This window comes from Leuciscus leuciscus (genome assembly GCF_965113295.1).
Source record: "Leuciscus leuciscus genome assembly, chromosome: 4".
Taxonomy (NCBI): Eukaryota; Metazoa; Chordata; class Actinopteri; order Cypriniformes; family Leuciscidae; genus Leuciscus; species Leuciscus leuciscus.
In genome coordinates, this window is record NC_138728.1 from 27,453,656 (window position 1) to 28,030,371 (window position 576,716).

Below are 576,716 nucleotides of genomic sequence, written 5' to 3' on the forward strand. Positions count from 1 at the left end.
AAGCAAATTGGCCTGCGAGTGGAGAGACTCCTCAGTCATGCTTGTGCACTACATAGATGCATTCTCGACATTTGTCATTAGAATAACGCCTAGGAAACTGCCTAAAGAAGGGAAGAAAGTCGTGTCTGAACGCTGTGTGCACCATGCCCAGGCAGTGCCCCATGCCGCCCTAGACGTCTGCCTATATTGCTTATGCCGGGATCCGCCACTGGTTGTCATTACTGTTGTTATGATGTTTTATCACCAGGAGATATTTCTTTACAGCTTATTGTGTATTAAAAGTATTTCAATGGTTTGGTAAATAATAAAACAGCAGTAGGATTCATTTTCCAGTACACAAATTTGAGAAAATGTAACCATCAAATACAGTTCTGCCTTACAGATCAACATGTTACAATTAAAATGTGCGCTTCTACCACACACGCAGGACATCAGTTCTGACCGTATCTCTTTCCAAATCGATTCTCCCTAACATTTTCGTCTAGTTTTTTATTTGTTGACGAAAATGTCAATAGATTTTCGTCATAGTTTTTGTCATGTGATAAAATGTAGACGATAATAATGACGAAAATTATTCGTCAACAAAATGAACACAGTCTCCAACCTCTCCTGCAGGAAGGAAAGCACAGAGCTGATCGGGCATTTACAGGGGTCTTCCTTAGGGGAAGAAAACCAATCCACGAACAGACTGGCCCTGACATTAACAGATCCATGACATTTCCCAGCCTGAATTAACTGAAATCAACTGAGAGCTTTATGGACTTAAAGTCATGAAGTGTCATGTATTCCCTCTTTTATTATTTCCTGTCTTGTGCCATGTTTTGTAGTTCTTTGTAGTTTTTCATGTTGATTAGTTTTACTAGGTGTTTCCCATTTACCATGACCCCTTGTTATCTTGTTAAGTTAGTCTTCCCTGTGTAAATATAGTGCTTGTTTTACACTTGTTTTGTTAGTCATTGTAGGTGTTATGTGTGGTGTTTCGTCACGTGTACTTGTTCCTAGTGTTTCCCTATGTGTTTTATCAAAGTATTCCTGCGTTTAGATCCACTTCCTTGTCTACTCATTTAAACATTTGTGACAGAAAGACTAACCAAATAATGAATCTAGCAGAAAGTAACCAGGACCCTGTGAGAGTGCTTTGCACTATTTTTAAAGGCGGCCGATCCATCGAAAATTACGTGGAGGAGTTCTTGGCTTTGTAAAAATAGAGAAATGCAACCAGTCTGCTTGAGGAACGACCACTCCAGAGAAGACAAATGACCTTCCTGGAAATTAACATTTGACTCTCTCTTGAGAAACTAGCATCCCCGAGTCAATCACCTCCCCATGTTGTCTCTCTCTCATGCTGAGATCACCAGATATTCACCCAAAAATCTATATGGTTTAGTGTGAATAATTATCATACAGTATCATACACGTTTGGTATCATTTGAAATGTCTCAGTGCGACTGGTACAAATGTGTCATTCCCAAAGAAGTCAACCAAAAGTTAATAAAGTTCTTAAGAGTTTAGAGATAACTTGCTCATAGAGAAGGGGTGGGTCCTCCAGGCAAATGGCATTCTGCTCCCAAAAAGATGTAAACTCTGAATGCAAATTCCTATTGTTAGCAAATGTGTCCATGTGAAAGTTTCTGTCTATATAAAGAAATACAACAAAAAGCTCAGGGCGATTTGTAACTCAAATTAACCCGTTATGCGGATTGTATGCAGGCACTCCTCATGTATTTTAGAATGTCAGGTTCGCATCTTCTCTCTTTATTCCAGAGCATTTGAAGTTTTGTATTTGTTATCTTTGAACTGATTATGAAATTGGCATGATCCATTTACCTGACATAATAAATTGTTACATTTGATTTTATTCCGACTGACTCTGAAATTGTTTTCCCAAGTATATTAAACGGATTCGTAAGTTACTGCAAGTTTTGCATCAGATTAGTGACTACTAATATTTGGCACTAATTCAAGTGTACTTGGTTTTACAAAGACAAGAAGTGCATTTTCGTTTAGGGCAGCAAAAGTACTGCTTGACCAATCTAAATCTGGGTATGTCTTACCTGTTTTAATTTAATGTTACTTTAAATAAGTGTCCAATCCAAAGCTATTGTAAAGTTGGTTGAAATATCTGTAGTAGTGGCCGTACCTCTACTGAAGTAAACGTTACGTTAAATTCAAGTGTATGCAATTCCATGGTGGCTATATCACAGTATGTTTGATTGTGTAAGCATGAATGTAACCGATCTCAGGTATATAGCAATTACCTCTGTTTGGTGACCGAAGCTGGCGAGCTTGTGATCGTGAGACCCACGTTAAACAAGGCATAAGGACCTCTGAGCAACAAAGCTTCCTATTATGAATGGGTAAAATATAAGTAAAGAGTTAAATCGAACAATCAAATGTATTGCTAAACTATTATATAATTGACCAATAACCAATTGGCAATCTAACTTAAATTCGAGGTCATGATAAAATGGAGTCAGATATAAAATGGAGTCAGATAAAAGCTTAAATAGAATTAAATTACTTTGCCATGCGGAAAAACTGTAACACACAGAGACCTTCACCCGTTCTATTGGATGCCGCCTTTGGACTGATCTAGACGGGCTTTCAGCTTGCTGCCATCTAGCGCCATTTGATGACACCCGGCTTCTGGACTATTTTTGGAGCGGGCTGGATGACAGCATCGCCCAACTGATGCCGGAGGATTATACCGGCTGGACCCTGGCTCAGTATGTTGGTCCAGTATACACTATACGGTCCAAGCTCAGACGGCTGCGGAGCTTGGCTCGCTGTTCCAAGTGTACTTGTTCCAAGTGTTTCCCTATGTGTTTTATTAAAGTATTCCTGCGTTTAGATCCACTTCCTTGTCTACTCATTTACACATTTGTGACATGAAGCTTTATTTCCTAGCATTGTTGCTCTGAGCAAGATGATTAATTGTAAACCTTTTTAATAATAATATTGTGTAATTTAGTAATAGGGGATTGTATGTATTGTAATATTTAATCTCTATTCGAATACATTTCTGCTAATAATCCCAGAAATATGTTCATGCTTAATATTTCCTGCATAATTACATAGATTTCTTAATTTTTAGTGAGTTGTTACCTGTGCCGCCAGTATGCAGAAGACACGCCGATTTCTATATTACAGGGCCTTTTCCTGCCCAAAAAGATCATTGCAGATAATGTTCGAAGTATCAATTAATGTACATACATACAGTATATCCTAAAAACTACTCATGTGCGACTGATATGCTGCAGGTCAATTTTTTGGCTGTAAGTCAATGATGCCCTCTGTCGGTAGGGAATAGTAAGAAGGCCGCTCGAACACTTCCGGTGGCTTCACCGCCTGATGGGAGTTTAGAATGCAAATGAGCAATCAAGTCATTTATATAGATATGTGGTCACATCACGAGTTTGATTCAGCAAACTCTTTCCCTGCAGTTTATGGAAACGGCTTTCTGTGTTTTTGATGTTATACAGCAGGGGGTGCCATTATGCGTCTTATGAAAGGGTACTAAATTTCCTGATCAGTGTTGCCAGATGGTTAGGTTCCTGCCCAATTGGGCAGCTTTGAATTTAATTGTGTGGGTAAAAATGGGTTTGGGCAGGTGGACAACTTGGGCTGGTTTGGGGTCAGTTCGGCGGTTTTCAAACATCTAAATGTTATATAGTCTAATTGGTTAATAAACAAAATGCAAGTGTACATGTACTCCATAAAATCAGCCATCATGACGTTACTAAACACACAGGCCCACTAGAGTTGCTGATCAGCAGGCAGACGTGATCATTCATGACTGATGGTTTTTTAGCGTGATAACTTGTAGCTGTATATTCAAATGTTCGCTATGCCAAAGTGGCATAAATATACAGTAAGTTGTATCTACAGTAAAGAGTGGGAGACATGTATTACACCTGTGGTGGGAGATGACTCAAAGCAAATATAACCAGCTCTAAGAGCAAAAATAATATGACATCAAATATGGGACAAAAAGGTTAGCGCATTCTTGTTTTTTGATCGTACAGTATGCATCAACGAATGCCACATTTTGGCTGTGGTGTGTGTGAAATGTTTGCTAATAGGGGTTATGCGGAACATACTTCCGGGTTCTACAAAACGGGTATAACTACTTCCGGTCGTCAGCTACTGAGGTAAACACAGCGTAGGAATGGCGACCTTTTATAGCCGGTGTTTACAGGAGCTATCCATTCTATCCATTTCAGATGTACATCGTATTGCCAAACGGACGTCCAGAGCCCCGAGTACTCCGTTAGATAAAGGATTTACGTTTTTACGCCTCCTCATTTATTCATGATTATGAAGGTATGTAAGTTAGAATATGTAGCTTTTGCTAATGGCACCCGATGTAGAGTTGGCTAACTATCAGTAAGTTAGTTTAGACTTAGTATGCTATCAGTAGTTTAACCTTTTATATTTGCTTGCAGACGATTAAAACAATCAAATGAAGACTGCATTTTATTTTTTTATAAAACATTTTTTTTCTGAAACTTAAGCATTCGTGACATTTGAATTAAAACAGAAATAAGAATTGTATTACAAAAAAGCGAAAAATAAGTTACCTCAGAGATCACCTACCGCTGCAGATGCGTACTGAAGTGCAAACCGGAAATGCTTATACCTGTTTTTACGGTTCGAACGTTGGGCGTTCCGCATAACCCCTATTACGTTGCTTATTCCGATCACTTATATTGGGCAATTTTTGCACTTAAATTGGCTTATTCTTACTGTTGACAGAAAATTATGCATGTGTTTTACGAGGGTCAAAGTCATTGGTTAATTTCTTGATTGCCGTTTTGACGTAGTTTCCTGGACATTTTCGTCATTCTCTTTAATGTATTTTCCCTGTTTTGATCTGTTTTCCTGGGAAATGTATATATTTTCATTTTATTTTGTCATTTTTGTTTTGTTTTAAGGAGATACAAATTGTGCTTATCAACATTGATTGACATGGCAATAAAATGATATCACATTAGTTTGGCAGTTAAAGTTTTGGGTGGGTTTTTCTTGGACTGGGTGGGAGTTGGGAGTTGGCTGGAAATCATTGACTCAATCGGGCAACACTGCTCCTGATCAAAACACAGGCAAAGAAGAAGCAGAAACAAGTGATAGAATATGTAAGAAGATGCATAAATAAAATATTGTGATCATCAATAAATCCAAACTGCCTAATTTTACTGAATGTAATGTCGACACAGGACGAGGTATAGGACTGTCCAAGCTTTGGAGGTGTTGATGGACTCGATCTACTCCTGTTTTGTTCATCCCTTTGAATCCGACCTGGATGTAGTCTTTGATGATTACATGATTTTCTCAGCTTTTTACTCAAAATGTTGCATTTTTATATAAAACGTACCCACATTCAAGCGTTATTGAAAAAATAATGGATTAAGCTAGAATAAAATGGGATTTTTGTTTAAAAGCAGATGGTCTGTTCTTTCTTTTGATATATTGCATTTTCACTTTATGAGGACAAAAACCAGCGTTTATACTCCTCTGGAGGTGCAGAACTTTATTCAGGCTTCCAGAAAGGCACTAAAATCAAAATGAAGGAGGCTAGATGAGACTCATGAGGAAATACACACGGTGGTCTGAGAGGATACAAACAGAACATTCCAGATACACAAACACAACAGCACACAGCAAGCTATAGCACTGAACACTTCAATCTAAGAGAGGTTGAGACACGTTTATTTGAATGTGTTTCATCCTTCATTGTAAAGATTCTTCAGAGAGAACACAACCTCCAGCTACAGTTCATGCTTTAGTGTCTTCTCGTCCTTCTGCTTCAATAAATATGATGAGGTGCGGTGGTCCCTGTGAAGCCACTCTGACAGGACAGGTAAACTCCATCATGTCAAGGAGTGGGCCAGGTTAAGACAATGACGTTCCCAAGACTGTTATGGCTCTGTTCACAGTTCGTCTTTGTAATAGCCCAACTTGGCGTTGGACATCTCCTTCCGTAGCAGCAAGACCTCCCAGAACATCTGCTCTGCTTGGAAAAACACAGCATTATGTCAATTTTAGAGGGGAAACCTTCATAAGAACAAACATCTGCTTATGCATGTTTATTTTTACCACTCGCTGTGTTTACATAGACCCTAATAATCTGATTATAATTGGACAAGCAGCACAGTCGGAATAAAAAAAGTCACATGTAACCATGTCAACCGGAATGAATTGGCCAAATCCGATTTAAATTTCATTTCGATTATGGTGGTTTAAACCTTTTCTAATCCGTTTAATCAGGATTTGATCCGTTTGGACATTAGGGTGTTCACACTTGTAGTTCGGTTCTCCTCGTTCTTTTGGTCCAGACCAAAAAAGAAAATAATACATTTAATGCTGTTTCGCTTTACGTTCACTGTCATTTTAACACAGATCCTAAAAAAACGGCTTTTATGACATATATTTTGCACTCGCTGTATGTGTGCGTACATATGATGGTACAGTTGGTAGTCAACCAGAATGCCATTACCGCCGCAGCAAAGTCACGCGGCAAAAATAAACCAGTCGCATTTCAAAGTCGTTCGCGAAATGACCACCAGGTGCAAAACAGGAGCAATTGCCTACAACAAACATGAAAAATTTAAAAAGAGCTATTGACATTTGCTGTACAATAATGAAACAACCTAAGATTTGGTGGAGTTGAAACTGCATGTTTTTACTTACTGCAATAATAATTGTATTATTAAATAAAGAGTGTACAATTACTGTTTTAATTGTACACAAGAAAGCTGCAATTTCTTAGTCAATACAAATTTAAAATGTTGCAAGAATAAGATTCTCTATTTCTAATTTTGCATAGCAAAGTGAAACGCTAAACTCGACTTGTTTTAAATAAACTGTACCGACTCTTTATTTAAAGCTTGAAATGTGAGATGGGGATTTAAACTGAATTAATTTGAGTGTTCTTTTACATTTTCATTGTTTTTTATATTGAAAGCAATACTATTTAGTTAGTCTGTTATTTTTGGTAGCCAAGTCAACAAAATCAGTCTTTTTTCTTATTTGTTCAAAGTATGGATCTGTTTTGAAAATTTTCTTTCGTTGCTATGGCCGGGTATCACTGTCAGTCATCTCAATTTCGTGAATGATTCACAAAACAATAATTTAGCAGATTAAAGACAATCTTCATCATCTTCAGGCCATTGTGATTTTCTGGTGCGATTGGCTGATAATCTCCTTCGAGAGCACCTTCGGGTCGTCTGTGCAGCGCAACAGAGGCTCTACTGGAATGTAGCAAATTGATGTAATGTGCAATTATTAATTAAACAAAATTCTTGACCTAAATAATCTGTTACCAATTTAACCATCAAGAACGGTAAAACATAAACGCTGTCGACCAACATCGGTTAACAGCATGTAGGGTACAATGTTATCGTCTAAACGCCTATTAATAAAAATTACAGACAATGAATAACAAAGCTCCGAAACGTGTTTCGAATCAATAAATGAACATTTCAGAAGTTTTTATTTTTGACAAACAGCCTATTAAACTACAAACAAAATTATGAAGATGGTAGAGCTGAGATTCGAACTCAGAACGCTTGAAGCACCGCGAGGCACGTTGAAGCGTTGACCACACAGCTATCGCCTGAACGTCTAATGGGCATCAGCTTAATGTCTTATGCTTACACAAAGCCTCATTGATGTAACATTTTTCTATTGCAATGTTTATGTTGAAATGTTCTCATTATTTATTAAAGAAAATGATGCTAATCATAACAACCTACAGTAAGCCTATTTAATTCTTAATTAATCCTAAAACACAAATGCTGCCGACTAACATCGGTTAGCAAGTCCTGACAATGTTTTAATTTTACGATCATTTAGTTTAATTTATTTCACTGTTATGTTTCAGTTCATAAATCTAGGCCTACTAACAAATTAAAATAACACAAAGTATAAGACACATAACCTTTACATGCATTGCCTTTCTAGCTATAGAAAAACTGGGCACACAATGTTAACGTTTAGCCTACTTTGCTTAAATATGATGCAATAATAGAAGTCTACATTTGTTTCAGTTCTAAATTTGTACTGTAATTTCAGTATTGGGATTATGAATCCGTTTAACTACAGTACTTCGCTTGAATTTATCTGCTACCAGTTCTCAAAGAGCCGCAGCAGATTACGCAATAGAGAGAATAAACTGACACTTTTCAAAGTCGGTGATTGTAGCACCTCTTAGCTGTAAAAGGCAGCAAATACACACCCCACAATCCCGCAGGAACGGCGGCGGTAAAAGTATTATTCTGGTTGAGTACCAACTGTATACAGTGGGGAGAACAAGTATTTGATACACTGCCGATTTTGCAGGTTTTCCCACTTACAAAGCATGTAGAAGTTTTTATCATAGGTACTCTTCAACTGTGAGTGACGGAATCTTAAACAAAAATCCAGAAAATCACATTGTATGATTTTAAAGTAATTAATTTGCATTTTATTGCATGACATAAGTATTTAATACATCAGAAAAGCAGAACTTAATTTTTGGTACAGAAACCTTTGTTTGCAATTACAGAGATCATACGTTTCCTGTAGTTCTTGACCAGGTTTGCACACACTGCAGCAGGGATTTTGGCCCACTCCTCCATACAGACCTTCTTCAGATCCTTCAGGTTTCGGGGCTGTCGCTGGGCAATACGGACTTTCAGCTCCCTCCAAAGATTTTCTATAGGGTTCAGGTCTGGAGACTGGCTAGGCCACTCCAGGACCTTGAGATGCTTCTTACGGAGCCACTCCTTAGTTGCCCTAGCTGTGTGTTTCGGGTCGTTGTCATGCTGGAAGACCCAGCCATGACCCATCTTCAATGCTCTTACTGAGGGAAGGAGATTGTTGGCCAAGATCTCGCGATACATGGCCCCATCCATCCTCCCCTCAATATGGTGCAGTCGTCCTGTCCCCTTTGCAGAAAAGCATCCCCAAAGAATGATGTTTCCACCTCCATGCTTCACGGTTGGTATGGTGTTCTTGTGGTTGTACTGTACGGGCCTGGACATGAGCTGGCTTGAGCAGGGGGACCTTGCGTGCGCTGCAGGATTTTAATCCATGACGGCGTAGTGTGTTACTAATGGTTTTCTTTGAGACTGTGGTCCCAGCTCTCTTCAGGTCATTGACCAGGTCCTGCCGTGTAGTTCTGAGCTGATCCCTCACCTTCCTCATGATAATTGATGCCCCACGAGGTGAGATCTTGCATGACGCCCCAGACCGAGGGAGATTGACCGTCATCTTGAACTTCTTCCATTTTCTAATAATTGCGCCAACAGTTGTTGCCTTCTCACCAAGCTGCTTGCCTATTGTCCTGTAGCCCATCCCAGCCTTGTGCAGGTCTACAATTGTATCCCTGATGTCCTTACACAGCTCTCTGGTCTTGGCCATTGTGGAGAGGTTGGAGTCTGTTTGATTGAGTGTGTGGACAGGTGTCTTTTATACTGGTAACGAGTTCAAACAGGTGCAGTTAATACAGGTAATGAGTGGAGAACAGGAGGGCTTCTTAAAGAAAAACTAACAGGTCTGTGAGAGCCGGAATTCTTACTGGTTGGTAGGTGATCAAATACTTATGTCATGCAATAAAATGCAAATTAATTATTTAAAAATCATACAATGGGATTTTCTGGATTTTTGTTTTAGATTCCGTCTCTCACAGTTGAAGTGTACCTATGATAAAAAAGTACAGACCTCTACATGCTTTGTAAGTAGGAAAACCTGCAAAATCGGCAGTGTATCAAATACTTGTTCTCCCCACTGTATGATTTTGATCATAATTATGTTTTGGTAATAAAATGTAAATTTAAAAAAAGCTATACAAATAAATAAATAAAGTACTTTTGTAATTTCACTCAAGTAAAATGGAAAATAAGTACTTTTTACTGGAGTAATATTTTGTTATGGTCTCTGTACTTGATTTGAGTAATTCATCCCTTATCAGTGAATTTATGTAAAACTTAGAGTTGATCCATGTCAATAGGTGGCAGTGCAGTCTCTATCACCATTGTGGTAGCTGTAAGAATACAGAGTACAGCAATGCTAACACTAGCTAAAGACCTAAGCTGTGTCCGAAATTGAATACTTCGCTACTATATAGTATGTGAAAAACAGTACGCCAACATAGTAGTATGTGCGAATACATAGTATTCAAAAAACAGTAGGCGGAAAGTCCCCGGATGACCTACTACTACCGGCGAGATTCTGAAGTGTGCACACTTTACTATCCCATGAGCCCACGGGAGAGGATTTATGAATGGAGGTGAAGTGACACAAATGACACTGGTAGGTCACATGATAATGACAACATGGCAACACATTCATACTATATAGAACATACTTACACAGTTGACCCTGATCCGTGCCTCAATTCCGCAATATTACAAATTTGTCAAATAAAAAATTGTAATCTTTTAATATACTTGAATTTTGAATAAAGCTTTTATCAAAATATATTTTGGTAAAGAACTTGCACATATTCATGTTCAGATGAATATATGATAATTTCATACTGTAAAACCATAAATCATTTTATAATTAAAACTAAAACGGATACTTACAGTATATGACTATATTAAATCCATGCAGAAAACAGCATCAAGCTTGGATGCTGATTTGTAGCTTTGAACGATCTAAGTCTATAAGATCAAATATTATATATTAAATATTACTATAAGTTATTAGCTTACCATCTTGTTGTTTGACTAGTCCTTGGAGGATGTAACGGATGTAGGTGAAGAAGTTGCAGACGGACGTAATCTGAGGTAGGTAGAGAAGAAAAGTGTGTCAGATGTATGGAATTCAGTTTATGCTTTTATTATGGTATAACAGGCTTAATTTTCTTCACATATATCTATTATTTTTCAGATTTATGAAATAAATACTTATATATTTATTAAATTTTTTTGATATAAGTTTGAAATATCTTTACTATAGCTATTTTTCCATCCACCTATTTTTATTCGCATTTTGGGATATTGCATAAAAAAACGCTGGATGGAGATGCGCATAAATTCTAAAAATGCACGTAAAAAATACGTATGCGCTCAACTGAGTCAGATACATTCTTTATCTGATAAGAAAACATGCACATAAACTACGATGGAAACACATTAACAGAATAAATTCCTTGATGCGCATAAAAAAAGACGTGACTTTGCGATGGAATGGGATGACTTGACTAACCAGTGGACCGAACACGTTGCAGAGCATCTGAAATGCTCTTTTAGTCGTTCTGAAATGCAAAGTCTGTCGTCAAAGTGGTTCTGTTTAATTCCCTCCAAGAACTCTCTTACACAACTGTGTTACCAAACAGCAGGCATCCGCCTCCGAAAGCAAGTTAACATGACCGTGTTAATAGAGTTTGGTCTGCGCGCTGAGAGGAGTAGGTACGAAAAACTTCAATTTTTCTTAGTGATATTTACGCCAGTTTACCAGGAAGTGACAATTTTGTTCTCTTCGACTCACTGGATGGAAACAGTGCTTTATTCACAACTGCTTTATGCAATATTCCAATTTCACGCATAAGTTAAATTCTCAACTTTGGATGGAAACAGCTTATGACAGTACCAACACAATCAACACTAGAAGGATTTGACTAATAATGTTTATGGTAATTGACCCTAATCATTCACTCCTGACAATCACAAGCATATAGCAAGCCAAATTAATTTACAATATTTATCAAGACTGGATGGGGAGGTGAACTTGTAAAACATAAACATTACATAAACATTTTCCAAACAAGGATGAAATATGCAAATTATCCCCGGCCTCGCACCAACTCAGAGATCCACTCGGTCGGGTCAACTTTACTGTAGTAAACAATGGTATCGCTCTTTACAACGTCGGACACATAACGGTAATTAATACGATTAGCCTTTGCTTGACTACGTTATCAATCAGCTAATAATGTGTTACTAATGTTACACAGACCATGTTCCCGTTCGCCATCTCAGAGTCAGTCGGCTGCCTTCTAAAAATCAGCATCCTTAGAAATGCTTTAAACACCTTTGAATGTCAGTGGCAAAAGAAATATAATTCATCATAACATAGTAATATACATCATATACATAATTCACCTACTATATTGCTAAATATACCCGATTTTTCTCATCAACAGAAAAATATCCCGGTATAACCTGGCTTCTCTTAGACTCCCCTGCTTCAGAGAATATTTAATGATATGCTAAAGCCCGCCCCTACGTTGACGTGATTGGTTACAAGGTAGTTTGTGATGTCAGAAACACCGGCGATTTCAAACCACGTTTTTGAGACTGTCTTTGGTTCACTGCAGTTTTAAAGAGAAAATACTCAGCACTGGAGTTGACTTATGATTTTGCACATGGTTTGTCTTATAGCATATTAAAAACACCACATAGACGTATAAACAACATAAAAAACTTGATTTTCACCACAGGGGGACTTTAACGGTAGTCTCTATTTTATCTCTGAGGTTTTGTCTTTGGTCTGCCTCAGTCTCCAGGTGAGACTTCCTCAGTAGAGTCTTTAATCTAGTCATCTTCTCAAGAGGCCGAATCTGCTGAAGCGAATGTAGGTTTCACGGTCAATTCTTTGCATTTGCTCTTTTTATCCACTTGCTCAATTTGGTAGGATGGTCTTAAGTCAAATACATTTGATTTTGATATTCAAACCATTAATTCTATACACATAATTATGCTGCTCTCATTTGAATCTGCAACACAAACAAAAATAAATAAAATATTTTCTGAAGATCTATCAACCCAAAGCATCCATATTTCACTAAACGAAGATGTTGTGAAGCCTATCTACATTTGTAAGACTGTGCGCGGCCGTTTGTAAATAGAATGTTTATCGAATAATAAGTAAAAAATGTGACACTCACCCGATAGCGGCAGAACGGAGACACGTAATAATAGCTGCTGGAATCACCAAACTTGATTCTGTGCTTGCAGGTTTTGGTTTGACCACACAGGGCACATTTCCTACACAGCGGGAAAGAGATTGAAAGCAATTAGAAATATATTATACCACAAACTTGATGGACATCTGAGGAGGGATTTACGACTATAACACCTGGGTGAATAACTAAATGAAGCACAACTCCCTGAAACACAGACACAGGGCGGCACGGGCCAGATCGGGGGACCGAGGGTCTCATCACGATTCACTTACACAAGAGTCTGTGCCATCCTGCCACAGGAAGAGCCCATCAGAATAAGAACAAAACCAACAAAAGAACAGAAAAAAAGAATGACGAATGAAAGTCATGCAGACAGACTCTGAAATAAAAATAACAAATTGGATCTGACAAACTTCAGATACATATCTAATAATAACGGTTTGATTAAATGTAAATTAATGTAGTAGGGAAAGTGTATATTTTACATTAGTCTTTTTTTACATTTTAATAATAATTAACTAAATGTACACACATGATACTGTTTGTTCTAGAAGCCATTTTTCTCGAATATACATCACAACAGGGAAGAAAACAATATCGCAACTTCCATTTCATGCCGACATTAAGGTGACGTTGTTGAAGTGTAATTACACAAGTATGTATGGAGTAATATTTACTAACTACATGTACTTACTATAGAATTACGTTTAGAGTTTAGTTTATGCAAATTTGGTTACACTTTATTTTAAGGTGTCATTGTTATAGTGAGTAATATTTATTGATATGTGATATGTTTATGTTACATAGAGTAATATTAAGCAACTACATGCACTTACTATAGAGTTAGGTAGGATTAGGATTTGGTTGAGGGTTAGTTGCATGTAATTATGCATAATTTACTGTTGTTACTATAGTAAGTACATGTAACATATGTAACAAGGACACTGTAAAATAAAGTGTTACCAACATTTACTGCAATAGTACTGTTACAGTAAGTACATGTAATGTGTAACTACGTCACCTTAAAACAAAGTGTTACACAATAAATTAGTTTACAAATAAAGGCAACCATTAATCTACTTCTTAAATGCATTTGATGCCATTGTCACATTCATTGTTTATTTGCAGGATACATGGCTCATATTAGGAGTGATCTGGATTTCTAAAACGACTTCCTCCACAGAGTAATGTAGCGCCGGGCCTCGTGTCAGTGAAGTGGGTGACACTCACTTGGGTCCTCCACACTCGACGGCAGACGCTTTGACCACCGGCAGCGGCTGGAATCCCACCGGCTCCACACTCAGTGTGTTCTGCTCCACCGCCTCCAGGATCGCCGATCCAAGCTGTGGATCACACAAACTACACATCAGCCACGCACAGATCTATTCACATTAACATTTCTAACATTTCAAAATGCATTTGGAAGAGTCTGATTCAGTTTACTGAGGCTTTGTTTGTTTGCATGCGCCGTTTTAATAAACTGGTTTATAAATGATTCACTGATTAGTTTGAATCTTTAACCATAAGATAATCCCTTACGCCACTAAAGGCTTTTTATCAAAGAGTCCAAAAAACATGTAAAAAAAGCAATTTGAGCGTTTTACTGAACACAAGAACAACTTACAAAATAAACCAGAAAACCCAAAAAGACCTAAGTGTGTATTGTTTACATGTGTACATTTGTTTATAACTGAAATAAATTGTTATATTTTACTGTTCTATTCAGCAATATATGACACAAGATTATCTGCTATGTATGATGTTTTTAATGTTGAATATCAAATAAACAGGGTATCTATTTGTTTTTCGAAAACAAATGTAAGACTTTAAAGACCCCCTGTGGTGAAAATCAAGTTTTTAATGTTGTTTATATGGCTATGTGGTGTTTTTAATATGTTTTAAATAGAGGTGGGCATAGATTAATTTTTTTAATCTAGATTAATCTAGATTAATTTTGAAATTAATCTAGATTAAAATGGCTCATTTGAATTCTGCCGAAGGCATTCATAATATGTGTGCTACCCAAATAATGACTATAAAAGTAAGTCTTTGAGAACGGGTTTCTCAAGCCAGGTGGCGCATTAGACCAGGGGCTCATCTCCTGTTTCCAAAATGCATCACAAACTGCTTGAGAAAGCTGTTCTACTCATAGACTGTAAAAGGTTACTACTGTACTGTTACCGTCCGTAGGCAACATTAGGTAGGCCTATGTTATTATCAACTACTATAGGCTATCAATTAGGGATGGGCGATATGGCCTAAAATCTATATTGTGATATACATTGCAGCCTCTTGTGATAACGATATACAGTATATTATAATAAAACCATTTCAGAACAGATTACACAGACCCATGCTAAACAACTGCTGAATGTATTTTTTTTTAAGGGTGTATGTAGTTTTGAGAACATATATTGTGCAAAACTGTAAGTATACAACATAATTTTGCAGATAAATAAAATTTAAGTACACTAGCTGCAGAGACTTAAGTAGGTCTAATGTTTATTATGGCTTGGAGCTTATGAAACCCCAAATTTAAAATTAGAATATTGTCTAACTGATGTCTTTTCAGTTAAAAAGAAACACAACAAAGATTCTTAAAATCGAGATTATGTGCTACACCACTAAGATATATTGGAATGGGAATAATACGCGCGCGCTGGTATTCAGTGATATCATGTTTCGTTTTGAATTTGAGGTGGTAGAACGGATTAGTCGTGTGTTAACTTACTGAACTGTTACCCCACACACTCTGTATATGGTTTGCTGCTGCTCGTCTGACGGCTTAAACCCGAACCAAGTCCAAAGATCGGATGTTGCACCGATCTTTTTCACCAGCTTTCACTTTCAGCCGTGTTTACTTAAGATGACGACGAATATGCGTTGCAGCCGGGTTTACCTCGCGGCCGCGGGTAGATTGCGTCATCATAGCTTGTGTAGTATAGAGCCATCTCCCAACCCAACTTGGAGAATAGATTAACGGCGATATTTTTTTTATCGCGCGATAAGAGACTCACGTTAACGCCGATAACGGCCCACCACTAGTTTTAAAGCAAACCATGTACAAATTCAAATGACAACACCATTGTTGAATATTTTCTCCTTAAAACTGCAGTGTCAAAAACGCGGTTTGAAATTGCTGGTGTTTCTGACGTCACAAACTACCTTGTAACCAATCAGGTCAACGTGCCGGCGGGCTTTAGCAAATCATTATAGCATACGAGCTAGGGGTGCAACGGATCAAAAAACTCACGGTTCGGATCGTTTCTCGGATCAGAGTCACGGATCGGATCATTTTTCGGATCAAAAAAAAAAAAAAGACAAGACAAATAAACACAAGTTTTGTCTTTTTGTTTATTAACATTTTTAAAATATTAAATTAAAATATATAAAATCAACAGTGGGTGTGCGACGGGTTCATTCCATGAAGCGTGACTATAAACACACTGATAGCGTTTGTGATGGCTTTAGCCCGGTCTGATTGTGCAACGTTGAGCTCCTGTCAGTGAAACACTGAGGTGATGTCGCTTCAAATGCGTGGCCATGCTTGATGTGTTTCCACGGATGTCCCGATACTACTTTTTCACTTCCGATACGATACCGATGCCGCAGCATATCGGCTATTTGCCGATACCGATATCAATCCGATATTTTTATTTTATTCTTGAACTAATACTACTAATAATAAAATATATGGAAGCACTTTGCTCAATTAGCCACATAAAAACATCTCACTCAAATGGAGAACAAATACTTCTCCAGTATATAGTCCACAACAACAGTTGATAATGAAAGACTGTCACCCTTTATTCAAATGACCTTGAGATATGTGACCCTGGACCACAAAATCAGTCTTATGTGTTTTTTTTTTTAAATTGAGATTTATACATCATCTGAAAGCTGAATACATAATCTTTCCATTGATATTAGGTTTGTTAGGATATGACAATATTTGGCCAAGATACAACTATTTGAAAATCTGGAAACTGAGGGTGCAGAAAAATCGAAATATTGAGAAAATTGCCTTTAAAGTTGTCCATTTCTATAGGCGATTGTGCTGCATCCACTCACAAAAATATATTTTTTATATATTTAAGGTGGGAAATTTACTAAATATCTTCATGGATCATGATCTTTACTTAATATCCTGATGATTTTTGGCATAAAAGAAAAATCGATAATTTTTACCCATACAATGTTTTGTTGGCTATTGCCACAAATATACCCGTGCTACTTAAGACTGGTTTTGTGATCCAGGGTCACATATGTTTGGTAATTGTAGGCTACCTGAATGAATTTAAAATTAATTTGCTATATTTCAGATCAATATATTTGTTTCCTTAAAATTTTAATTAACTTTAACGTTATTCTCATCTGAATTATAAATCATTTATTTCTGTATAAAATGATACTACCATTAAAAACACATTTGATTTTCTTTTTTAATCAATGTAGAATGTGTAACTTCAAAATAAACAGATTACTCTGTTTGAGGACAAGAAATGAAAACCAATGCAATATAATGTCCAAAAGATGAGATAATTTTTGCTTTTAAACAGCGTGTGTTTGTGTGTGTGTGTGTGTGTGTGTGTGTGTGTGTGTGTGTGTGTGTGTGTGTGTGTGATTGTTCGATCGCGCCCGTGCCTCTCTCTCTTTCTCTCTCTCTCTCTCTCTCTCTTTCTCTCTCTCTCTCTCTCTCTCTTTTTCTCTCTCTCTCTCTCTCTCTGTCTGACACACACACACACACACATTCCAGCATACATCGCAGCCTGTTCATTTTGCCGCGTTCATATTTTTTACAGTCTATGGTTCACACCATACGCGAATAGAGAGTCAAATTCGCGTCTAGTTCGATGCTTGAACAGCTTGAATCCTTTCGCGCGTCCAAAGCGAATAGGACGCGCCGCGCGCGTATAATGATAAAGCGAGCGTTTGAAGCGAAATAGACGCGTGTTCCAGGGAAGCCAAAATGCTCCCATACAGGGGATTTATATGACGCGGGGCGTTCAAGCTCCTCCGTTCGTCCGCTCGCCATGACCACGCTGTGTGTGGACTGAACATGCGCACAACTTTTTTTTTTTTTCATAAATTTACATTTACATTTACATTTATTCATTTAGCTGACGCTTTTATCCGAAGCGACTTACAATTGCTATATATGTCAGAGGTCGCACGCCTCTGGAGCAACTAGGGGTTAAGTGTCTTGCTCAGGGACACATTGGTGTCTCACAGTGGATTCGAACCCGGGTCTCTCACACCAAAGGCATGTGTCTTATCCATTGCGCCACCACCACCAAATTAATCCGCGGATCACGTGTGTGCCGAACCGAAGATATTGATCCGAACGGATCACGGATCAATGATGATCCGTTGCACCACTAATACGAGCAATGGAGTCTCGAGAAATGCCAGGTTACCCGGTATATTTTTCTGTTGAAATGAAAAATCGGGTAGATTTAGCGACATAGCGTGTGTATGATGTATATTATGATGTTATGATGAACTATATGCCTTTCTCCACTGAAGTTCTGAGTTGTTCAAAGCGTTTCTGATGATTGTTAGAAGGCTGCCAGCCTGATGCACCGAAATGGCGAATGGGAACATGGTTTGTGTAACATTAGCAGCACATTATCAGCTGTTTGATAACATTGTCAAGCAAAAGGCTAATCATATGAATTGCCATTATGTGTCCGACATTGTAAAGAGTGATACCATTGCTTACTGCAGTAAAGGCGGATGTCTTGACATCATCGCTTACAAAAGAAGTCCCAATTCATCGGCTAGGCGCCAACCAATAAAATGACTCCTTTGCGCCCTCCCCCTGCCCCGCCTTTCTCTCTCGCCACCACTGAGTTTGCAAGTGCACAAGCTAGTTTTGCATCTTATATATTGCGAAATGAGTTGCAAAAGTCAAGGTGCGAAGATTTGAAATTGCAGTGACAGATTTGAGAAGTTGTACTGCAAATGTGAACATGCAATATTAATATTATTCTTCGAGGCACCAGTGCCAATGCTCTCAAATGTAAGTCTGGAGCCCTGTGTGTGTGTGTGTGTGTATCCCAACATCATATATGGCCCCTTTAAAAAAAGTTTGGACAACCCTGGCTTAAGTGCAGTTATTTACTTTACATTAGGTATATAGCACTACTTTTTTAATTAGGTAGCTTGTCTATAGTGAATTACTTCACAATACATGTGCATGTCTCTTTGCAAACTACATTTTCATATAGCTGACATCCATGTTTTCAGCAATTCATGAGTAGGTTCAACCACCAGAGAGCAGCTGAAGATCTCAGTTGTTAGTCCAGATTCTCAACCATTAGCTGAGCAGCCACGTTTGTTTAGTTCATTACAGCTAATCATTTACAGAATCTAATGTTCATAAAATATTAACAGTAGAAGGAGGAGCTCATAAGTCTTACAGAAGGATGACAGCAGAAGCATACCTCGCTTTTAGAAAACGTCAAACATGGGTAGATGTCTTCTCTGTAAATGCGCTCGAGGAAGGAGCAGCTTCTTTCCAGGTTCGGCTCCTCTTTCCATGCTTTGAATTCTGTGAAGAGCAGTGAATCCACCTAACAAATGACAAAAACACACATATACTATTTAATATCCACCATTATAACAACTTTTATAGTCCATTTCAGAACACTGGTTGAGGGGAAGATGATCAGCGAACTTTGAAGTAAGTTTCAGACTGTACCTTACACAACTATAGTATATTGTGTAGCTTCAATGTACTATAGTATGTACTGTGCTTGATCTTTCCACAACATTTAACACTACAGAGCATGGAATTAGAGCATCCAATTTAGTAGAATTTTTTTCTGTAGAAATGGGAAATGACTCTTCTTCTGCTGCTCTCAATGTTTGTGGAGTTCCTCAAGGCTCCATTCTAAGTCCCATCTTGTTTTCCCTATATGTGTTAGTTTCTAACAAATAGTTTCTATTTGTCAAAAAACATTATTGATTATCATTGTAATGTTGACGACACACAGCTATATCCTCCTTTGAAGGTTGAAAAAAATATTTTTCTTCAAATTATAACTGAATTATACAGAAAACAAGTGAAGAGTTCTCCTTTTATAATCATTGAAGCTGTCGGTCAGTTCAATATGATACTATAAAAGAACAATGGTACATTTAATAAGAGTAGAATATTTAAATGTTCCCTATAAAAAAAATAGGTTTATTAATGCTAATATTATTAATAAAAGTTAATTTTATCTGCATCTCAATTCAAGCTCAGTGCTTTACTGTCAAATTTCCAATTAACCAACGTTATATTATTAGTAACTGCACTAACTGCATAACAATAGTTTTGATTAAATGGACTATTATGATTACTTTATGAAATCCCCCCCAGCAATACCAAATCAGGAGCTGGCACCACCATCTGTAGAAATTAGTGGCATCGGTGCTACTGCACTCAAATGTTAGTCTGGAGCCCTGCATATGAAAAATGTTTTTTTGAAATTTGATAAAGAAATTAATGTGAATGACTCAATGTAATTAAGCGATTAATTCATAAATTGGACAGTATGTTTGGTTTAGTGTGCAGTCAGAAAGGACATTGGAAATATTCTCATGAGATTCATCTACAGTACATATCAACTAGAAAGATAAAAATACATGTTGATGGTTGTGATTAATAAGACATCGTAGTTGACACGGAACAAACCCCAGGGGTATATGGGAAATGTCTCTGGATACTCACACAAACGTACACAAGCAGATACAAACCTCTTTACACTCACGTACAATGGGCTGCGTTACCGCAACCTCCTGCTGGCTGCCCATCATGGCGCTGCTCGTGCTCTTGTTGCGACCGTGGCCTTTCTTAAAGGGGGCTTTGGGTCCGGGGGGCATTTCCCTACAGGGGGATGTGGGAGAGGTTGACAGGACCAGAGTCTTCAGAGCAGCCACCTCAGCCTGCAGAACGTCGATCTGAACCCAGGAGAAAGAGAAGGTCTTCTCAGATTACAAACTTAAGAGGGGTTTAAGTTCAGGTATTTACAAAATATCACATCTCACAAAAACATGTTTTGCATTTAAAAATGTGATATGCAAGGTAGTGGAATGAAAAAAACATTTTCTTTTAACTCAAGCGCTGTGTTTTTAGAACAGGGTCATGTGCAAGATGCTGAACAAAATGCAAAAAAGAGTGAACTTACAATGTTTTTTTGTGTTGTAGTTCCTCATATTTATCTTTTTTAATTTTTCCATTATTTAACCATTAATAAAATAAAATAGTGTCCTTCCTACCTAGTTTTTCAAAGTGGATTGTTTCCATCTTATTTGATTCACTCATGTCATTTTTGTCATATAAAAAAAAAGTACCTCAGCTTCATTTACCCACCAAAGCATCCTTTCACTCTCATTTGGTACATGACAAACATTCATTTTTAACCCTGCTCAGAGCGTCACACTGAGCAGATCTAGTCATATTTATAACGTTTATAACGTCTATTTCAAACTCAAGTGTTTCCAAATGTGAAGCTGATTTTGCACTTAATCATTGGATATGAGTCATGTTAAATTCACTGTGATAGATTTTTTTAAGTATGCACGTCACCAGATTATGGAAAAATAGACATTACTATAGACCAATGTAATATACAAGATTCTGGGGTTAAATTTACAGCAACAATAACTTTTAAAATATACTGTTACTGTTAAAATTATAACTTTTAAAATCAGAGTGATATTAGGTTTTGGTCATAAGGCCCACCTTTAATGCTAGAGAACATTAGAGATCAATAACTGCAGTTTATGGGGCTATTTACCCGACACCGTTTTCAACTAAAAACATAAAAGTTTTTAGTTGAAACTAAAACTAAAACTAAAAACAAAAGTTTTTCATTTGTTTACACGAAAACGCCGTTTTGGGTGCCTGAAAATGCAAACTTTTGAAAAGGAGTTTCAAAGTGCAAGTTTTTGAAAACAGTCTCCATGTAAACAACAAAACGTCATGCACATGCTAACATATTATAATGTTCAGTCTATAGTGTTTCATCGCCATCTAATGGCCTGGCAGCAGAATACAGCGTTTTTAGTTGTTTTCTCGGATCCGTGTCAATTGGGATCGTTTTGACAATTGTGTTGTCTGTACATGGAAAACTCAAAGGAAACACTTCTCCGTTTTAAGCATATCATTGTCGTGTAAATGTACCCTAAGTTCAGTCATACTGTGAGACATTTCTTGTGACCAATTTGACCGGTTTAGTGAGATGTTGATTAGCTTCGTTTCTTCTCTGAGCTCACTGTATTCTCTCCTTTAGCTCACTGATTTGTAGTCATGTAGAAAGTGCTGTTTTGACATTTAGCCATAACAAAAAACACATGTCAGCATAACTCACCTTTCCCAGCGCCTCCTTCAGCTGTTTCTCCGCAGTGGCCTGCTTCAGGTTTGCCTCGTGCACCATCTTATGAGCCTCCTGTTGAGAATGTCACACATCAGATCGAACTCAAACTCGTCTGTAAAAAACCTCTAACACAACAGACCAGATCAGAGGCACCTCGCAGAGCAGCGCTAGAGGACGAGGACACTCAAGGACTTTGACTAGCAAAAACAAACAAAGGAAAACAGAAAGACATGAAAAAGGAAAAGTATGAGGAAAGTATGAAAAGCAAAACAGAGGAGAGGAAGTGAGACTTCAGAGCGGGTTACCTAATCACTCAGCACATCTGTATTTATATGGTATAAAGACCTACATAATGTAGGCATGTCATATGTTTGACCCTGTCCACTCCACATAATAAGATGAACTTCAGTTAAAGTGTTCGGAGTTGGACACTTGTTCAAATCAGGAAGATTCTCAAATAACTTTAGAAATAAGGCTGGGTATCACAATATACAATGTGTTTTATTCCGATTCACAAGTTTTCAATTCAATGTGATCTCGATTCGATACAAATTAATTTGGAAATATGAAACAAATTCATTTGGAAATATATAGTAGTGTAACGGTACACAGATGTCACGGTTCGGTACGTATCTCGGTTTTGGGGTCATGGTTCAATACGAGTTTGGTAGAATAGGAAAAATGATCACACTTTAGTTTAGGGGTCAAATTCTTACTATTACTACCTTATAACTATGACTTTTGCTTCAATAAACCCCTAATTACTGCTTATTAGTTAGTAAGGTTGTTAAGTTTAGGTATTGGGTAGGATTAAGGGATGTAGGCCTAGAATATGGTCATGCAGGATAAGGCATTAATATGTACTATTAAAAAAATACTAATAAACAGCCTATATCCTAGTAATATGCATGCTAATAAGCAAATAGTTAATAGTGAGAATTAGAACCTAAACTAAAGAGTTACTGGAAAAAGCAACAAATCCACAATGCTAGGTTTAGAAGAGTAGTGCAAATGACAGTTTGTCAAAGTATACTCCTTTGAGTGTAATATCTAGAGGACTTGTTTTCAAGCGCACATGCGCTATTCTTCTTCTGCTTTTTCCTGTTGTGGTGGTTAGCAAATAGCGTTGCATTACCACACGCGCCCCCTTCTGGATTGGAGTGTGGCTCCCCTGTGACTGACTATATTCCCCGAACCGTTACGTCCGTACCGTGACCGTTCGGGACGAATACATGTACCGTTACAACCCTAATTATATATGGGAAATCAATATTTTCAACCCAATCCTATTTAGAAAAATCAATTTTACTCAAAATTATTCCTCGTACATTTATGATAAAAAAAAACATGTTTATACTTGAGTTTGTTTATTCAGCTAAAGCAATGTGAAGTAGTCGTCTAACATCTGCAGTAACATCTCCAGTTTTAATGGCACCCTAAAAGCAAATGATGCAATAAAACATGTTGCAATAGTTTCAGCCAGATAACAGTCTTAATGTCAATTTCTGGGTTTGCTACAAAAGCTTGTCAAGAGCTGAATACTGATAAAAGATTTGATGTGAACTTCTTTACAACCCTGATAGCACACACACGTCACAGAGGTGTATTCAATGGGTGTGTTTTTATGGATGATGTAATTTCCCTGTCAGATGTCACAACTGTCTGGAGATGATGTTTATGACTTATTTTAAGATGTTTATCAGTACACAAATATGGCACCTTTGGCTTCCTTAGTTGGTGACACTTAATATTCAGCAATATTATTGAATTGACTGAGCTGAAACTATAGGATGAGAACTAAACTGAGCTGAACAATGACATCACTGTTTTCTCCAGAGCTGCTTTATAGCTGAATCTAACTCATTTCATATCTTCATGTGACAATCATGTGACTTTTAATAAATATACATTACGAGTAAAAAATGTGGGTATATGGTTTGTGAATCCTGTTCTTTTCAGAGTTTAAAACTCTGATCATGTTCACGAAAGTCTTCATGTGACAATCATGTGACTTTTAATAAATATACATTACCAGTCAAAAATTTGGGGTCAGTAAGATCAATTTGAAAGAAATTAATATGTTTAGTCAGCAAAGATGCATTAAATCGATCAAAAGTGACAGTAAAGATTATTATTTCTAAAAGATTTCTATTTCGAATAAATGCTGTTTTTAACAACTGTTTTAAACATTGATAATGATAAAGGTTTTTTGAGCAGCAAATCAGCATTTTAGAATGATTTCTGAAGGATCATCTATTAACAGAAACTTTTGAACGGTAGTGTATATTTCAGGACATACAGTATAACTGATTATAACTATGAATTGTTAAATAGGTGTCTATTATACCTATTATAGGTGTTTATTTATCATTTTAAAAAAAGACAGTGTGGAAAACATTATTTTATTCTTACTGTTTAACGTCATACATTAAATATGCAATATATCTAGTATATATAGTGTGGACAGAGTCTGATACACAGATGTGCAGTCAATAAGTGTTTAAGGTCTGTCTTGAATCATTTGAGTTGACCCATCATAGTGCTGAATGTTCAGAGTAACTCCAGACGATCAAGTGCTCACAGACACACACAGATCTGCTCCGTCATTTGGCAAACAAACCTCAAAAAGGCTAGCAGTGAGTTCCTCCAGCTCCTGCCCCAGCTGGTCTCTCACTTTAGAAAGCCTCTCACACTCCTCGTCTTTTAACTTAAGATCCTTCAGACACATGCAATGACATGAACAGAACACAACACACAAATGATAAACAGAACAAAAAAACAGGGAATGTATGGCTCAGTCTCTCATCAATGTAAAAGGGTGGATGATTCAGCATACACACGCTACAGTATTCTTAAAAAAAAATTGTATAATTTTTTTTATCTTTGAACAAATATTTTACTGACAGTAGCATATGTAACTGAAATTATTAAAAAACTTTTTTGTTAATTGAAATAAAGCTGAATATATATATTTATTTGAAACTTGATCCTTGGAAACTATCTGAAATAAATTACAAGTTGAAGCACTACAATAAACTAAAACTGAAATAAAACTAAAAATAAATTGAAGTGATATAGAAATATATATAAAAAAAGACAAAAGCACTTAAAAATATAAACAAAATTAAAACTAAAATAACAGAAAATATAAAAATAACAGCTAATTCAAAATACTCTGTACTGACTTCAGAAAGATCCCAGCGTCGGAAACAAGTGAATGGTTTATTTTAATGGCGTACTGGATTGCATCGGCGGATTACATTTTTGTTCTGAGTATTTCATTTTGTAAACGAGGCACAGCAATCTGACAGCAGCTGCATCACAAACAGAAAGGAAATACTTCATAATGCTTTTTTTGTAAATTACAGTTTTATATGTATAATGTTTTCTAAACACTCTCGAGCAATAGAGGTACACAAAGCTGCACTCTTGCAAAAAAAATCCCACTATAATCAATGAAGCTGTCTACACTTTGCAATGAATCTCTTATTGACATTGTTTTTAAACAATAATGAAAGGATTCGTGAACATGCAGAACTCACGCTGAACTCAGCACTTGATACACAGTGATAAGAACAGTAACGATGCCATTGGTCCTCATGTTTTGGAAGTGCATGCAGAGTAGATATGCTTTTCGCTGCACAGGAGACAGCATCTTCTCGACATGTTGACAATAGGGGTGTGCGATACTGACAAAAAATGATATTTCGATATTTTCTGGGATTTTCTCGATAACGATTATTAGACGATATTTTGCTGAGTGTGTTTATTGTGTTGGTACTTTGGCTGGTTTAGGACTGTCGTGGACAGCGGACTCCTAAAGTTTTTGATATTCTTCATACTCTGTGTGGTGATCAGTTCACAGCATATGTTTCAATTGATTTTTACCTAGTATGGGCATGTTTACCTTTATAAAGCCATTTTTAAACCTAATTATATGCATGCATCATCGTTAGTGTCAATTTCATACATTTAATCAAATTCAATTATAAAAATAAGACACAATAGGGCTGTTACCAATCAAATGAAATTAGTATCAACAAAATTCATCTTTGCAATATTGAATACTGATATTTAAAATTATTTAAAACAAGAAAAGATACTTTAATGTGAAATTGAAACCGGCAGTAGGTGGCAGCAAGTCACTGTTAATGAGCGAATCATTGAGATTGAACAGATTCATTCAAACGGCTGATTCATTCAAGGAAAGAAACATTTGACAATTTTAATGTATCCTAGTCATCTGATTCATTCAAAAAGCTGATTCACTCAGTAAGGAAAGACCGCCGTGTGTGGCTTTGTTTTGAACTATTTTCGTTGGCGAAATAGAGCAAAAACAGGCGATATGGTGTCTAAAATGTAAGTCACTTAATATTAACTTCTTGTTTATTAAACTTGTATAAATGTATCATGCTGATATTTGGAGAAAAACTGCACTCTTGTGATATTTATTACTAAATGATATAAATAAAGACTAAATTACACAGTGAAAGCGTGCACTCTAAATGCGCACCCGCACTAGTCTAATCTACAAGACTGCATCACGTAGAGTATGCATGCACTCTCTGGGTGTGTGTGAGGGATAGGCTACACTCAATAATGTCAAATCGCACATCGTTAAAACAACAATTACGATGTTATTGCAGACGATAAATATTGCACACCCCTAATTGACAACATGAACCAAACTCTTCCAGGCCTCAGCTACAGCTACAGTGTTTGAGGGCAGGTCAAACATGCCCACATATAGGTAACTATATTTGGGCATTGTGCAAATTTCGTTACAGGCCTATGAGGAATCCAGCAGGAACAAAGACTGGAATTACTAGCAGCTCAATTTATTGTGCACTTTAATCTGTGAAACTTTGCAGACCTTTTACATTCACGAACAGCTATATTACACGATACTTGAAAGGTAATATTCGTTACTGTTACTGTTAATACTGTTAGTCAATCAGACTCCAGGTTTGAGAGGAAGTAGATTTTTAAAGACTGTGTGAATTACATTGCGTCTTAACCAGACACAACACGTGACACAAGGTACACTATATTGCCAAAAGTTTTGGGGCGCCTGCCTTTACATGCACATGAACTTTAATGGCATCCCATTTTTAATCCGTAGGGTTTAATATGGAGTTGGCCTACCCTTTGCAGCTCTAACAGCTTCAACTCTTCTGGGAACGCTTTACACAAGGTTTAGGAGTGTTTTTATGGGAATTTTTGACCATTCTTCTAGAAGCGCATTTGTGAGGTCAGGCACTGATGTTGGAGGAGAAGGCCTAGCTCACAGTCTCCGCTCTAATTCATTCCAAAGGTGTTCTATCGGGTTGAGTTCAGGACTCTGTGCAGGCCAGTAAAGTTCTTCCACATCAAACTCACTCATCCATGTCTTTAGAGACCTTGCTTTGTGCACTGGTGTGCAGTCATGTTGGAACAGGAAGGGGCCATCGTCAAAATATTCCCTAATCCCTGAGCTAATCTGAAGGCCACACGAAGTTTGGAGGTCTGTAGCTATTGACTCTGCAGAAAGTTGGCGACTTCTGCACACTCTGCACCTCAGCATGCGATGACCCCGCTCTGTGATTTTTTGTGGCCTACCACTTCGTGGCTGAGTTGCTGTTGTTCCCAATTGCTTCCACTTTGTTATAATAACACAAACAGTTCACCGTGGAATATTTAGTAGTGAGGTAATCTCACGAATGGACTTATTGCACAGGTGGCAACCTATCACAGTGCCAGGCTTGAATTCACTGAGCTCCTGAGAGCGACCCATTCTTTGTAGAATCAGTCTGCATGCCTATGTGCTTGATTTTATACAACTGTGGCCATGGAAGTGATTGGAACACCTGAATTCTAAGATTTGGAGGGGTGTCCCAATACTTTTGGCAATATAGTTGATCTCTTCAGAGTATGAATAATTGCTTATGATGTTGGTCATTTGTAGGTAATTTTGCATAATGCATCTGCTAAATTAATAAATTTAAGTGTAGATCAGTGAGTGTGAATGACGTTTGTTAAGTGTCTCACCCGTTGTGCTTTGGTGAGCTCCTCCTTTAGCTTCTCGTAGCCTTTCTCTCTGACCTCCATAACTGACGGACTTCTGAGACGGGACAGACTGTCTGTGCTCAGGCCCAGAACCTCCTCTCCATCAGCCAACAGGACGTTGCCATCCACCACATCCACAGTGGCTGAAGGATCATTTCCACTGTGGAGACAAACATCAATTTGGTTTCAAAACTTTGCATTCGGAAAATAGCGGAATACACAGAGTGAGTTGCTGCGGGAAAGGTACATGATCCAATCTGACCGAAACATGAGCATGCTTTATATTTATAAGCGCTTCAAACAAAAGCATAAGTGTTTAATGCTTCTTGCCCTGTCGTGCTTTGACAGATGTGTGTGCCGTTTAATGCCGTTGGCACGTTTTCCTCAACGCATAACATTTACAGTAAGATTTATGACTGCAAGTCATTATCTTCAAATGCTATTGAAGTTAGAAACGTGTATACCAATGTCGTATGTAACTTTAGAGACGGTCCCTAAATTTGCAAATATCAAGCCAACTTTATGCTAGTATATCACTGTGAAACCCTTAGCGTGAAACTTTGCACGTTATGTTCATATTCTGAGTCCATCTGCTTGCCTGTAGCCTATATAGTATAGCCTACATCCCCAATAAGGTGTGAGTTTGGTTTTTTATATCACTGTATTTAGTCCATTAAGCTACGTTAAGCGTTTTCGGCAGGGGAATCCTGGAGTATGACATATTGAAGGAACCCCCAGTACTGCAGCGCAGCGCTAAGATATAAAGTTTAGGAAACTGAACAATCGAGAGAAATATACAGTATGTGTACTTCAGATTTAACGTTTGATCTGTACAGCAGCATCGGGGAATAACATTATAATCTCGTTCACGGTAGAGAACGCTGCTCACATGTAGGCTACACAGGGAAAGTAACCGTAAAGACATTGAATTAAACATTAACACAGCTTTTGTGTCTTTATCATCTTTCCGCATATATACTGGCCCTGATAGTCATCACACATACACTTACCACTTGCTGCAATTTCCATTTCCGCAAATCCGTTTTAATGAATGAGTGACTATCTACCCATTGCTCTGGTCTTTGTCAACACGCGCTTGTGGTGTGCAAACTAACAGCAGATTGAGATCATGGATACTCTACTGCTATTACTGCAGTTCCCAGATGTGCAAAGTTAAATTTTCTGTCAAATTTTAACTACTGAATTTGTGGAAGCAAATTTGTTAAGCGAAAAAAAAATCGACCGAAAATTGCCTGTCGAATTTAATTGTCGGAATTTGAAAGGTGAATATTGATTATTGAATTTTTAATAATGAAAATGAGTGTGAAATGTTTTGAATTCAGCCCATAAAAATGAAAGCCCTAAAGATAAAATGCATTAAAATGCAAGCACTTTTAATGCAATGCATATTTTTTCAAGTAGTGCAATTCAACAAGCTTTTGTTTTTCATAAAAAAATGTCATACATTTTCTTCCATACACTGGACAAGATGTGAAATAATAGGGCTGGGAGAAATAAATCGATTCACCTAGCTATCACAATTATAATTTTTTTGATTCTAAATCGATTTTTTGATTCCAGAACTGATATTACTTCAAATTCAATTGCTTTATTTTTGTCCTTGCTTGTAGATGAGGTTGACAGAAGTTAGACACTTTCGTTCCAACAGATGATGAAATGTGTCGTTATCTATGAGTGTTGAGTGACGTCATATCCCAGGTGGACGCGTGGAAGAGACGTGAGACTGAAAGCACTGAAAAACCCTTGCACTACTCATACAGTGCCCTCCACAATTATTGAACCCCCTGGTAAATATGATCAAAATTGGCTGTAAAAAATAAATCTGCATCGATTATCCTTGTGATTTTTCATTCAAAAAATGTGCAAAATTCTAACCTTTCATTGAAGTAAAAGAATTGAAAGTGGGGGGAAATCACATTATGAAATAAATGTTTTTCTCCAAAACATGTTGGCCACAATTATTGAAACCCCTAGAATTTTTTACGAGTAAAATATCTCTGAAGTATATTCCCATTAATATTTACCTTTTTTAGTACACCAGGGTGACTAGGAACATGAAACTGTCCAGCTATGACTTCGTGTTTCACAGAAGTTTAAATATGAGGAAACACAAAGGCCAAATCCCCTTAATCATCCATCACAATGAGTAAAACCACAGAATATAGTTCTGATGCGTAGCAAAAGATTGTTGAGCATCACAAACTAGAAAGTGGCTGTAAGACAATAGCTAAAGAATTGAAAATCCCCATTTTGACCATCAGGGCAATAATTAAGAAGTTATAACCAACTAAAGTTGTTGGACTAAAGTCCAACAGGACAAGCGGGCAGCATACTAGAGGCACGCAGCTCGCAAGTGGTTTTCTCTAGAATACACTGTTCTCCCGTTATTGCAGCATTGTATTTTAGTCCAGGTAAGGCCATCTTCGATTCTCTTTTTATTTTTCTCATTTTAACTTAACATAATTCTGTATTTCAGTTAGACGCATTGGCACTTTAGAGAAATAGCCGCGAGTGAAACAAATTTAAATTTTTATAGCAATCGAATTTGCACGTAACTTAAGCCCTTGCTCCTAAGCACTTTCGATTTGACACATTCACGCGTTATTGACTTAATTGGCAGAACGAAACAGCATCTGTAAGAATTGTAAGAATTGATAGATATAAATAGAAGAGCTTCAGATCACTTCATTAGGACAAGCGGGCAGCATACTAGAGGCACGCAGCTCGCAAGTGGTTTTCTCTAGAATACACTGTTCTCCCGTTATTGCAGCATTGTATTTTAGTCCAGGTAAGGCCATCTTCGATTCTCTTTTTATTTTTCTCATTTTAACTTAACATAATTCTGTATTTCAGTTAGACGCATTGGCACTTTAGAGAAATAGCCGCGAGTGAAACAAATTTAAATTTTTATAGCAATCGAATTTGCACGTAACTTAAGCCCTTGCTCCTAAGCACTTTCGATTTGACACATTCACGCGTTATTGACTTAATTGGCAGAACGAAACAGCATCTGTAAGAATTGTAAGAATTGATAGATATAAATAGAAGAGCTTCAGATCACTTCATTAGGACAAGCGGGCAGCATACTAGAGGCACGCAGCTCGCAAGTGGTTTTCTCTAGAATACACTGTTCTCCCGTTATTGCAGCATTGTATTTTAGTCCAGGTAAGGCCATCTTCGATTCTCTTTTTATTTTTCTCATTTTAACTTAACATAATTCTGTATTTCAGTTAGACGCATTGGCACTTTAGAGAAATAGCCGCGAGTGAAACAAATTTAAATTTTTATAGCAATCGAATTTGCACGTAACTTAAGCCCTTGCTCCTAAGCACTTTCGATTTGACACATTCACGCGTTATTGACTTAATTGGCAGAACGAAACAGCTGTACTCACTCAAGCGGTGAGAGCATTATCTGTATATCTGTGTAATTTGCGCGCTGTCGCGGAAGCGCCAGCGGAAGCGTTCAGCCTCCTCGTGTGAAGACCGACTCGGGTAAAGACCAGCGACTCTACCTGCGCGACTCCACCGAGCAAGGACACCAGAAAGGCACTTGCGTATCTCCTCTTCCCCTTTTTTCTTCCCTCTACTTATCTTATTGTTCACCTTCATCAACATGTGCTTTCAATACATTCCTGTTATCTCTCGGCACCGTCCTTTCACCACGCGCAATAGGCAGCGCAATACTGCCAATCTGCGTCCCATCCTCACATCCTCACATACTCCTCTCTCTCTTTCCGTGGGTCTATGGAATTGTCAGTCAGCAGTCAATAAAGCTGACTTCATTCCAGCCTTTGCATCTCATTCTACTCTTAGTATCTTGGGGCTGACTGAGACCTGGATTCGTCCAGAAGACTCAGCAACCCCTGCTGCTCTCTCTAGCAATTTCTCCTTCTCCCACTCCCCTCGCCAGTCTGGGAGAGGTGGGGGTACAGGGCTTCTCGTTTCTAACAATTGCAAATACTCCACGCTCTCTTCTCTATGCAACAACAACTCATTTGAATATCATGCTATTACACTTACAACCCCCATTAAAATCCATATTGTAGTCATTTATCGCCCCCCAGGTCAGCTGGGTAACTTTGTAGATGAGCTGGATGTGCTGCTGTCCACTTTCCCTGAGGACGGCACCCCACTTCTAGTCTTCGGTGACTTCAACATTCATCTCGAAAAGCCACATGCAACAGACTTCACCTCTCTCCTAGCCTCTTTCGATCTCAAACGACTCATCACCACAGCTACTCACAAATCAGGCAACCAACTGGACCTGGTTTACACACGCAACTGCACCACAGAAAACATCCTGGTGACACCTCTCCACGTTTCAGATCATTTCCTCATTACTTTCAGTCTACAACTCTCTACCCCTGCACCCCCACCCCCACCACCAGTCACTTTCAGACGAAACCTGCGCTCACTTTCCCCCTCCCATCTCTCCTCTGCCGTGTCATCCTCTCTTCCCCCACCCTCACAATTCTCATCTCTGGATGTGAATACCGCAACGGACACCTTATGCTCCACTCTAATCTCTTCTCTAGACATTATCTGCCCTCTCTCCTCCAGGCCAGCACGCACTACTCCCTCTAACCCCTGGTTATCTGAGGTTCTTCGGGAACACCGGACCAAACTCAGGGCAGCGGAGAGGAAATGGCACAAATCAAAAGACGCATCTGACCTGAGTATGTATCAATCCCTCCTCTCCTCCTTTTCTGTTGATGTTCATGCTGCAAAATCTTCATACTTCCACAACAAGATCAACAGCTCCTCCAACACACGATTACTCTTCAAGACATTCAACTCTCTCCTCTGTCCACCTCCACCACCTCCCGCCTCCTCCTTAACTGCTGACGATTTTGCGACCTTCTTCACCAACAAAACAACAGCTATCAGCAGTCAGTTCTCAGCTCCACACACACAGGAACCCAGACCGACCCCTTCCACAGCCAATACCCCTCTGTCCTCCTTTTCTTCGCTAACCGAGGAAGAAGTATCTACACTTCTCCTCTCCAGTCACCCTACCACCTGCACGCTTGACCCCATCCCCTCACACCTTCTACAAGCCATCTCTCCCACACTTCTACCATCACTCACACACATCATCAACTCATCCCTCCACACTGGCACCTTCCCTACAGCATTCAAGCAGGCTCGGGTTACTCCACTGCTCAAAAAACCAACGCTAAACACATCATTGGTAGAGAATTACAGACCTATCTCTCTCCTACCATTCATTGCGAAGACACTTGAAAGAGCTGTCTTCAACCAACTAACATCCTTCTTGTCTCTAAACAACCAGCTGGATGTCAACCAATCTGGCTTCAAGAAAGGACATTCAACTGAGACTGCATTACTGTCAGTCACAGAAGCCCTACGGATCGCAAAAGCTGCTTCCAAATCTTCAGTCCTCATTCTCCTGGATCTGTCTGCTGCCTTCGACACGGTGAATCATCAGATCCTTCTGTCCACCCTCTCATCGCTGGGCATCACAGGAACTTCACTCCACTGGTTTGAGTCCTATCTCACAGGTAGGTCCTTCAAGGTCGCATGGAGAGGCGAGGTATCCAGAGCACATTAGCTGACCACAGGGGTTCCCCAGGGTTCAGTTCTTGGTCCCCTCCTCTTCTCCATCTACACCACATCACTGGGACACATCATACAGGCACACGGTTTTTCCTACCACTGCTATGCTGATGACACACAGCTCTTCCTCTCCTTTCAACCAGATGATCCCACAGTAGCTGCACGGGTCTCAAGCTGTCTGGCGGACATCTCCACATGGATGAAGGAACACCACCTGCAGCTCAACCTGGCAAAGACTGAGCTTCTCGTCCTCCCTGCCAATCCGTCTCTACAGCACGACTTCACCATCCAGCTAGAGTCATCATTAATCACCCCATCAAGATCGGTCAGAAATCTTGGAGTAACGTTTGATGACCAGCTGACCTTCACAGATCACATTTCAAAGACAGCTCGATCATGCAGGTTTGCACTGCACAACATCAGGAAGATCAGGCCTTTCCTAACTGAGCATGCAACACAACTTATCGTCCAGGCCCTGGTCATCTCTAGGCTTGACTACTGCAATGCCCTTCTGGCTGGACTCCCAGCATGTGCGACCAAACCCCTACAGATGATCCAGAATGCTGCAGCTCGTCTTGTCTTCAACGAGCCCAAGAGGGCCCACGTCACTCCTCTGTTCATCTCTCTGCACTGGCTACCTCTAGCTGCTCGCATCAAGTTCAAGGCACTGACGCTTGCTTACAGAACTATCACAGGCTCAGCTCCCTCCTACTTTCACTCACTCCTACGAGTCTACATCCCTACCAGACACCTACGATCGGTCAACGAGCGACGTCTCGTGGTTCCATCACAGAAAGCCACAAAATCACTTTCCAGAACATTCTCATTTACAGTTCCATGCTGGTGGAACGCTCTCCCCACCCTCATCCGGAATGCAGAATCCCTGACAACATTCAAAAAACAGCTGAAAACCAATCTCTTCCGTGAGCACTTAACCTTATAGAAAAAAAAAATAAAAAAAAAATAATAATCCTTTCCCTTTGAAACATCACTTATCAGGCTTAGGCTACTCTGAATAATACCTGAACTTCGTATTTTGAGCACTTCCTGCGTTGTTGTTGCTTTTGCCTCTTTATGATGACTCGCTGAACTTAGTCCTAATTTGTAAGTCGCTTTGGATAAGGGCGTCTGCTAAATGACTAAATGTAAAATGTAAATGTAAAGATGTTATGAATCTGACAGGAAAAGGACGTGTGTCTATACTGTCTTAATGCACGGCGAGTATGAAAGTTTGACTGGCCAAAGACTCTCCAAGGATCACAGATGGAGAATTGCAGAGATTAGTTGAGTCTTAGGGTCAGAAAGCCTAAAAAAAAAAATTATCAAACAACCCCTACATCCCCACATGTTGTTTGGGAGGGTTTAAAAAAAAACCTCCTCGCTCATCCAAAAACAAATTCCAGCAAATTTAATTGTCAGACACGACTGGATCTTCAAACAACACAGGGTTCTGTGGTCAGATGAGACTAAAACAGAGCTTTTTGGCAGCAAACACACTAGATGGGTTTGGTGAACACAAGGATAAAAAGTACCCCATGTGTACAATTTAATATACCATTGGATCTTTAATGTTGTGGGCATATTTTTCTGCTGGAGGTCCTGGACTTCTTGTTCAGATACATGGCATCGTGGATTCTATCAAATATCAACAGATAAAAAATCTAAACCTGACGCCTTCTGCTAGAAATCTTATAATATGCCGTGGTTGGATCTTCCATCAGGACAACGATCCAAAACAAACATCAAAATCAAAACAAAAATTTGTTGTGGAGCACAAAATGAAGCTTCTGCCATGACCGTCTCAGTCCCCTGACCTGATGAGTGGGCTGAACTGAAGAGGAGAAGCACCAACATGGATCTGGGAATCTGAAGGATCTGGAGAGATTCTGTATGGAGGAATGGTCTCTGATCTCTTGTCAGTTATTCTCCAAACTCATCAGGCATTATAGAAGAAGACTCAGAGCTGTTATCTTGGCAAAAGGAGATTGCAAAAAGTATTTAATAAAAGGGTTTCAATAATTGTGGCCAACGTGTTTTGGAGAAAAACATTTATTTCATAATGTGATTTCCCCCCACTTTCAATTCTTTTACTTCAATGAAAGGTTAGAATTTTTCACATTTTTTGAATGAAAGATCACAAGGATAATCGTTGCAGATTTATTTTTTACAGCCAATTTTGATCATATTTACCAGGGGGTTCAATAATTGTGGAGGGCACTGTATGCTGAGAGACCGATAAGACAATAGAGACAACACGATTCATCTTTAAAAGACTGTGATCTCTTTCAATTCGTCTGTCTATTAAACTTTGACAAAATCATATCGCAACATTCAAAGCTGTGTTGGCGCTGCCGCTGACCCGGAGAGAGTTGTCATGAAACAGTCTTTTCAACCTCATAGTAGGGCTGGGCGATAAAACGATAACGATAATTACCGCGATATAATTTTTCTCTATAAAACGATATCAAGAGGTCGAAAAATGTTCGATAATGTTTATGCGCCAAAAGCGGAACGAAACTCATTTGAACCGCGCGCCACACGGACCCTTTATCCGCTCGGCTCAAAGTCCAAACGGCAGCGCAGCGCGAGCTCACTAGAGCCGATGCGTTTACTCTGATCGGTCTCGTCACAAGATCCAGTGAGAAGCGCTTGAATTCAGTGAAGAACACAAATGTCTCAGTGATTTAAACCAGTTTAAAGGCAGATGAAACAGCCCTGACAAACAGGAGAAACACGGAGCGCAACGATACAGTCAGAAGGCTTTTCCGTCTACAAATTCCCATCATTTACCATGGATTTGCTGTAACGTTAGCCTAGTAATATTAACTGGACCATGAAATGTGGGATATAAATATTGAATTGTATTATATTATTAATGTAGACAATGTATTAAAGGACTAATGGAATATAATTACAGTATTTAATAATTTATTTAGGATACTGTTTATCATACAAATACCATAGAAACCATAAAGTTACATTTTCCATGATAGTGAGGTGCTGTAGGCTTTTCCTGGTTTTATCTGTGGTTATCATGATCTAAATGCATGATACTAGATGACCAATGGTTAAGTTTAATAAAACTCAAACAGTCAGAATATTACATTTTACCAAAAAATAAATAAAAATAAATGAGCACATGCAGAAACTAAGAAATTGTCCAATAAATATATTTGTTTTGTTAAGGAAAAATGACAAATGTTTGAATGTTCTACCTCAGATTTGTGAAATGTTCTCCTGTTTGGCAAGTGTTTGTCATGATATGTTCTGATAATAAAGAGTAGTTTAAAACCACAGTTAACACTCTGGTTTCTACAACTTTCACTTAGGAGCAAAAATCTGCCTTTAAACTTGAAAGAAATAAAGATTTGACTTTTATCGTGATAATTATCGATATCGACTGATATAAAAAAATTATCGTGATTTTTTTTTTGGCCATATCACCCAGCCCTACCTCATTGTATCATTATTTCTGTGATGCAATAGTTAAAATTATCATAGACGTACTCTGATAACAGTCACTACTACGATAGCGATCAAACAGCTTTTGATAGAAACTGGGTGCTTAAAATAACGCATTTATCGATTACACTGTTTCACCACTAAGTGGCGACAAGTGACTGTTAAAAAATGTATTTGTTATTGAATCGTTTATTCAAGAGAATGTAGTATTGTATGATAATTCTGAAGTAAAAGTCAGAAAGATGTGATGATTTGTTTTTGTAAATATGACTCATCCTATACATTATGTACAGTCTGTATAAGTGTATTCTGATGGTCTAGGGTTAAAAAAAAATGCAATATCGAAACGCAATACTTGTAGAATCGCAATTCTTAAAAAAAAATCGCAATACATATAGTATCTGCACTAGGGCTGGCCGTTATATAGAATATTTCAAATTCAAGCATACTTATCCAAAGAACGTGCCGAACTTCCAATATTACGTCCCCTTTTCGTCTTCTCACGTATTACCGCGCAAGAGACGTGAAGTGGGAGAGGGTCTGCAAGAACATAACAGCTACAAAGGGTGGTAGCACCACCAATCTCTTTCATCACCTCAACCCTGTGCAGTACAAGCAAAGCATGAAACTCCGTGAGGCATCATCACTAGCCTCGGCCTCTTCATTAGTGTTGCTTTCGTCAACGGAAATTATGACTAAATATCGTCAACGAACCTTTATCACGTGACGAAAACGAGACGAGACGCAACATAAATGCTGGTCATGTGACGATAACTATAATCAAATGTATAATACAATATTGTTGACGAATAAAAACGAGACTAAATGTGGTTTACAAAATAAAAAATATGCTAAAATGTCTTCATTTTCGATGACCAAAACGAGACGAGACGACGCTATTATGACGTTATTTCGTCTCGTTTAGTCGCGTTATTATTATATTGCAGTATTTCTGGTTCCCGTGTCTCACTTCAGGGGCTGCATCAGGTCGCACTGCGCAGACGCAGGCGATGTCACTTCCTCAAGCCCCACTCGCGGCATTATTTAGAAGATGCAGCTGCGGTGATTTAGCGTAAACGACAACAAACAAAGTTAAGTCTGACGCCCGTTTCATACATACACCATGTGCATTGCGTATGCGGTGCAGGAGCAGCACGCGCTATAGTGCTTTCACATATGCTGTGTTTGCAGTGCGTAACTGATCCACGGCTGTACCACAAACACATACTCACTATTTTTATTTCAAATCCAGAAGTTATCAGCTACTTTTATTTAAAAAAAAAGTTTTGTCAGCATTGCGATTCTCTTTGTACACATATACATTCTTTAATAGACGTAATTCACGTTTAAACACAATTTAAACAACGTATTATTCAATGCATTACTTTTATATAGATTTATATATTAAGTTGCTCAAGCAAGTGGTAAAATATTTAACCATGTACTTATATTAAAATCACAAACATTTTAAATTAAAACTTAAAATTGAATTTTTTTTGATTTAATACAATAAATCTTGCATGTCACAAAGAACTTGTTTTTCAACCTCCACGAATGAGACGAGTGTAACTTTTCTGTTCGCTATTTTTGCTATTTTTCCATAGTGGTACACTATATTGACTGGGTTAAATAGAATTGCATTACTAAAAAGAGAATAAAATACAATTTTCATTGACTAAAACTAGACTAAATGTCATCAGTTTTTGTCGACTAAAACTAGACGAAAATAGTCATGGATAATTCTGACTAAAATAAGACTAAAATGCTCAGACTTTTAGTCAACTGAAACTTGACTAGACTAAAAAGAGTATGAACGTGACTAAAACTAATAAAACTTAATTCTCTTGCGGTGTGCCATATGTGGGAAATAGTAAAAAGTGGGAAGATATTACATCGCCGGTCACGTTTCACATAGCCAAAGATATGATACTGTCAGTACCATGGAAAAACCTGGCTTCAAACGGCTGCTAAAGGCAATTGACCCCAGATACAATTTGTCTTGCCGTAAATATGCGCTCCCAAAATTGTATTTTAAAGTTGTCGAACATCTGTCGCAGCAGCTTTCTTAGATAACGTACTTCGCGACCACTTCCGATCTATTGACGAGCCGAACCTGCGAACCCTACATCAGTCTTACCATTCATTTTATTGATGGCTGGGAGCTGAAATCGGCTTGTCTGCAAGCCAGTTACTTTACAAATGAACACACCGGGGAGATCACCGCAGATTGCACTTTCTGTACTTGTTTTGCTCTACTTCAGTTACATTTACATGTGTTCATTTAATCAAAAGCGGGAAGTGATCACAGATTTTTCTTTTTAACTGCTCAAATTTGCACTAAACATTTTGTATTTACTTTGTAACAATAACTGTTCTATCTAAATTGTTTTTGTTGTTTTTTAATACTGGCAAAAGAAAATCATGTTTTTTTATTATTTAAAAGAAAATGCAAACATATCAAGATATATAAAGAATATCGTAAACATTTTGACAATATCGAGATAAAAAATTTTTTTAACTTTTTTTTTTTAATTACTCACCCGATTCATCAAAAGAAATTATCAACAGATTAATCGATTATCAAAATAATCGTTAGTTGCAGCCTTAAAATATATTACTTTTTTTTTTTTTAAATAATGTTGTACACTAAGTCATTCGTAATTAACACTACAACTTTTCATTAAAAAGTATGAATTATCAATTTTGATTTCATGTTGACTTTAAAGTCGGCATGAATTGGAAGTTGTGATATTGTTTTCTTCCCTATTGTGATGTATAGTGAAACAGCTTCTCAAACAAGAAAAAATGTTGGCCAGGACTTGATTTTGTCCATGGGGGATTCATTGGATGGTTTGTGGTAAACACATCATCAGTGATGTCACTGCAAGAGGGAGGTTATTTTAAAGGGATACTCCACCGAAAAATGAAAATTCTGTCATCATATACTCACCTTCATGTTGTTTCAAACCTGTATGAATTTCTTTCTTCTGCTGAACAGAAAGGAAGATATCTAGAAGAATGTCAGTAACCAGACAGTTTTAGATACCATTGACTTCCATGGTAGGAAAACAATATACTATGGAAGTCAATGGTATCTAAAACTGTCTGGTTACTGACATTCTTCTAGATATCTTCCTTTCTGTTCAGCAGAAGAAAGAAATTCATACAGGTTTGAAACAACATGAAGGTGAGTATATGATGACAGAATTTTCATTTTTCGGTGGAGTATCCCTTTAATTAAAAATTACAAGGGCACATGAATAAAAAAAATAACAGATGTGCACGGATAAATCATTTATAATAAATATTGCAATATTCCATTTACAAAAAAGAATTCTCAATTTTGGTTGTGCATGCATGCGTAAAACATTCAGGTACATACAACATATTCGCATACTTCAGCTTGTGATTATACGCTTTTGATGGCATCTCCTCAAAGTAATACACAATACTTATTTTTTTGTTCTATTTTGGGCTTTTGATAAATATAGAGGAACAGGAAACAGAACTGGGACACAGTGGTGGCAGGATTCAAATCTGCATTACTATATTTCAAAATGACGATAACTTGGTCTGCGGATACAAGCACCAATATCAAGGGTTTTTATCATTTGTCATTTTTAATTTAGTTATTATTGCCATTTTAAAGTTATAGCTTTTTATTCTTTTTTTGTTCTGTAGTTTCCATGTGATTTCAGTTTATCTGTATATGTAGTATTTAAGTATTTTATATAAGTTAAAGAGTTAAATTAAGGACAGTTCTCCCCAAAATAAAATTACGGTCATCATTTACTCCCCCTCATGCCGTTACAAACCTGTATGACGTTCTTTCTTTTGTGAAACATAAAAGAAGATATTTTAAAGAATGTTGGTAACCAAACCATTTTGGTGACCACTGACTTCCATTATATGAAAAAAGACATTTCTCAAAATATCTTCTTTTATGTTCCACAGAAGAAAGGAATTCATACAGGTTTGGAAAGACAAAATGATGACAGATTTGTCATTTTTGGGTGTGAACTGTCTCATTAACTGAGATTATTTAAATGCGTTTAATGCTCTTAAATTTAACAGCATAGCCAAAATGTTTGTACAAATAAATGCAAGGCTAGGCAAACATACTGTATATAAAAAAACGTATATACAAATTAATTTGCAGAGGAAATAAACTGACTGGAGCTTTTGCTGTAGACTCTGTGTTCGGTTCTGCACCTGCTGTCCCATGTTCAAGTCTTACCTGCCATTGAGGGCGTCCTCTGTGCCCAGGTGTCGCGGGGCCGAATACACGGGCTGGGTGGGCAGCTGGTCGGCTCGGAGAGCGTTGGGTGCGTTCTGACCGGAGGACAGCGAGTGTGTTCGGTACAGTGTGCTAGGAGGAGCGTTGTGCTTTGGTGGACTCGGGGCGATAACGCCATGAAGATCTGGGGTGGTGGGTGACGCCAGGTTCACCTCATGGAAACCTTCGAGCGGTTCACTGGCCATAGCCACAAATATCTTCATACAATACTCTGTCAAAACATTAGAAGAGGACAGGTAGTTCAATTCCTAGACCACATAATCCAAAGCAAAATCCAATGTCTATAACCAAAACCATCTCATTAGGATTCGCAAAATTGCATATTTTTTAAAACTGGCTAGTCTGTGCTAGTACCCAACTAGCCCTGAAAACATTTGTAAGGGCCAAAAGATGCATCTGCATCTGTGAACTAATATGAATGTAAACAAAGGTTAATGAATGCTGTAAAAATATACTTCTCATTGTTAGTTAATGCATTAACTAATGTTAACAAAATACCTTATCGTACAGTGTTACCAATAAAATGGTGTTCAATATACGCTGGCCAAAGCATTACAGTATAACATGAGCATTAGCATAATTTACATAAGCAATATCATACGAGTAGCGTGCTGATATACAGCCATATCGCACGGCTACTCGGGTGATATTGCGTTTATACAACAGTTTGACAGCACAAGAGTGTAAATAAATAAGAAACAACAAAGGAGTGTCTTTAAAAACCCTCTTTTGTGCAGAACTACTTCCTTCCGCCACGGATTCAAATCTCAAGTTGACAGTTTAACAGTTGGGCCCAAGCCTTTGATTAGAACTAGCAACGAATGAATGTTGAGTCACTTCATTTAAGCTTATATGACAGTTAGTTCCAGTCCTTGATTCTGATTGGTCAATAGCTGTGTTTATCTTTGACCGCTTCACCCAACGGTTCTAGGTATCACTGCGCAACACCCTTAGCAACCACCCATAGCAACATAAACATATGCTTTTTTTCTTATTTGAGGAAAAACCTAAGAATTAAAAGGCTAAAATGTTTAAAGTAAATTTTGATTTACTAGGTGGCATGACAGTAGATGAGTGGCATGAGGACCAATTTAGAGAGACTTCTAAAAATATGAACCATCATGCTCCAGTGACTTCTCCGGAACCGTCAGAAGCTCCAAAGGTGAAAAATATGGCATCAGCAGTTATGTAGCGTTATGGGCCTTTCACACAGGACGCGGTATGTGCGGCGCTGCGCTATAAAACCCATTCATCTCAATGGCTTGCGCCGCGCAAGGACGTTTTGTTTCTGCGTCGACCAAAGCGCAAGCGCAGCGGTGCGCAACATTGGCGAGCTCGCGCGCACGCCGCGGTCAAAGTTCAAAATAGTTCAACTTTTGCAGCTGCGCTCTGTGACGATTACCAGCGCGGCCAATAGAATCGGGGGATCCAAACAAGCACGGAAATCAAAATGGATGAAAGTCTAGTCTTGTGTGTGTCGGAATTTCCTGAGCTGTACGATACAAGTTTGAGGTCGTATAGGGACATCGTCAGGAAAGCTGTATTCACAAATCAGTATTTTATGAGGATTTGATGCTCAAGAAACATTTATGATTATTATCACTGTTGAAAACCGTTATTTACATTTTTATTTCAGGATTCTTTTATGAATGGAAAGTTCAAAAGAACAGCATTTATCTGAAATAGAATATTTTGTAACATTATAAATGTAGAACGGGACAGATACATTGTTTGCTGCTGACCGAAAGGAGGAACAACAGACGTAATAGCTCCCGCTAAAAGTATTTAAAACTCCGCCTACGTCATAGCGCAGCGCAAATCGCGTTGTATCTGAAGGGCAAGCGCCGCGCATACCGCGTCCTGTGTGAAAGGCCCATTACGTGCGGGTCTAAACAGATTTCTGAATGATCCACCTTTGTCCTGGTGTCTAATGAGAGACAGCGAATTCACCTCATCCAATAATGTTTTCGCTAGAGTCGTAAAGACAATGAGAAGAGAGGGTCGTGATAAAACGGAGCATCATACACCGATTTCTGCTAAAGATTACAGCACCATTAAACTGTCTGATGCGCTTAATCCAAACACACCTGAAGGACTCGTAAACAAAGTCTGGTTTGACGTGCAGTTACACTGAAAAGAGGGGAACCGAGAACACATTCCAGACTCATTCCGCATTTTAACTGGGGGTGCACGATATATCGACTCGATATCGTTATCGCGATATCACGCTGCCCGATATTATATCGAAAGTCTCACGATAATTATGCAATATTTTGTTTATGATGCGTCCCGTCCGACATGTACCTCTCGAAAAATACACGTTGCTTGGAGAGGGATAACTTTTCATGCTACAGATTTCCCACAGTGGTCAGAAAGAACAGCAGAGACGCTTTGTTTCTCTCAATATGACTCTAGAGTCGCTACTCACTCCAAAGCTAATCGCCGTCACTCTCTCACTTCTCCCTCGCTCTACCACACAGTCCCCCCACGCACACACACACTTGCCGGCTCGACGCACACACCAGCGCACAAGTATAAGCATCAGGCCACCTGGCCACTTCATGTGTTTTCTCAGATCGGATAGCTATCTGATTTATCAAAACGATTCCATTTACACCTGGTCACATAAATGTGTTTTTGCAAAACGGTTCCTAGTCTGTTTTTATTCAAGCTCCATGAGATGACGCCTAGGAACGTTTATTATTACACCTAGGAACGTTGTTGCTGTTCACGGTCAGGGACTATTTTTTTCCAGCGGAAGGAAGGCATTTAGTGATTTTACTTCAAGAAAGTTGCATTGAAACCTATTTTCTGGCTTTAATATTTGTACTGTGTGGTAACAGTTTTATAAAAGCAATAAGGTACTCGAGACTAGTGCTGTATCGTGAGTAAGTTACCGCTGAAGGGTTTGCAACGTAACAACTTATTCACGGTACAGCACAGCCTTGAGTACCTTATTGCTTACTTATTGTATTATGTTGAGAAGAGTATTATGAGAGAGAGATCATTTAAGCGAGTGCATTACCTGCATCTAGCTGATATTATGATATTTATACAAAATCATTTTGCTTATACCATGGTCTGGGTGAATACTTGATTCTGATTGGCAGCAGGGTGTCCATTAAAAAGTGATAGAGGACACCTAGTAAAGGAGTTCTGGTGAAACTGACTGTTTACCATTCGAAATGAATGAATAAATGCGCTGGCTACATCAGCTGTGAGTAACCATAGCAACAGGCAATAAACTGAAGGATTATACGAGCTGAGCGGACTATAAATATCTCCGGTTGCTAAATAAACCGTCAGGCGTAACCAGGTAAACCAAGTTATTGTTTGTAAAAACGTTAGATTTCGATTGTAAAACTAATTAAAATATAAACTAATGTTTTAAAAATGTGTTATTTGGCAAGTGACCATGGTATAAGCGGGTTAATGCCCTTCGAGGTGTCCATTGTCAGGTATTAATGGACTTCGGCGGAGGCCGCTGCGCGTCGGACGGTTCACGCCTCGCCGTCGTCCATTAATACCTGACAATGGACACCTCGTTGGGCATTAACCCTTACTTGTCCGCCATGACACTCTTTGTGAAAGAAATGCTGGAAGCGGAGTGATACAAACAGTGAAACGGTTCCCGTGGTGATGCATGTAGAATATCACATGGCTGGAAAAGGCTCTCAGCCAATCAGAATCGAGAACCAGAACAAACTGTTGTATAAATTAAGAGATAATAAACTGTAAGGACACAATATTTTGATAGTAGGGAAATGTGAACGTACCATTGTGATGAAATGATGTTTAAAGCTTTAGAGTATAAGTCAGCAGGAAGAGCAGAACAAAGTTTTCTCCTCATAAACCACGGCTGATTCCTGATTTAATTTCACCTACAGACACACAAAACAAGAACACAAGCTACAGATGAATGAACGGTCAGTCAATCCCTGAAATAAAAGAAGAATTGTGAGCATTATTTATAAATAATTTATTTATAATTTCACAATTAAAGGGTCAGTTCACCCAAAAAAAAAAATTTACTCGCCCTCACATCGATCCAAACCCATAAGACTTTCGAACATATTTCAAAACTCAAACGACGATATTGTTAATGAAACTCAAGTTCTGTCCCTTCATTGAAAGTCCATTCCACCAAAAAGTTCATAAAGACGTTGCTATCGTAATCCATATGAATTAAGCACTTTAATCGAAGTCTTCTGAAGAGACACGATCGCTTTATATGAATTTAATTTAGGATTTTATTCATTTATATATACACTGATCAACACATACACAAAGCACATCACATCACATATAGTAAATGGAAGTAAACATGCTTGAATAAAACAAACACGTTTGAAATTCCATTTCTCATATTTGATGTGCTCTGTGTATGTGTGTCGTCAATATTTGTTTATATAAAATAATTAAAGCCTAAATTAAATCAATTCTCATAAAGCGTCTCTTTAGAAGACTAGGATTAAACCGCTCAATATAGATTACTTTTACGATGTCTTTATGAACTTTCTGAAGCATCAAAGTTTTGGTGCATTCAACTTTCAATGGAGGGATAGAAATCTCTCATATTTCATTAAAATATCATCATGTGTGTTTCGAAGTTGAGCGAAAGTCTTACTGGTTTGGAATGACATGAGGTTGAGTAAATGATCTACTAAATGACCTATCCTTTTCATAACATAATACAACTATAAGCAGAAAGGACTCCAGACTGAACACAGAGGTGTGTTTCTAGTTTAATGTTTGATCGTGTCAGAGAATATGATGATGTGGTTGGTTCTTTATAAATTAATTTAAAAAAAGTTTATTTATAAAGTCAAAGTCACATTATAAGCTACACAACCATGACACACATTGAAGAATGCTACTGATGTAGTAAAGAAAACACTCTTATATCTGAGCTTCTTTTAGATTCTGGACTTTCATCAGCCAACTTCACGAGGTTCATCCTGGGACGATTTTAAACCGTACTTAATGATGAACACTTCATGATGAAAAGATCAGTAAAGCTGGGACGTTGTGTAAGATCATGAGAAACATCAATTCAGCCCAGTGTGTCAAAAAGTCTGTTGCTAAATATACAACATGAATGAATAAACATTCTGTGGAGAAGGCATACATCTAGGCATTAGTGTGTGTGTGTGTGTGTGTGTGTGTGTGTGTGTGTGTGTGTGTGTGTGTGTGTGTGTGTGTGTGTGTGTGTGTGTGTGTGTGTGTGTGTGTGTGTGTGTGTGTGTGTGTGTTGCTCGTGAACGCTGTAATAAACCGAACAGATATCTGATAGGCTAGAGTTGCTCATCATTAAATATTGAGTCCTGCTGCTGCTGGAAGCGCTCCAGCTTATCTACACTAGCTCTTACTTTCACCAGTGGAAAAAAATTAAAATAATTCACTAGCTATCTGGAGCACGAGTGTTTATAACCTTTACGAGGGGATCATTTTTCGCAGCATGTACAAGTATGGCCATGAGTACCTAGACGTGACAGCAGCAACCGATCATACAAACACAAACATTATGTGACTTTTTACCATTTCAAAATGCGTCACAACAATCAACTGTGCCAATGTACCGCAAATGTGCCAAACGAGGGATTCATTTTTAATATTGTGATTGGTTACAGTGGCCTTTTTGTATGGAACATTGGGCCCTGATTGGTTAGAATGGGATGATAAAAGTTCTTGAAACTAAAACAGCCTCACATGCTCTGCACAAACACAAGAAGCTGCGCTCTATGGTAATACACCGATTAGTCCAATAAGGATTTAGTAATGGGACTTTTTTCTGATTTTGCTGATTTGCTGTGGCTTTTCTCAAAAATTGCTCATATTGGAACTTTTCTTTCCCTTTTAAAACACTTGTATGTAAACCTGGCAGGCGTCGAAGTCCTGGTGCTCCAAACGGTCAGTCCAATACAGCAGAAGTACAGTTAAACACAAGCTACTGCAAACAATGAGGGCAGTGCACTGCTTACATTTGCATTCATACCATCATACCTGCATGGACTGGCTAATAATCAGACAGTGATCGCTTCTGGGAATGAGGATGCAATGCAAATACTAAATTAATTTGCAGTAGGGTGGTGCAATTATAACGTCAGAACCCGGAAGATTCGAGTTCCTTCCAGATTTTCCTATGCAGTTTTATAATGGTGGTTTTCGATTTATGAGTAAAATAAAGCCTGTGGTAAACATAACTTGATTATACTTTCTACAACGTAAATAACACACTTATAGCGAAAATGCGAATTTTCAAAAGGTTATGTTAATTTTTTACAATACGTAAAAATACGTTTTTAATAAGTAACTAGATAAGACAGCTTGGGGTGTGAGTACGTGCAAAACATCAAAGTATCATCAAGTTATGTTTACCACAGGCTTTATTTTACTCATAAATTACTCATTATAAAACCCCATAGGAAAATCTGGAAGGAACGAGCGGTGAATTAGACTTCTGGGTTCTGACATCATACCTGTACCACTCTATTGCATTCAAACTTTGACCGAAACATGTTTCCTGGTATGGTGCCCTTAAAACATCCAGGAAACACCCTGGACAACATCAGCACACATTATCATTCTGGGATGACTTTAGATTGATAGGAGCAAAACAAACTATGACCACTTATTTTATTAAAGAGAAAACAAATCGATTCAGAAAATAAAAACCGTGTTCTGATTGGTCTGTTGTGTATTAATCTGAATGTCAATCAATCAGGGAAGCTATAAAGGTGAGTAACCTGGGCTCGTTTGATCCAGTTCAGGCATCATGTCTAACTGCCACATTTATAATAATAATGACATTATTATGTCATGAAAAAGAAAACATTATTGCTGCTCTTCAATAAAAACAGAATTTCTTTATTTCATTTATGCCAAGAAAAGATCAAAATGAATGAGCTCGTTGTTTAGATTTCTAAGCGAGTGCTTCAGTCCACAGAGGAATTACGCTCGTCACATCTATTGTAAATGTGACCTCTTTTCCGTCCACATGAAATTCATCATTCTGTCAGTTCTACACAACTATGTGTGCTTTTGACCCAAAACATTACTCAACAACAGTAAACAAAATTGTCAGATCTGTGGTGCGTTTTGACAGTGACTAGTTTAGGGTACGTTTACACGACAACGATATGATTAAAACGGAGAAGTTTTTCCTTTGAGTTTTCCGCGTGCAGACGACACCGACAACTGTCAAAAGATCCCCATTCACACAGATCCGCGAAAACGACTAAAAACGCTGTATTCTGCTGTCAGGCCATTAGATGGCGATGAAACACTACAGACTGAACATGTAATACCCATGTGCATGACGTCATCGTCTTCAGAGATTTACGTTTTTATTGTTTACACGGAGACCGTTTTCAAAACTTTGCGTTTTCAGGCACGCATAAAAAAGTTTTACGTTTTTAACTGAAAACGTTGTCGTGGAAACAGCCCCTCAGTTAGGCTACGTTTACACGGAAACGATCTGAAGAGAAAACGCAAAAGTGATCACTTTTTATTCTGCGTTTAGACAAGCGTTATGGGGGGGAAATCTGCGTGCATACGGTGACGGAAAAGTGTGTGAAATTTGATGTAGTATGCACTCCAGGCGGCTAGGTGGCAATGTGAAGCACTGATCGGTGCCTTCACTGTCTAGCAGACTTTTGCGTTTTTACCGTTTAGACAGAAACGCGACGGTGGAGCGTTTTTAAGATTTCCACTCTGGAGGGTGGTTTCACTTTTTTGCGTTTTTAAGCCCCAAAAACGTCGTCGCCGTCTAAACGAAAGGCACATCTGATAAAATATTTTTACGTTTTCACCCGCGAGCGTTCTCGTGTAAACAGGGCCTTAGTCTTCAGTCTTTCTCCAGGTTTAGTAAGTCTTTCTCCAACCTTTTATGTAACGGACCAAAAAATGTCAGGTAAAGTCATGAAGAAAAAATTTAGATCGTTCTTTTAAGACTAGTCTAAGCAGTTTATACAACGAGCCACAGGTTATAAATGCAACCAAACCATTGTGTTACCCACATTGCGTCGGCATTGGTCGGCTCTCGTTTTTGCCAACTGAATATGTTAATTGGGTCTTGGAATGTTTGAGAAATGACATACTATAATCTGGTCACTGTCAGCATTGGTCGTGTCTGTCGGAGTAGTGTGAAATGGCCTTAAGAAATTCTTGAAATTAAAATGTTGTAATTTTGTAAGATTTCCATGAATCCAGCCACTGGAAAGCAAAGTATGGTCAAAGTCATTAGACCATACTTTGGTCTAATGACTTGGTCTAGTCACATTTATTAGTACTAACTAACTAATAAATGTTAGTTAGTAGCATCCCTCCTTTGATTTCCCTCAATCCTTCTGGTGCCGTCACAGCAAACATGAAACATGCACAAATCATGCAAACAGTGTCTGTTTCACATCCATCTTTCATGATTTGATTTTCATTCTAATCTGTAATGTTAACATTGACAACTGAGGGCCCTATTTTAACAATCTAAGCACATGGTCTAAAGCGCACAGGGCAAGTGCGAATCCACTTTTGCTAAATGGTCAGCGCATGGTCTAAAAGGGTTTTCCCTATTCTCTTATTGAGTAATGGTGTGTTTTGGGCGTAAATTGCAAAATACCAATCAGAGTCTCGTCTCCCATTCCCTTTATAAGCCAGTTGCGCTCGCGCCACGGCGGATTCGCTATTTACATGCCGGAATTTGCAAGCGGAAAAACTGAACGTTTCTCCAGAGAGGAAACAGATCAGCTCGTGCGTGAGGTTAGGCGCAAGCAGACTATCTACAGGACAAGCCGGATTCCACCATATCTTGTACACAATATTAATCTTTTACATTGTAATCTTTTTATTTTTAATATCTGGCATGTTTGTGTGCTGTTATGCATTCCTGTGTGTGTGTAATAAGCAGAGTGTACGCGCAGTGTGGACCGGCCTATAGGCGCATATTACTAACGCGCTCTTTAAATAACAAAAAATAAATACTGCGCCATTGACTTTAGACCAGGTTTCAGTTGGTCAACTGTCTATTTCAGTTGCCTCAAAATAGTAACGCGCCAACAATGAGCCTGAACTAGTGTTGCACGGTGTACCGATACTTCAAAAGTATCGCGATACTCGGAAATTAAAAACGTCACGATACCTAAATTTTTCAGTATCGATACTTTATAAAAAAATAAAAATAAAAAAAACGCCTCCCTATGGACGTCTGTGTTTTTTTCCTGACGCACGCAGCAAAGAACCTGCCGCTGTCAGTGTCATGTGACAAAACACTACAGCGAGATGGCTGCATGTGCGAGCACAAGTGGTCCACGACTCGTAGAAAAAGATGACGCGAGGAGTGACATATGGAAGTACGTTGCCTACCTTGCTCTGTTGCACGGTGCACCGATACTTCAAAAGTAAATCGGAAATTAAAAACGTCACGATTCCTTAATTTATTAGTATCGATACTTCTAAGAATGACTGCGTTCCAGATTTGTAAGGCCGGCGAGTCGACACACTGGCTGCGTGTCGTGTCCGTTTTTATTTCGGCTCCCATGTTAACTGCCTGCGTGACACACGAGTCTGGGCGCAGCTCGAGACGCGCGGAAAATGCGTGCATGCTACAAATAGAACCGACGCCTATTTTTCACGCGACACGCAAGCGTGTTGGAAGCGTTTCCAGGCAAAATAGAATAGGAAAAGATGTTTCTATGTCATTTTGACACGAATACATATTAATAAATGACATTTTGATGTTTGAACGTTTTGACATAAATACAATAAATGTCATTTAAAAAAAATATTATCGATTTTCAAATATTGCACCTCTCAAATACAGAACGAATTATTCTGTAGCCTATTTTGCCGTCAACACTGCCGACGTTGTCTTTGCTGCTATATATTTATGTTTAACATGAAGTATAGGCCTTCCACACATCTCTCTCTCCACACGTCAAATATATCACCAATGAGGCTTATCATATGTTACCAATATTAAACATTGTTTAATATAATCACTGTTCATATTTTTATTCAAAGTTCAGAATCAAGATAAAGCTCTTATGTTTCTTATGATAAATGAGATAATGCTGCTAAATTTATATATTTTTTTACCTTGAATGTCATTGCTCTAATTTATTTTTTATATTTCATATTTTGTTCAAATGTTTAATATATCTGCTGTTCATATGTTAATTTATTAGTGTGTTATATGATTAGAATGTTGTCCCGGTTTTAAAATAAAGCACAGCAATGATATTTGAGAGTGTTTCTCCCTTTTCAGGAAAAGTATCGAAAAAGTATCGAAATCGCAATACTTGACTTGGTATCGGTATCGAAACAATAATTTTGGTATCGTGACAACACTAGCCTGAACACACCTCGTTTTCAGACCAGCAGCCCAACGTGGCGCAGGACGTGAAAATGATAACTGCGTCGTGCTGAAACTAGCAAAAAACACTTGCGTTGTGCCTGGCGCCGGGTGTATGATAGGGCCCTGTGTGTGTGAAACATACTCAGCTGTTTTGGTGTAAGATGGCAACATATGATGCAGAGTACAGACTGTATGTATTGTCACGGGGCGGCATTAGTTCATCTTCTTGAGTAACCAGAGTCATATGAACACAATCACCAACATCCAACTGCACAATAGAGTAGAGTATCCCTCCCGGAGACAGACACACAGACAGAGACTAAACTACTGTTGACTGTGTGTCTGACAGTGTGTAGCTCAATACTGTTTATGTAGCTCAATGTTGGTCATTGTGGTTCTTCTAGAGGAGATCCTTCACTAAGAGGTCAGATGGACAATTGTTTCCTTCTGGACAATAAAATGTGGGAAAAAAAATCCCACAGAGTTAAGGAGGGACCGGCACAAGAACTGTAATTTCACGTAGGGCTGCATGATATATGGTTTTAGCATCGATATCGCGATGATAAAACTACTGTTAGACCTACCTGAAAAACCTTATAAGCACTGATTATTTCATTTGTATCTTTGTTCTGTTGTATTTATTTCTTTGTGCTATTGATTGTAGTTTAATTATTTGTTCTTTTTCATTAATAACAATTCACTTGTATTTAAATGCAGGGTAGGTGATTTTTTCCCAGATTTTTTTGGTTTTTTTTGTTATGCTGGTTGAAAGTCTCTTCACATCCTGATAGCAATCACTAAGTTAAGTGGTCTAAATGTATATAAATATCAGGTCCGAATGCTCCGATACGATGTCCTACCTGCCTGTCAACGTATGCATTTTGCATCACACGTCATCAGCTCATTTCATGGCACTAAAGTCTGATGTCATCAATTTGTGATTGGTTGGTGAGATCAATTTGCATTGATTTACTATTTTAGTGACTCAAACTCACTAGTCATAGAATGTGATCATCGGCCAAAGAGGCACATCCTCACATTTATATAAAAACAAGAATCAACAGAACGGAATGGACACATTAATAAAAGCTGGACTTCTTTTAAAAACAGCATGACACAATGACCTAATACCATCTAAATGTGTGACTGTAGCAGCAGTGCTTTAAATGTTAATAAGTTAATAATGATAACAAGACTGTGTTTATCATGGTGATTTGTACAGAGGCTCGGGATTTGCACTTAACAAGCCTAAACAGACAGTGGCCGAGAGAGACATCGACTTGGCGTGTGCGATTTCCTGGTCTGTCCTTCAGGTCAAGCCATATATTCATAAAAAAAATATATATTTTACATCAGCGCTGGTCAATTTGATCTCTATGAAGTGAAGCATCAGTTTCAGCGTTGCCCATACGGCGCATTGCTGCTCCGAAAGATTTCTAATACTTTGGAAAGAAAACTAGTGAGAGAGGTTTCTAAAGACCCGAGAACAACTGCCAAGACTCTAGTGAATGATTTAGCCAAGTCTGGGATTGATGTCTCAACGAAGACCGTCACTAGAGCCCTGCACAGGAATGGACAGGGTTGCTGACCAAGAAACACTTCTGAGGAAGAGACACCTCCAAGCTAGACTGAAGTTTGCCAAGGACAATCGGGAGAAAAATTATGCATAATGGAAACATGTCATTTGGTCAGATGAGACAAAATTAGAGCTCTGTGGCCACATATATGTTGCCTAATGCCTATGCTTGGAGAAAGAAGGACACCCAAAGAACACCATTCCCACAGTAAAACATGGCGGTGGGAGAATAATGCTGTGGGGATTTCAATGCGTTTGGAACTGGGAATATCGTCAGGGTCGAAGGAATCATGGAAAAGGAAGACTAAGAGAAGATTTTGAAAGACAACCTCAGGCAATCTGCAACAAAACTTGGTTTGGGTTGACGTTTTGTCTTCCAGCATGATAACGACCCTAGCATTTTGACTGTTGAACGGATTCTTAAACACCTCTGATTGGCCATTGCGTTCACGCACTCAACATATCTGTGATTGGCTACAATGATCAAAGCTTCAAAAACATGTCTTCACCGAGGCGCTTACACAGATACACACGGAATGTTTGAAAGCAGGCGTCTATCAGTGGATCCCTAATATATCCACTAATAGACGGATTCGCTGATAGACGCCTGCTTTCAAACGCTCACGTGTGTATCTGTGCAAGTGCCCAATTTGTTTTGAATTTCAGTATTGACTTGGTACCGAAGTCAGTACTTTTGACAACACTACCCAAAGCATACCTCACTTCTGGTGAAGAACTACCTCCAAAGGAGCAAAGTGAACGTCCTTGACTGGCCTGCACAAAGCCCAGACTTGAATCCAGTAGAAAATCTGTGGGACACACTTAAGACCAGAGCCTATGCCAGGAGACCAATAAATCTGGAGGAGCTTGAGAGATTTGCCAAGGAGGAATGGGCTGCCAGTCCTCAGGACTGACACAAAAGACTAAAGGCAGTTATCAAGCAAAAGGGATACACTACTGACTATTACCCAGACAGCAACATAGTTTCGGCCCAGATCCAACCCACATCTGGGCCGTATGGAATCCACGTGTACCGGATCTGGGCCAACTCTATGGTGCTTTCAGGGTCACATAAGAGGCTAATAATTTTGACTTGTAGACTTTTTTATTCTTGGTTATAATTTTGTTTCTATTTGTATTATAAACACTCCAAGTTTCCTAAAAGAACTATGTTTAGAAATGCTGTGTTAAAAAAAATACTTTGCTCCGTTAATCAGCATTTGGGAATCATTTTAATAAAAATATAATATTTCATAGGGGGCTAATAATTTTGTCTTCAACTGTACATTAGTTTAGTCTTCTATGCGAGATAGAGTAGATGACACTAATAACACTGGTTATAGTAGGTGCACAATGACCCCACTGTCACCAGCAGCACATGGATCAGGTAACGTTATCCGCCTGACCTGAAGCCATTCAACCCCCACATACTGTTTACTACATAGGGCTTATTGTTTTAAGACAGGACGAGGTGAGGGGCTGAACTAATTCCCTCAGGAGCTCCTCAGCAGACACTGCTAATACACTACAGTATAGAAGCAAGTATGCTGCATACACACTGTCATTAGGGTTATATTAAGCTTTTAGAGTGAGATGGACCAGCAGTGCAGGATGCAGAAACAACTCAATATTATTACGTTACACACACCTGCTATCTTCATGTGCGCGTGCATGGAGAGGTCAAGTTATTATATTTATGCTTTCAACAAACCCTGAGGAGGAAGACATTGTAATTCAAGCACTGCAAGTGTGATCCTCAACACCATGTCATAGATATAAACTCCTTATGAATAATGCATCAAAGCCTCATTAACACATTGACATAATACTTTGGATTTGGCGTTGATGCAATAAATAAAAGCAAGAATGGATGTTAAAAGCGCAAGATGGCTGTCTAATGTAAGTACACTCACATGTCCTGAAGAAATTGTGTGTCTGTCATGTATCCCGCTCCTCCTTCAAGAAAATACACGAATATAATTAATATTAATACATGAACGCTTGCACGATCACACAATTCGCGCTTTTCCTCTCATAACGCATGTCTTTCTCGTGATAAACTAGTCCTCGGTTAAAGACAGTGACCAGGGCCAGACAAAGACACAACAGAGCCACCGGCTGCCACCATCCCGCTTCATGATTGTGCTGCTGTTCTTCGGTGTGGAATATACGATTCCTACTATTGCGACGGTCTCTTCATGAATGTTAATTAGGTCGCGCTGACGTTTCTCAAATACGTTCATTTGAGCTTCAGGCACGTTATCTAATTAATATTCATAAGGTAGTATTAAGCTTCGTTTATTCGTCAGCTGTCCAGCGCCCGCCTACCAACGCCTACCTTTCAGCCAATCAAAAAGGCCTATTGATCGAGGATGAAGTTACCTAATTAATATTTCACCAGCCAAGCGGTTGCCATAGTACGACTGTTCATCCAACGCAACTATCCTGTCAGATGAGGCGGAGGCTCTGACCGGCTCGCAGAAGCGCTGTTAAATCGCTTCTATTATAAAACATGTAACGTTAGCCTTTAAGGGTTTAATACACATAAAACAATAAAATAAAAAAAAGTCACGTATTAATCTCAAGTAATAATAATAAATTCCACTCATCTGTTTGTTAGGGGTTATAATTTGGACCGCAGCGCCGCGCATCGGACAGTTTGAGTAATAATTTAAAATATAACGGACAACGTCAATGATGATTAATATAGTTGAATACTGGATTGGATGGCAAGCCGTTTTAACTTTTATTAATTTCCAGGATATGAATCCTTGATATCAACAATTCAGTTTTCACAAGTTAAAATGATAGTTATTTATATCAGGAATTAGATTTCTACTACAATGATAATTCTTGATATCAACAATTGAATTTCAACTAGAAAAAATATATATAAGTCTTGATATCTAATTGTATTTTCACTAGTGAAATGTCACTATAGGCTGCCATTCAAAATCAATTGTTGATATCAAGAATTTATTTCTTACTAGCTGGAATTCCAATTTCACGTATCATAAATACAATTCTTACTAGTAAAAACCTTTATTCTTGATATCAACAATTGAATTGCTACTAGTAACAATGTAAATTTTTTATATCATTAATTCTATTTTCACTAGTAACAATGTTAATTTCTGATATCATGAATGTGATGTTACTAGTAAGAAAGCCATTTTCAGATATCAAAAATTTACATTTTTACTATGTAATTCTTGATATCAGGAATTTGCTTTTTTACTAGTAACAATGTAATTATTGATATTAAAACTACTAAGAAATACAAAGCTGATATGTGTATTCAGAATTTTAACTAGTAACAAATCAATTTTTGATATCTAATAGTTTTGTCGCCCTTTTAACATTTAAACATGTAGGATATGAATTGTTTTATATCAACAATTACATTTTTGATATCAGAAATTCTGATTGTTGTTATCAAAAATGACGTCATCACTCGCAGAAATACATTTATGATATTACAAATGAAATTACAACTTGTAAGAAACATACTTCTTGATGTCTGTAATTTAATTATTGATTCTGTAATTTAATTCTTACATGTTAAAATTTAATTTTCACTAGTAAAATTAGTTATTGCAGACATCAAGAATCAGTTTTTGGATATGTGCATAGTAATGACGACTGCTTATAAATATTCAAATAAGAGCGTGATGTTTTTGTGATGTTTTACGTACTCAAGAACTGCGATGAACTGTGAACAAACTGGCAATGGCAGAGGAGGTTTTGAGGCAAATTGGAAGGCAATGTTATGCCATTGAAAGGACGTACCACTATGGCTTTTGTGGTCAACGACATCTACGTGCCATAGAGGCATGTCTCAGAAATTTATCAAGAATTGCCAGTCTGTTAAAGGGATGGTTCGGAGTTAAATCAACCTAGGGTCCTTTGCACCATGACCTCGAGCCAAACACCCCCCCCCCCCCCAGAAGCCTTTTTTCCCTTGGTTGAATATTATTAAAGTTAGAGCTTATTTAGAGAAATCAGCCGGATGGCTTAGTGCAGGCGCTAATGGATCCAAGGATGTATCTCGTAAATTACCCCACTAATAATGCCCAGAATGGTACCAAACTTATACAGTAGTACATTGCATGAGCTTATTTCATCCATTAGACTGAAAGATCTGAAAAAGCCCATACATTTATCCGCCCAAAGACTCTCCTCTCAAAGAAATCAGGACAGAAGTGGTCGAAAGTGGTCGAATTTAAGCTCCAGGTGTAAACGGGAATTTGTCTCCCTCGTCTAATTGTGATCCGATCGACCAAAACGCATCTTAATAACAGGTGGAAACAGGGCCCTAGTAGTGCTGTGGTTGCACTTAAGTTAGTGCACTTCCAGTGCTGGGTTACATCAGGAAGGGCTTCCGGCATAAATCCGAAAAATGTCGAAAAAGCCTTATTCAGACTGTCAGGCCAAACCCAATTTTTTTGCATATCTAATTGGAATCTGATCATATTTAGCAAGTATGAACAGCAAAAAAAAAAAAAAAAAAATCACATGAAATTCTTTTTTTTTTACAAATCTGTTTCAAGAAGAAAAAAAACTTGCATCACAATATTGTGGTTGTCAAAACAATTGGTAACTAAACAGAACTTCATTAAGTTTAGTGACAACATGTTTACATGACGGGTAGACTACTGTTATTTTAAGTGCTTGACACAAATGTCATGATTTTCATGATAAGCTTGCGATTTGATTCTGATCTTAATTCAATATCGATTCATTTAGATAAATACCAGGTACAGTAGCTATATGTTGATTTTTCTCAAGGAAAAATAAATCTCTTAACTAACGCTGTAAACATACAGGAAAACGTGTCAGCTGGTATCATTACTAAAGGTTAAAATTAACAACCCAAATTTATATAATGCGGTTTTTATAATAATGTTATTTTTCATGATGAGTACAAATATACTACAAATATTGTGTTATTATCGTTATTGACAAAGTCCACAAAAATATCAAGATTTTTTTTGTCAATATCGCACTCCGCTAATCTATAACACAAGCACTTAATCATTATCTATCGCTACGATCCAGGATCGGATCTGCCCCATCTTAATTTATGGTTAGGAGCTACTAGTGCTTTTTTACAAGGTGGGGTTTTGTTGTACATGGAGCCATCGATGGGAAATCTCGCCTTATAACCTACCAGAGCTGCAACACAAATACCCGTGTCTCAACTGTGCTGACCCAGTTTGTGAAGGCCACATGTCTTTATGGCCTTCCTTCGTCAGTGCGATCTGACCATGAAGGGTAAAATTCACAAATCGTCCTCTTCATGAATCTTGTTCAAGGGGTGGAACGGAGGAGTCACATAACAGGAGAATCTGTTCACAATCAGCGCATAGAGCGGCTTTGGAGAGATGCTTTCCTGCATGTGCTCCAGTACTTCTACAACTTGTTCTACACTCCTGAGGATTCTGAGGTCCTTGATCCAGATGATGATGTCCACAAGATGTCCCTGCAAATTGTCTTCCTGCCAGAGATACTAAAGAGACTGGGTCTATTTAGGAATGGATGGAATCACCACAAAATCAGAACGGAGAACAATAAAACACCAGTCCAAATATGGACTGCAGGAATGCTTGCCAACATGGAGACAAACCGCAGAGCCATCAGCAATGTTTTTGGTGAAGATCCTTACAGCACACAAACTCTACAAGATCATTTGGCACAACATGGCATAGACAACTTCCCTGTGACTGATGATGGCGAAGATCATTTTCCAGCTGTAGTTGTGGAGCAACCCAGAATCAATCTGAGCCATCAGCAGGAAAACATTATGCAGGCAATTGAGACCATCTCAGATATTACTGCTAAGTATCAGACGTGCTGCAGAGAAATTGCAAACACATTACAAGATGGCTGAGATACAATTTATGATACAGCATTTTTTTCTTGAAACGCGCCATCAGAATGATAGTAAATGTTGATGTATTCTGGATGCTTGACTATCTCAAAGGGACCCCCCCCCCCCCCCCCCTCCACCTCCCCCTCCCCCCAATCTAAATCTAAATCAAACATTAAAGGTAAGAACAGTACAACAATAACAGTTAACGCAGTAACAGTAAAATGTGTGTTTGAGATGGCATAAGGGTGGATAAGTGTTCAGAGAATTATTTAAAGTATTTCTTTTATCACCTTTACATGAACAAGGTACTACATGGTGCCAAAAGTTGCCGTTCTAAACGATTCGTAGGTAGGCCTACTGTGAATTGGAAGTCTGAGAACAATAAGGCATGTGTTGGCCTCTGGAAATATTCTGGTGTCTTGACCAAATGTAAGTAAAAAAGTAGATTTTTGCCGGATGGGGGAATCTAGAGGAGGCACAGATGAGGCTCCAGAAGCAAACTGCAGCACCATTTCCAGTGTCAACGGATTGCAGTCACCTTCTGTAGCCACACAGATTCAGACAGACACACAAAGAAGCAGAATAAGGTTTAAATTGAATATCAGATTCAGTATGTTGGCTTTTTCTAGCCAACATTTTTTTTTTTTGTGGAAAGAAATTTAACTTAAAGGAGTCATGACCTGTAATTTTCACTTTTCCACGAGAAAAAAATTTATGTTATGATTGCCTAACGATTATACACTGGCCGGGAAGCCGATATTTAAAAGTGAAGCGTTTGTTTACCCCAGGTTTCGTAAACCAGCCCACGTGCACGCGCACTCAAATACGTGATGTTAATTTCTGCCCCGACTTGACGTCAAGTCGGCGCAGGATATACCATATATGGACACCGCAGACCTATGCGGCAGGAAGCCCGCCCCTGCCCCTCTCCCCCTCACATTCACCGTGAAAGATGCAGAAACGTGCTGCACACGTGAGTTGCTCTGTTGTTGACTGCCAGAATCAACATGGAAATGTTTTTTCTCTCCCAAGAACGGACCAAGCTGTCAGGGACCAGTGGATTAAATTCATTTTTAATGACGCGGTTCCTACAACCCTTCCCACTGGCTTAGGTGTCTGTGGTAAACATTTTACGCCGGAATCCTTCACAAATTTGGGGCAATATCAGGCGAAGTTGGCATCGAAGCTCCGTTTGGAAAAAGGGGCCATTCCAACAATCAGAAACTTGCCTGCAATTGAAACGGTAAGGCTGTGTTTTTATTGCTCTACTGTGTGTAACAAACAGCAGCTAACTGCTAATGCGGCTATTGTATGCTAGCGGGAGTATTAGCTTCGAGGTAAACAAGGGGAATGGCTGCTACTTTGCAAACAACAAATGACTGAGATTGTAGTTGCATTTAAAGTTGCGCTAGGTCTGGTTCATTCACAACTTGCGCCATGATGTCATTTTGGAATGATATGCTGAAGCGTTACTGCGGTGTCACCCCCCTCCTTCCTGCCACCAATCAACGCGCCCCTCATTTGCATTATTACAATGACCGTCCACGACAGTCAAAATATCGCATCAGATCTCGCGAGACAATAATGCCTTCATAAATAAGGGTCAGAGGAGCTCTGTGTTTATTTTATTTTTTTCCACTTTTCTTTTTTAGAAGGGCCTGAAAGACTATAATAGAGCGTGGGTATCCAATGTAGTACTAGGTTATGCCTCCTTTAAAAGCAAAAAAGACTTACGAAGCGTTTCATCACTTTATCTTGTGGGCTCTGGCACTTTATCTCTTTTTAACTCTGGCATATATTGTTTTCCATTTATACACTCATCAGATGTATATTTGTTTCCATATTTGTTGTGAGTTGTATATGTTGGTACAAATTTTGTATATTTTTTTTGTATAACACCACAAAAAACACCACAAGCAGAAAAAGACAGGACTTTTATTTTGGTCTGGTGATGTGACGTCACAAGGCTGCGCCACGGTCCTGTGTCTGTAAACTGACTAAAGAAAGGTTTGTGCGTTTAAAGTTTTTCAGTAAAACAATTTAATCGTTTTTATAAGAACTGTTAAATAACGCAAATATTATTGAAAGTAAAACTGTAATGTTTTATCTAACATTAATATAAGTTATTTTTGAGAGTAAAGCGCTTCAGCAGTACAGAAAAAGTGCGTCTCATTTCGCTCCTTGTATTATGAATCAGATTGTACATCCTAAACACGAATTGAGGCATTTGAAAGTTCCAATCGGAAGTGAGCATCCCTATGCTTTTTTTGTTTTGTTTGTTTTTTGTAATTCTTTATTTAGTAACAAAGCACAACAATTAAATACAACATAGCAATAGTTAAAAAAAAAAAGAAAAACAGTAAGAATATTATAAAATACAGATAGTAATAATACAAATAAATAACACAAAGAAGAACAACTATATACTCAGGGGTATTTAAATCAAATCCATATCATTACAAAATAAAAAAAACAGGTCCTTAATAAGGAGAACATTTCATGTCTTTACCACAATCTATATATATATATATTTTTTTTGCCTTGGTGTTCCTTATACCCTCCAATGATTTAAGATACTGTCAAAGCTCAAACTTAAATTGTATAAAACTAGGTGTATTTATTGACCATCAACACACATTAATGTGATATTTCCCTAAAATAATAAACAAAAAAAAACAAAAAAATATATATATATATTTTATTTTTGTTAGTTGTTATGATTATTAGTTATGCAAGTGTTGTCTCTTCATGTTAAAAAGAAAAGTCTAGAATATATATATATATATATTCTAGACTTTTCTTTTTAACATGAAGAGACAACACTTGCATAACTAATAATCATAACAACTAACAAAAATAAAAAAAGGAGCTGCTGGGTCTCCTTGTTTTACACATCTAGAAATATTAAATCAGGGAGTTGTTCCAGAAGGTAATTTAATTACAATCGTTATACACTGTATGAACCAGTCAGATAAAATTATTACCAAAGCCCCCCCCCCCCCCCCCCAAAAAAACAAGAATATCCATCATGAATGCATGGTCAAAGGCTTTATAATAATCAATGAATAATATATAACTTTCATCCTAAATTAAGAAATGATAATCAATTAGATCCAAAACTAGACGAATATTATTTCCAATATATCTGCCACACATAAAACCAGACGGGCAGTCATCAATAATTTTATCCAGACAAAGTTTCAATCTCTCTGCAAATATTGTCGATAACAATTAAGTGGATCTTTACCTGACTTTGGAATAAGGGTTATTAAACTCTGATTCATTGTATGCAGCATTTTCTCAGCTTCCAATATTTCCTAAAAAACAAGTAAAAGGAAAACAGAGATATCTTCCAGAAAGGTTTTTATTAAATTAAGTGGTTAAACTGATATTACACGGTGATTTATTATTCTTCAATTTGGCAATATTTTTATCAATTTCATCCAATATTATAATTCCTATCACAATTTTTTTTTTGAGTCTTCATTTAATACTGTAGACGTTTTTTTTAATACTATCCCAAAAAAAAGTCCCTGCGTCTCCAATACCTTCATCCTATGTGTATCATTTTTTATAAAAGCTTGTTACAAACTGAGAGACCTTTGAAACTTTAGCATCAATCCTAAGTATTTTTAAGGAGGACAATTCAGTATTTCTCTTTTCGAGATTAAAGGCCACCTATTATGCAAAATTCACTTTTACATGGTGTTTGAACACTCAGGGCCCTATCTTGCACCCAGCGCAATTGACTTTGTACACCGACGTATAAAAACTATGTATCATTCCTATTTTGCACCTGACGCACAGCGGACTTTTCCCTCCACAGACGCACGTCGGTAAATTAGGGAATGAACTTGTGCTCCGGGGGGCAGTTCAGCGAAAAGAGGAGGCGTGTTCCGGCGCAAACGTTCCCTGGTGCTATTTTGCAGTTCCAGAAAACAATTCCACCACAGACCAGGAAAAACCTAGTCTAAAGTCAGTGGCGCGTTCAGATGCTATTTTAAGGGCGCATGCTTGGCCATAATGTAGCGTGTGCACAACGCGCATACACTTTGCTTCTCTCATCTACACACAGACGCAGCAGTTCCAATTTTGCAAAGCATGCATAATTACAAGGAAAAATATTCCACACGAGGGAAATCATTGTGGTATCCATGAAGATGTGAAAAAATAGGCATAAATCTAGCTTACACATTTACCCAAATTATTATACGCCTGTTTAACCGAGGCTAATTTGGATGGGTTTCTCCCATCCCCATACAATGTCACTTCTCTGTGTTTTACGGCCCTGACGAGAACGTCGGTCTCCTCGGCTGTGAACCGCTCCTGGCGTGCGCCTGGCAAATCCGCCATGGAACAAACGCGCCTGCTCTTAAAGGGAATGTGAGATGATGTTCTGATTGGTTTATTTCACGTTATGCCCAACCCACACCTATGAGTAATGTAGCTACTTCAGACCAACCCATTTTAGATTTGCGTCGGGCGAGATCCGCCCACAAAGTTACTTGCGTTTCGCGTTTGATACTTGCGTTTCAGATTGTTAAAATAGGGCCCAATGTGTGTTGGCAGTGTGTGTACACAACCAACCTTTAATGATAAAAATCCACACTGTGTGTTTATTTTTTAATCCCCATAAATCCTAAGCAGTGTCTCAGAACAAGCCGTTTTCTGATTCTGGGCGATGTGACGTCCTTTTGCTCAGGCCCCTCCCATGACTGTTGACGGACACTGCTGTATTAGCATAAACCCACCCTGAGTGAACTGATACACAGTCTGCCATTGTTTCGACGTGGGAGCAGCTGTACCGGACAAGAATGTCTTCTAAGCGATCAAGGTGTTTTGTTGTTGGATGTAAGAATGAACACGGCAGTCGTCATATACTCCCGACATCTGAGCCGCTGAAGACGCGGTGGAATACTTTTATTTTTGAAGGGAATGCGCCCCCTAATCTACCTAAATTTGTTTATGTTTGCGCAAATCATTTCATGCCAGACTGCTTTGTGAACGAGGGTCAGTACAAAGCAGGTTTTGCTAAAAAATTGATCCTGAAGGATGGATCGGTACCAACTCTTCGTGATCCAGCTTCACCTGCAGAAGTAGTAAGTGTCACACTGTTTATTTTTTATGAATTTTGAGCAAATTGCCATTTCAGTCAATGTGCCTGTTAGCTATTTCCACAACAAATGGGGCTAAAGCTATTGTTGTCTTAGAGACTAGGGTCCCTATCAGACACCCGGTGCAATGCTAGTTTCAGCCTGACGCAGTTCATTTTCACGTCCTGCACCACGTTGTTTAAATGGCAAATGCATTTGTGCCCATTTGTGTGCCCATTTGTGTGCCCATGGGCGTGATGGTCTGAAAACGAGTGTTCAGGCGCATTGATGGCGCGTTGCTATTTTGAGGCAACTGAAATGACTGTGCCATTGACCAACTGAAACCTGGTCTAAAGTCAATTGCGAAATATTTCTTTTTTGTTAAAGAGTGCGTTAGTAATGTGCGCCTATAGGCAGGTCCACAACTTTTTTGTTTCAGGTACACTTTGCTTATTACACACACAGGGAAGCAGCACACAAACATGCCACATATTAAAAATAAAAAGATTACAATGTAAAAGAATAATATTGTGTACATTAAAGATATGGTGGAATCCGGCTTGTCCCGTAGATGATCTGCTTGTGCGCTTTAGATCTGTTTCCTCGCAAGAGAAGCGTTCAGTCTTTCCGCTTGCAAATTCCGGCATGTATATAGTGAATCCACCATGGCGCGAGCGCAACTAGCTTTTAAAGGGAATGGGAGACGAGACTCTGATTGGTTTTTTGCACGTTACGCCGACCATTTTTCCCATTGTTAAACTAGCAAAAGTGGATTCGGGCACACCCTAAGTGCACTTGCGCCCTTCACTTTAGACCAGGGATTCCCAAAGTGTGGTACGCGCACCCCCAGGGGTACGCGAGCTACCACCAGGGGGTGCGCGAGAGGAAAAATGTAATGGCGGTCTGTTTTTTTTAAGTGGGATTTTTCCACACAATAAAAAAAACATGAACAGTAAACATTTCCTTTGTAAATTCCTTTTCCTTTTATTTTAAATAAAAAAACTATAATTTATTAGTTTTTGATAAAACAAATACACATGAAATGCACAACGACACACCTAAAGTCGCTCACGCACTCATATGAGAAGCGCGGGCGCACACAAACTCTCCACGCACATGAAACGCGAGCACACACACACAAACTCGAGTCGCGCACATACACATACTCAATGTGACCCAAGCACATACACAAACTCTCCGCGCACATACTCATATGAGACGCGAGCACACACACGCAATACCCTAAAGATGTGGAAAAGTCGATCAAAAGTGTGGCTACATTTCTCCAGGCTCGATGCCAAAAGCGCGCGATGCAGTATTTGCGGTAAAATAATTGCGGTAAAATAATTGCTGCAAAGACCGGTACCATGACAAATATGATGAAGACATATATGATGTAAACATAATAGCAGCAAGATGCTCCGTCTTCGACTGGTAAATGAAGAGATACCTTGTTGATCAGTCTGATAGTGTTTATATTGCAATAATGACCAACTGAATGTACACTGCCGTTCAAAAATGTGTTGGTTAGTCCGAATTTTTTTCAGTAAGGATGCATTAAAGTGATCAAAAGTGACCTTAAAACATGTCACATGTGTAATGTTACAAGATATTTCGTTTTTAAATAAAACTAAATTACGCGGCTGAAAATAACCGTGCTTTCTGTTACTGAGCCTGTGTCTGTCACTCGTCCTCTTAAAAGTGGAAGCTTGTGCGTAGCTTTGTTGCATTATATTGAAACTTTGTTGATGTTGTTATTGTCATGCGTGTTCTGGTTATTTGCGCATGATTAAACATGAGTCTTTATATGGCGATAAAAAATTTTTTTGAAGTGGGGATTGAGGGTGCGCCAACCCGGTTGGGACATAGAAGGGGGTGCGCAGGAAAAAAAGTTTGGGAACCGCTGCTTTAGACCATGCGCTTAGATCAATAAAATAGGGCCCTAGATGTCCGTCGTCTATTTTAAACCTTGTTTATATACTGTATAACCACACTTTTATAAAGAACAGTATAAAAGGTTATTGTCTTGGAAAAACTGTGTACGTTAAAAATGTTTGTTTATTTGCAAAGGCCAGCACATCTACTCAAAGCCGTAGCTCGAGGGATGTTGGCGTCCAGACAGAACCATCACAGCTACACAGTTTTGTCACACAACCACCGACATTTCAAGCACACCACAGGAGTATCGGTATGTTGATGGTTTTAATTATATTTGTTTTGCACAGCAGCCGCAATAGAGAATGTGAATCTACTTTGTTGTGCATTGCATAATAGGTATTGAGCGTCATGTTTGTGGGAGCCGCTCAGGAGTGTACAATGACAACAAATACAAATCTCCAGTGGAAAAACAAGTGCCTGCACTCAGTTAGAATAAAATTCTTAATATTGGAATGTCTTGCATTCATACGAGCGCTTAGTCATCAGTCTATCATACACTCATAGAAATCCTACGTAGCTTTCAATAAATAAAACGTGACCATGATGTTTCTGCTATATTAAATAATAACTACTATATAGCTTGATATTTGCCAGTGGATCATTTATTCAATCATCATATCACCCTAATTTCTTAACGTTAAACGATATGGCATAACACTAAAACGTTGCTGTATTATACATTCCAGGTGTCCAGACAACGGTGTCAAGTTTTGACCTTAGTATGGCATCAGTTTCTCAAACAGCAGTTAAGTCTTCCACACCACTCAAGACTCCACCAAAGAGACCTCATCTGGACCTTGAGGAAGAGGGAGATGAAGAAGATACTCTTAAGGAATGCTCTTCTATACTAACCGCTCAAAAGACTGATGTCACATTCAATCACACATCAATAACAGAGCCAAAAGGCTTGTTGTAAGTTTCTATTATGTGCAGATGGTTTTGAATTATGTTTGTTTTAATCATTTCAACCCTCACGTTGTGCTTATATGCATGCCTATTTTTTCAGAGCTCAAGCATCCAGTCCTGTTCAAAATATTAGTAAATATATTGTCTATGAGACCTGCATCATGGAACTGTTCGAGTTGTGCCCGGTATGTCAGCGAAGCTGTCATGTACGATCGCAAAGGCTTGGGACATTTTTACGTGTTGAACAACTCTGCCACCACTGTCAGTTCTCACGGAAATGGAACAGTCAGCCAATTATGGGCTGTACTCCAGCGGGCAACCTTCACCTTTCTGCTGCCGTGTATCTCTGTGGTGCTTCATTCTTCACACTTGAAAAAGTAATTGAATATCAAATAATTATTCGCAATGCAGTTACAGAGACTAAACATTTATTATGTCAAAGATGATTACATTTAGTAATTTATTACTTTACTGTATAGCAACGTCACTGTTCTCTATGTTGTCAGATATTTGCAGCAATGAAGCTACAACTTTTCAGGTACGACACCTTTCGTCGCCACGCGCGAATGTGGATTGAGCCTGCTGTTCTTCACAAATGGAGAAACTGGCAGGATGAGATGCTACAGCAGTTAACTCAAAGGGAAAAAGTCATTGTTGGAGGAGACATGAGGGCTGACTCACCAGGTACATTGTGGGGAAAATTAAACCTGTTATTGAAAATCCCCCAAAAAAGAACGTTTTAAGAATGATAGACTTTTCGCACATCTACCAGACAAGGCACAGTATGTAATAAGGAATTATATAACATGGTTTTTGAAGGGCACTCTGCCAAGTATGGCAGTTACACAATGATGGACCTGGAGACGAACACCATTGTAGACGTACAACTCGTCCAGGTAAGTGAGCAGAAACCTTTGTAGCAACATGCTGGAAGATTTGCGTTTTTAATTAAAAGACTCATTATACTATGTTTCTTTGACAGAGTAATGAAGTGGGAGGAAGTTACCACATGGAGAAGGAAGGTTTGAAGAGAAGTCTCGACTTTTTGGACGCTCGTGGTGTGACCCTGGACTGCATTGTGACTGACCGGCACCCGCAAATTAAAAAATTCCTCAGGGAGCGCAATGTTAACCAGTTCTATGATGTCTGGCACATAGAGAAAGGTATATAACCTTACTACCATTCTTATAATTTGCAAGAGTTTTACAGACTAATAAATGTAATAATACTGTAATAGCGAATGTTTCTGGATCACCAATAACAATACAATCGTCTTTTTTTTTTTTTTTTTTTTTATATCCACCACCTATTACACATTAGTCCACTTATTGTAAGTGTTGTCATACTTGTATTTAATTGTAATCTCCAGGAATTTCAAAACAGTTGGAGAAAATTTGCAAGTTGAAGGGATGTGAGAAACTACATAACTGGTTGCGTAGTATTAAAAATCACATCTATTGGACTGCTAAATCATCAAGCAATGGGCCTGAAAGAGTGGCTAAATGGACATCTATGCTGAACCATGTCCAAGATAAGCACACACATGAAGACACCAATTTTCCTGCATGTCTACATCCACCAAGGAAAAGTCTAAACAAAAACAAGTGGCTGGCAGCTGGTATGTAGTCTAAAGAAGCAATGAAGTTAGTTCTAAACAAACTGTATGCAAAACATAAAGCTCGTCTTTTTTTGTCAAAATTAAATGCTTATTCAGTTCTTATTTCTGATTAGTATAATTAAATAATATTTCCAATTCTTTAGGAACTCTGGCATATTACAAGTTGGAGAAAGTTCTCTCCAACAAGAGAATTTTGAAGGATGTGGCCAAGCTATGTCCTCACTACCAGACTTCTTCCATTGAGGTTTTCCACAGTGTCATACTACGGTTTGCACCCAAAAATGTGGTCTTTCCGTTTCTTGGAATGTTGTGCAGGTAACGCAATTATTGTAAAATTAATTTCACATTTGCATACACCGTTGAATGAATGGTGACACCAACACCAGTGAATGATTGGGTGAATGTGAGGCAATATGTAAAGCGCTTTGGTGGCCATGGGTCTGTTGAAAGCGCTATATAAATGCAGTCCATTTACTGTTGTCATGTTATGTTGATGATGTATTTCTTGCTTTCAGACTGTACCTGGCTGCACTACACTACAACGAGAACGCCGGGCGTCCTCAAGCCACAACAGCAGCAGGTCAACCCCTGCTCAAAGTGACCTTTCCGAAGGCCAAGGAGGGAGAACATAGTGTCAGAGAAGGGAAGAGACAAGCAACTTTCAGTATGTATAACCTGAGTTTACTTAAAAAATGTGATAGAATTGTACATTACCTTTATTGCACTTTTCCTTACAAGCTATGTGAAAAAACAATGTAACTATCTACAAATAAAAAATGTCATATTGCACAGGATATGTGGATGACCTGCTGGACCTCATATTTGATCAAGTCTTTGTGGATCCTGCACCGTATGCGGATGAGGTCTTGAGGATCCCCATACCACCGCCACTGTGTCCAGAGTACGACCGGCTTGCTTAGGATGAAGCCATCTCCAGCAGGGTGTCTCGTTTTAAGATATAGGCGGTCGAAAACCTACATAGCTGCCCTGGGCATCAGGAAACTCTCTTCGAATACTCAGGACCACACAGGCTGAATCACAACTCGTAATCTTCGTCCCAGGAAAACCCAGCACCAGCTAACAAAGCTCTGATAAGCTAAAAATCTGTAACGACTGACACACAGGGACATCATCATAACAGGGTTCAAGGATTTTTTCGGTGTTTCTGTTTTATGTGTCTATCTACGCTGTCTGGAGTTTTAGTTTTTGATATTCAATACATTTTGGCACAATTTTTTTGTTGATGAACGTCATTTTTAAAAGTTAATTTATTTGTAAAGGTCATTGTCTTTGTAAATTATGTAAATAAATACATTTATGTTATGCAAGTTTTCATATGAATTTACTTAAGGATATAACAACAGTAAGGTATAGAGTTTGTGTTCACTCTTTATGTATGCTTTGGTTTGAATATAACCTTGGGAAATATAATGCTAAATGTTTTGTAAGATCACATGAAATAGACATTTGCAGTTATATTCGCTAATCATTTACACACTCACCGTTGTACTCCACGAAAGTCGCAGGGGACCATAGTCAACTCTATAAATGTTAAAGGGTCATGAAACCACAAAACACATTTTTTGAGATGTGAACAGAAATGTACAGGTTGCACATCGCTGAAAACACTAAAAGCACAGGGAAAATTTTCCCTAGCAATTTCGTTCTTCCGGGCTGAAAACCAAAGTTGAGGCAACGTCTGGGAATGAGTGGTAGAAGCGTGCGTAGTGTGTGACTGGCTGTGGGCACGATTCTACATCAGCTGGCCCTCAAGCTAACTCTGCATTTATTCATGAGAAAGAGCTAATTTTAATCCAATCACATTACAGCGGAGGATTCAAAAAACATGCGGCACGCGCATGACAGTGGTTTATGCGTTGAACATGTTCCACTCTCGTAACGCGGATATTATGGTTCATACTGACCGGAGCAAGCGCGTTTCAAGGTTCATGACACTTTACATGCGTTTTGTAATGAAAACACATTTTAAAGGTGCCTTGTGTAATGTCCGCCAAAAAATCAATTCATACTCCACATTCCATACCAGATGGGGGCAGTATACCTCCAGAAACCGAGAAACGGCATAGTCTCTATGCTCCGCCCCTACCTTCACAACGACCCTAGAGCCATAGCTGAAGCCGAGCCAACTCCTAATAGAGGACGTTTTGACTCCAGAGGAACGTTGGTTGATGTCAAGTGATTTTGAAATATGACATCTTCAAGTTACTCCCCTTCACCTTTACCAGTGAATATGTTCATATTCGTTTTGTTCGTATTACATTTTTATTGTTAGTTTGAATTACATTAATTTGATAGACAGCATTCGCTGATGCTGACCAAGCTAGCGCCAACATAACCAGAGCTGCCAACTCTCACGCATTCACCGTGAGACACACGCAATACGCTGATTTCACGCAGCCGTTATTCTGAAATCGAAAGCGAGGCTCCGGTGGGAAGAAAACCGGAAGTGTCGCCTTTAATCACAGGAGAGTCGTGAATGCGATGGCGTATTGTTGTGTTTAATGATGTTGTGTCAATTCTAAAAATGTACATATATTTCTTTCATACTTTAGACTATATACAGTGAAATTCATTTATAAATAAAATATTTTTTTTAATATATAATTCAGAATGTAAAAAAAGAAGCAGGAATGAACTATATACATATCCTATATTGAATAGTAACATCCAATAGTGTAAATCGCGGCAGCAGCTTCAGGTTGGTAATCCAAGGCATTGTTGTTTATCTTTACTTCCGGGGTTCTTCCCACCGGAGCCTCACTTTCGATTTCAAAATGGCGGCTGCGTGAAATCAGCGTATTGACACTTTTCACACGCTCTCACGCCACTCATCAATTTGACACATTGCAGTCTCTGAAACAGAGTGACCTCAAATAAATGCATCAGTCTTAAATTTACAGCTGGTATGGATGTAATGCAAGTTTGATTTTCATTAGCAATACCTCTTCTAGCTAAGTTATCATTAGTCACCAAAAAACATTCGGTCTCATTACACCTTGCAATGTTTTCCGTTATGTTTCGTGCGTCCATTTGGGGTTCATCGAAGACATTTCAAGCTTCTTAGCTTGTGGTTTTATTTATTTTAAAGCTTAAGCTTGAGTAAGCAAACTGTACTTTTGATGTAATTTATGTAATAAATAGAACCTTATTGTAAAGTGTTACTGATTAGTTATTTACCTCCTGAGTTCACTGTTGGAAAAATAAGTTGTTTTAACCATTCATTAAAATTAATCGGTTCAAAGGAGTCATTAGTTTGCGAATTGGACGTGTCATGCGTGTTGTGTGATTGATTATCCCAGCAGTTAGGACATGGACATCCAAGATTTGTGTCAACACAGAAAACATTTCATCACTGGATAGTTTTTTTCGTTTAATTAAAGTGTTGTTTTATGTCAGCTGAATGTGCGGAACGTTTAGCACAATTCACACCCAGCGGCAATTCAGAATTTCTTTTTAAAAATCTCCGAATGCTCCACATGAAACTTTGGTCTTCCGACCTTTTAGCACTGTGTCGATTTATTTTGATTAATATGTGCGAGGGAGAGAGAGCAAGACAGCGCTTAGTTTGGAGACTGTGAAGTCTTGTTTACACTTTCGCCTGGCTCCGAAGAGAGAGAGTGCGCGCGCGCGACCGGGTCTCTCTCTCTCTCTGCTCGTTCTTTCATTTAAACAAGCGCAGCAGTTCATCTACATTACTCACCGATCAAAAATTCACTTTGGCGGGCGCTAAAACAAGTTCAATGCAGGTAGTAGCCTACATGACCATGCACTTGCACAAATGCGACCATTTTGGTCGCAGTCTGGAACCCTGTTGTGGTGGTGGTAGGGGTCTCTTGCCAAGGGCTTCAGCCATTCTTCCGCTCTCTTCCCTGAACTGAAATGTAGTAGTGACATCAGGTTCAAGTACGCCCACAAGCCGTGCGAGTTATTCGTGTATTGCAGTTTGGCTAGTGGTTATGTTGCCCGCATACCGCCTCCCATGGCCGAAACTGGTATTATGACACCTGTCGGGCTGTGGCTAGTAATTTAGCATGCTAATTCAGGTTGATATCTCTGCAGCACTATAACTTGTCATTTTTTTAATGACATCATCACCCTTATTTCTTCTCATTCTTTTGATGCATTTTTTGGATATTTTTACCTCAATTCTTACACATGGCACCTTTAACAAACTGGATCCATTCCGGGATGGTACACCATACATGATGGAGTCACTTGCAGTTGTTGTATCCGTCTTCTAACCTTCATTACAGTAAACAACGTAAGGCATTTTTATGTCATGCGTTCTGTTTACAGCAATTATAACTGTAATTAAATTAATACCCGCTCTATCTTCCTGCCGCATATGTTTTCTGGTTCTGTAGGCATCCTCTCATATTTGCCACATGAGCACCTGTTCAGCAAGTAATATTTTTCACATGATGCAGCAACAGTACTCCTCACATAAAAGTCATGTTGTTATACTGCTTTGCTAACATTTTATCCATATTCGTGTCGTTTCGTAAAGGTGCATAGCGAACGCTATCACAGTATCTGTGTGTGTTGCTAATCCATCGTTGCAAATGGACTGCGAAAACTCGACAAGTACATAAATGCATCAAATAACCATTCCGAGACGTCCTGGTACATTCTCGTAGGTGTACAGTCTCTCCTTCATCTGGGTCAGATTCTGGTTTATACATGTAGGGCTGAATACCGAGTCTCTCGCTCTCAGTCATGGTCATGTTGCTTTCTACCGACTATATAGGTTTGCAAAGCAGAGATGTATACACTACGCCAGGGGTCGGCAAGTAAGTTTGGCTTTGGGCCAAAAAAATATTTCACCACTAGATAGCGGGCCAGAACAGCAATTAGAATTGCCTGTGACAGACTGTTACAGTGTCTTTTGTAACTGGTAGTGAGCTGTTACTCTGTGTTAAATCCTGTAGTAGGACAGTCATTAACAAAAAGACACATTTGTGTAGCAGTGTCCGGGTTTTACACTAGATAAATTAATAAAGCAGTAGTGACACATAGCCTGGCAAGTATCTTCATTCACCAACTTGCAACACAGACCGCCTTGCTAAAACACACATATATGGGAGATACGGAACTCAAAAAATAAAAGAGGACTTGAATTCGCCCATTAATGGCATGTTTGAGTCATGCTCTTAACAAACTGTTTTATTTCCTCTTTCCATATTGTGAATAATAAATGTGTATCCTTTTAATTTGCTTGTTACACAATGGAGCCTGACTTATTGTAATAATTATTTGGCGTAGTCTACTTTAACACTCAGAATTATTCCTTGGTATCCTCACATACTAAACTGCATTTATCTATTACGTTGTGTGCAGAGTGATTTTAACGTTTTAGCTAGCTGGTGAGAGAAAATGGCACTATCAAAGAGTCTAAAGAGGAAAGTTGACAGCGAAAATAAGGCATACAAAGAAGAATGGAAACAACTATGCGTTCATCCTACCTAGTTTTGTGAATGCAAAGCCGGTGTGTCTTATCTGCAACAAAGCGATCCACAGACTCTTTTGAATGTCTTTCAGAATCTTTCAAATTAAAAGCTCTCAATTCATCTCAAAATAAAACATTGCTGCAAAATCGTTCTCGTACTTTTATTTTGAAGGCAAAATGTGAGTATGACGGCATAATGTTTTGGAGACGAAGTGATTGCGGTAACTGTTGCTGTCATGACAGATCTATTTCGTACGGAGCCCCCCTAGTCCCACTTTGTAAAAAAAAATAATTATAACTATCTTGTGGCCTCAAGATAGTATCTCGTGGCCTCAAGATAGTAACTCGTGGCCTCAAGATAGTAACTCGTGGCCTCAAGATAGTATCTCGTGGCCTCAAGATAGTAACTCGTGGCCTCAAGATAGTATCTCGTGGCCTCAAGATAGTATCTCGTGGCCTCAAGATAGTAACTCATGGCCTCAAGATAGTATCTCGTGGCCTCAAGATAGTAACTCGTGGCCTCAAGATAGTAACTCGTGGCCTCAAGATAGTATCTCGTGGCCTCAAGATACTATCTCGTGGCCTCAAGATAGTATCTCGTGGCCTCAAGATACTATCTCGTGGCCTCAAGATAGTAACTCGTGGCCTCAAGATAGTAACTCGTGGCCTCAAGATAGTATCTCGTGGCCTCAAGATAGTATCTCGTGGCCTCAAGATAGTAACTCGTGGCCTCAAGATAGTATCTCGTGGCCTCAAGATAGTATCTCGTGGCCTCAAGATAGTAACTCGTGGCCTCAAGATAGTATCTCGTGGCCTCAAGATAGTAACTCGTGGCCTCAAGATTGTATCTCGTGGCCTCAAGATACTATCTCGTGGCCTCAAGATAGTAACTCGTGGCCTCAAGATAGTAACTCGTGGCCTCAAGATAGTAACTCGTGGCCTCAAGATAGTAAAGTGTCTGACACATGGACCCTTTGTTATTAAACTGGACCCTGTAGTTCAATACTTCACATTCTGTGCAATATTCTCTGTTTTACTATTCATTGTGCAATATAGTTTGCTGCACTTCTGCTTCTATTTATTTACTAGTACTGTTCATCACATTTCTGTTAATACAGTAATGTAAATCTTGTAGGCTGCATATCCATAGTCCTTTATAATTCTTCTTCATATTTTATAGCCTATATTTATACTTTTTACATGTATATACTTGTTTATTTACCAACTTCTATTATTATTTATATTCCTTTAAATGTCTTGATGTGCACATCAACTGTGACACAAGAATTGTCCCCTGGGTTATCAATAGGATCAATAAAGATCAATAAAGTATTTCTGATTCTGATTTTAAGTTAGCCTATAGTGGAGTGTGCAGACTGGTTCATTAATTATTGAAGTGTTTCACATTTTGGTAGTTTTGAATGTAAGAAAAGCATGTGTCCGTGTAGCCTACGAAAAAACGTCAGCAGAGGGCGTTCTAGGCTTAGGTCACGGTACCTCCGTCTGGCTGTATTTCCATATGTGTATTTCCCGGTATTTCCCAGTTGACGGCAAGGAGCTGTAGAAGAACAGCAGATGATCATATGAATCATTGTGACGGCTTTACAGAGGTAAGAGTGTTTTAATTAGCACGGTGAACATTTAGTTAGATGGCAAATTACTGAGTTAAGATAACTGCAAGACTAGCTAGGTGTTCGAGCTGGAAGCATTAGCGATTAGCATATAAGTTAAGAAGGCTAATTCAACGTTAACGGCTATCATTAGGCTAACGGTTCTTTAGCCTCGGTAAAGTCCGGTAAAAAGTTGTAACATTAGTAACAGGGACAAAGCCCGGCAGTTCGTGTGGGGTTGTTCTATTTAGTTAATGTTAACTGATGGTGTCAACACTAGTTTTTGGCCATTGACTATTAGTGGATGCAGTGAAATATCAGAATGTCTGTGTATCAAGTAATCATATAATAATAATAATAATATTACATTTAATTTATATAGCGCTTTATTATTATTATTATTATTATATGATTACTTGATACACCCTGTTACTAATGTTACAAATTTTACCGGACTTTACCGAGGCTAAAGAACCGTTAGAATAATGATAGCCGTTAACGTTGAATTAGCCTGCCTAACTTATATGCTAATCGCTAATGCTTCCTGCTTGAACACCTAGCTAGTCTTGCAGTTATCTTAACTCAGTAATTTGCCATCTAACTAAATGTTCACCGTGCTAATTAAAACACTCTTACCTCTGTAAAGCCGTCACAATGATTAATATGATCATCTGCTGTTTTTCTACAGCTCCTTGCCGTCAACTGGGAAATACCGGGAAATACACATATGGAAATACAGCCAGACAGAGGTACCGTGACCTAAGCCTAGAACAGGGCGTTGACGTTTTTCGTAGGCTACACGCACACATGCTTTTCTTACATTCAAAACTACCAAAATGTGAAACACTTCAATAATTAATGAACCAGTCTGCACACTCCACTATAGGCTAACTTAAAATCAGAATCAGAAATACTTTATTGATCTTTATTGATGCTATTGATAACCCGGGGGACAATTATTGTGTCACAGTTGATGTGCACATCAAGACATTTAAAGGAATATAAATAATAATAGAAGTTGGTAAATAAACAAGTATATACATGTAAAAAGTATAAATATAGGCTATAAAATATGAAGAAGAATTATAAAGGACTATGGATATGCAGCCTACAAGATTTACATTACTGTATTAACAGAATTGTGATGAACAGTACTAGTAAATAAATAGAAGCAGAACTGCAGCAAACTATATTGCACACATATTAAAACAGAGAATATCGCACAGAATGTGAAGTATTGCACTACAGGGTCCAGTTTAATAACAAAGGGTCCATGTGTCAGACACTTTACTATCTTGAGGCCACGAGTTACTATCTTGAGGCCACGAGATACTATCTTTAGGTCACGAGTTACTATCTTGAGGCCACGAGTTACTATCTTGAGGCCACGAGTTACTATCTTGAGGCCACGAGTTACTATCTTGAGGCCACGAGATAGTATCTTGAGGCCACGAGATACTATCTTGAGGCCACGAGTTACTATCTTGAGGCCACGAGTTACTATCTTGAGGCCACGAGTTACTATCTTGAGGCCACGAGATACTATCTTGAGGCCACGAGATACTATCTTGAGGCCACGAGATACTATCTTGAGGCCACGAGTTACTATCTTGAGGCCACGAGTTACTATCTTGAGGCCACGAGTTACTATCTTGAGGCCACGAGATAGTATCTTGAGGCCACGAGATACTATCTTGAGGCCACGAGTTACTATCTTGAGGCCACGAGTTACTATCTTGAGGCCACGAGTTACTATCTTGAGGCCACGAGATACTATCTTGAGGCCACGAGATACTATCTTGAGGCCACGAGATACTATCTTGAGGCCACGAGATACTATCTTGAGGCCACGAGATACTATCTTGAGGCCACGAGATACTATCTTGAGGCCACGAGTTACTATCTTGAGGCCACGAGTTACTATCTTGAGGCCACGAGTTACTATCTTGAGGCCACGAGATACTATCTTGAGGCCACGAGATAGTTATAATTATTTTTTTTTTGACAAAGTGGGACTAGGGGGGCTCCGTAATTTCGTAACCAACCGCTATCAAAATAATCTGGCTGCAGCTGCGGGCCAGATATTATTGCTGGCGGGCCAGTTTTGGCCCACGGGCCGCCTATTGCCAACCCCTGCGCTACGCCCTCATCTGAAGACTGGGCGGGGATATGCAGCTCATTTACATTTAGTGATACACATCAAAATGCTCCTTTAGCTTTATTCTCAAATATTTGATCCAATTCTAATGCAATTTAACTAACATTTCTTTATCTATCTGAGACAAGTTATGTTTTTCATATATAAGAGTAATATGTTTAATGATGGAATCCTCCTTAACCCTTCTGGCTTTGACCATTTCTTTTCCAAATCTGATAGCAACATTTTTTATTGAATATTTCATAAATTCCCAATGTTTCATTTGAGAAGCATTTGCCCTACTAAAAGAATCCTTTATAATATATTTAATAACTATTGTAAATCGTTCATTTCAGCCAAACTATCAAAACCAAACATAACATGGATTATTTTATGGTCAGTATGAATGGAAGGTATTATATCAATTTCCTTAACTTTTTGTGCCAGTTCTTTAGACAGTGGCCAAAAAAAATTCTGGATTGTCTGGAACCATCCTTATTACCCATGTAAACTCAACTTTACCAGGATTCCAATTGATCTATTCATCAAGGCAATTAAGATGCAAACATAAATCACTAATATAAGAATAAAAAAAATATGTTTTGGCTTAATAGTGGTTCTTTAATAAAGTTATTTTCCAGCTAAAGTTAGTTTTGATTGATTCGCTTCCGTCGCAACGATCATTTGTTATTAAATTAGGGGCCGCTAACATGACACCATTCTCTCTACACAGACTTTGAACGTGAACCTGTGATAAACGCTGATGGCGTTCACATGCGCATTAAGAATTGGTTCTATAGCTATGTGCGTTTGAATATATGTGCGAAGTTTTTTAATTCCCTACAAACCAAGCCTAAACAAAGTACTGGTCTTATCTTATACATTTTTATACAGAATTTTATTTTATTTTGTCACTTCGGGGTAGGTGCGCGAAACGAGTTTTCCCGACAACGCTTTATCTGTAGAGGGGTAAAGGGATCCTCCATAGGGAGAGACTAGCTGGCACTTCAGCACTGCGTTGTCATCGGGTCCACGCGAAGGTCCTTCGTCAGATCTGGATACGGCCTGGATCCGGCAGGCTGCGGAAAAAACCTCGGGATAAACAAAGACACTAAAATTAGCGTAGATGCCATTCTTCTTACGATGTAACGAGTACATTAGGATTTATGGGAAGTCTTCCCGGTTCCGGCTGACCTAATCTATGCAGCCTAACATTGAATTATAGAAGTCTATAATGCAGTGGTCACCAACCTTTTCAAGCCGAAGATCCCTGACCTCGGCCTTAATGAAAGGCAAGATCTACCTATCGAAGAATAGATAGAAAAAGACAGCCCAGATTGTACTTCCAACTTGAGGCCTTTTATTTAGTATTTGAATTGTATTTGAATTTAACATACATTAAATGTTCTTTTCTTTTTCTTTTTTTACTTAACCCGGAAGCAACCATCATATAATCAGATCATATGAAGTGGCACTGAACTCAAGAAAAATGCCATTGTCAGCAGTGCTTATTCACTGAAGTTTCTGACGGTACTACCTACCCTTAACATTTTATAAATGAACTGTGCAAACAAAATTATCAACAATCTCAATTAAGCTAAGTGCAGTTATGTCCCATATGCAACATCACTTTTCTCAATGCCACCAGAAGGCAAAACTGCTGCAGTAATGTTACTCACTCAAGTCAGTGTGATGGCTGTGACTGAATACTCTCTGTGAGTCCTCTGAAGTCTGGCTCATAGCTAGAGACAGCCAGTTTGAGGCAGTCTGTGAGGTGTCTGTCAGTAAGGCGGCTCCTGTATTTTGATTTGATTATTTTCATCTGTGAAAATGCCATTTCACAGAGGTAAGTTGATCCAAAATAGGCACTCACTTTTAGTGCACATGCAGTGAGGAGCGGAAACTTTTCTCTGTTGACAAGTCCCCAAAAGTCACTGTCCCTTGATCTGGCTTTCAGCTCAATGTCATTTTGCAAATCAACCATCTCCATGTCAACTCCACTTGACAAAGAAAATACTTGCTGGAATTTGGCTGCAACCTGTTCTATATCAATGATCATGAATGGGTTTGAGATAAATGCAGCAATGCATTCCATTTCGTTTAACTCACCAAAACGCATATTGAACTCTGTTGCAACTTTGTCCAGGTGAGCACAGTATTTCTCAGGGTGAAAAACGTCCTTGTCTTTAATGCTCTGTGACATTTTTTCCAGGTTGGGAAAGTGTGTTAGCCTCCCGTTTTTAAGATGTGTGATCCAAACACCGAGCTTAGACTTAAAAGCATTCACTGCGCTGATCATGTGTGGCAGGTGTCGGTCTTTTCCCTGGAGCTCGTTATTGAGTGTATTCAGCTTTGCGGTCAAGTCTGTCAGAAACCCCAGGTCACACAGCCACACATCATCTGACAGTTCCTTGTGCTCCTCGTTTCTTGCAGATAGAAATGTCTTTATCTCAGGCAGTAAGTCAACAAACCGCTGGAGCACTTTTCCGCGGCTCAACCACCGCACATCAGCATGAAGTAGTAGATCTCCGTACGCGGCATCGAGCTCATCCAGTAACGCCTTGAATAAGCGACGCTGAAGTGCTTTTGCTCGTATCGAGTTTATCAGTTTGACCACCAATGACATTACGTGTGAAAAATCTACGACTTTCCCTGCTAAGGCCTGCTGATGAATGACACAATGATAATTCTTGAACTCGGGAAAATCAGGGTCATTACGGCACAGTGCTATAAAACCAAGGCGCACGCCACGCATCGCCGGTGCTCCGTCGGTGGTAATTGCTACCAGTTTATGAATGGGGATATCATTTTCGCTTACATATTTTTTAAACTCAGTGTAAATATCCTCACCTCGCATTCTCTCCTTTAAGTGCAAAAGAGTGAGGAAGTCCTCTTTTGTTGTAGAATCCTGGAAAGCCATTCTGACAAAAACAACAAGCTGAGCTGTGTCCACTGCATCCAGAGATTCGTCGAACTGCAGTGAAAAATATTCACAGAGTGACAAGTCCTTTAACACCTGTCGATCCACGTCCTCTGACAGTGACTCGACCCTCCTTGCCACTGATGCAGGGCCGAGAGGTACAGCACGGAGTGAGGCTTTTATGTCGTCTTTGTTTTTGAAATCCTTGAAAATAGTCTCTGCAGTAATGGCCATGGCTTCCTTGAATACTTCGCCATCCGTAAAAGGCTTTTTGTTTTTAGCCAGAAAGTGACTTACACGAAACGATGCTTCAGTAGCAGCCTTATTTTGATCAGCAGATTTTGTAAAAAGTGATTGCTGGGCCTTCAACTCAGATCTCAGCTCGTCAACTTTCCGTGCACGAATCGCGCTCTTTTGCGGGTAGCGGTCTTTAAATTTCGGATGGTTGGTATTGTGATGCCGCTCCAGATTCCCTCTTTTACATAATGCTTGTTTTTGGTGGCACAACATACATACACACTTATCTTTTACCAAGGTAAACAGAAATTCCTGTTCCCATTCTGGATGAAAATTGTATGTTTTTGCCTTCTTTCGTGGAGCCTCCGCCATTCTAGTTTGTAGTAGGCTATGTTACCTCGCGCGGGCTATCACCATGGAGATCCATATTGACGTTTGCGACAGTTAATTTACGGGTGCTTTTCTTTTATCTGATTGGTCACTTCATTGAAAATAAAGCAGTTGGATTAAGAAATACAGATGCTTGCAAAACTGAAAACGTTTTTATTTTCGGGAGCTACCAGGACAGTGATAAAGATCTACCAGTCGATCGCGATCGACGGGTTGGCGACCACTGCTATAATGTATTATGTGAATGCTAGGTCAAAGAGATGTGTCTTTAATCTAGCTTTGAACTGACAGAGTGTGTCTGCTTCCCGGACAATGTTAGGAAGACTGTTCCAAAGTTTTGGTAACAAGTTTTGGTAGAAATTACAATATTATCATCTATTTCAACTACCAAAATTATCCATCTTCCAGATGAGTGTATATTACTTTTCAGTATTTTACCCTTGAACATTCCTTTTAAAATCGCAACACCGGCAGAGTTACTGCTTCCATAGGATAGCCAAAGATCATCTCCCCATTGATTTCTCCAAAACGTGTAGTCAGATCCTAAAGCATGGGTCTCTTGCTAAAATTAAAAGTTGGCCTTAATTGAATGTCTTAAAATGTAAAAAAAAAAGCTTTTCTTTTTTTAACGTTACGAATACCCCTCACACTAAATGAATATAAACAAAATGACATTGCACAGAAAGGTCTTCTCCGCCACTTCCTAGATTTCAAATATTCTGATCCTCTAGGGTTCTTCCGAATGAGATCTCTAGTTGACTTGGCTACGAACCTGATGATAACTGGTTGAATCTTCTCCGCGCTCTTTCTGCCAACCCTGTGGCTCACATCACTGGGTCTCATTCACCAACCGTTCTTACGAAGAAATGTGTTCTTAAACCCCACTTATGCACTTTTTATGAAGATTCTGACATTCACTAATGTTTTCTTATCTTAGCTAAGAACAAAATCTACGCACATTCAAGAGCACTCTTACGCACATTTGAGTGATGACAGTTTGCTCCAAATAATTGGTTACTGCATTTTATTTTATTCTACAGTCGTTTACAATGCTAGTATTTTACTGTAATGTACTTCTGATCATTTGTTGAAAAAAAAAATCATAGTATGCAAAGCAAAACACTAACACTGCAATTTACATCAGCAATTAAGCTGATTAAATCAAATATTATGCCTCATTTTGCATTTACCTATTGCAGTAGGATTTCTATTTCAGAATTACTGAAGGTCTTTTTTCGTTTGGTGATCGGTGGACCACCATCGTCTGTGCGTCTTTTGGACATTCTCCAACTTTTCTTGCACACAGCCCTGAAATGTCATGTCCTTATATGGGAATTTGCGGGGTGTTTTCTTATGCTAATTAGGAACAACTGGCACGTGCTTTCAATTACGAAGACGTGAGATTCATCAATCCTAATAACACAGGTGCAAACAATTCTGTTGTTTAAGAACATGTCATGAATCCGACATAGAATTTTCTTAGGAAGTTTATTAAGTACAAAGTTAAGAACATTTTTATGAAGATATTGATGAATGAGGCCTGATGTGCTGTTGACACGTCTCCTCATTTTCTGTATGACAGAGCAACGGATGTCAACCACCCGGGCTTTAACATCCTCGCCTTCTTGTTCAGCCAGACCATACAGCCTCAAATCGTTGAGCACGTCCTCCAGTTCCGTTTTCTGTTTCTGATGGTCTCCCATCATTTTCATATTGGAGATATCTTGCCTTTACATCCTTCAATTCTTAAAAGATCAATTCTGTAGCCTCCTTCAAAGAATTAACACACTCTCGGTTTTGTTTTATTTCTTGTTTGAAAACAGCTGTATTCTGACTCACCTTCTCAACAAATATCCTGACGATATTATATTCTACTTCTCCGAGTGTGAGTTCAACTTCCCCAAGTGCCCTTCAAGGGTGCAAAAACGCTGTTTGGAATTCGCTGTTAGAAACGCTGATTCATTTGAACCAATTGCTTTGCAAAATGGTTAAATGATTCGCTTCGCTTTGGCCGATGCTTTTCGAAACATCGCTGGTCATACTGGTCAAAGTGATGTAAATGCAGCTAGAACAACATAAGCATGATGGCAACTGAAAAAATTAACATTTAAGATGCTTTCATGAAAGTGGAATCTACTAAGTGCGAATTATAAAAAAAAAACAAAAAAACATTGGCTAATGAGGCCAGTTAAAGGCCATTAACTATCAGATATTCTGACTGACTCTCTTGCCAGTGCTCTGACTACTGACCTAGGGAGCTGATTGAGACGCACCCAGAGATTTAATTTTGATTCATTTTTCTTTCTGTTAATTTTTCTCATCCTGGTGAAGCAGCTGAGATCCATGTGACACTATTATAAAGATGACGTCTATTAAAGAGGAGAGTGAAGACATGAGGATTGAAGAAGTATTCAGCATGAAACAATAAGATGCTGAGGAACAACAGGTTGGTTTCATTCTCAGAGCTTCTCTCAGTCATTAGATTTTTATTAAAATATCCACCTCTACAGAAATGAATGATATTCATTTATTCATTTTTATTTATAAAACACTTTATAACTGCCCATGCAGACCAAAGTGCTGTACAATCAACATACAAATACATAAAATACTGTAGCATTTTGAGAGGTAGGGTATCACCAAAAGTGTGGGTTGGCAGATTTCAGTCCAGGCAGAAAGCAACTGGTTTCTTTTAATCATCAAATCAAAACTTAAACTTTCAACAGAAAACACACATCAGTTTCTCTATAGTAATTCTAAAGGGCTGTTTACACGACACTGTTTCAACTCAAAACATACAACTTTTTATGCGTTTTGAAAATGGTCTCCGTATAAACAAAAACGCAAATCTCTGAAGACGATGACATCATGGACATGCTTATTATGTGTTCATTATGTGTTCAGTTATAGTGTTTCATTGCCATCTAATGGCCTGGCAGCAGAATATAGGGTTTTCTTAAGCGTATCGTTGTTGTGTAAACGTACCCTAACAAAACAGACACTTTCTCATCAACATCTCTTAATTCGCAACAGCTGTGATCCTCCTTTTGAGGAACCTGGGAACTTCAGTTCGGACAGCCATCTTGGTTTGTAGTCTCCATTGCTGCAGCCTCTGAGGCTGCGTTCCACTCTGCTTTTAGACACGCACTAACAAACTTAACTAAGCAATTCCCCTCGGGGGAATCCCTGCCGCCATTTTGAAGTGCGTTCCACTTTGAAGTGGACAAGTGAAGTTTATATGGACAGACCCTCACCCCCTCAAACTTGGAGTCATATGCACACTTCAGGCAGATCCATATACCACAATGCAACGCAATTGTGTCATCACTACATGTTTTGTTTAATTTACCACCACCACCACAAACAACTTTATGATTTAATAATTATAATTTTTTACATTTAAAACAACCTAAACACACTTATATACATATAGAATGCTGTATATCAACTCCCTGATTTCCCTAAGCACTCCTCCTTAGGGAAATCCCCACCGCCATTTTGAAGTGCATCGTGACCTTTCAGGTCGCAGATTTGGGATGTTGGGTGCCAGCATGTCCAGAACAACAACAACTTAGTCAATCTCCAATAATGCCAGTGGTTCCTTAACCTGTAACCAAAAAGACTAACACACACACCGACACAAACTTTTCCAAGGTTGGATTTGGCCAGGCTCTAACTATAAACAGGAGAGTCGTCTCAAAACATCAAGATAATGCGTTCTTTCTCTCAAGGAGAGCTACACTTTAGTCTAACTGGAAAGTAAGGCTTTAACTGAGAAAGGTTCCCTTAAACTACAGTATAGACTTCAATGACCCCTGTGGTCATCAGGGTACCCTAGAAAAACACATGTATGTATTGACACATGTTGCAGACCTTTCTTAACAAAACAAAACATCTTTCCATATTTCATTTCTGGAAGCCGGGCTAAATGAGCAAGCACTGTTACTGCATTCAGATATCAAATACAGACATTAGAAAATACATGAAAAGAACATTTCAGTAATCACACTGGTAACTTCTATAACAAAGAAAAATTTCACAAGCCTAGAGAAGTCATTCAACTCATGTGACATTTAGAGGAAAAATATTGATGAATACCTTGATTATAATCACTTATAATATATACATTGAAGCAGCAGTTTATTCCAAACGCCGAACAGCCCAAGCATGCATACAGGCCTATAAAAGGGTGTGTAAAAAAAACTATAAGGAAAAAAACTATAAATAATAAATCAGCTCCATAGCGGATTCCAAGTGATCAAGGGCTTAGGGTGTTAAAGGCCTTCTGAAGCAAAGCGATGAGTTTGTGAAACTTTATAAAGTAAAATAACTAGCTTCCGGCCAAACGAGCATAGGGATTCGACTTAAGTGTAAAGCGCAACTTATGCGAGTAATGTGACGTACTGCTGATATTTACGCTACGCCATGACACACTACGCTACTTAAGGATTAAGGATTTTTATTGTCATTTGAAATTAGGTACTGAGGTCCGGTTAAAGCCACTCACAAATAAACAACTAAACTACTCATCATGAATAAATACAATAAATACAAATAACAAATCATACACACCCATATATACACACTAAAAAAAAATTAAAGAAAAATTAGCAGCATAGTAATAATGCTAACTTCCGACATCATAAGTTGCGCTTTAGACGCAAGTAGACTGCGTATGGCCATTTGGCCGAAAGCTAGAATTTTACTTTGTAACGTGTTAAATATGAATATTTTTCTTACACAAACTCTGCTTCAGTGGAAATTATGTCAATGCATCATACAAAGCTGCACCTTCCAAGGCACTTCAGTGGGCCTTTAAATGCAGCCCCAGTCCTGCAGTCTGTACTAATAAGTTGAACCAGGTGTGTTAGATGAGGGAGACATACAAAATGTGCACTGGTGGGGGGTCCACAGGACAGGTTTGGGAAGTACTGGTCTAATAATCAACCAGATCTCCTGAGTCGAGCTGTGTTTGATAAAAGGGTTTGATAACTGCCAGCTTTAAAGTTTTTTTTTTTTTTTTGGATGTGTGCTAAAGAAAGTGAAGAGTTAACAATACTGACATTAGTTCTGAGATTACAGGAAACACATTTTTTCAGTATCTCAGTGCATTCATAGGATTCTAGCATACATGTTGTTGGTTTTGATGTCTGTTGCTTTTTGTCCCACTAAACTGGAGTTAACTTGTATTTGTCTTTTTTCACTTTAGTCCTGATGACTTTTACAGAGGAGAGTCAAGAACTGAATAAAATAGAAGAGAAATTTCATTATGAGAAACATGACTTCTTGACTGGAGAAAAATCCACACAGTCAAAAAAAGCCTAGCCTTACACATGCCCTCAGTGTGGAAAGAGTTTCACGTATAAAGAATCGCTTGATATCCACATGAGAAATCACACTGGAGAGAAGCCGTTCACATGTGATCGGTGTGGAAAGAGTTTCAGACGTAAGGAAACCCTCAAAAACCACTCAAGGATTCACTCAACAGAGAACTGTTTTAAATGTCAGCAGTGTGGAAAGAGTTTTGCAGACATGAAACGCCTCAAAAATCATGTAATAATTCACACTGGAGAGAAGCCTTATACATGCTCTCAAGTGCAAAACAAGTTTCACATATAAACCATCGCTTGATTTCTACATGAGAAGTCACACTGGAGAGAGCCTTACACCTGCGAACTGTGAGCTTCTCACAAAAAAAGAAGTCTTAAGACTCACATGAGAGAAGCCTTTCACATGCCCTAAGGTTTCACTCATCATAGAAACTTGAAACGTAATTTGCAAACTCATTCTGGAAATAAAATGCAGTGTTCTGAGTGTGGCAAGAGGTTTACAACAATTTCAATAATCACCTGCTCATTCACTCTGGAGGAAGGTTATTTAAAGGAACACTCCACCATTTTTTGAAATAGGGCTTATTCACCTTCTTTCCTACATTTAGATAGGTGGGCAAATGCATTTTTGTCTCAGTGCATGCATTGTTTTAGTTTGACAGGGTTGGCGCTAGCTTAGCTTAGCATAATGAATGGAATCCTTTGTTGCCAGCTAGCATGTCCTGAGTAAAAGTGATATAAAAAAATAAAAAAACACCTAATTACTTCTTGTGGCCTGCGTATTCACAACGAGTACAAATAGCGATGCAGATTAACACTAGGCGATTTCCTATGCATATTTTGACTTGGGACTATATTAGGGGGAAGCACAGGCGAAGCACTGCTACTTGGGCGCAGAGATATCACGCCCAAGTAGCAGTGCTTCGCCTGTGCTTCCCCCTAATATAGTCCTTAATATATAAGTCAATATCTGCCTAGGAAATCGCCTAGTGTTAATCTGCATCGCTATTTGTACTTGTTGTGAATACGCAGGCCACAAGAAGTAATTAGGTAGGGTTTTTTAAATTTTTTATATCACTTTTATTCAGGACATGCTAGCTGGCAACAAAGGATTCCATTCATTATGCTAAGCTAAGCTAGCGCCGACCCTGTCAAACTAAAACAATGCATGCACTGAGACAAAAATGCATTTGCCCACCTATCTAAATGTGGGAAAGAAGGTGAATAAGCCCTGTTTCAAAAAACGGTGGAGTGTTCCTTTAATTTTGAACAGTGTAATAAAAGGTTTATTTTGCCATCACACTTACAGTACTGTGAAAAGTACTGGTACTTTGTTAAAATGCTGTAAAGTGAGAATGCTTTCAAAAATAAAATCACAAATTGAATTTATTTATGATTTAACTTCTATTAACTAATTCAAATCAATATATGGTGTAACGACCCTTTGCGTTTAAAACGGCTTTTGTCCAGGTACACTTGCGCATAGTTTTTCAGGTAGCTTTGCAGGAAGGTTTCTTCAAGCATCTTGGAGACGTTCCCGCAGTTCTTCTGGATTTAGTCTTTCTCAGTTTTTTCTGTTTCTTCATGTAATCACAGACGGACTCAATGATGGTGAGATCAGATCATACCGGCTGTTGTCAGACTCCTTGTGCATATACAAATCTCACTGGATTATTACAATTAATTGCAAAAAGAATGTTTGGAAATGTAAACTGATATATATATATATATATTTTTTAGAAGTCATAGCTAGACAATTTCATGTTCCTAGTCATCTGGTGTGCTAAAAACAACAACAACAACAAAAAAAAAAACGTAAATATTAATGGGAATATACTTCAGAGATATTTTACTCATAAACAAATTCTAGGGGTACCAATAATTGTGGCCAACGTGTTTTGGAGAATCATTTTTTTTTTTTTTCATAATGTGATTGAACGTTCAAGAAAAAGAGAGAACCAAAGTAAAGTTTACAGACACAATGTTATGGCGCCAGAATAACAGGACAGGGGATGAAGAGAGAATAAACACTAGAATAAAATACATTACCAGAAAAAAAACAAAAACAAAAAAACAGCTTAGTAATATGATAAAGCTGCAAAATAGATCAAAACCACATCAACAGAAAAAATAACCACAAAGAATAACAACAATTAAATAACAACAAAATAAACCCACTGTTAGCAAAAGAAACCAAAATCACACAACAAAAAAAGACATTGAAAACAACCCAGCGCAAACAAAAAGAAACAAACTGAACTATACTTATAAACAAAGCAAAATAAAACTGGTAGGCAGCCTGGCGGACGCAATGTTTGTAAGCTAGCAGTCCAAGCGATCCGCAAAAGTAACCAAGCTCTAAAACAGCAGCACAAATGCACGTGTGCAAAACAAAGAAAATTTTGCCTGGAGTCAAAACAGCAGCGGCGTCACATGTAGCGTCTACAGCTAGGGCTTAGTGATAGTGATGTTCCATTCCCCATTTACGATTTAGGTAGAACAACCACCAAACGCAAAGCTGTATGGTTACTCACAACAGGTGCTGCGGCTCTGTCTACCGGGCAGCATTCACACACCTGCTAACGTGTTGTTACTGCTGAAAGCGAACTCCGCCACAAACTTGCCACAGTGCCAGCACCACCAGACCCGCTCTAACTAAACTTAGAAGAAACAAGAATGGAAACGAAAATGCCAGGAAAGGAAGAACCCAGATTAACAAGGACCCATACACCCGTCAAAATAAGGGTCCTTAAATATTGTGGCCGCTTCCACCTCATTGGTCTGCCAAAGCCACACTTATGCCGCGTTCCAGGCAACCTGTAACCCGTGTTTTTCCAACTCGTAACTGGGAGTACATCGATCTAGTACGGGTTTGACTGCCGTTCCAGTGCACTTTCATGGGTATAAGGTTGGAAAAACACGGGTTACAGGTTGCCTGGAACGCGGCATTAATCAGGGCCAATAGGAGGGCAAAATCACTTATCCTGCCACATAATGTTCAGTCCCTCAAAGTTGGACGTTCTAATTGAAAGAGACACTGACACTGGTTTTTCCTATTTAATACTGTAAAGCTGTGTGCTTTTAAACAATCTATTGTATAAAGTGATATATAAATAAACATAATGTGACCAGAGAGAACAGAATTGCAGAACTTTAAGTATCCTCCATTTGATAGCACATGTGAACACAGGTGGTCGACACATGCACACTAGAAAGTTTCATCTTTGTCCAATGTCTGCGCTGTTTCCCTCTAGAAGTTGTGCACACATAGTCCTACATGCTAAATAAATAAATAAATAAACAAATAAATCATGATTGCTTAATAGGCTGTGCACCATTAGGCTGACTATATGAGTCCATACTGAATTTCGAGTTGGTGTGTTGAGAAAGAAAATTTCTGTGTATTCAGTGCATGTATCCTGCTCATCATGTCTACTGATCGGGAGGATTCCAGAATTATTATTATTATTTTACAAAAATTTGTTACAATAATATTTTTTCCCTTTAATGTGTATTTTAAGAGCATCTCTAAATTACAGTATGCACCATTTATCACCTGCAATGCCATCGTGTAACCACTAGATAGCTGTAAAAACATATAAAGATGCTGTGTATAGACGAATCCGGCGAAACTACCGGAAGTAAGCGGGCGCCATTACTGAGCTGTTGCTGGGTAGCGTTGCGCCATTGCCTCCTATTGGTTTGGTTGCGTCCACTGGAATAAACAGCCCGCGATTTACGACTGTCACTAACGTTACATCTACAACTTTCCTATTCTTCCTCTGCCGAGTTATTTGTACAGTATGAGTGTTGTTAATGGTCTGTGAAAATCGGACAGGTCCTTTTAGAACTATGTGTTTATCATCTGGTAGTGTGTGCATTATTTAGCTAACCAAACCATCCGGAGCTCAGATCATTTTGACCCTCTATCAGTGACCTGTAGTTGGCATTTTGTTGATCATCGGATGCCAGGCGAAGGAGAAAATACTCTTGAATACCTTTAAAACAACCGAAGGGGCGCGATGGGGAAGTAGTAACATTACTTATGTCTGTTGTTAATGTTTGGTTTGCTCGACTGTGACTCTCACTCTGAGAACCAACAACGCTAGCAGTTAGCTGTACCACCCTTTCCTTTTGAAATGTGAAAATGAGATCAATAATGGTCACAAATGAAAAACATGAATTCGTTTATTTGATATTCATTTATTTATTGTTGTCAAATGGACAGATCTTTTTATAGTTTCCTCGTTAGCTAGCCTAGCTAGCATAGTTATTGCCAAGCTATTTTCATAAATAATCTGTAAGATCGTTTGTACCTTCATCTGTGACTGGAGCCCACTGTCTAACATCATCAACCCAACAAGTCATTCTGCCTGGCTGTAGCTGTCATCGACTGTGCGTTATCACGGAGGTTTGTTTATACTAGTAACAGCTCAGTAATGGCGTCGCCACAAGATGGCAGCCTACACAGAACGCTCGTCGGATTCGTCTATTCCCTGGTTGCTGGGTTTTTACTCAGACATAATTAGCTACTTTTTGTCAAAGTTGAGTTTATGTTGATTTAGTATCAGTTTTTCATTACAGTCGAATCTGGACACAGAGAAAGCATTTTGTTATTCATACTAGCTACATATAATAGTTTGATCAGTGACACGAAAGTAATCACTAATCAGAATCAATATTGACAGTGCGACCAAAACAATATTTCAAAATATATAGTTGAGTGTTAAATACCATGAACAGAGACATGATGTGAAAAACACTGCATCAGAATGGTATTATTACATAAAGAATGGGTATTAAATGTTTTGATTGTAAAGTTTAACATCTGCTCAGTGGTGTAACAGATTATATAATATATAAAATTTCAATCCAATAACGTTAACACCAGCTTGAAATTTTGTATGAATGTCAGTCAGCCTTAATCGGCCTAATGGTGCTGTAATAAACAGCTTATTAAGCAATCATGATTTATTTATTTATTTATTTATTTAACATGTATGTGTGCATTAAAAGTACAATTTCGGCAACGAGAACGTTTCTGAGCCAAATGAAGAATAAGATGTGTTCTGGTGACTGGCATGTTTATTGAACCAATCAGATAATAATAATAATAATAATAATAATACATTTTATTTAAAAGCGCCTTATCAGGACACCCAAGGACACTGTACAAAGCAGATAAAAACATTAAAACAACAAAATTGGCAATACAACATTGAGATGATATGGGTCAGGTGGAATATGATTGTCTGAACAGAAAAGTTTTGAGTTTGGATTTAAAGAGATGAAATGAGTCCATGGTACGAAGGTCTGGAGGGAGTGAATTCCAGAGATGGGGAGCAGAGCGACTAAACGCCCTGCTCCCCATTGTGACAAGACGGGCAGGGGGGACAGAAAGCTGGCAGGTATGGGAGGATCGAAGTGAACGGGTCGGGATGTTTAAATGAAGGAGATCAGAGATGTATGGAGGAGCCATATTGTGAACTGCTTTGAAAGTAATGAGAAGTATTTTAAAGATGATCCTCTGTTTGATGGGAAGCCAGTGAAGTTGTTGCAGGATGGGAGTGATATGATGAGAGATGGGGGTCCGAGTAATCAGGCGTGCAGCAGAGTTCTGTAGGAGCTGCAGCTTCTGGAGTGACTTATTAGGGAGGCCAAACAGGAGTGAATTGCAGTAATCTATCCGAGATGTGACAAGGCTGTGAACCAGGATGGCGGTGGTTTGGGGAGTGAGAGAGGGACGGAGACGGGAGATGTTACGCAGGTGAAAATAGGCGGACCGTGTGATGCTGTTTATGTGAGAGTGGAAAGATAATGTGCTGTCGAGGACGACACCCAGACTCTTAACCTGTGGGGAGGAAAGGACAATTGAGTTATCAATGGCAATGGAAACTTTATTGCCTTTGGAGAGAGTATGAGGTGTGCCCACCAAGAGAACTTCAGTTTTTGAACTGTTCAGTTTGAGAAAATTGGATGAGAACCAAGAGTGGATTTCTTGGAGACAGAGGGTGAGAGAGGTTGGTGGGAGTAAAGAGGATGGTTTAGTAGAGAGGTAGAGCTGGGTGTCGTCCGCGTAGCAATGAAATTTAATGTTATGTTTACAGAGGATGTGACCAAGAGGGAGAATGTAGATGATAAAAAGGAGAGGCCCCAATACAGAGCCTTGGGGCACTCCAGCGGAGACGGGGAAGGTAACGGATTTCTGGGATTTGAATTGTATGAACTGTGTGCGATCAGAAATGTAAGAAGTAAACCAGGCTATGGGAGTATGGGTGATACCAATGGATGATAGTCGACTAAGGAGGGTAGGATGGGAAATGGTATCAAAAGCTGCTGTGAGGTCCAAAAGAATAAGAATTGAAAGTAACCCAGAATCAGAAGCCATGAGAAGATCATCTGAAATTTTGAGGAGTGCGGTTTCAGTGCTATGGAGGGGACGGAAGCCAGATTGAAACTGCTCGTAGATTCTGTTGGACATGAGGTGATTATGAAGTTGAGAAGCGACTGTTTTTTCCAGAATTTTGGATATGAAGGGTAAGTTAGATATAGGACGAAGATTGCTGAAATTGGTGGGGTCCAGGCCAGGTTTTTTCAGAATGGGTGTGACCGAGGCAGTTTTAAGTGAAGGGGGGACTAAACCAGAGCTTAGGGAGGAGTGGATAATCTCAGTGATGAGAGGGGCAAGTGAAGAGCAACAGGATTTAACCAGAGTGGAGGGAAGTGGATCGAGCTGGCATGTGTAAGGTTTAGATTTATGAATAATATCCGAAATGGCTTGAACGGAAGGAAGGTCAAAACTGGAAAAAGTATTAGTTAGTGATGGATAAGGGGTGTTGAAGTTGCCTCCAGAAGCTGCAGCTCCAGATGAAATCAGATAGTTATGGATATCAGTGGTTTTGGAAACAAAGAAAGACATAAGTTTATTACAGAAATCCTGGAATTGCATATGGTAGGGAAGAGAGTCAGGAGGTTTTGTAATGGAGGTGAGAAGGGAAAACAGGGTTTTAGAATTGTGATGATTAGAGTGAATTAAATGAGAGTAGTAGGCAGATTTAACTGAGGAGAGGGAGTCCTTATACAGATTGACATGGTCCTTGTACATATTGTTGTGAATGGTGAGTCCAGTTCTATTGGCAAGGCGTTCCAGCTGACGGCCCTGAGATTTCATAAGGCGTAGGGCGGGAGTGAACCAGGGTGCTGAGCGGGTGAAGGAAACTGATCTGGATCTCATAGGAGCATGGGTGTCCAGGAGAGTGTGAAGATTTTTATTGTAGTAAGAAACTAATTCATCGGGTGAAAAGCCGGCAGATACACTTGGAAAATTATTGATATCAGATGCAAAGGTGACAGTGTTAATGTCCTTGATATTCCGGAAGGAGATGGTGCGAGGGAGAGTCATTTTAGATAGCGGGAGGGTGATGTTAAAAGTAATGAGCATATGGTCCGAAAAGGCAACAGAGTGAGTTTTACAGGCAGGGGGGATGACACCAGAACAACAGACTAAATCCAGTATGTGCCCCCTACAATGAGTTGGAGAGTCAATATATAGATGCAGACCGAAGCTTTCCAGGCAAGATAAAAAGTCTCTTGAGAGCGGAGAACTGATATTATCCATATGAATATTAAAGTCACCCAGGATGATTAAATTATGGGATAGGGTTGAAAGATGAGTGAGAAGCTGAGAAAAGTCATTCAGAAAATCTTTGTTATATTTTGGGGGACGGTAAACAGTGACCACAACTGTGGGAGAGGGTCCGGGCAACAATGATGCAGAATACTCAAAGGATGAAAATAGAGAAAAAACAGGAATCGGCGCAACTTTCCAGGTCTCGCGATGAAACAGTGCGAGACCTCCGCCACGTCCAGAAGCACTGGGCTGGCAATTGTAAACAAACCCCGGCGGGGCAGACTCATTAAGAGGAATAAAATCGTTAGTCAGCTGCCAGGTCTCAGTCAAACATAAAAAATCAAGATTATAATCCATAATGACATCTCTGATTAATGGACCCTTGTTATTGAGAGAACGAATGTTCAAGAGACCGAAGTTAACGGTGGCAAAGCTACTTTTACAGGCAGAGTTAGTCACTTTGGGCAGGCTAGCCAGACTACTATGATTGGCTCCCCGGCTAGCGTTACGAGAGCGGCGGCGTGTGGTAAACCAAGTTGGTATGGAAGAATAAAGGTTCTTGTAAAAGCGCTTACCGCGCGATCCACGGTGGATGTATCTCCGGTTTGGCTGGAAGAAGATGTCCGAAGGAATGGAGCAACCAGATGGAGGCTGGAGGACATCGACATGGCGTCGGAGCTTCAGAAGCTCAGCAACAGAGTACTGAAACAGAGCGTCGGCATGCAGATGGGCAAGGGAGACCAGAAGCCAGCCAAGCACAAACCAGAGAATTGACCGGAGAATCCACGTCATCCTGCACAGGAGAGAGAGAAAGGCTGGGGGGCCAGAGATCCTCAGGTAAGCTCAGCGGTGAAGATGTTAGGACGCAGTCGGGATCACAGAAGAGCGATACTTCAACAGTTACTGGTCATAAGCAGCAACCAATGTTGTACAGGCGATGTAATGATTCAATTTGATCAGATTGAAACACTGTCTGTCTGAAAATTCGCTGGTATTGTCATAATTTATGCCAAAGTTATACCGGTGAGTAGCGGCGACAGTCACGCCAGCGTTCACTCTCCGTTCCTCATATTTCCTAAGAGACTAAGAGTAAATTGAGAGTCAGCGAAGGTGGACCTGCCCTCCTCTTCGCGCTTACAAAACTCAATGAGTGAGAGAATCGTGCCAAAACTGGAAGTGCAGTTTTCCCCCATGCACACAACAAGCCATTTAGACATTTGCAACAGTTAATTTTTTTTACACAAAGTTAGATTTTACGCAATTAATTTGTTTTGCAGTTCCTGACTCTGTTGCTTTCGGTTGCAAATTGCTGTTCACAGGCCTCATATTACCTTCCTCAATGGGAAATCTTCCAGATGGTGGCACACAGGGTGGACATTTCATCATGCTTGTAGAGTTGTGGAACTATCACTTAAATATCAGTGTTGATGTTAACGTCACTGTGGCGACCCCGGTTGGATGAAGCGGGAAACGTGAATAAAACCAGTTTAGTGTCTACACTCACACGAGCTGCATGTGTATTACTCGACACTCTACATGGTGTCAGAAGTGTCTGATAATGGCTCAAGGACTCCGTCGTATCGATCCACTAGTTTTTGACGACAACATTGCCGACAACTGGCGGAAATTTGAGAAAGAATGGATAATCTACTGCAACGCAAGACTGTCAGATAAATCTAAGAAAGTTCAAGCCTACACGCTACTGAATCTAGCTGGCCCGGAGGCTGTTGAAAAGTCAGAATCCTTTGTTTATGGAGAGGGGGAAAGTCACGAAGAACCAGAGACTCTACTGGTAAAGTTTGCTGAATTATGTTTGCCAGCGAAAAACGTCATTATGGACAGGCATGTTTTTAACACCGCTAGTCAGGGAACCGGTGAGTCTATTCAGGCGTATGTCTCCACTTTGAAAATACTGGCGAAGAAATGCGATTTTGGCGCGCTCCGTGATGAATTGATCAGGGATCGTATCGTCTGTGGGATACAAAGCGACACCCTCCGCAAACAACTATTACGTGAAAAGAATCTCACCCTTGAACTGGCAGTTAGCATTAGCATACTCCATGAACAGTCGGAGAAAAGCTCTAAGGAACTTCATAAGGAAGCTGAAGTGTGCTCAATTCAGAAGGCTCGCTGTGGCAATTGTAATGGCAAACACTCACCTGACCGCAGCAAATGCTTTGCTTTCAATAAGATATGCAATAATTGTGGAAAACGTAATCACTTTGCTAGGTGTTGTTGCTCTGCACCAGCGCAGGCCACAGTTCGCCCCAAAGCCCCCACTCCATACAGAAGAAGAGAAATGGGTAGAGTAAATGAATTGACCACTGAACCAGACAATCAAGTGGTTGATACTTTCTACTGTGACACAATACTCACACCCGCACAGAAGGGGGAAATTTTCGCCACGCTCGCAATGAAGAACGGAAATGGACAACTGAAGGTAAAAGTGGACACTGGTGTCAAATATAATGTGCTGCCCAGAAAACTGCTGCATGCAGTTGACCACACAGTGCATGTGGATCCAAATGAAAAGGTCAATCTAGTGGCTTATGGAGGTGAGTCGATCAAATCTGATGGCACTGTAACACTGCATTGAACACAGGGACAGTTCAAGTTTCATGTGGTCAATAGGGATGTAAAACCCATACTGGGACTACAAGACAGTATTGCTATTGGTCTCATACATCTCGGACCTGACGTCCACATGCTGCAACAAGAAGCTCCAGAAATACTGGAGTACAAAGACCTTTTTAACACTAATGTCATAGGTAAATTGCCTGTGATATATCATATGAGACTAGATGACACTGTTGCCCCCACAATATGTGCTCCCCGCAGAATCCCCATTGCCATGAAAGATAAGGTCAAGGCGGAGCTGGACCGAATGACTGCCCTTGGTGTAATTACACCAGAAAACAACGCAACAGAATGGGTGTCTGCCATGGTTGCAGCGGAAAAAAAAGATGGAACAGTGCGACTTTGCATCGACCCAGTGCATCTAAGCCGGGCCCTCCTCAGACCCCGTCATCCGCTCAAATCAATTGATCAAATCATTGCGGACATGCCCGGTGCAAAAATATTTAGCATCTAAGATGCCAAGTGTGGGTTTTGGCAAATACCCCTTGACCGCGCATCCTCCAAGCTCACAACATTCATGTCACCTCATGGCCGATATAGGTTCCTGAGAATGCCATACGGCATATGCACAGGCAGCGAGGTCTTCCAAAACGTGATGGAATAGCTATTTGCTGGACAACCTTGCGAGATCGTGGTCGATGACATCCTTATCTGGGGACGTACATTACTAGAACATGATGAACGCCTAACACAGGTTTTGAACAGGATCCATGCCATCAACCTAAAGCTCAAATCCTGACAAGTGCAAATTCAGAGTCAACTGTGTACACTATGTAGGACACCTGTTAACCGCTGATGGTGTTAAGCCAGATCCGGAAAAGATCAAAGCCGTCTGCGAGATGGAGAAGCCACAGGACAAACAGGCCCTACAGCAGTTTCTGGGCATGACAAACTATCTATCCAAATTCATTTCCCAGTACAGTGACATGACTGGCCCTCTGAGACAGCTGATACACCACGACGTGGAGTGGCACTGGCATGACGCCCATGATGCGGCTTTCAGCAAACTGAAGCAGGCACTGATGAATCCCCCTGTGCTGCAATTTTTTTGACACATCAAAGCCAGTGGTTATATCAGCAGACGCCTCCCAACACGGTCTTTGGGCGGTGTGCCTCCAAGACGGAAGGCCGGTGGCATTCGCATCACAAGCCCTCACACCAACTGAGTCCAGGTATGCTCAGATTGAAAAAGAAATGTTAGCACTGGTGTTTGCAGCAACAAAAATTCATGATTTCATCTATGGCCGCCCCGTCACTGCTGAAACGGATCATCAGCCCCTTATAACTATCCTGAGGAAACCACTGCACACCGCCTCACCATGCCTGCAGGGTATGATGCTAAAATTGCAATGTTACAACTTGGATGTGATGTATAAGCATGGCAAGGAACTGTTTGTTGCAGACGCGTTGTCGCGTGCACACTTACCTGAGTCTGAGCCCCCACTTACTGATGACTTACTAGAAGTGATGACTGTCCAGGTGCTCTCCTCACGTCGTACAGATGAATTACGAAATGTGAAGGCGGCAATTTATGGCAATGAGATGATGAATGGCACCCTGGTATTCAGGGCTCTGACAGCTTGAGGGAAAAAACTATTACAGAATCTTGCAGTGCGAGTCCTGATGCTGCATAACCTGCTACCAGATGGTAAGGTCCTGTCTGCCTCGCTGTCTGCTGTGAGTTTGTCTGCTTCGGTGCTGTAAGCTCCGTATTAGCCTCGTATAGCCTCGTATTTCCTTGTTTTGAACCATCATTTACTACAATTTCTAGTTGTTTATACTACTACTAAATACAGCTTACCCAACATCGCTGGCTTCCGTTACTACTAACACAACACGCTGGTAATTCGCTAGCCTGTTAGCGCCACCCGTGCGCTCAGCTATTTTTATTTATTTATTTTCTCTCGCGCCTTTAAGTTCATAAAAGCTCAGGTGAGTAAGAATCACTCAACAAACACGGTGAGTAATGTCTTGTCCTGTTATTATCATGCGTCGCGTCTGAATGCGTGGTTGTTTTTGGAGCTCTATCGATTTGATTTATAATTCTTGATTTTTCTCTTTAAACTCGCTTACAACGAAGATTTTCTACTTTTCCTCACTGAGAAGCACTACTGCTCAAACCTCATTGTTACAACGCGGACTGTTGAGCAGACGCGTCTCAAGCCTATTAGTGATCCAACGCTGCATACTCTTAAAGGTTACGTCCGTGGATCACGGCTGAACGCGTCTTCTCCACACTCACTTATAAACAAACTTTTTTTTTTTTTTTTTTTTTGCCTATCGTGCGTCTACTCTACACCCCTACCACTAAAAAAAAAAAACTAAAAAACCTCATAGTTACAATGCGGACTGTTGAGCAGACGCGTCTCAAGCCTATTAGTGATCCAACGCTGCATACTCTTAAAGGTTACGTCCGTGGATCACGGCTGAACGCGTCTTCTCCACACTCACTTACAAACAAACAAACTTATAATATAAATTAGTATTAATATTGATAGCATCACTGGTAGCTTCGTTGCTAACTCACTGTCCATCTGTTAAAATGGCGAATATATCAGATGTAAGTAGTCTACCGTTTGGTGCAGGTGAGGACACATTTGAGCTGCACGCACTGCAGTCTGAGCTGGAAGCTGTTGAGAAACAGATCCACAACCTTTTATTGAGACAGGCCGAGCTGAGAGACCGGTGTTTGGCTCTTGAAACATCACGTGCCGATGCACACAAATCAGTGACTCCGACCGCGTCTACTCCGTGCGTTCCTCAGCATCGGTCGCAATCAGCCATGGTCTCGTTCACTCCGGCTCCAACACGCCACCACGAAGCCTGGGTGGTTCCGCAGCGGAAGACGCGAGTCAGGTTTAGACCAAGACTTTCTCCGACCCTCCCGGTTTTCGAGTTATCCACACAAAACCGCTTCTCCCCTCTTCGCGAAACAGAACACGATGCTGTGATCATCGGCGATTCCATCGTTCGGCACGTACACGCTACGTTAGGTAAAAGTAAGGTGCAAAGTCACTGCTTTCCTGGTGCTCGTGTTTCTGAAATCGCTGCTCGCGTTCCCAAGATCCTGAACGGTGACGAGCGCGTCGGAACTGTGGTCCTGCACGCGGGAGTGAACGACATCAGGCTGCGCCAGACGGAGATTCTGAAGAAAGACTTCAGGAATCTATTCGATACGGTACGCAGCACATCGCCTGAAACAACGATCATTGTGTCAGGACCGCTTCCCACGTACCGACTAGGGCATGAAAAGTTCAGCAGATTATTTGCGCTAAATGAATGGTTAATGTCATGGTGCAATGAGCAGAAACTGCTCTTTGTAAATAATTGGAATCTGTTTTGGGAGCGTCCTAGGCTTTTCCGTGCTGATGGCTTACACCCAAGCAGATTCGGAGCGGCTCTTCTGTCAGATAACATCTCTAAAAAGTTAAATACCCTTTGACTAGTAACCAAAAGTCCAAATCATAGTCTCTGCTGCTCCAATTCAACTGATATAAATACTAGTGTAGAACATTGCATAGAAACCGTGTCTATTCCTCGTTTAGTGAGATCAAATAATAAATCTAATGCAGGATCTAGGAAAAATCTAATTGTTATTAAAACAGAAAATGTTGCTATTAGTAAACAAAAACTATTTCTAAAGCTAGGTCTTCTAAACATTAGATCACTCACACCTAAGGCAGTTATTGTAAATGAAATAGTCACAGATAATAGCATCGATGTACTTTGCCTTACTGAAACCTGGCTTAAACCAAATGATTATTTCGGTATTAATGAGTCTACTCCTCCTGGATACTGTTATAAGCATGAGCCCCGTCTGATTGGTCGTGGCGGAGGTGTTGCAACCATTTATAGAGATATTCTAAATGTTACTCAGAAAACGGGTTATAAGTTTATTTCATTTGAAGTACTTGTACTAAATGTTACGCTCTTAGATGTTAGAAAAACATCACTATTATCTCTAGCCTTGGCTACCGTATATAGACCGCCAGGGCCTTACGCTGATTTCCTAAAAGAGTTTGCAGATTTTCTCTCAGACCTATTAGTCAATGTCGATAAAGCATTAATTGTTGGAGATTTTAACATACACGTAGATAATCCAAATGATGCGTTAGGAGCTGCGTTTACAGATTTATTAAATTCATTTGGGGTCAAGCAAAACGTCACCGGACCAACACATCGTCTTAATCATACACTCGATTTAATTATATCACATGGAACCGATCCAACCGATATAGATATCATTCCACAAAGTGATGAAGTCACTGATCACTACATGGTAACTTGCATATTACGTACTGCTGTAATATGTCATGCAGCGCCGCGTTATCGACCAGGCAGAACAATCCTTCCATCCACCATAGATAATTTCTCAAATTGCTTATCTAATTTGTCTCAGCAGCTGCCTGAACCCAAACAAACAGATGAACTAGAAGAACTAACTAGCACTATGAGCACCATTCTCTCTAGAACATTGGATGTGGTTGCACCTATTAAATTAAAAAAGGTCAGAGAGAAAAATAAAGCACCATGGTATAACAATACTACGCATGTTTTAAAGAGAGAAACCCGTATTTTAGAGCGTAAATGGAAACAAACTAATTTAGAGGTCTTTAGAATCACGTGGAAAGACAGTATGTCACGTTATAAAAAGGCCCTAAAAGCGGCCAGGGCTGAGAACCTCCGCAAACTAATAGAAAACAACCAAAATAATCCAAGGTTTTTATTTAACACCGTGGCTAAACTAACAAATAAACAGACGTCACCCGAACAAAATATCCCGTTACAGTTCAGTAGTAATGATTTCATGAACTTCTTCACTGAGAAAATAGAAAGCATCAGAACCACAATTGTAAACGTTCAATCTTCAATCGCGCCTTATAATTCAGCTTCAATTATCACCCCGCAAGAACAATTACAGTGCTTTACAACTATAGAACAAAAAGAGTTAAATAAACTTATCACTTCATCTAAAACAACAACATGTTTATTAGATCCTATACCAACTAAACTACTGAAAGAAGTGTTACCTGTAGTGGAAGAGCCTCTCCTCAATATTATTAACTCGTCTTTATCTCTAGGTCATGTTCCAAGAACATTTAAACTGGCAGTTATAAAACCTCTCATTAAGAAACCACAATTAGATCATAATAATCTAGCAAATTATAGACCCATTTCAAATCTTCCATTTATGTCTAAAATATTAGAAAAAGTGGTGTCCGCTCAACTGGGCTCTTTCTTGCAACAAAATGATATCTATGAAAAGTTTCAGTCTGGATTCAGACCGCATCATAGCACTGAAACTGTGCTCGTTAAAATCACAAATGATTTACTTTTAGCTTCTGACCAAGGCTGTATCTCAATACTAGTTTTACTTGATCTTAGTGCTGCGTTCGATACTATAGATCACACAATACTCTTAGATCGACTACAAAATTATACTGGTGTTCAAGGACAAGCACTAAGCTGGTTCAAATCATACCTATCTGACCGCTACCATTTTGTCTATTTAAATGGAGAAAAATCGATCATAACTCCAGTTAACTATGGAGTGCCGCAGGGATCTGTGTTAGGCCCTCTGTTATTTTCAATATATATGATGCCACTTGGAAATATTATAAGGAAACATGGAATTAGTTTCCATTGTTATGCTGATGACACTCAAATATATATTTCATCAAGGCCGGATGAAAACGCTAAATTTTCCAAATTGACAGAGTGTGTTAAAGATATAAAAGATTGGATGACGCGTAATTTTCTTTGATTAAATCCAGACAAGACAGAGGTAATACTTATCGGTTCAAAAAACCGCCCACAAAACCTCGCACAATACAACTTTAACATCATAGGATGTCCTGTTACTTTATCCTCTACAGTAAAAGACCTGGGTGTTATACTCGATTGCAACCTGTCTTTTGAAAATCATATTTCATATGTTACAAAAACAGCCTTTTTCCACCTTAGAAACATTGCTAAGCTACGTAATATGCTATCAGTTTCTGATGCAGAAAAGTTAGTTCATGCATTCATGACCTCGAGACTGGATTACTGCAATGCCTTATTAGCTGGTTGTCCTGCATCCTCAATAAACAAGCTACAGTTAGTCCAAAATGCCGCCGCTAGAGTTCTTACGAGATCAAGAAAATATGATCATATAACACCGATTTTATCATCACTGCATTGGTTACCTATAAAGTTCCGTATTAATTACAAGGTATTGCTACTGACTTATAAAGCCCTAAACGGCTTAGCTCCAGTCTATTTAACGGATCTTCTATCGCCCTATAATCCATCGCGCTCTTTAAGATCACTAAATTCAAGGCTTTTGGTCATACCTAGGATATTCAGAACCACCAAAGGAGGGAGAGCATTTTCACATTTGGCTCCAAAACTCTGGAATAGTCTTCCTGATACTGTTCGTTGCTCAGACTCGCTCTCCCAGTTTAAAACTAGATTAAAGTCGCATCTCTTCAGCCAGGCATTCATATAATCCCACAGTTCAAACTACAATCCGGCCTCTAGCTCATAAATGCCAGAGGAGAACTGGCCCCCGACTGAGCCTGGGTTCTCCCAAGGTTTTTTTTCTCCATTAGGTCACCTGATGGAGTTTTAGGACACCATTAGGTCACTTGATGGAGTTTTTCGGTTCCTTGCCACTGTTGCCTTTGGCTTGCTCAGTTGGGGATATTTTGGGGATATTTAATTTAATTTGATCAATCAATAAATTCCTCTTGAAACAAACTTTGTTGTATTATTTAAATTGAATACTGTGAAGCTGCTTTGATACAATCTGTATTGTGAAAAGCGCTATACAAATAAACTTGACTTGACTTGACTTAAGGGGACAAACACACTGTGTGAAGGATGGGAGGGGTCCTTTATAATGGCAGAAGCTCTGCACACACAGCGTGACTGAAAGATGTCTTGGATGGGTGGTAGGGAGACCCCTATGATCTTTTCAGCTGTCCTCACTATGTGCTGCAGTGACTTTCGTTCGTGTGCTTTACAGTTTCCAAACCACACAGTGATACAGTAGGTCAGGATGTTCTCCACAGTTCCTCTGTAAAAGATGGTGAGGATGGATGGTGGGAGCCTGGCTCTCTTCAGTCTCCGCAGAAAGTGCAGGCGTTGTTGTGCCTTCTTCATTACAGTGCTGGTGTTGATAGACCAGGTGAGGTCGTCAGAAATATGCAGACCAAGAAATTTGGTGCTTCTGACTCTCTCCACCTCTGAGCCACTAATGACCAGGGGAAGATGGTCAGCTTGCATTCTGCGGAAGTCAACAACCATCTCCTGTGTTTTATCCACATTAAGAGATAAGTTGTTGTTGTGGCACCAACCTAACAGTAATTCCACCTCCTCTCTGTATCGTGCTTCATTGTCGCCGCTGATGAGGCCAACTACCGTTGTGTCATCGGCGAACTTAATAATAAGGTTGGATTCAAACTTGGTGGTGCAGTCATGGGTGAGTAGCGTGAACAGCAGTGGGCTGAGTACGCAACCTTGAGGGGCACCTGTGCTCAGCGTGATGGGACCTGATGTGCTGCTGCCGATGCGCATGGACTGTGCTCTCTCTGTCAGAAAGTCCAGAATCCAGTTGCAGGTGGGGGTGCTGAGGCCCAGTAGTGAGAGTTTCCTTACTAGCTGCTGGGGGATGATGGTATTAAATGCGGAACTGAAATCGATGAACAGCATTCTGATATATGCGTCCTTAGTGTCCAGATGTGATAAAGCAGAGTGCAGTGTGTAGGAGATGGCATCGTCAGTAGTGCGGTTGGGACGGTGTGCGAACTGCAGGGGGTCCAGTGAGGTGGGGAGTAAAGATTGAATATGTCTCTTGACCAGACGCTCGAAGCACTTCATCGTGATGGGAGTCAGTGCTACAGGGCGGTAGTCATTGAGACATGTCACTGCTGACTTCTTCGGCACCGGAATGATGATGGTCTTTTTGAAGCTCGCAGGGACCACAGCCTGGCTCAGGGAGATGTTATAGATGTCTGTAAGAACACCTGTTAGCTGGTCAGCACAGTCCCTGAGCACTCTCCCTGGTATGTTATCCGGACCTGCGGCTTTGCGTGGGTCGACTCTGGATAGTGTCCTCCTCACGTCAGCTGGGTCCAGATGCAGCGCCTGCTCTTCAGGGGTGGGTATGGACTTGTATGCCTGCATGCTGTTCATGGCTTCAAACCGTGCATAGAAGTTGTTTAACTTATCTGGAAGGTGGGCGTCGTTGTTATTGACCTGTGTTATGACTTTGTAGTCTGTTAGGGCCTGGATACCCTGCCACATACGTCTGGAGTCCTTAGCGTCACAGAAGTGGTTGTGTATCTTCTGCGCATGCGTTTCGCTTTCCTGATGGCCTTGGAGAGCTGAGCCCTTGCTGATCGGAGGAGCCTACCATCTCCTGACCTGAAGGCAGCATCTCTTGCCCTAAGTAGGGCACGGGTCTCTGCTGTCAGCCACGGCTTCTGATTGGCGCGTGTAGTTACAGTCTTTTCAACAGTGACATCCTCAATACACTTCTCAATGTACCCAGTCACAGAGTCTGTGTATTCGTCCAAGCATGTTTGCTGATCGTAGGTGGCTGCTTCCTTAAACACGTCCCAATCTGTGCACTCGAAGCAGTCCTGCAGGGCTGCAACGGCTCCTTCCGGCCAGACTCTGATGGTCTTTTGTTCTGGCCTGGAGCGTTTCAGCACTGGCCTGTATGCTGGAACGAGCAGTACACAGAGATGATCTGAGTATCCTAGATGGGGGCGAGGGCTGGCTTTGTATGAGTCTCAGATGTTGGTGTAACATAAGTCCAGCATGTTTTTACCTCTCGTGGCAAAGTTCACATGTTGATAAAACTTTGGGGCTACAGTTTTCAGGTTGGCATGATTGAAATCCCCAGCAACAATAAAGAAATCGTCGGGGTGGGGTGTTTGTTGCCCACTGATGGTGTCATATAGCTCACGCAGCGCCTCGTTAACATTCGCACTGGGAGGGATATACACCGCCACTACCATAATAGCAGTGAATTCCCTGGGTAAATAAAACGGCCGGCATTTCACCACTAAAAACTCTAGCTGTGGTGAGCAATGGGTAGCGACTACAGAGGCATTTACACACCAGTCGTTATTAATATAAACACAGAGCCCGCCACCGCGGGTCTTACCGGAGGTCCCAGTGTTCCTGTCTGCACGGAACGATGTTCGCCCTTGTAGCTGGATAGCTGTGTCGGAAACGTTGTTATGCAGCCACGTTTCTGTGAAGATAAACACACTGCAGTTCCTTGTTTCAGACTGAGTAATCAGTCGAAGTCTGAGGTAATCCAGTTTATTGTCCAGAGAGCGCACATTAGCCAGTAGCACTGACGGGAGGGCTGGCCGGCTAGGGTTAGCTTTTAGCCTCCAGCGAACACCCGACCGCTTGCCTCGCTTCCGGGTCCTCTCGCACCGCTTCCGGTGCCTCACCTCCCGGACAGCTGAATCAGGCAACGCCGTGGTGGGCCTTTGACTGCGTAGTAGTCCTAGCTCCTGTAGCTTCACTGTTAACAGTTTCGAAATTGGTGTTCTGTAGTTGCTATTTGAGTTGCTATTTGAGCTCAAGATCATAAGGGCTTTACGGCTATACTTAAAACTGGCTTAAAAATTGTGCTGCATGCAACGCTTTGACAGCACACCACACAAAGGAACCAATGCAACTCCATGACATCCCTGAACTACCATGGATTTACTGCAGCTGATATATTTGAGTGGCGTGCCAAAATGCATCTAGTCCTAGTGGACTCCTACTCAGGGTGGTTCGAGCTGGATTACCTCCCCAACATGACCAGCAACACGGTCATTGCGAAGCTGAAGCGACACTTTGCAACACATGGTGTGCCCCACACCCTCATGACTGATAATGGGACCCAGTTCACTGGAAGGGACTTTGCAGACTTTTCACAAGCATGGGACTTTAAACACATCCGCAGCAGTCCTTATTACCCACAATCTAACGGTCTTGCTGAGCGTGCAGTGAGATCCGCTAAGCACCTGCTGGAGAAGTGCCACCGTGATGGCACAGACATCCAAGCAGCCATTCTCCACACTCGCAACATTCCCCGTGATGGGCTCCCTTCCTCTGCTCAGCGCCTCATGTCCAGGCAAACCAGGACCTTCCTGCCAGCAACCACAGACATGCTCAGGCCTGCTATCCAAGTCAGTGTGGCTGCTGCCATCTCCAAACACAGAATGAGGGGGGAAGTGTATCATGACCGCAGTGCTCACCGCCTCTCTGCACTAAGACCAGGTCAAACAGTCAGAGTGCACACTGAACGTGGTTTTGATCAAGTGGCAAGAGTGGAAGGCCCAGCTCAGCAGCCTAATAGCTACGTAATAGCATCACAAGGAAATAAATATATCAGGAACAGGCGACATCTCCTCCGGGTTGATGAAAACCCAACGGCAAGCTCTGAGGAGGATGTGCCACTGAGGTCCACCTCACCAGTACCTGATAGAGAGACTTCCCAAAATGCCAACCCACCACCTACACCTCCTAGTATCACACCAGTGGTCAATACTGCTGACTCATCTGAGAGACAGCTGGTGGTGACTCAAGCAGGCAGAGTTAGCCAACCCAATCAGCGTTATCAGGACTATGTCAGTACTTGGCTAAAAAACTAAACTAAAATCAAGATATGGAAATGATAACTAGGTGTCCCTTTGTTAACTGAACTAACTTTGTTTGCTCATACTTCACCATACTTTTAATGTTTTGTGTCACCTTTTGTTCTGTGGTAGGTGGCCTGATAATAAGATAATTTCAGTACGTGTTTTGTTCCAGTATTGTTGTGTGGGCTGTGTTAAGTTTATTTACATCCCATCTGGAAGAAAGGGGATGTAGAGTTGTGGCACTATCACTTTAAATATCAGTGTTGATGTTAACGTCACTGTGGCGACCCCGGTTGGATGAAGCGGGTAACGTGAATAAAACCAGTTTAGTGTCTACACTCACATGAGCTGCATGTGTATTACTCGACACTCTACAATGCTTATGGGAGAAAATGGAAAATTTCCACCTACATCTTGGCAGTCAAAACGAATCAGGAGAGTTGTATGGAGTACCTTAGCAGGAGATACTTTGGCACTTGCAGATGGAGTTGACAAGTGCAGTTTTCCTCGTTACGTCAAAGTGCGTATCCTTGTTAAAGGGATGGTTCGGAGTAAAATCAACCTAGGGTCCTTTGCACCATGACCTCGAAGCCTTTTTTCCCTTGGTTGAAAATGATTAAAGGAACACTCCACCGTTTTTTGAAATAGGGCTTATTCACTTTCTTTCCTACATTTAGATAGGTGGGCAAATGCATTTTTGTCTCAGTGCATGCATTGTTTTAGTTTGACAGGGTCGGCGCTAGCTTAGCTTAGCACAATGAATGGAATCCTTTGTTGCCAGCTAGCATGTCCTGAGTAAAAGTGATATAAAAAATTAAAAAAACAAACCTAATTACTTCTTGTGGCCTGCGTATTCACAACAAGTACAAATAGTGATGCAGATTAACACTAGGCGATTTCCTAGGCAGATATTGACTTATATATTAAGGACTATATTAGGGGGAAGCACAGGCGAAGCACTGCTACTTGGGCGTGATATCTCTGCGCCCAAGTAGCAGTGCTTCACCTGTGCTTCCCCCTAATATAGTCCCAAGTCAATATCTGCATAGGAAATCGTCTAGTGTTAATCTGCATCGCTATTTGTACTTGTTGTGAATACGCAGGCCACAAGAAGTAATTAGGTGGGTTTTTAAAAAAATGTAAATCACTTTTACTCAGGACATGCTAGCTGGCAACAAAGGATTCCATTCATTATGCTAAGCTAAGCTAGCGCCGACCCTGTCAAACTAAAACAATGCATGCACTGAGACAAAAATGCATTTGCCCACCTATCTAAATGTAGGAAAGAAGGTGAATAAGCCCTATTTCAAAAAACGGTGGAGTGTTCCTTTAAAGTTAGAGCTTATTTAGAGATATCAGCCGAATGGCTTAGTGCAGGCGCTAATGGAACCAAGGTTGTATCTCGTAAATTACCCCACTAATAATGCCCAGAATGGTACCAAACTTATACAGTGGTACAAATAAGTTCTGTACTCATAAAACGAGGCATTGGAAAGTTTGTAAGTACATCAGGAGTTTATTTAAATAACACTTGACTGATGGCTCATGCTACCGCTAACCTGGACGTCGAGGTCACTTCAGTGATTAGGGAAAAGCACGTAAAAGTAAGTAAGTAAGTACAATTTATTTATATAGCACTTTTCACAGATAAAAATCACAAAGTGCTTCACAATAAAATATAATACAGTAACAATTTCAAAATACAAGAATAAATAGAAAATAGAAAACATAACAAACAACCATAAAAAAAAACCTTGACTAACTAAAAGCCTGCTTGAAGAGCAGAGTCTTCAGTTGCTTTTTGAAAGAATCAACAGAGTTCGCACAACGCAGAAAGAGAGGCAAAACATTCCACAGCCTAGGAGCCACGGCCTGGAATGATTGGTCCACTCTAGTTTTAAAATGAGTGCGGGGAACCACTAATAGCCTCTGATCTAATGACCTGAGACTCCGGGTGGGAGTGTGAAACTGTATCAAGTCAGTGATGTATGCAGGGTTCATACACATTTTAACCAATACTTTTCCATGACTTTTCGGCACATTTCCATGACTATGTATTCCTGAAAATGTCAGTCGACATTATAAGAATAAAAATATGTGTTAAAGTTTACCCTCAGAGGTTTAACAATAAAATGGATGACAATTTATGTGGTTCAATACAAAATAAACATTTATTTAAACACACACAAAGTGCAAGATCTTTGAAGGACAGGATAAAATACATAACAGTGTCCTGAAAAAACACAGCAACTGCAAATTAACAACTAATTGGGCAATAGTGGAAATTGAACAGTGAATGCACAACTAAGAGTTTAATCTTTTTTTAACCCCACTTAAGTTTACAACGCATATGGAGGACATAACCTTCCCTTTTTAAACACACACACTTCACTTTTTCATATCTGCAAGCTTTTCATCAATTTGCTTGTCAATGTTGAACAGAGCAGCTCTTTTTTCCTTTGCTGTCCGACGGAAACTGTTTGATTTGGAAATGAACGTTAGACAACTTGTTTTTTCTGCTTTCTCTGACAATTCATCAGCAGATTTTTCGAGGGCAAACACATCTGTCTCAATGGTGGCCCTCTTCTTTTTCAGACCTTGGAGTTCGTCACTAAGCTCCTTCCGCTTTAAGTCTACAGCATCCTGTTTTGACACTCTTTTTTGTTCATCAAGGTAGCCATGATATCTTTGCCTGGCTCCTCCTGCTGACAGAAGCAGCTCTTTTGTGATGGCTACATTTGATACACCTCCAACAGACCTGACATTGTCAACAATGAGCCTTTGAGCTACCAAAGACAATTCCTTCTGATTCTCCACAATTAGCTTTTTATTTATTGAGAATCCTCGCTCTACACTTGCCTGTCCATGAGACAGGACAAGTACAACCTTCACTACATCCCACAGTCTGGAAAAAGAGGGGTTGGTCCCCATTGTCTCATACAGCAGTGTGTCCACACGCTCTGCTTTGGGGTCAAAATCCCTGAATTTAGTCTGCAAGTTAGCCAAATCGCAAAACTCCCGGAACTCTCTCATCACATCATCACATACAGTGTTGTTTAAATGTTTAGCCTCCACAATAATGCGTAGTACTATCATCATTTGCCTAACACACTGTTCCTTAGATTTGGCCATGTGTCTCAGGTCAAAGCATTGTAGGCATCTTACTAAGGTGTGTTTCACAGGAGCCTTTGCCAGCAGCTTGTCAAGAAGAGTCATCAGAAGTGTCTTACTGTTCAATCTTATCTCTAGGGACTGCTTATCTGAAACCTTTTTAGTGGACCTAAGTTGCTTTAGTGTAGAGTCTGCAGCGAACCCAAGGTCAATTTGAGAAGCATCTTTGTGCAAGTTACGGTCCTGGTAAGGCACATTCAGGAGCTTGAGTGTGGATGATTCCTTCAGGTGCGTGTCCACCACAAATCGGCCCATGAGTCCTGCAAACAATAAAAATAAGGGGTATGTAAGGTTCAGAGTCATTACTCAACAATTAACAAAGACCATAAAACAACCACATGCACATTTCAACCATGCCTACATATATATTTCAATTGAATCACGTGTTGATTCTATTGTGTGTATTTACAATCTACTTTTTTTATATATTTAAAAAGACATGGATAATGTTCTGTATAAGGTACATGCTGTATCAAACAATATAATGTGCATCATTATTTAGACAAAGGTGGATTTGACTGCAATGCTGAGATAACAACAAAGACATTTAAAATGTGTTGCCTGTTTCTAAGTCATATTTAATACGATTCATTGTATTTATCACCAACAACAGTCGTGCATGAATAGCTGCAGCAGTGTTTAACTCTTACAGTGCCCTCCACAATTATTGAACCCCCTGGTAAATATGATCAAAATTGGCTGTAAAAAATAAATCTGCATCGATTATCCTTGTGATCTTTCATTCAAAAAATGTGCAAAATTCTAACCTTTCATTGAAGTAAAAGAATTGAAAGTGGGGGAAATCACATTATGAAATAAATGTTTTTCTCCAAAACATGTTGGCCACAATTATTGAAACCCCTAAAATTTTTTACGAGTAAAATATCTCTGAAGTATATTCCCATTAATATTTACCTTTTTTAGTACACCAGGGTGACTAGGAACATGAAACTGTCCAGCTATGACTTCGTGTTTCACAGGAGTTTAAATATGAGGAAACACAAAGGCCAAATCCCCTTAATCATCCATCACAATGAGTAAAACCACAGAATACAGTTCTGATGCGTAGCAAAAGATTGTTGAGCATCACAAACTAGAAAGTGGCTGTAAGACAATAGCTAAAGAATTGAAAATCCCCATTTTGACCATCAGGGCAATAATTAAGAAGTTATAACCAACTAAAGATGTTATGAATCTGCCAGGAAAAGGACGTGTGTCTATACTGTCTTAATGCACGGCGAGTATGAAAGTTTGAGTGGCCAAAGACTCTCCAAGGATCACAGATGGAGAATTGCAGAGATTAGTTGAGTCTTAGGGTCAGAAAGCCTAAAAAAAAAATTATCAAACAACCCCTACATCCCCACATGTTGTTTGGGAGGGTTTAAAAAAAAAACCTCCTCGCTCATCCAAAAACAAATTCCAGCAAATTTAATTGTCAGACACGACTGGATCTTCAAACAACACAGGGTTCTGTGGTCAGATGAGACTAAAACAGAGCTTTTTGGCAGCAAACACACTAGATGGGTTTGGTGAACACAAGGATAAAAAGTACCCCATGTGTACAATTTAATATACCATTGGATCTTTAATGTTGTGGGCATATTTTTCTGCTGGAGGTCCTGGACTTCTTGTTCAGATACATGGCATTGTGGATTCTATCAAATATCAACAGATAAAAAATCAAAACCTGACGCCTTCTGCTAGAAATCTTATAATGGGCCGTGGTTGGATCTTCCATCAGGACAACGATCCAAAACAAACATCAAAATCAAAACAAAAATTTGTTGTGGAGCACAAAATGAAGCTTCTGCCATGACCGTCTCAGTCCCCTGACCTGATGAGTGGAGTGAACTGAAGAGAAGAAGCACCAACATGGATCTGGGAATCTGAAGGATCTGGAGAGATTCTGTGTGGAGGAATGGTCTCTGATCTCTGGTCAGGTGTTCTCCAAACTCATCAGGCATTATAGGAGAAGACTCAGAGCTGTTATCTTGGCAAAAGGAGATTGCAAAAAGTATTTAATAAAAGGGTTTCAATAATTGTGGCCAACGTGTTTTGGAGAAAAACATTTATTTCATAATGTGATTTTCCCCCCACTTTCAATTCTTTTACTTCAATGAAAGGTTAGAATTTTGCACATTTTTTGAATGAAAGATCACAAGGATAATCGATGCAGATTTATTTTTTACAGCCCATTTTGATCATATTTACCAGGGGGTTCAATAATTGTGGAGGGCACTGTAAAACACACAGCTCAGTTCAGCGTTTACTTGCAGCTCTGCTACAGTAGCAGATAACTTTAACGTTACATGCCGGTCACATCGTCTCTAAACAGTCCACTCAGTGAAGTCCTGCACGGAAGTTTAAAAAAAAAAATTTTTTTAATTAACCAACACCGCGAAACATTTCGGCACAGAGGGAAAAAAAGTCCGCGAGTAGCTGCGTTTCCATTACAGATTTTGCGCAAATGTTTTGCGCTATTATCTAAATATCGCTAAAAAACTATTGCGAAATGAGTTAATATTTTTATATTAATTAATTAATATTAATATTATTAATAAACCATTGTTTTCTAAGTGTCGGCTAAAATCACATCTCCATCTCCGCTGTTAAGCAGATGCGCTTTTAGAGAGAAATGCACCTTTCACACAGATTACATAATCAGAAGGTATTAGCTTTCAATTCAAATTTGTTCGTTTTAAAGTGGACATTTCAAGTTTTAGCCTACATAGGCTATATTTTGTTTCAGTTCTCGCGCTCCAGTTTACGGAGATCATGAAAGTGCGTCTGATTGTTTTATTTTATTTTACAAAAGCACAACGTTTTCTTGTTATTGTGAGTTTACACAAATAAAGGTAGTTGAGAATAATGTATTATTTTATGTATGACCAGAAATGATAGAGTATTTTAAGTTGTTTCCACTGTTGATAGGAAAATGCAAGTAGTGTTCGTGCCCGCGCCTCCGTGCCATGCAGTGCGCGCTCCACACTCAGCTTTGTTCCTTTTTTGCATAAAAGCGTCTTCTAAATATAGCTTATTAAATGTTATAATAAAATAATATAAAATAATTATTATTTGCGTAGCTATACATGGACCTCAAACACACCGCGTCTTCTAAGTCAGGTGACTGTAAATGCACAAAAACTGTTTCCATTGCACTTTTGGAATAATTTGCAGTAATGGAAAGGCTAGTGACATACTAGTAATCAATTACATTTTGGAAGTAACTTGCCCAACACTGTCAATAAATGCAACTTAGAAAACAAGTAACATATGGCAATTGGATTTAATGTTTAAGCTTACCTTTGATCAGTCTAGTCATGTCCTCAGCAAGGAATGGCAGCATTGGTTGGTCCGTCTGATACATGGTGAGAAAGCGCTCAATTTCTCGCGCAATGCTGATGAATATGCCAACCTTTACAGTGAAGAGAGGGTCACCACACCGGTTCTTCACCTCCTCAAACGATTTCACCTTTGGGTTGGGGAGTTCGCCTCTCCCTACCATCTCCACGTATCGTTTCACATGCGGCCAGAGCTGCAATCCTCTTTCCGCTGCGTTAACATTCTCGACCCACCGGTGCTTGCAAAACTTTAGCATGCTCGTGCTGCATCCAGTCGCTGTCACAAATCCTCGTGCCGGGCTGGGGAGTCGTGAAACAGCCAGTAGAGAGAAGAAAGTCCATGTTCAATGTCCCACCCAGTCGCTTTACATCCGCCTCTAAATGCATTGTGTAGTATATGCAAACCGCACGACCCGATGTTGATAAGTGACTTCCCCACATCAATCTGCACCTGCTTTTGAAGGATTTCAAACACTTTCCAATTCACGTTCGGTCCATCCATCGAGATTTGGATGAGGTTGGTGATTCCGAGCTGTGAAAGCAAGCTGTTGAGTTTCTCAACAACATCTTTGGCGGTTGAATGGCCCAGGAACTCTGAACCGATGTATTTGGTCTTCACCTCGGGCCCGTCCCATAGCCTGACATGGACGTCTAATTGTTTAGTCTGTAGGTAATGATTCAGGCTCTCGTCAAATAAAAGTACATAAGACATCTGTGTAGCGACTGTCTTCAAAGAGAGCTGTTTAAAATAAGGAGCCAATCCAAAATTACACAAGTAAGCACACTTACGTTCCCCACACGCAAATGTGGCTGCCAACTGACTGTCAGGGAACATGGCGCTGAAAAGTGCGCTGACATCCTCGCACGATTTAAAAGAATAGTGGGAGTTTGCGACTTTTAACGCCCACAATACCTCGGCCCTTAATGCGTCTTGTCTAGTAACATTTGAGATAGTCCCTTGTCTTGTGCCTTCAGTCTGACTCATGATGGAAGAACCTGCAATCGGCCTAACGTTGGTCGATGTCGACGGAGGAGAAAAGAAGCTAGTGATAGTCATGCTCGAGCCTTCACGCGCAGCCACAACTGCCTGGTGCTTGGCGCCTTTAGCATGGCTAGCTAGCGCTGATTCTCCCATATTAGAGATGTCAATTATCTTAGAACATAGTCCACATCTCGCTTTCCTCGGGTCCTGGACCTTCTCGAGCCATGTCTTGTATGTTTCCAAGTGAAGCCAGACATTGTTAAATCGACACTTTCCTGGCATTTCAATACAATTTCTGTCAGCACCGACTTCGCCTCAGGCAACATCGCAACAAGTTGAGTGAATCGGAAGTGAACTGAACGTTATGTCGCCCGAATATAAGGACGTTAAGACAACGCAAAATATTTTTTTTATTAAACAGTTTTTGTATTAATCACATATTATGCTGTGTAAAAAAATAAAATAAATCCATGACTTTTCCAAAACTTTCTGGGTCTTTTTATTTTTTCAAAACCTTTCCAGGCCTGGAATTTGCATTTTTCAAATTCCATAACTTTTCCAGGTTTTTTCAAAACGTACGAACCCAAAACGTTTTTTCACCACGTACAGAGTCCTGTGTATGTAGGAACTTGACCATGCAGGCCTCTGAAAGTAAGAACCAGGATTTTAAATTGAATTCTGTACTGGAGTGCTGCTAAAACAGGTGTGGTGTGTGTTCTTTTCTTAATGTGAATTAAAAGCCTTGCAGCAGAGTTCTGAACAGCCTGGAGACGATAAAGCTCCTTCTTACTCAAACAGGTAAAAAGACTGTTGCAGTAATCTAAATGAACGCATGTATGATTATCTCCAACTCACCCTTAGTCAAAAATTTTCTTAATTTTGAAATATTCCTCAGTTGAAAGTCCTGTTAGAAAGCGATGCATAAGGATGTAGTGTAACGACGCCCAGTTCCAGGAATGCACTAATATTTTGTTGGCAGTACCAGTTTGCAACAATTATTAGTTAACACTAAGTTGTCAACACTTCAAAAAAAAAAAAAATTGTCGTTACACTACATCCGTTACAGGTAAGTTGCTGATTACAGTGTGGACCCGTGCTTCCATTCCTTCATTTAGTGATGTGTGTCATGGTAGGCCACAGATTTTCTGGACAATGTATCAGCAATGAGTATTTCTTTACCTGGTTTGTGGATCATGGTGAAGTCGTATTTCTGTAGCTGTAAACACATGCGCTGTAGATGTAGAGGGGCAGCAGATAGCGGTTTCTTTTATATGGACTCTAATGGTTTGTGGTCCGATTCCACAATGAATGCTCTCCCGTATACATACTGGTGAATTCGCTTGCACCCAAACACAATGGCATACAGTTCTTTTTCGATTTGCGCATAATTCTGTTCCGTCTCTGTGAGCGATTTGGATGCGTATGCAATTGGTTTTTCCTTTTGTAAAAGTACCGCACCCAAACCATTTTTAGAAGTGTCAACCTGCAGCCGCAGTGCTTCGTTAGGGTTGTAGTATGCTAATACAGGTCCCGACTCCCTCGTGATCAAGTCTTTGATTTGTTGAAAAGCAGCGTTGTGAGTCTCGTCCCATGTACATTCATTGCCCTGCTTTAGCATCTGTCGCAGCGGTGCATTTATCTCTGCCAGTCTCGGGGCGAATCTGGACAGGTAATTGACCATGCCCAGCATGGTTTCTAGTTCGGATTTGTTTTGTGGCGGTTCCATTTCCTTTATGGCTTTGATTTTCTCTCAGTCTGGTTTGATGCCGTTATGTGTGAGTCTGTGTCCAAAGTAACAGACCTCAGACTCGCAAATTGTGCTTTTTCAGGATTCAAACGGAAACCTCTCGCCCTCGTTCTTTCCAGCATTGCACACAGGTTTTTGTCGTGTTTGTCTGTTGTGCGACCGTACACTAGGATGTCGTCCACAATTGCCGCTACTCCGGGCAGTCCTTCGTACATCTTGTCGATTTTCCTTTAGAAATCATCCTGTGCAGAGATTATTCCGAATGGCAGATGGAGAAAACGGTACCGTCCAACCACCGTGTTGAATGTGGTGAGCTTAGATGAATCCTCTGTCAGTTTAATGGCTTAGTATCCTGATCTGGCGTCTAATACACTAAAGTATCTTGCGCCTGAGAGTCTGGAGATCACGTCATCCAGGGTTGGTAATGGATAATGCTGCCTTTTGATCGCCTTGTTTAGGTCGTGCGGGTCGAGGCATATGCAAAGTGCCCCAGTGCAGGGTTTTTCCACTACAACTAAAGTGTTGACCTAATCTGTTGGCTTGGTGACCTTTGAGATGATTCCTTGACGCCCCATCCTATCTAACTCCTTTAGACGTCCGCGTAGTGTGAATGGAATTTTCCGTGGGGGATATACTACTGGGACTGCAGCGGGGTCTATGTGTATTTTACACTCGCCTGGGAATTCCCCAATTCCTTCAAAAACGTCCGCAAATTCGCTCAGCAGATCGTCACTTTGTCTGGTGTCGGTTTGCACAGAGAGGACCAGTTTTATTAGATCCATTTCCAAACATGCTCTGAGTCCTAGGATAGGCAGTGCTTGAGTGTCAACAACGTAGAATTCTTGCATGGCTTTGGTCTCTTTGTGCTTGCATTGCAGCCTGCACATTGCATCCATATCCTGACAACCGTGTTGCTGGGTTTAGTTGGCTGACACCGATAACATCTCTTATTTTATTTTATGGGATTATATTTACTTGCGCCCTTGAGTCCAATTTAAATTTCATCTTCTGTAGCTTTAAACCTACTTCAATTTCGGCAAAAGCCTGTTCATTTATCACATTGCTGTGCTCTTTTGTTATCATGTCGATGAAGAATTCCTAAGGTGGTTCGTAAGCTTGGTCGGTGTCGTTATTCACGGCATGCACGCTTTTTTGTTTCCACATTTGTTGCGATTTACAAGCCTTCGCGAAATGGTTTGTTTTCCCACACTTCTTGCACTGTCTACCCATGGCTGGGCATTTTTCCTTGTCTCTGTGCACCTGTGCGGATCGTCCGCATGTTGCAGATCTCATGCTGTCTCGTTCGGCTCTGATGGCAGTTTTTATACGGTTCTGTTTATTGCCTCATTTGAACACGGCATGCGCAACCTGTTGGGTGTGAGTTGTACTGTGCTGTCCGGCCACAGATTTTAGCTGTCCCTGTGCTATTTCGTGAGATTGTGCAATGTCTATGGCTCTATCAAGGGTTAAATCTGGTCCATAGTTTAGCAATTTGTCCTTCACTTTTGCGGAGTTCATGGAGAAGACTATCCTGTCTCTTACCATCTCGTCTGTATTGGCATATCCGCAGTCTTTAACTAACAATTTTAGTTCTGTGACGAAATTGTCAAAACTCTCACCTTCCGCTTGTACTTTCTCGTGGAATTTGTACCGTGTGAAGATGTGGTTCTAATTCGGCATCACATATGCTTCGAATCTGTCGTAGTATGTGCCTAAAACCTTTGCGTTCTCAGCAGTCAGTGTCCAGGTGTTGTAAATGTCTCTGCCTTTCTCCCCTACCAAAAACAGGAGATAGCTGCAATGTTCCTCGTCCGATTTTTCATGGCGCGGGCCTTTGAACATCAGCTCGGCGTGTTGTCGGAATCTCCTCCATGCGTCAGGCAAGTCGAGGGAATCCCAGTCTATCCTGGGCATCGGAACACCAGCGGAGTCCATCTTCTCGTCTGTGTGAGTTCATTATTTTCTCTGACACCATGTACTGTTTGTACTTTCACTCTTTGTGATCAATGTATAATAATAAACACAACTCAGATAACGTGCAGTGTGTGTCGACCATCAGCTCGACATTTTCTTTTATTTCTTTTCCACTTCCAGTAACACCCTTGGCCTCTTGGGTAATGCAGTTAAATATATAACAGTACTGCCAAACATTACACAAACTTGTTAAAATCTTCTCACAGACTGGCCATATAATCCCTCAACGAGCTGACCAAATTAACAGCATTACATAAATCCAGTCAACTGCCTGTAAAGCGGTACTAGTCTACACATAATGTGTACACTACAACAGTACAAATTACACCAGGCACGTGCACACATAGACATCAAAGGGGGCTTGAGCACCTGCCCTTTTTATTCCTGGAGAGAAAGTGCCCTTTTTTCTGGGGTGCTTTTTTTTTCTTTTCTTTTTTTAAATAATATATATTCCTGTTTGCGCACAGCTTCCCTGTCAAACAAATATATTTATTGAAGAATAGTATATCTAAATATCAGGTCAGGAGTTCTGAAGCGAGTTCTGAAGGAGTACCCACTCGATTAATGGGTTTACCTATTTAATGCGTGCTTGTAGGCCACTGTAAACGCCAGACAAGTTGGCTGCAATGTCATAACATTGGCCTCTGCAGTTACTGATATCAATGCCCATGTCTTGTAAAACACCAAGCACAGACTGGCAAAGCGACTCTCCTGTATGACTCAGGATTGGCAGAAACTTGATAAAACACTCTGCGATGCAGCCATCAGGTGCCACATATAGCATGATGAATGTGAACTGGTCGGTGTGCGTAACGTCAGGAGTGGAATCAACACTGATCGAAAAGTACTTTGCTACTTTAATTTGACTGATTATCTCTGCGAGAACCTGTTCTCCCATCAGTTCAATCAATTCTTGGCATGTTGTTGATGAGAGGTATGATAGAGTTCCCTTTCCAGCATTGCCATATTTTTCTATATGCGCTTTCAAAAAGGGATCAAACTCGCTGATAACTTCCAGCACACCCATAAAGTTCCCATTATCCGTTTGCCCAAAAACTTCACTGTGTCCCCTAAACGGTAGTCCTCGCTCAGCTAAAAACTCTGCGTTTTTCCAGTCACTATGGCCTGATGTCAGTGCAGACCGCATGTCACTGTCCCCACTTAATTTACATGCAAAACAAAACACAGAGCCTTTTGAGGGGAAATAAAGCAGCCATTCTCTTGGCTGAGTTTCACCATTTGCCAGTTTCCTTTTAAACATGGTTTTGGAAAAGTACCTCTTTTGGTGTTTATGTTGTCTTTCTGAGGCAGCAACATCTGCATCTTTGTTCTGGCAACTTTCAGGTCCTATTTTAATCCATAATGCCCTCATGTCTTCATAAATGTTATCCCAACATGCAGGATCCGAGCTGACCCACGAGCAGGTGAACTGTGTCTGCAGCATGACACTTCGGGTGGCTGAAGTGTCTGACTCGGTCCCTCTGTCTCAGACTCCCTGTCTGAGTGAGATGGTAGTGAGGCTGCGGTACGTCACGGCGGTCATTTTGATTGGTGTCTTTACATCTATCACGGGTAACGTGAAAAAAATAGGACCAGCCTTAAAAACCAACCCATAATATGCGTGTCATTGTGTAATAACTCCCCCAAATTCCCTTAAATATTACCAATGACATGATGAGCTAGCTGCTGCAACAGCTAAGGATCACGCTGCAGATGTTTCAACCACAACACCGATGTTAGCCAAAGCTAGCTGGCAGTGGATCTTGGCTTCGACTCGATGAAGATTCAGCAGCCTTGAAGTAGGAGTGGGTGGGCTATAGGGCAAAAATATCACGATTTTCACAATTTTATTTTAGGAAAATCGTGATTCACAATTTTATCACGATTCTTTTTCATGTTGGTTTTACTATTTTGCAAGTGACTGAGCAGTACAATCACACTTATTTCCCTATTTTAAAAACAGAGACTTACAAGGTAACAAAATATTAATTTAAAAAGCAAGGCATGTCATTTAGGCTTTAAAGCACATGCAAATAATGAACTTTTGTGAATGTACATGTGATTAACATGTGATGTGAATGTATGTACAGCAGTAGCGGCTCCTGACCATAAAGTTAGGTTGGGCAGATTCTGGGTCTTAGCGCTAGTTTAATGTTAAACATTTTGTAAGCTTTATATTCTAATGGCAGAACACATCAGACACACTTTTGGCAGAATTCTATTGTCCTTGCATTATTCAGCCCAAGGGAGGCGCTCTCATTATGATTGACAGACTTTAGTACACACAACTAACACATAGAATGTCATCTTAGAATTGTCTTAATGTAGTATTTATTGCATCCGAATGTTGTTTAGGATATCACAAGAGTTCCAGTGAGGAAAAAAGTCATGTCTAATCTCAGAACAAACATAAAACAAACACAACAGAACTACTGTATATAAAAGCTATTCACATGAGCATGGGTTTTTAAGGGTTTATACTCTCATTAATTTGATACACTACTCCACATAGCGAGGTTTAGCCTACACGTGAAAATAAACGGGGCAGCCAGTTTATTTATGAGAGCTCACTGCATTTCCATTTTTCACCACAGATTTACATTGGGAAAAAGATGCTGTTGAGCTAGGGAGGGCTCATTTCATGAATATGCCTGCTGAATCCATGCGCTAAATCTGAATATATCCTGCTCACTTTATGACTTAAAATAGTCTAGAAAATCAGAAAATATTTATATAACATATTTATATATTTTTTATTTATTCAGTGTATATAGAGGTCTATGTTTGGATGAATATTTTAGACTTGTGTGAAAGTCATCTCCCCAGAGAGACGAGCCACGGCTGTTGAACAGTATGTTAAGACGGAGGCGCCAGAACTGAACGATAATACTACAGAAGCAGATCGTGGAGACATTTAAATCGTCCACAATTACAAATTGTGATATCACACACCCCTACCTTGAAGTATCCAGTCAATTTAGGGATTTTCCTCAGTGTATCTTGGTCACGTTGTTCTTTCAACCTTTGTATTTTTCGTTTTTGTGCTCCACTATCGTATGTTCTTTCGGGCATTTTGCTGCTATGCCGTCTAGCAATAGCAGTGACGAAAATGAAAACGATTGACATGAATTGAACAGTAGCTGATTGGACAGATGTTACCTAAATGTCACATCTATCCAATCACCTGCTTTTTTTTTTAATGTTTCTTATGGGCCAATGAGTCTTTTTTGTTCGCGCTGAAGTACATAAAAAATATATATAGTCTGGCCAATCCGGGGCCCCTGCACACGTGAAAAAGATATATAGCCTGGCCAATCCGGGGCCCCTAGGCTGCAGCCTATGCAAGTCTGCATTAATGTGTATAAGCGTGTGTACAGTGTTTGTGTCCAGACAAAGAAACGCTGACAACAGAGATTATAATGGGGATAAAAAAGAAGGCTATCTATTAATATTTGGTACAGAAACCTTTGTTTGCAATTACAGAGATCATACGTTTCCTGTAGTTCTTGACCAGGTTTGCACACACTGCAGCAGGGATTTTGGCCCATTCCTCCATACAGACCTTCTCCAGATCCTTCAGGTTTCGGGGCTGTCGCTGGGCAATACGGACTTTCAGCTCCCTCCAAAGATTTTCTATTGGGTTCAGGTCTGGAGACTGGCTAGGCCACTCCAGGACCTTGAGATGCTTCTTACGGAGCAACTCCTTAGTTGCCCTGGCTGTGTGTTTCGAGTCGTTGTCATGCTGGAATCTTCAATCAGGGTTTCCACGGACTCATAAAATGTCGTAAAACTTTCGTTAATAATACTAATTTTAGGCCATAAAAAGTCATAAAAACATCCGGATTTTCCATACAAGGTCATAAATTACATTTAGCCACGTCTTAAATTGATATGCTCGTTCATTCATTGGAACTCCTAACTCGCACGAATCTCCTCAGCTTATTACTGTATATGTCGTTGAGTCACTGCTTAGTTTAACTGAAATTATGGCTGGGCATTAAACGATAACAATATTATTATCGCGATATAATTTTTTTCTCGATAAAACGATATAAAGAGTTCGATAATGTTTATGCGCCAAAAGTGGAATGAAACTCATTTGAACCGCGTGCCACAAGGACCATTTATCAGCTCGGCTCAAAATCCAAATGGCAGCGCAGCGCGTTTACTCTGATCGGCCTCGGTCACGAGATCCAGTGAGAATCGCTTGAATTCAGCGAAGAACACAAATGTCTCCGTGATCTAAACCAGTTTAAAAGCAGATGAAACGGCGCTGACAAACAGGAGAAACACTGTGCGCAACGATACAGTCAGAAGGCTTTTCCGTCTACAAATTCCCATCATTTACCATGGATTTACTGTAACGTTAGCCTAGTATTATTAACTGCACCGTGAAATGTGGGATATACATATTGAATTGTATTATATTATTAATGTAGACAATGTATTAAAGGACTAATGGAATATAATTACAGAATTTAATGTATTTAGGCTACCACTGTTTTTCATACATTTCATGAAGATACGTGCCATCAAAGTCAGGCAACACAAACCTGTTTCAAGACTTGAAACAATATCCCCCATTAGCACATGCAGAAACTAAAAAAAATATTTTCCAATAAAGATATTTATTTTGTTAAGGACAAATGACAAATGTCTGAATGTTCTACCTCAGATTTGTGAAATGTTCACCTGTTTGGCATGATATGTTCTGACAATAAAGAGTAGTTAAAAACCACAATTAACGCTCTGATTTCTACAACTTTCAGTTAGGAGCAAAAATCTGCCTTGAAACTTGAAAGAAATTAAGATTTGACATTTATCGTGATAATTATCGATATTGACTGATATATTATCATGATAATTGTTAAGTGTTGTTCCTGTGTTATTGATACTTAGGAAAAGGGAGCCTTCAGTTTGTTACTCTTAAGAAAATGGAAACTTTAAATAATGAAACTTGTTACTTTTAATTAAAGTCAATAAAAAAAAAGACTTTTGAAAGGAAGTTATTTTTCGTAATTCGTGTAGGTCATAAATTTAAATCAAAATGGTCATAAAAAGGTAATAAAAAGTCTTAAATTTGACTGACTAAACCCTGCAGACACCCTGTTCAATGCTCTTGCTGAGGGAAGGAGGTTGTTGGCCAAGATCTCACGATACATGGCCCCATCCATCCTCCCCTCAATACGGTGCAGTCGTCCTGTCCCCTTTGCAGAAAAGCATCCCCAAAGAATGATGTTTCCACCTCCATGCTTCACGGTTGGGATGGTGTTCTTGGGGTTGTACTCATCCTTCTTCTTCCTCCAAACACGGCGAGTGGAGTTTAGACCAAAAAGCTCTATTTTTGTCTCATCAGACCACATGACCTTCTCCCATTCCTCCTCTAGATCATCCAGATGGTCATTGGCAAACTTCAGACGGGCCTGGACATGAGCTGGCTTGAGTAGGGGGACCTTGCGTGCGCTGCAGGATTTTAATCCATGACGGCGTAGAGTGTTACATAAAAACCTAAAATAAACATTATGGGTTTCAAAACACTGAATAGTTGTGATATATGACAGAGCTGAGCGCATCCGTCTCTTGCCCAGCACTAGCCAACGCGCGAAAGCACGTTTGAATTTAGCAGTTGATCACGTGATGCACTGACCATTCCAATCACACCGGTGTGATCGTACACCCCAGGGACCAGCCAAGACTGATCACACCAATGTGATCTTACGTGCAAAAAGGTTAAGGCTTAATATAATATAAACGGATGAGTTATGAAAAAATTCACCCCCTCACAGTTGTCATGAAGGGCAAAATTAGCTATATAGACCAAAACCACTTTTTGTACCAGGTTGTGAACATATTTTTTTCTGCTGTAAAGTTGGGCATTTTAACATGGGGTTCTATGGGATTGACTCTCTTTTGGAGCCTGTCTCTAGCGGCCAGTCGATGAATGGAGATGAACACTTCCGTGTTCGATTCAAGAGAGACCAGAAGGTTGCTGCTTGGTCAAGAATCCAACTAAAGCAGACACTTACCACAATAATGGTGACTTCAAACTTTATTATTTTCAATAAAACATCAGCATCTAAACCTTTGTTAATTCTCAATAAGAACTTTTGTGTGAAAGAGTCAAACTAGATTGTAATAAGTGAAGACGCTTAGATTTTGAGAGATCTGTCCTTGTTTAATGTTCTGCTGGGATTTAAAGGGTGTCTGTTGTCTGGGTTTTGTTGGTCACCATTGTGCACTTTAAAAAATATATGATAAATAAGTTATGACAACATATGCTTTTACATTGCTTTAACTCATCAGAATAAGTTGAGCAGTTTTCAACTTTTATTTATGTGATACTAGATTCAACTACTGTTTTTAAGTCAGTTTACCGTAATTTAAGTTGAAATTACTTAAACATCCAAGTTGATTGTACTTAAAAATGTAAGGGAGCAACTTTTTTTTATAGTATTGAAGAGTAGAGTCAGTACTTCAGCCCAGGATGGGCCAGAAAACATTGACAATATGCTGTATGTTGCTTTATTTAAAGGCAGTAACCGTGTAGACACTAACACAGTGATGTCTATATACATTAGCATGCATGCGTGCTATTGCTAGCTAACAGTTAACTGTAAGATATTAGCATTTTACAGTGAAAGTGTTTGATCATAATAATTCAGGAAATACTTGTAAAAATGTCAAAAAAAAAAAAATTGTGTTTTTCTTTGAACTATTTAATGAAAATTTCAGAAAATTTATTTTGGATATTTTACTTTAATTTTACATTTGTTGCTCGACAGTTCGACCATTCTTTTACGGTTTGACTGTTAGTTAACAGACTCTTGGAGATGCAATAGATGCCTACGTTGATGAGCACTAGTTTAAACAAGTACAAATACATTTTATCACTTTTAAGTTCTGAAGATAAACTGCACAGACAGTGGAAAAGGATAACATTTTTAGTGTGCATGTGTTGACTGCCTGTGTTCGTGCATGCTATCAAATGGAGTATACTTTAAAAAACTACAAGTTCGGCTGTACAGATACGCTAAGCATTTGCATAAAATCTGATGCATACTTTGTGTATTATGTCAATGAAATAAACTTTGACTAATTAATAAGCTAAGAAACACCTAGGATCGGCAGTGAGAGAATGTTTACCCACAGCTGGAACCAGCTTCCAGTGTCACCAGATGAGCTCCAACAATATCCATGTTAAATTTCAGGATGACAACACGTTTACCTGTGCATTCTCTCACTTAAAATAAATCAAATAATGCTCAATGTTCATTATTTTCATTCAGTTTTTGTTCTTTCGTTTACAGTCTTTCCTTTATATTGTGGCAATTCACAGCTAGAAAGAAGTTTAATATTTTGATTCTGATATCAAAATATGGAATGGAGCGACGTCTCAATTAGAGGGTGTCTACCGTAACCACACAATATTTTAAACTATAGCAAAAGAGATTGTGAAGTGTGGCTGCAAAATACAAAAGAAAATAAAAGGCCTCAAGAGGTGAAGGATGCAGATGATCATGAAAGTGGTTTTGCCCCACAGATTTGCCCCACATTCTGCTGCGGGGTGAACAATGACTTAATTTCACAGACACGTATTCTCTGGTGCCATTTTAAATTGCTGAGCCATTTAAAACTCTTTCCACACAAGGAACACAAATAGGGTCTCACATCCGCATGACTTTTTAGGTGTATCTGTAAGTGTGATGGCAAAAGAAACCTTTTATTACACTGTTCACAACTAAATCGCCTTCCTCCAGAGTGAATGAGCAGGTGATTTTTGAAATTGCTACTTTTTCCAAATGTCTTACCACACTCAGAACACTGCAATTTTTTTCCGGAATGAGTTTGCAAATGACGCTTCAGGTCTTTTTGATATGTGAAACTCTTATCACACTCAAGACACGTGAAAGGCTTCTCTCCAGTGTGAACTCTTATGTGAGTTTTAAGGTTTCCTTTAAGTGTGAAACTCTTCCCACACTGAGGGCAGGTGAAAGGCTTCTCTCCAGTGTGAACTCTTATGTGAACCTCAAGATTTGCTTTGTTTGTGCAACTCTTTCCACAGTGATGGCACATAAAAGGCTTTTCTCCTGTGTGAATTATTACATGATTCTTAAGGTGATTCCTGTCTGTAAAATTCATTCCACACTGCTGACATATTAAACAGTTTTCTCTCGAGTGAATCCTCACATGGTAATTAAGGTTTCCTTTACGTGTGAAACTCTTTCCACACTGACCACATATGAACGGCCTCTCTCCAGTGTGACTTCTCACATGGGCATTAAGTGTTGCTGTATATGTGAAACTCTTTCCACATTGAGGGCATGTGTAAGGCTTCTCTCCAGTGTGAAGTCTCATGTGAGTCTTAAGGCTTACTTTATGACTGAAACTCTTTTCACAGGAAGGGCATTTGAAAGGCTTCTCTCTGCTGTGAATTCTCATATGAGCCTTAAGATTTTTATTGAATTTGAAACCCCTTCCACACTCTTGGCATTTGAAAGGCTTCTCTCCAGAGTGAATTATCACATGCCTGTTAAGGCATTTCATGTCTGGGAAACTCTTCCCACACTGATGACATATATAACAGTCTTCTCTTGAGTGAATCTTCATGTGGCAAATAAGGTTTCCTTTACGTGTGAAACATTTTCCACACTGAACACATACGAACGGCTTCTCTCCAGTGTGAGTTCTCATGTGAGTCTTAAGATTTCCTTTTAGTGAGAAGCTCTTCCCACACACTTTGCAGGGAAAAGCGCTCTGTCCAGTGTGACTTCCCATGTGGGAATCAAGTGATGCTTTATATGTAAAACTCATTCCGCAATGAAGGCATGTGTAAGGCTTCTCTCCAGTGTGAAGTCTCATGTGAGTCTTGAGGCTTACTTTATGACTGAATGTCTTTCCACAATGATGACATATTAAAATGTTCTCTCTTGAGTGAATCCTCATGTGGTAATTAAGGGTTACTTTACGTGTAAAACTCTTTCCACACTGATCACATGTGAACGGCTTCACGCCATTGTGAATGTTCATGTGATACCTAAGGTTTGGTTCTGCTGTGAAGCTCTTTCCACACTGTTGGCAGGTGTAAGGCTTCTCTCCAGTGTGAATTCTTAAGTGGCTTTTAAGGTTTCCTTTTTGAGTGAAACGTTTTCCACACTGTTGGCAGCTGAAAGGCTTCTCTCCTGTGTGAACTCTTAAGTGGACTTCAAGGTTTTGTTTTTGATTGAAACTCTTTCCACACTGACGGCAGGTAAAACAACTGTTAGTGTCAGTCTTTTGAGCTCTTTTTCGTGAGGAAGTCTTTTCAGTCTGTGTGGATTTTTCTCCAGTCATGAAATCATAATGTTTCTCATACTGATCTTTTTCTTCCATCAGTTCTTGACTTTCTTCTTTCAGTACCATCAGGGCTAAAGCAAAAAGACAAATACAAGTTAACACCAGTTCTTGGCACAAAACAGACATCAAAACCAACACAAAAGGCATTAAAGCATCAAAACAAACATCAAACCCTATAGAAAAGGCTACTGAAAGAGGTGTTTCTTGTAATCTCAGAACCTCATCAACTGTCACAACAAATTGCCAGAATAAACCCTGTCTTCCATGTCAGGGACTGGCCCTCCGATTGAGAGAGAAGATTCCCCAACGCAACCAGGAACCAGATGTACAAGGACAGTAAACCAATAGGTGTGTTGACTTCAGCTGGATTTTTACCAATCTGTGAGATTTTGTCGCAGTCGGGGAAGGAGTCAGAAACTTTCTACTTCATGTAGTGAACTTTCTGCTTCCTGTTCCTCTCATCAGTAAATCCAGCCAATTGTAAAACTGCAGTGTTGTGGTACTACAGCTTGTGGTACTTTGACGGTATGCGGCACAGTGATGTGGCATCGCACAAAACTTCTAACCACCATGCAGTGTTGCAAGTCAGACACTGATTGTTGAGTGCAGCGCCGCATGTTGAACCCACCTAATGTTTCTTTGGCCATCTGGGAGCCACAAGCAGACCCTTGTGGTGGCCCAAGCACCAGGGATATTAAGGCTTACAACTATTCTTCCAGGCATTTTTAAACAGTGCATCTATCCCCAAAGGACCTCCCTAGCTGTTCAGAGAGAACCACCTGAAGCAATGGGTGGCCTCAGTTGTAGCAAACATCCATTTTGGCTATGCTGAAGGCAGTGCACTCACGCAGTGGTTCCCAACTCTGATCCTGGAGTACCCCCAACACTGCACATTTTGGATGTCCTCTTACCTGATACACCCATCTGAGGTGTCTGAAATCAAATACTTCCTAACTATATAGTATACAAAAAACAGTACGCCAACAGAGTATTATGTCCAAATACATAGTATAAGAAAAAACAGTAGACGAAAAGTACCTGGATGACCTATTACTTCCACTATGATTCTAGAGTGTGCATTCAATGGACACTTTTAGGGTTGTGCCGATAGACGATAGTATCGTGTATCGACGATAGTCAGAGATATCGCTGATGGCAGATGGCTTTGACGATATCAGTACGATAATTGGCTTGTTTTACCATTGTTTACCAATAACAGAGTCTCACAGACAACCATTAGCCTAATCAAAGTGTTGCATGTGTAACGTTAAACTCCTTATGAAAAAACTGAGATATTCTTCTGAAGATCAGAATCTATTAGACTAACTGTTTATTTTAGTATAATCATTAAGAATCTCTTTAAGAAGATGCGTAATAGCACCACCTACCGTATAACAGTGAAAACATGGATAGCTGGAAAATTCAGTCAATGGCAGGGAAAAAAGTAAAGTAGATTTAAAGTCAATTCCTATGTACACTACCAGTGGACTAGCCTACACAAAAATTCAGGAACATATCCGTTTTCTTTATAAATCAATATTTTTCCCCAAAAAATTTTGTTTATAAGACAGTATATAAAAATATGTGAAAAAAGTATTTAATAGGCGACTCATTCAAAATATTAAACACAATTACATGCCAAGTAAACTTAGAATACTTAATTATACTTTTATGGCCGGTTCAGATTACACTTTTTTTATCTTATGCGATAGTCACTGTGTCAGATTACACGATTTTGACTCCTAAAATCGTGTCGTGTCGTGGACAAGAACCATGTCAGACTACACGTTTCTTCCAGACCAGTCATCGCGTGTCGTCTTTGAAGACGTGCGTGAAGGCGAAACTAGTAGCGCGTGAAGGCGAAACTAGTAGCGCCTGACTTACGGAAACGAACGTAAACAAACAATGGATGAAGCGGCGATTTTCCTATTGGCTGTCTTGTGTTCAGAAAAAGATAAAAAAAGAAAGAAAACCCGACAATGGACACGTTCTTGGATTGCACGAAGAGGACAGTATTGACTGTCAATCCTTCAAAGAGAACTTGAGGTAAAATATGTTTTTTTATATAACGTTAGGCCTATATTTGTACTTTTAGCCAGTAGTAAAAGTAATATAAATGTTGCTAGCTTGCCACAACGATAAGATATTTCAAAAACAGACTGTTAAAACAATTATTTTTTCACCAATTTAATTAAATACTTCTAATGCTCATTCACACACACTCTCTCACTCATTCACACACACTCTCGCTCGCTCGCTCATTCACACACACTCACGCATTCTCACTCGTAACACACATACATAATCACACTCACACAAACAAGTTTCTCTATAGCGAAGTACAATTTAATGAATGATTAGTTAGCTTAATGCTAATTCCAGTCAGTTACTCACCGGGTTGCTGAAGTACTTCTGCTATTTTTCGCCAGCATTTTTCTTTTTTAATTCTGTCATGGTACTCTCTCGATGAAACATCATACAGGCAGGAGTACTGTTGCCACAGCTCCACGAACCTTTCCTCCATTTCATAATTCCACTTAGCAACACCATCGTCTCTATTTCGTTTCGGCATTTTTGAAAGCTGTGTATGGAAATGCGTCTGTGCTCCTATTGGTCAATGTCACACGTGATAGAACCCGTCGTGGAGGACCGGAAAAAAAAAATTAAACATGCTAGTCTTTTTGTCGTGGTGTCGTGAAGCATCGCAGACGCAACGTAGGCTGTCGCCCGCTATGACACACTATACGAGATGAAACGATCGAATCTTGCGTCCCGACGCCCGTTGTCGTATACGAATTCCCACGACACTCTAAGTCAAACGGATCGTGGCAAAATCGGGCTAAAAACGTGTAATCTGAACCGGCCATTAAGTATATCTCAATGAAAAGATTGAGTACTCTGATAGGCCAAATATGCTTCGATTTTTCTGTCAGTATACAGTTTTAATCGAAATTATTCAACCCCCATTGCAAATCAGGTTTATTGGCAAAATCTACAGACTTTCAGCTGTTTGCAATGATCAAATAAAAAAAAAAGTGCTTTTTGTGTTTTTGGGTCAGTAGTGGTGTACGTCCTGGATTTCTGGCATGCGTTTAGTACGCGCCTTACTGTGCAGCTGAAACCTCAGGGCCTTTTGCCACCATGTCTTGCTGCAGGTCTTTTGCAGTCATTAATGGGTTTTTCCGAACCTGGCCTCTCAGAAATCTTGTTGCAGTCATTGATAGCTGCCTTTTTCTGCCCCGTCTAGTTAGTGTCACCACTGTTACTTTAACTGTGAACATGCGAACTATGCTTCCAACGGTGTCTCTAGGAACATTTAGTGCTTTCGCTATCTTTTTGTTCCTTGTTTGTGAAGGGCGATGATATCTTCTCTTAACTTTTTGGACCATTCTTTTGTCTTCTAACATACAGTCAAACGTGACATTCAAAAAACCTAGCCAGTCCTGATATTTCATGTGTTCTAGCTCAAGCACACTTGGTGCAACTAATGAAGCCTTAGTTGCATCCGGTGTCCTTGAGACAACACCTGTTTTGCAGATTTGTGCTGTTGTGAGGGATTCTATTCAGGGGTTTAATAATTTTGAGACTGCAGAAGTCATTAAAAGTCGCATTTTCAGTTGAATTTGGGGAAACCACTTGAAACATTTGTTGTATTGAGCTATTTCAATTACTTGTTTGATTTGTTAATCGCAAACAGCTGAAAGTCAGTACATTTTGCCAATAAACCTGATTTGCAATGGGGGTTGAATAATTTTGATTACAACTTTAAGTCAAGTACACTTAAGTGCAATTTCATGTATATTTCTGAGAAGTATATAAAAAGTAGACTGAAAATATACTCTCTTATTTTAATTTTAAAAGAAGTATACTAATAGCACACTTGAAAAAAGCAATTTTGTAAGGGAAGGTGAGAGATGACGTCCAAAAATAACTAAATCCATCTGACCCTAAATCTGATTGAGACCCGATGACCTGTTAGTCTGGGTGACTGAGTTATAATTCTGTACATAAACTGTTTTAAACAGCTGCAGACCAGTCAATCTAGACCCTTGCTCAGACCCTGATCAAACTCACCTACCTGTGATTTTCTAGTGATCCTGAAGACCTTGATTAGCTTGCTCACATGTGTTTGATAAGGGTTGGAGTTGCTCTCCAGGGCAAGTCTTGATGAACTCTGATCTAGGGCAATCCATGGGCATAAATTTAATCTAGCAGTAGCGGGGGGACAATAAACAAAAAAATTCTCAAGATCAATTTTTGAAGGGGACACTAATAATACAGCCAAAATTGTACTTCTAGCTTACACAAAGAGATGGTTGTTTAAATATGAGTTAGGTTCATAGGTTCACCACGCGGTCATATTATAATTATTAAATTATCTTGTGTCCTCCACATATAATTTTAGGTTTCGTCTGGGACAGACAAGCCCACTGATCTGCCACTTAACATCATATTGAGCAAGTCCCAACACAACAGTTAGATCTACTGTATATAAAGGCCTAATATCAGTTTGCACATAGGCTTATCGCTTTGTTAGTTGTAGTGGGTGACTTACTATCCAACAAGCTACTGTATTAAACAAGCTACCAAACAAGCTAGGTAACATTATAATCGTTGATATTGCAGACTCATGGAAAAATAGATCGGATATAATTTTTTTTTCATAACTAATTTATAAATGACACAGAATCATCTGTATTAAAGAGAAAATAATCACTTCATCCGTTTATTAAAGTGAATAAGATAGACTTGACAGCCAACATACTGGAGTTCCACAACTACTGAAGAACTTGTTCTCTCCCACCAAACTTGTGTGTGTAGGTGAGTGTAAAGGCGGAAAGCAAGCAGTAGACCAAAGCACTGTGAGGCAAGGGAGGGGGGACTCAAAATGTTTCTGAACTTAAATTGGGGGGGACAACCCTCAGATGTTAATGTCAGTATGATAATATTTTGTTTGTAAACCAAGTGTTTTTGACCCTCTTTATTTTTTATGAGGTGATAAATATTGTTACGGTAGCATCAATGCGCATTGCACAAATGGTGAATACAGCAATCATTGCATTTATTTCCAAAAGGTTTGTCTGGTCATGTGATCTTAACATGTCCACATGAGGTAACCCACTCCTTGACAAATAAAACCACTTTAATTAGGCCACTCAAATGACATTCTTCAGAAAAAAAATGAACCCTGCTTTCTGGAATTCCTCCAAGGAAACAAAGTGTTTACAAGGCACTGATTTGATGGAGCAAGTGCTTTTGAGTTCAACATTTTAATAAGGTTCAAATGACAGAGTTCAGGTTTGAGAATAAAACCAACCTGTTTGTTCCTCAGTGTCTTCCTCTTTCACTCTGTATGTTTCTTCAATCTTCATGTCTTCACTCTCCTCTTTAATAAACGCCATCTTTATAATAGCATGTCACATGGATCTCAGTTGCTTCACCAGGAGTGTTTCTATGTTTGGACACTCTGTCATGTTTAAAATGAGAATAATTAACAGAAAGAAAAATAAATCCAAACGAAATATATTGGTGCGTCTCAATCAGCTCCCTAGTTCAGTAGTCAGGGCACTGGCAAGGGAGAGAGTCAGAGTGAGAGTTGATAGTCTTAAAATGTCTGATTATCCAAGCCCACTCACAAAACAATGAAAACTAGCACTTCAAATTAATAAAAGACGACAAACTATACAGACAATTCATTTTTATTTAAATTGGTATTTAATGATTTGTAGATACATTTATAAGATTACATTTTCATGAAAACATTTGCATTTCCATTGTAATCACACATTGTAAAAGTTGCTTTTACACCATTTTGAGTAGCAGGTGTCAGTCAGTGTGTTGCGTTTCGCAAAGTTGTAGCTTCAAATGCAGATGGAAACGATTGGTCACATATTCATCAATTCCAGAAAACCTGTGCAATATGTCAATTTCAATTCAGATGATAAATCTTTCAAAAGATGCTGATGATTCCTCAACACACCATCTGTTGTTTCAATATTATAGGACCTTGGTTGCATTTGAAGTAGTTTTATCTTTGTGTCTGACCTCTTCACCAGCACAAACCTCTCTTTGTCTCTTTGCGGATCATTTTCATCTTGGCATCAGCAACAGGCAAGGCTTCTACAACCATGTCCAACATGCTTGGATATCTTCTGTCAACTTTTCACAAGAGAATGCAGTTTGATCAACTGCTCTGGACAAGGTACCCGCCATACAAATTAAATTGCCTGGTGTATAAAACACAGTTAGTTCATAACATTGCAATTAGGGATGCTCATAATTAACTGGTAAACTGTTAACCGACAGTAGGACTTTTAATCGATTAATACTATCAGTTAAATGGCTTAAAAAAGTAAATTTTCAATATTTTTTAAAACATTTGCTCCGTGGTAAAAAAAAAAAAAAAAAACGCTACACATATGAAATTGAGTTTTTGAGAGAAAAAATAAAACAGGTAAGCTGTGTATAAGTTGCATATCTTTAAATATGTCAGTTCCATGGTTTTGTCTCAAGATGCACATTAGTAATGTTTTTCTAGGACACGTTTATAAAAGCTACTTTATTATCCTAATTGAACTAAGGCCTACTCCTGGCTTAATCTAAGCCCTGTCTGAGAAACTAGGCCTAAAAACTCTATAAACATAGCTATTAGGGCTGCACGTTTAATTCTCTGTGGCGCGTTCACGAAGATGCAGGTGGGGGGCTGGTGAAGTCACCATCTATAATTCGCTTTCATTCAGTGTCTGATATGTTAAAGTCCGATGCAGCACAAACGAAAATTGTACCGGCACAAACCAGCACAAACGAACGAGACTATTTTGGGTGAATTTGGAGCGTGTGGGTGGGCTGAATGACCTCAGAATGACCAAAAAAATATTATTTTAATATCTAAAAAACCGAAGCAGCACAAACGAAACTTTTACAGCACAAACTGGCACTGTAAGCTGCTAAAAGTATTCAGAAAAAGATATTTTTTTATTGGTTATTTTATTTTATTTTAATACAAAATTAAGCATCAGTCACACGTAGCTTACAGCCAGAGTAGTGACAGTAGGCCTACATTACATATCAGTGCATTGGTGATTATATAAAGACCAAATGTCAATAGCACAAATCTAAAATAAAACATTCCCATATCTAAAGAAAAGAACACTGACAGCTGCGGCCCTGTGCGAGCACAAACGAACCGGACAGGTTTGTAGACGAGATGGATGGAGAGCGCGGCTTGCTTGCGTGACGTCACTACTCCTCCAAAGATTTTGTAATGCCTAAAGAATGGAATCATTTATGATGGTTCTTTCTACGGCACAAACAAAAAGCACCGGTTTGGGCCGATTTGGACGGTATGGGGTGGAGAGTGACGTCACTGTCACGAATCCAATGTGATATTTCTAAGGAGGGGGAAAAGATACAATGTTCATCGTAACGGCACAAATCGAGCACAAACGAGCGGCACAGTTTTGCAACGATTTGGACCATATGGGGTGGACAGTTATGTAATTGTACTTAAAAAGTTTCTTTTTTAATGTTTAAGAGGGGATCGTAGTTGCAATGTTTCTTTCAACGGCACAAACCAGCACAAATCGAGCACAAACGAACGGCACCGGTTTGGTGCGATTTAGATGAGGTGGGGTGGAGAGTGACGTCACAGCTCCTGAATTAAATTAGTTATATCTGCGAAAGGAAAACAGATACAGTGTTTGTTTTAACGGCACAAACCAGCACAAACCGAGCACAAACGAATGACACCGGTTTGGAGCGATTTGAAGGACATGGGGGGGAGAGTGACGTCACACAACCCAAAAAAATTATGTTCAATATCTCAAACACCAAACCAGCACAAACGTTCGTTTTTGCGGCACAAATCAGCACAAACGTAGCACAAACGAATGGCATAGTTTTGGAAATTATTTCGTTTTATGGGGTGCCAACTTCACGGAGGTGGTTTACCTCAGAGTTTTTCAGTTTATGGGTATAATAAAGCCTGTGGTAAACATAACTTGACGATACTTTGACGTTTTGTTCTACAACGTAAATTAAACACACCCATAACAAAAATGCGCATTTTGAAGCAGTTATGTTCATTTTTGATAACGTACATGTTTAATAAGTAACTAGAAAAGACAGCTTGGGGTGTGAGTGTGTGCAGTGTACTGTCTAGAGGTGTTCGATTCCGGGGTTTTCGGAGTCGACTCTGATTCCCGACTCCCACCGTAGGAGTAGATGAAATCTATTCCCGGAATCGACTCCATTTACTTTAAGTCAAAACACGGTCAGCAATATAAGATATCACAAGATAGCCGTCATTATTACACACAGGCTATTCTTCTTTTTTTTTTTTTTACAACGCAAAGCCTAAAACTACCTTTATTAAAACAACACACTTTTAGCATGACTGGCCAAATTAGTCCAGTTTAGAGATGACATTCCCTTGAAATGCATTGTTTCTAGCTGTTGCCAATCTAAAAAGGGAAATGTAACAAGAAAAAGCCTTGGTCGAAAATTATTTCAGAGATACATAAATGAGAAAGTAGGTAATGCAATCTTTAAAGAATTAAACTAATTTATCCAAATCTGTTCGGGAGAGGGCGATAAGCACAGTGTCAATTCATCAAAATGTGAGCGAGTGAAAAGTGAGCGATTTCAGACACAGCATTTCACAACGAGAGTCAACTCCTACAATAGGACTAATAGGAGTCGAGGAATCGACTCTTTTAGAGTCGACTCACTATGTTCTGCAGCTGTTGGAGGAGACTTCTGCCGTTACACTTAATGAAATCACAATTAAACTTTCTCACTATACGATGTTTGATTTAGAGTACTGATTGGAAAACTCTAAAATAATATAGTGAGATAATAACTCCAACATCATTTTGTGAGAGAGTATAATTTTAATGTACATATTGTTGCACAGGTTTTTCATAAATGAACATGCGGCCGATCGTTCACATCTGCATTAGAAGTAACAACTGAACAAGGACACCAGTTAAACCGTGACAACGTTTCTCCCATCTCTGCAGTGCCCGAATTCGTGTTTAAGGTAAAGTGACTCCTGATACAGGGAGCGAACTGAGACGCACCTTTTTGTATTAACCGTTACTCATATGTGCAGATGCGCTTTACTCACAAAAACACTGTTCACAAATGTTGGATAAAGCATTACAATCTTACATTCCATAATAAATATTTTTAATTGATAAATTTTTTATCATTAATTGATTGAACGATTTGAATCGATTTAAACACCGTAAATGCTTTAAAACCACAAACCTTTCTTCAGCCGAATGATCACAACAGACGCAGGACCGCGGCGCAGCCTTATGACGTCACAATGGCTGGAGGGAAAAAAAACTGTCTTTTTACTGTCTATATATATTTTAACTACTAGTGGAAGTGTGAGATTCTGTCCATTAAAGGCAAAACTGTGATGAATTACAAGGGTTCAGTCAGGAACCATTCCTCAAAACAAGCCTTTTTTTTTCCATTTTAGTTTGATGACTGATACAAAAACCAAGGTTTGTCAAAAAAACGAACTTTAATAGGGCCACAGACTATAAAGTGACCTTTTTACACCTGGTATTAGTTCTTGGTTTGTTTTGTTTTTTTAAACCGACAAAGTTTAAATCCCATCTGTTGAGAGTTGAACACACAAAGAAGGTAAAATTGAAATTCCCTTCTATAATTTTTTTTAACATAATATTAATGACATGAGTTATTAAAATTGTTGTATGACGATGTGCATACCGGAATAGCTTGTAATAATGGCTTGTTTTTTGTCCCCAAATGGTTTCTGAACCCATACATTACAGTTTTGGCTTTGAAGGACATATTTCTCACAGTCTTTCTTTGATCATTTATATTTCCAGCACATCATTGTAAAACAGGCATTTATTATTTTCACCCAGAAATAAATTCGTATTTTCTCTGACATTGTGTTTTAAACTGTTGGTTTGGACTTTTATTTTGGTCTGGCGGTGTGATGTCATAAGGCTGCGCCGCGGTCTGCGTGTGGTGTGATTCGGCAGGTGAAAGGTTTGTGTTATTATTAAGCATTTAACGTCTTAATGTTTCTACATCTCATTCCGCTCCCTATGTCGTGAATGTGGTATATTGTAAACAAGAAGCGATAGGAATAACATGGGCTTGCTTTTTCGAAACCCAGACTCATTTGAAACTATTGATTCGCAAGCTGTTTTTATTTAGAAAGCTGCGCTCTCAATAAGTCGCCGTTGTCAGCCATGCGAAAAGCAGCAGTTACTTTCCAAAGTAATCGCAGTAAAAAAAAAAAAAAAAAAAAAAAAACTCAGGACAAATGACAATCATTTATACTGTAATGATGCGAGAAACGAAGCTTTTCAAAGCTTCGAATCAATTGAACCTGATTCACTGTTTCGAAGCGTTTGAAACGCCACACCGGTCAAAACAGTGGAAATGCAACAACAACAAAAAAAACCTCAAGCCAAGCATCCATAAAAACTCTTTTACAAACCCATTGCAAACGTACTGTTGGAAGTATAATCTATAAAATACAATTAAACAGTCATCTAAAACCTGCTGTCTGTATAATGTGTTCTTTTATACATTTTTGAGGGCTTGTTTTGTTTGTTCCATGGATTGCTCCGCTAAACAGGCCAATAAGAGATTATTAACTATTATTTTAATTACACTAATGTCTCATTAAATCGTCTACAAATGTATAAATATTTATTGTATGTATTTTTAAAAGTTATACATTTTTAATTCAATACTCTGTAATTTCTGTTTTAATTTTACAAGCCTAACCAGGGGTTGCAAATTAGTCATGGCTATAAACCTGTATGCATGGCATCTACTTTGTATTCTTTATAAAGCAATGTTCTATGCATTTGTCCCTGTCAAATAAACTTTAAATAAATAAAAGCCTATCAGAGATCAGGTAAAAACCATAGAGACTTGTTCAATGGTTCGCCACTGGGGGGGCAATCTCAGTGAATCCGCATGATTCATGGATTTACAGAGATCATCGCCTGCCAGCGGTGAATCATTGAAATTCCGAAACATTTCGATGTAACGTAATGACATTTGTGACGAAGCCTCGTTTACTAAAATCACATTTAGCAGTTTGATACGTGCTCCAAACCACTGATGAAACAAAAGTTTCGTAAAGGTTTTGAAGCTTCATGAAGCAGTGCTTCAAAAGCGCCAATCAATAATGTAATGTTTTTCAGAAATTAGCCTTGATATAACCCCACTTTTACTGCAGCCAGCCACACTACTGAACTAGGGAGCTGACTGAGATGCACCCATATATTTAGTTAGATTTATTTTTCTTTCTGTTAATTATTCTCATCTTAAACATGACAGTGTCCAAACACACAACTGAGGTCCACGTGACACTATTGTAAAGATGGCGTTGATTAAAGAGGAGAGTGAAGACATGAAGACTGAAGAAGCATTCAGTGTGAAACAAGAAGATACTGAGACACAAACAGGTTGGTTTCATTCTCAAAACTGAACTCAGTCATTTGATCCTTATTAAAATGTTTCCATCTTAAGAAATATTATTATTTTTTTTATTTTTTTTGCAAAAGATGTAATGTGAGTGATCAACTTTACATTTATTGTCTACAAATGCCGATTATTGTTTCAATCAGTTAATCTAGTGCAGGCTTAATTTGGAAAGGTGTTTACTACAGACCTTTTCAATAGCATCAGCTGTAAAAAGCTATATAAAGCTCCTAGATCACTTATAATTTTCCACAGCTCATGTTGTCTTGCATGATTTTTGGTCTGCTGAAATTTCTTGGAAAGATATTTTTTCAGTGTTTCGTCAGCAGAACAATTAAAAAACACATTGAATAACAGTACAACCCACTGAAGAGATGTAGCCTATGTCTACCCTCTTTCATTCCCATTAAAAATCAGATGGCACTGCTGTGAATAAGGTCTATGACTGCGTTGGGGATTTTCAGCAGAAATTGATTGCAAGTGTGAATCCTGAAATGTTTTGTTTATTCCGTGGATTAAAAGAGCTGTTTGATTATGTTCATTCAGCTGTGTGATCAAACAGCTGAAGTCAACCGCATTCTAACTATAGTGGTAACCATAGCGACAGTATCAAACATGGCGGTGTCCGTAAAATTGTGAAGTTTTACAGCGATTGACAGGACGTAATTAATGAGTCCAATCGAGGCGTGAGTTCATCCATTAGATATTTTAGATAACAGTGTTAAATGCTTTGTAACTGGTTGTAGAGAGTACGTTTAAGCCGTGCGTCTCGCAGCCACAGCAGCTTGTTAAAAGCAGAATGCTGTTTGAACGCAGCCGTAATAAGCACAAAATATATGACTGACAACCGTATACGGGTGCTGTGTTAAAATGAGCTGTAATAGTCCAAATATTTGCGCTACCGTCTCTGCGTTTTGAGGTAAGAGCCCCGGCATGTTCTCTTTAGATGCTCCAGCATAGAAGTTGTGCTGCTATGGTTTTTCATCTAATAATTATAAATCAAACAGCTTATCCATAAATCTTGTGGAATAAACACTAGACATTAGCCTGACCACTTTGCAATGATAACATTCTCCCGCTTATATTTTTAGCGCGCCAGGCTACTGCTCTCACGTCGTGGAGCAAACATAGGTGTTTTTGTTAATCCTGTCGACATTTAGTTTTGAATGGGGCCTCCCACACTGCTTGATCCACATCCGGCATTTCTCCCCTTGGGTTTTAGGTTTCGGGAAGGGAAAAAATTCCACCCACCCGTCCAAACTTTTAGGATACCGGATTTGCACAATCCCCTGCATGTTTCCCTTGCTTGAAAGCTTGCCAGACCTCCTGCGCCTAGTTACGGTTGCTAAGCCACGATTGGCCTGTGGCGGGTTTCGGGCGTGGCTTAGCAAAGGGTAAATTCCCACACTTTAGATCAGGCTCTACATTTTTGTAAAAATGTCATATTTACCTGTGCCCTTCAATATATCAGGGTATTCTATTGGCCCAGTCAGACCGGTTCAGATACTGTCAAAATGCACAAAAAAAATAATTGTTTTCGTTGTTTTTGACCCATGCAACTTTGTAAACGGTAATTTAAAGGGCCCCTATTATGCAATTTTAAAGTTTCCTAATGTTGTTTTGGAGTCTCCTACAACAGGTTTACATGCATCACAGGTCAAAAAAGTGTTTCATTTTCTCATAATATACATTTGCACATCACCAGATTTTCAATGATTCTCAAACGACTTGTCAAATGAATCAATCTCTCTAAATCCCGCCTTTCCGCGAGCTACTCTACTCTGATCGGCCAGACAGCTCAGTCTGTTGTGATTGGTTTACCGTGTACAGCAGCGCATCGAAAACAAAAACTCCCATTGCCATAACAACGTCAGCTCTGCGTGTCCTGGTCATACCTGTCAAGTTTTGGATTTGAAAATAAGGGACATTTTTCGGCGCCCACCGCGAGCAGTCCCACCACCCCAACCAAGCTCCAGTATCCCTTACATTTTAAGACAGGTGTACAAGAAAGCTAAAATCACCACTTGCATTGACATGCTGTGAACATTCATTATAGCCTAAATGAAAACACAAAAGGGTATATAAGAAGAGCATTTATTTAAAGGCTTATTTGCATATTTTCTGTTCATTTAACATTGCTTGTCTTTACATTTACATTTTATTTTCATTCCACACATTCTTTTCATTTCATATTGCTTTTCTTTTACAGTTTTTCTTTTCATTTCACATATCTTTTCTTTACTCTTTTAGTGAGTTATTGTACAAATTTGTTGCAGACTTTGCATTTGCGGTATTTACATGAGGGTTTTGTTTTTTTGGCAGGAGTGCCTTCGGTCTCTGTCATAGACTCCATAATCCGTCTCTGTTTTTTTTGTGTTTTTTTTCCGCGTTGTCACTCATCATCTGACCTCACACACTAACCTCGCGACAACTGCCATCTACAGTACCTGTAGTCATGTAGGCTACTGCAGGTGACAGTTATCGCGAGGCAAGTGACAGAGCTCAGATTGGGAATGTTTTTTTGTTTTTTTTACTACGCCCGGGCCCGGGGTATTATTATTTTTTAATAACGCAGGTTAAAATACGGGAGATTTACGGGAAAATACTAATACAGGAGGACGGCGGGAAAGAAGGGTAAAATACGGGACTTTCCCGGCCAAAACGGGATACTTGACAGGAATGGTCCTGGTCCTGAGGCTTCCTAAACTGTAAACTAAACACAGTAACGAACAATGACGTCGATTTTAGCGATTATTTTACTTGTACTAATTTATTTACCAAGTATTTTTCTAATATATTGCGGTGAATACGTGAAAACTGTATCAATAACAGTCCATGTAAGTTATGCAATACATTAGCCGAGCTCTAGCGTGAATGACTGATGTAACATAAACATTGGTAAAACAAATCTTGCTCCATGCTTAATCTTTACTCAAACTACTATGCTTTAATAGACACAGTTTTAGGTAATAGTGGCCCACAAACTGATCGGCAGAAGTATTTTAGTTAGACAGTAATAATGTGAGTTAGCCAGTTAGCAGGAGACCTATATAAAACTCAAAAAAAGTATTTTGAACACATCTTTCAAGAGCAAGCAGTTTGCGAATCCTGCATTGAACTCTGAGATTTTAGAAGCAGTCGTCAGTGAAATAAAGGGAACACAGCAAAAGTTTAGGATTACACTGCTGTGATATCATGGTAAAGATGAATTTTAACCACTGATTCTTCACATGCTCGTCCTTGGGCAGTGGAAAAAAACTGGCTTTACCTTCACATTGTAGAGCACAGCGCCGTCGTCTTAACATGATGCTATCCAGTATCCACAGGAATCAGCTGCAGTGTTTGAGGTTCAAGTTCTCCCTGGTGTCTAGGGGTGTTCGGTTCAGGTTTTTTTGGAGTCGACTCCGACTCCCGACTCCTAATTTTGGAGTCGGTGGAATCGACTCCTCGACTCCATTTACTTTGAATTAAAATAGGGTCAGGATTCAGAAGGTGCGTCTCAATATGCTTCCTTGTTTCTCGCTCGTATGTCCTACGACCCTGAAACCGATCGAGCTCCGCTCTCATGTAGGACATCTAAATTCTTTAATTCCACCGGGAGGAGGGCGAGGAACGAGGAGGCTTCCTGAGGAGTCAAGAGCGAGGATACAAATGTTTCCTATACTAAAATGTTTAATCAACTAAACCTTATAAATCCCCCTCCTTTTCACATCGCAGCTTCTTCAAATCATATTTAAGTGTGCAATATGTTAGTATTAATCATTAAACTTGTAAAAGCAGACTTGTTTTAGACAGTGTATTTATCTATTTATTTTGTATATTATTTTATATAATTTTAATGTAGTGAAGCTATGAACTTTAACTTAAGCATGTTTAACTTTATTTTGTAACTTTTTTTGTTTAACATTGAAAAATATTAGTTATATTATTACCAGTGGTGGAGGAAGTACTGAATCTCAGTAGGCTACTTAAGTAAAAGAACAAATAACCAGAGACATATTTACTTTAGTAAAAGTAGAAGTACCACAATGAAAACCCTACTTAAGTAAAAAGTAGCCTACCTGATTTTAAATGTACTTTAAGTATTAAAAGTAAAAGTACTTGCATAACAATTTATTCTCTTAATGTCTATATTCTAATAATTAGGGCTGTAACAATATGCAATATGAATCCGAAATCGCTACAATCAGATCTACGAACCTGTGTCGCGGTGTGAGAAGGCAGAATCGCGACACACACCTTTTTTGAAGTTAACATTATAGCCTACAATACGTAGACCTACACCACAAAACTAGTTGAGGGTAAATTATTTAATATTGGGCAATTCCATCGTTGTAAACGGGACATTTGCAGTAAAAACTTGAAATATAAATTCTCAGAAAATGCATTTAATACATATTGAAAAATATCAGTATGCGTTTTATATTTAATGGGAAATAGCCTAGGCTACACATGCGTTACGGGACACAAAAAATCTTTCACTTTTAGGTAGCAAAATATTTTTTTGTACCTAATTCTGTGAATTACACTGCGCAAAACAAAAGTAATACCCACCGGATGAAGAAGGGTTGGCTCTCCACAGAACATAAAATATTGATTTTATTTTATTTTTCGTGTTCCCATTTATGAGGAAAAAACAAAAGACGTGACAGTTCTCTGTTACGGACATGACCGCTCTGAAAGCGACTTTAAAACTTTCACTGAGACCTCAAACAGAAAGCACAAAGCCTTTTTTTTAAAGTGAATTTCGTTTTGTATTAATTGTATCTTAATTTTAATCAATGTTTCATCCAGGATTTAATAAATAAGTAAATATAGTAGAAAATAGATAATCACGACACGTAGGCGCCGGCGAGTGAACTGAAGCGCGTCTCATAAATGAACCAAAACTCAGCGTATAAGGTATCTATGCATTATTGTTCTTTGTTTTCCTGGCATTACTTTTTTTTCCCTCTCATTTCTTTATCTTTTTATTTTAATTTCCGTATCTTTACATTCATTATAATCTTTTCGTTATAATGAACTGTTGCTGTGTTGAACTTGAAAAAAACACTCGACACTGGGAGTCGATTCCTGACCTGGAGTCGATTCCGACACTAGGGCTAGTGAGAGTCGAGGAATCGACTCTTTTGGAGTCGACTCCCCATCTCTACTGGTGTCTGCGTGTGCAATAAGTGGGCGGGCAATATGCTAATGTTTCGTCTTGACCTCACGACGAAACGGCTTACGACTCGTTTGAAAAACAATTCATTTAATTGACTCAGAGTCGACTCTTACTTTTGAAAGACAATAACTTTATATACAGTGCACTTTCATATTTAAAACTTTGCAGGATGTTTTCATTCACTAAGAGCTATGTTACACACTACATGAAAGGTCATTTAAAAAAAATCCATAATAGGGGCCCTTTAAGATTTTTAGGTAGGTCCTAACAGGTAGAATATATACAGACACTGAATAAATCAAACACATCACAGTCTTCACTGCATGAATTATAAATTAAATATAGATAAATGATTAATTAAGCTACAAAAGTTATTCAGTCAAGAGCTGTGACTGATTTTCTCTTTGTTTTTTTCTATTATATTTCCATAATGGGTTATTTTTTAACCCAACTCCTGGGTTAAAAAGGGACCAACTAATTTCTGGGTTATTTCAACCCAGAAAATTGGGTTATTCTTTTGACCCAACTTCTGGGTTAAATACTTGACCCAAATGTTGGGTCAAAAGAACAACCCCAATATCTGGGTTGAAATGACCCAAAAATTTGTTGATAATTTTTTAACCCAGGAGTTGGGTAAAAAATAACCTAACTTGGGTTACTATGCCAGTATGCCTTATTTCAGAAAATAAAACGTTTTACATTATATTACACACTTCAAGCACTTTTACGTTTGAATTGCATTAAATTCAATTAAAATCTATATAAAAAAAACACACACACTTGGACATTTCCTATTTATTTTAGGTCACACTGTAATAATATTAGAAAGAAAAAATAGAAAAATAAACAACTCTCTCACATTCTCTCTCAAACATTCGACAACATTCAATAACTGGACTGGACTTAAGGCTTAAAGTCTTCAAACATTGGTTGTGTCATTTACTGCAGCTTAACACAATTAAACAGTTCTGCAATTAAGCAAGGCAGTCTTAAGAATTTTGACTGATTTTGATTCAGATCAACTGGCTTCGATTGCTGGAGGTATTCCACCATATTTGTTCCAACCTAAAACAGACAGAGACAGAAAGATAGATAAAAGAAAGTGAATATTGTGTAGAAGGTGAATTGTAAGCAAGATAATAGACTACCAGTTTGTGTTATAATGCAGATACTAACTGTACAAAGAAGCCAAATGAGCTGTGGTTCTTAATTGGTGTGTTCATTTTGAGTGGGTCATGAATGTGTTCAAGAAAATGTGGATTGAGAACCACTAATCATATTATAATATATAATACATATTATACGTATAATATGATAATATATCATATTATACACTGTTGCGTCACGTCTAGGACAACTCAAGGTATCGCACACCGGACGTCCACTTTCTCAGTTTATGGCCGCGCAGCGCCATGTCTTTAAAATTCGAACACATTATTCTCTATGAGAACACACACCGTCTGTCCGCGGCGCCCAGCAACGGCTCAGGACCGTGTTTAAAATCCTGCCACTCCTCAGAGCGCTATTTACATAGTTTTATATTAAATTGACATTATATTTGTCTTAAATCGTCTGGTGTGCGATACCTGTGAGTTGTCCTAGACGCGGCGCGGCGCTGCGCTTCTCGTCCGGTTTGCGACCCCTTAACGCAGCACGAAGTCGCCACTAGCTGCACTGTACTTGTCGTATTATTAACGTTACCGGTATTATAACAATGAGATAAGTACAGCACAGGTTATGAAAAACAGAATTTAAAGACCGTGTAAAGTGGATTCAGTCCTTTTCTTCTAAACACATTAAATAGGTCATAGATGTATTTCTCAACAATGTATAAAAAGCATTTCAACCATTTTGACACCTAATTTCATGAACTTATCGTTATTTTTAATCATTCAAATTTGGCTGGGTGGTTAATAACACTTTCTTCTTTAGTCTGACAAACTCAAAACACATATTTATTTTGACTTTACACGGACTTTAAACTAGTTAGATGTGGTCGCGATAGCTGCGGCTACATGCCAACCACAGAATTTCCACGGCTAACGCTAGTCTCAACGTAGCAACTAAGCCATGGTAATTTTTTCAGCAAATGGTGCTAAACTAGCAACGGGGACATGGACACAGAAAAGTTTACGTTACATCAATACTCTCTTACCTTGAATACACAACGAAGTTGCACCGAAGAAGCACAGGCCAAAACGGATCAAGCGCGAAGCGACGGTGATTTCAAACCACTGTTGTGAGAAAATTCCAGAACAACTACGGGCGGTTGTAACCCAGAACATGGGTTACTCTTTGAAAAATAACCCAGAAACCCAAACAACCCAGGAATTGGGTAAAAATATTAGCCCTATAACCCAGAAAATGGTTACTCTCTGAAAAATAACGAACTTGAGCGCGCAAAAGATTCCCGTTCCCCCTCTTGTCCGTTCCATTTAAGAGAGACCCAGAGGTGAACTGTCCCTGAACAATTGCCCCTTTGTAAAAACAAAAATACATTACATAATCTGATCAAATATTTAGGTGAAAATTAATTTTTTTTGAAAAATGTCTAAAAAATGCCCCCCACCACCACCCCCGCTTCCTGTGATCGACGATCAGTGATCGGCTCCAAAAATCCTTATTGGAGCACACTTAATTGCAATACATTTGACAAAAAAAGAATCTACCCATTTTGGAGAAGTATTTCAAACTATTTAGATTGTTATTCGCCTTGAATAATATAATGAATGTTACAGATTACATTTTACAGCATATATTCTGTAGGGGTGTAAATTGGACAGTTCATCACGATACGATATCGATTCTCTCAGCCAGCGATACGATATTTGCCGATACCTCAATTTCTGCAATACGATCATGATTCAATTTGATTCAGGGCTATATCGATCGATTAATCGATATTTAGATATTATGTTCACACAACCAGTTACGTTTTTATTAACTCACAAATGCAACCAAAATATATAACATGAACATTTAATTAAACTCTTTGAAAATTGCACACCCTCTCCCAATTGGGACATTTACAACAGAAGAGGTCATTTGCAAGTAGGCTACTCTGTTCTTGTTCATTTTCATAAATCATGTTGTTGTTGTTGTTTTGTTTTGTTTTTGCATTCCAAGTAGCCTAATATTAATCAAACTGCAGCTGGGTTGTTTTGATCTTTGTAACGTTAATCTCCTCAGCTGACATAGACGCCTGACAAACTTTGTTGTTGTGATTACACGCAAGCTTTTCCCTCAACACTGTAACACGCTGCTTTAGCAAGGTGCCGTGAAAAGGTTTCAGCTTTTATTTTCCTTTTACGCCCCGAAGAAGATATCACGGGTTCATCAAGTTCGTTGAAATTATCCATCCTCGATCACTTTTAGTCAGCTTTGACGAAACTCCTCTTAGCTAGCGCGTATTTTCAAAGTGACATCTGACCTGAATACTGCGCGCTGAGTCGCTAAAACGGACTTATCGTGTTCACCAACAAGGGTGCGACTGCTTGTCTGTTTCTGCTGTAAAACATGAACTCGCGATGCCTTGACCGTGGACAATACCGACTTTTGTGACAAAATGTGTTTAGGGTTCAGTCCTGCAAGTTGCTTCTGTGGAAAAAAGACAAACAAATGTGTTATAATTAAGAAGTACATGTGTGGCACATGTGTTATTTGCATGTGCATAGTGTATGTACTGTGTGTGCACGCACTCGTGGGTTGCTTGTATGAAGGATATGCATGTGTAGTTATGTGTGCATTTAAAGTGATACTCCAGTGTACTTCTAAACATAGCCCCGTTGGTGGAGCTGTGACGTAAGATATAGCTCTGTTGTGGCTCTCTGGCCGGTGGAAACGCAAACCGGTTCGTCAGTCGAATCAACTCCGAACTGGCAATAGCTCTAGCTCTGAACCAGCACCCGGTTCTTGTTGGTGGAAAAGGGGTATCAGTGCTGTTGGTTGGAAGAAGAACGAAAAGATTTGGAACAACAAAGACGGAATAACGAACCGCACACTAACTCAGTTGTTATGTAAAACACAACTCTGTCTATGTTGTACCGAATTCTCTTTCTTCTACCTACCGACAGCACTCATGATGCCCCTTTTCCACCAACAAGAACCGGGTGCTGGTTCAGAGCTAGAGCTATTGCCAGTTCGGAGTTGGTTCGACTGACGAGCTTACTAAGAACCGGTTTGCGTTTCCACCGGCCAGAGAGCCACAACAGAGCTATATCTTACGTCACTGCATACGTATCATGTTGCCCAGCAACGCTAGTCCGGCAGCGCCAAACACAAACACACCAGACTTGTTCGAGATGCATTGGCTTCTCGCAGAACGATCAGCACATGAAATCAAAGCACTGCGAAAGCGATCAAAAAGCACAAGGAGTCGTATGATCTCCAAACACTCCCGCAGCTCTGATCGGTCCACGCTGCTCCGATGCATCTCGAACAAGGCATCAACAATAATAGACGTTGCGTTACTATGGATGCTCATGGGTTTGCGAAAATAAATCGGCATCCAAACACGGCGAATCCAACGCGTTCGTGCAGCTCGCCGTAACTTACATAGACGGATATTATAATCGAGCTGCTATTAGCTCGACTAGCTGCTATTTAAAAATGGCGGTCACAAGTTTCTCTTCAGTCTTGTTGGCCACGGTAACCCCGCCCCCAGCCTCTGACGCAAGCGGTTCTTTCTTGGCTCCGTTCTAGACCCTGCAATGATTTGGTGCTACTTAAGAACCAGTTTTACTGGTTCGGAGCTGGTGCTTTGGCGGTGGAAAAACAAAGAACCGATTTGAAACTAGGCTCTGGCTCCGAACCAGCACCAGCTCTGCCTTGGTGGAAAAGGGGTCTTGTCAGGCGTCTGTTTCAGCAGAGGAGATTAACGTTATAAAGACACAGCGGCAGACAGTATGGCGAGTAAACGAAAATGTGCGCTTTGGCGGAAGGATGTTACGTGAGAATTTTACGTGTGGAATCCATATCGATGTATTGTTACACCCCTAATATTTTGTAATCTGTAATGGAATACATTTATAAAAGTTAGCCTCCTAAACCTGTACAGGTGAAGGTTTTTTTTTTTTCTGCATTATTGTAATTTTATTGGGACATATTCTGAAATTACAGGCAACACCTCTTTCATTAGCTTAGTGGGAGTAGGATATTTATTATGTTGTTTTGATGTTTTAAATGTCTAAATGATTTAATGTCTGTTGGTTTGTATGCTATTAAACTGTGGTTAACTTGTATTCGTCTTTTTTGCCTTAGACTTGATGTTGCTGAAAGGGAAGAGTCAAGAACTGAATGAAATGGAAAAGAAACATTTGAACAAGAAACGTCATGATTTAATAACTGGAAAAAAATATTTTAAATGCTCACAGACAGAAAAGACGTCCTCACTAAAAAGAGCTAAAAGGACAGCAACTAGAAGTTATTTCACCTGCCAAAAATGTGGAAAAAGTTTTAATCGAATAGGAAACCTTCAAGTCCACATCAGAATTCACACTGGAGAGAGCCCTTTTACTTGCCTACAGTGTGGGAAACGTTTTAACGAAAAAGGAAGCCTTAATGTCCACATGAGAATTCACACTGGAGAGAAGCCTTACACCTGCCAACAGTGTGGAAAAAGTTTCAGTCGAAAGGGAAATCTAAAGACTCACATGAGAGTTCACACTGGAGAGAAGCCTCACACATGCCCTCAGTGTGGAAAGTGTTTTTCACTGAAAAAAGGCCTTAATTCCCACATGAGGAATCACACTGGAGAGAGCCCTCATACCTGTAAACTGTGTGGGAAGAGCTTCTCACAAAAAGCAAATATTAAGACTCACATGAGAATTCACACAGGAGAGAAGCCGTATATATGTGTTCAGTGTGGAAAGAGTTTTACACGTAAAGCAACCCTTGATTCCCACATGAGAAGTCACGCTGGAGAGAGTCCTTACACATGCAAACTGTGTGGGAAGAGCTTCACACAAAAAGAGAGTCTTAAGGGTCACATAAGAATTCACACTGGAGAGAAGCCGTTCACATGTGGTCAGTGTGGAAAATCTTTCAGATGTAAAGAAAACCTTATTCGCCATGTGAGGATTCACTCGAGAGAAAACTGTTTAATATGTCAGCAGTGTGGAATGAGTTTTACAGACAGGAATCACCTTAAGAATCATGTTATAATTCACACTGGAGAAAAGCCTTTTATGTGCCATCACTGTGGAAAGAGTTGCACAAACAAAGCAAATCTTGAGGTTCACGTAAGAGTTCACACTGGAGAGAAGCCTTTCACCTGCCCTCAGTGTGGGAAGAGTTTCACACTTAAAGGAAACCTTAAAACTCACATAAGAGTTCACACTGGAGAGAAGCCTTTCACATGTCTTCGGTGTGAAGAGTGTTTCACATATCTAAAAGACCTGAAGCGTCATTTGCGAACTCATTCTGAAAAAGAAATGGCAAAGTTCCGAGTGTGACAAGGTGTTTAGAAAAAAGCTATTTCAAATATCACCTGCACATTAACTCTGGAGTAAAGAAAATGTAATTGTGGTAGCAATAAGTTTTATTCTACTTATTGATACCTCAGAATTAAAATGTTAGTGTGTCTTGCTGTGAAATGCTACAATGTTAATGAAAGAATGTAAATAAAAGGACATGAAATAATGAACATTTCACTGCATTGTTTGATTTATCTTTAGTGAGAGAATGCACAAGTAAGCATACTGTATGTTGTCAGTCTGGATTTCCATTGGCTACTTTTATGGCTCATCTGGTAACATTCGGAAGCTACGGGTTCTGTAATAGCTAAACATAGCAGTCTTACCATTGATCCTGTGTTTCTAACTTAATAATTAAGTTAAACTTTTTTTTTTTTTTTTTGGTAAATCCCAAAGTATACAGCTGATCGCATAGCTTTTTAAAGTGGTTATGACATGGATTTCTCTTATGTTCCTTGAGGTTAACTTATTTAAATAAAAAAAAAATTCCACAAAAAACACCCCAAAATATATATGTTATAATTGGCTAACGTGATGTCACTGCATAGGAAACAGTATAAACACCCACTCGCTATTGCTTTTGAGTTAGGGTTTTGTAAACCTCATCATCCATATAAAACCATAATTTACTGACAAATCATTATGAAATCTTTTACCTATGGTTTGTGATGCAGATGCTGTCAGATCCGGTACAGTTGGCTGCTTCATCATTTAACAAAACTTTATTTGCAAACTCCATTACACTGTGCATCGTTCACAAAACAAAATTGCCCAGAACAAACATATAATCCTATGATACAATCTGGTACACCATTAAAATAAACCATCCTCTTATTTCCAACACTGGGATCCTTCTAAAGTCTGTACAGAGACGCAAAAGAGCTGATTAAATTGGATGCTTGAACGGGAATGTTCTTTCACTCTTCCATTTGTCCTGTTGTCAACAGACTCAACTGTGTGGAGTACGTCAGAGAGTGATCTGTGATTATAATGGGTTCTATTTGCTTTTGGCTCAACACGATGCTCACATCCAGTGTAGGCAAATGTCACCTGTTAAAGGGTAACTCTCGCCAAAATTGAACCTAGGCTCTTTTTGTAAATCTACCCTAATCAAACTTTTGTGTAAAAGCATAATTAGAATGTAAACGCCACTTTTATGATTGACCGTATTTTCGTTTTGGGTCAAAATACCTTTTGAATGCGAGTGCATGGGGCACTTTTATGATAGCATCTAAATCGCTATTTTTAAAACACTAAGAAGGCTCGACACAACATAAAACTGTGCTCGAAATATCACCAGGGGCTCTACACATGAACTTGAGCATTGACTACATTGTTTGTGTACACAAAGTTACTAAAAAGAAAGGTTTTGTACGACTCACTTTATCAGTTAGTGTTTCCGGTGGCTGGAATTTTGTCACTCAAAAGTAGTCGATCTCTGAATGCAACGTAACATGAGGAGAGTAAAGATGGAAAGCTCTTTGTTTCCATATAAATTCATGGATAATTTTTTATCTAAGTTATCATGCTTTTCATTGAAATTACAAGTTCATGACATTTCTTCATATGGAGTCAGTTCATTACGTTGCATTCGGTAATCCACAAATCACAGCACTTTCATAATCACTAAGCCATAGCGATTTCAAATTTATTTAGATTTATTGTTCAGCATTACTTGAGCATTTTATAATTTGCATGGCTGAATGATGTCTTCCTCTTATCTGAGTAACCATGTTGAAAAAAAAACGGAAAAACCATGTATTTTAAGATAATCCATGCAATCATCGAATCCAGAGGATTAAGTTACTTCAACTTTCCACATCCACCCCAGGCCGTTTACCTTCAGGAGTTAGAGGTACCGTGACTACTGTCCTCGCTTATGAAATCAGTCGGGAACGGGATTCTTTATTGGTGTCGATTTTCAGTCTCTTTTTAATGATAGGCCTTACGCATCTGTCAGTCATCCCCGCTTGCTATTTGGGGAATGAACCCAGCGCTATGATTGGTCGAACTCTTCTTCTTTTGCTGTTGCTTGATTTGAGGACTGCGCGTGCGTCACCAGGTTTTTGCGTAGTTTAGAGTGACAAATCGTACCAGCGTACTTTGAGGTCAAAATGCGTATCCGCTACGCAAAATGCGTACAGGTTTGCAGGTCTGCACGTGATGGGGCAGCCTTCAGTCAACACTTTGCCAACCTCCACTTTGGGTATATATAATTATTAACAAGTATTAACACACACTTCTGTTTTTTTCAGCCCATTTTATTTGTCACTCTTGTTTTTGTTTTTTCAATGCTATAGTGTTGTATTCCTGTTGTAATCTTAATACTTTCATTTGAAGTTTTAGTTTTTCTTTCTGCAGTGCTTGCAAGTCATCTTGGAGCGGGTCCTCTGTCGGGCTGTCCTCCACCACCGGGCATACCTGACTTGAGGTGCTTGAGAGGACATCCAAAGCAGGGAGAACATAGGGAGAGCATACGGAGAGCCCGTGTTTAGGCTGGCCGGGTAAGGCGAATCATTATAACTGAAAAATAAAACATTTAAATTTCGGAGACTTAAGATTTAGTCTTACACTTCACGTAAATCACGACTGAGTTGCTTGATAACTAACTTTTAAGCGCAGCTTTGAACCAAGAATTGTTTTACTCTTACGTCAATTCTTAGCAGCAGTCTTGTGAGTAATTCTCAGAGGTTTGATAAATACGGGCCCATCATAATCTTAGTTTTTTGGATGTTGACTTCTAAGGTCCATGTCAGTGTTTAGTTAAAATGTCTTGGTTGTTCTGGAGAACTTCTGGTGTGTTAGATAGAATTAGTAAGTCGTCTGCATACAGTAAATATTTGACTTCTGTGTCGAATAGTTGTAGTCCTGGACTCTCTGATGGTCCAGTAGGTCTGTCAATCCATTAATATAAATGTTAAATGAAGTTATGACTGACCCCTCACTGTTGGGAAAAATATTCTGTTCTTTGTTGTCCAATTTTTACTGCACATTTATTTTTGTTATACATGTTTTTAATGAAGTCATATATTTTACCCCCAATACCACTTTGAATAATTTTATAAAACAATCCTTTATGCCAAATTGAGTCAAAAAGCCTTCTTGCAAATATTGTTCCGTCTTTCTTTTGGTGTAGGCTACATGTTGGTTTATTAATGTGTGAATGTGCTCAGTGGTTCGATGTTTAGGGAGGAAGCCAACTTGAGATTTGCGGATAACATTGTGCTGCTTTAAGAAAGATGAAATCCGAGAGTTGATTATAGAACAAAATACTTTCCCCAAATTACTGGTTACACAGATTCCTCTGTAGTTATTAGGATCTGTTTTGTCTCCACTTTTAAAGATAGGAGAGATGAGTCTTGTATTCCAGACCTCTGGAAAAACACCTTCATCAAGTTGAAAAGTTTGAGCAATGCATTCTGAAATTCAGGGATTTCAGTTTTCCAAGTTCTTCTTGGGTTATTGGATAATCTATTGGATAATCTAAAGGATTTATAATTGGTTGGGATTATTTAAAGGGTCAGTTTGATGGTTCTCAAAATAATCTTTCCAAATTTGACCATCTTGAATGGCTGGTTCTTGTGGCTTTGTAGTGTTAAAACTGTCCCACATGCTCCAGAACTGGCCCTGATCAATTGTGGTTTCAATCTTTTGAAGAGTGTTGTTATAATAATCCAGTTTATTCTGTCTCAGTGTGTTTTTGTATTGTTTTCACTTTCGCTTTTGACTTTAATACATTAATATATGTTACAGAAGGACACTGAGTGGACACATCTGATCTACTCCAAGTTTATATTAGAATTAGTAAGTCAACATTTGTGATGCTATTCAAGGAATCTGTGTTTGTGCTTTTTAATCCAAATGTTGTAGAGCACAAACCCTGAATATTCCAAAAGCTAATATTTAACATTATGATCAGAGATTAAAATACTGCTGTTTATCTTAAGGCAAAACCAAGAACCTATGAAATAAATAAATAACGAGACCATCGTGAAGTCATGGGTCGTCTCTGGAGGTGGTCTTGAGTGAGATGAAGGTCCAGATGGATCAAACGCCTGCATTCTCATCTGATTTCTTTTTGTTCCTCTATAGCCAGTTGTTGGTAAGCGTCCAAGCCGCGTTCATCTTTAGTGAGCAGTTCATGAGCATGTTCTGTGTTTCTGCAATGGAGGGCGAGAACTCGCTGTCTGGAGAACAGTTTCTCTGGTTCTATGTGTTTTCCAATCGAGTCCATCAGAAGAACAACATGTGTTCTGTGTGAGGGTGGCTGTGTGTGAGGGGGGAGCTTCACATGACCATTCACTGTGTCTGGAGGTGAAGAGCTGTGTGACGTCAATTCACCATGGAGTTATGAATCACGTTCTGTGCTGTTGTTGCTGATAGGTGGAATATATTGCTAATGTCACTTAGTGCCAGACTTATGCCTATTTTATTATATATGTGTTCATTATAAATTTGTTCAATATTAATTTGATAATTGTCTGTGCTGTTTTTTGTCCAATTATAGGGTTGTTGCAGCCTCAGTAATTGAGAGGGCTGTCTGCCTGATTCATTGGTTTGAGTTTGTTTTAGATATAGTGTAATTTTACAGTGGTCTGACAGAGGTGTTTGAGGACTGACTGTGAATGCCCTGAGATGCACTGGGTCAATGTCTGTAATGAAATAATCTACAGTACTGTTGCCCAGAAAAGAATTAAAGGTATAACAGCCAAAAGAGTCTCCCCGTATTCTCGAGGTCGGACATCCGGGACTTGTACTCCCATAATGCACTGCGCGCGCATAGCAACGCGGCGAAGGGTAAAACAAACAAGCGCCCACCATTAAGCAACACGAAGCGGAAGACAAACGAGCGCCGAGCTCTTTTCCTTTGGTTGCAAATCATGCCGAAAAACTGTTGTGTTGTTGGTTGCACCAACAACAGCGTAAAAAGGAGTGACCTCTCCTTTTATTTGATTCCTAGTGAGGCAACTGAGCCAGAAAGGAGAGAGAAATGGCTCCAGGCGATTGGAAGAGGTGTTAGTTCACACAGCACAAAGCTATGGCGGCCTACATCAGATTACCATTACGTTTGCTCCTCTTATTTCATGGAAGGTCTAGCTGTTGTCGTTAGACACTACATTCAATAAAATTGAATCTGATGACTGGTTAATGCAAAAAGTGTGAATAGAGGGTATGCACATACCATTTTACTTTAAATCTAAATAGAAATGTAATCTCAAATGAATGGACAAATTGAGGGGCAAATCAAAGAATAACAAAATAATACCATTGCAGAGATGGCCACTCAATTTTCTGTTGCTATGTTATGACATTGCTATGCATAATGGTCGGCAGCTCTACACTGATAAGCAACAATGAAATGCACTAGTTGTGTGGGGAATAAGATACATTTCTGCTGTTAGCCTTTTTTGGCTTTTGAGAAAACTGTGTCCCTCACTGACACTGTCCAAGCTGTGCCACTGACAGACTGAGCTCATTACAGCCACTGTGTAACGCAATGCTTTTAAATGAACATAGTTAATGTAATCGATGCTTGATGGGTATTTAAACATGACTGGAAGTGTAGGACACATGGTATGTACACATGGTGTTCATACCAGGGGACTTGATGAGGTAATTGTATATGTCTGGATACTCGAGCCTGGGCCATGCCTTTGGGTTGTTCTCCCAGGACTCTGCTGGATGCCAATAGGGACAATATTGTAAACCTACAAGCGACAGCTTTCTGTGGTACCTGGTCAATGCAGGCGCTAGGAGACTCTCTATATACTGATAAGACATTCTGTAATAGAAGAAGAAGATCTGTATTCATATAGCGCCTTTCACAGACATGTAGCTAGTCACAAAGCGCTTTACATGCGTGTTTTATTACATTCACTTCTCACCACCGACATAAATTCGCATACACAGATATCATTCATTAATACAAAGTAGTCCGTTAGTATCCATAACTGACATAATCCACAGCAAAACTTCTGTGAATAGATTTGGGGCAGTCATGGCCTAGTGGTTAGGGAGTTGAACTGGTAACCCAAAGGTTGCTGGTTCGATTCCAGAGCCGGTGGGAAATGACTGAGGTGCCCTTGAGCAAGGCACCTAACCCCTAATCGCTCCCCGGGCGCCACACAAAGGCTGCCCGCTGCTCTGGGTGTGTGTATCCACCTTTGCAGTGTGTGTGTGTTAACTACTCACTACTCTGCTCCTAATGTGTGTGCATTAACTTGGATGGGTTAAATGCAGAAGTCAAATTCCAAGTATGGGTTACCATACTTGGCCGTCACGTGTCACTTTCACTTTCACTTTCACTTCACTTTCACTTTCACTTTCACTTACCTTTTTGATTTGCCTCGGGCTTTGCCTTCGGTTTGTTTTACCCTTCAAACATGGCGGTGGCTTGTTGCTACGCAGGTCAAATGATTTGTGACGTAACGCCGACCAAGAGAATGCGACCGTTCACTATACTGTATATAGTGGCCTGTAGCCCAGTGATCGACAGAGCTCTAGTAGACTTTTCCCACTTTTGTTTGTGAATTTGTCATAATTATTTCTGATGTGGTATGAGGGCAAAGGGTGGCTGGTGTTTGTAATATATTTGTCTCCCTGTGTGTTCCATTCCAGTTCTGGCATTTAAATCTCCACACATTAACACATTTCCTTTTGTCTGGAAATTGCAGATCTCATCTTGGAGGATGGAGAAGGTTTCTTCATTGTAATAGGGAGATTCAGCCGGGGTTAAATATGTAGCACACAAGAATATGTGACGGCCTGTGGAGACAATCTCTTTTTGGATATTTAAACAAATGTAATTTTTTTCCGATTTTAGAAGACATTTTAATAAAAGCTGCTTAAATACCCTAATTTGATTAAGGTCTAGACCTGGCTTAAGCTAAACCCTGTCTGTGAAACCAGGGCCATATTGTTCATACCAGTAGTCCGCTGTACTAAACCTTTGTGAACAAAAAATGAAATCCTTAAAGGTACTATAATACAAAATTAATATTAATTAATATTAATATAATTAATATAAAATATTCAAAAACCACTTTCACAGTGTGATATATTTCATGCAGTTATGTACTTACATTATCCCAAATATTTAATAAGGATTTGTAAAACCAGAGAAATTACAGTTTTAAATACAGGCTCGTCCCTTGTCACGTCGCATATCAATGATGTAATATTTACATTTATTCATTTAGCTGACGCTTTTATCCAAAGCGACTTACAATTGCTATATATGTCAGAGGTCGCACGCCTCTGGAGCAACTAGGGGTTAAGTGTCTTGCTCAGGGACACATTGGTGTCTCACAGTGGATTCGAACCCGGGTCTCTCACACCAAAGGCATGTGTCTTATCCATTGCGCCACCACCACCCCGCGCTGTCCTCGGTTTCCCCTTGTAGAAACCATAGAAACAATACATAGAATCCTCATTAGCGGCTCTTTCAATGGGCCACTATACGTAAGCCGCTAATGAGGAATCTATATCTATGATACAATATTTTGCACACCGCTGTTGTGTCGTTCAGTCATCATGGTTCACGATTATGGATTGGCGAGTACAGAAAATCCCCAAAAAAGGTAAACATAGATCAACTTAGGCAAGCAGGCTTTGGGAAAAACAGAAATAAAACAAGGATTTTCGACATGGTGTTTTCAGGATGGAGAGAACTTCGCGACAAACTTGGACTTGATCTGTCGACTTTGAGACATGTGTTTTAATAGATAGGTAAGCAAATATATATTATTTATTGTACACCACAGTTATATTGCACTTTGTTTGTACTTCAGTAACGCCTTTTATCAAGTCTGGTGACCAAGTCAATGGCAGTGAAATTAAGTAGCCTATGTGTTGCACAAAAATATTTTATTTAATTTTTTCTCTTTTGTTCCACTATAGTCTTTTGTAATTTTTCAGCCAGTCTGAATAAGTAAGCCGTAATGTCTCGCTGGATGGATCTTTTTGCTGTTTGTTAGAAAGACCTTAGTTCTTTTCTGAGACCTGCACATTCATCATAGGGGTGGGAGATATTGACAAAAATGAATATCTCGATATTTTTTTCCAATATCTCGATATCGATATTCAGACGATATTTTTGCCATCCTTCAAAGAAATGTGTGCAAACTGGCAAAGAAGTTGGACTTTTGACTTGCTGCATTTGACCATTTGACCTTTGTAGGCTATAGAAAAAACAATAAAGGAGCTAACTGAACAGAATCTGAGGTAGCCCCTACTTTTTCCACTTACAAAAAAATTAATAAAAAAACGGAATTAGGCACCTTTTGCAACAGTGATTATTAAATCAAACAACAATATTGTTGATGATAAATTCAAAGTAAAAAAAATCTTTTCAAAACGCTATAAATCCATCCATTTTTTCCCCAAAACGCTATAAAGCCATCATTTTCCCCCAAAAAATTGATAGTTTGTCTTTTAAAAAAAAAAAGTATTTTGTCTTTTATTTTTCGTGTTTGCATTTATGAGGAAAAAACAATATTACGTGACAGTTCTCCATTATGGACGCGAGCGCTCTGACTTTCAAACTTTCACAGAGACCTCAAAACAGAAAGCACAAAGCCTTTCTTTAAAACGAATTTCGTTTTGTATTAATTGTATCTTAATTTTACCAATTTCCTGGATTTAAAACATAAATACATAAAAAGTAAATACAGGAGGCTAGCACAACATAAGGTGCTTGAACTGGAGATTATATCAGCATGAACCGAACCGTGGCCTACGATCGCCTCACAGGCCTAAAAAATGTGAAATATATTTACAGAAAGCTGGTTCTAAACAAAACCATCCAAAACATAATAAAACTATGTAGCCTAATAAATGTGCATTTCTCCTGCGTTCACTAGCTAGCTTACTGCGAAGATCGCGAGTCAATAGCCTATCGTCAACATCATCTTTGCAGCCGACACACAAATTAATAAACAATTAAAATGTCTTATTGCAATATTTTACATATTCATAATCATTACTTTTGCTGGTTCTTTGAGGCAGCTTTTTAGGTTTTTGGTGTTTTGGAAAAGAGCTCTTCACGTGGCTACAAACACCGTTTCACCAAGGCACAACGGCCCTTCAGCACATAAGAACAACAAGAGAAAAAGCGCTGACTTACTAATTACGAAACTTTTATGTGGTTGAACAGGTGAAAGAATCACAAATTCCTCTGCAACTCAAACCTTCTCAGTACGAGTTATGAAGGAAGAGCATTAGAGTTTTCAACGCGTCCTCCTCTGATTGCTGTGTTGTGAACTTGTGACTGAAAAAGTGCGTGCAGGAACACATGCGCAAAACGTAGCTAGGTCTGTAAAATGTCCTTTTGTAAAATGACATATGATAAAAATAAAATTAATTAATATATCATTTAACAAAACGGTTTTGCGCATGTGCTTCTGCGCGCACTATTTCGAATTTACGTAGCCTATGAATGTGCGTTTTTGACGTCCCGCGCCATGCCACTCGGAGGGTGCTTCCGGGAATAGTACTGCCCTAGTATTTAAAATCGCTACATATAATTGTTTAGACGGTTATAGTGTGCGTTATTTGTTTTCTCTTTAACTTCTTTCATCTCTTTTCATGTTTTGGGGGTCGGATTGTACAAATTATGAAATATTCGATATCCCAATTTTGCATATCGTCCAGACAACAATTTGGATATTATCGTCTAAACGATATATCGCCCACCTCTAATTCATCATCGAACCATCTTTTCTTATATTCTGTTGATTTGTTTTAGATTTACTTTGCTGTTTAATGTTAGATAGAGTCCCCAATGTATTAAATATGTAATTTAAGTAACTAAATTGATTAAATTAACATCTAAAGTGAAATCAGTGGAATTAAATGAATCCAGGGCTGGATTGATTACATTTGAGTTTAGGTTTCAAATGAAACAGTTTTTAGATTCCAGTGGAGAAGTTTTAGTTCTTTCACAGGGTGGTTTCCGAAAAAGGACAGGTCGGCAGTGATCGGAAATCGGGAGCTGAGGTCTGACTGTGAAGGCATTAATAAAGTTTGGATCAATATCTGTTATTGAATAATCAACCACACTGGTTCCTAATCTGGAGCAGTAAGTAAATATAATGTATCTCCCCGATTTCTGCCATTAATGATGTATAGCCCTAAACCTTTACAGAGTTAAAAAAAAAAAAATCCATTCATGTTCACTGAATTATCGTAGCTGTTTCTTGGTGTGACATTTGATGAGGGATGAAACGTGGTATCATTGAGTATGTGGTCATTATCTACAATATCAGTTTCTCTCCCTGTTTTGACGTTTAAGTCTCCGCATATGAAGATATTTCCTCTGACCTGAAAGTGTAAGATATCAGTCTGGAATGTCTTCGTAATAGGGAGATTCATGAGGTGGAATATAGATTGCACAGAGGTAAAGATTAGACTGTGATGTGGTGGATTTCACTTTAAGCCAAACAGATGATTTTTCAATTTGAACAATTTTAATCGAATGTTTCTTTGTGCCATATACGTTTTCAAGAGTCTCGGCCACATTATATTTTTGAATTTTTTTAAAGAAGGAACAACAATTTCCTTGTATCCTATTGGACAATTTAAAGTCTCATTGCTACGACACCACGTCTCATGAAAGATACAGATGTCCATATATGTTACACTGTTGAGTAAGTCTTATTAACAGACTTTTTGGTGGCTGAGAGCTTTTCTTTTTATCAGAGTTTCTGCTGTTTCTTGCTGTGTTTCCAAGGGCTGTGCTTTTTAGCACTCTGGCGAAGACTTTCACTCCTTGCTTGTTGAGATGTACATGGTCATACATATGATGAGGCTGTGATGGGCGAGATGAACATTAGGAATAAGTGCTCAACTTCTAGAGAGTTCCACATTATTTCCATGGATCACGTGGAACAGCACATCAGTGCGTGGAAGCTGATGTACAGAGTTATTTTAGGGTAACGTTGTGTGGCTCTGATCGCCACCTCTCTCATTACAGGAGCCACACAGCCCTTCGTGGCCCTTAAATCACGTGACGTCACAAAATCGAACGGCTTGATTTGAGACGGGAAAACATATAAGGAGATAAAAAAAAAAAACACTGGATGGATTTTTTTCATTTTATGATGGTTGTGTACAGGCACTGCCAACACACATTTCAGTACAATCAACTTGTAAAAGTGCATGTACCATTATATGACCCCTTTAAACGCCTCAGATGTAAAGTTATTCGCTGTCAAAGTGACGCCAAAATGAATGGGAGTCAATGGGAATGCTAACAGCAGGTGGGGGTCTGCTAATCAATGGCGGCGCCCGGGGAAGCTTCAATTTTTTACGAAACATTGGCCCCCTGGTAAAACGCAACAAACTTGTGTCACTTTTACTTTCATTTTCAACAAAGTATTTCTCTTCAGGGAAAGGCAATCAAGGAAAACATGCTTAGACTTCCTTCTAGTGGTCATTATATAAAACACAAAGGAAAAACCCTACATCAGATTGCTTTAATACTTAACAGCTTTAACTAAAATATATACAAGCTTAACAGAAATTATTCTGATAAGAGTGTTTTCCAACAATGATGTAATGAAACAGTGATAATTTAAGTTTGAAGGGAATAAAGCCTGTGTTTAGGCTATTAAAGAAATTTTATTTTATTTTAAATAAATGTTAATTTAAAAGCAGCCTACTTCAGTGTGATATGTTTCCATATCATCATGCTTAACACTGAGAATTTGAATAATTGTAATGTGATGATCAGGTGCAGATATCTAAATCAGAGAATATCATAGGTTCGAGCGGTTGGCGGGTGGATGATTTATTTTTAACATTGTGATGTTAGAGCTGATCTGTACATCCCTAGCGCATGAGCCCTAGAGAGCCCCCTTTAAAGTTCAGGTACAAGTCAATGCACAGACGTTTTCTTTGTTCAAATTGCACACTGAACATGGGTTGGAGCTCTTAATTTTGAACTCTCAAAGTGCACCAGATTAATGAATTTATCTTTAAAATGTACAAAAGTTTCTTAGTGTACTCAAAATAACAATCCAATTACGGTACCTTATTGTTAAAATACCTAAAATATGTGCTTGTAAAAAAAAATTTCTTCAGCGATGGTCAGGATTTTACCACCTCCGCCTCGTTTTGAGCCAGGAAAACCCCTGATTATAGGTCATGGAAATTCAGCTTTTTAGTCAGTGAAAGTCAGGGAATTTGGCATTTAGCTTAGAGTAGGAACCCTGATCATAGCAAATAAAAAATCCATGGGCTGGTCTGAAAACAAGGTGTGTTCAGGCGCATTGTTGGCTCTGTGCTATTTTGAGGCAACTAAATATAGAAATGAAATATGACTGTGCCATTGACCAACAAAAACCTGGTCTAAAGTCAATGGCGCAATATTTTTTTTTTGTTATTTAAAGAGCCGTTAGTAATGTGCGCCTATATACTGCATTTCTTTGAACCTCACACAATGAACAATGTTTCTTTCATTAAAGAAAACCTACAACATTTTTACTTCTGTGTTTCTTTCAGATGGAGGACCCTTTCAAGCGATTGACAGGCAAGTTTAAATCAGTCTGATTTAATTTAGATACCTCATTTCATTATAATTCATCCACACATTAGACACGGGTTCACGGATATGGCAGACAGATTTGTTATTTAATGCTCTTTAATGCTCCATAATTGGATTTTGACGACTCACAATTAGAAGTTGATAAAAGATACCTGTACAACTAGCCAAAACTGAATTTAAGTTATCTGAAAAAACGTCACATATCTTTTAATTGCCTCATCATACATAATCAAAATAATTAAAGATACAGTTTGGACTAGTCAAAATTAAATTTTCTGATCTCTAAATTGTTTCTACATAATGGAATCTGCTGTACAGTGGTGGATTTAGTCATGGGCGACATGGGCAACTGCCCAGGGTGGCATCTTGACGGGGGTGGCATGGAGCGCCCGTGCAAAAAAAAAAAAAAGTGCGATCTGGGTTTTATCGCTCATTTGCACATCACGTCTATGATATCATGTCACAGAGTGGGTCAATTAACCTGGGGTGCATTTCGCAAAGCTACATGGTCGCAAATGCTGTCGTTACCAATAGAGCCTATATGGAACTTGCAACCATATTAGACTAACAATGCTTTTGGGAAACGCACCCTGGTCGGGACTTGTGTGTGGGCCTGGAGATTTACTGAAATAAGTGGTTGGTTTACGTCACCTCAGGGCTTCCAGTGGGGAGACGTCAATAGAGCGGGAGAAGTTTTAAATCAAGACAAATTGAAATTATGGATAAGAAAAATATGGTCTAAGCCATCGGGAGCCTAAATTAGGAAAATAAAGAGGGGAACCTGTAAAAAAATAAAGGTATGTATGCAGCTATCATTCATAACGTTATGAGTACAATATTATGCATAATAAAACAGGCTAATATCACTTGCATTATGCTGCTTGCTATGCTATTATACATAGGGCAACAATATTCCTTTTTCTGTCCAACTAGCTTACGTAACCAGACAGAAAAATTAGATTTTGTAACATAATGTAAATTTTTAAAACAAACGTAACATTGCTCACTTTATTACTGTACGGTTGTGCAGTTTTGGGGTATTTATGATAATTTTTTATCTGCCTCAATTTGTAATAGTTAAAATATATAGCCTACAGCTATAAAGAAAAAAAAAACCTTTAAAGAGGATCTACATTTCTCTATTTCATTCATGGTAATAACATGAAAAATGTGCCATGGTTTAGTGGTAGATTGCTACAATCTACTGGAAAACAAACACTTAAAAAAATTAAAATTAAATGAATTTTCAACTACAGCCATTAGATGGCAGCAGAGGTTTACTCAATGGCTCATATACCATTCCCAAGTTTTTAATTTAGATAAAATAAGTAATGTTTAGACATTATAAAATCATTATTATAACAACAATTTAACATTTTAGCATATTTTGTACTAAAGTATCATAATCTCGCAATTATGTTACAACATTACACTACATACAACATTAGTCAAGCCTGAAAATGGTGTTATGCATATGTGTGTGTGATTTGTTCCCCATCGTGGAGTGAGGAGTGGCAGAAGTGGTGGTTCACCGAGGGTGCCAATCAAGCTAGAACCGCCACTGCTGCTGTGAATGATGTGCAAAAGAGACAGGTTGATGCTATATTTTATTTTTTAATGCGAAAGATAACAAGGCTGTGAAGGATAGAAGTATGCAGTCAGAGTGAAAACAAAAACATAAGAATTACAGTTGGAAATGTTCTCCTCACTCACATAAAATTTTAATATTTTATGTGTTAATATAAAGGCATTACTTTATTTAGACTTAATAAGAATATGGGCTGATTCAATGAACTCTGACATTATTGTTTTATCAGAGACATGGTTAAATAAGTCAATTCCTAATACTATGATACATATTGAGGGATATAATGTTTTTAGATCGGATCGAACAAAAAAAGGTGGTGGAGTTGCAGTCTATATTAAGTCTAAGCTAAACTGCACTTGTATATTATCCATCAGCAAACCAAACTGTTTTGAACTTTTGGCAATTAAATTAGTTTTTGTTAATGGTCCAGATATCCTCGTTGTTGGATGTTATCGTCCCCCTTCGGCTTCAAGTGAAGCTATTACTTCACTTACGGACCTTCTCCATAACTGGACTAAATCAGAGCTTATTTTACTCGGGGATTTAAACTGGGATTGGTTATCACAAATGTCTGACCCACTCAAGGGTATTTGCGACTCTCTTTGTTTGGATCAATTGATCAATTTACCCACCCGGTTAAATCATAAAGATCTAGTTAAATCCACGCTACTTGATGTTATTTTAACTAATGCTCCTCATAGATTCTCTGCGGTTGGAGTTTTTTGTAATGATGTAAGTGATCATTGTGCAATAGTATGTGTACGGAATTGCAGGATTCCAAAGAGTAAACCACGTTTTATTTTAAAACGACAATTTAAACATTTTAATGATCAAGCCTTTTTGCAAGATATTTATAATAGTGATTTATATGTTGTTTCACAGATACCCGATGTTGATATAGCATGGGAGTATTTTAAATGTACTTTTTTGACTATATGTGACAAACATGCACCTTTTAAAAGATTTAGAGTAAGAAGTAGAGATAATCCCTGGTTTAATGAGTCAATATCTTCTCTTATAAAAAATAGAGATAATGCATGGGCTAAAGCAAAGAAAACAAATAATAATATGGATTGGGTAAATTATAGGACAATAAGAAATAATTGTACAAAATTGGTAAAAAAATCTAAATGTGACTATTATATAAATATGATGAATGAAAATTTGAACAATCCGACTAATTTCTGGAAGTTGACCCAATCAATTGGTGGTAAAAAAAACCTCCACCAGTCTGCCGGACTGTTTAAAAATAGATGAGAGTGTAATACGGGACAAAGAAAATATTGTAAAAGCTTTTAACAACCATTTTATTACTGCTGACTTAACTACAGACTTTAGTAATTTAAAGGAACATAATGTAGAAGGCAATGTGGCAAACACTTCGTGTTGTTCTCAGCTGTTCACTTTTACTCCTATTTTAGCTGCACAAGTTTATAAAGCCTTATTAAACTTGGATTGTAAAAAATCAGCGGGATCTGATAAAATAGAGCCTTACTTTTTAAAAATTGCTGCAGATCTTATAACAGAGCCCATCACTTTGATTTTAAATTTAAGTTTAAAATCAAATGTTATTCCTCGTGCATGGAAATCAGCTATGATTCTACCTTTGTTAAAAGGTGGTGATCCATCTGAGATGAATAATTACCGTCCGATTTCAAGGTTGTCAGTGATGGCAAAAGTATTTGAATCTTTTATAAATGATCAAGTAAAACAGTTTATAACTGAAAATAACATTTTAAATGAATTTCAGTCAGGCTTTAGATCAGGTCACAGTACTATAACTGCAGCCATGCTGGTCACTAATGATATTATTAAATGTTTGGATAGTAAACAGCATTGTGCAGCTTTATTTGTAGATCTCTCCAAAGCATTTGATTCTGTAGATCATAAACTACTGTTGCAGAGACTTAGTTGTGTGGGTTTTAGTGAAACAGCTCTAAATTGGTTTAATAATTACTTATTTGAAAGAACTCAATGTGTCTCAGTTGAACATTTTATATCAGCAGAACAAACAATTAAAAAAGGTGTCCCACAGGGTTCTGTTTTAGCACCAATTTTATTTTCTATTTATATCAATGACATAGGTTGTGGGATAACCCCAGCTAGAATTCATCTATATGCTGATGACACAATCATTTACACAGTAGCACATTCTTTGAACCAAGCCATAGAGTTTCTGCAAGATTCTTTTCGGTCTTTGCAACTGTCATTGTCAAACTTGAAATTGGTTTTAAACACAAAAAAAAACAAATTATATGCTTTTCACCCGTGGTTCCATTAAAACAGATTGCCCGATTTTAACTTTAGAAGGGGACTGTATAGAAAGAGTAAATGGTTATAAATACTTAGGCATATGGCTAGATGAAAAATTAGGTTTTAATGTACATATTGAAAATCTCTTGAAAAAGCTTAGACCAAAACTGGGTTTCCTCTTTCGTTTAAAGAAATGTTTTCCTTTAGAAGCAAGAAAGAGAATTATTCAAAGTTGTTTCCTCTCTGTATTAGATTACGGTGATGTGATTTATATGCATGCAAGTTCATCTTCTCTAAAAAAGTTGGATTGTGTGTACCATGCTGCCTTGCGCTTTGTGACGAGTGCCTCTTCACGCACTCATCATTGTACCTTGTACGAATTGGTGGGTTGGACTTCTTTGTTTCAAAGGAGAAAAATACACATGTTGATGTTTATTGCTAAGGCATTGTTAGGAAAACTACCAGTTTATATCTGTCGTCTTTTATCGTATTACACCTGTACTTATAGCACTAGATCTAGTGCTAAATTGCTTTTAAAGGTTCCGAGAGTACGTTCAGAGTTTGGTAAAACTGCCTTCTCTTCCTATGCTCCCTGGTTATGGAATGAGCTGCAGAGTATAATAATGATAGAAGCACTCCCCTCTTTAAAAGTTTTTAAAAATCTCTTATTGACCAATTTAAGGGAAACGTGTGTATGTTTGGTTAAGTAGCTTTTGTTGTTATTTCGAGTGCTGGACAAAATTTTATGAAAGATTCTGAGGTTTTTTTATGTTTGTATGTTGTTTATGTGAAACTTTCTGTGCTGCCATTTTGGCCAGGACTCCCTGGAAGAAGAGATTTTATATCTCAATGGGACTATCCTGGTAAAATAAAGGATAAATAAAATAAATAAATAATGTTGAATACGTTTTTAGAAATCTTTTTAATCCTAAAAAGATCCCACTTTAACACAACTGTAAAAATTACTAAAAATAACCGTATGTGTTAGTGCCAGTTGCTTAAATGTTTTGCGAGAGCTGACTACTTCTTTCCATTTGTGCATTTAGGTTCAGTCTGTCTTTCGAAAGATGAATACTGCACCTCCACCAAATCAAAGCTTGAAAAAGGAACTAGAGAAACTTAAGCACTGAACGGTGAATCACGGTGAAGTGTCTTCAGATACATGGTTGTGGAACCAGAGCATAGAAATTTCCATCCCTGGTACTCCCGTACCTGGCAATATGGCACATAAACCCATCTCGTGTGTTGAAAAGCTTCCCTACAAGGCCATCACTCTTCCCACTATTGGGTGACAAAGAGCACATTAGCACACCATCACAGACGTGCACAAAGTGACATTGTAATCTCAATAAAACTTTTTTCTCTCCAAGATGAGCATTTTGAATTGTATTTGTATTGGTACTAACCTACACACGTAGTATTTGAGTCCCTGAAACCTCTTTGATGTGTCATACGAGACCATGTCCCATTGTGCCCCCTCCATTCACTTCCAACCACGCCCTCCACATGGATCAACAAGAACCTGCAGATTATTAACACAGTAATTTAAGTTCTAAAGAAATAGGATAGAGGTGAATCTCCTTCACTACAGACATCTACTTAACTGTACTGCATGTGTTTGTTATCTTTAGTGTTTAAAATATAAATATAATGCACTGTACTGAGTTACCTCATAGCTTTTTCCCCCATACGGTTTCCAGTCATATTCATAGTTGCAGTATTGATTCTTTACAAATCCACTGTGCCACCCACCATCTGGTCCGATCGCTTTGCACACGGCAAGTTGGGTTTTAGAAAGAACAGCATCTGTATAACGACAAGGATTTATGGGTTAATAAAGCCCAATGAATTGAGAGGAGCTTTTTCTAGCTTGAAGATACAATGATGTTGTCTTAGATGAGCATAAAGATAAATTGCACAACTGATTTTTCCCCTAAATGATCTGTCCTACAGTTTTCTGTGCTTATCAGTAAATTCCATTGTAATTCAGTTACATGGTTTTATAATTCCATTACATGGGATCAGGTAGAGATGGAACTGTAAGAAGAAGCTCTGTCATAAAAGTGCTTAAAGATGTAATGATTTGTGATGCTATACATTAATTTGAAAGCATGGACATAAGCAGATTAAAATTAAATTAATTAAAATTAAGAATCAGCTTAATCTAATGCGAGTGTATGTAACGTAAAAGAGTTTTCATACTGCTGGGAACTCCTTCGGTCTGAACCCAGTAGAGGTCCTGACTCCTGCAGCCCTGGTATGGGTCTCCTTTCCATGGGCTCACACAGGTGCAGCTTCTGTCGTGATTGGAGGAGGAACACTTGGCGTTCACTCCGCAGGGTTTAACCAGGCATGCGTCTCGACATGTGCCAAAGGAGCCAGTGCAGACCTCATTGTCCTTACAAACACTGTTTTGTGTGCAGTCGTTACACTTGTGTGGTATGAAGGATGAACAGGGCGGCTATGAGCATTTGTACTCAGCTGGCAGAGGGTGTGTGGCGGAGCCCCAGCCAGGTGAGCACGAGGCCTTGCAGACAGTGGCTCCACCTTCAGATTTGCACTCAACTCGCCCGTTTACCTGCTCAGCGTAGCACACAGGTAGGGCACTCCACTGCCCACCAGAGCACACCACGATCTCGGGGAAGGGCTTGTATGATCCTCCACATTTCATTTTCACCTGCTGCTGTGCTGTGCTGTGGTAGTGCTTCTCGCAGTGGTTGTTCTGAAGATCTCCAGCCTTTAGAGGGCCACATCCATTTTTATTGAAGAGTCTCCACTGCTGTGAGACATAATCCTGAAAAAATTTCTCAACAAACTCAATGTCCTCTGATTTTGCAGTGATCAGTTGATATTTTGACCAAGCTAAAACAGCTTCCTTTTCAAGGGCAAACATGTAGCGCACAAAATAATCAGTCTGGTTACTGTAGTATTTTGTGCACTCTACTGGCTCACCAGACTGGCTTTGTGAGTCCTGGATCAGTGACTTGCGAAAAATATCCAGAATGTTGTGTTTGTCTCCAAATCCAGTGCCCATCATCATGTGGTTGAAGTCTGTGAGATAAAATTGAAAAGAGTTTCCACCTGTGAACTGAGCTCCAACTTCAGAAACAAAGTGGCGTTGGGTTATTGTACTGTTTTTGAGATGTGAATGTAATGCGTTGATGTAGCGAAACTTCTGAATCACACTGCTGTACTTCACAAAGATTTGTGTCCACTGGATGTCATGTCGGACAGACTCAACTATTTCTTTAGTGTAGTCTTTGAGCTCCTTGACACTAAAATAAATTGCTGTCAGATCAGGGACTGGCTTATAGATCATACCATCGATTTCACCTTCAATAGCTGCATAGTCAATAATATTTTGGATGCTTTCCTCACAGGCTGGACCGTGGAACATCTTATGGCACTTGCAGAATACTTGTGTGGTGTCTTTGATGGATTTACATTCTCCATGATTACAATTCACGTCTGAGCAAGGAGGCTTCACAATATTTCCTCTGAGGAAGATATTAAAGTCTCTAAGGGGGACAATTCCTGGTTTACAGCTCAGCTCAATATCCGCCACATCTGTCTGTGCATAATCTGATGGTTTTTTAACAGCATGAAGAAACTGTATTTGGTTGATAACTTTAGCACCAAACCTTTGGAGCAGCTCTTCCTTCATTGTTACACACTGATGGGTTATGCTCAAAATTGCCATTTCTCTTTGCAAACTAGATTTAATGTTGCTCTTAGTGTTTTGATCAAGAGCAGAGACCTTATCTTGATGAATTATGTGAACTGATGTCTTTTCTTGAGCATCAATGTTAATTGACTGTCCAAAGGTAAACTCATTTTGAACATCGTTTGAGTGGGCAATTACTATCCATTTAAACCAGTGGAACTTGCTCTCCAAATGATTCTTAATATCTGTTGCAAGCTTTTCGCTACTTGAGAATCGTTGTTTGCTAAGTTTGTCAGCATCCTTAAGAGCCCATTTTTCAAAGTCATCAGCACACTCAATCAAGGCATCCTGTATGGCTGATAAAGAGTTGGACAGTTGTGTGACTGCTTCTTGAGCCTTTAATTCACCATCATAGCCCTTTAGTTTGTAATAAAACACATTTAACTTTAGTCCTGAAACCATCAGAGTGGTGAAGTAGGTGGTGTATTGCACTAGTACATTAAAATCACCATTGGATTTCTCAATGATCAGCTGTAAGAGATTCTTATTCAAGCTGACAGGATTGTTCTCAGTGATGTATCTGTATAAATTAGCAACACTGTTCTCTGTGCCAGTGTTTTCATAGAAAGTGGTGAACCTCTCAGCCAGTCTGGTCTTCTCTTCCAGTGTGGAGGCACCAGGAGCAGTCTTTATGAATTCTGTTAACTTGGCCCAGGAGTTCTTGACAACATTCTCATCTTTGCCATAGCTGCTTGCATAATTTGTCCATTCCATTTCTGTTTGTAGGGTTGAAATTTGAAGAGAGAGAGAGTCGAGTTTACGGTTGACCTCTGCAAATTGTTCCTTCATGAACTCAAGCATTGGATCCGATTGTGGAATGAATGCGAAGATGAAGCTAATTAATGCCCCGATAAAGCCGAAACTTGCTGCAACTTTGCCAAGAGAACCAAACACTTTGAGGACTTTCACGAGTGATTCACGAGTTTTATCTTCATTTTTTTTAGAAAGAAAATCAGCCACATCACTGAGACCTTGGAGAAAATCTTTAGACAATGACATGCCCTTCTCCACTTGACTGACTTGTTCAATGCCAATTTCAGCTGTGCAGAAACAGCTGTATAGAAGCAGATAAAGGATGGCGAAGAAAGTCTTCCCAGTAGCCATGATAGCTTAACCTGTTTAAAAAGGACGCATTGAATGTGTAATTAGAAGCATTGAATGTGTGGCCTGGTGTCATTTAATTCACAATCTGCTTATAATGCCACACACTGTCCATTCTTTCCTGTTAAAGCAACACTACTATACTACTGCACTAAAGGATTTGTTATTTTATTGAGCCAGTACATAATTATAATTATTTTTACCCCAAATCACTAAGGTAAACATTCAATAATGATTTACATTCAGAGCTGTCGGTTTGATTTGGTAGAAAATAAACATAAATCATTGTATAACGCATTATGTAACTTGATAATATGTAAAGTTAGTGTAATATCTGCTCCCAGAGGAAGACAGTTCCTCCAAGTATTTTTTCTTAAAGGGATGGTTCACCCAAAAATGAAAATGCTGTCATTAATTACTCACCCTCATGTCGTTCCAAACCCGTACTCATTTCATCTTCGCAACACAAGTTAAGATATTTTTGATGAAATACAAGAGCTTTCTGTCCCACCATTGACAGCTACTGTACACAACTACCACTTTGATACTTCAGAAAATTCATAAAGAGATCGTAAAACTAATCCATATGAATTGAGCAGTTTAGTCCAACATTTCTGAAAAGACTTGATCGCTTTATATGATGAACAGATTGAATTTAGGCTTTTATGAGAAGGGTCTGACTGCAGAGCCGCAGAGCCACAGTTTTACCCCACAGCAGTTTTGCCTGTGCATGCGCATTTTGTCGTGAGAGTTTGAGAGAGTTTTATGTTGTCGAGATCCATACGGCAGTGGAAGGGAATTATTTCCCTAAGGATTCAAAATGCTCTTCTTGCTGTGACCAATTTCACTGTCCGTTCTGCTTGATTCAATATTATAAGCCGTCAGGAGAAAGTAACCATTGGATCATAATGAAAAACAAGGTAAGGGTATTTCGTTGTCGTATTTTCGTAACACACCGTAACGTCCTGTTTGATATATATCGTCTTTGCTTTTGAAATGCAATTTGCCATTTCAGCATATCCCCCATCAACTCAATATGACATCCTGTGGGGTCTTCATGATTATGGTAAGATACCAGACTTTTATCAGTCTGTATCCAGTCTATTCTATAAAAAATAACATATTGCAAAATTAATATGTTTCAGTATGCCCTGCACATCGTATTGAATGAGCCCGTTGATTTCACTGCTCTAAGTCTTATTTATCCACATTACATTATTATTATTGTTACTGTTATTCACAGTATTCATTGAGGTATTGCTTGTTTCTCAGCATGACATTCCAGTCATCAGGCGGTGGTGGTGCCTACTCCTCATGGAGAATTTTGCTCTTGGAGGGTAGGATTTCTGATTATGGTTTTTTTTTTGGACCAAATGATTATTATTTGTCATTTAGCAGACACTGTTATCCAGAGTGACTTTTAGTGAACTAACTACAGGGACAGTCCCCCCTGAGGCAACATGGGGAAAGTGCCTTGCTCAGGGACAGAATGGTGACAGCCCCAGGGATTGAACTCACAACCTTACGGTGTTCCATTTGGAAGCCCAGAACCCAGAACCCTGACCACTAGACAACCACCTGCTGCAGTCTGAAACAACTTTATGCTCTCATTGTAGTGTCTTTTTGTATTTTGTCAGACATGGAAGGCGGTTTGCACACTGGGCTGGGGAGGCCATGGCGGTTGGGTCCTGCCTCACTGACAGTGAGAGGTAAGCTTTTTTTTTATTATTATCTGATTTTCAGTCGACAATATCCTATACTTAGACTTTCAGGGGACACAGAGATCAGATGGGTTCTAAAAACACACACCAAGTAAGTCCCATTGCTCCAGGGTTGACCCTTGAAAGATCCTAAAAGACCCCTGTGGGGTCATAAAGGGCAGCATGTGCCCCAAGCCAAATGGTCTAGAGCTAGTCTGATCATTACAGGCATGTACTGCTTTAAATGTATGTTCTTGCTAAATGTATGTTGTAGTTTTATGATGCGGTATTAAAAAAGGCTTAAAAGTCTTACATTTCACTTGTAGACACCCTGTAATAGCGTAGGGACCTTGACCTTTGTTTCTGTAAAGTGGACTGATACAAATACTTGAATTCTCATTTTGTTAACATTTTGTTAACATGATTGTAGTCTTGTGGACAATTGAAATACAGTACACATTGTGCTATTCTACAGCCAAGGAATGGACCAGGGGAAATTGAGCATGACGTAGGAGCACTGGAGGGGGTCACCCCACCACAGAATCTTGAGGTATGCTGTAGAGTTCTGCAGTGCATATATTTACTCTTAAAGTTTTATTTCGCTGAAACTGTAAAATTGTGGATTGCTGTTAATTTTCAAATATTTTTCATAAAGAATGGCAATATGATGAGCAGCATCAGAGAAGGTGTTGAATGGTTAATGGAAAATCACCAGCTGCTGAAGAGCAAATACTATGGAAGTAAAATAATGGCAAATGTTTTTGAAACAAAAAAGCCTGTTGAATTGCTCTACTTAAAAAAAAAAAAGAAAAAAAAGAAAGAAGCATGCTTGCATTTTAATGCATTGTATTTTTAGGGCTTGCATTTTTATGGGCAGAAATTCAGCATGGTTGAATATTTAAGCTGTGAATATTTCAATTCAAAACATTTCAAACACATTTTCATTATTAAAAATTAAATATTCCAAAATATTCAAACTGTTTAAAAATACAACCTATAATATTCAACAGGTCCATATTATTTCGCTTTGCAAATTCGCTTCCACAAATTCAGTGGTTCAAATTTGACAGTAAATTCAACATTGACATCCAGGAACTGAAGGAAAAGCAGTAGATTACCGAGTATACTCTCCATCTGCTGTTAGTCGACCTCACCAGCAGGTTGTGCAAAGGCGCGTGTTGTTGACGAAGGACCAGAGCAACAGTTAGAGCACAATTCATTCATTAAAACTCATTTATAGCAATTGAGCATGCATTACGTTTTTGTGATGATTATCTCAGTCAGTATATATGCGCAGTATATAACTTCATTGTTATTTTCCCTGTGTAGTAGCCTACGTTATCAGCTTTCTCTACCATGAACGGGATTGTAATCGGTTTCTCCTCAATACCTCATCATACTCAAGGATTCCCCTTCTGTCGGGACAAAACGCTTAACGTAACTTAATGGACTAATACAGTGATATAAAAGACCAAACTCGCACCTTATTGGGGATGTAGGCTGTACTATATATGCTACAGGCAAGCAGATGGACTCAGAATATTAATTTAACGCGCAAAGATTGATGCTGAGCGTGTCCCAGTGATATAGTGGCATAAAATCAACACTTGATCAATTAATACTAACACTTTCTCTTCTCTTCTCTTCTCTTCTCTTCTCTTCTCTTCTCTTCTCTTCTCTTCTATATATAGGCTACTGCATTAGATTAAACTGGGAAGGGTCATAGGACTTGCATATTGTTGTTCTATTGTTAGTTTAACTGTAAGTCGCTTTGGATAAAAGCGTCTGCTAAATTTAAATTTAAAATTGGCTTGAAAATTTGACATTTGGACCCGTCTCTGAAGTTGCATACAACATTGGCATACACGTTTCTAACTTCAATAGCAAACTTCATTCTATATGAATAAATATAAAAAAAATATAAAAGGTGCGCATTATGCCTGACACTACATGAACACTTTACAGTTGGTTTTATGACTGTAAGTCGTTCTATTCAAATGCTATCGGAGTTAGAAATGTGTATACCAAAGTCGTATACACTTTAGAGACGGTCCCTAAATGTGCGAATGTCCAACGTCAAGCCAACTTTATGCCAGTATATCACTGGGAAACGCTCAGCATTAAATTTTGAGCGTTAAGTTCATATTCTGAGTCCATCTGCTTGCCTGTAGCCTATATAGTACAGCCTACATCCCCAATAAGGTGCGAGTTTGGTCTTTTATATCACTGTATTAATCCATTAAGCTATGTTAAGCGTTTTATATGTTCTGAAGTATTGAGGGAAACCCTAGTAGCCTACTGCATGCAGCACATCGCCGCAATATAAATTTAAGGCAACTAAACAACCAAGAGAAATATATGTCAACCTCAAATGTCACATTGGATCTGTACATCCGTATCGGGGGAATAACATTATAATCTCGTTCACGGTAGAGAAAGATGCATGTAGGCTACACAGGAAAAGTAACCGTGAAGACACTGAATTTAACATAAAACAGTATAATCACAAATACACTTACATTGCTGTAAATGAGCTTTTATGAATGGCTTGCTCTAACTGTTGCTCTGGTCTTCGTCAACAACACGCGCTTTTGCACCACTTGCTGGTGAAGTGAAATTATGAAAGGTGAATATGGATTATTTAATTTTTAATAATGAAAATGTGTTTGAAATGTTTTGAATTGAAATATTCACAGCTTAAATATTCAACCATGCTGAATTTCAGCCCATAAAAATACAAGCCCTAAAAATACAATGCATTAAAATGCAAGCATGGTTAATGCAATGCATATTTTTTTTTCATTTGCCATTATTTTACTTCCTTTAAATACTTGCCACCACGTATTGTCTGCATGGAGGATGAAGATGCACTGAATGCCCTTGCTCAACTGCGTGCACATCGTGACAAACTTCTGGATGAATATGACGAAATAAGGGCCCCATTTTATTTCACGTTCAAAAACAAAGAGGACATGCATTTATTCATGTCAGAGGTTAGGGACAACAAAAACGCTAGAGTGTCATCCTTTTACAACCCTGAAATTTGATTATAAAAAAAAAAAAAAAAAGTACTTCTTGGTGTAATTGCACTTGTATAATTTTATAGTAAATGATCAATGGTAATATGGTAATGGCAAAATAATGGTATGTCCGTACTAAAAGGTAAATGTAAATTAAATTGTATTTCTGGTTATGTTTCCAACAAATTAATAATATGCTCACACTTTCAGCCTGTTTGAAATTAAGTTTTATTTGTGTTCAAGTTTACGTATTAACCCCAGGCAGAATTAATTAACTTAAGGAATTAGAGTTATCTTGACTTTAGACTAATAATTACCCTTTGAATGTCTATTCGAAAGTTTATTTGTTATGCCAGGCTTTGAAAAATAAAGTGTGTTTATTATACCAGGCTGTTCTGTTTTTGGAGGGAAAAACGTAAAAGATTAAAGTGTTCATGACACAAGCATTGTTTTATTTCAGTAAAGGAGCCTGAAGACCTGCAAGCAACAGGTGAAACTGCTGGGGCAAAACTGTGGCTCTGCAGACAGATATTATTGGCTTTTATTCACATAAACATTCATCAACTCTTTGGCCTGCGCAAGAGGTTTGTTCTCGCGCATCAAGCAGGTTCAGTTGAGCTTAATTCCTAAATCAAATCTGTTCATCATATAAAGCAAATTACATGTGGTAACATGTAAATTAACTGGTTTGACTCACGATACCACTGTTACAGATTATGACATTACCAGTTTTTTGGACATATACCTTAATTTATACATTACAAAAGCTACCATTGTTCACAGAGTATGAAATGAACCCCCATCAACCCATGGTAATGTGTGGGTATTGTGCAGTGGCGGCGACCTGTTTGTTTTGAAAACGAATGCCTTTGCTTAGACAAAGTAAACCAGTTTACACAGTTAATGCAGAAATATTTGATTACATTTTGGAGAACAGATGCAAAAAGATTGTTGTTTGTGTTCAGATGTTCAGTAGCAATCATGAGGGTGAAGAGTTTTCACTTGTTTTTTTCTCAGTGTCAGTGCATGGTTCCCTTTACACGTTTGAACACAAAACTCTGCAGGTTTACTTCATTTTGACATTGTCTAATAATCAAAATGTAGCTGTGTTTGTTATTATTACAGAAATAATGCTTCTCTCTCCTGTGTTTGTTACAAAGATATATAATTATGATAATAATATAATCATTTAAATTAGATATATATGTTTATATTAGCTAGGCTACTTGAGTAAGAGTAAAAAAGTATCCAATGGAAACATTACTCAAGTATCTATTAAGATTATTACTTGTACTTTTACTTGAGTACAGTTTTTGGATACTCTACCCATCTCTGTATGGGCAAATACTTAATGTCTATAAAATCAAGTAAACTCAAATTTTGTCAAAGGACCAAATGTAAAACTACAGCTACCAGACCACTGACTACCAGATTGCTACTACATACATGGTGCTGAAAAGCTTTGAGTAATCAATAATTTTAGGAAAAATAATGATATTGTTGAGATACAAGAGAAAAACAAAAAAACAATAACTCACCAGAAAACACGATCATACAGGTACAAAACCAGACAAAGACTAGAACTAACACTGGGTTATTTATACTAAAGCTAATGAATCACATGACAAGAAGAAGAAGGGGATGGCAAGGTTTAAAAAATAATTAAAGGACAATGCTTCACTATATAGACAGTGTGGACATGAAACAGAAACAATGACCCCTAGTGGTCATTTGGAATTCATGGCAATTCAAACAACAAACTCTTGTTTTGTTGTCATTTTCAAGTTCAAGTTTTGAACTTGTCAACATACATAATTAGAAAAACTGAATTGTTGGGCAAAACTTCCCTTGAAGGTTTGTTTAGGAAACTTAGAAATCCTAAATTAGAGAGACAATCAAATACTTAGATGGACATCACATGATATACGATTTAAATCAGTACAGTTTGATGGATGATTTAAACAATGGGTTAACTTCACATTACTTCAGCTATACTGAGAAAGGACTTGATAACTTCCAAAAACTGTTCATCAAGTATAACCTAGACAAACATGAGGAACTATGAAGTTCAGGGAATTTGTTTGGGAAAATAAACGTTTTTTTTATTACTCCCAAAATAAGACTTTAATCAGGCAGCCAGCTATTGGGAGATGTTGGAGGAAATGTGGATATATTTTTCGTGATTGCAATATTATCCTTTCTTACTGGCAATATATAAATGTAGAAATAAATAAAACATTGTCATTAAGTATTGAATGCATTTTAAAACCAGTGTACTTGGGCATCTTCCCTATGAAGATTAGGACCAATAATGGATATCTTTGTAATATTCTACTGGCAGCTTGTAAAAATGCGACAACTACGAAGTGATATTAATCTAATGAACTCATTGTTTCTGTCTAAAAGTATTACATTGTTTAAATAAATAAATTTTTAGCTAACTGTGTGATCTGTATATTTAAAGACAGTCATATCTGATAACAGATCACTCTAATTTGTAATGTAGGCGCATGCATTTTCTGTAAAGCTGCTTTGAACGGTGTGTATTGTGAAAAGCGCTATACAAATAATTGTGAATTGAATTAAAGAAGCCAAAGAAAGAACCTCCATCTAAAGCTGAGGAGAGAGAAATTGTGGATAACATCTACAACATCTTCATTTTTATAAATGCACTAATAAATTCCCAGTATTTTGTGGTAATTGGTTATTACGTTAAATTAGTGAAATGTCCTCACAAGCAGCCAAACCTGAACATGTACACGTTGGGTTTTCATGTTTTATTCTTACATAATGATTTTTATTTTGTACAAACTGTATATTCTATCCCCTAATACCAGAACCTCACACACGCTATCTGGCCAGCCAACTGAAAAAATTATGAAACTGTTAACTTTAGTCAACAATGACTTTACAGTCTGGACTGGGATGGTTAAGTTTCATAGACCAAGCAAGTCATGCCAATATTACACAATATCTGCCCAGATCACCACACTAAAAAATGAGACAGTCTGAAGAAGAAGAAAAAACTCCATCTATTATCTCTTTTCCATCTTAAAAATATATTTTAAATTACGAAAGATGCAGACAAGTTAGTTCATGCTCGTCACAGCTCCCACACAGCCAGAGTCCGTTAGCCACAGTCCACTTCAGTATCAAGTCGAGTCACCTTTATTTATATAGTGCTTTATAAAAACAAAGCAGCTTTACAGTGATAACAGGAAAATTATACATTTTGGCTGTTTGGCTTTCCCGATTACTGTTCTCCCACTTTTATGTAATGATTATTGTCCTTAAATAAATTCCTCTATTGGACCGAGCATTTTGTGCTGACCCTCTTTTGTGTTGTGGCTTTGACCATAACATAATTGGGGGCTCGTCCAAAACTATTACGTTTATAATCTTCAACTGTTTTGTGTGGGAGGAATGGTATGTGGCCGTCCCGTTGTTGTAAGTGATTGTTTGGATTATTTTTCCCGCGGAAGTAACTACTGTGGTCACATGTGAGTATTTACACTTTTGTTTTGTTTTGTGTAGTCTTCGAGTAGGTTTGGACCTGCTACTTTGTTATTCTGTCTTTTTTATTTTTAGTGGTAATTTTGAGTGGAGGTATGCTTTAGTTCACCAGTGGATGCTCTTTTCAATTGGATCAGTGCACAGGCACTCATGATTTCAACATTTAAATTTGCCCCGAGCCCCTAACACTACTGAAGACTAGGGTATACAAATAATGTTTATATAGGGTAAATAAAATTGTGATGTGGGATTGCTTTTAGTTACATAGTGATTTTGAAGTTCATTTTCGAACCCGTAGAATTTTTGTTAATTTCGTATAGCGGCCAAATTTAGTTCATATTTAGTTTAGCTGGGTGAACTGATGATCTTCGGTGGAAGCGATTTAATTGTTTAATTGCATGCATAATTTGCAGCCAACAATTGGGAAATGTTGGACGAAATGTGGATGAATTTTTTGTAATTGTAATATTATCATTTCTTATTGTCAAGATACAAATGTGGAAATAAATAAAATATTGTGATTAAATCTTGAATGCATTTTTAAATCAGTGTACTTACAGTGTATGCTTACTTTCATATCCAAATAGCCCCTCATTACAGACTGTTCTTGAGATTTGCGTTCGAGGGGGTGGCTTACCAAGCTACAGTACTCCCATTTGGACTCTCTCTGGCTCCATACACTTTTACAAAGTGCAAGGACGCTGCTCGCTGCTCTCTCTCCTTTGAGACAGATGGGAATCCGCTTCATGAACTACCTCGACCACTGGTTGTTGTTAGCCCGGTCGGAGCATGAGCTCTGTTAGCGTCTTGGGCACAGAATCAGAGTCGCTTTCCTGGGGGGAGTAATCGACTTTGCACAGATGCGGGCCTGGCTCACGCCGGAACACTCAATAAGTATTCAGCGGCTAGCGATGTCTTTCAAAGTACAGGATTTCCTTCCTCTCATAGTTTTCCAAAGCTTGCTGGGCCTGATGGCAGCCGCCACCACTGTGGTACCATTGGGCCTGTTCCACATGCGACCCCTGCAGTACTGGGTAAAAGCCTGAGTCCCGGAGGGGCCCTCACCTATATCAGGCAGCCGTCCAGTTGGGAATGACCTCCAGAAGGAAGGTTGTCACTACAGATGCCTCCTGGAAGGTTGGGATGCTTTGTGTGTGGGCAGACTGCATTCGGCTCCTAGACCAGCTTGGAGCAACACATGCATATCAACTGGCTCTAAATGATGACTGTTTTCCTGGCTCTCAAAACCTTCCTGCCAGCCCTAGAGGGGCGTCACGTCCTCGTCCATTCAGATAACATGACAGTGGTGGCCTTTATAAATCGCCAGGGCGGCCTCAGGTCGAGATCTCTTTACAAGATGGCGTTCCTTGAGCACGGTGCACGAGCCGGGCAGACTGAGCCAAGGAGCAGACATACTGTCCTGGGGCGGGGTGTCTCCAGGAGAATGGAGACTCCACCCCCAAATGTTTCAGACCTCTTCACCTCAGAAGACAACTCTCATTGACTCATTGCCCACACAATGTTTACTTTAGGTTTTAGATTTGGTCCCCACACTGTAGGTTAAACCTCAAAAACACACACACGCTCACTCATGTTTGTTTCACTATGAGAACATTGCATATACTTTCATTAATTTTATATCAGGTTAATGATATTTCTATCGCCTAACCCAACCCCTATCCCTAAACCTACCCATCACAGAAACAGGTGGAAAACACTCAATTTAAATAAAAACATGTTTTGAATGATTAATAAGCCTGTTTAACTAGCGAGGACCAATAAAATGTCCCCACTAGTTGTGAGGACATTTGGCCCTTATAAGTATAGCCTGTATAGCGCTGGGTTTTCATGTTTTATTGGACTTTCCATAGACATTTTTTATATTTTTTTTTATGTTTTTTTTTTTTTTTGTACAAACTGTATATTCCATCCCCTAACTTGACCTAGTCTGCTACAGTGACATAACAGATTAACAGCAGAGTATATCATTGTACTTTTTTAATTTTCTGTTATTCCGTGTTAATACTATCATATTTGGAAAGGTGGTCCTCGGAATGTTTTTAATAAACAGTCATTGGTGGGCCATGAGTTGCAAAAGGTTGAGAACCCCTGCCCTAATACCAGGACCACACACGCTATCTGGCCAGCCAACAGCAAAAATTATGAAACTGTCGACTTTAAAGCCAACAATGACTTTACAGTCTGGACTGGGACGGTTAAGTTTCATAGACCAAGCAAGTCATGCCGATATTACACAATATCTGCCCAGATAACCACACAAAAATGAAACAGTCTGAAGAAAAAAAAACTCCTCTCTCTATTATCTGTTTTCCATCTTAAAAGTACATCTAAATTACGACAGATGCAGAAGAGTTAGTTCATGCGCGTCGCAACTCTCACACAGCCAGAATCCGTTAGCCACAGTCCACTTCAATATCAAGTCACATTCATTTATATAGCGCTTTATACAATACAGATTGTTTCAAACAGGAAAATGATGCATTTCTGCTGCTGTTCATCTGAAGTCAGTTCAGTGTTTATTCAGTTCCATTGTAAAGATGATCAGTTATTAATTTAGTTCATTTCATCTATAAAGCAGTTCTGCAGAAAACAGTGATGTCATCATCTAGCTCAGTTCAGTTCAACAGCATCAGTGCAGTCAGATCAATAATATTGTTGAATATTAAGTGTGCCCAACTAAGCAAGCCAGAGGCGACAGTGATAATGAACCAAAACTCCATCAGGTGGCAGAATGGAGAAAAAAAACCTTGGGAGAAACCAGACTCAGTCGGGGGGGCAGTTCTCCTCTGGCCAACAAACGAACACGGTGTGATAATAGTAAAACTAACAGGAAAATAGTGGTCCAGATTAACCTCTTTTCATGTAGTAATGATTGTGTTATGATTATGTCATGACAAAACAAATAACATTTAGCTTGTTTGACAAAAATATAATTTTCAGTAAAAAAAAAAGTATTGATCAGAATTTATCATTATTATTGTGTGTAAGTGTTGGGGTGGGTTAGCAATGCAATTCATTCTGGGGTAATCTCTATTTTTAAGTAGTGACACTTACATTTTTCGAGTATAATATCAACAGTCTTCGTGCAGACATTACAAACGAAAACCATTCTAGGTAGGGCTGTCGAGTTATTGATGCTATGAAGTGTTGGCGCACCTGTCGCTTATATCATTTTGTTATTGCAGAAATTATAATTACATACAAGATCATGGAAAGATACCATGGTTGTATCTGTAACAATAAACAATCATAATGACAACAGAAAAAAAACCCGGAAAAAAACAGAAAACATAAATATTTTGCGTACATCATAATATGAGATTATATACACAGGAAAAAAAAGCACAATGAAGGGGTTAAACATCTTTGAATAATTCAAGAATTTGAATACATCAAGAAATGCATTTCTTGTTATTTATAAGGCAGAGGGATGAAACGATACTTAAATTTAACAAGAAAAATAAAGAAGATTTAAACCACTTTTACGTGTGGGTGAAACATTTTGCATATAAAATAAAGAAATGAACAACATATTCAAGAGATGACGATTTGGGGTTTTTGTAATAAAAAATAATATTTTTAAGGATAAAACTGTGGGTCACATTAGTAGGGTTCAAAATATAAGGACTTAAATCAACCCTATATTTATTGGTTATACTACACTTACAAAATATTTGGACACTTAATGGGCACTCTTCAACAAGACCACAAAATCAGCAGGTTTCATCAATTTTAAGAAATGTACAGATATATTAATTAAACCTGTTGCTGTCACAGGTGGTTGCTGGCAGACAGATGAGGAGGATAGATACGATTAAGTACAAAGGTTTATTTACAATAGTTCCAACAGAATGGCAAACGGAGAGCAACACACACCTAACATAGACGATACAGGACACTGAACTGAAGGAGAACTGAACATATACAGGTGTTAATGAAGGTGACTGATGAGTGCACATTAGTGTCCATGATAACAGATGAGTGACGAAGGCAGGTGAATACAAAACATGTCCAAATTAACATGAATGTGACAGTTGCTCATATCTTTTAAGTTGTTGTGCTTGTGATAATTTTGTAGGTCACATGATAACGTCAACATGGCGGATATCCGGATCGCATTCCTATTTAATGGAAGAGGTGTTAGTGAGGCCAGCAGGGGGTGCTCACCCTGTGGTCTGTGTGGGTCCTAACACCCCAGTGTAGTGACGGGGACACTATACTGCCAAAAAGAGCACCGTCCTTCGGATGAGACGTTAAACCGAGGTCTTGACTCTTTGTGGTCATTAAAAATCCCAGGATGTCCTTCGAAAAAGAGTAGGGGTGTAACCCCGGCATCCGGGCCAAATTTGCCCCTTGGCCTCTGTCGATCATGGCCTCCTAATCATCCCCATATACTGATTGGCTTCATCACTGTCTCCTCTCCACCAGTAAGCTGGTGTGTGGTGGGCGTTCTGGCGCAATATGGCTGCCGTCGCATCATCCAAGTGGATGCTGCACATTGGTGGTGGTTGAGGAGATTCCCCCCCTTCTATGTAAAGCGCTTTGAGGTCTCAGAAAAAGCGCTATATAAATGTAACAAATTATTATTATTATTATTATTAATGTGATCAGGCTTTATAGTACCTACTCTTTTAGCGCTCGCTAAGAAATTACTTACTGAAATTAAAGTCCCTGTAAAGGCAAAAAAAAAAAAAAAAATCTAAACACATTAGAAATGTTAGAAATGTATTGCTAAAACACATTACAAAGACTGTGAACTGTGAAGTACTGAATTGTGGAGTTAGACCGTTAAACAGTTTTTCACCAATGCTGTGTTCAGGATTTTTTGGGCGGGGCTAAAATGGTCCCTACTGTTGATGACGCACTGGAGTCAATGAGGCTGGCCCCTCCCCTAACAATATAATTAGAGCACATTATTCGCATCAGTTTGCTGCTTAATTGCGAGTTACTGTCAGTACTATTAGTTACTACAGCCTACAGTTTGCTAACTAGCTATGCCTTCATCACGGAAATGCGTATTACCTGGATGCGATCAGGTACAAAACAGATTTACAACTTATTTACACCCGGGTGTGTAGCCGGCACTTCAAAACGGAAGACATCCGTGAACCAGCATCAGAAACAGGTCGACGGCTGTTAAAAAAGGGTGCTGTTCCTGTGTTATTTGAGCGGAACAACTTCTCTCCTACAAGACAAGGGTTTTGGGAGAGAAGGGAAAGACCGCCACCAGAGGATGACAGGGAGGATACACCGGACCATTCGCTGGGTCAAAAAGCACACGTTTTTTGATTCTGTGATTCCCCTACGGGTTTTGAGGAGCATCAATCAACTGTACACGGTAGCTTGTCTCCTTGCAAACTATGAAAATGGGCCACTGGTAAAGGCCTGGGCAAAGAAGCCTGAGGTCTGAGGATTTCCAACATGTAAAGGGCAACCACACTGTATATTGATACACTTTCATAAAGGCACTGCATATCAGGCTTTCAGCCAGACGACCCTCAACAAGGCATTGCACATAACACACATACAAACTATGTATGATATGTGCAGTCCCCTTATGAGGGACGTCTGAGTGAAAGCTTGATATACAGTGCCTTTATGAAAGCTTAGTGATATTAAAAATAATTTCATGGATCCAAGCGTGCCTAAAACCAGTTTTTGTTTGTAAATTAAATTTTTTTTAATTTTGTTCTAGAATGATTTTTTAAACCCCTTTCAATTCCTTAATCTTATCAGAGTTTATATTTGTTTGAAATCTGTTTGTATACAGTTTAGGCCTTTGAATGCTACCTTGTTAAAATACTTCTTTGGTCAATTCAATTAGTAATCTGCTTTTGTTTGGTCTCTCATTTTTAATTAGTCTATTATCTTTTAAAACTAAACTTAAGCCGTACAAAACACCTAAATGCTTAGATCTAAGTCATTTATTACTTATTTACCCTAAACATTACATCACAATCAAAAACACAATGCAGCAACATTTCACTGATGAGATTGAAATTGATTTCCTACACAGTAACTTCAAATACCTTTTAAATCTAAATTTAATTCATTGAGGATTCATTGAACAGACACAAACAGATAAGCTTAACAGTTATAGTTTTTCACGGGGATTGTAGTGGGACGCGCACTGACAACCTGAGAAATAAAACTAACTGAAGGGAATATTTGTCTTAGCAGTGGAACTCGCACTGCCAGTAAGACAAGTATATATAAGGCTTCTATGTTTATCACTGATCGCCGTGGAACACGCACGTTGTATCAGATATATAACGTTAGAAACACGCTCGTCGCTCTGTGAGGAGAATATTCGTTCTTATATGGTTATTTTAATTACTGCAGTATAATTTCATTAAGCACTCTGGCTGATACACACACATATAGCTTTGAAAGACGCTGGGACACGCAGACGTCAGTAGGCTATAATCGAAGTATTTCAGAAATTGAGGGACACGCTCAATTCTTACCTTATCGTAGTGTGAGATTTTATATCTTGGGTTATTTTACTGCAGTTAAATTAAAATAACATGGGAAGCGAGGCAGACTAGATTAGAGTAGACAGCTCGAGCAGCAGGTAGCATTCAAGCGCGGCGCGCTCTCCATACGTCACACACAGACTCTCAGAGGTCCGGATCCCTCATCCGCATAATATGAACAGATAAATTACTTGGTAATATGCTTACAATTTTAGGTTAAACTTCCCGCATTATTCTCCACCAAACATGTAGCGTTTATACGCCCACGTATAAATCTAAGTAATTATTATTCATAACGAATTATGATCAATAATTAATAATTTTCAGAATTTACTGTAGCAGAATCAATAGTATGATTAGTCTATCAGTTCATCCAATGAACAGAAAGCATAAACAGTTATTAACTCTAGGAAATATAATATCTTCCTGGCCAAGAAAGAAGAATCCCCCCCCCCCCCAACAGTAAATTAAGAACTAAATCCAGGGTAAGCATAGGTACTTAGATCGAAGTTACAATCTGTGTCGGTGTTAAACAAAACGCTAAATAGTTTGTTCAATTCTGTGTATGCGCCGATGCGCTTGGCAAGACGAGACAGCAACTTGTCCAAGATGACATTGTAGGTTTCCACTTTGAATCGTCGGCTGCCATGCAGGCCTAGTAGAGCATCACTTTCTCCTGATTCATCTGGACAATATTTTCGTTTTTTTACTCTTTTGGTCTCCTCCTCACATAGCTGAGTAACTCCCTCAATATCTCGAGCGGCATTTTCGTACTTCTCAAACTGATCCATCTGCGATGCCACATAATGCAGAACGCAGTGACTCCAAAAGACGTTCTGCATTGTCTAAAGTTATGTCATGCTTTTGCAAAGTCTCAGTAGTGGCCTTGAACCTGGTTAGTATGCTATCCCAAACATTTGTCATAATCGCGGTCTCCAATTTATCAAGTTGAGCGCAGAGTGATCTGGCCTCACGTCTGGCATCCCCCTTCTCCTCCGGATCGATGGAAAATCTGCCCAAAGCCTCTCTGATGGCCTTGTAGTTTTCCTTCAATGCCTTGGTCGAGTCCGCTCTGCATGTCCACCTGGTATTGGATAAGGGTTTTAGAGTCCTGATCACATCTGTGTTGTGGAAGATTTTATCCCAGCGGTGTGTGGACTTCGCACAAAACACATAGAGAGACTGGAGCAAGTCAAAGAAATTTCTTGCATGTGGACAACTGTCCTCTATGCTGTTCACCCCCACGAGATTGAGTGAATGTGCAGCACAGGGCACATAATGAATCAGGGGATTTCTTTTTTTAAGATGAGCCTGAAGGCCATTGTATTTACCGGACATGTTACTGGCGTTGTCGTAACTTTGGCCTCTGCAATTTGACAGGTCTAACTCAAGATCATTTATCATTTTCACAACACAATCAGCAAGGCTTTCTCCCGTGTGGCTATAAATAGGCTCGAAACCAACAAATCGCTCAACTACTTCACCTTCATCACTGACACATCTAAAGTTAAATGTCAGCTGGTCAGTATGTGACATGTCAGGTGATGAATCCGTGATGATTGAAAAATATTTGGCATGCTGTAGTTCGGATGCGATCCTCCTCTTTACTTTCTCACCCATTAAACAAATGAGCTCATCACACACAGTAGATGACAGGTAAGATGTGGTGCCTCTTCCCTTTTTACCGTATTTCTCCAGGTGCTCTTTTAAGAATGGATCAAACTCTGCAATGAGTTCCAACAGTCAGAGATAATTGCCATTCCTCGATGAGCCCAGAAGTTCGTCCTCCCCTCTGAACGCTAAACCTCTCACACTCAAGAATTTGATTACAGCCACAACACGCTGCAAAACCTCTCTCCAATACTTTGCCTCATCATCTCTCTGTTGCCTGAGTAAGGCATCCACTGTGCCCACATTCCTTGATCTCCTTAAAAGGGCTAACATACTTTCATGATGGCTTGCACTCTTTTCATGAGCTGAAACTCGCTCAGGATGTTTCCAGTCAGAATATCCAGATGTAAAAGCATTTTGCTGCAAGGACAGCAATTTGCATGCAAAGCAATAAACCATGCCTGTTGAAGGCGAGTAAATTAACCAATCTCTAGACACCACCTGTTTGTTTGGGAGGTGGCATTGCAAAAGATCATTTGTAAGAAATCGCTTTTTCATACCAGTGTCCCGTGCAGAGGCGGGGTATTTAGCTGCCCGATTGTGATAGGCGGCGGAACCTTTAGAAATAGCCAGTTCTATCATTAGCTCGGTTAGATCTCCCCATAGTGCAGGATCAGTTGAGAGGGTAAAATGATCCACAGGCTTCGGCGGCACATCTGGCCTGGAGGTGTTTTCATTGACGACATCCCTAACGTCCTCATCTTCCCCCAGGTCTTCCTCGTCGCCATCTCCTTGGAGTGCACTCTCATGTACCTGGCTGGAAGTGCTTTCGACCATATCTCCAATGTCTATAAAGGTAAATATGGTGCAAAATGTGAGAGCTTGTAGAATACGATGTGAGAACTTTCAGAACAAAAAAACGGAAAAAAACCCCCCGAAAAGGTAACTTATATTGTGAAAGGTAAATATAGGAGGTTTGAGGAAATCTGGAATCCTTTCTTATTCTTTCTTGAACATGGTGGAAATGACGTACCAGTGGCTGATTGAGAAGCTATGTCAAATAGTCAAATAGTATGAGATGAGAAGCTTTTAGTTATTTTTTATTTTATAAAAAAAATTATTATTATTATTATTATTCTTATTCTTAATGACTCTGTCCTTTACATTTATGTTTTCCTTAAGTGTCAAGCATGTTTTATATGTAAGTACATTGATTATGTTAAAACTCAATAAAAATATTGATGAAAAACAAAAATATTCACACTCACGTGATCTGAATTTGAAGTGACAGAGAGAAAAACAAAACAAATGAGAGCTTGTAAAAAAAATCCGAACTTGTAAATTGAAATTTGCAATCGTAGAAAATGTTCACACCTGTTTTTTGAATGTGAAGTCAGAGAAAAAATAGATTGATTGATATTTACAGCTGCAAACTTGCACATGGTAAGCAAGGTAAGCTACTTTCTGGTAAGCTACTTTTTTTATTATTATTGCTTGACACAAATTTCACGATTTCAATTCAATTCAATTATTGTGATTTGATTTAATATTGACTCATTTGGATAAATATTAGGTACACAAGATAGATAGGCATTAATTTTTTTCAAGAATAAAATAAATCTCACCTAATGCTGTAAACATACAGAGAGCCCTATCAGTTGGCAGTATTATTTAAGGTTAAAAATAACTCAAATTAAATATAATGCGTTTTTTATTAGAATAACAACTTTATTTAATGATATAAGTAACAATAATAAGAGTGATAGTGGTCAGGGAGTGATAGTGGTCATGTAATCTTTATTTATTTATAATTTATTATTATTATTATTGTTGTTAAGTTAGTGTACATAAACGAGTTATGTAATTCGGTCTTTCAAGAATTTCAAGTTAATAATATAACAATTTACGAAAACATTTTTTAAAGCTTGTGTCATGTGGTGCCCCCCTAGTGGTTGTGAATGGTTGGTGCCCCTGGGCACTGGTCCAAGTGCCCTTAAGGATAATCCGGCTCTGCAAGAGTGTGCATCAAAAAATCTGTATCCTTACAGGAGTTTTCACCTTTGTAACAAAAAGTCAACAACCCCACTTGTAATCATTCAAACTTTGATTTTCATGCTAAAAGTTCATAACATATACATTGATTCTAGTATTTAGCCAAAAATATTCAGAAAATAATATTATACATAGAGAATATATGCTGTATACATTATTGCAAAACCATTATTGCAAAACCTACCCCTATGCTGTATACATTATTGCAAAAAAAAAGCCCATTATAATTTATTCATTCAATACCTGATACATCAACTAAGAATATATGTTGCCGTGTTGGTAGTCCTCGTTTACAACATTATGTCCAATAACAGCAAGGCAAGGCAGTCTCAGTAACCAAACAGAGCTGCCAGAGCTGTTACTAACGCTCAATTGATGTCTGCCTCTCAGTGGACCTATGATCTCTTTGAAATCTGATATTGACACAAACGTTAACCAGTAGAAACCACGTTTAGATTAAAATGGAAACACCTGCCAATAGTAATCAAGCGTCTGTTTGGAAATGCTGCTGAATGTTTTGTAAACGTGCACCCCAGAAAGCCAGTACACACACTGGCTGCACTTTCACTCTCAACTGCACAATCTCAAGATGGCTCGACCTAGGCCTAAAAAGTGTTTTACACTTTTTGAAGTTCTTGATGAACTGTGTAATTCGAGCGATGAAGAGCAAGATCATAACTCCTGCGAAGACGAGCCTGATGCGCTTTTACCAGAAGAGATGTCTGATTCAACTCAAGAACAGTGAGTTTACAACTTTTTTCACACTAATATACTATCTTTACTATGTGAGCTTATTATCTGTACTATTTTTAGTGGGATACAAGTAAATATTACACAGAATTATGTGACAGTTATCAATATAGATGTGTATGTAGATGTATAATGAATTACATGTGATAAAGTTGTTTTGTACTAGTCAGTTTTATATTGTTTCAATAGGTATTCAGATGATGATAGTGTGGACTTACCTGCTGATAGATGTGAACCATCTACATCTGCTGCATCAACATCAGCTACAACAGCTAATAATTTCATAAGGTTTGGAAATGAAGGTAGAGGAAGAGGGCGAGGACACAGCAGAGGAAGGGGACAGAGCAGAGGAAGAGGACAGAGCATAGGAAGAGGAAAGAGCATAGGAAGAGGACAGAGCAGAGGAAGAGTGATAGAGAGAGGACAAGCCAGAGGAAGAGGGAGAGAGAGAGGACAGAGCAGAGTAAGAGGACAGAGCAGAGGAAGAATGATGGAGAGAGGACAAGCCAGAGGAAGAGGGAGAGAGAGAGGACAGAGCAGAGGAAGAGTGATGGAGAGAGGACAAGCCAGAGGAAGAGGGAGAGAGAGAGGACAGAGCAGAGGAAGAGTGATGGAGAGAGGACAAGCCAGAGGAAGAGGGAGAGAGAGAGGACAGAGCAGAGGAAGAGTTATGGAGAGAGGACAAACCAGAGGAAGAGGGAGACCAACAGAACATGTTGTTTCCCCTGGCAACACTGAGGCAAGATGGCACACCTCAGATGAACCAGACAGGCCACCATCTCAGACAACTTTCAGACCAGCACGGACTCCTGGCCCTCAGCTTATCTCCACAGAGTCCTACAGTGCTCTGGAGCTGTTTCAGTTGTTTTTTTCACACACAGTTTGTCAGACGATAATTCAGAATTCAAATGCATATGCAGCTGAGCATCAGGACACCACACGAAGACCATGGCAGGACATGACCATGAAGGACCTGTACTCTTATCTGTCAGTACTGGTTTACATGGGTCTGGTAAAGTTACCAGTACTGACAGATTATTGGAATGGATCCAGAATTTACAGTCTTGGCTTTCCTGCCATCGTTATCTCGTGCCGGAAGTTCCAAGCCATATCCTCAGCACTTCATCTGAGTCATCCGAAGAAGGATGCTGAAAATATGAAAAAAAAAGGCACACCTGCTTATGACCGGCTAGGAAAACTGAAGCCAGTCTATCAGGAGCTGCGTGATGCATGCAAAACATATTTTCATCCCTACCAAAACATTGCCATAAACGAGAGGATGGTGGCATCCAAGGCCAGGATTTCCCTGAAGCAGTACCATAAAGAGAAACCAACCAAATGGGGCTACAAGCTATTTGTTTTAGCGGACTCAGCCAACTTTTATACTTGGGATTTTATCATTTATGAAGGAAAATCTCCTTTACCACCAAGCCGAGAAAGCAAGGGGCTGAGCTACGAATCAGTGATGGCGCTGGTGGATGAGAAAAACCTTGGAACAGGCTACATACTGTACGTAGATAATTTCTACACAAGCCCATCACTGTTCAAAGACCTACTACAGAAGGGCATCAGGGCCTGTGGGACTGTCCGGAGCAACCGTGTGGGTGTCCCAAAAACCGCTGCCAACAAGCTGCCCAGAAATGCTCCTCGTGGGAGTATTCGTTGGATCCGTGACAACGAGCTGCTCTACGTCGAATGGAAGGACACCAGGGAAGTCCTCATGTGCTCCTCTTTCCATTCGGCAAATGAAAATCTCACTGTCCAGAGAAGGGCGAGGACAAGAGACGGGCAATGGGCAGAACTGAGAGTTCCGATTCCAGCTACAGTTTCTGACTACAATAAGTAAGTTGAATTTATTTAGTCATGCTGTGTAAAAAATTGTTTACTCAAATGTATCATTCTATTTACTTGGGTAAGTTTGCCCTTATTTTTAAAATATGTCCTAGTTTCCTATGTTTCCTCCTCCCCATCTCTGCAAATACATCCTCTGCTATTGCAAAAATACGTCTGGAGCTCTGTTTCCAATACGCAGATCCTGTGGCAGTGGGGATAAAAATAAATTAAAAAATTGTGTGAAATTCAGAATGATACCATCATTGATGAGCTGGGGCAAACTTCAGAATGAATTTGTTCCAATACTCCAGCCCACAACACAGACCTTTAATTCCAGGGGTATCGATAAGCAAATTTCCTTGACTATCAGTCAAGACTATGCTGGTTTCAGGACCCAAAGCAAGGGCTTCTTTTACTTTTGTTTTCATTGTTGACAAACAGGCCTCACTCTCCTCGAAAGGAATAACTAATGCCTTGTCCTGCACTAGTTTGTCACCCTCAAGTTGTCCAAGGAAAATGGTTCTGTGGGAACACACACAAACACACTGTACCTATCAGAAGTGGTGACTTTAAACACTTATATCTGCATTACTTTGAAATTGCATTTCACTGCACCAGCATTTTGTCAATGCTGACCAATTTTTATCTGCTAAAAAGTAAGTTTTTACACTTACCTTTGATACATTTTGGGGCTAACTGCAGGACTAACTGCACGTGTAGCTGTTGCAGTGGCAGATCGGGAAAAGCTGAAACGAGGTCGACTTTGTCCAGGGTTTGGGTGAAATGGGACTGGGCTAGGGAGTGGCCCACATGCATCATCACCCATCACCTGGAAGGTACTCCCACCATTCATGAGGTCCAAACAACTGAAGAATCCAGATGAACCTGGGAAAACTGAAATCCCCATGTCATTGGTCAAGTAAACACTTGACTGTGTAATCTAGACAAAGGAGACAAGAGAACAGCACAAGATCAGAATACAAATTAGTAAGAATATTACGCTATACTTTGGACCAACAAATTGTCATTAGCTTTCCAGGACTGGAAACTCTGGTGTCTTGAAGAAGGCATCTTAATATGCAAGTGAAAAGTCGTTACGTATTGTCAAGTATGGTGACCCATACTCGAAATTGGTGTTCTGCATTTAACCCATCCAAGTGCACACACACAGCAGTGAGAAGTGAACACACACACGCACACACACTGTGAACACACACCGGAGATTTTTTTTTTTTTTAGAACGACTGACCAACAATCGGTATTTTTTTTAAAATGTTTAACTAGTCAACTTAAAAACTAAAAGTTAGTTTTAGTTAAATTCTCTTTTATTTGTTCTATTCACTCCAGGAATGCGTGACACCAGAGGCGTTGATCAGCTGCGCCATCGCGCGGTCGGCATCATTCGTCTCTTAACGGTTGCTAATGTTTTACTGAAAAACGCTCGATTTTCTTGATTAATTATAAAAACCTTCCAAAACAATAAATTCTAATTAATAAAAAAAAAATCGCCCAGCCTTAATTTTTCAGGTTTATATGACTGCAGGTTTGGTTTCTGACATGGGCCATGAGGCAGGTTGTGCTTTTACGTTGTTAATGTAACTTTATATTTAGGCTCGATATGTAACTTAACATTCAGGCTAAATGTATATTTAACACTTACAAAACATTACCAATTGTAAAATGAAGCTTAATCGGAAGAATCTGAAGAGTTTTTATACTGAATTTAGTCTAAAAAAAAGTTTATTTTTACGTTCCAGGATTAAATCATTTTTACGAGAGCAAACCTTGAAAATCCTGGCCAAGTTGTCCACTGTAACATCAATAACTGGATTAAACCCAGAATAATTTGAGAACAAAGTAAAATTTACATACAAAAATTTACATAGGATTTAGCAATAAAGATATCTTTGGACTTTTGCACATCAACAAGGAATGATAATTTGCATCACTGAAACAGCTATGTCGAAAACTGAATTTAGGAGAAAACTGTAAACATTTTTAAAGTAAATTAATTAATTTGATGCACTTTGAGAGTTCGAAAATAAGAGCTTCAATCCATGTTCAGTGTGCAAAAAAAAACAACAAAAAAAAACGCCCCTGGTCGGAATGTGTTCTTCCTCATGCTACACCCCTCCACTAAATTTTCTGGCCTCCCACGAGCGGGATAGGTCAATGTCTAGTATTAAACCGATCATGATTTACAGCTCAGATAATGTTAATCAAAATAACATCTGTAAAAAAATTTACAGCGTAATTTTTATATGGTGAAATTTCAACTGTTTGATTTATTAAAATTAACCCTTGCTCTTCCACAGTAGCATACATATTAATAACAACAACACACATACGCCTATATATAGCACCTCAATCCCACTGAATAACAATTAACTAACAGTGGTTTTAGTGTAAATGCACAAAAGCTAGATTTATCACAAAATACTGTAATTATATTACATTTATCCTACATTTAATACATGTCTCCATTAATAATATAATACAATTAGATATATCGTATTTCTGTCGCAATACCAAGCAGTTTGAGTTACAGTAAAATAAATCTATGGAAAATTATTCTGACTGTATCGTTGCGCAGTGTTTCTCCTGATTGTCAGCGTTGTTTCATCTGTTTAAATCTCCGAGTCACTTGTGCTCTTTACTGAATTAAAGTGCTTCACTCTGGATCTCACAGCGCTGTTTAGAGTAAGGGCTCTTACAGAGTCAACGCATCGATACGCATACGCGCCTGCAAGGCTACGCATCGCTACGCTTCGGCCGCCATTATGCGTCTATGCGTAGCAAAATGTGTCGTCCCAGTTTTTGATACGCGACGCACCGTTGCATGCAATACTATGCGTTGTTGGTGGGGGCGATACTGCAAGTTGCTTGCGTCCGACGTGTAGACTATGAAAGGGAGCACGTCGCTCACGTTGCTCGCGTTGACTCTGTAAGAGCCCTAACGGATAAACGGTCCGTGTGACGCGCTTTAAATGACTAGCGCATTTAATCCATAACGCGATTCTTCTCTTTCCTTCCCAAAATTTAAGACCCCTTGAAATTATAATTAAGACTTTTCTTAGACTAATTAAGGTATGTAATACTTTTTATGGCCTTAAATCTCGTTATTTAAAATAACAACATTTGTTTATTTAACAATAACCTTCCTAAATTCTGGACCTTTGGCAGTATGGGCTGGGTTGTTCGAACCACTCGACCCCCCCTGGCTACGGGCATGATATAGGAGGGTGCATAAAATGTATACTTACCACGTTAGCAGGTGCTGTTCATTGCGGTGGTTCTATATTTGTTGACCCTGGTCCCCTACTGTGTATCAGTCTCACTAATTTATGTTTAATTGGCGTGTTATTTATACACATAAATTACTTGTTACATGCATGTTATATGCAAACAACTCTTGTTTAAGATTAGTGGTATGGGTATGGGGGGGGAAAGTGTTCAGTATGCACGCCACAAAGTGCAGTTGAAGTTGCATTCTTCAGGACTCGTGGGATCGTATAAAATAATGGAAATTGCTAAATAAATCTAACCCTAGATTTGTTAAATATCGTTTCGAAATGAGTGCACAAACCCGCAACCTCATGCCTCATCCCACAATGGCATGCCTTCACTCGCCCTTAAAAGGTTCATTTTTATTAGCATAATATGTATTATACATTGTGTCTTTATTTACAAACCCGGTCGAAGTCAGTGATGAACATGCATCTCCGTTTGGAGAGCCTCCAGCAGCAAAATTTCGGGAAAACACTAACAGTGCCCTCTAGTGGCTCTTGTTCAGGTGTCAATAGAATGAATTCAAAACGCCTATTAAATTTTTTTTCGACTGCTTATTACACACCAAATCTTTATTTGTCACACAATTTCTGAAACCCGACACTCAAACACCAGAATCACACACCAAATCTGCAAAACCATACACTTATTCTCAGTTTTTTCTTTCTTTCATAATAAACACTTTTGGCAAAAAAACAACACACAATTCTATATGAAACACAAAAATCTATCAGGAAGTATCTTGATTTCCTTTTTCAAACACAACCAATCAAAAAGCCACATTCATTAGTGCCTCACACTAACTCTTCACCTGTGCATTCATTGCTTTACACCATCCAATCATGGCTTTACAATATGGAATATATAGGCTTTGGAATAATCACCTTTTTCAAAATTATGTTTGGTTTATATAGTATAACACTATCTTAAAAAATCAAACCCAGACTGTATCATTAGAAAGGTAGAAATGTTTAAGATGGTTGAGAAGATTTTTAAGAAGTGGTTCAAACAGAATCCGACTGAATGAACCATGTGTGAGCCAAATTATTGTAAAGTGTTTGGTTATGCAAAAGCTATCTGAGATGTTTTGCCACTTGTGTCAAAATATAGATGTGTGAATTATGTGTAGTGTTTTGACAAAATGAGCCTTGTTTTTAAAATCTCTGCCTAAGGAATCGGAAAAAACGTAAAAATCTTACTGTTCAAAAACTGTACATAAGAGATGTGTCATAAAAGAAGAGCTTAACATTTAAATAACTGTGTGATATGTCCAAAAAATACAATATTATGGCAAAGGTGTTTGCAACACAAGACAAATGTTTGTTTTTGAGATGTGTTTGTTATTTTGAATGCAGTGCTTCATTTTGCAAGAGATGTGAGGCATTTTGCATTTTGTGAATGCAATTCTTGAATTGTGTGTAAAGTTTGGAAATAAAGAGGCAAAGTTTTTAAAATGTAAGCAGATGATAAAAAAGTAAAAATGAGATTGATGAAATGCATTCTAATAAATGATTGCTTTTACAATTTATATTTAACCATTTCTAAACAATAGCCTCTTATGTTGCACACCGACACATACTTGTCTCGATCCCATCTCTTAACTGTACACTCCGTTTTATGAATAATGGCAGAAAGAGCATCTAAATTAGGTGTTTAGCCTATATTGAGAAATTATTTAGGTGTACAAGTCACTATAAGCTATATATCGCCTAAATATAGCCTGGCCATATATACTTGTAAATGGCCTTTTTTCGACTTTAATCTGTCCTTTTTTAATTTTAAAACTTAATGAGCAAAAATCAATATTTTATTTTCTATCTAATATTGTATTTTGTTTAATTTAAAGTTTGGAATTCAATAGTGTTTAAAAATACAAAAAAATGTTGGATAAAAAAGGAAAAATGGACGCAAATGCTCACGACTTTAATTATGCATACATTAGGCTAAATGTTGCATTTAAACAAACTTTTAATTTGAAAATTTTATACGATTGCCCCGCCTCTTACGTCTCGAGCCTCTTGCTTTCTATGTGTATTGATAGTGATGTGCTGGGAAAACAGGCAGGAACGTTTTGCTTTGCGAGTTATCCATCGTGTGTTGGTAAACGGCGTGTGCTATGATCTGCTTTGCCGATTGCGAAACGTGATTGGCAAACGGTTTGCCAGAATATACCCTGACCCAGATGATGGTGCTGATGTTCAGAAAAGACAAATACACAGGTAGAGGGTCCCAGTCTGTAATACGAGAGTGGCAGCTGTGGGGGAGAAGGGGCATCTGTGTGTGGACGTGTACTGGGGACTGTCCTTACTGGTAGCTGATAGGAAAGCACACTTCCCTCCTGCACCGGACCGAACATGGACTCAACCAGAGAGGTACATCACTGGAGATAGCCATTGCTGTGATCATGGGAGCTTCGTCTGCAATAAGTCCATGGTACGCCTCCTGAACTTTCAGAGTGGAGATGTCTGGCAGAGGGCAGCTAACTCCTTTATACAAGTTGCTTCTGTGGAAAAAAGACAAACAAATGTGTTATAATTAAGAAGTACATGTGTGGCACATGTGTTATTTGCATGTGCATAGTGTATGTACTGTGTGTGCACGCACTCGTGGGTTGCTTGTATGAAGGAGGGAGGAGGGAGTGTGCATACATCCACGGAAGTACGGTAAGTGAGTGAGTGTCGGGGGGGGGTACATATGCATGTGTAGTTATGTGTGCATTTAAAGTGATACTCCAGTGTACTTCTAAACATAGCCCCGTTGGTGGAGCTCTCTGAGTGCTGTTGGTTGGAAGAAGAACGAAAAGATTTGGAACAACAAAGACGGAATAACGAACCGCACACTAACTCAGTTGTTATGTAAAATACAACTCTGTCTATGTTGTACCGAATTCTCTCTTTCTTCTACCTACCGACAGCACTCATGCCCCTTTTCCACCAACAAGAACCGGGTGCTGGTTCAGAGCTAGAGCTATTGCCAGTTCGGAGTTGGTTCGACTGACGAGCTTACTAAGAACCGGTTTGCGTTTCCACCGGCCAGAGAGCCACAACAGAGCTATATCTTACGTCACTGCATACGTATCATGTTGCCCAGCAACGCTAGTCCGGCAGCGCCAAACACAAACACACCAGACTTGTTCGAGATGCATCGGCTTCTCGCAGAACGATCAGCACATGAAATCAAAGCACTGCGAAAGCGATCAAAAAGCACAAGGAGTCGTATATTCTCCAAATACTCCCGCAGCTCTGATCGGTCCACGCTGCTCCGATGCATCTCGAACAAGGCATCAACAATAATAGACGTTGCGTTACTATGGATGCTCATGGGTTTGTGAAAATAAATCGGCATCCAAACACGGCGAATCCAACGCGTACGTGCAGCTCGCCGTAACTTACATAGACGGATATTATAATCGAGCTGCTATTAGCTCGACTAGCTGCTATTTAAAAATAGCGGTCACAAGTTTCTCTTCAGTCTTGTTGGCCACGGTAACCCCGCCCCCAGCCTCTGACGCAAGCGGTTCTTACTTGGCTCCGTTCTAGACCCTGCAATGATTTGGTGCTACTTAAGAACCAGTTTTACTGGTTCGGAGCTGGTGCTTTGGCGGTGGAAAAACAAAGAACCGATTTGAAACTAGGCTCTGGCTCTGAACCAGCACCAGCTCTGCCTTGGTGGACAAGGGGTAACAGTGAGCTCCACCAACAGGGCTATGGTCGTAAGTACACTGGATTATCTCTTTAACCCTTGTGCATCGTTATGGACGTTTTTGTCTTTTTCAGTGTTTTTTTTTTTTTTGTGATAATTTTGCCTGTGTTAATGCCAACTGCATAAATTTTGCCACAGGTGTGCATTTTTATTGGAATTTTACTATTTACTATGTTCCCATTGAAACCCATTACAATTTTTTACCATTTTTAATCCCTGTGCCATTTAACTATAAAATGATGCTGTCTTTGTTAATAGGCTTTCATTCTGTTGGCAAGGGTTCAAAATTCAAATTAATATTTTTTACCAGATGGTAAAAAAAATTCAGGTTTGGCCTATAAAGCAAATACTCGCTTTATTCTTGTTTTCTGCTTATGTGTATTATGGAGCCAATTGGATAAATTATGAAGCTATCTGTGCGTTGGTTGGTATGGATGTATAAAATTTATATTTTACATAAAATAATGTTCATAAATCAATTTCCTAAACTTAAACCTCTATAACTTTTTTTTTGGTTTCACTTTTTAAACTTTTTTTTACTTCAACAACAATCTGCCAAGGGTCTTCTTTAAAATGAGACCACATTTAAGTCTGTGCTCTCAAGCTTCAAATTCTTATGACAATTTTTTTGACACAGACATTTTTGTCCACTATTACGGTGACCGGGAGGGGACATGTTCAGTTCACTTAGTTTTGTTGTGGCCACAACACATAAACTTGTGGGAACGTGATAATATGTTGTTGCCACGAGATATTAATTCGTGGGAACGTCATATTAAGTCGTGGGAACGTGCTAATAAATCGTGGCCACAAGATAATTTATAGTGGCACGGGTACGTAAGTGAAAGACACCTGAAGCGCATTCTTAAGTTGAATGGGCTTTTTCGTCAGAAATTTGCTGGCTTGAATGAAATACTCGGGTCACGAATAAAGTTCCTTTTAAGGCAATAAACAAAAACAAATTATGAGAAACTTAAATGAACAAATAAAGTAAATTATGACTGGGGTAAAAGGAGGAGCCCGTATCGCGTGTGAAGATTTGGTTCCCACGTTATAAAACTGGTAGCCACGAGAAACGGATGTCGTTCGCTCAACATAGGCACGAGATATTATGACATTCCCACGAGTTTATATGTTGTGGCCACGACAAAACTAAGTGAACCGAACATGTCCCCTCCCGGTTACCGTACACTATAGACCTATGTGTAACTTTTTTTAATTGATGCACAAGGGTTAAGCAAGTAAGCAGGTAAGTACTTCTGAGTGTGCGTAAATGTATGTGTGCAAATGGATTTGTTGTGTGTGTGTGTAGTATAAGCAACAACACATACCTGATTCCTTCTGCAAGTCTCCTCTCTCTTGGTCTGGCTGATATGATGACCATGTCATTAACTGGACCAGGTTTAATACCCTGCATGGAAATAAAAACATGTTTGAGAGACATTCAAGAGATATCTATACATAAAATGAAAGAGTCATTAAAAGGCTTGCTACCATGGTCATCACTGGCATCTCTGTAACACCACCGGCTTTGAATCCCTTAGCACAATCTGTTACAACACCAAATATTTGTTAGAGAAAATGTACCGGCTACAACTGCAATTAAAGAGAGACAGCCTTTCACACACTCAATTTGTGAACTTTTGTTAGTGAAAATCTGTTAGTGAACTTTAAAATGTGTAAAGTGATACAGGGAGTGTTACAATTTATTTAGCCTATAGTTGACCATATCAAATGCAACTGATCATGGTTAATCTCACTTTACTCATTTTAAAATAGCAGTGCAGAATAATTAAGAAATTATAAGAACTCTTAACAAAATCTTGCTTCTGTGGGAGCCATTCATTTTACATTCTTTCTGGCACACCCTGTATTCATATTTCACATGACATCTCAGGTACCATATGATTCATATAGTGCAATGATGGTGTTTATCTGTATCTAATTCACAGCAATGATATGACTCAAAGAAACTTCATTTTGACAAACAGGAACCTGTTTCTTTTGAACCTGAACTGAACCTGCAGGATGACTTTCCCTTACACTCAGACAGTGAGGCTTCTGGCGTTTCCTCACAGATCTCAGCACTCAGACCTAACCGTGACCTCTCCTGACTCCTTGTTTGAAACTGTGATTAACATAGAGGTTAGGGTATTGCATTTCAGAAACACAAAATATGCATGAAGTTAATCTATCACTGTGCTAACGTTATTAATGTTGTTTCCTCACTGTGCTAACTTTGGCTAGTAAAGAGCCAAGGAGCTAGCATGTATCATCGTTTGTTAAACTCAAAACAGAGGCTTGTTAACTTACCTTCGTAGTTGTATATATAGGTGGACACATACAATTTAAAACCTTTGTCTTTTTTTGACATTGGTTCCTTGCCACTGTTGCCTTTGGCTTTTGGCTTGCTTAGTTGGGGACATTTAATATTCAACAATATTATTGACCTGCCTGCATTGACACCATTATATGAAAACTGAACTGAGCTTGACGATGACATCACTGTTTTCTCCGGAGCGGCTATACAGTATATATAAATGAACTGAATTAATAACTTTTTTTACATCAAAATTGAACCGTCACTGAACTTACTTAAGCTGGACTATGACGCTATTTTATTCTAGAAACACTCTTTGTTGCATTATTGTCCTGTTATCACTGTAAAGCTGCTTTGAAACAATCTGTATTGTAAAAAGTGCTATATAAATAAAGGTGACTTGACTTTATTTGATCAGAAAGCTTTGTTAAAAGGGGAGATTTGAGGTGAGAAATATGACCATTTTTTTTATTTGATTTAGTGTCAGAAGCAGAGTCAGGACCCAGTTGTATCATGCAAGTTACTGATGCTCTCACTGTGGAAGACACAGGTAAGCTGTTGTACCATATAACAACTTTCAATGCCCAAGTGTTACTAGTGACCCATTATGTTTTTGATCAAAATATAGTTTTATACAAAGCCCACGATTGAAAGGGAATAGGGAAAAAGTCATATGAAATAAGCCTGCATATTTTGCCATTTGGAAATTTTTAATTTGCTTTGCTTTGATTTAATTTAATTTGAATGTGCTTTCTATGTCCAGTATGTTAAAGCTTACAGAATGCTTTTTATTGTGATTAAATACAGTTGCACTTGAGTCTAGGGATACAGAAGGAAGTGTGAAAGGGAGATCAGAGTCTACTCAGGGACAGATAACAGTGGCAACAACTCATCAGCAGAACCAAAAACCACAAGCTAGGAACAAGGCAGATGAAGATGATTCTGTTGATAGTTTTGATTACTTTGCTCGATCTCAGTCACAGGATATACATAATTTTTTTTTTCTTATCATCCTCAACAAACCCCAAATTTTCCTATACCAAAGGTTTTCAATAGCAAAGATGGAACAAACCGCAAGTGGCTGACTTACTGTGAAAAAACAATCTCTCTACTGTTCTGTCTGTTTGGCATTTACACCTTTGGTAAGTGATGACCCTTTCATAAAGGGAGGGATGAAAGACTGGAAACACATTCACAAAGTGATAGTGTAACACGGAAAAAGTACGACACACAGAGATAGTGCAGATGCTTACTTTATGAAAATACAAAATGCAGATGTGAAAAGCTTGTTGACTGGCAACCAAATGTCATTACGTGCTAAGCAAGTGAAAATGAAACGTCAGGTGATGGAGCGCATAGTGGACGTTGTTAAAGTCATAGGCAAATGTGGCCTTAGCTACAAGGGAGATAAAAAAAAAAGGCAGGTTATAGCTTAGAAAACATTGCTGTTAATCATGGTAACGTCCTGAAGTTGATTCTACTCTTGAGTAGATATGACATTGAAAACATTGACATTGATTAATACTTGCCGCAAAAAGCAGCATGAAACTGGTGCAAAAGGCAGAGGCGCTCTAGTTACTCTGCTGTCAAAAGAAGCATTTAAAAAAGTTGTGGATGTCATCAGCCAACTGATAAAGGTGACTATAGCAGAAGAAGTGAAACAAGCTGGCATGTTTTCAGTCCAAATTGACACAACCCAAGATATCAGCTCCAAAGACCAGTGTTCAATCATACTTAGATATGTAACTGATGTCATTCTTGAAAGACTGATTTCTGTGGTGGACTTTGAGTCATCTACTGGTTAGAATTTTTTTGAGCTTCTGAAAAAAGTGCTACTGAACCTTAATATTGACATTGGCACATGTGTAGGGAACTCAACAGATGGTGCAGCTAATATGCAGGGACAGTTTAGGGGGTTTTCTACATCCTCTCTGAGCATTCTCCCAATCAGGGTCATATTTGGTGTTATGCAAATATTTTGAATCTTGTACTGGCAGACACAAGATGCAGTGTTGTGGAAAGTGCATCTCTGTTTTCACTGCTTAATGATATAGCAGTTTTTTTAAGAGAGTCATACAAGCGCATGCAGAGGTGGGAAGAGAAGAGTCAGGACAAGCGTCACAGACGACTGTGCCCAACAGGGCCAACTAGGTGGTGGGCTAAGGATCAGGCACTAAGTAACGTGTTTGGGTGCTTCGGGAATCCTCAGGGAGGCTTGTTTTTTGAAGTGCTTATGACTTTAGACACCATTGTAGATGACAGTACACAAAAGCCAACTGTGAGGGCCAAGGCAAAGGGATTCATAGAAGGCCTTTTGAAGTATGAGACAGTGCTCACTGCTCAACTCTTCCTTCGCAATTTTGAGCTTACATCGCCCCTTTCAAAATACTTACAGACAAGGGGAATGGATATCATCACAGCTACACGTCTGGATGAGGGGACAGAGCAGGGTCTCAGGAAGTGTGCTAGGGACTTGAAGGAGTTAAAGGGATACTTCAGGATTTAGCATTAAGCTTTGTTTTAGTAGAAAACCTGTAGTATTTTCGAATTACCGTGCTTTCCACCCTCATATCCCCCTGAGATGAGAGATTTATGCATTTTTTGTCTGGAAAAAATCCTCCGATGACGCAAAAATCGTCATTTTGCGTCATCGGAGGATTTTCTGGCCAGAGGCTAAAGACTACAGCCAGTAGGAGGGGCTGTCCCGCATGTTTTCAACCCGCCCATAGAGGGTGGGATCTCACTCACAGAATGTACACAGTATCAGCCGTCTTTCTTTGGAAGCTAAGCTAGCAGGCTTTTGTTCTGTGGAGAAAGCTGAGTAGTAGGGGTTTACCATCCTCTTTTTCCCGGACATGTCCGGCTGTCGAGATCGTCCAAAATGTCCGGGATTCGGCTTTTGGTTTCTGCAGTCGCCATTCATTGTTTACATGCACACCTTTTGTTTCAATCTAACTGAATTCATTCCGATTGGTGAATCTGAATGTAGTGTTTACATGAACGCTAAACAAGTGATCGGTCGATGTGCGTTTTAACATTGCTAAGAAAATTCCCGCTCCTCCATGAGAGATAGGAGACCGGCGCGTCTCAGTAATGACGCCACCGGCCTCGCACCGTTCTCCCACGGCCCTCAGCCTCGTCCTGCTCGCCACAGTAAACATAATGAATGGCGACTGTAGAACGCAAAAGCCGAATCCCGGACATTTTGGGCGATCTCGATATCCCGGGCAAACTCGTCACGGAGACTCACTAGTAGCATAACCTTGTTGTTTTCAACTGCGCTCTCTTACCGGGAGGCGTGGCCTCGTAGAGCAGCGAAGCAAGTGCATTCTGGGAGCTGTTGTCTTTCATCCACATAAGCCAAAAATAAATTTTCTGGCTTTTCTCAGTCTAGAAATTTCTTCACATTTCTTCTACATAAATGGCCTATTTTAAATACACATTCATTTTTCCAGAGGTGAAGTATCCCTTTAAGTGTGCAGCTGATGAGTTTGAGAAGTGGGCTATTGGAAAGTTGCAAGAGGAGGAAGAGTGTGAGCTTTTAGTGCAGGCTGCCCTTTCTGAGAGAAGGATCAGACAAAAGAAAAGGATGCCAGGAGAGCTTGCAGAAGATGAGCAGCTGGCATTAGTTGATAGTGCCTTCAAGATAAAAGTACACATTGGGTGTCATTCATGAAACATTCGTAAATATACGAGTAAATATGTGAGTGATTTGCGCGTAAAGAGACATTCCCGAAAATTCTTCTCCTGATTCACAAATACTTCGTAAACGTCAGATTTGATAGTGAAATGTGTGTGTGGGTTAATGAATTCCAATCAGTCGTAAATGGGACGCGCGTGCACGCTCATTCTCAATTACCATAAATCCCGCCCATTAAAACCGACTGACAACTATATATGGGCATCATATTATGACACCAAACGAAGGATTTCAACATGTCTTCTCAAAAGCGAATGAAAAAGAGAAATTTCTCAGATGCAGAAATTTAAGTTTTATTATCAGAAGTTCATTCAAAACGCCACATTTTATTTTCAAGCGTACATGGCGTATCAGGTCCTAAAAAAAAGGAAGCTTGGCAGCATATTACAGATGCAGTTAATGGAGTTTCATCTGTTAATCGAACAGTCCCAAAAGTGAAAAGAAAATGGTTCGACATGAAGCTTGACTGCAACACTTGTGACTTGCGGACTTGTGTTCCGTTTGCAGTTGCTATTACTGGCTCTCATAATAAAAGTAAAAAGAAAAAACGTATGTAATTACTATATATAATATTTTTTCAAAATGCTGTGTAAATATGTACCCGATTAAGGTGAATTAAAATGCAGCCTTATTAATGAGCAAAACGTTCGGATGTTAAACGCACTATTTACGCGTGGCTGGGAGCAGGTGTAGGTTTCTTTCGTACCAACTAACATTTGGAAAATACAAACATTTTAATGAATCCGAAAATTTACGCCAGAACCACTTTCCGCACGATTTACACAAAAATTCATTCTGCTCGTGTTTCATGAATGAGACCCAATGTCATTGTAGACAGGCAGCATCCATAGGAGGTTTTCTGCTAATGCAAAACTTTTCTCAGATTATGCCTGTTTGCTCATGTGAGGGAAAATGGACTCTCCAGCTCAGCTCTGTAAGAAATAAGCAAATGTCTGCTTAAGTTTGACAACAGGGCTACAGTTGGCACATTATGTGGTGAACTGTACAGCCATGCACCTCAGTGGGACAGACTAAAGATGTCCCCTATGGAGGCTTACATTGTCAGGACAGCTAGTGAAGCCACGAGGACTAAAGAGCAAAACTTGTTCCTCCTGTAAAAACTGTGTAATTTGTGTTCATCTCATCCTCTCTCAGTACAATCTTCTAACTGATGCCTACCATGTGATTGGACTCGCCTACAAGTTACTATTAACACTGTCCTTCATGCAAGTAGCCTGTGTGAGAAGTTCTGTCAGGACCATTATCGTCAAATACGATTGACAATTAGCATACAGTTTGCATTGGCGGTATGGTTCTGTTCTGGGCAAGAACTAGCATGGATAAGAGCAGGGAGAGCAGCAATAACCCCCCTTAGGGTAAACAGAACAGAACCAACATGAATGTATTGCAGATGTCATTAATTCAAGATTTTAAATTACAACATAATTTGAGAATTTATTCTGATTCAAGGGGAATCAGAATGCCAAATCCCGACTGACGAGAGGAGGAGCTGGGGATGGAGGAGGGTAATCAGCTCCTGAGAAACGCGATAGCAGCTGATAATACTGAAGGAGCTTATATATGTACACAGTGATAGGCGTCGTATTCCTATAGGTAGACGTGGATCAGCTGAGAGTCAGCTGATGCAAGCTTGACTAACGTGACCTGCCAGAACTGATGCTACGCTTGATCTTCTCAACAGTGAAATTCATGAAAAACAGGCTCAGGAGCACTTTAACCCAGAACCTTGAGGCATTCATGCTCATGTGCACTGAGAAAGAAATTCTCATGTCTTTGGACAAAGACACTGTGATAAACAAAGTTGCAGAGACCAGTGCACTGCTCAGGCGCTTATTAATGTTTTAGGGATAGCCATGTTTCCTTGAAGCTACACTTATGCAGAGGAAAAAGAGATGAACATTAGAAAGTTATACTGTGAAAAAAAAGTCTTGCAGATAACAGTGCAATACTTGTTTTATTCTTTATTTGTGTTTAAGGACTGAAAAAATCTGTGAACAATTTTGCACAGAATATATATTCAGATATTGTAGAAAATGACACTGTGATATTTTAAAGAATAGTGTTGGAGATTTACCCTTTAACTAATGTTCTCATATTTCTGAAAAGTTGTAAAGCAGCTGTTTCCTTGACTTATGCAAAGGAAAAAGAGATGATACATTTTATTTTATTATTTTATTTAGTTTTTTTTTTCATTTTAAGGTTTGGATATTTATGAACACTAATTCTTACAGAAAATAGATTCTGATACTGTTAAACATTAAACGTTAAACTTGTTGTAAAGAATACTGTTATTAACTGTTCTAATAAATCTTCACTGTGAAGCAACGCTTAGGCTACTATATTTGCACTGAATCGGAAATGATGATATTTTTTTTAAAATACAAGGCTGTAGAGAACAGTGCACTATTGCAGACTTAATTACATTATTTTAATATAGTCAGCCGTGAACTAAAGTGGGCCGGTCTAAAGCATGAAACTTTCATGCCTTAGAAAGTTTCCAGGGCTGAAAATGAGTCCCAATCCAGCCCTGAGGGGATCTGACCCAGAGGTTTAAAATAGAGATATAATTATGTTTCAGACTAGCCATTTATGTAAAGGGAAGTTGAATAAAAAAATAAAAAAAATCCCATTACACCTACATTTTATACCTTACCAAAAATTCATAAGCGTCTTGAATCTCAGGATGGAATGAAAGGTAGCAACCCTGATGGTAGCAATCCTGATAATTCAGAATGAAAATTATCTATATACGGATTTATGTAGCCTTTTTTTAGAAACCTTCCACTTCTGAGAGCTGACTCTTACCATCCGTTACCCTTAAAGAACAGTCTTCCTTACAGCCAAATGTGTCTGTTCAAAAGAATTTGTAGTAGATCAGATGATTTTAATAAGCATCTTGCTGATATAAAGAAATCTTCTTATTGTAGAGGATTTATTGTGTGCACTTGCTTTGATGTTCTTTTAAAATATTATTTCGTCTCGTGTACCCAATATTATGTTTCGTCTCGTGAGCTAAGTGTATTGTCACAGCCCTATTAGTGAAGTTCACAACGTAATTTCAGGAGGAGTGAACCCATCTAATCTTTCAATTAACTGCCAGAGCATATAAGCAGCCGCTCACCTTAATCTGGCATCAGCTGTTTTGGCATCCCTCCACATCCCCAACTCCAACAACATAATTTAGGCATCTTGCTACCATACTCATCATCCAAGCATTAGTAGTCCCACTGGGGGGTATATCTAAGCTCAAGTTGAAGCTGCTTCCTCGAGCCCCTCCACTGTGGACAGCAAGTCAAATACGCTTAACCTTATTAGTATATGGGCAAAGGAATTCGTGAACCTATAATTAAAGTCTAAAGTTGCTAATATCTTTGATACTCATAGTACAAAGTAGCCAAAAATATATAATTAAGTAGGCTACAGCAACTTATTACATTTACTCAAATACCTTACGCCACTGAATCAAACGCCTGAACAAGCTAATCAATGTCTTCAGGATTACTAGAAAGCTACAGCCAGGTGAGTGGCCCTCCAGGACCGAAGTTACCCATCCCTGATATAGATCCACGAAGATTTAAAGACTACTCAATAGTTAAACCTTAATTTCAAAACATTATTTGGTTCCACTTTATTTTGATAATCCACTTTAGACATTCTACAAACTATAAGTATCTTTGCAACTACAGTACATGTCAACTAACTGTTATTAGAGTATTAGTAGACTGTCAGGTTATGGTGTTAGGGCTCGGGTTAGTAGAATAAGTTGACTTGTAGTTGCCAAGTTGCGTATAGTCAGTAGAATGTCTGTTGGGGAGCATCAAACTAAAGTGTTAGCAGATATTAAGAATACAGTCTACTAATACTCTAATGTGAGTTAGTTGACATGTAGTTGCAAAGTTACTTATAGTTAGTAGAATGTCTAAAGTGGACTATCGAAATAAAGTGTTACCCATTATTTTTCTGTAAAGGTGTTTTGAAACAGTGTGCACCGTTCAATGAATCAAAACTGAACTGACCTCAGCTGGACAATAACACTACTGTCTTTTTAGAGCGGCTTTACAGCAGAATCAAACTATGTTTGCATCATTGAATGATTATTTTCATGTTTATCCCTGTAAAGCTGCTTTGAAACAATGTGTATTGTATAAAAAGCTATAAAGGTGACTTAACTTCACTTGACTGTGTAAAAGAAATCAACAAATTGAATAAGCTACACACACATAGGAACTGGAGCTGCTACACCCCCACAGCTGGAACCAGCTTCCAGATGTCATCCAATGAAACCCAAAAGTAGAATTTTTTTCTAATTGAAGATGAATTGAATAATGCAGAGCAATGTTCATTGTCTCATTCAGTTTGTCATTTTATTGATAATCTTTCATTTACAGAGTGGAATTTCACCACAAGACAGAAGTTTTGTTTTTTTAAATCTAGAATATTTGAAACTGAATAAAATATTTAAAGGATGCCTCTATATAATCACAATTAGAGGGCATCTACCATAAGTACTTAGTAGTTCATATATACATGACAAAAGAAAATAAACAGCCTCAAGGCAAAGTAAAAAGTGAAGGATGCAAATAAAAGACATGGAAAAAAGTGTTGTAGAAGTGTCACCTTTTCAGACAAGTATCTAATACGAGCAGTGTTGGGGGTAACTTGAGTTACGTAATCAGATTACTTTTTCAAGTAACTAGTAAAGTAACGCATTACTTTTAAAATTTACAACAAAATATCTGAGTTACTTTTTCAAATAAGTAACACAAGTTACTTTTTTTTCCCATTTATTGACTGACAGCTCTTTTGTCCCCATGTTGAGACAAATGGAAGGGCAGAGGCGTTGTGTGTGTGTAAACATGATGGCTATTGTAGTTCTAGACTAAATGAGAGCATGCATTTAATCATCTCACTTGCACAAATAAAAGATTCAATATTCCTCAAAATGAATCAAATCAGTGAAATACAGAATCAGAATACTATGCAAACCTCCAATAACCAAATATGTTAAGTAAAACAAATTGTTTGAAATTTTATCTAACTTCATTGACCAATGTTGCTTCTGAACTTCGATGATTCAGTTAAACCATAAGCAGAAATTACTATAGATTATTTTCTTTTTGTTGGTAAAGTGTTAAATAACAGCAGCTGAAAGGTTTGTTTGAGCAGCGCCCTCTACTGTACAGGAATGAATCTGCATTTCCTTCAGCCTGAGGCTTATTATTTCACTTTTGGTCTGAATGGGTCTTTACATTTGCCCAAAAATATAACGTTATAAAAAAACAAGCCCAGCCCAGGTGGAAAAAAGTAACGCAAAAGTAACGTAACGCATTATTTTTCTAAAAAAAGAAACTAAGTAACGCAATTAGTTACTTTTTAAGGGAGTAACGCAATATTGTAATGCATTACTTTTCAAAGTAACTTTCCCCAACACTGAATATGAGTCACATTAAGGTCCACACCCACTGTGTGTGTCTCGTCCCACCAAGTCATATTTGAGCCAAAAATCTGATTTGGCCCACATTCAGCTGCGGTGTGAACGTAGCCTTAATTTTACACAAATACGTGTTTTCTGGTGCCATTTTAAATTGCTGAGCCATTTAAAACTTTTTCCACACATGGAACACAAATGGGGTCTAAAATCCGCATGTGTTTTCAAGTGTATCTGTAAGTGTGATGCCAAAATAAATGTTTTATTACACTGTTCACAATTAAATGGCCTTCCTCCAGAGTGAACGCACAAGTGATTTTTAAAATGGCTCCTTAATCTAAACATTTTGTCACACTCAGAACACTGTAATTTCTTTACAGAATGAGTTTGCAAATTACGTTTCAGGTCTCTTTGATATGGGAAAATCTCTCCAGTGTGAAGTCTCATGTGAGTTTTGAGGCTCACATGATGTCTGAAACTCTTTCCACAATGATTGCACATGAAAGGCCTTTCTCCAGTGTGAAGTCTCATATGAGTTTGGAGGCTTACATTATGTCTGAAACTCTTTCCACACTGCTGGCAAGAAAATGGCTTCTCTCCAGTGTGAACTCTCATGTGAGTCTTGAGGTTTCCTTTATGTGTGAAATTCTTTCCACAGTGATGACACATCAAAGGGTTTTCTCCAACATGAGTTAATACGTGGCTCCTAAGGTTGTTCCTGTTTGGGAAACTCCTTCCACACTGATTACACATGAAACAGTTATCTCTTGAGTGAATGCTCATGTGGTAATCAAGGGATTCTTTACGTGTGAAACATTTTCCACACTGAACACATATGAACGGCTTCTCTCCAGCGTGAATTCTCAAGTGAGCCTTTAGATTACCTTTGTGTGAAAAGCTCTTTTCACACTGTTTGCAAGTGTGAGGGCTATCTCCAGTGTGAATTCTCATGTGGGAATCAAGGGTTGCTTTATATGTGAAACTCTTTCCACACTGATAGCATGTGTAAGGCTTCTCTCCAGTGTGAATTCTCATGTGAGTCTTAAGGCATTTACTCAATTGGAAACTTCTTTCACACTGATCGCATTTGAAAGGCTTCTCTCCGGCATGAATTATTTTCATGTGCCTGTTAAGGCATTGCTTATCTGGGAAACTCATTCTACACTGCTGACATATAAAACAATCCTCTCTTGAGTGTACTCTCATGTGGCAATTAAGGGTTATTTTCCATCTGAAACTCTTTCCACACTGATCACATGTGTAAGGCTTCTCTCCAGTATGAATTTTCATGTGATACTTGAGGTTTACTTCTGCTTTAAAGCTATTTCCACACAGTTTGCAGGTGTAAGGCTTCTCTTTAGAGTGAATTATCATGTGCCTGTTAAGAGATCCTTTTTGAGTGAAACTTCTTCCACACAGCTGGCAGGTGTAAGGCTTCTCTCCAGTGTGTATTCTCATGTGCCTTTTCAGACTTCCTTTTTCAGTGAAACCTTTTCCACATTGTTGGCAGGTGAAAGGGTTCTCTCCATTGTGAACTCCCATGTGGACTTTAAGGTCACCGTGTTTACTGAAACTCTTCCCACACTCAAAGCAGGAGAAATAACTTATAGTTGCTTTCTTCTGAGCTCTGTTTTGTGAGGAATTCTTTACAGTCTTTGAGCAACTAGAAGAGTTTTCTCCACTTATGAAAATACGTTTCTTCTCAATTTTAACTTTATCTTCAATTTCATTCAGTACTTCATCACTCTCCTCTTTTAGCGGCATCAAGTCTAAGGCAAAAAGAGACAAAGACAAGTTATCCTCAGTGTAATGACCCACAGCAACAGACATCAAAACATTAAGACATGTAAAGCATCAAAACCAACAACATGCTACATCCTATACAGACAAGAGGTGTTTCCTTTCAGTCGGTCACGTTCAACATTATGTCGACGTCACTGACGTATTAGGATCTCGCCTGAAAGCCCAATCACCTTCGAGTGTAAACTAACCGAGCCAATGGAGATTGGTGTGCGAGATTTGTATCTCCGCCCCGCAGGTATAAATACAGAATCAGACGCAATGCACATTTGTCTGTGAACATGAACATCTTGGTATTACAGTTGAGACTCCAATACCTCAAGAGAGGTGGGGTCCCCTCACCTATATAGCCTTTCTAATTCCTCTTCTGGGCCAGCTCATAATAGGGCTACTTCGGCAAATAGCCAGGGTGACTTGAGGATCACAGTGAGGGCCTTCCCGCGAGAAAATCTGTGTGCTCCTCACTCCTCTGACACACTGCAACCTGTGGAGCTTCCGGATGAGCGCGCTGGTCCTTCTAACTGGGTGGCCGGCCGTTTCATTCTGGGCTCCCCCCAACGACCGGATGCCGATTGCTGCATCGGAGGGTGAGCTTATGTCCTCCGGGGAGGGAAGCATTTCCCAAGCCTGACCCAGAGCTGACGACTATGCTTTACCGGGCTGCCGAGAGTGTCGGGCTTGAGTGGAGGTCTCCGCCGTGTCCCGAACCCTCAAGGTTGGAAGACTGGTTTCTTGGGGCAGCCCATGCTTGTTCTCAACACCCTGCCCCGGTGCCATTCTCCCTGGAGGTGCATGGTGAGGTTACCAGATCGTAGACGAGACCATTCTCTGCCCAAAACCGGTCTGGTACCTCCTCCACCCTCACTACCCTTGATGGCAGAGCGGCCAAAGGGTACGCGGGTATTCCGCCAGTGGAGTGCGCTGTAGCGATGCAGTTGTGTCCTAAAAGTGCTTCCTGGAGAGGTATTCCGCATCATCAATCCAGGGGCTTAAAGGTTCTTTCAAAGCCGCTGGACAGGCTGCCTAAGCCCTGCACGCCATGGCTCTCCTGCCGGTCTACCAGGCCAAGGCACTAAAGGAGTTGCACGAGGGTAGTGCTGACCCAGAGCTAATGCAGGAAGTGAGCACTGGACAAAAGTCCCTATGTGTCGGCATAATGCCGAACGTGACCGATTGAAAGGGAATGTCTTGGTTACATATGTAACCCTCATTCCCTGAAGTAGGGAACGGAGACGTTACGTCCCGTCGCCACAATTTCTGTACCCCGCTGGCTGACCAGGTCACTGGCTCGGCTCCTCAGCGAAAAGCAAATGTGCGTTGCATCCACTTCCGTGTTTATACCCATGCTGCGGGGCAGAGCACACCAATCTCCATTAGCTCGTTTAGTTTACACTCAAAGGTGATTGGGCTCTAGGGCGAGATCCCAATACATCAGTGATGTTGACGTAACATCTCCGTTCCCTCCTTAAGGGAACGAGGGTTACATACGTAAAAGAGACGTTTTCTGTAATATCACAATCTCTTATCAATATTGTTAACTCTTTGTTTTCTTTAGGACACGTCCCAAAACTTTCAAGCTGGCAGATGTTAAACCATTTATTCAATTCAATTCAAATTTATAAAAAACAAACAAACAAAAAAACACAGCTTGACCCAGGATAAAAGCACAAGACAAGTCAGTTCAGTGTGTTTATATTGGAGCAGCATCAACTAATTGATAATATTGCCAAAAAAACAATAATAATTGATATATTTATTTATATATATATATATATATTTATTTCTAAAATGTAATTTTTTCCTGTGATCAAAGCTGAATTTCATCATCATTACTCCAGTCTTCAGTGTCACATGATCCTTCAGAAATCATTCTAATATGCGGATTTGATGTTTAAAAAAATTTAAATTAATTATTATTAACAATGTTGAAAAACAGTTGTGTACAATTTTTATAGCATTTATTAATGAATAGAAAGTTCAAAAGAACAGCATTAATTTGAAATAGAATATTTAGTAAAATTATAGATGTCTTTATAACTTGATCAATTTAATTCATCCTTGATGAATAACAGTATTGATTTATTTTATTTATTTATCCCAAAAAATAAAATAACAATTCTTACTGACCCCAAACTTTTGAACGGTAGTGTTTAATGTTAACAAAGCTTTCCATTTCAGATAATGTTCTTTTGAACTTTCTATTCATCAAAGAATCCTGAAATAAAAAATGTAATTAACTGTTTTCAACATTGGTAATGATGAGAAATGTTTCTTTAGCATCAAATCATCATATTAGAATGATTTCTGAAGAAGTAATGATGCTGGAAATTCAGCTTTGATCACAGGAATAAATTACACTTATATTCACATAGAAAACAGCTGTTTAAATTGTAATAATATTTCACAATATTACTGTTTTTTTGTATTTTTAATCAAATAAATGCAGCCTTGGTGAGAAGAAGAGACTTCTTTTAAAATTCCTACCGATCCAAAACTTTTGACTGGTAGTGTACAGTTGCGGTTTACACCTTGTAGAATATGCAAAAACTTAATTTGAACAAAATAGGAGAGATCATAATTGCATAGTTTTTTTTTTTGTAGTGCCATGAATCAGCCATTTCACATAAAATATGTTTACATAGTCCAGAAAACAAAATAACTGAATTTATAAAAATGTGTCATTACCTGAAAGATCAATGACTCTTTTTATGTTTTGAGATATTTGTTCATGAGTACCTTGTTTGTCATGAGCAGCTACAACATCATCTCCATATACAACATGAAGCTTTAAGAGTCAAGGGGGTATGAACTTTGTGAACAGAATGATCAGGGTAAACTGTACATATTTTTCCTTCTGGGAAACATATTGAAATGTTTTGTGGTCTACACAGGCACCAATAATTTAGCAGTTTCCCACAACATTTATCAGAATTTAGTGGGTCTAACAGGTGGCACTAAATATTGTGAGTTTGGTCACGTCACCTAAGGTGAGTGTGAGAGTGACAGATGACTCTTTCCCTCTTTAATTGCAGGGCAGCAAACAGAAACTTGACCTTAACAGTAAAGAACAATCAAAGATTGTTGAATAGATAAGAATTAATTATAAAAATAAAAGGGTTATTGAGCTGTCTAACACTGTCGTACAATAAAAGAGCCTGCACAGCGACAGGAAGTTTGCAATTCATTCTTATCTATTTAATTATATTTATATTAGTTATAAGTAAAGCTGGGCGATATGGCCCAAAAAAAATATCACGATAATTTTTTTTATATCAGTCGATATCGATAATTATCACGATAAATGTCAAATCTTTATTTCTTTCAAGTTTAAAGGCAGATTTTTGCTCCTAAGTGATAGTTTTGTAGAAACCAGAGCGTTAATTGTGGTTTTAAACTACTCTTTATTGTCAGAACATAACATGACAAACATTTACATTTACATTTATGCATTTGGCAGACGCTTTTAACCAAAGCGACTTACATTGCATTATCCTATACATTTATACATAGGCATGTGTAAATCATATAAATTATATATCAGCTGATAAATTTGTTTTTGTATTACCTGTACGATTGATCACACTATGTTATGTCATCGTAATGAATTAGCTGCCAGGAACGTGAAATGTAATGCTATATTAAAGCTGCCGTCGGCAAGTCTGGCAGATTGGGTCGATTAGCCAAAATGTTGAATGTTTACAACTCTCATGCCCCTCCCCACTACCAGCGAGCACCCTCCCATCGAGGTCGTGCTCGTCAGTGCGTCACTGTGCGTGTGTACCTGATTTTCTGTGAACGCGTCCGTCTCTTCAGCATCTATCAACACCATGGACTCGGAGGTAGGCTGCCCTGGCTAATCTATCCATAGATAGCAATAACCGAGGAATTGGAAGCTTGTTAGTAGATTTTCTCTCCGCCATCACGCTTCATGCAATCTCCAGGCGAACTTCAGGCGTGGCGTGTGCATGTGATATTAACGTGCGCGAGTGAGGGGGGATCTGTGGCGTGTGCACGACCTGTGATTGACAGTCAGATCTCACACCCCCCTGCGCTGATTGGACCCGATGATCCGGGAGCGGTGGATTTTTGCAAAACAAATAACACGCTCCAGGTGGAGTTAGAAGCTCGTTTTTTTTTTTCTAAAACCATCTTATTTATGTTGTTCTGTTGGATTATAGTGTCAATTTCACTGAATATGATCAAAAAAAATTTGCCGACGGCAGCTTTAACCTGTTACTAATATGTGACTATTTGTCAAATGATTTGGTGGGTTAATACTGCGCAGTTTTACTCATTTAAAACAATCGTACTAAAAGTACATCTGAAAAAACCCACAGTATTTGCAAAGTAATGGCTAAATATTATTGTGCAACACATACTGTATTTAATTTCACAGCCATTAGGGGTTGCATGACTACTGATTTCTGCTGGTCGATTTCTTATCAAAACAGTACTCGAGTTACTCGACTACTCGTGGTTCATGCTACTGTAAATGAAAAGACATGAAATAGTTCTTATCAATAAATGTTTATTAATTCATAGCCTAATGCAACAATTCTATAGTAAACTCTCAAATCATAATAATTATGACATTACATATTTTAATTTTGATGTAACAGAGTAAAGACAAATAAATAGCCATTCTTGCCTTTTATGTCAGACGCAATGTCCGCTTTTAGAGAGTCGTATTTGTGGCCAATTATTTTCCAGAGTGTAGGATTCTATGGAACGGTGTAACTGGGTTCAAATAAGTTGATAATTCCCCTGAATCCCTCTCCTGAAACTGCAGAGAGGGGTCTTATATTCTTCACTATAAAATCCACAAGTAAATCTGTTATTACCTGTCTTCTCCTCTCTGTAATCGGGCGTTTACAGAATTCACCAAAGCTCGTTTGCTTCGTGGTGTGAAGAACATTTGCCTTTGTTGTTGAATGTTTCAATCGTAGGTGGTTGTGCATAGCTGTCGTACTGCTGTTGTATTTTAAAGGCCCACTGAAGTGCCTGTAAACGCGCAGCTGTGTATGATGTGTTGACGTAATTTCCACTGAAACAGGAAGCTAAGGCGGGACATATTGAATGGCTCCTCCGCCTTTTCAAATAGCCAATAGCGTTTAGTTTCCCTCACAGACTGCAAGTCGTACTTGACAGCACAATGGAAACGAATCCGAGGACTGATACGTTGGATTCAATAGTAACGTTAGAGGTGTGAATACATTCTAGCAATTTCACTCTGAAAACGTAATAAAACTCGAGCGTTTGAGCAAACGAACACACATCTCCAACCCATATTGCTCTGTGACGTGACAACAGTAGTGATGTTCTTTTTTTGTGAACAGGTCGAACCAGTTCACCAAATAAAACTGAAACGTTCAAAACAGAGTCAGAGCTGATCCAGTTTTCTAAAGTTCCTCGCTTTCGGACATGCCTGACTGTCACTCCGACTCGAAATAAACAATATCCCAGAGTATGTGTTACTCCAGTAACTCCGACAGTTAACTGATGGAACTGATGAGCACGAGCAGCTGACACTTAGCATGCGTTTACTGCCGAACATACAATCAGGTACAGCTACGGTCGCTTTGGCCCGGTGGTGTTTATAGCAAACGGGGCGGGACGCTTCAGATTCTAGAGAGCATTGGATTGGACAGAAGATGTGATGAGAAGCTGAAGTCCACGGTGACGTCATAAAAATCTGTGATCCATTTTAGCGGAAGTGAGAGACTGTAAGTTTTGAATGCTTATATCTCCTAAATGCGAATTTTGTCATTGTTTTGGAACACACCAGTTTATTTATAACATTAAGGCTTACATATTCATCCTAAGAGCTAAAAAACGTACATTTTGATTTCAGGGGGCCTTTAAAGTAGTCTTAGTTCACATATCGCGTCTTTTGCATGCTCAAGTTCGTTATTTCAAATGTAGGCGCGCGGCAAGCGTGCTCATAATGGAAGCGACACGGTCGCGACACGCATCCTCGTTTTTTCCAGGCACAGCTAGTGTTGCTTTCGTCAACGAAAATTATGACTAAATATCGTCGCCAACGAACCTTTATCACGTGACGAAAACATGATGAGATGCAACGTAAATGCTGGTCATGTGACGATGACTATAATTAAATGTATAATGCAATATTATTGATGAATAAAAACGAGACTAAATGTGGTTTACAAAATAAAAACTATGCTAAAATGTCTCTTCATTTTCGTTGACCAAAACGAGACGAGACGAAATAACATCATAACATTTCGTCTCGTCTCGTCTCGTTTTGGTCAACGAAAATGAAGAGACATTTTAGCATAGTTTTTATTTAGTAAACCACAAAAGTTTAGTCGCGTTATTATTATTATTTTGCAGTATTTCTGTTTCCTGTGTCTCACTTCAGGGGCTGCATCCGGTCGCACTGCACAGACGCAGGCGACGTCACTTCCTCAAGCCCCACTCACGGCATTATTTAGAAGATGCAGCTGCGGTGAGTTAGCGTTAACGACAACAAACAAAGTTAAGTCTGACATAGAGAAAAGGACCGATGGATGGCCAGCCGGGGTTCGTCTTTGGGAGAAAAAGAAGAAACGAAAATTTATAAATATGTTGTAAATTCAAATCAGAGCGTCTTCCGTGTCTGGAATGGATGTATTCTTTGAGTCTATAAGGTAACAATAATATAACTAGGCCTGTGCCGGTAAACTTGACAACCGCACCACCGCAGTGACTGAGTAGCACCGGCGATGGTCCGCCAAAACTAATTTTTTGTATGTGAATGCTGTTTTACATTAATATTATGACACGAGTGAAGCACAAAGCTTTCTTTACAAAATAAATAATAGGTTAGCAATTAACTGTTACATCGCAGCCATGGAAAATTTGAATTGGGATTCATGACGAATGAGAACAATATTCCATTAGTTATTCCATATAGAAAGCTTGAATTGTCTACTTTTAAACAAAACAATTCAAAACGAAAAGAAAAGAAACCGACTAGCCTATACTCTCTGCTTATGTAGGCTATAAACCCACTTTAATTAAGACACTCATATGAAATCCTTCAAAATTATAAATGTCTGTAGGCAGGCATAATAAGGATCAAATGACAGAGTTCAGTTTTGAGAATAAAACCCACCAATTTGTTCCTCAATATCTTCTTGTTTCATGCTGAATACTTCTGCAATCTTGATATCTTCACTCTCCTCTTTGATAAACGCCATCTTTATAATAGTCACGTGGATCTCAGTTGCTTCACCAGGAGTTGACTTCACTCTGTCATGTTTAAGATGAGAATAATTAACAGAGAGAAAAATAAATCCAAACTACATTTCAATCAGCTCCCTAGTTCAGTAGTCAGCGCACTGGCAAGGGATATGTCTATGTCTCTGCTCGCAATAAGCACAGAAAGAATAAATTCAACATTTCTCCACCACCTGTTAGGATGCATTAAATCCGTAAAAGTGATTTAATAAAGGGTGTATTGATCTTGTCAAATACACATTTTTAGCACATTTTACTGTAACAATATTGTTTAATTGACCAATTATATGGGACAATGTATACCATACTATTGCGCCATCAGGTGGGATTTCTCGACTGTCCGAGAATGCGTTAAAGCGGACATAAGGACATTATAGTAGAGCTCTATATATTTATAGTTCTAATGAAATCCAAATATTCAGCACTTTTTACTGTACAATTAATTTTCTTTATGAACCATAACTTGGTTCATAATGTGTTCATATTGTGAATGAATTGAATAAACTTATTTACCTAGCGTTCGTAGCCATCAGTATGTTCCCTTGTCTAAGAAAATGATGAATAAAACAAATAGGGCTAGGCTAAATATCAGTTGACTGACCTATATGTTTCCTTTCTTCACTGACACAGATGAAAATGAAACAAAAATATTAAGTCAAAGGAGAGGAAGAGATATGAAAACTGAGAGAAAAAGAAAGAGTGATGAAAATGATGAGTATTGACAAATCATCTACTACCCACTGACATGGTTTAAAGCTATGGTTATCCTATTGTTTTGCCTTCAAACATTAAAATGCACATATTTGTAGATCAGAAGAATATACATTTTATCGGGGGAGCATGAACCCCCCTAACTACCTCAAATTTGGGACCTCTGTGATTATAAAACCCTGACTGCACCATTTCATATTCAGAAAGATCTTTCATCCCCATATTGCGTGAGAACTGTAACTTGCTTATTAATGTGGAACATTATTAAGGTTTTCCATTTACCTAAGAAGACCTACTATTTAACAAAACTGTCTGAGTTTTATTTTTATTTTTAATATTATAACAAATATGCCCCTTATTTTGCACACTTAAGGCGGACACCCTAGCGGAGAAATGCTTCAATGCCGGTTATTTCTAACAGCGTTTATTGCGAGCAGCGCCATAGACAATGGCTTAGGGTTTTTCAGTTAACGTTACTTGTGTGGATGCACGCACTTTTCTCACAAACATAATGTTCATTCATGTTAGATAAAGCACTACACAATTACAATAAATAATAAATAATTAAAAAGCTCTTGTAAAATTGTATTTTGTTCTAAAAAGTATGCATCGGTTTAAACACTTTAAATGCATAAAAACACAAACCTTTCTTCAGCCGAATCACTGACGCAGGGGCGCGGCGCAGTCTTATGACGTCATGTCGCAGACCAAAATAAGAGTCCTGTTCATGCGCTACAACCAGTGCATAAAACTTTAACAAACAATAATAAATTCTAAAACAAAAATAACAAAAATACATGTCAGTGTGTCAGTGTTCTACTATCATTTCAGTTGCTCCAATCGCAACCAATATCTCTCTCTCTCTCTCTCTCTCTCTCTCTCTCTCTCTCTCTCTCTCTCTCTCTCTCTCTCTCTCTCTCTCTCTCTGTGTGTGTGTGTGTGTGTGTGTGTGTGTGTGTGTGTGTGTGCGCGCTTTAGTGGAACATTTGTAGTAATGAACACATATTTAAAGGCAGTTATAACAAATATCAGTCAAATACTGATCACAAATCAAATAACTGAAATACAAATAAAATACTGAGACCAACAAAAACAAGTGACAGATTATGAAATATTATATATTTTTATGTATATAAAACAAATACCACTGGTGCATATTTTTTTCCTCTGTATGTGTTTATAATGTTATCTTTTTTGTTTGTTTGTGAAACTGTTCTTGCAGATATGATGTCATTTCAGTCCTGTAGAGGTTCTGTCTTTTCTGTCTGTTTATTGTTTGAAGCATAATAATGATAATACATAAAAATGAGTCTGTGATCCGATTTTTTTTTAAGTGTAAAAAATACATACAATAAAGTGTATTTTTACAATAATGTGAAATTAATAAGTGTTAATTATCACAATGCTATATTTCTGTAATCAAGAACAAGCAGATTAACAAGCAGATAGTGTTAAAGATTCTTTTGTATGTATTTTTGTGTTGTCAGATTATTTGTATATTTTAAAATACATTTGATAAGCAAGTATTTGTCATTTGTAACAAGGTACTTTTTAAATGTATCTGTGCCTTTATGTGCACATTGATCGTTTTAGCATGTAAAAACTGAACTTTTATTTTGGTTTTGGCGATATGACGTCATAACGCTGCGCCCGTGCGCCGCTCATTCGTCTTGATTCGGCAGAAGAAAGGTTTGTGTTTTAAAGTATACAGAGTGTTTAAGTCAATGCAAATCTTTAGATTTTTTTTACAGTTTTTATATTAACTGCGAAGAATTTGTAACTATGAATGAATTGCATTTTACATTAATGCCTATCATAGTCATGCTTTATTTTATTTATGCCAGTCACATTACAAACAATAAACATGACATAAATCCAACGTATAGTATAAAATATTAAACAAATATAGACTACAACAAATAGGAAATGTAAATATACAGTGTAATATATAAAATAATAAAACAAGAAAAATGTAAGAAAATAATTTAAACAGGGGAAAAAGAACAGGTATGAGATCATCATTTAAATAGCATAAAAGCTTCACATAGAGACCTAATGCGTTTTGCTTTACTATTTTTCAACCCAAGTAGTAACTCAATATAATTTTTCATATCTATCTGAAATAAAGTGGATGAAGTTGGGTTTTCCTTTATCCCATTTTTGTTTATGTATATAGTATTTCTCCATAATCAAACAAAGATGAACAATAAAGGCCACGTTTGGTGGTAATATTTGTCTATTAAAATAAAAAATACATCTTTTTCAGAAAAGCTAACTTTCATGCTTTATCTAAAATTAATGTTCTGTATTTGCGTCTCATCAAGTCTCAGTTCGTCCCCTATATCTGAACTTTTAGGAACAGTTGAACCAACCACTTCGCAGAATGATTCAATTGAATCGCATGATTACCTATTGGTCAAAACTGTGAACATGCAACAAGAACACAAACATGTAATGACAACTTTTACAAACCAATTGCAAGTGTTTTTATGAAAGAGGATCTATTGAAGAGTTTTTAAAGAGGGCTTGGCTAATCAGGTTGTTTATGACTATCATCACTCTCTAACTCACATCTCACTAACTAGGGAGCTGAATGAGATTTAGCTTGGAATTATTTTACTTTTTGTTCTTTTTTTGTTACAGTGTCCAAACACCGAAAACTCCTGGTGAAGCAACTGAGATCCACGTTACTTACTGTTATAAAGATGGCATTTATTAAAGAGGAGAGTGAAGACTTCAAGATTGAAGAAACATTCACAGTGAAACAAGAAGATACTGAGGAACAAACAGGTTTGTTTCATTCTCAAAACTCTACAGAAATGAATTATATTTTTGAAGAGTGTCATCAGTGTCCTAATTAAAATGGTTGTATTTGACATGGAGCGAGTCGCCTTATGTGGAAAGACATGTGAGATGATCAGACAAATACTTATGCTGCCTTCAAGTGCACCTGAGAAAATCAAACTTCCAAGTTGGTCATCATTATTATGACATGTCATTCAGAAAACAAGAATAATTATACTGAAGTAGCCAAAGAGCTAATCATTAATCCTTTAAGTTTCTCATTAAACACAATATCAACACAATAGACACACAAGATGATTTTCAAATCTTAAAGGGAAAATCAAATCTATTATGCAAAAATTATTTTTAAAAGGTGTTTGAACAGATGTGTCTACAGTGTGTGTAAACAACCAGCCTGTAATTATAAAAATCCACCCAGTACCTTTTTTATAATCCCCATAAATAATTAACAATCTCTCCAAACGCGTGGTTTCACATTTTCCCCTACTCTTACGTAAGCCCCGCCCATGACTGGTGACGATCTGCCCTATTAGCATAGCCTCAGCAGTCGCCATTTCTGTGTATTTGCTGTAGCAGCTGGAGATTTACAAAGTCTGTGCCAAAAAACAATAGGTTCTGTTGTTGGATGTACCAACAAACATAAGAGTCTCCATAGACTCCCGGCATCTGAGCCACTGAGGACACCGTGGTTGAAGTTGTTGCTCAATAGGAGTTCATAGGAGTTGTTTTACAGACATAAAGTTTACCAGTTTACCAAGCACCCCCTGACCCCCCATTTGGACAGGGTCCGTTACAACAGGCTTGTACTAATAGTGGATAAAACCAAGATGACAAGAAGTTATAGCCGTAATTTAACTAAACTATACCTGTTCTATCTCCAGCATATATGCAGCATATATTCTCTGGCTCTGTAGGCATCAGTGATGCGCGGGTCAATGTATAAACAATCCGCACCCGACCGACGTTTTCAACTAACCCGCCCGCAACTCGGACCGCAAAAAAAAAAAGAAGAAAATATTGTACCCGACCCGCTTCCTGGCCCGCATTTTTTAAAAGTAGTAAATGCATAGCAAGAAGTACACATGACAAAGCCAGCACTTTGGTCATCATCTTTCATTATTTCGGCAAATGTCTCCCACACTTTGCTCTTTCTGTTTGTGTATTTGCGGAGCTTCCACTCCCCAGTCTTCACCTTTTCTCTTGCCGCCTCCATCTCTACCTGCAGACTGAGCTCGTGCGTCATCTTCGCGCCAGTTATTCAGCCAATAAAGTGTAGGCCTATGTATTTCATAGAAAATTGCATGTGAGCGGAGTGGAGCGGGAGCGAGCGGGCGGATCTTGGACAAGAGCGCAGAGCGGCATTTTTAAAAGGATGGAGCGTCGCCCTATTTCCCGCTCCAATTCCGCTCCGCGCACACCACGATTCTGAAGCATGCTCAGTCAAGCCTGACTCAGTCTACTGTTGATGACTGCAAGATGGATTCTATTTTCAGTCAAAACTCGGCTCAATAATGGAGTTCAAAGAGTAGGCTACTTCAAAAAGGAAAATAAGAAGTCATACAGGTGTACTATAATATAAAACTAACTATAATGTGGTAGAAGAAAACGAATGTGGAGACATCGTTTCAGTCAGTAAAGATTCATTTTGGAATCTAAAAAGACATCTCTCGAAAACATGCAGTGTGCTATGTGAACACGCTGGGAAGAAAGCAAAACGTTAGCAAATTGAATAGGCCTACGGTAACTTGTAACAAAGTGTAAATTAAATATAGCGTAATATTCAAACAATTGATACAAGCCCATTTAAATTTTAATCCTGCGCGCTGCGCAAAAGTTCAGTTATAAGAATGTTGGCCTAATAGTTAATTTAGCCTACTTTTAAACTTTTTTTTTTTTTTACTTTTTTACGTTTCTTATAAAACGTTTATGTATATTTTTTTATATTTTTGTTTATATACATTTTATTTATATTATTAGGCCCATTTATTCGTTATATTTTACAACAGTTTGTGTGTACAATGGATATACGCCCATTTCAATTTTAATCGTGCGCGTTGCGCAAAAGTTAACTTATCAAAATTCTGGCCTAATAGTAAATTTACTTTTAAAATTTTTATGTAGGCTATATTTTTGTTTATATAATTGTTATTTATATTATTAGGCCCATTTATTCGTTTAATTTTACAGGACTTTGTGTAGGCTATATTCCTTCTTACATAGGCCTAATTTTTAATTTGAAATAAAACATTTCTATTTGAAAAATGTTGTTGTTGCTCATTAGTTCTTTAGGAGGTAAGGCTGTGGTCTAAGCTACAGTGATATAGGCTACATGTAGATTTTTTTTCCTTTTTTGGAGCGAGCGGGGGGCGATTTGAGCGGAGCGGCCTGATGTAGCTTTGAGCGGGGGAGCGGAGGGGTGGACAGTTCCGTGAGCGATGAGCGGAGATTCTCACCGCTCCACTCCGCTCATATGCTCTCTAGTACTATATAAATTACAAAGGTTTAATTGGCATCTTTATTTCAAACGACCCGACCGACCGCGACCCGAATATCATTAAAAATATTTGTGGATGACTCGTAACCGCGGGTGACCGCGGGTGACCGCAGGCACCCGCTCATTTCGGATCAACCCGCGCATCACTGGTAGGCATCATTGTCCGACTCCAGTTCGAATTGAACACTGCTGACAGTTTCTGACATTTTCAGTGTGTGAGATTGTCCTGTTTTGTTGCCATAGAGCTCTTGAAGAAAGGGGACTGGGAGCAGCAGCTCATTTGCATTTAAAGTAGGGATCGACCGATATGGATTTTTTTAGTGCCGATGCCGATACCGATTTTTTTTCATCAGCCTTAGCCGATGACCGATACGGGCTGCCGATTTTCTCGGGCCGATATTTGGAGCCGATACTGCTTTTGCTCACTCAATTTACATCATAAAAATGACACGATGATAACAAATGTTACAAGTCTCAATTTAAAATAAGGAACATTTATTGAATTATTATTTTTTCCATTTAATCATTTATTCAAGAAGACTCAAGAGATTCATTAAAAAACGGTGAATCATCCATTAATTAAAAAGGTATTTATGAATGAGACTGAATTAATTCGTTTTAAACGTGTTTGAATTAATGATTCAATTTTTTTTTATATAAATAGACTGGAACATGTTATTCTGTGTAGTTGTCTGATATATGTAATTGTGATCACCATTTTAAACAAAACAAAAACGATTTTAAACCAAATAGATTCTCAGTTTATTATGAATTAGGGACTGTTCACATATCGCGTCTAAAAACGTGTGGTAAGCACAGCCGCGACGCTTTCTCCTTTCTACAAGCGCTTGCACTCCCGTGGCGTCTGTCGTTGCTATGCAACTATGAACTGCACTCTACCCAGGTGGAAAAAAAGTGCACTAAAATACATTTTATTTAAGTGCACTTAGTACACTTCCATAATACACTTTCATAATGTACTGAAAGTGCTCTATTTTCGACACACTTATTTTGCACTTAATATACTAAAAGCTTATCTTTAGTACTGCTTAATATAAACTTAAAATCATCTTAGTGTACTCAATTGTGCTTTTTTGAGACACACTGAAGATGAATTTAAGTGTATTTTTAATATACTATTTCATATTTTTTTTAAATGTATTTTGTTACCACTTTAAGTATAATTGAAATCATCTTTAAATACAATAATAAACTATTTAAATTATAATAATAATAATATTAAATTATATACAAATTATACTTAGAATGTATTCCTAGATTAAAAAAAGTGCACTAAAATACATTTTCATAATACACTTCCATAATGTACTTAAAGTGCTCTATTTTCGACACACTTATTTTGCACTTAATATACTAAAAGCTTACCTTTAGTACTGCTTAATATAAACTTAAGATCATCTTAGTGTACTCAATTGTGCTTTTTTGAGACACACTGAAGATAAACTAAAGTGTATTTTTAATATACTATTTCATATTTTCAACAAATGTATTTCGTTACCAGTTTTAGTATAATTGAAACCATCTTTAAATACAATAATAAACTATTTAAATTATAATAATAATAATATGTAATTATATACAAATTATACTTATAATGTATTCCTAGATTAAAAAAGTACACTAAAATACATTTTATTTAAGTGCAATTAATACACTTCCATAATGTATTTAAAGTGCTCTATTTTCACGCACTTATTTTGTACTTAATATACTAAAAATTGTTCTTTAGTACTTCTTAATATAAACTTAAGATCATCTTAGTGTACTCAACTGTGCTATTTTGAGACACACTGAAGATGAACTTAAATATGCTTTTAACATACTATTTCAGCTTTAATTTTATCTTTAGATTAAATCTTTAATACATTTTTAAATACACTTATAAATTATTTAAAATATAAGAATATATCAACTGTGCTATTTTTATACAAACTTAAGATGAACTTAAACATGATTTTAAAATATTATTTCAGCTTTAATTTTTTCCCCCCTTAGAGCAATAGAACCCATCTTTAAAACATTTTTAAATACACCTTTAAATTCTTTAAAATATAAGAATATACAATCATATTATATTTATGGAAACTAATTTATTGTAAAAATGTATTTTAACTATGTCAAAAGTACTTTTATAAAACATTTAAATGTTAATGGTTTTTTTTTTTGTCAAGTACACTATTACTGTGTTATCAGTAGCATTTTCTGCCTCATTTATGCTGAAGTTATACTGTTAAAATGTAAATGGTAAAATTGTCCACCAATGATGAAGGCGTTTAATACAATAATCATTTTAAAGTTAGATGTAATACATTTGATAAAAATAACCGGTAAATGTAATTCATGTAAATGAAAACACCTATAGTTTAAAAGGATACAGGAGGAATGGTATGTGTACAAACAAAAAGCATCTCTTTCTTAAAAAACACTTTATTTTTTTTAAACATTATTAAAGTCCAAACAGACTGTTGGGAAACAAAATAACACAAGTGGCAAGCTTAAACTAAAAGCATTAAAGGAGTTCACCCAAAAATCAAAATGATCTCAGTTTTTACTCACCTGCGTGTTGTTCTAACCCCGTATGGCTTCCATTTATAATTGCATAACAAAATATTATATTTATGATGTAATCTGAGCGCTGGATAAGTCTTCCATTGACTTCCAAGGGGCTTAAACTTGCTCGATCAGAAAACATATAGACATTGTTTAAAATAGTCCAAGTGACTTCAGTGGCTCAACCATCGAGAATACTTTTTCTGCGCCAAAAACAAACAAAAATAACGAATTTATTCCAATATCCGTTGTGCTTGAAAGTTGTTTACGTAGTCTATCTGCGCAGCGCTTCTGGGTTCTACGTCACCACACAGGCTCACTATTGGCCAACGCAGGTCATGTGTGTGACGCCTGGTGACGTAGAACCCAGAAGCTCGCTCAGATACACTATGTAAACAACTTTCAAGCACAACACGAGTATGGATATTGGAATAAATTCGTTATTTTTGTTTGTTTTTGGCACAAAAAAACTATTCTCGTCACTTGATAAATGGATGGTTGAGCCACTGGAGTCACTTAGACAATTTCAAACAATGTCTTAATACGATTTCTGATCGAGCAAGTTTAAGCCCCTTGGAAGTCAATGGAAGACTTATCCAGCGCTCAGATTCCATCATAAATATAATATTTTGTGATGCGATGGTTAATGGAAGTCTTAAGGGTTTAGAACAACACGCGGGTGACTAAATACAAAGAACTTTTCGATTTTTGGGTGAACTAACCCTTTAATAAAATGATTAAACTACAGATTACTGTACGTATCTTATATGAACAAAACACAAATTTATATGCACTAAAAATACATTTAAAATATCAATGGTATTTAGTATACTTTCTTAATTACACTTAAGTACTACTTTAGTATTTTCACTAGGTGAAAATAAAGTGTACTTGAGTGCACTAAAAAAAACACTTAATTACAAGAAAGTAATTTGTAGTACATTCTTATTTTTTGTGCTAAAAACAACTGTAAAAATAATACATTATAAATAAACTAATTAAAAGTATGTTTTAATTTAAATAGTAATTAAGTGTAATTAATAAAGTATACTAAAAGCCTTATTTTTTAAAAATGTATTTTTAGTGCATTAAAAAAATATATACTTTTGAAAAAATAGACAGAAGAGTTTTTTAGTGTATTACTTACAAGTACATTTTAACACATTAAAAATAGTTCATTGCTAGTGTACTTTGATAGCTATGTAAAAGTACACTAACAATGAACTATTTTTAATGCGTTAAAAATGTACTTGTAAGAAATACACTAAAAAAACTCTTCTGTCTATTTTTTCAAAAGTATATATTTTTTTTATGCACTAAAAATACATTTAAAATATAAATGGTATTTAGTATACTTTATTAATTACACTTAAGTACTACTTAAGTAAAAATATACTTTTAATTAGTGTATTAATAGTGTATTATTTTTACAGTTGTTTTTAGCACAAAAAATATGAATGTACTACAAATGTACTTTCTTGTACTTAAGTGTATTTTTAGTGCACTAAAGTACACTTTTTTCACCTGGGTACTCATGATGACGAGGAAGTAAGGATTAATTTATTTCAAGCCCTTTACGACTAACGTCACATATATTTATGGAGATGAAAAATAAAAACCTGCCCTGTCCAGCTTTGATCAGCTGTTCGGCCGAGCTTTCGATGTTGTCATGGAAAGGTCAGTTGTTTTTTTGTCACATAACCTGCGTGCGCTTGCGGCATTCTGAAAAGTTTAAATGTTTTCAACTTTTCATCTCACCACGGCATATGAGCGCCGGGACAAACGAGCGCGCTGCATCGCATGCGTGTCGCAACCGCGTCGATTCTTTTACCTCAGGGAGTGTTCTGACTGAGTTCGACCACCTCGCTGAATAAAACTCCCACAAATATCACGGAATCACAACGTCGGCATTATTTAATCCTATGACCAGTGTTTGTAACAGCTGCCGTATGCATATGGATAGCCTCAAACTTAGCTATTTGCAGCTCCCTAAATACAATGACAAGCATATATTCGGCATTCGCGTTTTCCATTTGGACCCTCAAACTTGCTTAGCTATAGTTGCACACACATATAGAGCAACGTGTTTCCACTTTCAAAGTGTATGGCAATATTTCAGCTAAGTCAAACAGTTAAAAGATGCTTTGAAAGTTTAAAACTTGCCGTTGTTTTGAAGAGGCTTCCAGAACTCAGCTAGTGTGGGAGGGGCAGTGCATGGGCTGCACGTGCAGCGTCTCCAGCAACACAAAGCTGCCTGCGGAGGCCTGTCTGTAAATAATGCCGGGAAAAAACTATCGGCGAACGCAGCAGCCGCGTATCGGCCAATGCCGATACACGTCAAACCCGCAAATATCGGCTGACCGATATATCGGTCGATCACTAATTTAAAGGGACACACAAAAACAACTTAATAATGACAGAATCCTTTAGCACATCAAATACAAATATTTACAGTCATTTATTTGAGTAGTATTTTCAAGGGGCTTTGAAGTGCTTATTAAAGGCGAATTATGATAAATCACTTGACTTTGTAACTTTTAAACCAATGAAAAAAATAAGTGCAGTGAGATTTTATTAATAGTTAGTTAATAGTTTTTAATAATATGTTTTATACAAGTAATTGTGGAAATGGGCGAGATTTGGAAACATGTTTTATATATTTTTAGGGGTGTAACGGTATTCAAACCGAACCGAAAAAACGAGATACACCACCAACGGCTCGTATCGCAATAGTCTCATGGCGTACCGAACATGCCCAGCCATAGCCCATTGTTGAGGTTGTTAAATATATATGCACTATATTATAACTTACAAAGAAATGAAGGGTCTATAATTTTATGGTAGTTTTATTTTAATGGACATAGACAGAATATCAACCAAAAAAGCCAGAAAAACACATTATAAAAAGGTTGTAATTGATTAGCATTTGAGTGAAATAAGTATTTGATCCCCTACCAACCAGCAAGAATTCTGCCTCCCACAGATTGGTTATGTGTCCATGTGGAACACAGATTAGCCCTGTCACTTTAAGAAAGTACTCCTAATGTCCTAATATCAGTGGACACCTGTCCACAGAATCTGTATCTTCCATTCCAACCTCTCCACCACCACGGGCAATACCAAAGAGCTGTCAAACGTCAGGGGAGTTTAGAGGGAGAGAAATGCTGACTCTGACCCCATGAACACCATCCCTGTGGTCAAGCATGGAGGTGTAAACATCATGCTTTTGGGCTGTATCTCTGGTAAGGGTACAGGACGACTTCACCGCAATGAGGGGATGATGGACGGGGCCATGTACCGTAAAATCTTGGACGAGAACGTCAGCCAGAACACTGAAGATGGGTCGTGGATGGGTCTTCCAGCATGACAATGACCCAAAACATACCGCCAAGGCAACAAAGGAGTGGCTCAAGAAGAAGCACATTAAGGTCATGGAGTGGCCTAGCCAGTCTCCTGACCTTAATCCAATAGAAAATCTGTGGAGGGAGCTGAAACTTCGAGTTGCAAAGCGACAGCCAAGAAACCTTAAGGATTTTGAGAGAATCTGTAAAGAGGAGTGGACCAAAATCCCTCTTGAGATGTGTGCAAACCTGGTGACCAACTACAAGAAACGTCTTACCTCTGTGCTTGCCAACAAGGGTTTCTCCACCAAGTACTAAGACATGTTTTGCTTGGGGATCAAATACTTATTTCACTTACTGAAATGCAAATCATTTTATAACCTTTATATAATGTTTTTTTCTGGATTTTTTTGGTTGATATTCTGTCTCTATCCATTAAAGTAAACCTACCATAAAAAGGCCTTTCATTTCTTTGTAAGTGGGCAAACTTACAAAATCAGCAGGTGATCAAATAATTATTTCCCCCACTGTCTTCATTATATTTTACCTAACCTGTTAGTGATGTCTTTATTATTTAATGTATGTTTAAAATATTTGTCATGATATTTTGTGTAATATCTGGCATGACAGCCAGTGTGTAAATGATTATATTTCAACAACGAATTAGAGTAAAAACATATAATTCAATTTAGAAGTTAATGCAAAAACTGCCTCATGTGCAGTTTACATGTTTGCATACAATTTGTTATTTGAGTGTTGATTATTATATCTAAAAATAAATAGAAACTGGATTTAGGCTAATAGTTTGGACTGTTAACCTAATATTATAGTAATGTGCAAGTAAGGGCTCCCTATATAGTGAACAGCATTAGCAGAGATACTTTTTTTATCCTTAAGAAACTTTTAATTATAACTGAATTCATTTAAAGACAGAGACAAAATTTGTTCAGTAAACCACTATTTAATAAAAAAATTATTTTATAATTTTATAATTGTATTTTTTAGTTCACCCCAAATATTTATATTTATATATTTATTGTTCTTTGTTGTCATTTTCTTTTCATTAATCAGTAACTGGTAGTGGATTTGTTTATTAGTTTACGTTTTTGGTTATGTAGTCAGCATAGTGAGGGAAGCAGAGGCCCGGAAGACTCACCTGATTTAGTTTATTGAGAGCCAGGTAAGAACTGCTTGTGAGAACAGGTATTCTTGCAAGCATTCTCTGTTTCCCTAGTTTGCCCTACTGTTTACTGTTATTTTTCAATTTCTTTATTAGTTAATATGTTTCTTGTAAAACATTTTGTGTGAACTACTGTGAATTGTTTTCTGGTTGTTTAAGTTGTTTTCGTTATTGAAGTAAATGAAGGTGTGGATTGGCATCTTGAAAATAGCATCAAGTGCCTGTGACTTATTCATATGTTCGGTCCGTACCCATTATTTGTTTTATTCAGTCTAACAAGCTATTATTTGGTTATGGGCCGTAACATATTTGGGGGCTCGTTCGGTATCTGGGTGTTTTATAGGATCTGGATGATCTGAATGATCCGAATGACCTAGATCACATGACATAGATGAAAATTGCTGCACATTATAAGGTCAGTTTTCATAATATTTTATCTAAAAGTGAACTTCAGATTTTGCTTGTTGATTTGTTACATATACAGGGCGACCTTGGTGAAGAGGAAAAATGTACAGATTATCCTGAATCAGCTGAGGATAGCTCAGAGGATCTTGCGATGCAGATTAAGAAAATGGAGCTGCAAGCTAAAGAGCACGAAAGAGTTTTGTCAAGGGAGAGGGAGGAATGGGAGCGTGAGAAAGAGATGATGAGACGTGAGACATGAACTTGAACTGAGAAGGCTTGAAATGGAACAAGCTTGCCGCCTCAAAGAAATGGAGCTGAAAGCTTGTCAAAGGGGTGTAACAGATACTCCTGATTTTGACGCGAGTCATAATATTCGTTCCTCCTTTTCGAGAGCAAGAGGTAGACAAGTTTTTTGCTCTTTTTGAACGTGTTGCCACCAATATGAAATGGTCGAAAACATTTTGGCCTATATTGTTGCAGTGTGTTTTTGTGGGGAACCATTTTCTTCTCAAGATTCAGATCATCAGCTCATTAGGAGGGCTCTCCATAAACTCAAATTGGTGCATCAGATAATGCTGGGGGCCACACCACAAGATATTCGGACCAATTTCTCCTCTTCTGACAATCTTAAGTGATTGTCAGCAAAAACATCTTTATTTACTTCTGTTCCAGTCTCGTCTGCTAAATAAATAGCAAGATCTGGAGAGATGCCAAATTTCAGATTGACTACACAAAAAAGACATTAAAAAAACAACAACAAAAAAACTTGGTAAATAGAAAAACAATTGTAAAAAAAAAAAAAAAAACTGAGGCGTAATTATCATAATGAGGTAGTGCTGAATAGAGAGCTCTGCAATTGAAATTCTTACTAGTAAGAATTGCCCTTGTAGAGCTCTAGAACTGCATTCTTACTAGTACAAGTACAATTAGAGAGTTCTCTAATTCAGTTGTTACTAGTAAGAATCCCATTGCAGAGCTCTGCAATTCAATTACAGATTAAATTTGTGGAATTGGATGTCCAACATAACTTTAATGGGGTTCTTCCTATGGTTGAATCAATCACAGAACAACGTAGATACTATCAATAAAATGTGGTCAGCAATGGCCTAATTGCAGTATTCTAAATCAATATGATAATAAAAAAGTTAATAATAAACAGATGTTGAAAATGTTAATTTCCAGGCTTTTATGCATGTGAAGAAATGCAAACTAATATATAAAAAAAAAAATTATGAGTTGAACTTGATATTTATGAAACTTTTACAGTGGAGACAGGAATCATACACTGCACTAATACTCCCTTACGTAAATTGGATTAATTTTATAATTTCAGTTATCAATATAAACAAAAAATGGGATATAACCTACCATTTCCTTTATTGTGCATTAATTGTGCAGCGAACTGCTGCTGCCGCCATTACCTTCTTCTTCAAATGCACGCCGGCAACGACTCAAATTGAGGCCGCGCAAGTTCCTGTATGTAAAATAAACACTGAACAAATTGTAAATCCTGTAAAATAATAATAATACAATTAAGATAGAAAGAACAGCTCACCACGATTCATGTACAATAAATAATGTGGTTCTGTTATTATGACACAAGACGCACACGAGGGTCATACATATGATGCTGGAACATTTTTTATGTTTTTACTCAAAACAAAATGCTTTGTTTTTAGTTTGCATATACATGTAAAAAATAAGACTGTCACAGTCATGTTCAGTTTGTTTTGTTTTCATACAGTCACATGTGTTTCCTTTGTCTAGTTTCCCACCACTTATTAGTTGTCATGGTTACTGATATGATTAGTCCTCTTAGTACTCCTTATTAACCTTGTTTGTACCACTACTTAAGTTCCTTTGGTCCCTAAGTTCATTGTCGGTTTTTGTCTGTGCACTAGCACGCTGTTTCGTATGTTGACTTGTTATTCTGAGTTCATAATAAATCTTATGTTCTTTTATGAGGTTCAAAGCGTTACAGAACATCCGACCAAGATGGCTTATGCAACCTAACTGGCTGTGATAGCTCGTCAGAGCAAAGATTTTTTTTAACCTTCTCCACAAACATTTTCTGTCTCGCCATCCCCTGCCCCTTCGACGACAAGACCCTGAAGTCACTGTTCTGGATCAGGGCTAAATTCCATTACCCCGTGAACCTCCCTGACACCACTGGACTGAGCTGGAGAGAGGCGATCATCCGGGGTCTGGAGAGCGTTGCACCACGGTCCAGAACACAGCCAGACCCAGAGCTTGAATCACCACCTTCAACAGCAGAGAAACTTGTGTGAGCCCTCGGCAGATGGAGAGCTTCCACCCACCACGACGAGTCAGCCAGAGCCCGAGGACAATTGGCCAGCGCAAACCCTCGCCCCGGACGAGGATCCCCCCCAGTGAGTCTGACCTGGAGTGTGAGCCGAGGGTATTCTGGTGGAAATAGAGACTGAAAGACTGGCTGATTGACTTCAGCACGGAGGTATCGTCTCCCACCTTATCCCACCCTGTTTCAACGTTCATAACTGTTGCTAAACAGCATAGAGACCTGCATGGACTGTGTGGTACCTTAAACCCTGTCAAGTCTCCATCTACCTCTGTCATCGCCTTTCTCAGCCAGTACTCCAGACCTGCCTCTGCTGGAGGTTTACAGGCCTTCACCATCTCCGGGAATGCCATGCTGTGAAATCGAGCCGCAGGTCATGCAACCACCATCACAGCCTGAGTGAGTTGATCTTGTTGCTCCACCACCAGCCTATGATCACCTCGCTCCATCTCGGCCCGTCGACCTGTCGGCTTCACCAACTCCCCCTTGGTCAGTCGTCACACCACCTTCGTCCCAGCTTTGCGGATCTTCTGCAACGCTCCGTTCCTCCACCCCTATGGCTGCAGCGGCCTCCTCCTTCCCTTCGGGTACACCTCAGTCCTCTATCACACCAGCATCGTCTCAGTCCTCGGGCAATCTGGCTCCGCCTTCGATGTTCATTGCCGTGGCATCGCCTGGGTCTCCAGTGCCAGCAATATTGCTAGATTCCATCAGCTTGTCTTCGCCTGTTGTCGGCAGCCTCCATACCATCATGGCTACTCCCTCCTTTGTCTCCACCGTAGGCTGACACCACTGGCAAGCTCTGGGTCTATGCCACCTGGGACATTTCATCATTGCGGCCGGGGTCTTGTCGTCATCCTCCCATCATCATCCCTTCGCCTCATCCTGCCATCATCCTTCCTCTTCTGCCTCTCACCTTCCTTTCACCATCACGTCGTCCACCTCTAGAGCCCCCTCCAGCCCTCCCTCAGTTATTCCGTTACGGTGTGAGGTAGCGCCTTGTCGGAAGGGGAAGTACTGTCACAGTCATGCTCATTTTGATTTGTTTTCATTCAGTCACATGTTTCCGCCACCTACTATATGCAGGGCTCCAGACTAACTTTTTGCCTTGGTTGCACTGGTGCGCCTAACTTTTTTATTTAGGTGCACCAGCACAAAATTTGGGTGCACTGAAAATTTTTCTCGGCTCGCGTCACCTTTAACACCACAATTTCAAGGTCACCTTTTTATCACGCTCTATATACATTCATATTATGTAAATGATTTTAAACAAGAATAAGGTGTAGGTAAATACATTTTTTTTTTTTTTACGTGCTTCACTGAGCTGCCAAACTAACTATTTTGAGTCTCTAGCTCAGGCGCGGTATAGGCTCTACCTCCGTCTCTGAGTCGGATGCCATCTCCGACGAAGGACCAGGGGCTTGGCATCTTACCAGGGACTGGGGAGAATGGTGGCTGAAGTAGCTTCATGTCTGGGCTGTTGTCGGAGCATTGACCGGGGGGGGAGTAAAGGGTTTTAACGGTATTCCTACTCTTACCGATACTGCTTATCGATCCGGTACTTTAACTGTATTCTTATCGGTTCTTTTTGTTTTTTTATATATATATATATATATAAACACTGCATAATTTTTCATAAATAGATTAATGCTTAATAAAGCTGAAGTTATTCTTTCAAGAGCTTTGTAGTGATTTTTCTCTTGTTGTTTGATTCGCAGTAATGGCGCAATCGTCCGCATGTTTATTAGACTGCGGCCCCTTTAAGACCGAGTGCAGATCTGCTATTGATCTGATGCACCATATTCTCCCAACTATTTCCATAACTACGTCCATTTAAGACATAAACTGTTTTTAGTGAATCTCCAAGCCGGTCATTTTGACATACTTTTGTGTACATTTGATCGTTTAGACACGCACATTAAACCCAAAGTAGGCTATAATTTGCTTGTCTTGGTTTCGGTTTCGGAGCGCGTGCCGCCTTGCGAACAACATCTCTTGCGCAGATTTTGTGCTTTTAATAGCTCTTTCAATTATTTAACGCGTCTCGCAAGTTAGCAATAGTAGCTAGACTGCATTTTACAACAATCACCGATCGTGCTGATTCTGTCGTTAGGTTTGAGTTTTAGGGAGAAATGACAGTGTAATGCTGCGAAGGGAAGAAGTTGCACTAGATAGAATGCGGCTATAGTTTTTAATGGTTTTACCTCAATATATTATTTTTTATAATCTTTGGAAGCCGAAATCTAAAATAAAATCAGACTAATATCACAGACCTTAAGTGTAACCAGGCTACGTTTGAATGTTTAATTCTGTCCTCCGTCATCACTCATTAAGCGTGAGAGAAGAGTGTGAGTTCCGTCAAAGGAGAACAAACACTTAGTTCGTGGAGAGGCAGTCAGTGGATGCGAGGACGTTAGGTGCACCGGTGCGACCTAGGAAAAATTTTAGTCGCACCCTTACAAAATTTGGTCGCACTCTAGAGCCCTGATATGTCATGGTTACTGATATGATTAGTCCCCTTAGTTTTGCTGTGTCTCCTTTTTAACCTTTTTTGTACCACTACTTAAGTTATTTTGGTCCCCCAGTTCATTGTCGGTTGTTGTCTGTGCACTAGCACACTGTTTCGTATGTTGGCTTGTTATTCTGAGTTCATAATAAATCTTATGTTCTTTTATAAGCAAAGTGTTACAAGGACAGCATGCAATTAAATGGAAATTACAAATTGCGGCTTTTAATGTGACTAATACTGGAATGATTAATTTGTATACTCTGTATTGCTCACAGACACATGAGCTCAAAGTTGATGTTAAACCAGTTATTAATAAAAAATATCAACAAAAACAAATCGACTCTTACCATGTTTTTCGTTTGCTTTTAAGGTCGACTTTCCAACGAGAGAGCCGCTATTTTTTCAAACTGATTTGGTCGTCAAATGTGGGCCGAATTGATTCAATTACTTCAAGTTCCCGTATCTAAAATTAACACTAAACAGGAGTTCGGAAGTGCAACATTAGACAATTACACCGCTTGGGCCACAGTTTAACACAAGCCGGTGTTACAGTAAATGTACACAAAGATTTAAACACTGTAACACTATAAGGACTTACAGCAAAAATTCAACACAACAGAAATTCCTGTGTGCAAGTCATGGTCTATGGTGTCTAAAGGTCTAATAGCAAGAGAAGAATGATGTCGATGTGACAAATGCAAAAAGCAGGTCATTTTTAACTTTAATAAGCAAATTGTCTGTGCTGTGAGGCTTACATTCTAACTGAAATTCTTGACAAATTGAGAGGACACTTCTAATATTTTAGGCATAAATGGCAGATCTGAAAAGTGTTTTAATATCGGTTGCTTTGTGCCATTAAACTGAGGTTTTTGTTTCTCTTTTCACCTTAGGCCTGATTCCACTGAAAGAGGAGAGTGAAGTACTGAATGAAATGAAAGAGAAAGATCAGTATGAGAAACATGATTTCATGACTGCCGGAAATTCCAAGCAGACCGAAAATACTTCTACACAAAAAAGAGAGCCAAAGACTGACCCTAACAGTTGTTTCACATGCTTTAGGTGTGATAAGAGTTTCAATCAACAGGAAGACCTTAAAGTCCACATCAGAATTCACAAAGGAGAGAAGCCTTATACCTGCAAATTTTGTGGAAAAGATTTCCCTAAAAACGCACCCCTTAAAAGCCACATGAGAGTTCATACTGGAGAGAAGCCTTTTACCTGCCAACAGTGTGGAAAAAGTTTTGCTCAAAAATCAACCCTTACCAGGCACATGCGAATTCATACTGAAGAAAAGCCTTACATCTGCAAACTGTGTGGAAAGAGCTTTAAGTGGAGCGTAAGCCTTACCTATCATATAAACAGTCACACTGGATTAAAGCCGTTCACATGTGATCAGTGTGGAAAAAGTTTCAGACGCAAGAAAAACCTTAGTTCCCACATGAGAGTTCACTCAAGAGTGGACTGTTTTATATGTCATGAGTGTGGAAGGAGTTTCTCAGACATAACACATCTTAACAAGCATGTAATAATTCACTCTGAAGAGAAGACTTTCAAATGCCAACATTGTGAAAAGAGATTTAGATTAAAAGTAGGCCTTAAGGTTCACATGAGAATTCACACTGGAGAGACGCCTTACACATGTCACTACTGTGGAAAGACTTTCAGATTTAAAGAAAGTTTTAAGACTCACATGAGAATTCACACTGGAGAGAAGCCTTACATATGCTCTCAGTGCGGAAAGAGTTTCAAATATAAAGCAACATTTAAAGCCCATATGAGAAGTCACACTGGAGAGAACCCATACACCTGCAAACTGTGTGGGAAGAGCTTCTCACTAAAAGGAAATCTTAAGACTCACATGAGAGTTCACACTGGAGAGAAACCATTCAAATGTGTTCAGTGTGGAAAATCTTTCACACGCAAAGAATCCCTTGATTACCACCTAAAGATTCATTCAAAAGAGAACTGTTTTAAATGTCATCAGTGTGGAAAGAGTTTCCCAGACAGAAAAAACCTTAAGAGGCATGCAATAATTCACACAGGAGAGCAGCCTTTCACTTGCCAGCACTGTGGAAAGAGTTGCAGATTTAAAGGCAACCTTAAGAGTCACATGAGAATTCACACTGGAGAGAAGCCTTTCATCTGCCCTCAGTGTGGAAAAAGTTTCACATTTAAAGGAAACCTTGAAGTTCACTTGAGAGTTCACACTGGAGAGAAGCCTTTTAGATGTCTTCAGTGCAAGAGGAGTTTCTCATATCAAAAAGATCTGAAACGTCATTCACTAATTCATTCTGGAAAGAAACTGATGTGTTCTGAGTGTGGCAAGTGGTTTAGAAAAAGGAGCAATTTCAAAAATCACCTGTGTATTCACTCTGAAGGAAGGTCATTAAATTGTGAACAGTGTAATAAAAGGTTTCTTTTGCCATCACACTTACAGATACACCTCAAAAGTCATGCAGATGTGAGACCCTATTTGTGTTCCTTGTGTGGAAAGAGTTTTAAATGGCTCGGCAATTTAAAATGTCACCAGAAAATGCGTATCTGTGTGAGATCAAAGCTACGGTCACGCCACAGATAAATGTGCGGCAAATATGATTTTCTGAGGCTTTTAAAAAAAATTGTCGTTTACATATGAATGCCTGACCATCTCCTATGCTATAGCTTCCAATATTGAGTGATTGTGGAAGACTGACTCTAAATTCAATTCTTTGGATGCATCTCTCATGTATTTGATTCAGTTTAATACCTTGGTATCAAAATATTAGATACAATTCTGTCTTGCTGATGAAGGGTGTGGATTTTGGAATAAACTGCTGCTTCAATGTATATGTTATAAGTGATTATAATTAAGGTATTAATCAATATTTTTCCTTCTAAATATCATAAGTTGAATGACTTCTCTAGGCTTGTGAGATTTTACTTTGTTATAGAAGTTACCAGTTTGATTACTGAAATGTTCTTTTCATGTATTCTCTAATGTCTGTATTTGATATCTGCAGTAACATTGCTTGCTCATTTAGCCCGGTTTCCAGAAATATAAATATAGACTTGTTTTGTGTTTGAGAAATGTCTTCAACATGTGTCAATACATTCATCTGTTTTTCTAGGGTACTCTGACAGCAATGGTCACAGGGGTCATTGAAGTCTATAGTTTAAGGGACTATTTGCTTTACTTTACTGCGTTATTTTAAAGTGTCCTCTCCTTGAAAGAAAGAACGCATTATCTTGATGTTTTGAGAGGACTCTCCTGTTTATAGTTAGAGCCTGGCCAAATCCAACCTTGGAAAAGCTGTGTGTCAGTGTGTGTGTTAGTCTTTTTGGTTGCAGTTTAAGGAACCACTGGCATTATTGGAGATTGACTAAGTTGCACAATGGAAATGGAAATGAAAACAAAAGGATAAACTTAGTGGAATTATGAATATTTTAGTGGATTTTTAATTTTTTTAAGAATGCACAGGTAAAGGTATGTTCAATTCAATTCAATCAACTTTATTGATCCCACAAGGGGCAATTAGTTAAGAGCAGCATGTATACAACAGTACATAACACAAATTATTCGCAACATACAACCGTCAATCAATATGTGCACTTTTTTCCTCTTTTTTTCCCTTCCTTTGGGAATCTGGTCTTGAATATGGCTGCTGTTTGGGGTACATCTGATTAAATCTGAGAGCTTATTCCAGCCCCTGGTGTATCACTACTGATACACTAATGATTCTAGGTATTTCTAGTTTATTCAGTTTGTTAAGTCAGTGTTTTTACACAATACACTTTTTCGACGTACGTTTAGGTGTCCTTTGAAAAAAAGTCTAAAGATATAATTCAGAACTACTATGCACACCAAAGCTCACATAAAAAAACATACCAGAAAATGTTTTAAATATATAACCGTAAAAAGTGCTTTTGTACTTTTTTGTTGTTGTAATTTTTGTAATTTACCATCTATGTACACGGTACAGCATCATGAATGGTTATGATACATATTTACAATCGTTTAGAGCTTTTATTGTACAAATACTCTAAATCTGAGTTTTTCAAATTTATCCCTGCAGAGTTTGGCTGTGGCCCTCCACAACTGAATTTGAGAAATATTCATGTTAATAAAAAGAGCTTTTTTTGTACAAAAATATTTGACTTGTATTGTTGTTTGATTCTAATCAAGACGATGGGGCGTGTCTGCTGTGAGACTTCAATGTAAACGCCCACTGCTATGATTGGCTAAATTATACACATTATGGGTGTAACTTCCGTTAAGCTGTAACAATCAGTTAAGGCTCGCTCTATGAACGCAATACGTTTAAAAAAAAAACTGGGTACAATGTGATTCTACTCACCCTTCAACCATCGAACATTAAAATGACATTTAAAAGTGTAAAAGCATCAACAAGATACTTTCAACAGACCATGAATAACCCAAAAAGTGTGTTTCTTTCCACAGCAATAACGGACGGTTTAAATATCACTTCACTGTAGTAATATATATCTGTATTATATAACATACATTGTGTTAATCAAAAATGTTAATTAACGTTAGCATTGCGTGATACTATTTCAAAGTGATTGCCGTCATTTTGACAGATAATAAATTGTATGTAACTGTGAAAACAAAATCTGGTAAGAGATGTGAAGATTTGAGGAGAAAAACGAGAGATGCTTCATGCATTCCAGTGAATTATTAATATGTCAATATCATAAATTAAATCGGGAGAACAGACCACAAATGTGCAGTACATGTTGTCCTTTTTCATACTGTTACAGCAGAGTGCAAAGGGAAAAAATAAAATGATCATTAGGAAAAACATCTTTTGCCATAGGTATTATATCTTGCCTGAAAATATCTCTTGCTTGCCATATATATTATTGATATTTGACATTTTATTGTTGAGGATAACCCCTTGAGATGAAACATCTAGTTTTCGAGGGGGTCCTCAAGACATAGACAAAGATAATACAGCACATTTACATTCACACTCACAAGAGCTCTCCCCCATCCCGCCTCACCAGCCCCACCCAGCCCACCGAATCATTATTGGAAACAAATCCATGTATAAAACACATTGTAGTATTAAGATGCATGACAACATTTAGCCATTACATACACATATGTATTTATGCATTCTCACACCTACACCCATTCTCGCATATATACACATAAATAAGAAGGACAAAAAGTATCCCATATATTAGGTATAGAAAACAAAAATCCAGTCAAACATGAGGAAAACATTTAAAGAGCTTGCAAGTAAACAAAAAGAGATATTTTGAAGGAACGCAAGGAAGTGACAGATCTTAGAGACCCAGGCACACTATTCCATTCTGAGGGGGCTTTAAATTTAAAGGCACATCTACCACTCTCTTTAAAGATGTTTGGCACAGTGAAGGAGAGATATTCAGTGTGTCTCAATCTATAGCTGGGTCTATATGGAATTAAGTATTCCTTCAGGTAAGAAGGATAATCATAATGCATACATTTAAAAATGACCTGATACCAGTGATACTGTCTTCTGGCTTTTGGTGATAATAAGTTCAGTGAGTCATACATTACACAGTGGTGAGTGGTAAATGGACATCTCAGCGCAAATCTACATGTATTATTGAAAGCAACATTTAATGCTTTCAGGTTTGCTTCTGATGCGTTTTGATAGACAACATCTGCATAGTCTAGTATGGGAAATATTAACTGTGATACAATTCTTAACCTAATCAGTTGAGTAAAACAGTTAATAGAACGATATAATATTTGTAAATTACAATTAATCTTTTTTTACAACAGAATTGATATGACACCTAAATGAGAGTTGTGAGTCAAGCCAAAGGCCCAGATATTTAAGTTCATCAACTTGTACAAGTTGAGTATCGTCTAAGAATTTGAGTGAAAGATTATTATCTTGCTTCCGTGTAGCTGATCTGGTGGGGAACAATATACTATATGACTTTTTCTTATTCAATAGAAGATGGTTGGATTGGAACCAAAGTTGAGTAGCATTAAAGTTAGATTGCAATGAGGATTGAATCTTAGAGACAGACACATTAGATGTGTAAATCACTGTGTCATCTGCATATAGATGGATACAACAGTCTGAGCAAATTAGAGGAAGATCATTAATAAATAAAGAAAATAGAAGAGGCCCTATGGAAGAGCCTTGAGGGATACCTTTCTCCATTATTAAGGACTGTGATACACAACCATTACATAGACACACTGACGTCTACAGTGGAGAAAAGAATTAAACCAAAGAAGAGAGTGTTTAGAAAGGCCTATCGCATATAACTTATCAAGAAGCAAATAGTGATCGACCATATCAAAGGCCTTAGTGAGATCTATAAATATTGCACCAGTTGACATGTTATTGTCTAGAGAAGATGAAACATCATTGGAAAATTTTAGAAGAGCAGTAGTTGTAGAGAAGTTTGGTCTGAAACCAGATTGATTTGGCGACAAAATAGAGAATTTATTAATATATTTGAATAATTTTTAAATATTAGTTTTTCAAACACTTTTGCTATGCTACTGATGATAGAAATAGGTCTGTAGTTGTTGAGATCAAGTGCATCGCCACCCTTATGTATTGGTGTAACCCTGGAAGATTTCCACATTAATGGAACCACTGAGGTGGATAAAGATAATAAATCTGATAAAGGAAATGCCAGTACATGAGACGCAAGCTTAATAAACTTAATCTCCAGACCATCAGGATCATTACCATTACCTGACTTTAGTTCAGAGATTGCCTGCTGAACGTCAGTATGATTTATTGTAGCAAATGAAAAGGAACTGTTAGGCTCATCTGCCAAACTAGAGAAGGGGAAATTAGAAAATTGTGAGCTACAAATAGAGGAAAAGTGTCGGTTGAAAGCATTGGCAACCGCGGAAGGATCACTGATAACATCATTATTAACTTTAATTTTGATAGCAATGCTTTTAGTAGAATTGTGTAATAAAGAATTAAGACTTTTCCAGAACTTCTTTGGATTATTGAAGTTATTAGACAGAGAGTTTTTATAATAATTCGATTTAGCATTTCTTGTTTTAGTCGTACACGTATTTCTTAATTGTTTATATACAGCCCAATCTACTGAGTCCTTTGACAGGTGGTACTTTTCCCATGCCTTATCTCTTTGTTTAAAAATATGTATTAAGTCAGCATCAATCCATGGTAAATGTCGGCCCTTAACCTTTACTGATATCCAAGGGGCATGTTTATCAATTACTTTAAGAACTTCCGTATAGAAAAATTCCAAGCATCCTCAACAAAAGGGATAAGATGAAACATATTCCAATTTATATCTAATAAATCTTGGATAAAAAAATCGGTGTTAAAATGTTTACTCTGTCTTACCCTGATCACCTTGGGTGGTAGGCGAGGTAATCTAATTTTCCATACACAGAAGACCATGGAATGATCACTAAAGCAATCGGTTAGAACACCAGATTCAGTAATTCTGTTAGAGTGGGTGACCAAAATCCAGTCCAACAAAGATTTGAATCTGTGGTTAACCCGAGTAGATTCTCTAATTAATTAATAGTCAGATTTAAACAGCACAGCGTGCAGCGCATACACACACACACACACTCACACACGCGTAACAATCATAGGCCAAAACATAACAAAATACAGATACAGTCTGCTAAGTTTCTCACTAGGATTACATGAATGAAAGCCTAATATTAAATAATTTTTCATGCAAAAATAATCATTTGAGTCAAGCAGAGTCCCAGCCGTTAATGGTGTGAAATAAAATAGGCTAGTACATTGGCCGATATCATTATAAAAAAAATTAAAAAAAGATGGCCAAAATGAAGCTAATCGGCCTGAGGAGACAGGTAGCTCGCTTCAATAAATGTATAAGCCTTTCATGCCACAAATAACAACAGTATCGCGATCAACTCAATTTGTTTTATACCTCTCAAGTTCAATGAGACGAATGAAGTCAGTCATTCTGGGAATGAGCCTCAAGATCCCGAAGGAAAGACTCCGCATCTCCAGGATTTTTGAACAGGACTACTTTGCCAAGGCTAAGTCCATAAAATTACCTTCAGGCCCCGAGTCCAGTAGTGCTTGGCAATGGTGGGACCGGGTTGCCCATAGCAATCTTACTGGGAGGAGAGTTGAAGATGAGGTCTTATCCATGGAGATCCCGCCCGACAGTAGCCTCATACTTACTGCCGGGCCCGGTCTTTTACGGGACAGGTGTTCAGGTAATGTCCAGCTCCGCCGCAGTAGAGGCATAGTCCTTTTGATCTTCGTCTCTCTCTCTCCTCCCGGGAAAGCCGAGCTCTACCCACCTGCATGGGTTCGTGATCTAAGACGGGGCTGACCGTATCGCTGCCACTGGCTTGAGGGCTTTCGAAACTCCTGGGGACCAAGGTCGTGCTTGTCCGTTGCTCCAGGCGATGTAGACGAAAATCTACCCGTAGCGCCAGCTCAATCAGTCCATCTAGGCTTTTTGGAAGATCCAAGGTGAATATCTCCCTCTGGATACGGTCAGCCAACCCATGCAGGAACATGTTCCACTGCGCTTCCTTGTTCCAGTGGCATTCGGCCACAAGGGTGCGAAACTCGATCGAGTAATCAGAGACGTATCGGTTACTTTGGTGGAGATCCGTGAGTTGTCGAGCTGCCTCTCGTCCCCCAACTGCCCGATCAAATACTCCGATAGTGCCTCGAACCACGCCCACATGCACACACAACAACAAAAGGCGAGAAAGAGTCAGTGACTTCATGAACATTGTGCTTTCTACAATGGCATCAGTAACTTTTTCTCTTGTATGATTCTGAATCTCATCTCATTGTACGATTATGATTCTCATAGGTTTTATTATAACAAACAAAATATTATTAAATTCACCTTTTAACTCTGTTATTGTGTCATCATTGTTTGATCACTGTTTGCAGGTTAGAATTGGCCCAAACACGGCTATCGGTGCCGAACAATTTGGCCACATGAAATGGACAGATCCAAAAAAAGCAACAAAAGACCTCCTGGTGGCTGTCTTTGGAAGAGCAACATTGGCAACACACTGCTACACAGGCGAAAGGTCCAATGCCTTCAAAGATAAAGCAAAGCCACAACTGGAGGCTCAAAAAGTGTCTGACATAATTAGTGAGAAATTTATTTTCCTGAAAAGTTTTGGCAGGATTGCCATATTTTAAAGGGGTCATACACAGCAAATTCTGGTCTTTGGAATAAACTTCCTGAGAGTTAAAATCAGTGTATATGTGTGACCATCAAATAGACTCCAGTGCAGAGTTAAAATAACTCTTGGAGTTGAATTAACACCTTTTCAGAGTTCAAATTGAACTCTTTCTGGAGTTAAAATACTGATCCTACAGCGAGTAATTGTAACTCTAAAATTTAGTTATTTATAATATGAACTCCTTAACAGTGTTAAAAATCAACACTTAAAAAATATATTGAATTTAACACTTCTTAGAGTTAACATTTATTTAACACAATAAAATGATTCATGTGAAAATGATACACTGAACACCATAGTCTTAACTCATTGCTTTTATTTGAGCAAATTCATAGGTTTATATTAGGTTTATAAATTCCATGTATGGACACACTTTAAAATAATTGCTGTCATAAAATACTGTAAAATCTATTGTATAAAACATTGTCAACACATCACTGCATTATATAAAATCAAGCCTGCAGGATTATATATATATATAAAAAAAAACCTTAGTGCAGTAGGATTGTGTAACCTGAGGTAGAGACTTATACATCAGATGAAGTAACAAGGAACAACTTCACAGTGAACTCATTTAAATAAGAAATCAGATAATACAACTCTCTGATACAACATAAAATTGTGAATCAAACCTATATAACATTTGGGCATCAAAAGATTTGAAATGCCTTAATCTTTCCGTTGCTATAACCCGTATCTTCCTTGGTATGGTTTCACTCACTTAAAAAGCATGGAAGTGATCATGGAAACACGTTTCATGCTCAATAAAAAAATTATTGAAAAAACACTTTACCATTGTGTAAAATGATTGAGGTTATTTTGCTGAAAAGTTGCAGGTTTTCATCAGAACCTGTGCAAACAAAAGAGTCCAACTCAACACCATAACATTTTACCCACTTTGTGAGATTGACAGTGGCTTGTGAATCAACATGGAGATATGCAGTTAAATCTTCTGAAAATTCAAGTGTCTCAAGTGAACAAATTTTGACTGGACCAGACTCAACTGCTTTTAAAGACAAGCATTCCCAATGATAAGCTACTGCAAACTGGTGTTTATTTGCCAGCGATACAGTCAAATTCTTGAAATTCTTCACAGAATCTTTAAAAAATGTGTGCTTCTCTTCAAATCTCATGGTCCAGATTTGAATGAGTGGTCCAATCTTTCTAATGCACCTAGGGTAGTGGACCATGAAATTTTGTTTTTTGATGGGTTTTTTGATGGGTACAGTTCTTTGAAGAGTTTATGATGTTCAACAATAAGGTGCTTTAAATACACTGTCATCCTCTCAGTTATTGAGTAAGAGAACACAATGTTTATGATGTTCAACAACAAGAGTAACAAGTGCCAGTGCAAATCATCCTCTGGTACCAGGTCACCAAATATCAAAGGTATGCTTGTGACTAAACACAGTGTTGTTGTGATGCATTTAAGCCTATTCCTCCACAGTCAAGTTAACATTTGTTGGCTTGTTTTTAGTTTCCAAATAGCCATAATTAAAAGCATATGTCCTGTTTAACAAGAGCTATGAAATGTTTAATTAGATATTCAAAAAGTAGTGTAGGGACGCAGATGGTTTTTATTAGTCTGTTTCTGACGCGTGCTTTGCCTTGAAAAATAAAATGAATTCATCATTGTCCATACCTTCTCAATAAATTTGGATATGCCAAATCCATTTATTGTCCATTTGGCATTGCAAACAACAAATAAAACAAACAAAAATAAAAACTCAACACTTTACTTATTACTAACAAACAAAATATTTGATTCAAACAAACTGTTGGGCATGAGCACAGTCTTGTACAAAAACGACGCTCAACACGGCACGGTCAAAAAGTTTGTTTGACCTTCCATATGCGCACCTGTAACTCATCATCACCTTGTTTAAATATACTCAAATACTCATATGCCTTCTAGTGTCACAAACAAAAAATACAATTCAATATAAATATAATGGCTCCAACACACCGGCCAATAATTGTTAATGACGTAGGGCATAAACAATTCAAAATCATATATGTGGCTCAGGTGTATATAAGATGTTTATGGTCCGGTAGGCAAACTTACATATCCTTTTTTAGAGTATGGGTCTTTCAAAGATGGGAACAGTGACACAATCCCAAGGGCATTGAACTTATTTGTTGCTTTACTAACAGCTCTCCTGCAAAGATGAAAACATTTGTCTTAAGATTCTTGTCTGTTTTTTTTTTTTTTTTTTTTTTTGGATAAATTCATGTCTTCTTGAAGCTTTTTAACCTTATTTTTCATGCATGTGGGCTACAATAATGTTTGCCTTGTGGAATCTTTCAAACTCCCCGTCTCTTTATACTCTTTAATCACAATCATCCCAGATGGCTTTGAAGTGAGAATTTGCTTGACATTCTAAAACAAAGAAAACATTATTTAGAAAAAATACAACCAAACTTGGACCTGTTTTTTAAACAAAAACATTAATCTTAATCTAATAACCGTATATACCATTAAATACTTTCAAAATGCATTTCTTTTCCAAAAGTCATGTCTAAAGCATAAGATCTATTTGTATGCAAGTAAAAAAAATTAAAAAAAATTCTTACATGGGCACTGTCCATTAAAGGTTGAATCATTTGAGATCCGGAAACACTGCTGCTTAAACTCCCTAAGACAGAGAATGTATCTGTCAGACTTCAACCCCTTGCTGAAGGACAGTCAAATCTGAAGATCACAAAAACAACAAAGTATGAGGCATAAATAATCTAAGAGCTGCTTCAGCAAAACTATAATTTGTACCCGGGTGGATATTCCCAGGGTCAGACAAAATAATCCCATTACATATAACTCTTCTTACCACAAGTAGTGAAAATAACATAATCTGTCAGATTTGAGGAGGCACCAAACTCTTTCAGGTCTGAGAAGTCAGCAGAGGTCTTGAATGTTTCAGCAAATTGGAGTTCTTGAATGATTCAGCAAATTGAAGTTCTGAAATGCACACATTTTGTCTCTGAGTTGAGATACAAACTCTCAAAATATCTATAAAACAAAACAGATGTTCTTAAATGTCCTACCCTCATTAGTGTGGACGAAAAAAAAAACACATATCTTTGGTTGTTGCAAGTTCTGGAAAGACATCCTCATCCACCTCTATGCCCTGGTCATCTGTGACTCCCAATGTTGTGTTCTCTGGTATCAGAAACTTTTGCTGGACTACACCATAACATCAACAACATGTTATTCACAAAAGAAATTACTGTTACTTTATTAACTGAAAACTAAACATATAACACACCTGAACTGAGAAAATCGGAGAAACAAACTTCTTCCAGTTTTACATACTTCTTCCCTCCACCTTGCACTTTTATCAACATCGTGACCTGACATTAAAGAGAAAACGTAATTTAAGTTAACTGCTAATGTTAGCGTGATTGAGAATGCAAAAAATGTTTAAGCTGAAAACCACGCACTCTCATGGGTCACGACTAAAACATATTTATCATAGCTGTTACAATTAAAAACTTTGCAGGCCTACACTTTCACGGCTCAACTATTATCTTTTTAGCCAGGGTAGAGACTGCAGTTTAGTAACCATGTCTGTAAAACAGGCTATCTGACAGACATGCTACATGGCTGTATAAAGGATATTACCTCGTCGGCATTAACGTTAGTTTATGGAAACTGAACAGAAGGTTTCTTGAGCTGAGTAACACAGTGTGAAAGATGGTTGATAATGATATCCCACGTAGGAGGGGACGTTCTCGCGACCTTGCGCAACTTTCTCTAAAAATTCTCTAAAGGTGACGATAATCCCGAAATCTTTACAGAAATCTTAACAGAACTTTAGAGACGTTCATAAAACATTGTCTTTTGGTTATGAAAGTGCTTCAGTTCAAGGTTCCATTAGAGGGACGGCCCATTTTGGTTATTCTAAGGTCACATAGCAACGTTACAAAGAGGACATTTGGGATGTTAACAGAACGTTCTCGCATGGTCCTCTGTTGGTCATATAATAACATTCCCGTTGTGACTTTAGGTGGACGTTCCATACTGGTTATTCTATGGTCACATAGTTACGTTATTACAAAGAGGAAAAATTAATGAAAGCAAAGATGTCTGAAATGTACATCTAATTCATGGAAATATTAAATAATAACCCCATTAATTACATTAAGTATTACATTTAAAAATAATAACACTAATTAACATGCTAGCCTACTTATTGGGTGCTCTGTACTAATTCTGGGAAAGGGTCTAATTTTATCTTTTTTACTTCAAAATAAAAACTAGGCTATGACTTTTACTCTACAAATCTACAAATCTAAAAACATTGATGTGTCCACAAATCCCTCATTAACAAATATACATAAAAAATACAACGTCATATTAGAGAGTGGCAACGTGAAAATAAGCGATGCATTAGTGATGCAGTTCCATTTTTCACCACAGATTTTCATTGGAAAATTGTGGAGTTCAGTGGAGCTCTGACACTGTCTGCTCAGCTTCATAATACTGATGAAGTCATGCGTTAAATTTGAATATCTCAAGCGCACTTCACGACTTGAAATAGTCTAAAAATACTTAAAAACACTGCTGCAGAATGCTGAACACATTTATCATTTATAATTGTTTATATAAAGGTCTTAAGCCAAAATACATATGTTTTCTAGTGGATGAATATTTTGGTGAGGCACCCACCCGTGAGGCTGACACTGACCCATTCAACTGTGAGCCACTGCTGTATATATCTTCCATTATCTGTCCGTGATGTGCGGAGTGTGGTGCGCACTTACATGACATGGAGGCGCCGGTGCAATCACTTGCATTTTTTTCCTGTCAACAGTGGAAACAACTTAAAATACTCTATCATTTATTGTCATCCAGATAATAATAATACATTATTCAAAGCTTTTATTTGTGTAAACTCACAATAACAAGAAAACGTTGTGCTTCTACAAAATAAAGAAAACAAACAGGTTGTGCTTTCACGGTCTTCCTTGAACTGGAGCGCGTCTCAAAAATTAGCCGAAAAACGGCGTAGCTGTATTTGCAGCCAACACTGACTCAGAAAACATTAGTTTGTTAATAAACAATTAAAATGCCTCCTTGTTATTTTTTCAGACACATTTATTATCATTAGCCTACTTTTGCTGGTGCTTTTGAAAGGGAATGCCATACTGACTGGATGAGAGGAGGAGCTGGGGATGGAGGAGGGTAATTAGCTCCTGAGAAACGAAAACAAACTCTACTTTTAAATAAACTTTTTTTTAAAGTAAGGAAATTTGTGTTAGGTAAATTATGTATTTGTTGTAACAATGTTTCTTGGCTATAAATCATGTACTGATGTAATGCCTGTTTATTCCCCCTTTTATTTTTTTATCCAGTACGAACTGGATTTTTTTTATAATTGTATAATGTTTCCTGACGTGCACTTATAATGTTAATGTAATTTTTACATCAAAAATGGTCACAATTTAGATATAAATGGCAATTTTCTATCCTGATTTTAGCCCTCTGATTTGAACTCTCTGTTTGAAGGGGCGTGTCTGCTGTGAGACTTCAGTGTAAACGCCCACTCCTGTGAATGGCTAACATCTTTGCACATGAAATAAGTATTACATGTGGAACCGTCTCGAATACTTTTACTACGTTTACTATTACAGCTATTGAGATTAACGAATCGTGAAAAGTGTTGATTATATCATCATATTTAGATCTATTTCCATCAAATTAAAGGTTGCAGTGATGAGCATTGAGCAGATGACAATGTTGATTGCGTGAATGCAGTGATCTCATCATTGCAACGTGATTTCTACGATGTAAATACAGTAAGAGCTTTGTTATGCAGTGTAACAGAGTTTTGGCAAGTTTCCAGATAAACTTGAGCTGTGTGATTGACAGCTTATTATGCCGAGTTCACACTGCACGATTTTCAAAGTAGTCAGGTCACTGTTCTTTTCATACTGCACGACTATCTGGGGTAACATTCAGTTGGTGCTGTGTGCACACTGCACGATGCATCGGCGACAGGGGGTTTCACATTGCATGACTTTACAAAAGAAAGAATCGCCGACAACTTCTGTCTGGTCCGCAAACTACGTTTCACAACCAAAATAAGAAGCTTAGTAAGAAGCTTGCGATCCAAATTGTCTGTGCACTGATTTGCAGCGAAAAGGAGAAAAAGAAAAACAGATTATGCAGGAGGAAATGGTTGGGGAGACTCGGGGAGCAAGGATTGTGTGTGCAAAGAGAGTTGGGGGTAAATAAATTCTTTTGCAATGTGTTGCTGCTGGTCAAGCAAATGTCTGTGCTTTGTTTCTCTACTAGTGCAAAATGCCCATGCAAAATCAGCTTTTGTGTGTGTTTTTAGTAATTGTTGGTTTGGTGTGTTTGAGTGCTCATTGTTACAATTACACAGCAAAAGTTCAGTGACATTTTTATTTGTGCATGGTAGAAAGCAAATACTGATACTGACATACAATAAATGTGGAAAATTGAACTACACGATTCAGGGAGCAGGTTACACAATGAACTCAGAGAAAACACTACTACTACAAATAATGCCCGTGAAAGAGACTGTGAACGCATTGAATAGGATATGTTTAGTTGGTGAATAGCATAGGCTACTATAACACAGTTAGTGATAACGTGAAGCGCACCAGAATGAAATATAATATTCAAAAGTAAACATTGTAGCTGACAATGTTTAGCTGACAAGAGTGTTTATGTCAGAATGTTTTGCTTCTTTTACCGATATATTTACCGATATCTTTAGCATTTCTCATCCAGACAACGTCAAACTTTGCACTGCACTTACTCGTGCCCGTAGCAAGATACCTGTCAAGTGTGAAATTCAAGTTTGAAATTACGCATAGGCCGGCGTGTTCTGACCTCACGCAATGGTAGTGATCGCGCGCTCAACGCTGTTGGACATTGTGGTGTATTAGTGGTAAAAAAAATATATAAATACCGTTCGGTTTCTCACACAAACTGATCGTTTAGTATCATAAGACATAAATGTGTCGTCATGAGCCGCAGGGTTTAATTTGGATCCGTCTTTGTCTGTTTTTTTTACTCTGATAGATTTTGCTTTCAATCTGTTGCCATTCACATGCATTATACGACTGACAACAGTTGGAGTTAAAAATCTTCATTTGTGTTCTACTGATTAAACAAAGTCACCTATATCTTGGATGCCCTGGGGGTAAGCAGATACATACAATTTTCATTTTTGGGTGAACTATCCCTTTAATCTTTGTTCTTGCGCTTCAGCAAGCATAACACAGAATATATCCAAAATACAGTTAATGAAAATATCAAGAAATACTGTACATTAATTAAAGTGGTCTCTATTAATGCAGTTAATGTAAAGTCCCAATAACTGTAACTAGGCAAGTCAGTTATTAGAAGTGCAGTCCTGACTCTTTACCTGACTTTGAAGGCAACTCTTTCTCCTTTGCCGACTTGCGGCCAAATGAAAGCTCTTCTGGAAGATAAAGCAAATAAACACTTCAACATTTTGGCGCACTGTAACCAAAAGCATCAATAATGATGACCATTCAAAGTCATTCTCAGAGCACGGGTTTGACTTTACCTGTAGATGTTGAAGGGGACTGACGTCGCTTCTTTGACTGAGGCATATCACTCTCCCTCGAAGACTGGCTGCCAACCAAAGACTCCTATGAAGGACAGAAAATAAGACTTTAACTAGGGTGACCATACGTCCTGTTTAACCAGGACATATCTGGCCAGGATTTCGAGATCGCCCAAAATGCCCGGGATTCGGCTTTTGCTTTCTACAGTCACCATTCATTATGTTTACATTATTACATTATTTGACACTGACACGTACGTGCCAGCTTTGCAGGTCATGCATTCTGCTTCACACGGATCCCGATCGAGACGAAAACACAGGAATTTTCTTAGCAATGCTAGAACGCACATCAAGCGATCACTTGTTTAGCGTTCATGTAAACACTACATTTAAATTCACCAATCGGAATTAATTCAGTCCTACTGAATCAAAAGGTGTGCATGTAAACAAAAAGAATGGCGACGAGAAAGCAAAAGCCGTATCCCGGATATTTTGGGCGATCTCGAAATCCCGGCCGGACATGTCCTGGAATATGGTCACCCTACTTTAACCGTACACCATAACCAAAAGCAAGCAATTAAAAAATACAAATGAAATACAGGTTGTACTAGGCAAGACAAGGCCAGGCCAATCTATTCACACTACATATCGTTTATATACTGTAAACAGTCAAGGGCAGAGATAGCAATGGCCATGGCCTGAATTGGGTGGCATATTGACGTGGTCAGAGAAAGACAACTGGTCAGTCAGTCATGACACCCAGGTTTCTCGCAACTGATTTGGATTCAGGTTGTCATTCTGTGAGAGGAATTCAGAGACCTGTTTGAAAACTGCTCTTTTCATAGACTCAGATAAAAATTGGAAAAGTGAAATCGGCCAATATTTCTCAACTTCAGCTGGACTGAGAGAAGGTTTGAGCAGGGGAGTTACCCAAGCCTGTTTGAATGTGGTATGACATGTTCCAGAAGCCAGTGAAACATGTGTGATTGCTGACACAATGGTAAAAGTTATGGCTTGGATGAGGGTTAGTAAGAATGGGGTCCAGCAGTAGGATGGCCACAAGTCAGTGAGCGAATGGTGGAAGTGATGTGCAGTTGATGGGGAAGACAGGTTGTTTCCAAGTGGCTCTGAAAAAGTGGCAGCCATTAGTGACCAATTCTCTGTCAAGAAAGCAGCAAATAGATCAACAGAGGTTAGTGGCTTTGGTACATCATTGTAGAAAACCATTTTAGCAGCACTACTGCAGGATAAGAAGGAAAATAGGAGTTAAGGGGAACCCTTGAGATTAGTTGGATCACTAAAATTCTGACATCTGTCAGCAGCTCTGAGATCAGTATGCAGATTTCAGATGGTAGAATCAGCCATGGGTGAGGCTGGTTTGGTGGATAGAGGACACAGCCTGTCCAGACATGAGCTTAGTGTAGAGCAGAGATACTCTGTGGCATCACTGACCTCCAGTGAGGAAAATGTGTCGATGTAGAGTTGAGGTGACCAATGAGAAGTGGGTGGGAGACAGGTCGCAGTAAAAATAAACCAGAAGTGGTGGAACAGAGAATGAAATTAATCGAAGGAAACAGTGGTCAGAGATGTGCAGAGGCGTGACCAGTAGGCATTCTGTGGCACAGCTTGGGTGAGAATGAGATCAAGTTCCTTACCTGCTTTGTGAGTCAGAGGGCTGCACACCTGTTTTTATCAGGGATAGCCATACAGATTTTTATAATACAAATAGCAAAATCTAAATCTTTATCATTCTATATCATTGATAAAGAATTCTTTATCCCCCCAGGAATTCACATCAGATCACAGCTGACCATACCTGTAGCTGCTGAAGAGGACTGACGCCGCTTTTTTGGCTGTGGCATCTCACTCTCTTCATTCTCCCTTTCAGACACATCACTACCTACATTCACTTTCTCTGCAGAAAAGTGTGTAGAAAAGCATTTGTTTCCATGCACCATATAGAGCTCCTTGTAACTGAACTAAATAGTGTCAATATATAATATGTATAAGAGCAAACATTTTATGCCATGTGTTCTTACCGTAAGGCTCAAGGTTTTTTCCCTTGAATTCTGATACTCTTCCCTGTTCAAGGGCCATCAGCACCTTGCTGATCTTTGCTAGTTGTAACATCCCTTCCGGCAACCGGTAAAACTTTCTATGGACTCTTATATCATGTCCCAGAAAATCTGCTAACTGGTCCATCTCAGTATCTCTTAGATTAAGCACTTTAGATAATGTTGCAATATGTTTCCGCAGCTTTGTGGATGACAAATTCTTTGGATGTTTGGCTCCACACTGGTGGGCAACCTTCCTGATGCAGTCCGTGCCATGGTAGAATGAGTTGTCAGTCATGGGCTTTGCGGAATTTTATTTTATTTTTTCATCCAGTACACCACATGTTTGACGGTTCTTTACAAGTAGCTCCATGGAGTCCAGCATACTTGGGGTCTAGAGTATTGGCACCTTTCTGTCTCGCTTGCCTCTAATTTCGATGCGTTGGAAATGCTGACAGAGCTTCTGCTCAACTTCAGATAAAGCATCAGCGACATCGGAGTGTAAAACAGATGTGTTTCGGAGAAGATATGAATTCAACCTCATTTTCGAAACTTCTCCTGCTCTCCTGCGATTAAACAGAATAACTTCACACAGAGTTATTTGGGCAAGTTTTGACCAGTTCTTCTGACTTTTCTCAAGTTTGAGCTTTTCTTGGTACAGTTTAGTTTGATTGCTGAGATGAATGTGCATTTTTTTAACATCCTCAGTAAAAGGGAGAAGTTCTGGAGAGTTCCATTTCGCTTCATTAAGCGTCTTCAAGGCTGAGGATGACACATATTCATTCCATTTTGTGGTATACATTTGCTTGAACATTTTTACATTTTGGACATCATTTCCCTCTCCTGTGATCATTGCTTCACATTCTGCAATATCAGACATTTTTTTAAGGTTGTGGCCCAGTTTTAATGCCAAAGATGGAACTGTGAAGACTTCATCTTCATCTCGGAATCCCGAGGTATCTTTAACAGCCTTGATAACATGATAGAAGTTTGAGGGTATGAAAAATTCTTTAATACTCTGTAGATTTCCCACTTTCCTAGCACACACCAATATCCAGTATCTTGGGGTCTTGTTCACGAGTGAGGGAAGGATGGAACGGGAGATTGACAGACAGATCGGTGCAGCTTCTGCAGTAATGCGGTCGATGTACCGGTCTGTCGTGGTGAAGAAAGAGCTGAGCCGCAAGGCGAAGCTCTCGATTTACCGGTCAATCTTTGTTCCTACTCTCACCTATGGTCATGAGCTGTGGGTCATGACCGAAAGGGCAAGATCCCGGATATAGGCGGCCTAAATGAGCTTTCTCCGCAGGGTGGCTGGGCGATCCCTTAGAGATAGGGTGAGAAGCTCGGTCACTCGGGAGGAGCTCAGAGTAGAGCCGCTGCTCCTCCACATCGAGAAGGGTCAGCTGAGGTGGCTCGGGCATCTGTTTCGGATGCCTCCTGGACGCCTTCCTGGGAAGGTGTTCCGTGCGCGTCCCACCAGGAGGAGACCCCGGGGAAGACCTAGGACACGCTGGAGGGACTATGTCTCCCAGCTGGCCTGGGAACGCCTCGGTGTCCCCCCGGAAGAGCTGGAGGAAGTGTCTAGGGAGAGGGAAGTCTGGGCATCTCTGCTTAGACTGCTGCCCCCGCGACCCGGCCCCGGATAAGCGGAAGAAGATTGTATGGTATGGTATGTATCACTTTTAACCGCCTGTGTTACTTCATCTTGCTTCATGTCACTGATCAGTTTCCATAATTTTTTTGTTACTCCTTCAGGAACAGGCTGTGCGTAAGCACAGAGTGCTTGAACTCTGGATCTACCTTGTTTTGTGACCTGGCACTTCTTGGCCAGGTTGCACCTTTGCATATGCCTCCGAAGTGCTTTTCATCTGAACAGCCCTTGGCAGTTCAAACAGTGCATGTAGTTGACGTGGCACTCCTTTGCCAGCTTTTAGAACATTTGTGTTGTGTACACGGTTCCCTTTATTCCTCCAAAGATCCAGATTAATCCTTCTTTCTTTAGAACGCTTTGGAAAAGACAGAGCCTTTGCTACTTCCACCTCATTCCTCATGAACTTGGGCCAAGTGTCTTGCCATTTTGCAGAATGGTTTGGTTTGGTTTGTAAAAGCAATACTGCTTTTTGTTGAACATTCTTTGCAGTCTTTTTCACTTTCATAACTGAAACCTCTTCACTGCTGTCACTGTCTGAATGAGTCATTGTCTCTTGGCTCGAGGTCATGGTGCAAAGGACCCTAGGTTGATTTTACTCCTAACCATCCCTTTAACTAGGCAGCTATGCCTGCTACATTAGTTTTATATTAATAGTACACCTGTATGACTTCTCATTTTCCTTTTTGAAGTACTTGGTGAACTCCATTATTGAGCCGAGTTTTGACTGCAAATAGTCTACTGTTGATGACTGTGCAAAACACAGATGGATTCTGGGTCAGGCTTGAGCATGCTTCAGACTTGTGGTGTGAGCGGAGCGAAATTGGAGCGGGACATAGGGTGATGCTCCATCCTTTTAAAAAAGCCGCTCTGAGCTCTGTCCAAAATCTGCCCCGCTCGCGCTCCACTCTGCTCACATGCTCTGATAGTGACAGAAATTTTTTTGTTGTGACATAAATAGTCATGCGCTTACAAGTACTACACATCTTTTTTTAACTTTTAAACTTTTTTAAAACTAAAAGTTTCAAAATGTAGGAAAACTCACACTTATTTAAAAATAAAAAAAGATGAAATTACCATTGTAAACAGTGTAGCTGCAGAGGACGCTTATTGGCTATTTTCACTCCCCAATATATTTTTTTTTTCACTGGTTTTGCTTTTGAATTGATATTAAGACAATATGCTTTATTGTCATCCCCACAGTGCTACCAAATACTTTCTGTATTTGCGCTGTTACACTACGTGAACTCGCTCAGAGGCCCACACAGAAGAAAATGAATAGTTGAATAAAGTCGTTATTCTTGTTTGTTTTTTGCGCACAAAAAGTATTCTCGTCACTTGATAAACTTAAGGTTGAGCCACTGTAGTCACTTGGACTATTTTAACGATGTCTTTACTAACTTTTCTGGGATGGCAGATATTGATTACCTAGCAGCCTATGAAGCAGTGAGCCAGCTCTCAGATTTCATCAAAAATATCTTAATTTGTATTCCGAAAGTCTTACGGGGTTGGAACAACATGAGGGTGAGTAATTACTGACAGAATTTTCATTTTTGGGTGAACTAACCCTTTAAGTGTATTATATGGGCAATAAAGCTCGATTACGGTGCCGTTGTCTGTTGTAGCAGACTACTGCCATCTAGTGGAAGCAGGTTTTCTCAGTCAGCTGTGTGTAGATCGTGCAAGGCTAAACAGGCGAAATGAAAGTCTCAAAATCCAAATGAATCAAATAGGATCGACTCAGAAACGAGTGAATGAATGCACGCGTGTCACCTGATCCACAAATGCACATCTTACTTGTTGCATGCACAAATTCTGACCTACATTAATACAAAATCGAGGTTTTGTATTAACAACTATGTCTCTATTTGTACAAAAGGCTGCAAATTCATGTGATTCTAGATTTTGCTCACACAAGTTGTATTGTATTAGTTTAAATGTAGTAATGCACATTTGTGAATTTGTCAGATAGATGGGTAGCTGTGCACACATTAATAATTAGCACCAGGTCTATTCATTTGTAGTTGTTTGTGTGTGGGTTGTGAAATGCTTAAAAACCGCAAAAAGAAATTCTCAATATCCAAATGAATCAAATGAGAATGACATCAATGAATGAACGCGTGTCACCTGATCCACAAATGCACTTTGCAAATGGTATTCTGTCCTATCCTTATTTTGACACTGAATTAATCTCACTTCTTAAATCTCTTTGTTATATAAATAATAAAAAATCCCTAAGATTTATAAAATATTATGAAGAAATATTTAAAGAAAATATATGCACTTAAAAGCTTTCCTTGTATGTGCATGTTATTGTGTCAATACAATTGTAGGGTATGCCTGCTTGTCATATCTCTTTGTCATGTCATCCTTTGTTTTTGTATAATTATGTTTTTTTTTTAAATTATGTATATGTATTTGTATGTAATTCCTTGACAATGTTCTTATGTTATTGAGCATAAAAAAAAGAGTACTAGTGAAGAAAAAAAATGCACATCTTCTTTATTGCATGCGCAAATTATGATACACTAATACAAAAGAAAACATTTATATTCACCAAAAATTTCTCTATTTGTACAAATTGCTACACATTCATTTAATTTTTTTACACACGCAAGTTGAAAGGCATTTGATTGTGGATAGTAAAACATATCTGCAACATTTATCAAGTTCATGGATAATTGTGCTTGCACGTGTTAATCATTTTGATACTATATTCATCCCATACAATTCCTATCGGAATCATACAGGATATGTATTGTCCTTTAAACCTATAGGAATGGTTCCAAAATACGATAGAAATTCTATTGGGTATTGGATATTCTATTCTATTTATTCTTATTGGAATCCTTTAGGATTTTTTTGACAAGGGGTTTTAAAAACTGAACAGGACTTTTATTTTGGTTTGGCGATATGACGTCATAAGGCTGCACCGCTCATTCGTCTTGATTCGGCAGAAGAAAGGGTTTGTGTTTTAAAGCATTTCATTGTTTAACTCAATGCAAATCGTTACCGTTTTATTCTAACTGCGAAGAATGTGTATAATAGTCATGCTTTATCTAAAATGACTAGTCAAAACTGTGAACATGCAACAACACGTGTAATGATAACTTTCACAAACCAATTGCAAATGTTTGAATGAAACAGGAATCTACTGACGTTTTTAAGGATGGCTTGGCTAATCGGGTTATTTATGATCATCATCACTATGACTGACTCTCTTATTACTGAACTAGGGAGCTGAATGAGATTTAGCTTGGAATTATTATTTTACTTTTTATTATTCTTTTGTCTCATTTTATACACAACAGTATCCAAACACACAGACAACTCCTGGTGAAGCAACTGAGATCCACGTTACTGTTATAAAGATGGCATTTATTAAACAGGAGAGTGAAGACTTCAAGATTGAAGAAGTATTCAGCATGAAACAAGAAGATACTGAGGAACAAACAGGTATAGGTTTCTTTCTCAAAACTGAACTCTGCCTTTATAGAAATTAATCATACTTTTGATAAGTGTCCTTTTTAAAGTGGTTTTATTTGACATGGAGCGGGTCACCTTATGTGGACAGACATGTTGAGATCACATGAGATAAATAATAATGAAGCCTTCAAGTGCACCTGAGAAGATCAAACTTCCATGTTGGTCATTATTATTTTGACGTCATTCAGAAAACCAGAATAATCATATTGAAGTAGCCTAAGAGCTAATCATTAATCATTTAAGCTTCTCATTAAACACAATATCAACTCTGACCATTCCAACCATTCTTTTTTTATCACTTAATTATGCAACCGTATCAAACAAAAACACTTATTTAGCATAAAGCAAACTATGAAAATTGAGTAGGGCCGGCAGCTATCGATAATTTTAGTAATCGAGTATTCTACCGATTATTCCATCAATTAATCGGATTAAACAAATTGGGATAATAAACAAAATAGATCCAAGTGAACAACAGCCTTTAAAATGACTTAAATCACAAATTTATAATAACAAGCAATAATAATGGGTTCAAATAGCATATCAAAGTAAGTAATTATATTTAACAACAATGTTAAAATACAACATGTAAAATAAATTATCTAAACTAATACAAACATAACTCAGGGTCCGGACTAACTTTTTTTGCTAGGAGCGCAAGCAGAAAATTTAGGGGCACACCTTAAATCAACCTGCAACGCAGTTGTTCACATTTTCCCCCATTTTGACTGTATTACTAACAAATGCCTTGGTAATAAATAGACTTAATGTTAGGGTAGCCATTTCCATAACACCAAAAAGGAGGACACTATGCGGCATTTAGTGAGGCAAGTATAATTGCATAGGACTCTGGTGTACTCGCAACTACAATACAATTTTGTCCATCATATCGATGGTATCTTGATACAGTGATTCTGAAATAGTCTATTCATTGCCAGACAATTTGATCTACGATATATCTTGATGTAGACCTATTTGTAACCGAAGAGGCAAAAAAGTGTTTGTTCACAGTATTTGTATTTATTCAAGACATTGTGATGTCTTTTTCAAAAACTGACCACTGAGATGAGCCTGTCTTGAAAAGTGCACAGTGCCTGAAAACATAACATTTCTGGACTTCTGGAAATAACAGAAATACATAAATAAACAAATAATGAATGTGAAAAATAAATAAATACACATTTCAGTTCTTAACAAAGATGTTCACCCTCTGCAGCAGCTCAGGCGACAACAGCACCTCTAGGGTCATCATGGCCAAATTTGTGCTCTTTTGCCCATTCCGGATTAAATGAGGTCTGACGTTTCGGCATGTTAATGTTATATGACATGACGTAGCCAGCATGTGGACTCCACGACGTGGAGGCTTGTTTAAGTTTTTAACCAATGATATTTCAGATATTTATTTGACACCGCTTTCAGCCAATCATTTGTTTGACCAGAGATCTTACGGCATTAGACGCTATGCTGCTGCGTCCCGATAAAGAGCGGGTTTTTTTAGGCCGATTCAGCGCAACTCCAAAAAGGAGGACAAATGAGTGTCCGGCTTTAGGCTGCGCCAAAATCCATACGTATGGCCACCCTACTTAACGTACAGAAATTACAGCTTGTAGAAGATGAGACAGAGTTCTTTATTAAACTCATAAAAGACAAAATAATTACGGGAATACTATATTCTAAACCACAAAGAAATGCCACAATCAAGAGCTTGAAGCAGAAATGAGGGAGAAACACCCAGAAACGCTTCATATGTGCCGCTCACAAGTATAAGGGGATTTTCCTTACCATTAATGCTTGGATAACACGCCTACGTCTCCTTCGATTTAAAATAATGGTTAGTGCAGTGGCTTGGATGTATGTAAATCTACCAACATCTGTTGGCATAATTATTGTAATGGTTTATCGCAAGAGGAAAAAATGACGTTTCAGGCGAATAACATCGGTTAATGGAAACACCTTCATTTCGCAATAGAATCTGCATTTAGAAAAAATCGCAAAATATTTGTGCAAATCTATAGGCTAAACGCGGCTATTAAAGCACTGAGCCTAATTTGGAGTAGATAAAATTAACTTTAATTATTATCATTCATAATGTCTTCAATTCAAACCAGTGGCGGATGCAGAACGTAACAGATGGGTGGGCCTGGATTAAGTCGAGGTGGGCCTGAATCTATGGGTGTTCCGAAATCAAGGCTGGGTTTCCCGATAACGGTTGTCTCTTAGCGTGCTACGAAGACTCTTAAAGGGGGTCGCACACCGGACGCGCAGCTCAGCACCGCGCCGCGCCACGTCTAGGACAACTCTCACCTGAAAATCCGATAACATCAGCAATTTTCTGATTTCTGTAAATAAATATAAAACTAAATGTATATTGCAGCACAGGGTGAAGTCCGTATACAACTGGGCTGCTTTTCCCAAAAGCATCGTAAGCCTAAGAAGTTGATCGTAAAAAGGATCGTACGACTGATCTTAATATTATGGTCTGTTTCCCAAAAGCATCGTAGCTTAAGTAGCACTTGAAAATCTTCGTAGAACTACGAGTGCTCTGGGCTGAGTTTCCCGAAACCTTCTTAACGCTACGTCGTTCTTAAGTTACACCTTAAGCTGTACCTTATGGATAATACATGTTTCCCGAAAAGTTCTTAGTTAAGTATACCTTCTGTAAGTCATACTTTCGGAAGGTTGGTCTGGACCACTCTTAGCTCCACCTTATCACTGTTGCAGGGCTATATGAATATAATTCTGAAGTTTTAATACACCCAGACAGTGTTCAGTTAGGCTAATTCAAGTGTTTTCATGCAAAGAATAAAATTGTCATTACACTGATTGTTGTTAGAATTTTAATTATATTATTATATATAATAAAATTTTATAAATGTATTTTAATAAAAGAGCGCTTTTAAAGGCCAGTGAAGGCCAGGTTACTGTCAGTTAAGTCCTATTCGGACGCTGATATTGTTTATCATGGGCTCGTCCGGTATTTTAAGTCTGTGATTTTAGTGCCGTCCGAATCCATAATATCAGTGTTTTTTCTCACCCAACCCGGGTAAAAATCCCTGGCCAAATTAGTACCTACTGTTTTTTGACAAACAGGTCGTGTGGTAATTTAATAGCCGTCTGAATCCACATCTCTGCGTTTTCAAGAAGAGATTCAAAATTCACTGTTTAAATCCTTTTTGATCACTGCCGAGCACCGCACGTGACGTACACTTTTATTACTGAAATGCTTGAAAGTATTTACAAGAACAATATTTCATCGCAGCTCCACCTCAGCGAACAAAAATGGGAAAGAGAAGAAAGCACATACAAATTTAAATGGTTATTATGGCAGCAATATATGATACAATTTTAAAATATGTAGGCAATGCTATTATAGGCTATTATAGTTTGGATTACTTTTTATAATATCCCATGAGTCCTAATAAATGCAATTTCAACTATTTCTAAAGTGCTTTTTTATAAAGAACACCGCTTTCTCAGATAAACAGCCCTTGCACGAGAGAATAATTGATTCTCGAGCCATCGATATCAGCAGATTCAGCACCATCGCAGCACCGGGTAACGTCGCACGTAAGAAGGTATATCTTAAAGGGATAGTTCACTTTGAAATACATTTTTGGTATGTTTTAGCTTACCTCAAGGGCATCCAAGATGTAGGTGTCTTTTTTTCCGCAGTAGTTTCAATTTTGATATTTTTAGGTCAAACCGTTCTTGTCTGTCAGTCATATAATGCAGGTCGATGGTCACTGTCTCAAAGAGCATGCACAGAGTCCAAATTAAAACAATTCCCCGTCGTCCAAATTAAACAATTCCCCATCGTAAGTACACATTGATGGCCTAAGACACGAAACGAGCGGTTTGTGTGAGAAAACGAACAGTATTTATATCGTTTTTACCTCTTATACACAGCCATGTCGAAGTGATCTGATCTGACGTGTACGCAGACTGGTGCATGCATAGATATATACTAGGGGTGGCACGGTACATGAAAAAACATCCGAACCGTTCGGTTCGCTTGTCTCGGTTCGGTGCGTGTGTGCGTCGCGCGGTTCGCACGGTTCGACGCATGCGCAATGTAGCCTTGTGCCCGTGCTACTGCTAATACAATGCTAAATCATAAATCAGACAAATGTAGAATAACATTACAATGTCCAGCAATCGATTTAAATAGTACACTGGGTTTACTTAGACATTTAATGAGATCAACTCCACTAGGCTATATGTTGTTTTTTTCACGTGAATAAATAGGCTACATAGATCGACTGTTCCACGTACCGGTATGTACTTTAATGGTCCAGTGGCAGAACTTGCCAAGCGTGTCAAAGGTTCTGAGTTCTAATCTGCACTCGTATATATTTTTCTTTTTCATCAAAACCGATTATGTTTATCAGCGGTTGTATATCAAGCAGGGACAGATTTGTATGAATTTTGTTTTGTGATTTCATCGGAACGAATAGAGTAGCCTAGAGTCTCCTCAACGGACTGAAGCGCGAGTCTGAGTGAAGAATGTGCGGCCGCTGCGGTGTGTGCGCGAGCCACGAGAACACTGTATCAGCGCCACTGATCGCAACGGCAACGAGCACTTTGATCACTTGATTAAAAAAAACACATTTCAGCGCTAGATTGCTTCTTATTTAACAAACGAACGAAACGAATACTTTGCTAGTTAACTGGAAATGTTTTATTTATTTGTATTGGTACATCCGTGCTGGGACATAATATCAACCCTGGCAAAAAGTGGTGACAAATAACTGTCCGACACAGCCCACGGGAAATGAGAAGCTGCGTTTTGCAAACACACCCCATTTATGAAATAAATTAATTAATAATTAGATAATTCAGCTATATATCATATGCTGAAGTAAATTTTTGGAGTGTTAAAGATTAAAAGAAAAAACAACAACAAGAACCGTACAGAACCGAAAACCGTGACCCTAAAACCGTGATACGAACCGAACCGTGGGTTTTGTGAACCGTGCCACCCCTAATATATACACTAGATGTCGCCTTGTCTACGGCAGTTCATTGGAACGAATGTCTTTAAGGCGACATCTAGTGTATATATCTATGCACCAGTCTGCGTACACGTCAGATCAGATCACTTGGACATGGCTGTGTATAAGAGGTAAAAACGATATAAATACTGTTCGTTTTCTCACACAAACCGCTCGTTTCGTGTCTTAGGCCATCAATGTGTACTTACGATGAGGAATTGTTTAATTTGGACGACGGGGAATTGTTTTAATTTGGACTCTGTGCATGCTCTTTGAGACAGTGACCATCGACCTGCATTATATGACTGACAGACAAGAACGGTTTGACCTAAAAATATCAAAATCGAAACTACTGCGGAAAAAAAGACACCTACATCTTGGATGCCCTTGAGGTAAGCTAAAACATACCAAAAATTAATTTCAAAGTGAACTATCCCTTTAATTTAGGCTAATAGTTTGGGCTCTGTTGTTAACCTTTAATATTATAGTAGTTTATGTGCAAGTAAGGGCTCCCAATCCCTATATAGTTTTCTGCATTGGCAGAGATAATTTTTTCATCCTTAAGAAACGACATGTGCATAGAAAATTGTCAAAATTCCGCCTCAATGAGTTTCCTCATAAACGCAGTCGGTTATGAGTTGTAAACGGAAAAAGAAAACGGATGCTTGTCATTACCGGTATTGGATACATACATTCATCTTAAAGTGACAGCAGTCCAATATTCCCGCATTAGTTTGTGTCAAAAAACATAAGAGAAAGAGAAAATCACTTTTGCAGCTTTAAAGGTGCAGTATTTGAAAATGGCAGCTAGCGGTTAAAATGGGTACTGCAGTCCAAATTCAAAATATCGGAGATCGTTGTTTCCCCCGACCTCTCCTGCTCAGACTCGACGGTAACGTGGGTTGCCAGATTGAGAACACGCAACTGGAACGAGCGCAATTGACAATGGAATGTGTGGAGACTTACTTCGTAAGTGTTGATTTTATTGATTTATGACGAGTTTATATCTCGTTTTAATATGCTCCCGTTCTTAGAGATTTTTAGATGGGTGCATAGGCTTTTTAAGTCGGGTAGAATCTACAATCTCTGATCAAGTTTGTTCGCTGGCTTCCATGGCTCCAATATGCTGTGTTTTCCGCCAACTGGCAACCTGTGGTGGCGAAATACTATTGGGTAAATTGGTAACGGGCAGTATCGCACAGACCAAAAAAAAACTTACATTCCGACACGGAACGCACATTTCAAAGTAAAATAACTCGCTGTAGCATTGTTTTTCAGAGAAACAAGTATGTGAACTCAGCAGGTTTCCTAAATACCGGCAAACATATTATGGTATTTTTATGCTTTAGTACAGTCAAAAACTTACATATAGCACCTTTTAACTTAGAATGTTAAATTACAAATGTTCTTAGTAATTCTGAAATTTTTGACTAAAATCTTTCATCAAAAAGATTTGTAATAATAACCTTCCCAGAACAGTCTCACACGACTGCATTCCTAAACATCAGGCATTTCTTCAAAAGCAAGAGAGCATAGAGTTTATTGCATTTTGTTTGCACGCTTTGAGGTGTATTACTATACAGGAAAAAAGAGCCACAGTGGCCGTTTGTTGCAACTTCCATATTTATGATTAATAATAATATTTTATTTATTATTGATACTTTATGCCCTAGGAAGTGATGGTTTTGTCCTTTTGCACACATGGGGTGAAAACTGTGTTGTATTTGCAAATGATTTAGCCGATATTCCAATTGTTTAATGAGAAATGTGCTTCAAATGGAAACATATCTAATGGTCTGCATTCATTAAATGTTTCTGCACATACCGCAGCTTGATGTTTTCATTACGGTCTAAGCATGCAAATGGTGTTTCCACTCTCCATCAATATATTGGGCTGTTACCATGAGGTAGCTGTGATGACTCTAGTGATGTACAGTAGTCAACAGTAAGCAGGACCGTCACTGTGAGCTCTAACTTTTTAGCTAGTTTTGTCCTTTCTGTTTCATACAGCTCATGTATCCTACTATTAACTGCTCTCAAGGGCAACTCGTAAGTTGAGTTGTTGGATGCATTTCGAATTGTCACAGATCTTTGTCCTTCACTATGTAAATCGACCTGCATGCTATAGCTATCCATTTAGCAACTGCTTCTATTAATTCCCAGGAGGTTGCCACATCCATTGTTTTTAACTGAACACTGCGCTAACACTGTTGGTGTTAGATACACTATATTGCCAACAGTTTTGGGACGTCTGCCTTTACATGCACATTAACTTAAATTACATCCCATTCCTAATCCGTAGGGTTTAATGTGGAGTTGGCCCACCCTTTGCAGCTCTAACAGCTTCAACTCTTCTGGGAAAGCTTTCCACAAGGTTTAAGAGTGTTCTTCTATGAAGCGCATTTGTAAGGTCAGACACTGATGTTAGACGTGAAGGCCTGGCTCGCAGTCTCCACTCTAATTCATCCCAAATGTGTACTATAGGGTAGAGGTCAGGACTCTGTGCAGGCCAGTCAAGTTCCTCCGCACCAAACTCACTCACTTTACTTTACACCTTACTTTGTGCACTGGTGTGCAGTCATGTTGGAACAGGAAGGGGTCATCCTCAAACTATTCCCACAAAGTTGGGAGCATGAAATTATCCAAAATGTCTTGGTATGCTGAAGCATTAAGAGTTCCTTTCAATAGCCGCGTTTCCACTGTCGGGCCAGGGCCGGGCCGTGCTAGTGCGTGCCAGGGCCAGTCGCGTTTCCACTGTCACTTCCGGGGCTTACTCGGGGCCAACGGCCAGGATTTCTGGCCCGTCGAATACCTTGGGCCAGAGCGGGCCAGCTCGGGCTAGAGGAGTGGTTACGAACAGAGGCGGAGTTCACCTGAGTCGGGAGACGGCAGCGCCGGATGATTCTGTCACCATTAAAGACTTTTAAAATAATTTAACTCGCGTTCATATTTGAATGCCTTGTGTTTGTGATGCAAAAGACTATGCACGCTAACCATTACCATAGTAAACATAGTAAACGATTGAAGATAGGCATAGTAAAAAAACATAGTGAACGCTTGAAGAAATCAGACCAATCATAAAGGCTATCACAGTCATGTTTTTATTTTATCTGTCAGTAGCCTACGTCTCGTCTCATTATACCGGACTATCATAAAATAAAGCAACTTTTTTTTCGGGAGCTTCCTCTGTTTCTCTGACTGAAAATATCTGTATGGGAGTCGAGAGAGTGCTAAAGCTCCTCAGGTCGTATTTTTGGTGGCATATATTTGTAGAAATTATCATTCTTTCTAAATGTGATGTAAATATGTCCTGTAACTACCAGATAAACAGTAACAGACGCGACTGAAGAAGTAAGTGTGTCCTCTTTCTTTTGTGAAATAGACCTAACGGTAATTTATTTCTGAGTGACTAATGTGCAATTTTGACATAAATTAATTCATTATGATCAATGTATCACTTTTTATTGTAAACCTGTGGTAAAACATCGATGCTTGGGTTTTAAATATTCAAGTAAACAACAAAAATGCCAGCAAACGGCCGCTTTTATCATGTTTGTTTTCAACGCTGTTTCCAGTGATTTCTGATTAGTTTTCTGATAAAACTTCCATTTGTTGGTGAATGGGTTAGTGTGACGTTGTTCCAGAGAGGCGTGTTACGGGCGTGTTTTAGTGAAGCGCTGTGGAGCTTCTGGCCCGACAGTGGAAACGCAGGCCCGGTGCTATTAGCCCGAGGCTATCAGCCCGGCACGGCCCGTTTAAAGCCCTGGCCCGGCCCTGGCCCGACAGTGGAAACGTGGCTATTGGAACTAAGGGGCCAAGCCCAACCCCTGAAAAACAACCCCACACCATAATCCCCCCCTCCACCAAATTTTGCACTTGACACAATGCAGTCAGGCAAGTACCGTTCTCCTGACAACCGCCAAACCTAGACTCTCTCAGAATATAGTTCATCATAACATTGTTATATCATACACCCGCTATATTGCTAAATCTACACGATTTTTCATATAAAAAAAAAACAAAAAAACATACCGGGCTAACCTGGCTTCTCTCGAGACTCAACTGCTAGTTCTGTGTGTCAGAAATACCAGCGATTTCAAACTGGGTTTTTGAGACTTTCTTTTTTATTATTTTTTTTTACTGCAGTTTTGAGGAGAAAATACTCAGCAATGGTGTTGACTTCTGAATTTTCACATGGTTTGTTTTAAAGCATATTAAAAATGCCACATAGACGTATAAACAACATTTAAAACTTGATTTTCACCATGAGCCAGACAGATTTTTTTCCCCTCTGCATACTCCTTACTTAAACACCTGAATCAGATCATCACCTCATTAGGAGGGCTCTCCATGAACTTAACTGGGTGCGTCAGATAAGAGGGACAAAATGCAGAATGAGCAGGGCTGTTTTTCTCAAAAGCATTGTAGGTTTAAGTAGATCATAGAATCATTGCCACCAATAGTCTCTACGATCAACTTAGCTCATGATGCTTTTGAAAAACGCAGCCCAGAGCGGTGGGTCTCCAGGACCAGGATTAAAGTCCCCATGAACAGGAAGCTGCAAACGACTTTTCTCCAGTGTTGTGACGCATTTCTAAGTGAAACGGAATAATGAACAGAGGGCAGGGTTTCACTTTAGCGCTCCTCCTCTCAATCTCTGCTCATAGCAGACTAACGGTTTGAGGGGAGTGGTTAAGCGTTTTCAACCCAAGCCGTCAAACTGACGTCATCAGAGAAGGAACGCCATTCCAGACCGGAAGTAACTTTTCAGATTTTGATTAAAGATTACCACGGCAAACAATTTTTTTCTGTGTATTAACTTGCACGGATTAATTGTTCACCACAAGACTAGTAATATGCGCTAAAAAAGTAAATAGGGTCAATTTTGATTTCATGTCGACTTTAAGAAGCACTGCAATAAAACCTCTGTATTGTCAGAATGTAATAAAACATATGTCAACCCTGCCTTGACGAAAAAGTTTTTTTCTATACAAGCTTGAACACTTTATTTTTTAGAACAAATACTGAAAACTAAGAAAATATTTTGTTACATGTATTGCTTTGGATTTACAGGAAACGCCTATTCATGTTGTTTCTGTTGCTTTGTGCCATTAAACTGAGGTTTTTGTCTCTTTTCACCTTAGGCCTGATTCCACTGAAAGAGGAGAGTGAAGTACTGAATGAAATGAAAGAGAAAGATCATGATTTCATGACTCCTGGAAATTCAAAGCAGACCGAAAATACTTCAACACAAAAAATAGACCCAAAGACTGACCCTAACAGTTGTTTCACATGCTTTAGGTGTGATAAGAGTTTCAATCAACAGGAAGACCTTAAAGTCCACATTAGAATTCACAAAGGAGAGAAGCCTTATACCTGCAAATACTGTGGAAAAGATTTTCCTAGAAACACACACCTTAAAAGCCACGTGAGAATTCATACGGGAGAGAAGCCTTTTATCTGCCAACAGTGTGGAAAAAGTTTTGCCCAAAAATCAAACCTTACCAGGCACATGCGAATTCATACTGGAGCGAAGCCTTACACCTGCAAACTGTGTGGAAAGAGCTTTACGTGGAGCTTAAGCCTTAAATGTCATATGTACATTCACACTGGAGTAAAGCCGTTCACATGTGATCAGTGTGGAAAAAGTTTCAGACGTAAGGAAACCCTTTGTTACCACATGAGAGTTCACTCAAGAGAGGACTGTTTTAAATGTCATGAGTGTGGAAGGAGATTCTCAGACATTACATACCTTAACAAGCATGTAATCATTCACTCTAAAGAGAAGATTTTCAAATGCCAACATTGTGAAAAGAGATTTAGATTTAAAGTAGGCCTTAAGGTTCACATGAGAATTCACACTGGAGAGACACCTTACACATGTCATTACTGTGGAAAGACTTTCAGATTTAAAGAAAGTTTTAAGACTCACATGAGAATTCACACTGGAGAGAAGCCTTACATATGCTCTCAGTGTGGAAAGAGTTTCAAATATAAAGCAACATTTAAAGCCCATTTGAGAAGTCACACTGGAGAGAACCCATACACCTGCAAACTGTGTGGGAAGAGCTGCTCACAAAAAGGAAATCTTAAGACTCACATGAGAGTTCACTCTGGAGAGAAACCATTCAAATGTGTTCAGTGTGGAAAATCTTTCACACGCAAAGAATCCCTTGATTACCACCTAAAGATTCATTCAAAAAAGAACCGTTTCAAATGTCATCAGTGTGGAAAGAGTTTCCCAGACAGAAAAAACCTTAAGAGGCATGCAATAATTCACACAGGAGAGCAGCCTTTCACTTGCCAGCACTGTGGAAAGAGTTTCAGATTTAAAGGCAACCTTAAAAGTCACATGAGAATTCACACTGGAGAGAAGCCTTTCATCTGCCCTCAGTGTGGAAAAAGTTTCACATTTAAAGGAAAACTTGAAGTTCACATGAGAGTTCACACTGGAGAGAAGCCTTTTAGATGTCTTCAGTGCAAGAGGAGTTTCCCATATCAAAAAGATCTGAAACGTCATTCACTAAGTCATTCTGGAAAGAAACTGATGTGTTCTGAGTGTGGCAAGTGGTTTAGAAAAAGGAGCAATTTCAAAAATCACCTGTGTATTCACTCTGAAGGAAGGTCATTAAATTGTGAACAGTGTAATAAAAGGTTTCTTTTGCCATCACACTTACAGATACACCTCAAAAGTCATGCAGATGTGAGACCCTATTTGTGTTCCTTGTGTGGAAAGAGTTTTAAATGGCTCGGCAATTTAAAATGTCACCAGAAAATGCGTATCTGTGTGAGATCAAAGCTACGGTCATGCCACAGATAAATGTGCGGCAAATATGATTTTCTGAGGCTTTAAAAAAAAATTGTCGTTTACATATGAATGCCTGACCATCTCCTATGCTATAGCTTCCAATATTGAGTGATTGTGGAAGACTGACTCTAAATTCAATTGTTTTGATGCATCTCTCATGTATTTGATTCAGTCTAATAACTTGGAATACATTTTTTAAAAACATTTCCGTGTTGCTGGAAAATGCCACAATGTAAATGAAAATGAAAATAAAAGGAATTAATTATTAAGGAATTAAAGGAATTATGAACTTTTTAGAGGTTTTTTTTTTTGGTTTTTTTTTTAAAGAATGCACAGGTAAAGGTATGTTGTCAATCTGGTCTTGAATATGGCTGCTGGGGTACATCTGATTAAGGGTGCTTTCACACTTGGTTTGATTGCCTGTTCCGAACCCGAGTTCGATTGCTCCCCCCTCCCCCTGCCCCCGATGGACTGTTCACATTATATTATTTGTATCCGAACCGCGGTACGCTTACGTCATCAAGCTGCAGCTGGTGCGTACTCGTGTTGCTTGGTAACCGCTATGAAAAGGCGTCAAAATGGATAGAATTGCTCGCTTCACATTTGTTGTTCTTTTTTTTAACCTTTGGTTTTGTTTTCAAAGAAAAGATACAGAAACACACTTGCGTCTGTCTGCCGCAAAAGTATTAAAACCGTTCCAAAGACAGCGGGATGTCCGCCCGCCCGCCGAAGACAATTTTTGTGGAGGCAAGCAGAAATCATCTCTCTGCTTGCAGTGCGTATCCCGCTTTTCATCAAGGTAAGTGTATATAGACCCTTTTACAGTTGTTAAACACACGCACGCAGGCACACACCAAATTATACGTCATCAATAGCAGTTCACTTCCGCGCTTTGGTACGATTGCGTTCATATCAGCAGCGAACCGTACCCGAGTTCACATGAACCGTACCCCAGACCACCTTTTTAAGCGGACTCGAGTACGGTTTGCGGGTGCGCACCCGAGTTCGGAAAACAGCGTTCACATCATCCAAACGAACCGAACTCTGACGTCATTCGAACCCGGGTGCGCACCAAAAGTGCTAGTGTGAAAGAGCCCTAAATCTGAGAGCTTATTCCAGCCCCGGGTGTATCACTATTGAGACTGTTACACTAATGATTCTAGGTATTTCTAGTTTATTCAGTTAGTCAAGTCAGCGTATTTACACAATACACTTTTTTTACGTACATTTAGGTGTCCTTTGAAAAAAAGTCTAAAGATATACACTGAACTAAATTATAAACGCAACACTTTTGTTTTTGCCCCCAGTTTTAATGAGCTGAACTCAAAGATCGAAGACTTTTTCTATGTACACAAAAGGCCTATTTCTTTCAAATATTGTTCACAAATCCTTCTAAATCTGTGTTAGTGAGCACTTCTCCTTTGCCGAGATAATCCATCCACCTCACAGGTGTGGCATATCAAGATGCTGATTAGACAGCATGATTAATGCACAGGTGTGCCTTAGGCTGGTGTTGGGAACTTTTTCCTTCTTCAAAGCAGACCAGGAGACGTTGGGATCGCGTTCAAACAGAAGTTATTCTTTATTGAGAACTTCGCTGTACGTGGCTGCAGTCATCCAACAATCTAAATCTAATACAGTATGCATTGTAGTTATATACATTCCAAAGGGGAGGGATTACATAGAGGCGGAGACTCTGAACAAAGCATGCAAATGAAGTAGGGACACACCCTGCTCTGAGAGCGCTACCAGTCCAATTGAATCAGCGTAACTATTCAAATGCTGATACTGGCCAGGAACTCCGGTTCCAAGAGCCATCCCAGAGCCATTAAAGACAAAAGGTGAAAGTCTCCCCTACAGCTAATCCAATCAACCTAACGATTCTTGGGCTCCGAAAGCCATTTGCAGAACAAAATGTGAGAGTCTCAGTGAAAACAGGAATTGCAACTTTGCTGAGCAGAATCATTAGTGTGATATCATCATCTTAACTTTAACCCCCTGCGCGATAGGCTCGTTTTTTTCCTTATCAGTGCAAAAAAAAATTTTTTTTTTACTTTTTATTTTATATGCTTGTGTTATACATCAATCGATCCTGTTAAGTGTGTATTATTTTTGTGTATACTCACAATAAAAACAAAGTGTTGTGTAAAGAAAAATAAACATGATGCGAGTTCTGCCTCCTCTCTGTCAGTGAAGTCCATTCTGAAACGCGTCCGAAAATGAACCATAACTCAGCGAATACTCAGTCAAACAGGCATACAGACACACAGGCATGAAGCTTGAATTCTCTTCTTTTAAATGAAGTAATTTTTATTAAAAAAATATATTCTCTGTTTATGTAATCTTTATGAAAAGAGAGAGATGTCAGTCGTTCTCATCTCAGCTCATTACGTTTTAATCTGCCCCGCCCACGGAGAGCGCGCTATTCAAACGCAAATGACTGAGGCGTAACTGTGAACGCCCCTATATCAGCTCGAAAAAACACATCAAGTTTATTCAGATCATTGTACTTGTTTACACTGTCTCGCAGCGCTGTGAGGAATAATAATAATGGAAAATGTACCTCAGAAGTGCTGGTATTTCGAGGAGCAATGGATGGAATACTGTAGTAAGTTTTTTTTCATTCTCAAGTAAATCGCGTTTCTGTGTGTGAATGAATGTTTACCACAACTCGCAAAAAGACGGTTTAAATTTGAATTGCGTTTCTGTGTGTGAATGAATTATCTGCTTTTAGCAAACTATTTTGCTATACTGAGTAAAAATCGACTGAAATATGTTGAAATAAAATGTATTTGTATAAGCAACGTATTAAACTGCAAATTAACATTTATATTCCTTATAATAAAAACGAAAGACCTATGTTACAGACAAATGAAAGACAACATTTCGTTGATTAGTTTTGGATAGATTACACATTTTTACTGTAAAATATCTGCCACCTCAAATAAGCTTTTGTTTGCCAATTTTTGCTAATATGTTAAATATAGTATGTTTTGTCAATGTAGGCTATATTCGAAGTAATGAATCCTTAACTTTGAAATATGTATGATAAAATGTATACTTTAGTTTTTACAAAGAAAGATTACACTTCAATTGTTGTTGTAATTGTAACCTTTTTAATAAAAAAAATATATTTAGAAGGTAGATGTAAACACATTTTAAAAGGTAAATATAAGCCTTTTCTTTAAATAATTTTATTGTGTTTTATTATTGACAAATTTGAGGAGAGGATACATATTCCATAACTGAAAATACAGTATGAGAATTAACTGCACAATTACTAGACATGTTTTGCTTGGATATTATACAATTTGCAAGCACAATTTGTGCAAAAAAAAATGTTTTGACATGCTTCCAACTGTGAACCAATTTGGTAGAATATATATATATATATATATATATATATATTGCTCTTGCATTCTTTCTTGTGGCTATAGGTGACACACCTGAATGAATGGCTCATTAAGTATGCGGGCCCCATTGTCTCCTCAGGTGTGAATCACTACATATGCATGATGCTGTTGAATGGTTGACGCCCCTTGCGCATATTGCCTTTACAAACAAAAAGTGTTTTACAAGATTTAAATCAATGTATTGTGTTATGTGAATGATTAGGTAGGATGATTTTCACATCATTTTGAAGAAAAAACTCTAGGCAACGACATCCATTAGTCAAAAGTCTTATTGACACATATTTAGTATGTGTTTTGTGGCCTTATTTCAGAAACTTTAGTTTTTAGTTTTTTCAATAACCATGCATAAACATTATTCTCTCAAAAATACAAACATGTACATGCATGTTGCTCACATATTATGGTAGCCCTGTTTGTGCTAAATAGAGTGTAATTATACCTTTGCCATTAATATGTTTATAAGCAACTGAAAAAAGCACAAATGTCAGGGCATGTCAGAACATCTCAAGGACCCCAAAAACCCCTCAGACCCCAGAGGGTTAAAAGCTAAATACAATATTCTTTACCGTGATGTTATGTATGGAAGCATATTTGAAATAGATTCTTAAAATTTGTTATCCTTCACTGGCCACAATAAAAGGCCACTCTAAAATGTGCAGTTTTATTACACAGCACAATGCCACACATGTTGGCATTTGAGGGAGCATGCAATTGGCATGCTGACTGCAGGAATGTCAGCCAGAGCTGTTACCCGTTAATTGAATGTTCATTTCTCTACCATAAGCCATCTCCAAAGGCATTTCAGAGAATTTGGCAGTACATCCAACCGGCCTCACAACCGCAGACCACGTGTAACCACACCAGCCCAGGAGAGGTGTTCTCTTCACAGATGAATCCTGGTTTTCACTGTACAGGGCAGATGGCAGACAGCGTGTATGGCGTCGTGTGGGTGAGCGGTTTGCTGATGTCAACGTTGTGGATCGAGTGGCCCATGGTGGCGGTGGGGTTATGGTATGGTCAGGCGTATGTTATGGACAACGAACACGGGTGCATTTTATTGATGGCATTTTGAATGCACAGAGATACCGTGACGAGATCCTAAGGCCCATTGTTGTGCCATTCATCCACGACCATCACCTCATGTTGCAGCATGATAATGCACAGTCCCATTTTGCAAGGATCTGTACACAATTCCTGGAAGCTGAAAACATCCCAGTTCTTGCATGGCCAGCATACTCACCGGACATGTCACCCATTGAGCACGTTTGGGATGCTCTGGATCGGCGTATACTACAGCGTGTTCCAGATCCTGCCAATATCCAGCAACTTCGCACAGCCATTGAAGAGGAGTGGACCAACATTCCACAGGCCACAATCAACAACCTGATCAACTCTATGCGAAGGAGATGTGTTGCACTGCGTGAGGCAAATGGTGGTCACACCAGATACTGACTGGTTTTTAGACCCCTAAAGAAGCTGCTTTTGTGCTCAGTCAAACTGCTTTAAGGTAAAGTATCTAGTAAAATATCAGATATTGTTCACTGAATGTCATTATAGGACAGAAGATTGGCGCAAATAGCTAGAACTTGTGAATGGACTTGCAGGCTAAAGAGTGACATGCGCTGTCTAGTGAAGCGCGGATCAAATGATTGTATATTTTGTTTGTATTATTGTATTTTAAAATGACGAATTACTTGAATGTTAATTAAATACTTTTTTTTCACAGCAGTATTTTTGTATTTTATTTAAATACATTTGATGAGTACATGTTTGTAATTAAATACTTTTTTATGTATTTGTGCCCATCTCTGTGCACAGACATTAAAAAATTAATTAACAATTATTTGACTTTAACAAGGATAACATTACATTAATTTATAATCACTGAATTGAGTGTTTTTATTTTTATTTTTAACTTTTGGTCAGTGATATGGAGTCAAATCCATGGCACATATATTTGCAAAAGAAAAATAAAGTATTGAGCAAAGAAAAAAATTGTTTTGCGAGCAAAGATAAAGAATTGAAAAGGAAATTGGCTGAGCAGAGGCATGCGGGTGGATTTTTACACTTTTACTAGCATTAAAACATGCATGGTTTTGTCCCTTAGATGAGTTTGATGTTTGGCTAGGGGTAAAGGGAGTATAACATTAAATAACGATGTGTGTGTAACTCAAGATGAAGGTCAGGGCAATAAAAGAAAAGGATCAAGTCAAAACTCAGCTCAAAAGTGTTTATTGTACAGTGCCAAAAGTGAAAAGAAAATATTTACAGAGGAACAAATAACAATACAAAAACAAGGTAGGAAGGCAAGCCCGAGAGATGCCAGATCAAAGAAATAAATAAAACAAAATAAAGCTAACTAGGTTTAATCAGCTAAACTAACTACCAAAAGAAAAACACAGAAAAGAAACGCCTTCAGTGTCAAGACGCCCAAACTAAACAATGCTGACTAACCAGATACTACAAAAACTAAACCTATTGTGTTTAATACAAACAACATGTCCTATGTGGTGTGCAATGTATGTTGCGCGACTTACTTACCTGCTTCCTCTTTACCAGCCTCACACATAACGTGATGACTGAAGAAGATAGAACAGTATGCAACAATACAATGTTGTGTTAAAGAGTAGAGCCTGTGGTTCGGTTGACAATTGGCCGAATATAATCAAGATTATAATTACTACATTTAAAAGTAATGGCTGTCCACTCCTCACCACAGTGACAGTCTCTTGGCTAAATACTTTAGTACATGCAGGTGTGCATGTGGTTTTCAGTCAACAACATTCTTTTTTTGCAAGGATGTTTGAAATAGTTTGGCTGAAAATAGCCTACTTCATTTGTCAGTAGGGCAATATGGTTTTCGTTTATGTTTCTTAGAAATTTGAGTGATAGGCTTTGTCCTATTTAATTTATGTTATCTATATTTCATTCATTTTTTCTGTGACATCTTTTTTCTTTGCTGACAGCACAATGTTAAAATAATATTTATATTGACACAGACACAATTTTTGTATAGCATTTATAATTGTTATAGGCTACTTAATCTCTCTCTTTCCGTTAGAGACATTTGAATGTGAGATTCTGGAAACGAGATCTAAATTTTGCGGAACCGTCAGGTCGGGAAATAAAGCGGGTGAACACAGAGTATATTTTAAGCGGTTGCTGAATAGAACCTTGTGGGAGCGGGACGGAAAAAAAAGAAAGAGAAAGTGATGATGAAGAAGAAGAGGGGAGAAACAGTGAGAGTGTTGAGTTTGTTGAAGCTGGAACCATGTTGGACCAAGATGATGGCCTTGAATATCAACTGTTTACACAATCGCTGTGCCTGCCACCTTTTCAACCTGGTGTCTACAGTTGATGTCTTGGAAGCCAATTCCAATTCAACTTACAAGCGGCTCTCCTGCTCAGCATTTTCAAAGTGCTCAAGTCTGTGGAACATAAGCACAAGATCTACCACAGCTGCTGAGATAATCGATTTGAGCCCAAATAATACTAGGTGGAATTCCCTTTTCCTAGCTGTGAAGAGGATCTTGAGAATTGTGAGGGAACAAGGAGAAAGTGCCATTACAGCTGTCTGCAGCGTTAATAATTCCCATGTAAGTACCACTTAATTTTCAGAACTTAGCCTATTGATTGCAATATGAATCTATATTATTTATTAATACTGTACATCTTTGGCTGTTTTGGATGGATTCAAACTGATTTTAATACATTTCTACTGTGTATGTAAAGTTTTTAAAGTATATATGATATTAATCTCTCACACATACAGACAGTATAAATAATGTAGTACTACTCATTACAAAACAAAATCTGTCCTTTGGTTTCACTTTACTTGCAACAACACATGACAGTCTTTTTTTTTCTTTTTTTTTTCTTTTTTTTTTCTTTTTTTTTGTGTTTTGACAGGTTCACTCCTGCTGAGCTTCCATTTCTGGAAGAATATGCAAAGACAATGAGCCCATTTGCAAAAAGCACTTGATGTTCTTTAGGAAGAGACCACTGTGCAAATAGGAGTGATGGTACCTACAGTAACACTTCTAAAAGAGAAAGCTTCACCACATTCACATTTCCTCCAGGTACTGTGGGTCTTTGGTGGATGCTCTTCTAGCAGAAATTGAACAAAGTTTTGGTCAGATGCTCGTTGATCCAGAGATAATCACTGCTGCAATTCTACTTCCCAAATTCAAGACATGCTGGACAAGTGACGAATGTGTGCTAAAACTTGGTCAGTTTTGCAGTTTGCTTTATGCTTTACTACTGAAGATAATAGAGGACATTTTGGCATTTTAAAATAATTTCTGATAACATATTGTGCAATTGTTTTAAATGCAGGAGTAGGAAATGCACCCAAAAAATAATTTTACATAAAAAAAAATCCTTCTTTGGTTTTGTATTCCATTGGTCTTGACTGTATCAAAAGCCACTTGAAACAACAAATGTAAGTGTATAAAGGTGAGGCCTCACATTCCTCAGAAGATGAAGACTTTTTCAGCGATAAAAAAAGTTAGGTTCCCAAGATGACACCAGTCAGCTGGAGACCTACCTCAAATGCCCCGCTGACACAGTGGAGGCACTAAAGTCCTTCTCTGCATTAGGCCACTTGTCATTAAGGCTTAACACTAGGGGTGGGACAAAATATCAATAGGGCGATATATCATTGTCCTTCTCCGTGTGATATGAGAATCCATATGCTGGCACCAAATATCAAAATTTCAATTAATAAAATAAGGCATTATAAACAGATTTCCCTGCTCCTAGCGACGCTACTTCATGGCTCCTCGGGGTGGTGCAATTTAAACAGAAAAATCACAATTAGATTTTTCCCCCAAATCATGCAGTCCTAGTTTCTCCTGGTATCAGCATGTTCACAGTTGTTTTGTTGTTGTTTTTTACAGGGACCAGATACCACTGATGAGTAGGGGTGTAACGATACACAAAACTGACGGTTCGGTACGTCCCACGGTTTTGACGTCTCGGTTCGGTTCGGTTCGGTTCATTTAGGTGGAGTGGGGGGTTTAGAAAGCTAAAATTGTTTTTGTTTTTAAACAGATAATTTAATTAACAAATTGTGTCCTTGTCTTTAAATTAATTCAATTACAAGTAAACGTTTCGCAAGGATAAAACTAATTATCTGCTAATGCTGTAAACTATATAGGAGCCCTTACTTGCACATTACTATAACATTAAAGCTTAACAACAGAGCCAAGACTTTTAGCCTAAATTCAGTTGCTATTTATTTTTAGATATAATAATAATCAACACTCAAGTAACAAATTGTATGAAAACATGTAAACTGCACATAAGGCAGTTTTTACATTAACATATGTTTTTACTCTAATTTATTATTGAAATATAATAATTTACACAGTTGCTGTCATTTTCATGACAGATATTTTAAACATACATAAAATAATCAAGATGTCATTAACAGGTTAAGTAAAATATAATATATAGGCTAATATAGTGCATTTATTTAGTGAAAGAGTTCATTTCCTTAGCAAACCAACAAGCTGTGGACACTGAATGACTTGCCTGAGGTAAATAAAGCTATGTGAAAAAAGAAGCGTTTTATTGACATATTTCCGCTGTTGAAACACTGACTGAGCGATTACACGAGTTATGATGCCTTTCAGTAAGTATACTGTATCTTTCAACATACCTTCAGGTGTCCATTCATGTTTATTCTGTAACTGAGGAAGAGAATCGCGTTTACTCGCGCTCCGCGCTGCCGCTTGAAATGAGGAGCCTAGTAGCCTACGGTGATCTGTCACGCCACATCAAAGAGCGCCAAAACGACATTTAATGTTTGAATTTCGTCATCAAATAGACAGAATTTGAAAGATTACACCTTGCTTATTATCGAATGTAACAAAACACTGAGCTTATTGCGATTAAATGTGGTTAATGGTGGTTAGGCAACGCTGTATTCGTTGTGTACACATAAGACATGAGGTCCAATGAGCCGGGACAGCAGGGGGCGGGGCAGCAGGGGGCGGGGCGGGCGTGTTCGGTACGCCATGAGAGTATCGCGATTCGTATCGTGGGTGGTGTATCGCGGTTTTTCGGTTCGGTTCGAATATCGTTACACCCCTACTGATGAGTCCTGCTGATTTAAACATTCACACTGTTTACATGAACATGGTAAAAATGAAAAAGAAAACACCTTGGAAATGACAGGTATGTTGAACAGGAACTGTTTCAGGAATGGCACAAAGGTTTGTGACTGTTCATGCCTCTTTGTTTAGATAAGTGTGTTCAATAATGTGCCTTTTTGTCCTTCATTATGTATCTTTGGATTATGTTGTGTTGTAAATAAATCCAAACAATCAAAAAGCCATTCTTTTAATATCTCCACATTCTTTGTTCAAGTTCCCTCACAGTCCCACCTGATAGGGCCATTAGGCAGGGCTGGACTGGGACAAAAAATCGGCCCGGGCATTTTGGCCCAGACTGGCCCACTATATGATCATAAACACCACCCATCTTTGCACGCCCTTAATTATATGCATACCAACTCCTATTCCTTAAAACCACTAATGCCATGTAATGAGTGAGTATAGGAACGAGTGAAAATTTGACATTTATTAATTAATACAGTTGATTATACTCCACAGTGATGAAGCCTAAAACAAGCTATAAGCTGCAATGGCATAGCAATACCAGTGTTTCTCACAGGATTTTTGGTAAAACTGTGGTGGGTGGACCTTGGTTCTTTTAGGGGGGTCCGGGGGCATGCCCCCCCCCCCCCCCCCCCCCCCGTGAGAGAATGTTGTGCATTTTAATGTTAAATTCATCAATCTGGTGCAATTTGAGAGTTTAAAATTAAAAGCTCCAACCCATATTCAGTGTGCAAATTAAACCTCTTTTAGTTACAGTGTCTATTTACATTACACCTACTACATAATAATAGTTATAATATTAATCCAATTACAGTAATAGCCATATTTTGTAAAACAAATGCACTAAAAAATAAAGGAAACTTTCATAATTAGTTTTGTACCAATTTCTATACTTGAAAGAGATAAGCACATGATCTTTTATTTTGACGCAAACTGCATCAAGCTTTTATTTTGGCGGAAAACATGGTTTACAAACGCCTCTCATTAAATTTCTAGTGAATTGCGGTAATCGTCTTTACACTGTCTATGTAATCGTCAACTATGCAATGTGGAAATAATCTGTAACTGGGTTATGGGTTCCTACACTCGATCATGACATAGTCTAAGTGTTTTGAAAGTAGTTCTGCTTACCGCAGGCTCTGCACTTTCTCATCTCTCTCCTGATCCTCCTCACTATCATCATCATCATCATCACTGGAGCTGATGAAGGTCAGAAAACATATATTTTGACACAGCTTACAGTGTCTGCTTTAAGGGCCTGGTTCTATTTTTTCACGCTATTTCTCTGCACAATCCTTGCGTTTCTTCTCCATCTCGCTGACTATTTTGACAGATATACACTGACACTGCTGCACGCTCGCTCACTCGTTTAAAGTTGTGATTGGGCCAGCCCAGTGTCAATCAAGAAAAGAACCAATGGGCCGCTGATCTACGTGTTTCATGGGCTGGTCTGTCAGAAAAAAAAAACTAACACAGACTTTTTTTGACCACTGCTTTACACCGGCACAAACCCAGCGCCGCCAATTAAGCAAAGCAAAACAAAACAAAACGAATGGCCCAGCGATGTACACATTTTATGGGCCGTTAAAAAAAATAAAAATAAAAATAATAATAAAAATTATGTATGAGTATGAGATGTATCGGCCCAAAAAGCACATCGGCAAATGCCCGGTATGCCCGATGGCCAGTCCAGCCCTGCCATTAGGGGACGGTCTTTGTCTTCCCAGGTGTGAAACACATCAATGTTCATGATGATTCACACCCTTCCCACATACAGCTTTCTTACACAAAATATTTCTTACAAATTTTAAATAAAATTTTAAATGTATGTGAGTGGGCAGGATGATTTTCACATAGCAAATATTTTAGGCTACGTGATTCAGTTTTCAAAAGTCAAATAAGTCAAACAAATCATCAGTATAGGTTTTATGGCCTTATTTCAGTGACTAAAATGTTTTGTTTTTTCGCAAACCACGCATAAATGTAATTTTCTCAAAACTACAAACTTTTATATACATGCGGCTCATATTTTATTGTAGCAGAGTTTGTGCTGTACACAGTGTAATCAGACTTAAGCATTGAAAATTTTACAAGTAACAGAAATAAGCACAAATGTCAGAGCATGTCAGAACACCTCCAGGACCCAGAAAACGCCTCAGACCCCAGAGGGTTAAGCATCCACTCAACAGCGCTAAAAATGCTAGGGGGAAATGCTGGTATTGTCACATTTTTTAAATCTGGTACCTTTGACAACTCTATTCTAAGGTTTATTTTGAGGAAGCTGGTTAACACAGATATTCCCAGGTTTAAATAAATATAAATATAATAATATAGCTGCAAGCAGCAATTATCGGGGCCAAGCGCAAACAGACGACAAGACATGCCAACATGGCTGGGAGTGTCAGACCAACTGCAACAAGGACCAATTAAAGACATTTAAAGATGAATTTAGGCAAAAATCACATACAGTAACTAAAAATATGATTGAATGGATTATCACTTTCGACCAATAGGTGGCGCAATTACGGAATTGATGTGATGTGGTCAGAGTGAAGTGACAATGACACATACAAAGTATGGTGTCAATATGTCAAGTCATTGCAGATATAAAGCCAGATTAGTCATTTGGGCATAATACCTCAAATTTGCTGCTGCGGTATACGAAAACGGTTTTATCTATCAACACGAAATCCATAACTTTTAGTTGGCATGGTCTGGAGATGATACGATTCAATTTTGGTGAAAATTGGACAATCGGTCTAGGAGGAGTTAGAAAAAGTAGGGATTAAATGAAAATCAAGATGGCGGACAGGAAGTTTGGGTAAATATGGCAAACTTGGTATCTTCGTTCTCGGTGTGACCCAAGAGATCTATTAAGACCAGTGCCATTGCAATAGGCTAATTTATTTCAAATTTATTAGCATTTTTGGAAATTCCCTTATAACTTTTGACCAAAAGGTGGCGCTGTCTTGAAATCTTTTCAGCACCTTCAGGGCATGGTGCTGATGGCACATACTGAGTTTCGTAATTTTACACCAATGCATTCGTTAAGTATAGTATTTTATATCACAATACTGTATTGAAGTCAATGGCAATTTCATGTTTTGTTCTATTATAGCACTACCAAGAGGTAAAATCCCACAATTTTTTGTGTGTCCTCAGAGTGTACTCACATACATGTTTGTTTCAAATTTGGTGAAAATATCTCATTTCGTTTTGGAGTTATTGACATTTACGCATTTTGCGTAGCGGATACGCATTTTTACCTCAAAGTACGCTGGTACGATTTTTCACTCTAAACTACGCAAAAACCTGGTGACGCCTCGCAGTCCTCAAATCAAGCAACACCAAAAGAAGAAGAGTTCGACCAATCATAGCGCTGGGCTCATTTCCCAAATAGCAAGTAGGGATGATTGACAGATGTGTAAGGCCTATCATTAAGGGGCTGTTTACACCTGGCCACTTCATGCGTTTTCTGTGATCTGATAGCTATCCGATCGTGAAAAGACCAGGTGTAAATCGAGACGGATTTGAATCCGATCGCTCAAACCACTTCAGGAGGTGGTCTGGGCCGCATTCCAGACGAAACTGGACAAGTGTAAATGCATCTGGTTGTTGAAACCACATATGTAAATTGTACTCCTCCCAAAAATGCTAAAAAAATAAACGTGTGAGAGCGTGTTATAGGCTATATGTAATGTTATAGCCAGATATGATGACGCTATGGAACACGCATCACCGCAGATGAGAAGCTGAGCATCTATTCCTTAAGCCAACGTGCAAACTATCGCAAATCAAAGTGAAAGTAAGTCGCAGACGCTTAACACACAATCATCATCATTAAAAGTCAAGAAACGAAACGATCTTACCAGGGCTGTTACTGCTCTCTCTTATTGCTGTCTTTGATTTAGAAATTTTAGCTGACGATCAATAAAATGCAGCTCATATCTGTTGCTTTCGGTGACGTGCACTCCTTTAAATCTGCATATAGCGCGGGAATTGAAGATCGGATTTAAATCCGTTTCGCAAAAACACATTTATGTGACCAGGTGTAAATGGAATCGTTTTGATAAATCAGATAGCTATCCGATCTGAGAAAACGCATCGCCGTCTGACTGATTTTAGAGGACAGTCCAGTAGTTTCGGTACTTCTAACTCCTAAAGGTAAACGGCCTGGGGTGGATGTGGAAATTTGAAATATTGTATCTTAATCTGGATTCAATTATCACACGGGAGTGATCGCATGGATTATCTTAAAATACTGCGTCATTCATTAATGGTTACTCATATAAGAGGAAGACATCATTCAGCCATGCAAATTGTAAAATACTCAAGTAATGCTGAACAATAAATCTAAATAAAATTGAAATCTTTACGGCTTAGTGATTATGAAAGTGCTGTGATTTGTGGATGACTGATAAGCGCGAATCTGGAGAAACAGGTGTTTATTTATTCATTCTCAGTGTTGAGAAACATAGCCTGCATGTGTTACGTTATTGTGTTAATAATAACTAAAGTACCTATTTATGTTACATATTTATTTTGTATGAAAACTAGCGCGTTAGTTACTTATGGATTACAAAGTAGGCTACCTTTGTATCAGTGCTGCGCGAGCTCTCTCACAAACACGGACGGGCGCACATAGAGAGAGAAGATAATTGTAAAATGAAAATTGACGGGCTAAGTTTAAATTTTGTTCTTGCTTGTGTTTTCGTGTCAGAAAGCATTTTTTATTATCCATTCGTGTTTTAAAAATTCGTTAAATGATGGACGCTTTACCGTTAACACTGCCCTCATTATATGTCAGATTTGTCTTTTTCGAACTTATAGGCTACTTGATATTCTTTTTAGAATAAGTGATTCGTTTGTACTCATAAAATTTCTTCAAGGTTGGCAGGTCTGCATTTATATATATAAACACATAAAAAGTTACCCACACCTGACTTTGTTTGCATTTTATTGCCACTAACTATCAATATTTTCGCATTTAAGCATTTAGCCAGTGAGTGTGTCTGCTTCGGTGCTGTAAGCTCCGTCTTAGCCTCGTATTTCCTTGTTTTGAACCATCATTTACTACAATTTCTAGTTGTTTATATTACTACGAAATACAGATTACCCAACCCTGACATCGCTAGCTTACGTTACTACTAGCACAACACGCTTGTAATTCGCTAGCCTGTAAACACGCCACCCGTGTGCGCTCAGCTATTTTTATTTATTTATTTTCTCTCGCGCGCTCGCGCCTTTGAGTTCAGAAAAGCTCAGGTGAGTAAGAAACACTCAACAAACACGGTGAGTAATGTCTTGTCCTGTTATTATCATGCGTTGTGTCTGAATGCGTTGTTGGTTTTGGAGCTCTATCGATTTGATTTATAATTCTTGATTTTTCTCTTTAAACTCGCTTACAACGAACATTTTCTACTTTTCCTCACTGAGAAGCACTAATGTTACTGCTCAAACCTCATTGTTACAACGCGGACTGTTGAGCAGACGCGTCTCAAGCCTATTAGTGATCCAACGCTGCATACTCTTAAAGGTTACGTCCGTGGATCACGGCTGAACGCGTCTTCTCCACACTCACTTATAAACAAACATTTTTTTTTCGCCTATCGTGCGTCTACTCTACACCCCTACCACTAAAAAACCTAAAAAACCTCATAGTTACAACGCGGACTGTTGAGCAGACGCGTCTCAAGCCTATTAGTGATCCAACGCTGCATACTCTTAAAGGTTACGTCCATGGATCACGGCTGAACGCGTCTTCTCCACACTCACTTACAAACAAACTTATAATATAAATTAGTATTAATATTGATAGCATCACTGGTAGCTTCGTTGCTAACTCACTGTCCATCTGTTAAAATGGCGAATATACCAGATGTAAGTAGTCTACCGCTTGGTGCAGGTGAGGACACATTTGAGCTTCACGCACTGCAGTCTGAGCTGGAAGCTGTTGAGAAACAGATCCACAACCTTTTATTGAGACAGGCCGAGCTGAGAGACCGGTGTTTGGCTCTTGAAACATCACGCGCCGATGCACACAAATCAGTGTTTAACGTTACTAACCCGCTGACTCCGACCACGTCTACTCCGTGCGTTCCTCAGCATCGGTCGAAATCAGCCATGGTCTCGTTCACTCCGGCTCCAACACGCCACCACGAAGCCTGGGTGGTTCCGCAGCGGAAGACGCGAGTCAGGTTTAGACCAAGACTTTCTCCGACCCTCCCGGTTTTCGAGTTATCGACACAAAACCGCTTCTCCCCTCTACACGAAACAGAACGCGATGCTGTGATCATCGGCGATTCCATCGTTCGGCATGTACACGCTACGTTAGGTAAAAGTAAGGTGCAAAGTCACTGCTTTCCTGGTGCTCGTGTTTCTGAAATCGCTGCTCGCGTTCCCGAGATCCTGAACGGTGACGAGCGCGTCGGAACTGTGGTCCTGCACGCGGGAGTGAACGACATCAGGCTGCGCCAGACGGAGATTCTGAAGAAAGACTTCAGGAATCTAATCGATACGGTACGCAGCACATCGCCTGAAACAACGATCATTGTGTCAGGACCGCTTCCCACGTACCGACTAGGGCATGAAAAGTTCAGCAGATTATTTGCGCTAAATGAATGGTTAATGTCATGGTGCAATGAGCAGAAAATGCTCTTTGTAAATAATTGGAATCTGTTTTGGGAGCGTCCTAGGCTTTTCCGTGCTGATGGCTTACACCCAAGCAGATTCGGAGCGGACCTTCTGTCAGATAACATCTCCAAAATGTTAAATACCCTTTGACTAGTAACCAAAAGTCCAAATCATAGTCTCTGCTGCACCAATTCAACTGATATAAATACTAGTGTAGAACATTGCATAGAAACCGTGTCTATTCCTCGTTTAGTGAGATCAAATAATAAATCTAATGCAGGATCTAGGAAAAATCTAATTGTTATTAAAACAGAAAATGTTGCTATTAGTAAACAAAAACTATTTCTAAAGCTAGGTCTTCTAAACATTAGATCACTCACACCTAAGGCAGTTATTGTAAATGAAATAGTCACAGATAATAGCTTCGATATACTTTGCCTTACTGAAACCTGGCTTAAACCAAATGATTATTTCGGTATTAATGAGTCTACTCCTCCTGGATACTGTTATAAGCATGAGCCCCGTCTGATTGGTCGTGGCGGAGGTGTTGCAACCATTTATAAAGATATTCTAAATGTTACCCAGAAAACGGGTTATAAGTTTATTTCATTTGAAGTACTTGTACTAAATGTTACGCTCTTAGATGTTAGAAAAACATCCCTATTATCTCTAGCCTTGGCTACCGTATATAGACCGCCAGGGCCTTACGCTGATTTCCTAAAAGAGTTTGCAGATTTTCTCTCAGACCTATTAGTCAATGTCGATAAAGCACTAATTGTTGGAGATTTTAACATACACGTAGATAATCCAAATGATGCGTTAGGAGCTGCGTTTACAGATTTATTAAATTCATTTGGGGTCAAGCAAAACGTCACCGGACCAACACATCGTCTTAATCATACACTCGATTTAATTATATCACATGGAACCGATCCAACCGATATAGATATCATTCCACAAAGTGATGAAGTCACTGATCACTACATGGTAACTTGCATATTACGTACTGCTGTAATATGTCATGCGGCGTCGCGTTATCAACCAGGCAGAACAATCCTCCCATCCACCATAGATAATTTCTCAAATTGCTTATCTAATCTGTCTCAGCTGCTGCCTGAACCCAAACAAACAGATGAACTAGAAGAACTAACTAGCACTATGAGCACCATTCTCTCTAGAACATTGGATGAGGTTGCACCTATTAAATTAAAAAAGGTCAGAGAGAAAAATAAAGCACCATGGTATAACAATACTACGCATGTTTTAAAGAGAGAAACGCGTATTTTAGAGCGTAAATGGAAACAAACTAATTTAGAGGTCTTTAGAATCGCGTGGAAAGACAGTATGTCACGTTATAAAAAGGCCCTAAAAGCGGCCAGGGCTGAGCACCTCCGCAAACTAATAGAAAACAACCAAAACAATCCAAGGTTTTTATTTAACACCGTCGCTAGACTAACAAATAAACAGACGTCACCCGAACAAAATATCCCGTTACAGTTCAGTAGTAATGATTTCATGAACTTCTTCACTGAGAAAATAGAAAGCATCAGAACCACAATTGTAAACGTTCAATCTTCAATCGCGCCTTATAATTCAGCTTCAATTATCACCCCGCAAGAACAATTACAGTGCTTTACAACTATAGAACAAAAAGAGTTAAATAAACTTATCACTTCATCTAAAACAACAACATGTTTATTAGATCCTATACCAACTAAACTACTGAAAGAAGTGTTACCTGTAGTGGAAGAGCCTCTCCTCAATATTATTAACTCGTCTTTATCTTTAGGTCATGTTCCAAGAACATTTAAACTGGCAGTTATAAAACCTCTCATTAAGAAACCACAATTAGATCATAATAATCTAGCAAATTATAGACCCATTTCAAATCTTCCATTTATGTCTAAAATATTATAAAAAGTGGTGTCCGCTCAACTGGGCTCTTTCTTGCAACAAAATGAGATCTATGAAAAGTTTCAGTCTGGATTCAGACCGCATCATAGCACTGAAACTGCGCTCGTTAAAATCACAAATGATTTACTTTTAGCTTCTGACCAAGGCTGTATCTCAATACTAGTTTTACTTGATCTTAGTGCTGCGTTCGATACTATAGATCATACATTACTCTTAGATCGACTACAAAATTATACTGGTGTTCAAGGACAAGCACTAAGCTGGTTCAAATCATACCTATCTGACCGCTACCATTTTGTCTATTTAAATGGAGAAAAATCGATCATAACTCCAGTAAACTATGGAGTGCCGCAGGGATCTGTATTAGGCCCTCTGTTATTTTCAATATATATGATGCCACTTGGAAATATTATAAGGAAACATGGAATTAGTTTCCATTGTTATGCTGATGACACTCAAATATATATTTCATCACGGCCGGATGAAAACGCAAAATTTTCCAAATTGACAGAGTGTGTTAAAGATATAAAAGATTGGATGACCCGTAATTTTCTTTTATTAAATCCAGACAAGACAGAGGTAATACTTATCGGTTCAAAAAACCGCCCACAAAACCTCGCACAATACAACTTTAACATCATAGGATGTCCTGTTACTTTATCCTCTACAGTAAAAGACCTGGGTGTTATACTCGATTGCAACCTGTCTTTTGAAAATCATATTTCATATGTTACAAAAACAGCATTTTTCCACCTTAGAAACATTGCTAAGCTACGTAATATGCTATCAGTTTCTGATGCAGAAAAGTTAGTTCATGCATTCATGACCTCGAGACTGGATTACTGTAATGCTTTACTAGCTGGTTGTCCTGCATCCTCAATAAACAAGCTGCAGTTAGTCCAAAATGCCGCCGCTAGAGTTCTTACTAGATCAAGAAAATATGATCATATAACACCGATTTTATCATCACTGCATTGGTTACCTATAAAGTTCCGTATTAATTATAAGGTATTGCTACTGACTTATAAAGCCCTAAACGGCTTAGCTCCAGTCTATTTAACGGATCTTTTATCACCCTATAATCCATCGCGCTCTTTAAGATCACTAAATTCAAGGCTTTTGGTCATACCTAGGATATCCAGAACCACCAAAGGAGGGAGAGCATTCTCACATTTGGCTCCAAAACTCTGGAATAGTCTTCCTGATACTGTTCGTTGCTCAGACTCGCTCTCCCAGTTTAAAACTAGATTAAAGTCGCATCTCTTCAGCCAGGCATTCATATAATCCTACAGTTCAAACTACAATCCGGCCTCTAGCTCATAAATGCCAGAGGAGAACTGGCCCCCGACTGAGCCTGGGTTCTCCCAAGGTTTTTTTTTCTCCATTAGGTCACCTGATGGAGTTTTAGGACACCATTAGGTCACTTGATGAAGTTTTTCGGTTCCTTGCCACTGTTGCCTTTGGCTTGCTCAGTTGGGGATATTTTGGGGATATTTAATTTAATTTTATCAATCAATAAATTCCTCTTGAAACAAACTTTGTTGTATTATTTTAATTTAATACTGTGAAGCTGCTTTGATACAATCTGTATTGTGAAAAGCGCTATACAAATAAACTTGACTTGACTTGACTTGACCTATGTTTCTGTTTTTCCTACGGTGGTTTCGCCTCGATCGGTCTAACGGTTTCGAAGATATTGACAAATGTTTTTTAAGTGCTAAATCACAACGCTACACACACCGTAAGGCAAAACGTAGCTTGTTTGGTATCGTTGGGCTCGGCAAGGATTCAGGAACCGAAAAAAGTTACTCCCGTGAAAATAAGTTGACCACACCCAAAGTTATAAGCGTCTGAAAAAATGATTTACCACTAGGTGGCGCTGGTCCGAAACTTGCTGATGACCCATACCAAGTTTCGTAACAATCCGTTCATGCATTCATAAAATACAGCATTTTGGTACAAAATTCAAAATGGCTGACGCCTGAAATGGTCGATATGGCAAAATTGGATATCAGTCAAATCGGCATGATGGCCTGAATCTAACGAGACCACTTTTAAGATTTTTGGACAAATCGTTCAGAAGTTATAAGCAAAAATATTCATTTTCATATCTCCGGACCAGTAGGTGGTGCTGCACCGAAACGTAGCATGTTGCCTCAGGTCATGCTTGTGATGACATATACCAAGTTTGGTCTGAATACGATAACGCGTTGCGGAGATACAGCCTTGTGTCCAATTTGGGGTGCTCTACGTCAATTTCATTTGCGTGTAATTTGATAACAGTTTATCAAAAAGCTTTTGATTACTTTTTGCCAGCTTAGTCTGAAGATGATCTGATTCAATTTTAGTGAAAATCGGAGCAACGGCCTAGGAGGAGTTCGAAAAAGTAGGTTTTTCTGAGAATTCAAAATGGCGGAAAATTTTCATGACAGATAATTTTGTTTGTAGCCCTTATGGTCAAAAGTTATTAGCATAAACATGAGTACAACTTTGGACAGTTGGTGGCGCTAGAGGGATTGAGTTAGAGACTCCAAATTTGCCATGTTGACAGATCAGATCTCACTGTTCTCTATCAGTGTGCCAAATTTATTAACTTTACATAGATACAATAGGTGCCCCTGCACCTTCGGTGCTTGGCCCCTAATAAGAACGGGAACGGATACAATAGGTGGCTCCGCAACTTTGGTGCTTGGGCACTAATGAAACAAGTTGATAAGCAGGCAAATGTGTCAGTTTATACACAAATAAAAGTTAAAAAAGTTTTCTAACAGCTTGGACTCGAATAAAGAAAGAAAACCGGCACTTAACCTTTTCATGGACATTTTGTTTTCATAGTTAGAGACTGGTTAGCACCGCATGACTGATTTAAAAAAAAGGAACATGTGGTTTCCAAGAACTGCTTCTCAGGCTAAACAAAGACTTGATAAGGCTGTGTATGACAGTTTATGCCTGAATTCACATTCAGAAATGAACACGCACACACACACACACACACTCAATCAATCACTGTCTCGCACCCACAATAACCTGAGGCTTTAAAGAAGGCTCTCATAGTTCCCTTTCAGGCATGCTTACACCCTGAAGTTTTTTCAATACTCGAAGATGAAAGGCTCCCTAAGCGTGATCCCAATCAGTACGGTACGTCTGACTACGTCTCCGTTCCCTCCTTCAGGGAAACGAGGGTTACCTACGTAACCAAGACATTATGTAGTGTATCCTTTGTCCATTATTCCCCTGTTTTTGGAGGGGCTAAGGATGTTTGTATAAGGTATGTTGCTAGTGCTGATGGCACACACATTAATATTCAGTCTTTAGGATTAATTGTTTAGGCCGTGTTTTTTTTTTTTTTTGTCAGCTTAGTCTTTTATCTGCTTATGAGATACATGGTGGTTGTTCAGCCTGGATACATTCATTAGCTAACAAATTTTGATATGTAAGTTCTTTTGCATTAATTGTATTGATATGATGTGAGGTTCAGTTACCAGCGTGACACTAAAACAAGTTGTAGTAATGGCTACTTTTTACTTGGACATGTCAGAGCCCATACTTCTTTACTTTAACTTGAGTGAAAAAGTGTAGTCAATACTTCAACTTTTACCAGAGTCTTTTTAAACACGAGTATCTGTACTTCTACTTGAGTGAAGGATGTGTGTACTTTTACCATCTCTGCAGCTGAGTTTATTAAAATGAAGGCCAAAATGTTTTATTTATTTATCAGGGCAAAAAACCTCGGCCAGCGTGGCTTTGAGGTAAGGCAACGACCCATTTGTAATATTTCAAATAGGCTCTCTTGTGTATTATAACAATTGTCCGTCACCCTATAAAAAGTCCAAAACAATAAGGCAACCAGTAGATAAGGCAATAGTCTTACACTTTGTTGTGTTTTGTAGTGCTGTCATGCAAGCTATGTCTACAAATGTTTTAACCAAATTTGAGTATCCAGAAATATGATTTTTGGAGTATATTGTATGCAAGTACTGATGTGTCATTTTCTAGTCTTAAGATTGCACCTCTGTCTTAATTTTTTTCATAAGCGTTTCCTTTTTCTCTTGGTTTAGGACAATTCTGGAGAAAATGGGTCTGCTAGGGAAGGTAATAAATTGCCTTTGCAGGCCAATAAATAAATACAACTTTAAAAAATAAAAATAAGAAAATTAATAGACACACCTTTGCTGAAATTTATTTTGTTGTTATTGTTGTTAACAGGGTATTTGCTCTGACTTAGGATTGCAAGTGTCCTAGGGCGAGTGAGGAAACCTGGCTGTGGTTTGTTCTCATGGATGAGGTGTTGGGACAGAGGCATTCCAACAACCCCCCTGTCTTAATTGCCTCCATCCCTGAGGACACACCAGGGCCAAATTCAGCAGTGGATGACCAAGATGAGGAGGAGCAGCGCCAGCACCAGCCAAGAGAAAAAGAGACTGAGAGGATGAGCTGATCGAGCTGATCGGGAGGACATGAAGTTTCAGCGAGAGACAAAGGAGAGGAGATCAAAGGAGAGCAGGGAGAGAATGGACAGATTGTTTTCTCTTCTTGAGAGATTGGTAGAGAAATACAATTTTGGTTATGTAAATAAAAAATTGTAAATGAAACAAAATGGTTCTATACATTATTTACTTTGTAATGTAAGTTATAATTTGTAAATAAAAAATAAAAAAGGAATTTCTGTGCATTGTTTGGTTTTGTTATGCAAGTTAATCAATTGTTCTATACATTTTTACTTGCAGTACTTTTTACAAGATAAGTAATGTTTAAAACAAAATTAAGAGTACATAAACAGATTGGAAGAAAAGATTTTCTGTAGACTTTTATTGAGCTGAGCAGGAGATCCTGGTGGTGCTGCTGGATCGGGATGGGCTCCACAATAGAGACCCTGGTAAGGCCTCTGCCAGTGTAATGCTTCTCATCCGACAGCACTCAAAGCACAGGCGGACACTGAGAACTGCGTTTCATGCGTTGTTTACTGTAACACAACAAGGAGAAACATATATCCTCTGGTGACAGTGGGCATGTACACATATACATGCATCTAAAAGCTAACAGAAATGAGAGATTCACCTGTGTTTGATTCGAAAAGATGGCGTCAGCCATGCAACACATATGTTGAGCAAACTGCATCTAAACTTCACAAAGTTCATCACATACAATCAACATCAATTTACATTGTTACATAACATCGACAAACTTTAATCTTAATAATATTTGTGAAATTAACAAATGTTTAGTTACAAAAACACTAATTTCCCCGGAGCACATTTTACCTACCACCTCTTCAGCATCCAATAAACTTCTCTGCTGGGGTCTCACAGGTGAAAGGATTGAAGGAGATGACTTTTTTTTTAACCCTGTTACATCAGCAGGACATCATCTGGTGTTTGACTGCATATTTCCACTGTCCACTGCGTTGTCTACCAACAGATTTGCAGGTCTGACTCAGTCGACGGCTGCCATGTCGATAAGATGTTTTTAGAAAGAGGGAAGAATTAAAAATAAAAAATCATATCCTCTTAAATCTTACCATCAAATATTTTTAACACGAAAAACCGTTCCATGACTGCAGAGATAAACTCTGCAGCGACCCTCCAGGACCGATTTTGCCTGTCCCTGATTTATAATACCATATTATTAGTGTTTCTATTATATGGTGTTCTCAATTTTTTTAAAACATTATCTAATATCTAAATCAAAATGTAATAGCCATCTGTAAAAAGTCAGCTTTTCATAAAAAGTATAATATTTGCATCTGAGATGAAGTGAAGTTGAATAAAAATCTAAAGTACTTCAAATTTATATTTAAATACAGAGTAATGTACATGTACTTTGTTACATTCCACCACTAGTTATTTGGAAAAAGAAACTAACAAAATGTATTGTCACAATATTAACAAACAATATTAAAACGTACTCGGTTACTAACGTAACCTCGGTTCTCTCTAGAGAGGGAATGAGTACTGCGTAAGTCTTACGCTAGGGGAAAATCTCTTTTCCGCGAGATACTGAAGCCAAAAAATTATCCTTAATTTTTTTAAATAATGTAAAACGCGTTGCGGCAGCATGCAGACACAGGCGAGACGGCTCGCGCGCCTATTGGCTGCCCTGCGGCAACTGCAGCAGCCTATCGATAAGGCCTTCTCGTGACGTCAGCTCCAATGGGGGCGCTTCGCGCCCAATACGTCACGTCCCGCCGAAACGGGCGTGGCCTTGGGCTATAAACATAGCTTCGAGAGGCTAGCTAACTGGTTTTTTATCGCCGGAGCAAGCATGTGCAGGCACGGCAAGATACACAGTACTCGTTCCCTCTCTAGAGAGAACCGAGGTTACGTTAGTAACCGAGTACGTTCTCTTACGAGAGGTTCTCTTGTACTGCGTAAGTCTTACGCTAGGGGAACACAGTGTAAAACGCCGTGCATGCTAAGATCCAGCACCAAAGTCCCAAGGGCAAGTGCCCAGGCTCATATAGTACATGATCATAAGGAACTCACAGAGAGTCCAGGAAAGAGTGGCTAGAATAGCATCATTCCTGTAATAAATAGCATCCTATAAGGAGCAATTATATTGATCGTGTTTCACACAGCCAGGGCGAAACTCGGCCTGGTCTGATTAATATAGTGGGTCTTACACACTGCCCATAGAGCTGCGCGATCGATCAGCGAGCGTTTGCTCAAGCAGTTTCAGTATTCTGGGCCGAAAGCATCGGGGCAGACAGTACCGACTTATTAGACCGAAAGCAGCTTAGCCTGCAAAGCGGGAACCTCTAGGTTATAGAACCTTATAAATGTAGACGGGGAGGCCCAGCCTGCCGCCATACAGATATCTTGCAAGGCAATCCCACTGGACCAAGCCCACGACGAGGCCATGCCTCTTGTGGAGTGCGCTCTGACACCTAACGGGCACTGCAAGCCCTTAGAGGCGTAAGCCAGCGCTATAGCATCGACTATCCATCTGGATAGGCTCTGTTTCGACACGGCAAGTCCCCTAGAACGTCCGTTGAACGAGACAAAGAGCTGCTCTGTCTGTCTGAAGACAGACGAGCGAGACACATAAGCCCTTAATTCCCTGACCGGGCAAAGGAAGCTGGCGTCCTTTTCCTCGTTAGAGACCGGCAGGGCAGACAGGGAAATCACCTGAGCCCTGAACGGTGAGTTGAGGGATTTAGGAGTGTACCCGTGCCTCGGTTTGAGTATGACTTTCGAGTCATTAGGCCCAAACTCCATACATGTCGCGCTCACTGAGAGCGCTTGTAAGTCCCCTATACGCTAAACTGAAGCGAGAGCCAGAAGAAACACTGTCTTGAAAGACAGGTGTTTGATATCCGTTGATTGGATCGGCTCGAAAGGGGCACCCTTCATGGCCTCCAAGACCATAGAAAGGTCCCACATGGGAACTGAGGGAGGTCTGGGAGGATTTAACCTCTTAGCTCCTCTAAGGAAGCGAATGACCAGATCGTTCCTTCCAGGTGACTGGCCAAGCGTTGGTTTAGAAAACGCTGCTATAGCCATCACGTAAACTTTGAGCGTGGATGGGGCTCTGCCCTCATCCAGTAGCTCTTGTAGGAAGGAGAGAACCTCCGTTACCCCACAATTTGGGGGTGAAAAGCCACGTGCTGTGCACCAGCTAGAGAACACAGACCATTTTGAGGAATAGAGCCGTCTCGTAGAGGGGGCTCTAGCCTGCATGATCGTGTTTAACACTCCCTCCGGGAGGTCAGCGGGTACCCGTTGATGGCCCACGCATGTAGGGACCAAAGCTCTGGGCGAGGATGCCAGATCGAGCCCCTGGCCTGAGAGAGGAGGTCTCTCCTCACTGGTATCGGCCATGGGGCAGCGCTCGTCAGCTGCATCAGAACTGGGAACCATGCCTGGTTCTTCCAGAACGGAGCCACTAGTAGCACTGAGCATCCGTTTCCCTGATCCGCTCTAACACCTGAGGTAGGAGCGCGACAGGGGGAAAAGCATAAAGCGGGCAGCATCCCTGCTCTTGGAGAAAAACTCCGGACAGTGAGCGTTTTCTTGAGACGCAAACAGGTCTATTTCCGCTCTGCCGAATGTCTCCCACAGCAGTTGGACTGTCTGCGGGTGTAGAGACCATTCCCCTGCTGGAACATTGTTCCTGGACGGTCTGTCTGGTCCCACATTCAGGTGGCCAGGCACGTGCGCTGCACTCAGCGAGCGCAGATTGTGCTGAGCCCAGACCAGGAGGCGTTCCGTCAGCCTGTAAAGGTTTCGGGACCTGATACCTCCCTGGCGATTTATGTAGGCCACCTGATTTATGTAGGCCATATGTTGTCCGAACGGACCAAGACGTGGTGTCCTGTTATCTGGGGACAAAAGCACCTCAGCGCGTTGTCGACTGCCATCATTTCCAAGCAGTTTATGTGCAGAAGCTTTTCTCGTTCTGACCACTGGCCGAAGAACGGTCTGCCCTCGAGCAGCGCTCCCCATCCCGAGGTGGGGGCGTCCGTAGACACTACCTTCACACTCGAGGAAGTCCCCAGGCTTACATCTGACTGGTACCAGTTGATCGCTCTTCAAGGTTTCAGAACTGAGGCGCATTTCTGATCGACCTTGAGGCGAAAAAGACCGGAAGTCCACGCTCGGCGCGGTACTTGCGCTTTTAGCCAGAACTGCAGCGGGCGCATGCGAAGCAGACCCAGCTGAAGAACTGCTGATGCTGAGGCCATGAGACCCAGCATCCTTTGAAACTTTTTGAGCGGGACTATAGCGCCGCGGCGGAAGGTTTCCGTCATGCGCTAAATATCCAGTCTGACGCTATTTGTATTTGGAAATATGCGTCCTTCAGATCTATTGACACAAACCAGTCCCCTTGGTGAATTTGCGACAATTTTCCTGGTCGTGAGCATTCTGAACCGGCGTTTTGAAAGCGCTTTGTTCAGCTGTCTTAGATCTAGAATGGGTCTGAGACCCCCGTCTTTTTTCGGTACCAGAAAATATCTGCTGTATAGACCCCCTTCGCTCTGAGCTTGAGATAAAGGCTCTAAGGCCCCTTTGCTCAACAGTTTCGCAATTTCGTCTCGAAGTAGATGTGCTACTTCCATTTCTACCGTGGTTTCGATTCGCGCCGCGCAACGGCAGGGGCGTCGAGCGAACTGTAGCGAATAGCCTCTTTCTATAATGTTCAGCACCCATTCTGATACCCCGGGAAGCTTTGCCCACGCATTTGCATGAATAGCTAGGGGTTGAATGAGAACTCGGCTCTGGCCGTGACATAGTGATGGCCGGAGAGCTTCGGTATGCTGTAACATAGACATTGCAGCGTTCGAGGTGGGGGGCGCGCTGATAACAGCTGGCAGCCTGCCCGTGCTCGACTCTCTTACGGCGGGTGGCTGAGAGAGAGCGAGCGGGGGGGAACCCGTGGGGCTCGTCATGTCTGTGAGTGAATGTGGGCGCGGGACAGCGAGCACATTTACACTGAAAACACCGTCGGCCTGAGCTGACGGTATGTGTGTTGGTTTATCTGGGGACAAAAGATGAATGTCTCTCGGTTTTCAGAAACCGAGAGACATGCAGTGTGTAGTGTTTGTGGGCACTGGGACGTGGGCACGTTCACTACATTTAATGCGCAATCGACATGAGTCGATTTTATGTGCGCGAGCCCTGTGGGACGGGCTGTGCCTGTGTGTAGAAATGAGCACTGGGCCGTGGGCATTTTTACTACACTGATAACACCATCGGCTGTGGCTGGACATTTAACGCACAATCGACATGAGCCGATTCTATTTGTGCGAGCCCTGGGCTTGTCATGTCTGTGAGTGAATGTGGGCGCGGGCACATTTACTACACTGAGGATGCCGTCGGCTTGAGCCGACTGTATGTGCGTTGGTTTCGTTTTACAGAAACCGTGGCACATGCAGTGTGTAGTGTTTGTGGGCACTGGGTCGTGGGCACATTCACTACATTTTATGCACAATCGACATGAGCCGATTTCATGTGTGTGAGCCCTGAAATGTGGCGGGCTGTGCTTGTGTGTAGGAATGAGCACTGGGCGTGGGCATTTTACTACACTCATAACACCATCAGCCGTGGCCGGAATACCAGTAATACACTCTTTATGAGATTTATCTGGGCCGACGTGAAAACGGCGTTTGTGTGCAGGCAAACGGGCTGTGGAACCGGCTTGTTTTCTGCAAAATACACTGGAACAGTCGCATTTTCTGGAACTGAACGAGCGAGAAGTTTTGGTGGAAGTCTGGCCGCAGTGGGACTCGAACACCATCGTTTTCCTAGGCGGGCTAGGAAGGCTTTGCCTCGGGCTTTACCTCAATCTCAGGCCGGGGCTCACGCGGAGGGAGGCAGCGGCCAGCAGAGCGAGAGCGCCATGGAGAATGGTAGCGGATAGCCAGATAGCGTCATCTTGTCTTGTGACGGCGTTTGATTGCAGGCGTGCACGTATTACACTTATTACACTACGTATTATGGAACAGTTTCTTTCCACAGGCCATTTCCCTTCTGAACACTTAACATGCCCCCCAAGGCATATGCCTGTAAGTGCAATACTCCCACTGTCTATTGCAATATTCTCTAACTCAGGTGATATTTATATTTATATTATTCATACTACTCAAAATAAGTCAAGTCAAGTCAAGTCAAGTTTATTTGTATAGCGCTTTTCACAATACAGATTGTATCAAAGCAGCTTCACAGTATTAAATTAAAATAATACAACAAAGTTTGTTTCAAGAGGAATTTATTGATTGATAAAATTAAATTAAATATCCCCAAAATATCCCCAACTGAGCAAGCCAAAGGCAACAGTGGCAAGGAACCGAAAAACTCCATCAAGTGACCTAATGGTGTCCTAAAACTCCATCAGGTGACCTAATGGAGAAAAAAAAACCTTGGGAGAACCCAGGCTCAGTCGGGGGCCAGTTCTCCTCTGGCATTTATGAGCTAGAGGCCGGATTGTAGTTTGAACTGTAGGATTATATGAATGCCTGGTTGAAGAGATGAGACTTTAATCTAGTTTTAAACTGGGAGAGCGATTCTGAGCAACGAACAGTATCAGGGAGACTATTCCACAGTTTTGGAGCCAAATGTGAAAATGCTCTCCCTCCTTTGGTGTTTCTGGATATCCTAGGTATGACCAAAAGCCTTGAATTTAGTGATCTTAAAGAGCGCGATGGATTATAGGGCGATAGAAGATCCGTTAAATAGACTGGAGCTAAGCCGTTTAGGGCTTTATAAGTCAGTAGCAATACCTTGTAATTAATACGGAACTTTATAGGTAACCAATGCAGTGATGATAAAATCGGTTTTATATGATCATATTTTCTTGATCTCGTAAGAACTCTAGCGGCGGCATTTTGGACTAACTGTAGCTTGTTTATTGAGGATGCAGGACAACCAGCTAATAAAGCATTACAGTAATCCAGTCTCGAGGTCATGAATGCATGAACTAACTTTTCTGCATCAGAAACTGATAGCATATTACGTAGCTTAGCAATGTTTCTAAGGTGGAAAAAGGCTGTTTTTGTAACATATGAAATATGATTTTCAAAAGACAGGTTGCAATCGAGTATAACACCCAGGTCTTTTACTGTAGAGGATAAAGTAACAGGACATCCTATGATGTTAAAGTTGTATTGTGCGAGGTTTTGTGGGCGGTTTTTTGAACCGATAAGTATTACCTCTGTCTTGTCTGGATTTAATAAAAGAAAATTACGCGTCATCCAATCTTTTATATCTTTAACACACTCTGTCAATTTGGAAAATTTAGCGTTTTCATCCGGCCGTGATGAAATATATATTTGAGTGTCATCAGCATAACAATGGAAACTAATTCCATGTTTCCTTATAATATTTCCAAGTGGCATCATATATATTGAAAATAACAGAGGGCCTAATACAGATCCCTGCGGCACTCCATAGTTTACTGGAGTTATGATCGATTTTTCTCCATTTAAATAGACAAAATGGTAGCGGTCAGATAGGTATGATTTGAACCAGCTTAGTGCTTGTCCTTGAACACCAGTATAATTTTGTAGTCGATCTAAGAGTAATGTATGATCTATAGTATCGAACGCAGCACTAAGATCAAGTAAAACTAGTATTGAGATACAGCCTTGGTCAGAAGCTAAAAGTAAATCATTTGTGATTTTAACGAGCGCAGTTTCAGTGCTATGATGCAGTCTGAATCCAGACTGAAACTTTTCATAGATATCATTTTGTTGCAAGAAAGAGCCCAGTTGAGCGGACACCACTTTTTCTAATATTTTAGACATAAATGGAAGATTTGAAATGGGTCTATAATTTGCTAGATTATTATGATCTAATTGTGGTTTCTTAATGAGAGGTTTTATAACTGCCAGTTTAAATGTTCTTGGAACATGACCTAAAGATAAAGACGAGTTAATAATATTGAGGAGAGGCTCTTCCACTACAGGTAACACTTCTTTCAGTAGTTTAGTTGGTATTGGATCTAATAAACATGTTGTTGTTTTAGATGAAGTGATAAGTTTATTTAACTCTTTTTGTTCTATAGTTGTAAAGCACTGTAATTGTTCTTGCGGGGTGATAGTTGAAGCTGAATTATAAGGCGCGATTGAAGATTGAACGTTTACAATTGTGGTTCTGATGCTTTCTATTTTCTCAGTGAAGAAGTTCATGAAATCATTACTACTGAACTGTAACGGGATATTTTGTTCGGGTGACGTCTGTTTATTTGTTAGTCTAGCCACGGTGTTAAATAAAAACCTTGGATTGTTTTGGTTGTTTTCTATTAGTTTGCGGAGGTGCTCAGCCCTGGCCGCTTTTAGGGCCTTTTTATAACGTGACATACTGTCTTTCCACGCGATTCTAAAGACCTCTAAATTAGTTTGTTTCCATTTACGCTCTAAAATACGGGTTTCTCTCTTTAGAACATGCGTAGTATTGTTGTACCATGGTGCTTTATTTTTCTCTCTGACCTTTTTTAATTTAATAGGTGCAACCACATCCAATGTTCTAGAGAGAATGGTGCTCATATTGCTAGTTAGTTCTTCTAGTTCATCTGTTTGTTTGGGTTCAGGCGGCAGCTGAGACAGATTAGATAAGCAATTTGAGAAATTATCTATGGTGGATGGGAGGATTGTTCTGCCTGGTTGATAACGCGACGCCGCATGACATATTACAGCAGTACGTAATATGCAAGTTACCATGTAGTGATCAGTGACTTCATCACTTTGTGGAATGATATCTATATCGGTTGGATCGGTTCCATGTGATATAATTAAATCGAGTGTATGATTAAGACGATGTGTTGGTCCGGTGACGTTTTGCTTGACCCCAAATGAATTTAATAAATCTGTAAACGCAGCTCCAAACGCATCATTTGGATTATCTACGTGTATGTTAAAATCTCCAACAATTAATGCTTTATCGACATTGACTAATAGGTCTGAGAGAAAATCTGCAAACTCTTTTAGGAAATCAGCGTAAGGCCCTGGCGGTCTATATACGGTAGCCAAGGCTAGAGATAATAGGGATGTTTTTCTAACATCTAAGAGCGTAACATTTAGTACAAGTACTTCAAATGAAATAAACTTATAACCCGTTTTCTGAGTAACATTTAGAATATCTCTATAAATGGTTGCAACACCTCCGCCACGACCAATCAGACGGGGCTCATGCTTATAACAGTATCCAGGAGGAGTAGACTCATTAATACCGAAATAATCATTTGGTTTAAGCCAGGTTTCAGTAAGGTACTATTTCATTTACAATAACTGCCTTAGGTGTGAGTGATCTAATGTTTAGAAGACCTAGCTTTAGAAATAGTTTTTGTTTACTAATAGCAACATTTTCTGTTTTAATAACAATTAGATTTTTCCTAGATCCTGCATTAGATTTATTATTTGATCTCACTAAACGAGGAATAGACACGGTTTCTATGCAATGTTCTACATTAGTATTTATATCAGTTGAATTGGTGCAGCAGAGACTATGATTTGGACTTTTGGTTACTAGTCAAAGGGTATTTAACATTTTGGAGATGTTCTCTGACAGAAGATCCGCTCCGAATCTGCTTGGGTGTAAGCCATCAGCACGGAAAAGCCTAGGACGCTCCCAGTCTTACTCTCTTTTAGGGTGACTTTTAACATCTGTCCGGGGACTGCAGATGAAAAATAGCCTTCTGGCTAACTCTGGCATATTGGCAGAAATGTTTATTAATATGCACTGTCCCTGTAATAATAAATAAATAAATAAAAATAAATAAATAAACAAAACAGATTCCAATTATTTACAAAGAGCAGTTTCTGCTCATTGCACCATGACATTAACCATTCATTTAGCGCAAATAATCTGCTGAACTTTTCATGCCCGGTACGTGGGAAGCGGTCCTGACACAATGATCGTTGTTTCAGGCGATGTGCTGCGTACAGTATCGATTAGATTCCTGAAGTCTTTCTTCAGAATCTCCGTCTGGCGCAGCCTTATGTCGTTCACTCCCGCGTGCAGGACCACAGTTCCGACGCGCTCGTCACCGTTCAGGATCTCGGGAACGCGAGCAGCGATTTCAGAAACACGAGCACCAGGAAAGCAGTGACTGTGCACCTTACTTTTACCTAACGTAGCGTGTACGTGCCGAACGATGGAATCGCCGATGATCACAGCATCGCGTTCTGTTTCGCGTAGAGGGGAGAAGCGGTTTTGTGTGGATAACTCGAAAACCGGGAGGGTCGGAGAAAGTCTTGGTCTAAACCTGACTCGCGTCTTCCGCTGCGGAACCACCCAGGCTTCGTGGTGGCGTGTTGGAGCCGGAGTGAACGAGACCATGGCTGATTTCGACCGATGCTGAGGAACGCACGGAGTAGACGCGGTCGGAGTCAGCGGGTTAGTAACGTTAAACACTGATTTGTGTGCATCGGCGCGTGATGTTTCAAGAGCCAAACACCGGTCTCTCAGCTCGGCCTGTCTCAATAAAAGGTCGTGGATCTGTTTCTCAACAGCTTCCAGCTCAGACTGCAGTGCGTGCAGCTCAAATGTGTCCTCACCTGCACCAAATGGTAGACTACTTACATCTGATATATTCGCCATTTTAACAGATGGACAGTGAGTTAGCAACGAAGCTACCAGTGATGCTATCAATATTAATACTAATTTATGACTGAAGTCTTGGATATAATCTTGGATATAAAATGTTTGTTTGTAAGTGAGTGTGGAGAAGACGCGTTCAGCCGTGATCCACGGACGTAACCTTTAAGAGTATGCAGCGTTGGATCACTAATAGGCTTGAGACGCGTCTGCTCAACAGTCCGCGTTGTAACTATGAGGTTTGAGCAGTAGTGCTTCTCAGTGAGGAAAAGTAGAAAATGTTCGTTGTAAGCGAGTTTAAAGAGAAAAATCAAGAATTATAAATCAAATCGATAGAGCTCCAAAAACAACAACGCATTCAGACGCAACGCATGATAATAACTCAAGAATTCAAGAATTATAAATCAATATTATAATTATAAATCAATAAATCAATTCAAGAATAAAATCAAGAATTATAAATCAAATCGATAGAGCTCCAAAAACAACAACGCATTCAGACGCAACGCATGATAATAACAGGACAAGACATTACTCACCGTGTTTGTTGAGTGTTTCTTACTCACCTGAGCTTTTATGAACTCAAAGGCGCGAGCGCGCGAGAGAAAATAAATAAATAAAAATAGCTGAGTGCACGGGTGGCGCGTTAACAGGCTAGCGAATTACTAGCGTGTTGTGCTAGTAGTAACGGAAGCTAGCGATGTCAGGGTTGGGTAAGCTGTATTTAGTAGTAATATAAACAACTAGAAATTGTAGTAAATGATGGTTCAAAACAAGGAAATACGAGGCTAAGACGGAGCGTACAGCACCGAAGCAAACACACTCACAGCAGGCAGCGAGGCAGACAGGAGCAATCTGTTCATAATCTGTAACATGCATTAGACTCCCACTGTCTAGATACAGTATTTATTCATACTACTCAAAATACTGTAAATATGTTCATAATCTGTAAATGTTTATTCGGACTAAACCCAACTGTGACCCTACTTTTTTACTTTTATACTTTTTTTTTTTTTTTATTCTTAGAATTTGTATTACTATGTTTCTTGTTGTATTTGTATTTGTATATGTGCACTGGAAGCTTCAGTACCAAGAAAAAATCCTTGTGGGTGCAAGCACACTTGGCAATAAAGCTCTTTCTGATTAAACAGGCTCGTTTACTGCAATATTGATATTTCCAGTCGCCTGAACTTAGGAGGGGACTGAGAAATGTGTGAGAAAATGGAGGTTGGTCCAGCCTCAGCAGGACTAAAAATACTCTCTTCCTCCTTCTTCCGGTGAGTGACGCACGCGAGGGGGCGGGGTAGCTTTCTTGTAACGTAAAGAAAAGCTAGCCCCTTTGAAGGAAACATCCATCCAGAGAGCGTCATCATATTTTGTGATGGCGATCGTTTGCAGGCGTGCGTGTATTACAACAGGCTCGTACGGTGTTTGGTGTTTTATGCCCCCAATGGCGCCTTCCAGGCAGCGAGGGGATGGGTAGGTTTAAGGTTGAGGGTAGGGTTAGCTGCCTCTAAGGAGCCATTGGGGGCTTAAAACACCATCGAGCGGCTCGTACACTGCAATATTGACATTTCCAGTCGCCTGAACTTAGGAGGGAACTGAGAAAAGTGTGAGAAATGGAGGTTGGTCCTGCCTCAGCGGGACTAAAACAGTCTTTTCTCCTTTCACCGGTGAGTGACACGTGCGAACTGAGCGCGGGGAAACTCTCCTATGACGTAAAGAGAGTTGCCGTGTGACCGTCCGCATCTGACATCCCATGTGAGCGGCGCAGTTTGCGTGGCTCGAACAGAGGGAGAGGGGCGACCATTCAGCAGCTGTAATCCTCCATAAACGCGGCTTCTTCGTCGTCATCTATGACGGAAGCGGCGGCAGACGGCGGCCGCTGTCCGTCAATGAGAGACTCGAGCGAAGCAGGTGGCGAAGCTGGCGGGCGAACCGGTGAGCTTTTGCGGGTTGGAGGAGGTTCCGGGACCCGCTGAGTACGGCGCTTTACGGCGCGGCACCGCAGCGGGCGGAGGTGCAGTCTCGACGAAAGAAGCCAGGCGAGTTCTCAGAGTCGCCACGGACATCAGCTCGCAGTGAGGGCAGCCGCCGTCGGCGAGCGCGAGAGCTGCATGTTTCTCACCCAGGCAGGAAACGCGATGACATGGCGGTCCCCGTCGCTGAGTGGGGCTCGGTACGAGCCACAGGAAGGGGCATCTTGAAAAAGACGGCCAGCTCTTTTAGTGCAATGAGAGCGTGTGTCGCGGCGGCGAACACACACACACACACACACACAAACACAATAGAGGAGAAAAGGATATAACGCCGGATAGCGCAGCAGGAACGGCGACTGAAGGCGGCGCGGCCAGCGGCTTCAGATGCAATGTCTCGTCCCGCTGAAAAGGCTTTTTCTGACGGCGCGGCTTCTTTCTTTCAGGATCCAGCGATGCATGAGCTCAGCTGAAGAGATAAAAAATCAGTTAGCTAGCCTCTCAAAGCTATGTTTATAACCCAAGGCCACGCCCGTTTCGGCGGGACGTGACGTATTGGGCGCAAAGCGCCCCCATTGGAGCTGACGTCACGAGAAGGCCTTATCGATAGGCTGCTGCAGTTGCCGCAGGGCAGCCAATAGGCGCGCGAGCCGTCTCGCCTGTGTCTCCATGCTGCCGCAACGCGTTTTACATTATTTCAAAAATTAAGGATAATTTTTTGGCTTCAGTATCTCGCGGAAAAGAGATTTTCCCCTAGCGTAAGACTTACGCAGTACGAGAGAACCTCTCGTAAGAGAACTGTTGGTTTTTCAAATGGTTGACTTTTTAAAGTTATATTCAACTGCCTAAAAACAAAACACCCTAAAAACCTGTCTAAATATGTTCACCATGGTCCATTTATGTACATGAAAAAGATAATAAACTTTATAAAATCGCATATTGGTTACATAATTCAACATTTGAAGCAATCGGCTATACCGTCCCATTTTTCATTGCTTGTTCATTGTCTTCTTTTTATGACCATTGTGCTTGCCTTATTGGATTACCGTTTTTGCTCTGTTTGCCTGGTTGGACTGATGACTTGTCTCTGTTTATCCTGCCTGCCTTATTGACAACGTCTCTGTCTAGTTAGTGTATTGGATTTGTTGGCTGAGACTAATAAAAATTACAGCATTAGTATTCTAGTTTGCCTCCATGTCAAGTCCCTCACAACCGTCTCTTTCAGTTTTTTTTTTTTTACTTCAGAAGTGCCTTTTGGTTCATCAACCCGGAACTACAGTTCAATTCAGTTTGATTTTGTAAACTAACTCGTTTGGTTCCCAACAAATCGGCTCAAAAAATATCCTCAATATACATATATAAATAAAAAATAAAAATACAGTATATAATATAATATTAGTAAATAGACCTTCACAGCATAGTATTTTTACATATAGACTTTTAAAATATTGTGTGAACAACTTTCAATGCAGTATTACTGTAGAGTTACTTCCTGTGTCATGATTTTTAGAACAATTTGATCTAGAACTAAAAAATATCTAAAACAAGAAGTTATAAAAGTCAAATCAAAACTAACAAGGTCTCATTTCTGAAATTACTTATCTGAAATTAAATCTGACTATATACTCTTTGTACAGTGTTGTAAACTGATTCAGAAGGCTGACATAAATATATCTGCACATTACTCACATAACTTAAAAAGGTCACCAAATTCCCTTAATCAAAGAACATTCTTTGAACTCACAAAACCAGCTTAAATTATCTAGAAACTATTCCAGCATTAGGCAAGGCAAGTTTATTTCTATAGCACATTTCATACACAATGGCAATTCAAAGTACTTTACATAGAAGAAATTAAAATAATAAAAAGAAATAAGAATAATTAAAACAGTTTAGAAAAATAAAATAAAAAAACAGTACAGTACAAACAGTCGGACGAACAGCGGCACAGTGCTCATTCAGTAAATGCATAGCTAAACAGAAGTGTTTTGAGTCTGGATTTGAATGTGACTACTGTAGGAGCACATCTGATCTCTTCTGGAAGCTGGTTCCAGCTGCGGCTGGCATAATAGCTAAAAGCAGACTCGCCATGCTTAGAGTGAACCCTTGGTATTTCTAGCTGATATGATCCTAATGATCTGAGTGATCTGTTGGGTTTATATTCAGTGAGCATATCTGCAATGTATTGAGGTCCTAGGTCATTGAATGATTTATATACCAGTAATAATACTTTAAAATCAATCCTAAATCTAACTGGGAGCCAGTGTAAAGACCTGAGGACTGGTGTGATATGTTCATATTTTCTGGTTCTGCTCAGAATCCTGGCAGCAGCGTTCTGTATGAGCTGCAACTGTCTTATGGTGTTTTTGGGAAGGCCAGTGAGGAGTCCATTACAATAATCCACCCTGCTGGTGATGAAAGCATGAACAAGTTTCTCTAAGTCTTGTCTGGAAACAAAGCATCTAATTCTTGCAATATTTTTCAGATGATAGTATGCTGATTTAGTTATTGCTTTTACATGACTACTCAAACTAAGGTCTGACTCTAGTGTCACACCAAGATTCCTGACTTGATTTTTAGTTGTTTGACCTCTAATGTGAAGGTATGCGTTCACCTTGAGAACTTCATCTTTGTTTCCAAATGCAATGACTTCAGTTTTGTCTTTGTTTAACTGAAGAAAGTTTTGGCACATCCAACTGTTGACTTCATCAATGCATTGGCACAGGGAGTCAATGGGGCTGTAATCATTAGGCGATAGGTCTAAGTAGATCTGTGTGTCATCTGCATAGCTGTGGTAAGCAATTTGGTTCTTTCTCATTATTTGGCTCATTGGGAGCATATACAGGTTGAACAGGAGTGGCGCAAGAATTGAGCCTTGAGGGACTCCGCATGTCATGGATGTCCACTCAGACTTATGGTCTCCTATACACACATAATAACCTCTCCCATCTAAGTATGACCTGAACCATTTTAGGACTATCCCAGAAAGCCCCACCTACTTTTCCAGCCTGTCAAGAAGTATGTTGTCATAGACAGTGTCAAATGCAGCACTGAGGTCGAGTAGTACCCGCACTGATAATTTGCCTGAATCAGTATTTAAGCGAATATCGTTTATTATCTTTATGAGCGCTGTCTCTGTGCTGTGGTGCGGTCGGAAACCAGATTGAAAATTGTCAAAGTATCCATTCGAGCATAAGAATTTGTTCAGCTGATTGAAGACAACTTTTTCAATGATCTTGCCTATGAAAGATGGCGGCGCACACAGTTGCAGCAGCTCAGTGTCTAACCGGTCGTTGCAATTTATACCTGTTTTTGTACATGACGTTTCTTTTTGCATGTTCTTTATGTTCGTTATGTCGAGCAAATAACACCTACAGTCGGCATGATCTCCTTAAAATCGGATTATGTTATGAACAGGCCGTAACAAGAGAGTTTCTTCGCACACACACTATTCCAGTGTCGTTAGCGAGGAGCCCCGGCTCTCCATGGATTATCATCCCAGCAGGGAGGAGGCGCAGACGGCGGAGAGAAAGAAGGCAAAAGAGAGGCTGCAGGGCGGGCGTGCTAAAAAGGCTACGGAGGCAGCCGTTCAAACCACCGCTACCTAGCCTCTTTCTCACAAATGCAAGATCACTTGCAAACAAGATGGATGAATTGAGGCTACAGACTGCATCAAACAACATATTGAAAAATGCGTGCATTATGCTCATCACGGAGACCTGGCTTCACCAATTTATCCCAGATTCTGCCATTGAGCTAGCAGGCTACATCACACAGCGCCATGACAGAACAGAAAACTCCGGTAAGAGCAGGGGAGGGGGCCTTTGTGTGTATGTAAACAATAGCTGGTGTACTAACACAATGACTATAGATAGTCACTGTTCCTCAGATCTGGAATATCTAACTGTTAAATGCAGACCCATCTATCTCCCAAGGGAGTTCACTGTGATCATAATAACGGCTGTTTACATTCCACCGGATGCTAATGCTAGCTCAGCTATTGAACTTTTGCATGCAAGCATTACCAATAAGCAGAGTATGTATCCTGATGCGGTGCACATTATAGCAGGGGATTTTAATCATGCAGACTTAAAGACAGCACTCCCTAAATTCCATCAGCATGTTAAATGTGCTACGAGGGGAGATAACATCCTGGACAAGGTATATTCCAACATCAAACTGGGTTACAGGGCCAGACCACTACCACACCTGGGCCAGTCCGACCACTTGTCCTTGTTTTTAATCCCTGCATATGCCCCCATCAGGAAAACTGCTCCTGTCACCATAAAGACCGTTGTCACATGGCCAGAGGGTGCCTACCAACAGCTGCAGGACTGCTTTGAGAGGACCAACTGGGAGGTTTTTGAAAATCAGGACCTGGAGGTGTTCGCAGACAGTGTTCTGTGCTATATTAAGAACTGCATAGAGACTGTCACAGTGAACAAACACATTCGGGTATACCCCAACCAGAAGCCCTGGATGACACGGGAGGTCCAGCAGCTGCTAAAAGAGAGGGATACCGCCTGGAGGTCCGACAACATAGATCTCTATAGCACAGCCCGAGCCAACCTGAAGAGGGGCATCACTGAGGCCAAGGCAGCCTACAGGAGGAGGATAGAGAGCCATCTGAGCAGTAACAACAGCAGGCAGGTGTGGCAGGGAGTTCAGCATCTGACCAACTACAGGACCAACTTTGGGGCTGTGGAGGGTGACCCTGCACTGGCAGAGGAGCTCAACATCTTCTTTGCCCGTTTTGAAGCTACAGCACCAGAGACGGCACCACTACACCACATGGCCCACAGCGGCATAAACCTCACAATTGAAGAGCATGAGGTGAGGCGCGCGCTGCAGGCCATCAACCCGAGGAAGGCAGCTGGTCCGGATGGCATCCCGGGACGTGTGCTGAAAGACTGTGCAGATAAGCTGGCTGGAATCTTTACAAAGATCTTCAACCAGTCCCTGGCACAGTCTACTGTACCACCCTGTCTGAAATCCTCGACCATAGTCCCCCTGCCCAAGAAACATCACATCTCTTGCCTTAACGACTATCGACCAGTAGCACTCACCCCTGTGGTGATGAAGTGCTTTGAGAAACTGGTCCGTAGTTACATCACAGCAGCTCTGCCCCGCAGCCTTGACCCTCACCAGTTTGCCTATAGAGCGAACCGATCCACAGAGGACGCCATAGCCATAGCACTCCATACTGGCCTATCACACCTGGAGCAGCAGGGGAGCTATGTGCGGATGCTCTTTGTGGATTATAGCTCTGCTTTTAACACCATCCTCCCACACAAACTGGTGGTCAAACTGGCAGACTTGGGACTTCCACACACCCTCTGCATGTGGATTAAAAGCTTTCTCACTGACCGCAGGCAACAGGTCAGAGTGGGCCACCACACATCCACAGTCCTAAGCCTCAGTACCGGCTCTCCCCAGGGCTGTGTGCTGAGTCCCTTACTGTACTCTATCTACACGCACGACTGTTCCGCTGTCCATCATTGTAACACCATGGTGAAGTTTGCGGATGACACCACAGTGGTGGGGCTCATCTCTAGGGGGGGGGATGAGTTGGCCTACAGAGATGAGGTGGAGCAGCTGTCAACATGGTGCAAGGCCAACAACTTGATCCTCAACACCTCAAAAACTAAAGAACTTGTCATAGATTACAGGAGGAAGACAACAGAGATCCCATCATTATACATCAATGGGGACTGTGTGGAGAGGGTAGCAGATTTCCGCTTCCTGGGAGTCCACATTGAGAAGAGCCTATCCTGGGGCGTTAATACTTATGAGCTGCTGAAAAAGTCCAAGCAGAGATTGTACTTCCTGAGAATACTCAGGAGGAATAACATTACACAATCGCTGCTGGTGTCTTTCTACCGTGCCTCAATTGAGAGCGTACTGCATTTGCATATGGTACACCAGCTGCACAGCGGCTCAGAGAAAAATTCTCCAGGGGGTCATCAACACAGCTCAAAGGATTGTTGGCTGCCCTCTCCCCACATTGGAAGAACTACACAGGTCACGTTGTCTCACGTTGGTTATAGGAAAATATTTGTTTTTAAATATATTTTATTTTATATACATTTTTAGCTATAGAGAAATAGAGAAAGCAATAGAGAAAGATACAGGCACATTGGGTTCCCGCTTGTTCTGTAAACATTTGAGAAAGTTACTCTTATCATAGCGGGGACCCAACACATATCACTGAGAGCTGGTATCAGTTGTTTTTGGTTCACCTCGAGCAGATGGAGGAGGGTGTGGGCCCTGGCGTTGTGGCAGAAGCTGAAGAGAGGGGGAGGGCGAGCTGGGCCCGCAGGCTTTGGGGGTTGCGGTGCCTGCCGTTTTTTGGTTGATATCTGGGGGCTTGCAGCAAAAGAGTGGGATAGTTTGGTTCCAGCACACACCAGTTCTTCCATTTTCTGTGAGAAGCACAGAAGTGGAGATGCTGAAGAGAGGGATAAAGTGTCTGGTGAGAGGGGCTGTTGCTCTGGTGTTATCGGAGGCTGTAATATGCTGTCCTGGCTTCCCTGGCTGTTTTCCAGGAAGTCGTCCTTGGGTGCTGAATCTTGGAGCAGTTCTAATATGTCTGTCTGTGGTGAGCTCTGTGGGCAGGGCTCAGCTGAGATTGTGTCTGTGAGCAGAGGTTGTTGTGGCTGAGTGGTGTTATCATAGTCCTTGTGTGATATGTCAACCGCATGTCCATTTTGCTGCTGAATTGAAGTCCTGGGGTCATTCATACTGTGTCCAGGTGTGTGTGTGCCGTTCAGATTGAGTGGATTGGCACAAACTGCAGAAGGATGATTGAGGGAGGAGTAGATATTGTCCTTTAGTACTCTTGAACCAAGTTTGTTTGGGTGGTGGCCATCCTGATGAAACAGTTGTCTCTGACTTCAGAAAAGATTTAAGTTGTCAATGAAGTTCACTCCTTTTATATTGCAGGTTTTTTGCAGCCATGTATTAAGCCCAAGCAACCGTGAAAACCTGTTTGTTCCTCTTGCTGGGAATGTTTGAACTTTCAGTCTTTTAAGTGTTTCAAAAAGTTCATTGAAATCCTTCTTAAGGAGTTCTGACTGCTCTTTATGAATATCATTATTCCCCACATGAATGATGAGTCGATTTGCAGTCTTATGTTTAATCAGAATGTTCTGAAGTTCCCTGTTTATATCAGAAGTTGTTACTTGTGGAAGGCAGCCCATATTTGTATCCCTGCTGCCAGTGTTTCTGATTATGGAGTCCCCCACTATCAGAGTACCCCCCACCCCCACTTTCAGTTTGTTTTTTTACTTCAGAAGTGCCTTTTGAATCATCAACCCGGAACTACAGTTCAATTCAGTTTGATTTTGTAAACTGGCTCGTTTGGTTCCCAACAAATCGGCTCAAAAAATATACTCATTATACATAAATAAAAAATAAAAATACATTATATTTGTCACGTTTTCCCTGGCCCTGTCACGTACTACATTTCCCAGCATCCCCCTGGATCCACACCTGCACTCACTTCCCTCATCACCGCAGCTGAACCCCATCTCCTCATCATTACCTCATCACCAGCCTTTATATTCAGCTCCCTCACATGCACTCACTGCCGGGTATTAATGTGTCTTGATGTTATGTTCTGGGTCTAGTTTGGTTATCTGTTACTGGTTCCAAAGGTCATCGGCGAGATGATTCCATGTTTCCTCACTCGAAATGATTCCATGTTTCCTCACTCGAAATGATTCCATGTTTCCTCACTCGAAATGATTCCATGTTTCCTCACTCGAAATGATTCCATGTTTCCTCACTCGAAATGATTCCATGTTTCCTCACTCGAGATGATTCCAGTGTCTACGGTGATCTAGTGTCTACCGAGTCTGCATCTATGTTCCATGTATCTGTGAGTCTTCATTCAAGTTCAGTGCATCTACGTGACTACATCTAAGTTTCAAGGATCTACGCAGACTGAGACTGTTATCTACGGAGACTAAGACATGTCCTGAGTTCGAGTATTCAAAGAGACTCTAAGTTCATTGCCTTTTGAGTTTGACCTTCAGTTGCTTCCAGGGATTCTTGGGGTTGCACACGTGTATAAATAAAGTCTACGTTTAAATGGTATTCTGGTCTCCTGTCCTGGTATATCGTGACAGAATACCCGGCCACACACCGTACAAGCTCCAACGGCACTGAAGGTCACCTCGCTCCCCTTCGCAACATTTCACGTCCTCCTTCAGAATGGGCTGGGATCGGATTGCGGCGATAGCTCAGGAAAGATGCAATCTTTTTGAGTTCACTATAAAGTTTTGCTCAGGTTGACTGTGACCTGAGTGACGAGACCATAAAAGCTTGTTACAATCGGGGCCAGATACATCGACCCTCGACCGCTCCCCGATGTCTCGGGTATGGACTGGAAGAAGGCAGTTTCCGTTTGCTGGGTTTTGCATAGTATGCGGTTTTCTCCGAACTGGAACCTCCCATCAGACCCACCAAGCCCGCTCACCTCATCAGCCCAGTCAAACCCACTGAGCAGGAACTCCGTGGTTGTCCCGGACCAGGCGCGGGGGTCGTCTGGCCCAGAGCCCGAAAACTGGTTTCTAATAGTGCCGACCTGACGTCCAAGTTATTTGACCCCGCTTTGATGTCCGTCCGGGGAGCTCGCAGGTCTGCTCCACGTTTGTCTCCACGTCCACTGCAGTCGTCTGCCCAGTCGAGCCAGAGCCAGTCGTCTGCCCAGTCGAGCCAGAGCCAGTCGTCTGCCCAGTCGAGCCAGAGCCAGTCGTCTGCCCAGTCGTGCCAGAGCCAGTCGTCTGCCCAGTCGAGCCAGACCCAGTCGTCTGCCCAGCCGAGCCAGCGCCAGTCGTCTGCCCAGCCGAGCCTGCTCGTCATGACTGCCCAGCCGAGCCACCACTCCCTACAACGCCCCTTCACCGACGTAGGAGGAAGAGGACCCGTCAGGCTCGCCAGACTCCGGAGGACCTCTGCGCCTCGCACTGCCGGCCCCGCCTCTGCGCCTCGCACTGCAGGCCCCGCCTCAGTGCCACGCCATGTCTGAGTCACGCCACGCCAAGTCTGAGACCCCTCAAGTCAAGCCTGCACTTCATGCCTGTCCAGCCGAGCCGGCACATCACGCCAGTCCAGTCGAACCCGCACTTCACGCCAGACCTACCGAGCCCAAGGCAGTATGCGTCATGCCCGCCGTGCCTGTGACTGAGCGTTCATGCCCGTCGCGCTTGAGATGGCAAGCGTCATGCCCGCAGAGCTATTCCTTTTTTCTTAATCCCGTCAGGCTTGGAGCACCCTTCCTCTCTGGTTCTGCCCAGTTCAGGGCCCTCTTCGCCGCTGGTCCTGCCCAGCCCAAAGCCCTCTTCGCTGCTGGTCCTTCCCAGCTCAAAGCCTTCTTCGCAGCTGGTTCCGCCCAGCTCAAAGCCCTCTTCGCTGCTGGTCCCGTCCAGCTCAACGTCCTCTTCATCGCTGGTCTTGTCCAGCTCAGAGCCCTCTTCACCGCTGGTCCCGTCCAGCCCAGAGCCTTCACAGCTGGGCCCGTTCAGCCCAAAGCCTTCACTGCTGGGCCCGTCCAGCCCAGAGCCTTCACCGCTGGGCCCGTCCAGCACAGAGCCCTCTCCGCTCGTCCCGTCTGCCCAGCCAGAAACTGTTCACGTTCCGTCTGCCCAGCCAGAGACTGTTCTCGTCCCGTCTACCCAGCCAGAGACTGTTCAAGTCCCGTCTGCCCAGCCAGAGACTGAACCTGTCCCAGAGGCGTGTCTTGACGCCGTCACTCTCCCCAAGAATTTTTTTGGGGGGGCCATATGTCCTCGCCGTGGCCACCCAAGGACCCACGGCCACCAGAAAAGTTATCTCCGCCATGGTCACCCGAAGGGTCTTCACCGCCGTGGCCGCCCGTAGGGTCTTCACCACCATGGCCGCCCGAAGGGTCTTCACCGCCATGGCCGCCCGAAGGGTCTTCTCCTCAGCCTGCTTCGCCATGGCCACCTCCTCAGCCTGCACCACCATGGTCTCCTCCTCGTCCTGCACCGCCATGGCGGCGATACCATCCTGGAGTCTCCTGTCTGTCATCTCCCTGTCCACCCTCCGGTCACAGACTCCAGGATGCCCACCCCCCCTCCCGTGTTCTGCTTTCTGCGGCGCAGGTCGCGCCTAGCGGGAGGGGGGAGTAATGTCACGTTTTCCCTGGCCCTGTCACGTACTACATTTCCATGTTTCCTCACCCAAGATGATTCCAGTGTCTACGGTGATCTAGTGTCTACCGAGTCTGCATCTATGTTCCATGTATCTGTGAGTCTTCATTCAAGTTCAGTGCCTACATCTAAGTTTCAAGGATCTACGGAGACTGAGACTGTTATCTACAGAGACTAAGACATTTCCTGAGTTCGAGTATTCAAAGACATTTCCTGAGTTTGGGTATTCAAAGAGACTCTAAGTTCATTGCCTTTTGAGTTTGACCTTAAGTTGCTTCCAGGGATTCTTGGGGTTGCACACGTGTATAAATAAAGTCTACGTTTAAATGGTATTCTGGTCTCCTGTCCTGGTATATCGTGACAATATTAGTAAATAGACCTTCACAGCATTGTATTTTTACATATAGACTTTTCAAATATTGTGTGAACAACTATCAATACAGTATTACTGTAGAGTTACTTTCTGTGTCATGATTTTTAGAACAAGATTATCTAGAACTAAAAAATATCTAAAACAAGAAGTTATAAAAGTCAAGTCAAAACAAACAAGGTCTCATTTCTGAAATTACTTATCTGTAATTAAATCTGACTATATACTCTTTGTACAGTGTTGTAAACTGATTCAGAAGGCTGACATAAATATATCTGCACATTATTCACATAACTTAAAAAGGTCACCAAATTCCCTTAATCAAAGAACATTCTTTGAACTCACAAAACCAGCTTAAATTATCTAGAAACTATTCCAGCCTTAGGTTTTACATACATGATTCTGTAAATGTCCCTTAAAAGAAGATAAATATATCCTATAAATATGCAATATTAAATGTAGAGGGATGTAACAAATTACTGAAACTATACTTAAGTAAAAGCATCCGTATTGTGATAAAATCTTGAACATACCGTAAAACTTAAAATAATAGCCCAGGCTTTTATTTTCCCAAATCGCCGAACTGCACCGGCTTGTATTTGAGACAGGCGTCTATATGAGACAGGCCTTTAATTTAGTGTTGAGATGTTGTTCATTGAGTGTAGGCCTAGAGATAAAGATCCAAATAGCATAGGCTGATAGACGGAAAGCATGACAGTAGGAGGTTTCCAAATCTGTGTTTGTGTTTAACAAATCAGTTATTGTAAGAATTAGCCTACTATATTTCCATAATATGTCTAAAGGGGGTCGCTGTCACACACCAGACGAGAAGCGCAGAGCCACGTCTTTACAATTGGAACACATTATTCTCTATGAGTGTACATTGTCTCAAATCGTCGTTAATGTATCTACTGACTTCACCCTGTGCTCCAATATACATTCAGTTTTACACTCATTTACAGAAATCAGCTGCTTGAATGAAAATTGCTGATGTTATTGGATTTTCAGGTGATATTCTCAATTCATTCAGTTAACGGACGCTCTGAGGTAAAGTGAATTCAGACTGCAGACTAAGCAACGATTGTATTTAATTGTACAGTACAATCATAACATAGTACAGACATGATCTTAATTCCATAATATCCTTAAACATAACAATATTGCTGGCCATAAACTGACAAAGTGCGCGTCCGGTGTGCGATTCCTCGAGTTGTCATAGACTCGACGCGGCGCTGCGCTTCTCGTACGGTGTGCGACCGCCTTTAGATTATTGGCAGCATAAAAAAACAAAACGATGTGACAGCCATGGGCTGAACAATACAAGTTACCGGTAATATCCATCGAGCCTATGAACTAGTTGCCCGAAACACATCAACAAGAAAGAATGAAGGCTATCCTGTAAAACAACTGCAATCATGTGATACAAAAGGACCCTATTCATCACTATCATCATCACCGCGATCCTCAACTACAAGTTAAAGCAGGGCTCAGTAGTTTCGGGATTTCTTCGCTGTATTCTCGCTTTTTGCTCGCAGGTTTCTCTCTAGAGCTCCCCCCACAGCTTCGGAATAGATATTTGACAACACTGTTGTAAAAACTCGTTGGCGATTCTCAGACACCAGAGGCTAGTAGATCAACGACATCAAAGCAGATGGGACATTCTTTAAAACGTCTTCTTCATTCGGGTTCGAACAGCGTGAGGGAGCGCAATAATGACAGCATTTTAGCAGATTTCTTTTGACCGTAAAGCAATTGTTTACATCGCGAGACCACCTGATATCACGCGATACTTCCTGACGCGGCGGCCGGCGGCCCACCGGCTCAAAGTTGCAAGTGCGGATTTTCCGGTCACGGGCACCAGGGGGGTGCGAAACGACCACCATTCAACCCGAAATAAGTAATATAACCATTCCAATGACTCCGAAGCTGTTCGGTTAAGGTAAAAAAGTTACTTAGAGCACCTTTAATTGGCGAATTCCTCCTCCTCATTACTCTCCTCCACTTTTCCCTCTCCGGCCTCCGCTAACTCTGTCTGCCTTGCTTGTGCTAACAGCTCCCGTCCAGATGCGCAGGGCTCTCTTGCGTGCGCAATCTGCTCCATAGAACTGGCCTAAACAGACGATCTGATGGGTTTTAGAAGATTAAATACAATCTGAAACTAAAAAACAGACCGGGCCTCTATTTGAGACCGGCCTTTATTTATCCAAACCTGTAGCCACACCAGGTGTGTAAAAGAGACAGGCGTCTATTTGGGACTCGGCTATTATTTGAAGTTTTACGGTAATTAAAACTCTAAACAGCTAACCAAAAACAGACACATGTGAAAGTAAAATGTAACATTTAATTGTACTTAAGTATTCAAAAGTGGAAAAAAATTACTTCAATAGAATCAAATAGAATTTCCTGAAGTATGATGCACCTGTTTACCTGCAATTTCCTCAATGTCCTAACCACTTAGCTCTGAAACCAATATCCTGAAATGTGAATTTGTTTAAATTCTGAAACATTGGTTCTTTTTATTTTATTTATTCTCTGACGCTTGAACATAACTGCTTAATGCCTGATTACCAATTGTGTTTTAATCAAGTCCTTCTTTAAAAGTTATTTAAACTTGTTGTTTTGGGTTAAATCAATTGTGGTGACTCAAGAGACATATCATTATTGGGTGAATAGTTTTACAAGGGCAAATAACATTTCACATTTGAATTGACTTTATTAGTTAAAGAACATGATTTTACATTTACCTCATTAAGACAGACACAAAGTACTGTAAATACTCTTAGAAATTTGGTAGATTCTGAACTCTGCTTCTCGTGATCAAATTTCCTGCAATGATTTCTCAACTTAAAAATGCACATGACTAAAAATGTAAGTATTTAGTTTCAGCAGGAATGTAGAGTTTTTGCACACCAAAAAAAAAAAAAAAGAAGTATTTAAAAGTTTTTGGTTTATGTGTTAAGTTATGAATTATGCATCGACCAGACTGAACAAACACCAGTACTGTGTGACAAAGGTAAAGGAAGCAAAAGGGCAAGTAGGACAGGTTTCTGTCATCTCTTAAATGCCAAAGTTGTTGAAATACCAGCAACAATACCAGCAACTTGAAACTTAGATGTAGTCACGTAGATGCACTGAACTTGAATGAAGACTCACAGATACATGGAACATAGATGCAGACTCGGTAGACACTAGATCACCGTAGACACTGGAATCATCTCAAAGTGAGGAAACATGGAATCATCTCGCCGATCAAATCAGTTATTGTAAGAATTAGCCTACTATATTTCCATATGTCTAAAGGGGGTCGCTGTCACACACCAGACGAGAAGCGCAGAGCCACGTCTTTACAATTCGAACACATTATTCTCTATGAGTGTACATTGTCTCAAATCGTCGTTAATGTATCTACTGACTTCACCCTGTGCTCCAATATACATTCAGTTTTACACTCATTTACAGAAATAAGCTGCTTGAGTGAAAATTGCTGATGTTATCGGATTTTCAGGTGATATTCTCAATTCATTCAGTTAACGGACGCTCTGAGGTAAAGTGAATTCAGACTGCAGACTAAGCAACGATTGTATTTAATTGTACAGTACAATCATAACATAGCACAGACATGATCTTAATTCCATAATATCCTTAAACATAACAATATTGCTGGCCATAAACTGACAAAGTGCGCGTCCGGTGTGCGATACCTCGAGTTGTCATAGACTCGACGCGGCGCTGCGCTTCTCGTACGGTGTGCGACCGCCTTTAGATTATTGGCAGCATAAAAAAACAAAACGATGTGACAGCCATGGGCTGAACAATACAAGTTACCGGTAATATCCATCGAGCCTGTGAACTAGTTGCCCGAAACACATCAACAAGAAAGAATGAAGGCTATCCTGTAAAACAACTGCAATCATGTGATACAAAAGGACCCTATTCATCACTATCATCATCACCGCGATCCTCAACTACAAGTTAATTGGCGAATTCCTCCTCATTGCTCTCCTCCACTTTTCCCTCTCCGGCCTCCGCTAACTCTGTCTGCCTTGCTTGCGCTAACAGCTCCCGTCCAGATGCGCAGGGCTCTCTTGCGTGCGCAATCTGCTCCATAGAACTGGCCTAAACAGATGATCTGATGGGTTTTAGAAGATTAAATACAACCCGAAACTAAAAAACAGACTGGGCCTCTATTTGAGACCGGCCTTTATTTATCCAAACCTGTAGCCACACCAGGTGTGTAAAAGAGACAGGCGTCTATTTGGGACTCGGCTATTATTTGAAGTTTTACGGTAATTAAAAGTCTAAACAGCTAACCAAAAACAGACACATGTGAAAGTAAAATGTAACATTTAATTGTACTTAAGTATTCAAAAGTGGAAAAAAATGACTTCAATAGAATCAAATAGAATTTCCTAAAGTATGATGCACCTGTTTACCTGCAATTTCCTCAATGTCCTAACCACTTAGCTCTGAAACCAATATCCTGAAATGTGAATTTGTTTAAATTCTGAAACATTGGTTCTTTTTTTAAATTTATTCTCTGACACTTGAACATAACTGCTTAATGCCTGATTACCAATTGTGTTTTAATCAAGTCCTTCTTTAAAAGTTATTTAAACTTGTTGTTTTGGGTTAAATCAATTGTGGTGACTCAAGAGACATATCATTATTGGGTGAATAGTTTTACAAGGGCAAATAACATTTCACATTTGAATTGACTTTATTAGTTAAAGAACATGATTTTACATTTACCTCATTAAGACAGACACAAAATACTGTATATAATCTTAGTAATTTGAACTCTGCTTCTCGTGATCAACTTTCCTGCAATGATTTCTCAACTTAAAAATGCACATGACTAAAAATGTAAGTATTTAGTTTCAGCAGGAATGTAGAGTTTTTGCACACCCAAAAAAAAAAAACAAGTATTTAAAAGTTTTTGGTTTATGTGTTAAGTTATGAATTATGCATCGACCAGACTGAACAAACACCAGTACTGTGTGACAAAGGTAAAGGAAGCAGAAGGGCAAGTAGGACAGGTTTCTGTCATCTCTTAAATGCCAAAGTTGTTGAAATACCAGCAACAAATTTCCTTCTATTGAAATCATTACATATGTGAAAGTTATGTCAACCCCCTCCCTGCTCCCCCATGCAGTACAGTATAGTACAGTATAAATACTGACAATAACTGTGGATATCATTTGTTCCAAAAACTGCAGGAGAGAAGCATCAGGTTTTTTGTTGGACATTTTGGTAAGATTCATTTCCTCATCACAAATCAGAGCCAATACCTTCTGCTTAATCAATATTAATGATGTCTTACAAGTTATCTCAAAAGATAGTGATATTGGTGTTACAGTTGTTAGCAATGTTTAAGAATCTTTATTTATCTTTTTTCTTTTTTTTTTTTTTTACTTTAAAGAACACTTTGTGACCTACAACAAAAAGGATGGGGAAACCCGTCCCATTATATGTTGTAACACTGCTGTTTCTTCTTTCCAGTAAGTCAGAAATATTACTTTTATAAATGTTAGAAATAAAATGTAAAAAAAAAAAAAAATCAATCTTTGATTTTAAAATTGAATTGTAAAAAAAAATTAAAATTCATTATGTACTTTTAATAAGAATGTTCTGTAACAAAATTGTCTGCTCTCCTGCAGGTGAAGTGACTAAGGCACAAGGTAATGACAATATAATAATTAGTGGTACTTGTAAAGAAAATGATCACTTCTTCTTCTTCTTCTTCCTCCTTTTCTTCTTCTTCCTCCATACAAATATGGCATCAAATCAGTCCACTACGTAATTAAAGCTGCAGCAGTTGAGTGCATGAAGTGTCCAATATTCCACACTTCGTTTTTCAGTTAATTAAGAGCATCATCCTCACATTTAAAGTGTAGTTTTTCTATTTGGAATTTTTACTGTGAACACTCTACTCGCACTATTTATACTACAAAACATCATAGAATAGTGCATTAGTATGAGAGTCGGGAGGCATCTACTGTATAGAGTTAACATTGAAAAGAGATCTGAGAGATCTTGTCTCTACAAAATAATTTCCTTGAGAATTTAGGGTTCACAGAGACCTATTCATTTCATTGCCATGCAAGAGAGGAATAAAAGAGACGATGCGTCAAAGGGGAAAAGTTAAGGGGTGGCTGTGGCCATCGTTGACTGAAGCTTGGCCACAACTTTGGCCACCCCACTCATAATTGCAGTCCCCTTTCAGTCTGGCACGTTCGACATAGTTGTTCGACATAGTCGACGTGTTGACTGATTGGGATCACGTTAGGGAGCCTGTCATCTTCGAGTATTGTAAAAACGAGCCAATGCACATTGGCGTGCGAGATTTGCATCTCACGCTCCGCCCCGCAGCACGGGCATAAATACGGTAGCGGATGCACGCACCACTTGTTTTTCGCTGAGGAGCCGAGCCAGCGGTGGTACAGCAATAGTGACTGGGGGACTACGTCTCTGTTCCCTCCTTCAGGGAACGAGGGTTACATATGTAACCAAGAAGTTCCCTTTCAGTCGGGCACGTTCAATGTAGTCGACGTGTCGACTGATTGGGATCCCTACTAAAACGCCACATTTTGGGGCGGAAAAGGACAGGGCTTTAGATCAGGAAGTCACTGCTGTTCCAAAAAACCCATTCAGTTGACTTGGATAACACTGGGAAGGCGTGCCCTATCGAAGGAAGGAGACGTTCTATCTCTTTTTATATTGACCATTTATATTATATTGACACACTTTAATATTAGGTGTCTTTAACTACTATGTACTAATAATTAAATGAATCATTTGATACAATGCACTTATTGTGTACATACATGTTTTTACATTGTACTTACATTAATTTTTTTTTTTTTTATCCTGCATGCAATTAGAGCTGTAATTAATTTCTGGAATTACATATATAATTACACTGTAGAGGCTTCCCTTACACCTTAAGCCAACCTTTTAAACCTAACTGTACCACTAAACCTGTCCCTAACATTACCCTTATCCCAAGTTAAGGGCACCCATTAGCTCTGTTTTGAGTTGCACTTTATTTTACAGTGTGTGTACTTACAGTGTACTTACCTAAGAAAGTACTGGGTAATATAAGGTAACTACATGGGTTAAGGTTAGATTTAGGGGTAGGTTCAGGGTTAGTACCTAGTTATTGCTTACTGTAACAAATACATAGTGTGTACATGGGGAACATGGGGAACAGGGCAGTAAAATAAAGTGCTACCCATCATTTTACAGTCCTGTTCCCCATGTACATACCATGTACTTGTTATAGTAATTACAATAAATAGGTTATACCAAGATACTAACCCTAAAGTGATACCCTGTTTTGCAATACAACATGAACACAATAAGTACATTGTACTTACAGTATGTTGTGTTCATGGGTAGAATTGTATTGCTGACTACTATTTTGAAGTGTAATGAAGTTATGTGTGTGAGAACGGAAGTGATGAGTAAACAAGATGGATGAAGTTCGCTAATCCTTTCTCGTATGCTTCATTACTTAACTCCTGACAGACACCACAACTTCATTTTTATTTAAGTACATTGCAGTTAAGGACATGATATAAAGTGTGACTGAATTTAGTTTATTAGAGGCGGAAACACAACACTGTGTCAGTTGCTGACACTATGACACTTCACATGAAGCAGCTAGGGCAGTCACATGACGTCACTGACACACTAGCATGTCTATTAAAGGGCACCTGCATTAAACGTCATCAGATTTTTTGACTTCAGGAAGTCACTTTGTCATATTTGTGTGAAAGTGTCTTTCGAAATCAAAAAATACTATGGCAAACAGTAGGAGTGAACTGTGATTGCTTCACAGTGATGAAGATCGACCCCTGCCTGGCACCTTTCGTGGTGGTCACAGATGGAGCTAGCAGAGGAGTTTGAGACGACATGCCTTTTTCGGGCTTCACCCACTAGCTTCAGTGCTGTCGTGCCAGTACTGGAAGCCCGTTCTGCGGCCTCTTCCGATCTGGCCAGGGCATGTTACTGGCATATAGTTCTGAAGAACTAGATGCCACAGGAATTGAGCCAGACATTGTCAGTGAGTCCGCCACCTCCGTTTGCCCTCGCATAGGAGGAGCTGGTTGAGTCCCTGACTCAGTCTTGACTGATCGGCAGAGAGCAAGTTGCTTCAAGTATACTCGATGAACCCTTCCTGATGGGTCATCAACGGTGCTCACTCATAAGCCTTCCATTTCTATCCAATCTTCATGTTGATGAGGTGTCGAGATTGTCGGATCTCGGAAAAAAAAGAAGAAATTAATACTTTTATTCAATGAGGATGCCTTATATTGCTCAGACGTGACAGTAAAGAAGACATTTATAATGTTACAAAATATTTCTATTTCAGATAAATGTTGTTCTTTTGAACTTTAAGTACATCAAAGAATCCTGAATTTTTATAATCAGAAATGTTTCTTGAGCAGCAAATCATATTAGAATGATTTCTGAAGGATCATGTGACACTGTAGACTTGAGTAATGATGCTGAAAATTCAGCTTTGATCACAGGAATAAATTGCATTTTAAAATATATTTAAAGAGAAAACATTTATTTTAAATTGTACAAATATTTCACAATATCACAGTTTTTGCTGTAATTTGGATCAAATATTTGTGCCATTTTTAAGTTTCTGAGTTTATCACTGTGCCATAACCCCACCCCAATATGTATAAATACACATTTTCAAATATTCATAATGGCTAACATAGAAATAGGGCAGAACCTTAAATAGGCCTATTTATGAAGCAATTTTTCATAAAATTTGTCAAAATCCTTTAGTTAGTTTGTTTAAATTAGACTTTGAATGACAGATTTCCAATGGCCCTGTTTACACCTGGTCATTCAAATGATAAGATAGCTATCCGTTTTGTTAAAACAGTTATGTTGCTCACTGTAAATGGAACAGTGTCTCCGCAAAACGAGTATAAATCTAATCTTCAATTCCTGCGCTTTATGCAAATTTAACCCACTGCTATGTACATTTTATCTCTCTTATTTGACTCACTGATTTCAGTTCATGGAGATATTTCCAAGAGCTGATGATCTGAATGTTAAAAAAGAGGAGTACTATTTGCAAGCTTATGTTCCTGTAAAAGAGTCAAACAATTCACTGGTGCTTATGCTTTACCTAGTGCCAGCTAATTTCCTGCCGTTTGGGGATGGAGACATAGTAAACCCCATTTCGGATGATGGAAGCTCTGAAGTCATTTACTTGCAGCAGCCTTTCAAATACTTTGGACGCGTATACAATCAGATCTATGTAAGTATTGGACTTTTTCTTCTTGGTTGAAGATGTTTTTCCATTTAGTACATCATCAATATTTTTACTCAAATTCTCTTTAGTCAAGAGAGTTTTCTCTTGTTTAAGTGTACAACTGGATGTTTTTAAAGTCTTTGTAAACTGAATGATACTTTTGACTGGTAGCAGATAACTCTACAGCAATTTGATCTGAATTTTAGGTGAACAACAATGGTCACTTGACGTTTACTCAACCACTATCTGCCTACGTCCCTTATCTGAACGCTGGAATAGACATCATTGCTCCCCTGTGGACTGACCTTTTCAATGTAAATGGTGGAACAATCTCCTATAGAGAGGATACAAGCAGTGCTGTACTGGCACAAGTCACTGAAGCTGTTCACCAATATTTCCCTAACGTGGCTTTTACCGCTTCATCAGCCTTTGTGGCTACCTGGGACAGTGTCCCGTACATCACTGGTGGAGGGGTAAGACCTAATCTCAGATTTTTGATGAATTCTCTATGTGTGTTTTTTTTGGTTATGAATGTTCTCAATTGTTCAATGTTTGTTTTTTGTTTGATTTTTGAAAGTCGGCTACTTTCCAAGTGGTTTTAGCCTCCAATGGAGAACGCTCTTTCACCCTGATCAACTATGGTGATATTGCAGAAACAGGACAAGTTTGGCTGGTGAGTGGAATGAAGATACTAGCACATCTATCTATAAATTACAGAAACGTCTGTCTGTCTGTCTGTCTGTCTGTCAGTCAGTCAGTATGTCTGTTATTCACATATCTCTCGAACCGTTAGTCCGATGGATTTCAAACTTGACAGGTGTCTCGCTACAGGCACGAGTAAGTGCAGTGCCAAGTTTGACGTTGTTTGGATTAGAAATGCAAAAGATATCGGTAAATATATCGGTAAAAGAAGCACTTAGAAGGTTGTGGTTTAAAAATAAACATTCTGACATTAGAGGGTTGTATCGGTCAAAGAAGCCCTTAGAAGGTTGTGGTTTAAAAATAAACATTCTGACATAAAGGCCGTTTCTCAATATGCGTTCTTGTCTGTACTTGTGTTCTTGTGAAATGTCATCATTTGCTGCCCAAGTACTGTCCCAATACACAAGTTTGCATTTTGGCAAGAACGTTAAAAATCCCGGAAGTGTTCTTGACATGCCCATTTTACAGAGGATGCAGCGGTTGGTAACTTGTGTGAACTTGACGGCAGAAATATCCCAGCATTCATTTCGGCATTCGAGGAAGGAGTTATGTTTGGGTTATTTAAACCTGTTATTAAACCCGTTATTGAACCCGTTTAAACCGCTATTTAAATCGCGTTATGTTTGGGTACTGCAGATGGCATCTGTGCGGGGGTATTATTGCGCAATACCAGCAAGAACACATCGTCTCAAACTGTCAGCAGCGTTCTGTGTGCTCGTCATCTTGTGAGTGCATTCTTCCAAGAACAACTAGCAAGAGCGTTCTCCCCAAGAACACAAGTCCGTTCTTTGCATTCTTGGTTTTGAGAAACAGCCATACACTCTGTCAGCTACACTGTTTACTTCTGAATATTATATTTGAAGAGTTTGGTTCCAAAACGCGATGAATCCATTTTGATTAATTCGAGTAAAAATGTGTTTTCTTTACCAAGAAAGTGGCAAGATGAAAACCACTGTTTTCTGTTTCAAACTTTCACATAGCGGGCCCTATTTTAACGATCTGAAACGCAAGTGTCAAGCGCAAAGCGCAAGTAACTTTGTGGGCGGGTCTCGGCGCTGTTGCTATTTTCCCGGCGGGATAAATGACTCTTGCGCCAGGCGCAAATCTAAAATGGGTTGGTCTGAAGTAGCTTCATTATTCATAGGTGTGGTTTGGGCGTAACGTGAAATAAACCAATCAGAGCGTCATCTCACATTCCCTTTAAGAGCAGAGGCGCTTTTTCCATAGCGGGGATTTGCCAGGCGCGCGCCAGGAGCGGTTCACAGCCAAGGAGAGCAACGCTCTCGTCACGGCCGTAAAAGAGAGAAGTTACATTGAAATGGAGAAACCCACCCAAATTAACTTTGGTTAAACAGGCGTATGATAATTTGGGTAAATGTGTAAGCTAGATGTATGCTTTTATAATAAATTGTCTATCTATCTATCTATCTATCGTAATAATGTATGATTTGCAAAAATGAAAACTGCTGCTTCTGTGTAGATGAGAGAATCAAAGTGTATGCGCGTTGGTCACACGCTACATTGATTATGGCCAAGCATGCGCCCTTAAAATAGCATTTGAATAACATGCGCAACGCGCCACTGACTTTAAACTATTTTTTCCTGGTTAGTGGCGCAATTGTTTTCTAAACCTGCAAAATAGCATGAAGGAACGTTTGCGCCGGAACACGCCTCCTCTTTGCGCTGAACCGCCCCCTGGGAGCGCAAGTGTATTTCCTAACTTACCGACGTGCTTCTGTGGAGGGAAAAGCGCGCTTTGCGCGGGTGCAAAATAGGAATGATACATGCGTCGGTGTTCAAAGTCACTTGCGCTGGGTGCAAGATAGGGCCCAGCATCTTTAGGTTATAACATAAAAAATTCAAATCCAGATTTTGATTTCCAAAGATTTATTATAAAAACGGATTTTTTTTTCCACAAAAATGCAATAAATTCATGACACTTTTTTCCCCCAAAATGCAATTAATCCATTGAATCAATATAAAAGTTATTTTTCATATTGAAACTGTTGAAAATACACAACAAAGTAAGTTGATCCACATATGACAGCCTCTGAACTCAGTCAATACTAATCTTATAGACTATACAGGCACTGGTCTAAAATACATTCAATCAGCCATCACTAAGAAATACCTCCTGCAGGGTTCATACACATTTTAACCAATACTTTTCCATGACTTTTCCATAACTTTTCCATGACTTTTCGGCACATTTCCATGACTTCTGTATGTATTCCTGAAAATGTCAGTCGACATTATAAGAATAAAAATATGTGTTAAAGTTTACCCTCAGAGGTTTAACAATAAAATGGATGACAATTTATGTGGTACAATCCAAAATAAAGTGCAAGATCTTTGAAGGACAGGATAAAATACATGTACAGTGTCCTCAGTATTAAAGGATACTTTAAATATGAAACTAAAACCACCAGTAGGTGGCGGCAAGTCACTGTCTTAATAAGCGAGTTGTTGGAGTCATTTATTCAACCGATTTGTTCAAACGGCTGATTCATTCACAAAAACAAGTGATTGTTCATTGAATCGTTAAAATGATTCGTTCAAAACGCGGATTTCATTAAATAAATTTAAAAAAATCATCGATGTCTGTTGGACCACGGCTTCATTATGAAATTCTCGTCGGCGATATAAAGTGAAAATTGACAATATTGTGTCCAAAAAGTAACTCACAATGTTAACTTTATTGTTAATTTAACTGTTGTATAACATAAATAGCACATTTGCAATTATGCACAGGAAAACGGCACTCTTGCTCATGTGATATTCTAATATAACAACATAATATGATATAAATATAAGACAAAAACTCATTTGGGCACATCTATAACTGCACTGACACATCACGCAGTGAAAGCAAGCATGAGAGACAAACGCGATGTCAGCTCGCACTCGCAGTGCCTCGTACATAGTTAAAACAATGATTACAATATCATAGTTCATAGACAATATCGCACACACCTAGGCACCAGGGCCGGCTCTGTAAATCTGGGGGCCCTAAGCAGGATAATTTTGGGGCCCTGCCTTGCAGTGAATAATGGAGTATTGCCACCGCAAACCAGCAACTGTATACAATCTAACCCTTACACATTTCATCTGTACCTCTTTTAACATGATTTCCCACAATTATTTTACTGCTTATTAAAGTACACTCACTGAAACAGTAAAAGTAAAGATTACAGATTTGCCAAATTTCTACATCTACTTTATTACTGTCTGAATGCTTTGTAAATTTTAAAACAGCACTAACTGTTTTTTGTCCACTAGACAGCTTAAAACCTTTAGTATTAAAAATCTTCAATAAAGTTGTTGAATAGGCCTACTACAGGTGATGCTGGAGTCTCTATCTTTGAACTTCTTTTCCCTGTTCCATACTTTAAAAAGAGGGAGAAGTTGGACCAGTAATTTCTTTGCTTCCTTCTAAAGTGATTTAAACATATTCTTCTATATTGATCTATCAAAGAGATAAAAAATTCTGCAAAAGATTTTAGTTTGAGTTGGTATTTATTTTTTATATATTCCAACTACAAAAACACTACTTCAGCGAACAATCATTAGCCAAATGTGTATATAAAATGTTTAGTAATAAAATATACACATAAATCTAATAAAAGCTCTAGGTAACACTTTTTACATTTTACAGTCATTGTTGCACGTTACATGTAGTTCATACAAAAATAATTCTACAGTAAAAACTGCTTAAAATGTGGATTTCGTTTGAGTAGGCTACCTCTACTTTAATGGGATAATGTCCACTTTAACGCACCCTCTGGTTGCCAAGAAACAGCGCCGCGAATTGTACAGAAAACGCAATAGGCCGCTCTTTGTGCATTGTGTAATGTGCCAAGTTCAAAAATTAATACAAAAAGAATTCTACAGTAAAAACTGCTTAAAATTTGGATTTCGTTAGAGTAGTAGCTCTACTATAATGTGATTTTTTTTCTCCTTTTTTCTGCACCCGTTGGATAGACTCGTTTAATTTTTGCGGTCAAATTTCCAAGTCCAGGGAAGACAACGATTTTACACGGTTGGTTGACTGTTAAAATGCGGCGACACCGGCGAGTACCATGTAGTTAGGGGGCCCCCTAGTGGCGGCGGGGCCCTAAGCAGCCGCTTAGTTCGCTTATAGGGAGAGCCGGCTCTGCTAGGCACATGAAGAATGAACTTACAATTGAACTGACATTTACTCGTTTTCTTCTCCCTCTCGCGTGCTGGAGACATACGTAGGCTTTTATGCTGCGTATCCTCTTTCCGCTACGTTAACATTCTCGACCCACCGGTGCTTGCAAAACTTTAGCATGCTCGTGCCACTTTCCTGGCATTTCAATTAAATTTCTGTCAGCACCGACTTCGCCTCAGGCAACATCGCAACAAGTGAGTGAATCGGAAGTGAACTGAACGTTATGCCGCCCGAATATAAGGACGTTAAGACAACGCGAAATATTTTTTTTTATTAAACAGTTTTGGTATTAATCACATATTATGCTGTGTTAAAAAAAAATTCCATGACTTTTCCAAAACTTTCTGGGTCTTTTAATTTTTTTCAAAACCTTTCCAGGCCTGGAATTTGCATTTTTCAAATTCCATAACTTTTCCAGGTTTTTTCAAAACGTACGAACCCTGCTCCTGAACTTTTTTGACGGTGATCAGCTGTAAAATGGCTTGGTCCTGCTCGGTTTTCGTTGACTTTGAGTAAAAGAATTGAAAGCTTTTTAAAAGATCCCATGGGGTCAACGTGTCAGCATGACAGAAGTTTGATGCTGTCGTGTGAGAACAAGCAACAGCCGGCATTTTTCCTCCTCCTGCGTGCCTCATCTTAATCTCCTCACGTAAATGATTAGATTTCGCCGGCGTATGTTTCTTCCCTACCGCAGAAACCACCACAGGTTCATCAATGCCTTCAAATGTATTATTATAAATTTTTTTGCTTCATCTTCTTAATCTCCTCACGTAAATGATTAGATTTCGATGGCGTACGTTTTTTCCCTACCGCAGAAACCACCACAGGTTCATCAATGCCGTCAAATGTATTAATATTTTTGTTTGTTTTTTGATCAAAAAGTACAAAGTAGATAAGGAAAACTAGGATGCCAGCTGTATTCAAAGCGCCGCCGTTACTGTTTACAATGCGTGGAATGGTGCGCTGTGATTGGTTGAGCGGATTTATCACATTCTGCAGAGAAAGGAGACTGGCGTTTGTCGCTGTTTGGAAAGAAAGGGAGAAAACATGACAGAATAACACGGCGAATATCGCATTTTAAGTAAAATTTAAAATTGACTTTTCAATACCAATACAACATAATAGGCTACTGACTTTTGCGGGAACACTTTTTTTTTTTTAAATGGCGTTTAACGCGATTTGGAACCAAACTCTTCATTTTATTCATGGTCATCATTTGTAGTAACCTATTCACAAACTGTTTGCTCAAGCGTAGCATTTTTTCGGAGTTCACTGTGTAGCCTGCTCCCTGAATCATCGAGTTCACTGTGTAGCCTGCTCCCTGAATTGTCGAGTTCACTGTGTTGCCTGCTCCCTGAATCATTGCCCTTATTCATTTGTGGATGTTAACTGAATCTGTAAGTCACGTATGCTGTTTACTTCTGTATATTATATCTAACTATAAATTATGGGAACGTCTTTCTGTCTGTGTGTGTGTGTGTGTGTGTGTGTGTGTGTGTGTGTGTGTGTGTGTGTGTGTGTGTGTGTGTGTGTGTGTGTGTGTGTGTGTGTGTATGTGTGTGTGTGTGTGTTATTCGCATATCTCTCGAACTATTAGTCCGATGGATTTCAAACTTGACAGGTGTCTTGCTACGGGCATGAGTAAGTGCAGTTTGACGTTGTTTGGATTAGAAATGCAAAAGATATCGTTAAATATATATCGGTAAAAGAAGCACACACCGGATTTTGCTGCTCTAGCCGCTGGCCACTCCCCCTCTCACACTGCACACTGAGTGAGCACAGCTGGCCACTCCCCCTCTCACACTGACACTTAGTGGGCACAGCTGGCCACTCCCCCTCTCACACTGCACACTGAGTGAGCACAGCTGGCCACTCCCCCTCTCACACTGACACTGAGTGGGCACAGCTGGCCACTCCACCTCTCACACTGCAAACTGAGTGAGCACAGCCCAGGACCAGAGACCAAGAGGGTCGAAGAAAGCAGCGGAGCTTAAGTAGCGTTTTCTCTGAGTGCATTGTGTAGCCTGCTCCCTGAATCGTGTAGTTCAATTTTCCACATTTATTGTATGTCATTAAGTCAGTATCAGTATTTGCTTTCTACCATCCACAAATAAAAATGTCACTGAACTTTTGCTGTGTAATTGTAACAATGAGCACTCAAATACACCAAACCAACAATTACTAAAAACACACACAAAAACTGATTTTGCACGGGCACTTTGCACTGCTCCCTGAATCGGCGCGCTTATTCATTTGTGGATGTTAACTGAATCTGTAAGTCAGCTATGCTGTTTACTTCTGAATATTATATTTCATTCTGGTGCGCTTAACGTTATTGCTTCTGTATAATAGTAGCCTATGCTATTCACCAACTAAACATATCCTATTCAATACGTTCACAGTCTCTTTCACAGGCAACATTTGTAGAAGCCTATTCACAAACTGTTTGCTCAAGCATAGCGTTTTTCATGGTAGAGAGCACTGTGTGCTTTTTACCATGCACAAATAAAAATGTCACTGAACTTTTGCTGTGTAATTGTTACAATGAGCACTCAAACACACCAAACCAACAATTACTAAAAACACAAAAACTGATTTTAGACGGGCATTTTGCACTAGTTTTACAAACAGCAGAAATAAATGACTAGAAATTACTTATGGTCAAATTCATACCTTACTGATAAGAGATGGTTTATTTGGAATAGGATTTGGTTGCAGTTTTAAATACTCTTTTTTACTTTTACAGGCTGGTTATGACACCGTGGACTCTGTCAATTCTTTCACAATTCCAGCAGCCAGTGCTCCAGAACTCTCGTCCAGCAGTAATATCAATGTGGAAGGTCGCTGGTCTTTCCGTGTTGATAGATCGGCATACTGTAAGCCAAAGAGTTGCCTGTTTGTCTGCAACATGATCCTCAATCTTTTACCCAGTAGCATTTTTGAGCTTATACATTTCTTTGGAAGTACTAAACAATTCACTGGCGCTTCTGCTTTTCGTTTTGCCAGCTAATTTCCTGCCGTTTGGGGATGGAGACATAGTAAACCCCATTTCGGATGATGGAAGCTCTGAAGCCATTTACTTGCAGCAGCCTTTCAAATACTTTGGACGCGTATACAATCAGATCTATGTAAGTATTGTATGGAGCTCATAATATGAAAAAACTATTTGAATTTGAATTGTTTAAATTTGACATTTAAAAGTGTAATCTAATGAAAAATTTAATTTTAGGTGGTAGTTTAAATAGTTCTGAATTTGATTTTTTTTTAAACGAATATTGAACATTTGAAATTTAACAAATTGAAATGTTTTTATGGCTGAATTTTATAGACATGTATTTTCAAACAGCTAGTTTTTTTGTTCTGAATTCGTATATTGCAAATATTCAGTTACAAAAAATACAGATTCAAGTTTTCAAGATGAAGAAATTCGGAACTTCGAATTCAGTTTTCTAAAATTCAGTGTCAAAAATTCAAGTTCAAAAATTCAGATCTTACAGAAAGTAGGTCACAGGTCATCCACAGGGAAGAGTAAAGGATCTCAGAAAAGTCGAACAGAGCATTTTAGCTGCACTGCAGTCGTTTTCTGCCGCAAACGCGGTGGTGGTTCAAGAGAATCCGTGTATCTTTCATTAAGTCGTTTTTTATTTAATATTAAGAGTAGAAAAATGAGAAAACAGCTTGAGTATTAGATTTCTTCTAATATTCTAGTAATAGAAATAGTCCGCTGCAGCAGTTGCACGGAGCTTACAAAACTTAACGCGTGTATTGCAACTATAGGCTACATTTAATTTTCTCATAAAACAACTAGACTAACGAATGGCTCGTTACAACAGAAGAGCCCAGAAAGGGCTTTTTCTCTGTGTAGACCAGCAGTTGGTCTGAATTTGCTATAGGCTAACCTATAACCTATTTTCTGGACTGTATAGGCTAAGTCACGTTTTATCATGAAACACGTTGTGATTTATTCCAAAGTGGCATATATAATGCATTTAACGTTAAATAGTCTAAATGTTGACTTTCAAAAGTAGGTGGGCTAAGAAGGCTAATCTCTGTATTTTGGTTCATTTTTGGTGAGCTCCAGAAAGATCTAAAGAGACCGAGACGCGCTAAAGCAGCGCATCATGTTGTTTTATTTATTTTTCAATGACATGATATTTTGTAGTAATTTTGAATGTACACAAATAAAAATATACATTTTACTGTTTCAGATGATGTCATATTATCTGTATGTCTATAAAGAACAGAGTATTAAGTTATTTCCCTGCAGTGGAACAAATCCAAGTGATGGCGCTCGCGCATCGCGCTCTCACACAACATAGTCAGTTCTGGCGTTGCTTCATATCGCAGACTGCTCATTATCAAAATGAAACACAGTCAACCAAACATATAAAAAGTTATTCTGCCTAACTGAATTGGTCTGTTGTACAAAATAAAGGGCAAGCTGTGCTGCACACAGTCCTACGTGTTATTACAAACATTTCCCTTGCTGTAAAGACGCTGATTTAGCCTATACGTGTATTTTGGGACTCGACTGAAGTATGACGCCTTTTTATTTGTATTATAATATAATATATTAAAATACATAATCTTCTGAGTTTTTATGATGTAGGCCTTGTGTGTTTTATTAAAATGTATTATAATTTACATCTCAAAAGGATGCGCTTTGTGCATTCTCCGACATTATATTTATTTATTTAATTAATATTGACTATCAATTGATGTTAAACAAAACTGTGTGTTATTTTCTCTGGCAACTAAACTTCCCAAAAAAAAAAAAACGTACAAAGCAAAGCCATAGTGCGTTCTCTCCTCGCTCCGCAGCTTTTCCACACAGATTTTGAGAACTGGCCAGCTAAAAAAATAGGCCAAGGAAGTAGACTTACGGCTAGTGTCCGGGAAATGCAAGGTACATTCATATTTATAAATAAACATAACTGATTTTGTCTACACCTAAATACATTTCCTAATAATAACAGTGATTAAGCCCAAATGTGGGTGGGGGTAATGAACACAATATGTTTGTTTGTTTGTTTGTTTTTTTGCCCAAATGGTCTCCACTCTATGCATTTTGTAATAATACAGCAAAAAAATGTAACTGACCGTATTTGCCAGAAAATAAGTAGCATGCACATGAGTGCAAGTCACACCGGATCATGTTAAGAGAGAAACGCGCGCGCGTCAAACCGTCATAAAAAAATCATTTTAATATTAGCCTATTCAGCAATAGTGTAAAAGACCTGTAAATAAAATACAACATTTACATGAGTTGCCTATTTTACTTTCCCTTATGACAAATGAATGCAGAAAACAACAAGAATGAAAAATAAGTATGTAGGCTAGGCTATAATAAAATAATATATAGGCTACAGACTATAAAAATAGCCTATATTGTGCCCTTTATAAACGCCAAGCCTAAACAAATTTATTTAAATCGAAACGGTCGCGCATCTCTCATTCAGTCAAAAGTTTTCATTGCAATGTAACATGTGGATGCTAACTATTAATATAAAGAAGGCTTCAAACTTCAGTCGAGTCCCAAAATACACGTAGGCCTATAGGCTAAATCAGCGTCTTCACAGCAAGGGAAATGTTTGGAGTAGGACTGTGTGCGGCACAGCTTGCCCTTTATATTGTACAACAGACCAATTAAATTAGGCAGAATAACTTTTTATATGTTTGGTTGACTGTGTTTCATTTTGATAATGAGCAGTCTGCGATATGAAGCAACGCCAGAACTGATACTATGTTGTGTGAGAGCGCGATGCGCTGGCGCCATCACTTGGATTTGTTCCACTGTAGGGAAATAACTTAATACTCTGTTATTTAGTCATACAGATAATATGACATCATCTGAAACAGTAAAATGTATATTTTTATTTGTGTACATTCAAAATTACTACAAAATATCATGTCATTGAAAAATAAATAAAACAACATGATGCGCTGCTTTAGCGCGTCTCTGTCTCCTTCAAGATCTTTCTGGCGCTCACCAAAAATGAACCAAAATACAGAGATTAGCCTTCTTAGCCCACCTACTTTTGAAAGTCAACATTTAGATTATTTAACGTTAAATGCATTATATATGCCACTTTGGAATAGATCACAGCGTGTTACATGATAAAACGTGACTTAGCCTATACAGTCCAGAAAATAGGTTATTAGCCTATAGCAAATTCAGACCAACTGCTGGTCTACACAGAGAAAAAGCCCTTTCTGGGCTCTTCTGTTGTACCGAGCCATTCGTTAGTCTAGTTGTTTTATGAGAAAATTAAATGTAGCCTATAGTTGCAATACACGCGTTAAGTTTTGTAAGCTCCGTGCAACTGCTGTAGCGGACTATTACTATTACTAGAATATTAGAAATCTAATACTCAAGCTGTTTTCTCATTTTTCTACTCTTAATATTAAATTAAAAACGACTGAATGAAAGATACACGGATTCTCTTGAACCACCACCGCGTTTGCGGCAGAAAATGACTGCAGTGCAGCTAAAATGCTCTGTTCGACTTTTCTGAGATCCTTTACTCTTCCCTGTGGATGACCTGTGACCTACTTTCTGTAAGATCTGAATTTTTTAACTTGAATTTTTGACATTGAATTTTAGAAAACTGGATTTGAAGTTCCGAATTTCTTCCTCTTGAAAACTTTAATCTGTATTTTTTTAAACTGAATATTTGCAATATACGAATTCAGAACAAAAAAACTAGCTGTTTGAAAATACATGTCTATAAAATTCAGCCATGAAAACATTTCAATTTGTTAAATTTCAAATGTTCAATATTCGTTTAAAAAAAATCAAATTCAGAACTATTTAAACTACCACCTAAAATTCAATTTTTCATTAGATTACACTTGCAAATAATTCAAATTTAAACAATTCAAATTCAAATCGTTTTGTCATATTATGAGCTCCATAGTATTGGACTTTTTCTTCTTGGTTGAAGATGTTTTTCCATTTAGTACATCATCAATATTTTTACTCAAATTCTCTTTAGTCAAGAGAGTTTTCTCTTGTTTAAGTGTACAACTGGATGTTTTTAAACGTCTTTGTAAACTGAATGATACTTTTGACTGGTAGCAGATAACTCTACAGCAATTTGATCTGAATTTTAGGTGAACAACAATGGTCACTTGACGTTTACTCAACCACTATCTGCCTACGTCCCTTATCTGAACGCTGGAATAGACATCATTGCTCCCCTGTGGACTGACCTTTTCAATGTTAATGGTGGAACAATCTCCTATAGAGAGGATACAAGCAGTGCTGTACTAGCACAAGTCACTGAAGCTGTTCACCAATATTTCCCTAACGTGCCTTTTACCGCTTCATCAGCCTTTGTGGCTACCTGGGACAGTGTCCCGTACATCACTGGTGGAGGGGTAAGACCTAATCTCAGATTTTTGATGAATACACTCTTTGTGTTTTTAGATATGAATGTTCTCAATTGTTCAATGTTTGTTTTTGTTTGATCTTTGAAGTCGGTTACTTTCCAAGTGGTTTTAGCCTCCAATGGAGAACGCTCTTTCACCCTGATCAACTATGGTGATATTGCAGAAACAGGACAAATTTGGCTGGTGAGTGGAATGAAGATCCTAGCACATTTTACAAACAGCAGAAATAAATGACTAGAAATTACTTATGCTCAAATTCATACCTTACTGATAAGCAAGAGATGGTTTATTTGGAATAGGATTTGGTTGCAGTTTTAAATACTCTTTTTTACTTTTACAGGCTGGTTATGACACAGTGGACTCTGTCAATTCTTTCACAATTCCAGCAGCCAGTGCTCCAGAACTCTCGTCCAGCAGTAATATCAATGTGGATGGTCGCTGGTCTTTCCGTGTTGATGGATCGCCAAACTGTAAGCCAAACAGTTGCCTGTTTGTCTGCAACATGATCCTAAAAATTTTATCCTGTACCATTTTTGAGCTTATATTCCTTTGGAAGTACTAAACAATTCACTGGTGCTTATGCTTTACCTAGTGCCAGCTAATTTCCTGCCGTTTGGGGATGGAGACATAGTAAACCCCATTTCGGATGATGGAAGCTCTGAAGCCATTTACTTGCAGCAGCCTTTCAAATACTTTGGACGCGTATACAATCAGATCTATGTAAGTATTGGACCTTTTCTTTTTGGTTGAAGATGTTTTTCCATTTAGTACATCATCAATATTTTTACTCAAATTCTCTTTAGTCAAGAGAGTTTTCTCTTGTTTAAGTGTACAACTGGATGTTTTTAAACGTCTTTGTAAACTGAATGATACTTTTGACTGGTAGCAGATAACTCTACAGCAATTTGATCTGAATTTTAGGTGAACAACAATGGTCACTTGACGTTTACTCAACCACTATCTGCCTACGTTCCTTATCTGAACGCTGGAATAGACATCATTGCTCCCCTGTGGACTGACCTTTTCAATGTAAATGGTGGAACAATCTCCTATAGAGAGGATACAAGCAGTGCTGTACTGGCACAAGTCACTGAAGCTGTTAACCAATATTTTCCTAACGTGCCTTTTACCGCTTCATCGGCCTTTGTGGCTACCTGGGACAGTGTCCCGTACATCACAGGTGGAGGGGTAAGACCTAATCTCAGATTTTTGATGAATACACTCTTTGTGTTTTTAGATATGAATGTTCTCAATTGTTCAATGTTTGTTTTTGTTTGATCTTTGAAGTCGGTTACTTTCCAAGTGGTTTTAGCCTCCAATGGAGAACGCTCTTTCACCCTGATCAACTATGGTGATATTGCAGAAACAGGACAAATTTGGCTGGTGAGTGGAATGAAGATCCTAGCACATTTTACAAACAGCAGAAATAAATGACTAGAAATTACTTATGCTCAAATTCATACCTTACTGATAAGCAAGAGATGGTTTATTTGGAATAGGATTTGGTTGCAGTTTTAAATACTCTTTTTTACTTTTACAGGCTGGTTATGACACAGTGGACTCTGTCAATTCTTTCACAATTCCAGCAGCCAGTGCTCCAGAACTCTCGTCCAGCAGTAATATCAATGTGGAAGGTCGCTGGTCTTTCCGTGTTGATAGATCGGCATACTGTAAGCCAAAGAGTTGCCTGTTTGTCTGCAACATGATCCTCAAACTTTTACCCAGTAGCATTTTTGAGCTTATACATTTCTTTGGAAGTACTAAACAATTCACTGGCAATTATGCTTTTCCTTTTGCCAGCTAATTTCCTGCCGTTTGGGGATGGAGACATAGTAAACCCCATTTCGGATGATGGAAGCTCTGAAGTCATTTACTTGCAGCAGCCTTTCAAATACTTTGGACGCGTATACAATCAGATCTATGTAAGTATTGGACTTTTTCTTCTTGGTTGAAGATGTTTTTCCATTTAGTACATCATCAATATTTTTACTCAAATTCTCTTTAGTCAAGAGAGTTTTCTCTTGTTTAAGTGTACAACTGGATGTTTTTAAACGTCTTTGTAAACTGAATGATACTTTTGACTGGTAGCAGATAACTCTACAGCAATTTGATCTGAATTTTAGGTGAACAACAATGGTCACTTGACGTTTACTCAACCACTATCTGCCTACGTCCCTTATCTGAACGCTGGAATAGACATCATTGCTCCCCTGTGGACTGACCTTTTCAATGTAAATGGTGGAACAATCTCCTATAGAGAGGATACAAGCAGTGCTGTACTGGCACAAGTCACTGAAGCTGTTAACCAATATTTTCCTAACGTGCCTTTTACCGCTTCATCAGCCTTTGTGGCTACCTGGGACAGTGTCCCGTACATCACAGGTGGAGGGGTAAGACCTAATCTCAGATTTTTGATGAATACACTCTTTGTGTTTTTAGATATGAATGTTCTCAATTGTTCAATGTTTGTTTTTGTTTGATCTTTGAAGTCGGTTACTTTCCAAGTGGTTTTAGCCTCCAATGGAGAACGCTCTTTCACCCTGATCAACTATGGTGATATTGCAGAAACAGGACAAATTTGGCTGGTGAGTGGAATGAAGATCCTAGCACATTTTACAAACAGCAGAAATAAATGACTAGAAATTACTTATGCTCAAATTCATACCTTACTGATAAGCAAGAGATGGTTTATTTGGAATAGGATTTGGTTGCAGTTTTAAATACTCTTTTTTACTTTTACAGGCTGGTTATGACACAGTGGACTCTGTCAATTCTTTCACAATTCCAGCAGCCAGTGCTCCAGAACTCTCGTCCAGCAGTAATATCAATGTGGAAGGTCGCTGGTCTTTCCGTGTTGATAGATCGGCATACTGTAAGCCAAAGAGTTGCCTGTTTGTCTGCAACATGATCCTCAAACTTTTACCCAGTAGCATTTTTGAGCTTATACATTTCTTTGGAAGTACTAAACAATTCACTGGCAATTATGCTTTTCCTTTTGCCAGCTAATTTCCTGCCGTTTGGGGATGGAGACATAGTAAACCCCATTTCGGATGATGGAAGCTCTGAAGTCATTTACTTGCAGCAGCCTTTCAAATACTTTGGACGCGTATACAATCAGATCTATGTAAGTATTGGACTTTTTCTTCTTGGTTGAAGATGTTTTTCCATTTAGTACATCATCAATATTTTTACTCAAATTCTCTTTAGTCAAGAGAGTTTTCTCTTGTTTAAGTGTACAACTGGATGTTTTTAAACGTCTTTGTAAACTGAATGATACTTTTGACTGGTAGCAGATAACTCTACAGCAATTTGATCTGAATTTTAGGTGAACAACAATGGTCACTTGACGTTTACTCAATCACTATCTGCCTACGTCCCTTATCTGAACGCTGGAATAGACATCATTGCTCCCCTGTGGACTGACCTTTTCAATGTAAATGGTGGAACAATCTCCTATAGAGAGGATACAAGCAGTGCTGTACTGGCACAAGTCACTGAAGCTGTTAACCAATATTTTCCTAACGTGCCTTTTACCGCTTCATCAGCCTTTGTGGCTACCTGGGACAGTGTCCCGTACATCACAGGTGGAGGGGTAAGACCTAATCTCAGATTTTTGATGAATACACTCTTTGTGTTTTTAGATATGAATGTTCTCAATTGTTCAATGTTTGTTTTTGTTTGATCTTTGAAGTCGGTTACTTTCCAAGTGGTTTTAGCCTCCAATGGAGAACGCTCTTTCACCCTGATCAACTATGGTGATATTGCAGAAACAGGACAAATTTGGCTGGTGAGTGGAATGAAGATCCTAGCACATTTTACAAACAGCAGAAATAAATGACTACAAATTACTTATTGTCAAATTCATACCTTACTGATAAGAAAGAGATGGTTTATTTGGAATAGGATTTGGTTGCAGTTTTAAATACTCTTTTTTACTTTTACAGGCTGGTTATGACACAGTGGACTCTGTCAATTCTTTCACAATTCCAGCAGCCAGTGCTCCAGAACTCTCGTCCAGCAGTAATATCAATGTGGATGGTCGCTGGTCTTTCCGTGTTGATGGATCGCCAAACTGTAAGCCAAACAGTTGCCTGTTTGTCTGCAACATGATCCTAAAAATTTTATCCTGTACCATTTTTGAGCTTATATTCCTTTGGAAGTACTAAACAATTCACTGGTGCTTATGCTTTACCTAGTGCCAGCTAATTTCCTGCCGTTTGGGGATGGAGACATAGTAAACCCCATTTCGGATGATGGAAGCTCTGAAGCCATTTACTTGCAGCAGCCTTTCAAATACTTTGGACGCGTATACAATCAGATCTATGTAAGTATTGGACCTTTTCTTTTTGGTTGAAGATGTTTTTCCATTTAGTACATCATCAATATTTTTACTCAAATTCTCTTTAGTCAAGACAGTTTTCTCTTGTTTAAGTGTACAACTGGATGTTTTTAAACGTCTTTGTAAACTGAATGATACTTTTGACTGGTAGCAGATAACTCTACAGCAATTTGATCTGAATTTTAGGTGAACAACAATGGTCACTTGACGTTTACTCAACCACTATCTGCCTACGTCCCTTATCTGAACGCTGGAATAGACATCATTGCTCCCCTGTGGACTGACCTTTTCAATGTAAATGGTGGAACAATCTCCTATAGAGAGGATACAAGCAGTGCTGTACTGGCACAAGTCACTGAAGCTGTTAACCAATATTTTCCTAACGTGCCTTTTACCGCTTCATCAGCCTTTGTGGCTACCTGGGACAGTGTCCCGTACATCACAGGTGGAGGGGTAAGACCTAATCTCAGATTTTTGATGAATACACTCTTTGTGTTTTTAGATATGAATGTTCTCAATTGTTCAATGTTTGTTTTTGTTTGATCTTTGAAGTCGGTTACTTTCCAAGTGGTTTTAGCCTCCAATGGAGAACGCTCTTTCACCCTGATCAACTATGGTGATATTGCAGAAACAGGACAAATTTGGCTGGTGAGTGGAGTGAAGATCCTAGCACATTTTACAAACAGCAGAAATAAATGACTACAAATTACTTATTGTCAAATTCATACCTTACTGATAAGAAAGAGATGGTTTATTTGGAATAGGATTTGGTTGCAGTTTTAAATACTCTTTTTTACTTTTACAGGCTGGTTATGACACAGTGGACTCTGTCAATTCTTTCACAATTCCAGCAGCCAGTGCTCCAGAACTCTCGTCCAGCAGTAATATCAATGTGGATGGTCGCTGGTCTTTCCGTGTTGATGGATCGCCAAACTGTAAGCCAAACAGTTGCCTGTTTGTCTGCAACATGATCCTAAAAATGTTATCCTGTACCATTTTTGAGCTTATATTCCTTTGGAAGTACTAAACAATTCACTGGTGCTTATGCTTTACCTAGTGCCAGCTAATTTCCTGCCGTTTGGGGATGGAGACATAGTAAACCCCATTTCGGATGATGGAAGCTCTGAAGCCATTTACTTGCAGCAGCCTTTCAAATACTTTGGACGCGTATACAATCAGATCTATGTAAGTATTGGACCTTTTCTTTTTGGTTGAAGATGTTTTTCCATTTAGTACATCATCAATATTTTTACTCAAATTCTCTTTAGTCAAGAGAGTTTTCTCTTGTTTAAGTGTACAACTGGATGTTTTTAAACGTCTTTGTAAACTGAATGATACTTTTGACTGGTAGCAGATAACTCTACAGCAATTTGATCTGAATTTTAGGTGAACAACAATGGTCACTTGACGTTTACTCAACCACTATCTGCCTACGTCCCTTATCTGAACGCTGGAATAGACATCATTGCTCCCCTGTGGACTGACCTTTTCAATGTAAATGGTGGAACAATCTCCTATAGAGAGGATACAAGCAGTGCTGTACTGGCACAAGTCACTGAAGCTGTTCACCAATATTTCCCTAACGTGCCTTTTACCGCTTCATCAGCCTTTGTGGCTACCTGGGACAGTGTCCCGTACATCACAGGTGGAGGGGTAAGACCTAATCTCAGATTTTTGATGAATACATTCTTTGTGTTTTTAGATATGAATGTTCTCAATTGTTCAATGTTTGTTTTTGTTTGATCTTTGAAGTCGGTTACTTTCCAAGTGGTTTTAGCCTCCAATGGAGAACGCTCTTTCACCCTGATCAACTATGGTGATATTGCAGAAACAGGACAAATTTGGCTGGTGAGTGGAATGAAGATCCTAGCACATTTTACAAACAGCAGAAATAAATGACTAGAAATTACTTATGCTCAAATTCATACCTTACTGATAAGCAAGAGATGGTTTATTTGGAATAGGATTTGGTTGCAGTTTTAAATACTCTTTTTTACTTTTACAGGCTGGTTATGACACAGTGGACTCTGTCAATTCTTTCACAATTCCAGCAGCCAGTGCTCCAGAACTCTCGTCCAGCAGTAATATCAATGTGGAAGGTCGCTGGTCTTTCCGTGTTGATAGATCGGCATACTGTAAGCCAAAGAGTTGCCTGTTTGTCTGCAACATGATCCTCAAACTTTTACCCAGTAGCATTTTTGAGCTTATACATTTCTTTGGAAGTACTAAACAATTCACTGGCAATTATGCTTTTCCTTTTGCCAGCTAATTTCCTGCCGTTTGGGGATGGAGACATAGTAAACCCCATTTCGGATGATGGAAGCTCTGAAGTCATTTACTTGCAGCAGCCTTTCAAATACTTTGGACGCGTATACAATCAGATCTATGTAAGTATTGGACTTTTTCTTCTTGGTTGAAGATGTTTTTCCATTTAGTACATCATCAATATTTTTACTCAAATTCTCTTTAGTCAAGAGAGTTTTCTCTTGTTTAAGTGTACAACTGGATGTTTTTAAACGTCTTTGTAAACTGAATGATACTTTTGACTGGTAGCAGATAACTCTACAGCAATTTGATCTGAATTTTAGGTGAACAACAATGGTCACTTGACGTTTACTCAATCACTATCTGCCTACGTCCCTTATCTGAACGCTGGAATAGACATCATTGCTCCCCTGTGGACTGACCTTTTCAATGTAAATGGTGGAACAATCTCCTATAGAGAGGATACAAGCAGTGCTGTACTGGCACAAGTCACTGAAGCTGTTAACCAATATTTTCCTAACGTGCCTTTTACCGCTTCATCAGCCTTTGTGGCTACCTGGGACAGTGTCCCGTACATCACAGGTGGAGGGGTAAGACCTAATCTCAGATTTTTGATGAATACACTCTTTGTGTTTTTAGATATGAATGTTCTCAATTGTTCAATGTTTGTTTTTGTTTGATCTTTGAAGTCGGTTACTTTCCAAGTGGTTTTAGCCTCCAATGGAGAACGCTCTTTCACCCTGATCAACTATGGTGATATTGCAGAAACAGGACAAATTTGGCTGGTGAGTGGAATGAAGATCCTAGCACATTTTACAAACAGCAGAAATAAATGACTAGAAATTACTTATGCTCAAATTCATACCTTACTGATAAGCAAGAGATGGTTTATTTGGAATAGGATTTGGTTGCAGTTTTAAATACTCTTTTTTACTTTTACAGGCTGGTTATGACACAGTGGACTCTGTCAATTCTTTCACAATTCCAGCAGCCAGTGCTCCAGAACTCTCGTCCAGCAGTAATATCAATGTGGATGGTCGCTGGTCTTTCCGTGTTGATGGATCGCCAAACTGTAAGCCAAACAGTTGCCTGTTTGTCTGCAACATGATCCTAAAAATTTTATCCTGTACCATTTTTGAGCTTATATTCCTTTGGAAGTACTAAACAATTCACTGGTGCTTATGCTTTACCTAGTGCCAGCTAATTTCCTGCCGTTTGGGGATGGAGACATAGTAAACCCCATTTCGGATGATGGAAGCTCTGAAGCCATTTACTTGCAGCAGCCTTTCAAATACTTTGGACGCGTATACAATCAGATCTATGTAAGTATTGGACCTTTTCTTTTTGGTTGAAGATGTTTTTCCATTTAGTACATCATCAATATTTTTACTCAAATTCTCTTTAGTCAAGAGAGTTTTCTCTTGTTTAAGTGTACAACTGGATGTTTTTAAACGTCTTTGTAAACTGAATGATACTTTTGACTGGTAGCAGATAACTCTACAGCAATTTGATCTGAATTTTAGGTGAACAACAATGGTCACTTGACGTTTACTCAACCACTATCTGCCTACGTTCCTTATCTGAACGCTGGAATAGACATCATTGCTCCCCTGTGGACTGACCTTTTCAATGTAAATGGTGGAACAATCTCCTATAGAGAGGATACAAGCAGTGCTGTACTGGCACAAGTCACTGAAGCTGTTAACCAATATTTTCCTAACGTGCCTTTTACCGCTTCATCGGCCTTTGTGGCTACCTGGGACAGTGTCCCGTACATCACAGGTGGAGGGGTAAGACCTAATCTCAGATTTTTGATGAATACACTCTTTGTGTTTTTAGATATGAATGTTCTCAATTGTTCAATGTTTGTTTTTGTTTGATCTTTGAAGTCGGTTACTTTCCAAGTGGTTTTAGCCTCCAATGGAGAACGCTCTTTCACCCTGATCAACTATGGTGATATTGCAGAAACAGGACAAATTTGGCTGGTGAGTGGAATGAAGATCCTAGCACATTTTACAAACAGCAGAAATAAATGACTAGAAATTACTTATGCTCAAATTCATACCTTACTGATAAGCAAGAGATGGTTTATTTGGAATAGGATTTGGTTGCAGTTTTAAATACTCTTTTTTACTTTTACAGGCTGGTTATGACACAGTGGACTCTGTCAATTCTTTCACAATTCCAGCAGCCAGTGCTCCAGAACTCTCGTCCAGCAGTAATATCAATGTGGAAGGTCGCTGGTCTTTCCGTGTTGATAGATCGGCATACTGTAAGCCAAAGAGTTGCCTGTTTGTCTGCAACATGATCCTCAAACTTTTACCCAGTAGCATTTTTGAGCTTATACATTTCTTTGGAAGTACTAAACAATTCACTGGCAATTATGCTTTTCCTTTTGCCAGCTAATTTCCTGCCGTTTGGGGATGGAGACATAGTAAACCCCATTTCGGATGATGGAAGCTCTGAAGTCATTTACTTGCAGCAGCCTTTCAAATACTTTGGACGCGTATACAATCAGATCTATGTAAGTATTGGACTTTTTCTTCTTGGTTGAAGATGTTTTTCCATTTAGTACATCATCAATATTTTTACTCAAATTCTCTTTAGTCAAGAGAGTTTTCTCTTGTTTAAGTGTACAACTGGATGTTTTTAAACGTCTTTGTAAACTGAATGATACTTTTGACTGGTAGCAGATAACTCTACAGCAATTTGATCTGAATTTTAGGTGAACAACAATGGTCACTTGACGTTTACTCAACCACTATCTGCCTACGTCCCTTATCTGAACGCTGGAATAGACATCATTGCTCCCCTGTGGACTGACCTTTTCAATGTAAATGGTGGAACAATCTCCTATAGAGAGGATACAAGCAGTGCTGTACTGGCACAAGTCACTGAAGCTGTTAACCAATATTTTCCTAACGTGCCTTTTACCGCTTCATCAGCCTTTGTGGCTACCTGGGACAGTGTCCCGTACATCACAGGTGGAGGGGTAAGACCTAATCTCAGATTTTTGATGAATACACTCTTTGTGTTTTTAGATATGAATGTTCTCAATTGTTCAATGTTTGTTTTTGTTTGATCTTTGAAGTCGGTTACTTTCCAAGTGGTTTTAGCCTCCAATGGAGAACGCTCTTTCACCCTGATCAACTATGGTGATATTGCAGAAACAGGACAAATTTGGCTGGTGAGTGGAATGAAGATCCTAGCACATTTTACAAACAGCAGAAATAAATGACTAGAAATTACTTATGCTCAAATTCATACCTTACTGATAAGCAAGAGATGGTTTATTTGGAATAGGATTTGGTTGCAGTTTTAAATACTCTTTTTTACTTTTACAGGCTGGTTATGACACAGTGGACTCTGTCAATTCTTTCACAATTCCAGCAGCCAGTGCTCCAGAACTCTCGTCCAGCAGTAATATCAATGTGGAAGGTCGCTGGTCTTTCCGTGTTGATAGATCGGCATACTGTAAGCCAAAGAGTTGCCTGTTTGTCTGCAACATGATCCTCAAACTTTTACCCAGTAGCATTTTTGAGCTTATACATTTCTTTGGAAGTACTAAACAATTCACTGGCAATTATGCTTTTCCTTTTGCCAGCTAATTTCCTGCCGTTTGGGGATGGAGACATAGTAAACCCCATTTCGGATGATGGAAGCTCTGAAGTCATTTACTTGCAGCAGCCTTTCAAATACTTTGGACGCGTATACAATCAGATCTATGTAAGTATTGGACTTTTTCTTCTTGGTTGAAGATGTTTTTCCATTTAGTACATCATCAATATTTTTACTCAAATTCTCTTTAGTCAAGAGAGTTTTCTCTTGTTTAAGTGTACAACTGGATGTTTTTAAACGTCTTTGTAAACTGAATGATACTTTTGACTGGTAGCAGATAACTCTACAGCAATTTGATCTGAATTTTAGGTGAACAACAATGGTCACTTGACGTTTACTCAACCACTATCTGCCTACGTCCCTTATCTGAACGCTGGAATAGACATCATTGCTCCCCTGTGGACTGACCTTTTCAATGTAAATGGTGGAACAATCTCCTATAGAGAGGATACAAGCAGTGCTGTACTGGCACAAGTCACTGAAGCTGTTAACCAATATTTTCCTAACGTGCCTTTTACCGCTTCATCAGCCTTTGTGGCTACCTGGGACAGTGTCCCGTACATCACAGGTGGAGGGGTAAGACCTAATCTCAGATTTTTGATGAATACACTCTTTGTGTTTTTAGATATGAATGTTCTCAATTGTTCAATGTTTGTTTTTGTTTGATCTTTGAAGTCGGTTACTTTCCAAGTGGTTTTAGCCTCCAATGGAGAACGCTCTTTCACCCTGATCAACTATGGTGATATTGCAGAAACAGGACAAATTTGGCTGGTGAGTGGAGTGAAGATCCTAGCACATTTTACAAACAGCAGAAATAAATGACTACAAATTACTTATTGTCAAATTCATACCTTACTGATAAGAAAGAGATGGTTTATTTGGAATAGGATTTGGTTGCAGTTTTAAATACTCTTTTTTACTTTTACAGGCTGGTTATGACACAGTGGACTCTGTCAATTCTTTCACAATTCCAGCAGCCAGTGCTCCAGAACTCTCGTCCAGCAGTAATATCAATGTGGATGGTCGCTGGTCTTTCCGTGTTGATGGATCGCCAAACTGTAAGCCAAACAGTTGCCTGTTTGTCTGCAACATGATCCTAAAAATGTTATCCTGTACCATTTTTGAGCTTATATTCCTTTGGAAGTACTAAACAATTCACTGGTGCTTATGCTTTACCTAGTGCCAGCTAATTTCCTGCCGTTTGGGGATGGAGACATAGTAAACCCCATTTCGGATGATGGAAGCTCTGAAGCCATTTACTTGCAGCAGCCTTTCAAATACTTTGGACGCGTATACAATCAGATCTATGTAAGTATTGGACCTTTTCTTTTTGGTTGAAGATGTTTTTCCATTTAGTACATCATCAATATTTTTACTCAAATTCTCTTTAGTCAAGAGAGTTTTCTCTTGTTTAAGTGTACAACTGGATGTTTTTAAACGTCTTTGTAAACTGAATGATACTTTTGACTGGTAGCAGATAACTCTACAGCAATTTGATCTGAATTTTAGGTGAACAACAATGGTCACTTGACGTTTACTCAACCACTATCTGCCTACGTCCCTTATCTGAACGCTGGAATAGACATCATTGCTCCCCTGTGGACTGACCTTTTCAATGTAAATGGTGGAACAATCTCCTATAGAGAGGATACAAGCAGTGCTGTACTGGCACAAGTCACTGAAGCTGTTCACCAATATTTCCCTAACGTGCCTTTTACCGCTTCATCAGCCTTTGTGGCTACCTGGGACAGTGTCCCGTACATCACAGGTGGAGGGGTAAGACCTAATCTCAGATTTTTGATGAATACATTCTTTGTGTTTTTAGATATGAATGTTCTCAATTGTTCAATGTTTGTTTTTGTTTGATCTTTGAAGTCGGTTACTTTCCAAGTGGTTTTAGCCTCCAATGGAGAACGCTCTTTCACCCTGATCAACTATGGTGATATTGCAGAAACAGGACAAATTTGGCTGGTGAGTGGAATGAAGATCCTAGCACATTTTACAAACAGCAGAAATAAATGACTAGAAATTACTTATGCTCAAATTCATACCTTACTGATAAGCAAGAGATGGTTTATTTGGAATAGGATTTGGTTGCAGTTTTAAATACTCTTTTTTACTTTTACAGGCTGGTTATGACACAGTGGACTCTGTCAATTCTTTCACAATTCCAGCAGCCAGTGCTCCAGAACTCTCGTCCAGCAGTAATATCAATGTGGAAGGTCGCTGGTCTTTCCGTGTTGATAGATCGGCATACTGTAAGCCAAAGAGTTGCCTGTTTGTCTGCAACATGATCCTCAAACTTTTACCCAGTAGCATTTTTGAGCTTATACATTTCTTTGGAAGTACTAAACAATTCACTGGCAATTATGCTTTTCCTTTTGCCAGCTAATTTCCTGCCGTTTGGGGATGGAGACATAGTAAACCCCATTTCGGATGATGGAAGCTCTGAAGTCATTTACTTGCAGCAGCCTTTCAAATACTTTGGACGCGTATACAATCAGATCTATGTAAGTATTGGACTTTTTCTTCTTGGTTGAAGATGTTTTTCCATTTAGTACATCATCAATATTTTTACTCAAATTCTCTTTAGTCAAGAGAGTTTTCTCTTGTTTAAGTGTACAACTGGATGTTTTTAAACGTCTTTGTAAACTGAATGATACTTTTGACTGGTAGCAGATAACTCTACAGCAATTTGATCTGAATTTTAGGTGAACAACAATGGTCACTTGACGTTTACTCAATCACTATCTGCCTACGTCCCTTATCTGAACGCTGGAATAGACATCATTGCTCCCCTGTGGACTGACCTTTTCAATGTAAATGGTGGAACAATCTCCTATAGAGAGGATACAAGCAGTGCTGTACTGGCACAAGTCACTGAAGCTGTTAACCAATATTTTCCTAACGTGCCTTTTACCGCTTCATCAGCCTTTGTGGCTACCTGGGACAGTGTCCCGTACATCACAGGTGGAGGGGTAAGACCTAATCTCAGATTTTTGATGAATACACTCTTTGTGTTTTTAGATATGAATGTTCTCAATTGTTCAATGTTTGTTTTTGTTTGATCTTTGAAGTCGGTTACTTTCCAAGTGGTTTTAGCCTCCAATGGAGAACGCTCTTTCACCCTGATCAACTATGGTGATATTGCAGAAACAGGACAAATTTGGCTGGTGAGTGGAATGAAGATCCTAGCACATTTTACAAACAGCAGAAATAAATGACTAGAAATTACTTATGCTCAAATTCATACCTTACTGATAAGCAAGAGATGGTTTATTTGGAATAGGATTTGGTTGCAGTTTTAAATACTCTTTTTTACTTTTACAGGCTGGTTATGACACAGTGGACTCTGTCAATTCTTTCACAATTCCAGCAGCCAGTGCTCCAGAACTCTCGTCCAGCAGTAATATCAATGTGGATGGTCGCTGGTCTTTCCGTGTTGATGGATCGCCAAACTGTAAGCCAAACAGTTGCCTGTTTGTCTGCAACATGATCCTAAAAATTTTATCCTGTACCATTTTTGAGCTTATATTCCTTTGGAAGTACTAAACAATTCACTGGTGCTTATGCTTTACCTAGTGCCAGCTAATTTCCTGCCGTTTGGGGATGGAGACATAGTAAACCCCATTTCGGATGATGGAAGCTCTGAAGCCATTTACTTGCAGCAGCCTTTCAAATACTTTGGACGCGTATACAATCAGATCTATGTAAGTATTGGACCTTTTCTTTTTGGTTGAAGATATTTTTCCATTTAGTACATCATCAATATTTTTACTCAAATTCTCTTTAGTCAAGAGAGTTTTCTCTTGTTTAAGTGTACAACTGGATGTTTTTAAACGTCTTTGTAAACTGAATGATACTTTTGACTGGTAGCAGATAACTCTACAGCAATTTGATCTGAATTTTAGGTGAACAACAATGGTCACTTGACGTTTACTCAACCACTATCTGCCTACGTTCCTTATCTGAACGCTGGAATAGACATCATTGCTCCCCTGTGGACTGACCTTTTCAATGTAAATGGTGGAACAATCTCCTATAGAGAGGATACAAGCAGTGCTGTACTGGCACAAGTCACTGAAGCTGTTAACCAATATTTTCCTAACGTGCCTTTTACCGCTTCATCGGCCTTTGTGGCTACCTGGGACAGTGTCCCGTACATCACAGGTGGAGGGGTAAGACCTAATCTCAGATTTTTGATGAATACACTCTTTGTGTTTTTAGATATGAATGTTCTCAATTGTTCAATGTTTGTTTTTGTTTGATCTTTGAAGTCGGTTACTTTCCAAGTGGTTTTAGCCTCCAATGGAGAACGCTCTTTCACCCTGATCAACTATGGTGATATTGCAGAAACAGGACAAATTTGGCTGGTGAGTGGAATGAAGATCCTAGCACATTTTACAAACAGCAGAAATAAATGACTAGAAATTACTTATGCTCAAATTCATACCTTACTGATAAGCAAGAGATGGTTTATTTGGAATAGGATTTGGTTGCAGTTTTAAATACTCTTTTTTACTTTTACAGGCTGGTTATGACACAGTGGACTCTGTCAATTCTTTCACAATTCCAGCAGCCAGTGCTCCAGAACTCTCGTCCAGCAGTAATATCAATGTGGAAGGTCGCTGGTCTTTCCGTGTTGATAGATCGGCATACTGTAAGCCAAAGAGTTGCCTGTTTGTCTGCAACATGATCCTCAAACTTTTACCCAGTAGCATTTTTGAGCTTATACATTTCTTTGGAAGTACTAAACAATTCACTGGCAATTATGCTTTTCCTTTTGCCAGCTAATTTCCTGCCGTTTGGGGATGGAGACATAGTAAACCCCATTTCGGATGATGGAAGCTCTGAAGTCATTTACTTGCAGCAGCCTTTCAAATACTTTGGACGCGTATACAATCAGATCTATGTAAGTATTGGACTTTTTCTTCTTGGTTGAAGATGTTTTTCCATTTAGTACATCATCAATATTTTTACTCAAATTCTCTTTAGTCAAGAGAGTTTTCTCTTGTTTAAGTGTACAACTGGATGTTTTTAAACGTCTTTGTAAACTGAATGATACTTTTGACTGGTAGCAGATAACTCTACAGCAATTTGATCTGAATTTTAGGTGAACAACAATGGTCACTTGACGTTTACTCAACCACTATCTGCCTACGTCCCTTATCTGAACGCTGGAATAGACATCATTGCTCCCCTGTGGACTGACCTTTTCAATGTAAATGGTGGAACAATCTCCTATAGAGAGGATACAAGCAGTGCTGTACTGGCACAAGTCACTGAAGCTGTTAACCAATATTTTCCTAACGTGCCTTTTACCGCTTCATCAGCCTTTGTGGCTACCTGGGACAGTGTCCCGTACATCACAGGTGGAGGGGTAAGACCTAATCTCAGATTTTTGATGAATACACTCTTTGTGTTTTTAGATATGAATGTTCTCAATTGTTCAATGTTTGTTTTTGTTTGATCTTTGAAGTCGGTTACTTTCCAAGTGGTTTTAGCCTCCAATGGAGAACGCTCTTTCACCCTGATCAACTATGGTGATATTGCAGAAACAGGACAAATTTGGCTGGTGAGTGGAATGAAGATCCTAGCACATTTTACAAACAGCAGAAATAAATGACTAGAAATTACTTATGCTCAAATTCATACCTTACTGATAAGCAAGAGATGGTTTATTTGGAATAGGATTTGGTTGCAGTTTTAAATACTCTTTTTTACTTTTACAGGCTGGTTATGACACAGTGGACTCTGTCAATTCTTTCACAATTCCAGCAGCCAGTGCTCCAGAACTCTCGTCCAGCAGTAATATCAATGTGGAAGGTCGCTGGTCTTTCCGTGTTGATAGATCGGCATACTGTAAGCCAAAGAGTTGCCTGTTTGTCTGCAACATGATCCTCAAACTTTTACCCAGTAGCATTTTTGAGCTTATACATTTCTTTGGAAGTACTAAACAATTCACTGGCAATTATGCTTTTCCTTTTGCCAGCTAATTTCCTGCCGTTTGGGGATGGAGACATAGTAAACCCCATTTCGGATGATGGAAGCTCTGAAGTCATTTACTTGCAGCAGCCTTTCAAATACTTTGGACACGTATACAATCAGATCTATGTAAGTATTGGACTTTTTCTTCTTGGTTGAAGATGTTTTTCCATTTAGTACATCATCAATATTTTTACTCAAATTCTCTTTAGTCAAGAGAGTTTTCTCTTGTTTAAGTGTACAACTGGATGTTTTTAAACGTCTTTGTAAACTGAATGATACTTTTGACTGGTAGCAGATAACTCTACAGCAATTTGATCTGAATTTTAGGTGAACAACAATGGTCACTTGACGTTTACTCAACCACTATCTGCCTACGTCCCTTATCTGAACGCTGGAATAGACATCATTGCTCCCCTGTGGACTGACCTTTTCAATGTAAATGGTGGAACAATCTCCTATAGAGAGGATACAAGCAGTGCTGTACTGGCACAAGTCACTGAAGCTGTTAACCAATATTTTCCTAACGTGCCTTTTACCGCTTCATCAGCCTTTGTGGCTACCTGGGACAGTGTCCCGTACATCACAGGTGGAGGGGTAAGACCTAATCTCAGATTTTTGATGAATACACTCTTTGTGTTTTTAGATATGAATGTTCTCAATTGTTCAATGTTTGTTTTTGTTTGATCTTTGAAGTCGGTTACTTTCCAAGTGGTTTTAGCCTCCAATGGAGAACGCTCTTTCACCCTGATCAACTATGGTGATATTGCAGAAACAGGACAAATTTGGCTGGTGAGTGGAGTGAAGATCCTAGCACATTTTACAAACAGCAGAAATAAATGACTACAAATTACTTATTGTCAAATTCATACCTTACTGATAAGAAAGAGATGGTTTATTTGGAATAGGATTTGGTTGCAGTTTTAAATACTCTTTTTTACTTTTACAGGCTGGTTATGACACAGTGGACTCTGTCAATTCTTTCACAATTCCAGCAGCCAGTGCTCCAGAACTCTCGTCCAGCAGTAATATCAATGTGGATGGTCGCTGGTCTTTCCGTGTTGATGGATCGCCAAACTGTAAGCCAAACAGTTGCCTGTTTGTCTGCAACATGATCCTAAAAATGTTATCCTGTACCATTTTTGAGCTTATATTCCTTTGGAAGTACTAAACAATTCACTGGTGCTTATGCTTTACCTAGTGCCAGCTAATTTCCTGCCGTTTGGGGATGGAGACATAGTAAACCCCATTTCGGATGATGGAAGCTCTGAAGCCATTTACTTGCAGCAGCCTTTCAAATACTTTGGACGCGTATACAATCAGATCTATGTAAGTATTGGACCTTTTCTTTTTGGTTGAAGATGTTTTTCCATTTAGTACATCATCAATATTTTTACTCAAATTCTCTTTAGTCAAGAGAGTTTTCTCTTGTTTAAGTGTACAACTGGATGTTTTTAAACGTCTTTGTAAACTGAATGATACTTTTGACTGGTAGCAGATAACTCTACAGCAATTTGATCTGAATTTTAGGTGAACAACAATGGTCACTTGACGTTTACTCAACCACTATCTGCCTACGTCCCTTATCTGAACGCTGGAATAGACATCATTGCTCCCCTGTGGACTGACCTTTTCAATGTAAATGGTGGAACAATCTCCTATAGAGAGGATACAAGCAGTGCTGTACTGGCACAAGTCACTGAAGCTGTTCACCAATATTTCCCTAACGTGCCTTTTACCGCTTCATCAGCCTTTGTGGCTACCTGGGACAGTGTCCCGTACATCACAGGTGGAGGGGTAAGACCTAATCTCAGATTTTTGATGAATACATTCTTTGTGTTTTTAGATATGAATGTTCTCAATTGTTCAATGTTTGTTTTTGTTTGATCTTTGAAGTCGGTTACTTTCCAAGTGGTTTTAGCCTCCAATGGAGAACGCTCTTTCACCCTGATCAACTATGGTGATATTGCAGAAACAGGACAAATTTGGCTGGTGAGTGGAATGAAGATCCTAGCACATTTTACAAACAGCAGAAATAAATGACTAGAAATTACTTATGCTCAAATTCATACCTTACTGATAAGCAAGAGATGGTTTATTTGGAATAGGATTTGGTTGCAGTTTTAAATACTCTTTTTTACTTTTACAGGCTGGTTATGACACAGTGGACTCTGTCAATTCTTTCACAATTCCAGCAGCCAGTGCTCCAGAACTCTCGTCCAGCAGTAATATCAATGTGGAAGGTCGCTGGTCTTTCCGTGTTGATAGATCGGCATACTGTAAGCCAAAGAGTTGCCTGTTTGTCTGCAACATGATCCTCAAACTTTTACCCAGTAGCATTTTTGAGCTTATACATTTCTTTGGAAGTACTAAACAATTCACTGGCAATTATGCTTTTCCTTTTGCCAGCTAATTTCCTGCCGTTTGGGGATGGAGACATAGTAAACCCCATTTCGGATGATGGAAGCTCTGAAGTCATTTACTTGCAGCAGCCTTTCAAATACTTTGGACGCGTATACAATCAGATCTATGTAAGTATTGGACTTTTTCTTCTTGGTTGAAGATGTTTTTCCATTTAGTACATCATCAATATTTTTACTCAAATTCTCTTTAGTCAAGAGAGTTTTCTCTTGTTTAAGTGTACAACTGGATGTTTTTAAACGTCTTTGTAAACTGAATGATACTTTTGACTGGTAGCAGATAACTCTACAGCAATTTGATCTGAATTTTAGGTGAACAACAATGGTCACTTGACGTTTACTCAATCACTATCTGCCTACGTCCCTTATCTGAACGCTGGAATAGACATCATTGCTCCCCTGTGGACTGACCTTTTCAATGTAAATGGTGGAACAATCTCCTATAGAGAGGATACAAGCAGTGCTGTACTGGCACAAGTCACTGAAGCTGTTAACCAATATTTTCCTAACGTGCCTTTTACCGCTTCATCAGCCTTTGTGGCTACCTGGGACAGTGTCCCGTACATCACAGGTGGAGGGGTAAGACCTAATCTCAGATTTTTGATGAATACACTCTTTGTGTTTTTAGATATGAATGTTCTCAATTGTTCAATGTTTGTTTTTGTTTGATCTTTGAAGTCGGTTACTTTCCAAGTGGTTTTAGCCTCCAATGGAGAACGCTCTTTCACCCTGATCAACTATGGTGATATTGCAGAAACAGGACAAATTTGGCTGGTGAGTGGAATGAAGATCCTAGCACATTTTACAAACAGCAGAAATAAATGACTACAAATTACTTATTGTCAAATTCATACCTTACTGATAAGAAAGAGATGGTTTATTTGGAATAGGATTTGGTTGCAGTTTTAAATACTCTTTTTTACTTTTACAGGCTGGTTATGACACAGTGGACTCTGTCAATTCTTTCACAATTCCAGCAGCCAGTGCTCCAGAACTCTCGTCCAGCAGTAATATCAATGTGGATGGTCGCTGGTCTTTCCGTGTTGATGGATCGCCAAACTGTAAGCCAAACAGTTGCCTGTTTGTCTGCAACATGATCCTAAAAATTTTATCCTGTACCATTTTTGAGCTTATATTCCTTTGGAAGTACTAAACAATTCACTGGTGCTTATGCTTTACCTAGTGCCAGCTAATTTCCTGCCGTTTGGGGATGGAGACATAGTAAACCCCATTTCGGATGATGGAAGCTCTGAAGCCATTTACTTGCAGCAGCCTTTCAAATACTTTGGACGCGTATACAATCAGATCTATGTAAGTATTGGACCTTTTCTTTTTGGTTGAAGATGTTTTTCCATTTAGTACATCATCAATATTTTTACTCAAATTCTCTTTAGTCAAGAGAGTTTTCTCTTGTTTAAGTGTACAACTGGATGTTTTTAAACGTCTTTGTAAACTGAATGATACTTTTGACTGGTAGCAGATAACTCTACAGCAATTTGATCTGAATTTTAGGTGAACAACAATGGTCACTTGACGTTTACTCAACCACTATCTGCCTACGTCCCTTATCTGAACGCTGGAATAGACATCATTGCTCCCCTGTGGACTGACCTTTTCAATGTAAATGGTGGAACAATCTCCTATAGAGAGGATACAAGCAGTGCTGTACTGGCACAAGTCACTGAAGCTGTTCACCAATATTTCCCTAACGTGCCTTTTACCGCTTCATCAGCCTTTGTGGCTACCTGGGACAGTGTCCCGTACATCACAGGTGGAGGGGTAAGACCTAATCTCAGATTTTTGATGAATACATTCTTTGTGTTTTTAGATATGAATGTTCTCAATTGTTCAATGTTTGTTTTTGTTTGATCTTTGAAGTCGGTTACTTTCCAAGTGGTTTTAGCCTCCAATGGAGAACGCTCTTTCACCCTGATCAACTATGGTGATATTGCAGAAACAGGACAAATTTGGCTGGTGAGTGGAATGAAGATCCTAGCACATTTTACAAACAGCAGAAATAAATGACTAGAAATTACTTATGCTCAAATTCATACCTTACTGATAAGCAAGAGATGGTTTATTTGGAATAGGATTTGGTTGCAGTTTTAAATACTCTTTTTTACTTTTACAGGCTGGTTATGACACAGTGGACTCTGTCAATTCTTTCACAATTCCAGCAGCCAGTGCTCCAGAACTCTCGTCCAGCAGTAATATCAATGTGGAAGGTCGCTGGTCTTTCCGTGTTGATAGATCGGCATACTGTAAGCCAAAGAGTTGCCTGTTTGTCTGCAACATGATCCTCAAACTTTTACCCAGTAGCATTTTTGAGCTTATACATTTCTTTGGAAGTACTAAACAATTCACTGGCAATTATGCTTTTCCTTTTGCCAGCTAATTTCCTGCCGTTTGGGGATGGAGACATAGTAAACCCCATTTCGGATGATGGAAGCTCTGAAGTCATTTACTTGCAGCAGCCTTTCAAATACTTTGGACGCGTATACAATCAGATCTATGTAAGTATTGGACTTTTTCTTCTTGGTTGAAGATGTTTTTCCATTTAGTACATCATCAATATTTTTACTCAAATTCTCTTTAGTCAAGAGAGTTTTCTCTTGTTTAAGTGTACAACTGGATGTTTTTAAACGTCTTTGTAAACTGAATGATACTTTTGACTGGTAGCAGATAACTCTACAGCAATTTGATCTGAATTTTAGGTGAACAACAATGGTCACTTGACGTTTACTCAATCACTATCTGCCTACGTCCCTTATCTGAACGCTGGAATAGACATCATTGCTCCCCTGTGGACTGACCTTTTCAATGTAAATGGTGGAACAATCTCCTATAGAGAGGATACAAGCAGTGCTGTACTGGCACAAGTCACTGAAGCTGTTAACCAATATTTTCCTAACGTGCCTTTTACCGCTTCATCAGCCTTTGTGGCTACCTGGGACAGTGTCCCGTACATCACAGGTGGAGGGGTAAGACCTAATCTCAGATTTTTGATGAATACACTCTTTGTGTTTTTAGATATGAATGTTCTCAATTGTTCAATGTTTGTTTTTGTTTGATCTTTGAAGTCGGTTACTTTCCAAGTGGTTTTAGCCTCCAATGGAGAACGCTCTTTCACCCTGATCAACTATGGTGATATTGCAGAAACAGGACAAATTTGGCTGGTGAGTGGAATGAAGATCCTAGCACATTTTACAAACAGCAGAAATAAATGACTACAAATTACTTATTGTCAAATTCATACCTTACTGATAAGAAAGAGATGGTTTATTTGGAATAGGATTTGGTTGCAGTTTTAAATACTCTTTTTTACTTTTACAGGCTGGTTATGACACAGTGGACTCTGTCAATTCTTTCACAATTCCAGCAGCCAGTGCTCCAGAACTCTCGTCCAGCAGTAATATCAATGTGGATGGTCGCTGGTCTTTCCGTGTTGATGGATCGCCAAACTGTAAGCCAAACAGTTGCCTGTTTGTCTGCAACATGATCCTAAAAATTTTATCCTGTACCATTTTTGAGCTTATATTCCTTTGGAAGTACTAAACAATTCACTGGTGCTTATGCTTTACCTAGTGCCAGCTAATTTCCTGCCGTTTGGGGATGGAGACATAGTAAACCCCATTTCGGATGATGGAAGCTCTGAAACCATTTACTTGCAGCAGCCTTTCAAATACTTTGGACGCGTATACAATCAGATCTATGTAAGTATTGGACCTTTTCTTTTTGGTTGAAGATGTTTTTCCATTTAGTACATCATCAATATTTTTACTCAAATTCTCTTTAGTCAAGACAGTTTTCTCTTGTTTAAGTGTACAACTGGATATTTTTAAACGTCTTTGTAAACTGAATGATACTTTTGACTGGTAGCAGATAACTCTACAGCAATTTGATCTGAATTTTAGGTGAACAACAATGGTCACTTGACGTTTACTCAACCACTATCTGCCTACGTCCCTTATCTGAACGCTGGAATAGACATCATTGCTCCCCTGTGGACTGACCTTTTCAATGTAAATGGTGGAACAATCTCCTATAGAGAGGATACAAGCAGTGCTGTACTGGCACAAGTCACTGAAGCTGTTAACCAATATTTTCCTAACGTGCCTTTTACCGCTTCATCAGCCTTTGTGGCTACCTGGGACAGTGTCCCGTACATCACAGGTGGAGGGGTAAGACCTAATCTCAGATTTTTGATGAATACACTCTTTGTGTTTTTAGATATGAATGTTCTCAATTGTTCAATGTTTGTTTTTGTTTGATCTTTGAAGTCGGTTACTTTCCAAGTGGTTTTAGCCTCCAATGGAGAACGCTCTTTCACCCTGATCAACTATGGTGATATTGCAGAAACAGGACAAATTTGGCTGGTGAGTGGAATGAAGATCCTAGCACATTTTACAAACAGCAGAAATAAATGACTAGAAATTACTTATGCTCAAATTCATACCTTACTGATAAGCAAGAGATGGTTTATTTGGAATAGGATTTGGTTGCAGTTTTAAATACTCTTTTTTACTTTTACAGGCTGGTTATGACACAGTGGACTCTGTCAATTCTTTCACAATTCCAGCAGTCAGTGCTCCAGAACTCTCGTCCAGCAGTAATATCAATGTGGATGGTCGCTGGTCTTTCCGTGTTGATGGATCGCCAAACTGTAAGCCAAACAGTTGCCTGTTTGTCTGCAACATGATCCTAAAAATGTTATCCTGTACCATTTTTGAGCTTATATTCCTTTGGAAGTACTAAACAATTCACTGGTGCTTATGCTTTACCTAGTGCCAGCTAATTTCCTGCCGTTTGGGGATGGAGACATAGTAAACCCCATTTCGGATGATGGAAGCTCTGAAGCCATTTACTTGCAGCAGCCTTTCAAATACTTTGGACGCGTATACAATCAGATCTATGTAAGTATTGGACCTTTTCTTTTTGGTTGAAGATGTTTTTCCATTTAGTACATCATCAATATTTTTACTCAAATTCTCTTTAGTCAAGAGAGTTTTCTCTTGTTTAAGTGTACAACTGGATGTTTTTAAACGTCTTTGTAAACTGAATGATACTTTTGACTGGTAGCAGATAACTCTACAGCAATTTGATCTGAATTTTAGGTGAACAACAATGGTCACTTGACGTTTACTCAACCACTATCTGCCTACGTCCCTTATCTGAACGCTGGAATAGACATCATTGCTCCCCTGTGGACTGACCTTTTCAATGTAAATGGTGGAACAATCTCCTATAGAGAGGATACAAGCAGTGCTGTACTGGCACAAGTCACTGAAGCTGTTCACCAATATTTCCCTAACGTGCCTTTTACCGCTTCATCAGCCTTTGTGGCTACCTGGGACAGTGTCCCGTACATCACAGGTGGAGGGGTAAGACCTAATCTCAAATTTTTGATGAATACATTCTTTGTGTTTTTAGATATGAATGTTCTCAATTGTTCAATGTTTGTTTTTGTTTGATCTTTGAAGTCGGTTACTTTCCAAGTGGTTTTAGCCTCCAATGGAGAACGCTCTTTCACCCTGATCAACTATGGTGATATTGCAGAAACAGGACAAATTTGGCTGGTGAGTGGAGTGAAGATCCTAGCACATTTTACAAACAGCAGGAATAAATTACTAGAAATTACTTATGGTCAAATTCATACCTTACTGATAAGCAAGAGATGGTTCATTTGGAATGGGATTTGGTTGCAGTTTAAATACACTTTTTTACTTTTACAGGCTGGTTATGACACAGTGGACTCTGTCAATTCTTTCACAATTCCAGCAGCCAGTGCTCCAGAACTCTCGTCCAGCAGTAATATCAATGTGGATGGTCGCTGGTCTTTCCGTGTTGATGGAACGCCAATCTGTAAGCCAAACAGTTGCCTGTTCGTTTGCAACATGATCCTCAAAAAATTTAACCAGTAGTATTTTTGAGCTTACATTCCTTTGGAAGAACTAAACAATTCACTGGTGCTTATGCTTTTCCTTTTGCCAGCTAATTTCCTGCCGTTTGGGGATGGAGACATAGTAAACCCCATTTCGGATGATGGAAGCTCTGAAGCCATTTACTTGCAGCAGCCTTTCAAATACTTTGGACGCGTATACAATCAGATCTATGTAAGCGTTTGAGTTTTTCTTCTTGGTTGAAGATGTTTTTCCTTTTATTACATCATCAGTTAATTATGCATCACTATTTTTTTGTCAAACTCTTTTCTGTCAAGAGAGTTCTCCTGTTTAAGTGCACTTTATTAAATGAATGATACTTTTGACTACTGGCAGATAATTCTACAGCAATTTGATCTGAATTTTAGGTGAACAACAATGGTCATTTGACGTTTACTCAATCACTATCTGCCTTCGTCCCTTATCTGAACACTGGAATAGACATCATTGCTCCTCTGTGGACTGACCTTAACAATGTAAATGGTGGAACAATCTCCTATAGAGAGGATACAAGCAGTGCTGTACTAGCACAAGTCACTGAAGCTGTTCACCAATATTTCCCTAACGTGCCTTTTACCGCTTCATCAGCCTTTGTGGCTACCTGGGACAGTGTGCCGTACTACACAGGTGGAGGGGTAAGATGTAATCTTTGATTTTTGATGAATGCTCTATGTGTGGTTTTATTTGTGAATGTTCTCAATTGTTCAATGTTTGTTTTTTGTTTGATTTTTTTAAGTCGGTTACTTTCCAAGTTGTTTTAATCTCCAATGGTGATCGTTCTTTCATCTTTATCAACTATGGTGATATTGCAGAAACAGGACAAGTTTGGCTAGTAAGTTGTACATTTTGTTATTATAAAAAATTATTTTAGTCTCCAAATTTTTCCAGTTTACATATCATATTTCATTCAGGCTGGCTTTGACACAATGGACTCTTCACACTCGTTTGCCATTTCATCATTGAGTGCTGCTGAACTGTCATCCAACAGCAATGTCAATGATAACGGTCGTTGGGTTTTCCTTGTTGATGGTAGTCACGATGGTAATGGCTATTATTTTTTCTCTGTTTCAACTCATTGTTTCAATGTGTAAATAATGGTTATAGTCTTCATATATTCTGATATATATATATATATATATATATATATATATATATATATATATATATATATATATATATATATATATATACATATATACTGACATAATTTACCACATTTGGGTAGGTCAAGATCCAAATGAATGATTGCTTTCATGTTGTTTTGTGCAATGTTCTTCTTATTTTCTTTTTTAGTTTGTGATACTTGCACTGAAAATGAGGTTTGTCGGGAGAGAAGTGGTGTCAATGGCTGTGCTTGCTTGGATGGACAAAATCTAAATCATGAAATCTTTGGTGAGTTCTCTCACAGTTGTTGTGCATTCATGCATTTAACTAAAATCCTTCTTGCATTATTATTATAGTCAAGCCTGAACACAGAGCAAGCATTTATTCATAACATTAGAATTCAATAGAAATGAAACAAAAATTAACAGGAATGCTTTATCCGAGCTTAATCCATCTGTGTCTGCCTTATTGTTACAGCCACACCAGTTCATTTGTGTGTGTCTGAGTGGATGTGTCTATTCTATACTGTTTATATTTTAGAGTTTAACCCCCTTCATTGCTGTGTGCTATTACCAGCATCCTGGCTGATTTGTGGATTTTACTCTTAAACTTAGTGGAATTTAAGGAAGAAAAATGAGACGAGAGTAGTTAGATGGCCTGAATTAAGCCATTCGTTCTTAAAGGCCCCCTGAAATCAAAATGTAAGTTTTTTAGCTTTTAGTATGAATATATTAGCCTTAAGGTTATGAATAAGCTGGTATGTTCCAAAACAATGACAAAATTCGCATTTAGGAGATATAAGCATTCAAAACAGTCTCTCACTTCCGCTAAAATGGATTTTTATGATATCACCGCCGACTTCAGCTTCTCATCACATCTTCTGTCCAATCAAATGCTCTCTATAATCCAAAGTGTCCTGCCCCCTATGCTATAAATACCACCTGGTCAGAGCCATAGAGAGATAAATGGCTCTGCACCTGGCCAAAGCGACCAGCGTTGACACGTCACGGAGCAATATGGGTTTTTGCCCATATTGCCCAGAGAACTCTGGATTTGGGCTAAATTCCAAGCTCGGAGCCCTCGATCCCCTTGAACAGCATGCCAAATACACTTATTATATATTTTTAAAGATTTATTTTTGCTGTTTTATCGTAGATTAAAATCTAGAAATCAAAATATTTATTGGATTTATGTCGAAAAGGTTCAGCACCCAAGGCTCTATTGCTATTGCCTCAATGGTGTACAGTGTCTTTGGGTGGATTGCTGAGGCGGATTGCCAGCAACACCCCATTAGGATTGTTTGTGATTTGTCTTATACCCCTTTTCCACCAGCATGAACCGGGTGCTAGTTCAGAGCCAGAGCTATTACCGGTTCGGGTTGGTTCGACTGTCGAGCCTTCTAAGAACTGGTTTGCCTTTCCACAGGCCAGAGATCCACCACAGAGCCATGTCTTATGTCATTGTATACATCTCATGTTGCCCAGCAACACTAGCGCGGCAGTGCCAAACACAAACACACCAGGCTTTTTCGAGATGCATCGGCTTCTCGCAGACCGATTGGCACATGACATCAAAGCACAGCGAGAGCGATCCAAAAGCACAAGGAGTCGTATGCTCTCCAAACACTCCTGCAGCACTCCAATCGGTCCGCACAGCTCTGATGCTCAAGTCTTCCATCAACAATGGCGGTCGTTGCGTTACTACTGATGCTCATTGCTTTGCAAACCTACATAGGCAACCAAACACTGCAAATCCAACGTGTTCGTGCTGCTCACCGTAATTTGCATAGACGGAGATTACAATTTAATTTATTTGAAATTAGGCTCTGGCTCTGAACCAGCACTCAAACTGCCTTGGTGGAAAAGGGGTATTAGTGGTGTTGGAAAGTTTTCTTTCTTCGACGCAAGACCAGGAGACAGTTGGGATCGCGTTCAACAGAAGTTATTCTTTATTGAGAACTCCGCTGTACGTGGCTGCAGTACTTCCAACATTATCTAAAGTATATAAATGTCTTATAGGCATTTTAGGAGGAGGGACTTTTGAAGGTGCTGAACTTACACACAGCCTTTAGGGATGACTACTGAATCAAATCATCTAAAGACAATAGAGGCAATTACCCCCAACTGAGATAATGGTACCCCCCAAATTGTATAAACAACACATGGTCACGAGAACTAAGACTAGGTAAACATTCACACATAGTTCAACTCTTAGTAGAAAGATCAAAGACTTCCCCAAATGGTATAAACAACATATTGTCACGAGAACTAAGACTATGTAACATTCACACACAGTTCAACTCTTAGTTTTCTTATGTGATGTTATGTAAGTTGGTAGGATCAACAGATGTAAAACATATTTAAAATAGATTCTTAAAATATGTAACCCTTCAGTGGCTTAGGAGTCCTCTTGACTACGTCTAATGCTAAAATGCTTGGAGCAAAAATTTAGGAGTCCTAAAATTAGGACTGACATACCCATTATTTTAGGAGTTTCTCCTAAATTGGCAAGTTGGGATAGTTCACCCAAAAATGAAAATTACCCCATGATTTACTCACCCTCAAGCCATCCTAGGTGTATATGCTTTACAATGGCAGTGAATGGAGGAATTGATTTTGAAGACCAAAAAAGTGCACTGATCCTTCATAAAGGTACTCCACATGGCTCCGGGGGGTTAATAAATGCCTTCTGAAATGAAACGATGCATTTTTGTGATAAAAATTTCCATATTTACAACTTTATCAACTAAAATAACTAGCTTCTAACAGACAATGTTGGAGAGCCCTAAACGACAGTCTTAAAAATGCTAACAGTCAAAAGAAAAGTTTATCGCTGTAAAAGTGGCCGCTTTGAAGAAAATGACAGGCAAGTGTATCAGTACGTAGCCAAAAAAAAAAGAAATAAGGGGCTGCCCAAAACCAGAGCCATCATCCAGCTGAAGGCACTGGACTGAAGGCGCAAAAAAGCTGAGCTTACCCACCATCGAGGCCCATCATTTCTTATTTTGGCTACTTACTGACACACTTGTCTGTTAATATCCTCGAAGCGGCCACTTTGATGCGGCGTAATGGATTAGCGCTTGCCCTCCGACTTCAGGGAGAAACTGCTGTCTTTTCAGCCCTGTGATCGGCCTTAGGAAAAAACATTCATATCCCCCGGATCAGATAGGGAATGTTGATCAAACACCTGTGTTTTTTGACATGCCAACATCTGTCACTGTACATAAAAAGGTGAGAAATCAGTCATAGTGAAACCTACTGGATATGAGAACTTCAGGTTATTTTTATGGTGCCTATGCCATAAAGTGTTTATTTCTGAATGTCATGGTTGTTGGCACATTTTACCAGTATTTACTCTAAATAAAAAAATTTATAAAAAATTTATATGAAAAATATGCTAAGTATTTTCTTTAAAAGACAAGATTTGGTCTTCAAAAAGCCTTTTACATCTTGAAAGGTACAAAGGTCATCTTATATTTGGAACAATACAGTACTATTACTATTATTATTATTTGCTTCATGTCTGCTCTCCTTACTGTCCTATATAAATACAAGCAAAAACACCAACAAAAATAAATCTGCGAAAAAAATATCAATGTTGAATGCTTTATCTGCTCAGATGCTGTGGAGTCTTGTGCCAGCAGCACTGGGTCCATGTCTCTGTCCCGCTGCCAGCTTTTTGAGTCTGGTTTTACTCCTGAAACCCTGCACTTAAATGATCCAAGCTGCCAAGGAACCCTTGAGGATGGCAGACTTGTGTTTCAATTTGACAATGAAGGCCACATATGTGGTACCATTCTGATGGTAATGATCTTTCTATTTCTGTTTCATCACTAGAGCTGTAGAGATGTGTAAATGATTAGTAAGTTGTCCTTGAGTTTGAGATTGACATTTGTCCATGTCCTTACAGAGCAACAGGACTCACTTCATCTACCAAAACTCCATTCAGTCTAACTTAAGAAGCACTGGCCAGAGCATAATTTCAAGAGAGAGATGGCTGAACATTACATTTTCTTGTGTGTATCCTCTGATCCAGACCCTATCTATGCCCATGGGTATCCAAGCTGAAGGCGGGTAAGGGTATTCAATACCTTCTGTGTATAAGTGTGTAGTATTATGAAAATTTTTTTTTTTTTTTTTTTTTTTGTGAATGAGGCAAATCAGTATTGCAATTTAGGAAATCTTCATGTTTTTAACTGTTTGGATTGACTTTACAATTTCCAATATTTAACTTGTCTGTCTAGAACATGAAAGAGGCTGCTTTTTACCTACTCAAATCAATTAAATCAATGACCTCATTTAGGTCTTTCCAGAGAATTTCCACCCGATTCAACATGGTTTAAGAATTTTGATCAATGTTACAGTGGTTATAAAACAGGTTGCAGCCTTAGTAAGTATGTAGTTATCCTTATCTTGTGTTGTGTCATTGCCTAAGGCTCAGGGCTGGTAAGCGAACGGTTGGTGGTTTGAGTCTAGTCAGAGTCATCAGTTATCAATGTGAGCCATGAGCTATCACCATTACCATTTACTTAAGTAAGTCATGGTTGCTAATATTTAAAAACAATTTGCCCACAGTGAGATGAGTCAGGAGCTTCCTGCTGGCCAGGGCACATACCGGATCCGCATGATTCCCTACCATGATGCAGAGTTTACTAGCCCATTTGATGGGGAGGTGGAAATACAGGTGAACCAGCAGATGTATGTGGCTGTTGAGGTGGAAGGAGTGGATAGAAATCAAATCGCAACGGTTCTAGACAACTGCTGGGCCACACCTGTTAATGATATTGACTATCATATTCGCTGGAGTCTAATTACTAGAGAGTGAGTGACTTGATGGTTAAATTACTAAATTTGTTGTAATCTCAGAAAGTTAATACTACCAAATTGGGTAACACTTTATTTCAATGGTACACTTAAACATTCTACTAATTATAAAGTAACTTTGCAACTACATGTCAACTAACTTTCATTTGAGTATTAGTAAACTGTAGCAGACTGTTAGGTTAGTAGAATAAGTTGACATGCATTTTCAAAGTTACTTACAGTCAATAGAGTGACTGTTGGGGGTCCATTAAAAAAGTGATTGCAGATATTAAGGAGACAATCTACTAATACTCAAATGAGAGTTAGTTAACATGCAATCGCAAACTTACTTAATAGTAGAATGTCGAAAGTGGACCATTGAAATAAAATGTTACCCAAAATGTTTGTATCATATGTTTGGTTATAACCAAATACTCGGAGCCTACATTCAAATCTTGCCATGCAATATTTTTTTTTTCTTTACTATCTTCTTTACTCCCTTCCTAGATGCCCCAACCCTGAAGATGGCACAGTGGAGGTTCTTCAGAATGGTATTGATACAACAAGCCATTTCTCCTTCAGGATATTCACCTTCTCAGGAATCTCTGACCGCATCTTCCTGCACTGTCAGGTTCATCTCTGCCTTGTACAAAATGGCAGATGTGCACTGGTATGTTTGGACAGTATTTTTGAATGGTCCACCCACTACATTATTTTTACAGTAGCCTTCAAGTAAATGATGAACCTTTTATGAAAGATCTGTCTAAAAGAAAACACATTCAACAGCCTTTGCATTGTAGAAGGCATGTATTTATTGATAAATGTATTTTCTTGTCTTGTCATTTTCAGTCATGCGACCCTGGATATAGACGCAGAAAGCGCAGATCTTTGGATTTCCATCACTCTTCTGCGATCACCATGGGTCTTTAAGAAAGCTTAATAACCATGATGAATGAAAGATCCTTCATTTATATCAAAATACTTTGTGTGAATGATCTAAATATGAGATTTCTAAATATGAATTTGAAAGCACTTCCTTGTCTTTAAACATCTACATTTAAATCAGAGATATTTTACATAAACATATCACCAATGAACACCAACTGCTAGGTGAAAACTACTAAATCTAACCCAGACATGGATGCACAGAAAAACTAAATCTCTGTAATAACCACTCTATTCATGTATTGTTTTATTGTTACAGAGGAAGTGTTATTCAAATACAACTAAACTAAATTCTTCTAGATTATTGGATGGGTATGACTAAAATGTACCATTTAGTTTAATTAATGGAATTAAATAGCTTTCTGTCTTTCTCTTTGTTCAAGGAGTAATTTTGGAAACAATAGACCAGACTATCCTTGAATAAACCTGCTTAGCAATGAAAAAAAAGACTCTGTGGTATTTTTTTCCCTTAAAGCTTAGTTTTATGGGGGTTTTTTTCTTTCTTTTTTTTCTTAAAGCTTAGTTTCATGTTTAGAGTGAATTCAGTTTAATGAGTGTTACTACCAGAGTATGTAGTATTGCAGAGAATGAATAGTATTGCACTTAAAGGTAATACATCTACTCATAAAATGTAACAATGGTAGTTCAGATATAGCCAGAACAATACTCTTTACTGTACTACTCTGCTTAGTTAATGGAAGATACCCATAAGAGACAGATATTGTTGCGAATGACCTGGATTATTGTTACAGGAGAGGAAGGTGGATGGTGAACAGTGATTTATTGAATAACAAAGGTGCAGGGATGAGGTAAGCAGGATAGTGGAGTCCAAAGGGTGATCTTGGCGGAAACACAGAGGGAAGGAAGACGCTGGAGACAAAGGGGAAGAGTGCACATACATCAAACGAGGTCGGACGATGAACTGTGGTGAGGAGTGTGCCTTTGTAGTGGCAGTGATGAGGGTGATGTGATTGCAAACGTGAAAACAGTAAAATTAGCGTAGGTGCTGTAGGAAACTTTTTCTTCTTCAAAGCAAGACCAGGTGACGTTGGGATTGCGTTCAAACAGAAGTTATTCTTTATTGAGAACTTCGCTGTACGTGGCTGCAGTTCTCCAACAATCTAAATCTAATACAGCATGCATTGTAGTTATATATATTCCAAGGGGGAGGGATTACATAGAGGCGGAGACTCTGAACAAAGCATGTAAATGAAGTAGGAACACACCCTGCTCTGAGAACGCTACCAGTCCAATTGAATCAGCGTAACTATTCAAATGCCAGGAAACTCCGGTTCCAAGAGCCATCCCAGAGCCATTAAAGACAAAAGGTGAAAGTCTCCCCTACAGCTAATCCAATCAACCTAACGATTCTTGGGCTCCGAAAGCCAAAGCAGAACAAAAGGTGAGAGTCTCAGTGAAAACAGGAATTGCAACTTTGCTGAGCAGAATCATTCGTGTGATATCATCATCTTAACCTTAAAAGCTAAATACAATATTCTTTACCGTGATGTTATGTATGGAAGCATATTTGAAATAGATTCTTAAAATTTGTACATCAGGATTTATGCAAAGTGTTCCCGGTTTCGGCTGACCTGATCTATGCAGCCTAACATTGAATTATAGAAGTCTATAATGTGTTATGTGTATGTTAGGTCAAAGCCGGGCCGTATTAACCATAGGGCTAGGTGGGGCTAAAGCCCCGGGGCCCGAGCAAGGAGGGGGCCCGTGATTGGCTATGCAGCATATTGACTAGCCATCGGTGACGCTGATTGCCAAAGCCTTACCGCGCCCCACACAAATCAGCCCTGTTACTTGGTGGCGCTTTGCCATAAATTACATTCATTATCAAGGTATCATTATCAATATTATAATTGACCGTTTGCAATTGACCCTCCTTTAGTTACTCACGAGTCACACCACACATCTTACTCACGCAGTGTTTTCGGTGCTGATGTAGAAGTGACGCGTTCATAAACGTCACCTAAAAGCTGTCACAAAGAACCAGCAAGTAATGATTATGAATATGTAAAATATTGCAATGAGACATTTTTATTGTTTATTGCAAAGATGAAGTTGACGATAGGCTACTCACTCACGATCTTCAGTAGTGAATGCGCCGGGCCGGAGAGAAATGCACATTTCGATTACATAGCCTAGTTTTATTTTGTTTTGAATGGTTCTGTTTAAAAGTAAAGATTTCAAGCTTTCTGTAGATAATAGATATATTTAAAAAAATGTTAGGTCTGTGAGGCGAGTATACGCTGAGTTTCGGGATGATCTTAAGCTCCAGTTCAGGCGCCGGCTTGATTATATAGGCTATATTTAGCCTACTTTTTATTTAGGCTATTAAATCCAGGAAATTGGTTAATGGAAAATGTATTAAAATTAAGATACAATTAATACAAAACGAAAGTCGATTTAAAGAAAGGCTTTGTGCTTTCTGTTTGAGGTCTCTGTGAAAGTCTTTTAGTACCGCTTCTGTAATGGAGAACTGTCAGCCTAACATTGTTTTTTTCCTCATAAATGCGAAAACGAAAAATAAAAGACAAAAGACTTTTTTAAAAAGACAAACCATCAATTTTTGGAAAAAAATTATGGATTTATAGCGTTTCGGAAAAAAATGGATGGATTTATAAAAATAAAAAAAAGGTCTTAATGCGGCCCTGGGTCAAAGAGATGTGTTTTTAGTCTAGCTTTGAACTGACAGAGTGTGTCTGCTTCCCGGACAATGGTAAGAAGTCTGTTCCAAAGTTTTGGTGCTAAATAGGAAAAGGATCTACCGCCAGCAGTCGATTTTGATATTCTAGGCACTGATGGGCAGTAACGCGTTAGAAGTAACGCGTTACTGTAATCCGATTACTTTTTTCAAGTAACGAGTAAAGTAAGGGATTACAATTGCAAAAACAGTAATTAGATTACTGTTACTTCCCCGTAAGCAGGCTGCGTTACTGCGTTATACTGCGAGACTGTCTCGCGACGTGAGCCGTGACTCGTGAGTGACAATGACATGAGCGCCGCGAAGTCAGTGGTAAACACTATGGGAAGCGATCGCGTTCAAAAGTCTTTAAACGAAACGCGTGAATTTTGACGCGTGAACACGCACCGTTTGTCCGTGTTGGTTTATTCATGAACGATGTCGTAATGGTAAACTGGTATGCACGTGCAAACATCATACGTTATATTTGTTCATGAGGGATAATGCATTGGTACGTTGTGAGTGATGCCAGTCTTATGTCATGATTTGTCATGCCTTTTTAAGTTGTTCGTTTAACGTTCTTTCCCAAGGTAGAAACGTCAACAGCTCTTAGAATGGGTCTTTTATTTGAGCAAACTGCCAAAAAACCTTTTCAGACTGTGTGCAGCTGAACCAAGAATAAGCTTAAGATTGCATGGGGCTGATAAGCATGAATGGCAGAAGAAAAAGATTGCAATTAAAAAACAAAACAAGAGAAAATTATTTTAATGCAAGCAATAAAAAACTGCACACATCAGCTGTGGAATAAAAGAAAAGAAATGCATGATCAACTAGATTAAGGCATACTCCTGTCTTAATGTAAACCCTGTCCACCACCCCCAAAGGTTTCACAAAGTTATTCTTGCCACTGTAACTTATGGCTTCCTAAAGACAGGTTTATGGGTAAATAAATGAATAATAATAAATAAAAAATATACCAGGGCTCAACATTTAAGCCTTTTCATTTGTCCTTCGGTCAGTCATTCACTTGTCTGAGTAAAAACATTTGTTGGAACAGGAAAAAAATTTGATTTTGTGTGTGTGTGTTGTAAATATAATTTATTCCGAATCAGTATTCTCATCAGTTCAGTCAGCTTTAACATATATAAATCGGCATATTTATGATATTTTAACCTTTATAAAGGGCATTTTTCCCTAATTGTTTGCTTCATCTTTCATTTAAAATTCTTAAATTTGATCAATAAATTACAATAGAATAATAACATGCTAAAGGGCTGTTACCAATCAAATAAACTGCATTAAATAATGTAATGAGATTATTTAAAATATTTTTTGAATATACAAATAAGAAATATTATTTGTGCATAGAAATAATATTTATAAACCGCCAGTAGGAGGCGGCAGGCGACCATCTTAATGAGTGAGTCATTGATGCAATGTGCATAAAGTTAAAATACTGAAACTAATAAAACAAGTTTTAAAAAAGAATGTTTCATTTGATTAAATTTTAGATGATGGAATATGCAGAAAGAATAGAATTAAGCAGAAAGGTCTATTGCTTTATAGCGTATTCATTTCGTGCATCATGTTTTTGAAAAGTAACAAGTAAAGTAACTAGTAAAGTAACTAATTACTTTTGAAAATAAGTAATCAGTAAAGTAACTGGATTACTTTCTTGGAGAAGTAATCAGTAATCAGTAACTAATTACTTTTTCCAAGTAACTTGACCAACACTGATTCTAGGTATTATCAACTGGCCGGAATTTTGAGATCGCAATAGACGTGAAGGACTATAATGCGTTAAGAGCTCGCTCAAGTACTGCGGAGCTAAACCATTTAGTGCTTTGTAAGTAATCAGCAATATTTTAAAATGATGTATACGATGTTTAATAGGAAGCCAATGCAGTGTTGACAGAACAGGGCTAATATGGTCATACTTCCTGGTTCTGCTAAGACCTCGAGCTGCTGCGTTTTGGAAATACTAGAAATTGTGAAATAAGGAAAATTATTGGGAATCATGTAACAAACAGTACACATTTAATTAATCTATTATAACTTTTATGTAGTTTCGGTTGCTTGATTGTTTACTTATAAAGGTCCAGAAATTCGTCATGTTTTTAGGCAGATGTGTGATGTTCTTTTTAATATGTCATCACATTGCTGTCTTGCCACCAGCCAATGGCTGCATTGCTGATCATGGTTTTTGTCATGTAACATCTGTGCAACGCACAGATAATATCCAAAACAAGAGGTTTATTGCAGGTTTAATAGGTTTCCATTTTCTGAGCAGCTGCATCCAAGCCAGTGGCATGCACAGACCTCCTCCGGGGCAGGGGCGGAAGGACCAAAAAGGGCACTTTTTAAAAAAAACATTTATTTTTTAAATAAATCACCTGTATTTAAAGCAGTACCCATCTGTCTGTTGTGTTTTTATATATTTTTAATGACTTCCTCACAATTATTTGGAATATCCCGCTCGATGGAGAGCAGAAGTAGGTCAGAGAGCCTCTCTTCATTACCAATGAAAAGATGTTGATACAATTAGAATGCATAACACATCAAACAAAAATAGGGAAATGATGATAATATTACTAAATATTATTTACTTTACCAAACAAAACAGAGAATCAAGTAGGTAATTATGAGGAATTCATGTTTAGTTATGTTGATTTTATGTATGTATTCATTAAAGTGTTAGCTATCATGAAATCAGTAACACTTTACAATAAGGTTTCATTAGTTAAGTTTGTTAATGTCACGGTGTGACAAATAGCATATGGAACTTATTCCCGCTGAAGCAGTGTTCCCGTTGGGACACTTTGAGTGTAACACCGTCCCCAGGCCTGCGTGTGCGTCTGTTGCCATGACAACCCCAAATGACAGATTGACAACAGGTGTGGGGAATTTACTCTGAGAGTTTGGGTGAGGCCCCGTCAGCATTTGAGAGAATATAAAAAGCAAGAGAAAGAGGCTGTTGGGGGTGGTTCTCCCCCGTGAGAAGTCGTTTTAGCGGGTGGTTGCAGCTATTGGAGCGCTGTCGAATGAAGAGGAGAGTGTTGACTTGATGAGGGACTTGAGGGCAACAGAGGGAAACAGAGGGAGAGTGAAATACCCCGTTTGCATTGGAGAGGAGCTAAGTAACCGAGAACTGAGTCTCGTAATTGCATGCATTCGACACTGAATTGGATGTGGTTTGGATCACGATCATAAATATCACTGAGTGGATTGTATTGATTCATTATTGATCTCTGATCTCTTCCTCCATTATAAATGGTGATGTGAACTCTGCCTGTGTCTGTGAAGAAACATCTCAAAACCTCCTTCACAGCATTGATGATCGCGGCCCCCTCGGACAACAGAGACCCAAGGGTGAGTGCTGGCTTTAAATTGCACTTCGTGAAGTGAGTTTGCAGTGCCTAAAATTTACGTTTTCTCCCACATTATATGCTTGAAGTGGAATTGCCGTGTGTGTGGAAGATACATTTCTCTTTACCGTGCACTTTCCATATGTCATGCTGGTCTACTGTCAATAATGAGAGCTCAGTGACATTGATCTGTTCTATCTATCTGGATGTTGGAGAATTATCATCTGGGATTAGAATTTAACCCCTCTGTTTGTGCTAATAGGAGAGGAGATGCCCTGTTGAAATGTTCATTGTTTGCCTCTGAAGAGTCCCCGTTTGTTTTGTCGACCTCGAGTCTGCCGTACACTTGTAACCCACCTGTGCTGGGAGAAGTGACTGTCCCTCTGTCACGAACGTGAGGCTGGCACGCTCTGTCTGAAATATCCACTCTGTCTGTGTCAGAAGAAGCCCCGTTCAGCTTGTCGACTTCGAGTCTGCTGCATCTTTGTAGCCCACCTGTACTGTGAGAAGTGGTCGTCCCCCTCAGAAAAAGTGTGAGCTGTACGTCCTGTTTGAAGCATTCATTCTGTCTGTCTCAGAAGAAGTCCCGTGCAGCCCGTCGACTTCGAGTCTGCTGCAGCCCCGCAACCCACCTATATTGTAAGAAGTGTGCGTCCCCTTGCAACAACCATGAGAATTGCATACTGTTGAAGTACTATTTCTGTCTATTCCAGAAGAAGCCCCGTTCAGCTTGTCGACTTCGAGTCTGCTGCATCTTTGTAGCCCACCCGTACTGTGAGAAGTGATCGTCCCCCTCAGAAAAAGTGCGAGAGCTGTACGTCCTGTTTGAAGCATTCATTCTGTCTGTCTCAGAAGAAGTCCCGTGCAGCCCGTCGACTTCGAGTCTGCTGCAGCCCCGCAACCTACCTATATTGTGAGAAGTGCGCGTCCCCTTGCAACAACTGTGAGAATTGTATACTGTTGAAGTACTCATTCTGTCTGTTCCAGAAGAAGCCCCATCCAGCCTGTCGGCTTCTTTGTAATTTGCCTGTAATGTGAGAAGTGCTCGTCCCCCTGCAGCGCACGTGAGAACTATACACTCTGCTTGAAGCATTCATTCTGTCCGACCGGACGAAGCCTGTACCGTCTGGCGACTTCGCGTCTGTTACCGCCTTGTAACCAACCTGTACTGGAGAAGTGCCCGTCCCTCTGCAACGAACGTGAAGACTGCATACTCTGTCTGAAACATCCAGTCCGCCTGTCTCAGGAGAAGCCCTGTTCAGTCGTTGACTGCGAGTCTGTGGCATACCGGCGGCCCACCTGTGTGGTGAGCAGTGGCCGTCCTCCTCCAACGAACGTGAGACCTGCACCCTTCGTTTGCAGCCTGTTCATTCTGTCTGTCTCGGAAGAAGCTCCATACAGCCCGTCGACTTCGAGTCTGTTACCACCTTGTAACCCATCTGTACTGGAGAAGTGCCTGCCCCCCCCCTGTGAGCGAGCGTGGGAACAGTGTGCCGTGTTGGAGTCGCCATTCAGTGTGTTCTCCACCTATTTACTCACCGGCTTGCCGTGTACCTGCTTAAAGCCCTGCTCTGGTGTCATAAGGAAAGTAGAAGAGTCTGACCACACCTCTCTCTCAAGGAAGACTCCCCTGGCCACCCTACCTTGAGACCGTGTACCTGCCGTATACGTACCTGACTGACATCCATCCGCCACAAATTCCGCACCTGTGAAAGAAGGAAGGAAGGCCGGAATTACCTACTTACCAGAGGAGACTTATCGGACTGCTCACTTGCCAACCGCATTCCCACCTGCGAAAGACCTACTTGACCACTCACCTGTTCGCCGTCCATCCACTGCAGGGTTCGCACTGAGGAAGAGGGCGGGAGAGACCCCGGCCGCTGCATCGTTCACCTTCGATCCCTGAGGGCAACAAGGAAGAAGATTTTAGATTAGGATTTCCAATTTGCTTTTACTTCGAAATAAAACTTGTTAAATTTATTCTCTGTCTCCGACTCCTCCCTCTGACACGCTCCTCGAGGTGGTCCTGGTTCAGGGGTGGGCGCAGTCTAGCTTGGCCCATCCCGACCTGTGATCTTAACATCAACTAATAATGAACTGCACTTCTACACCATTTATTAATCTTAGTTAATATTAATTTCAGCATTTACTAAAACATTATTAAAATCAAAAGTTGTATTTGTTAACATTAGTTAATGCAATGACTGTGACATAACATGAACAAACAATTAAAAGTTGTATTATTATTAACTAAGATTAACAAATATGCCTACAGTAGCCTAACATGTTTTGCTCTTGTTTATTTTTCATATTAACTAACATTAACTAATCATATGCATAACAAATGCATGTAAAGTGTACAATGACATCAAAGATATAAATTCCTTACAATTTTAGAGCTGGACATGGACTTAAAATTTCCTTTCACTAGATGTATTTCCCCAAGCTAGTAACACTTGCTATGGCCTTGGATAAAAACGAATGACATTGTCAGACTCAGAATGCAGCTGAAATTGAGTTATACTTTTATGATTGTTAAGCATAACTCACATGCTGCCGCAACTTTTACAGTAGCATGGTAGGATAAATGTAACTTTACCGTATTAGCTTAATGTTACCTGCTGCTCGTGTAGTTTGAAGACTCACGGTGAACTGCTGCATACATAGCGCTGCAAAGGAAACTCCGCCTACCACTTCACCTCTGCCAAATGCTTCCGCCAAAAAAAAAAAGTATATTGTTAGTGGCAATGGTGTTTAAGTGTATTGTTATTTATTATATTTATTTTAATAATTAGTATTATTTACATTTATCAGAGAGGGGCACAATACATTTTGAGACAAAAGGGGCAGGGGTTTGTGCAAGGCACACCTGTGCAATAATCATGCTGTCTAATCAGAATCTTGATATGCCAATGTGAGGTGGATGGATTATCTCGGCAAAGGAGAAGTGCTTACTAACACAGATTTAGACAGATTTGTGAACAATATTTGAGAGAAATAGGCCTTTTGTGTACATAGAAAAAGTTTTAGATCTTTGAGTTCAGCGCATTAAAAAGTGGGGGCAAAAACAAAAGTGTTGCGTTTATAACACTTAAGTGTAACAAGTGTAAATGAAAAAAAATAAAAAGTGTAAGTGTAAACTTAACAAGTGTAAATGACCCTTGTCACTAGAGACTTGGCTTAATATTGATTCAAAAATGTTCGAAATACTTTACTTTAACTTGTTATATCAGTACTTATTTAGTATTGAAAGAATCACATTTATTCTTGAAAATGTTACTTATTGTAGCAAATTAGCTCTATGAAATATTAATAATCAATAATAACTGGTTATAATTGATTATGAATATTTGGATCAGTTAATATAATTAACTTACTATCATAAATTAATATTACAATCAATTAACCTGTTTGTCCCGTGAACACTCAGGATTAATTGTTTATTAACTCTAAGAAATGTACATTTCCGGGGCATGGGAAATGTCTTTCTTAATTTGCAGTACTACTAAGAGCAGTAGCAAAAAATCTTAAATGATTAGTGACTCCAGTTATGAGCTTGAGACACGACAACTTTACGTGTGACATGAACAAGATTTTATTAACTAGTCTAAACACTTAAACTACTCTAACATACACACACATACATGCATACAGTTTACCAAGGGAAAGAGAGCTGAAGCAGAATACAGGAAAGCAAGAAATTATAGCATTGTTTGAAATTCAGCAGATCAACAGCCTTGAGCAAACCATCAGTTTAGTTCTAACACGCCCTTCTTTAAAGGGGTAAGGATACTTAATGTTTCAAATAATGAGACTAAGTTTGATACTTGCATGTCTCGCCCATTTGAATTAAACTGTCCTGATGCAATCTGTTGAGGCTCCAGTTGATCTTTGCTGATGTGGTAAGAGAGAACCAATGGTTTTCAGAGTATCTTTGGTGAATGGAAAGACAAGGCCGCAGCCTGGCACAAGCTTGGTGGGTCCTTAGAGGCTTCTAGTTCAGCATCATCTTCACGTCAGCATTTCAGAAAGGGACTAAGCGAGAGCTAAGAGCTGATCAATTACTTTAAAGCGTGAAGATGGCACAACCTATGGAGCTGTGTGAGCCAATGAGAAGATTTCCCTTTGGAGGGAAATTTTTACGACCCATTGTCCCTTTGAACATGCAATTTGATTGGATGTTTAACACAAGAATCTTTAAGATGCTTATAATACTAATGCGTCAGCAGACTGTAACGTAAATTAACAAAACGGGGATGAAGATTGGAGTTTATAGATACCAAAAATGCCACACATTTGATTTGGTTAACCATATTATCCAAAGTCTGAAATATTAACCCAATAGAGTTTACAAGAATACAAAAGACAACCACATTAAAGGAAAATCGTGAGATCGGAAAATTAGATACATGTTTACACATTTCTCAAATGGTTATATATAGAATATATAGAATTAACAGGGTTTATTTCTCCTTCTCAGTGAGAATTAAGTAAGAGTCGCAGCTTTCTGGACATTCTTTTGGATTGTAAAATCCTCTTATCAGTCTCAGTGTGTCCTGTAACAATACAACGCGTTCTGCTAGTGTGTTAGCTTAATTTGGGATGTTAGTTTTGGGGGGAAGTTTCACAGGCATTTGTTGGGAGAGTGAGTTTGCTGGATTATTCATTAAATAAATGAATCATTTGTGTGTGTCTGATTGGTCCAGACGTTACATTATCTTCTACTGATTCTTGCTAGATCATAATTTTTAGACATTGTTAAGTGAACATGCAATTTATTCTCTTATAATACCTCATATATATAGGCTGAGATGATATTATCCACAATTGTAACTTTGTAAGTGGAATATATATGCAATTTATTCTGTATTAACCAATGACTTTCATGTATAAGCTTATGTATGTTATTATGATTTAGTAAGAAAGAGTGTTGTATAAGAAAGACACTGCAACTGGTTTTGTAAAAGTCTTTATTGAGAATCTGTTTTATTAAGAAGGACACCACAACTTGTGTTATAAAAGTCTTTATTATGAATCTGTTTTATTAAGAAAGACATCACAACTTGTTTTTGTAATAACCTTTTATTGTAGTAATGCATGCAAGAAACGACAATGATGTACTCATAGTAAAACATTTAATCAGTAGATAGAAGTAACACTAAGCAGTAAAAAGCATGTATCTTAGCAAAGTAGAAATGGCAAGCATTACCCGTTTGATGAGGAGCATGAGGCGCAGGAGAAAGGCAGAGGGTCCAGAACAGCAAGCAAAGGAGAACAAAGGAAAGAGCTTTATATATGGAGTTTGCAAGGGGGTTTCCAGAATGGAGGACAGTTCAAGACTTCGGATTGGACAGATTGTCTGTAAAGGACTGAATCTGTGCGGAGGGCGTGTGGACTATAAAAAGTATTGTAAGGAATGTCAAAGTCAGACGCTGGTTCACCAAGGACGGCCTCTCCGGTGTTAGATGCCTTGCCATTGCGCCTCATGAAGATGAAAGCTTGCAAATTATTTGATTTTGATTTACTTTTATTTTTATTTTATATATTAGTACCTTTTATGTAAACTAGTTAACCTGTATTTAATAAAAAATACATGTAATTTAAATTAAGAAGCTCACCTGCCTTAAGTCTCTGTTTTACAAAAGATTGAGCTGAACTAAACCACGGAGCAGTCTTTCGACTGAATTGTAAGTATGGAAATTTATGTACTTATTGTTTAGAACGAATTCGACTGACTTTACCTAACCTGAGAATAAACAAAATAAGGTAGAAGGTGTCTATATTTAAGACCCGAACAAGGGGTTAAATTAAGCACCATAAAACAACATTTTATTTTCTATATTGACGATGTGACGTCATAAGACTGCGCCGTTCCTGCGTCTGTTGTGAGTTCACTAAAGAAAGGTTTGTTTTAAAACATTTAAGGAGTTTAATGAACATAAAGGTCCATATGTTTAATAAAAATGTTCATGAAACTTAATGAAATGTTTAGTGAAATTATAAAATATTTAAGAGATCATTAATTTAGTTATATTATATACACGTTCTCATATTCATATATTTTGTTTTAATGTCACGAGTAATCTCAGGGTTTACCGGGTTTTACACGATTCTTTTTGTAGTGTGGTATTCGTCTTATTCACTTGGCGGCCATTTTGAAAACTCGAACGCCGTTGAGGGGTACACAAACCCGGAAGTTTGACTCCGACGCATACGATCTTCTATAGAAGATTCAGCAGCACCAGCAATGGAAACTCCAGTGTGGACCACCAATCTTTCCTGTCTGCCCGAATTAACGATACAAAATGTGGAGCAGTGGGCCAGTACCGACTGCAACATCCCCCGTGTTAATTAAGGGTTAATTAAGGCTGTGTTAATTAAGGGATACAGTAACTGGATCGAAGGTTTTATCCACGACATTGAAGGTATGAATGGACGCTAATTTACCTCAGTTTCTGCTAGCTTGTAGCAGCTAGGGGTAGTAAGCTTAGCTGTGATATGGAGTTGTTGACTCTGTGTACTGTGTTAGATTTTATTTAACACTTAACATGTCTTTAATCGACAGTTAATAGGAGCCCATCACACATATTTGTGAGGGCTAGGTCTTTTCCCTCGGTGCGGAAAAATGAGGCACCTTACAACATACAGGTGCTAAGTGGACAAACTGCTCAGTTCGCAGAGCAGTGCCACAGTTAAACCAGCTTGCTAAATGTTCATTATGAGTTTATATCAACAATGTACCTTTCCCTGTCTGACTGAAAATAACATGTTGATTTTATCTCATTAACATGTTATCTGTAGTTGATGTAATATCACATAAGCCTCATTGATATCTACTCAAATATTATCTTGTTTCAAATTAGCAAAGCCAGACAGGGCTAGGTGCATGTTGCTATTGCTTGTTGACAATGATAGTGTAATGACAGTATAACTATCAGGTAAGTGATAAGGTAAGGTAAGTATTAAGCATTACTTTCATTAATTATGCACCATATAGTTGGCCTAGTTATTGGTAGTTCTCTGGTTTCTACTAGTAATTACTTAATAGGTAATAGTTAACTACCACAGTCAACTGAGCACTATTACCAACTAAAAAAAGAATCAGAGTTTATTGTTAGTTAATAGTAGTTACTATAAAGTTAATATTGCGTTACTTGTTTATTACTGTGTAGTTATTCATTAATGATGGAAGTTTTCTAAAGTGAAAGGCTAGGAACGATTCAGAACACTGCCAACAAAGTTCCATAAAATAAAAATCCATGTATTATTAATTTCAATCTTATTTTTGTCTCTTGAACTTTTTTTATGTAATGTGCTTTTAGATTGGAAACGGTGTTGATCACTTTACGCAGGGTACCATTAGGGACTGCTTCTGCACAAGAACTCATCTCTCTTCTTTCAGCATTCATTCAGATCCTGTGAGACCAGGCTAATAATCAAGGTAGTCATTGATAATATTTCGTTTGTTGCACACTAAAATTTAATATAGCGATGTAATGAAGATGGCAAACATTTATACCCAATTTAAAGGAAAAATCATATTGAAATATATTAATCCATTTTGAATGCCAATCTAACCTGTTGCAGCTTTTCCAGTTTGCCAGTCAAATTTGTTAATGGGCAGAAATAATGCACCAGTTCATAATGCACGTTATGACCATAGTCTGCATGCTAAATGCTGTCTTTTTTTTCTATACTTCCAGAAGGTGCAAGTTTGTATCAAGTTCCATTAAATCATGGTGGTATAGGTCCCCATCATACAACATAACCAGGCCACAAATAGAATTTCTGGTGGAGTCTGGATTTACTTCAAGGCCAATTGCCGAAATCCTTCATGTGTCACGATCCACTGTGAGACGGCGACTAAGGCAAGGTTCAGCCAGTGTCTAACACACTGTGCATGCCATCAAATTACTGTAAATGTTCATGTGAGCACAGGGTTTAAAACAGAAATCATTTCTTCGTAGTGTCTTAAATGTCCAAATGAACACAATAAAAGTGTGAAAGGGAGAAGTTCACAACCAGTGAGGTCTGCACGGGCTTTAAACTGAAGCCCGAACCCGGCCCGTATACCCGCGATCATTTAACAATTAGCCTACATTTACATGTTAAGCCCGAAACCGAGGTCCACTCTGTTTATATATATATATATATATATATATATATATATATATATATATATATATATATATATATATATATATATTTGAGAGAGAGAGCCTGTGTGTCTGTGGTCTGTCTGTGTGTAGCTGCACATCTGCGCACGCATGTAGCCTACTTTCTCTCTCGCGCGTGCCGGCAAAGCACACGGCATAGCCTATTTAGTTTTTCTTAGTTACAAACCCGAACCCACCCAAACCTGATGCTGTTCATTAAACATTAACCCGAACCCGACCCGAAACCCGCACATTTTTCGGGACCCATCGGGCTCGGGTCAGGTAGCAGACCTCTGTCCAAGAGTGGACACATGACATGGGCCAGCTTAAAGTCAAGTCAAGTTTATTTGTATAGCGCTTTTCACAATACAGATTGTATCAAAGCAGCTTCACAGTATTAAATTAAAATAATACAACAAAGTTTTTTTTTTCAAGAGGAATTTATTGATTGATAAAATAAAATTAAATATCCCCAAAATATCCCCAACTGAGCAAGCCAAAGGCAACAGTGGCAAGGAACCGAAAAACTCCATCAAGTGACCTAATGGTGTCCTAAAACTCCATCAGGTGACCTAATGGAGAAAAAAAACCTTGGGAGAACCCAGGCTCAGTCGGGGGCCAGTTCTCCTCTGGCATTTATGAGCTAGAGGCCGGATTGTAGTTTGAACTGTAGGATTATAAGAATGCCTGGCTGAAGAGATGTGACTTTAATCTAGTTTTAAACTGGGAGAGCGAGTCTGAGCAACGAACAGTATCAGGAAGACTATTCCAGAGTTTTGGAGCCAAATGTGAAAATGCTCTCCCTCCTTTGGTGGTTCTGGATATCCTAGGTATGACCAAAAGCCTTGAATTTAGTGATCTTAAAGAGCGCGATGGATTATAGGGTGATAGAAGATCTGTTAAATAGACTGGAGCTAAGCCGTTTAGGGCTTTATAAGTCAGTAGCAATATCTTATAATTAATACGGAGCTTTATAGGTAACCAATGCAGTGATGATAAAATCTGTGTTATATGATCATATTTTCTTGATCTCGTAAGAACTCTAGCGGCGGCATTTTGGACTAACTGTAGCTTGTTTATTGAGGATGCAGGACAACCAGCTAATAAAGCATTACAGTAATCCAGTCTCGAGGTCATGAACGCATGAACTAACTTTTCTGCATCAGAAACTGATAGCATATTACGTAGCTTAGCAATGTTTCTAAGGTGGAAAAAGGCTGTTTTTGTAACATATGAAATATGATTTTCAAAAGACAGGTTGCAATCGAGTATAACACCCAGGTCTTTTACTGTAGAGGATAAAGTAACAGGACATCCTATGATGTTAAAGTTGTATTGTGCGATGTTTTGTGGGCGGTTTTTTGAACCGATAAGTATTACCTCTGTCTTGTCTGGATTTAATAAAAGAAAATTACGCGTCATCCAATCTTTTATATCTTTAACACACTCTGTCAATTTGGAAAATTTAGCGTTTTCATCCGGCCGTGATGAAATATATATTTGAGTGTCATCAGTGTTACGAACCTCACTGACTACGTTTACATGCAGCCAATAACCCGTTCAAAACCGGGATATTAGCAATAACCCGGTCGCGCACGGCCATGTAAACACCGGCAAAACCCCGGATATGCTCATATCCCGGTTTTTAAAAACCCGGATATTATCCCTGGGGTACCCCTTTTCTAACCCGAATATTTGGTCATGTAAACGCGTATCGGCATATCCCCATCAAAAGGAACATTGATTTGTGTTCTGCGCATGTTCTATTCGCAAGGAATCTTGGTCTTTTGAGTAGAGACGGCGCATACAAAAACCCGCGTGCAGTATACCGGAAGTAAACAAGAAGTAGAGGTAAACATGGCGAGATGCAGCACAGCACCACACTTTTGGAGCGAGGAGGAAGGCGCAAACAAAGGCGATCGCTATCTGCCCCGAACTATTCATTATCCGCGTGCTGCTGCTGTTGTTGTTGCCTTTGGATACAGGAAGAAGAATCGGAAATGACGCACATTGCGTCTTAACGTTGTCCGTGCGTCCAGACGCTAACCGTGCGTCGCCGTTTACATCGGGATATTGCCAATTGATTACAAATTCCATGTATACAGGAGTAACTCTCTCTACTCACGCATGTAAACGGGTTATTCCGAATGTTTCAGAAACCCAAATAGTGACCTTAACCCGACCATAACCCGAATATTGGCTGCATGTAAACGTAGTCACTGTTGGTCTAGGGGTTAAATGAAGTCGTAACAAAATGTAAATAAAACAAAAAGTCTGACGGTCACATCAATCCCCTGATCCAGAAAAGCACAAACACAAAATTAAGCAAATATCTTAATTTATTAATAAAAAAGGAAGCAAATCTTCAGGAGAGGGCCAGGCCAACATAACAAACAAAAATCCTCTAACTAAACACGAAAACTCTAACTAGCCTTAAAAAAAAGAAATGAAAAGAAATGACAGAGTCTTACCTATCTCCCTGTCTACCATAAACATAAACAAAATTTTATGTTTAAAGAAAATGGCACCCTCTCCCTACCGCTTCCAAAGGAAGTCAAACAAAAGTATTTACATAAATTAAAGAATAACAAAAAAGAATCATAAACACACCCACCATAGCGTTCACTCACTCTCTCATAGTTTGTAATTGACAAGTTCATTCACAAAGTTAAGAGGTAATAAAGACCACACTTGGTCACACTGAAATGCACAAAAGAACGCCAGTCTGGATCAGGACAAAGAGTGAGCGCGTAGCCGTCAGCACCCCAGCATTGTCTCTTTGCCATCTTATACACCTTGGATCTCTGTAGCGTTCACTCAGTACTGAAGAATGATGGACATCAGCTGGAATCCAATTAGCAATCTACAACAGAGAGCGTCAGAAAGAGCAAGAGGTGGAAACATGCAATGCATAATTTGCCCAGTAGGTGACACTCTCCCAAGAGCGCAATTCACAAATACAGCCACAGGGCGTAACAATCAGCATAACAATGGAAACTAATTCCATGTTTCCTTATAATATTTCCAAGTGGCATCATATATATTGAAAATAACAGAGGGCCTAACACAGATCCCTGCGGCACTCCATAGTTTACTGGAGTTATGATCGATTTTTCTCCATTTAAATAGACAAAATGGTAGCGGTCAGATAGGTATGATTTGAACCAGCTTAGTGCTTGTCCTTGAACACCAGTATAATTTTGTAGTCGATCTAAGAGTAATGTATGATCTATAGTATCGAACGCAGCACTAAGATCAAGTAAAACTAGTATTGAGATACAGCCTTGGTCAGAAGCTAAAAGTAAATCATTTGTGATTTTAACGAGCACAGTTTCAGTGCTATGATGCGGTCTGAATCCAGACTGAAACTTTTCATAGATATCATTTTGTTGCAAGAAAGAGCCCAGTTGAGCGGACACCACTTTTTCTAATATTTTAGACATAAATGGAAGATTTGAAATGGGTCTATAATTTGCTAGATTATTATGATCTAATTGTGGTTTCTTAATGAGAGGTTTTATAACTGCCAGTTTAAATGTTCTTGGAACATGACCTAGAGATAAAGACGAGTTTATAATATTGAGGAGAGGCTCTTCCACTACAGGTAACACTTCTTTCAGTAGTTTAGTTGGTATAGGATCTAATAAACATGTTGTTGTTTTAGATGAAGTGATAAGTTTATTTAACTCTTTTTGTTCTATAGTTGTAAAGCACTGTAATTGTTCTTGCGGGGTGATAATTGAAGCTGAATTATAAGGCGCGATTGAAGATTGAACGTTTACAATTGTGGTTCTGATGCTTTCTATTTTCTCAGTGAAGAAGTTCATGAAATCATTACTACTGAACTGTAACGGTATATTTTGTTCGGGTGACGTCTGTTTATTTGTTAGTCTAGCCACGGTGTTAAATAAAAACCTTGGATTGTTTTGGTTGTTTTCTATTAGTTTGCGGAGGTGCTCAGCCCTGGCCGCTTTTAGGGCCTTTTTATAACGTGACATACTGTCTTTCCACGCGATTCGAAAGACCTCTAAATTAGTTTGTTTCCATTTACGCTCTAAAATACGGGTTTCTCTCTTTAAAGCATGCGTAGTATTGTTATACCATGGTGCTTTATTTTTCTCTCTGACCTTTTTTAATTTAATAGGTGCAACCACATCCAATGTTCTAGAGAGAAAGGACTTTAATAGGGCCAAAATATGCAAATGGGGGCTGTGTGAAACAAACAAACAAAACAAAATATTTCCCCTTGATAACTTATAAGAATTATCAAATTTTGGGGGTTATATTTTTGACAGATGTTTATCAAATAAAAAATGAGTGAAAACTAAATGGTTTACAATTTGAAGTAATTGCTTTGTAAAAACCTTCCTTTTACAGAATCTTTCATCTCAATCGCTCAAGACGCTATGCACAAATAACGGATCAGGAGCTTGACAGCATGGTCATCAATGCTGTCGGTCAAAATGATCTTCTTGGACCTGAGTCTGTGAGGGCTCAGTTAAGCTCAGCAGGTGTGCTTGTTCAAAGGAGGAGGGTGCGGGCGAGCATGCTCAGAACAAATCCAGAGGCAGCTGTTTTGAGAGCATTGTCACACAGACTACAGCGCAGAACATACCGCGTAGCTGGCCCAAACTCTCTATGGCACCTAGATGGTTACCACAAGCTCATAAGGTAATGATTAATAGGGCACGATCACCGATGGTGTGAGAACCCTCTTGAAATTGCTCCGTTTATTAGGGGCCATGCACAGAAAATGGATAGGCACCTCTTTAAATTTAGCCAAGTTACCAAATCCAAAAGGCTTATACATCTTCCAACACTTCATACATGAAAACATTCAGGAATTAAAATTTTGCTAACTTTAACAGTGATATAATGTTCCTTCATATTCATATTAAACTATAAGAAGCTGTCTGATAATATTACAAATATTTTGCTTTCAAAAGGTGGCGAATTGTGGTTCATGGATCCATTGACGGCTATAGCCGGCTTGTGGTTTTCCTTGTTGCATCTAACAACAATCGGAGCAGTACAGTCTTGCAACATTTCAACACAGCAGTCACCCAGTATGGTGTGCCGTCACAAGTGCGTTGTGATTACGGTGGAGAGAACGTTGATGTGTGTCTCTTCATGAATGTCTTCCATGGAATGGGCAACAGGAGTGTTCTCAGAGGTCAGAGTACACACAATCAGAGGATCGAGAGGTTTTGGGGTAATCTATGGACTGGCATGATCAATGTGTACCATGGCCTCTTTACATTCCTGGAGTCGGAAGGGATCATTGATCCTGACAATGAACTGCACATGTGGGCTTTGCAGTATGTGTACCTCCCGAGAATAAACAGGGATCTTGGAGTTTTCCGCCGTCGCTGGAATAATCACGGCCTGCGCACTGAGGGATTTAGCACTCCAGTACAGCTGTTTGTCCGAGTATGCCTGCGAATGCAGAACAGGCCCTTGAGAGCCATTCAAGGAGTATTTGAAGGACCCGTGAATGCACCAGAACTTCAAGGTGGTGTTCTGGGGCCGGATCCAGGAATGGCACAAGAACAGGACACACCTGAGTACCAAAATGCTAATCCTCTATGGAGAGATGCCATTAATGTCCCTGAAAGCCTGCTCAATCTAAATGAAGGTGATGTTCATCAACTTCAACGCTTGGTGGATCCTCTGGATGTCTCCAGTGATGGCATGGGTGTTGACCTTCTTCAGATGACAATTATGTTCCTGCAGTCTGTTGTTCATCCATAGACTCTGATTAGTTTTGTGACACATTTTTTACAGCTTTTATAAGTATTGTGTTTAATTAAGCCATTGTAAGTTAGTCCTTTTTGTCAATTACATAGGTTTAGCTTGTGTTTGTGTGATGTAGACTGCATTGCATATTATTTGTAAATAATTTTTCTGGATGTAGTATATGGAGTATTAAAAGGGTAGTTGTGTGTTTTATCCCTGTTGAACTATCTTGGTGGTGGTTGAGGAGATTCCCCCCTTCTATGTAAAGCGCTTTGAGTGCCGAGAAAAGCGCTATATAAATGTAATGAATTATTATTATTATTATCTTTGTTATTTTGTCCTCTGGCAGCCTATTAATCACCAGTTCATACAATATATAAAAAAGCCAAGTAGTAGTCTAAAATTTTAAAATGTATAGATTCCTACTAATTAATACTTTTGTATATGTGTCCATCATATTACATATCACATATGATTAGTAATACATTTATTTAGATGAAATGGTTACACTGTACATTAAGGTCCATGATCTAATGTTAGTTAACTATAATTAGGAAGAACTAAATGAACTGCACTTTTACTGCATTTTCCATTTTTATTTTTTTATTAACTAACGTTTACACAGATGAACAAATACAGTAACATATGTATTGCTAATGGTTAGTTCATGTTAGTTAATATATTATGTAAACTAATGAACCTTTAGAAGTGTAGGCTACCAATCTACTTTCATCAATGCTAGACGGTGACGTTTGGTTTAATATAATATTCTAATATAATTAACTAAAGTCTGGAATGTGATGTTTACTTTTAGGTATAATCTATTGCAAATCTGTAAATAAATAAATAAATATATAAAAATTAATTTAACGAATTTAACGTGAGACGTGGGAAACTCCACCCCAACCAACAGGATGATGGGAAAACGTGGTCTGCATCGTCTGCTTAGACGAGCACATTAGCAAGCAAGCATCGTGGAGAAAGTTCAGAGCTCAGCCTGCTGTACTGTACAAGACATGTCGGATCAAAGGTATAGATCACGTCTTTTAAGTTTAAGATCTCAAATAAATGCAAATTTTGACAGATTGATAGGACAAGCGGGAAACGAGGACCAAGAAGGCAGTCTTGTTGAAAGGTAATTTGTAAAATAATGTTAAGTCATGTTGTACTGTATATAGGCTAATACGTATAATTGCAAGACAGATAATATGTTTATTTTAAGTACGACCGAGCAGTAAATTATATTAATTATAATTGAATATGATGTTGGGCTATTTAGGCCTAATTATATGATGTCTAGTTGGGCCTAATTGATGAAGCCTTGGGCCTTGATTATGTAGTTAGGCCTAACGTTAATTACTTTTTGGCGGGCGATCACTTTTTTTTGCAAGATGTGGCTTTTGCTAAAAGAAATGTCAATCATTTGAGCGTAACTAATACTGCGTTGACGTTAACGATATTCTAAAACAAAATGTCCTATTTTGTGTGACTTTTGTACTTGTAGATTTCGAGAGTTCAGAAATGACACTAATCCAACAAGGCCACAAAGGAGGAGGAGGAGAGTAGTCAACACCCCGCGGACGTTAAGGGTATGCGTGGGATTTATAAATGAGGGAACCAATCGACCAGTTACTAGACGTAAGTATTATCATAATTTATTATAAACACATGGCTTGCACAATATTAAAGAAAAATGCGATAACTCATTAAAGGGATACTTCAGCTCTGGAAAGAAGAATGTGTATTTTAAATGGGTATTTTATGTAGTAAATGTGAAATTAATTTAGAATTTGGAGCTTTCTAGACTGAGAAAAGCCAGATTTTTTTTTTTTTTATCTTTGAAATATATTAAATTATATAACCAACATGTGTTTCAAATTCTTTTTGTGAAATTAAAACATCCCTACAACTTCTGAAAGTGTACAGTGTTTTAGTGAAGCATAAGAAGTGTTATTTTAACATCAGCATACACATACATGCTGATTCTTATTAAAGCTACAAAAGTTATTCTGCCAAGAGCAGTGAGTGTTTTTCTCTGTCTTTTGTTCATGACCCCAGTTTTTGCAAGCCATTGTGATATGCATATAACAATATATTGATAATTTGCAATATTTTGACACTTTAACAATTGCTGCTCTCTCTTATTGCATATTGTTTTGCACCTTATAATGTAAACAATTTGAATTTTCATATGCCTGATGATTTTTTTTTTGTATTGTATTTATATATATTTTTAATACTTGTCTGTGTTATATTGGGTGTTTTACACCATGGGTCTGAGGGAAATGGAATTTCAAACCTCTGTATGTCCTGCACATATAGTAGAATTGACAAACTTGAACTTGATTTGGATGTTGGTATGCAATACTACTAACCTGTCATTTGTACCCACAGGGTGAGGACCAACCCCGTTACTGTGCTGAACCAGCCACCCTCACTTGGAACGCCAAATCCCCCCCCTACCAGGCAGAGACTGTCAGACAACAGCGGTAGGCAGACCCGCACAGAAGAATCACCAATTTCCTTATCACCAGGAAGGATGCCCTTAAGCACTACACATCAAACAAGCATACTGTCACATCAGGTCCATAATGATGTCAGTGGTGGGGATTTGGTCTCTGTGTTTGTGGAGGTAAGATGAACTTTGGTTAAATTGTTACTATTTGGAACCCAAATCTGTTCCAATCATGATTGCAAAGGAGGCGATGATGATAAGCCTCCAAGTCACAAGGGGGAGGGTGGCTGAGGTTAAAACCTTTCCTTAAAAGCATACATTGTTTTGGTTCCAATTTAACAGATGAATAATTGTCTCCGGTGTTCACAACTCTTTAATGAAATGTGTACTCTTGTGTATACCTTTGTGATTATTATTTCATTTTTTTTTTTCTTAATTCAGGAAATACAGCTGGCAGAGCCCTCAGGGGAAATTCCAGAGGTGCCATCTATTGAACAGATAGTGGAAGTGAGTTTCATATATGCTAACTTAATAAATGTGTATATGCAATAATTTGAACTTCATAGTAGTGCTGCTGCAATTAGTCAACGTAATCGACCATGAAAATGAGTTGACAGTAATTTTTTTTTTTTTTTTACTATTGACCAGCTATTTCTTTTTTGGACTCCCGTCTCAAACGGCTCACTGTAATTCACCTACACACACCAGTCCATGCGTGCCCTGCTGGTTAATCTGCTATCCTCTTTCTTCCCCTTCACTGCTTTAATATGAAAAATGGCAGAGGCAGGTGATGGTGCTTTGACATTGACTACCTTTGCTGCGGTCCGAGTGCCCCCCGCAGAGTTGGTCTGGTTTAACACTCAACTTAATGTAACATAATGGAACTTTTCTTTATCAGCATTACTTAGTTCCCTTTAACAGGTATCTTAAAGGATTCAAAGGAAGACAAAGGCTGGTATACAAAAAAGAATATCTTACTTTATTATCACAAATGGTATAGTTAAAATATTGAAGGTTGGCAAATAATACTGTCCATAGGCACACAACTGGCCAACAGCAAAACCTCACTATCACACAGTGTATCAAATACCGCAATCTTAGTTAACATAGCACCCCCAATATGGAAACCCTGTACACGGCAAACTCAAACTGAATAATCCATGTGAAACCACCCCAAATCTACACTAGAGGCTAGCTTTGGGTAAGTGGGGCACAATGTTTTAATACTGTTTGCCAGACCATTCATCAAAAAAACCACCCCTTCAGGAAAGCAAAGAAAACAACAAACAAAACAAACAAAATGTACAATACACCTTGGAGGTACAATACAGTTCTCACATTTATAATAGGGGAAAGCGGCAATTACACCCCGAAGCACTCAGTTTCTGTAATAAATCACAAACATACCATAAGCACACATAGCATAAAACCAACTGCACCAGTTTCCTTCTAACTGTATTATCCTTCCCTGGTTTACACAATATACGATCTCGCTTACAACATACCACACAGAATAAATATATAAAATCTATTTCTACTCGCAGCAATAGTGCAACACATTTAAGCAGGGAAGAAACAAACAATTGGCACAGTACATCCCACATTAATACATTAAGTAAGGAATAATTGACGACAGGCCGTTGAATTATTAGAAAAATAATGCACACCCGAGGTGGTAATGCGGTCACGACGCGAAGCGGAGTGGCCGTTACACCTCGGGTGTGCATTATTTTTCTAATAATTCAACGGCCTGTCGTCAATTATTCCTTACTTAATGTATTAAAATTATTTTTCTAATAATTCAACGGCCTGTCGTCAATTATTCCTTACTTAATGTATTAAAATATAAGTCAATTATTCCGCTTATACTACAGTTACCACACTTCGAAACATTGTTCAGATTATGTATTTCAAGACGTTTGTAAAGTTTTTGTCATTAAAACGCTCTTGTATGTAGGACTAATTTCTTACGCATCTAATCCCATGCCTCCGTTGCTAATTCCAAAACGTAATTTCAGAGTTAGTAACGGAGGTTTGAGCCGCTGATAGCAGACTAATGCTGGGGACACACGACTCGCTGACACATTCTCTGACTGTTTTCATCGACTGCAGAAGATTTTAAACACCGACTTTGAACACAGACCGAACGCGCTGAACACGCGTTTGGGCATGATCAGTCATAAGTATCAAATTACATTCATAACCGGCCTTAAAGTGTGTTACCGGCTTTATGCAGTTATTAATGCAGCTATTAGAGAGAGATGTTGCAATAATGAGACAGAAAAGCATGTGCGTCATTATTTTTTATTTATTAATTCAATTCGTTTTAATTAATTCGTTCATTCTTTTTTTTTCTATTATTGACAGATGACAGTAGACTAGCCAAATAAATGAAACCCAAAGCCCTTTTAACAAGTAGGCCTATCAATAATTATTTATTTGTTAAATTATCTGCAATAAAAATCCGTGCTGCAGGACTATCCATTTATTTAGCCTATATTCAGTTTAATTTTCTATTGATTATATAGGACTATATACTTTATTTATTAAAATTAAACTGCATGTTTCCATTGATTGTGAAGCTAGACATTGAAAATTGTAGATCAAGCGCACGGGGCTAAATGTTTTTTCTTGTTATGAATTGTATCCTATTTTCCGTTATTACAGTTGACTACGCGAAGTGATATGGAACTGTAATGCGGTCAAGACCTGCCTGGAACTACTTTAGCTGTGCTTTGCACGCTGCTTTTATCTACTTCCTAGTGGAAGCCTAAGCACAGGAAGTTAGCCTGCAACAGACTCCCTCTATAGGAATGGAGTAAGTATAAATAGCCTACATAGGGTATCCAAATTCCAACTAAAACACTTAACCTGGTCACATTAATTCTACCGAACCCTGGTGCGTTTGCACGCATCTTACATCATTGCAAACGTGCGCGGCGCATGATAGAAAACAGAACACGGGTCAATATTTTTTTTTATTATTATTCATCCGGTACTATTATGCGCAGCTGAGTGAACAACACAGGTTTACTGTGCATGTATAGCATAAGGTGGCCTTCTAATCAGATTCCAAGGTAAATCATCAACACTATCATCCCTTACATGCGTTTTATTTAACTAAATACTTCCTGAAGTGCGCACGCAAGTCTGTCGAGTTCACGAGCGTTGGTTAAGTACCTATGATCACGCGCGTGAACTCGACAATCGATTACTATGGACTTCGACCGAACACAGGATGTAAATACAGGTATGTGCGCTGGCTGAATAAACATCATTTTTATTAATATCTTTCACATCTACTGCAGTCAGATTCACCCGTGTTAACTCTGAAGGGATCACTCACATTGGCTGGGCACTTGTAATGACACATCAAGGATGTTAAGAGGCTAAAAGCAGGTTTATAACTTGCCCTATTGAAGTCAACAGGGTGCAAATTTTAAAAAGAGAATAACACGGTGTAGGCAACACCAATTTTTGTCGTTGTTCTCTGTACTGACAGCACTCCAAATTGACAAAAAAATTTGCTCAATGTTAAAATTGACCGGAGTTCTCCTTTAATACATAATGTTTTTTAATAGATGACATTTTTTGGCCCTGCAGTTGAGTTTAAAATAAAATGGACACAACAAAATAACAAACACCTTGATTTTTAAATTAAATTTGTAACTAATTTAAATGACTAATTTAAATTAGTCGTTTAGATTAGTCGACTAATCGGAAAATTTGTCAAAAGATTAATCGTTAGAAAATTTGCCGTTAGTGGCAGCACTACTTCATAGTTTGCTTTGGGCATATCCAGTGCAGAAATGCCACACTGCACTTCATTTTGGGTCTAAGTCTGTGTTTCCATGTAATTTGTTGTTTGTCTTGGTATAAAGACTGTAGAACAGACAAGAGATGCGGAGAAGCCAGGACATTGAATACCTGGAGGCCCTCAACAGAGACAGGCATAGGGACCAGGAGAGGGCAAGTCCAAAATGATGCAAAAACATTTGTTTTACTAAGAGATTTACTTTTGGTTTTACAACCTTTTGGTTGAACTTATCTTTTAGGTGAGGGAGATAATGAAGAGGTTATGTTTGCTGGATTGACACCTTCCATCTTAGATATATAGTTGGGCTTTAAATTTGGGTATAACTGTAATATTGTATTTTAAGTGAACTCTGACTGAAATACACTTCTCTGTAATTAGGAAGCACAGAGACTGGCATTGGAGCATATTAATGAAGCTGTGCAGTTGATGGAAGAGAGGAGATTGAATGTAAGTAAATTGGATCCTTTAGTGGGATTTATCAGTGAGCTGGAGGAGGCAAGGAAATTTCTATGAAAAGTCTTTAGTTTCAGCTCAGCATTACTGATTATTTGAGTTAATTGTTTTTTTTTTTAAATGTGGTCGATTCAAAATTGATTCTCAAAGGCCACGAGTAGATTCCCGAAAGCCAGTATTAGTTTTCCTACACTGTTCATAGGTGAACAGTAGGGCTGCACGATACTGGGAAAATATGCGATGTTGTTGAATATTGTGATGTGATAACGACATAACTTTCCTAGAGAAATGCTATTTTTATTAACTATTTAAAAAACCATTTATATATGTAATGATCATACTAAAATAATCAGGTAAAATATTTTCTTCTGATCTAATTAAAGGATTAGCTCACCTTCAAAAACTTTTTGCTGATAATTCACTCACCCAGATGTTGGGAGCAACTGAACTTAAACCACCTCCTCCAGGTAGTCTCGGGTTCGGTACCCCAGCATGACAGGTTCACATTAGCGATTTTTCATGATCATTTATTTTTCACTGTGCCCCGTTCCGAACTAACCTGCCAGTTGAAAGCCCCCTAAATCTAGCGTGTTGGTGTCTCGTGTCGCAAATACAATGACTCTGGTAGTGATGATTCTGTCTGACCAACCAGTAGGGCTTTGACTTTTGCTCAAATCATATTTGAAGTTTGTTTGTTTATTAAAACGAATATTCAAATATTTATTAATAATATTTTGACCATTAAATGCCTTTAAACACAGTCACAACTTTTTCTTTTTATTATTTTTATAAAAAATCAGACCCTGGATTAAACACAAACAGTATGCTTTTGACAGGTTTTATCCATTATTCTTATATATAAAATAAAAAAAAGGCTTCACATCACCTACAGGAGCTCAGATGGCCAATAATAGCCTTGCTAATGAACTCGTGATTCACAACTTCACCATCCGTGAAAAACGTCTGAATAGAAAACGTTTACAAGCAAACACATTTATATAAAATAATGCCCGTAAAAGGTTTGAATATTAAAGGCTGCCTAATATTCGTTCGAATATCATAATTTCGTTAATCATAACGAAGTTCAGAGTCAAAGCCCTACCAACCAGTGATCTGCAGTGTTTCACGTCACAGTTTAGTATGAGGCTTGGAACCTCAACAGAGGTGGTACCATTTAAAGTAATCTGTACCATTCCGTTCCATGCAATGGAAAAGCGCCACAAAGTGAACTGTACCGAAGTGAGCTGTACCCTACCATGCAGTGGAAGAGCACCACAAGCGTACCAAAATGTGTGTAAATCAAATGACTTGCTCACTTCTGCTAGTTTTACTGGGATATCTTATCCCGTGTGATTAGGCAATTATTATTACAGACATCCTGTGGTAAAATTACTTTACCTCATCTCTCCATGTTAAACTAGTCCTGTTCGAATAAGGCTATAGACTAATATTTTTTACTGTTGTTTATGACAGGCTTTGGAAAGAAGGCGTCTCAATTTGAGCAGTCTGGCTGAGCCACGGGATGGCATCCCACTCCAAATAAAATATCCTGATGGTCATATCGTTAGGAGAAGATTTGACCTCACACACCCAATTCAGGTATTTAGAAACTGGGTTCAGATATCAGAAAAATTCATACCATTATTCCTAATTTACCAAAAGCCACACCGTTAAAGGGCATATTGAAGATTAGAGACCAATGAGTCAATGTATAAAAACATGATGCAGGCAATAGATTATCTTTAAAATACTTATAAATATGCTACTGAGGCTTCTTAAATTGTTTTTGAGAGAATTTTACATTTACATTTACATTTATTCATTTAGCTGACGCTTTTATACAAAGCGACTTACAATTGCTATATATGTCAGAGGTCGCACGCCTCTGGAGCAACTAGGGGTTAAGTGTCTTGCTCAGGGACACATTGGTGTCTCACAGTGGATTCGAACCCGGGTCTCTCACACCAAAGGCATGTGTCTTATCCATTGCGCCACCCTCACCCAAACCCAAACCCAAACCCAAACCCAAACCCAAACCCAAACCCTTCATATAGTAATTTAATTATAATATAATTATAGTAATATGATTTGATTATTTTTAAACTGAACAGTTTTACAAGGCAGTGTTCTGCTTTTAATATCTTGTTTTTTTTTAAGCACCTATTTGACTTTGTGGGTTCGGATGAGATGGCAACTGAGGTGTTCTCTATCCAGAGGGCCAGGGTGCCACCAATAAGCAGCAGTACAACAACGGGCAGGATAATTGATTACTTCAATGAATCCTGTACTGTTTTTGTAACCTGGAATGACACAGATATTGATGTGAGACTCATGTAACTATGAAATTCCAAACCTTATTAAATGCTATTTAGAAGTTTACTTTGGTTTTAAAAATTTTTTTGTCAGGGCACACTGGTTCCTGGAGAGAACGTTCATGATGACAACTCATCTGGGTACTTTGACAGGACTGTTGGCTCTCCAGATGTCAATGACATGGAGTAAGTGGAAGTTTCCTACTTGATTATTATTTTGCTGTCAGGCCATTTGGGTACTGCATATAAATTCCATATGCAAGGGCATCTGTTTTGGGTGTTGCAAGGCCCTATTTTTAATGTTTTATCCGCTGCTACTGCTATGAGCATAAAGGTCTATTTATTGGTTATAATAGTTTATAATAGTTAAAACTAATATATATTGTTTTTTTTAGTTTTTTAGACCCGATCTGAGAACATTACTGGCCACCCTGGTCTCAAAAGTCTGTATGGAAGAGATGCCCAGCAGTAATATGTTCAATGTATGCAGACAAAACGTGTTGGATGGTGCTGTGCGGGCCTTTGCAAGGAGAGGTTTTACCCCAGAGGCCAAATTAAGTATCGTTTTCATGGATGATTTCAACCAAGCAGAGGGTGCTGTGGATGAGGGTGGGCCAAAACGGGAGTTTTTCAGACTCCTCATGTTAGCGCTTAAGGAAAGCGCCCTTTTTACAGGGTCACAGGACCAAAAGAATTTGTCTCTGGATAGCCGTGGTTGGTATTCATATTTTCTCCTTGTTTAACTAGCTTTTAAAATTATATTTATGCCTTTGTTTTCAAATGTAGATTTTAATTTATAATTGTCTTATGCAAAATACTTTCCACACAGTATGTCTTATCTGAAAAAGTCTTTGTTCTGTTTTTAAACACTTACATTTTTGCAGCATTACAGCGAGGTCTGTACCAAGTTTATGGAAAAATGATTGCGGTGGCACTGATACATGGAGGATTGTTTCCTTCTTTGTTTTCGGAGAGACTTTATCAAAACCTGTGCTCAATTCAAACATCATCACCCACTCTTGAAGAAGTAGCCGACCTGGATTTACAGTGGAAATTAAAAAAGGTAAGACATAATTCTTAATTATTCAAACCAATGGTGAAGGTATCACAAAATGCCTGATTCTACTAATAAACTGTCTACTAATAAACTGACAAAGATCAGTGATGCAGGAGATATTACAGCAGCTAGAGATGCCATTATGGAAGCTGCCGAAAGCCTGTCCTTGTTGGGGTCCCTGGGGCATATCACCACCATGGAGGAACGTGACCAGTTCTATGTGGAAGGAAGGACCAAAGAAGCCTTACAACAGTAAGTGTGTACTGTGTATATTTTATGTACTTATGTTTTTGTATATATTATTGGTCATTTTAATTTTTGCACTTCCTTAGGTCATCTGTAATTAATACAAATTGTAACTTGCATTTTGTTTTCAAATCCTTCATTTTGTTCATGACAGTACCAGAGTGGTTGGAGCAGATTTTCTCCCTTTTTTTTGTAAGGAAAATACTTGGGTGAGCTGTTTTTTGTTTGTTTGTTTTTTCCTGCTGAAGGGCAAACCTACCTACTGCTATTTGCAACGGTTATTTAAAATGGTGCACTTGCTCCTGTTTTGCTCCTGTTGTTTAGGCTAGTATTGCTTCACTGTAAAATAATGGCCAATTGAGAATGGTACTTCTAATTCACTTAACCTATGTGAGTTGCTTGGTTCTCATCACTTGGGTGTGCTGGGGTAACATGCTTTTCTAAATGTACACATTATTTGTGTAACATCATACAGTTTTTTTTTGTTTTTTTTTTGTTTGTTTTTACAGACTTGCAGAAGGGTTAAGCACACTTGGCCTTCTGGAGATGATGAAAAATCATCACAACATCTTCAAGATGGCATTTTGTTCATCAGAGAGGCCTCTAAAAGCAACAGACCTGATCTCTTTGTTCCAAGTGGAACTGTCCCCTCCTGGAAGCAATTGGTGGCATCTGGAAACAAAGGTGGAAGGATTCTGGAGAGACTTTCTTTTAGATATTGAAGGTAAATTAATTATATGCTGAGTAACAGTATTTTGATTTAGTTTGAGCTACTTTGAATTTTACACAATCCTACTGATCATTAATGTTATTGTTTTTATTACCTTTCTATTTTATAGATGGTGTGTCTGATATAACACTCGAACAACTGCTGGTGTTCACCTCTGGAGCTGACAGAATACCAGCACTTGGTTTTTCTCCGCAGCCAACGCAGACTTTCAATCATGAGACAGGGCGGAAGTACCCTGAGGCCAATACTTGCCTTGTAAAACTTAAACTACCCATCCATAACACCTACGAGGAGTTCACCAAGTACATGTGTGAGGGCATTATTCAAGCTCCCACTTTTGGACTGGCTTAAAGTTTAAATGCTCTCTCTAAACAAAAATAGAGCAGGTTCTGACTTTTTTAAAAATTATTTTATACATTCTTAAAGCATTCAATGTCTAAACAATCTGCAGTCTATTGATGTCGAATTGAAATGCTCTCACTAAACAAATATAGAGCAGGTTCTGACTTTTTTTTCTTATTTTATGCATTTGCTTAAATTCATTCAACATAATTAAAAAGAAATAATAATGAATAAAATATTAAAACTTACAAAATGCGAAAGCTTGGACTTTATTTCATATCAAAAACAGGTTTGCCAATTTGTTGTGAGATTTACTTTGGCAGAGTGGCTCTCACGAGTGGTCGAAAGCTTGACAGCTGGCAACCCTGATAACCCATATTTTTCCATATGGAATATCTCAGGTGAAGATAATGAATTTTTTTTTCATTGCTCCCTTAATGCATTTCAAACGGCTACATAATGTACACCTTTTAAAGGGGTGGTTGATTATGATTTCACTTTTCTAACTTTAGTTAGTGTGTAATGTCGCTGTTTGAGCATAAACAACATCTGCAAAGTTACAACGCTCAGAAGTTCAAAGCAAAGGGAAATATTTGCTTTTAAAAGTTTAAGGACCACAACAAACGGCTGGTAGGAAATACATGAGCTTCCTCCCGGGTTCCGGGAGGAAGCTCATCATGGATTGTGCACTGCTTGTCACCACACACCATATCAGATGTTTGTCAGAGGATGTCTTAAGAGGCAAACATCTTCACTCACTGCCATGGCAGAGTTAGTTTTTTTGACCCAGCCCTGCTCAAAATTTTGTAATTCCTGCTTTGGATTGTCAGGAAGTTGTAACAGTTCCTGCTAAACAATTCAGTCCAACCCAGGCACAGATGCAACAACTGCAGGATGTGGACATTCTTGCAGGACCTGTTGGTAGTCCGGCTATTGATGCACTTCAAACTGTAATTTATATTCTGCACCAGTAGATTGCTTTTGATTTGGTTCTACTGACATTTGAAATTAAACCTATCTATCGATCTAGATGTAGATGACTATCCATCTATCTAGAGATGTAGAGATGGATTATCCATGTTAATAGGTTGACTGGTTTTATGTGCTAATTGAGGTGAAGACTTCATAACATAAGCCTTATAACATAGACAGTATTTATTTATATTTGAAACCTGGTAGATGCATCACATTTGTAGAAAATAAATTGGATAAAAAATTTAATCGATTGATCCCAGGATGTAAATTAGTTCTGTTACCATTGCTCACATTTAAGAAAATAAATAAAAAGCATATGTTAAATCTTAAAAATTGGGATGACTTGTGCATGTTTGAAATAACATGAGGGTGAATAAATGTAGACAGAATGTTTTGAATTTTGAGTGAACTATCAGATGTTTCTGTCATTTGGTCCCTGTAAAGCATCTTGGTGGCACCCTGCTCGCAATAGTGATACATTTTATAGTCACACACACACACACACACACACACACACACACACACACACACACACACACACACACACACACACACACACACACATATATATATATATATATATATATAAAGGTTATGTTGCTTAACAAATTTTCATTACAACTGCATCGATCAAGAACCACATCTGTACACTTTTCCCCCAATCAAATGTTAACTTTTAAAGTTTGAAAACTTGAGGTATAGATATACAGCTAGAATGGTATTAATGTGCAAAAGAAGGCAATCTTATCTTGGTAAAAAAAAAAAAAATTCATAAAATTGCAATCTAGATATTTTCTTTGGCCTACACAAGAAAAAGAAAATGGAAAAAATATAGGGACAAATTAAGTTCTTATATATGTCCTGCCCTGAGCACAAGCTCTCATTCTAATCCTGTAAGTCTTAAATACTTATTTAAAGTATAAAATACCCTATTTAAACACTAAGTCTTAAAAAAATTAAATGGATAATATCACCTGTGTACTTAATTACTGTTTGTCTGTGTTGAGCGCACAATATTTGAACAAAAAGGTTTCAATAAGCGCCACCTGCTTGTGATACCTTCAAATGTAAGCACAACAAAAGTCCACGTTGTTCTCTAAAGACAGATATGAGATATTGATTAACCTGCATTGATTGCTTACCTCCACCGTAACTGATTTTCCCACACAAATGTTAATGATTTCATGTTAGAGCTAGAATGACCACTAATGTGTTTATTTACAAAAAGGCATGAGCGAAGAAAAACAAGGCAATTTCATTTTTATCTAAATTTTGATAAAACTGCAATTTAAATGTATTATTTCTATAAGTTCTACAAAAAAAGGACAAAATAGATAGGCTGAATAACCTGATCTATGGCATGTTAAATGGTGGTAGCCTAGTCTATGAACAGTAGCTAAACCCCCCCCAAGCCCACAGAAATGGTTAGACCCAAGCCTTCAGCAGCCAATGACACTGACCCGTTCAAACTGTTTTTAACTCGTATTTCACGCGTCCTTTTCGCCTGGTTGGAAACTTCACACACGTTTGTACTGCCTGTTTGGGTTAACTGTTTACACGTCAAAAGCGTGCGTTTTGTCCTAGTCAAAACACACGTTTTCAACGCCCATTTTTGTTATTTTCGGTGACCCCAAAGCGCACGTTGCAAACGTGCGTTTTAAATAGCAGATCACACGTCGAGGACGCGCGTTTTGATGCAGAAACCGCGCGTTTGTGACGCTTTTTGATTTATTTTTATTGATTTTATTGATAATGTTTTCGACTGCAGAGATTAAGTTGACGATGCTGACTCATCACCCCCGCAGTGGACGCGCCTATATGCACGTTTATACGGATTACATAATCTGAGGATATTTGTTTTCCATTTGAATTGGTTTGTTTAAAAGCAGACATGTCAAGCTTTTATAGATATATTTCTCATGTCTGTGAGGCGAGTATACGCTGAGTTTTGGTTCATATCTGTGACGCTCAAGTTCACTGAGACAGAGACGGAAGCACATCCTGCACTGTAAAAAAAAATTACATCCCCAAGTCAAAAATTTCAAGTGACCGATAACATCTAAATTTTTCAATTAGTCTGACGTATTATTTCTCATTGAGCCAATGTTAACAGACTATTGCAACAAGAATTTCACTTGGGCCAATTGAAAAATGTAGATGTTATCGGTCACTTGAAATTTTTGATTTGGGAGGGTTCGAAATTTTTTACAGTGTGATTGTTTTCATTATTTTACAAAAGCAAGAGTTTACAGAAATAAAAGTAGACCCTTTACAGTTTGCATTACTCTGCTCAGTATGACTAAAATGACGGAGTATTTTAAGATAAATGCAAGTGATTGCGCCAGCGCCTGTAGTCATGGAGTAAACGCTCTCCACACACTAAATGCGCGGTATACCCCTGTGGCAACCCCTAGAGGAATCAGCCAAAAGAGAGAGAGAGTAATGGTAGTAATATGAATATTACTAATATTAATGTTAGAATAACACTTTACAATTAAGCTACATTTGTAAACATTCATTAGGTAACCTGACCTAACAGTATTATAACATTTATTAATCTAGATGAATCAGTAAGTATTATTTAAATATACTAATACTAGTTTAGCATGTACTTTATGGAATGCATTAAACTAATTTGAACCCAAACACAAACCAAACAGTAAGCAAACCAAGATGAATAAATGCTATAAATGTTGATAATTCTCTGTTGATGCATGACATGGTGTACATGTAATTTAAATTTTCCTTGATTTGACACCCACAGAAAGGAACAAAAAAAGCTACTTCAGCTTCAGGTAGCCAGAAGTGCTAGCAACAACAAGGAAATATGAAAGCCACTCCAAAGAAGCAAAACGACTTAACAGAGCTGTTGCAGAGTTTATTTGCATGGACCAAATTCCCATTTCTATTGTTGATAAAACCGGGTTCAGAAACCTTGTGAAACAGTTTGACAGAAGATATGAGATGCCAAGGAGAAAATAATGGGGGTTTTTTTGTGAACATTTTGATACTTTTGGTTTGTACATTTGGTGCAGCAGAATTTCAAGCAGTGTTTTTTTAATAAAATTGTTTCAATTCATTTAACTTTTGAGGCTGGTTATTGGTCACCTGTGGTATCGATTTAGTATCGACACCGAGGTATTAGATTCTGGTATTGTACCGAAGCCACAATTGTGGTATCGAGCCATCCCTACCACACACACAAAGATATGCGTCTAATAATAGCGCACATTTATCAGGTTAACATTAATAATAATAATAATAATAATAACACATTTTATTTATAGGTGCCTTTAATGGCACTCAAGGACACCTTACAAAATCCATAAAAACAATAGCATTAAATAATAAAGCCAGTACAGCAACAGACATTACAATCACATAAAGATAAAAAATAAAATAAAATAAATAATTCACATAAGTCACATAAAAGCCTGCCTAAACAAATACGTTTTAAGACGACATTTAAAAACCGGAAGACTTGAACTATTGCAAACTTCTACAGGAAGTGAGTTCCATAAATGGGGAGCTTGTAAACAACCAAAAGCTTGTGACCCCATGGAAGTTGTCCGAGTGCGTGGAAGAACAAGTGTAAGCCGATCTTAGGATGTAGTGGAGGGAGTGTGTATATGAAGAAGATCTTGAAGATATGAAGGAGCCAACTTGTTTAGTTATTAAAATGATAATTCATTTACATGGAATTTAACTGGGAGCCAATGCAAATGTTGTAAAACAGGAGAAATATGTTCTATAACATTAGAGCGAGCGGACTTGTAAAGTTGCTACTACTTACAAGTTTCAAGTGATAAGCCATATTTGAGCTTGATGAATGATAGGCCGCTGTCAGTAGCCTAAAAGAGGCCTAGAAATAGGGTTTCGTTCCACCAAGTGGGGCACTAATTTTTCTTTTGCTCAATATGTTCAACGTTAATAAAAGGTATCCAAGAAAAAAGTTCTCTACGCATTTTCCTGCAGTTAATGAGAAAAGTGTATTTATTGGCGCACTATATTGACTGCGTATTGAGACGTCTAAAACGGTTGAGCTCGATTTTCAACCAATCAGCATCGAGAATGTAAGTAGGTCACAGCCGAAATCAAGCCAATATCACTACGCAGGGGAGGACGTAAGCAGCGCATCTTCATCTGATAGCGGCGATCAAGCTCGATTAACACCCGTAAAGTGTATTCTTCATGTCGGAAAAGATGGTGGGAAAGGTCCGCAGCCCTTTACTAAAGTCCGATGGGAAAAAATCAAGCAATGTGCGTAGGAATGGCTCAAAACGTCGGACACTACGGAGCTAACGTTAGCTATTGCTAATAAACATGTTGCCCTCCTGGACAAACCGGTCTCTGATGTCCCAACAACTACGGGTTTCACCCGGCCTGATATCGGCGTTTTATAGAAAAAAAAACAAAAAAAAACACGCTTGACTTGTGTGTATGTGCGTGATGGGTAGGTTAAGGGGTCGGGTTAGTGTGTGTGTGTGTGTGTGAGAGAGAGAGAGAGAGAGAGATGGGTAGGTTTAGGGGTCGGGTTAGTGTGTGTGTGTGTGTGTGTGAGAGAGAGAGAGAAAGAGAGAGAGAGAGATGGATAGGTTTAGCGGTCAGGTTAGTGTGTGAGTGTGTGTGAGAGAGAGAGAGAGATAGGCCGCTGTCAGTAGCCTAAAAGAGGCCTAGAAATAGGGTTTCGTTCCACATATTTAATATCAGAAATATATATGAGATTCCTTAGGAAAAAGTTCTCCACACACAATCTTGCAGTTTTTGAGAAAAATTATGCTAAAGGTGCCCATTTTGAAAAAAAGGGAAAACATAGGGAATTTTGCACTTTCAAACCTGTTATCATATAAACCAAAAAATGCCGAATTACCACTTGAAGTACAAAATAAAATTTTGACATTTTAAAACAGTTTGAAATGTGTGATATACCTGAAGTTGCTATCTAGGGACAGAAAACATGATAAGATTATCAAGAAAACTTCTACTGTAACATTAACATCCCAATTACTTCTCATTATGTTGTTCCAATTCAAAGGTAATATTTGAGGTAAAATCTGAATAACAAATAGAATTAAGCCAAAATATAATAACAGAACTCCCAACTCTCACGCATTCACTGTGAGACTCACGCAATTGACACTTTTCACACGCTCTCACACCACACATCCATACTCAGGAAAGCCATTTAATGACCATAATATAGGCACGTAAGATGGCTAGAAAAAGAGCTATAGAGAGTATTTTGCTAAATATGTGTACTATATTACATATTTATTATATTTGTACTTATATCATTAAATAAAGTTGTTATTATAATAAAAAACACATTATATTTAATTTGAGTTATTTTTTTGTTTGCTAAAAAAAAACTTGCATCACAACAAGTGTATTGTGATTGTCAAAACATTTTAGTAACTAAACTGAATTTTGACAACATGTTACAATGTTTATATGGTACAATTTCTGGTAAGCTAAGTTTTTTTTTTTTTACAAATTTCTTAAAGAAATTTCACGATTTCAATTCAATTCTTGTGATTTGATTTAATGTTGACTCGTTTGGATAAATATTAGGTACACAAGATAGGCGTTAATTTTTCTCAAGAACAATAGGCTACACACAGACAGCCCTATCAGCTGGTAGTATTATTTAAGGTTAAAAATAACTCAAATTAAATATAATGTGTTTTTTATTATAATAACAACTTTATTTAATGATATAAGTACGAATATAATAAATATGTAATATAGTACACATATTTAGCAAAATACTCTCTATAGCTCTTTTTCTAGCCATCTTACGTGTCTATATTATGGTCATTAAATGGCTTTCCTGAGTATGGATGTGTGGTGTGAGAGCGTGTGAAAAGTGTCAATTGCGTGAGTCTCACAGTGAATGCGTGAGAGTTGGGAGTTCTGTTATTATATTTTGGCTTAATTCTATTTGTTATTCAGATTTTACCTCAAATATTACCTTTGAATTGGAACAACATAATGAGAAGTAATTGGGATGTTAATGTTACAGTAGAAGTTTTCTTGATAATCTTATCATGTTTTCTGTCCCTAGATAGCAACTTCAGGTATATCACACATTTCAAACTGTTTTAAAATGTCAAAATTTTATTTTGTACTTCAAGTGGTAATTCGGCATTTTTTGGTTTATATGATAACAGGTTTGAAAGTGCAAAATTCCCTATGTTTTCCCTTTTTTTCAAAATGGGCACCTTTAGCATAATTTTTCTCAAAAACTGCAAGATTGTGTGTGGAGAACTTTTTCCTAAGGAATCTCATATATATTTCTGATATTAAATATGTGGAACGAAACCCTATTTCTAGGCCTCTTTTAGGCTACTGACAGCGGCCTATCTCTCTCTCTCTCTCACACACACTCACACACTAACCTGACCGCTAAACCTATCCATCTCTCTCTCTCTCTTTCTCTCTCTCTCACACACACACACACACACACACACACTAACCCGACCCCTAAACCTACCCATCTCTCTCTCTCTCTCTCTCTCACACACACACACACACACACTAACCCGACCCCTTAACCTACCCATCACGCACATACACACAAGTCAAGCGTGTTTTTTTTTGTTTTGTTTTCTATAAAACGCCGATATCAGGCCGGGTGAAACCCGTAGTTGTTGGGACATCAGAGACCGGTTTGTCCAGGAGGGCAACATGTTTATTAGCAATAGCTAACGTTAGCTCCGTAGTGTCCGACGTTTTGAGCCATTCCTACGCACATTGCTTGATTTTTTCCCATCGGACTTTAGTAAAGGGCTGCGGACCTTTCCCACCATCTTTTCCGACATGAAGAATACACTTTACGGGTGTTAATCGAGCTTGATCGCCGCTATCAGATGAAGATGCGCTGCTTACGTCCTCCCCTGCGTAGTGATATTGGCTTGATTTCGGCTGTGACCTACTTACATTCTCGATGCTGATTGGTTGAAAATCGAGCTCAACCGTTTTAGACGTCTCAATACGCAGTCAATATAGTGCGCCAATAAATTACAATTTCTCATTAACTGCAGGATAATGCGTGGAGAACTTTTTGCTTGGATACCTTTTATTAACGTTGAACATATTGAGCAAAAGAAAAATTAGTGCCCCACTTGGTGGAACGAAACTGAACGATACAGCTCACGTACAGCGGCCTATGATGGGCGAATGTTTGGATTTCCTGCCGTTAATGATCTGTTTGTCACAGTCTGCGTGATTTCATCACTTCCTGTGGAGTTTTTGTCTAATAAAATTTCGGTCGACAAAGTCTTTTCTAGTCGACTATTAGGTGGGAGCCCTAGTGGCCGTCCACTATATATTAACTTATGGGAACATCATAATATGATCGTAGCCAAAAGATATTGAGGGAGGAGAGGGGAGGGTTATTTAATGCTTTAATCACATGTCTATTGATATAGTTTTAATATCATACATTTAAGGCAATTGTTAGGGTTGTTTGTTATTATTGTGTTTGAGTTTTCTTCATTTTTAATATTTTTTGTATGTATTTTGGAACTATTTAGTAACTTTATATATATAGATAAAAATGGTTAACATGTTTATTTTTACATTCTCTCTTTTTGCATTTGTAACATTTTTTTTTTTTTTTTTACCCCTTAACAGATCTTGTATCAATTAAGTAAGTTTAGATTTGATAAAAAGGGGCAGGTATTTTAAAATAACTATTTACATCAACTAAAACAAACTTGTTACAAACTAAAAATGTAAATTTTATCTGAAATGCTGTTTTTCTTAAGAATTATTCTCACGTCTGTTTATATAGTATAACTTTACAGACTTTTTTATTTTTTTACCACACAATATATCTTGTATCAGTTTAGTAACTTTAGATTTGAGGAAAACAGGGCAGGTCTTGAAAAATATCTACTTCTTTCACTATAATATTTACAGAATTAGCTTTCTACTCATTTTAGAGAATTCTGTTACAAACTCATCCATGTCCAGTTCATGTGTTATTGCTTTTTCATGAGCTAAAAGCACAAGGGTTTTTTTTCCTCTCATGAAGCATTGTTCGGCGGAATGGTGTCAAAATTCTTGCCAGAGTAGAGAATGAGCTCTCACATGAAGCAGTAGAGACACCCATGACCATAGCAGATACATACAATTTATGAAGACCTGCAAATGCATCGTTGTATTCCTGCAAGAGTTTGCAAACAGCAGAACATTCAGCATCAGATGGAAGTTTTTTGGACAGCATTGGTCTGGCAATGTTCTAAGTTCATTTTCATTTTTTTGAGTTCAAAAGTTCATTTTTTGCAACCCCTGCAAAAGTTCAGGTCCTCAGAGTTCATTTTTTGCAACCCCTGCAAGACTACAGAGAGGTTCAAGCAACTGGATGTCAAGAAATGTGTTGGATTTTGGCATTAAACCTGAGAGGGCTTGCATCAGCTGTAAATTCTTTGTGGAAAACCTGTTTTCTATCTCTGATACAGCTGTATCTAGTATGTTCAACATCTGTCGTCTTAGAGCTGCAGTGGCACATTCAGAACCTGACGGCCCTTCTTGCCCTAAAGGTGAAAAAATGACAGAGTCACCATAGGAGGGATTCACAGTCCTTAGACGTTTTGGTGAGGGCTCAACAGTAGACGTCAGCGCAGTACTGCTGAAATTCACTGTAATTTTCTCTGAGATTTTTCAGTGCACCAAGACATCCCTGCACAACTTCAGCTGCACTGCACAAATCAACATGCTGAGACTGTAGGATGGCATTTGCTGGTTTTAAAATGGCGAGAAGATGTATCAGAAATTTGCCAATTTTAAAAAAATGGCTTCGCTTCAGCTGAGAGAGAAGCCCGGATGATTCTTTTGCAAGGTCAACTGATGCATTGTCATCATTGGAAACCTTAAAAAGAATGTTAAGAATGACTTCCTCATTATCCACCACACATTTTGTGACTTCATAATGACTTGTCCAGCGGATTTCCAACAGTCTCTTGAGATACGGGCAATTGTATCTCTGAGAGACAAAATGATGCCTGAAAAAAGAGTGCAGGGAGCCTGACAAGTCAAAGAATCTTTTAGCACAAGGTTCACTTTGAATCACATGTATGACAGTGAGGTGAAGCTGGTGGTTATAGTAGTGGATATGCCTGCCCAACCTTTGTTTTAATAAAGCCTGAACACCACCTCGCACCACACTCATCACTGATGCTCCATCATAACACTGGCTCATTATATTATCAGCACTGTATCCTGTTTCAGACAAGTGTTGTAATATTTCAGTAGTGATGTAATCTGCATCAAGCTGCTGGAGTTCTAACAAGCCAATGAGATGTTCCTCTGGCACACCATTGCACACAAAACAAATGATAATGGACACATTTTCAGTGTTGCACCGATCCCTTGTGCCATCACTTTTCAAACAGAATGCAGCTGAATCAGCAGTGTCATTTTTCTGTTTTGTTTTTTTCAGAACCATGGATGCCAAAATTTCAATCACTTCATTCTGGATGGTTTTGGAAGTGTACTTTGCATTTTGTGGGATACCTGATGTAATGTCAGCCAGGTATTTATCTTTTTCCAACGCGTATTTAAACAACTTGGAAAAAACCCAGCAACTATGCAATCTTCCTCACTGTCACATGTTTCACTATCCCCGCGTAGTGGAAGCTCATTGACTCCTAAAAACTTCACAACACCTGCCATGCTTTTTATGTAATAGCGATTCTTTTCTATCTGTTGGGGGCCGAGCAAACATGCTACGGTCTCCCCCGACACCGATCGGCGGCAAAACTCTGTTGTCCATGAGGTCGAGGCTTGTAAATGAGCTTGGCTGCACGCATGTTTTTGAAGACCACGGTCACGTTCTAATGCTGCTTTCCAGTTTCGAAAACCTGTTGAAACGAACGTGTCATTTTCAGAGAAAGCAACACCGAACACTCGACACGGAAAACAAAAGCATGCATCGCGATCTACAGAATATTCAAGCCACGGCCGTGACTGATACCAAGCGGCCGAAAAACATCTCTTTCTCCCTCCATATATAATTTATTTCTAAAAAGGAACATAGTTGTGAGGATACTACTTTTTCTAGTATCTTTGACAAAAAGGGCAGATTTGAGGTCTGCCGGTAATTGACTAATTTTCTTGGATCAAGTTGCATTTTATTAATAAGAGGTTTAATAATAGGCAGCTTAAAAGTTTTTGCTACATATCCTAGTGACAAAGATGAATTAATTATATTAAGAAGAGGATCTATGACCTCTGGAAGCATTTCTTTCAGTAGCTTAGTCGGAATAGAGTCTAACATACATGTTATCGATTTAGATGATTTAACGAGTTTAGACAATTCTTCCTCTCCTATTGCAATGAATGAATGGAATTTTTCCTCAGGGAAATACAATACGGTAGTAGATGGTTGCAAAGTTATAATATTCTCTCTAACATTATCAATCTTGTAAGTAAAGAAGTTCATAAAGTCATTACTGCTATGCTCTTTGGAAACTTCAGAAGTAGAAGCTTTACTGCTATGCTCTTTGGAAACTTCAGAAGTAGAAGCTTTATTTCTTGTTAATTTAGCCACTGTGTCAAATAAATACCTAGGGCTGTGTTTGTTTTCTTCTAAGAGAGTCGAAAAATAAGCAGATCTAGCAGTTTTTAAGGCTTTTCTGTACGCAATCGTGCTCTCTCTCCACGAAATTCGAAAATCGTTTCGTTTTCTTCCAGTTGCGCTCCATTTTTCTGCTCTCTTAAAGGCCAGAGTTTGTTCGTTGTACCACGGCATTGGACTATTTTCTTTAATCTTCTTTAGGCGCAAAAGAGCAAATGTGCTGAAAAATAGAGAGTCAAAAGTTTATGTCGCAATATTGAGTTCTTCTAAGCTATCTGGGATGCTGAGGAGATTAGACTGATCAGGAATATTATTAATAATGCAATCTTTAGTGGCAGAAGTGATAGTTCTAACATATTTGTAACACGGAGTCAGCTTTGCAGCCTTGGCTAAATGAAGTATACACAAGACTAGATAATGATCTGAGATGTCATCGCTCTGCTGCAGAATTTCAACGGCATTAACATTGATTCCATGTGACAATATTAGATCTAAAGTATGATTATGACAATGAGTGGGTCCTGACACGTGTTGTCTAAGTCCAATAGAGTTCAGAATGTCTCTAAATGCTAATCCCAATGCATCTTTTTCGTCATCTATATGTATATTAAAATCACCAACAATTAGGACTTAATCTGCAGCCAGTACTAACTCCGATAAAAAAAAAAAATCAGCAAATTCTTTGATAAAGTCTGTATGGTGCCCTGTATATAGTAGCTAGCACAAATGTCAAGCGCGATTTATCATTTACACTAGATAGTTACATTAAGCACTAACACTTCAAAATTAAATTTGAAACTAGACTTCTCAGTAATTTCCAATTCATGTTTGAGCTCTAAGACTATGTGCCATATTACTAGAGAGAAGAGCGGCACCATGAATACCATCTCTTTTCAACAGGTCAGGTCTACCCCAAAAACGTTTCCAATTGTCTATGAAACCTATATTATTTTGCGGACACCACTTGGACAGCCAGCCATTGAGTGAGGACAGTCTACTAAGTATCTCATCACTCCGGCGAACAGGAAGGGGGCCAGAGAAAATTATGGTGCCTGACATCGTACTTGCGAGTTCACACACCTCTTTAACGTAAATTTTAGTGATCTCCGACTGGCAAAGTCGAACATCATTAGTGCCGACGTGAATAATAATCTTAGAGAATGTACGATTAGCATTAGCCAGCACTTTTAAATTTGCTTTGATGTCAGGCGCTCCCAGCAAACAAGAGACTATGGTGGCTGGTGTCTCTATTTTCACGTTCCGTGTAATATAATCACTAATAACTAGGGCACTTTCAACAGGATTCTCAATGGGTGTTTTACTGGGTGGGTAGAATCTATTTGTTATGGTAATCGGAACAGAAGAACGGTGTTTTGTCCCGCGACTACAGCGTCTCACGGTCACCCAATTGCCCTGCTGCACAGGCTCTACAGCAGGAACCGAACAATGTACAGAGTTCACTAAGCTAGTCGCATCCAAAGCAGTATCTAAAGCCCTTGCATTCTTACTATCCTCGATTAAAGTTTGGATGCGTGTCTCTAGTTCTGAAATCCTTCGACTATCTCCTTGCATTTATCACATGAAAAGCCCTCTGTGCTGACAGAGAAGGCTATGCTATACATGTGACACGAATTGCAAGTGACAATAACAGGAGAAGAAATTACTCACCGCACATTCTCTCCTGTGCAACCTGTGAATTCTCTCACTAAAAATCAATCAAAAAATGCAGTGCAATTATTTAATTCACTTGTATTCTTTTATTTAAAAGTGTCCATTTACATTGTGGCATTTCACAGTAAGACAAAAGGTCATTTATCTAATATTTTGAATCCGAAGTATTAATCTAATATACTGTATGAGGCAAATTATAAAGAACTAAAGGATGGAAATAAAAGACATGGTCAAGTTTTACAGGAGTGTCACCTGATCAGATAAATATCTGATATGGGCCAAATTTAAAATGTCATGTGAACAGCCTCACCAAATATACTGTATTTGAGGGGAAAATCAGATTTGGCCCACATTCAGCTGTGGTGTGAACGTAGCCTTAATTTTACACAGAAACGTATTTTCTGGTGCCATTTTAAACTGCCGAGCCATTTAAAACTCTTTCCACACAAGGAACACAAATAGGGTCTCACATCCGCATGACTTTTTAGGTGTATCTGTAAGTGTAATGGCAAAATAAATTTTTTATTACATCGATCACAATTAAATCGCCTTCCACCAGAGTGAATGAGCAGGTGATTTTTGAAATTCTTCCTTTTTGCAAACCTCTTGTCACACTCAGAACACTGCAATTTCTTTCCAGAATGACTTTGTAAATGATGTTTCAAGTCCCTTTGATATGTGAAACTTTTTTCACACTGAAGACATGTAAAAGGCTTCTCTCCAGTGTGAAGTCTCATGTGAGTCTTGAGGTTTCCTTTAAGTGTGAAACTCTTTCCACAGTGATGACACATGAAAGGCTTCTGTCCAATGTGAGTTATTACGTGCTTCTTAAGCTGTTTCCTGTCTGTGAAATTTTGTCCACACTGATGACATTTAAAACAGTTCTCTCTTGAATGAATCCCTATGTGTTTATTAAGGGTTACTTTATGCCTGAAACTCTTTCCACACTGATCACATGTGAAAGGCTTCTCTCCAGTGTGAATTCTCATGTGATACTTAAGATTTCCTTTTTGTGAGAAGATCTTCCCACACTGTTTGCATGTGTGAGGGCTCTCTCCAGTGTGAACTCTCATGTGGGAATCAAACGATTCTTTATATGTAAAATTCTTTCCACACTGAGGGCATGTGTAAGGCTTCTCTCCAGTGTGAAGTCTCAAGTGAGTCTTGAGGCTTACTTTATGACCAAATGTCTTTCCACAGTAATGACACAAGAAAGGCTTCTCTCCTGTGTGCTTTCTCATGTGAGTCTTCAGGTCTTTATTGACTCGGAAGCTCCTTTCACACAGCTGGCATTTGAAAGGCTTCTCTCCAGAGTGAATTATCCCATGCCTGTTAAGACGTTTCATGTCAGGGAAACTCCTTCCACACTCATGACATATAAAACGGTTCTCTCTTGAGTGAACTCTTTTGTGGGAATTAAGGGTTTCTTTACGTGTAAAACTCTTTCCACACTGATCACATGTGAAAGGCCTCTCTCCAGTGTGAATGTGCATGTGATACCTAAAGTTTATTTCTGCTTTATAACTCTTTCCACACAGTTTGCAGGTGTAAGGCTTCTCTCCGGTATGAGTTCTCATGTGGTTTTTAAGGGCTCCATTTTGAGTGAAACTCTTTCCACAATGTTGGCAGGTGAAAGGCTTCTCTCCAGTGTGAAGTCTCATGTGAACTTTAAGGTTTCCTTTTTCAGTGAATTTTTTTCCACACTGTTGGCAGGTGTAAGGCTTTTCTCCATTGTGAACTCTCATGTGGACTTTAAGCTTTTTATGTTGACTGAAACTCTTTCCACACTGAAAGCAGGTGAAAAAACTTCCAGCTCCTGTCTTTTGAACTCTTTTTGGTGAAGAAGTATTTTCAGTCTGTGAGTCACTAAAATATTTTTCTCCAGTTACCAAATCATGATCTTTCATTTCATTCAGTACTTCACTCTCCTCTTTCAGTGTCATCAGGTCTACAGCAGAAAAAGATAAATACAAGTTAAGACATGCTTAATGGCACAAAGCAAAATACATCAACACATTTAGACATTTAAAGCATAAAACCTAACAACATGTATGCTAGATTCTCAACAGTAATGCATCTAGTTAACGGAGCACCTCTGGCCCACCAGGAATATTACCTTGAAGATCAAGAACAAACGAATATCTTTCGTAAAGATATAAAAAATTACATAGAGATTGTAAAACTAATTGATATGAATTGAGCAGTTTAGTCAACATTTTCTGAAGAGACTCGTTCACTTTATATGATGAACAGATTTAATTTAGTCTTTTATTCCCATATAAACATTGATCAGCAAACATAAACAGAAGCTCAACTGAACCTGGGGCCTATACCATGAAGCCGGTTTAGGTGGCTAGCCAGCTATGTTTCAGTTTAGTTTCGGCCAACCCTGTGTTTTAGGTACTATGAAAGTAGCTTGGCTTTAATCGGTGTTCGTTGCCATGGTATCTTACGCTGCACGGCTAACCTGCTCCGGGGCAGGTTATGTTCTGGATTCAAGATCTCAGACTGAAGTTTGACCAATCAGCTGAGAGCAAAGAAACATATAGGTGACGTAACTTATTCCCAGTGTCTGTTCACCTTTTCTTCCAAATCCGGTGGACATCTCAGCGCAAATTGTTTGACGAGCACTTCGTAGAGAAAGAGTTTTTAGCATGACAAACTCCCCTTGCCTTTCCTGATAGTTACTTGTATGAAAGATACAGATTTTCCGCGGAAGGAATGTCTTATCTTTGCGAACTTCTTGAGCCGCACATAAAGAATTTAACACGTCGAATTCATGCACTTACTGTACCGCAAATGGTATTGCGTTGCGGTTTTTTTGTTGCAAGTGGTACATACTTGCACGGTGGGTGACGCACAGAAGCTAGGGGATAACACGGTTTGTCGAACCATTCGTAAGGTGGTCCTCGCTCTGCAGGAGTACATGAATAGTTTCATTAATAGTGTTCCCCGGACATTTATCGACCATGTCCATAAAAGAGGGCTTTTATAAAATTGCCGGTAAGATATAAGGTGACCCATTTATTTTTTTAAAGCAAATTGCACAAATGTACTATACAATATAATACATGTTAAGAATTATTTTAAATCTTTATTATTTTTCTGTTAATCTTATGATAGGATTCCCTAGCTTTCTTAGTAGTACAAATACGTTCTATATTTATGTAAAATGATGTATATATGTATGTCAAGTCAAGTCAAGTCAAGTTTATTTGTATAGCGCTTTTCACAATACAGATTGTATCAAAGCAGCTTCACAGTATTAAATTAAAATAATACAACAAAGTTTGTTTCAAGAGGAATTTATTGATTGATAAAATTAGATTAAATATCCCCAAAATATCCCCAACTGAGCAAGCCAAAGACAACAGTGGCAAGGAACCGAAAAACTCCATCAAGTGACCTAATGGTGTCCTAAAACTCCATCAGGTGACCTAATGGAGAAAAAAAACCTTGGGAGAACCCAGGCTCAGTCGGGGGCCAGTTCTCCTCTGGCATTTATGAGCTAGAGGACGGATTGTAGTTTGATCTGTAGGATTATATGAATGCCTGGCTGAAGAGATGCGACTTTAATCTAGTTTTAAACTGGGAGAGCGAGTCTGAGCAACGAACAGTATCAGGAAGACTATTCCAGAGTTTTGGAGCCAAATGTGAAAATGCTCTCCCTCCTTTGGTGGTTCTGGATATCCTAGGTATGACCAAAAGTCTTGAATTTAGTGATCTTAAAGAGCGCGATGGATTATAGGGTGATAGAAGATCCGTTAAATAGACTGGAGCTAAGCCGTTTAGGACTTTATAAGTCAGTAGCAATACCTTGTAATTAATACGGAACTTTATAGGTAACCAATGCAGTGATGATAAAATCGGTGTTATATGATCATATTTTCTTGATCTCGTAAGAACTCTAGCGGCGGCATTTTGGACTAACTGTAGCTTGTTTATTGAGGATGCAGGACAACCAGCTAATAAGGCATTACAGTAATCCAGTCTCGAGGTCATGAATGCATGAACTAACTTTTCTGCATCAGAAACTGATAGCATATTACGTAGCTTAGCAATGTTTCTAAGGTGGAAAAAGGCTGTTTTTGTAACATATGAAATATGATTTTCAAAAGACAGGTTGCAATCGAGTATAACACCCAGGTCTTTTACTGTAGAGGATAAAGTAACAGGACATCCTATGATGTTAAAGTTGTATTGTGCGAGGTTTTGTGGGCGGTTTTTTGAACCGATAAGTATGACCTCTGTCTTGTCTGGATTTAATAAAAGAAAATTACGCGTCATCCAATCTTTTATATCTTTAACACACTCTGTCAATTTGGAAAATTTAGCGTTTTCATCCGGCCGTGATGAAATATATATTTGAGTGTCATCAGCATAACAATGGAAACTAATTCCATGTTTCCTTATAATATTTCCAAGTGGCATCATATATATTGAAAATAACAGAGGGCCTAATACAGATCCCTGCGGCACTCCATAGTTTACTGGAGTTATGATCGATTTTTCTCCATTTAAATAGACAAAATGGTAGCGGTCAGATAGGTATGATTTGAACCAGCTTAGTGCTTGTCCTTGAACACCAGTATAATTTTGTAGTCGATCTAAGAGTATTGTGTGATCTATAGTATCGAACGCAGCACTAAGATCAAGTAAAACTAGTATTGAGATACAGCCTTGGTCAGAAGCTAAAAGTAAATCATTCGTGATTTTAACGAGCGCAGATTCAGTGCTATGATGCGGTCTGAATCCAGACTGAAACTTTTCATAGATATCATTTTGTTGCAAGAAAGAGCCCAGTTGAGCAGACACCACTTTTTCTAATATTTTAGACATAAATGGAAGATTTGAAATGGGTCTATAATTTGCTAGATTATTATGATCTAATTGTGGTTTCTTAATGAGAGGTTTTATAACTGCCAGTTTAAATGTTCTTGGAACATGACCTAAAGATAAAGACGAGTTAATAATATTGAGGATAGGCTCTTCCACTACAGGAAACACTTCTTTCAGTAGTTTAGTTGGTATAGGATCTAATAAACATGTTGTTTATTTAGATGAAGTGATAAGTTTATTTAACTCTTTTTGTTCTATAGTTGTAAAGCACTGTAATTGTTCTTGCGGGGTGATAATTGAAGCTGAATTATAAGGCGCGATTGAAGATTGAACGTTTACAATTGTGGTTCTGATGCTTTCTATTTTCTCAGTGAAGAAGTTCATGATATCATTACTACTGAACTGTAACGGGATATTTTGTTCGGGTGACGTCTGTTTATTTGTTAGTCTAGCCACGGTGTTAAATAAAAACCTTGGATTGTTTTGGTTGTTTTCTATTAGTTTGCGGAGGTGCTCAGCCCTGGCCACTTTTAGGGCCTTTTTATAACGTGACATACTGTCTTTCCACGCGATTCTAAAGACCTCTAAATTAGTTTGTTTCCATTTACGCTCTAAAATACGGGTTTCTCTCTTTAAAACATGCGTAGTATTGTTATACCATGGTGCTTTATTTTTCTCTCTGACCTTTTTTAATTTAATAGGTGCAACCACATCCAATGTTCTAGAGAGAATGGTGCTCATAGTGCTAGTTAGTTCTTCTAGTTCATCTGTTTGTTTGGGTTCAGGCAGCAGCTGAGACAGATTAGATAAGCAATTTGAGAAATTATCTATGGTGGATGGGAGGATTGTTCTGCCTGGTTGATAACGCGGCGCCGCATGACATATTACAGCAGTACGTAATATGCAAGTTACCATGTAGTGGTCAGTGACATCATCACTTTGTGGAATGATAACTATATCGGTTGGCTCGGTTCCATGTGATATAATTAAATCGAGTGTATGATTAAGACGATGTGTTGGTCCGGTGACGTTTTGCTTGACCCCAAATGAATTTAATAAATCTGTAAACGCAGCTCCTAACGCATCATTTGGATTATCTACGTGTATGTTAAAATCTCCAACAATTAATGCTTTATCGACATTGACTAATAGGTCTGAGAGAAAATCTGCAAACTCTTTTAGGAAATCAGCGTAAGGCCCTGGCGGTCTATATACGGTAGCCAAGGCTAGAGATAATAGGGATGTTTTTCTAACATCTAAGTGCGTAACATTTAGTACAAGTACTTCAAATGAAATAAACGTATAACCCGTTTTCTGAGTAACATTTAGAATATCTTTATAAATGGTTGCAACACCTCCGCCACGACCAATCAGACGGGGCTCATGCTTATAACAGTATCCAGGAGGAGTAGACTCATTAATACCGAAATAATAATTTGGTTTAAGCCAGGTTTCAGTAAGGCAAAGTACATCGAAGCTATTATCTGTGACTATTTCATTTACAATAACTGCCTTAGGTGTGAGTGATCTAATGTTTAGTAGACCTAGCTTTAGAAATAGTTTTTGTTTACCAATAGCAACATTTTCTGTTTTAATAACAATTCGATTTTTCCTAGATCCTGCAGTAGATTTATTATTTGATCTCACTAAACGAGGAATAGACACGGTTTCTATGCAATGTTCTACACTAGTATTTATATCAGTTAAATTGGTGCAGCAGAGACTTTGATTTGGACTTTTGGTTACTAGTCAAAGGGTATTTAACATTTTGGAGATGTTATCTGACAGAAGATCCGCTCCGAGGTATGTGTAGCCTATGTGTGTAATATAGCCTATTTTTATAATATATAAAAAATGTGCATGTATCATTTTTTATATATTATAAAAATAGGCTATAGGCTATATTACACATATAGGCTACACATACATACATACATAATTTTACATAAATATAGAACGTATTTGTTTAACTTACACATTAACAATCAGCAATCTTTCTCCAACAGCCTTCTCTTGCTTTGGCAGCAGAGACCGTATTGTTTCGAGCTTGAAATGCATATTTAAATTAATCGTAATTCTGAATGATTATCTCTTGCTCCTCCGCGGAAAAATATATCGCTCTCGCTCTACCCGCGATTGGTTGTTCAGTGTCGACGTCACTCTTTTATGTGCACGTGCGCGTGGAGTAATCATAGCTTAAGGATCAAAGCCTGAGTTGACAGAGAAAGTTGATGAGCTGCATCATGGTACCAATAAAGCCTGATTGCATCGGTTTGGTTTTGTCAACTCAAAACTAATCCTGTAACCTCGAGTTTGTTCAGCTACCTCCATGGTACAGGCCCCTGTTCTTGCGGAACATCAAACGTGCTGCATAACACACGAGAATGAACCTCATTGGTTCTTGCACGTCAAGTGAAAATGCTTGAGCTTCCATTTTCCACAACTTATGTGTGAGTTGATGAATGTTTATGTGAATAAAAGCCTTAATTCAATCTGTTCATCATGTAAATCGATTGTGTCTCCTCAGGAACTGTTGACCCTCTCCTGACTAAACTCTGCCTTTGTTCATGACAACTCCTCAAGTCCCAGTAGGCCCGCTTTGGACCAAGGTATTCGGAGGGTCAAAAACCGTGGGCGTAGGCCCTGATCAAGCCCCGAAAGTGACAGTGGAAATGAGACTGGCCCTGGCACGCTCACTTTTGGCCCGACAATAGAAACACGGCTATTGGGGCTGTAGATCTAGGTATCATCTGCGTAGCTGTGGTAAGCAATTTGGTTATTAGTAGGGGTGTGACGAGACACTTATCTCACTAGGCGAGACGAGACACGAGATTGGGTTCACGAGAACGAGACAATGTTTTATAGAAATCATCAATGACAAAATTTATGACTGGAAAAAATAGTCTGCAGGTGCATTTTGAAATGTTTTAACTAATAATCTTGTAATGAATGTCATTTTAGCTCTACTTTATGAGTTATCAAATATTTCCACAAATTGAACATAACAAAAATACAGTATAAATAACATTTCTTATACTTATTAAGTGCAAACAATAAGTGCAAGTGCAACCATAATCAAAGAACTCTAAATATTCAAAGTGCAAACAGAGGCCAGAGCCACAACTAATATTGGCAGACAGGCTATTGTATGTAGCCTAATTTGCGCGCATTAGGGAGCTCGCGTTTTACTTCACTTTCAAATTCGCAATCGTACATACTCTGTGTCAGTGGCGGTTCCAGGAGGGGGGGCCCCTGTGACAACAAGCTTGGACCCCCTTGTGGCCCCCCTAAATGTGGAGTGTGAAATAATTTTTACAAAACAGTTTTTTGCTATCGTTGTTTTTCACATGATCCGTTATTAGACAGTGGCAACACGGAACACAAATGTAACCCTAGAGGGACTGCTTAAATCGGATCTGCAGGTTTTTTTCTATTCAGAAGTTGGTGGACGTTTTGCGCGAATATTATAGTTAAAGCAAAGAAGGAAATATAGAGGTGAGTAAAGTTGTTAATATGTTGTATTTGTATTAAATGCATTACAGAAGTGTAACGTTAGATCAGCTAATCTTAACCTGGCCGTTTGTTAGTTTGTGGCAGTTTGAAAAAGGATCAAATATATGATCAACAAACTCATGGTGCTGAGTATTTTTACTTAAACAGGGATGCAAACAGCGCGCTTTTCTGCGCCTCTTTTTCACGTCAGTTTGGGTGACTTGGGTCTGAGAGGGTCTGATTATAATTTCACAAAGTCATCTGAAGCCATTCCATAGCTTAATGTGAGGGACAGAAGTCTATTTACATCATTAAATTAAAGTTTATGGAAACTCGTTTTCCCTCATCTGTCAATCATTCTCCATTCAGTATTCAAACAGCGCGCACGCCTCGTCCGGTTACAGCAGGATGCACGGTAAAACTCTCTCCAATATGATATATTTTCTCATTATAATGCTTGATCTGAAGATAAAAGGCTGTGGATTTGCATAAAATGACTTTATTTTGTGTATTTGTATTTTATGTTTGTTGCTGTTTTAAAACGACTAGCTACCGTGTGCCTGTTCACACCACAAGGACTATGAATCGGCATCAAACGCACAATAACTGGAATTTAAAACTTCACTATGTGAAGAAACAAATTATCAATAAACTGTTGGACAGATATAGGCTACACTAGGATTTGTGCGCTCGACATTTCGCTTTGTGCCGTGAACTTTTAAATGCGCACTTGTGCAGCGCTGAACACTGTGACTCCATGTTGCTTTGAGCACATCATTCTGCACCCGCGATGCGCATACACGCTTTGTGCGCTCTGTTTTGAAGCGTTTCATATTATCATGGATTTTCCTATATTTTTTATACCTAGCCAGCCTGCACAATACATTTAAAATAAGCATAATTTAATTGTATATTATATTGTATGCACTAAAGCTGGTGAAAACCTATCTCAGGTCCACAATGTCAGATGACAGATTAAGCAATTTAGGGGTTCTAAGTATTGAGTCAAGGAGGGCAAAGGCATTAAATCTAGATGAATTTGCTGATCTTTTTGCAAAAATAAATAAATAAAAAAAATCGTAGAATACAGTTAATGTGACTGATTCTGAATATGTAATGCAAATCTAAAAAAATATAATGGAAATGCAAATACATTGTTGAATGATTGTTAACATGGTATTTTGCCTGTTAATGCCTATAGTGCAGTGCAGAAAATGATGTGACAACAATAAGGTCTAAATGTAACTGGCCCCTCTAACAGTACAACTGGCCCCAGCTTGGCCCCCCCAGTTGAAATACTCAGCTTGGCCCCCCCTTACTCTCGTCACGTGATCAGTGAACTGTGTAAACATCTGCTCAACGAGCATGAGTTGCAGAGTCACTCAGTGGAGGCAGTGGAGGCGGTGTCTTGGTGGCCACAGTAATGTAGTGTGAATGTAGTGGTGGCATATTCGATGCTAATTTCACCCTCACGCTCCGTCATGGCGATATCGCGAGACAGTGATCACTCACATTTCATGGTTTGCTTTATACAAAATAAATGTTTTTGTTAGATACTTTTGCATAATTATAAATTAATGTTATTAAAGGTATAGTGGAGGATTTTCTTTTTCCGGGTGGATCATCAAGACTATTGGTCCTCCTAATTGTCAATCATTCTGGTGATATGTTTACGTAAGGCCATCGTACGTGCTCGTTCCTAGGTAGTTTTCGCTTTCTGCGCATGCGCACTTTCAGGTGTATATGTGTGGTGAGCTATGGTTTCAGCCATTCATTGAAGCTCGCCGTTCTCACCGGGTTTTTTCAAAATGTCTGAGGGTCGCAAGAGAAAAAGTGTCTACGAATTGTATGAATTCATTCCTCCACTATACCTTTAATTAATAAAACTGTATAATTGTATGAATACTATGAATTTAGGCATACTACTCAGCTCACCTAATGTATAGTATGGAAGTATGCATATTCAAACACAGGGATTGTGTACTTCAGACTAGGGATGGGCATGATTAATCGACGATCGATAATTGATCGTTAAGAATTTCGTCGATCACGTTTATTTGTTATCGATTAAACTAATGCAGGTTGCGTTGCGTAGTGTGAGTCTTGAAGCAATGGAATTAATTTTAGCGCGGAGGTACCTGTGCATCCCGGCAACGTCAGTCCCCTCAGAGCGGGTGTTTTCGGCGGCTGGACTGGCTGTCACCAGGTTGCGGTCGCGTCTGATCCCAGATCATGTCAACATGCTTATCTTTCTCAACAGAAATCAGTAGACTGGTGCAGAAGTTCTATGGGAACTTCATGCGTTTTCTCAGATCGGATAGCTATCTGATTTATCAAAACGATTCCATTTAGACTAGGCAGAATTTCTGAAAATGTGCTTATTTAAAGTGCTGGAGGCATTTTGTGATTATTTATATTGTACAACATTTCTAGGGGTATTAAGGGGTGCTGAATCCAAATCTGCTGTATATGAAGCTCAAAAATGTCCCAAAATGCCTCAAAATTGAGAACTTCAAAATGGCCGCCACCACCAGGCTTAAATCTATTTTTCAGTATATCTTTTTGACTAAACAAGGTTCAAACATGAAATAAATGTGCTTTTGTAAGTTTTCCTACATGGGCAATTCAATGCCATATTCAGATTTGAGATGTAATGTGAAGAAACTGCTTAGATATTGGAAAAAATTGTTGTTTTTAACTATGAACTATTATTAACTAATTAATAATTAAGTTATTATTATTAATATTATCAGGCTACTTTTACTTAGTTTGTATTTTGTTTTGAGGTCAAATGTGTCAAATGTACTGTAATGCACTCCCCCACCTTTGCCCTCCCCAATATCACCCCACCCCTCCCCCAAGCTTAGCCTTTCTCACACTTCTCAGAACAGCTGATCGGAAACATAGGACAGCTAACAGGTAAAGTCATGTCCATTGTATATTTTCATAATGTGACATGTTTTCATAAACATCCCAAGGGGATCAATAACGTATCTATCTATCTATCTATCTATCTATCTATCTATCTATCTATCTATCTATCTATCTATGTAGTTTAAATAATTGCAGTATATATTTTAGCATTTTTGATCACTAAAAGAAGCCTATTAGTGCGATTAGCTAGATGACATCAAAGTCAGTAAACTTAACACACTTGCTTTTACACTGACTGATTGGAGGAAAAACTTTACATTTATTTCATTTAAAGGTGCTCTAAGGTGTTCTTGTTGACGCTTAAAGTATTGTCAAACAAAACGGAGGCTAGCTAGACCCTCCCTCCTCCTCATCCGCACACTAACTCCCCAAACCCCACCCCAAATCCTTCTTGTCGGTTATTGGCTGGAACAGTTTGTTATGTTTCGTGGTGCGGCTGAGCCCAGTTTGTTTTTGTTGCTGTTTGTGGAGCCTGGGGTGTCTGCAGAGACCACGTTTTTTACAGTGTGTTCAGGGGACAGGTAGCTACGGATAGTGAGGAGATGTTTGCTGTATGTGACAAAAAATGTTTTGGCCTAAAAAACGCGTGACATCGCTTAGAGCACCTTTAATTTATTTAAATGTAAATCTCGTTGGGTATTGTTCTACTTGAACCAATCAATCCCTTTTAGTAATCTTTCATGATTTTATTTAATTTTTTCTATTGAAAGGCCTCCCACGGCCCACCTACAATACCTCCTTAGCCCAAGTTACCAATAGATACCAAACGAAGTTCATCTGCATCCACCCCAACTCTGCAAAATGTTACTCTACGGAGCAAAATACCTCCAATAGATTGGAAGCAGTGTATCTTTTACCAACAAGATCAGAAAGAAAAACTACATCTCATACAATAAATGAAATTTCTCCACAAACGGCAACAAAAACAAACTGGGCTCACCCGCACCATGAAAAATATCAAACTGTTCCAGCCAATAACCGACAAGAAGGATTTGGGGTGGGGTTTGGGAAGTTAGTGTGCGGATGAGGAGGAGGGAGGGTCTAGCTAGTCTCCGTTTTGTTTGGCAATAGTTCTTATTCGATCTACGTCATCAATGTTCGCGGCGGCCATGTTGTTGACATAGAAACCACAGCAACTGTCAATCTGTCAATTGACAAGCGAGGCAGCGTCGGCATTATCCATGGCATTATCGCTGTATTTGTTTTTTTAAACAGCGCGATGGTGTGTTATGTAATACACGGCTGTTCTAACAATAGCAATAAGAACCCCGGAGTTAGTTTTTATGCGATACCGACTGTCAGAAAACGTGAAGGGAAGGAAACAGAGGAGTTGAGCCAGCGCAGGAGAGACTTGTGGCTAGCTAGGATAAATATAGGCTAAACTTTCAGCTAACTCCCCACAGCAAAGTCTGTTCCCATCATTTTACCACATGTTAGGGGGGATTGGGGGATGTAAAAAAAAAAATATTGCATGACAATAAGTGTATTGTGATTGTCAAAACATTTTAGTAACTAAACTGAATTTTTTTAGGTTTAGTGACAACATGTTGCAATGTTTACATGGTACAATTTCTGGTAAGCTAAGGTTACGCTTTTTTTATTATTTCAATTCAATTCAATTATTGTGATTTGATTTAATATTGACTCATTTGGATAAATATTAGGTAGGTTACACAAGATAGGCGTTAATTTTTCTCAAGAAAAAAACAACTCACCTAATGCTGTAAACATACAGAGAGAGATATAATGCGTTTTTTTATTTTTATTATAATAACAACTTTATTTAATGATATAAGTACAAATATAATAAATATGTAATATAGTACACATACTTAGCTAAATACTCTCTATAGCTCTTTTTTTCTAGCCAACTAACGTGCCTATATTATGGTCATCAAATGGCTTTCCTGAGGTAAATGTTATGTGACATAATTGTTCTCCAATTGTTTTATTGACCCCTTTGTTTGATTGATTGGTCGATATTATATATGAGGAATATACATTTCGGTAAGTTGTACTGTATCTTTCAACATTGTTCATTCGTGTTTATTTACTAGCTAGAGATGATCGGTTCACGTGCCGCTAGGGATCTGTCGCGTCACATTTACAAGTGCCAAAACTGTGTTTATTGTTTGAATTTCGTAATAAAATTGACAGAATCTGAGAGCTGAGATTTTTTTATTATCATAAGTAACCTGCTCTGTCTAGTCTGTCGGTCTCCGTGTCCTCTTTGCTTCGCGATTTTTCTGTGCGTGAGAAAATGTATGTGGGGCGTGAGAGCGTGTGAAAAGTGTCAATTGCGTGAGTCTCACGGTGAATGCGTGAGAGTTGGCAGCATAAGTTACGGCTGGCAATAAGGACGGATCTTTCTTTACTTAAGACTATTGGGTCTATTTGATATGGGTCCACACCAATCAAGCTTATCTTCTCTTGATACCGAAGAGATGAAGCATTAGGCTACTGCTCCCCTCAACTCAAATCTGCGTGCGGCTAGGGGCAGGACAGATGTCATGTCAACAATATGGCCGCGGTTAGCTACTTCCGGTGTTTGCAAATAAGGCCTATACTTTAAGCGTCAACAAGAAGTGGCGTCACCCAAACATCACTTAGAGCACCTTTAAATGAAATAAATGTAAAGTTTTTCCTCCAATCAGTCAGTGTAAAAGCAAGTGTGTTAAGTTTACTGACTTTGATGTCATCTAGCTAATCGCACTAATAGGCTTCTTTTAGTGATCAAAAATGCAAAAATATATACTCCAATTATTTAAACTACATAGATAGATAGATAGATATATAGATAGAAACGTTATTGATCCCCTTGGGATGTTTATGAAAACATGTCACATTATGAAAATATACACTGGACATGACTTTACCTGTTAGCTGTCTTATGTTTCCGATCAGCCGTTCTGAGAAGTGTGAGAAAGGCTAAGCTTGGGGGAGGGGTGGGGTGATATTGGGGAGGGCAAAGGTGGGGGAGTGCATTACAGTACATTTGACACATTTGACCTCAAAACAAAATACAAACTAAGTTAAAGTAGCCTGATAATATTAATAATAATAACTTAATTATTAATTAGTTACTAATAGTTCATAGTTAAAAACAACTATTTTTTGCAATATCTAAGCAGTTTCTTCACATTACATCTCAAATCTGAATATGGCATTGAATTGCCCATGTAGGAAAACTTACAAAAGCACATTTATTTCATGTTTGAACCTTGTTTAGTCAAAAAGATATACTGAAAAATAGATTTAAGCCTGGTGGTGGCGGCATTTTGGGACATTTTTGAGCTTCATATACAGCAGATTTGGATTCAGCACCCCTTAATACCCCTAGAAATGTTGTACAATATAAATAATCACAAAATGCCTTCGGGGTTCTGATTTTGTGAAAATTGACCCTGTCTAATTTACACCTGGTCGCATAAATGTGTTTTTGCAAAACGGATATAAATCCGATCTTGAATTCCCGCGCTATATGCATATTTAAATTGTTGCACGTCATCGAAAGCAACTGATATGAGCTGCATTTTATTGATCATCAGCGAAAATTTCTAAATCAAAGACCGCAACAAGATATTGCGGCAACAGCTCTGGTAAGATCATTTCGGTTCTTTACTTTTAATGAAGATGATTGTGTGTTGATGAATGACTTTCACTTTGATTTGCTATAGTTTGCACGTTGGCTTGATGAATAGATGCTCGTCTGTGGTGATGCGTATTGAAGTAGCGTCGTCATATCTGGATATAACATGACATATAGCCTATAACACGCTCTCACACGTTTATTTCTTATCATTTTTGGGATAAGTCAAATTTACATATGTGGTTTCAACAACCAGATGCATTTACTCTTGTCCAGTTTCGTCTGGAATGCGTCTCAGATCTCCTCCTGAAGTGGTTTGAACGATCGGATTTAAATCCGTCTCGAATGCGTTTCGGAGGGCATTTAGATTGGGTCTTTTCACGACCGGATAGCTATCCGATCACAGAAAACAGATGAAGTGGCCATGGGTCTCTGTTTAAGAACGCCGGCTCGCAGCTGCAGGTTCCGCTGGTTTAGAGCACCGCAGGAATCTTCAAGTCTACCGAACGTCCAGTTTCACTGCCACAAGTTGATCTTGTAATAAAGATCTCACCGAGGACAAACAAACTGTATTTTTGTATTTTCATTGCATTTTTAATTTATAAAAAGTTAAAGAAATAATGAATTTCAATATAAAAATATTAATGATTAATCGATAGTCGATCGTTAATTCTCCCGACGATCGACTAAGAAAATTTAATCGAATGCCCATCCCTACTTCAGACGTAGATATTGGGTTCATGTTACACAAAATAATTGTGTTTAGACCAGTGTCTATCAACTCCTCAGGACCAATCTCCCAGAATGTTTTAGATGCCTTCCTATTCAACACAATAAAAAGCTGATGAGTTGAGAAACACTGGTTTATACTACTTCTATATTATCTTTCCTAATTTAATGCATGACATAATAAAGAATGGCTAACATATAAGTAGGATCTTCTCAGGTGCACTTGAAGGCATCATAAATATTTGGCTGTTCATGTGATCTCAACATTTCTGTCCACATAAGGCGACCTGCTTCATGTCAAATAAATCCACTTTAATTAAGACACACATATGACACTTTTAAAAAATACCATTTATTTCTGTAGAGGTTGACATTTTAATATGGATTAAGGATTTCTCGATAATAATTGACTGAGTTCAGCTCAGAGAATGAAAACTAACCTGTTTGTTCCTCAGTATCTTCTTGTTTCACTGTGAATACTTCTTCAATCTTCATGTCTTCACTCTCCTCTTTAATAAACGCCATCTTTATAATAGTGTCACATGGATCTCAGCTGCTTCACCAGGAGTTTTTCTCTGTGTTTGGACACTCTGTCCTATTTAAGATGAGAATAATTAACAGACAAAAATACAAATACAAACTACATCACTGGGAGAGATTTAATTCTTTTCAATTTCATGATGACTTTAATGCCCTTAAAGGCAGGATTTTTCTAAAAACCTTTTCCCCAAGTTTGTTTAAACTGTCTTTATAAAAATCGAGTGTCTGTAGTCCTCTCAGGGCTGCAATAAACACAGCTACTTATTCCATTCACTCCCACCCCCTCCCTTCTGGGCTCCTTCCAAAGCCACGCCCCCAAAACACATGAACGCGCGATGCCGACCGCTCAGCTGGAGGACGCCGGCGTTTGCCAGCACCAAGCAGAGAAGAGCGCAGTGCATGTAGTGACATCATGTCAGAATCACATGTAATAACATACCTAACTTTATCATTATGAATATAAACAACTAACATGGCTGTTAGTACTCACTATAAAGCTAGCATATCGATACTGGTAAAGTTTAAAATATATTGAGTTTGATTCGGTAACGAGCTAGTAACATAAGGCAAAGCTAAAAACAGGTTGCATTGATACACGTTTTCCCATTACCATCAGTTACACTGTGGTGAAGGTGAATGTCGTGTAATATTCATAACATATACGGTGTTTTGCATGTAAGAGCTTCCACGATGAAAGCACTGTTGGCTCTGATGAGGACTAACGTTACACTCCGGAGACAAGTAGCCTACCTTTCTACCTTACTAGTTCCTTTTTTTGCCTTCGCTGACTGTATGGGAATTTTGACTGCTCTTTCTCTGCCATAATTGTGATTCTTCCTAGCTTCCGTGCCTCTCTCCGTGCCTCTTCCCCTCCTCGAGTCAAACGGGTGCGCGCATGTGGGCAGCTCCTGTAGCAGCAGGGGTGGTAGCCATGGTAGTGAGGGAGAGTGACAGTCGCCCAGCCAATCATTTCATTCGTTCCGAATGGAAATAAGCAGCTGTGTTTATTGCAGCCCTGAGAGGACTACAGACACTCGATTTTTATACATTTTAATTATGTATTGGTATATAAAGACAGTTTAAACAAATTTGGGGAAAAGTTTTTTTTTTTAAATCCTGCCTACCCTGCCTTTAACTAGACTAACTAGTAGGGATGGCTTGAGGCCACTTTTTATGTTTTATCTTCCGGCATCGATACTAATCCGATACCATATTTTCTCCCCTTTTAAACAACTAAGCTGTTGTTACATTTGTTTGGATGTCCTTTGATTCACCTAACCATCTAAACAATTTGCATAAATTGTGAAACAAATATTCTACTTCACAAAAGGAAAACATACATAGGCCACAACATGAATCAGTTATGCAATGCAATACTGACTTTTTCTCAAACATGCACAAACATGCAATGCAAGAGTGTCTCTTTTATCATAGCAGAAGTGAAGCAAAATAATGCTTCACGCAAAAATAAAGTGAAGACTGTCAAAAGAACGACAAGGAAGCACAAAAAGCACAAGAAAGCACATACTCTAGTACACATATTATACAAGTTTGGTTGTTAGGCGCCTGCAGCACACACTGTTTCGTGCAGTGTTCGTTTCTGTTTGTGTTTGACATCTTGTGGTGAATTTTTTTATTACACTGCCTAATAGAACCAACCAGAAGCATGTATAGTAGTAGAAGAGAGTCATTTTGTGTGATGTGTGTTTTGAATGAACGTCATTGTTTGCTGTCTAATCCTTCAAGTAGACACAACCATTATCATTTTTATTTATTTAAGTTTTTAATGGATACATTTCATATTGAAAACAACTGTAGTATTCTTGTGTTAATTACATTAAAAGCTGGTAGTTATTGAGATGTTTAATGATCGATGTTTGATACTGAAAGCTGACGCACGCTAACAGCTAATATGCTAATGGAGCTGTGCGATCCCTTTTTTCTTCAAGCACATGTCGTTAATGCATATTGGTTGTTTATTTAGTTGTTTAAATGTGTAGGTGGATGTTTGCGAATGTGAAAATCCATGATATTTTGCGAATCACTTTGTAATTTATATATTTTGTTTCTTTCAGTTTTACAGTAAAGTACAGCATAACACTGAAAAGGTATTTGGAACTTCTTTTTAGCCCCAAGCAAAGAACGAAAAATAACTTAGCGTAATTAGTGATGGGGGAATTCAATCATTTCGAAACTTTGAATCAACTGAACTAATTGCTTCGCAAAACGATTCACTGTTTTGAAGAGCTCGAAACGCGTCACGCTGGTCAGAACAGTGTAAATGCAGTGAAAACTAAAGCCAAGCCGGCATAAAAACACCTTTTACAAACCAATAGCAAATGTTCTATTGAATGTATAATCTATTAAATGCAAACAAATCATCTAGGTCTAATACCTTTTAGTATGAAGTGTCTGTATAATACCTGTTGGGCTTATTTTGTTTGTTTTATGGAGAGCTTGGTTAATCCAGAAACTTTTAACCAAAATTCTTCCTTTTATTATACAAATGTGTCATTAAATGTCTACAAATTTATGTGTTTTTTTTCAGAGATCAGGTAAAATCATACATATACACTGATTCACGGATTCACATCGATCATCACCCCCTAGTAACAAATCATTAATTTCTAAACATTTCTACAGTTATGATGTAATAAATCCTTGTTTACTGGAATCACGTGACTTTGGCAGTTTTGCTCTGAATCACTGCTTAGAAACAATGTGCCAATATTTCAAAGCTTCAAAAAGCGCACATCACTAGTTATTATATCGGGGCCTTGATATGGTTTTCTCCATTCAAAACAAATAGTGGCCTCATTGGCCACTGACTCGTACGTCTACATCATTGCAATATTGGACCGGACAACTTGCCATAACTCTCATTAGAGGACTGATGCCTGACTATTTTGAGATTTTACAAACTATTGTAAAATCCAAAGTGTATCTTGCGTTTGTGAGCACAACCCATCTCATTTTTTTTCCACCTAGTCCCTTTAAGGGGCTCCAAAAAGCTATTTTCAAAATGACAAACTTTATAAACATTTCATGTAGATTAAGTGATATTACATTAGAGACGTAACCAAAAAAAATAAAGCTTGACTTTGGCTGCCATGATTATGAAATTTGGCTGACGGTTAGGCCTAATAGTCAAAAAAATAATTGTGGTTATGCCAATTAATTGTCAATTTTAGGGCTTTGACGATTAATTGTCTGTTTTAGGGCTTTGTCATGGATTTTTTTGTGTGCTTCGTTCATTAAATTATTGTGATGAATTCAATCCTTTGTAAATTATCATTTTGCAGCGTAAGATTACAGTTAACACCTTTAAATATTAAAGTCATTTATTCAATTCAGTAAATAACTGAAACAATCACATCAAACTGGCCAATCACAAAAAGGGCCATAAAATGTATCATTCAGTATGACTAATGGTCCCTTTTTTATTTGTTAAACACAATCCAGAATCCACTAAATACACACATTATAGAGGGAAAACAACAAATTAATAAAAATATATAATCATAAGCTATGACAAAAAAAAATAACTGAGTGTAATTATTGCAAAAATCTTGAGTAATTTTATGAAATCTAAACATGTAACTTAATAAAAACAAATTACTATTTGTATTCTTATCAAATACATTCATATTCAACAATATTTATATATGAATGTAAAGAATTATATATTTACACAAATAATATAAAATTAAAAGATGCTTGTTTTAAATGCATTGTGCAGCTTTTTAATGGGGCAACAAGATATGAAAGAAACGACAGAACAAGACAGGCTTTTAATAATCTTTCAGTGCACAAAACCATGATAATATGAAATGCTTCAAAACAGAGCAGCACAAACCGCGCTTAATGTGCATCCCGGGAGCAGAATGATGTGCCTAAAGCAACATCGCAAGTGCACATTGAAAAGTTCATTGCACAGTTATAGTGCGTTTGATGCCAATTCACAGTCCTTGTGATGTGTGATCTAAGGCCGTTTTCCACCTGGTATTAAGATGCGTTTTTGGTCGATCGGATCACAAGTGGACGAGGGAGACAGTCCCGTTTTAATCCGTCTGGTTTGTCCACTTTTGACCGCTTCTGTCCTGTTTACTTCGAGGGGAGGGTCTATGGGCGTCAAAACAACAGCGGGAGGGTTAAATGTCGATATGCACAAATATGACGTCAGAGTACTGCATCTTGTGTTATTAACCAAAATGCTGCTCAAGGTTTTATACGTGGGCTTTTTCAGTGGATGAGCATGTCCCGCAATGATTACGCATAAGGTCACTAGGCTGAGAGTATGCAGGCCAGGGCTGCACGATGTATCGTTTTAGCATCGATATCGCGATGTGCGCATCCACGACAGTCACATTGCAGGATGTGCTATGTCAAGAATAGGTATCATAGTTGATCCGTGATGCATGATCAGTTCGGGCCAGCTGCTCCCCGGCCCGTAACGCTTGTGATTTGCGGATTAATTGCAAAGTTTAACCATCATAGAGTGAAAGTTTATCATTTGCATGTGTTTTTTAGTCCTGTCAGTTTAAACATCAAGCGCAAGAAGACTGGAACTTGCGCACTGCTTTCTGTGTGCGCACAGAGCCGGGCAGCCACAAAGTTCAGTGCTCTTTCTCTTATTTCTGAGCTTGAACGGACATGAGAACTCAAAATTAAGTCAGAATGCCCGTCTCAGTGAATATTCTCATAAACACAGTCGGTTATGTGGGGGTTTTCCTGCATTTAAATTTTTTGGCAGTCGCCAAAGCAAATTTTTGTCCCGTCAAAGCCTTATTTGATCGGTGAGTGATGTAGAATTGAATGACTGCTGCGCTTGACAGGGCGCATATAAGAACGAGCCGAGAGACAGCCTCGGCCGCGCACACGCACTCTCACCGTCTTCAAACAACACTCTCTCCCTCGCGCATATTAATCAAAATCAATTGACACAATCGTAAAAGGTCGGAATGTTAACAAATCAAACCATATCGTAAAGTGTTACAAACAAATCATTTACTCAGAACACCTCTAATGAGAATGTAAGTGTGCTTACCCCCTTTTTTTTTCTTTTGTAAGAGTGGTTAGCAAGATTTAAACTTAATGAACTACAGTATTTTCAGGTTATTTATATGACAATGCATAGAAAAATGACCTGAGGTGTGAGGTGAAAACAGAAAAAAAGTGCAAAGCAAGTTGTTGTTAGCTAGCTGTTAATTTTATTAAATTGTATATGGTAGAAAATAAGACTATTGTCAAAAAAATATTTTTAATGCTACTTTTTTACATTGATATGATTATATGCCAAAATAATTATCAGGTCTAGCAAAGGAAGATTTGATCTTACAAAGCTATGAAATCCAGTGGTAAAATCACAGGTTTTTTTTTTTTTTTTTTTTTAAGAGGGCAACAAAAGGATGACAGTGTCTGTCGGCCACCACCGTAGACCATTTTTGACCCAGGAAAAAACCTGTTATGTGTTGTAAACAATTGAGAAAGAAAACGGATGCATTAATTATATTGGATACGTACATTTGTCTTGTAATATTACCCTATAATATACTAGCAGCTGTTTGTCACCAATGCTAATCAAACAACAAAAGAGAAAAGAGAAAATGACATTTGCTGCTTTAACAAAGATAATTAATTAAATTAATTATATTTAATTTATACAGTGAAGACTAAGCAGTGTTATTTTACATTTGATTATTCAATGTCTGACTCCGTACCTGAATACAGTTAGATTTACCTGAAAAAAATAAAGCACTGTTTATTTCATTTATATCTTTGTTCTATTGTATTTATATATGCTTGTAATTTGTTTATTACTTTCTATGCAGATTTACTCCATTATAAAATCACCCCAGTCATTCTAAAATGATTCATTCTTTCCAAATAGTGCTAATCAAGTCATCTGGTCAAATTGTTTTAATATCGCTAAAAAAAAAATGAAAAAAAATATCGCAATGTCATTTTTTCCCAATCTCGTGCAGCCGTCCACCACAAAAGCAATCTGGTCGAATGCGTTTTTGACTACCTCTGGAAGTGGTTGAAAGTTGACAAGCTAAAAACGTTTTACACCCACTGATCTATATAATGACACTGATCTATATAGTCATTCTATATAGATCAGTGTTTACACCTCGTTTAGACCTGTATTTAGCGTCGTCCACTTGTGATCCGATCGACCAAGACTTATCTTAATACAGGGCCTAACAGACACCCGGTAGCGAGTATCGTTTTAAACAACGCTTATCTATAGGGATGTGCGAGTCTAGTCGAATAGTCGACTAAACGAGACACCCCTCGCTGCAGCCTGTAGCACGATGATCCAATACGTACTGGATGGAGGTGTGTTTGGGTTATAATCCACATATGCTGGTCTTAAAGGAGAAGTTCACTTTTAAAAAAACTTTTGCTGATAATTTACTCACCCCCATGTCATCCAAGATGTCCATGTCTTTCTTTCTTCAGTCGAAAAGAAATTAAGGTTTTTGATGAAAACATTCCAGGATTTTTTCACATATTATGGATTCCATTGGGACCCAAACGGTTCAAGGTCCAAATGACAGTTTCATTGCCGCTTCAAAGGGCTTTAAACGATACCAGACGATGAATAAGGGTCTTATCTAGCGAAACGATCGGTCATTTCAAAAATAAAATAAAAAGTTGACGTTTTATAAGCACAAATGTTCGGCTTGCTCTGTTCTGTGATGCGCGTTCGTGACGTCACGTAATACGCAATTACGTTGAAAAGGTCACGCTTGAAAAATTGAAGAAAATGTTCTTTTTGGCTTTTTAATATTAAAACACTCAGGATGCGCACACGAAATGGGCATTTTAAACGATAAACTGACACAAATACATTTGAAAATGTTTATATGGTCCTCCTTCCGCACATTTGTAAACACATCAAACTTGACCTTTTCAACGTAATTGCGTATTACGTGACGTCACGAACGCGCATCACAGAACAGAGCAAGGCGAACATTTGTGCTTATAAAACGTCAACTTTTTATTTTATTTTTGAAATGACCGATCGTTTCGCTAGATAAGACCCTTATTCATCGTCTGGTATCGTTTAAAGCCCTTTGAAGCGGCAATGAAACTGTCATTTGGACCTTGAACCGTTTGGGTCCCAATGGAATTCATAATATGTGGAAAAATCCTGGAATGTTTTCATCAAAAACCTTAATTTCTTTTCGACTGAAGAAAGAAAGACATGGACATCTTGGATGACATGGGGGTGAGTAAATTATCAGCAAAAGTTTTTTCAAAAGTGAACTTCTCCTTTAAGTGACATGTGCTCAATATTGTATTGAGATGATGTTCTAACCTGTGTAGCCTTTATTGATAGCCTAAATGGCCTACTGATAAATAGTAATAAGTAATTATTGATGAATAAGTAATTATTTACATAAATGTGATGCTTTCCTAGTTTCTCTCTACATACATGCAAAATAGTTAATTTTACAACATTTTAAATCACATGATTTTAAACCTAAATGAGATGGATTTAATGCGTGTATACGGAACATTTTAAAATAAAGCCATTTTATTTTATTCAAGTCATATTTGCTGTTGAGTGGAAGCAAAAATGAGTCAAGTAATTGTCTCTGTAATTTTAATCCTAGAGGTCGGCCTACAATACAAAACGGTCTGTAAACAATTTAAAATACCAGTACACATTCAAGTGAAAATGCAAAAATAATAACAGCATCAAGAAACTAAATCTTGCCAGAAAAAAAAAAAGTGCTTAATGATATTTTGCCTGGTAAAAGTTCCTTCTTTAATGGCTATACTAATTTTTCCACAGTGATCTGTACATAAGGTTCCTCTTGCCACCCGTCCCTTAAAATACGGAATCGTCCCGTATTTACAAGTAAGATGATGCGTCCCGTATCAAATCAATAAGGGACAGGATTTGTCCCGTATTTTTCATTAGGCCCACACATAGTTGAATAAAAACATAAGGATTTTGCAGTATGGATAATAGTAATAGCAAATATAAAGAAATCAATTTCACAATAAGTAGTAGAGAAGCTCATTGCATGATTGCATTTTAGCGTCTTTGTTTCTATAGCGACGGAGTTTTATGTACATACATCATGCCATGATGTACATAAAATAAAAAATAAATTAAAAAAAACCTGAATTTAAGTTTAATATACAAACTGATCACAGCAGTCAGATCACGCAGTTGTCACTCAAGTGATCATTTATATTTAACTTAAATTCAGGGTTTTATTTATTTTTTATTTGTACAGACCAAAACACACCACCGTGCATGCGCGTCCAGTACGTGTCGGATCTGATCCAGCTACGTCATCGTGCTACAGGCTGCAGCGAGGACCTCTTGGACTAAGCTTCTCTTGAACCTGTCAACACGCCTATTGGTGAGATGTGTTTCACTGAAAAAAAAAGGAAGAAATTATAAAGTAAGAGTTCTATTCCTTGAGAACATTATTTCTGCCCCTCATGCAATCTCATATTGGAATGGTCTTTTTGATAATTTAAATTGGAAAAATATATGGTCCGTACAACAAAGGTTTCTCCTCACAAACAAAATAAAAGAAATATCTTTTAAATTAATTCATAATATTTACCCAGTCAAAAAATGTCTTACAGAAAAAATTCAGTTTTGATTTTGACACTAATTGCTCTTTCTGTCAGAATGACACTGAAACTATTCTTCACTTGTTTTGGTCGTGCAGTTATACTTTGCAACTTTGGAAAGATGTTAGTTGGTTTATCTCAAGCAATAGCCTATCTTGCTAAATTTCTCTATGAATCCCAAAACTGTTATTTTTTTATTTTTTGAAGCAGATTCAAATGCCTGCTTTATAATAAATTTAATTATTTCCCTATGTAGATTTTATATTCACAAATGTAAGTTTTCAAATTGTAAACCAATTTTTTTGGTATTCATACAAGAGATAAAACATTATTTGATTACAATTTCTTCCTCCCTTAACCCAAAAGCACTCAGAACATGTACGATTTGCAAGACCTACAAACTTTTTACCGTACTAAATATTTAGATATCTTTTCATTTAAGTAATGCAAATTTAAGTCATTCAAAGTCTTTCTTTTTTTGTCTTGTTTTTATTTATTTTTTTATTTTACTTACCTCACTGTCTAATTGTTTTTTGTTTTGTGCGATGATATTGTTGAAGTGTTTTCTTTCACTATTTTTATATTTTTGTTATTCTTAATAATTATTGTTGTGTTCTGATTCTGTTATTTCACATTGTAAACTGAATGTTCAAATAAAGCATAAAAAATAAATAAACAATCATCTTGGACTAAACTGTACAGCTTCTACTAGTCGACACACTGAAAACAATAGTAGACTAGCTGCTACATGTATTTAAAATAATAATAATAATAATAAAAATGCGTTCAAATTCCTGTTTAGATGTTACTTTTTTTTTTTTTATGGAAAATAAAACATTAACATAAAATGTTTGGAAAAATACATTTTTAAAGTAACTGGAGCGGAAACGGAATCTTTACCTCAGATCTCGCATATGTTTTCTTTCTGTCAGTCGTGGCGGGCTCAAAATGACCTCTCGAAAGACGAGCGAGGTGTGGGAGCATTTTGAATTAGAAAGAGACGGAAAAGTTTTATGTAAGCTGTGTCATGTCAAACTAGCATATAATAATACCACTGGAGCCATGCGAAACCATTCAACTCACTCAAGTAGATGTTAGCATAGGACTAGCAGAAGCAAGCAAATGTCCATCGCGCCATTTACTACAACTGGCCGCCGCTGTGATCCCGTCCGCGAAAAAAATATTAATAAATGAGCTTATCTCTGAGATAATAGCCTGAGAAAACAAAAACCGATGTACTTCATTGAGCCCAGAATATAGAATGGCAAGGTAGGAAATTATGACGTCAAGGCTGGGGCTGCCGTATCAAAACATGCTCGCGCTTATGAAAAATACCATTGAGAGAGCAACTTTATGTAGCAATAACAACGGATAGTTAGACATCTTTCAGTTTCATGACCATAACGGGCATAAACGTTTTACTGGACTTAAATGGAACAAGTAGCTAGAATATTCCTTATACCTTAATTTCTCTCTTTTTAATTACTTGCCAAGTGCCTGAATTCATGTTTATGATTCACGATATATGGAACGAAATGAGATGTAAGTTACCTTTACTGAAAGGTACGTGATACTCACACACAAAAAAATAACGTTCCTTAATGTTGGATAAAGCACTACAACATTACTTTTAATAATTATTAATTATTTTACACTGCTTTAGAACAGGTTGCATTGATTTAAACACCGTAAATGCTTAAAACACAAACCTTTTTTCCCCCCAGTTGAATCACAACAGACGCAGGAGCGCGGCGCCGCCTTATGACGTCACACCACCTGACCAAAATAAAAGTCCTGTTAACACACTGCTCTGTCTTAAATCACAAAGTTCACAGAAATGTACATACACATATAATAATATTAAGAACTATTAATATTGCAGCCTGTAATTATCAGAAATTGTAAAATCCTAAAATAATAATCATTTTTATTTAACAAAAAACGCAGAATTATATTAACATATTGCCTATTCATTGTATTGTGCGCAATGGTGCCTATAGACAGCATTCAAATGAAGTTTGTTATCAATAAATGTTAAAAGAATATGCCTTATAGGCTAAAACATTTTTATCTATCACATCCAACAGTCTTTTATATCAATTCACAAAACGTTTTTTTATTTATTTATTTATTTTTTTTATTTAAATAGTATGCTTTCTTAACAGAATCCATGTCAGAAGCATTGGAGGGAAACAGTACAGCAGTGAAATACATTTTTTATTAGGCTATTATTATTGTTAGTTAAAAAAATGTATTCATTGTTATGTAGGCTATAGTAGTTATGTGTTAAAGTTCATATTTTGTAAAAACTGTATTTCTGTAGACTTTCACCAGTAGCCTATTAAGTAGACAATAAATGAGCCTCTGTTTTCATTTGTTGCCCCTCATGCCCGTGACAGCATTCGAATAAAGTTTGAATCATTGGTTATTATTTTTAATAGGTGATATGTTAAAAGAATATTTAACCTACAAAAAAATATATATCCAGTCTTTTAAATCCATTCACTGAAATTAAGGCTATCTAAGACTATTTTAATCTTGTTTATTATTTGTGTGTGTGTATATATATATATATATATTGCGCTGCTTTAAAGGGTTAGTTCACCCAAAAATGAAAATTCTGTCAGTGATTACTCACCCTCATGTTGTTCCAACCGCGTAAGACCTTCGTTCGTCTTCGGAACACAAATTAAGATATTTTTGATGAAATCTGAGAGCTGATCACTTCTCCATAGGTTGCTAGGTGGCCCAAACTTGCTGGCCCAGAAAAGTTATTAAAGAGATCGTTAATATAGTATAAAAATAACGACTTTATTCCACAATTCATTTCCTTCTCTCTGGGCCACTAGTTGGTTCGCGTAGTGTTTTTGCGCTGCGCGTCACACACATGACCAGCGTCGGCCAATAGTGAGCCTACGTGGTGACGTGTAACACAGACGCGCTGCGCAAAAAACACTACGAGGCCCAGAGAGAAGGAAATGAATAGTGGAATAAAGTCGTTATTTTTGTTTGTTTTTGCGCACAAAAAGTATTCTCGTCACTTGATATACTTAAGATTGAGCCACTGTAGTCACTTGGACTATATTAACGATCTCTTTAATAACTTTTCTGGGCCAGCAAGTTTGGGCCACCTAGCAGCCTATGGAGAAGTGATCAGCTCTCAGATTTCATCAAAAATATCTTAATTTGTGTTCCGAAGACGAACGAAGGTCTTACGCGGTTGGAACAACATGAGGGTGAGTAATTACTGACAGAATTTTCATTTTTGTGTGAACTAACCCTTTAATTGACGTACACACAAAGAAGCAGAAACATTTAGTCAACGCTGCCTCGCAACTTTTATTAATAAAATAGCTTCAATACTGAATCGATCCATTATATTTCTCAACAATGAGGTAAAATTGCTGTACACAGAGTTTTTTTGCTGTACAAAAATAGTCGATTTCCGAATGCGAATGAACTGACTCTGAATTTTTGTATTGTTTCTTATATGAGGATCCTTTTTCAAATACAAGGTCAATATTGATTTTCACTAACGAAAAAACAACCAATTATCCGTGAATTTATATTGAACTAAGCTTTAGGAGCTTTCCATCTTTACTCTCCTCCCTGTTACGGAGATCGACTATTTTTGACTGACAAAATGACGGCGGACAGAAACACAGTGAGTTGTTCAAAATCTTTCTTTTTAGTAAACTCTTTGTACACAAACAATGTTCTCAATGCTCGAGTTCATGTGTAGAGCCCCTGGTGATACTTCGAGCAAAGTTTCATGTTGTGTCGAGCCTTCTTAGTGTTTTAAAAATAGCGATTTTTAATGCTATCATAAAAGTGCCCCATTCACTCCCATTCACTAGGCATTTAACCTAAAACGAAAATACGGTAAAACTTAAAAGTGGTGTTTCCATTCTAATTATGCTCTTATACGAAAGTTTGCCTCGAGTAGATTAACAAAAATAACCTAGGTTGCATTTTGGCAAGAGTTACCCTGTAACATTTCTATCGTACAAAAAGTTGACTATTAAATAATTTGCAACTGCCATCTCACCTCGCTCTCTTTCAACGTTAAACTGATGCTTCGTGCTGGGAACTACGTCATTGTGCATTGCATTCTGGGTAGTCGCCGCCATGTTTTATGACACACTCAGGAGCGTACAATGATAACAAATACTAACCACCAGAGAAAATAACCCACTATATTTATGTTATTACTTTTTAATAACTGCTTGCAATCACTTAGAATAAATGGACTAATATTTGAATCTCTTACACATATTCGAGATACTACACATATTCATCACATTTCATAGAAATCATACGGCCACCTTCTATCGGACCACAAACAAGACCAAATGGATTTCTCTTTTGCAGTTTTATTTCTTATTAACTAAAAAGTGGCACTGATATAAAAAATGTATAGCTTGATCTCAGCCAGTGGACCATTTATTCAATCAACATATATCATGATATCGCCCTGTTTTCTTAATGTTAAAGCATTAAGGGATAACACAACAGTGTGGCCCTATGTAATGCAGCTCTCAAATGATTTGTATTGTGAAAGCGCTATAGCCTACAGTATTATTTTTTTTTACTGGACTTAAATGGATCCTTATACTGTGAGATGCTGAACAATGAAGAAAAGGGGCGGAACACGGAAAGTGATCGCAATGAGCAACCACCAGAAACATTTGCAGATGTGTTTTCATACATTTATGGTGTGAGCACTTACAGATTCAAGTGGTTCAGAAATTATGAATCTGTAATATATCTTTTGTAAATAAATAAAAAATATAAATAATACAAATTATAAAGACTCTGGCAGTTCAGCAAGCGTTCACCATTCTTATGTGTTTTAACTGTATAATATAAGTTTCAACGTCTACCTCCACTACTACTCTGTCTCTAATGTAGTGTGTGTCCTAAAGTCCCAGAATGCATTGTGTTGCTGACGTCACATTCCCATTCTGTGCTCTGCTTCTGTGAACAGTAAACCCTGCCTACTTTGATTTGATTGGCCATCTCAGTCATTTTGACATTGACAAGCACTGTTAGACCACTGAGGCAGACCAGCCTAAACTTTTTTGTCATCCCAACAACAAACAACAAAACAATATGAAAAAAGTTGGCTACTAACTACAAAATATCTTCTTGATTTTGTGCGTGTAAGTGTCTCTGGTAGAATGAACAGATGATACCAAAAGAGCTCAAGGAGAAGAAGGATCAAAAAAGAACAGCAACAATGTAGCCCCACAGACGAACTCTTTCTGGAAGCCTGCAACAGAGTGAAAAACATGGAGAAAAAGCAGTTATGACTTGTTGAAGAAACAAATACCTCAACAAATACGTTTTAACTGTTTCCTTAGGCCAGATCAAGGGCTTCAGTCTTTTGATGTCTGTATCGTAAGCTGTATAGCGGTATATGCAGCACTGCTCATCCCGGTCATCCGTGAACCGTCACGGATTTTGTTTTTTAAAGTGACGACCCAGCGGCCGACAGCGAGTTGACAACATGTTTGATCAATTTAGCCTCTCAAATCAACACTTGATTTGGCTACAATAAAATCCATGGATATTTAACACTTCAAGCATATCACAATGTTAGTTTAAAAGTTTATTATCACCACCATAGTTAAAAGGCATTTTTGACAAGGAATAGGCTGCTCTGCTGCTCGCAACAGCGTGCAGAAAAACAAACGAGTTATACAAAAAAAAAAAAAAAAAAAAAAAACATTACCTTAAACCTAGGCTATGCATCAAAAATCAAAGCTTCCCCACTGGACATGGACATTCTTTTTTCCAAGTCTTTGACTAATAAAAAAAGTCCAATCCCAAACGAAAAACATGCTTACTGGAGGACATGGAGGCGCCAATGTGATCACTGGCATTTTTCCCCCTAATTTTTGCTCAGATAAGAATAATGCATCATTCGTCACCCTCTAAAGGGTCTGCCTTTATTTGTGTAAACTCACAATATCAAGAAAACTTTGTGCTTTTGTAAATTAAAGAAAACAAATAGGATGCACTTTCTGCCATCTCGGTCTCCGTGAACTAGAGCGTCACAAAAATGAACTGAAACTCAGCGTATAGGGAGCTTGCCTCACTGACATAATAAATATTTAAATAGACATATTGAAATGTCTACTTTAAAATGAACCAATTCAAATTGAAAATAAATGCTCTCTGATTATGTGATCTAGATTTCTCTCTGAAGTTTCACTGTTTTGCGGAGATGGGGAGTCAGCATTGTCTACTTCATCTTTGCAGCCAAAACTGACACAGAAAACACTAGTGTATTCATAAATAATAAAAATATCTCCTTAGTATTTTCCCCCCAGACACATTCATTGTCATTACTGTCATTACTAAGCTTTATGCCTGCACTTGAGCGCAGAATAGGCTAGCCTATATACTAAAGGCTCATTATGGTTTAGCATATATTTAAGTAATTAATTTAAAGGGTTAGTTCACCCAAAAAAAGAAAATTCTGTCATTAATTACTCATGTCATTCTAAACCCGTATATTATTGATGAAATCCGAGAGCTTTCTGATCCCTCCACGTCATTGAAACTTTCAAGGCCCAGAAAGGTAGTAAAGACATTGTTCAAATTGTCCATGTGACTACAGTGGTTCATATGTAATGTTATGAAGACTAGAATACTTTTTGTGCGAAAAAAATTATAATTTATTCAACAATTTCTTAGCTTGAAAAAGAATGCCGCCTTTAAAATGCGTGAACTGGGCAGTTCAGTGTGGCTTAGGGGTATTTACAGTAGGACTGCAAAGTAACAAATCCTAGCTTTTTAGATTTTGAAACCACCACCTAGACTTTCAAATTGCACTGCTTTAGCACCAGTCAAACCCAGAGCTGTAGTTTCATCAATCGGCTCACCTTCACAGCTGTGGTCTTTGCCTATCTTGCCTAAGTCTATCTTGGCTCAGCCTGAGTGTTTCTTAAAATCACCATCTTGACGAAGTCTTTCATCAAAGCTATTTAGCTCTTCTAATGTGGAGATTGGAAGTAAGTTGTTTTCGTGTTGTGAAGCCCTGTTTTGACAGAGTGACTCTACAATGGCTATTAAATGGTCCACCTTGAGGTAAAGTTCCCCTAGCTGTTCCAGGACAATCCTTTCAACTGCTGTTAGAAATACAGCAAAAATTACATTATTAAACTTATCCTTAAAAGATCAGTTTACCGACATCAAGAGAAAGATGTGGCTAAACGTACCAGTGCAGTTAGTTGGCATGCGTTGATGGGTGTTAGGAAGGCGATATCTTGGATCTAGGGAAAGAAGGATATGTCACATGCAGGTAACATTCAGTGGACCATGAAAAGGTAAGACATTTTCTTATTAATAAGTTGTCCATAATTCCATTTGTTTAGCATGTCGATAGTCTCCAGTCTTTGTATTTGTAATACAGTTATCACAGCAGACATACATGCAGTGGCCAAGTGAGGACCATGTAAAATACCTGTGTCCCCAGCAGTTTTTGAACCAAGCTGCACACCCATGTCTATGTCCCCAGTACTTTTCAAACCAAACTGATGCCTTTAATGCCTCCTTCATCAAGCTTTACATTTGACACAATGGAGTGTCAATGTAACAGCAAATTTTAGGAAATGTGTGAAATAAATTCAATAATTCATCCACAAGGTAAGAAAAAAGCACATAGCAATGAAAAGGTGAGACTAAAGGCCAATTTATACTTCTGCGTCGGGTGCGCGTAGAAGGTACGGCGTAGCATACGCATTGACGTGTACCATACGTCGTACCCTTCGCCGTACCCTGACGCGCACCTCCTCAAAAATGTAACTACGCGTCGCGGCGACGCGGACCGCAAGATCTGTGATTGGTCGGCTGGATAGCATCGCGTTTCCTCCTACGCATTTCCGGAATGATCTTCTGCACTCTGCACCGCCCGCCCGCCATTTTTAAATTCCGAAGATCAGTGAAGAGCCATGGAAATAGACCAAGTGACCGAGAGATTGCTTGAAGAAGTGCGGAAATACAGCCATCTGTATGACTCCTTCAGTCGCCATTGCTCGTAGAAACCTAAACTCAAAACAGCCGCGAGGAATGTAAACACAGTGGAACTAGAACATTAAAACCCACCCGCGCCAACTAGTGTTCGGCGGTGTAACTGCAGAGCAACACAGACATTCGCAGAAGTATAAATGCTCACGACGGCGTCGCCTACGTGCGTACCCTACGACGTACACTACGGCGTACACTCGATGCAGAAGTATAAATTGGCCTTAAGTCATCAAGATTGCAAAATAGAGAACACATAGAGAAATGAACTGGTGAGATTGTAACAGAGAAACTTTTGAGAATATGTGAAATAAAATCAATGAATCAAAAATAAGAGGGAAACATTGTAACATACAAAAGTCACAGGGCCCTATTATACACCCGGCACAATGCGCAAGTGTTTTTTGCTAGTTTCAGCACGACAGTTTTCATTTTGCAGTTTTCATTATAAAGACTAGATGCTGCATTAGCAGAGAAAGAACACCAGTATGTTTGCCATCGAGGTTGAGAGGACGCTAACATTAATAGTACCTCAAGCGGTTAAAACAATGTGACAAAAACACATGCAAACCTGACCCAAATGTTTAATATTGCAATTGTTACTATCTATTTGCATTAGTTTATATCCAGCTGGTCACTTTAATGCATTCATTAGTCGGCAAAGTTGCATATTTAAAGCTAGTGACGTGGTTGCTTTCTCAACATTGATATGTTCATGCAGCCGACAGAAACATGAACAAATCACAAATTTTTATTAGATAATCAGATAAGTGTTCTAATGTATAAGTAAATAAAGTAAGAGACTATACATGTATTATGCATTTATGTAATTTTAATGCTGGCTTTGCAGATATTTAAAGTAGGCCATCTTTAAGCATGACTCTTTGGATTTATGTGAAATGGTAACACTTTACAATAAGATACCAATCATTAACTAAGGTTAATAAATGTAGAAGTATTGTTCATTGTTAGTTTGTTAATTTCAACATTTACAAATAAATGTTTAATTGAGTTTGAATTTGTATTTGATCTGTTAACCTTAGTTAATGTACTATGAACTAACATGAATGATCAAGGTACAATTGCTCAAATATTAATATGTGCTGTAAAAATGTATATTGCATAATGCATATAGTTCATGAAAGCTAGCTAATACATCCTTGTTAACAAATGGGACTTGCAAAGTGTTACCTGTGAAATTTACGTTCATGTTTCTAGGTTATAGCTAAAGAAACACACATTTGACCTGTAATATTTTAATGTTTAAATTATTTTCTGTAAACCTTCTCATTTTAATATATTCATATTTATATATTATATTGGACTTTTGTGGAGAGAAAACGTTTAGTAAAAAAAAAGAAGTAACTAGACACAATTTATTGTTGTTCATTTTAATGTATTATTTATTGTCCTGATAAGTAATATTGAGTGGAAAAGGCAAAAGTGAAATGCTTTTAATCTTAAGTCAGTCCTTTTCATTACAGCTTGTGGCCTTGAGAAAAAAACAACAATCAAATCGAACCATTTTCTATATGAAATATGAAATATTTAGTAAACTTTACCTTTGACTTCGAACATTGAAGTATTATTTTCCCCTATTCTCCTATATTCAACATCAATACCTGAACATGTTTTTTTCAGTTGGACTGGCACATGTTTCAGTGTCTCTGCAATGTAGCACTCTATATCCTTCTCTTCAAGATCAGACTTACATTTCATGAAAGCATCTGGAACAAAACAGAAATCACGAATATTATATGAGTACCATTTATTTATGAGCTCAAATTCACTTCATCAATATAATACTTTCATTCTAAGTTTGGTAAAGGTATTTCACTTATAAAAGTTAATATCAGAGGCGTCGCTCTGATCAGAGGCATCGCTAGACCCTTTCTACTGGGGCACGGCCCCCAGTAAAATACCACTGTGCTCCAGTCAAATATTACTTTGTCAATTAGATTTACGTATACCGACCTGAGAATCGTTTTTCTATGATAATATTTCTAATAACTACAAACATCATAGACCCGTCCAATTGGAGGAAAAACTAACTTTAAATTGCAATTCTCTTATATCCCAAAACGCTATCTAAAGGAATAAGTCAGTATCAATATGTACAATTTATTTTTTTGTTGTTATAATTTACATTTGATGGAATTTTTTTTCTTAGGCCTGTAAAGATTTACCTTTAAGCTCGCTCTTCATTGGGTCATTCCAAGAAGCCCTTGCAGATGTTGGTCTCTCCTCTAAAAAAGTTATGTAATGTTACACAACAAGCACTCAACAGTTTACAGATGTTGAATGTAAACTAAATTTTACCGTCAGTTATATACTCTGCCATGGACACAGAATGACAAATGGGAGATTCATCAAGATCTGCAAGCATGATAAAAAACACAGTTGTCAACTTTAACCTTGGAAAACATCATATTGAGACAAATTCACTAAAACGGATGTGCCACTTTTGCCTGTGATATTTTAACAGAAGAAGTTTCTGTATAGATCATGGCAGCAGTAATGTATCCAATAATGATTTCCATTGCCTCATTTGCACATTACTTTTGTCAATTTGGCTATAACCCAGCACAGACAGTGTACACAAAAATGTTGGCACAATTCATTCTTAATTCAATTAATTCAATTCAATTAACTGTGAATTCACCCCACAGTGTTTGGTCAAATCATTTATTCAATTATACCTTTAGGTGTGGGATCCCATGGAGTGGGATCTGAATGTTCACAGCTGGGATTTTGGGAATAATCTTTGTCTTTGTCTATTTGAGTATACAAAGACAGAAAAGAAAGATTTACATGTAACTGCATAAAATATATTTTATGTACTCATGGTACTATACTGTTTGACGTGTTTCTACTGATGTACTTGGTTTACTTGAGATTGGAAGTTTTGCCTCTGGTGCTGTATCAAAGAAATGTAAAATAGCAAATATGTTTCAAAGGGGGGATTTTTTTTTTTTTTTTTAACATTAATTTTAAAGAATGTATTTGATTGATTTTAATAAGCATACAAATATAAGGATACATTTGTCTGGCCTTTTCTCAACAATTGTTGCTTTTTTTGAGGAAATGGTCCATCTAAATAGCATGCAAAATGTTAATTTAATTTAAGCTGAATTTGAATTGGCATTTGTTGAATGGTATTTACCACATTTGCCACATATTATTTGAGTGTTTTGTAATAAAACTTGCAAGAACAGCATGACAACAAATAAATGGAAAGAGTGTGTGACATTTGTTTTCTTTATTAATATATATTTTTTTGCAATTATTTCTAAAAGCTAAAGGAATCTTTCCTCTCTCTCCTTTGTCTCCCTTTCTCTCTCACACACACACTTCTCGATCTTTTCTTCTTTTTCTCTGGCCTCCTGTTCTTGTCTCTCCTCATGCTCTCGTCACTCTCCTTCTTTTCTTTCTTCCCTTTCATCCATCTCTCTCCATCATAACTTAATATCACTAAAATGAAATAGAAAGCTGTGCTTACAGACGCTCAAATCCACACATAAACACACCACTGACATCTTCACTTCCAGGTCAAGAAGCTGTCATTAAAAACTCAGTAGCCAATGAGAACACTGCTACTAGCCGCACCCCCACTCATTATTCATTATTATTGGCCCAAAAGTAATTCCATACATTTGAAGGCCGATTGCGTCACAGCGACGCGACGAAGGCTGTCCCAAGTCGAAGGATCCTTCTAATGCGGTCTAGCATCAGTTTTGCCAAGTCCGAGGTTTTTTCCACGGGTTGATTTCCACCTCCGTAAGTATGATTTTGACGCTCCAACACCCCTAAAACATCCCTCAGCAGTGTTTCCCCTACAATGTATTAAGCAGCGGCGCAGCGCCGCCGCTGGATTTTCAGCGCCGCTGCAAAAATCTTCACATGATCAGTAATATCACGACATTCATTTAAAAACACTGAAACATGGCGACCGGCGGCACTGCTAATGCGATGGCTCTGAATCCACTTGTTGACAAGAAAGGAGGAAAGAGCCACAAATGGAAATATTTTGATTAGGCTAATGTCACGTTGCCATAAGGGGCCGTTCACATGCAAATATTTCAAATGTGGGCGCGCGGCAAGCGCGCTCATAATAGAAGCGACGCGGCGCGCTCGTTTTCTCTGCGCGCCTCTGTTCATGGTTGCATAGCAATGACAGACGCCACGGGAGAGCGAGCAAGCCTGTGGAAAGGAGAAAGCGGTACGAACTTTTCTACGTTGAAGTCTATGGGGTCGCTGTGTCAATTTTTTTACTGTCTATGGAAAATATGCCGTCCCGCCCCTCCGTGTTCGGCGATCAGGTTTCATTCTCGCGCAGCTTGTTTAGTATCTTTACGTGCGGGTCTTTTCTGCTCCGTGTTTGCGCCGCGCTCTCCGTTCCGTGTGTGTGTGTGTGTGTCGGCGTCGGCGCACTGCGCTCTCTGCTCAATGTTCCGCTCCTTGTTTTAGCTGCGGGTTCTGCTCTGTGGTTCACAGCCTAAACGCTCCAATCATGTACCGATCACGCACTGGAAAAGCAAAGTCCGCTCAAATAACGTGAAATTTCTCAGTAGTACTGTAGTAGACTTCTGTTTGCTGAGCTGGTATAGCCATGCTGGGCAACAATGGTAAAATGACCTGCTCTGGTCACATGCTCTGGTAATAATAGCTTTGTATGACTGTAACGTTACTTTATTTTGATAATTAGTCAAAAAATAAATCTGTTAAATCTGAGTATGTTGCATAGAACTGAATGAAGAATAATATATTGATGTTTTATATTTTAATATAGGGCTATTTTATGTCCAATTTGTGTGGACATTTTTCTTTTTTTCCCCTTTTTTGTGTGTTGTTTAATTTAATTAGTGATTCTACATTTAAATATTGATGATTACAAGTTTGGGGGAAATGCGATTAATTGTGATTAATCACAGCAAATTGTGCGTTTTTAATTATAAAAATTTTTTTAATCGATTCCCAGCCGTAATATATATATAAATTTGTATGTCTCAATGTCCATTTCTATCCACAAAACTTGCCAGAAGTCATGGTTTAAGGGGTTATTAAAAAAAAAATATCTTCCGGGGGTGCATGCCCCTGGACCCCCCGCGAGTGGCTTGGTAACAACCTCCGGCACGTAACAGCACCGCTGCTGGGAAAATTTATAGGGGAAACACTGCTCAGACACAAAAATCCAGTGGAGAATTCGGCCGCCCAATGGAGAAGAGCCGGGCTTTTTGATGCTTCTTTTGTTGCACAGATCTGGCAACCCTCCTACCGTCCTCCTTTCCCCGGGCCGCGAACAGTGTTGCCAGATTGGACGGTTTCCCGCCCAGATGGGCAGTTTTGCATTTGATTGTGTGGGTAAAAATTGGTTTGGGCGGGTGGACTAAATTTGGGCGGGTTTGGGATCAGTTTGGCGGTTTTCAAAAAAATGATAGGCTAATTATTTAACACAACACAAGTGTGCATGTACTCCATCCAATCAGCCATTGTAATGCAGGGTTTCTCAAACTCGGTCCTGGAGGGCCACTGTCCTGCACAGTTTAGCTCCAACCCTGATCAAACACACCTAGCTGTGAGTTTCTAGTGATCCTGAAGACATTGATTAGCTTGCTCAGGTGTGTTTGATCAGGGTTGGAGCTAAACTGTGCAGGACAGTGGCCCTCCAGGACCGAGTTTGAGAAACCTTGTTGTAATGTAACTAAACACACCCACTGCATACTCGGCTGTGTTGGTGATGTTGACAGTTGATGGCTTGATGCCAACGTCACGAATCACAACTCATCAGCCAATCAAGTGATAGCAGCAGCTGCTAAAAAGATGTCGAAGTGGGCAAAATATAAAAAAAAATTAACGAAAGGAGTGGGAGAGTGATTCAGACCTAAAGCCATGGATAACGCAGTCTAAATCAGATGATAGCAAAGCTCACTGCAAATTCCGACATAAGGGCTCACTTTAAGGATTTGAAGGACCACGCCGAAACCAAGAAGCACAAGATGCGGTGCCTGCCCACAATTAAGGCTTTCACAATGAGTAAAGCTAGTTTAAGTAACTCAGCGGCCATTTGTGATGACCAGAAGCGCCGTGAACTGCGGATAGCAACATACGTTGCTTGTCACACATCAGTTAATGCCGTGGACGACTTATCGGACATACGGAGCATTCCAGATGCACAGGACCAAATGTACGGCTGTCATTAAGTCAGTTCTTGCTGCATATTTTAGAGAACAACTTCGACAGGACATTGGTGACTCACCTTACTCTCTTTACTTGGACGAAACAACTGACATTACCGTAAACAAGTTACTTTGCATATGTGTAAAATATGCGTCAGAATGACTACTGAACTCTTTATGAGGCGGTTAACAGTGGAGGATGTCCTTTGAAAATGCTTTCTCCAAGTTCCACCTGCTGGTTAGTGACAGCAGATTGCATTGACAGAATCCTTGATCAAGAAGATGCACTTACTTTACATTTCAGTGTAGCAGCAAGCTCTGAACACTGCTATGCAGCGCGGCTTCTGAGTGACATGTACAAAGACAAGACCTGGACTTCCGGTTATGGCGGTGGCGTGACAAGTCGCAGATTTCAACCCGCGTGCATTAGGTTAGAATCAATCCTTCTAAACCCACTTAAGATACTTAATTTAAGTTGGTGGAATAGCTAAAGTGATTACTAAAACAATGCCGTCGAAGAAAAAGATAAAAACTAAAGGGAGATTGGAAGCGGAATCACAAATTATGCCTTCCGAACCTGAAAGCCTGAGCGAGCACGAAGAGACGGAGGATGAAGGGGGTGAGGCCTCAAACGAGAATCCTAGTAACGCGGAGATGATGAAGGCCTTTAAAGCAATGGAAAGACAAGTAAGCGGCAAGGTGGAAGAAATTCTTTCGGCGGTCGTGGATGTCAAAGGGAGATTGACAGAGGCGGAGGAACGAATTTCAGGGACTGAAGACGAAATCGTCCAACTGAAGGTCAGAAATGATACGCTGGAAAAACAGATGAAATCAATGGCTGATAAGGTAATTGACTTGGAGAACAGAAGTAGGAGGAATAATCTTAGGTTGGTTGGCTTGCCGGAGAAAGAAGAGGGATCGGATGCGTGTGCTTTTCTGGAAAAGTTTCTTCCAGAGACGTTGGAGTTGGGAGAAAGCGTTACGCCATTGATAATAGAGAGAGCCCATCGAATACCCAGCTCAGCTCAAAAAAACGGACAAGATGGTAAAGTGCAGCCGAGGACTGTCATAATGAAGTTCCTCAATTTCAAACAGAAGGAACATGTTCTAAAGGCTGCAAAGAGAAAGGGAGTAATTGCATACAAAGGTTCCAATCTTCGTTTTTTTCCTGATTTGTCGGCAGAGCTTCACAGGGAACAACGAAAGTACGATGCTGTCCGTCAAAAATTGCGTGACAAAGGAATCAACCGACACAGAGTAATCTTTCCTGCTCGATTGCTTCTTACACATGGAGACCGTACTGTGATTATGAACAGTCCAGAAGAAGTGGAGAAATTTATGCAGCAGGTCGAGGACAAGTGAACTGAGGTATCGAGTCCAGAAGAAATGGATAAAGAGATGCAACAAATTGAGAACAAGTAAACTGAGGTATTAATGCGAGGTACTGAGGACTAAATGTAAAATTGTAGTTTATTTTCTTTGTCTGTAGGTTGTATATTCGTCCAAAGTAGATATTTTGTCTGTAGGTTGTATATTCGTCCAAAGTAGATATTTAATTTTGTTTTAATAAGGGTAACAAGTTAAGTATTTGACGTTTAAGTTAATTCATTTAAGGTTCAGAAGAGGGCGCTTTTGCTATAATTTTTGAAAAAAGAAATGAAACAAAGTGAAAGTTTAACTTTATTTTAAGATAATAGTTTGAAGATATTATGTGTATAGTTGGAAAGATGTTACTTATAAGACAGATTTTTTTTTTTTTTTTTTTTTTTTTTTTTTCTTTGAGGTAATAGTATTTGATTGGACAAGTCATGGCTTGGTTAAAATATGTGGGTATAAAAATGGATAAGAAGGTTGAAACGGTAACGATGGATAGAGGTGTTGGTGTTAATTTTTTTGAACGACAGAACAAATAGGAGAAGACCATTTAAGAAGTCAAGTGTAGGGAAGGGGGTTACTGATACAGATGGTATCAGGGAAGCATGGAAAATGCTGGGGATGTGAGTCCTGTACAAATTGAGTTTTGCTAAGTGGTAATGATGCGAAGACATCAATATGTGTCTATACTGCACTTTGTATTTTGTTTGTTTGTTTCTGGTGTGTGTATTATATGTTGTTAAAAAGTTAATAAATATATTGAAAAAAAAAAAAAAAAAAAAAACAAAGACAAGACCTGCATTTTCTCCATCCTTAACTGCTGGAAATCAAAGCTGTCAACAAGTGTTTTCAGTTAGAGCCCGCTGATAGCCTTGTAGTTTTCGGGACCTCAACCAGCTGTACATGTCAACACTGAGACGTATAATCAAGCCGAGCGTTTTCCGTTTGAATAACGAACAACAACTCATGGACTTAGACCTAAGATCTTCCAGTTTTGTCAAACAAATCATCCTTCCGAGAGCTGCCTAAGGAATTCTTTTCAGGCTCACTAGATTTACTTGAGACTCAGTGGAGAAATGTGGCCTCAGCAGGGTTCTCACCTAATTTAACCATTGATGCGTTTTGGTTAGAGGTAGAGTCTTTTCAAGATGCTGGAGGAAACCACTGCTTTCATGATTTAGCAATTGTAGTTACTAGGTGCAATTACAATCTCTCCCCATATCCAACGCTCCGGTTGAAAGAGCATTTTCATAAGTCACGCTGCTCAAAGAGTAGAAATAGAAATAGAATGGGATTGCCACTCCTTTCTGGTTTAATGGATGTGCGCTCAGGGCTGGCACGGAATGGATGGACATCGGCTTCATTCCGTCCTCCCCAACAGTTGTTGGGGAAGTTTGACACATCCATGTACTAAACAGCTCAGCCAGACTGTAAATAGTTCTAAAACGTTGCATTCAGATCAGCTGTGTTCTTCAGCATCCTGTCAAGTTACAACCGACAGCCTGTTATTGTTCTGCATTTAAAGGTAAGATATCTCGCTCTCTCTTTCACACACACATACACCCGTTTATCAGGAGTAAAATGTAGTAGTACTAATAATAATAATTAATATATATAATATAATTTAAAAACATATATAATTTATTAAATATAACAAAATAAACATTGGGTATTTAAATTATCGCAAAACATTTTAAATCTACACCGTGAAAGTGCATTGTGTGTGTGGTCGAAGAGCATAGATGTGAACTGGTTTTGTCATTAGGTTGTGTTGTGTATCAAATAGCACGAATCACGATGCTGACAGACAAATCACACGACTCGATCCGTGCAGCTGTTTAACTTGCGTCTGAACTAGAACTGAGCTCGTTCCAAACCATTATTATTGTCACCACAAGGGGGCAGGCTTTAACATCAAAAACTATGATACCCACATATTATATTACAGGTTGTGTTGTCATTTTGTTATTGTGGTTGACTGTTGCTGCTGGTGTTTGTCGTTTGTAGCTATGGTACAGTAATCGTGGCAGTTAAAATAACTAAATATTGATCAAATATTTTGGGCGGTTTTGTGTGCGTTTGGGCGGGTTTTGGGCTGGAAACTATCAGCTCTATCTGGCAACACTGGCCGCGAAGGATAGAACAAGGAACAGCATCAGCCAAGAGAAAACGTACTCGGTTACTAACGTAACCTCGGTTCTCTCTAGAAGAGGGAACGAGTACTGCGTAAGATATCTTACGCTAGGGGAAAATCCTTTTCCGCGAGATATTGAAGCCAAAAATTATCCTTAATTTTGTAATAATGCAAAACGCGTTGCAGCAGCAATGCAGACATAGGCGAGACAGCTCGCGCGCCTATTGGCTGCTCTGCGGCAACTGCAGCAGCCTATCGAGCGAGGCCTGGCGTGACGTCAGACCCAATCAGGGCACTTCGCGCCCGCTGCGTCACGTCCCGCCGAAATGGGCGTGGTCTAGGCCTATAAATATCGCTCGCAGGCAGCTATTATCTGGTTTTTCATCATCGAAGCAACCAGAGCGTGTGCATGCACGGCAAGATACGCAGTACTCGTTCCCTCTTCTAGAGAGAACCGAGGTTACGTTAGTAACCGAGTACGTTCTCTTACGAGAGGTCTCTCGTACTGCGTAAGATATCTTACGCTAGGGGACCCAATGTAAAACGCCGTGCATGCTGAGATCTGACACCAAAGACCCAAGGGCGAAAGCCCGGGGTACATATAGTGCACAATCACTCAGTGAACTCACAGGGAGTCCGGGAAGAGGGAGGGGTGCAGCCTCACTTTTCCACATAAAGTAGCGTCGATGGGACGCGAATTTCATCATACAGACAGGGCGGGGTACGGCCTGAACTGATGGGGAAAAATGTGGGTCTTACACAGTTTGCCCAGCTTTATACTGTCGAACATTGAGCTGTGCTCAGCAAACGCAGCATTCTGAGCTGAACGCATCAGGTCAGATAATACTGGTAGTTTAGACCGACAGCAGCCTGGCCTGCAGGGCGGGAACCTCTAGGTTATAAAACCTTATAAATGTAGACGGGGAGGCCCAGCCTGCCGCCATACAAATATCTTGCAAGGCAATCCCACTTGACCAGGCCCACGAAGAGGCCATGCCTCTCGTGGAGTGCGCTCTGACACCCAAAGGGCACTGCATGCCCTTGGAGGCGTATGCCAGCGCTATAGCATCAACTATCCATCTGGATAGGCTCTGTTTCGACGCGGCTAGTCCCTTAGAACGTCCGCTAAACGAAACAAAGAGCTGTTCCGTCTGTCTGAAAACAGACGAGCGAGACACATAAGCTCGTAATGCCCTGACTGGGCAAAGGAGGCTCGCGTCTCTTTCCTCATCAGGGACCGGTAGGGCTGACAGGGAGATAACCTGCGCCCTAAACGGTGTGTTGGGGGATTTTGGAACATAACCGTGCTTAGGTTTGAGTATAACTTTTGAGTCATTGGGCCCAAACTCCATGCACGCCGCGCTCACAGAGAGCGCGTGCAGATCCCCTATGCGCTTCACTGAAGCGAGAGCCAGCAAAAACACCGTTTTGAAAGACAGGTGTTTCAAATCGATTGACTGTAAAGGCTCAAATGGCGCACCTTTCATGGCTTCCAGAACCGTAGAAAGGTCCCATACGGGGACTGAGGGAGGTCTGGGAGGATTCAGTCTCTTAGCTCCTCTAAGGAAGCGGATGACTAAATCGTTCCTTCCTATTGACTGACCAAGCGTTGTTTCTGAGAACGCTGCTATAGCCGCCACATAAACTTTGAGCGTGGAGGGGGCCCTGCCCCCATCCAACAGCTCTTGTAGGAAGGAAAGCACCTCCGTCACATCACAGTTTGTGGGTGACACACCACGGGCTGTGCACCAGCCCGAAAACACTGACCATTTCGAAGAATAGAGTCGTCTTGTAGACGGAGCTCTAGCCTGCGTGATCGTGTTTAATCCTCCTTTAGGGAGTCCAACATGTACCCGTTGATGGCCCAGACATGAAGGGACCATAGTTCCGGGTGAGGATGCCAGATCGAGCCGCGGGCCTGTGAGAGGAGATCTCTCCTCACTGGTACTGGCCACGGGGCAGTACTTGCTAACTGCATCACGGCTGGGAACCAAGGTTGGTTTTTCCAGAACGGTGCTACCAGCAGTACTGAGCATCCTTCTTCCCTGATCTGTTCTATCACCTGAGGCAGGAGAGAGACGGGGGGAAAAGCATAGAGCGGGCGGCGGGGCCACACATGGGCCAGCGCGCTCCTGCTCTTGGAGAAAAATTCTTGACAGTGAGCGTTTTCTTGAGACGCAAACAGGTCCACTTCCGCTCTGCCGAATTTCTTCCACTGCAGTTGGACTGTCTGTGGGTGTAGAGACCACTCGCCTGCCGGAACATTGTTCCTGGACAGTCTGTCCGGTCCTATATTCAAGATCCCTGGCACGTGCGCTGCTCTGAGCGAGCGCAGGTTGCACTGAGCCCATACCAGGAGGCGTTCTGCCAGCCTGTACAGTTTCTCGGATCTGATGCCGCCCTGGCGATTTATGTAGGACACCACAGACATGTTGTCCGAACGGACCAAGACGTGGTGACCTTTTATTTGGGGACAAAAACGCGTCAGCGCGTTGTCTACTGCCAGCATTTCGAGGCAGTTTATGTGCAGGAGCTTCTCCCGTTCTGACCACTGGCCGAAGAACGGTCTGCCCTCGAGCAGCGCTCCCCATCCCGAGGTGGACGCGTCCGTGGACACCACTTTCACCCTCGAGGAAGTCCCCAGGCTTACACCTGATTGGTACCAGTCGTTCGCTTTCCAGGGTTTCAGAGCTGTAACGCATTTCTGATTGACCCTGAGGCGAAGCAAACCGGGTGCCCACGCTTCGCGTGGGACTCGCGCTTTCAGCCAAAACTGCAGCGGGCGCATGCGGAGCAGACCCAGCTGGAGCACTGATGATGCTGAGGCCATGAGACCTAGCATCTTCTGAAATCTCTTGAGCGGGACAGACGCGCCGCAGCGAAAAGAGTTCGCTGTGCGTCGAATGTCTACCGCGCGCTGTTGTGATAGTCGCGCTATCATGGATAGTGAGTCCAGTTCTGTGCCCAGGAAAGATATTTTCTGACTGGGTGACAGGGAGCTCTTCGCCCAATTGACACTCAGACCCAAATCCTCGAGGTGATCGAGTAAAATGGTCGTGTGTTCTATGAGCACTGCGCGAGATTGCGCTAGAATTAGCCAATCGTCCAAATAGTTCAGCACTCGCATGCCTCTCATTCTGAGGGGTGCGAGCGCCGCATCCATGCACTTCGTAAATGTACGGGGTGCTAGGGACAAACCGAACGGCAGGACTGTGTACTGAAATGCCTGGCCCTCGAAGGCGAATCTCAAATATCGCCTGTGACGTGACGCTATCTGTATTTGAAAATACGCGTCTTTCAGATCTATTGACACAAACCAATCTCCTTGGCGAATCTGCACAAGGATTTGCCTGGTCGTGAGCATCCTGAACTGTCGCTTCACAAGCACTTTGTTCAGTTGCCTTAGATCTAGTATGGGTCTGAGACCCCCGTCTTTTTTCGGTACCAGGAAGTATCTGCTGTATAGCCCTCCTTCGCTCTGATCTTGAGAGAGAGGCTCTATGGCCCCTTTGCTCAATAGTTTCGTCACTTCGGCTCGAAGTAGATGTGCTACTTCTGTTTTTACCGTGGTCTCGACGCGCGCCACATAGCGGCGAGGGCGTCGGCGAAACTGCAGCGAATAGCCTCTTTCTATAATGTTCAGCACCCACTTCGAAACCCCGGGTAGCTTTGCCCATGCGTCTGCATGGATAGCTAGGGGTTGAATACGAAGCGCGCTCCGCTCGCTCAGCGATGGAGAAGCTTCGGTGTGCTGTAACACGAGCGTGTCGCTCGTGACATTTGAGGCATGGGGCGCGCTGATGACAGCGGGCAGATTGCCCGCGCTCGACTCCTCTGCGGTGGTTAACCGCGAGGGGGAGGGCTGGGCGGTTCCCGTGGGAACTGTCATGTCTATGTGTGGATGTGGGCGCGGGACAGCGGGCACATTTATCACACCGAAAGCATCGTTCGCTTGCGTGAAGCGAGTGCACGTTGGTTTCGTTTTTACAGAAACCGTGAGACATGCATAACGTGGTGTTAGTGGGCACTGGGTAGTGGGCACGTTCACCATGTTTGAAGCGCAACCGATCTGAGTCGGTTTTATGTGCGCGAGCCCTGTGTGACAGGCTGTGCTTGTGTGTAGGGATGGGCACTGGGCAGTGGGCATTCTTACTACACATGAAACACCATCGGCCGTGGCCGGGACACCAGAAAATACACTCTTTTGGGGATTTATCTGGGTAGCCGTGAAAACGGCATTTGTGTGCAGGCAAGCGGGTGACAGAACCGACTTGTTGGCTGCAGAAAACACTGGAACAGTCACATTTTCTGGAACTGGACGAGCGAATAGCTTTGGTGTGAGTCCGGCCGCAGCGGGACTGGAACACCGTCGTTTTCCTAGCTGTGCTAGGACGACTTCGGGGCCTCGGGCTTCACCGTGATCCTAGGTCGCGAGCCGCGTCCTGCGGGGCGGCGACCGGATGAGCGGGAGCGCGGTCTCGCGCTTCTGGCCTGGCGGCGCTGCGAAGTGGAGGCAGTGGACGGTGGCTGTGGCTGTGAGCTCTGAGCAGACGGTTTCGCACGGCCTGCTGCAGAGCTGGAGCGCTTCGGGAGGAAGTGCTTCATAGCCTGAGACGCTTTCTGTACCTCTGCGAATCTCTCCGCGAAATCCTTGACGGAGGATCCAAAGAGGCCTGTGGCGGAAAGCGGGGCGTCGAGGAACGCGGTGCGTTCAGACTCGGCCATTTCCGAGAGCGTCAGCCAGAGATGTCTCTCAGACACGGTGAGAGAAGCCATAGTCCGTCCAATGGCTTGTGCTGCGGACTTAGTAGCACGAAGAGCGAGGTCCGTGGCACTCCTTAAGTCCGGCACGCAGATCGCGTCAGGTCCTTCTTCATCCAGCTTACGGAGGAGATCGGCCTGGAAGATCTGGAGCGTTGCCATGGTGTGCAACGCTGACGCAGCTTGCCCGGCGGCGGAGAAAGCGCGGTGGAGCAAGCTTGACGTCGTGCGGCAAGCTTTAGAGGGTAGGGCCGGCTTAGCGCGCCGTCCAGCGGAGGGCGGGCATAAGTGGGCCGCTATCGCCTCTTCAACCGGCGGCAGCGAGAGGTATCCTTTGTTCTTGGCATCGTCAACGGCGGAGAATGCCAAAGAAACAGCAGGACGCACTCTAGCAGAATAGGGGGCGCTCCAGGACTTGGCGACTTCTTCGTGTAACTCAGGAAGAAAGGGCGCCGGTCTGGACGCAGGCGAAGCGCGCTCCCCAGGCAGGAAAAATCCATCCAGCCGGTTGTGAGCGGGCTGCTCAGGCGAAGACCACTCGAGGCCGAGGCTCGCCGCGGCCTGTGCGAGTACTCGCATGAGTTCCGTCTCAATGGAAGCTCTCTTGCCTGACGATGTGCGGGCAGGGGGTGCGGGGTCCTCAGAGCCCGCCCAATCCTCACTGCCTGACGCCAGGATAGAGCAGGAATCATCCTCTCCCAGCAGGGCTTCCTCATCCGCGATATCAACGGAAGCGGCGGCAGACGGCGGCCGCTGTCCGTCAGGAAGCGAAACAGAAGAAGCCGGGGAAGCAAGCGGGCGAACCGGCGAGCTTTGGCGGCTGAGGGAGGGTTCCGGGGCCCGCTGGGCACGGCGCTTTTTACGGCGTGACGCCGCGGGGGGCGGGGGAGCAGTCTCGGAGAAGACGGCGAGGGTGGTAGTGGCGCAATGGATAAGACACATGCCTTTGGTGTGAGAGACCCGGGTTCGAATCCACTGTGAGACACCAATGTGTCCCTGAGCAAGACACTTAACCCCTAGTTGCTCCAGAGGCGTGCGACCTCTGACATATATAGCAATTGTAAGTCGCTTTGGATAGAAGCGTCAGCTAAATGAATAAATGTAAATGTAAATGAGGGCATCCGCCGTCAGTGAGCGCGAGAGCTGCATGTTCCTCACCCAGGCAGGAAACGCAGATCACGTGGCGGTCCCCGTCGCTGAGTGTGGCTCTGCACGAGCCGCAGGAAGGCATCTTTAAAAAGACGCTAGCTCTTTTAGAAATGTGTGTCGCGGCGGCGACACACACACACAGAAATACAGTGTAATAAAAGAGAAGGATATAAGCGCCGGAAAGCGCAGCAGGAAGGCAGGAAGGCGGCGCGGCCAGCGACTTCAGTGACTCGTCCCGCTGAAGGTGCTCTCTCTCGACGGCGCGGCTTCTAATCCAGCTCCAGCGATGCGTGTGCTTCGCTTGAAGGATGAAAAATCAGATAATAGCTGCCTGCGAGCGATATTTATAGGCCTAGACCACGCCCATTTCGGCGGGACGTGACGCAGCGGGCGCGAAGTGCCCTGATTGGGTCTGACGTCACGCCAGGCCTCGCTCGATAGGCTGCTGCAGTTGCCGCAGAGCAGCCAATAGGCGCGCGAGCTGTCTCGCCTATGTCTGCATTGCTGCTGCAACGCGTTTTGCATTATTACAAAATTAAGGATAATTTTTGGCTTCAATATCTCGCGGAAAAGGATTTTCCCCTAGCGTAAGATATCTTACGCAGTACGAGAGACCTCTCGTAAGAGAACCAGACCGAGAGGATGAGTTGATCGAGATATTTAGGGAGGACATGAAGTTTCAGAGAGAGATACAGAGAGGAGATCACAGGAGAGCATGAACAGATTGTTTTCTCTTCTTGACAGATTGGTAGAGATAAACTTTTGGTTATGTGAATTAAAATTTGTAAATGAAACAATCGTATAGGCCTACATTACTTTTATGTAAGTTATATTTGTAAATGAAACAAAAAATAATTTCTGTGCTTTGTTTATTTTTGTAATGCAAGTTATAACTATAATACTAACTATAATTATAATATTTTTTTAAACAATATCTAATATCAAAATCTAATATCCATGTGAAAAAAGGCAGTTTTTCATAAAAAGTATAATATTTGCCTCTGAGATGAAGTGGAGTTGAATAACAATCTAAAGTACTTAAAATGTATATTTTAATTCAGAGTAAATGTATGTCGTTACATTCCACCACTGGTTACTTGGAAAATTAAACTAACAAAATGTATTGTCACATTAACAAATTGTTGCTAGCTGTGTCCCGGGAGTTGTTCAATGCAATGGGACGGTCTGGTTTTGTCGCCTAGCAACTGGTGACAACCATTGTGATGAGCGGCAGTAACATTTGTACTGGACTTTATATATAAAACTTTATATAAGTTATATATACATGAATAGTTATAACTGCCTAAAAACTAAATGGGGTTGAAAACCTATCTAAAAATGCTCACGGGTCAATTTATGTACATAATTCTAAAGTGTATAAACTAGCCTATGTAAAATTGCATACTGGTAACATATAAGTCAACATTTGAACCTATATTGAATTTATTATTATTTTTCATTTTAATCATTAGATACATTCGATTTTCGATTAAATTGAAACCCAAAACTTACATTTAAAAGTGTAATCTGGCAATTTCGTCTCCAGCGCGTAATAAATTCTGGGGTAGGCAAGGCTGCAAAGGATCCTTCTGATGTATCTTGCATTCACGGGAAAAGAAGGACACATTTGCAGGCTGTATTTTGAAGGAGCCTTCGAAGTACCCTTCGCATTAGGACAGCCTTCGTCGCGCCGGGGTGACGCAATCGGCTATACTTTCCACTTTAAACAAGTCTCGGTGCATCCTTCGAAGGCCGCGTCGGCCGTGCACTTCGAAGGACGTGGCCTTCAAAGGATGCAGCCCATGAATTGGGACACAGCTCTTATCTTACAGGTTTTTTTATTTATTTATTGGCCTTTTTGTGTTGGTGTCAATCTGACTCTCTACAGCAGAATGGTATTTTGCTCTTTGCACCACTTGAGGGCCTTCTCAAACTTGTCTGAAAATATAAAGTCAATGGTAAAACAATAAAAATTGAATCTTAATATACAATCAGATAATTAAATATATCAAATAATGATTAGTTCGGTGCTGGACTTTAATCCCCGCTTTTCTAAGCAGCCCTTATGGAACAGCCCTTCTGTACAAACTGTTTGTGTTCACATAGATCCGTTAGGGCTCTTAGTCCAAAAGCGCACATATTTGGAGAAATATTGATTTATTCTCACGTTTGCTAAATATTTTGTCATACAGAATATAATTTCTATTCATTTCCCACTGAATTATGCAACCTAAACAGCTGAAAGTGCGTTCAGAGCACGCTCTTTCTCTCTTCTTCCTGGTTTGCATCACTTATGACTCAAAGAGTGCTCATTAGAGGTCTAGAGCTGTCAATCATCTTATGTGACCATAGTTCCTGCCTTCTGGATAATGTTGTCCTGTACACTTCCTCATTCTGAGCTCTGTGAAAAACAAACATTTCTACACGTGAAACAAGAATGTAATAAACACACGATTACGATTGTATATGGTTTGTGTGTGATTTTCATGCGGTTGGTGCGATTTTCATATCAATAATGGATGTTTACATTATAAATGATAAGCAGGTGTAGCGATTAGCTGCATATAAAAGGCTATACATAATATATTTAATAATATATATTTGTATTAAACATAATATATTTCTAAAATCCATATTAGATCACGATCGGAAGTTAACACAAACACTCGATGGTGGTTTAAAGTGAGTTTTGAGTAAAATCATAATATGAATCTTTTAAATTGTGTTATGTAGCTTGATGCTAATTGTAGCTCTAATGCACCTGCCAAGGAGCTCTATTCCACAAACTAATTTGTTGAAAGAATTCACATAAGGTCCCAAGAATAAGCTATTTACCAATGTCTTTTTTTCATACTACAGAATCATCATGTCTGCCAGAGTCATACTGCAAGAAGAAATACGCAAGCTTTCCTTTTCCTCAGGAATACCTCAGACTGTATAGAGACTTTTGCAAATTAACAAGATTTTAGTTTGCAGTTCTAGGACCAAGATTTTAATGGTCCGTTTTTTACTCCCCTTGAAACTTACGAAAAAAAGGACAAAAGTCCCATCAAGGTGGTTCTTGTTAAACCAGTGATCACATTAACATTTCAGGATTCTTCAAATGATCAAGGAGTCCAGGAGAGCTTTAAAACCAGTTGCAGTTATTGAAAAATAACTGCAGTTATTGAGTTGCAGTTATTGAAAAATTAAATATAAGTATAAGTTGCATAATATAAATATAAATATAATATAAGTTGCAGTTATTGAAAAATGTTGGTTTCTGCGCCACTGCATCCAGGTATACCACAATTCTGTATTTTCCAGGGAGCACCTCCTCCCTTCGTTCTGAGCCTTGGCCAGCTCAGCTTGAGATACCTATCTTTTCCCTTGACACTGAGCTCATTCTACAAGCAGCAAATGGAGCTTACAGAAAGGATGGAACCTCACTTTGAAATCCTGCAGTAAAATTCAACATTCTGGCCAAACTAAGCAGTGTTTGACAGACACCTGGCTAAAACCAGATGATTACATTACTTTAAATGAGTTCACCCCCCAAGATTACTGTTATAAACATGAGCCTCGTCTAAATGGAAAAAGGTGAGGTGTTGCTGTAATTTATAGCAATATCTTCAGTATTATTCAGAGGTCTAGTTTCAAATATAATTCTTTAATTTCAAGTTATTTTCAAATCAGTCAATGACTCCAGATAGACTAGGCAGAATTTCTGAAAATGTGCTTATTTAAAGTGCTGGAGGCATTTTGTGATTATTTATATTGTACAACATTTCTAGGGGTATTAAGGGGTGCTGAATCCAAATATGCTGTATATGAAGCTCAAAAATGTCCCAAAATGCCTCAAAATTGAGAACTTCAAAATGGCCGCCACCACCAGGCTTAAATCTATTTTTCAGTATATCTTTTTGACTAAACAAGGTTCAAACATGAAATAAATGTGCTTTTGTAAGTTTTCCTACATGGGCAATTCAATGCCATATTCAGATTTGAGATGTAATGTGAAGAAACTGCTTAGATATTGCAAAAAATAGTTGTTTTTAACTATGAACTATTATTAACTAATTAATAATTAAGTTATTATTATTAATATTATCAGGCTACTTTTACTTAGTTTGTATTTTGTTTTGAGGTCAAATGTGTCAAATGTACTGTAATGCACTCCCCCTCCTTTGCCCTCCCCAATATCACCCCACCCCTCCCCCAAGCTTAGCCTTTCTCACACTTCTCAGAACAGCTGATCGGAAACATAGGACAGCTAACAGGTAAAGTCATGTCCAGTGTATATTTTCATAATGTGACATGTTTTCATAAACATCCCAAGGGGATCAATAACGTATCTATCTATCTATCTATCTATCTATCTATCTATCTATGTAGTTTAAATAATTGCAGTATATATTTTAGCATTTTTGATCACTAAAAGAAGCCTATTAGTGCGATTAGCTAGATGACATCAAAGTCAGTAAACTTAACACACTTGCTTTTACACTGACTGATTGGAGGAAAAACTTTACATTTATTTCATTTAAAGGTGCTCTAAGTGATGTTTGGGTGACGCCACTTCTTGTTGACGCTTAAAGTATTGTCAAATAAAACGGAGGCTAGCTAGACCCTCCCTCCTCCTCATCCGCACACTAACTCCCCAAACCCCACCCCAAATCCTTCTTGTCGGTTATTGGCTGGAACAGTTTGTTATGTTTCGTGGTGCGGCTGAGCCCAGTTTGTTTTTGTTGCTGTTTGTGGAGCCTGGGGTGTCTGCAGAGACCACGTTTTTTTACTGTGTGTTCAGGGGACAGGTAGCTACGGATAGTGAGGAGATGTTTGCTGTATGTGACAAAAAATGTTTTGGCCTAAAAAACGCGTGACATCGCTTAGAGCACCTTTAATTTATTTAAATGTAAATCTCGTTGGGTATTGTTCTACTTGAACCATTCAATCCCTTTTAGTAATCTTTCATGATTTTATTTTATTTTTTCTATTGAAAGGCCTCCCACGGCCCACCTACAATACCTCCTTAGCCCAAGTTACCAATAGATACCAAACGAAGTTCATCTGCATCCACCCCAACTCTGCAAAATGTTACTCTACGGAGCAAAATACCTCCAATAGATTGGAAGCAGTGTATCTTTTACCAACAAGATCAGAAAGAAAAACTACATCTCATACAATAAATGAAATTTCTCCACAAACGGCAACAAAAACAAACTGGGCTCAGCCGCACCATGAAAAATAACAAACTGTTCCAGCCAATAACCGACAAGAAGGATTTGGGGTGGGGTTTGGGGAGTTAGTGTGCGGATGAGGAGGAGGGAGGGTCTAGCTAGTCTCCGTTTTGTTTGGCAATAGTTCTTATTCGATCTACGTCATCAATGTTCGCGGCGGCCATGTTGTTGACATAGAAACCACAGCAACTGTCAATCTGTCAATTGACAAGCGAGGCAGCGTCGGTATTATCCATGGCATTATCGCTGTATTTGTTTTTTTAAACAGCGCGATGGTGTGTTATGTAATACACGGCTGTTCTAACAATAGCAATAAGAACCCCGGAGTTAGTTTTTATGCGATACCGACTGTCAGAAAACGTGAAGGGAAGGAAACAGAGGAGTTGAGCCAGCGCAGGAGAGACTTGTGGCTAGCTAGGATAAATATAGGCTAAACTTTCAGCTAACTCCCCACAGCAAAGTCTGTTCCCATCATTTTACCACATGTTAGGGGGGATTGGGGGATGTAAAAAAAAAAATATTGCATGACAATAAGTGTATTGTGATTGTCAAAACATTTTAGTAACTAAACTGAATTTTTTTAGGTTTAGTGACAACATGTTGCAATGTTTACATGGTACAATTTCTGGTAAGCTAAGGTTACGCTTTTTTTATTATTTCAATTCAATTCAATTATTGTGATTTGATTTAATATTGACTCATTTGGATAAATATTAGGTAGGCTACACAAGATAGGCGTTAATTTTTCTCAAGAAAAAAACAACTCACCTAATGCTGTAAACATACAGAGAGAGATATAATGCGTTTTTTTATTTTTATTATAATAACAACTTTATTTAATGATATAAGTACAAATATAATAAATATGTAATATAGTACACATACTTAGCTAAATACTCTCTATAGCTCTTTTTTTCTAGGCAACTAACGTGCTATAGCCTATATTATGGTCATCAAATGGCTTTCCTGAGGTAAATGTTATGTGACATAATTGTTCTCCAATTGTTTTATTGACCCCTTTGTTTGATTGATTGGTCGATATTATGTATGAGGAATATACATTTCGGTAAGTTGTACTGTATCTTTCAACATTGTTCATTCGTGTTTATTTACTAGCTAGAGATGATCGGTTCACGTGCCGCTAGGGATCTGTCGCGTCACATTTACAAGTGCCAAAACTGTGTTTATTGTTTGAATTTCGTAATAAAATTGACAGAATCTGAGAGCTGAGATTTTTTTATTATCATAAGTAACCTGCTCTGTCTAGTCTGTCGGTCTCCGTGTCCTCTTTGCTTCGCGATTTTTCTGTGCGTGAGAAAATGTATGTGGGGCGTGAGAGCGTGTGAAAAGTGTCAATTGCGTGAGTCTCACAGTGAATGCGTGAGAGTTGGCAGCATAAGTTACGGCTGGCAATAAGGACGGATCTTTCTTTACTTAAGACTATTGGGTCTATTTGATATGGGTCCACACCAATCAAGCTTATCTTCTCTTGATACCGAAGAGATGAAGCATTAGGCTACTGCTCCCCTCAACTCAAATCTGCGTGCGGCTAGGGGCAGGACAGATGTCATGTCAACAATATGGCCGCGGTTAGCTACTTCCGGTGTTTGCAAATAAGGCCTATACTTTAAGCGTCAACAAGAAGTGGCGTCACCCAAACATCACTTAGAGCACCTTTAAATGAAATAAATGTAAAGTTTTTCCTCCAATCAGTCAGTGTAAAAGCAAGTGTGTTAAGTTTACTGACTTTGATGTCATCTAGCTAATCGCACTAATAGGCTTCTTTTAGTGATCAAAAATGCTCAAATATATACTGCAATTATTTAAACTACATAGATAGATAGATATATAGATAGAAACGTTATTGATCCCCTTGGGATGTTTATGAAAACATGTCACATTATGAAAATATACACTGGACATGACTTTACCTGTTAGCTGTCTTATGTTTCCGATCAGCCGTTCTGAGAAGTGTGAGAAAGGCTAAGCTTGGGGGAGGGGTGGGGTGATATTGGGGAGGGCAAAGGTGGGGGAGTGCATTACAGTACATTTGACACATTTGACCTCAAAACAAAATACAAACTAAGTTAAAGTAGCCTGATAATATTAATAATAATAACTTAATTATTAATTAGTTACTTATAGTTCATAGTTAAAAACAACTATTTTTTGCAATATCTAAGCAGTTTCTTCACATTACATCTCAAATCTGAATATGGCATTGAATTGCCCATGTAGGAAAACTTACAAAAGCACATTTATTTCATGTTTGAACCTTGTTTAGTCAAAAAGATATACTGAAAAATAGATTTAAGCCTGGTGGTGGCGGCCATTTTGAATTTCAAAATTTTGAGGCATTTTGGGAAATTTTTGAGCTTCATATACAGCGATTTGGATTCAGCACCCCTTAATACCCCTAGAAATGTTGTACAATATAAATAATCACAAAATGCCTTCGGGGTTCTGATTTTGTGAAAATTGACCCTGTCTAAGAGTGCTCAAAAACAGCACTATCCATTTGAAGGCACTTTACCCACCAGAGGGATACCACATTTTAGGAGATGGAGGTTACCCGTCTTAGCCACCCAATCTCTCTCATCACTCCATATAGAGAGCCACTACAAAATGAAAGTCAGCGTAGCTTCAACTTACACCATGCAAAAGCTCGATCCATCATTGAGAGATCCTTTGGTATTTTGAAAACACGATGACGGTCACTTTTCTTTAAGGCTCTTAAAGTCAAGCCAGAATTTGCTCCAGAGGTCATCACTTGTTGTACTATACTGCACAACATCTGCATCACAAATGGTGATATCATGGAGCCAGAGGAAGGACAACTGAATGGTGATGATCCTAATGACCTGCAAGTGAGAGAGCAACAGAGTGGAGAACACTCCAGAGTTTCTGCTCCAGATGATGATGATCTTCCTCCAGTCCTAAGACATCATCAATATTTATCAAATCTGTTAAAACCACAACCACTTACATATTATAGTTAGATATATTTAACTACCATAGTTAGTATGTAGTTAAAATAAAAACTAAGCAAGTGTAATTGTTTTAGGTTGATTATATACTTGTCAATTTTAAAATCGTCCCGTGTGAACCAGGCTTAAGAGTTTTATTATAATTAAAGACCAAAACAAATCTGCTTCAGTCACGTACATTTTTACGATCATCTGGCCTATTTGTGACCATCAGCGGGGCAAAGTAATGGCAGTCAGTACAAAAACATGTGAACAGAGATGCCTTACATTACATCTTTACAGATCTCAAGCTAGAACAGACCTGACCAAATATAACATTCACGGACAATTATGCTTATTTAATCCACAATTCATCTCTGTATGGTGGAGCTCTCCATAAATTGGCACAATATATAGAGATGGATTGCGGATTAAATATATGTAAATGTCTGTGCTAGTTATATTTGGTCATGTCTGTGCTAGCTTGAGATCAGTAAAAAATGATTTCTGATACCTGATATGGATTAATTCTTGGCATCTCTGTTATAATATAATATATCTTTTCAGATTCTGCACAGGGAGTAAAGTTACAAGAAAATCTGTATATAAATATTATCTTAACCTTTTTTAACGCGCCTACTGACGTGTTTCCATTGGACGTATTTTCAATTCACAATTTCAATTTGCGCAATTTGAAAGGTAATGGAAACGCGGCTACAGACAAGGTCAAAAGATGTCAAACGCATAATGCAATGCGCATCAATGAAAATCAGTTTGTACACAGTACATTTGAAGTAGCCGTTACATGTTTTGCCCAACATGACCTCAGTCATCATCAGACTGAAGCACAATCGCCTCTGCAGGTGATATTTTCAATTTGCACATTGAATTTTGCTACATTCATTGCGGGACATTTAATGAAAATGCTATCGCAAGTGTCTTAACTGTGAGTGTAAATGCAATTAAGAAAAATAGCATTTAAATGATCATTTTGCTACAGTTTTTGCTTGAACATGTTAAAAATACCCTAACCCTAACTTATAAAGCGTTAAAATATGTATTCAATTTACATATTAAAACTAGTGTATGAAATGGCAAATGTAAATTATATGATTAATTTTAATTTTGCAGCACCGTTGCACAAATGTAATGGAAAATGTACATTTAAATACAGAAATCCATTGCCATTTTACATATTGCATTGTCATTTTGCATATTACATTGCAAATTGAATATTGCTACCCATGCTTTCATACTTTCCCCCCTAGGCTACTTCTTGCAATCCTTAAAGATTACTTTTTCAAGATTCACAAAGATTTGTTTTCGATTTGTCTTTTCAATATGCACACCTGTAAATAAAAGTGTAGCCTAATCAACATTACAGTACTGATTGCAGTAGTTGTTCATCCAAACTTTTTAATGTAGTATTTAATAAAAAACAAAAAATTCATGCTATGGAGTAGGTTAACAAATGTAATGGCACTATATGTCAAACATATTTTTCTTCCAGGTTCACAGGGCAATCATGGTAAAAAATAGGCTTAGTAATAATAACTTAGTTGTATTTCAGCCTTGAATTTGCTTTTGCATTGCAATATCTTAAGTGTTCCTTCCCAAATAAGAGACTTAAGAATGTCACAAAACCAAATCAGTGTAAGTTATAAGTATTTATTTGATGTTGCAGTGCTCTAGATTCACAGAATGAAGAAAAAAAAAAAAAGAAAGAAAGTTTAAAGTCTCACAAGATAGAAATATCCACAAGGGAGAGTAACACTGGGAAAGTGTGCCCTTTCCAGGGGAAAAGAACGCTACAGAAGCCACATCCTGCCGGTAGGGAGGTATTTGAGCTGGGCGATATGACCAAAATATCATATCACAATATAAGTCATCTCATATCCCAATAACGATATATATATCAAGATATAGTACATTTGATGACGACAGAGAACAGGACTGCCTGGGTGAAGAGTTCTTTGGTTTTCAAATGTTAGAAGACACTGACCGGTCTGTCGTTTACCGGTCAATCTACGGATATCCCAGAAAAGGTCTGGAAAACTACCCTGGTCAAGGTGGACGGGGAAAAGGAATTCAACTAAATAGATGTCATATGGGCACACTTGAGTGCCATGAAGAGCCATTTAACAGGTGCACCCAGGTTCCAAAGACTTGCAAAAGTGGCACAGCTTGTGCTCTGCCGTCCACATTCAAATGCAGACTCTGAGAGAACCTTCTCTGCGATAGGTTAGGTAGAAAGGGTTCCTAAACTGAGACAAGAAATAAACTGTCACTAAAGGGTAAATTGTCCTCTGTAATGTGCAAAAAGATGACAGAAATGGACCCATGCTACAAATATGACCCACCAGCGTCTGCAGCTTCTGCATTCAACAAAGAGCATTCAGCACAATAGACTATAGAAATGTCAGAAACATTTATTTTGTATTTAGTTAAAAATAAAAGCATAAATTGCTTTTTTACATTAACTATTTTTCTAACTGTTATGATTTTACCACCTAAAAAGGTAGCTGATTCATAAATCTCACTCCAGCCATGAAGCCAAAGTTGGCAACCCTGTAACAAACATGTATTCATTACTTCAATGAGCTCATTGTTTCTGCCTTAAATGATTACTGTTTAAAATAATACATTGTTAGCTAAGTGTGTGATTTGTCTATGTACATTTCTGAATTGCATAACTTAGACAGTCACCTCTGATAACAGATTACTCTAAATTGTAATGTAGACTCATACATTTTCTGTAAAGCTGCTTTGAAACAATATGTATTGTGAAAAGCACTATACAAATAAATGTGAAATATGAAAAATTGGGTACATTTAGCAATATAGCCGGAGAATTATTGTGCACATACAGATCATCCAATCATACACATACAGAATTATGTGTATGATGTCGATTACAATGCTATATTAACTACAGTTGTGGTCAGAATTATTGGCACCCTTGGTAAATATGATCAAAGATGGCTGGAAAAATAAATCTGCATGGTTTATCCTTTTGATCTTTCATTCAAAAATGTTGCATTCATTGAAGTGAAAGAATCGAAAGTAGGGGGAAAGTTTCATATTATGAAATAAACGTTTTTCTCTAAAACACGTTGGCCACAATTATTCTTAGAAGTTTTTATGAGTAAAATATCTCTGAATTTTTTATTATTTAAATTAAATTATATCCCATTCATATTTAAAAATGTTAGCACACCAGTGACTAGGAACATTAAATTGTCTAGCTTTGACTTTTTGTTTCACAGGAATATGAATATGAGGAAAGACAAAGGCCAAATTCCCTTAATGTTAATTAACATGAGTTCCATTAGCTATTAGTTCAGGCATTAGTACAAGATTATTCATGAACTGTTATTGCCCTACAATGTATTAATCAAAAATTATGCAAAGTATAAAGAACTAAACGATGCAAATAAAAGACATGTTCAAGCTTTGTAGGAGCGTCACCTGCCATTTTAATCTGCAGAGCCATTTAAATCTCTTCCCACACAAAGAACACAAATAGGGTCTCAAATCTGTGTGACTTTTCAGGTGTATCTGAAAGTGTAATGGCAAAAGATTTTTTTTTTCTTAAATTGATCACAATTAAATCGCCTTCCTCCAGAGTGAATGAGCAGGTGATGTTTGAAATTGCTCCTTTTCTAAACCTCGTCACACTCTGAACTAGGGGTGGCACGGTACATGAAAAAAACATCCGAACCGTTCGGTTCGCTTGTCTCGGTTCGGTGCGTGTGTGCGTCGCGCGGTTCGCACGGTTCGACGCATGCGCAATGTAGCCTTGTGCCCGTGCTACTGCTAATACAATGCTAAATCATAAATCAGACAAATGTAGAATAACATTACAATGTCCAGCAATCGATTTAAATAGTACACTGGGTTTACTTAGACATTTAATGAGATCAACTCCACTAGGCTATATGTTGTTTTTTTCACGTGAATAAATAGGCTACATAGATCGACTGTTCCACGTACCGGTATGTACTTTAATGGTCCAGTGGCAGAACTTGCCAAGCGTGTCAAAGGTTCTGAGTTCTAATCTGCACTCGTATATATTTTTCTTTTTCATCAAAACCGATTATGTTTATCAGCGGTTGTATATCAAGCAGGGACAGATTTGTATGAATTTTGTTTTGTGATTTCATCGGAACGAATAGAGTAGCCTAGAGTCTCCTCAACGGACTGAAGCGCGAGTCTGAGTGAAGAATGTGCGGCCGCTGCGGTGTGTGCGCGAGCCACGAGAACACTGTATCAGCGCCACTGATCGCAACGGCAACGAGCACTTTGATCACTTGATTAAAAAAAACACATTTCAGCGCTAGATTGCTTCTTATTTAACAAACGAACGAATACTTTGCTAGTTAACTGGAAATGTTTTATTTATTTGTATTGGTACATCCGTGCTGGGACATAATATCAACCCTGGCAAAAAGTGGTGACAAATAACTGTCCGACACAGCCCACGGGAAATGAGAAGCTGCGTTTTGCAAACACACCCCATTTATGAAATAAATTAATTAATAATTAGATAATTCAGCTATATATCATATGCTGAAGTAAATTTTTGGAGTGTTGGAGATTAAAAGAAAAAACAACAACAAGAACCGTACAGAACCGAAAACCGTGACCCTAAAACCGTGATACGAACCGAACCGTGGGTTTTGTGAACCGTGCCACCCCTACTCTGAACACTGCAATTTTTTTCCAGAATGACTTTGCAAATGATGTTTCAAGTCTCTTTGATATATGAAACTCTTTTCACACTGAAGACATGTAAAAGGCTTCTCTCCAGTGTGAAGTCTCATGTGAGTCTTGAGGTTTCCTTTAAGTGTGAAACTCTTTCCACAGTGATGACACATGAAAGGCTTCTGTCCAATGTGAGTTATTACGTGCTTCTTAAGCTGTTTCCTGTCTGTGAAATTCTGTCCACACTGATGACATATAAAACGGTTCTCTCTTAAGTGAATCCTCACGTGTTTATTAAGGGTTACGTTTTGTCTGAAACTCTTTCCACACTGTTCACATGTGTAAGGCTTCTCTCCAGTGTGAATTCTCATGTGATACCCAAGATATCCTTTTTGTGAGAAGCTCTTCTCACACAGTTTGCAGGTGTAAGGCTTCTCTCCAGTGTGAACTCTCATGTGGGAATCAAATGATGTTTTACATGTAAAAATCATTCCACACTGAGGGCATGTCAAAATGTTCTCTCTTGAGTGAATTCTCATGTGGGAATTAAGGGTTACTTTACGTGTAAAACTCTTTCCACACTGGTCACATGTGAAAGGCTTCTCTCCTGTATGAATGTTCATGTGACACCTAAAGCTTGGTTCTGTTATAAAACTATTTCCACACAGTTTGCAGGTGTAAGGCTTCTCTCCGGTATGAGTTTTTATGTGGTATTTAAGGGCTCCACTTTGAGTGAAACTCTTTCCACAATGTTGGCAGGTGAAAGGCTTCTCTCCAGTGTGAAGTCTCATGTGAACTTTAAGGCTTCCATTTTCAGTGAAACTCTTTCCACAATGTTGGCAGGTGTAAGGCTTTTCTCCATTGTGAACTCTCATGTGGACTTTAAGCTTTTCATGGTGACTGAAATTCTTTCCACACTGAAAGCAGGTGAAAAAACTTCTAGGTACTTTCCTTCTAACGTTTTTTTGAGAGGAAGTATTTTCAGTCTGTGAGCCACTAAGATATTTTTCTCCAGTTATCAAATCATGATCTTTCATTTCATTCAGTACTTCACTCTCCTCTTTCAGTGTCATCAGATCTACGGCAGAAAAAGATAAATACAAGTTAAGTCATGTTTAATGGCACAAAGACATCAACACATTTAGACATTTAAAGCATCAAAACCAACTAAATGTATGCTAGATCCCCAAAGGTAATGCACCTAGTTAACAGAACACCAAACAAATTTTCTCATTCAGTTGCTTGCTGGTGCTATGGAACCTTGTTTACGCCACTGAATAAAAAATAGAAAAGGTAATTGCACATTTTTATCTCACAATTCTGTCAGAATTGCATGATATAAATTCACAATTGTGAGTTATAAAGTCATAATTTAGATGTACTGTGAATTCGCAATTGGAAGAAAATGTCAGAATTGTGTTAGATTAAAGGCCTGTTCACACCAAGGACGATAACTATAAAGATAACGATAAAGATACAGTTCTAAAAATCGCTCTCCATATTTAAGAATAGCAGAGTTCACACCACAACTATAACGATAAAGATATTAGGAACGATATCGTTGAGATCACTTTCAGAATGATTTTTTCAGCTGTTGAATGATAAAACACTGACAGCCAATCATAATCCACTTGAATTTAAAGGGCTTGTGCGCATTTAAAATGGCAGACGACATTGTGGTGAAGTTAATCGACGAGGTACAGAAAAATCCACCACTGTTTGACAAGTCAAGCCCCTTTTCAAGAAAATGGACATGGAAAACAATCGTTCATACCTTCAGAATAAATGGTGAGAAGTATTACCTCAAGTATCCAGCGCTTGTTTCCACAACATTTTCTTGCTTCCTTTGAAGTTGCGGTGGAAAAGACTAGGTGTTGTTTTTATTCCACTATATTGACTACATCAGCTAAATTCACTATTCGATTATTTGATCGATTACACTAGCTTCACTCAAAACATAGCATGCTGAGGACATAGCATGGTTTAAAGCCGTGTAAATGCAATAAGAACAGCAAAAACATGTTCAATGACGTTGTGCAGACATTGAAACCGCAGCGTGTGATCTTAGAATAAACAGACTGTTATCGTTAGTTGGTGTGGATGGAAATATAGTTATCGTTCTTGGTGTGAACGGCCCTTAAGAGTCGCAATTATCTTTTACATTTTTTTTTATTACGTGGCGGAAACAAGCTTTCATTTGCATTAAGAGGAAAAAGCTGTCCATAACGCTCCTAAGGCAAGTCTCAATCCTGTATGATGTACTTTGTCCACTATTTTGATGTATGACTTCCTGGCAGATCCATAAACTATACTCCTATAGTCCATTTTTGAATTAATAATTGTCCAATAAAGTCTCAACAGTGTGATCGCGATTAGTGATTTGTGAGATCGCGATGAACTGACAAAGAGACAGCGTTTTAGTGATTGTAAAGTGAGCGGTCTTGGCTCGCTAACAAGGCTGAAGCCATTGAATAAAACTATAGTTTTTCATTCTGATAAGAGGACCTATGGCCAAATTTGTGCACTTAAACTTTATTTCTGTGGTTGTGTTGTTCAATAAATCACTTGTACCACTTCTTATTACTTAACTTTTAGATTTTATGAGATGAAAAAAAATATATTATTATATATAACATATCAGCAAAAAAAATTTATAAATCAGCATCATATATCGCCCAGAGAAAAACCCATATCAGTCGACCTCTAGTCGGGAAGGGCTTACCGATTTGATAAGAAATGACTGAGTTCAGTTTTGAGAATGAAACCCACCTGTTTGTTCCTCAGTATCTTCTTGTTTCACTCTTAATGTTTCTTCAATCTTCATTTCTTCACTCTCCTCTTTAATCAACGCCATCTTTATAATAGTGTCATGTGGATCTCTGGAGTTTCTCTGTGTGTTTGGACACTCTGTCCTGTTTAAGATGAGGATAATTAACAGAAATAAATACAAATCCAAACTAAATCACTGGGTGCGTCTCAATCAGCTCTTCAGTTTAGTAGTCAGTACGAGATTTCATTATTTTCAATTTCATGATGACTTTAATGCCCTTCCATGGCCTAATTAATTTAATAGGGATGACTTGATACAACTTTTTTATGTCCGATAACAGTACTGCAACCTTGAGTATCTGCCGGCATCTATACTAATTCTATTCCATCTTTTCTCCCCTTTAAAACAACAAATCTGTTAATAATACATTTGTTTGGATGCCCTTTGCGTAACCTAACCATTCCTAACAAACTTAAATATGGAAAACCTAATATTCTACTTCCCCAAAAGGAAATCAAACATTACTCTTCAAAAAAAAAGTTTAAATTTTCCCAGCTTTTATTTTGTGGTTATTTTAATTATTTTCAGTGTAAAGCACTTTGAATTGCCATGGTGTATGAAATGTGCTATAAATAAACTTGCCTTTTTATTTAGACTTTTTCTCTGAAACAGAACATTTGGCAGCATTTTTGACTGGTCAGAGATAGGGGGTGGGCAATATACCAGTAGAAATTTGTCAACCGGTAGAGATTTAGGACTATCGTCTCTATCACGGTTATGCTCATGCGATGTTGCTGTGCTGCGCGGTCACGAAAGCTCATCGTTTGCATGCGTTTTTAAGCATTATACATACATTTATTTATCATGCTGCCCAGCTTATTTTCACGCAACCTTACATAAACCTCACAGTCCGCTTCAGATATGTGTCTGCATCAGGTCAGTAACTAGAGTTGCCATTTTTTCCCCCCAGTTGTCTGTTTTTCCTATGTGGAGTAGTGTATCAAATTAATGAGAGTATAAACTAGGGATGCACCGATGCATCGGCTGAACATCGGTAACGGCCGATATTTGCCTCGTTAACTGCCATCGGCCATCGGGAAATAAAAATGACATTCGCCGATGTCACATGGGCGTCAGTTTGGTTTGATATGCTGGGGACAGAGACGCATTCGGAAGTGCATTTTCAGAAGTGCTGGGTACAATGACGCATTTATTTATTTATTTTCTATGAGAAAACTCCTTTTCTCGAGAAAAGAACGACCATATGGTGTGTAGCAGAAGAAGCGGCGGAGTATGCACGATCCGCGAGTGCTGAAGACGTTCTGCACGGCTTTGATGGGTGCGCAGGAGGACACAAATGGGCGGCGACTGCTTCTTCCAGTGGGGGGAGCTTTTCCCTCAGCGCCGTCAACAGATAGAGCGTTAACTGTACACACCGCCGCCGACTTGAGCTGCAAAGAAACTCTGGCCTCCCTGTCAAGGACTCTTGTCAAAAAGTACGGGGAAGCTTGACCGCTCTGAATAGTGAGTGAGAGCGCGCGCGCGGTCGGGGCTCTCTCGCTCTCTCTCTCTCTCTCTCTCTCTCTCTCTCTCTCTCTCTCTCTCGCAGAAGAGCGCGTGCGCGCTTAAAATTTTATATTTTGGTATGAACATTCACCCGTGTTTTTTCCCTCATAAATGCGAACACGAAAAATAAAATGAATATTATAATGTTTTTTTTGTTGGGTCAGACAATGATTACCAAATTTCTCTCTCATATTGCTCTTCATAACAACTGAAAAAGAACTTATAAATAAGGTTATAACTGTCAACCAGAAAGTGACATTAAAGGTTTTTTTTGTTTCATAAATTGGTCTGATTGAATTTGTGCTCATTCTAGGATAGTGTGATCAAGAGCCGAAAGACTTGTATGTTTCCGTGGCACAAAAGAAGGAATAAATAACAAAAAGAAAAAACATCGGCATCGGCCATCGGCCAAGTTGTTATGTTAAACATCGGTATCGGTATCGGCCCAGAATTTCCCAATCGGTGCATCCCTAGTATAAACCCTTAAAACCCATGCTCATGTGGATAGCTTTTATATACAGTAGTTCTGTTGTGTTTTTCTTTTATGTTTGTTCTGAGAATAGACATGACTTTTTCCTCACTGGCATTCCTACACAACTTGCAATTTTCTAAAACAACATTCAGAGACAATTTATACTACATTAAGGTAATTCTAAGATGGCGTTCTATGCATTTTTCATAAAGTCTGTTTTGTTCCTCTTCATTATTAGAGCATCACTCTCAGGCTGAAAAACGCAAGGACCTTATAATTTTGCCAAGTTTGTCGGATGTGGTCAACGATTAGAATATAAAGCTTACAAAACGCTTATCGTAAACTAGCGCTAAGACCCAGAATCTGCCCTACCTAAATGTACGTCCAGAAGCAGCTACTGCCTAGCAATACTGAGTATCCAGACTGTACAAAGAAACCTACTCCTGAATCTTTCTGTGTGCCTGCAAACTGCACTTGATGTGCGAGCTACTGTCTGTGTGCGTTATGATCAGCACATTAGTTTAGAAGGGCGATTAACAAATGGTGTCAGTTATTTCTTTCCATCTTCTTGAATCCTTTTCAAATGTGTTGCATTTGTAAATGCTTGTGTTATCGACACATGCTTTGTGGAGGCACTTGTTGCTGGGAGCATGTCAGTCTCTCTCTTTTTTTTGAGCCATGCACTGTGATGACAGTAAGATTCACAGAAAGATTCAGGAGCAGTTTGTTTGAGTTCTCCTCCCTGTTGCTTCCATGCCACTTACTAGATGGGGAAGAATCTCGCGACTCATTTTCTGTATGCATTTTCATCCCAGATGACCTATGATTGGGTCTTTCGCACCGGAGGAACCATTTCACAGTTCCTAGATCTAATGGCAGAAGTACCCGGATTTTGGCCTGTTCGCACCGCAGGAACTAGGAACGATTTTAGTTCTATGAACTCCTTTTGGAGGAACTAATTTAGCTCCTACTTCAGAGTCGGGTCTAAACCAGCACTATAGGAACTACCAGTGACGCTAGTGTACGCTGATTGGCTGAACGCACGCGAAACACCAGCACCCGCCATTAAAAAAAAAAAAAAAAACTGTGAACACAGATTATAGCCTATATCTTTACTCCAGAAACTAACTCTACGAACATGGAAAACAGTGATAGATGAGCCTCTTAACATTTACGCTGAGGAGAAAATACAAACGCAACTTTGAGGAAACCAAGCAAAACATGATTATTTATTTCTGCTCAGCTTAACGTATTAGACAGGACTGTTGGACAGATCATAAACTAATGAAGATGAACAATGGGAGCACTGTGTGCTCATTCTCAGCGCCATCAAAATAAAAGTCACAACAATAAACTCAGCTTATGTCTCTTCAGAGTTCCTACTGGCGGTGCGAATGCAACCAGAAAACGGGAACCATTAGTTCTCGGGGAACCACTCTGGTGGCCAGTTCCTATAACCAAGTTCCTAAAACCACTCGGTGGCAGGAGGCAGGGAATAATTTTAAATGTAGCCTTACTGTACAGTACAAACTAGCCGTGTTTCCAAAAACACTATTGTTACATAAATTGTACTTTAACCTCTATGGCACGTTTGATCAAGTCAAGAAAAAAAAAGTCACCTTTATTTATATAGCGCTTTATAGATTTCAAATCAGCTTTACAGTGATGAACAGAAAAAATTATGATTTAGTAATGCAAACAGAGTTCAATGCTTCAAAAGAGCTCAAACAAAAAAACAGTATCATTGTTCAGCAAGTCCTTTTAGTGTTGATTCAAAAACGTTCAATAACTGTGTAAAGTTACTCAATTAGGCAATGAGTTCAATTCATATCAATAACTTATTTATGCTAAAATAAATACCTAATATAGGGGATAATCTACCATAAATCCTAAGAGAATAAGACTATTTGTGGTGTTTTGTAAAACCCAGCTATAAGGAGTTATTTTTACCCTTGTACGACTTAAGTATTCTACACAGTAAAACTGGTAGGTGTTTCTGTAAGGATTGTTACCTGAACCTTTAAAATTAGCCTGCCAAATGTAGTCAATTTGATTCGAACATGATAATTAGGCCATATTTGTTACTTTAGTTAAACCAGTTAATTTACGTTACCACATTAAGCACATTTTTATGGTAAAAATTGTTTAAAAATTCAGTGTACATTTTTTGTTGAGCAAATTAAAATCGAATTAATTGATTTTAAGTAAAAACATTTAATTTTACAGAATCACCTTGACTTAACACCAACCAACTATTTTTTTTTTATTGGTTAGATCAAGAACCAGTGAGGGTAGTTGAAAGGTACGACATTTTCACTCAGGTTTCCAAGTAAAAAAAAAAAAAGACTGGTTGGCACATTTATTTGTAAGGTAACAGCCTGGACAGCTGTGCTGAATTAATGTTCATTGTCGGTCATGTGACAACACTGTAGCAATCTACCTTAAAAAAAATGTTGTATACTATTTCACACACTATTCCTACAAAATAAATAGTAAATAGTACTGGGCAGTAAGTTAGTGTGGGATTTTGAAAACAGCCTATGTGTTTATGTCTATGTTTTTCACAGCTGTGTCGTCAGCGATTCGAAACAGTCAATTACCTGAATATTAAACAATCTCCTTTTCTCACATTACTACTCGCCAGAGCCGGGATTTGTGATTATGATTCACGATACAGAGAACGAAATGAGACGCACCTTTTCTACTTAAGATACTCACAAAAATATAACATCCCTTAATGTTAGATAAAGCAGAACAACATTACATTAAATAAAACTTAATTATTTTACATTGATATAAAACAGTCTGCATTGATTTAAACGCCTTAAATGCTTAAAACACAAACCTTTTTTCTGTCAACAGATGCAGGAGCGCGACGCATCCTTATGACGTCGCACTACATGACCAAAATAAAAGTCCTGTCAACACACTGCTCTGTACACATATAATATTAAGAACCAATAATGAAAGATTGTGAGATTTTGTCTAAAAGTCAAACCTGTAATGTTTGGGTGCAGAAACCATTTATACATTAGTCCTACCTATATTAAAATGCAAATAGTGATAAATGGGGTTTACGTGTTAAAAAGAGTGTATGAGTTCAGAAAGCAGAGTTCATACATGTGTAAAATGAAACGAATAAGTGTGAGTGTATATTTTCTAATATAAAAATGTGGACATAAAAAGTTAATTTAACAGCAGTTAACAGCATTATTACTCCAGTCTTCAGTGTCACATGATCCTTCAGAAATCATTCTAATATGCTAATTTGCTATAAAAAAATATATAAAAAAAATAAAACCATTTATTGTTGAAATGTTGAAAACATTTGTGTACAATTTTTGCCAGGATAAGAAGTTAAATAAGAATAAGAAGTTCAAAAGAAGGGCATTTATTTCAAACAGAAAGCTTTTGTAAAATTACAATTAAATGTCTTTACTGTCGCTTTAGATCAATTGAATGCATCCTTGCTGAATAAAATTATTAATATCTTTCATTTCTTTAAAATAAAAAATCTTACTGACCCCAAACTTTTGAATGGTATTGTATAATGTTACAAAATGTGCAGGGCTGGTGGCAGGGGCGATTCCAGGATTTTTTCAACTGGGGGGCACAAGAGGGGCCACAATTAATACAAAGAGGCCATTCTTATGTTGTGTATTTATGTAGAACTCTATCCAAATCATTTAAAGTTCAGTAAGCTTTAAAATCAGCAATAAACAGTGATACCTTATTATATTTTAATGGCATTTATTCACTGCTGTAAATCATAACAATCAAATACAATTTGTATTAACGTTTCACTTTTTTAGAAGTAAAAAACTGTAATAAATAAAAGAATCCAATGTATGAATAGAGTACAGCTCACAAAAATAATAAAACTCAACATTAAGTTATATAAACTTTACATAAATCTTCACAATCTTACATGTTGCCCAATACATGGGTAAAACAAAAAGACCAGGTTTAAAAAAAATAATAGAACAGCCTTATTTATATAAATCCAGAATTGTATTCATAAAATAAATATACAATTAATTAATAAATATAACTGTAATATAAATTATATAATAATAATTATTAAAAATATATATTTTCGGGCCCTATCATACACTCGGCGCAATGCAGCGCCAGCAAGTGTTTTTTGCTAGTTTCAGACTCGGACGTAGTTATCATTTTACATCCTGCTTGTGGCTTATAATAGGTATTTGTATCTGGTTTATTTAAAGAAAGTACACTGTAAAAAATGAATCATGAGTCTTGTAATTTTCATTAAAAAAATTGAGGTGATCATTAAAAATATTATGTATATTTCATTAAGAAAATTGTGGTTCCGTGTTTATTAGAAAATATTGAGAACATTTCACTAATAAAACCAAGAGATGCATTTTCCTATTTTTTTTTAAGGAAACATACACAATTTTAAGGCTTGAATTGAGGAACTGACAAACCTCATAAAATTAAGGAAAAGGCTACCTATTTATTTTAAGAGAATTAGCTCATTTATGCTGTTTTATTTAGAGACGCCATTGTTTGTTCCCAGCATGCTTTGCACATGGCTGGAAATGGAGAGTAAATCTTGAAATAAAGTGTTATTTCATGTGTTTTTGAGTAAAGGGAAACATCTGTTCATGTTTAATGTTCAGGTATGTTTGACATTTGAAAGAGTTGCTATTATGTTAAAGTTTTGATCGTTACCATTGTGCAGAAGAGTAGGGCTTATGGTTAGGTTGTGAATAACTGCATTTTTTAAATATTCTGAAGCATATTGTTACATATATGTAGCAATAACTTAGCTAGTGATAGTGCAGTAGCAAGTTTGAATCTGTACTGTCCTAGCAGCATACAGTCTTTTTATAAAACAATATATCTCAAAGTTAAATATAAACAGGTCATATCCATTCACTTGAGAATAAAAAATACTTCAAATAAAAAAGCACATTTCACTAAAAAGTTGTAATTCATTATGTCATAGACTAAATAAATTAGGGCATTTTACATGATTTATTCAGGTAGATTTCATGAATGAAATCAAGCTTTAACTACTCAAAAATATTATGTGTAATATTGTTACCATAATTTTTTTAAGTAAATAGCAGTAACATTTTTTACAGTGTACCATTCTGCGATTTTTATGGTTGCTAGCTGCTAAAATCTTTTACAGACTCACCCATATTTAAGGATTTTGCCCATCTTGATTCAATGCTCACAACTCCTAGATGGCTCAGTCTCTCATCCCCCATTGTTGTTCTGATATGGTTTTTGATCAGCTTAAGTGCTGAAAAGCTATGTTCACACACAGCACTACTTACAGGTGTTACAATGGCTATCTTACACAGCCTGAAAAGCTCATGAAACACATCTTAAAGGGTTCCAGAAATACCACAAATTCAATGAGAGAAGTCATTAGTTTTTTTCCTTTCATTTCCAAAACACTTTTTGTCTGATACAGCTCATGCTTCAAATCTTCAATATTTGATAATATATCATGCAAGAAAGTGCTGCTTTTAGAGTGGAGTGCTTGGATTCCGTGCATCATTTTTCAATTTCTCTTAGAGAATCTCCTTTGCAGCTCATTCATGAATGAGTCAATCACTGGACAGAATATATGAGCTTTAAAAAGGCTTCCTTGTCTAAGTTCTCTACGTGCTCCAAGTTGAGGAAGTAATTACGGATCCACACAATCTACTGTCTCTTTTCTGCTTTTTCAAAACTGACGTGGCACTTTACAGCCATTTCCTCCACCTCTTTCCACATGTCCTCAAAAAAGTTCTCATCCCTGTCCTGCTGCAGTGTGTCAAGCAATGCTTCAACAAGATTAACAGCTGTTGCCAAGTCCATTGAAGGTGACAGGAGCATATCAGACAAAAATTGTGATTGGCCAAGTATTATGTTGAAGGTTGCCAAAAGCCCAATAAAAGTTAGATCAAGTTGTGTTAGATCAGTAGAAAAATGTCGTAAAAAGTGGAAATACCTGAGGGACACTTACAAGAGAGAGAAGTCAGGTTCAGGGGTAGCAGGAGGCAGTCGGAGGTGGAAGTATATTTCCATCCTCAACTTCCTGGAGACATACATCACAGACAGGGACACCTCTAGCAATTTCAGACAGAATATGCGGTGTGATGAGGATGTCAGTGTAGTGGCTCTCCTTGAGTCTATAGCTGCGTTTCCACCGCAAAATTGTAATTGCGGTGGAAACATGGCTTATGGTAACACCAGTGGAGGTAGTGGAGCATACTACGTGAACCTCAATGTTAAAGTGCTGCTACATCTGTTTTAATTGTGTAATAAGTGCTGCTAATATATATAAAGAATTGTAGGACTGACATGTTAAATGAAAGGCAACTGTTATTTTTTCTGTCAATGGGAAGGAATTATTATTATTAATGTCAAAGGAAGGAATTATGATTATTAGTAGTAGTATACTTTATCTGTATATATATTCTTTTTTTAATATATATTACATTTCTGATTTGTCCCCAACAGACATCAAATGAGAGCACACAGCATGATCTCCTGACTCCCCTAATGTGCCACCACTCTGCATACCTGAAACTTCTCGCCAAACTCTTGCTCCAGCGGAGCAGTCAGATATGACTGACCATCAATCCTGTGTCCTGAATGCCATTAATAACAAGCCAGATGATGAAGAGCATTTTCTTTTAAGTTTAGTTGGGGCATTGAGACGCAGTCGATCTGAGGTTAAAATCAAATTTCAACAGATTTTACATGAAGCAGAATTTAACAATCAGTAAAACATTATCATGCATATATAAACATACAGACACACACACACAAATTCACTTTGAAATAGACACAGCAAATTAATACATATGTAACAATCAATAACTTAATTTTTTTATATGACAGTTTGATTAATTTATGAATCTATACATGAAAATTGATGAGTAAAATAATTATTAAAAGCATTCATCTCCCAGTCATTTATTTTCCTCTTTTGATTTAGACAAAAAGAAAAGAAAAGAAATATGCGTTAGTGAAAAGAAATATGCTCTTTTTCTAAGGTTATGGGTGGCCTCTTTTGATTCAATTGGTGGTAGTCCAGATGTTACTGATGGCAGTGGTCCTGATGGTGGTGGTCCACAGGCTGAGATCCCAAATGTGCACTCCACCATCCTCTCCGCACAGGAAAGACGGTAATTGAAAACACGTTTCTCTTTGTCGAGGTGTTTTCCTGGGTCGGGTCAGAGAAGGTGTCTCTTCAGAGGAAAATCCTCAAACACATGTGGCACAGGCAGGAGATTTTCTGTTCCTGGTGATGGTGCATCCTCTGGCAGGTCGAGGGTCCCCTGGTGGAGGGCTTTGCCAAAGTTGGAGGCACAGAGGGTCCCACCATCACTGCTTTTCCCGAATGCCACCATCTGGAAAAGGTACTGGGCATGAACTACTACTAGGAGAACGATGGAGAACCTCCCTTTGTAATTAAAATACATGGACCCTGTTGAAGATGGGGCCTGTATTGTAACATGCTTCCCATCGATTGCTCCCAGACAGTTGGGGAAGTTCCATAGCCTATGGAAGTCTTCAGCATGTATTCCTGGACCATGACAGACCATATTACCTCACACACTTCTTGTACCACCCTTGCCACTGTGCAGTAAACCACCCTGTAGCTAAAAGCTATTGATCTGAATGAGTGTCTTGTTGGCAGATACCTGAAATAAATACAGAAATAAGTTGCAAAGGGCCGTTAATTATATGAAATGATAAATGTATTTAGATGTGTAAAATATCTTGTATCACTGAATCATAAAAAAAAAGATAAAAAAAAGAAGTAAATTAGTAAAATAAGCGATGTCGTACCACATATGCAGTGATGACTGTAACTAAGTACATGTACTAGAGTACAATTCTGGAGCACTTGTACTTTATTTGAGCATTTTTTTTTTTTTACTTCTACTACTACAACTGTATTTAGTTACAAAAGACTTAGCATATTCAGCTTAATAACACAAAATATCACTTAACATAATTCTGAATACTTCTTTCACCTATGCACATACCACAGACAAATGCAGCGACATTCTTCCGAGGTAATGGCCTCCCGGTAGTTTGTGTCTCTCCTTGTAATAGAAGGTTAAATTTTCTAGAACAACACTTCAAACTGTGTCCTGCTCATCCGAAAATACTCCTTGAAACGGCTACCGTCCAACTTCAGTTCTTGGAACAGCTGGGCGTTTTCAGCCGTCTAAAACCGCTTTTGGACACGCGGCTTAAGGGAGACACATCCTCCACACATAAACAAGTTGTGCTCTTCACCAGTTTTTTCTATTGATGAAGGAAGAAAGGACCTCCATGGCTGCTGGTCTCTCCTCTTCACTTCACGAGGGGGCCAGTTTTAAAGATACTGGACTTGTGATCTAATATTAGGAAATCTTTGCCATATTTTTTATTCAATGTGTAATTCCGTACGAAGTATGTAATGTTTTCCAAAAACAATGAATTTTCAGAGTTTTGGGGAGAGATGTAAACTTTTTTCCATCCCAAAGGACACCCAGTGTGGTGACTCGAGTTTTCTCAGGCTCCACTTTTTTGAAAGTTGCGAGTTCTGCAGCTGGTGCGCAATTCCAGGCAGCGCATCCGGACAGGCTCTCCTCTGTTATAAGGTTTGTATCCTCTTGAGGGCCATTCTGGAGGTTAAAAAAAAATGTGGTCATGAAAACATACATCAAGACTGAACATACACACACCACCTCAGAGAGCTGCAAGATTCTGGATAAATTGAGAATAAAGTGTTTCATTTTCTTTTTTCTTTTTCTTTAGAATAGAGATCACAAGATCACAAATCTTTTTTTTTTTTTTGTGATCACAATTAATTTCAGTGACTTAAACCTAAACATTACACTGAAATAGCCTATACAAAATACTAAACAAAATGACATGTAATTTACTAGACTAAATGTTATTTAACTAGACTTAATAATTAGGAATTAAGGCTGCATTTATTTGATCCAAAGTACAGTAAAAACAGTAATAATGTGAAATATTATTACAAAACAAAATAACTGTTCTCCATGGTGAAATGTAATTTATTCCTGTGATTGAAAGCTACATTTTCAACTCATTATTCCAGTCTTCAGTGATTCTTATTATGTTGGGGAAAAAAATCTGCTCCCGAACTTTTGACTGGTAGGGTACCTCATAATGAAATAAACAAATACAACTAATATATCTTCAATTAATTTGCCAGGTTAAATTTTTTTACAATGTTTTAGATAAAACACAGAAATTACCTCAGGAATACAACACACGCAAACGAAGACCGCAAGGACCTGGACGGAAATGATTCTGGGTGGAACGATTCTGGAGATTAAAAAACAAATGTGGTCATGAAAACAAACATACATCAAGACTGAACATACACACACCTCATCAGAGAGCTGCAAGATTAATTCTAATGGGCTAGTTGCATATCGACACCATTTTGGATTTCCGGTCTTGCGAGTATGGGCATAGAAACTTCCGGTTTTGCCAAACGCCAGTGCAGAGAGCCGGAGAAATCAAAATATTACCTTCTATATAGGTTTACAGGATTTATAATATTACTTAAAATGCAACTAAGATACTATTATTACTAATATAAATGTTAATTGAGCCAGCTGCATTTGAAACTTACATATGTCTGGGTGCAGTAAATGAAAGAACTACACTAACTGCTCACAAAATGAAAGATGACTTAAACTCATGGTGTGTACACATAGTGCACAGAGTCTTTTTCCCCGATTGTAGCAGGGTGGATAAACTCCACCTATTGGGAGATCGTACGCATGCGTTTAGCTTATTAACTGTCTTGCATTTGAGTATAAAAGAAGTGGACTTTGGCTACCAGTGCTGCGTTCCAGTCCAAAATTGTCATGCCCTTCACTCGCTAACCTCCCTCCGTCTCGTTCACTCGGATGTACGTCATTGCTTACGTTGCACGAGTGCCCACTACTGGCGGAAACTGCAATGGGCTAAATTGGAACGTCCTAAGCCCTTGATCACTTGGAATCAGCTATGGAGTTGATTTATTTATTTTTCCCTTTAAGAATTTGTTTAATGCAGCATCCAAATGTTTATAGGTGTGTTTGGGTTCTTTAAAAAAAAAAAAAAAAAAAATAATAATTAATATATCATAGAGTTGTTTGTTGTGGAGGATGATTAGATGAGATCTGTGGGGACGTCACAATCGTACTGCATTGTGGGACATAGAGGTGCCTGAAGTGTACATATGAACAAAAGTGTACATAAGTGTACATATTCCCTTGTCCACTTCACGAAGTGGAACGCACTTCAAAATGGCGGCAGGGATTCCCCCGAGGGGTGCTTAGGGAAGTTTGCAAGTGCGTGTCTAAAAGTGAACTTGAACGCAGCCCAGATATGCGTCTTGGCATGAGATGTCCTCACTGCAGAACACGAAATCCAGGGGGAGGAGTTGGATCCAGATCCAACTCCTCCCACCTTACATATACCTAAACCTACCCATCTCCACCCCCTGATCCCTAAACCTGATCCATGCACACTGAAAATACAGTTATAGCCAATAATGATTAAGATGTTATGCCCAAACTACATGACCTGCATTATGTGAAAGTCTATATATATATATATATATATATTTGGAGCTTCAAGAGAGAAGCAAAGGAGACATGACCTGTTGCCTTAAGGCTAACTCAATTTAAGACTCAATACTTAGAATAGTTACCTTGCGGATGGCTTATATGCCCCTTGTAGTTACATTGGAGCTCATTTTTAATTGAGTTTCTCAAAAGTAATATAATCGGTGACATTTTTCATTTTAGGATATCATTCTCATAAATCTACAATACAGAGATACAGAAATTGTCTGTTACAACATTACTGCCTTACTTAATAACTGGATCAATATATTTAGTGTCAGCTTGTGATCTTCATTTGTCACATATGTTGTCTCACAGTAAAATGTGGACTTCACATTCCTCATTTTTGAGTTACTAAGACAAAATCAATTAATGCTTTAAAATAGAATTGTCTCAAAAACTGAGCAGTTGGCCTAATGGAAAGGAAGATAAACCTATCAAAAATGTAAAACACTTTGGAGTATTGTGCACACCAAACAGTGATTCATGTCAGAAACATAACAGATTATAGGATTTTCTTGACTTAAAATAACAATTAAGGCTTTCCTTGCATTGTAGTTGACTAACATTAGCCTACTGTGATGTAATGAAACCCCACTAAAACACTAGGGCTGTCACTTTTTATTCGATATTCGAATATGCATTCGAACGTGACGTGAAATATCCGTAATCGAACTATAAATAAACGATTCGGTTTTTAAAGTGCCATGTTTAGCGAATTTTTTACAGTCTATGATTAGACCGTTTGTTTTTTATTTTATTGTTTGCCATCTCATCCAGTAGCGGGCGCTCTAAACGTATTGTAGCGTAGGCCCATGACCAAATCAAGCGAATAGTAATAGCCATTAGCCACCCTGTTTTGAAAATGGAAGATAAGGCACAGAACGGCTAGCCTGAGCGGACAATTACGACTCAGTAGTGTCTGGAAATATTTTGGTTTCTACGCCGTAGATGGTAAAGTAACCGTTAAAGATAAGGTAGTTTGCCGAATTTGCAAAAAACGGTTTACTTACACATCCTCGAGATCCAATCTTCGCGCTCACCTGTCAAGTTACCATCCAAATGAGGCAGCGGAGTCAGAGACACAGCATGGCCAGGCGTCCAACATCGTATGACTGCATACTTTCCTGCACAACCGGTCGGCAACTTTTTTTCCATGTAACGTTAGCCTAATTTTGTGATTGGCTATGCATAGTGCATAGTGGCACTTCATTTAGATTAAGTTGATAACCTGCTGTTTCAAACATTAAGTATTCGAATTTTCGAATATATTTGAATACATTGCTTGTTATTTGATACCCGTTCGAATTAGATTTTTCTCAAAAGTGACAGCCCTATAAAACACAGCTACTGGAAAACAGCTACAGGAGTCTTAAGCCCTATTCGCACGGGATAAGTATTACCTGGTGACCTCTAGTCATTTGTAATAATTGCGGAGGTTGTCTGTGATCTTAATCCCGTGTGAATTGGCCATGTCTGTAATTTGTAAAGTAAAAATTCCCCCGCAAATGACCTGCCATATTTCGCCGAACACCGAGGTCCTGTGATAACATTAGTCCCGTGCGAATAGGGCTTTAATGTGTCTTTGTGTCTACAGTTCATCTGCAGAACCAAAACATCTAATTGCATATTTTCTTTTTGTGTTACAGTGGAAAGAAGTGGCCATTGGAGTGGGTGGCGGATATGGACACTTGTTAGTGCTCCCATTAGGTGCCCAAGAAGGTGCTGGAGCACTGTTATGTTTTTTTGTGTAATAGTTTCCCATCTTTCTTTCTTCTTACTGTTGTGAACATAAACGCTTCTTGTGACTGGACCCTTTCATTGCCACTTTCAGGTGTATTTCATTTTCCACTTTATATTGGATATTAAAGGGCACCTATTATGCAAAATTCACTTTTACATGGTGTTTGAACATAAATGTGTGTTGGCAGTGTGTGAGCAAAACCACCCTAGAATGATAAAAATCCACCCAGTAGTTTTTTTACTATGTCAATAAATGATAAGCACTGTCTCAGAACGCCCTGTTCTAGATTTCCCGCACTGTGACGTAGAAATGCGCTAAGCCCCACCGACGTGATTTGATTGACATCTGGTTTTGGCATAGACCCCGCCCTCGGTGATCTGTACACACCATCCTCCATTGTTTCAACGACAGCCGGTAATGTCTCCTAAGAAGTGTAGGTGTTCTGTTGTGGGATGTAAGAATGGACATACTAGTCTTCACTGACATCAGAGCCACTGAAAACGCAGCGGATGGATTTTATTTATGAAGAAAAGGTGCCACTTAAACTTCCTAAATACGAGATTCATTTTCTGACTGACTGTTTAGTGAACGAGGGTCAAAGTTAATCCTCAAGTGTGGATCATTGCCTACAGTTCACGATTCAACGTCACCTCCAGAAGTAAGTGTATTTTATGATTTTTGAGCAAATAGTCATTTCAATCGATGTCAGTCAGTTCAACAACAAATGCGTCTAAAGCTATTTATTGTCGTCGCATAGATGTCTCAACAAACAACGTCAGACAGTTTTATGTCACGAAGGCATTTTTTTGCAGCATTTACAAATGTAAATAAATTAAGGTCTGCTCTATCTCCATAGACAGTAGGCTATATAAACGTCTATCTCCCTTGTGATGTGTGTGTGTGTGTGTGTGTGTGTGTGTGTGTGTGTGTGTGTGTGTGTGTGTGTGTGTGTGTGTGTGTGTGTGTGTGTGTGTGTGTGTGTGTTGCACATCCATAATGGCAAAGGGGACGCGATTAAAACTTTGTAAGTACATAAATGTATCAAATAACCATTCCGAGACGTTTAGTCCATTCTCATTCGTGTCTCTTCATCATCTGGGTCCAGCAGCAGGGCGGGGATATGCAGCTCATTTACATTTAAGGTGGTACACTCCAAAACAGCTCTTTTTAAAACAGGCCCCAAAAATGACATTTTCAAATGGTTATAATAAATTAACTGTGGGGTATTTTGTGCTGAAACTTCACAAATGCATTCTGGGGACACCCAAGACCAATATTACATCTTCTAAAAAGGGGCATAATAGGTGCCCTTTAATACTTTCGTGTTTTGCACTCCAATTATTGTCACTTTTGAGCGACTTTAGTTATGATTTGTCATTGTTGTTTACTGTACTTTCTTCAATGAAACATTGAGGAATGAATTTGTTCTTTATTTTCAGACACACTATTTATTGAATGTACACTTCATTATATGAGATGACAAGACAACATGAAATGTATCTGGGAAATTTATTCAGAGAATAGTTTTATAAAAAATAATAATACTAATAATAATAATAAACATTTGTAGCTTTTGATCCTTAAAGGAGTCATAACCTGCAATTTTCACTTTTCCACGAGAATCAATGTATGTTATGATTGCCTAACGATTATACACTGGCCGGGAAGCCGATATTTAAAAGTGAAGCGTTTGTTTACCTCAGGGTAAATAAACCAGCGCGCGTGCACGCGCACTCAAATACGAGATTCTGATTTCAGCCCCGTCTTGACGTCATGACGGGGCAGGATATACCATATATGGACACCGCAGACCTATGCCGCGGGAAGCCCGCCCCTCTCCCCCTCATATTCAGTTCAGTCGAGAAAGATGGAGAAACGAGTACACACCTGAGTTGCTCTGTGGTTGACTGCCACAAACAACATGTAAATGTATTTTCTCTACCAAAAACGGACCAAACTATCAGGGACCAGTGGATGAAATTCATTTTTAATGACGCTGTCCCAACAACCCTTTCAACTGGCTTATCGTTAGGAGTCTGCGCAAAACATTTCACACAGGAATCATTCACAAATTTGGGGCAATATCAGGCGAAGTTGGCCTCGAAGCTCTGTTTGGAAAAAGGTGCAATTCCAACCATCAGAGACTTGCCTGAAATTGAAACGGTAAGACTGTGTTTTTATTGCTCTACTGTGTGTAACAAACAGCAGCTAACTGCTAATGCGGCTATTGTATGCTAGCAGGAGTATTAGCTTCGAGGTAAACATGGGGAATGGCTGCTAACGTTACTTTGCAAACAACAAATGACTGAGATCATCATGAATTCGGCTATTGTATATTGATTGCCTAACGCTTATACACTGGCCGGGAAGCCGGTCGCGGCCAGGTCGGGTTCATTCATAACTTGCGCCATGATGTCATTTTGGAATGATATGCTAAAGCGTTACCTGCGGTCAGAGCCATATAGAGAGAGAGTTGCGACAACGGAAGTTCAAAATACTTAGTTGTCACGTGATTCGCGTAGACCTCAGATAGTTCCAGGAAGTGCTTCAGCGCCAATTCAAATCGATGGAGTTAGAGAGCAGAACTTTGATTTTTGGTAGTTTGTAGTCAATAAATTAATTGATTTACAATATGTATATAATACACTGATATGTGAATGTAGTATGTGTTTGTAGTTACAGTAATTTTATTTTTAAAAGATACAAATCTGCTAGTATTTAATGTTTATAGTGGTCAACCAGCGTTGCCTGCCGTTTGTTAACATATTTCTGGCTACATACGTTAACTGTTACCTTGGTTAAAGACCGTGTTGCAGTTGTTTTGAAGTATTTCATTTAGTTTCGCGTTTAAAGTCTGTGTAGAGAGAATGGTGTCGTCTTAGCGGCCCCTAATTTAATAACAAATGATCGTTCCGACGGAAGCGAATCAATGAACAATAACTTTAGCTGGAAAATAACTTTATTAAAGAACCGCTATAAAGCCAAAACAATCTCTGTTACCATAAATTATACGTGTAGCTCTGTAAAGCTGCTTTGAAACAATCTACATTGTTAAAAGCGCTATATAAATGAAGATGACTTGACTTGACTATTTTTTGTTCTTAAACTAGAATATTTAAAGGTATCACGTAATGTTCACTATGGTTTCACAAGGACAGAGACTTGCAGGTAACGTGATTGTCTTAAAAAAATACATTGCAAACAAGTAAAATGTAGAATTTAATTAAGTGAAATTTCATTAATCTTATTCTTAATGTTTACAATGCTTATGCACCCCATGCACTTATTACTGTATAAATTAATACATAATATATTAATGTATAATATTACATTTTCAAACAAAACATGATTATACACACACACACACACATTATTTCATTAGTGTCCATGTGCATTTACTTTTAACATAATTTGATAAATTCATGACCTACATCACTTTAATCTATAAAACCTATTTATTTGGTTTATATTATATATATACTTTTGCATTGATTTAGCACAATGGGATTTATAAATGTCTAATAAACTGCACGTCAAGCATGTTGTCTGTCATTTCCTCTATGTTGTTCTTGTGGTGTCTGACACAGAGAGGAGAAGATATGCTGAAACTGAAGCATCAGTGCAGGGAGTCTTCATGATCCACTGAATTCCTTTGAGCTTCTTGTGTTGAGAGAGATAAAGGAGACAAAAACGGGACAAATTATATACAGTAGTAGTATATATTACATGTTGTGGTATTTAGTATTATTCCCCATTAAATCTAGTGTGATTTGTTTTTTTAAAATGGCTTGCTGCTTTTAAGCATTGTTTTTAATCTCACAAATAAACTTCCATTTCCCTTTCCCATCAATCCAAAAATCAGCTGAGCTGAAACATAATATAGACAGCCTAATAGTCAACAGAAACAGAATGTCTAAAAAACTCCACCCATACGTTTTTGTTACTCAAAAATGCAATCTAAAATAAAGTTTTTGTTTTGTTATTGCACATTTAATGAGGAATGAAACGGATATTCTCATTTTATCACTTCCACATATCACACTCCCCAATGTTATATTTAACCCCTGTTTAGAAGCCTTTCCCTCTTATTACACAACAAAGGATAAAACTGCATTAATAGAACGGGTTTAACCATTAATAGGCTGTTCGTGGTTTGTTATGCGCTACTAACTTTATCCAATGACCTATCTTTTATCTGATAACGTCCCCTAAAACTACTAATTTAGAGAGCAATAATCAACTAGCATGCTTTAATACAAGTTAATTTGATTCAGATGTACTGATAATATACAATCGTATTCTTTTAACGTCTTACCTTTTATAAAAGTCCATCACAAACGGTCTGCTCTACCGCGCTGCTGCTACTTCCGGGAACTATTGAGGGGCTCCACGAGCCGCCATTGCTGTAAAAAAGCGTTCCATTGTTGTCAATGGAGTTGTCGCAACTCTCTCTCTATATGGCTCTGCCTGCGGTGTCAACCCCCCTCCTTCCTGCCACCAATCAACGCGCCCCTCATTTGCATTATTAAAATGACCGTCCACGACAGCCAAAATATCGCATCAGATCTCGCGAGACAATAATGCCTTCAGAAATAAGGGTCTGAGGAGCTCTGTGTTTATTTTTTTTCCACTTTTCTTTTTTAGAAGGGCCTGAAAGACTATAATACAGCAGTAGGTATCCAAGGTAATACTAGGTTATGACTCCTTTAACTTTTCTCTATATAGAAACCATATGTCTCTCCTATGAAATGAATAATACATGATGTCCTGTCAGTGTTGGACTATTGAAACATACCAGTCATCCACACTAATTAATTGATCACATATTTTGCCTACACATTTCATCTGTCAAACAATGCCTTTGCATACAGCACCATGATTCTAAATGGCAAACTGTTATACAACTTTATACAAAGCTTTTTTTACATAAAGATTGATACATTTGGGAAATAACAAATAAATGGTTTAAATATATGTAAAATTACATGACATAATATGTTGAGTAATCGTACCATCATTTAAAATAATGTGAACTGTTGCAAGTCCAACCAATCACATTGTGAAGTTTTGTTCAATAAAAATGGTTTTAAAAGTGTGTCAGTGACCTCATAAAGCATTGTACATATGTGTCATGTCATTATGACATACAGTTTGTGACTTTACTTTGTCCTGGACGTAGCTGTCCCTGGATTCCCCTTCCTTTTCAGATGGCACTGTTATTACCAACAGTGTAGAGATTACTTTTACTAAGATTACTGCAAACAGATGTCTTTCATTAACAAGGTAATGTACATGACTACATTTATAATCTTAGCAATCACATTACAGTTACTATTACAATCAAATTATCTTTACTTCAGTTACTTGAGCACAGGACTTTTGAGAGATATCATGTGAGCTGAGGTGTCTTTTGGTCTAGGACCAGGTTTTAATATGTTTTTTTTTGTGAAACTGACCCTGAATCAGACCTCATGATTTGGTATCTTGCTCTGCTTGTGTTATAGGCTGGTGTAAGATTTCAAAGTAACACAAAAGTAATTAGTAAATCTAATTACTGTATTGCTCTTGGAGATATGGGAAGTGTAATATAATGACATATGTAAGGTAAATTAGATGACGATTATCTATATAGCCACTTAGCCATATGGCCACAGCATAAAAACACTATAAAAGTATGGTATGAGAGGATGGACACTGGATATCTATAATGATTTTTAATGTATCTCACCTCTGTATTTTAATTCATATTCATGAACACCATTAATTTGAGATCACTCTGAAATGCCTTTTTATTAGGTTAGGGTTTGTGAAAAAGAAACATTCCAAGAGGCCCACAGTGACATCTGTGATTCAAATAAGTCAAAATAAACATTTTATTAATGAATCTGGCTACTGTGTCTAATACATTTTAATTAACATTTATACATTAGACCACTTCATGTCTCTTTGAAATACATGCATGACACAAAGGTTGAGTGGGCAGTGTGAAAATTTTAATTTTGTCATATGATTAAACCAAACACATCACTGGAAAGGCCCTCTTCATCCAGTTTGCTTGCTCTTCTTCTGGCTGTTTCACATGCAGCAGACTATGGGATCAAAATCCCGCCTAAAGTATTGCAGCCACGGATGAAAAAATAATAAGCGTAAATAAAAAATTTAAAAACACATGTAAAAAATATATTGCACAAACTGAAAAAAATTATGCAAAATGATCAGAATAGACAACAACGTGGTCACGGATCAAAATATAATAAGCGTAAATCAAGAAATAACAAGCATGAATAAAAACTTTAAACGCATTAAAAGTTATTTTGCACAAAACTTAAACTTATGGTCATGCTTTCTTAAAAAGTATGTTTTCCTTGGTTTTATTACTCTGTACTTTGTGCTCTCTTGCATTTTCTGCTCATATTTTACTCATTTGTACGCTTGTGTTACTGTTCTGCGCTTGCTTTCCCAAATGTTGCAGTTCCAGTTTCATGTAAATTAGGGTGGGCTTAAGCGTCACCATTGGTCCACTAATTCTAGATTGACAGCTACTCCTCTAGCCAATCAATCGAAGAGGGGAGTTGACGTCACACCAATGCGACTCGTGGCTACTGATGCTTATTTGTACAGGGGAAGACGACAGTTTAATTTAACTTTACAAAGACTTTCAAGCAGTATAAGCTATCTGAACTCTGGAAATAAATAATTAAATTCATCTTTTTTGAGATACATGAGAATGTTAATGTGCACACTGGTAATTGGTGTTAAACAATATTACTTGGCTCATGATGTCAATTTGCTAAGGCTGCTGTAAGTGAAACATCCTGCAGTTATGAAACGCTACAATTCTTTGAAAAAACTAAGTTAAAAACAGCCATTGTCTGAAGACTTTAGGACTTTGACCTGTCACCGCTACATTTAGGGCCTACCTTTTTTTATTAACCTAACCAAATTTGACAAAAGATTATTGAAAATGAGTGTGTTACAGAGAAGATATACAGAAACCAGTTGGATTTAATATACAGTGATTTATTACATACTTATTGTGTTTATTTACATAGCTAAGTAATTTCATAGTACTTTAGGATTAATGTTTTAAATATAGCTTCAAATTTGAATACAGCAACATCTCCATCAGGGATAGGTAACGTTGTTCCTGGAGTGCCGCGGTCCTGCAGAGTTTAGCGTCAACTCCGATAAAAACCTCACCTGTCTGTAGAATTAATTATCCTAAAGACGATGATTAGCTGGTTCAGGTGTGTTTGATTAGGGTTGGAGGAGCTAAACTCTGCACCCAGGACCGACATTGCCAATCCTTGTTATTGATTAAATATGAAAGTAAAACAGCCAGTAGGTGGTGGCAAGTTACTGTTTTTACGAGCAAGTTATTTGTTCAAACTTCTTGTTCAAATCGGCAATTCTTTGATGAAACACTATAGCTTTACTGCTTGAAAGTCTTTGTAAAGTTAAATTAAACTGTCGTCTTCCCCTGTACAAGTAAGCATCAGTAGCCACGAGTCACATTGGTGTGACGTCAACTCCCCTCTTCGATTGATTGGCTAGAGGAGTAGCTGTCAATCTAGAACTAGTGGACCAATGGTGACACTTAAGCCCGCCCTAATTTACATGAAACTGGAACTGCAACATTTGGGAAAGCAAGCGCAGAACATAGAAAGAAGAGCAAAGAGAAAAACAGCACAAGCGTACAAAAGAGTAAAATATGAGCAGAAAATGCAAGAGAGCACAAATTACAGAGTAATAAAACCAAGGAAAACATACTTTTTAAGAAAGCATGACCATAAGTTTAAGTTTTGTGCAAAATAACTTTTAATGCGTTTAAAAAATGTATTCATGCTTGTTATTTCTTGATTCACGCTTATTATATTTTGATCCGTGACCACGTTGTTTGCTATTCTGATCATTTTGCATATTTTTTTTCAGTTTGTGCAATATATTTTTACATGTGTTTTTACATTTTTGATTCACGCTTATTATTTTTTGATCCGTGGCTGCAATACTTTAGGTGGGAAATTGATCCCATAGCAGACCCCTGATTGGCTCCACAGATCCCTTTGCCGGCAGTCTGCATGACACAATAATTCTGGTTAAAACTGAAAGTTGTTTCATTTTTTCTAACTAGTTTCTTCATCCATCAGGAGTCAGGTTACATCACACCAACTGGCATCTTTGTAATCGGTGACAATAAAGGTTTACTTTCAAACTACTACTTAAGAGGAGCTTCAGAAAATGCATCTTCCACTTTCTCTACTCTAGCTACACAAACTAGTTGAAAGGCAGGGTGACAAACTGCATGCATAGTCACTATCTCTTACAGAGATCTGCTATTACATAATGAATGACTAAACTAGCCACTTTGGATGCTACCACACATACCATATCTAATTTCAAACCTCAACACAAGATTGCTTGAAAGAGTGCACCAAAAGTGCTTGTAACAAACGAAGTGTATTATAAGCTTACACCAACTAGGGATACATTATCTATTTATTAAACAACAATCATACATTGCAAATTTTGGATTTAAATCAAAGGTGAAAAAAAGTAAATATTTTACTAACACTTTTCATTTTACTCCTGATCTCATTAACAAAATGGTTTACATCAGTGTCTTTGGCAATGAAAGTGCCATCAAAATAGGGTTCCTCTGACCTTGATAGAATAAGAAAACAAATATGTTCAGTGTCGGACATTGTATGTTCTGTTCATTTTACATCAAGTAAAACAACTACAAGTTCAAAACAACTAACCCTTTTGACTGCCGAAATCGGTACACTTTTCTGTTGCCATCTGCCAAGAGCAAGCATGCTGGGTGTACATGCCGGGCAGGTGAAGAGCTCTACACTAGCCATTTTTCACACTGGTACTGGCAGAATGTGTATACCATAAATACGTCTCCATGAATTTTCCCAGCCTGTACATTCGATTAGTAAAGAGTAAAATTAAATAGCTACATTAATATTCTCCCATCTCTACTTGAGGTAACTTTGATCCACACTGATCTTACCCTTCCAAAGAGACTCCAACATCTGCAAAAAACCTTGTCTCGATAAACCTGGTGCAACAGTTTTCATTTCTTCAGTTGAGCTGAAGACATCTACGGAAAACAGCGTGTCAGCATTCACAGATGCTGGCCAATACCCACTTCTTATTAGGTCGCTCATGTCAGGTGTCCAATGTGCCAGACATAATCTGCACAGCAAGTTTGGCAAGTGAAAATCAATCCGACCTAAAATCAAAAAGCAGAACATTGTAACACACAAAGAGACAAGAATAAATTAAAATATAAAACCATAGTTCATACCATTTTATGCAAACCAAAATGATTGCTCTGCCAGCTGATTCTGTGACGTTTTAAGGGTCGCAAGTGCATAACTGGACAGGTCTCACTGTAGGCAATAAACATACTGAAAAGAGAAGTGAAATAAATAGTGAGAAAGCATTAAAAATGTCCAATTAAGATAATAAAAGTAAAAAAAAAGTAAAAAATAATCACTTTACCAAAAAGGTTCAAAACACTACCTTGATTGACCAGTGTATATTTGCCATCTTTTTTTACACAGCACACTGTTGGCTCAATGGGTGTCACGGAGTCATCAGTAACACCTGCCACACCATCAGCGCCCGATCACCCAACTCCGCCCATCCGCTCGTTATCACCAGAGTACTGACTCACCACACCTGCACCTGCTCATCACCACCACCACATAAAAACCCACACATCCCTTCACTCATTGTCTGGATACACCTGACTTTCCTTGCGCTTATAGACTTTGACTCATCTGAATACATGAACTCTTATGTCTTCAGCCCACTATCATCTGTCATCCATGACCAGTCTGTTCCTCCTATGTCCTCCTGTCTTCAGTACAGCAAGTATCCTAGAAATACCATCTTTACATCCCTTACAGAACAACCATTCCTCTGCAAGCTGCACCCATCTCCTGTCTATCTGTTTGCAAATAAATATCTACTTACCTTTTATCCTGTTGTCTCACTCTTCTGTCTGTTACAATGGGCTTGTAAATTCTCTCAATGCAGGACTCCCTGTTATGGAGGGTGAGTGTTGTGCGTGTGTGTGTTTTTTTTTTTTTTTTGTGTATGTCACAATCCATACACAGCCCCTCTTGTGGCATGCAGTCTCTGCAGTGAATGACGGCAGGAGATGTGCAGTGGCTGCAGTTCTTTTCTGGAGCCACATTGCAGGACAGCAAGCAGTTGATGTGATAGGACCTTGCTTTCCATCTTGGGCTACAGATTGGCGCAAGCACCATGTGGATGTTGAAGGATACTCGCTGGTGCCTTGAACATCTGCGGAGGTCAGAATGTCCTGCAGTTTCTGCATCTCACTGTCTAAAATACAGAAATAAGAAAATAATCATTCCTTTCACGCTTATTGCTAACTTGCTTAATAGGCCTATTTCACAAAATGGTGACTGTGGCCGGAAGTAGGGTAGCGATACTTCCGTTAGCGCCACAGCCCGATTCATTCTTAAAATGGACTTTAAACAGCGTGTTTTCTCTCAGTCATTCATGTATTTGCCAAAAGTACAAGCCAAAAGATGTTGTCCGTTTTGTTGACAGTTTTCAGGGAGATGTGAAAAGATCAAAATTGGACAAAGGTTACAAATTGTTTTTGAGCAATTTATTTTTGATTACCAAGGTATGTATTATATTTACGATAGCCAATTTACAAAATTGCATGAATTTCAAAGTGGTGTAATAAAACAAAATCAGTTTTAACCATGTGTGTATTTGGACACTTCAGTCTCAAATATTACTGCAGGGACAGTGGTAATTAGGGCCGGATGTTATAGGTCATTAAGAAAGTGTGAGGAACTACATCAGCTTGAGGTAAATACATACTGGATTTAGCTAATGATGAATGGTATATTTTCTAATAACCAGATCAATTCTAATGTATTACTTGTCTCAGTATCAATAGTAACAGCAGCTATAGTTAGAGGGAAAACAATTGAACAATTAATGAATGGAAAACAACTTCCATTCATTAAAATTGCATTACACTTGATGACTAAGCTCACACTTACTATATCTATACCCACAAAATCAATAATTAAATTTAAATGATGTCTGATTGTATGTGTGATATCCAGTGGCTTTAAAAAAAAAATTCTCTCTCTAAGGCCGACAGCAACCCGCAAGCAATACATGAAAAACTCATCAATGAGTTGCATCTTATGCTGGGGGGTTGGCTTCACGACCTCTTTCTCTGCAGTTGAAATTCCAATCCTCTTGGCTTTGGACCAGTACACAATCTTGGATGCAGAGGGCTGCATCTTGTTGCAATATGTTTTTGGATGAGAACCTTGTGAAATACCTGAAGTCTTCATCAGACACTCACCATCTATCCAGCAAAGATCGGGAGATGGTAGCCTTGACACCAGTTCTTCCAGCTCCTTTATTTTTTCCAGTGCCTCATCAAGAGCACCTAATTAAAGAGAACTTAATTTTTTTGGTGTTAAACATGACACTTTATCATTAGAGAAAAAAAAAAAACGTATTAATTTGGTAAATTGCTATTACATGTTTATGCAGTTATAGAACAGTTAGAACATCACTGTAAATTCTTCATTCACCCCAACAACCTCAAATACCATTTATTTTTTAGTTCTGTTTAATCAATTGTTCATATTGTCTCCATTGTTGCACATTTATTAATAACTAGAATTATCTTTGCTCATGTATGTTCCCTGTCAATGTGCACAAGTGTTCCTGGTGGGGTGTTCCCCAATTCTGCACATTTTGCATGACTCCTTAATCAAACACACGATGAGTTAAAATTTGAACTCGATGAGTTCGTAGTCACGATTTCAGAAGAGGGAAGTAGGACGTTTCCGATAGCACGTAAAGGCAGCATAAAATTACCAGTAATAGCTCACTGATTCTTGAGAGTCGGGACAAAACATGTCCCACATAGAAAAGTCTAATTTATAGCAATATAACTAATTTATATTGACGTACTTACAAAGTACTTACAAAGGAATCTGATTTTTAGAATAACCCTTTTTATCTTTTTGGGGAACATTTGTTTAAATGTATGGTCTGTGGTTAGAAGGTCCATGTTATTGCACTTGTCCTCAGCAAGAGGTCACAATATTAACCATCCCAAAAAACTTTAAAAAAAGCTCTACAATTGTGAAAATGTATATCAAATAAAAAATAAGGGGTATAAATATAAAAAAAACAATGCATGAAGTGACCATCAAACAATATTTTCCATAAAAATCTGCCTATTAAAGTTGTGTCCTCAGTTTCTGTCAACTCCGTCAGATTTTTTCATAAAGCTCTTTAAATCAGGAAATAGCATGGTCAGCTATATCCCTGAGGACCCCTTTTCATCTCCCTGCCTGTGGTGAATTCAGCACTACCACACATGCTCTGGTGCGTTTTACATTTTTTTTATATTTTAGACAATGTCAATATTCCTATGGTCACAGCTGCACCATGTCAATACCATCTTTCTGTTAAGATACTTTTTTTAAACCATAGTGGATTGAATTTAAGCATTTTAGTGAGGTTATAGGGACAGCTATCAACAGAGGAAAAACTACCTAGCTGCAGTGTACAATACATGCCTCTATGTCTGACGGAGTTGACCTGTAAGCTGACGGAGTTGACAAATCCACCAATAACCACTTAATGTGCGAATATAATATTATTTGTGAATATAGTGAAGGGTTAAACTGTTATTTCAGGGTTTTATTTACACATAAATGCACATACATAGCATGCATTACATTATTTAACCATACACATCTGACTTGTAGAGAATGGGCAGGCAGTGGTCTGCTTATTGTGTAACGTGTAACTTTGCCAGCACTTTAATATATATTTATATGTAGAGACAGAGATAGAGAAATGAGAAGCCAGTGTAGGGCTGGGCGATATGGGCAAAAAAAATGATCACGGTAATTTTTTTTTTATATCAGTCGATATCGATAAATGTCAAATCTTTATTTCTTTCAAGTTTAAAGGCAGATTTTTGCTCCTAAGTGAAATTTGTAGAAAACAGAGCATTAATTGTGGTTTAAACTACTCTTTATTGTCAGAACATATCATGACAAACAGGTGAACATTTCACTAATCGGCGGTAAAACATTCAAGCATTTGTCAACACCGTCAGATCTTCGTCAACAGCGTTGGATGTATGAATGTTTGTTATTTTTTGGGGAAAAACTAATATTCTTCCTTCAGTTTGTTGTTTTTGTAATAAAGGACCATCTGATCTACATCCTCTTATGTTTTATGTTTTATTTATTTAAGGAATTTGTTTTTACAATATTGAAATTAAAATCAAAGTTTGGAGATGCTAATTGTTATGATGGTGCAAGGAGATGAACCCAAATGCAGACAGTATTCAAGTGAACTACGTTTATTACAGAAAAACAGGGAAAACAAAACCCACGAGGGGGCAAAACAAGACAGACTCGACTATATTAGACTAACAAGACTAGACTAACACTCAGACAGAAAACTGAACAAACTAACAGCTAAGACAGGAACAAACTCTTCACAAGACTTTCAACAGGTTACACAGTTGGTTTCACATAAAGAATGACAATGAATCGGCACAGGACAGCAAACAAGGGGATTAAATAGGGAGAAACTAATGAGGGAAACGGGTGACAAGGGTAAAGCAATGATGACTAAATGAGGGTAACAAGTGGGCGGGGTTACATGACGAGACCACGCAAGCACACAGCCCAAACAAATGGCCATGTGCTTACACATAAAACATGGGTCTGTCATGATCCTGCCTCAAGACCAGGGAAAATTAAAGACTAGATGGCAGAATCATGACAGAACCCCCACCTTAAGGAGCGGCTACCAGACGCTCCCCAAGGTGACACTAAACACGTGACATGACGGACTGAGACAAGGACACAAACCAACAAAACATGACAAATAACAATAAAGGCAGACACAAATACACAATGACAGGATTGGGGTGAAAAGTAAAAATAATAAACAAGGAAGCGGAGGTGGAGGAAACACAGAGTTCATGGGGGATTGTCCAGGGTGAATAGGAGGACTGGTGGGCTTGGGTTTATGGGGCGAGGGCTTAGGACGAGGGATCTGGGTGGTGTAGAGTGGGAAGTGGGTTTGGGAGAAACAGTCCGAGGTTGAGCCATGACAGGGGTGACCGGGGAAACAGACAGAGGTTGGGTGACAGTGGAGACCGGTGCAGCCGGCAGCGGGTCGAAGACAAGGGGTGTAGCAGGTGGCAAGGGAGCGGAAAGGCATTGCGGCTGACTGTGAAGCTGGGACAGGATCCGTGTTTACAAAAACAGACTTGGAACCTTCACTCTCCGATGCAGACTCAGAACCAGCAATCTCCATTGCTGACTCGGAAACAAAGTTCTCTGCAGTAGTCATGGAGACAGCCTTCTCTGCAACAGACCTGGGTACAGCAGACTAGGGTACAGTGCTCTCTGCAGCTGGCCTGGGATCAGCGCTCTCTGCAGCAGACTTGGACACAGGGTTAGGGGACAAGACAGGGACATCAAGAATTCTGGCAAGACGGGATAAATATTCGGACAGGGTTCTGGCAGCGATGATGACTGGCATCTCCTGACGAGCTGATATGGACTATCACAGCGGAATCGGCCGCTGCTTTCTCTTCAGCAGACATGACTGAAGACTCAGAGACGACATTCACGGTACAAGTCTCTGGAATGGATCTCCCCACCGCCGACTGGGATACAGCGCATTCTGCAGCAGGCTGTAGAACTATGTCTCCTGTTGCCAAGACCGGAACCGCGCTTACAGCAGCGGGGCCAGGAACAGCGCTTTTGACTTCAGCGGTGGGTTGGAGAGCCATCACGGACTCAGGAGGAGGTAGAGACGGAGAACCAGAAGCTCCCCACCTCCTCTTCTTCTTCCTGGGGAGCGGAGACGGTAGCCAGACTGGTGACCGGAGAGGGAGGTGAAGCAGGAACCGTTACAGGAACTGGTGAGCTCAGCGCAGGCGAGGAGGACTCCGGGCAGGAAGACTCCAATGCTGACTCCCACGACGGGTGCCTTCCACGCTTACCATGAAGATTGATGGACGTGGAAGGCGTCTCAGGAGTCGCGGCGGGACTGGGTTGGTCCCCAAGTGTAGCGACGGCGAGAACGCGACCCTCCGGAATCACTGGCAGCTTGGAAGAAGGTGGAGACCTCGAGGAAGAAGCCTGCGGCTCCTCCCGGGAGAAACGATCCCAGAGTTGGGCATAATTTCTCAGGATCCACTCACCCTGGGACGGGAATGGAAGGTTGACCCTCTTACTGTCGGTGGGAGCTGACAACCAGCATTGTTCACGGAACTCCGATTGTTGCTGGAGCTGGGAGGACATACAGTCTGCTGGGTTCTGTTTTGGCCGGTTCATTCTGTTATGATGGTGCAAGGAGATGAACCCAAATGCAGACAGTATTCAAGTGAACTACGTTTATTACAGAAAAACAGGGAAAACAAAACCCACGAGGGGGCAAAACAAGACAGACTCGACTATATTAGACTAACAAGACTAGACTAACACTCAGACAGAAAACTGAACAATAAACTAACAGCTAAGACAGGAACAAACTCTTCACAAGACTTTCAACAGGTTACTCACAGTTGGTTTCACATAATGAATGACAATGAACTGGCACAGGACAGCAAACACAAGGGGATTAAATAGGGAGAAACTAATGAGGGAAACAGGTGACAAGGGTAAAGCAATGATGACTAAACGAGGGTAACAAGTGGGCGGGGTTACATGACGAGACAACGCAAGCACACAGCCCAAACAAATGGCCATGTGCTTACACATAAAACATGGGTCTGTCATGATCCTGCCTCAAGACCAGGGAAAATTAAAGACTAGATGGCAGAATCATGACACTAATATTTAGAAATCTGAGTTTTCAGAATAGTGTGACATCACAACTTAACTTTATATATTGTAATTTGTTTACATATCAGAGTAACTAAACACTATTACAATATACTTCAGAACTTTAGATTCTTGTTGGATTTGAAGAATTAAAATTGTATACTTTTTAGTGTGTCTGGCGGATCCAGTTCTGAAGGGAAACATGTTTATTTGTTAAAAATGTGTTTTTATTTAGAACCTGTTCCTTTACATGGTTAAATAGCTAAGACCTTTCTCTGCAGAAACATATAACTCTAATTGATATAGTGTGTATTTTAAAAAAAAGTTTTTTAAAACGTGTTTTGTCCCGACTCTCAAGAATCAGTGAGCTATATCGTGGTATTGGGTTGCACTCCGCAGCAGACCCTGAAAATAATTAAATACAACACATTAATCTTACTAACATGCTCCACTGTTAGCATAACTGCTACTATATGCTACAATAATTTTATAAATCTAATCTAACATATTGTATTGGATAACAACATGTTACACTCCCCCGGGGAGGGCGGCTGTCGTAATCGTTCTCCTGCACCAGCAGCGCGGCATCAGCACTCTCCATTTCTGCTTCCTCCTGTACACAACAGACACCTCTTTTTGATGTCCGTGTCTGGCGCAATTTAACTTCTCCCCAGTTGTTCCATGAAAATCAGGAAGGCACGGCCTGCGGTGTAAGATAATTACGACCGGACTGTCTAACACGGACTTTATCCTCCGTGAAGTGCTTAGCACACAAAAAAGTGCTGCCTTTCCTGACTGTAAATGTCGGCCCCTCCTCTCTTCGTACAGCCCAAATCCAACGCCTTTTCAACATTTCGTCGGAAGGAAAGCTGTGGAACGATAAATAGGGTTGTTTCTTTTTCGAGTTGAAACATAAAGGTGCGCAACAGGTCTGACTGCTTTTAGTCTCCGCCATTGTTCTCCGACTGCTACTGCTAGCGCTTTCACCGGAAAAGAGTTTACCCTACTTCCGGTCTCGACGGCAGAGTCCTGCACGGGTCCGATTTTGTAAATCCGCACCCGCCCGTACCCGCAGTACTTCAAACCGCATCCGACCCGTTATCCATCAACAGCACTAATTAAAATCCGCACCCGACCCGCTTAAAATAGAACCGACACCCGACCCGCACCCGAAATAAAATCAGTTTAGCCAAGCACATTATAGACACAATTACAAAAATGTTTATTGCCAGCAATGCCAGGTCATACAGAAGTTATAACGACAATTAACACAAGGACAACTTCAGCCGAATCTGTCAAAAGGCCGGTAGGCTACATGAAGAACATGGCTAACGTTACCACAAAACTAACAGACGCGGCTACAACACTAACTGTTCGATACTGTTCGATAGAACTGCTTGGTTTGTTACCACAGTTATCTCCGTGCTTCCTCAGCGATGAAGTTCCACATTTGCGGCTATCCAAAACGAAAATGCATGCAGCAAATCCTTTCACAACTGTTTTCTTCAGATAACTCCAAATTTCTCACACACTGGACTTGATTTTTGATGACGTATTGTCGACAACTTTACAATCTCCACTAGCTATTCTTTTCTTCAAATCTTCAGCATCCATCTCGACGACTGCAAGCAGATCGCGTGCGCGCTTATGAGGAATTTTTAAAAGTGAAAGTAACCTAGGTAACGTTATAGATCCTGGGAGGGCGTGGCGTGTGGGCACAAATAAACTTATGTGGATTTTAAATTATTTTATCAACTTGAAATACAGGAATATTTTTGTGTTCCTAAAAATATGCATATATTTTTACGTTTGCATGTGATTGTTTTAAACCCATGTTTAGACCCGTGTTTCCCCCGTGTCCGACCCGACCCGCACCCGTATCCGACACAGTTGGATATTTTTCACCCGTTTGAGCAAAATTTGCGGGTACCCGAACCCGTGCAGGACTCTACTCGACGGCCATTTTTGTGAAATAGGCCTATTACAGTAAGTTCAGGTGTCATCTTACCAAATGAGTGTTGAGAGCAGTTTGATTGGGTAACTGTGGGAACCTCCTCAGATGACTCAAAAGGAGTAGTGTACTCACTGCCAACAACAGAAAAAACTGAAAAGATAGATAGAAAGGAAAGAGATAACAATTTTCATGTCTTACAAGCATATAATACAGTATTCATTAGTGACTTAAGGCTATAATAGGCTAATTAACATGACTGAAAATTCCATTAATCTCAAAAAAAAAATGTTTCCCCTCATAATCTGGACATAATCTTGAACTGTTAGCAGCATGAACTTGACACCGATTGCTTCACTTCCACTTAATTTCTTTGGAATTGCTTAGCATTACAGTGAAGTCAATAACATAAGTAACACATCCACCATGTGGTGTTTCTGATGGCACAGTTTAACATACAGGGCCCTATCTTGCACCCAGCGCAATTGACTTTGTACACCAACGCATGTATCATTCCTATTTTGCACCCGGGCACAGCGGACTTTTCCCTCCACAGATGCACGTCGGTAAATTAGGAAATTAACTTGCGCTCCCGGGGGCGGTTCAGCACAAAGAGGAGGCGTGTTCCGGCGCAAACGTTCCCTGGTGCTATTTTGCAGGTTTAGAAAACAAATCCGCCACTGACCAGGAAAAACCTAGTCTAAAGTCAGTGGCGCATGTTATTCATATGCTATTTTAAGGACGCATGCTTGGCCATAATCAATGTAGCGTGTGCACAACGTGCATACACTTTTTTTTTTTAATCTCATCTACACACAGACGCAGCAGTTTTCATTTTTAGAAAACCATACATTATAACAAGGAAAAATATTAACACACGAGGGAAATCATTGTTGTGTCCATGAAGATGTGAAAAAATAGGCATAAATCTAGCTTACAGATTTACCCAAATTTTTATACGCCTGTTTAACCGAGGCTAATTTGGATGGGTTTCTCCCATCCCCATTCAATGTCACTTCTCTGTGTTTTACGGCCCTGACGAGAACGTCGGTCTCCTCGGCTGTGAACCGCTCCTGGCGTGCGCCTGGCAAATCCGCCGTTATAATAGCAATCTGCCATGGAACAAGCGCGCCTGCTCTTAAAGGGAATGTGAGATGACACTCTGATTGGTTTATTTCATGTTACGCCCAAACCACACCTATGAATAATGAAGCTACTTCAGACCAACCCATTTTAGATTTGCGTTGGCCGCAAGAGTAATTTATCCCGCCGGTGTAATAGCAACAACGCCCAAGACCCGCCCACAAAGTTACTTGCGTTTCGCGCTTGATACTTGCGTTTCAGATTGTTAAAATAGGGCCCACAGTATTCAAAGGAAAATTATTAAAAACCGAAAACAGAAATCCTTTTAAGTTTTACCATAGAAAAAAAATAAAGGAAAAAGCTGTGCACTGGAAGCCCCACAGTTTGGTGGTCTATGTTTCAAAAGTGACACAAAACCATATATACAGCGGGGGAAATAAGTATTGAACACGTCATCATTTTTCTCAGTAAATATATTTCCAAAGGTGCTATTGACATGAAATTTTCACCAGATGTTGGTAACAACCCAAGTAAGCCATACATACAAAGAAACAAACAAAAATAAGTTCAGAAATTAAGTTATGTGTAATAATGTGAAATGACACAGGGAAAAAGTATTGAACACATGAAGAAAGGGAGGCGCAAAAAGGCATGGAAAGCCAAGACAACTGCTGAAAACTTACAGTAATTAAAAAGCAATCCAGCCCCCTGTCAGTGGAAATTAATAACAGCTGGTTCAGTCCCAAATGATGGCCTACAAAAAGGTCTCATTGCCAAGGTGTCACACAAGACACATCTCATGAAGGGTAAAAGCAAAGAGCTGTCTCAAGACCTTCGCAACCTAATTGTTGCAAAACATAATGATGGCATTGGTTATAGGCGCCATTCTAAGCTTCTGAATGGTCCAGTGAGCACTTTTCATGGCCTTATTTCAGTGAGAATTTTTTTTTGTATTTTCACAAACCACGCATAAATGTCATTATCTCAAAACTACAAACTTTTACATACATGCTGCTGATATATTATTGTAGCAGAGTTTGTGCTGAATACAGTGTAATTAGACTTTAGCCATGAAAATGTCACTAGTAACAGAAAAAAACACAAATGTCAGAGCATGTCAGAACACCTCCAGGGCCCAGAAAACAGCTCAGACCTCAGAGGGTTAACAAGCCAGTGTGTGGGCCATGGGAGCACGTTTTCTTCGGTTGTGCGCTAAGATCTACAGATGCAGTTCCAACAGCAGAGAAGACCCTGATCCTACAAATAAATGGACTTGGCAGGAAAGTTATAAAATTTCCAGTGAATGGTTCTGCAGCAGATGTAAAAGTTCAAATTGAAGAAGCTTTTACAGCCCTCTGTAGTGTCGGTGAGTTTAAGATAATGTGGTGCTGCAGAAGCAGAAAACTAATTGACTTGCCAGTCCCAGCAGGAGGCTACACAGTGTCATATTTAAAAGAAGACAGTGGACTAAACAGTGCTGTCGCCTATGTTGTGCCTCTTCAAAGTGACCTCATCTTGATGGCTAATGCCGAGTTCACACCGGACGCGAATAGCGCGTCAAATTCGCGCCTGCCGCGTCTAGTTTGACGCTTGACCACTTTGTGTTAATTCGCGTGTCAAGAGCGAAATTGACGCGCGTAAATTTTGCTTCAAACTTTTGTTTTTACGCGCGTCAATTTCGCTCTTGACACGCGAATTAACACAAAGTCAGAGGCGAAAGTTTCAAAACCCGTTGGCGGCCATCTTTTTTAGATGTTTATCGAGGATTAGCATTAATCGAGAGAGTCACTGCTCGTATATGCTCTGGAGAGCAGAAACAGCTGCGTAGGGGACATCGTCGCTGTACTCGGGTCCACCAGACCCTCCAGAGGGTTTCAGGAGTTTCACAATTTGCTCCAGGAGCTAGGTTTGGTGGACCTAACGGTGAGGACGCTGACGAGGACAGCGCAGCGCATTTAGGCCAAACATAAAATAACATTATAAACTGTCACTTCACCACGTGACAGCAGCAAGCAGGCTCCTGATTGGTTAACGCGGCGCGAATTGACGCAGAAGTTCAGGTTTTTCAACTCGGGCGGCAGACGCGAATTTGCGTCAAACGCGTGAATGCACAAATAGCACTAATAAAATCATTCGCGCTTAACGCGCCCGACGCTCAATTCGCGCTATTCGCGCGAACGAGGCGTATTCGCGTCCGGTGTGAACGCACCATTACTGTGCACTTCTAGTGGTGCGTTCACACCGGACGCGAATAGCGCGTCAGGCGCAAGTGATTTCAATGTTAAGTCAATGCAAAGACGCGTTACGCGCGTAAAAGATTCCTGCGGCGCGAATGAGGCGTACAGCGCGGCACGGTAGACGCGAATACGCCTCGTTCGCGCGAATAGCGCGAATTGAGCGTCGGGCGCGTTAAGCGCGAATGATTTTATTAGTGCTATTTGTGCATTCACGCGTTTGACGCAAATTCGCGTCTGCCGCCCGAGTTGAAAAATCTGAACTTCTGCGTCAATTCGCGCCGCGTTAACCAATCAGGAGCCTGCTTGCTGCTGTCACGTGGTGAAGTGACAGTTTATAATGTTATTTTATGTTTGGCCTAAATGCACAACAAAGCAAATCTTTCACATAAAAACTCGATTTCAATATATGAGAGATACTCATTTTGTACTGAATACTATTTATTCCATATCTATTCTAGATTATATGAAACATTAATATTCTAATGTAAAGACAACAAACACAATTTAGTGTATAAAAACAAAAATCACAGGACTGGTTTCACTTTTGGAGGCTGGCTCCATTTATTATCAAAACAAAAATAAATGACAGATTAGGTGGGTGCGGGCGAGGGTGAACCTCGCGCCGGGCTGTAGAGCGTGGGCTCGTCAGGCAGCGACCACTCGAGGCCGAGGCCTTACGGCCTACGCTGTCCTCGTCAGCGTCCTCACCGTTAGGTCCACCAAACCTAGCTCCTGGAGCAAATTGTGAAACTCCTGAAACCCTCTGGAGGGTCTGGTGGAACCGAGTACAGCGACGATGTCCCCTACGCAGCTGTTTCTGCTCTCCAGAGCATATACGAGCGGTGACTCTCTCGATTAATGCTAATGCTAATGCTCGATAAACATCTAAAAAAGATGGCCGCCAACGGGTTTCGAAACTTTCGCCTCTGACGCGCGTAAATTTTGCTTCAAACTTTTGTTTTTACGCGCGTCAATTTCGCTCTTGACACGCGAATTAACACAAAGTGGTCAAGCGTCAAACTAGACGCGGCAGGCGCGAATTTGACGCGCTATTCGCGTCCGGTGTGAACGCAACATAACAGACGTGTGTAGCTGTGGACCAAACATTAACAAGTGCATTACTGTTTGTAGGATGAGGGTTTTGGAAAAGGGCAGTGCAGGAGGTGTGGTCCCCATTCACCTCCTGGTCCAACATCTAACACAACATGAAAGGTCAGTCCCTAATCACTAGATATTGTCAAAATGCTGTTTGAAAAAATGCATACATTTTTATTAAAGGACAAGTTCGGTATTTTACACTTAAAGCCCTGTTTACAGATCGTTTCTGATGAAATAGAACGGTTAAGATTAAATTTTGGACACATGCTGCTGTCCCGAGAATTTTAGGTTTCTTTTGCTCCCCCCCCCCCCCACCTCCAGAATGGCTGCATATGTGCACTGGAACAATCCTTCCTAAAACGCATTAAACTTTCGTTTACAAAGACGTGAAACTCACTGAGTGGTCAGGGGTGTTCACTGATATGCTCACACAAAAATCGCTGCAAAAGAGGCTTTCCAACAGGTTTTATCGTAGTTTTTCATCCAATACAAGTCAATGGAATTGGACAAAAACTACGATAAAACCTGTTTATCTAACTGAGATCTAAAGTATGTTAGTGCTCAGTAGACAGTTAATGGGCCGTGAACTTAACACCTTTGAACATCTGGAGTTTTAGCAGACAGTGTTAGTTTGTTCTCAAATGTGGAACTTGACGCAGGAAAATTTGCCTTTGCCAAGTTTGACTGTAACAATGAACTGTGATTTTACACTATGGTTAACTTTTCAGTGTAGTAATTTAAAAAAAATAGTAATTAAATAGAAGAAACTGTATTAGTATAAATTACAGAGCCCTTTTCTTAATAATTAATTAATGTGGTATTATTTGATTTGCAGCTGATCCAGTAAGAAGTGTTCTGGTCCCTCAAAGCTTGACTGAGGGCCAATTTAAAACATTTATAGAGGAGGAATACCCCCGACTGAAGAGCAAGTCAATCGACATGTGCAGAGTTAACAGACACCGTGTAGTAATTCCACTGACCGAGGGGACACCTAAAGCAATACGAAACAGTGGAGTGCTGGGGAGGTCAGCCCTCTACCTCCGGCCAAGTGTAAGCTCACTAAGGTTATGTAAAAACCAAAATGCAATCATCCATTTTTTTTATTCATATCAAGTATTTTTTAATTACATTTAACAGCAGCCTTTAAACAACAATGAAGGTAACACTGTTTCAGTGGGGAGTAATAAAAGTAATGTATGAACTGTGCATACTAATCAGTCAAAAGACATTCATTATAAAATTTGGGTTGACATTTTTGGTATGTTTACAAATTTAAGAAATCCACTGACTCTGCAACAACAGACGACGAATTAGTGAGGGAAAATATGTAACCGTGACTTGAGTTATTATGTGTGACGTATTTAAGTTATAACCGTTCAAAGCCATATTTATTAATACCTATTCAAACAGACAGTTAATGTATACTTACATTAAAATACTACTACGTTGTATGTGTGATGCCCTTGTTAATCATTTGATTTTACATAAAGACTTAAAGTTAAAAAGACAAAGTGATTTGTATGACCTTCTACTGTAAATATCGCCTTTATTGTTGTTTTTCACACCACCTTAACTATATGAATATTTCTGTTTGTCTGAATGTTAATGTAAAGGTAATTACTGAAAGTCAGGAATCATTAGAAGGCCATTGCCCCATTGACGATGACACTACTGAAATGTTAAGAACATGATTAATGTAGTTTAATGTAATTGCAATTTCTGGCCAATGTAAGTACACATTGTTTTAAAACTGTCAGTTACAATATTAGTAGCTTCAAGAATAATTGTACAACATTCAAGAGAGCTACGGTTATTGAACAGAAAACTCATTAATAACACTTATATTACTAATTTTAGCTATGAAATGCTGATTACAGTTGCACAAGTTGCCTTTTAGTATTAAAAAAAAAGAACATGGGTCACATGTGCAACTGTAGTTAACATTTCATATCTGAATTAGTGATATTAGGATTAGCAATGAGTTTTCTGTTCAATAAACACTGACAATCTAGGGGTCAACATTACCATATTGGTCCTAATATAAGATATATTATCTTTCTACATTATCCTTACTATATTATATTATCCTTATATTCAGACCAATACAGTAATAAATGAACACAAATGTATGCTTTACATGACATTTTTGTGGAGTCAGGATTATTGAAGAGGGTAATTGTGTTTTGCTTATGCCAGATGCCCAAGAAACCAGCAGTCGACAGGGATTCCATTTTCACAGTCCTGTGTTCATCAAAAGAGGCCATAGTCCAAAATGGCAACATAGCTACTCCTAATCAGAGCATCTGGACAGAGCTTAGTAAACAGCTAGACAACAAGATCACTGCAAAGACACTATACACTTTTGTTAAATGAAACAGGCACAACATCTGGACTGCTTTAGGGTTTACTCATGAAAGTGATCATGAAACAAGTGGCAGTAGTGATGACACTGATTTTGAGCCAGGGTCCCTTTCCTCCAGTCCAAAAGATTGCTGGACTTTTGATTTTGAAGTTCCATTTCAGAAATGGATTGAATTTATGCCTGAAATGGTTACATACAAAAATTAAAATTCTCTAAAACAAAAAAAAGGGAATACACAATTTTGAAGCCTGGCATCTGGACGCATGTGATAAATCATCACATTTGGCTAGAAGTGAAATGCCCCTGCACATTTGCCTTTAAAAGAGCCAAGGTCTATCCATCAGCCACAGACAAATACATTGTAATCAGAGGCAACTGAAAGGAGTGTCGTGGCCACATTTGCATAAAATGTGACAAAAAGCCTAAAATAAACAGCACAATGATGTTCAAGTGTTTACTTAAAAACACTTGATGACTCCCTGCACACTGGCTGTTCCAAGCGTGCAATGTCTGGTAACTTGCGTGTGCAGATATCCAAAGAACTGTGTGAGGGTAGAATGGAACCCCATGTATGGAGATCCTGAGCCAAGTCATCCGCCTAATTTGGCCACTATGCGCAAAGCAAAGCAAGAGAGAAATTATTTAGAATTAGGCGACAAGGATCCTATTTTGTCCCTGCAGATGTTAAATTACAGTGCACCTCACAGTGGTATCATTAAAGATATTGGACTAGACAAGTTTTTCTGTCACTATTAGAGTCAAACACAAATGTATATGTGCAAGACATTATCAAAGACATCTACTAACCCCACTGTGAGTTTTGATGCAACTGGCTCAGTGGTGGGGAAACTACAGAGACCAAATGTCAAGTCTGGCCATATATTCCTATATCAGGGTGTTGTGGCAGGGGGTGAGAGCTCAAGTGTCCCAGTGGTGCAAATGCTGTCAGAGAGACATGATGTTAATGCCATAACACATTGGCTGACAGAATGGATACGCGCAGGTGCAACTACTCCAAAAGAGGTTGTGAGTGACTTTTCTCTGGCTTTGCTCTGAGCTTTGGTCAAGCCTTTTACTCCTCATCCTGATCTTAAGACCTACATCAGTAAGTGTTGTGGAGTCTTACTCGGTAAACAGTCAGCAAAAGTCCCACCTTGTTTTGTACGGGTTGATGTCGCACACTGCATCAAGATGATCTGCCGGTGGGACTGCTTGAAAAAAAAAAAAACACATCTCATTAAAGATTTCTTTGTGAGGTCAATAGCTCAGCTTCTCATGTCACAATCCTTGGACGATGCAAGAGAGCTACTAAGATGTATTACTATTGTGGCTCTGCAAAACGAAAAAGTGTGGAAAAAGGTGAAGAGGATGAAGCTGTTGCGACAGTGATCGACCCAGGAGTCAATCCACTACACAACACAATGCAGTGTAGATGGAAGGCCAGAAATTGATGCTTCCTGCTCTGGGAAGTCTGACACTGTCACAAACATCCATCCAACAGATGAAGAAGCTGTTGAAAACTGGAGAGGCTTAGCGGTTCCACCCAAAAAGAGGAAGAGGAGTTCATACCTCTCTCCTTGTCCTGAATGGCTCCATGCAGATCCATCTGTGAGGGGGAAAAGACTCAAAGTGGACCTGTTGAAAAATGGAAACAGTCAACAGCCTGTTAAACTCAGGAAATCAAGAATCTCTGTGCTGAACACATGTGCATTTGATGCTTTTTGTCAATGCTTATGTTGTGCTTTCTGCGATAGTGTCACATTTGAAAATATTGTTTGCAATGAGGATTCCAACAACCTCCTCCAGCTAGTGAAATCCATCACCACAAAAGGGTCTGAATGCACAGGCCTACATACAGAGGGCAGAGCTGCTGAGTGAAATATTCAAAGCTGTCCGACTGAAGTCTGGTGCTCTCCAAATCGATGCACAATGCCACATCTCCACTATCATTGAAAAGTCAATGATAAAACACGCTTGTGTTTCATTAACAAAACAGTGCTCCTCACAGTATTGTGGTCTCAGCAAACAAGTCACAAGGGAAATTCCATTTGTTTGTACTTCTGTTGCTGTACTGCAGGCTTCTGGCATGGCTCATCTTCAGACCACAGTGGAAGAAGGCCTTAACCTTCTGGAGTCCCCCTGGCTCAGGCCAATCCAAAGTCCGTCACAGTGTCCCTCTGCAATCAAGACAGATACCACAGGAAAAATGCTCTCAGCAGAGAAGGCTTCTCACAGTTACAGTTTGGGAGAACTTCTGTGGATTGACACTGACCTGGGAAGCTACTCCACAGAATTTCCTTTGTCTGAATTTTCCCTCCAATCTGATGCTCCAAGGAGAGAGATTTACTTTAAGGGCAGTCATTGCTTTTAGAGGAGGCTTAACCCAGGATGCTCTTGGACATTATGTGGCCTACTGCACATGTGTCTGGGAGATTTATGACGACCTGAGAAGTGGAGTGACAGGAGCGTCAGATAAAAACAAAATATGCCCACATGCTGTATTATACACAAAAGACTGATTGCACTATTTGAATTTAATTTCACAAGTTAAATAATTTTTGTTGAACTTTTTGAATGCCACACACCCTTGTTTTCCTACTCCTGTTAGGAGAAGTAGTGTGCTATTTTATGGAAGTTTGAAAAACGTTTTACAGCACAAACGGAGTACAAACGATTGAGCCTATTTTGACAACGTTTTGCGTTGGGTGGGGGGCCAACTTCATGCAGGCCCCCTTGGCCACCAGGGGGGCCCCAAGAGCACATGAAATGACTTGTTGCTGTATGTTATTTTATGAGGATTGAAATCGCGAAATAGCCTTAAACAATTAATAAATAAGCTGCAAAATGTTATGTTTTCTAATATATGCACGGATTGATTCTGACAGCGCTGCACAAGCTCACGTCGCCATCGGCTGGACACTATTAGCTTGTTAGCCAGGGTTCAAAGTGCAAAGTGCGAGAAAAAACAGCGCTGAAATGTGCGACTCGTCAGTTGCCCGGTAACCTTTTTATGAATGGATGGATTTGAGAATGTGATATGGTTTAGTGCGAATATCTTATCTGACATGCTGCATGTTTTGGACGGAGTACAGCATAGCTTTCAGTTTCTCAGTAAATGTTTTTCTGTAAGTGCTATATCGTCCCCTTGGAATTATTTGGTTCTATCTGACATTTTTGTCAAAATTGAGTTATTCACATATTCGTATTCTTTGACAACTTCTTTACATTATGTGAAGTTGTGTACATTTTGGAACTTTTTATTTAGAAAATAAAAAGGTTCTTTCTACACAGTCGAATGGAATGCAAAAACTTTAAAGCTCAATATCTCAAAACCAGTCAGAATGCAGATAGAATCTTATAATAATATGTTTGAGTCGCTTACAATTATCATTTGGGAACGCAACATCCATCAAACATCTTCCCAAATTCATAATGAGAATAATTTATAAATCTGTTGTTGTCAACAAAAAGAAGCACTAATGTCTTCCTGCGTATTTCCGCCAAAATAAAAGCTCTGTTTAATGTTTGAAAGAAATCAACATTTATTGTTTTTAAAAGAAGTCTCTTCTGCTCACCAAGGCTGCATTTATTTGATAAAAAATACAGTAAAAACAGTTAAATTGTGAAATATTATTCAAGTGTAAAGCAGCTATTTTCTATGTGAATATATAGTAAAGTGTAATCAGAATCAGAAAGAGCTTTATTGCCAAGTGTGTTTGCACACACAATGAATTTTTCTTGGTACTGAAGCTTCCAGTGCACATATACAAATACAACAAAAAACATATAATAAAAATTCTAAGAATAAAATATGAATATAGTATAAAAAGTATATGGTCACAGTTAGGTTTATTCAGAATAAACATTTACAGATTATGAACATATTACAGTATTTTGAATAGTATGAATAAATATAAATATCACCTGAGTTTAGAGGTATTGCACTAAACAGTGGGAGTATTGCACTTACAGGCATATGCCTTGGGGGGTATTTAACTGTTCAAAAGGGAAATGGCCTGTGGGGAGAAACTGTTCCTGTGCCTTGATGTTCTTGTGGCCAGTGATCTGAGTCGTCGACTTAACGGTAACAGTTCAAACAGGTGGTGTCCAGGGTGAGTGGAGTCTGTGATGATTTTACTTGCTCCCTTCCTCACTCTGGAAGAGTACAGGTCCTGGAGGTTTGGCAAGTTGAAGTTGGCACTCAAGTCTATTATTTTGTGTAGTATTTTTGGTTTGAAGACAGATAGTAACTTGTCAGTATAAGATGAACTGAACTAAAAAAAAAAACATTGATAACGTGTTGTTTATGACAATTAAAAGTAAACTACACTAAAAAAAATTATTAAAAATATCAATATAGCTTTTTTTTAAGCAACACAAAAATTGCGTTTGTTAGTATAAGAACGCTGGCAATTCTGATGACATCACTGGCATGGTAGAACCTGCGACGCTATATAGGCAGCTGCAGCTGCATTTCCTATACACACGAAAATGAGTAATTTTAATGGCCGAATGGGTTACGCATTTGAGCCTGTGAGGGACAGGCCAGTAGTACGTGACTACCACCACATGGAGGACGATCAGTTTCAGGCTCCGCCTACAGTACAGGATCGTTTGGGGGGAAGTGACTGGTGTGGGTGCGGGCGCTGCCGGAGCATGGACACTGCACCGGAATCGATCTGTTGCAGAGAGGTCAACCTGGAACATTTATTGATCGGCGAAAAATGCATCACCATGCACCGTTCATTTCGGATGCTGTGCGGTGAGAGAGACGTGTTGGAGGTGGCTATGCTATCTCTAAGGGATGTCCGAGCTGAGACGCTGGAGCGCCCCATAAGTAGCAGGTATGTAACAGTGTATTTTATGAATTGGCGACTGGGCTAGGCTAGGCTAGGCTAACTTGTTATATCCTTTTCTCAGACTGTTTAGGTTAACAGCGTACCGGCAGTTCACTCTTTGGGCGAGGGGGCATTTGGGAAGAAGAAATAGGATCCCGATCCCATCCTGTGCAGTGAACTACATCAGGGATCTTTTCCCCTCAGCCGAATATCAAGGATTCGAGTATGCGTTGGACTTGTAGTAAATTTTAATAATAAAACATTTGAAGTCAGACGCATACATGTAAAGTCATCATTTTATTGGATAATATCAAATAACTGAAAAGTAACTTTACTAAGCATATATATATAAAAAAACAACAACATTTGAACTGATATTGCCTAAAGGAATATGGTTATGCAGTAGGACTATTATAGATGAACATAAATATTATATGTAGGAATAAGAGTTAGTATAGATAATAAATTATACATATATATATATTATGTGTGTGTGTGTATATATATATATATATATATATATATATATTAAATATTTATAAACTATTTATATAGGCTACATATAAAATATATATATATATTTATATATATATATATATATATATATATATAAAATGTATGTTGTAGGGATTATACAGTATATGTTAAATGTGATTTCAATTTGACGATTTAATTTTTCCTACTTAGTGAACCGGCTAAGGTGTTGTGCCCCAGAATGCTCTTTGTTCGTTTTGGTAAGCCCTCTGTGTTGATATATATATATATTAGAGGTGGGCATAGATTAATTTTTTTAATCTAGATTAATCTAGATTAATTTTGAAATTAATCTAGATTAATCTAGATTAAAATGGCTCATTTGAATTCTGCCGAAGGCATTCAGAATATGTGTGCTACCCAAATAATGACTATAAAAGTAAGTCTTTGAGAACGGGTTTCTCAAGCCAGGTGGCGCATTAGACCAGGGGCTCATCTCCTGTTTCCAAAATGCATCACAAACTGCTTGAGAAAGCTGTTCTACTCATAGACTGTAAAAGGTTACTACTGTACTGTTACCGTCCGTAGGCAACATTAGGTAGGCCTATGTTATTATCAACTACTATAGGCTATCAATTAGAGATGGGCGATATGGCCTAAAATCTATATTGTGATATACATTGCAGCCTCTTGCGATAACGATATACAGTATTTTATAATAAAACCATTTCAGAACAGATTACAGACCCTGCTAAACAACTGCTAAATGTTTTTTTTTTTAAAGGGTGTATGTAGTTTTGAGAACATATATTGTGCAAAACTGTAAGTATACAACATAATTTAGCAGATAAATAAAATTTAAGTACACTAGCTGCAGAGACTTAAGTAGGTCTAATGTTTATTATGGCTTGGAGCTTATGAAACCCCAAATTTAAAATTAGAATATTGTCTAACTGATGTCTTTTCAGTTAAAAAGAAACACAACAACGATTCTTAAAATCGAGATTATGTGCTACACCACTAAGATATATTGGAATGGGAATAATACGCGCGCGCTGGTATTCAGTGATATCATGTTTCGTTTTGAATTTGAGGTGGTAGAACGGATTAGTCGTGTGTTAATTTACCGAACTGTTACCCCGGCCCACACACTCTGTATATAGTTTGCTGCTGCTCGTCTGACGGCTTAAACCCGAACCAAGTCCAAATAATGGATGTTGCACCGATCTTTTTCACCAGCTTTCACTTTCAGCCGTGTTTACTTAAGATGACGACGAATATGCGTTGCAGCCGGGTTTACCTCGCGGCGGCAGGTAGATTGCGTCATCATAGCTTGTGTAGTATAGAGCCATCTCCCAACCCAACTTGGAGAATAGATTAACGGCGATATTTTTTTTATCGTGCGATAAGAGTCTCGCGTTAACGCAGCACGTTAACGCCGATAACGGCCCACCACTAATATATATATATATATATGTATATATATGTATATATATATATATATATATATATATATATATGTATATGTATATGTATATATGTATGTATGTATGTGTGTGTATAAATAAATATATATTTTTTTTTAAATCTATATCTCATATATATATATATATATGAAGAGTTCAGATGCAAATGCCTCTGAGTGCCATCTGAAATTTTCTTCTAGAATGATCATTTTTATCAGACTTGTATATTTAAATTCAGTAATTTCACTTAAATGACAATGAAAATGACCTATTAATTGTCATTTAAGTGAAATTACGGAACTTAAATATACGAGCTTGATAAAAAAATGATCATTCTAGAAGAAAATTTCAGATGGCACTTAGAGGCTTTTGCATCTGAACTCTTCATATATAGATATAGATATAGATATAAATATAATATATAAAAATATACAAATATATATATAAAATGTATATTGTAGGGATTATACAGTATATGTTAAATGTGATTTCAATTTGACGATTTAATTTTTCCTACTTAGTGAACCGACTAAGGTGTTGTGCCACAGAATGCTCTTTGTCCGGTTTGGTAAGCCCTCTGTGTTGACCTAAGGTGGGGTGAGCTTCCTGTTTCTGTTCCTGTAAGGTAGCCTGTATGGTGCTGGACTCCTTCCGTCTTAAGATGGCTCCATTGACGATATCCTTTCGGAAACTGTAGGCTTTCTGCTCTTTTATTTGTGCCACCACGTACTGACTGGCAGCCTTTGAAAATTGTTGCCTAAATCTGTGTCCACCTGTCTTGGTTGTTGCCCTCTCTCTCTCTCTATGTTGATGTTGTTGTCCAGTGCAGCCAGGCGAAGACGCGCTTCAAAGCTTTCATAGCTGAAGGCCTTTCTCTTTGTTGCATATTTATTATAAAGAGCATGAACACTCTCTAGTTCACCTGTGTGGATGCCCTCTGTCACCCTGTTAAGATTTTGGAGGAGCTGCCTGTTCAGGACAACCTTTTGCAGGCTATTAAAGGCTGCAGAGTCAGGACGGAGCCACGGGCGCCTGCTCTCCTCATCTGGGGTGTAGAGAGGGTGGTCACATTTTGTTATTGTTTCCCCGGTCACCCACTCATGAACATTTGTTATGTGGTGTAGCAGAGATATCCACCTTTCCCTGAGTCTTACTCTATCTCCCCCACAAGAGGAAACAGAATACCACAAGTGATTAGTTATCATCCGGATCCACTCACTCAGATCAGGATTCTTGCATCTTAAAATTTTCTTTTTTACATTCTTGACAATGTGCCACAGATCATACTCATGTTTGATTTCCTGATGTTTCTCTCTTAGTACCTTCTGCACAGATGGGTGGCAGTCAGTGGCCAACACAGAGACGGAGACTCCGTGGTCTGCAAGCTTGGCCAGGCATCTCTCCATACCCTCTACCTCGAGCCAGTAGCTATTTTTCACGTCAGTCACCCGCACAGTTTCCTGAGCCACGATCATCTTTGATTCTGTGTCAAACAGAGAGTAGGTGCCGAAGGTTGCATTATAGCCAGGGCTGTCATACCGTGCATCCCCTGAGACAGTGATCGGCTTCTCACTCACAGCACTCATGACCCCCTCATTGTGGATAGCCCAGGCATAGTTGACCTCCGGTATGACGTAGGCTTTCTGGATCTTATACCACTGCCTCTCTGACATGGCCTCCAAACCAATTGTTTCGCATACCTCTAGGAAAGGACTGCACTCATTCCCTGTCACAAACACAGCAGCCGGAACAGTGATGTTGCACTCCATGACTCCCCTGATTTGATTTTGTGAATGCCAAATGTAATTATGGCCATCCACACAGTGTGTTTTTACAGTCACCCCAAAACCACTGTTGGACAAAGCTGGTGGTTTAAGACCAACAGACTGAAACCTGAGGCCATTCCGTCAATGTTCAACTTTTCAGGCTATAGTACAGGGCAGACCGATAGACCAACGGCAAGTACTAACACCACCGATGCTATCTACCGCAGAGACAGGGCGCTGAAACGCTCGCGTCAGGCAGAGGACAGAGAAGTATGTTAACTGTTATCATACTAGCAAGTCTACTAAGCAAAGGGCTGGATGTAGCGTTGTCACATACACAAAACATGTACATATTCACTTACGCGCACATATGACGTGTAACGTTAGGCTTTATAGCGTTCAACAAAACCGAGACTGACACACTCGGCATTCAATGAAATTGAGTCACAAAACCAAGCTAGATACCAAACGATCCAACCTAGGGCTAGCAGTTAAACACGTTGGAAGCACTTTTGTCAAACTCCACAAGCTAGCCACCACTCCGACCATATAAACTGTATAAATAAATCATGACTCCGACGATATCACAGATCGATAATAATGTGTTTACTAGTTGCTAACTAAACCGCAGCAGGACTGTAAACAGAATCCAATGTCCCGCTCTACTCACCCTGAAAGCTAGCTGATGTTCATCGTGTCAGGAAACATTGTTGATGCAGGGAGTTCAACTCGCAGAAATAGCTGCTAGGTCCATAGTAAGAGGTATCTGTGCAGTAACCGGCCGTGCAGTATTTTGATTTTAACATTTTGCGTGCAGCTAACTTAAAGGTGAACTAAGTAACTTTTTTTACCTTAACCCCCTGAGGTCTACGGTATCGCCGGCGATACCAGCTCGCTTTTTTTTTATCAGTGTAAAATAAACTCATAAATACTCTGTTGACTTTGATTTTTCATAGGAGTTTCGTACATCAATCGATTCTGTTAAATGTGTATTATTTTTGTGTATACTCATAATAAAAACAAAGTGTTGAGCTTTTCGCCAAATAAAGAAAAATAAACACGAAGCGAGTTCTGCCTTCTCTCTGTCAGTGTAGTCCATTCTGAAACTCGTCCGAAAATGAACAATAACTCACCGAATACTTCTCACACAGACACGTGAGATATGTCTTTATGAAGCTTGAAATCTCTTCTTTTAAATGAAGTAATTTATATAAAAAACAAATGTTTTCAACTCATGTAATCCGTTTGAAAGCAAGGAGAGGTACCGTTTTTCTTTTTGCCTCATTATCTCTATAATGAGTTGAGGCCGCCCCGGCGCTATTCAAATGGTAAATAGTTTAGGTGATCTAGTATGCATCGCATACGCCCCCCCGATCAATGCCATAAAAACACAGTTTCTTCATCAGACTTACTGATAGTTCATCGCGTTTTGAGTATGGCACGCTTCTCCAGTAAAGACGCCCTTCAGATGATTCTGGACAGCGAGGAAGTTGTTTCCTCAGAGGAAGATTGTAACTCAGACTACAAACGGCAGAATTTTGAAGAGCGAATTCCGCCGAGGACACAATTTCGGAGTAAGTTTTACTTAAAAGTCTTTTGTCTTTTATTTTTCGTGTTCGTAATTATGAGGAAAAAACAATATTACGTGACAGTTCTCCATTATGGACGCGAGCGCTCTGAAGGCCCACTAAAAGACTTTCAAACTTTCACAGAGGCCTCAAAACAGAAACTACAAATCCTTTCTTTAAAACGAATTTCGTTTTGTATCAATTGTATCTTAATTTTAATAATTTTTTCATTAACAAATTTCCTGGATTTAAAGTAAATATAGGCTATAGCAATCACAACATAAGGTGCTTGAACTGGAGATCATCATTTTCCAGACCGTAGCCTACTCGCCTCACATGTCTAAAAAATTTGAAATATATTTACAGAAAGCTGGTTCTAAACAAAACCATCCAAAACAAAAAACTATGTAGCCTAATAAATGTGCATTTCTCCGGTGCGTTCACTAGCCTACTGCGAAGATCGCGAGTCAATAGCCTATCGTCAACTTCATCTTTGCCAGAAGTTAAATTTAAATTGCGTGTGTGAATGAATGATGATGTTTTAGCAAACTGTATTGCTATACTGAGGAAAGGAAAATTCGACTGAAATATGTTGAAATAAAATGTAGGCTATTTGTATAAGCAACGTATTAAACTGCAAATTAACAATATGCCCTAATATTTCATGAAAACAACGTTACAGTCAGGCGAAATATGAAAGACAACATCTTGTTGACTAGATTTGGGTACAGTTTTTACTGTAGAATATACTGCCACGTCAAATAAGCTTTTGTTTAGCAATTTCTATATCTATTTTTGTCAAAAATAAAGTCATCAATTAAGATGTTAGCTGTTCCAATGTTGACTATATTCAAACTAATGAATACATAGATAAAATGTAGGCCTATAATCTTTTTTTTTGTACAAAGAAAGAGTACACTTGAAATATTGTTGAAATTGTAATTATTGTTGTAATTGTAACCTTTTTAATAAAATAGCAAAACATATTTACAAGATAGATGTAAGCAAAATCTTAAATGGTCAATATAAGTCTTCTTCTAAATATATCTTTTGTCCTTGCATTGTGGCTCAGTCACTGTGTCACACCTGAGTGAATGGCTCATCATTATGCAGAGTGGGTGGTAATTCAGGTGTAAACCACTCCTCGTTCACGCCCCCTCGCATATTGGCTTTCCAAGCAAAACCTGTTTTACATCAATTTAAATCAATGTATGGTTTTATTTGAACGATAAAGCAAGACTATTTTCACATAATTTTGAAGAAAAAACTATAGGCGACGACATCCATTAGTCAAAAGTCTTATTGACACATATTTACTATGTGTTTTGTGGCCTTATTTCAGAAATTTTAGTTTTTAGTTTTTTCAATATCCACGCATAAACATTATTCTCTCAAAAATGAAAACATGTACATACACGTGGCTCACATATTATGGTAGCCCTGTTTGTGCTTTATAGAGTGAATTTACACCTTTGCCATTAATATGTTTATATGCAACTGAAAAAAGCACAAATGTCAGGGCATGTCAGAACATCTCAAGGGCCCAGAAAACCGCTCAGACTCCAGACCCTCACCAGTGAACCTGTTGTATTGAAAGTACAACTCTCTAGATAGTCTGTCGCTAAAAAATGCTCACTACAGACTCGAAATCCAGGGGCTGCCGGAGGGTTAGCCAGTTTTAAGGCAGCTAGCCATGACTTGAGGGCTGGTTTCCTTGTCAAAGGTAGCCTGTGAAAATGTATCGTAACCCCAGCTGCCTTAGCACTATACAATTCATTACTACAGCCAGTGGCAATACAGTATGAACCCCCTCTAGACCTTTTGGTTTCTGTTTCCTCAGCCATGTCAGCTAGCCTCAGACTATTTACATTCTATGGCTGCTCTGCTTGTGTTGGTTAGCAACAGAGTAGCTTACCATGCCAGTGACGTAGTGGAATGTTGAAATCCAACACGGCGGCGCCCGTGTAACAACAACAACATTTTCAACGTACCATTTTATCCCTTTTAACAAATTCTGCCACTTTATTAATTGTACCAATGAGAATAAATAAAATACATCTGTTATATCACCTTTACTCAAAATTCCAGTTCAGTTCATCTTTAAGTGTTTTTAAGTTTAAGTTTGTATAGGTCAATTCTTTTTTGTTAATGGATGTTCGATGGTAGTACATAATTCAATTTCAAAAGTTAAATCATTTTGACTTAATTAATTGAGTCATGAGTTTCCACATACATAGTAATAATAAAATCAGTTATTAAATAAATATACACAGACACATACATACACACACAGTACCAGTCAAGTCACCGAGGGGCCCCCAAATAAACAAGGGCTTGGGCTGGCCCTGACCATGAGCATTGTAATGTTTTAAGTGGATGTCATAACATGTCAGCAGACCTGACCAGACCTATAAAACCATAGGATCGTACCTTCATGCTGGCGAGAGCTGTAGAAAAATACAAACTGGAAGACAGAAGAGAACAAGCTCAGCCAACAGTCCAGCATATATTTAAATAAAGATATACAGGCATCTAGTGGCTACAAATTGGTATTACAGATAGTTTACATCATATCACTAGACGCCGTATGTCATTGTGTTTGTTTTCCTCAGTTTTTAAAGTATTTTAAGTATGAAACTCTACAGTCAATTTTAAGGGTACATTTAGGGTAAGGTTTGGGTTGTAGGTTTTTAGCTATAATTACCGTATTTTCCGGACTATAAGTCGCTCCGGAGTATAAGTCGCATCAGTCAAAAAATGCGTCATGAAGAGGAAAAAAACATATATAAGTCGCACTGGACTATAAGTCGCATTTATTTAGAAATGTATTTCACAAAATCCAAGACCAAGAACAGACATTTAATCTGGAAAGGCAAGTTATTCAACTACACAGTAGCACACAGAACAACAGGCTGAGTAGGTGTCCGGTGTGTTAACACAACACATTAACAGTTATTCAGCTACACAATAGCATAAAGAACATATACCTGGGAGGCTGAATAGGCTAAATTAACATAAGCCAGTGAGTCCAACAAGCAAGTTACCAGTAAACAAGTTCACCAAGCACCCGCGATCTCATTCCACATCACTGAATCCATTGAATTTTCTTCATCCTTGGTGTCGCTTCTGAACAACTCCGCCATAGAGCGCCCTCTCGCGGCTGTAGACGGTAATGTTTTCATCTCAGTCTGAACTAATTTTGATATATAAGTCGCACCTGACTATAAGTCGCAGGACCAGCCAAACTATGAAAAAAAGTGCAACTTATAGTCCGGAAAATACGGTACCATGAGTTTATTAATCTGATTATATAATTTATTTATGTTTTACTAAGCTGTTATTTCATACTTCATAAGATTTGAATGAAAGCAAAATAAGTTAGCCTTACAAACATTTAATACATAAAACATAAAATAATTTACTTCAAAATATTGTTTTAAGTCAATGACATCCACGCTTGTTTCTTCATGTGAGGCAGGGTCGTGCAGAGAGTTCCTCAGGGGCAGGGGCTCAAATGTAAAAAAGGGGCATACATATATATGTACTGAATATGTGTATGTAAAAGAATTTCTATTTTAATTAAATGCTGTACTTATTAACTTTTTATTCAATCCAGAAAAAAACTGTTTCAAACATTGATAATAAATAAGCATATTAGAATGATTTCTAAAGGATCATGTGACACTAAAGAATGTTATGGCTGTTGAAAATTCAGCTTTGCATCACAGAAATAAGTTATATTTTGAAGTATATTAAAATAGAAAACCATTATTTTAAATTGTAATAATTTTTTTCTGTATTTTTTATCAAATAAATGCAGGCTTGATAAGAGACTTATTGAAAAAATATATAATAATGTGTCCAAATGTTTGACAAGTAGTACCGTACTATTACATACTATTGCTGCATAATTATCAAAAATGTTTATATAATAAAGTCCTTTAACGTCACCATTTTGCGTGTTTTTGTCAGCCTACACTTAACATAATAGGCCAGTAGGTGGAGCCTGGGCTTCATTTTTCCAACTATAATACTTTGATCAAATAGTTAACGGTGGATCAATATACATAGGCTATACAAGTGACTTGGATACTACTTCCCATTAATGTGACTTTTGGTGCTGGTTTTGTGCAGTGCTTTGTAGTAAATTAACATCCATTGTTTCAACGACGCAGATTCAGATCGCTTAATAAATATAAATTGGTTTGTCCATTTTCAAACGATTTATGAATGACCAGAAAATTACTGCTCCACTTCACATTATCCAATGAAATTTGAACTTGTTGTGCCCAGATTATGATTGGTTGGTGCACATGACAAACAGGTATCAATGAATTATGTAATATTTTAAAATATGTGATATGTGGATTTTTATTTGAATCGACACACTAGGCTACCTTTGATTATAAAAAAATAGAAATAAAAAAAAGGTTAAAACATTGTTTGGTTTATTTCTTCCTGCTGTCGAGCCATAGGTAGGCTACTCAATGAAAGAACAATATTTGTCTCAAGAGCATCGGTTCTCGAGCATTGCAGACTGTGGAATACCTACGTTTACACTAGTGCATTTTAGTTTTAAAACGCATAACTTTTGCTACGGAGTTTTAGACCCTCGAAAACGGAGCTGACCCGTCAGTCAAGTCTGAAGCAAGACACAGCAACGCGTTGGCAACGACACCTCAGACTGACAGATATATAAAAATTAATTTGAATAATAAACATTTATTTAGGCTACTTTACTTTTGTACACATTGTAATGTTAATTATAATCAAATGCATTTTGTTTTATTGACCACAATATTATCATTGATATTTCTTTGAGAGGGGCACTTTTGATTAATTTGGAAAAAGGGCAGGGTGCTGAGGACTGGCTGATTGACTTCAGCGAGGAGGTATCCTCTCTCACCCCATTTCGGATTTTCCATCGCTGTTCCTAGATAGCACTATAAACTGTGAACCTTCATCGCTGTTTCTAAACCACACAGAGACCTGCATGGACAAGATATTAGGCTTGTTCGACTTGAACCGGCGCTGCACAGACTGATCGGTGAAAGACATCAAAGTACCGCGAAAGCGATTAGAGAGCAGACGGCTCCGTATGCTTTTGAATCGCTCTTGCGGTACTTTGATGTCATAAACCGATCGGTCTGTGCAGCGCCGCTTCAAGTCGAACAACCCTGTCAAGTCTCCATCTGCCTCTTTCACCGCCCTTCTCAGCCAGTCCTCCAGCCCTGCCTCTGCTGGAGATTTGCAGCCCTTCACCATCTCCAGTAATGCCAAGCAGTCACATCGAGTCACAGTTCTTTCAACCACCATCAGCGCCAGTGGCTCCACCTCCGGCCTCAGATCGTCTCAGCCTGACGGCTCTGCCTTGGCTCCTCCCACCCTCGGCTCCACCTTCGGTCTTTCTACTCTCCAAGGTTCCCTTGTCCTACCGGCTCCCCATTGGTCAGTCATCACACCACCTCCACCACTGACTTGCGGATCTTCCTCTACACTTCGTTCCTCCACCCCTACGGCAGCAGCGTGCTCCTCCTTCCCTTCGGGTAATGCCTCACTCTTTCATCACAGTCCTCAGTCCATCACAGTCCATCACAGTCCGGCAGTCTGTCTCTAACTTAGACGATCGTCGCCACAGCATCGCCCAGGCCTCCTGTGCCAGTGATGTTGCTCGTCTCCATCGGCTCTCCGTCTGCGCCCAGGGATCCATCGGCTCCCCCAGTTGTTGTCATCCTCAACCTTGGCTCCTCCCTCCCTCGTCTCCACCGTGGGCTGTTGTCGCTGGGGTCTGGGTCTGTGCCTGTGCCTTCGGACGTTGACCATCTCATCGTCCATCTCTCACCATTCTTCTACCGCCTGCCAACGACATCCCTTCATCTCCTGTCTCCCCCTGTGTTTTATCCCCTCGGCCACCTCCTAAGCCTCCTTCATCCATCCCTCACTACTGCTTCTACATGAGGTCGTAACAGTTGGGAGGGGGCGTTCTGTTTTTTCTTCATATTTTGACTTGAAACATGCAATATTAAAAGTATTAATCGCATGTTTTAAGAAAATTGCAACTGTAGGTGAGACCAATAGTGATGTTTCATAGACTGAAATCACAGTCCATCTTCGAACTTGTCGACAATAATTACCTACAAATCAATCAAAGATTGCAAGTATGTCACTTTTTAGTGCCAGAAATCTTTATTTGTTGGTTTAGGTGTATTTTGAATAACATTGTTTTAATAGATTAAAGATTATATAGATATAGATTGTAATTTTCTTTTAGAATTTTGCATTGACTAGCTTTAAATAATATTTTCAACTGTTTTTCTGTTACAGGTGATATGAGACAAGAACCTGTGGAAATGTAAGTATTGCATTTTTAACTCTGCATAAAGAGGAACATTTCTTAAATATTATCATTTGAAACATGGTGGTCACACAAAAACTGTTTCTTTTTCATGCCTACACAATGACTGTCTTTGTACATTCATCTCCATCAGTAGTTTAAAGGTTAATCTGTCAAAAATTCATGCGAAAAAACGTTATCATGATTGGGAAATAGCACCATTTAAGGCCCTATCATACACCTGGTGCAATGCGGCGATAGGCGCGACACAAATGTTTTTTTGCTAGTTTCAGCCCGACGCAGTTATCATTTTCACGTCCTGCGCCACGTTGTTTAAATAGCAAATGCATTAGTGCCCATTTTTTTCACACGTGCTGGTCTGAAAACAAGGTGTGTTCAGGCGCAGTGTTGGCGTGTTGCTATTTTGACTGCGCCATTGACCAACTAAAACCTGGTCTAAAGTCAATGGCGCTATATTTTTTTTGTTATTTAAAGAGCGTGTTAGTAATGTGCGCCTATAGGTGGGTCCACAACTCGCTTACACTCTGCTTATTACACACACAGGGATGCCCAGCAGCACACAAACATGCCAAATATTAAAAATAAAAGGATTACAATGTAAAAGATTAATATTGTGTACATAAAGATATGGTGGAATCCGGCTTGTCCCGTAGATGTTCTGCTTGCGCGCTTTAACCTCTCGCACGAGCAGATCCGTTTGTTTTCTGGAGTTCAGTCTTTCCGCGTGCAAATTCCACCATGTAAATTGCGAATCCACCATGGCGCGAGCGCAACTGGCTTTTAAAGGGAATGGGAAATTACACCCTGATTGTTTTATTGCACGTTACGCCCAAAACACACCCATTAATCATTAAGAGAATAGGGACAATCCTTTCAGACAATTCGCTGGGTGCACCGACCATTTTTCCTATCATTAAACTAGCAAAAGTGGATTCGGACACGCCTTAAGTGCTTAGATTGTTAAAATAGGGCCCTTACATTTAGTTGTCAGCATTAGGAATTTTCTGAGCCCTGCACTGAAGCAGACTTTCTGAAGCACTTGCGTAGTAGACATTTAAGCATAAATCAAAAGATACAGTGTCCTTAAAAAGATTGTAAGTTTCAGAGCAGTTTTTATGCTACTTATAATTCACATAGAAGACATATAAGCCCCTTTCACACAGCGCTTTGAACCCGGCAAATTGCCGGCAAATTGCCAGAGCGCCTTCTGTGTGAACGCAAACTCGACCCGGGATTTATGCCGGGATCGATGCCGGGTCGGGACCTAGTAACATTGCCGTGTTCAGTCCCGGAACGCGCGCTGTGTGAACAAAAGCCGTAATAATGCCGTGTCGTAGTGATGACGCTGAAGCCGGGCTCGTTCTCCAGCTGTGAAACGGTACGTAATGTGCAAGTTTATGATCGAATCAGAGAAACAAATGCACAGGCGTGGTTTCTCGAGAGAGAGATCGCAGCTCATAAGCAAACTTAAGACGCTGCTGAGATTACAAGTCACATCGATGTCACGTGTCTTTACGGCATTTTTACGGGTTGTGTGTGAACGCACTCTCTGATTCCGGAAAATCACTGGCAGTGTGAATGACCAAAATCAAACGAACCCGGGTCAAATCCCGGGTCACTTTATCCGTGTATTTTCCGGAATCTCTGTGTGAAAGGGGCTATAGTGAGCATGACTGGATGATGCTAAACCCAAGAATAGTTTCTGGTCAAAGTGGTGAGAATGAGAGTGAAGCACAAGAACAGATTTCTTTTGATGAGATTGAAACCGTGGATGATGCTGATGTAACTCATTCTGATTTAGCACATCAGTTGGAACACAATTTGGCTGGCCTTTTTTTGAAGATCTAAAGCCTTCTTCATATTCCAGCCAGTTCTACACAACCTTCTAGAGGGCATTGTGCCAGCTGAACTCTGTCTCTGCCTGTCAGACATGATTGAAAATAAATACTTCTCTCTTGAATCAGTGAACTATTCAGTTAAGACCTTTGCTTACACTTTCTCTGATAAAACCAAAAGACCTCAGCCAATTTCAAAGACTTTTGTCAACAAAGAAAGTATTGGTGGCAATGGCCACGGAAACTGGACCTTGCTTAGACTACTTCCTCTTTTAATAGAGGATGATGTCCCAGAAGGAATAGGAATTTTGATGCTGCTTAAGGATATAGCTGAATTGGCTGTGGCATCAAAACATACAGGAGAAACCATTGATTTCTTGAGTTGCAAAATCAGTTCTCTTACGAGAGGTACTCTCGTACTGCGTAAGTCTTACGCTAGGGGAAAATCTCTTTTCCGCGAGATACTGAAGCCAAAAAATTATCCTTAATTTTGAAATAATGTAAAACGCGTTGCGGCAGCATGCAGACATAGGCGAGACAGCTTGCGCGCCTATTGGCTGCCCTGCGGCAACTGCAGCAGCCTATCGATAAGGCCCTATCGTGACGTCAGTACCAATGGGGGCGCTTCGCGCCCAATACGTCACGTCCCGCCGAAACGGGCGTGGCCTGGGGCTATAAATATAGCATCGAAAGGCTAGCTTACCGATTTTTCATCTCTTCAGCGGAGCTCACGCATCGCTGGATCCAGAGAGAAGAAGCCGCGCCGTGGAAAAAGCCTTTCAGCGGGACGAGTACGGTACCTGGAGTCGCTGGCCGCGCCGCCTTCAACCGCCGTTCCTGCTACGCTATCCGGCGTCATATCCTTTTCATTGCTAGTGTGTGTTCGCCGCCGCGACTCACACTCCTTCACAAAAAGAGCAGAGCGTCTTTTTTAAGATGTCTCGTCCATCCTGTGGCTCGTGCCGAGCCCCACTCAGCGACGGGGACCGCCATGTCATCTGCGTTTCCTGCCTGGGTGAAGGACATGCAGCTCTAGCGCTCGCCGACGGCGGATGCCCTCACTGCGAGCTTATGCCTATGGCGACTCTGAGGACTCGCATGGCAACCTTCCACGAGCCTGCACTTCCCGCTGTGACGCCGCGCCGTAAGAAGCGCCGTGCTCAGCGGATCCCTGAGCCTCCTCCCGAGAGAAGCTCGCCGGTTCGCCTGCCAGCTTCGCCGTCTGCTTCACTCGAGTCTCTCACTCCCGGACAGTGGCCGCCGTTGGCCGCCGCTTCCGCCGGAGATGACAAAGAAGAAGCGGCAGTTTTCGAGGAGGACAACTGCTCTATCCTGGCATCAGACAGCGAGGATTGGGCGAGCTCTGTGGACCTCGCCCCTTCTTCTGCCCGCGAGTCGTCAGGAAAACGGGCCAGTATTGAAGCTGAGCTGATGCGTCTGCTCACACAGGCCACAGAGAGCCTCGGCCTCGAGTGGTCCGCGCCCGCCGAGCCTACACGCAACCGTCTGGACGGTTGTTTCCTGCAAGGGGACCGCGTTTCTACGCCCTCAAGACCCGCCCCGTTTCTTCCTGAGCTTCATGAAGAACTGGCAAAGTCTTGGAGCGCCCCTTTCTCAGCCAGGCTGCGCTCCTCTGCTTCAGCGGCATTCTCCGTGGTGGACGGTGCCAAAGACAGAGGATACCTCGCTCTTCCTCTGGTGGAGGAGGCAGTAGCAGCCCATCTTTGCCCGCCCTCTGCTGGACGGCGGACTAAGACGGCGCTACCATCAAAAGCCTGCCGCGCTACATCTACCCTGCACAGTCGCGCTTACACCGCCGCTGGGCAGGCTGCATCAGCGCTACACACTATGGCCACTCTCCAGATCTTCCAAGCTAACCTTCTCCGAAAGCTGGACGAGGAAGGCACGGAAGCAGTCAACGTGGCGGATTTAAGGAGCGCTACGGACCTCGCTCTCCGCGCTACAAAATCCGCTGCACAGGCCATAGGGCGGAACATGGCCTCTCTCACCGTTGCTGAGAGACACCTCTGGCTGACGCTTTCAGAAATGCCGGACTCGGAGCGCTCTGTGTTCCTCGACGCCCCCGTTTCTGCTACTGGCCTCTTCGGATCGTCCGTCAAGGATTTCGCGGACAGATTCGCCGAGGTACAAAAGACGTCGCAGGCCATGAAGCACTTTTTGCCAAAGCGCTCTAGCTCCGCATCAGGCCGCTCTAAACAGCCGTCTGCTCGCAGCTCGCAGCCGCCGCCCCCCGCCGCCGCCTCACAGCGTCGACAGGCCCGGGACCAGAGACCACGCTCTCGCTCTGCCGGCCGCCGCCCCCCACCGCGTGGGACTCGGCCGAAGATTGAGATAAAGCCCGAGGCCTCAAAGTCTTCCTAGCCAGCTTAGGAAAACGACGGTGTTTAAGCCCCGCTGCGGCCGGGCTTCCACCAAAACTTCTCGCTCGTCCAGTTCCATTACATGCGACTGTTCCAGTGTACTCTGCAGTAAACAAGTCAGTTACATTACCCGCTTGCCTGTACACAAACGCCGTTTTCACGGCGACCCAGATAAATCCTGTAAAGAGTGTATTTTCTGGTATTTCGGGCCACGGCCGACGGTGTTATGAGTGTAGTAAAAATGCCCACTGCCCAGTGCCCATTCCTACACACAGACACAGCCCGCCCCACAGGGCTCGCGCACATAAAATCGACTCATGTCGATTGCGCACAGAATGTAGTGAGCGTGCCCACATCCCAGTGCCCACAAACACTACACACTGCATGTCTCTCGGTTTCTGTAAAAACGAAACCAACACACATACAGCCGGCTCAGGTCGATGGTGTTTTCAGTGCAAATGTGCCCTGTCCTGCGCCCACATTCACTCACAGACATGACGAATCCCTCGGTTTCCCCCACGCTCGCCGTCTCTCAGCTACCTGCCATGAGAGAGCCGAGCGCGGGCGAACCGCCCGCTGTGATCAACACACTCCCCGCCTCGAGCGCTGCAAATGCGGTGTCTATAATACAGCATACCGAAGCTCCCCGGCCGCCACTATGTCACGGCCAGAGCTCCGATCTCATTCAACCCTTAGCTATGCATGCAAATGCGTGGGCAAAGCTTCCCGGTGTATCAGAATGGGTGCTGAACATTATAGAAAGAGGCTATTCGCTACAGTTCGCTCGACGTCCCCGCCGTTGTGCGGCGCGAATCGAAACCACGGTAGAAAAGGAAGTAGCAAACGTACTTCGTACCGAAATTGCGAAACTGTTGAGCAAAGGGGCAATAGAGCCTTTATCTCAAGCTCAGAGCGAAGGGGGGCTATACAGCAGATATTTTCTGGTTCCGAAAAAAGACGGGGGTCTCAGACCCATTCTAGATCTAAGACAACTGAACGAAGCGCTTTCAAAACGCCGGTTCAGAATGCTCACAACCAAGAAAATCCTCGCGCAAATTCGCCACGGGGACTGGTTTGTGTCAATAGATCTGAAAGACGCGTATTTCCACATACAAATAGCGTCACGTCACAGGCGATTTTTGAGATTCGCCTTCGAGGGCCAGGCTTATCAATACACAGTCCTACCGTTTGGCCTGTCCCTAGCACCCCGTACATTCACGATGTGCATGGACGCAGCCCTCGCTCCCCTGAAACTTCGGGGAATGCGAGTTTTGAACTACTTGGACGATTGGCTGGTTCTAGCTCAGTCACATACAGAGCTCATAGAACACAGAACCATTTTACTCGAACATCTCGAGAATCTGGGTCTCAAAGTCAATTGGGCGAAAAGTTCACTGTCTCCCAGTCAGAGAATATCTTTTCTGGGCACAGAACTGGACTCGCTGTCAATGACAGCTCAAATATCGCTACAGCGCAGATTGACTATTCAGCGCATGACAGAAACCTTCCGCCGCGGCACTATAGTCCCGCTAAAGAAGTTTCAAAGGATGCTCGGTCTCATGGCAGCAGCATCTACAGTTCTCCAGCTGGGTCTGCTTCGCATGCGCCCACTGCAGTTCTGGCTACAAGCGCGAGTACCGCGTCGAGCGTGGACTTCAGGTCTCTTTCGCCTCAAGGTCGATCAAAAATGCGTCTCAGCACTGATACCCTGGAGAGCGACCGACTGGTACCAGTCAGGTGTAAGCCTGGGGACTTCCTCGAGTGTGAAGGTGGTGTCCACGGACGCCTCCACCTCGGGATGGGGAGCACTGCTCGAGGGCAGACCGTTTTTCGGCCAGTGGTCAGAACGGGAAAAGCTTCTGCACATAAACTGCCTGGAAATGATGGCAGTCGACAACGCGCTGAGGCGCTTTCGTCCCCAAATAGCAGGACACCACGTCTTGGTCCGCTCGGACAACATGTCAGTGGTAGCCTACATAAATCGCCAGGGAGGCATCACATCCCGAAACCTGTACAGGTTAGCGAAACGCCTCCTGGTATGGGCTCAGCACAATTTGCGCTCGCTCAGAGCAGCGCATGTGCCTGGCCACCTGAATGTGGGACCAGACAGACTGTCCAGGAACAATGTTCCAGCAGGAGAATGGTCACTGCATCCGCAGACAGTCCAACTGCTGTGGCAGACATTCGGCAGAGCAAAGATAGAGCTGTTTGCGTCTCAAGAAAACGCTCACTGCCCGGAATTTTTCTCCAAGAGCAGGGATGCGCTGGCCCACGTCTGGCCCCGCTGCCCGCTCTATGCTTTTCCCCCCGTCGCGCTCCTACCTCAGGTATTAGAGCGGATCAGGGAAAGCAGATGCTCAGTGCTACTGGTGGCTCCGTTCTGGAAGAACCAGGCTTGGTTCCCAGTTCTTATGCAGCTGACGAGCGCTGCCCCGTGGCCAATACCAGTGAGGAGGGACCTCCTCTCTCAAGCCAGGGGCTCGATCTGGCATCCTCGCCCGGAGCTTTGGTCCCTACATGCGTGGGCCATCAACGGGTACCCTCTGATCTCCCAGAGGGAGTGTTAAACACGATCATGCAGGCTAGAGCTCCCTCTACGAGACGGCTCTATTCCTCAAAATGGTCAGTGTTCTCCAGCTGGTGCACAGCACGCGGCTTTTCACCCCTGGACTGTGGAGTGACGGAGGTTCTCTCCTTCCTACAAGAGCTACTGGATGAAGGCAGAGCCCCATCCACGCTCAAAGTCTATGTGGCGGCTATAGCAGCGTTTTCTAAACCAACGCTTGGTCAGTCACTGGGAAGGAACGATCTGGTCATTCGGTTCCTTAGAGGAGCTAAGAGGTTAAATCCTCCCAGACCTCCCTCAGTCCCCATATGGGACCTTTCTACGGTCTTGGAGGCCATGAAGGGTGCCCCATTTGAGCCAATCCAATCAATAGATATCAAACACTTGTCTTTCAAAACGGTGTTTCTTCTGGCTCTCGCTTCAGTGAAGCGCATAGGGGACTTACAAGCGCTCTCAGTGAGCGCGACGTGTATGGAGTTTGGGCCAAATGACTCGAAAGTCATACTCAAACCGAGGCACGGGTACGTCCCTAAATCCCTCAACACACCGTTCAGGGCCCAGGTGATTTCCCTGTCTGCCCTGCCGGTCTCTAACGAGGAGAAGGACGCCAGCTTCCTTTGCCCGGTCAGGGCGTTAAGGGCTTATGTGTCCCGCACGTCTGTTTTCAGACAGACGGAGCAGCTCTTTGTTTCACTCTACGGACGTTCTAAGGGACTCGCCGTGTCGAAACAGAGTCTATCCAGATGGATAGTCGATGCTATAGCGCTGGCTTACACCTCTAAGGGCTTGCAGTGCCCATTAGGTGTCAGAGCGCACTCCACGAGAGGCGTGGCCTCGTCGTGGGCTTGGTCTAGTGGGATTGCCTTGCAAGATATCTGTATGGCGGCAGGCTGGGCCTCCCCGTCTACATTTATAAGGTTTTATAACCTAGAGGTTCCCGCTCTGCAAGCTAAGCTGCTTTCAGTCTAAAATCGGTACTGTCTGCCCCGAATGCGTCCGGCCCAGAGAGGAAACGAGTACTGCGTATCTTGCCGTGCCTGCGCACGCTCCGGTTCGCTCCGGCGATGAAAAACCGGTAAGCTAGCCTTTCGATGCTATATTTATAGCCCCAGGCCACGCCCGTTTCGGCGGGACGTGACGTATTGGGCGCGAAGCGCCCCCATTGGTACTGACGTCACGATAGGGCCTTATCGATAGGCTGCTGCAGTTGCCGCAGGGCAGCCAATAGGCGCGCAAGCTGTCTCGCCTATGTCTGCATGCTGCCGCAACGCGTTTTACATTATTTCAAAATTAAAGATAATTTTTTGGCTTCAGTATCTCGCGGAAAAGAGATTTTCCCCTAGTGTAAGACTTACGCAGTACTCGTTTCCTCTCTAGAGAGAACCGAGGTTACGTTAGTAACCGAGTACGTTTTCCTGGTTTTAGATTGAAATCAAAGCATCATTTCATTGAGCACTACTCCCAGTAGGGCTGGGACGGTTACCGCATTACCGCGGTCACGTGACGCCTACCGCGGGTCTGAACTCGTCACCGTCATCACCGGAAAAAAAACAAATATTGGCCTGCACATGTGTGCACGTTGTATCTAATGACATGGATTCATTGATTCTAATGACATGGATTGTGTCTAATGACATGTGTCTTACATGGATTCAAGGTTTTCTAAACAAAACTTCATCAAAAGATGGAGCAAATCCAACCTTTCGCAAGTTGGGGAGTGCAATGTTCCATGACACATAATAACATTCCATTTGTATTGACTATTAGGCCTATATGCGAGAGTACCTGTGTAATGTCTTGTAGCCTATAATTTGAATTTCATTTTACTAAAGCATAAAATACAGGCGCATGACTCATGAGAAAGCCCCAAAGCAGGACCTGCAGGACGACAATTCCCTCACGTGGTTGCGCAGCCGACAATTGCGCGTAGGTAGATAAGCTACTATTCCATCGAAGCATGGCAGAGAGGGCTAACTTGGTGGCAAAGCCAAATGTCACGTCGCCAATATGGGCACATTTTGGCTTTGAACCAGACGAAAAAGGACTTCCAGCCAATTTGAGTGAGCCCATTTGTAGAATTTGCCACAAAAAGATACCGGTATCACGCTCAAATACTTCCAACCTGAGGACGCATCTTCGAATCCTTCATCCGGCAACATTTGCTGCCCTTGGCAGCACCACAAGTGCTTCGTCTGAAGATCGGCCCACAACCTCAGGCCAGGGACGACAGCTGGGGATCGCAGACTCGTTTGCTAAAGGGACTAAGTACCAACGCGACAGCCATCAGTGGCGAACCCTGACGGATAGTGTGACCCGCCTTCTGGTGGAGGAAAAGTTGCCATTTAACTTAGTCGAGAAGCCAGCCTTTAAGGTGATGCTACAGGCCTTCGACAAACAATATGTCCCCCCTGACAGAAAATACTTTTCAAAAAAGGCAGTACCAGAGAAGTATGTGAAAATGAAGGACAGTTTGACTCGCAAGTTAAAGGACGCTGACCATTTTTCTCTCACAACAGATATGTGGTCAAGCGTTAATATGATGCCCTATATGAGCGTGACAATTCATTACCTGACCACCAACTGGGAGCTGAAGTCAAGGTGTTTGGAGACCTCCTTCATGCCAGAAAGTCACACAAGTGATAACCTGTCCAAGGCTCTGCGATCCGCTCTTGAAGAATGGTCTCTGGATGAGAAGATGTTGGCTTGTGTCACTAGTGATAACGGAGCAAACATTGTGGCTGCGATGAGGAAACTTGGATGGGGATGGCTACCATGCTTCGGCCACAACCTCCATTTAGCCGTCACCAACTCCATGAAAGCAGAAAAAGAACGCACTGCCCGGGCCATGGGTTTGTGTCGAACGCTGGAGACCGCTTTCTCCCATAGCTGGCAAAAGAAACAACGGCTTCAGAAAGAACAAACTGAGCTGGACCTGCCTCAGCACTCCTTAGTACTGGTAAGTTTTAACTCTCTTCCAACTCTGTTTTTGGAAAGATTGACTACAAATAAGCTGGGCCTGTGAGATTTAATTCAATATAATCAATAAACAATCTATTGTAGGCAATTAAACATTTAAGTATGTGATTCTGAAATTCCAATTTCATTAAAAGGCTATAGAAAAAGATATCCGTCTCGCAGGCTTACAATCACGGTAGTGTGCGACACTTTGTTAAATTAAATAGCATTCGTTAGCCTTGAACCACACTGAGACCAAAGCGCACACGAGATATATAAATTAATATAAATATGTAAAAATATATAATATAAATAATATAAATATAAATAATATTTATATATAAGTTAAAAAAAATCACGGTATTGTGAGCAGCGACACTTTGTTAAATTAAATAGCCTTCGTTAAATAGCCTTGAATCACTGAGACAAAAGCGCACATGAGATAGACTATGTAAATTAATATAAATATGTAAATATGTTATAAAATATAAAAATATAAATATAAATAATATTTATATTATATATTATATAAGTAATATACAATCACGGTAGTGTGAGCAGCGACGACACTTTTTTAAATTAAATAGCCTTCGTTAAATAGCCTTCAATAACCACTGAGACAAAAGCGCACACGAGATATGTAAATTAATATAAACATGTAAAAATATGTCATATAAAATATAAAAATATAAATCATATTAAATATAAATCATATATTATATTATATTATATTATATATAAGTAATATAAAAATATGTAAATTGAAATAATGTTAAAGCAAAGTCTATCCTAAATGTGTTTTAATTTGTTCACAGGATTGCCCCACCAGGTGGGGAACGAAGCAAAAAATTATTGCGCGCATTCTTGAGCAAGGCCCTGCCATTCGGAGGGTTTTGGATGACCGGCGCACTCAACACCTAATTCCGACGTGGCAGGACATGGAGGTCATGGAATCGGTGAATGCAGCCCTGTCTTCTGAGCGAGCAGTGACTGCATCCTCTTTGAAACCGGTGCTGCAGCTAGTCACCGAGGATCTGCTGCTCCCAGCTGAGGAGGATGTTATTCAGCAGGTGTTTCATCACGTGGCACCACCGCTAAAGACAGTGCTGATCTCTTCCTCTGTGACAGCTGATGGAATTGAATACCGTGCAGATATGGTTATCTCTGCTGGTTAATGATCTGGTCTCCCAGAATTTAAGCAGATATCACAGATTATAGCAGTGAACGCTGAGATTCTGTTTGTCTGTAAACGAATGACAGCATGGTACATTGAGCATATTCGGTCATATGTGAAATTTTAGATCCAAGAGGAGAAACTTAGTATACCCTGATGTAACTGTAAATGTAAGAAAGCGAGGCATAAACAACCCCAAAGGACTTCCATAATTAAACATTAAAAACACAAAGGAGCCAAAGAAATGTGAAATCAACTTTATGCCAAACTATCCAGAATGACATAATGATGACAGCCTTGAAGCGGTTCGTAAAGAAATTCAAGATAAAATGAAGATGAGAACACCCAGTTCATCTCTTCTGGCACGACAGATGGACCTGACTCTCGCGCTTAGGCGTAAAGAGATCGTTTAGACTGCACCTTCAATCAGTGATGTGTAGGGTTAGGGCTTAGGGTTAGTGATTTGTGTTTTTGATAAATGTAGTGAGCGTAAAAAAAAAAAAAGAAAAAAAAAAAAAAAGGACAGTTAACCTTTGATGCATGATCAAAATAATGTTAATACCTGTTTCTTCACTAGGTGTCTGATCATTGAAACTATCCTGGATGTGCCAGTGGGGATCTTATTTGAGGACACCAATCTTCAGCCCCCCAACTCCTTGCATTTCACTATTGGGATAATACTTGAAGGATCAACATGCAGGATCTCCCACAAGCAATGTGTCTTCTCTTCAGTCTCATATACTCATTAGACCAAAATTACCCGAAATGCCTTGCAAAAACCTTCGATTTCATACAGCGTGATTTACTCCATTATCCAGTAATTTAGGATAAAAAGAATGTTTAAAATAAGTGCACATATAAATACAAATAATTTCTAATTTCGGTTAAATTTCCATGTTGCGTTAACTTAAATATATAAGTGCACTTAAAAGTTAAGTAAGTTAAGTTAAGTAAACTTAATTGTTTTAAGTACATTAAATAAACACCAAGTTTGGTGAACTTTAATTTAAGCACAGTCAATGTGAGCACAAAGTTTTGGGAGACTCCGTTACTCAATTAAAATGAGGGAACGTGCTTACTCAATCAGTTGAGCTCAGTAAACTTATTAGGTTTTTCAATGGTTATGGGTCTGTTTATGGTGTGCAGAGAGAGTGCTGTTTCTCATCTGATGAGATGGATGAGGTGTATTCTTCATCAGCTAATCCAGGATAAACACTTCACCCAACTGAACTTTGAGTTTTTCATATTATGTAAATGACAAAACATCTAAGCCACAAATCTTGACTGATAGAATGTTGCGAAGCAGAGGTCAACTCTCTGGTAAAGCTTCAGAAACCTGGACACTGATTCAACTATTACCACTAATGGTCAGATCTCACAGTATGTACCTTTAAATAAGTATTGAAATTGCTACATTTTACTATGTGTGGAAATGAGTGAGGAGTCCATGATTTGAATCAAAGCCATATGTGTTTATTACATAAGCCTCTGTTGAGTATAATGAACTTACACAGCCACAGGCAGCAATCTATACTAACAACTTGGTGGAAGATGTACACACACAGGATGGGCAAAACTAATGCGCATGTGCACTTCCTCAGGTACGGTGTCTTGTAGTGTCCATACAGTACGCAAACACGATCATTCACCAGAATGATCTACACTATGAAAAGTGATAGATGTGATCATGGCCCCAGAAGATTGTCAATACCCTATCTTGTTTCATATATAGCTGTGCATATATGCTTTTACTCTATATGGGCATATTAGGATATTTCACATAAGAGATATATATGTCAAAATATGTATTATAAATACATAAACATATATATTGTATGGGATAAATATAAATGTCAGGTTCTACTAAAACAGCAGCAACAACATGAAGGGGAGTAAATGATGACAGAACTTTTCCCTTAAGGGTGTCCTATTCTTAGATTTCATGTGACGTCACACAGTGGTGCGGCCGCCATTTGTAGGACCGAATTGGAGCATGCCGTCTATCTGCTGTGCTGTAAGCTGTGATAACAGCAAATCACAAAGAAATGCATTATTGTTTTACAATATCCCCAAAACCCTGAGCATTGTCAGAAATGGATTGCTGCAATCAAGAGTGATCACTGGACTCCTACAGAGCACTCCAGACTGTAGAGTGAGCACTTGAGCACAAGTTAAGCATTTGCAAACATTAGCTGTTCTAAGATTAGCACCAGTTCCTTACCAATCAGTCTTTGCAGACTAATTAAATTAAGTTAATATGTCGCTGGCTAACGTTTCCAGACAAAATAGGTAATCTGTGTCGCTGGCTAACGTTTATGTATACAATAAATAATATACACTGTTACAGTTTTTTTGGATTGCTTAAGCACAATTTTCAAAACAGGGCCCGTGTTTTCAAAACACTACACACAATTAGCACAACCACACACCCAATTAGCAAAACACTACAGATCCTTTGCATAATTAAACACTCTTGTAAAAACTATACACTTCTGTTTAAAAACCACACTTTGTTACCATATGAAACACACTCGTTTCACATTACTATACTCTGTTTGCACGAGTTACACTCTGCTGTGATAAACCTAAAACACTTTTAGCACTTCTACATCCCTATGATTAGAGTAGGCTACCATCAACAAAGTACAAATATAATGTAAATTCACCAAACACTACACAAGACCAATGTTGCAGACTGAAGAAACTCATTTATTTCTCAATACGCCCAAAATGTTGACATGGAGATTCATAATACTGTAACAAAATGTCACTTTACGTATTGTACTGTAAGTTTACTGTAAAAATAAAAAATAAAACTAGACATTGTCTCTTCGCCTAGCTGGATCTCGCCAGAGAATTTCATCAACATCGCAGGCAATGTTGTCATTAGCAAGACACCTTGGAAAGAAACGTCTTGAATGACGAATCCATCCTTGCATTGCTGCTACCTCCATCTGGTCACAGGCCTCCTCCATGGCTTGGATGAAGGGTACCTCAGCCTGGAGACGGAGATCATATACCTTCCACCGTCATGCCGAGAAAAACTCTTCTATAGGGTTGAGGAATGGAGAGTATGGTGGAAGATATAGGACGGTGAAATGTGGATGTTGCTGAAACCAGTTCTGAACCAGAGCAGAGCGGTGGAAAGACACATTGTCCCAGACAACAATGTATTGCATATGATCGATTTGATTTGCTGCTGTTATGTTGTGCAATTGGTCCAAGAATGTAAGTATGAGTGCTGTGTTGTAAGGGCCCATATGGGCATGGCGGTGGACAGGCACGGATTAACGCACGGGCCTACTGGGCACTTGCCCAGGGCACTGGACCAGCAGGGGGCCCTGTCAAATTTACTTTGTCTATTCTTTTCAAATAATTATTTTAATTTTAATTTTATTTTCAGTAAAATTGTGTTAAATATTGAGGAATAATGTGATTATTTTGTTTGCAGTTGCAAAGTATTAACTAGTAAATAAATCAAATAAATAATTTTAATGTATTGCTGCGCTGTTGAGAGGGACATCTAGAGGCGAGTGAAAAGCATTACGTAATATAAAAGTCACGCGTAGAAGACGGTTACTCAAAAACCAAAACAAAAATGAGTTTAAAACCACAACCAAGTGGATCAATAAAAAGAAAGCACTAAAAGGACAAAGAAGCAAGAGAAGCTCAATTACTACAAAAGCTACCAACAATCTCCAGCTTTTAAAAAAATAAATAAATATTTGTTCTAGTCGACTAGTAGTCATTCATTTACTGTAAGCAATTAGACGACTAATCTCACGTTAATATAAATTTCTGCTTAAATACTGAGTGCATGGAGGCATATAGCCTATTCCGCGCTCAAGCGCATGCATAAATCTTGCCGCAAAAGCAGGCTAATGATATGTCAAAAAAAAAAAAAAAAAAACCTAGACATTTTTATTGTTTATTGTTTAATAAAATATATATATATATTTCTAAATCAGTGTCGGCTGCAAACATATCTATATCTCCGCTGTAAAGTGGATGCGCCTTTAGAGAGAAATGCACCTTTCATATCATATCAGCCTAATCAGCCGGTATTTGCTTTCGATTACAGTTTTTTACAATTGCTATGACAGTTTTTTCAATACATTTAACAAGTTTCCTAAACTCTTAACGCACCAACACACCTAAAACACACAATTGGCAAAACGGTTAATTTCATGCTCAAAATCACACATTGTAAACTAAACTCCAAAACTAATTTTCAAAATACAATAATACACTAACACAATACACTATGTCTAACAAAACACTGCAAACATGTTTCAAAATCAAATAATTATTCAAAGCACTAACACATGTTCTCTTCCAACAGGAACATTTAGTCAATCATAACACAATGACAAAAAAAACACTATCATCAGCTGAAATTACAGAAACTGCATTATTTTATATGTGTCAGTTCTGCCCTTATACAACAGACAGTATACTGTATTGTACCGATCATAGATTGTGTTTTGCACTGCAGTTTTTTTTTTTTTTTTTTTAAGTCTCTCTACATTTTTGTTTTGTTTGTAATGTAAATGCATGCATTTTGTTGTTGTTGTTTTTTTTGCAGCAGCAGCAGAAATTCAATACAACAAAATAAATGACCCTTCTTAGAGTAGCTTTATAGAATGTATGGTTTATGAAAAAAAGAAGACAGAGACAGAATTGCTGCAGTAACAGCTTTATTTGCAACAGGACATTTCTGCAAGATAACAAAAATATGCATATAGCTGCCATTTACAGTATTACTGTATGTGAAAATACAAAATATACAAACAGAAAAAGCCATCTTCTAATCTGCCCGGTCTTCTGCATTTGTCCACGTTCTCATCCACATCACACCTGATATCTTCCCTGGCAAGGCATCTTGGGAAGAATCTTTTGGCATGCCTTATCCTGGCAGTGTTCAGCTGTGATGTCTTGGTATGCAGCATCTTTTGCATACAGGAGGGACATTTGGTCCTGTGGACTATGGTCAAAAACCTTTCATCTCCAGGCTGAGAAAACTCCTCAATGGGGTTGAGGAAAGGGAAGTAAGGGGCAAGGAAAATGGACATCATCCTCTGATGGGCGTCAAACCTGGCTGTGACGGGAATGGTGGAATGCCACATTGTCCCATATTTGCATAACTTCAATCAGCTGTTTCTCACTAGCAATGGAATAATGTGAAAATACAAAATATACGAACAGAAAAAGCACCAGAAGAATTAAAAAATATTTTTTTTTTTAAAAAGAGTCATCTTCTATTTCCATAATTCAATCAGCTGTTTCTCAGTAAGAATAGAATAAAATACAGGGGATATATTTGTGTTTCAATTCACAATATAAACAGCTGTTTACCTTGACTTTAGCCTGTAAGGTTAGGTTTAGAACATGGTGTTATCTGTTCTGACATACAGTGTTAAAGCATTGGTAAATTTGGCAGTAAAAATCCATTGTTTTGGTCTTGTTTGAGCTTGTGTGTAAAAGAAGTTCAAGCATTTTAAATTTGTGTTAATTGTATGCATTTTGTGTTACAGTTTTTTACAATCGCTATGACAGATTTTTCAATACATTTAACAAGTTTCCTAAACTCTTAACACACCAACACACCTAAAACACACAATTGGCAAAACGGTTAATTTCATGCTCAAAATCACACATTATAAACTAAACTACAAAACTAATTTTCAAAATACAATAATACACTAACACTATACACCATGTCTACCAAAACATTAACACATGTTCTCTTACACCAGGAACATTTAGTCAATCATAGCACAATGTCATAAAAAACACTAACATCAGATGGAATTACAGAAACTGCATTATTTTATATGTGTCAGGTCTGCCCTTATACAACAGACATATTATTCTATAGATATATTATACTATCTATTATATCTATAGATATTGTATTGATCATAGATTGTGTTTTGCACTGCAGTTTCTTTTGAAGTCTCTCTACATTTTTGTTTTGTTTGTAATGTAAATGCATTTTGTTGTTGTTTTTTTGCAGCAGAAATTCAATACAACAAAATAAATGACCTTTCTTAGAGTAGCTTTATGGAATGTATGGTTTATGAAAAAAAGATGACAGAGACAGAATTACTGCAGTAACGGCTTTATTTGCAAAAGGACAGATAACAAAGATAACAAAAATATGCAATATAGCTGCCATTTACAGTATTACTGTATGTGAAAATACAAAAAATACATACAGAAAAGGCCATCTTCTAATCTGCCCGGTCTTCTGCATTTGTCCACATGTTCTCATCCACATCACACCTGATATCTTCCCTGGCAAGGCATCTTGGGAAGAATCTTTTACAGTAACATGCCTTATCCACCCCTGGTAGTGTTCAGCTGTGATGTCTTGTATGCAGCATCTTTTGCATACAGGAGGGACATTTGGTCCTGTGGACTATGGTCAAAAACCTTTCATCTCCAGGCTGAGAATACTCCTCAAAGGGAAGTAAGGGGCAAGGAAAATGGACATCATCCTCTGATGGGCGTCAAACCAGGCTGTGACTAGACGGGAATGGTGGAATGCCACATTGTCCCATATTTGCATAACTTCAATCAGCTGTTTCTCACTAGCAATGGAATAATGTGAAAATACAAAATATACGAACAGAAAAAGCACCAGAAGAATAAAAATAAATAAATAAATAAAAAGATCTTCTAATTATTTGCATAATTCAATCAGCTGTTTCTCAGTAAGAATAGAATACAATACAGGGGATATATTTGTGTTTCAGTTCACAATATAAACAGCGGTTTACCTTGACTTTAGCCTGTAAGGTTAGGTTTAGAACATGGTGTTGTCTGTTCTGACATACAGTGTTAAAGCACTGGTAAATTTGGCAGTAGAAATCCATTGTTTTGGTCTTGTTTGAGCTTGTGTGTAAAAGAAGTTCAAGCATTTTAAATTTGTGTTAATTGTATGCATTTTGTGTTAAAGCAACAAGAAATGTGTTAATAGTATAGCATACACAGACGGATGTAGAGCTAACTGTGTTAAGAGTTTTGGAAAATTGTTAAAAGTATTGAAAAAACTGTCATAGCGATTGTAAAAAACTGTAAAGCAACAAGAAATGTGTTAATAGTATAGCTTACACAGACAGATGTAGTGCTAACTGTGTTAAGAGTTTTGGAAAATTGTTAAATGTATTGAAAAATCTGTCATAGCAATCGTAAAAAACTGTAAATTTTTTTCGTTTAAAAGTGGACATTTCAAGCTTTATATAGAAATGTTCATCATGTCTGTGATGCTATACACTGTGTTTCAGTTCATTTTTAGACGCGCTCCAGTTCACGCCACGGAGACCATGAAAGCGCGCCCTGTTTGTTTTATTTTATTTTACAAAAGCACAACGTTTTCTTGTTATTGTGAGTTTACAAAAATAAAAGTAGCTACTTGCGACTGATGCATTATTCTTTTCTGTATATGACCAGAAAAGATTGAGTATTTCAAGTTGTTTCCACTGTTGATAGGAAAATGCAAGTGTTCGCGCCGACGCCTGCCAGTGCGCGCTGCACACTCCGCACAAACACTTTGGATATATATTTATCTAGGTTAAAGTTAGAGCGAGCTGCCATGCCAGACGGATAAGTCCTTTTCATGTAATCAAATCATGCATTTTCTACCTACCGCGAGTAAGCGCTGCACCAGTTTGAAAAAAGGTAAAAGCATAACGAGCGTAATGAGAGAGGGGGCCCACTAAGGGGGATGCACAGAGATGTTGCTGCGTCTTTATATTAACATTTCTGATTGTTTAAATGATCAGCCCTCGGGGGCCCCCTTAAAATGCCTGGCTTGCCTGCCCTATTGCAGCGCCTGTGCATACAGGTGCAACACTGTTGTCCAAAAAATTGGTGAAGGGGGCCTTTGAGACATCCGTGCCCAGGGCACATCATCACCATAATCCGTCCCTGGCGGTGGAGGACCCCATTCTGTGTAATGGCTGCACAGAGTGTTATATTACCCCCACGTTGCCCTGGGACATTGACTATAGCCCTGTGGCCAATGATGTTTCTTCCCCTCCTTCGTGTTCTCGTCAGGTGGAACCCAGCCTCATCTACGTAAATGAACTCATGCTGGATCTCTTCTCCATCCATTCGTAAAACTCTCTGAAGAACAGTGTCAGGCAAAATTGTGTAGTTCAGTGTAGATCTAGTATACATATTACAGTACAGTAAAAGATTATGAGACAGTATGCAAGATCACACTGCTAAAGTGAATACATACCTCTGCATAATCATGCCGCAGTCGTTTCACCCTTTCAGAATTGCGCTCGAAAGGCACTCGATAAATTTGCTTCATTTGAATATGGTTTTTTTTTTAGGATGCGTGCCAGTGTTGATGTTGAGACCTGATGGATATCGTTGAAACTGGCGTGGTTATTGACAATGTTAGCTTGGAGCTGATTGAGTGTTATAGCATTGTTGGCCAAAACCATGTTTACTATCTCCCTCTCTTGCTGTTCTGTGAACATAGGAGGCCTTCCCCCTTGTCGTTCCTGACCCTCAATCCTATGTAGAAAAAAAAAAAAACAGTATACAATAGTACAGTAATTTCACAGGAAAAGGTAACAGAAGTGCTGATAGTGCATAGAATACAGTACTGTAAGCAGTTACTGAAACCGTGCAGATGTTTTTGATATGATGATATTTTTACAATACCTATTCTCCAGTCGAAATGTTCTTATCACACTTGCCACTGTGTATCAGCTTAGATTTGGCTGTACTCGCAGTCCAGCCTCCCTCAGCGTCAGGCCGTGGTTGACAATGTGGTCAACCAGTGTTGCGCGGATCTCATTTGTCAGATTTGGTCCTCTTTGAGCACCTTCTTGTCTTCCTCTTCCTCTACCTCCAGCATGACCTCCATCTCTTCCTGTTCCTCTGTTGATTCCTCCTCTGTTGATTCCTCGTCCTCGTCCTCGTCCTCGTCGTCGTCCTCCTCCTCCTCGTCCTCGTCGTCGTCGTCCTCCTCCTCCTCCTCCTCCTCCTCCTCCTCCTCCTCCTCCTCCTCCTCCTCCTCCTCCTCCTCCTCGTTCTCCTCATTGTCCTCCTCGTTCTCCTCCTCGTCTTACTCTTTCTCTGACTCTTTCCATTGTGCTTGAAGACAGATGAACTCACCTGCTGCTTTTTATAGTGCTTATACACCTGATTGGTGTGTCTACAATTAAGCAAACAAGTGTTTGCACACCTGATGACTGTGTTGAACCAATTGGTTGGACGGTGCGGTAATTTGACAGTCAGTGCTTTGGTATTGCAAGGAAGTGACTTCATGATAGATTTTTGTGTGTAATGTATGTTAAGTGTGTTTAGTGTTTTGCAAATCACTGTGTGTAGAGTTTTGCAACAAGTGTGAGGTTGACCATGTGCTTATAGTTGTGCAAATATGGGCTGATGTTTTGCTTCTTGAGTGTAAGGTTTTGCTAATAGTGTACTACTTTTAATTTTAGTGTGTAAGCAATCCAAAAAAACTGTAAAGTAACTAATTCCGAGTAGGTAATTTGTGTCTCATTCTACCACTGCAAGCAAGGAAATTGATAATCCTCTGAACCCAGATTACGTGCCAAGTCTGTTTGCCTACCTGTCACCTGAGTAATGGCAAAGAAAAATCAATTGCTACAAGAAATTTGAGCAAACACAAGCTGTCAAAAGGAAGAGATATTGTACCCGTGATGTGTCAATGTCACCCTGTGATAACTGTACTGACATGGAGATTGACTACAGTGACAGCTTTCCTGAGGAGAGCGGGCAGAGTAGGGAACACAGCTACTGTAAAGACACTATCTACTGTATACTGAGAGCAGTGTAGCATGCTTCACTGAAGCCTGCCGAACAACTCTGAAGAAACTGACAAAAGAGTGTACCAGACTGAGGGCTGAGGTCTATCAGCTTTAGGACAGGGTAAAGGTTATCTTTCCAGCAGGAGGTGTTCAAGGACAATGATGAGATGGTCCAGGACTTAACTGGACTTCCATCCTCAACTCTCTACAATGCAAGTAAATTTCACTCTGGGCAACTAAATAATGTCTCTCATTAGCCATTGGCTAATAAATTCTTAGTTTTTACTCGCCAGTGTGTGTGTTAGATGCCAAGTATAAGTTTAGCATAGATATATTTTCACTTGCTGAACACTGACTGAGCACTTGAGAGTTACAGTACCTTACATACCACGCAAAATCGACGCGCTACATGTAAACAATGTTCTTGTTTGTTTTTTCCTGTCAAAATCCTGTCAAATTTCAGTTCATCTGAAATTTTTTTAGCTTTTAGGTGGAATTATATATTAGTAAATCAGTCTGGCAAGTAACCAAAAAAAAATGTACTAGCCAATGGCGATTCTATTGCCAAGGTGTGCGTAGAGGGTTGATCCTATGCCAAGATGACCGTCTTCACCTTCTTGCCTTTAAAGGAGCCCTTACGAAAAAAAAAAATATATATATATTTTCCCGAAAAAAGCACAAACACGGCAGAGATGACAAGTTTAGTGGCTGAAATTATTTATTTTTTTACAGTCTATGGAATTAGTTGAGGTATTAACGTGACGGCTAACATACATCAGACAAACGGCTAATGACTAGATTAGCAGCGGCAATCCACCTGTCACTCAAGTGGCCATGTCCCAAATTATGCAGAACTTTAAAGCTTAATATAATTTAAACGGATGTGTTCACCCCCCTCACAGTTGTCATGAAGGGCGAAATTAGCTTTTTGTACCAGGCTGTAAAAAAAAATGTCTGCTTTTAAGTTGGGCATTTTAACATGGGGCAGATACAGATTTGACTCCCTTTTAAAAACCTGTCTCTAGCGGGCAGTCAAGGAATTGCAGTTTAAGTCACTTCCGTGTTGGCTTCAAGAGATACCGCGGGGTTTGCCGCTTGAGTCAAACGCACTCACTCGACGACAGTAGCCATTGGTTAACACTCTCTGTCAAAAACAAGGTATGTGCACTCGTTGACTTTAATGCATAAACCAGTGGTTCTGAATTGCGATCTTGGGGATCCAAAACACTACACATTCTGGATGTCTCTCTCATCTAACATGTGTTGTTCAGTTCAAGGAGCTTCTATTATATAGGGACTTTCGCAACAGAGGAACCTTTTCATAGTTCCTAGAACTATTGGCGGACGTACCCAGATTTTAGCTTGTTCGCACCGCAGGAACTAGGAACGATTTTAGTTCTAGGAACTCCTTTTGGAGGAACTAATTTAGCTCCTACTTCAGAGTAAAGTCTAAACCGCCACTTGTACGAGTTGAGATAGTTTTTATTGTACACAGTCAAGTCAAGTCACATTTATTTATATAGCGCTTTTTACAATACAGATTTTCAAAGCAGCTTTACAGAGATAACACGAAAATAATGTAACTATAAGTTTGTTTCCATAAGAAGATAGCATCACAGTCCAGCTTAAGTAAATTCAGTGATGTTTCATTTTTGTTGTAAAAAAAAAAAGTTATTCATTTAGTTAATTTATATATATAGCCGCACTGGAGAAAACCGTGATGTCATCGTTCAGCTTAGTTCAGTTCTCATATAATGGTGTCAATGCAGGCAGATCAATATTATTGTTGAATATTAAATTAAATGTTGAATACACAGGCCCTGTTATGCTAAAAGATCTACTCAGCACAGAGGTGTGGTGTACAAAAACTTCCTGTTGTTTTTTTGTGGGAATTTTCATCTTGAGCAATAACAGCCTATATTGGAGATCACATTGACTATCCCAATGATATTCTACGACTTGTTGTCACACACTTTGGAATATATGGCCCCGAGATTCCTGTCCTACAACGTCCACTCTCTTGTTCATCTTGCAGAAGATGCAAAACACCATGACGTCCTCGACAACTTCAGCACTTTCAAGTTCGAGAGTCACCTGCACAAGCTGAAGAGACTCCTGTGGAAACCTAGATATCCACTAAGTCAAATTGTAACAACCCAAAAGCTGCTCAGAAAATTACATAAAGATGGCCGTCCACCCATTTTTCATGGAGCTTCACAGTACAAATAAATAAAAACATGCTCTTATACTCTGAAACTGGACCAGGCTAACAGTTTTGTTTACATTGGCGGTAAATTTGCAAAGCTGCAAAATATAATTTCAGTGAGGGATGAAATTGATGTGGCCAACAGTACCTTCAACAATCATTAACTTCTTTTGGACTATCCCCTTCCATGACCTCTCACAAACAACCAATTTCTGCAAGTTTGAGAACATTGAGGGGAAAGCTTTCTTAGTTCCTTATGACCGTTATTTTGTTTCAGTTCCTCTTTTACACACAATAAAATTTTTTTTTTTTTTTTACAAATGTATGTGCTTTTTGTTTTGTTACATAGATTTTGTGTATTTGAATCATGCATATGAATAACTGAAATTAAATAAGTGCCTTTAAACATTATGGGGCTCTAGGTCGTTGCAGTAAAAAAAAAAAAAAACACATGTACCTGATAGTGGATTTTTGTGGGAGAAGGGACAACTGGACCGATAGCAAAGGCCTGGTACTCAGATGGCCACTCCCGGTGGCCTCCATTCAAAGACTAGGTCCGGTTGCTGAAGAGTGTCAGGATGATGGAGGAACCACAGCCAGATAAAGGTGGACCAAACATCAGGCCAGAATTCTACAGGTAAGCAGGTTAAAACTACACTGTAAATAAACATTATTGAAACAGATGGTAAAATCACTAATACATGACATCCCATGACATCCCATGACTTAATGCTTGCATGAATTAAATTAACGTACTTTGTATCTTACAGAATCTTTTGACAAAATTTCCAAAAAATGGAAAAAGGCACGCTACACTCCAGACATCTCAGAATCGGAAATGCAAAAGTAAGTTGTCAATGCATATTTTACTTTGAGAATATATACAATGATATGTAATAAAAATGTAATATATATATATATATATATATAAAAAACCCAGCAATATTCATAGTCTTCTGAAGCCATACAATAAGATTATGTGAGTAACAAAGAGAAATTTAAGTTATTTACTAATAATCTTGAATTCAGCCCTAGCTTTCACATCTCATTCACAATTCGAAACCAGGTACGTTTAGTTTTTTAATGTGTCATCAATTGTGCTGTGCTGTCCTGCAACATGCAAAGAAAGAATCATGCCACAAGAAGAGGTTTTTATAAATGTATTGTATGCTGTCAGAAGACTTGACTTGTTATATAGACCACAGAACAAGTAAAATAAAGAGATCATAAGTATTATGGACCTTTTTTGGAGCTTGACTGCCACGGTTGCAAAACATAATGGTTTGGAGCAACGTTAGGGGAAGGAAATTATATTGTAATTATTTTTGTTGGGTAAATTTTTTCTTTCAGTTGACAAACAGGGCAGTGTTATTACTTATCTAATCCTGCTTTGTAAAATAATCTAATACCCTGATTTTGCTCTTAGATTATGAGCAGGGGCGGACTTTACCATTAGGCAAAGGTCGGCAATTGCCTTGGGCCCCGAGCTACCTAGGGGCCCCCAAAATGCCCTATTAACTTAGTTTTTTATATATATATTTTTTATCAAATCAAATCATTAGTGTCGCAGACAGGAGGGGGCCCCCCGCCTCACTACATTGGACTATTCCATTATCTCACTTACTGCGCATCTGCGAAAGTGACAAGGCTGTGCCAAAAAACTGACGGAGAAAAAGAAGTGATTGACAGACAGAGTGTACAGAGTAGTAGACAGTAAAAATTAAGCGAAGCTAGCTACCCAAGCGGTGCTGAAAAAAGGAGGAAGCTGGAGGAAAGCAAAAGGTCCGTAAAGGTGCGTGGCGCGAAAGTTAAACAACACAGTAACAGGAGGACTGGGAAATACACAAACAGAGCAAGACGAGTCTAAACGCGAAAATTTTAAGTTTCGAAGTTACCCAAGCGGCTCAAATAAAAGAAAAAAGTGAAAAGACGCTGATAAGTATTTGGGAACGCTGCCAAAGATGACAAACTTTTTTACGGCTACTGTTGGGGATAACTTACAGATCAGGAACATCAACGTCCAACGCACAGAAAAATCGTGAGGTAAAGAGGACACGGAGATCGAAAGACAAAACTGAGCAGTTTACTTATGAATCATGATATTTAAAAAAATCTCAGCTCTCAGATTCTGTCAATTCTATTACGAAATTCAAACAATAAATACCGTTTTGCCGTTTTAATGTGACGTGACAGATTCCTATAGCGGCACGTGAACTGATCATCTCTAGCTAATAGTAAATAAACACGAATTAACAATGTTGAAAGATACAGTAGCCTATAACATACCGAAATGTATATTCCTCATTCATAATATCGATCAATAAGTGTTTTTCAACCGCGGAAAGAGGTAAAACAGCTGGAGAACAATCGTCACATAACATTTAACTCAGGAAAGCCATTTAATTGGCTAGAAAAAAAAAGAGCTATAGAGAGTATTTGGCTAAGTATGTGTAGGCCTACTATATTACTTATTTTAACCTTAAATTATACCAGCTGATAGGGCTTTTTTTTCTTGAGAAAAAGTAACGCCTATCTTGTGAAACGTTACCTAATATTTATCCAAATGAGTCAGAATTTAATCGAAATGGTGAAATTTGTCAAGCAAAAAAAAAACAAAAAAAAAACACTTGCTTACCAGAAATTGTACCAACATTGTAACATGTTTCTGTTTAGGAGTAAAGAAGTGTATGCAGGGTTTAAAGGGGACGTTTTTTTCTTCTCTCTAACCTTTTCTTCCCCGTAGATTAGCTTTACCTGCCTATCCACCATTCAGTCGGTACATATTTTTTTCGTTCTCTTTTAAAGATTGGATTGGGAGGGGCCCATACCTACCTTCGCCTTGGGCCCCCGATTTGCTAAATCCGCCACTGATTATGAGCCCCATGATCATAAACATGAAGCAAATCAAACATTTGATTGCTAATCAGGAGCAAAAGCACTCTCAAGCTTTAGTAAGGCTTTGTGTTGTACAAAGAAATCTTGTTTTGATGGAGGCAGACATCACACTTCTACATACCAATTATTTCAACAGCATTTGTTAATCACCACCAAAGGGCCATGGAACCATACCTGTCAACACTCCCGTTTTTCCCAGGTTTCTCCCGTTTTTTAGCCCTATCTCCCGGACCCCTCCCGGTTTGTTATTTCTCCTGGGAAACTCCCGGAATTTGCATGGCCCAAACTCCTTTATGAATAATCGGACCAATATGTTTGTCTAATGTTGACCAGTTGCCAGATCTTGTATTAAATGCATTATATTCACACAATCCACACACCATATACAATTTCAACCCGTTTGTCACCTCAACCTGGCAACCTATAACCCAGTTGCGCAGTCGAGGAAAGTTTAACCCGAAAGCGAGCCGATAGACATTTGGCAGGTGAAGGCGGTGTCCCCGCAAAGAAACCGAAATACAGTTGTAAATTTCAACAATGTTGGACGCAACAATTTACGTGCATCTTACCATTTATGGGTATTGCAATGTAAATAATTCAATTAACACGTGCAGTACACTTAACAGCATGAGCCTACCTCTTGCTAGGAGGTTGGATCACGTACGTTAAATTGAAGTTCTAAATTTGTAAAGTTATATTTTAACTCTCCCAGATAAATCTACTGTATTGCAGCTGTTGAGAGGACAATTCTGGAGACACTAAATGAACTGGACAAGAAGATCAATCACCTGACTTCAGTGGTTTAGTACGGTGGCCGAGAGAGCTCAACGCGCTGCAACTGAAGAACACACATGCAAATAGAAAAACACCTGCAAATTAAGAAAACATCTTCATCAGTTTCACAACACATGTGTGCTCCAAATACTCACAACACAACCAAATACAGAAACGCGCTGCAAAAGTTCACAACACAACCAAATACAGAAACGCGCTGCAAAAGTTCACAACACAACCAAATACAGAAACGCGCTGCAAAAGTTCACAACACAACCAAATACAGAAACGCGCTGCAAAAGTTCACAACACAACCAAATACAGAAACGCGCTGCAAATAGAACAGAACACAACGGAAATGTTTCCGGGGAACCCAAAAAGTGACGGACCCGGCTGGGACGTGCTTACGGCTTACAGCTGTCTACTTTTATTATTATTAAATTTTTTTGCAAAACATACAGAGATGACACGTTTATGACATACAACTTTGTATACAATATACAAAATGTTTACAATATGTTCAATGTCATAAGAATACTAAAAAGAACAATGAGCTGAAGACTAAAATAAATAAATAAAAAAAGAGAGAGAAAAAGAACATGAGGGAAAGACATTAATCTATACATCAGTTACATTGTACACATTTTGTCATGTTATGTTAAAATAAGTTTCATAAGAAATGTTAGAATGCAGCTAGGGTCCAAATATGAGACAGCAAGTTTTAAAGTTGAGACACTCACACACAGATATAACGCATATTTTAAAAACTTTGTTGTATAAAATGTATATTTATTTGCAACAGTTATGTTAACAGCAATAATACTATATTTCTGGTAAGAACAGCTATTCAGCTGATGGACACGCGCTGCGTTGTCATGGGAACATCCCAGGTGAAAATAATGAGGAAAATATTACGTTGTCTTTCGTTGCTCCCTTCATCAACATAATGGCACACAAGTGCCCCGCTCCCTCCAAAGTGCCCAATTCAAGGGCTCTGCCGTCTGCCATTTTAAGAGAGTAGGGCATAGGTAAAGCTCATGAGCAATAAGCACGTCCCAGCCGTCCGTCCGTCACTTATTGGGTTCCCCGGAAACATTTCCGTTGTGTTCTGTCCTATTTGCAGCGCGTTTCTGTATTTGTTTGTGTTGTGAGTATTTGGAGCACACATGTGTTGTAAAACTGATGAAGATGTTTTCTTAATTTGCAGGTGTTTTTTTCTATTTGCATGTGTTTTCTTCAGTTGCAGCGCGTTGAGCTCTCTCGGCCACCGTAGTTTAGTCCTCGCAGGTAACAGCCATTTCAATGCCGCAATGCTGGTGGTGGACAGTGAAGATGATGTCTTTCCTCTTTTATTATTACAGGACATTGTGAACATCTCAGACTAATTGGCGGTTGTGATCTCTCATTTCTATTTTACAATAAAATAATTAATATTTGACCCAGGCTATCTCTTGACTAATTTTGGCAATCACACTAAATTAATCTGAAACTCCCAATGAGCCAAATAATGAGAAACAACCAAATTGCTTACCACAGCTATGCAGACGACACACAGCTGTACTTAGCCCTATCGCCTAATGATTACAGCCCCATTGACTCCCTGTGCCAATGCATTGATGAGGTCAACAGTTGGATGTGTCAAAACTTTCTTCAATTAAACAAAGACAAAACTGAAGTTATTGCGTTTGGAAACAAAGATGAAGTTCTCAAGGTGAACGCATACCTTCTCTCTAGGGGTCAAACAACTAAAAATCAAGTCAGGAATCTTGGTGTGACACTAGAGTCAGACCTTAGTTTCAGTAGTCATGTCAAAGAAATAACTAAATCAGCATACTATCATCTGAAAAATATTGCAAGAATTAGATGCTTTGTTTCCAGACAAGACTTAGAGAAACTTGTGCATGCTTTCATCACCAGCAGGGTGGATTATTGTAATGGACTCCTCACTGGCCTTCCCAAAAAGACCATAAGACAGTTGCAGCTCATACAGAACGCTGCCGCCAGGATTCTGAGCAGAACCAGAAAATATGAACATATCACACCAGTCCTCAGGTCTTTACACTGGCTCCCAGTTAGATTTAGGATTGATTTCAAAGTATTATTACTGGTATATAAATCATTCAATGGCCTAGGACCTCAATACATTGCAGATATGCTCACTGAATATAAACCCAACAGATCACTCAGATCATTAGGATCATATCAGCTAGAAATACCAAGGGTTCACTCTAAGCATGGTGAGTCTGCTTTTAGCTATTATGCCAGCCGCAGCTGGAACCAGCTTCCAGAAGAGATCAGATGTGCTCCTACAGTGGTCACATTCAAATCCAGACTCAAAACACTTCTGTTTAGCTATGCATTTACTGAATGAGCACTGTGCCGCTGTTCGTCCGACTGTACTGTACTGTATTGTATTTCATTTTATTTTTCTAAACTGTTTTAATTATTCTTGTTTCTTTTTATTATTTTAATTTCTTCTATGTAAAGCACTTTGAATTGCCATTGTGTATGAAATGTGCTATATAAATAAACTTGCCTTGCCTTGCCTTGCCTTGAAACTGATTAAAATCAGATAGACCTGAGACGAAGAATAAATAAATGTCTTATTTTATGTTATTTTGCGCAGTAAATGCGTAATTTTTGAATGGTCAGATTGGCTCCATGTGCTCCTATATAAGCACGGAAAATATGCTCGTCAGGACTATTTGAAGATAATTTAATTGATACTCACACACAATATTATGGCTAGGGTAGTCCAGGATGTATGTTTTATATCCTAGCCCAAAAACATAGGAACCCAGCTAAATTAAAACTATTTTGCGGATTTAATTAACTGTAAGTAAAAACAAATGTTATTTGAAAAATTTTTACTTATTTTGTTTTACCTTTTTTTAACGTACAGGCAGCGATGAAGAATCCCGTACTTCCGTTGCCAACAGAAGCAGAGGCAGAAAAGCACATTTAAGATTATCTCCGCTTGGCCCCAGGAAGAATGCCCTCTTTAAGCCACTTGTGTTCATTTTTATCCATTTTGTTTGTTTCAGAATTTTAAATTATAATAATACTATATAATAGATTAAAGGTTCTTTTCATTCACTGATAATAAAATTATTCAAATCATTCTATAACTGTTGTGTTCTTTCATTCTGAGTGGGAATTACTTGGGTTTAGTTATTATACTTATCATATATGTGTAGAAACATGTATAATTAGTGTAGCTGTAGTTTTTATTAAAAAAATGTGACGGAACATCTAAAATGTCTGATTAAAAACAACATCTATGCTTCATAAATCAAGATGTCTCACGATGTCTCAAGATCTCTCAGTCAGTGGATGTCATTTGAACGTCTTGACAAGGACGTCTATGCAATGTATTCCAGCTGAGCAAACACCCTAAACAAATACGTCTTTCAGATGAAAACACAACGTATTTATGCTATCTGGGATAGTGTGTGTCGACATTTCATGATGAAATATTAAAAGATGATCCTGCCCCACTTAAACCCCCATATAGCTGTCTCTGTTCTTCTTCTGCCATAAAAAAAGAAGAAGCATGTTTAGGGCTCAAAAATGAAAATATGTTTATCTTTAGCCCCTATAAGCAATGTGAAAGGACTGATGTTTAGATATATGTTTCTCTGGACCAACACTAGCTTGAGCGACACATGCTGGCCTTTAGAAAAAGATTGGTGAGAATTCCCTGAATGAAACAAAAAACCTTGCAAAGAGGTTAGGGCCCATAAAAACACTGATTTAAGAGTAAAACAATTATTGGCTCAAAGCTGTGCTTTAAAGTTACCCAGGTAGCCAAAAAGATGTGGGCCAACAAAGCCTGAAGAAAAAACTCGGCCCAGTTGCGGTTGCCGGACTCTGGTGTCTGGTGAAACACGGGAATGAATGACGCGCCAGAATCGGTCCAAGTACACTGTGGTACTGTGCCACAAACAGGGTTTTGGATGACGACATAGGCATGGAGCAATCACTGAAAAGATTTCCTTATTTAAGAATATTATCAGATAAATTCACATCACACGTCACAATAGTGAAATTCCTAAGAGGAGTTTATAGATAAAGATAGAGTTTAAAGATAATCATATTTTCCACCATGTTTTAATTAAAAAAATTTAAATCGGTGTGCTGTTAACTGACCTGGCTATATATGGCCTAGATTTTATGATATATTCAGCCCCCATGGATTCCAAAATAAATCCGAACTGGCGGGAGGAAGATAAGCGCTACTGATTGCTGAATTAGTTAAACAACAAAAACATGTTATAAAAGGAAAGTTCAGCCCAACATTGATGCTGACAAAGATGATTTAACTGCTTGTTGTCAAATATTTCAAAAACATTCTTCATCTCCTGAAATATTTGCGCACGTCTCTGTCTCCTCAGTGCGTCACAAGCCTCTACTGGCAACTCCTAACCACTTGAGAGACCTCTCGAGCTGGAGAGAAAGAGTGATTCTTAGCTTTAAATAACTTGTTTTTATACTTGGAGTAAATTTCATAAATTGTCAGCACTTAAGACTAAAATGGCACTTTGAGAAGCTTGGTAAATACGGGCCCAAATGTTTTACAAATGGTTCAGCTCAAATGAATACACACACAATAAAACTATTTTTGTGTTTTTAAAGTAGTATAAAGGTTTAATTTGTAATGATAAATAGTGTATATTGTATAATAGTAAAAGAGTAAAATGGTTTTGCTATGGCTATTTAAAAAATGAATGCATAAAAAAAGAAAAAAAGAAAGATAAAATGTATCTGTGCACCCAAACTTGACTGTTTTGCTTTTAGACAAAAGCTCACATATTAGATGTGACAGTTATTAATTGGGCAACATGTGCTTAAAGTTGTAGAATTAAACTGAATAGCTCTGACGTATTTTTATTATCTTAATGCTCATTGAAATTCCATGCCATGCTTTTTTTTTGTGTGTGATTTTAGCATGTGATCACTGATAAGTACTTTTATTTTGGTCTAACGATGTCACGTCATAAGGCCGCGCCACACTCCTGCTGCGTCTTTGACTTGGCTGTTAAAAGGTTTGTTTTTTTAAGCCTTTAAAGTGTTTTAGTCAATGCAAAGTGCAAACCGTTAGTGAAATTGTATAGCTTTTAAAATAAATCTGTTTTCATTGTTATTGAGTGATATTGTAATTCTTTAACTTATTGAATGCATTTTTTCGGGAGTAAACTGAATCTGCATTACAACAGAAAGGATGCGTTTCATTTCTCTCGAGTGAATTTGTAAACACGAATTCGGCTACTGGCAAGTAGGCTAGTGATGGAGAAACTGAGCTTTTCTAAACTCCGAGTCAACTGAACCAATTCAGTTGACTTCCAAACATGATTAATATGCTGTAAGTTTAATGTTGTCGACTTATCCCTTATTTTTAATAAGTAACAATTATAATATTAACTGTTACTGCTCGTGTGGCCTAAATTACTGTAATGTTTATGATTTTGGATTAAAGCGCGAATCACCGCACGCTGGCGACGCGTGCTGGTCAAAGCTGTAAATGAAACGAGAGAAAAAAATTAAATTATAATTGCAGTATATCATCTTCAAATTATTAAAGACCAAACGTAAATCATGATCAAATATTTAGTGTTTGGGAAACGCAGCCCAGACATTTACCAGTGCTCTTGACTACTGAATTAGGGAGCTGCTTGAGACACACCCAGAGATTTATTTTGTATATTCTTTCTGTTAATTATTCTCATCCTAAACATGATAGGGTGTCAAAACACCAGAAAACTCCTGGTGAAGCAACTGAGATCCACCTGACGTACAATAAAGATGGCGTCTATTAAAGGGGAGAGTGAAGACATCAAGATTGAAGTATTCAGAGTGAAACTAGAAGATACTGAGGAGAAAACAGGTTTGTCTCATTCTCAAAATCTGAACTCAGTCATTTGACCCTGTTTAAAATGTTGGCCTCTTTAGTAGCAAGTGATATTTTTGAATTAGTGTAGATAGATCCCATTTATGTGATTTTAAATCAGTGATATAAAGCAAAAGTTTTCATTTCCAGCAGACCCAATTAATACAATTGTGATAATTGTTTTATTTTTTTTTTTTTTACAAATGAAATGTGTGTGTATATACATATTACATTTATCTCATATAAATGTTTGCTCACTCATTGTATTTACAATGGGGTAATTTTGTTGCTCAAGAGTTTACACAAACACAAGGAGGCTTGGTTTCAATCTTTGAATTAAATTTAAAAAGTAGCGCAAGTATTTACAACTGAATAAAGATAGAAATGAAAAAGAGAGTTTTTTGTTTGTTTTTTGTTAGGTCTAACACTGGCATTCAGAAATACTACAGAAACTAAATAAAGTTAGCAAGTTTAAAATAACACTGGATAGTCTTTTAATCCTGTATAAATTAAACACATAGGCTATTAATCCTGATTCCTTACCATTAAATCTATATTTAGTTGATTTATCAACATTAATATACTGCTGCTTTCACATTAAGAGCTAGTGCATGGATCCATGTTACGTTTTCTTTATCAACTGCTTATGTTTTAAGACATAACCGAAGTCTTTTAACCGCCAAGACCGAAATTGTGTTTTTGTCCATCAAAGCTTTATAATCCGTGAAAAAGTACTGTTTTGTTACTTGCAAGCTTTTTGTGAGGCTTTACTGTATGTATAGTATGTGCGCAGAGAAACATCTCTCAGAGAGAGTGCGAGTGCTGAGTAGTTTAAAATCGTTTTAATGTTTAAATTGGTAAGACTTAAAAAGACGAGCAAATGCTAAACTTTAGTAATGATGCAACACTGGCCTGATTGTGCAAGTGAAAATTTCGTCAACTGTCCCGACTCCTGAAACGTTAGAGTCTGGTATGGCCGCCTGCAAGCGCGCTTGATGCTTGCTTTGTGCAGATGCAATGTGGTGATGCTAAGCACATTTTGAGAGAGAGCGAGAAAGACGAGGCAACGCTGAATCACTCCTGCTGTTTGACGCATGTTGCTTTTTCAAATGCAAATTAAAAGCGACTCAAACTGGCTGTGTTTCAGCGATGGAGCAGCATTTACCACTTCACAGAACCGCTCTTCACTAAGGCTGCGTTTACACTTGGCATTAACATGCGACCTGTATCCGTATGTTGTCCACATACACATTGAAAAGACAAGTGTAAACGCGCTTCTGATCAGAATATTATCCGAATCAGCATGTCCAGATTCGGAGGTAGTCAAGGACTTATTGTGATCGAGTCTCAGTGTAATGTAAAACCAATCCGGCCATCGTGTCTGCATTTACAGGTAGACGTCACACAAAACCCTGCCCACTGTCATTATTCCCCCTCCTCGCTCTGGAACTGTCGGAAAGATGGAGGAAGCAGTCACCCTTAGCAAACCAATACTTGGCCACAGCAACTCTTTTCTCCACAGGAATTGCTGCATGTAGCTGTGTGGTTTTGCGATACAGTCGAGTGCGAAGTACATCGCAAATATACTGAAATGTTTGCCTTTGCACTCGAAAGTGTCAGAACCATTCATTTTCTGTAAAGAACTCGTTTCCCACCACAGCTGGCAACGTTCTCAGACCCATACGTTTCTCTGTACCGTTACCATTATGGCATCTATCCACATTATTAGTACTTGCAGCCTCTTCATCATCCTCAGTTTGCGAGATTTGTAAAAAGTCCCCCGACTGAAAACTGTTTTTAAAAGAAAACCCACCAACTTCAGGTCGACTTTGCACCAGAGCCATCCTTTTTTTTTTCCTTTTTTTTTTTTTTGTGTGGGAATGCAAGATCCGATCTGCGAGATCCGATCTGTTATCCAGATACAGAAGCAACTTGATGTAGACAGGTGTAAACGCACTGTTTCCTGATTGGCTTATGATCCGATCTGCTTGATCGGATCACGGTGATTGCATGTTAACTTAATGCTAAGTGTAAACGCAGCCTCTGTGTCACTCTGCATATTTATTTATTTAATTAAAATGTGCAATCTTTGTGGAGACATTGGAAATTAAATTTTCCAAGAACAGGTTGCTCTCAACACAACACTATGGTTCTTAACTGTAGTAAACGATATAACAGTACATCCACTGAGATCTAGACTCTTATGTGTGGAAGTTTTTGATCCCAAAATTATTACCTATGCATTGTCAGAATTTAATAAATTAACATTTGTAGCCATCCCATCTTTTCTGCAGTTTCATGTTGAAATTGAATAAATAAAACTGAGTATCATAGACATAACAGCGAATACTAATGATAATGTATACAAGGAGAAAAGCAGAGGACCTCATACTGAGCCCTGTGGCACTCGGTTTTTGTTTGATAAAAGGCATCTCTTCATTTACACAAAGAAAGTGGTAGTTGTCGGTTCGATGGGACATAATCAGTGCTAATACTTGTCCACAAATGCCAACGTATACATTTAAAATATTTTAGACCTAAATGTTAGATTTGAGATCAGTCTATAATTAGCCAGTTCTGCTAGGTCAAACTGTGTCTTTTTTTATATATAAATGTTTTAATTTCTGCCAAGACATGTTTAAAGTTCTTGGGACTTGTCCTAAAAAAATAATTAAACAATATTGGGAAGAGGTTTGGAGTTTACAGGAAATCTTTTGCTTTGTGCCATTAAACGGGTTAACTTTAGGGATGCACCGATACCATTTTTTTCAGAATCGATCCAATCCGATACCAAAAATTCTGAGTATCGACCGATACCGATCCGATACCAGCGCAGTTTTTTTTTTATAAAGTAGAATTTCTATAACTCTGTTGAACTGATAATCACTATTTTGTGTGTTAAACACAATCTACTTAATACAGACAACTTCATTATAAAGAAAAACAACAACATAAAAAAATATATGATCATAATCTGACATAAATGCTATTATAAACTAGATTAGTGGATAATTCAGCAGTAAAATTTAGTCTAGAAAAATCACGAGTGCACTATTCATTGTATAAAATCTGAACATTTTGTGAACGTTTATTAACAAATAAGAGACAATAAGTGTAAAACTAAATCTGGTAAAATGTTACACATTGCTTCTTTGTATTGTTGTAAAATACATTCATGAAAAACAAGATAGCAAAAATATAAATTATTTTATATATAGCCTGCTATAAAATTGAGACATTTTTTAAATGTACAGTACAGGCCAAAAGTTTGGACACATTACTATTTTTAATGTTTTTGAAAGAAGTTTCTTCTGCTGATCAAGCCTGCATTTATTTGGTCAAAAATACAGGAAAAAAAGTAATATTGTGATATATTATTACAATTTAAAATAATTGGTTTTCAATTTATTATACTTTAAATTATCATTTATTTCTGTGATGCAAAGCTGAATTTTCAGGATCATTACTCCAGTCTTCAGTGTCACATGTGACATCCAGTCTATCACATGATCCTTTAGAAATCATTCTAATATTCTGATTTATTATGAGTGTTGGAAACAGTTCTGCTGCCTAATATATTTGATGAATAAAAGGTTAAAAAGAACTGCATTTATTCAAAATATTTTTTTTTTGCTTCTTTACTATCACTTTTTATCAATTAAACACATCCTTGCTGAATAAAAGTATTGATTTATTTCAACAAAAAAAAGAAAAAAAAATTACTGACCCCAAATTACTGACCAGTAGTGCATATTGTTGTTACAAAAGATTTCTATTTTTAAAACATTTGCCTTTTTTTTCTTTGCTTTTTTTATTCATCAAAGTATCCTAAAAAAGTATCACAGGTTATGAAAAAATATTAAGCAGCAGAACTGTTTCAAACTTTGATAATGAATCATCATATTAGAATGATTTCTAAAGGATCATGTGATAGACTAATGGCGCTTTTCCACTACACAGTACCAGCTCGCCTCGGCTCGACTCGACTCGACTCGACTCGGCTCTGTTTGGTTTTCCACTGTGTAAAAGTTGTACCTGTACCGGCTTCCAGGTACTTTTTTTCGTACCACCTCCGGCGAGGTTCCAAGCGAGCTGAGGCGATACTAAAATGTGACGTGAAAACACAGCAGACTGCTGATTGGTCAGAGAGAATCGTCACTATTCACTGCGTCATCATTGCACGCGCCAGACGGAGTATCCTGAATAAAAAACAGCAAAAACAAAAACATCCAAAAACAGCATACACTCGATTTCCTCCATTGTCCTGTGTGTGTGGGTAGCGGGTGTGTCTCGCGCGTCTCGCGTAAAAGATTAAGTCACGGCAGTTTCCTGCGGCGTCGCTATGACGACCTGGTACTATTGTGGAGGTACTATCTGCAATGGAAAACGGAGCGAAAAGCGAGCCGAGCTGAGTCGAGTCGAGGCGAGGCGAGCCGAGGCGAGCTGGTACTGTGTAGTGGAAAAGCGCCATAATAGTACTGATCCTGAAAATTCAGCTTTGCATCACAAAAATAACTGATAATTTAAAGTATAATGAATTGAAAACCAATTATTTTCAATTGTAATAATATATCACAATATTACATTTTTTTTCTGTATTTTTGATCAAATAAATGCAGGTTTGATAAGCAGAAGAAACTTCTTTCAAAAACATTAAAAATAGTAATGTGTCCAAACTTTTGGCCTGTACTGTATAGCACAGCTGTTTAATGAGGTAGCAACATATGATAGATAGGACAGAACAAGAACGGCTATTAATAATCTTTCATTGCGTCACTGTATTATGATATGAAAGGCTCCAATACAGTGCGGCACAAAGCGCTTATGCGCATCTAACATTTAACTTATGTGATCTAACAGACACCCGATAGAAAGTAACATGATTAAGGTACAGCAATAAAGTCCAGCAAGATAAAGTTGTTTTATGCGAAACCATAGACCTTTATCTACAGATCAAGTATAATAATAGTAACATTGAATCATCTTGGAGAGAGTTTCATCGTGTTTACTGTTGTAACCGAACGCGACGCGCTGTTTGAATGCTGAATGAAGAATGATTGACAGCCGCAGCTGAGGGAAACATTTACGTGATCTTGAATTTAACGACTTAAATATTCATTTCTATCTCACATAATACTATATAATGGCTTCAGAACACTTATAATGTTGTGCACGAAAACTTATGGTGCTTTATAATGTTTGTGTGCCTTTTGTGGGGCTTAACACTAACACAGAATAGTATACGCACAATATCGGATTTGGATCGGCCTCGTCTGACCGATACCCGATCCGGCAAAAATGGCAGTATCAGAGCTGATACTGAGTATCGGATCGGTGCATCCCTAGTTAACTTGTATTTTTTATTTTTTCCCCTTCATTTTAGACCTGATGTCACTGAAAGAGGAGAGTCAAAAACTGAATATCATGGAGAAATATCCGAATGAGAAACATCATGGTTTGATAACTGGAGACAAATATTTTAGTTGCTCACAGACTGAAAATATTTGGTCACAAAAAATAGCTCAGAAGATGGCAACTAAAAGTAATTTCACATGCCAACAGTGTGGAAAGAGTTTCAATCAGCATGGAGACCTTAAAGTCCACATGAGACTTCACACTGGAGAGAAGCCATACAGCTGCCAACATTGTGGAAAAGGTTTCACTCAAAAAGGAAGTCTTAAAGTCCACACGAGAATTCACACTGGAGAGAAGCCTTTTGCCTGCCACTGGTGCGGAAAGAGTTTTACACATAAAGGAACCCTTAATGCCCACATGAGAACTCACCCTGGAGAAAACCCTTTCGCCTGCAAACTGTGCGGAAAGAGCTTCTCACGAAAAGAAGGTCTTAAGACTCACATGAGAATTCACACTGGAGAGAGGCCATTCATATGTGGTCATTGTGCAAAGAGTTTCAGATGTAAAATAAGCCTTAATTACCACATGAGGATTCACTCAAGAGAGAACAGTAATCAAGAGATATGTCGTCAGTGTGGAATGAGTTTCACAGACCTGAATCACCTTAAGAATCATGTAATAACTCATATCGGAGAGCATCCTTTCATGTGCCATCACTGTGGAAAGAC

The 576,716-nt window shown here is 39.1% G+C and overlaps 13 protein-coding genes and 8 long non-coding RNA genes across 29 annotated transcripts in view; 11 read left to right on the top strand and 10 right to left on the bottom strand.

Annotated features, from left to right (window-relative positions):
* Positions 1–5,515: 5,515 nt before the first annotated feature.
* On the bottom strand, positions 5,516–55,755 carry rab3ip (RAB3A interacting protein (rabin3)). 4 transcript variants are annotated; one of them, XM_082167951.1, is made up of 12 exons: positions 55,502–55,755; positions 45,438–45,542; positions 41,602–41,872; positions 28,285–28,462; positions 24,878–24,973; positions 22,252–22,329; positions 20,654–20,839; positions 19,339–19,467; positions 14,123–14,235; positions 12,875–12,974; positions 10,698–10,767; positions 5,516–6,013 (listed from the first exon to the last, which is right to left on the bottom strand). In XM_082167951.1, exons 3-12 carry the CDS (start codon positions 41,862–41,864, stop codon positions 5,931–5,933), a joined length of 1,296 nt encoding a protein of 431 aa, XP_082024077.1. In that variant the 5' UTR covers positions 41,865–41,872; positions 45,438–45,542; positions 55,502–55,755; the 3' UTR covers positions 5,516–5,930. The 4 variants fall into 4 exon arrangements, with proteins under 4 accessions (XP_082024077.1, XP_082024075.1, XP_082024076.1 ...); XM_082167949.1 differs by having other exon boundaries at positions 20,636–20,839; XM_082167950.1 differs by having other exon boundaries at positions 5,516–6,010; positions 20,636–20,839; positions 55,502–55,754.
* Positions 32,051–221,226, top strand: LOC309497632 (uncharacterized protein). Its single transcript, XM_082167915.1, has 3 exons — positions 32,051–33,847; positions 34,046–35,060; positions 217,772–221,226. Exons 1-2 carry the CDS (start codon positions 33,004–33,006, stop codon positions 34,843–34,845), a joined length of 1,644 nt encoding a protein of 547 aa, XP_082024041.1. The 5' UTR covers positions 32,051–33,003; the 3' UTR covers positions 34,846–35,060; positions 217,772–221,226.
* Positions 61,411–72,194, top strand: LOC309497631 (uncharacterized protein). Of its 3 annotated transcripts, none has more exons than XM_082167912.1 (12): positions 61,418–61,467; positions 64,108–64,559; positions 66,624–66,741; positions 67,178–67,403; positions 67,498–67,774; positions 67,904–68,081; positions 68,217–68,293; positions 68,380–68,560; positions 68,767–69,015; positions 69,159–69,330; positions 69,531–69,679; positions 69,808–72,194. In XM_082167912.1, exons 2-12 carry the CDS (start codon positions 64,275–64,277, stop codon positions 69,933–69,935), a joined length of 2,040 nt encoding a protein of 679 aa, XP_082024038.1. In that variant the 5' UTR covers positions 61,418–61,467; positions 64,108–64,274; the 3' UTR covers positions 69,936–72,194. The 3 variants fall into 3 exon arrangements, with proteins under 3 accessions (XP_082024040.1, XP_082024038.1, XP_082024039.1); XM_082167913.1 differs by having other exon boundaries at positions 61,428–61,467; positions 64,163–64,559; XM_082167914.1 differs by lacking the exon at positions 64,108–64,559 and having other exon boundaries at positions 61,411–61,467.
* LOC309497633 (uncharacterized protein) lies at positions 125,262–137,871 on the bottom strand. 2 transcript variants are annotated; one of them, XM_082167916.1, is made up of 3 exons: positions 137,829–137,871; positions 133,876–134,785; positions 125,262–128,629 (listed from the first exon to the last, which is right to left on the bottom strand). In XM_082167916.1, exons 2-3 carry the CDS (start codon positions 133,958–133,960, stop codon positions 126,741–126,743), a joined length of 1,974 nt encoding a protein of 657 aa, XP_082024042.1. In that variant the 5' UTR covers positions 133,961–134,785; positions 137,829–137,871; the 3' UTR covers positions 125,262–126,740. The 2 variants fall into 2 exon arrangements, with proteins under 2 accessions (XP_082024042.1, XP_082024043.1); XM_082167917.1 differs by having other exon boundaries at positions 133,876–134,025; positions 137,829–137,869.
* On the top strand, positions 138,187–243,264 carry LOC309497657 (uncharacterized protein). Its single transcript, XM_082167956.1, has 4 exons — positions 138,187–138,590; positions 139,902–140,029; positions 150,469–151,744; positions 242,104–243,264. The coding sequence occupies exons 2-3, from the start codon at positions 139,945–139,947 to the stop codon at positions 151,659–151,661; spliced, it is 1,278 nt and encodes a 425-aa protein (XP_082024082.1). The 5' UTR covers positions 138,187–138,590; positions 139,902–139,944; the 3' UTR covers positions 151,662–151,744; positions 242,104–243,264.
* LOC309497627 (SE-cephalotoxin-like) lies at positions 168,963–179,267 on the bottom strand. Its single transcript, XM_082167905.1, has 5 exons — positions 179,151–179,267; positions 170,270–172,906; positions 169,737–169,873; positions 169,474–169,589; positions 168,963–169,348 (listed from the first exon to the last, which is right to left on the bottom strand). The coding sequence occupies exon 2, from the start codon at positions 172,893–172,895 to the stop codon at positions 170,529–170,531; it is 2,367 nt and encodes a 788-aa protein (XP_082024031.1). The 5' UTR covers positions 172,896–172,906; positions 179,151–179,267; the 3' UTR covers positions 168,963–169,348; positions 169,474–169,589; positions 169,737–169,873; positions 170,270–170,528.
* LOC309497696 (uncharacterized protein) lies at positions 194,749–202,353 on the bottom strand. Its single transcript, XM_082168024.1, has 3 exons — positions 202,190–202,353; positions 199,465–199,659; positions 194,749–194,808 (listed from the first exon to the last, which is right to left on the bottom strand). Exons 1-3 carry the CDS (start codon positions 202,300–202,302, stop codon positions 194,784–194,786), a joined length of 333 nt encoding a protein of 110 aa, XP_082024150.1. The 5' UTR covers positions 202,303–202,353; the 3' UTR covers positions 194,749–194,783.
* LOC309497638 (uncharacterized protein) lies at positions 211,242–222,772 on the bottom strand. The gene is made up of 3 exons (XM_082167927.1): positions 222,726–222,772; positions 221,245–221,381; positions 211,242–214,096 (listed from the first exon to the last, which is right to left on the bottom strand). Exons 2-3 carry the CDS (start codon positions 221,327–221,329, stop codon positions 212,421–212,423), a joined length of 1,761 nt encoding a protein of 586 aa, XP_082024053.1. The 5' UTR covers positions 221,330–221,381; positions 222,726–222,772; the 3' UTR covers positions 211,242–212,420.
* On the bottom strand, positions 233,482–238,367 carry LOC309497722. The gene is made up of 2 exons (XR_014205682.1): positions 236,979–238,367; positions 233,482–236,947 (listed from the first exon to the last, which is right to left on the bottom strand). It is a non-coding gene; the product is annotated as an uncharacterized lncRNA (long non-coding RNA).
* Positions 243,265–262,763: 19,499 nt separating the features above from the next.
* LOC309497719 lies at positions 262,764–472,275 on the bottom strand. The gene is made up of 3 exons (XR_014205679.1): positions 471,646–472,275; positions 451,080–451,644; positions 262,764–262,879 (listed from the first exon to the last, which is right to left on the bottom strand). It is a non-coding gene; the product is annotated as an uncharacterized lncRNA (long non-coding RNA).
* Positions 263,083–274,898, top strand: LOC309497702. The gene is made up of 3 exons (XR_014205661.1): positions 263,083–263,133; positions 263,480–263,624; positions 273,790–274,898. It is a non-coding gene; the product is annotated as an uncharacterized lncRNA (long non-coding RNA).
* Positions 326,282–330,369, top strand: LOC309497701. The gene is made up of 4 exons (XR_014205660.1): positions 326,282–326,335; positions 326,505–326,583; positions 326,743–326,763; positions 330,244–330,369. It is a non-coding gene; the product is annotated as an uncharacterized lncRNA (long non-coding RNA).
* Positions 362,814–366,189, top strand: LOC309498091. The gene is made up of 3 exons (XR_014205847.1): positions 362,814–363,057; positions 363,157–363,539; positions 366,070–366,189. It is a non-coding gene; the product is annotated as an uncharacterized lncRNA (long non-coding RNA).
* Positions 367,335–374,515, top strand: LOC309497672 (pancreatic secretory granule membrane major glycoprotein GP2-like). Its single transcript, XM_082167988.1, has 10 exons — positions 367,335–367,391; positions 367,586–367,852; positions 367,954–368,049; positions 368,129–368,258; positions 368,511–368,609; positions 371,940–372,124; positions 372,231–372,394; positions 372,896–373,141; positions 373,631–373,793; positions 373,973–374,515. Exons 4-10 carry the CDS (start codon positions 368,144–368,146, stop codon positions 374,051–374,053), a joined length of 1,053 nt encoding a protein of 350 aa, XP_082024114.1. The 5' UTR covers positions 367,335–367,391; positions 367,586–367,852; positions 367,954–368,049; positions 368,129–368,143; the 3' UTR covers positions 374,054–374,515.
* On the top strand, positions 392,497–394,201 carry LOC309498030 (uncharacterized protein). Its single transcript, XM_082168509.1, has 2 exons — positions 392,497–392,955; positions 393,231–394,201. Exons 1-2 carry the CDS (start codon positions 392,723–392,725, stop codon positions 394,033–394,035), a joined length of 1,038 nt encoding a protein of 345 aa, XP_082024635.1. The 5' UTR covers positions 392,497–392,722; the 3' UTR covers positions 394,036–394,201.
* Positions 416,907–419,294, top strand: LOC309497720. Its single transcript, XR_014205680.1, has 2 exons — positions 416,907–417,359; positions 417,399–419,294. It is a non-coding gene; the product is annotated as an uncharacterized lncRNA (long non-coding RNA).
* On the bottom strand, positions 418,724–445,161 carry LOC309497641 (uncharacterized protein). 3 transcript variants are annotated; one of them, XM_082167932.1, is made up of 3 exons: positions 445,100–445,161; positions 434,684–434,838; positions 418,724–420,608 (listed from the first exon to the last, which is right to left on the bottom strand). In XM_082167932.1, the coding sequence occupies exons 2-3, from the start codon at positions 434,766–434,768 to the stop codon at positions 419,014–419,016; spliced, it is 1,680 nt and encodes a 559-aa protein (XP_082024058.1). In that variant the 5' UTR covers positions 434,769–434,838; positions 445,100–445,161; the 3' UTR covers positions 418,724–419,013. The 3 variants fall into 3 exon arrangements, with proteins under 3 accessions (XP_082024058.1, XP_082024059.1, XP_082024057.1); XM_082167933.1 differs by having other exon boundaries at positions 434,684–434,833; positions 445,096–445,149; XM_082167931.1 differs by having other exon boundaries at positions 434,684–438,905; positions 445,100–445,118.
* Positions 472,276–476,852: 4,577 nt separating the features above from the next.
* LOC309497662 (uncharacterized protein) lies at positions 476,853–487,602 on the bottom strand. The gene is made up of 4 exons (XM_082167962.1): positions 487,557–487,602; positions 482,674–482,816; positions 479,900–480,982; positions 476,853–478,876 (listed from the first exon to the last, which is right to left on the bottom strand). Exons 2-4 carry the CDS (start codon positions 482,756–482,758, stop codon positions 478,863–478,865), a joined length of 1,182 nt encoding a protein of 393 aa, XP_082024088.1. The 5' UTR covers positions 482,759–482,816; positions 487,557–487,602; the 3' UTR covers positions 476,853–478,862.
* Positions 487,603–523,027: 35,425 nt separating this feature from the next.
* On the bottom strand, positions 523,028–524,329 carry LOC309496820. Its single transcript, XR_014205253.1, has 2 exons — positions 523,969–524,329; positions 523,028–523,873 (listed from the first exon to the last, which is right to left on the bottom strand). It is a non-coding gene; the product is annotated as an uncharacterized lncRNA (long non-coding RNA).
* A 1,695-nt stretch (positions 524,330–526,024) lies between these two features.
* LOC309496935 lies at positions 526,025–529,260 on the top strand. The gene is made up of 4 exons (XR_014205278.1): positions 526,025–526,540; positions 526,617–526,757; positions 527,222–527,268; positions 528,996–529,260. It is a non-coding gene; the product is annotated as an uncharacterized lncRNA (long non-coding RNA).
* A 40,471-nt stretch (positions 529,261–569,731) lies between these two features.
* The window catches only part of LOC309497660 (uncharacterized protein), a 7,604-nt gene continuing 619 nt past the window's right edge, over positions 569,732–576,716 (top strand). The window contains exons 1-3 of the mRNA XM_082167960.1: positions 569,732–569,791; positions 570,487–570,630; positions 576,017–576,716. The exon at positions 576,017–576,716 is cut by the window's right edge and continues 619 nt beyond it. Of these exons, the coding sequence (XP_082024086.1) occupies positions 570,549–570,630; positions 576,017–576,716 (782 nt within the window). The 5' untranslated portion in view covers positions 569,732–569,791; positions 570,487–570,548. The remainder of the gene's footprint in view (positions 569,792–570,486; positions 570,631–576,016) is intronic.

What these genes read in the sequence shown, in the direction of transcription:
- LOC309497632 (XM_082167915.1), top strand. Translation starts at nt 33,004, where the DNA reads ATGTATCAATCCCTCCTCTCCTCCTTTTCTGTTGATGTTCATGCTGCA. An exon ending in GTTTGAGTCCTATCTCACAG is followed by an intron (nt 33,848 to 34,045) that starts GTAGGTCCTTCA and finishes CCTTTCAACCAG; the next exon opens with ATGATCCCACAGTAGCTGCA.
- rab3ip (XM_082167949.1), bottom strand. Translation starts at nt 41,864, where the DNA reads ATGAAGATATTTGTGGCTATGGCCAGTGAACCGCTCGAAGGTTTCCAT. An exon ending in TGAAGGAGGCGCTGGGAAAG is followed by an intron (nt 20,840 to 22,251) that starts GTGAGTTATGCT and finishes TCCTGGGTTCAG; the next exon opens with ATCGACGTTCTGCAGGCTGA. An exon ending in GTCGAGTGTGGAGGACCCAA is followed by an intron (nt 12,975 to 14,122) that starts GTGAGTGTCACC and finishes CCCGCTGTGTAG; the next exon opens with GAAATGTGCCCTGTGTGGTC.
- LOC309497631 (XM_082167912.1), top strand. Translation starts at nt 64,275, where the DNA reads ATGTCTTCTAAGCGATCAAGGTGTTTTGTTGTTGGATGTAAGAATGAA. An exon ending in CATGAGGGCTGACTCACCAG is followed by an intron (nt 68,082 to 68,216) that starts GTACATTGTGGG and finishes TGGTTTTTGAAG; the next exon opens with GGCACTCTGCCAAGTATGGC. An exon ending in TGTCTGGCACATAGAGAAAG is followed by an intron (nt 68,561 to 68,766) that starts GTATATAACCTT and finishes TGTAATCTCCAG; the next exon opens with GAATTTCAAAACAGTTGGAG.
- LOC309497633 (XM_082167916.1), bottom strand. Translation starts at nt 133,960, where the DNA reads ATGGCGTTTATTAAAGAGGAGAGTGAAGACATGAAGATTGAAGAAACA. An exon ending in AGACACTGAGGAACAAACAG is followed by an intron (nt 128,630 to 133,875) that starts GTTGGTTTTATT and finishes TTTTTGCTTTAG; the next exon opens with CCCTGATGGTACTGAAAGAA.
- LOC309497657 (XM_082167956.1), top strand. Translation starts at nt 139,945, where the DNA reads ATGGCGTTGATTAAAGAGGAGAGTGAAGACATGAAGACTGAAGAAGCA. An exon ending in AGATACTGAGACACAAACAG is followed by an intron (nt 140,030 to 150,468) that starts GTTGGTTTCATT and finishes TTTTTGCCTTAG; the next exon opens with ACTTGATGTTGCTGAAAGGG.
- LOC309497627 (XM_082167905.1), bottom strand. Translation starts at nt 172,895, where the DNA reads ATGGCTACTGGGAAGACTTTCTTCGCCATCCTTTATCTGCTTCTATAC.
- LOC309497696 (XM_082168024.1), bottom strand. Translation starts at nt 202,302, where the DNA reads ATGTCTCTCAAACATGTTTTTATTTCCATGCAGGGTATTAAACCTGGT. An exon ending in AGACTTGCAGAAGGAATCAG is followed by an intron (nt 199,660 to 202,189) that starts GTATGTGTTGTT and finishes TTTTTTCCACAG; the next exon opens with AAGCAACTTGTATAAAGGAG. An exon ending in TGCTTTCCTATCAGCTACCA is followed by an intron (nt 194,809 to 199,464) that starts GTAAGGACAGTC and finishes TCCTTTGTCTAG; the next exon opens with ATTACACAGTCAAGTGTTTA.
- LOC309497638 (XM_082167927.1), bottom strand. Translation starts at nt 221,329, where the DNA reads ATGGCGTTTATCAAAGAGGAGAGTGAAGATATCAAGATTGCAGAAGTA. An exon ending in AGATATTGAGGAACAAATTG is followed by an intron (nt 214,097 to 221,244) that starts GTGGGTTTTATT and finishes TTTTTGCCTTAG; the next exon opens with ACTTGATGCCGCTAAAAGAG.
- LOC309497672 (XM_082167988.1), top strand. Translation starts at nt 368,144, where the DNA reads ATGGACTCTTCACACTCGTTTGCCATTTCATCATTGAGTGCTGCTGAA. An exon ending in TCTAAATCATGAAATCTTTG is followed by an intron (nt 368,610 to 371,939) that starts GTGAGTTCTCTC and finishes TTATCTGCTCAG; the next exon opens with ATGCTGTGGAGTCTTGTGCC. An exon ending in TGGAGTCTAATTACTAGAGA is followed by an intron (nt 373,142 to 373,630) that starts GTGAGTGACTTG and finishes CTCCCTTCCTAG; the next exon opens with ATGCCCCAACCCTGAAGATG.
- LOC309498030 (XM_082168509.1), top strand. Translation starts at nt 392,723, where the DNA reads ATGGTCATCAATGCTGTCGGTCAAAATGATCTTCTTGGACCTGAGTCT. An exon ending in GGTTACCACAAGCTCATAAG is followed by an intron (nt 392,956 to 393,230) that starts GTAATGATTAAT and finishes TGCTTTCAAAAG; the next exon opens with GTGGCGAATTGTGGTTCATG.
- LOC309497641 (XM_082167932.1), bottom strand. Translation starts at nt 434,768, where the DNA reads ATGGCGTTTATTAAAGAGGAGAGTGAAGACATGAAGATTGAAGAAGTA. An exon ending in AGATACTGAGGAACAAACAG is followed by an intron (nt 420,609 to 434,683) that starts GTTAGTTTTCAT and finishes TTTCTGCTGTAG; the next exon opens with ACCTGATGACACTGAAAGAG.
- LOC309497662 (XM_082167962.1), bottom strand. Translation starts at nt 482,758, where the DNA reads ATGGCGTTGATTAAAGAGGAGAGTGAAGAAATGAAGATTGAAGAAACA. An exon ending in AGATACTGAGGAACAAACAG is followed by an intron (nt 480,983 to 482,673) that starts GTGGGTTTCATT and finishes TTTCTGCCGTAG; the next exon opens with ATCTGATGACACTGAAAGAG.